This window comes from Nipponia nippon, unplaced genomic scaffold (genome assembly GCF_047370975.1).
Source record: "Nipponia nippon isolate SJK-2023a ecotype South Korea unplaced genomic scaffold, ASM4737097v1 scaffold_2, whole genome shotgun sequence".
NCBI lineage: Eukaryota > Metazoa > Chordata > Aves > Pelecaniformes > Threskiornithidae > Nipponia > Nipponia nippon.
Window position 1 is genome coordinate 85,117,193 of NW_028262336.1, and position 452,173 is coordinate 85,569,365.

Consider the following 452,173-nt stretch of genomic DNA (forward strand, 5'->3'; position numbering starts at 1 on the left):
TTTACTGATTACCATACTTTTAAGAAGTTATCTGTTGAGTTAGAGCTTGGAACCTAAAACATAAACAAACTGTTTAATAATATGACCTATATTTTAGAAGAAAAATTATGGATAGATGGTTGGTTGGCTTATAGATTAACCCTATGAATGTCCTTCTCTCCCAGCTACCATCACAAAGAAGTTCTGCATCTGTATTACCTACTGTCTGCATTGAATTAAAAAAAGGAAATACTTATTGTATTTTACTTAAGTTTTAAATTCAAATTGCCAGCTGAAAATGAGGAGGAATCGCTATGTGGGCCTACTGAAAACAGGAAAGACAGGTCAAGCTACATGGACCAGTTATAGCACCAAATACAAGTGCACAACCGACCACTTTTTAAAGAATGTCTACTGTAACTACCCAGTTCCAAATAATCTCACAGACCAAGCAGATTTTTAGTTCTGTACGGAACATATCAGCTCAGGTTCAAAACTAGTTTTGGCAATCTCAGCAGGAAAATATTTTAAATTGGGCACTCAAATGCCTTGAACTTTTGCTGTAGGACAGAACGCAGAGCACTGACAGAAAGGCGGCTGGAAGTTTTGAAAAAGACGCTGAGAATAATAAGGAAATTATTTATGTATACCTTACCCACATGCCAGCATAATTCAAGGTGATTTTGTTGCATAGACATCATGTCAGAAACTTCCCAGAAACATCTACCGTGCAGCATTTTGTTTTGTTGCTAATGCTGGAAAATTTTGTAACAAACCCGCAGGGCAAATTCTGACAAACTAAATGAGATTAAGGTGACAATTCATTTCCCTGAGTGATGGGCAGATGAGTTTTTAGACTGCAATACCTTTCATGAAGATGGATAAGGAGAAGATGTGGCAATTATCTATTTATTAAACTTCGCAAATATGCATATCCATGACTTCTGAAATTCATTTCAGCCTTTTCAGTTTATTTCATAGTTCTACAGCTATTTATTGTGAGTCTAAAAGGTTAAAGTAAACTTCAACCCAGAGGAATACACGTTACTATAGTTTTGTTGACTTCCACCTACAGTTACAGAAATGCTGAGGACAAGTGAAAACCTGGGTGCTGTCTTGCACATTGCAATCCCGGCTTCAAAAACAGTATGCAGTATAGTGAGACGGCATCAGGTTTCACACACTTGGCCCTAACCATCCTCCAATGCTATTCCAGTAGGTTTTGAACGCTTTTCTTCCCCTCTACTAACTTTTAGGACTCATCATGCCTACCTGAATTTCATTCCATTAAAACATCATGCTGTTGGGCCCCATCACAGCCTTCCCATTATCTCAGACACTTTCAATCAGAGTTGGATGCATTTGGCAGGATAGACGTGGTCATGGAGTCCAGCCTTGTAAACACAACGTGGCAATATAGGTCAAGAAGAGGGAAAGCAATGGAATTATAACCAGCCCTACTTCACTTCTCCTTTCTCTACAACAGTTGCAACATGATCAGCCTCTGCTCCTCTCTCACCTGTTGCTTGCTGCCCCCCTTCAGCAATGCAGGGATAATTGAGCCTTCCTGGCAGCTGAGGCTCTGAAAAATTGGAGTTTCTCTCTTGCTTAATGCTAGAATTTTGTCTCTGCAAGCAGGAAGCCTGCTGCTGTAGGAACAGACAGCTTTGAAGAACAACCTGCCCACGAAGAAATGTCTTCTTAGACCAAGTCAGAGGTTCTTTTGATCTTCCAGCAAAAAAAATGTCTGCGTATTTCGACCTTCCAGAAGTTAGATATCCCAAGATAGATTCAACAAAGATATAACCTTTTGGTTTACTTTTTACCCAAAGATCTCATTCCTTGTATTCTTATAGTTTTTTATTAATCAGAAGTTAGCAGGGGTCTTTGAAACATCTTACAAACGTTTTGTAACAAATCTGAGTGTGAAAAAGCATATTGCTTTTTCATTATATCAGAATTACACATTTTGTTACCCTCACACTTGTTCTCTCAGTTCCATCTAAGATGCTTAACAGGATGGCCTCCAGTTGCAAATCTGAATAAAGCCCAGATATAGCATGTGCTTATTTAGAATCATAGAATGGTTTGGGTTGGAAGGGACTTTAAAGATCATCTGGTTCCAACCCCAATGCCACAGGCAGAGACACCTTTCACTACAGCAGGTTGCTTAAAGTCCCATCCAACCAGGCCTTGAACACTTCCAGGGATGGGGCATCCACAGCTTCTCTGGGCAAGCTGTTCCAATGCCTCACCACCCTCACAGTGAAGAATTTCTTCCTTATAGCTAATCTAAATCTACCCTCTTTCAGTTTAAAGCCATTACCCCTTGTCCTACCACTATGCTCCCTTATCAAAAGTCCCTCTCCAGCTTTCTTGTAGCCCCCCTTCAGGTACTGGAAGGCTGCTATAAGGCCTCCCCAGAGCCTTCATTTACTTTAAACTTGAATGGACTGGCAATGAAGTAATTGCTGACAAATGAGCTCAGTATATAGGGATGTGGGCATGCTCCCTCAGCTAATGTGGTCCGCATTACATGGTCTCAAATAGCAGGGAGTAATAGTACTTGCAAATTATGCTTCCCACTCTGGCTGGGACAAGGAATGTTGCAGCATAGTGCCTTCCCAGAGAAAACCATTGATGCTGCAATTTTTATTCATTTGTTTCCAGGATCCTTTCAGGAATCTCCAAGGGAATCATTAACAGACTGCAGAAATCAGCTGCCACTTTAAACGATCCTTCTTCCTCTTTTTCTCCTCCGTAGGGACCAATACAATGATTTCTATTAAAGAAGATCAGCTTTTAGCTGCACTTTATACAAAAGTCTCACTAAAAATAAATGGACAGAAATAACATTCATGAACATAAGCTACTGTTTATTTCTTTTCCTTTTTTTCATTGGATCAGGGGATGCCACATGAAGAAAGTCCTATTTCAATAACAGGATTCAGCTTCTCTGTTGAAACTTGGCATCAGATTTTCAGAGATTTGAAACATAAAATGTAAATATGGACCATCTTATGTATGTAATTCCTGCATTTTCTGCATTATTAATCTGTTTCCTAGAGGAAGGTACAAGCTACCCTGCTGCTAAGTCATTAATGAAGTCCTGCTATCTAATTAATCAGAGCAAGTAGCTATGGGAATGGTGTCTTGTGAAGTTATAAAGGTATACTCTGAAACATGCTCAGTTCCTAATCTTTGGTGTTGGCATGAAACTCTTAACTCAAGTGCAAGTCATTATCCAGAAAGGTAATTTTGACCCAGTGTCAGGGGTTAGATGGCTATGATGGGATACAGGTCTGCTCAGGTCTTCTAGATGGGTGTTGTGAGTCTTATCCTAAGAGGCGAGATGCGGGTTTGAACTACCCGAGAGACCCCACAAATCTCCTACCCTTTCTCAGCCCAGCTGGCTATCTAAAAGCTGCCTCCCACATGTTCTGCTTCTAACTGCTGATGCAGTGATTATTCCAGGAGAATTATTTATGTTATTTCTTAACTGCTGATGTTCCTAGCCCAGCAGGAATATGCCTGTACGTGGAATAACAAAAAACACATATGTTGAGGAATGATAACTGAGTAACTGTGTTCTTTTGTGTATTTATCTTAACAGTTTTGGATTCTAGTTTTCTTTAAAATCTCCTTGTAGCTAGGAGTTATGTAAATAAAAGGCAAAAGTGAATTATTTAGCAATATTTAGCACAACAAATTATTCGGTATTAAGGACCTCTCCCATATCTAATAAGAAAAGAGTAGAGAAAGAGCACACCTCCAGCTGGATAGACACACATTTTATAATTTGAGGATTTCACAGGTGAACAGTAACTCACGCAAAAAATTATACAGAAAAAAACCTATTTAACCAAAGTTTTGATTTTGCTTAGATCCTCGAAGACAGGCCTGTCTAATCAATTCACTCTAATCGGCTACTGAAGAACTGTCTCCTTGTGAGCTCCTTATTAAACTGTAGCCTCATTTACATTTTACAACATTTCTTGCAAACTATATCTAGCAATGGATATTTGGTTCAGTCAAATGTTTTTCAAGCACCTAGAAGGTGCTTATCAACAGATGTTTTGCTCAGTCAAGATTACATCTCGTGGTTCAATGTTCACGATGCTTTCCATGAAGGATTTCTTATTAGAATGGATATTTGTATGTATGACATGTCCTCTAATCACAAGTGCAATAAAGCATGTGTGAACAAACTAATTTGTGGGCAGCAACAACTTGTTATTTCTGATTTATAGATGTCTGAGATATTTAATTAGGAAACAAAAATGACACCTTATGATTTGAGTTGCCAATATCTTAGACATTCATGAATAACAAGTCAGAAAATTTGGCAGTAGCTTGACTAACCTTGACTGATACACATATGCAAATTATGATACTTATAAATAAGCAACAGAAAAAATGACTCAGTTAATCTAAAATTTAATTGCTAAATGGTAGTTTAGATAAATCTCATCCTAATCAATAACAATCCAGAATATCTTAAAAAAATAAAACCATTAGAAATAAAAGTGTTCTTTGGTTATGCAACAAAAAATGTTTAACTAAACACATAGACCTTTATTTATAGCAAACAGAAATATCAGCTCATTTCACAGTGTGATACTTGGATTGTCAAAAGATGTTAATCTGATATCAACATGGCACCTTTCTCCTAACAAACTCTGCAAAGCACATATCATACCAGGAATGTGTAAATCATTTCATGCCAAGAACACCCTAATCTGCTATGTCCCATCTCGTAAAACCTTTATGGAAATTATTCTGTGAGTACTGTGTGACAGGATTCAAAGGAATTCAGTCTGGATAGAGGCAGAATTATTGCAAGTATCAACATATTTTTATGCATACAGTCTTACAGTATTTTACCTGCTGTAGTCTCCACAGGATCTTAAAAAATTCCACCTGCTTTGATCAGATTACAAGAGCCAATCACGCCTCCTTTGCAGTACATTCCAGTTAGAGTAACTCAATCTCTTATCAACAGAATGTTTCATTTAAACTGATTAAAAACTGTAAGAAAACATCATTAATTTTACAGGAAAGAAAATAATGCAGCTTCTAGAATACATTAACCGTGATTACTTGGTATTACTGAGTGATTCCGCAAAAAGTTACCTTGCATTAACTAAAGCTAAAATTCCTTTTTCAAAACGGTAGATGGGAGAATCAAAGGAAGGCGTATAATGATAGAAGGTGGCAACATGCCATTAATCTTTTGTTGTCATTGGCAAGAACACAACCATGCGCCCTTTAATCTTTGTTATTCAGCCTGCTGCTCATATGGATAACACAATCACCCACTTCTTTCAATCAAAGGAATAGGGACAGAATTGTCTGCACTGAGAGTGGCACCAGGACTAGACTGAATTTATGAAATCCAGCTACTATGTGTCCCAGACTAACATGCAGTTCTAAGCTGCAGAGATAAAAATATTCTGTACTTTGTTGTACACTTAATATCTTCTAGTACATCAAATTGGTTTGAATATGTTGAAAACAGTGGACCAATAGATTACAATTTAGAGAGAGAAAAGATTTCTTCATTTGAGTGCTTAATTTAAAAGATATTTGTAGTGGGGCACAAATTAATTTCCCAGGCAATAACTTTAATTTATTAATATATTTTATTTCATACCTCACAAATATAGTGCACACATACTGCATTATTAATAGCAATAGTATTACTAGAAATAGCAATATACTTTATAAATTCCATTTATTCAACTTTGCAGAGTTTTTTTTCTTTGTAGTTTTCCTAATGGTCAGTCCCATTTATGCCTGATGTATATATCAAGAGAGCTAAAAACACTTTCACTTGTAAATTCTAGGAAATGCTTTAAGATTCTCTGTCCATGTTTTAACTCATCTGATATTTTTTTTTAAATAGTAACATCTGAGCAACTTATAACTGCCAATGTAAATTCTTGCTGACTTTTAAAAGGCAGTTAGAAATAGTTTCAGGTGGTGGAGTGGCCTTGCTGATTCTGTGTTTTTACTATCTCTTTTTAATGTGTTATTATATAATAAAGGAAAAGGGGATTAGGGCTAGATTCAGAGAAAGGACTTTGGTGCATCAAGGCACCATTAAGTAGAACAGAGCCCAGAGCTCCATGCAGAGTTCATGAAGAGCTGCCTGAATTTAGAGGGGTGAGTAGGCTACCCTAAAGAAAGCTGTGTATTTTAAACCCTGCTTTTTTGTGCATGAAATCCCATGCATCTACATGGGATTCACAGTCCAGATCCTTACACTAACAGTGTGTGTCTCCATGTATTAGCCTCGCAGATGGAGCCTTTGCTCCATCTTCCATGATGTGGAAGACCCATGTTTCCTTCCCTTGTGCACCTGAGATCACAGATGCTTTGGCATGACAACATCTAATCATTAAGCACCTTGATCTAGTGGAATTACTCAGGGTGCCAAGGGTGCGATGGGTGCTATGCAGCCAGTGGGGAGGTCTAGGTGTCTCTGGAGAGCAACCTACACACTGAATAGGTAACTATCCTGGAAGAGGAGTGAAAAGACCCTCATATAAGGACACACACAAAAAAGATCTTTCACACTGCAGATTATATCGCTACAGCCACTAAGGACCTAGAATATCTGACTCTTCTTATGAAGTAGGCAACTAATTAGGTAGGTTTTACTCTTAAAGTATGCCAGTGAAACTCCTCTTTTTCATAAGAACTTAACGATCAGTACATTTTCCTTTAGATAGGTCTTGGATTAAAAAACTGCACAGGTCCCTCCACATCCTCTCAGCTGAAAACCCCAATCACTGGATTACTGAGTTGTCATCATCTGTACCTCCGTTTTGTAGTTTTGGCTGCAATGCATCCTGGTTTCAAGAACAAGAATGGAGACACCACTCCCCAGACAAACTGAGATACTCGGAGAGTGGGGAAGGTGTTCTTATGAAAGGAGAGCTGTGCATCTGAATCACTTCAGGCTGCATAAGATAGGAACTCAGGTTTCCCACTTCTTTCATATGTGTTGTGGAGATGAGGCTATGGTGAAAAAAAAGGCACTGTTGTGCCCATCCTGGTTTTTGAGAATGAAAACACTGAGCTTTGTGCACACTTCAATGCAATTTGCATGAGTGAAGTCTGACTGAAATGCTTGGATGATTAGGTCCCTCTAAGGGACTTAAGTAGAGCTTAGCCACCTCTAGTATCTTGGTTAATAGTTAGGGAGCTTAAAGTCAGAGACATCTTTTAAGTTCTAGGTAGCATGATCTTTAAAGAGCTCCTGGAGCATCTCTTGATGCAAAAAGCCTAAATGTCACCGGATTCCTGTTAGGAACTGGGCAAGTCATGGGACAATACATAGTCCCAACTATTCTCAGCACTGATTATTACTTAAAAGTATTATATCTATACACATAATAGTTATGTTTATATTCAGAATATTTTCCTTGTAAGGAAACCAAACTTATTTTCTCTTCAGACCTTTCACAATATGCAGTGGCATATTGTGAAATTATGAAAGTTCATAAAGAACAAAAAAAAGTCAATGGATCATCCTTTTCTGTCCATGTCATATTCTAAAAATCAGAAGAATCACTGATCTGTTAAATGCGGAACTTGTGCTTCAGAGACTTTACTAATAAAAGTAGTTTGTAGATCATTTGTGGGTTTTCTTGTTTTATTTTACTAGTTTCAAATTTATAGGAAGTGTCAGACAATGCAGAAAAAAATATTAGTAGCTATACATAAAAGTTAGGTATAAAAAAATGGCAGAATCAAGAGATTACCATGTTGTGCCTATGATCCCAGTTATGATGCCATTATTTAAGCAAAAGTCTTGTTCATTTAAAAATCTGCCATTGGTAATTTCGCTAAGACAGGTTTTCAAAGAAAATCAAAGGGACAAAACAGATTTCATGCATACCATTCAACTGTAGTTACAAATGCAAATATTTTACACAGTCACAATTCAGTATTGTTCCATTTGGATGAGTTATTAATATGAAATCAAGAAATAGTTCATTATTTAGATAGGCCAGTGCAATAATCTTTATAATTTAAGAGCCTCAATAAAAGCTAAAACAAAGTGTAGTCCACCTCACTGAATCCTTGTCTAGATTATACTTTGTTTGAGTATCTCCACACTGTCTACTATATCTCCCAATACTAAGGCAGTGCAAACATTTCTGAAAAGGGTTAGTACAATTTCCCAGAGCCTTGTATGAACATTCATAACCAAGACAAATTCTGTAAATACAATCTCTGCTCTAATTAAGAAAATGTGAATACCTGATACCTGCCTTAACATAACTTAAATAATTTGTGTGCAGAGCACCTTCATATTTATGTCATTGTATACAGAGCTAATCATACTCATGCTAAATATTTTACACTCCCCAGGCTCTTGTGTGACTCACAGTGGAGTAATCTGATTTTTCCAGGAAGAAATCTCACTAGAACATCAACTCAAGGAGTAAAAATGCTTATGATAGCAGAGACCTCATATTTAAATACATGAGAGCATTCATAAGACCAGGCTTTTAATTTCAGAAATAGATAAAAATCTAGCTTAAGTCTGCTCATCGGAGATCACAGGCACTCAGTCTTCTGTGAAAGCTCATCTATAGTACAAACCCACTTTCATTCCGGTAATGACAGCTGGGTAACTTCCCAGGTCCCTCATACCCTCTCACAAAGAGTTTTGCCTTACAGCTTCATGTGTTACAGACTTAACGCTGATACTTTCAGCACTTTGCTAAAATGGTTTTTTTAATACTCTGTCTAGTCTAATTTAAGAATGTCCACTACCTCTACAGTGCAACAGATCTCAATCCCTAGGCATTTTTCCAGATACTCTTCTTAAATGTCATTAATTTGCTTAGTGTTGCTAAATAACTCTCTCTATAGATTTCAATCAGTTCAGATATTTAGAGATAACCCAATTCTTCCATTTTGATCAATGCATATGCCACATATATGAAAATGTAAATACATATATGTCTAGAAATTGTACAAATTTATAAACTATATGAATAATTACTTAGATATACATATATTTATTTATACAAATATATTTTTAAGGGGTGTGGTCCGGAACTTCATATAGGGGTGGGCCCTGGAGCTGACGTCAAGCAACTGCCTAATCCTTTCCTGTGTCCCAAGAAATGATCAGCTAAGTCTAATTTATTCCACTACATCTCTGACAAGGGAGTGGTCCCACTATCCTGGAGACAGCAAGTGGTAACATTCACAGCAGTACTTCAGAAGTATCATCAGTTAAGCAGCCTGACGATCAAGTAAACATGTTAGCCATCAACTGGAAGTAAACAGGGAGCTGAATTTCTGACACATGCTACATTTCTTGGCTGCTGAAGAAGGGCCGTCCAAGACTAAAAGACTTTGCTTCATAGTTTTGGAGAAAAGATAGTCAGTCTGACTGACCCCTACCAGTCAAGATCACTTTGAATTCAAATCCTGCCATCCTTAGTGGTGGTAGCCAGATTTATATTGCTTGCAAATGTAGTAAACATCCTCTTTGTTCTTGATATAAGACATTAATGGTAGCACTAAGTAGTGTCGAGCTTAGGATAGGCTTTTTTGCAACCCTTCTTGATATAACACTACACTTTGACACCAAGCCATTGAAATGATTCTTCTGAGCTTTATCTTTGCACCTAGCTGTGCAACCACCTTACAGTGGGATCACCTAGATCCCTAGCTTCTACATGAAACTGTCATGTGAAATGGTGCCTGAAGTCTTTCAATGGTCAAAATAAATCATATCTGCCGCTACTTCTTTATGCATCAGTTTGTTACCCTGTCATAAAGAGAAATAATTTGGTTTGACATGATCTGCAATGGACAAATTGATGAGAGCTGTTATTTTTCATCTTGCTTTCAGTGAATTTATTTGTTACAGTACTTTTACAGGAATTTAAGTTAGGCTAAATTGTATATAGTTTCCTGGTCTACTTCCTTCCCTCTGGTTTTCAATTACAGTGCTGGATTAGTGCTATTTTTGCCCTTTTACAGTCTTTTGGAACTTCATCCATTCTGCATGAGTTCTTAGATATAAATGCTAACGGCTTTGAGATGGTCTCATTCAGTTTGCTGAATCTCCTACTGTGAATTTTACTTGGCTGAACAGATTTGAAAATGACTCATGAATCTCTTCCTTCTTCTTTTTCTTATACTACAATGATTCTTACCTTTATTCCCGTATGTGTTAATTGTGTTAACCAATTAGACTTTTTAGTGAAGAATGAAAAAAAAAAAAAAGACATTAAACACTTCAGATTTCTCAGGATATTCCACTATTGGATATACTTTCCTTTTGTGTAGAGATCTTTCTTTGCTCTTCTAAATACAAGTATGCTTACAGAATATTTTATGCCTCCTAATAACTGTTTCTCATTTTATACTTTTGTGATTTTGTCTCTACAAGTTCACGCTATTCTTTTATATTCATCCTTAATAATTTCTGAGCAATTCTTCTGGTGCTTCAGGTTGCTGAAGAGTTCATATCCCAGTTAAACTCATTGTTTAGCATACTTCCTAGCCTTTCTTTGCACTGAGTTTTACATTTGTGACCTGAATATGGCTTTTAAGAATCTATCAACCAGACTTTGTGGTCTTTCTTCCTTAAAATCCACTTTCCGTGGGTTCTCAACTATCAGTCTGCTTTCCTGAAATCAATTCGTATCAGTTGTTTTCTCCATCTTAAGAGTAAAGAACCTTAAAACTTATTATTTCATATTAACCCTTATCCATCTACTTTCACTTTCTCGGTAAGGTCTGCCCAATTAGCCATAATTCAAATCCAACTCTCCATCACCTTACCTTAACCCATCTGCTCTGTTTCTTTGCAAGCTGATGACTGAAGTGCTGGAGGTTTTCCACTGACACAAACTACTGTTTTCAATTGTTAGTTGCCCTTAAAAAGCCACAGTATCTGACACTTATGGTTTTATTTTCTACATAATACCCTGACCACAACAGTAAATAACCTTTTGTCATTAGCCAAGTGAGTTCAACGTGTCTATCTATGACCACTTGGGGGGCTTGAATATGTTTCTATATATTTTTGATATGAAAGGCAACATCTTCTTTCTTTTCCATTCACAATTAAACTGTACTTTCCTATATCAATATTCTAATCTTGTGAACTAAGTTTCTGTAATGCCAGTTAAATAATTATTTCATTTGTGTACTAAGACATCAAGCCCATCATTTGCATTACTCATCTAAATCTAATCTACTGTATTAGATTATACACCTAAAATGTTTACTATACAGTTTTATTCTTTCTATCACCTTTATGGTGTAGAAACTTTCCTCTTTTCGGTTTTAGACCTTTAATGCTGACCTGTAAATTTATGCTGCCATCATTTGTTAATCTAATCTAAAATACTCCTCTTCCACAGTATAGGGAATGTTCCTTCATCTTTGGTATCACCTGATTGAAAACCCCAGTGGAAGAAATGAACCCTACCTCTGCTCAGTTGTCCTCCTTAGAATATCACCCATGGGCAATGAAGACAAAGTCAGCCTGCTTACAAGTCTGCAGCCATATGTTTTTATTTAATTTATCTATACTTATCTGGACTGTTATCAATAGCTAGAAGCACTGAAGGGAACTTCAGCTGAAATTTCACTTTTGCTCCAACAGCTATGTAGCCACTTACCTGCCTAAGATCACTCCTGGCAGCATCCTTACAGCCTATGACCCATGGTAATCACAATCACATGGGTGTCATAACCTTTTTCTTCACAGGTTCTGTCTCCTGGAAGACAACACACTTCATAGCTCTTAAGTCAACTGAGCAAATGGATAACTTCAGAATCTTCAAAAGCGTGTCACTGAATACTCCCAATATTTTTCCTCTTGAAAGTGGCAATCATTAACTTCTAAACCTTTTGGACATGCAGTTCCTCAGCATTCATGATTGAGGCTAGTTCCTCACTCATTCACAGGGCAGCAGATCAATTTTTGATCCAGGAAAATTACTACTTGATTGAAGGGCAATGCAGAGAGAACCAGCAGCCAGTTTCCATCCCAAAGCTGTCCCAGTCCACCTATCTTTGTCAGCACTGCTCCCACCCCTGTTACTTCTTTCTATATTCTCCACCATTGGATGTTTCTATGTCTATCCCATTGATCAAGGCTTCACAATAGTGGATGCACCTTCATCTTCTTCCTAGGAGGGTCTGCAAGCAGATGCATCCACCCTGGCTGCAAGTCCTGCAAATCAAGGCCAGGACCTTGGGTAAACGAATTAATCTACTTTCCCACCACTATTATTCTGTGGTTCCTGCACTTTATCTTCTCCCTTCTCCCTTGCAAAAGCACTATTTCCTACTTAATTTGAAAAATTTTATCTACCTGACTGTTCCATCCTACTCTTAATCACATTTATTCTCTTCATTTTATCTGATGCACATAAATGTACTCAACATCCCAAATGGGATCTAACTTCTCTGTTCCGTTATGATTGTAACCACTCACAGTACATGATTTATGCAAGAACTCGTACCTCAAGATCGTGCCTCTTTTCCCCAGCGGATCAAAACTAGCCCTTGATTTTTTTTGTGAATTTTTTCCCTCGGAATTACTGGAGTGACATATACTTATTCTGATTTTCAGCTGATGTTCATTGGTCTGATTTCTTTAAATTCTCTATTTTTAGAGTACTATCTTGTTAATATCATTAGCAAACCCACAAAAAGCTCTCGGGATGACCACATAAATACTCAGTGCAAAGACCGTCATGGTCAGATTTTTGCATGATATATGTCTATGGCATTTTCCTTTCCAAATGCATTTCTGACATTATATCCATTCATATAATGCTAATAGAAATGAATGAAAAAAACCCACATTTAAACAAACTAGCATTTCTTGATTATAAGAATGGAAATATGTTTTTATAGACTTTATTTGTCCAACTCCTTTCATTAGCTTTCTCTGTTAGCAACTCAAACTCATAGTATGCTTTTTTCCCTACTGTATTTTTAAAACAGCTCACTTCTCTTATAGTCACAATCATCCATGATCTTTTCACAAATTCAAGTCACTCTCAGAAACTATTTTGCACTATTCCACAATTATTTTACTTGGGTTTACACCTCTTACTATGTTATCCAGGTGCATGTTCCCAATGCTGTTGAGGTCAATACAGGTATCAATCTTAAAGAGCAGATCCGTAGCCTTATTACAATATTTTTCTTGTCTCTGTGCTGCTGCAATATACTGTCATCTGAAAATTTTGTTGCAGAAGGGAGCAAAGAGGAAGATATAAAACAGCAAGGGTTCTAGGGGAGGCACAAAAAGAAAACTACATAGAAAATTAAGAACAAATGTGTGAAAAATAAAAATATTCAAAAGACAGATTTCTTTTCTCACATGGCTCAACTCTTATTGAGTACATCCACACTAAAACACCTACGCAGTCACAGCTTCTAAGTTGTATACACATGAGCAATACTGATACCAAAAAGCAATCAGATACTTCTTGATAACTTGTTAAGGAATGTTAAGAAAAGGAAAATTAGAAAAAAATTACGAAGGGATAGAAGTAAAGAAAGTGAATAATTTCAAAGATGATAGTAACTTTTGAATGTTCACCTTTTATATAGTTCCCTGGGAAATGACAGTAAACTCCCCCAGAAGGTCATGTAAACACAAAAGGTGCCTAAATATATTTGTGTGTGTGTGTGTGTGTGTGTGTGTGTTAAGGAAAAAGCCCGCTAAGCAGTAACAAACTCAGCATATCTCTATTTGCAAGCATGATTAAGAAAAACAGCTGAAACTGAAGAGTAGCAATGACAGTGAATGTCATGGAAAACTCCTTGGTAGCACATATATGTTGTCCTATTAATTTTATTGGTATTATATGTGTAAATAAAACAATCAGTATTAGGCCCAATGAAATCTCTTAGGCTATGAAATAAGCTCCCAAGGGAGCCAGGTATAAGCTCCTTCACTTAACACACTAAATTGCTACAACATAAAATACTAAAAAAATGTTCTAATGGACAGTAAAGTATACTAGATGATTCACCATGAAAGGTCTTTTCCACCTCTAATTTCTATGAGTCAAAGATCTATAAAACTGATTAATTTCCAGGGGCTGTCACCCCCATTTCATTCACCAGTAATTTCTATCATCACTGAAAAAACAAAAAGTGACCAATAAAGACACCAGTGACATTTTGTTAGTTATCTGTAATTAAAATGCAGATTTTTTATTCTAATGCTGCTAACTTTTCCTGAAAAACACTTTGATTTGCACGTAACTTTATCTAAGTAAAAATATCTTGCAATCTATTTCCATGTTTCGCTGTAGAAATAAAAATAGAATTGGAAGTTAATATACTTTTATTAGTTTGTGTTCTCATTCTAATCTAGTATGACGATACAGACCTGATGTAATTCTATCATATAATTAGATTATGCAAGACCAAATGTCTCCTGTTGCATTATTAGAAAAAACCTAGAGAATATGTTAACTACCAATGCTTAAATATGTCACGTTCCTGTGAATGGGCTTTATAGCTGCATATACAGTCATTTAGAATTTGAAAGTTTAATTCTTTATCTTTGTGTTAAAAAATGAAAACATTGAATATAAATTTTTTCAGGCACTTTAATTGCTCATAATTATTCTGATCTAATTTGCGGTTTTGTTTTTAGAGTTCTGCTTAAGTTACGCACAACAACCTTATTTTTCTATTATCCATGAAAAGAACAAAAATACAGTAGTATGTCAACTTTCCACAAATTGTGAGGAAACCAAAGTATTAATTTTAAAATAAATCAAATCTTTGAAGTTGCAGGACAGAGATATCTAAGTCTTACCTATTATACCATTATGACCTAGTTCCACTCGGAAGGTGTGTAGGCAAGTGAAAAATAAGTGGGAACACCTATTATATTCCATACATAAAATGAATATTTGTTAACTTGAATTTATCAACATGTGCACAGGATTTGGTGAGGCTTACTTCGAATGTGAGAAAGTATAAGGAATAAGATGAGACTGATGAAAAGAGAGGCAACAGAAATGAAAAACTAATTTCTATATGAAAGTTCAAAAAGATGCTAATAATAAAACATCCATTTTAGCTTGTATTCCAGTCATAACTAGCATCTTGTAGAATTACCAGTTATCAGAAACACACACAATTAAACAGTAAGTATTAAAGAGTGGGAAATTTCCTTTTTTTACATAACATTAAGGTTATGTAAAGTTTTTCATAATTCTCACCAATGCAAACTCTTTCAAGCAGGTCAAATTTTTGTCTAGCTTGACAAACATTCAAAGTAATTTTATAGCTGTGTATTAAATACATAAAATGTTCAAGCCTGTAAGTATCTCTTTAGGAATTATAAAAATGTAACAAAATAATTTTAAAAGTGATGAACAATATTTCTTTTCTGTATTGAAATTGCTGCGCTCTAGTTCTCACAGGCACACTTTCTTCTAATTTTCCTTGTTGCACTAAACATCTTTTTTTTTAAATATATCCTTCTGCTGACTTAAAGAATGAGAAATGTATACTTCACCTTCTGTTTTGAGCTTTTTTCTTCCACCTTTCCCTACCAGTGCTGCTGACCACACTCATTCATTGCTATTCTCAGCCAGAAGCTTTATTCTGTACTTTCCCAGTATCATAGCTTGCCTGTGCTATTGTTTATATTTTTAATTGCAGGAACTGATCTTGCACATACCAAGGTCATTGGGAGTTTGGAACTGAACTGAGTAACAATGGAGTCAGGACTTGACTTAGAAAACTGGGCAATAGTCTTGCATTAAAAATTTTAAATGGCAGTAAAATGTACTCTCAAAAACTCATTTGGACTTGAGGGGTTGGCAGGAAGACATACATGGTCAAAAATAGACTCTGAATGGGGAAATGAGACAAGTCAGAAACAGTGATGGAGAGCAAAAAGAAAAAGAAAAAAAATCACAAAGCAAGGAAGGGAAGGAAAGGAAAAAGAGAAAGTAAATAGAACTGCAGGGAGAAGAAAGGATTTAAAGTATTCCATTAAATGAGTTAACACTAAAATTAAGCAAAATGTTTTATTTATAACCAATGCAATTTTAATTTTTACATCATTTGATTTAAATAAAATGTAGAAATCCTAAACCAGCAGCCTTAATCCGTTCTGACCAATGAAGGAATTTTGAGGAAGAATTTTTTTGTTTCCTGTTTTTTTAAATCTGAAATATTGATATTGTTTGCATAAAATGTTCTGATTTGATAATGTTCAGGACCCAAAATTTAGTATCACTGAATTTAATACTGACCATCAAACCTGTTTTATAATGAAGGCAAAGTTTCTTATCATATGTAATACATTTTTCTGTATTATCTTTTGCTTTACCATGCATATTATTTATCTCTTTGTGACCTATGAAGAACTTACAGAGATCTTGTCAATACTTTTATTCTGGAAAGCATGTCGATATTAGTACACTAAGTGTTGCCAAGGCAGCCAAGCTAGCTGTAATGAATGAATCAATCACACTGAATGAAAGTTAAAGAAGGCAATTTTTCCAAATGAAAAAAAAATTTAATTTGCCCAATGCAAGGATGGCTGTACAACCAAAGAAAAAGATTACTTTCCAATATCTGGAGTAGGAGAGATGATTTGAATAACTCTTTGATAGTACTTTTTTATATTAACTATTTGTTATTAATAATTCGTTGATAGTAACGATGTAATGAAAGTTCACTGACTGTCAGGTGCAATCCTGCAGAAAAAATTTGAATGGTTTAAGAAGTTACCACCTTCATTTGTCAGTTTAAGGCTATATGAAAATACACTTGAATTATAGCTTTTTGATTACTCGAGCTAGGCCACCTTAGTTCACTTTAAGAAATCGTAGGAGAACACATTGCCGCTAACATGGCTCGATGGTAACTTTTTAAACAGTTGCCTCTCCATACCTCTATCTTCAGCCTGAAAAAGTGAATAAAATAATGCTTTCTCCTAAGCAGCACCATCTCCCATCTCAGGAGACTATTAGACATGCATAAACACCAAGGACTAGCCCATACCTATTTAACACCCATAAGCAATTCAGTAACCGGAATACCAGTCTCTGCCCTCCGAGGTCCTAGCCAGTCTGCTAAGTTCAAAATCCCTCTTGTATTTATTTCCCAGCAGCATAATAAATCTTGACTTATTTTCTGCCAAGTTTTGAAAGTTTTTCTTCCAGCTTTGAAATAAATGCTTTTTGCCACCATCTTCCTCACATCCTGACCGTGAGGTCACTCTTCAGAAATAGGAGCTCTTGGTTTGAATCAGTGACTCAGTGAACATGAAATCTGAGACACCAGTACCAGCTAAGATGGTGAAATCTGATGATGATTCTTTAAGACATACATGCCTGTAACTTTCGCTCAGATGTGATAATACTAGCTTCTGAATGACTCACCTTCCTATCTGGTGGTAGATATCTATATATATATATATAGATAATGATATAAACAAGTATTTGCAATATAATATATTTTATGTATTTCTTGGCAAAGAGATTTATTCTATAAGTAGAAAACTGAAGAAATATCAATCTAATGTACCATAAACAAATATCGTAATTTTCTCTTTATGACAGTACATTATACGTACTATAAGGCCCTTGTAGTAAGATTCAGCCCCATTTCAAATCTCACCTATCTTTAACTAAGGTAAATGAGTTGCCCATTCTCCATCTAAAATTAATTTTAGCTTTCTTATCTCAACTAGCTTGGTTTCTAGCTTATAACATAGATGGGCTTTGACTGAATCTTTAGCAGTTCACTTCCATATGACTCCCAAGAATCTTTGTTTTGCTGTAAGGTCAGTCCTTGTTATCACTTCCAGATAAACTAAGAGATCATTTCTGATGCCTGCAACCACTCATAGCACACAGTGCTTTCTATTTCAAAATGAGTGACTAATGAACAAGCCTTTAACATGGTTATTTTTCCCCCTAAATGGTAATGTATACTTGATAATGAGCTTTTGCAGCCTCACTGACAATGGGAGGATCCTGCCACCCATCTCTTCCTTGCAATGCTTTAAGTCTTATATTTGCAAGTAGTTTATTTACCTTTCAGGTTTCTCAACAGATATTTTACCCTTGTTCAAGTTCCAACAGCATCCCGAATTGGAAGATGATTGCAGATCCAGACAGCTCCCAGAAAAGCAGATCAGGAATTTGTCTTAATGACACTGAATTACCACTTGGACCTTCAAAAGCTGTACAAATTGTCTTCTGCGCTCATCTGAAATGGTATATACTTGCTGCTCCTCCTTTGATTAGCCTGTTAGATATGACATGTATCCTCAAAACTACAATAAAACAGTATCATAAATTGCAAACAAAAAAAAATTAGCATCTTGTAAGCAAGAACATGAATGGATGTGCATGGGTTATAGAAACTGTGCAACTGTGACAACAAAACTGGTACTGTGACATTTGGTTTTCATTTTGGTGGTCATTTCAAAAAGCATGCAGTTTTACCACATATAAAAAGACACTACTTAAACTATGAAGATAGATCCATCTGATTTAAATTTTCCTCTTTCAGCTGGCCTTGGATATCATCCCAAATCATGGTTTAAAAGACAAGAGAGTGAAATAATTCAGCCTACACCTCTCTTTTTAAATAAAAGATGACTTTTACTTGATTTTTAGGAAAAAAAAAAAAAGACATAAACATTGTCCTTTACATGGACAAAGTCTGTACAAGTCTGTACAATTCTAGCATAAGAAGTCATTTCTGTGCAGCCTGTGCAGGGCACCAAAGCTTCAGAGAAGAGCCAAATTCAGATACATTTCTAAGTTGTAATTTCTAAATGCCTGTTCCTCCATAGCTGCATGCTCCTTTAAGTCAGATACACTGGTTCCCATTCCGAAGCTTCAAATTCTTTCCTTTCACAGTGCAGGTCACTAGCCCAGCTTTCTTGTATGCCACTCATAGGTGCAGATGCCTAAAAGCATCTAAGACCCCTAACTTTAAACAGCTAAGTTGTTTATTGCCCACAACCTTTGCCTGTAACAGCATTTCCTTTCAAAGCCCATAGAGCCTTAACATTGTAAACTGTTTTGTGAGCTGCACATATTACAGTAATCCTGTTTTGCCATTTACTCCTTCAGGAACAGTGCCAAAATACTTTCTTTTCTAGAAACCCACTTGTCTACGGAAATGCATGTTTTGATTTATATCTTATGTGTTGACACTGATAATTAATAGGCTAAGGCTGGTCCTTTCACACTCTCAGGGATTATAGAAAGTACATTAAATCTTGGAAGCTTGCAGAAGTTAGCAGATCTGCCTCCTGTTACTGTCAGATCTGTTCAACCCAGAAATCAATAAAGGTTTGAAGAATATATTTACCCTGAACACACACGTGAAAGTTTATGAATGAGAAACAGTTCTAATTTAAAACTGTGCCTGCAGACAGATGCCATGAATTATTTTTAGTACTTATGATAACATCTTGGGCAGAGGCCTAAAAAGCACTTACATATAAACTTGAACATGTAAATCCAAAACTGAGATTCTCAAAATCTTCCCTCAGTTTCTGCATAACTGTTTAAACTCTGCAGGTTCCTCACATGTTTTGAGTTCAAATGTGTGCCTAGAAGCGCAACAGTCTTAAAGAGCTAAGTAATTTGGCCCAAGCCTGACCGTGATCAGCAATTAAGCACTCCTCTGCCTTCATCCACAACAGGCTCAATCTCATAGGCAGTGAAAGCAAGGTGCAGACACTGCACAAAATGCAGGTGTGGCAACTCCTGTCTTCTGAAATAGGTCAGTGGAAGTGGCAGGCTATTAAATTTTACATCAGGGAATAGCTCATTGATAAAAACACCTGCCCAGTGATAAATGATGGGATCAGGTTCTTCACAAAATGGAATGACATTTCTTGTAAAACAATCTCATGGTCACGTGGTTCTCCCCGGAAGAAACTCAATTACCTTTTTATGGTGCAATAAACTTTGAAGTTCCTGCTGCAACATCTGGCACCTCTTTGGGAAACGAGATGGAAAGCGTCTGCTCTCAAAACAGACCATCCGCTGTTTAGGCTGACTCTCTAGAGATATAGATTCGAACCCCTCAGGGAAAGGATTGTATTCAACCCAACCACCTATTTCTTTCCCAAATGCTCCAACTTCTGCACTGGTGCATGAAAGGGTAACATCACATGGCACACTCTGCCATAACAGTAAGGAGAGGCATCACTAACAACTCTGTCTCATTAAGGTCCTTCTATTGCACTTTGAGAAGGGGTTAATTCTGCTCATGTGTGTTAGGCTTGCTCAGGGCAATTGTAATTGATTAGGCCAATGGTGACATTTAACATAAACATGCCTGATATACACAGGTGGGATTCAACCTGTGCAGGTCTAAGCTTCTATAATGTAGATGGTCTACATGTAAGAGAAATTTGAGGGCTTCTGTTACTTCAGTACAGAGACAATTGGTCCAGTCAAAGGACTCTAGAAAGCTATTAATTTCATCCTGGGGTGGACACCCACATTTCATCATCTGAATATCTCTCCAGCTCTGGATGGCTATCTATTATATCTAGCTCTAGATATAATATAATTAGATCTAAGACACCTAGTTCACGCATAGACAACAGCCCTAAAATTAAGGTAGGCTGTATCCTACCCTATCTGCATAAAAAAATATGATGGAAAAGAGACAGATATACCCATGTGACTGTAGTCGCATGAGAACAGGTTCAACATTTCCAGTTGAAAAATATCCTCAGCAGGTGTATATGTCTACAACGGTAGAGGCAGAATACAGCAGCCAGGCAATCAATCGCACCTATTGAGCAGATTCACTAGGTATAGATCCTGGAATGGAGAACCTTTGATTTCAGAGAATTGTACAAGTTGTGAGTCTGGCCCCATTATGTTTGCTTAACAATTACCTTCTCGGCCTGGAGAATGGCCCCAAATCAAAGGCCAGCCTCTGATGCACCTAACACTGAATTTATTCTGATTGGAATCGGATAAACCCAGAGCTGTTCACTGGCTTTACATCAACGCTTTCCAGCTCTCACTTTCTGTCTGTGAGAAAAAGGTTTTCAAGCTTTCCAGAAGATTGCTGACAACCCTTTTAAGACTTGAAAAACCAGTCAGTGAGTCAAGTTTGGTGTGATGCTAATTAGTAACAATAACTAGTACTTTATATTGCCTTTTATCTTCAAAGCATTTAAGAAATGCTGACTTGGTGTTAATTCTCACATCATCTTCTCTACTCTTGCTGAGTATACTAACAACTGAGCAGCTGATTAAAAAAAAAAAGAGAGAGAACACCTCAGTTTCTAGTTTCTAACTTTCCTCTGTAATATTCACATAGGCACATTGCTCCTGGAATAGGTTCCTACTGTGAACAGAAACTGTCCATATCAGAAGTTCAAAGGTCAATAAAATCCCTAAACTTATAAACTGATACACCTGTCATGTACACATTTATGTTGTGTATACATTTCACAGTCTGCATCCACACACTTATTTTTGTAACTCCCTTTCTTAGCTGCCTGAATACTCCAGAACTCCAGACAAAGCATAGGTACTTTATTCACAGGCATAAATTCCAGTATTTATCAAAGAACCCAACAGCTAGATGCTGCGAAACACTATATATATTTTTATAGAGACAGCCTTAAACAATTCATAGAAGTGAAGCTCTGGAAAGAACCTCAAAGATCTCTCTTGTGCTTCTAGGGAAGATCAGATTTTATTTTTTAAACCAAAAACATATTGACCAACTTGTCCTTCTAAAAGCATTAACAGCAGAGCGAACTTCAAAGTTACATCAGGTTGTTCAGGGAAACTTCCAAGGATGGAAATTTGATGACCTCTCTTGGCAATCTGTTCCAGTGCTTAACAATTTTCACCCTGAAATTTTCTTCCTTATATTGTTACAATTTTCATTATTGCAATCTGTGACCAATACCTCTTGTCCTTTTGCTGTGCACCCACTATGAGAGTCTGGCTCTATAAGTCTCTTTTAGGTCACTGAAGACAGAAATTTGATTCCCTTTTAACTTTCTCTTCTCCAGACCGAGCAAATCCAGGTCGCTCAGCCTCATACATGATATGCTCCAGCCACTCAATCTTCTTAATGACACTTTGCTGGACTAACTTTCTCTAGCAGTGGGACGTGCAAAGCTTGACACAATACACCAGATGTGGCCTTCAGAGTGCCAGGTAAAGGGGAATAAAGACTTCATTCGACTTGCTGGCTACACTCTTATTAATGTACCTTGGTATGAGATTGGCCTACATAACCACCAGGGCACACTGGTGATTCACATTCTATTTGTTGTCCACCAGCACCCCAAGGTCCTTTTCTGCGATATTGCTATCTCAGCAGCCTGTATTGCTGCATGCAGTTGTTCTGTCTCAGATGCAGAACTTTGCATTTGCCTTTGCTAAACTCCATGAGGTTCCTGACAGTCCATTTTTCCAGGATGTCAAGGTTGCTCCACATGGCAACTCTTTCCCTCCAGTGTATTGATCAGTGTTGCCCTCCTCCCTTGCTGCCTGTGCCACCCCCTGCAATTTTGGTGTCATTCACAAACTTGGACTGTTAAAAGATTTCATCATCCAGGTCACTGATGAAAGTATTAAGTAGAATCAATCCCATTACTGGCCCCTGAGGAATATCACTGCTAGTTAGACTTCTATCTGTTGACCACTACCCATTATGTCTAGCGTTCCAGACAGTTTTTCATCCAGTCTGTAGTTCATCCAGTCTGTATCTCCTCTTCTAGGCTACACATTTGTTATGGGAGACTATGTCAAAGGCCTTGCTTAATCCAAGGCAAATGACATATACCACTCCCTCCACCCAATACAAAGAGCCAGTAATATCATAGAAGGCAATCAGTTAAGCATACTTGGCCTTGGTAAATCCATGCTGCCTGTTCCCAAACATATTCTTGTCCTTCATGTGCTTGAAAATGGGACCATGAGGTCTTTCTCCATAATCTTCTGAGAGACTGAAGGGAGGCTGACTGACCTACAGTTCACTGTATCATTCTTCCTGACCTTTTTGAAATGTATATAACATCTGCTTTTTCCCAGTCATCAGGGACCTCCTTCAATCACCATGACTGTTCAAAGATAATAAAGAACGGCCTCGGAGTGTTATTAGTAAGCTCTTCAACCTTTCCTCACAGATAAGCTTTTCTAACCCTCTTATCATTCTTTTGATTTCCTCTGAATTCTTTCCAGTTCATCTAAAACTTCAGAAAAACATAGTGACCAAAACAGGACATGGTGTTCCTACTATTGCATACCAGTACACTGTAAAATAAAAAGCAACATTGCATTGTTGACAAACGCTCCAGTTTTGATTCATGATAGCTCCCACACTAGCTAATTGGAGACCGCTCTGAAGTCTGGTAAGGCAAAACAAAGATATTTCTGATTCATAATATAGCTCTCAGATTACCAGGCAATGCCTTTCTCTCAGGAGAGATTCAGGTTTCTAAGATACTGAGTTCAGTGAGATCTGATGATTTCTAGCATCCATCATGATCAGAATGACAAGATTCAGTGTCCTTGACCAAGAATTTTGTGATGCAGAATTACTACAGATGAGCTAAAAAAAAAAAATCACTTGTTTTATTAGACTCATATATGTCTGCCCTACCATAAAATGTGAAAATATTCTATTTCTTCCCCAGATTAGGTCACAAAAGTATTTTAGCAGCTCTGTTTTAGTTAATTTTGCATTTAATGTTAAACACTTACTCTGAACTCCAAAGTCTCTCCATTTATTAAATATAAATTTTAAATGCTCAACACAAACCAAAACCATACCAATTAATTAATAATAACGATCCTTGGACAACAAACCACAGAACACAACTAGCATTGACCATCATAAAGATTGCTGAAATACGCATTTAAAAATAACTTATTTTGATTCGAAACATTGTGGTGGGTTAACCTTGGCTAAGGGCCAAGCACCCTCCCAGTTGCTCACTCATTCCCCCTCCTCAGTGGGACGGGGGGAAAGTGCGACGTGAGAACTGGTGGGTCGAGATAGAGACAGGGAGATCACTTACCAGTTACTCTCATGGGTAAAACAGACTTGACCTGGGGAAAATTAATTTATTGGCAATTAAAATAGATTCAGGTAGTGAGAAACAAAGACAAACATTAAAGCTAAGCCCTTCCTCCTCCCTTTCTCAGGCCCAGCTTCACTCCCAACACCTCTACCTCCCTCACTCAGCAGATGACTACTTCAGATGTTCATCTGACCATCTAGTTAAAACAGCATTTCAATTTCTCCCAGAAACATACTATCAATGACAATATATCCAAGAAATTATTTGACATGGTCTTTGTACAAGACAACTAAACAAACAGGCTGTCATAATTTTTGGGAAGGGACCTTGAAAGAACATCTGGTCCAACCTTTCACGGGAAAGGGAGCCTAAATGAAATTATTTATCACCCTGTCCAATTGCATCTTGAAAACCTCCAGTGATGGGGACTTTACCAAATCCCTGGGGAGGTTGTTCCAGTGAATGATTGTTTGCACTGTAAAACATTTCTTTTCTATCTCAAGATGAAACCTCTCCTGGTGCAAATTGTACCCATTGCCCCTTGTCTTCTCCTTGTGAAGAGAGAGCCTCTGTCCTTTTTGTAGCCACCCTTTAGGTACTGAAATACTATGATGAGGTCCCCTCTGAGCCTTCTCCAGAATGAAAAGACCTAACTCCTTCAGTCTTTTCTTACAGGGCAGGTTCTCCAGCCCTTTGATCATCTTCATGGCCTTCCTTTGGACACTTTCCAGTCTGCCCGCATCTTTCCTGAATTGTGGGGACCAGACCTGGACACAGCACTCTTGGTGCAGCCTAACACATACCGAGTACAGCGGGGTGATCACATCTCTTACCTCTGCTAGTAATGCCCCTGTGGATGCAGCCCAGGACCTGATTTGCCTTTGTTGCTGCAGCAGTACACTGTTGACCTGTGTTCAGCTTGTTGTCCACCAGGACCCCCAGGTCCCTTTCAGCAAGGCTGCTCCCCTGCCACACAGATCCTACCCTGTACTGGGCTCTTTGGTTATGTTGTTCCAGGTGCAGGACTTTGCATTTGTGTTTGTTAAACTTCATACAGTTCTTGCTAGCCCACCCTTCCAGCTTGTCCAGGTCTCTCTGACAGATGGCTCTCCCTTCCTACATTTCCACCTCACCACCCAGTCTGGTGTCATTAGCATACTTGCTGAGGGTAGTTACAATCCCACCATCCACATCATTTATGAAGATGTTGAACAGTGTGGGGCCCTGGATCGATCCCTAGAGGACCCCACTTGTGACAGGCTGCCAGCCTGAGTAAAAACCATTGATCACCACCCTGTGAGTGCAGCCTGTTAGCCAGTTTCTGTGGGAAACAGCATCAAATGCTTTGCTGAAGTCCTGATAAATGATGTCCACTGCTCTCCCCACGTCAACAGAAGATGTTATTTTGTTGTAGAAAGTGATCAGGTTAGTCTGGCATGATTCACCTTTGGTAAACCTGTGCTGGCTTTTCCCAATCACCTACTTTATTTAGATAGTAATAGTTGCTAGGAGGACTAATTCCATTGTTTTCCCAGGGACTGAAGTAAGACTAATAGGCCTGTAGTTTCCTGGGTCTTCTCTTGGGCCTTTCTTGTAGATGGGTATGACAATGCATTTTAAAATGCTTACGCCTAAATCAAACTTATACTGACAAATAAAAAAGTTTGATTTATCTTACACTTTCTAATATTATTGATTCTTCCCCAATCAAGGGTACTGATAAGTGCTTTTTCATTGAATTCTTCTCTCCTTACCAGCATCAAATGTTAAATTTGGGGATTTAGGTTTTGACTGTGTTTATTAGTTAGAAATTGTTTCACGAGCATTTATGAAGAAATTTCAGTGTTTTGACAGTTATTTTTAGTATCATCTACATTGTATTGTAATGAATTTCATACTAATGTCAGATATTAATACTTCCATGTTTATTTTTAAATAATGAATTTGTAAATGTACTACCGGTTGCAAACGAAAATGAAATTCAAACAGACCTTCATATTCAATAAAATGATCCTAGAAAATCTCATTATTTAAGATGTAGAAGCAAACTCTACAGTGGTTTATTCCTCCAACCTTCTATTCTCCTACAGTTTCTGAGGCAGTCATATAAGAAATAATCTGTACCATATTTTGTATGATATTGAAGTAGACTGATAAGAGATCACCACTTTTTATCTATTCTCCCATTTGCAGGTGAGATAAACTTGATAAAAATCTTACATCTGAAGGACTGTCTGCATCTTTGAACATCCTGGGTCTATATCCTCCATAATCACATAAAAGCCCATCTAGAATTTTCAAAATAGTCTAAATAGTTAAAATGCTTTGAAAAATCTCAAACTTTAATTCTAAATAGTCTCTCCAATTATACGCTATTGTATCTGTCTTTGATAACACCAAAAATACCTCTAGTATCATCTTATTAGAAATTAGCAAGAACCAGGAACAGTTCTTTCCTCTGACTATTCAACAGCAAACTGGCAAATCCTTTCATGTATCCATAGCATAGAGACTGGAATCTCTAAACTACAGGTAGATCAGTTTCTGAGGCAACTTGGATCAATTAAAATATTTAAGCTTTCAAAAACATAGCTGTTTTTTTTTTTCCTAAGGTGTTTTTCATTTATACTAAATCATTTTTCAGCCATAGGTTTACAATAGGAAGGTTCAGGAGCAGAAACACCCATCTCAACAGCCACTGAGTTAACAATTTACACATCCCCTCTCCTGTACAGCACCAGAGTGTCTCTCTGGCTTTGCCAAAGCTGAAAAATAATTTTAAAAACCCAAATTATTGCCATGCAGCTGTCAACGTATTTGTGGCATACACACATACCCTAGTCCTCTCCATATCATAGGGTTGTTTCATTACTTCGATATGACATAGAAACATGCCCGATGAGGATAGTGGAGAGCAGCTGAGTTCCCATTTACACAATGGATGCCTCTGCCCTTCTACATTGGTCTTTAAAAAAGTCATTTTCTCCTGAGCTCCAGATGAACTATCTTTATCAGTGAACTGATTTATTCTCTGTGTTTTCTTATTCTAAACAATGAGTCACAGCAGAACCTGAAAAATAAAGTGATATTTTGTACTGCTTCATTATTCACAGCTATGACTGGACTTAATATTTAGAATAGTTAGTAATACTGTTTTCTTTGCTTGTAATTTAACTTTTGCTGTATTGAAAAGAAAGGTATTACTGGTACGACTACTGGAAGCCTTTCCTGGCAGGAACTGAAGGCACCAGTCACAGGTAAGCAATAAAAAAATGCATCTTTTTCAGACATAGAAGGATTCCATTTCTTTGCTCTGCGAGAAAGTCAATACATTATCACCATAGCAATGCTCACTCTCAGCTTACCAGTTTCTATGAGGAGAGGAAATGCATGCAGTAGGTTTTTATGGATGAAAAATTATTTCAAATGGGTCCCCTAAGAAATATAGCACCCAACGTTACATATTTCCTTGCTCCTCATGATATTAACAAGAGAATAGCAGAATTTTGAAACTTGCCAGGGTGCTAAAACTCACCGAAATCTTGTGCACTATTTAAATATCTAAATACTACAAGTCATAACTTTTTCTTTCTCTCTTCATATATTTAGTTTCTGCTTTAACACAGATGAAGGAAAAGTATCTTCCAGAAAATGAGTTCACTGAAGAACCTATTCTTTAGGAATTTCTGTGTTCTTTTGTACTGAATGGGAAGGAGATGAAGGTTATTTCAGCGAAGACAGGCATTTCCTTCATTCCACTACAATCTTCCAGTTCCAAAAGGGCAAAGACCTGCCATTTTACTCAAGAACAAGTTTGCATTTCATGCTCTTGGAGCTATGGAAAGCAAAAACTCTTCCCAAAAGCAGCATTCCTTCATGAATTTTTTTGAAAAACACTCACCGCAAGCTTTAGATGTTCTGTTTAATTAAAACGCACTGGAATCTCGGGCATATAGTGTGTGTGAATAAAAGTGGACTGTAATTAAGCAATTTTTGCAACAAACACTCCACTCCCATTGAACATGATTATATGGATTACAAAAATACTCTAAAAACATGTTCCTGTTAACTGTTGACATTGTAGCATCGTCAGTGTTGTCTTTTCTAGTTATCAGACAGCAATTTTCTTCGTAACTATTGACAAGTAGTGTAGGATAGATATTACTCACTGATAACCCCAGTCTCTTAGCTATTTTGGACCCAAGTTACTGAGTTCTGAACACAGTCTACAGCTTCAAGCTGAATACAAAGGTTGAAAAGGTCGTGATATTATGTGACATTATATAACTCTTCACCGTAATAGTGAATTTTATGTGCAGGAAGCCCAGATCTTTTGGGTCTCTGAGACTGTGGGTTTACTTCCCACAGGGACTGAGATCCATCAAAGTTCTCCTCATTTTCCACCCAAAACACGAGACAAAGAGAAAGAACTCAAGAGACTATCACAGCAAGGGAAATGATACGTCATGGGATTTTGAGGCTTAGGCAGTATGTGCAAAACTCAAAGAATGAATTTTTACTTAGGTAAACTGTTTCCGTAGGTTTAATATCTTCTAGGAATAATTTGAAATAAAAATACCCACAAACTGCCAGTTCTATTAAAAGAGAGACATACAGCATCAGTGAAACCCTCATTAAAGAAAATACAGAAACTATCCTGTGACTTGGACTGTGGTATTCTGCCATACAAGTGGGTGCCTGACATCCTAGGCTTCAAAATTAAATATTCTTCTGCTGTTTTTACATGGCTCTTAAGAAAGAGGAAGCTTCTTCTCTGTAATTTTGAAGAGTATCCCCATATCCAGTCCAGTCTTTTGATATAGTCTCCTGGGAAGTTTTGGTTTACCGGCCTTTCAGCTAGAGGAGGTAACAGGATATAAGTCTCTCATTTCCTTGGCAACTGTGATAACCATTACGTTATTCTATGAAAGAAAAGAGTGAGCCCAGCTGATTTCTCTAAGAAGAGACTGTTGATGCTTACTTTCAAGTAAAAGCTTTCTCAGGCACTCTGCACTGCTCTGTAAGCTTTCAGTCTGCTAAATACAATTTGCTGCAAGTGGATAAGATGATAACATAATGGAAACCATAAGAGAAGCCACAAAATATATATAATGTATTTGGCCTGGTCACTAACAGAAGAGCATTTAACACTGCTGTTAACAGCATTTAAATAAATATATTTAAACAATAACTTGGCCCATACTGTTAACCTACGTAAAGGGCCAAAGGCAAATGGCACTAACTACCTCGAATCTGCACTGCTTAGTGCTGGCCCTTTGATGAACAGATATGCCTTGGATGGAGGTAATCCAACACAGAGACAGCGACTGAGCTAACATTTAAGCGGCATGCTCAAGTCACTCTGTGGCCCTCTTTAATTTCACCACAGATGTACAAGAACACAGATAAGTTAGTGCTTATATTTTCTTAAAGTTTTCAAAAATCTTATAGAGGCTTCAAAAATATTTGGTTAAGGGTTACAGTTAGAAATTTCTTAGATTTTACTTTAATCCTTGTCTTTTCTTATTTTGAAATCAGCAGTCCTACCTAGAATAAACTCAGAGCATTCTGGTTCATAAAAGGGCTTCACAGTCAAAGGATGACCTTGTAACTGAATACAGCTACACCAGAGACAGTATCAGTTCAAGTGTTCCCACAATGATAAGCTAATGTATTAGAGATGTGGTTTTCAATCTTTTCTACTTTTGGAAGCTTAGCCATTTTTCAGTAGCATATAGAACAATTTAAGTTCACTGACAAATAACCGTCCTGCTTTTCTTAATTGCCTGCTATTTTATTCTTTAGAAGGAATTTACAGTGCCCAGAAGTCTAGGTATCACAGGTTAAAACCCATTATGCTGGACAAACATCTCTACATCTCATCCTGCAGTCCTTTCTCAGGCACAATTTTCACTTGCCTTTCTTTTTGATTTAAATGAGAGTTCTGCTTGACGTGGGTTTTGGTTCCAGTTGACCTCCTGTTTCCTAATTATTTCTTTTATGGAGAAGGTGCTTCCTCACAGCTTTTTTCCAGATGGTGGCTGAATTTGTCTCTTCTTTCCAAGGCAAATACTTTCCTGAAGTCTGTAACAGGAAAGCCAACTGACAGATGTGTGTAAGATAAAAGCATTCTTCTCTCACAAACATAGCAAATTAAAATTATAAAGGAACCTATATTCACCTAGGTTCACTCCACCTTTAAAATACTCTATTTTGCATTTGATTTACTCTCAACGTAACATAAAATTACAATTACATTTATTCTGAAGAGCAACTGAATGATGAGTCAATGTGAACTACACTGAACTACCCCATGACATTTATTCCATCATTTTCCCTAGTTTTATATCTAATACAGTCTTCAGCATAACAATCTCTTCCCAGTCTCCTTTTAAGAGCAAAAGCTGAGATTTCTCTATGGCTAAGGGATGTCACTTTCACAGGAAAAAAAAATGTAATAGGCATAATAGAACATGAAATCTACCCGACAGTTCTTTCAGGGAGCAAAGCTGTAGACGAATTTTAAAAACATGACCTGTTCTTCAAAAAAAAGTGACGGTGGTTGCTTATTTGTCATTCTGGGAGGTATTACCAGGGAATCCAGTCATGAGGAAGATAGGCTCAGCAGCACTGAGTTAATGAATCCCAAAGGGAAACAGGAAAGGGACAAACTCCAAAGAGCCTACCATCCTGAGAAACTTGTCCTAAGTAAGTTTATCTCCCAACGATAAAGGGAAAATTTTTTTAAAGAATTCTTCTTAGCCTGTACATGTAGGACATTTTTATCATCCTTTTTGATCACACACAGCATTTTTTCTTTAATTTATTACAAAGTATTGACTTGTAAGTTATTTGATTTCTGGAGTTTAGACCAAATCAGAAGTACAGAGTCAACATTTGACTCCTCGCTACAGAAAGAAGGGCCACCTACCAGGCTTCAACCCGTAATCTACACATATCCTCTAAATTAAATATCCAAGTTGAGGATCAGCTTCTGAATAGAACTGAGGCCAAGCTAGAACCACAAAGACTGGACTTGAAAGGTGCTTGCTTTCACAGACATTGCCATCAACCATCCTGTTGTTTCCTATTTACATTCTTAGGAAGAAATAGCTATTTGCTCCCAGCTCGCTTCCAGCTCTCTGACATTAATTCTGCCTTCCAAGTGGGGCACACAGAATAAGTGTATTGCACAACAGTAGTTTTAGTAGTTTCCTATAGTCTCTCTGCTCTTAATGTTACATGTAGAGCCCAAACCATTCCTTGCCCTCCTGTTTGAAAAGCCCACATAGTCTGACAGCTGTCTCTGCATGTGCAATTGTATGTCCAATATTTGGTATGCTTCCAGTAGCAGTCCTAATACCAGCTATTAATCTGGTCATTAACGTCCTAATTGCATTTGGTCATTTCAGGAAGGGGAGAGGTTATTTTGGATGAGAGTTTACATCTTCTTCAGTAAAAAATATTTTACCAGTTTTGTTCCCGTTTAATGGCTAAACACTCTTTCAGCAAATATTCTCCCATCAGAACAGCCTCTGACTCACAGATAGATCAGATGCCCTTCTCCATTAACCTTCTGGGATAACATGTGCTGTTCCCTCTCTCTGAAGTGACTGCCTGTAAGACAAACTCATTTGGAGAGCTATACACAGGTGTGGACAGAACAGCGTTTCAGAGGTTTCTAAGGCTTTGTTGCAGACTTCCCTCTATATTACTTTCCTGAAACCATCAAGGTCAGTCAAAGAAGCAACAAGGATGTAAGTACAATAATTTCTTTTATTAAGAACTTAGTTATGTACTTTTCAAGTCTTTCAGCGGGATCTCCCTTAAGATATGGGTAGAATTAAAAAGTCCAGTGGGATGGTTTGAACTTTACCCCTGAGCTGAGCTCCATGATCTTTGTCTGGGTTAGAGAGCAATGCAGATGATTGCCAAGCCAGGAACAGTTGGCTTGCAGCAGTTGCAAGATGCATGACTCGCCACGGAGCGTCCTGACTCAGCAGGCAAAGTAGACATGAGGCATGCATCCACGTGACCAAACTCAGCCTGGGGTTTTGTGGGGATGTGGAGTGAGAAGTCAGTGGCTCCCTTTCTTCTTTGCATTCCTGGACAACTGTTGCATAGTTTGAGCTGTGGTGAAATTAGCAGATTGACCTTTTCAGCCTGCTAAGTGGAATGAAGATATTGAGTAAACTGCTTTCAGACTACTAAATCCCACCACTGAGCAGTTTCAGACAGTGACTAGTTTCAGACAGCCCCAGGGAGAGTCTCAGAAACTCTGTGTTAAATTTGCATGGGACTAGACAAAGGAATTCCCCACAAAGGACTGTCATGAGATCATTAGTATCCAAATAGTCTAACCTTTCAGTTTTTTACTGACCAAAGTCCATTAAAGCAGTCTGCTCTGGGACTTCATAGGCAACTTCTGGTTTTCTCTCAACTATGCAGCAACCTGCACAGTATACAGGTTCATAGATCCAGTTACATTATTAGGATGTCTTATCTCACAGTCTGCTATCATCTTTGGGATGACAGTTGCAGGGAGAATCACCTGAAGCATAGTTATCCCCACGCCAGCCACTCAGCCAGACTTCAGCTTCCCTGTCTCTGATGTATACTGAATGATCTGCTGGCTCCAGAAAGCATTTCAAGAGACCATTTCTGCTTATGGTGTCTGCCGTGTCAGCCCACTGATTTGAGATCCATTCTGAAGGTGTATTCATTTCAACAGTCAATATGGGTCTGATTCAGTTGCCTAAACAAAGGCACCAAGGGTACCTCCCTACCTCCAGCTGCCGCTGAAGAAAGGTGCAGGTCTCTCACAGGACTTAGGTCATACCTGCTGGTCCTCTGTATAGGGTATCAAAGGCATCCTGAATTCTCTAGGGCATCTCAAGTGACGCTTATCACTTTGGGCAGCAACTCTGTGTTTCTGCCATGAGACCAGAGCTAATCTCACTCCTAGCGAAGGCTGTCAGTTCTTTCAGTACTTTCACAACAGAAGGGCTGGTCTCCAGTCAGATCTTGAGCCAGTAGTGTCTCAGGCTATCACTTAAAACATCTAAAATAATATTAAAGCTGAAACCATGACAAAATCCTGGAGAATATGTTATGAACAGGACACAGGAGACTATGTGGAGTCAAACACCTTCATTGTTTTATGATTTTGCTGTTTCCTCTCATGTTTTGTACAGAGGGGACACAGATGAACTCATCCCCTCCCCTCCAAATGGAGAATTAGCCACAAAAACCAGTGCTGGGGCGAATGTGGTCTTTACACCTCTATATGGGACTAGAGAGTCCAGACCACAGGACTCTAGTGACGTAGCTGAATCCAGTTTATATAAGGTGTGAGAAGCTGTATCCAGCTGCAACAATTATTGTGTGTTTCAGCAAGAATTCCCCATGTGTATAACCTGTTTTGGAAAACAGACTCATCATGCAGATTTCCTCATCAACTCAAACTCTGATTGGAAAGACAGGAAGAAGCCTTCTTCCATGGGAAATATTCCAGCAAGGCGATTTTTGTTGTGATATTAATTGAAAGCCCTCTCTTATCAGACTAAGATTTTATCTTTCTACTATTGAAACCTGAGAAACATTATCGTACTTTTAGAAGATCCTGTAGCCTGAATGACACCAGAAAAAGTCTGTGGATTTACCCTATCTAATACCAGACTTGTAATTTATGTCATCATAGCCTCCATTCAAAGACATGGGAGTAGAGACAAGACTCACGCATGTCCTCATGTACCTCCAGATGGCAAACTAGCCCACCTACCATCTGAGTCACCCACTGACTGTTGAGAGTCAAAGGGAATTACATTCCCGATATTGGATCTTTGGTTATTTGCCTAAAATTAGTTTGGAAAAATCTGGAATCTAAAATGTGTCAATATGCTGGCTGGTTAAAGTACTGTTGACTCTTACAGAATGAACTGCAATCTGCAGAGCAGGAAGCAGAGTTGCAAAAAGCAGAAATATCTCTATTTCTTCTGTACAAGTAAACCAAATAGTCAGATGAAGCACTGTGTCAAGTTCAGCAGTCCTAAAAGAGTTTTCCATTCTTGTCATCATCATCAATCTTAAAAGAAGTACCTTAATTAGGATCTCAAAAATTTTTTTTAACAAAATTTCCTTAGGTTTTGCCCAAAGCAGTTGAGCTAATCTAGTTTGCAACTATATTTCTTTGGTTAATTTTATCAGGCTGACTGGTTGATCTCTCTTTAATTTGCTAATATTCTTAACATTTTACTAATCCGTTTCTCTGTCTGTTCTTAATCATTGTTTCTTGTTGAGTGTCCATGTTTTTTATTATCTCCTGATAAATTATGTTGCAAGGCATGTTTTCATGGTTTCTAAAAAAATTCCTGCATGTCAGTATTTGTGAGTACTGCTGTATGCTTGATACACAAATAAGTCACTTCCTGTTCCCTAAGCTCTTATAAACAAAGAAGAGGGGGAAAGGGAGGGTGATGAAGGCTTGCTCTCCATCTGACATGAAGCTGGAATGCAGCTGGAGCTTGTAGCTGGACCCAGACACTGGGAAATGTCCCCACGTTCCACAGTTTAGATTGCCTTATGTGCTATTAGTATAGCAGAAAGGAAGTCAAATAAAAAAAAATAAAGCATATAACTTTGTTTTTCTTATGAGGCTTCCTGTGACCTACCTTTCCAAAGTGTAGTAATGGCTGATCCATCTTTTTCCAGAACCAATGTTTAAAGCTCTAACATTTTGGCTGTCAGTTCAGATTTTGACTAGATAGGACTCAGTCAACGCTTGTTTCTTTTGCTGCATTCATCCTGGACTAGTCACTTTAGGATTATTAAAGGAAGTTATACGTTTAATTCAGTAGAAATCAAGAAGCAAGTTTCAATGTATTTAATTACTAGAATCAAAGCTCCAGCCTGGTTGCTTGTTTACCTTTAAAATGACCTGGCAGAAAGCATAGCTTCATGTTAATAAACAAATTATGGGGAAACATATTTCTTCAAAGAAATATGTTTCTTTTCTCTTCATACCTTTTAGACTTCCTAAACTACCCAACATATTAATTTCCAAAGCATTTCTAAAACATTAGATTATCTACTATTAGTTACACTCATTTAAACTGAATTTATATTAGCTTCTATTACCAAACCACCATAGCTAAGTTACTAATATAACTTTTAACTTCGAACTTAGGTGCTTTCAAAAACAATTTTACCAAGCATCCAAGACATTCCAACTTCATAAAAATATAGCTTTGCTTTCCTTTCTAGACATCAGGTAAGATTTTTAAATGGTAACCAGAGTCCCTCTGCTAGTAAACTAACTTCTATTTATCACCATACCCATAAGTCAGTTCATTTTATCCAAATAAAGCAAATTTCTTAAACCTAAATTTTCCCTCATTGCATTTCTGCAAAGCCAAATAGCCTTAGTAGCTTCATCATAATTTTTATACAGAGCTGTTGATAAGTAAAAAAATTCAGAAGGTCTTGAATTTTTAAGAACTGTTCCTGGGCTGTTCTTTAATATTAGTGAAAAGTCTATTCCACAAGAGGGATCACCTTATCTTTGCATATATCTAAAAACTACATGGGGCTATATGGCCTACAGCCTGAGCAAAAACATGTTAACTGAGGTTCAGACAAGAATAAACTAAGTCCCAGTTTTCTGTTTTTCTCAGAACATAACAGAAGTAAAATTCTGGAAATTCATGAGGTAAAAAAGATCTAGCAAAATGAAATTATAAACTTTAGAAGCAAGGGAAACTTGTTGCAGAACTTCCTAGGACTGGAACAAGTTAAGGGTGTCAGCTGACCCAGAAACTTAAAGCAGCAGCCAAAAGCAGTTCCTATATAAAAAACCAAACCAAACCATACCAAAACAAAACTGGCTGAAGTGCAATGGAAAATTAATAAGAAGATCTGCAGTTAGGAGCTTTCTAATAATTAAGATCTGAGGACTACACTGGGATATAGTTTTAGCTAAAGGTGAACTGGTGTGGAAAATAAAATTACAGTAGCTGGCTAGCAAGATTCTTGAACATTGAAATGCAACTTTTTCTATTGTGGACGTCAAGGAATGAGGTTGGTAGGGCTTGCTGGAAAACCTCCGGTGAAAATGACTGAGTAGAGTTTAAAGGCTAAAGAGAATGAAAGTATTTTGATTTTACTGGCTCCTACAACAGAAGAGAGCCATAGCCAAAGGTACGAATGCATTCAATGCTCACCTATAATCATAAAATGGGCTTCTAACAGCAGAAATCAAAAGCATGGCTCTATCACCCCATTCTAGAAAGACTTGTACCATAAGCCATATCTGCTTTCACATTTTGCTACTTTGCATTGCATCAAGATGAGTAAAAAAACTGGAAAAGCATCATAACTGCCTGATTAAAAGATGTCTAAAGCTTTTATGTACTATTTATCTGTCTCAAGCTCTAATTAAAATATGGTGGGCACCTCTGGAGGGCAATTCATTCCACCATAAAGACAGATGCCTAAGACAGGTGGGATGAATTGCTCTTTGGAGATACTCAACAACATGGTATATGAAGGTAGAATCACTTCACTTCTCTATTCTGTAATCAAGGATTACATTAAGTACTTTCTGATGTAACACTGTGCTTAGATGTTTTGGTAACAGAGCATGGATTCTTTAATGACTCAGGAAAACAGTCTGCCTCACTTTGTGAAAAAAATAGTACACAGCTGTGAATCAGCTAAGATATACGATTCCCAGCTGATGACCTTACAGGCAGTCTGAGCTCAGAGAGAATGACGTTATCAGAGGTGAGAAAAGGAAGGAAAAGAAGGTGAGAGATGGTGTGTGAACTGAAGGATACCAGTGGGCTTTTATCTGCTTGATGAACTGAATAACACTTTCTTTTTGAGTTTGTTTATGAAATAAAGCCTGTCTGTTTCATTGTGGTAGTTGTACAGGGCTGGATACTATCATAATTATGCTACTTTTGTGGTCTTGTTTCTCTTCTTTTTTTAAAAAAAGTGTATTACAGAGAATTTTTTTTTCTTTTGGTATTAGAAAGCATATTCTTTTTGAGAAAAAAAAACCCTACTAAGTAACTTGATTGTAAAAATGAAGATATTATGTAGCTTTGTGGAATTTTTTTTTTTTTTTTTTTTTGTACAGTACTAATTCTTGAGCTACCGGCTATTGTAAGAGTGGAGTTGGATTCTGGTCAATGCTAGAAGCACTCTTTGTGATAGAAGTACATTCTATTAAAGGATAAATCACATATGCTGATACACTTTAAGAAGTACTTGTTAATTAGCTAGTTTATATCTATTTATTTTGTGGTCTACTGCTTTCTATGCTGTTGATGTCTGAGTTGGAATATTGTGCAGTACTAACTTGGAAGCCTATACCTGTAGAAAGAAGGCTTACTTAATGAGATCTACTTTTATGTAAGGGCATAACTAATGCTATTTCATCTTTGGTTGTCTAGCACTGCAGTCCTTTCTGTTACCTGAGTAAGGAGTGACATTAAAATAATTACAGGGCAATTATTGTTGTCATTCTGTTTGTACTTCTGGTGCTAGCACTAATTCAGTGTTCTAGTTCTCTTCTTTTAAAAGATCTTTTGAGTACTAGGGAAGTTTGGGGGGCAGGGAGGGGAAATAATCTTTGAGTCTTGAGCCAGGGCTTTTAGAGGTCTTGTTGTGACTTGCCTCTGTGATCAGTTAGGAAGACCTGCAGGACTAAGCTTTTTAAAACTAACATCTGTCTTAAGTGCTAATGGAATGAAAAGTGCCCAGCTGCTTCAAGGTAACGTAAGTACTTCAAGAAAATAACTTTACGTAGGTGGGTCAATGGCAATTGAGTTATAAGTATGAAATGTTGACGGATGCAAAAATTTTTTTGAGTGTATGTATGTGTATACCACCATGCTCTGGTGTGACCTTACTTTTTCTTGTTTGTCATAGATCTGTTTAGTGTACTGTCATTTATTCCTTGTGATTTTTACCCATTTGCAGGAATTTTAGTTTTTCCTTTCCTGTGTCATCCCTCCCTTGGTAGGTTATTCAATTTTTCTATCTCCAGGTGTTCCTCCTTCTAAAACAGAAGCTATTTTAAAAGGGATAGCAAAATTAGGACTGTAATTAGTAGTTTGTACCTTAAGGTTACAGTTAAGGTGTTTTCTGAAAAAGTTGTATTTAGTTCCCAGACATCCAAATTAGGATGAATCTTTCCAAAGATTGATCATGTTACCTCTCTGCTTTCATAATTATTTTTTATCTTAAAACTCTTAATGACATTTGAAATACAACATTAAAATGTCCACTAGAATTAAGCATGTGTTCCATTCATATTCAGAGTAACATTTCAGTTGCTGGCTACAGCTACTTTCTTGAACAAGCCACTTAACTTCTGCTATAGCTGCAACTCTGGTCCTATGAGGATTTTAGTATGTTCTAAGAAGATGCATGTTTTGTTTTAGAGCACTGAAGAAATTTATGCGATGTGGTTTTGGTTCTCCCAAATACAGAAGCTCTGTTCAAATGCAGAGTGGTGCTTAGGTCTGCTTCTTCCCACACCATATGCTCCACTTCTGGCAGAGGTGTTTCTGTTTGTATTTTTTCACTCTTGGTGTATGCTTTTCACATAATCCCTGCATGTATCTTTGCAGTTTGCTAGCTCAGTCTGCTGTGATATAATTTTTTTTTTCTTTGTCAGAACTTGCAATGTAAGATACAGATGTGCTTGGATAACTGAAGTCCACACTTTCCCTAAGTCTGATGGAGAATCCTGACAGTTTTTTTCCTGTTTTGTTGGTTTCTGATTCATATTAAAATCTGGTGTCAAATTAGAGGTTTCATGGTCCTCCAAAAGCATGTCTGACTGAACCATCGTTTCCTTAATAAATCCTTCAAAAAATTCTCCCTGGATTTCTCATATGAATCTAGTAACTTTCAAAAGCACCTTGCCTTAAAACATGACAATCTTCAGATAGATTACCCTGTTGTTCCTCATGAGCAATTAAAGTTGAATGCCTCAGATCGTTCCATTTTACATCAAAACCAACAAAAAAAATTCAATTATTCTTTTGATCCTTGGGGGTTTGTTTTGGTTTGTTTTTTTTTTTTTGGTGGGGCGGCTGGGTGTTTTTAGTGGTTTTGCTGTTGTTTTGTTAGTGTGGTACCTTTATGAAGGTGAATGGAAATAGATTCTTGTTTGAATTTCTCCTGTTGTAATAATTCTACGAGAATTCTAGTTAGACCAGGATCCTGAACTACTGCCCTCTCATCCCTCCCCCATTTTTAATTGTCTTTCTCCCATGTTACAGTACGCATCCTTCATATCCTTCTGTTTCTTCCTTTTCTTGTAATATCATAAAGATATTTTTTGATGGAGCTAATGAGATACATGTTTGGCAGGTTTTTGAGGGTGAGAAGCAGGAGGTGGTTTCTTTGTTTGCTCATCTGTTGTTCTTAACGTAAGAAATGGACCCCCGTGGAGTAAGAGGGAGAGAAACACGTCTTGGCCTGTTAACTCTACCTCTGCAACTGACTTTGCTAGTCACACTACAACATGCTGAAATATGGTGTGCCTAGAATTACCTTGGTGTAGATGTTCCTGCATTAGTGATCCACTAGCCTAGTGATTATGGCATTCTTACAAATATGAAATACTGAAGGACACTGACAAGTCAGTTGAAATTCCTCAATTTCAACCCAGAGCTTATGTTTCTTCAAACAGGTGAATAAAGAGGCTGGGGGGGTGGTTTAATGATTTTTTTTTTTTTTTTTTAAATCTCCTTCCCCCTCATGTCTTGGGCACGGCTAGACATTTAAACAGTCTGTAGGAAAAAAATAGAACAAACTTGGCAAGAAATCAGAGGGAAAAACAAAACAACATGAAGATAACCTTTCATTTAAGGCGACCAGGACAATTTCCTGGGAAGTGGAAAATGTGGCATAAGATGCCGATGATTTGTTCTCAAATTCATCCACAGGGAGCATGAGCATTAAACTAATCTTGGGAAGCTGGACCAGTTTCTTTGTATATTGCTACAAATGGCTGGAAAACAAAACCTTGTCAACTTAAAAATGTATGTGCTTTGTTTTCTTTTTTTTTTTTTCCTGTAGAGGTGAGAGAACTTTAAAAATCATCCCCACCTAACGTGAGCAGACTTTACCCTTGCACAGCTTCTAAACTACACGACCGTACAGTTCTGCTTTTACACACGCACATACACGAGTCCACGTGAGGGAGGGAGGTGGGAGAAAGACTCTATCTATTTCACGCACTACTTTGTTTCTTGATTGGCTCTAATAAGGTCAATTTAGTTGTATTACCTAGGTCTTATATCCCAGTGGAGAGGAATTCACTCTCCTTTAGTAGGCCTAAGCTGGTAGTAAAGAGAGAGAAGACACTTTCCCAGTGTGGGCTCTGAAGTTAATGTGTTATTAAATGTGACAGCAGTCTTATCAGTGAGGATCTGTGCCCTGTTTGCTTTGTAAAAAGGCTAGCAGAGAAGATGAATAAGGAATGGTGGAGTTGTGCTCCATGTCAGAGATAAAGAAATAGAAGGAAACTCTGACTCAGGAAAACAAAGATGCAAGAAAGTAGCTGTTTTGTTGCCGTGTACTCAGACTACTAGCTTAGAAATGCACCTCTTGCAGAGGGGCAGTGACTTTGTAGAGGCTTTCCTGACATCCGCTGAGAGATTACATACCACACTGGCTATGAGAATACCCACAGTTTTTTCCCCCTAATTTTCCAACTAAAGGAAGAAAGAGATCCCGATAATCTGGCTACAGCAGATGCTACATGTTATAAACAGTTCATGGATCCTGCACCTGTAGATGTCAAATCACGCTAAACCATAAGATCTGAGATTTCAGAGCTTCTAGAAGCTATACCTCTATATAAATCATGCTAAAGCTGGAAGAAAAAGCAAATAAAAGGAAAAGAAGGTAGAAGATCCAACAGCATTAGGACTTGGATTAATCTACAGCAGATGGTGATCTGGGGGAAATGCTTCCAAACAAAGCCTTCAAAACTGCTGTAGGCACAGCACCTGATGCTTCTAAATACAGGTGAGCAAAGCCATTTGTAGCACAAGGATTTTGAGGAGAAAAGATGAGAATTAAATGGACTCCTAATTCCGAGTTAGAAAAATGGGAGCGGAAGGGAGAGCAAGGATTGAGGAAGCCAGTTGGGTAGGATCCATTCCCTCTCTTATCAGCTCAGTCACAAGCCTCCAGAACAAAGACCCAATTCCCACTGCACTATAAGCATGTTACCAAACTGTATGAGAAACTGCAGTACCTCCATAGCAGAACCGGCAAAATCCATACCTTCAGAGGCAGGTATGGATACTAGCATGGGAAGCAGTAGAGATGGAGAATGTCCCACAAATAATGGCCTAGTAGGCTTCACCCAAAGGCTTTGAAAGATGTTAAAATCTAAGTAGAATAATAAATTGTGGGTTGCACGCTTGCCTCTTGGTTTAACTGTTTACTATATGCTCCTAGAAATATCAGGAACAGTGCTTGTTCTAGGGACCAGTTGAAATGGGAAGTTCCTTTTGGATGCCCTACTGATACATTTTAGTAAGAAAATAATCTGTCAGGTGATTAATGTAGTAGTCCTTAGTAATTATAAGTCTACAGGAAAAACAAATCAAAACAAAACAAAAAAAAAAACCCAAACCACAACCCTGCAGGGAATAATGTGGCTAGAGCAGTAACAGGTATATGCATAGACCTTGGAGTTCAGTAAATGCAATGTGATGATTCATGTGTAGAAAGTCTCTGTGTGTTTGAACTTAAGGCTGAGAAAGTTCACTGAGCTATTAATTTAACTGAACTCTGGAACTCTGCATTTTAAAAACAACACAAAGCCTGGAAGGGCTTAGTTTGATTTACAGTTGCTCAAGAAAACTGTTTTAAGTAACTTACGGTTACTATAAATACGTCCATAGATAACTGTGTGGGTTTTTAAGCAGTTTTACCCTAGACTACTTATTTTTTTCTGTGATCGCAGCACCATCCCTTCAGTTTCCTAGCTAGACCTCCAAAGCTTTCACTGACAACACAATTGTCCTAAATATATCCCTGACATCCTACTCCGAGTCTGGAATTTGAATTTAAAATCGACCTGTTTTATCCATTTGAGAAGTCTCAATAATGTGATTTCAGTCTTGTGTGAAAACACAGTAGAAATGGAAATATAATCTTATCCCATTTTTCTTTTTGTGATACCCAAGATGATTGCTTGCAGATTAGCATGTTTGAACTCCTAGTTTTTTTTTTTTTTTTCTGCCAAGACAATTTACTCTCCAATAGAGTTCAGGTGTTCCATGCCTTGTAAAGGATGCAGGATTTATTTCTCATGTATATTGCATCATTTCTGGCAGAAGACTGGACTTGATGACCCAAGTGGATTTTTCCAGTCCTGTGTTTTTATGGTAGGACTTTTCAATGGGATTGCATCCTAGTCTGTATTTTATTTCTTCATCCTATGTGACAATCCAATAAATGTTATTCCATATGTTATCTTGGAGAGGACTTGAGGTTTCCAAGTTTCAGTCCAGTTCCAGTCCAAGGTCTGGTTTCAAAGCTTACTGAAATATGTAGATTTGAACGTCAAACCGCACTATATCTTCCTTTTAACCTACGTAATATTTTCAAAGCAATAATATCTTATAGGACATTGCTAATACGTCTTCTTTGTGGGTTTCTAATACTTTTTTTTTCTTCTTTGAATTTTTTCCACTTCATTCACACGTGACAGTGCTGTTTGTTACAATGTTCCGGGTAACTTTTCTTGCTCTTCAGGGTGATTGCAGATTATGCCCTAGTAATATTTCTTCAACTGTGTTTGTCTTCATGTAATGCATAGTGGGGTTAGAAAAATATATGTAGGAAAAGCCTGAATTTCTGTGTAAGGGGAAATCTGGTGGAGTACTGTTAAATAATTGCTACAATCTTGAAAGGTGGAAGTTATTCATGAATACCACATTTACTTGAACGTGTACCTATTTTTAGTTCTTCTAACTAAACTGATGCCAGTCACATCCCCATGGCAGAAGCAAGATGTTGGGGTTTTCTTTGTTGATCTCCCCACTGTACCTAAAAGAAGTCATTATCTTAACTTCAAGAGCTGATATATATGGTTCAGTACTACAAAATGCTGTAACTGTAAGCTTTCACTTTGGACCTTTTTTTTTTGTGTCTGTGTGTACTAAGTGATTTTTAAAAAAAACTTAAAGAAGACGACAACAGAGTTTGGCTAAGGTAGAATTAAAGTCTAAACATTAGCACAATAGAAAGTATAAAGATGAAAGTGGGTGAAGGGGTGCACAGAGGGACCTTTTGGTGAACAAGCTCTTTGGGATTTGTGACAGCTGGCATAAAAAGTAAAGGGGGTTGTGTTTTTGTTTTCCTTTAGCGTGTCTCTATAATTAAGATTGTGAACACTTGACTTGGAAAAAACAGGACAAAGCAAATAAATTTGGAGAGTTGAATTTGTTCATTTTTTTAAAAATTATATTTATTTTTTGACTATGTGAGCTTTGTTTTCCTTCATTTGTGCTGTATATAGAAACTAAATGTGAGTAAGCCTAAGCTGGTGTTGCTATTTGACCTGGAAAACACTTGGATAGACAGGAACAAGCATTTCCATTGTAGGAATGGAGCAGGCCTTGTCTCTAATATGGAGGCAGTATAGTGCCTGTCCTGTGCTTTTTATCATTAAAGAACTCTTTATAATTGAAAAGCACAGGACAAGAATTATCTTGTAAAGTTTTGTGAGTTGTGGTTGTTTTTTTGGGTTTGTTTCCCCACGCCTAATAATAATGAAGTCTCAAAATAAATACTGACAACGTAAAATATAGATGTACATTGCGGAGTGAAAATGACAAAATAGACTTCAGCTTTGTTAGAACTATGTGATGAAGAATGGTTTCTTTAACTAATCACATTAACAGCTTCACAACACATCTTGACAGCGACAGAAGCTTAGGGACCAAGAGATTTTTTTTTTTTCCCATTATTACTTAAGTTTGAGTCCTATTTGTAGAGACAATGTGATGGTAAGAGCTAGTTGCTTCAGGTGAACAAAGAACTCCAACATCACCTGATTGTAGTAAATTGCAAGTTTTATGGCAGAAGTACTGAATTCTGTGGTTCATATAACTCCCTGTCTGCAATTTGATATGTAAACTGTCTAGTTTACATGTTTTGAAGTTATCTTATTCCAGACTCTCTGCTTGCTTGTGAAGAAATTACTATATTGGTTTGTATTATATTTTGAAAGCTTAAAAAAACAAGGCCTAGAAGCATAATTCAAAAGTATAAGGGTTAGTTTATGAAATCATGGAACTTTCCCCTGTCCCTCCAGTCATGCAGGATACTGGAGCTTTCGAATTACCTGGTGGAAATTCTTGTTCTGCTGTGTTGAAACTCACGTTTGTACAATGCTGAGCCGTGTGAGCCGGGATAGTGAACAAGACAGGCTGGCAGACTCTGATTTGGATGACTTTGAACAATTTGTTCTGCTAAAATTTCATTTATAAAGGTGCCAAGTGAATGAATGCAACGGCTGAAATCCCCACCTTAAAGTAAAAGGGAGAGGCTGACTGGCAAAGTGCTTCGTTCTGTAACAGCAAGTAGATGTTAGCAAACAGGAAGAGTTGAGTATTGTCAGAAGTAAGACACATTCTGGTTGCAAAACACTTAATAGTAGCTTTCAATTGACTGAGTTTTTGATGGCATAACAAATACATCTTTCAAACATGTACTGCTAGATCAAAAACTCTGCAGCTACATAAAGCAAAGGGCTAATCTGGTGCAAACAGAGTCTCCAAAACTATAATACCATTTAAAAATAAAACAAAAAAAGTCCCTAAATTAAAATTGAACCTATAATAATTTTATGCTAACTACAGGAGTAGAGTCAATATCAGATCTAGCACAAGGATGGTCCAGATGAAATGTGTACTCCTGAATATTCTTACACGGCACAGTATTGGTATTATTGCTCAGAATCAGCCTTGGAGAAAGAATATGAAATACGAGTACTACAAGCACACTAAAAAAAAAAAAAGGGGGGGGGGGGGACAGGGAAAGAAAAGCTGGCTTTCTCTGAGGACCAAACAAGAAGTGAAAATATAGCTGTGAATGGGGACTGAACATCCAGCTCCCAACTGGTGCCATTAACAGCCTCACAAGTTGGAGACTACTTTGTATTTTGTGTGAAGAGAAAGAGAGCTTGGAAGTGGACTACAAGAAGGTCCAGAGTCGTTCTTGCTTGGCAACTCCCAACGACATGGCCAAACACTATTGCTCATCACAGGCTGAAGCTTACGGAAGGTGGACTCTGTTCTGTGGACACTCAGCAAGATTCCCCCCAAAAGCGAAAAGACTTGAGAGAAAAAGAGATGCAGAGTAGCAGTTGCAGCTTGCAAAGAATAATGCTCACCACACCACGTGTGACTCTGTACAACACAAGTCCAGACAAATTCTACAGTTTGGAGCAATATGCAAGAATTGCAATAAATTGCATCACTTTCATAAAAGTTTGCCAGCACTTAGCTTTTATGGCACACATATTAAGAGGCTACAACAGCATTAGTGCAGAAGAATCATTTTGAGATGTGACGGACAATGTTACACCAGAATATAGCCCATCTGTCAGGCAGCGTGTGCTTGGTGAAGGAAAAATTACTATTTGGATATAAAGTAGCAGCTTACAACAAAACACACAAATGAGCTAAAAGGTGGGGTTTTTGTTGTTTTCCTGATTCTTGCCTGTAGAAATGATTTTAGGTAATCCCTAAAAGAGGATCTAGAAAGACTTACTACTCTGATTCTCAGAGGGAATGTAATTTGGAGGTGGTTAGCACCATAAGACATGGCGCTTGCTTTCTTGTGGCTCCTTTTATCACTGCTGGATTATCCTTTTCTTTTTCAATTATAAAAATTATAATAAAATATAAAAATTATAATGGAAAGCTTTTTTTGTACTTAATATTTTAAATACTTCTTGGATAGTCTCTGGTTCTTCTAACTGCATTCAGAAAGTAGCTTTTTCTTCAGCGACAGCACAAATCTGGCTGTCTTTCTGCTACCTGGACAGCTACCTTTGAAAAAACCTGTATGAATTTATTGGTTTTGGCATCCTGAACTCTCTGTTTAAAAAAAAAAAAAAAGGGGGGTACTTGAAATTTGGCTTGAATGCTGAAGCGTCGGTGAGCAATACACAAGCTTAAGAAAGATAACAGTTGCATAGTTCTCTTGAACTTGCTGTTATGCAGAAAGAAATTGTCTGTAAAAATATTTATCTGTATTCAGAATCAGTAGAATTCCAGGCTTTATTTAGGCCCTCTTTCGGAGAGAAGAAAAAAGAAGTAAATATGATAGCACGCACGTTCTCTGGATGACAGTTTTCTGTAGACTGCAATCCAAGCCACTTTTGGCATGCAGCCTTTTTTTTTTTCTTTAATAACATGTACTCTGGTTTGCACACCTCAAGTTTTCAGCTGTGTAAAGCAGAAGGTGTGGCAAAACTGCAGGGCTACAATTCCGACGGATAAAAAAGTACCAGTGTAAGGCAGTTAATCTGGGTGCAAGGAGGTAATATAACAAGATACAATGTAAGAGTGCCTACTGCCATGCCTCCCTTACCCTCTAAAAGCAGGTACGGTACCCCGGAGCCAGCAAAGATGATTTAAGGAAATCTTGGCCTACAGTGGCAACTGGATTGAGAGAACTTTGAAAGAGAGGGTACTCGTTGCTCCTTGAAAGGATCCTGTCTAGCGTTACAAAGCACAGAGGCCGGCGCGGAGCATCGGTACGCCGCGCCGCAGCTGCGGCCGTTGATGGTGCCAGACTCCTGGCACCCGCGCCGCGGGCTGGCGCGGCGCCTCACGGCGACGCAAGGCGGCTGCGAGGGCTGTCCCCGCTGACACCGGGAGCGTCTGCGGCCTCTGCGACCGCAGTTGGACACCTCAGTGAAACACCAGCGACAGGGACGGCCCCGACGGGGCGAAGGCCGAGCTCCGCGCGCGGCCCGCGGCCTCCCCGCAGGTAGGGGCGGGCCCGGCCCGGCCGCCCCCCGCCCCGCGCGGCAGGTGCCGCCGGCCGCTCGGCCCCGGATTTCCCGGGGGCCGCGGGGGGGGGGGGGGGGGGCGGGGCCGGGCGGCGCATGCGCCCGCTGGCCGGGCTGGCGGCGGGAGGGAGGCGGGGCGGCCGTGCGGAGAGAGGGCGGCGGCGGCGCCGCCGAGCAGAAACTCCGGAGGGGAAGCGGCAGCCGCCGGCCTCCGCCCCTGTAGCGGGAAGGGGGAAGCGAGCGGCCGGGCCCCCTCCCCCGCCCCGCCCCGGAGGCACAGGGTCCTGCCCAGAGCTCGGCGCGCCCGCCGGCGGGAGGTAGTGGCGGCCGGCGCTGCACCCGGGGCGGAGGGCGAGCGGTGCGGGCAGCCCGGGGCCCCGAGCCGCCCCTCGAGGGGAGGAGAGGGGTGTTCCCGCACCCCCGGCCCCGGCCCGGGTGGATGAGCAGCCTCCGGGGCGGCGGCGGCGGCTTTTGCGGCCTCCCCATGGCCGGGCCCCGGCGGTGAAGGCAGCGGGAGCCGCCTGTGTCCGCGTCGCGCCGGGAGGCAGCGCAGCCACCAGGGGGCGGGCGGGGAGGGGGATGAGCGCCGCAGCCGCCGCCGCCTCTGCGGGAGCCGCCGTCGCCGCCTGCACCGGGGCCGAGGGCGGCTTCTTCTTCTTTTCTAGCGGCTCCGGTCCGGCGGGGCCCATGGGGCCCGAAGAGGGCTCAGCCGGCGGGCTGGGAGCCCTGCCCGGCGCCCTGGCGCCGCCGTCGCTGGGCTGCCGGAGCCGCTACCAGCTGCTGCTCTCCGGGAAGGCCCTGGCCGACAGATACCGGAAGATTTACACGGCGGCGCTGAGCGACCGGGAGCTGGGGAGCCACCCGGGCAGGTAACGCGCGCCGAGCTCACTCCCGGGCGAGACGGGCAGCCCCGGCGGCCGCCGCCGCCACCCCTCCCATCGCCGGCAGGGAGCGGCCTTTCCCCCGGCCCGGTGCGTGCACCTTCCTCCCGGCAGCGGCACGCCTCGCCTCTCCTCCCCCGGCCGCCGCCCTCCTCATCCTCCCTCCTCGCCCCTTCGTCGGGCGGAGCGGTTATCCCCGCCGCCTCTGCCGTGCGGCCCCCGCCGGGCCCCGGGAGACGGAGGGGGGCGGTGATGCAACCCGGCGGCTGCCCAGGTGCCGCCCCCTCCCCGCCGCCCGGGCCCCGCCGCTAGCTTGGCCGGCGTTACCGTGCAGATGGCGCTGCCACCTCCCCTGCCCGGGGCCCAGGGGGGGAGTTACCTGTGCCCGCTCCCCTCCCCCCAGCGCCGAGGCCGGGGGCTCCGTCACGCCCTTGTGGCGGAGGGGAGCGGTGTGCGGCCCCGCTCCGCCCGTCCTCCCGCGGCGATGGAGCGGTTCCTCAGGGTGTCCATGTTGAGACCTCGGGCAGCCCTCGCTCCGGCCGGGGCCTGTGGTGCCACCGAAGCGGGCTGAACCCCGTGGTCTCTACCGAGACACCGCGGATCGCGCTGGCGGGGTCGGCCGGGCGGGGGACCTTGGTGCTTTGCCCGTGTGTCGGAGCCGCCTTCAGCTGCTCTGCCTTATTTTTCCTCCTCTTTGGCTCATCTCTGCCGCCTCGTAGGCGGCCTCGCTGTCTGGAGGGAGGCTGCCTCCTAGGCAGCGCTTTCCGGGGGGAGCCCTCCCCCCCCCCCTGCGGCGGATGGCGCCCCTCGAGGCTTCCTTTCCCGCCGGCAGCTGCCGCTCCCGCCAGCCGGCTCTCGGGCTCCGTCCCCGGGCCGCAGCGGGGTGCCTGTTGCTCCTGCCGCCCCTCGCCCGGGGCGCCTCGCCGCTCTCCCCTCAGCCCGGGCGGGGACAGGCCGTGTGACAGGGGAGGAGGCTGAGGCGATGAGGGGGAGCGAGGGGCTGCCGCGCCCGTTACCCCGCGGCCCCCACCCCGGCCCGGGCGGCCCCTCCCGGCGGCGGAGGCGAGGGCGGGGTGCCCGGCCGGAGCCCCGGCCTGGCGGCTGCTCTGTGTGAGGGGGGCGAGGGGAGGGCTCCCCCGTGGTGCCCGGGCGCTCCCCATTGTTTCCCTCCGGAGGTCGCTGAGGATGCGGATGACACGAAACCGGCACCTTCCTGTGTTCTCAGCCTCTGCTGGCCTGAAGCTGGGATGTGGGTGGCCAGATCGTAAGGAGAGCTTTGAGTCACCGTTGGTTTAACTTGGTAAACGGTTGTAAAGCAGTAGGTGGTTGGCTGCTTTGGTTTGGGGTTTTTTTTTTCAGTCTGACTGGAACAGCAGAACTTATTCCCTCCCCCCCCCCCCCGTCCCCCCGCCCCCCCGTCCCTCCGCCCCCAGAAGGGCTGTGTCTAGGAGTGGAATTAAAATAAGAAACTAAAAGGATAACTTTCCCAATTTGCTTATGGCAAATGCTGGAAACGTGGACTGTTAACATTGACATTTGACATCTTTGCAGTTATTGAGTTCTTTTCAGCGTGTGTGACAGGGAAACTGTAGTTCTCTTTTCTCCCTATGTAGACCGGGGAGTGTTTTCTTAACCTATACATTCCTTAGTTCAGTGCTCATGCTTCTCCCTTTAAATCTTCTCTTCCTGCTTTTGAGCTTTGTATCATTTAATCCTGGGATTGCAAGTGCTGAGTGAAGGAAACGACTAAATGTAAGGAAATCAGCTGTGCGATCGCTCCATGGTGTTCAGATATTTGTCTGAATTTTGCCTTAATATGTCTGTATTTTTTTAAAGCTGTGTCTTCGAATTTGTTGTGTCCTCCATGTTTTTTGGTTTCAGGGTAATTCAACTGACATTTCTTGTACTTAGAATTGTGGAAAATAGTAGCTTTAGGTGGGTGTAAATGTTAATGTTTCTTTTAACTGACGTTCTTCAAAGAATTACTTTTAATTCCGGGATACCATAGATTGCATTCTTTTGGGTTCTATTTCTTACTAGCAGATTCTTATGAGAATGCCAGTTAAAAGGAACAGTGACATTTGCAGTTACTGCATGTCTTTATTCTTGAAGGCTAGATTTAGTCATATATCTTGGCTACGTTGTGTCATCTTAGAGCAAATCAAACAAGCCAGACTCCTCGTACGGAGGAAACGGGTTATATTAAGTTATTGGCAGGTAAATTACAGCTAGTTAATACTGGTGAATACAGCCAAGGTGTATTGTAGAACTTTTGAGAGGAGGAATAATCAGCTAGTTGCCCACTATCTCTTGGTACTCACCTGCAACATCTCATGTATCAGACTGATGGTAGCCAAGGTACTGCTCATGATCTCCACCCTTTCTCCATATTAGTGTCAAAATATTGCGGTTTAAGGTTTGAGTCTTAAACAGAAATGGTCAAAAATGTTTTTTTCCAAAAATGGTAAAAATCCCAAACATTTTCTAAGGAGATGCTTTAAAGTGATCTGTGACTGCATCTAGTTGCTACAGTAGATAACAGTGCCAGGTAAATTAATTGGAGGTTAAGATAATATAGTTTATAACAAGAGTCTTAACTTGATTTTTCATCTATGTGGAAAATCTGAAGCCTCTTAATCTGTCAATAAGAGTGTTTGTGACTAGAAAAATATCTTGAAGTAGCTTAAAAAACTAAACTAATTGGCTTATGAACATTAATAAAAATTTTTCTGTGCTCCAAGATGACTAATTTGAAGAATGATAGTGCAAGCTACCTGTAATATGTCGGCGTAGAATTTTTCCTTCAAGTCTGCAAAATTGTACTCTGTGCTTCACGTGGTGTGACCAACGCCTGCCTCAGTGAGTGCTTTTATTCCAAGCCTGACTTTAATGTTTATGAAGAACTAGAAAGCAGTATGAAAATACTCGTGTGTAGATAAGGAAATTAAACATTGTGGAGATTATCTGGAAGTCACAAGTAAGTTAGTATCACATTTGCAAGGTGTTTGTGCTGGCTGTCATCTGAAAGTGATGAATATCACATGTTGAGTAGGATGCGGTAATTGGCTTTGAAACAGCCAACTAGCAGTGCTTTACGTTTCCTCATGTGATACTGGCTGCAGTGTCATGAAGACTTCGGTCTCCAGAGGAGACGGTTTGGTTGGTGGGCTTGTGCCCCCTGCCACGTTGACAATTATTTATATAGTCTCTTGCAGTAACAGATTAGAGACTCGCTCTGGGTTAAAATTAACTTGGCAAAAATGGTTTGTTGTAATCCAGACTAATTCCCTGATCTGGCTCACCTTGTGCTTGTGACAGCGTGAGGGGAGGGGTTGCAGAGAGTTCTGTGTACAGAGAGGCAGGAGCAGAGGAACTGCTGCTTTTGTCACCAGTGCCAGCCTAATTATTTTATGAAAGGAAACAGAAAAAAGTGTCTAATCCCGCAGTTTAACATACAACCGTCTTTGGTCAGATAACAATGTTAAGAATCTGTTACAGCACTACTAGCAGTGGGAAATTTACTTGTCAAGTCAAGATTGGTTTGGAAGGTAAATCTACTCTGGGTGTGTCTAGTTTGTAGTCTCTGCTTTGTGACTACTGAAATATATGAAAACGACTAGTAATGGCTAGTGTAGTCATGAAGGTCTGTAAAACACTAGTAGGAAGCATGAGCCTCTTTAGAGGGCAAGTAAAAACTTCATGGAGTGTTGTCTCATATGCTGGGTTCTGAGTGGATGAAACTGGAAGTCTGCTCTTGTTACTGAAGTAATGGAAGTTGTTAACTACTTTCAGTCCTGAAACTTTGTATTTGCAAAGTAAGATATTTCTGATTTTCATATATTTGCTGTCTTCAGATACACAGTTTTTCTGTTGTATAATTTAATCCTAACAAACATCCCTATCCAGCTGAACTGCTGCTGTTATCTCTTGTGCGTCTCAGGGTTTTCCCTGAACTGTCAGTCCCTTTACTCTTCTTTTACCTATGTTTGTACTACCAGAAGTATCAGTTAGGCTCAGTGTATTCTTTGAGACTTTTTATCAAATATGGATAGATAGACAAATTTGTAATGACTTTAGTGTGGCCTGTTTTGTAATGAAAATGTTCACTACATAATTTTGACTAACTTGAAATTTTAATATTCGAATGACAATGTACTCTAAGGTGGCAGTAATTTCATAATCATGTCAAAATGTTTTTCATCTGTTTTACAGCTTATCAAGTGATCTTTACCAAAAAGATCACTGTATCTTTTTTTTTTTTCTGTAGGGCATCCACTTAGCAACTCCAAAAGTAACATCATGCAGATCCAAGAATAATTTCTGAATAGGTTCTTCTTTGGTTCCATTTGCACTTTAAATTACTTCAGTACTGCGCCTGGATTTCTGTAGTAACATTAGGTATCAGAGATACAGCAGTATTTATTGAATAATATTCAATATTGAAAATTTCTTATGCTCTTTACTAAAGGGAGATATACTACTGAGCTTGTCAGGTACTTAATTTGTTCGCTGCATAAAGTTCAGTAGAAACATTTTGGGGGGTTCCTTTTTTTTGTCCATTACTTTGTTGCTAAAGGTGCCTCTTTTAACTTAGATCCTCCAGAGGCGAAAAGCTTCTATTTGTATTGTGGGGACAAAAACCCCAAACAAATCTAATGTTGTGAAGTGGCTTGATTGAGATCAAGGAAGATTTCAGTGATGACTGGAATGTAAGATTTCTGCTATTAACAAGAAATCAGATGGCTATTTTTTCAGCCATTTTGGCTGAAGAAGAGGCAGCCAACTTTCTTTCATTTTACAATGATTCTTTCTACTGGATGATAAAATAAATTCTTGGAAGTAGGCCAGCTTTTCCACAGTCACAGTTGTAAATTATACATCCTCTGGAGAAAATTGATTATTAGGTTAGTCTTTAGGCTTTTCAAAGTTGACACAAGCCCCTTCTTATGCTCAGTAATGCAGTGCTTATTTGGCCCTGGGATGTTTTAAGTAAATATTTTTCAAAATTTGTGGGAGAAACACTACTGAAACACTTCACCTTTGCACTGCCAAGTTATTAAAGAATTTGTAGAAACCATGGTTAGTAAAATTTGTGAAATTTGTGTTAATTTGATTGTTGGTACACCAGAAAGCCTTAATTTCGTCAGATCTATAGCCCTTACAAAAGCTCTAAGCTGGTTTTTGTTTGGGATTTGATGCTTTTTTTAAAATGAAATTATGGTTGCAGAAAGTTCAGAAACATTAATTTGATTGAAAAAATAAAGGTTATATACATGAAGACTAACAAAATGATAGTGGTGTTTCTTGTGAAGTATTATGCATTACATATTACATTTTCCTGCTTATTTCTGTGAAAAGGTTTGCTCCATAGGTCCCTTCCAACTGAAATAGTCTAGTATGTTGTTCTTGTATTTTGTAAATGTCATTTTACAAAAAAAAAAAAAAAAAGTTTTAAGTTAGTCCTTACATAAACTCAAAACTTTATTTCATTGGAAAATCAGTGTGCTGTTGAGTCTTACGTTAAGTTAACCTATGCATGGCAAAAGCTGGTAGGAGTTGCTGTCTGCTGTAGGCTATTTAGCTACAAATAGTAATGTTTCAGTACTGTATTGTGCTATTGGTTAATAGGGATTAGCTAATGACTAAAACTGTGTATTTTTACTTATCTTCTTTACGTTGTATTCCGATAAGGCAAACAGTTTTACGTAGTCATTCTTTTAAAAATCTGTAGTAGTTGCTTAGTCTATCATGGTTTGTATTTGTGCAGTGTTAGTGTAGAAAGCATAATAATAGAAGCTGGAAAGAAGCTAATAATATTATGTTGAGAGGCTTAAGATGTTTATTTTATTTGTGTGTGTGTATATATAAATAATTTATGTAAACTATTTGAAAAATTAAAAAAAAACCTGGAATCCATGAGAATATTCAGGTTTTGTGGGCTGGTAGAAGTGCATTTCTTTTTCACAAAAATAGAGGCTGAAGCAACCTTAGAAGTCAAGTGATGCTAAAAGACACCTTTGTCTATTGTAGTCTTGCGTCCTTCTGCTTCTTCATTTAGAAGGGAAGCGTGTAGTTTGGAAAGGAATTAGTGCATGTGATAGAATCACATCGTGGTTTTGGGTTTTTTTTTCTTTTCTCTCCCCCCCCCCGCCCCTTATTTGTTTTGGATTACAAAATAATACTATGTGGAACCTTTTGCTCTTTAGTTAGAAGTTCAATTATAGGCCAAACTGGAATTGAATAGAAGTTACAAAAAACTGTTAAGCTATTTTTTTTTTAGCTATGAGAGTGTGCTTGTGTGAGAGTGTGTCAAGTAGCAGCAGCTATAGTGTTTGTACTGTTAAATAGTGACATCTGAACGTTCACCTGTGAAAAAGATTGATATGTTCTCCACATAATCAGTTTGTTACTGAATCATTTGTGTTGGGTACCTAACTATTTAGCTGTAATATTTCGAGCATTGTTGGTTAAACCTTTTTAGTGTTCATATGGTAATTGTCTCAGCAAGTGTCTTTTTAGTAAGGTAAATAACAATGACAGCAGATTATTGCTTGTTTTTTCAATTCCCATCACCTGCTCTTGGGTTTCAGCATTCTGGTAGATGCTTTTCAAGCATAAGTAAGGCCTTACTTTATTTTCGTTTATTGCTATATGGATCCTTGATGTTTGGTGATCTCTTGACTTTGTTGCCACCTTTGAGGATCTTGGCTGCTCAGCTGTGTTCCAAAATACCATATTTAATGTGTTTTAAACTTTTAAAATAATTTATCCTTTCTGAATGTCAGGTTGGTGAGAATATTTGTGGGAATATGATTGTAGGTGTTGGTATCTATACAATGGCAAAGTTCTTAACAGTATTATACTCTTAGTAATTAAATCCATATGAGGTCATTGCCTGAATTTCATGGGGTTTTTTTCCTGTGGGTTTTTTTTCCTCTCTTCCACTTTAAACCAGCAAACATTGCCTGAGTATGCTGCTGATGTTCACAAGAATTTGGAATTTTAATATGCAAACATAAGTAAATACAACTCTTAAGGGGGACAGGAGAGGAATCACATATTAGATTTGCAACGATTGTGGTTTATTCTGCTTAATATTTTAACGAGTGACAGATTTTTTTCCTGATTTATTTCAAAATGGCTACAGATGGCAATTCGAGGAATAATCAAAGAGTTATTTTTGTTTAACTGAAATTGGACTTGGCTTCCATTTTTTTATATGAAAATTGCCAACAGAACTCATACACCTTTAAAGTCTGATTTCCTGTTCTCAGTAATCTTCAGACTTTTTAATCTGTGTGTCCCTGGGATTCTTACACCTACTGATTTGAAACCATCTGTGTGTATGTTCTATTTTTTTTCCCCCTTTTATGTTGTTGGTTTGCGGTGGGCTTTTTGGGTGTTCTTTATTTGTTTTTAAACTGGGAGGAAAAGCCAGGTAAAGTTTCAGTTTCAATTATGCTATCTGCTCTGGCATGCTGATGGTCTGCTAGGTGGCAAATATAGGCAGTTAAAGTTGGGCTGGAGCAGTTTAAGAAGTTACCATTCCTCACTGCTAGCTGTGTTAAATATAGTAATTGTTCTTCTGAATACTTAAGAATTTATGTTGAATTTGTTTCTGCTAGGTTAACGATCAGGTGTGGTTTGTTTTTCCTCCCATATTATGACCTTCCTCCTGGCCAAAATATTTTGAAGATGTTTCTTTGGCAAATTCTTCTCCGGAGGTATGAATACATATGTGTCACCAAGCCCATAATTTAAAGTCTTTATTGAAAGCACATATGACATATCAGTGATATGGTCTCTGGTACCGAAGTACTTAATGCAGACTGTTTTCCACGTCCTTTGCTCACTTTGGAAACCTGATCCCTTGCAGCATCTCTTAAATATATGGTTGCGTTTTTGTCTTTTTCTTTCTTACCTTGCTTGCCATAAACACTGCTTCACACTGAGGTGCTGGTTGGAATAGTAGTCTTACAATTAACTAAAGCTTTTCTATTGTAAATATACTCTTTCGCAGCTAATCTTTCCCGGTGGTCTTTCACAGCCGGTTCCTACCATTGTGCCCCTCTAAAAGATGAATACTAGAAATTGGCACAGGAGAATGGGCTCCTTGTGCCTTAAGTAGCTCCATTAAGGTATATGGTTCTGTAAATTTAGATTTAATGTTTCATATGTTACGAAGCATATTAATATGCTTAATGTGCTTTTTTCTTAGTAGCAGGTATTTCATGGTAAATAGCATGTTATAGCTCACTGCCTCCCTTCAGACTGCTGAATGTGTTGATGGACTTAATTAGTTTTTATTGTTATAATGAAATGATACTTCTTTCTTTGCATCTAGTATATCTATGACTACTTTGGCCTGAGAATACTGTGAGGATTTTTCTTTTATTTTGTTATTAAATTAATAAATCTAAATCTATACCAGTTGTACACCGTAGAAAAGAAACAAAAATTCAGCTTCCTTGTCCCCACGTAGAACTGGAGTCCTGTGGTTAGATTGGTGCCGTTCCTTATTTTAATTTTCTTCCCTTAACTTTCCTTGACTCGTGTTCCCACGCATAATTGTCTAAGGTAATGGTTTTTGAACTGAGGTTTGTGAAAATACTTTGTAGGTTCTATGAAAGGGTGTTGTGGTTTAACACCAGTAGGCAGCTAAGCGCCACACAGCTGCTCAGTCACTCCCCTTCGCAGTGGGATGGGGGAGACAGTTGGAGGGATAAAAGTGCAAAAACTCATCAGTTGAGATAAAGACAGTTTAATAGGTAAAGCAAAAGCTATGTGCACGAGCAAAGCAAAACACGGAATTCATTCTCTACTTCCCATCTGCAGGCAGGTGTTCAGCCATCTCCAGGAAAGCAGGGCTCCATCATGTATAACGGTTACTTGGGAAGACAAGGTCCATAACTTTGAATGTCCCCCGCTTGCTGCTTCTTCCCCCAGCTGTATACGCTGAGCATGATGCCGTATGGTGTGGGATATCCCTTTGGTCAGTTGGGGTCAGCTGTCCCGGCTGTGTCCTCTCCCAGCTTCTTGTGCACCCCCAGCCCACTCGCTGTGGGGTGGTGTGAGAAGCAGAAAAGGCCTTGCCTCTGGGTAAGCACTGCTCAGCAGCAGCTACAACATCAGTGTGTTATCAACACTGTTTCCAGCACAAATCCAAAGCATACAAGCTGCTCTGAAGAAAATTAACTCTATCCCAGCCAAAGCAAATACAAACAGAAAGTAAGATAAGGTGAAAAAGTATAAGCCTGTTCGTAGTTTAAATTCATTAGAATGATCCAAACTGTTACTGAAAATTTTTGTTTGCAAATGAAAATAATGGGAAGCCTCTTCTCTAACTTGTGCAGCAGTGCCATAATATTTGATTATTTTGATCATGATCTCTGTCAGTCTGAAAAAATGTCTAGCTAAGGGTTTTAACCTTAACAGGGTCAAGCCCTGAACTCTTCATTTCACTTCTCCAGTGTTCTCCTTGTTGCAGGTGATAACATTACTCATCTTTTCTATTGCTGAGCCTTTAAGCCAATGACTATCTTTGTACAGAGATGCAGCCAGTCATTTACATTCCATTCAGATGAGCTTGTTCTTAAATAAATACCTTATTCTTCTGTTTTTATTATTTTAGCCTCTTCTCTCTTATTTTGATTATTTCACCATGTTATGTGTATTGTTACTTATGACTCACCTCTTATCTGGTTTTGCCTTTCCTTTCTCTCCCACTAGCCAATGCATTATTCTTTCTAACAGAGATATGTCTTCATTTCGCTTGTATGTTTTCAGAGTAGTCATGTCTCTGTTCCATTTATCTTCAAACCAATCAATTCTTATCCCATTTTATTTCTAGAATATACTGTTATACAGGATAGACCATTGACAGCTGTAAACTGGTGAGTTTTCAGTTCTTTGCATTAGGTGGTTGCATCTTCTGCCATTCAGTGAAGACAATGTAGAATTTATTCGGTTTATTTGTGAGTGTAACCACTCTAAGGATGTCATACTGTCATTAACCACTGGTAATATGCTTTTTCTTAATAAGTACAGTTCTTCCTAAACTTCATGGAGCATCTTCCCTAAATTAAAATTCTACTGGTATGATTCTATGTAAGATAGCTTTGTATGCACTTTAGTTTTGGTGCTTGCCTTTAGATAAGAAGGTGGCCAAAGGTGTGGATATTGTAATTTTTGCTATGGTTGAATGATTTTTTTTTTTTAATTAAAAAAAGAGTCCTGAAAATGTCTGTTAAGGGTAAGAGGTATAGAAATACTTTCCTCTGCAGTGAAAAACTTGAGGTAGAGTAGTTTCTTTGTATGTGTTCTTACAGATCTAATTTCATAGATAACATTGCAGCGAGTAAAGAAAAATCAGGTAATTACAGAAAAGAAAATACAACTGTCAGTGGTTGTATTAAGAGACCATTCTCTGTGTGGAGCGTACTTCGTAAGGATGCTTTCTTGTGCGTCCTCTTTGTTTATGTGAGATAGCTCTTTCAGAAGCCTTTTCAGTTATAAAAGGGATCCAGATACTGGTTTGTACTTTTGCACTTCTGTCACGGTTAAATGAAAATCAGATCCATTTTACTTGTGTAGTTGGGTTTTAGTTTCATTTATAGAACCTGCAGTATTTATGTTTCAGACTGTATTAGAGAGGCCTCAGAAAGGATATTCTAGCAGCCTCCAAATTTTTTTCCAAAAAAAAAAAGAAAAAAGCTAGTTCTTTAAAAAGTTAGTGTGATAGTAAAGATAATACAGATTGATGTCATAGGCTTGAAAAATAGTTCCGAGTTACGAAATTGAAGTAATGATTAAAAAGATGTGCAATTTCAGCTCACAAACAGTAGCACATGAAGAGTCCCAACTGAACAAGCAAGTAGTAAGATGGCCTTTTTCTTCTGGATGAGAGTGTGCAGGGAGGAGTTCCAGACCATAGTAATGTGGCTGTTACTCTTACCCATCTTCCAGATGTTTGATGTCTTAACTATACATAGCTCTGCAGTCCTCCCCAGGCAGTGTTCTCTCAAATCCATCAGTCTCCTTTTGTTTTGAGTTTTCTTAACCTTTTCAGATGCCTTAGAAGCCCACTATAGCTTGTCCTACTAGTCTGCCTCTGTTTTCTTCTAAGCCTATCTTAATTGGATTGCAGTTGATATTCCTTACCCTGATTTACGGATTTAGGTGATAGGATTTTGATGATTTTTCCATTTGTAGATCTACTGCTTAAGTCTTGACTTTCCTTTTATATTGGCATGGATGAAAGTTCACATCAGAATGCTTGATTAATAATTCAAAGAAGACAGTGCAGAAGCTGGTAACGGTTTAGAGCGTATACACATGGCTGTTAGAATGAGAGCTGAGCTATTCCCCACTTTACTAAAAATTGGAGTTCCTCAAGCATTAGATCTTAGTCTTACCAAATGAAAATGATATCTATGACTTTAAAATATTTGAGGTAATCTGAGGATAATATCATCATTTGTTGCTGATAAAAAAAAAAAAACAACAAGCTTTTATTATTTGGAGAAAAAAAATCGATTGTGCTCTTCAGTGTTGTTTTGAGATCTGCCTATCAAGCTGAGCGGTTTTTGTCTCCAGTGATTCTCACTGCTGAGTTCCTTAAGAAATCTGTAGCCCTTGATGAAAATTAATAGTATTCCCAGTAGTTTTCAGAAGCAGTAGGTAATCTAAAGATACCTTCAGGGCAGGGAGAGCAATGGATGTTCTTTACCTCAACTTGAGTAAGGCTTTTGACACTGTCTCCCATAGGATCCCCAGGCTGATAAAGTGCGGGTTAGATAAGCGGACAGTGAAGCAGACTGAGAACTGGCTGAATGACTGGGCCCGGAGGTTTGTGATCAGTGACACAAAGTCCAGCTGGAGGCAAGTCATCAGTAGTGTACCTCAGGAGCCGATACTGGGGCCAATACTGTTCAGCATCCACGTTAATGACCTGGACGCTGGGACAGAGTGCGCCCCCAGCAAGTTCACAGATGGTACAAAACTGGGAGGGGTTGCTCATATATCTCATGGTTGTGTTTCCATTCGGAGGGATCTGGACAGGCTGGAGGATTGGGCTGAGAGGAATGTCATGCAGTGCAGCAAGGGGAAATGCAGAATCCTGCGTGAAGGGTGGAATAACCCCAGGGGGGCTGACCAGCTGGAAGGCAGGTCTGCAGAAAAGTGGCTTGGTGTACTGGTGGACCACAAGCTGACAGCAAGCCGGTAACGCACTGCTATGGCAAAGAAGGCAGGCAGCCTCCCGGGCTGGGTTAGGAAGAGTGATACCAGCAGGTTGAAGGAGGTGCTCTCTGCTCAGCACTGGTGAGGCTACATCTGGAGTGTCCAGTTCTGGGCTTCCCAGTACAAGAGAACAGGAGACATATTGGAGAGAGTCCAGTGCAGGGCCACAAAGGTGATTAAGGGTCTGGAGCATTTCTCCTATACGGAAAGGCTGAGAGAGCTGGGACTGTTCAACCTGGAGAATTGAAGGCTCAGGGGGGATCTTATCAATGTAGGGAGGGAATGAATAAGAGGGAGCCAGACTCTTCTCAGTAGTGCCCAGTGACAGGACAAGAGGTAATGAGCATAAATTAAAAATCATGAAATTCCATCTGAACACAAGAAAGCACTTCTCTGTGGGAGTGGCAAAGCACTGGGACAAGTTGTCCAGAGAGGTTGTGAAGTCTCCGCCCTTGGAGATACTCAAAACCCAGCTGCACATGGTACTGGGCAACCTGCTGTAGCTGACCCTGCTTGAGCAGGAGGTTTCATAGAATCAGTCACAGAATCACAGAATGGTTGAGGTTGGAAGGGACCTTTGGAGGTCACCTGGTCCACCCCCCCTGCTCAAGCAGGGCCACTTGGAGCTGGCTGCCTGGGACCATGTCCAGATGGCTTTTGAATATCACCAAGGATGAAGACTCCACAACCTCCCTGGGCAACCTGTGCCAGTGCTCAGTCACCCTCACAGTAAAAAAATTGTTATTTCAAGAGGTCCCTTCTAACCCGATTGATTCTGTGATTCTATAGTTCTTAGGAAAGTAGGCCACAAAGAGAAAGGATCTGTATGAGGTTTACCTGTCTGTCTTCTGACAGGAGGTGTCAGAGGGAACAAACACAGAGAGTGCTGAACAGTCAGTTCTTGCAGCAGAGCTGTCTTGCAAGATGTGGTCCTCCTCTTACTGGAAACGTGTACTGGACCTCCATGCTATAGCTCGACAGAAGTAAAGTGAATATGAAGGGAACTGAAAAGGTAGCAACAGTTGCAGTTTTAAATAAATTAAAGCTATGTATTTGTCCAAGCCTTCCTGTAGGAAGAGGTGCATGGTAATAAGATCTAAATGTAGGTCATTTATTACGTAGAGTATTTTTAAGCCGTTTTAAAGGTCTTGTGTGTATTGCTGGGATAGTGGCTAGGTGTCTAATGGCAGTTAGTCTCCAGTTTGGGGATGTTACTCGAAAATTCCTAGCTTTCCTCCTCTGTAACCTGTCTTCCACCTTTTTTTGGCTTTGTTTTGTTTTTTGTTTTGGTAGCAGATGTCATATTCAAATGCCTAATGTATCACAACAGGCAAAAATATGGTTTGCAAGCCAACTGCAATGCTGCTGAGCTACTTTGGCTGTTATTTTGGCAGAATCGGTAACTGCTACTTTTCCTACCCTGCCTGCAACTGTGCAAAGAGGAAGGAAGGGTCAATCAACTGCTTCAGGGAGATATTTTTCATTAAGTGCTTCACAGAACAAGTGTTCCCTTGTCAGAGATATTCTAAAACCCAGAGATACTAACCAGTGGCTGCAGAATTTTGTTTGCAAAAGGCATTTTTTTCTGAAGAGTTCTGTAGAGTTTGTTGCCAAGTTACAGTGAAAGGATTTAGATGAGTGTATGTATTTCTTCAGAAATGTACATTCTTGGCTTTTTTTCTATTTGTGATTTGTAAGGTAAAATCTTGGGTCAGTTTGTGATGGAAGTACACAGCATAATATATACTCTGTGCATGTATATTTCATAAAGCTTGCTAATACTTAGTTTTGCATTACACTGAAAGAGTTTGTGTATTTGTATAATATATATTTGTGTGCCAAGTTTCAGTTCATATATGTGTATTTTCCCTGTCAACTGTGTTATGGCGAGTCCTTTTGGAAACTTGATCAGTATTATTGTAGGCGACATGAAAAATGAAGCATTAAAAAGCTTTTGGAACTATTGTTTGTAAGCAGACCTTTTCTTTATCAAGACAAGAACAGATTGGGGGTTTTGGGTGGTATTTAATTCCCTTCTTTATTCTTGCAGTCTACTGACTGTCTCCATGGTTAAAAGTATGTCGGATATTTCAGTGGAAGAAGGAATGATTAGCTGTGGCTACTTAGTCATCAAAGGGAGGTATATGCAAAGGCAAAAAGTAAAGCAAGGAAAGCCTTAGGAAGGTTCAGTTGTAGAGTACTTTAGGGCAACCTCTAAATATGATGAAACATTTGCTGCGACCGGTTGATGTGAACCACTTTCATGCTGATTAGTAGATTTGTGTTGGAGGGAGTTAGGAGGAGTAACCCACAAGTAAGCTAAGGACAGAATTAGGAGTTAAGCAGCATAGATTGGATCTAGTACTTGAGCCATTTTCTGACCATCTCTCATTTAAGAGTTATAAATGTAATCTTAAAGCACTTATCCTTAAGTGACGCATTCTGTATGCCGACTTTGTAGAAGGTATGTAACGTTTTGATTGAGTTGTTCACTTTTAGTTGCTTTATGGGGCATGTTGTAAGGCAGTTTCTCAGTGTAGATATTAAGGATTCTTGGCAGATGATATAACAGTAGTACAGAAATCACATTGAGGTACGAGAAATCAAAGGGGATTTTCACTGGCGGGACACTTAATGCATAGCTAAATATAGGAGGTTTTGTACATGGAAGTTCTTAAGTAGTTGTTTTCAAGGAAAAAAAAAAAGTATTCCTCCAGTTTGTGGAAGTAAGGCTGCTGAAGACTGTAGCTTTTGTAAATGCAGAGAGGTACCAAAATAGGGATATACAAGACAAGCAGCAACTTTGATATATGTTTTATGACAGTATTCAGTGTTTTATCACTGGTACCTCTTCGTCTCCTTGCCAACATCCAGACACCACATATTTTTCTTGCTGTTTAGTTCTCTGGTCATAAAACCTCTTCTCCATCTATTGATTAGGCCATTAAAGCTCTGCCCACTTCTTTTGTTTTGTTTCTTATCATTGTCAGCTCCCTCATGTGAGCCATTGCTTGTTTGTCCCAAACTTTTGTTGAACTTTTCTCTTTCCTTTGTTTTTCCTTTGGCTTTATGCTTGCCATATGCTTTTCAGTTGTTAACAGCAAGTCTGGATGCCCTGTAAAATAAGATTAAAAAGCAACTTATTTCTTGCAATAAGGGAGGAAATATGGTCCCACAATTTTGAGATCTCATCAGATCTTCTGATCAGCCTTGATAACCCTTTTTTCTTTAGTATTCCCCTTCCTATAGTTTGAAGCCCTTATAGTAGAACTTCTGTAGCAATGAGACAGTGAATAGTAAGTTTCTTGCTGACAAGTGTACTAGTATTTATCAGCTGTGGTTCTTCATTATTGCATTTGATATTAAGACGCCTTGAAGCTAGATTACTAATTACCAGCTGTTTTGGAGGACTTCAGAGAATGGAGTAAATGGCATGGGAGACAGGGAAGCCCAGCAGAGGCTGTGATTGCTTTAATGACTCTCCATAATGGCTCTGCCCTTTTTCTGTGTGATTACGTGTCAGATAGATTATCTGCTTACAGAAGATAAGGAAAAAAAACTCAAAATGCACATTGTTGCAGTTCATCAGAAGAATACCTCCTGGTTTTCTGTATGGCTGAAAACTCTGATGCGGATCTGATAGAAAAAGTATCTCTGCCTTATAGTAAGTTAAAACAATAGCAATCAGTGATGAAGGCAAGAATAGAGAAAGAACAGACTAGAAAGTATTCAGGTATTCTCACAAGTATGATGAAATTTCCCCTTAGAGTGGTTGAGGCACTGGCTGAGGCAATTTCAGAGCTATTAGGAAATTCATAGAAGATATATAAGGTTCTAAAAGACTAGTGTAAAGCAAATTGGTAGATGGTGCCTGACTAAAAAATGGATAAAGAAGGACTCAAGATACTCTAGTACAGTTTCTGTTGACTACATTTCTAAAAGTACTGGAAAAACACGTTACATAAAGGAAGGTGATAAATTAGACACAAAATGGATTTATGATGAGCCCTCTTTGGGAAATTTAATACTTAGCCACTATTAACAGTTGTCTAAAACTCATTTTTCAAAAATTATGGAAAATAATTAGGATTTCACCAAAAGGAATCTTAATTTTAAATGCTAAGCTTGTTCTAAAATCAGATGATGATTGAGTTTGGACCCAACGCCAGATAGTCTGTACTTCAACTCAGAGCTTGGTCTGAACTGAACCAAACCATAGAATATCTTGTTATAGCAGATCAGCTAGGAGTATACCAGAGCTCTACTTCTGGCCTTGCGCCTGCACCGAGAAGCATGGCCTGATCTTGAAGCAGATTCAAGTGAGAAAAGCTGATGTTGCCCCTGTCGTCTCATTGGCTGGACCATAGCCTTCCTCAAGTGGAATTTTTGGGTGTGTTGCCTTCCACCTGTCAGTTTGGCTACCTCTGTTCCAGACAGAACTACCGTATGGTGGATTTAGAACTACACAAAAGACCACCCTGGAGAGGGGAATGGCTCGCTGTCAAGGGGAAGCATGCCAGACAAGGTAGTAGCGCTTGTTCTGCATCTGGATCTGTCCTAGGTCCTGAACTGTTCAGTCTCCTCATTGACAATTTCAGTGTTGGAGTTGAGATTGTAGATGAAAAAGTTCATAGAGGACGAAAAGCTGGGAAAGATTACAGGTATACTGAAGAGAGTAGCCTCAAGAAATGCTTAGTGTCAAGAAAAAAAGTCTGTAAGCACAAATGTGAAAACAACAGTGAATAAAAGGTAAGGTAGAAGTTCTTCATGACAGGTTCTGTATAGAATTATAAAGTGAATATGATTCAGCAGTGTCATGCTGTTGGAGTGTTGCTGGGTTTTGTTGGGGGGTTTTTTTGTTTGTTTCATTTTTTCCAAAATGCATGAAAGAGATTCTTTTGTGTAGGAAACCTGAAGTAATTCTTGACCTTTTCTTTGCACTTCAAGATTGTGGGGCTTATTTTGTCTCTTTCTCTCTTTTTCTTGTTTTGTTTGGTTTTCTCAGCAAGAAGGGCTAGTTATGAGTATAGGAGAAGAGTGAAATTAGAGGCCAGTGATGTAAATGATTTGTGGTGTAGGCTGAAGGAACTGAGACTGCTTAATTGACAAGACCCTTACTTCTCCACAGACTTTAAATAAATTCAAGCTAGCTGTGGAAAAAGAGGAAAATAAGCTGATTTTTCTACAATAAAGATGTAAAAAAAATAGCATTAAATTGCCATAAGGGCAATTTAGAAAAGATTTCAGGAAGAACTTTGTAGTAGGATTACTTAGGACATGGCGGAAGCATGATCATTGACAGTGTTTAATATCTCCACAGGGAAAACACCTGTTGGGAATGAAGTGGAATCTGACTATTCCTGTGCTGGACCAGGGAATGGAAAGACTGACCTTTCGGGGTCCTTTCCAGACACAGTTTTTAATGATTCTAGAGTACCTTCCACTTGTCAAATTATATTTTAGATTGTCTGGGGACATGCACAAGTTTTCTGTACCACTGAAGTTTGGAAACGTCTTGTTAAAGATCCTGTACACAGGGTCCATCTGCATAGAGAAACTCTTGCTTGTTGCATGTAAGCATTTTCTTTGTCATGCACTTCTTAATATACCCTTGGGCATTGGTTACATCCAAGAAAGTGTGGATCAATTCAAGTGACTGGCTTGTCTTAATACAGGCATATATTTCAGGTGTGGTAGAGTGGTTTTCATCCCTTGTTCTCTTGTTAACTTTGGGTAGTGTTGCAGGTTTGATTATGTTGACTAATTCCCATAGAAGTGTGCTCTTATGCCTGTATTTGCTGTATGTTTGCTGATCCAGATGGTGAACAGATGAAAAGCTCAGTATGTCTCTACTTGGAAGCGTAATCAAAAGCATGGCATGGCACCAGGAAAAATGCTAAACTCGGAATGAGAAAAAAGTGTACTCTTTTCACAATGTACAAGCACATTTATGGGCAGTCAGATTTTACTTTAGTATGTAAACAAATGGTGAGGATCACAGAATAGTTGAGCCTGGAAGGGACCTCTGGAGACTGTCTAGTCCAACCTTCCTGCTCAAAGTAGGATCAACCAGCATGGGTTACTCTAGACATTGTCCAGTTGGACTTTGAATATCTTCAAGGATGGAGAATCTATAGCCTGTCAGGGCAACCTGTTCCAGTGTTTGAGCACTCTTACAGTACTTACGTTTAAATGGAACTTCCTGTATTTCACTTTTTTCCCATTGTCTCTCGGCCTCTCACTGGATATTGCTCAGAAGAGTCTGGCCCCATCATCTTTACTCTCTCCCATCAGGTATTTATCCACATTGAGAAAATCCTCCCCCTGCCCCCCACCAAGTTTTCTCTTTTCCCAGCTGACTAATCTCTGCTTGCTCTGTTTCTCCTTATACAACAGATGCTCTAGTCCCTTAAGCACCTTAGTGGCCCTTCTGAGGACTCGCTCCAGTACGAGAGTCTCTCTTGTACTGGGGAGCCCAAAACTGGTCACGGTACTCCAGAGGTGGTGTTGCCAGTGCTGTGTAGAGCGTAAAAGCCAACTCCTTCAACCTGCTGGCAACACTTTTCCCAGGAGGCTGTGTGCCTTCTTTGCTTCAGGGGCAGTGTTATTGGCTCATGTTCACTATGTCCACCATGAGGACTCAGAACTTTTTCTGTAAAGCTACTTTCCAGTCAGTTGGCTGACAGCGTGTATAGGTGCCTGAGGTTATTCCTCCCCAGATGCAAGACTTTGTATTTCCCTTTGTTGAGATTACTTGATGAGATTACTGGTGGGCCATTTTTTCAGTCTGTTGAGGTCCCTCTGAATGGTGGCACAACCATCTGGACCACTCCTCCAAGTTTTGTACTACCTGCAGACTGGCTTGAAGGTGCACTCTATCCCATCGTTCACAACTCTGACCCTAGCAATTTGACCTGTTTTCAGTCCGTGTTTATCTACTTTGTATTTCATCAGTTTGTGTATGGGGATGTTGTGACTGACAGCGTCCAAAGCCTTACTGAAGTTGAAATAAACGAAATCTACTGCTCTCCAGTCATGCGCTAAGCTAGCCTTCTCATTGTAGAAGGCTTCCAGGTTGGTCAAGCATGATTTCCTTTTGATAAATCCAAGCTGACTATTCTCTATCACCATCTTGTCCTTTGTATGTTTGGATCCCCCGATCTTCCCTCTTGCCCTTCTTGAAGATAGGAGTGACATTTGTTTTCTTCCAGTTTGCAGGAACCTGTGCTAATCACTGTGCCCTTTCAAAGACTGAGAGTGGCCTTGCAGTATCATTGACCACCTCCCTTAGCGCTTGTGAGTGCATTCTGTCAGGTCCTATTGACTTATTTAAATGTTCCTTGACCTGAACTTCCTTCACTGAAGGTAAGTCATCATTACTTAGACTTTCCCCCTGGTGTCAGGGACATGACATTACTGAAGGCTCGTTTTGCCAGTAAACGTGTAGGTGACCAGTGTCCCTTGTGAGCAGGCTCTTACTCATTCAGCGTCAGACTCACGTTTTTCCCTAGTTTTTGTTTTGCTACTGATACACCTGTAGAAGCCAATCTTGTCCTTCATGTCCCTTGCCAGATTGAACTGCAGGTGGGCTTTGGCTTTTATAAACCCATCCCTGAACACTCAGACAGCATCTCTATATTTCTTCTGGGTGACATGACTCTGCTTTCACCCCTTGTATGCTTCCTTTTTATGCTTGAGTTTTGTCAGGAGCTCCTTGTTCATCCATGCAGGCCTCCTGGCTCCTTTGCTTGACTTCCTGCATGTGTGAACAGACCATTCTTGAGCTTGGAAGTGATCCTTGAAAATCAGCCAGCTCTCCTGCACCCCGTTCTCTCCAGGGGACTGTATCCCATAACACTCTTCAAAGTAGGCTACTGAACAGGCCAAAATCTGTTCTTCTGAGGTCTAGGGTTGTAATCCTGCTTTTGCCTTGTTCCCTTCTTTCAGGTTCCTAAACTTCACCTTCATTGTCACTGCATCCACGACTGCCCCCAGCCTTCAGGCACCTGACCGGTTCTTCCGTGTTTAAGTGTCAAGTCCAGCAAAGTGCCTTCCTTCATTGACTGCTCAATCACCTGTGTCATGAAATTATCATCCATGTGCTCCGGAAGCCTCCTGCATTGCTTGTGCCCTGCTGTGCCACTTGTGCCTGGCTTGTGCCACTTCCAGCAGATACTGAGATAGTTAACGTCCCCCATAAGGACAAGGGCCTGTGAATGTGAGGTTTCTTGCAGGCCTCATCTACTTCTCCTGATTAGGCTGTGTGTAGCAGACACCCAAAACGATATTGGTCATATTGGTTTGCTCTCTAATCCTAACCCTTAAGCTCTCAATGGGCTCATCATCAACTGTTTCGTATTCTGTCTGGATCACAAAAAGGACAAGGACAAGCCAGTTGGTGTTCTGCAACAGCTATGATAAACGTTCTGGTGAAGTTTAGATGTGGGAGAGTAAAGGCAAACCATCAAACTAAATGGTAGAAAGTGAAAATTACTGTTTCCTACTTTCTTTTGAAGTATAATTTATACCGCCCAGAGAGTAATGAACTCATTGCATTTTCTCAGCAGTCATTCTATGTTGATACAGCTTTATTTACTCAAAGTACTCTTTTCTTCCCCATCTCCCCTTGGTAAATAAGTCTGTAGTACTTCAGTTCTCCAGTGGTTACTTAGGAGTAGGTGCTTCTGTGTGCCATTGGGTGACTGTAAAGAAAAGTCTTTGAAAAAATTGTGGCAATCAGATATTGTAATACACTTACTCAAAAAGAAAATCACAAAGGCATGTAGACTTTTGCAAGTCAGATACTACCCTGACAGTCTGCTGAGTGGAACTTAAGGTAGATAAGATGGGGCACTGTGGCTGATGTCTGACTACTTTGGACCAATCAGTTTTCCTGTAGTCCCACTGCCTTTATGGCAAACATGATATTCTGTCATGTAGTGACAGCCTCTGGATAATGTGTTTTGTAATTTGCAGATCCTTTATGGCAGTAATATACCTGCACAAAGAAAGCTGCTACACAGCACTAGTTTGTGCTGTGATTTCTGGACATAAATTAGTATTGCTGATCTTGCACTGTTATTCAGTATGGGGCAGCTGAGGAAAACAACGGAGGAAACATCAGTTTGTTACTTTTCAACTGACGTCCACATGTCAGTACTTGCATTTCACTGCCCTTGAGTAAAGTGTGTTGGTAGGTTTAGAGCCTTTTAAGGAACTCAGTGCTGCGATGAAAGACCCTGAGACATGATGGTGACTACATGAGTGATAATAGCTTGCAGTTGCACGCTACTTGACAATTTCACCTTGGGATTCACTTTGGGCTGTTCAGAAGTAAATGCTTGCTCCTTTTTGTCCAACCAAATTGACCACCAGCAGCAATAATTCACCAAGTGGAGGAAACGGAAGAATTATTTGATATCACAAATCTGACAGTGTTTCATTTCAGTGTCACTGAGTGGTTGCTGCCTCTTAGGAGCATTTCCACTAGCCCTCGAATGCTTAAGCTAACTGTGTAGGGTACGCATCTATGGAAACAAAATAACACAGTATATATGTCATTTGTCTGGACATGGCATGACTTTGATAGACCTCCTGTCAACGGTATGCTTCTTCCCGAAGATGCTTAGCCATCGAACCAGAGCTAGCAAGTTTAGGCAAATACACTGAGTCAAAGTCAGTTGGAAGTTTTAAAAAATTTTAGCATGTGCTAGCATGCGGCTTCCTAAATTCACTCATTTTTCAAAAGTGTACTCAAGGATTTTATTAACAGTAGAATGACTGGATCTAATGCTGTACTAGCTACTGTGACCTTTGGTAAAACACTTCAGATAGAAACAAAGGTTTTAGGTCAGAGAGCAGTTGAATAATGTTTTTGTTGTTCCTATTCTGCCTCAGCAGCAGAGATAGAATAATATTTTTTCCACTCATCAGTGACGCCTTTAGTGTAACATACAGCCTAGAAGAGCTTATGCAGGTGTGACACTGTTAACATAAGGTTAACATAATGTTAACCTGTATTTAGTAATTCAGTAACAACACTGAATGGGGCGGACACTCAACACATAAAGCTTGCTTCTCAAATTTAAGCTTATGAATTGCAATTCAGGACTATTGTGACTTTGAGGGAAGATGCTCTGTTTGCATTTCCTCAGCTCTCTTGAACAGAGTAAGAGCAATGGTGCTCAGACAACTGAGGAGCGTCCCCCTAATAATGCAGCAAATATTGTGAGTACTAGCTAATGCTGCTTCTGGTTTGAAAAGAAGTAAACTAAGCGTGCTTTTACTTCCTTCTCCTACAGGTGCCACAAAGCTGAATAGAAGTTTCAATCATGTAACTTAACAGCTGTTTTACCTATTTTAAATTGTCTAGCAATCGGTTGTTGCCCACCCTCCCGCCCCCTTTTTTTTTCCCCCTTTGGTTTGAGACAATTGTTCCGTATTCCAGGGTTGAACATTTTAGGTCTTTGCTTTTATTCTCAACAGATTTTTCTGTGAAGGCTGTAATAGTGCCACTCATTCTTCCTTCGGGTCCATTTGCCACAAGTATTTTCTTGTTGAGGTATCTTCATGTTCTACGCTCATTTGACTTGCACTTCCTTTGTGGTCCAATTCAAAACTGCTAACTTAGTCTTAAATGTTACAATGGCTTGAAGCAGTTTGCAGAAAACCTGCTTAAGATTGGCTGATGAGTGTTTGGTTTGTGTGAACTAAATGTTATCAACAGCTGAGTTAAAAGTTAAAGACTAAAGGCCTTCTGCCACTGGAAGAAGATTGTCAGCATGGAGTTTCAGGACCTTTACAAATGACAGCTTACAGCAATTTACAATTGTTAACCAAAAACATAATTAATAATTTAGCTAAAAAATCCAACCGAGCCATATCAGGTCTTGTTAATCTTCAGGCAGTAGAAGAGTCAGGCTTATAATTAACACATGTGGTTTCCAACAGGAAATTACTCATAATCTGCTTAATGTTGTTTTTCGTGAATATACTTGCCCGTATTTTATCCTTTCTATCTGAATATTAAAACCTCCTGGCATAATGGTATACAACAGTAGAACTGTGGATAATCATATGTATCTTTATATGTTATATGCAAATACGTTATAAACATATTAGTATCAGAATTATGCATAGTAATGATGATAGAATCATAGAATGCTTTGGGACGGAAGGGACCTTTAAAGGTCCATCCCGCCTGCAATTGGCAGGGACATCTCCAACTGGATCAGGTTGCTCAGAGCCCCATCCAGCCTGGCCTTGAATGTTTCCAAGGATGGGGCATCTACCACCTCTCTGGGCAACCTGTGCCAGTGTTTCACTACCCTCATTGTAAAAAATTTCTTCCTTATATCTAGTCTGAATCTACCCTCTTTTAGTTTAAAACCATTACCCCTTGTCCTATCGCAACAGGCCCTGCTAAAAAGTCTGTCCCCATCTTTCCTGTAAGCCCCCTTTAAGTACTGAAAGGCTGCAATAAGGTCACCCCACAGCCTTCTCTTCTCCAGGCTGAACAACTCCAGCTCTTTCAGCCTTCCCTCATTGCAGAGGTGCTCCATCCCTCTGATCATTTTTGTGGCCCTCCTCTGGACCCGCTCCAACAGGTCCATGTCCTCCCTGTGCTGAGCACCCCAGAGCTGGACGCAGTACTGCAGGTGTGGTCTCACCAGAGCGGAGCAGAGGGGCAGAATCCCCTCCCTCGACCTGCTGGCCACGCTTCTTTTGATGCAGCCCAGGATAGGGTTGGCTTTCTGGGCTGCAAGCGCACATTGGTGGCTCATGTCCAGCTTTTCATCTATCAGTACCCCCAAGTCCTTCTCCTCAGGGCTGCTCTCAATCCCTTTATCCCCCAGCCTGTATTGATACCAGGGATTGCCCCAGCCCAGGTGCAGGACCTTGCACTTCTTGTTGAACCTCGTGAGGTTCGCACAGGCCCACTTCTCCAGCTTGTCCAGGTCCCTCTGGATGATAGGTTGCTCAAAACTGTTTATAAAATCAGTGTTGATGAGGCGTTTTTAATTTTTTAATTGATCACTTACTAGTTCTGGAGTTTCATTTGGATATGAAGGACAGTATACTTCCCAACAAAAATGTTGAGATTTCAGTATCCTTGAGGGTTTTGTTTTAAGAAAAAATAGGGAGAGGAATGTGAATTATCAACATGGCTTTTCTATACCCAAGTCGTTTCCATGTAAAAAATTATTCTAGCCTAAAACTTGCTGAGGATAACAACTGCTACAGTGGAGTGACCAGGAAAAGTTTATTCTTGCAGCATCTTTAGTGGTTGATATATGAATGAGGGAGATCATAGCTCCACTACTTGGAATCTGAAAGAGGAAGTAAGCCCATTGCTGGTCTTTCCCGCTTGCTAATTGGAGAAAACATTGTCTCGGTATCATTGACAAATGAAGTTAGTCTGCAAAATGGTGGGGGTTTTGTCACTTTGGAAATGAGCCCAATCTTGGGTGGGGGAAGGCTTAATTTTGGGGGTTTCTAGATGTGTATATACACACAGAGAAATACAAAATACAGGGACTAGTCCTGGGGAATACAGGATGAAAAAGCACTTATGTTTGCAGACTATAACAAATTTGGAGAGTTTGCAAGGATTTTGGCAGGCAGGTTTAAATTTCAAATATCTTGGCAACTTGAGATATAGTGTCCTTTTAAAAAAAAAAAAAAAAAGAAGAAAGCAAGCAATGCTTATCAAGTCATCTCTGGTAAGTGCAAATTGTACTGTGTTTAAAAGGCATAATTAACAGCACAACTAGATAAAGAGTATTGGAAGCTCAGTTTGGAGGTTTGCAGGAAAATGTTTTCAGGTTGCTCTGGGTTACATAGGTCTGCCATGCCATATTGCTGTGAAGCTGCCAAATTATACCTGGAATACAGTTAAAAGTGTGACCTTGGAGTCATATGAGGCAATTCTTCTTCCTCTCCTCAACAGCAAATAATAAGTACTGTTTTCAGTTTTGGTCCATACGGTTTACTAGTGGTGTGGACTGAGAGAGCCCAGAAAAGTCCAAAATAAATCAGGACTTTAAGTGTAAAAGTTAGGGTGGAAGTTTCATAAAAAGTTATTTGGTCCAGAGAAGAAGATTGAGTGGCTACAGAATGGGACTGCACTGTTCTTCATGTTTGATAGCAGAATAAGAATTAACTGCATTAAACTCTAATAAGGAAGAAAAACTTGTCCATTGTAAGAATAACTAAATAGGGAAATGGACTATGGAGTTTGATTATAGAGATTTGGACACTAAAGGTTGAGTGAAATTTCTTCTCCCGGCTTCTTAAATACGTTGTATACTGTTATCTATTGAAACTTTACTGTTGAAGGAACCTTAGGAGGTCATCTAGTTTCTCTTTATAAGTTTTAATTTACTGGGGAGGGTGAGGGGCTCCCCCTCACTGAATCAATTCTCTTAACGCCAGGATAATGGTGGTGGTTCTTTATAAGAAAAGTGGTGAGCCGATTTGGTTCTGCAGGCAGTGTCTTGATGAGGAATGTACCTCCCTCTTTGTTAATAGGGGAAGATGGGAAAGGTGATGACATTTCTGGCAGGCAGCTTTCTTGGGATACTCTGCAGGGGTTCTTTGTTTGAGCTTGTTTTCTGACTGGTGGCCTTTGGTCAAACTTCAGTTTCCAGCTTTTGACTGCTGGACCATGAGGCTTGTATACTCTTGCAGTCTGAATGCTGTACAGGAGAGAATAGTAAGCAATATGTTTTCAGTCCCTCAAAATTTTTATTTAGAACAACGTTGTTTTAATAAAATACTAAGGTTCTCCTGATTCTCAGTCTCTTTCCAATTTGTTACCTGAAAGTGCAACTTCTTACTGCCTGTGATTTTCAGATTCCATAGTTTTATTTTTCCAACTAATCTGAAATGTAAACTGTTTGAGAATTGTTTAAGTGGCACAGAGGAAAGTTAGTAGCTGTTGCTTAAGGTCCTGTATAGGATGAGCTGTGTGTCGCACAGATAACATCTGCCTTTTTTTGCGGAGAGCTTGTAATCTGAACAGACCAGAGAAATGTAAAGTAGGTTAAAAAGCATGCATCTCAAACAGAGTAATCTCAGTGATGGTGGCAAAACAATGGCATGTGTGTGTATGGTGTCTTTTTTCTATGGTGCCTCTTTTTTTATTTTTTTTTTAACTGGGTAGTAAAATGGAGGAGGAAAAGAATGTGACAGGAATGAGGTGTAGGCAGAAGAGGATTAGAGGAGCATGTGTTAGCAAGAGCTGTAATGTAAAGGGATGGAAATGAAAAGTCTGTAAGCCGAGGGTGGGAAAAGTCCAGACAAAATGAAAAAAGCTGTGTTCAAAAGTTGCAGTTTCTTCCAACAACTGAATTTTCTGCCAGATGATACATTTTTAAAGCTTTGTTTTTGTCTTGGAAGGCTTGAATCTTTATCTGGTAAAGACTTCACAAAACATCTGTGTTTGGTACTAACAGGTTATATTACTGAGAATTGTCAATAATTCTTGCTTCTAGCATTGGTGTGGCACTAATGGACTAATAGAAAAGGTAGGGTAAAACAGTATAAAATATAGGGATTTTTTGTCTGTCCTAGCATATATTCTGCTTAAATTGATGGGAGTAAAGGCCCTTAATTTGGTGGAGCATTAGGAAAGCATCATTTGAAGTGCTTTATATTCGATTTATACTCTGAAATCCTGTCTGTGTTGGTTCCCTTTGCTTAGGAGAAAAAATTTTAGAGGACTTCTGACTTTTTTTTTTTTTTTTTTCCCTCTCTGCTAATGCTGCTGTTTACCATGGGGTATGGAAGGGAGTTTAATTCTTTTGTTCTCATGGCTTTTCTGCTCTTTTTCAGAAGTAAGAAACTTTTTAGCAAGAAAAAATTGAAAAGGAAACAGAAGACTAAATTGAAAGTAAAAACACGCAACAAGGTAAGTCTGTAACTAACTTGACAAAGTTTTGTCTCAAAAATGAAAGTAATTTCAATTGAGAGAAATAAAAGAAAAAAATAAGTGTAACTAGCAATTTATTTGTTTAGAAAAGGTAATAATAGGCCAGTAATGTTTATCTGTTTACTGTGTTCTACATGAGTATGCTACCAGTGTTAACCTTATTCAACTGTGTTTGCTACTAATGTTCAGTGTGAAATAATATGAACAGCATTTTTGGTTTTCTAGTTCCTAAACTGTAAATGTAGCTAAAAGTGTTGGTCTTCTAGTTAAATTTTGAGAGATACATGTCTAGCCAACAGTTAGAGACTGCTGCTGCTGCTGCAGAGTTCTGCCCGTATTGGCTAATGGAGAAAGGGAGCATTCAGTGAATCCAAAGTTACCTCTGAAAATTCCTCCGTAATGGAATAGATGATACTTATCTGTTTCTATTAATATTTTCTCCCCATGTAACCCCTGCCTCGTCACTTTAAATGCATGGGAGCAGTATAGTGAACTTCATAAAAAGGTTTACATGTTTACTTGTTGCAGAGAAGAAATCTAGACAGAAGCAACAGTATTTTAAAATACTGCTCTGCTGCATTCTTTCTCTATTAGAGAGCTGTTAATTACTCTTTTTAAGCTAGAGTCTTGGAGGGATTTTCATGAAGGCTTACTGCAGGCACAGAGGCTTCTTCCTAGGTTCCCATTGTAGTCAGTAAAGTAGTTCATTTCTGGAATAGTTCTGAAGGACAGAACCACTGAAATATCCAGTGAAAACACTTTCTAGTCAGTTGAATGCCCTTATAATACAAATACAGATCAAATTGGCCATCTTATCCCTATTTGCCAAACCTCATGTAGTTACTCTATCTCAAGACGGATGACTTTGGGAGGGTGAAGCAAGCCCTTTATCTCTTCATTTGGTATTGCCTTTTTGGATACTTACCAGATTGTTCTGCTTATCTCGAGTAGTGCAGCTCCAGACTATGGTGTAGAAGGGGCTTATCTTCACTTCTGTTCTCAGTACTGTACAGTGAAATATTTCTGGTCCAAACTGAATTTTTCAGCCCTTTCTTCAGTTGCTATGATATTAGAAGTTTTAGCCCTGTTCCCTTCATGATTTTATCAGACCCACTGTCAACACAGAAAACCAAGTTAGAAATTTGAAGAAATTTTGCAGAATGTAGTTAGTCTTTGTGTGTTCTGTCTGGTGACAGAAACTTGTGCTTTTAAAATAAGATAACTCTTCAGCTTTGATCATTGTTACTATATAAAGGGAACCTTGTCTTTCTTGGATAGTGATGCCCTAGTTGAACTGCCAAGTAGGAAGCTAAATCCAGAACTGCTGTTCTTCACAAGCTTGACAGTCAAATATGCTTCTTGGATTTAGTTGAATTGGATAAATGGATTGGCAGGATCCCTTCTGAATGGCCAAAGATGACAGGAGCATACTAAAGGCTGGTTCTTGTCAGTAGTTACAGATTTGGCACTAACTGATCATCTCTGCGCCTCATGCCTATGCAGGGTTGTTGTCAAGATTTTTGTTGGATTTTAAACGGCTTCTACTTGAAGCATTAAGTGACATTTGTCTGCCTTTGAAAGGCATAATGGGTTTTTACATGTCTTTTACTGATGCCTCTATTCTAGACAGTCTTTGAGGCAGGCCAGGGTTGACCAGCAGAGCATTGGTGTTTGTTCTGAGTCACTGAGGTAGAGAAAGGCACTCCAGCATCATTAGCAGGAAATTGTGTGTTTCCTGAAAAAGGTAGCTGAAGAGAGAAAGATAAAATCAGCTTCATATCTTTAGGTTATCAAATTTTGTTTACTGAGTGGGATGTTTTGTTTACAAAGTGGGATAGTGTTGGTTGTTTCCTTGGTTTTTTTGTTGGTGTGTTTTTTGTTTGCTTTTTTTTTTCTTTTTTCCACATATGCTTTTCGATGCATCCCCATGCTTACCAGTGCAGAATGAGCACAATGATCCTTTTTGCACTGGAACGTCTGAAAACAGATGTGTATATTGTCAGGAAAATGTGAGTTTCCATTGGAAGCCTTATAATAGGGCAGATTGAAAAGCCCATCACTACTGGACATTCTGAGCAGGAGAGCTTGTGTACATCAGTTTATTTTTTAGGAACCAGGGTCTTTTAGTCTGAACAGAGATGGGGGCTTTCTCTTAATATGCTTGGTAGAGGCAGGAAGGGCCTTAAATTAAGACTAAGCTGAAGAAACATAAAACTTTAGTAAATGCAGGGTATAAAAAAACAAAAATGATAATAGAGTAATTGAAGAGGAGGCAACATAAAAAGTCATTGTTGAGCAACTGGAAGAAAATTATTTCCACCATTTAAACATTAAATGTTATAACATTTTAAGAATAAAACATTAATTGGTGTTTAATGCAGCCCGATAATTTGAGCCTTATTCTGTTTCTAAGCTGGGGTCATGTTATGATCACTTGTATTTGAACTACTGTTAACATTTGGTTTTGTGGTTTAGTATCTTTTTTTAAACAGAGGTATAAAAGTTTTCTATGTGGGTGCAGTGTGTTTTGGCTTTAGAAATTCAATGCTGAATAGAGTGACTTTTACATAGAAAACAAGTATGTGGTTATTAGACCTGGGTGTAGGAGCTTGGATTTCTGCCCCTGCGTGCACACGCACCACCCCACCCCACCCCCCCCCCCAGCTTTTTGGCAATAGTTATTACTGGAAAATTGTAGGCTGTATAACATCTTAACGCTATGAATATTGCTGCTCCCCCCCCACCACCACCTTTTCATCCCCTGGAGTTTTCCTGCTTTACTGTTAACTCATAAAAGTGCTGCTTAGGACACGTAGCTGAGACTGGATGGAAAGCTGGAGTTCACCATCTTCTGTTCTCATAACGTTATCTGAAGAATACTGAAAAACTGGAGTCTGCCAGAGACAGAATGTTCTTCCAATGATCAGCATCCACCTGTTTAGTTTATGTAGAAATTTTAAACTATGACTTGTTTAGGTTTATACAAATGGAAGGAATAAAACCTTGGGAAAGGACGGTTCATGTAGCAGACAAATTTATTGTAAGCTAATGATTAGATGTATAAGGTGGATCAACTGGGATATTTGTCTCATTAAAAACACACGTAGCTTCTCAAATAATTTGGCAGTTTTCAATGGCTTTTGTATTATTTGGTGTTTCAACCTCAAGAGGGCATCCCTTTCTAACAGATGTTTTGAACTGTTCAAAGAAGAATTTGGTGAGGTTCTATGCTCTGTGTTGTGCACAGGTTAGATTAGGTGGTTATCATAGCCTTACCTGTCTTTAACAACAGATTAACTTTCCTTTCCTAGATTATAGTCTATTTCCATCACATCTGAGAATAAACTATTATTGCAGTCATCTGGTTCAAGAAGAAGGAAATAAGTTGGTCAGAAAATAAGCTATGTATTGATTTCATCTTTTGGGAAAGCAGTTTGTTTAGGTGTGAGACAAGTGTATAGGAGACCAGAGGGTTTTGTTTTTCCTGGAACATTACAAAAGGCTAACTGAGGAGAGCACTTGTGAGCCTGGTTGCTTTGTTTTGTGAACCAGACCTGTGCTATTTAACCTCTCCTACATGATGCATCCTTCCATTTAGTGGGGACTATATGTTTACAAGGACAAGTCACACATCAGCTTATGGGCGTCTGTGCTTCATTCTCTCTCTTATAAGATAGCCTCTTATCTTTTAGAAAAAAGGTAACACACAAGCAATAAAAATTTACCTTCATGTATTAAAACTATGTTCATGATTCATTACTTACGTTGGCATTGCAATTTCTCAGACTTGCATTCAGATTTCATTATTCAGTAGTTCAGTACTGAATTGTTCTTTCTTCAGTATTTTTTAAAACTTCAAGAGAAAGACTTTTCTAATTTTATCTTAAATGTTTAGAGAACATAATCTGCTTCTGTTTTGTCTACCTAAAATACAGAAAACTTTTGTGAGGGATTTAATTAGCTTTATTGCCTTTACAAATTCACTGTCTATTCCTCTGAAAAGGATGCCTTGGTCCTTCTGACTGTTGAAACGACCTTTCATCACTGTTACCTCACCTTGTACAGTTTTAGTTGAGAATCTCTATTTTGAATTTTAATATTGGACATTTTGTAAGAATGAAATAATGTTTAAAAATTGCTCTTCCTTTCCACCAAAATTTAATTTTAGATGTTCTGTCTAGCACAAATTTTTCCAGCACTCAAGACAGAAGATGTGACGAATACTAGGTATCTGTTAAGTTTTATGATGTATGTTTCATCATGTACCTTGATTTCAGAAGATGCATTTTCAATTTATGATGATACCAAGTGAAACAACAAAGATACAGATTTCAGAATGTCCCGCTCTCTTACAGCTCATACAAAAACCACAAAATCAAAAAGCGTCATTGTTTTCCAGTCCTGAAGCTCCATTCTTTTTGAAAGTGATAGCAATTTCATATTCTGAGAGACCAAATGCTTTGGGAGGAAGAAAAAATGTAGAGCCTATCATCTCGTCTTCTACTCAGGCATCCTAGAAGCTGGGCTTCTAGTCATTCTTATACTTAGTGAGTGCTTTGGATTACAATATTCCAGTAGCCATTAAGAAAAGGACATTTAGAGGTGCAGAAGTGATCGTTGCTCTTCACCTTATCCACAGTGTCACGAAAAAAATGTTTCATACATCTGTGGATCTTGATACACCAAGAAAACAAGCTATTAGGGTGAGATTTTTTTCTTGAAATTTTATGTCCTGTAGCTCAAGAGATCAAGGTTATTAACAACCCTAGATCTGTGCAAAATTAGTAAGTTGCTTCACTGAGTTCTTAGAAGTTGGTTAACATTTTGGCTTAAAGTTCCACTGTTTTCCTGGGCAATGTAGAAGTATTTTGTCTCAACATGAAATGCAGTATCATTACGAGAACTGTTGTAACTTAAAATAGACCTTATTAGTTTGAGATAAGAATTACCAAGTGGGGTTCTGTAGGCACAGTTAGTGGTTAGATTGTCATAGTGATGTGTTCTGCCTCAAAATCTATGAACCGGTAGCAAGATTGTACAGGTGGTAGCATGATTCTCATACTATCGGGGAAGTTGGTATGGCTGTGTAAAGAGCAAACCAATGCCACGGCTCTCATTATTTGCAGAAAAGGAAACTTCCAGTTCATGATGGGGTGACCTTAAGTCCCAGTTTCCTAACTTGATCAGTGCATCTGACTTAAATGAAGTTAGGAATGCGTTGTAATCTGGAAAGGAAAACACTTGCCTCATATGGAAAAAAACTTCTGTTGTCTGTTTTAAATACTTTCCGCTACCACTGTTGAAGAAAAGAAAAAAGGGAAGAAAAGAAAAAAGTTGCTCACCAAATGAGCATTTGCATTAGAGGGGCAGAAAGTTTTCCTGTTTCTTTTTTTTTTTTTTTTTAAATCAGTTCCATCTCTCCCTTTTGTAAAAGAAGTCTAAGGAAGTGGTGTTTATACAACCTGCTCATATACCTCCACTTTTGAACAGGTGTTTGTTTTGAAGATCTGGAAGCTATAAATATGGTAGTTAAAGCCCCTCAGAGACTTGAGCAAATTGATCACAAATAAATCATCACTGGTTTTTACTGTAGGGTGAAGTGGGGGGGGGGGGGCGGGGGAGAGAACAATATGATGATCAGAAGTTCCCTTCCTACTCTCCAACCAGAACCAATGTGTCTTGTCATTCAGCACCTTTTTTTTGCCTTGAGACATGCTAAGCATTTGTTGTATGCTTGCCTATTTAATGTTAATTCCATTAAGGTTTTTTCCCCTCAAATGAAAGGCAGTAAACAGTGAAAGTCATAGAATCATAGAATCGTTAAGGTTGGAAAGGACCTCTGAGATCATCAAGTCCAACCTGTTAGCCTAACCGCTAGGTCTGCCTCTAAACCATGTCCCTAAGCACCACATCCACACGTTTTTTGAATACTTCCAGGGACTGTGATTGTACCACTTCCCTGGGCAGTCTGTTCCAGTGCCTAACCACTCTCTCCGTGAAGAAATTTTTCCTAATATCTAACCTGTTCTTAACAACCCAACAACTTACTGTTCAAAAAGGGCTTTATTTAGTACAGTCATAAGGCCAGTATTTTTAAACCTACAAAACTGTCGTGGTTTAACCCCAGCCAGCAACTATGAACCACACAGCCGCTCACTCACTCCCCCCCAGTGGGGTGGGGGAGACAATTGGAAGGGTGAAAGTCAGACAACTCCTGGGTTGAGATAAGAACAGTTTAATAATTGAAGTAAAATAAAATAGAATGATAGTAGTAGTGGTAGTAATAATAATAATAATATAATACAATAATAATGTACCAAGCAGGTGATATACGACACAATTGCTCACCACCCCCTGACTGATGCCCAGCCTGTTCCCGAGCAGCAATCCCTTCCCCCCCGGCCAACTCGCCCCAGTTATATACTGAGCATGACGTCATATGGTGTGGAATAGCCCTGTGGCCAATGTGGGTCAGCCCCCCTGGCTGTGCCCCCTCCCAGCTTCTTGTACGCCACGCAGAGCATGGGAAGCTGAAAGGTCCTTGACTGGTGTAAGCACTACTTAGCAACAACTAAAACATCAGTGTGTTATCAACATTATTCTCATACTAAATCCAAAACACAGCACTATACCAGCTACTAAGAAGAAAATTAACTCTATCCCAGCTGAAACCAGGACAGTATCCACCCCTTATTCCATACCATATACGTCATGCCCAGGTCTTTCAAATACATTCCAATTAATCATTACCACTTTTCCAGTCTTTTGATATATTTTATATATATATATATATATATATATATATATATATATATATATATACACACACACACATATAATTTCCCTAGTCTATAGGCTATCCCTCTAAAATGTTTGTTGAGTTCATTTAGTTCATGACTTTAGGCTTCATCTGTCATAACAGTCTTTCAGGGCAGGAGAGATGGTGCGTGGTGTTGGATTGTTGTATGCTGAAGTCAGTTCTGGTTCCATCACCACTGCACTTTGTTCAGTTTCCTCAAAGTTTGTTCTTCATTAATTTGGGTGATTCTTACTGTATACCGTTGATATGGCACATAGTGATCATTGAAGTGATGACATCTAGTATTATATAGCAACTAACATTATACAATTCAGTTCATTGGCTATTTTCACCCAAAATCAAATCTCCTTGAGGTACACATCGGACTTCCCCATCCTCCCGCATCACCCACCAAGTGCATCCAGGTCCTTGAGCAAAAGCAATCCCACGAATGGGTTTACCTCTGCCTGAAGCAGGAGTAACCCAGACTGTCTTCCCCGTCATATTTTTTAGGTGCACTACAGGGACTTTATCCCCCTCTGCAGTACGTAGAAGTCTTGACTGGGCAGGGCCAGCTCGATTGGCAGATCCCCTAGTGTTGACTAACCAAGTGGCCTTTGCTAAATGTGTATCCCAGTGTTTGAACGTCCCACCACCCATTGCTTTTAGTGTAGTCTTTAACAGTCCATTGTATCGTTCGATTTTCCCGGAGGCTGGTGCATGATAGGGGATGTGATACACGCACTCAATGCCATGCTCTTTGGCCTAGGTGTCTATGAGGCTGTTTTGGAAATGAGTTCCGTTATCTGACTCAGTTCTTTCTGGGGTGCCATGTCGCCACAGGACTTGCTTTTCAAGACCCAGGATAGTGTTCCGGGCGGTGGCATGGGGCACAGGATATGTTTCCAGCCATCCAGTGGTTGCTTCCACCATTGTAAGCACATGGCGCTTGCCTTGGCGGGTTTGTGGAAGCGTGATATAATCAATCTGCCAGGCCTCCCCGTATTTATATTTCAGCCATCGTTCTCCATACCAGAGAGGCTTGAACCGCTTGGCTTGCTTGATTGCAGCACATGTTTCGCATTCATGGATAACCTGTGCAATAGTATCCATGGTCAGATCCACCCCTCGATCACGAGCCCATCTATATGTTGCATCTCTTCCTTGATGGCCTGAGGTGTCATGGGCCCACCGAGCTAGAAATAATTCACCCTTATGTTGCCAGTCCAGGTCCACTTGAGCCACTTCAATCTTAGCAGCCTGATCCACCTGCTGATTGTTTTGATGTTCTTCAGTGGCCTGACTCTTGGGTACGTGAGCATCTACATGACGTACTTTTACAACCAGGTTCTCTATCCGGGCAGCAATATCTTGCTACAATGTGGCAGCCCAGATGGGTTTGCCTCTGCGCTGCCAGTTGCTCTGCTTCCATTGCTGTAACCAGCCCCACAGGGCATTTGCCACCATCCATGAGTCGGTAAAGAGATAGAGCATTGGCCACTTTTCTCGTTCAGCCATATCTAAAGCCAGCTGGATGGCTTTCACCTCTGCAAACTGACTCGATTCACCTTCTCCTTCAGCAGTTTCTGCAACTTGTCGTACAGGACTCCATACAGCAGCTTTCCACCTCCGATGTTTCCCCAGAAGGCGACAGGACCCATCAGTGAACAAGGCATATTGCTTCTCATTTTCTGATAGTTTATTATATGGTGGGGCCTCCTCAGCACGCGTCACCTCCTCCTCTGGTGATATTCCGAAATCTTTGCTTTCTGGCCAGTCCATGATCACTTCCAAGATTCCTGGGCGACTGGGCTTTCCTATTCGAGCCCGTTGTGTGATCAGTGCGACCCACTTACTCCATGTAGCATCAGTTGCATGATGTGTACAGGGGACCCTCCCTTTGAACATCCAGCCCAACACCGGCAGTCGGGGTGCCAAGAGGAGCTGTGCTTCAGTACCAACCACTTCCGAAGCGGCTCGAACCCCTTCATATACTGCTAATATCTCTTTTTCAGTTGGAGTATAGCTAGCCTCAGATCCTCTGTATCCCCGACTCCAAAACCCTAGGGGTCGACCTCGAATCTCCCCTGGTGCTTTCTGCCAGAGGCTCCAGCTAGGGCCATTCTCCCCGGCTGCAGTGTAGAGCACATTTTTTACATCTTGTCCTGCCCGGACTGGCCCAAGGGCTACTGCATGGACTATCTCCTGTTTAATTTGTTCAAAGGCCTGTCGTTGCTCACGGCCCCATTTAAAATCATTCTTCTTCCGGGTCACTTGATAGAGAGGGCTTACGATCAGACTGTAATTTGGAATATGCATTCTCCAAAAACCCACAACGCCCAAGAAAGCCTGTGTTTCCTTTTTGCTGGTTGGTGGAGACATGGCTGTTATTTTGTTGATCACATCCATTGGGATCTGACGACGTCCATCTTGCCATTTTACTCCTAAAAACTGGATCTCCTGTGCAGGTCCCTTGACCTTATGTTGTTCTATGGCAAAGCCAGCCTCCAGAAGGATTTGGACTACTTGCTTCCCTTTCTCAAAAACCTCTTTTGCTGTGTTGCCCCACACGATGATGTCATCAAAGTATTGCAGGTGTTCCGGAGCCCCACGCTGTTCCAATGTAGTCTGGATCAGTCCATGGCAAATGGTGGGGCTGTGTTTCCACCCCTGGGGCAGTCGATTCCAGGTGTACTGGACCCCCCTCCAAGTGAAAGCAAACTGTGGCCTGCACTCTGCCGCCAAAGGAATTGAGAAAAATGCATTAGCGATGTCAATTGTGGCATACCACTTGGCAGCCTTTGACTCCAGTTCATATTGAAGTTCTAGCATGTCTGGCACAGCAGCGCTCAGTGGCGGCGTGACTTCATTCAGGCCCCGATAGTCTACTGTTAGTCTCCACTCTCCATTAGACTTTCGCACTGGCCATATGGGACTGTTAAAGGGTGAGTGAGTCTTGCTGATCACTCCTTGGCTCTCCAGTTGACGAATCAGCTTATGGATGGCAATCAGGGAGTCTCTGTTGGTGCGATATTGCCGGCGGTGCACTGTTGTGGTAGCGATTGGCACCTGTTGTTCTTTGACCCTCAGCAACTGTTAACAGATACAAATTCCTTAATACACTCTGATTAATCTGTTATTATCTCAAACCCTTTGCCCCACGTTGGGCGCCAAAAAGGACTGTTGTGGTTTAACCCCAGCCAGCAACTATGAACCACACAGCCGCTCACTCACTCCCCCCCAGTGGGGTGGGAAGGGTGAAAGTCAGACAACTCCTGGGCTGAGATAAGAACAGTTTAATATTTGAAGTAAAATAAAATAGAATGATAGTAGTAGTAGTAGTAGTAATAATAATAATAATAATATACAGTAATAAAGTACCAAGCAAGTGATATACGACACAATTGCTCACCACCCCCTGACTGATGCCCAGCCTGTTCCCAAGCAGCAATCCCTTCCCCCCCGGCCAACTCGCCCCAGTTATATACTGAGCATGACGTCATATGGTGTGGAATAGCCCTGTGGCCAATGTGGGTCAGCCCCCCTGGCTGTGCCCCCTCCCAGCTTCTTGTACGCCATGCAGAGCATGGGAAGCTGAAAGGTCCTTGACTGGTGTAAGCACTACTTAGCAACAACTAAAACATCAGTGTGTTATCAACATTATTCTCATACTAAATCCAAAACACAGCACTATACCAGCTACTAAGAAGAAAATTAACTCTATCCCAGCTGAAACCAGGACAAAAACCAAGTAGTGAATTTAAAAATTATTCTTAAGGGACATTGTTAAGGTTGCTACTATATTTGTCAAGTGTATAACAGAATGGAATATAAGATACTTTTAGTTTCAAAGAATTTACAGTTCTCAGAGATAAGGTATTCGAAGGGAAAGTGGAGGCATGAACTAAGAAATATAAACAGTGGGTTAACATCACAGCTAGCAATTAAACTCTAGTTCTGAGTCGTATATTCTAGTGCTACACTGTTCAGATAGAGCAGGGTTTTCTGGAGAATGTTATGCTCCTGAAGTCTGGGTAGGAGATTATTGTCTATAACTATAGTTTGTGCACTGTTGTAGAAGAGAGACACTAAACACAGAAAGAATGGTTAAAGTACTTACTGTTTAAAAACTAAAGCATTAGGTAAGGGACTTCTTAATAGTTTTAAAGTATTGAGAATAAGGAAGGAGTCAGCTTATTATTAATAGGCAAGAAAACATACATTGATATTTTATCTCGCACTGTAACGTCTGAAATTATCTGTGCTGGTTAAACAATTTGGCCAGCCTATTTCAAAAGAGGCTGCGTGAGCTACAGAACTTGGGCTATCCTGGAACAAAGACTAAGCTGAACTCCTGCCAAGAACGAACTGGAATGGAAACTTCACAGAAGTTAGAATTACAATACATGATACTAATTAGATAAGTGAATTTCAGATAGAGATATTTCAGATGATCCAGATATTTTTCTCTTCCTGTAACTGTCAGTAAACCAGGAAATGCGTAGTAAACTTACTAAATATTTTTTTTAACCTGTGGAGTTCAGTTGAGTTAGCTTTAAAGCTGAAAGCTGATATTGTGTGTTTGCCTTATGGCAGGAGTTTTTGCAGCTGCTATGTGTATGGATATTTGACATACAGAAGAGTCATATGTTATAACCGTTTAGTTTTCTGGTGCCAAATACGTTTTAAAGTATGTAGTAGCTCATTATCAGTGGTATAAGTCCAAATTTATTTTGATGCAGTTTGATACTGCAATAACATAGGGGGCTGTATCCTGACTTCTTGTGCTGATTAATATTGTGGGTTTTTAACAGCAGCTTTATTATTTCGAAGATATTCGTGTTGAACAAGGACTAAATTTATGTTGTCTTTCAATCCCTAATGGCAGAAGTTCTGTTGTGCTTAAAAAAACCAACCAACCAAACAAACAAAAACAACCAAAAAACCCCCCCAAAAAACTAAAACAAACTTTCAGTATGTATGTAGGGAACTTTTTCCAGCTTTTTTTTTTTCCTATTATCTTTATATTTTTGTGCTTACTGTAACACTGACATGGGTAAGAAAAATTAACACACTCTCTGTGTTCGATAAAATAGGCTACAGAGTAAACCATTTCTTAATGTTTTGGCTTGCAATAATTTTGTAGCAATAATGGAAAGCAAGGATATTCAAAAATGTGCCAGTACAGTTAGAATAATACTATAGTAAAAACTAAAAAGAAATATGTCAACTATGAAATATTTTGAAGTTATTTTGAATTTTCTGTTAAGTTTTGTAACATATGGTGTTAAATGGTCTAATTTAGAGGCCTGTGTTGTTTCTGGTAATAATAAAAAGATAAGTGCAGACAAAAATGTGTTGTGAACAATTGCTGTGTTTTGATATACAAAGTTGTGGCTACCATATTGTAGAAAAATAAATCACCCTATTAAAACATTATCCAGTTCGCTGGTTCTCAAACTTCTTTTGCCCTCTTTTTTGCTAGTTTAAAGTCTTCTTTTCCATCATTGCTCTCACATATATACGAGTATTTCCACTCTGATCTGTTCCAGATCACTGTAATATAATTCACTGTGTACTCTCCTGCCAAATGAGTGTGGTCATTCAAATATCTATCCCCCTTAAATAAAAGAAAGAAAAAGACAAAAATCCTCCACCCTCAGGGCCCCCCAAGAATACAAGAAACAAACCAAAATAACCTTGTGACATTAGTCATGACCCTAACTCAGTCCAGTCCAATGCTCCTCCAAGTTTTGCCTTGCATGTTCAAGCAAATTTGTCCTGCACTCTTAACCTAGGCCTTCTCTCCTTATGTAGTCTCTGTGCTCTCTCTCTGCACCGAGGTATTATAGGGAATTGCTTCCTCCCATATGCCTGAAGTCCAGTTTTTCATAGCCTGTGCTTAAGCCAGCCTAGTCTTTGGTAGTATATAACCTAAGAGAAAGTATAACCCTGCCTGGGAATTTTATTTTTGGTTGTGGGGTCATCTTTGTTTAAGTCTGCCATTCCTCCTTACTGTTGCAGAAAGGAAGAGTATGGGGTAGAATTTAAAATATATTTTTCAAAAAATGTTTTTTCTTAACATTTTTCCAAGTCTAATGACAGCCCCATGAAGGGTTTTCTGTGTCTCGGCAGTGGCTGACAGTAATATACCAATAGTAGATACCAAGGAAAGGGTTGGGGCAGGGTAGTGGTAGGGGAGGGCATGGGTTGTGGTAGTTTCTCAGAACAGTTTCCCAGCTCTTACTTTGTGGCTTAGGGCTTCTGAAAACAAGATGGTGTCCTGTTACTTCATAGGCCTTGATAGCTTTTTGTATTCAGTAGTTTGTCCATTAGGTTTTTATTTCTTTTCTAGTTATACAGAATTATTATCCAGAGTATCCTGCTGTGGGAGTTCTTGAACTTGCCATCTGTTTACGTTTAATGACAAAACAACTAATAGTATTTTTAATTTCTAATATACATTTAGTAAACAGCTTAAATTTTTATTATTTACCAATAGATTAAAGTTAACAACTAGAATAACAAATAACGCATTTTAGAATTCAATAATAATAATAAAACCCCCCCAACCCCTACTTAAGAAGATAAATCCTGAGTTCTGCTAGTCTTTTGGCTGTGGCACAGGTTTGGACCATTCTGTGGCATGAACTGCTTTCACTTTCCATCCCAGTGTCCTCATCAAGTTATGAAAGGTAGAGACTAACACCAGATGGAATATATTGAAGTTTCTTCCTCCTCCTCCTTTCTTCCCTGCCTGAAATATAATTGGCACTTCAACAGTAAAGTTCAGTCTCCAGTTTGAGAATCATTTGGTTGGCCAAAATTATTGAGACTGTTGAGATTACTTGTATTTAGCAAAGCTTGAAACTTCTAATGAACTTAAAATTCATCTTGTTTTTCAGACTGAAAACCTAGAGAGTACAATAACCATACCTGATATCAGATTACACAGCAACCCTTCAGCTTTTAATGTTTACTGCAATGTCCGCCATTGTGTGTTGGAGTGGCAAAAAAAGGAAGCATCTGTATCTTTGGCTTCAAAGAACAGTGTACAGAGTGGGGATTCGGACAGCGATGAAGAGGAGGAATCCAAAGAGCCACCTATTAAACTTCCAAAGGCAAGTAACAGGATACTGTTTAAAGTATACCATGTGTGTGATCTAAAGTTGGTATGTTCTTTGTGGGGAATAAAGAACAGCATTATAAGCCAGCTGCTTGGCAAATAGCTATGGTTTTATTTGTAGTCTATCTAGTCCAGAATCATCTGATTTCATGAATTAGGAAGATCTATGTACCTGCCCAATAATTAATTTTAAAGTCAATTAAATGTTATGTAAACATTCAACTTGCACTCCTTTATAAATACTGGTACTTGAAAATAACCTATAGCCTCAAAAGTCTACAAAAAATGCAAATAAACTCTTAGATCTGTCAGAGGCTACTAGCTGGTATGGTAAAGGATGCTTTCTCTTACTTTACCCCCAAAAAAGAATAAATCTTTCTGCTATTGGAATTCAGTTGGTGGAGTGTTTTCTAAGATGGTTTGCCAGGTATACATGTAATTGCAGTAACTGTCAATTATTTTTACTACCTTATTTTTTTAATCTTTCCCCTTTTTAGCTTTAGTGCCTTTTGGCACTGATAACTATAGATGGTTGATAATGCACATTAAGATTTTGGACACTATAGTTCAACAGTTAGGGTAGGTTTTTTACTATTTACTACTTCGATGCTTGTAGTAGGATTAATGGTGGAAAGTCAGAAATAATCTATATAGGAGTTACTGATTTTTTTCTTATTTTTTTTAATTTGTTGATTCAGTTGTTTTGTACCATGTACCTTCTCTGCGTTGTTTTGCTTATTCCTAGCTTATTAATGCTATGAATTCTGCTTCCTTTTGTTATTCTTCTGAGTCTAAAAAGCATATTCATAGTAACTTTCCTTGTTTGTATTTGCTCTAAAACCAATACAAATACTTAATTAAAAAGGTTGTTGCAGCAGTGATTATGCAGAATGTTCTAGTTGCTTAGAAAATTAAAATTTTATAGATGATTGTGTTTAGACAGTATTATCTGAAGGGCAAAGTTGGCACTCTGGAAATAGTGGTGGAGAATTGCAGAGGAACATAACCAAGTCGGGTAACTGCAACTTGATAACTGAAATTTCGTGGTTGATAGTTGCAAAATAATGTGCAGTCAGTAAAAATAAAGTTAGCATTGTTTATGAACTGCATCTGACTCCTTGTGGATTATATTAAATGAATCAGCAAGTGCTTGTAGATGCTTAATTTGGAATTTTAAGTAAAAGGCAAGGTAACTATTAGCACTTAAAAAGAACAGAATGGAGTTTTAAACAGATTTTGAAATTAAGAGGTTCAGAGAAGGACGAGATTTACCAGTGATACGGACAGGATACTTGCATGTAGAAACTAAAACATTGGTACTGTTAAAGGTGTTGGAGAGTTTTATCAAAAAGAGACTTTGAAAAGGGGTGCAGTTTTAAAAAGGTGGTGGCTTAGAAAAAGTGGTATGGAAACCCTAGGTAGGAAACTTTCCTTTTCCTTTCTCAAAACAGAAAATCAGTGAGATATTTTGTTACATTTAATACAGCAAATATAAAATTGCTGAAAATCAATATGCTTTCAAACTATTCATTTTTAGCAAAGCATCTACAAAATATCAAAGAGTTCAAGAATTTTTACTGATTCACCAATGGCTTAGATGCTTAGTACAAACTCAGTATTTTTAATAACTATCTAGCTAATATTGGATTGTTTACGTCCCTTCAAGGTAAGACACTTACTATGGATGCAATTGAAATTCATAATAAATTTGAAAAAGGCATCCACTTGGAGCTGTCTCCATAGGTAGTAAAACTTTTAGAGGCTAACTAGGTAAATGTCTTTGTATCCTGAATATCAGTGTCTGTCTCATGCTTTGAGTATGTTACGATCTGGTTCTTATGTATAATGAACAATATTGGGTTGGGTTTAGTTTGTTAAATATAAAGAAGAAAGTTATTGACATTTCTGAGGCTTACAATATTTACTAGACCAGTTCCTGAAATTAATCGTTAGCTTATTAAAAAGAATACTGATGTCTTTTGAGTTTGACAGTGAGGTGAAAGATTCAAAAAAAGGTGTTACCAGGATTTGTGCTTTTCCAGATTCTCCAGAGTTAAACTGGTGAATTTAGTGCTTGGTGTGGTTTTTCTGTTCGTGAAAATTCTTCATTTAATTGAGAATAAGTTGAAAGCATTCTATTTTTTATGCATCTGTCCTGGTTTCAGCTGGGATAGAGATAATTTTCTTCCTAGTAGCTGGTATAGTGCTGTGTTTTAGATTTAGCATGAGAATAATGTGATAACATACTGATGCTAAGCACTGTTCACACTAAGTCAAGGACTTTTCAGCTTCCCATACTCTGCCAGCAAGGAGTTACACAAGAAGCTGGGAGGGAGCACAGTCAGGACAGCTGACCCAGACTGGCCAAAGGGCTATTCCATACCGTATGACGTCATGCTCGGTATATAAACTGGGGCGAGTTGGCTGTGGGGCAGCAATCGCTGCTTGAGGATGGGCTGGGCATCGGTTAGTGGGTGGTGAGCGGTTGCATCACTTGTTTTTCCTGGGTTTTCTTCTTCTCTCTCTCTCATTGTTTTCCTTTTCATCACTTATTTATTATTGTTGTTGTTGTTGTTGTTGTTGTTGTTGTTGTTGTTGTTGTTGTTGTTATTATTATTATTATTATTATTATTATTATTATTAATCAAACTGTTCTTATCTCAACCCACAAATTCCTTACTTTTGCTCTTCAGATTCTCTCCCCCATCCCACTGGGGAGGGGAGGGTGAACAAGCAGCTGTGTGGTGCTTGGTTGCTGACTGTGGTTAAACCACGACAGTCCTTTTTGGCACCCAACATGGGGCTCGAAGGGTTTGAGATAACAACAGATTAACCAGAGTGTATTAAGGAATTTATATCTGTTAACAGTTGCCAGTCACAGTATTGATTCATCTGTTCTCAGTATTAGTTTATCTGATCTGCACCATGCTCTTTTTTTTTTGCTGTACATGTTAAAGATTGGTGTTGGTTTTTGCAGTTTGCTGTGCTCTGCAGTGATTAGTGATGTTTTGCCTGGGAGATTTGTTATTAAAACACTGGAAGAAGGATAGGGATGACTTTGCTTCTGATCTTAATAAAGGGACTTTTGATTCACATTTACAAAAAGTGAGTAGCGAATGCTGTGACCAGGACTAGAGGGGCCCTGCCTCCAGCCAGGTGGAGGAAAGGGACAATCGGGTTTACTGGACGGTGTGGATTCAATGGCCTGGCACATCAGACCCACAGGAGTATACAGCTCTAGTAGTCACCGGTGCACAGTGTGCCCTAATGCCATCAAGCTGTAAAGGGTCAGAACCCATCTGTATTTCTGGAGTGACAGGGGGATCCCAAGAGCTGACTGTATTGAAGGCTGAAGTGAGCCTAACTGGGAAGGAGTGGCAGAAGCACCCCATTGTGACTGGCCCAGAGGCTCCATGCATCCTTGGCATAGACTACGTCAGGAGGGGCTATTTCAAGGACCCAAAAGGGTACCGGTGGGCTTTTTTTTTTTTTTTTGGCTCTGAGCTGCCTCGGAGACAGAGGAAATTAAACAGCTGTCTACCCTGCCTGGTCTCTCAAAGGACCCTTCTGTTTTGGGGTTTCTGCGGGTCGAAGAACAACGGGTGCCAGTCGCTACCACAACAGTGCACCGGCAGCAATATCGCACCAACCGAGACTCCCTGATTGCCATCCATGAGTTGACTTGTCAACTGGAGAGCCAAGGAGTGACCAGCAAGACTCGCTCATCAAATGGCCGGTGCAAAAGTCTAATGGAGGGTGGAGACTAATAGTAGACTATGTTGGCCTGAATGAAGTTATGCCACCGCTGAGACGTGCTAGAACTTCAATACAAACAGGAGTCAAAGGCTGCCAAGTGGTATGCCACAACTGATATTGCTAATGTGTTTTTCTCAATCCCTTTGGCGGCAGAGTGCAGGCCACAGTTTGCTTTGACATGGAGGGGCGTCCAGTACACCTGGAATCGATTGCCCCAGGGGTGGAAACACAGCCCTACCATTTGCCATGGACTGATCCAGACTGCACTGGAACAGCGTGGGGCTCCAGAACACCTGCAATACTTTGATGACATCATCATATGGGACAACACAGCAAAAGAGGTTTTTGAGAAAGGGAAGCAAATAGTCCAAATTCTTCTGGAGGCTGGCTTTGCCATAGAACAACATAAGGTCAAGGGACCTGCACAGGAGATCCAGTTTTTAGGAATAAAATGGCAAGATGGATGACATCAGATCCCAATGGATGTGATCAACAAAATAACAGCTATGTCTCCACCAACTAGCAGAAAGGAAATGAAACATAAGTTTTCTTCGGTGTTGTGGGTTTTTGAAGAATGCATATTCCAAATTACAGTCTGATCATAGGCCCTCTCTATCAAGTGACCCGGAAGAAGAATGATTTCAAATGGGGCCCTGAGCAACGACAGGCCTTTGAACAAATTAAACAGGAGATAGTCCATGCAGTAGCCCTTGGGCCAGTCCGGGCAGGACAAGATGTAAAGAATGTGCTCTACACTGCAGCCACGGAGAACGGCCCTAGCTGGAGCCTCTGGCAGAAAGCACTGGGGGAGACTCGAGGTCGACCCTTGGGGTTTTGGAGTCAGGGATACAGAGGATCTGAGGCCAGCTATACTCCCAACTGAAAAAGAGATATTGGCAGCATATGAAGGGGTTCAGGCTGCTTCGGAAGGCGTTGGTACTGAAGCACAGCTCCTCCTGGCACCACCGGTGCTGGGCTGGATGTTCAAACGGAGGATCCCCTGTACACATCATGCAGCTGGTGCTACATGGAGTGAGTGGGTCACGCTGATTACACAATGGGTTTGAATAGGAAACCGCAGTCACCCAGGAATTTCGGAGGTGATCATGGACTGGTCAGAAGGCAAAGATTTTGGAATACCGCCAGAGGAGGTGACACGTGCTGAGGAGGCCCCACTGTATAATAAACCATCCGAAAATGAGAAGCAATATACTCTGTTCACTGTCGTATTGTAGGAAAGCATTGGAGATGGAAAGCTGCTATATGGAGTCCTATATGACAAGTTGTAGAAACTGCTGAAGGAGAAGGTGAATCAAGCCAATTTTCAGAAATGAAGGGTATTCAGCTAGCTTTAGTCATGGCCAAACGAGAAAAGTGGCCAGTGCTTTATGTCTATACTGACTCGTGGATGGTGGCAGATGCCCTGTGGGGCTGGTTACAGCAATGGGAGCAGAGCAACTGGCAGCGCAGAGACAAACCCATCTGGGCTGCCGTGTTGTGGCAAGATATTGCTGCTCGGGTAGAGAACCTTGTTGTAAAAGTATGTCACGTAGGTGCTCATGTACCCAAGAGTCGGGCCACTGAAGAACATCGAAAGAACGAGCAGGTGGATCAGGCTACGAAGATTGAAGTGGCTGAGGTGGATCTGGACTGGAAACGTAAGGGTGAATTATTCCTGGCTCAGTGGGCCCATGACATCTCAGGCCATCAAGGAAGGAAGAGATGCAACATGTAGAAGGGCTCGTGATCGAGGGGTGGACTTGACTTGGTTTTGTGTGTGTGTCCGTCCCCCGCCGTTGTTTTCCTTTTCATCACAATTTTTTAATTATTATTTTTATTTTTATATTTTGTTTCAATTATTAAACTGTTTGTGTCTCAACCCACGCGTGTTCTTACTTTTGCTTTTCAGATTCTCTCCCCCACCACACCGGGGAGGGAAGGGTGAACAAGCGGCTGTGTGGCACTTGGTTGCTGACTGGGGTTAAACCACGACAGTGTCTTAGGTGTTCTATTGAAGTATCTTTTTTTTTTAATCTCAACCTTGAGGAAGTCAGGTTCGTTAGAGCTTTTGTTTAGAATACGTTTCAGAATTAAAAGCTGTCCTATGCAATTTCTATAAGAAGACTGAGAACAATCGTTTTTAATAAATGTTAAGAGAGACACAGAGATGCAATTTGCTGGTCTTCGGATATTAGCACAATAAAGTTTGTATTTTGGTTGTGTTCAGACAGTTCAGTAACTTGCTTTGATAGCTTTCAGTTTTTGGATTTACATGAAATATTTGCTTTTGCCTGACTTATTTATTTAGTACCTTATTTATTCAGTACTTTTGCTAATGATAGGGAATTCTTTCTGCTTGAAATAGGGCAGATTCAGTTCTACTGATTTGATTTGCAGTTGTTTCCCTCCTCCCCCTGCCCACTATTAAACTTAACACTGGGTTATGGATGATCTGCAAAAGCCATGTACTAAAAGGAGCAAATGATGGTTTAAGGTGGAATTAACCAACTAAGTATTCTTTGTTCCTGCAGTGGCATACATTTTGCTGTTTAGCTAATTAGCTTAAGCAAAAATGAAAATTTTCAAGTTGTAACAAAAAATAAAAGAAAAATAATTACTCTTTTTAGAAACTGACTTTTAAAATTCATTAAGAGAATGTGTTACCTGTGTAAAGTATTTTTTTGTATGTATATAATAATATAATAATATACAATTATGCGGAGAATTAAATATACAGAGTATTATGTATTCTTAAATAAATATAGAAATGTGGGTATGGAGCAATTATGAGAGAGGAAAGACAAAGGAAATAAAAAACCAGTGTAGACGACTTCTTGAAGAAATAGTTTTTTTGGATGAATTACTTATGGATCCTAATGTCTGCATCCAGGCTAGAATTTTGTGTACCCTTTGTAAGGTGGGCTTATGCTTTTGATCCGAAGTCTCAAAGATGTTGCAAAGGAAACGGGAGGATGGTTGTGTGGAGAGCATCGGTAAGAGCTGGTAGGCTGTGACACAGAGACTGAGGCTGCGGGAGTGCTTGTTTTGGCTCAGAGACCCTTCAGAGAGCAGCAAGAAAAAGAACTATTTGCTTATTCTGTCCTTCAGTGCACAGTTTGGAGGAGTTGAGAGGGAGAGAGAGAGCGAGCACCTACCCAGTCTGTTGATCTCAGATACTAAAAAAAACCAACCCAAAACCTGCACAGATCAGGCCAAATCCCAGCAGAACTATCCATTGTTGATTCCTGCTTTAGTGGAAGTTCACCAAAGTATTTTCTCCACTGTGTTAGGTGCTCTGCTTTCTCCAGCTGCCTCTGTCAGCTGCTAGATGAGGTCTCCTATCTGAAGACTGGGAAGAATAGAAGAAACTTCTCAGTTTCTCTCAGAGACGCTATCACTGGGAAGAAAGGGTGTTTCTAAAAATGTCCTGCAGTATATTTTATTCTTTATCCTGCAAGATGATGCTGAGTTTTGGATCCTGGAAAAACCATCTGTGCTGTTATTTTGTTGACAGGGTTTTTTTGTTCCCTGTAGATTCCATGCATGTGTTTTCCCCCACTCCATTGAAGATATGAAATGGAAGGTGCAATTTGCAGGAAAATTGCTGTTGCACTTTGAAGACTTGATTTGATTATGTTTCTGTTCTTCCTTCAAATATCAAACAAGTGGTAAAACAACTTCTGAAAGACAGGAATCAAAATAAATTGAATGACAGCAAAGACAGTTACAAGGCATCCAGTAGAACTTACAGCTGACTGTCAGAACGGATCTATTTTAAGCATGAGTAGCAGTTCCATTAACAATTTTATTTCTTTTAACATTTCGGTCTTTTTCCTTAGATTTTACTCAGGGGTGTATGTATATTAAACACTGAACATTGGGGCTCTGCTCCTGACAGAAAGACATAGTGAAGTTTTGAAGATATGGTTGCTTCTTTGTAATGAGTTAACCCTGTTCATTTCTCTTTCATCCTCATCATTTTCACATACTGAGTTTGAGAAGGAAGTGACAGGCAACAGTCAGTGGAGAGAAGCATAATTGTAATCCCAGAATATTCAGGAATGCTAAAAGGGAAAGTTAGGAGTGGCTGTAACAGCGCTCTTACAGATGTTGTATTCATTGGCATAATGCATGTCTGTGATGCGTACATATGGAGTTTTAGTGACAAGTAATTAATCTTTATTTTTTATGTTGTCACAAGAACAATCTCAGAGGCTTTGGAGGGGAAGATAGTAGTGCTGCCCATATCAGCTGTCAAATGTATCGTTACTCAAGTTGGGAAGTCAGGTTGCAAGCCAATTCTAGCTAGCAAGGAAAAAGAGGTCTGTCAAATAAAGTGTGAACTCAATAGAAGTTAGAGGGGCTCAGAGGCACAGTTTGTCTTACATTGTCCAAAAAATTCTAAGTTCCCTTATTTTTTCAGGGAACTCTTACTCTGCTTAGATATGCTCTTTCATATAATGACATTACTTTTGTGTAATATTTGCTAGTACAGTTGTGTAGGTGGGCTCTTGATTTTGATTCTCTTTTGAATTACCATTGTATTCTGTATTACGTTTTTGTTATTCAAATAACTGTTGTGTTCTGTGAACACTGGGATATACCTTTATTGATGAAGACCCAAAAATATTGTATTAATAGATATTCTGAAATATCTGTACTTCTTTAGATCATTGAAGTTGGATTATGTGAAGTCTTTGAACTGATAAAGGAGACAAGATTTTCTCATCCATCCTTGTGTCTCAGGAGCCTACAAGCCCTACTGAATGTGCTCCAGGGCCAGCAACCAGAAGGCCTGCAGTCAGAGCCTCCTGAAGTCCTAGGTAATATCTCATCTGTTACTGTATTTGTATTAACATACATCTGTTGTTGTATTGGACAGAAGAAAATGGTTCCTAGCAAGTATTTGTGAGATAGTAACATGCTTGTTCTCAACAGACTGACTTAATTCTGGAGTGTAAACTCCTTATGGTGTATGCAACCAGTATGTAATCTTTTGTAGAACAGGAATGTTGGCATGTACATATATATATATAAAAAAAAGTCATATTTTGTTGCTGTGTAATGCAGAGTTTCACTGAAACATAGTAAACCTTACAACCTTACAAATTGTGATTCATTTGTCTTACTGAAGGTATAAAATACTTTGCCTTATTGGAAAGAAGATAGTTCCACAGTGATCCTCTCTTACTATCTGCTGTTGTAATCTATAGCTTAGATATTTAATGCTGTAATTTATATAAAACTGCAAAACGAAGTGTCAGAATTCTCATTTTTATTTCCTCTGGCCATTGAAAGTTTTCCCTTAAAATTAGTTTTGCTTTTAATGATATGGAAAATAAAAGTTAAACTCCTGATGACTTTGAATGTATGATTGATTATGTCCTTTAAGTTAAAATCCAATTGTCTTTTGTTAATTCATAGTTTTTACTGGTTTATAGAACTTCAAGGAAGGCTAGGCTGTAGCATCTGTTGTTTAAAAATAAAAATAAAATACATCTTAAGACTTTCTACGTATATTTTCCGATGTTGTGGCTCAACAGTATTCTATTCCCAAAGATGATAGTAATTTGCTACAGAAAGCTTTTATTTTGTATTGATGCACAGACTATTAAAAAGCTACAAAGAAGGCTTTGTTTTGATTACTGCCTTAGGGATTATTTTTATATACTATCAAAAAAATTGAGGTGGATTTCTGTTCACACCTTGATTGTTAACATGTTCAGCTGCTAAACAGTGCTTGAAAAGAGGCATACGATCAAAATAATTTTCAAGCTTTGATTTGAAATGCTCATTTCTGAGAAATGGGATGTGCTTCAACGTGGGTAATGATCATAAAGATTAGACAAGGTTGGTCAAGACCTACACATCCTCTCAGTGATGAGGTAGACTGAATAGGCAGGTAAAGTAACTCCTCCTGGCCCATTTCTTATTAATATGTTCCAGTGTAACAGAAGGACTTGGTTTTTCTTGTTCTCCAGCCATTGTGATTATCAAGACTTGATGTTTTCTGGATGAAAAAGAATGAGAAGTTAAGGATGTTGTAGGCCTATTTGAGTGGGATGCTTTCTTTTCTGTCTGGAAATAGGGCTAAACTTAATGGCTTAGGAAAGATGCAACATGTATTTTGTAAGTTTAATTTCCCATTGACTGGCAAATGGCTTGGTATGATTTTGTGACTTGTCTATGTAATTGTTGTGTTTTATCTGCAGAATCCCTGTTCCAGCTTCTTCTGGAGATAACTGTCCGTAGCACCGGAATGAATGACAGTACAGGACAGTCCTTGACAGCACTTTCCTGCGCTTGCCTCTTCAGTTTGGTAGCTGCATGGGGAGAGACAGGAAGAACGTTGCAAGCAATCTCTGCTATCCTCACCAATAATGGCAGCCATGCTTGTCAGACTATTCAGGTCTTGCACTAAAACTTCTCTGTATCTGGGAATCTATGTAAATGATGTGTACATGAGTTCTGAGAAGATCTATTGTGTAAATTCAGTTAACTTTTTCCCCTCACTATTTTCGAGATAAGAGTAGGTATTTCTTTGTCTCTCTTGAGTTGGAGATAGAACAGAAAATAGAACATTTAAAAAAACAGAAATGTTTTTCACTCACTCACTGTTTCTTTTACTGTTTAGGTGCCAACCATTTTAAACTCTCTTCAGCGGAGTGTACAGGCAGTTCTGGTGGGCAAAATCCAAATCCAGGACTGGTTCAGTAATGGGATAAAGAAGGCAGCCTTGATGCACAAATGGCCATTGAAAGAAATATCTGTAGATGAAGATGACCAGTGCCTACTTCAGAGTGATGGTTTTTTCCTCTATCTCTTATGTAAAGATGGACTTTACAAAATTGGCTCTGGATATAGCGGGACAGTGAGGGTAATGTGATTTCTTCTTGTCTGATGAAGACAGTTAAAATATTAACTTAACTTTTATGATGTCCTGTTTCCATTTTGTAGCTTACTAATTATCAGTTCTTTTACAGTTTGTCTAAATTTTCCTGATTATTTCTATGAGAATTTTACAGCATTTTCTTGCAATTTTCACTTCTCAATACAGTTGAAGATATTGTTATTTAGATGGTAAATGATTATGTGTAAAATTGTCACTCTGATATTTATTAAAGGATTGGAGTTTTTTGCTTTTCAGGGCCACATATACAATTCTACATCCCGCATCAAAAGCAGAAAGGAAAAAAAGTCCTGGTTAGGCTATGCTCAGGTGGGTGAATAATTAAAACATAAAACGTGTGCCCCACCCCCCATCCCTCATGAGTAATTGAAGTGGACTTTGGCTTAGAGTAAGCTTACATGGATATCGTATTGTTCTTTTGGCTTTAGTTATAAAAATCGGGTTTTTGGTACTGACTTTTAACTTGTGGAAGGTAAGGGACATCTGATTGTATTGACATATAGAAAGGAGTAATGAAAAGTGTCATTGATTTGTGTTGTCACTGTAAAGACTTTCTGAAAATATGATGGTTCAACACATAAATTTATGAATTGTACAGTCAATTGATGTGTGCTTCTTAAATAATGAAGTTGGTGGATGTAAAAATGTGCTGTTGCAACTAAGTAGTGTAAAAAAGAACTTCAAATATCTATTTATGAACATAAATTGATTTTAAAACATTTGCAGTAAAATAAGGAAATGCTATTTTTGTTGGGGAGGACTGAGGGTGTGTAAACCATAAGTAGAGATAATTGTTGATGTTAGCACTGCAGAGTTAAGTATATTTGGATGTTTGGGTTTCTTAGAGTTAGTCAATTTCTGGAATATCAACCACCTTTTCTTATACCTTTGTCATTCATTATAAAAATAGTGGGTTTTTTAGAATCCTGTTATTACCTCTGAGTCCTCTTTCTCTCAAAAAAAAAAATTACAGAGAACAATGAATTTGATTTTTTTTTTTTAACAGTGGAGCAATTTTTATTGTATATTTACTATTAAACTGAGTGATCTCATTGTCCCAGTGTGAAATGAAGTGTACTCCTTGCCGTGTTTTTGAAGTGAAATTTTTCATTACTATCCTGGTTTTGGCTGGGATAGAGTTAATTTTCTTCATAGTAGTTGGTATAGTGCTGTGTTTTGGATTTAGGATGAGAATAATGTTGCTAATACAGGGATGTTGTAGCTGCTGGTGAGCAGCGCTTACACAAAGTCAAGGCCTTTTCTGCTTCTCAGACCACCTCACCAGCGAGTAGGCTGGCAGTGCACAAGAAGCTGGGAGGGACAGTTGACCCCAACCAACCAAAGGGATATTCCATACCATATGATGTCATGCTCAGCCTATAAATCTGGGGGAAGAAGAAGTAAGGGAGGGATGTTCGGATTTAGGGCGTTTTGTCTTACCAAGCGAAGCAGGTGTGTGGTGCTTAGTTGCCGGCTGGATTAAACCACGACAGTTAAAAATACGTATTCTATTATTACAGTTTTATATTTATATCTATATCTATATATGTATATATATAAAATATATACATGTGAAATCTGGTTTTGTTTAGTATTAAAACAGATAGATCACCAAAAGGTATACTGGCGCAATACAAATGCATGTGGATGCATTCATTCAGGAGCCTGTTTTATCAGTGTGGAAAGGAATAGGATCCATACAGTTTCACTTTATAGAGTTACACATTTGGACATTCTGTACATAGCTATAAATATATCTGATGTTCTTCTTGGAGTGCTTGTACAGGTCTATACACTCATACAGCGACTGTACCCAAAAGCAGTGCTAGTCAGAAAAATGTCACTCTGGGCTATTTTTATAGGAAGATGTGTAGTTGCACTTATTGCTAAGTATGTGTCCATAAAAGAGGTAAGACGTGCCCCCAGTCTCATTTCCCTTCGGGTGCTTGTTTAAGTCAGCTCACATTGAGGTGATTTTTCTTACTTCATCATGTAAGTTATTTTAGACTGAAGCTTTTCTATCTACTTTAATGCTTTTTACTCATTTTGCCTAGTTTGCGTGGGTTGGTTTTTCCTGATTTCAGAGAGATTTATTTATCCAGGAAAATTCAAGTAGTGTAGAAGGAAAAGGGTTGGTTGGATTTCTCTGTTGTTGTTAGATGATTGTAATTAAGGTCCCTGACTCTTTGACAAATGGGGAGATTCTGAAGTTAAGCCTTAGTGACCTCCCTGTGAAATGCATCCATTCTTAGATGTGTAGGATTGCCACCTGAGGCCAATCATGCTTCAAGCAAGTGCAAGCCATTGTCATATATCCTGCTATGACACTGCTGTTGTCAGAATCATTACTTAGCCATTATTCATATTGGCCTCTGCAACCCTCCTGTAGGTGAATAGTGCTTTGCTTGGCCTCAGTCACCTTGAATGAGTATGTTCATAAGTGCCCTTAAGTAATCTTTTTTCCTTTCCTGTAGCTGCTCTTATAGCAGAAGTGCTTTCTAAGTGTAAATTCCCCAACTGTGTTTCTACCCTGCTCCCTCAAAATCTTTGAAGGGTTCATAGGCATTGTAGGATTGAAAAAGATAGGCAAGCAAACTTGCCATATTGCCTCTCTTACGGATCTGTGCATGTTATGCAAATGTGGGGGCTTATGCAACCGATCTAGTTTAACCTAAAACAAAACTTATTTGACTGCGTTTGTTTAAAAGTGCATTCAAAGTTATAAACAATAAACCTGAAATGTGAGTTTCAGGTAGGCAAATCTTTTTACTGGTGACTGAATCAAATCTTCAAAAAATACATACATGTGAACAGAGAAAAGATACTATTTTGGCATACCAAAGGAGACTTCTTGATGTGGGCTGCTGACCAGAGTAGGTAACTTTGGGGATATGAAGGTATTCTGCCCATGGAGAAACAGAAAGAGGAAATCATTAGTCCCGAGTATCTCCCTTCCCCTAGGTCTGATTAGGAGTTAGGAGGTGAGCACTATAAGAACTCATTGTATGCAACCTTGTGTCATGGCTGCTGTTACCAAAATCACCATATACTTTGCAGGAATTTCTTTGATGAAGAGCTCAGAAAGAATAAATACATGGAATCTTGTTAGTGTGGGAGTCAAAGTAGTTAATCAACATTTTTGAAAAATTCTCTAGTTTTTAATGCACATATTAATATTCATTAACGATCACTCTTCTATGTAGGGCAATATATGTATCTCCTTCCTGGAATTCCAGTGAATTTCTTGTTGATTTGGAAAATGGGGACAGGAACATTGTTTTTTTTACTGAGGCTGTGGCTTTTAACTGTAATTATATACACCTGTGAAGAAGAGAATTACTACGCGTGGCTTCAAAAGCTGTATACGAGCTTCAGCACGCTGATCTGCAGCATATAGAAAGTGGGGAGGAAGGGGCTAAAATTTCCATTTTTTATTGCAGAATTTGATTAGTGGAAAAAAGTTGATTATCAAAATGAAGCCAATTTGATGTAAAAGTAAAAGATTTCCAAAATTTTTAAACAATGCCTAAAATAATGATTGCATTTTTTTCACTTTTGACAATATCCTTTGATGTATTTAAGAATATTTTCATACCAATATGTATATTTTTACTTTTACCAGGGTTATTTATTATATAGAGATGCGAATAATCACAGTATGACAGCCGTAAGAATAAACCCTGAAACTTTGGAACAAGACGGTACAGTTGCTTTGCCAGGTATGAACATCCACATATGACAAGATGGTTATAGTTTACTGTTTACATGCTATGTATTTTGAGGTAAGCAGAAGAGAAATTGAGATGGATTTTGAGATCACAAAGAGACTGCTTTTTATGACTTTGGTTTGCTGCATTAGACCAGCTGCAATATGTCATTCAGAGGTCTTGCATCTTACTCCAACTACTAGAAGAATATTGAAACATTTTAGAATGCATGGTCATCTTAATTTAAAGACTCCAAGAGCTTAACTCCCTTCTTAAAGAATTTTTATTTCTTTCTTGTTTGAACTTTGAGCATTTGGCTCAGATACGACTTCGTTTCCAGTATCTCTTACATGTAGGTAGTTACAAACTATGATCAAAATAATTTGGTTTTTAATATAGGTAGCAATGTATCCAAAAAACAAAGCACGCTAATGAACACTGATGGACCGTGTTTCTGATGTTTAATGTGGTGGTGTGTTTTTGTTTATTTGTTTGTTTTTTGGGTTATTTTTTTGGTAGTTTTGTTTTTGTGTGGGTTTTCTGTTTGGGTTTGTTTCTTTTTGTTTTTTTTTTTTCTTTTTTTTCAGAGGAGTCTCATAATTTGGGTCTCAGTTTAGAAAATGAGGATGTTCCTGAAATGTGCTTTAATGGCCTCCTGGTGAAACACATCTGTTCTTAGCCACTCACATAAACAGTAGAAGGGCACAAGAATATCTTTTGAACAATGACAGGCTTATTCTATAGATCAGAAGAAAGATTTTGTGTTGCATCCTGACATAAATAAGAAGGCACTGACTGAAACCTCAGAAAAATTTTCTAGGCTTTTTGTATTTCAAAAACAGACAGTAATTTTTGAAACAAGCTATGAATGTAGAATCTAGTCTATGCAACTTTCTGCAAGTCCTTAAAATGTGGATGTCTGTTTAAACTGCTTGGTCTTTGTGGGGCTGTATGAAAAATTTGAGTCAGAGCACATTCAAGGACTTGACAAATTGCCTTGTAGGATAGTTTTTCTACTTTCTTCAGCTCAAGGCAGCTTCTTCAAGCAGTAGGGTCCCCTGAGGTCCTTAATTATGTTACCATTGGTAAACAAATCGGTGCTCTTCATGTAAGTCTTGAGAGATGCTTGAGCACATTTGAAGTCTACACCGCTGAGCCATTAGTTTTCTTTTGCAAATCTCAGTGACAAGTGTCATTCTGCAAGACAGCCTTGTGTTTATACTATAAAAAGGCACAAATTAAACAAGAGTCTGCCTTCTAAACAAAAATGTATTAATCTTTCAGTGCAAAAGCAAATCTTACAACTGTGGGAATACCTATCCCTCAAACTGTTTCACACAATTGCATTTCGTATGGTTTGTGATGTTGTCAAAGTGGATGCTAGATGTTCTTCGTAACTACTACCCTTTGTATTTCAGCCCTTGAACTTTGCTGTTTTACTTTCTGCACTTCTACGCATTTATCTCAGTGTTACATTGTGAGCAGATATGACCTTGTTCTTTTGGCTACGACAAATTCAAAGGGGTCTACTTCTGGTTATTTCCGTTTCCCATTAGAAGGAAAGAAGTGAAGGGCGGGGGGGAGGGTATGTGACCTATCCTGAGGAAACCTGAGTAGGTACGCAACTCTAAATAGTTGTGGCTGCCCCACTGTAATCTTAATAATGACTTGCAGCATGTTGTAGTTCTGAAAAACCACACCGGATAGAACTAGAGGGCAGTAACCTTGCTAACAGCTGAACACTGATATGACTCCAAGTATTTCCTCCTAGTTGGTATGGTATTCAGACATGGCTCTGTCTGAAGTTAGTCTCTTTCAACTGCCTGGGTTGGTGATAATGCATTTAAATAAGGTATTCATATTTATTCATACAGGGATGCGTAGGAGATTAGGAGTTCATTAGGAGATGTGATTAGGAGTTGATCCTAGCTAGAAGTCATGTGACCTTAGAAAACTCAGTGAACTATGGAACATTATCTTCTCCTTTCTCAGAGTAGGTTCCACCAGCCTCTTGAAACCATAAACTTCAATTTCAAAGGGCGGTCTTTCCGCTCTGATAGATGATCTAGCAAATCTGACAATGTGTCTGGAACTACCAGACTGTGTGTCAGCATTCTTGTATCTAATGCCTTTGCCAAGCTTCATACGCTGTCCTTGAGCTGTGGATCTGTCTTCCCAGTCCAAATATCATAAAGGAATCCCTGAGTTCTATGAGATTTTCTAGGTGATTGGACCTGAATTTACAGAGGAGATTTTCATCTTGACTGTTTCTTTAACAGTAATGCTTACTGCATACATTAGAGAAAGAAAGGTTGCTATGTTCAGCTGAAGAAGTTGAAGTTACATAGTATATGGTTTAATTGTTCTTTGAAATTACACATTAATATCTTGGAGCTCAGGACTATTCACTTAGTCTGAAAAGTACTGCTAACTGAGGGTAGCCTCGACAAGCTCAAGAGTACTTACTAGCAGGCACAGGATGCACTATATAAATACAGAAGGTGATGCTTGACAGTCATCTCTTGAAGCCTCTAAGGAGGCTATGATTAACAGATGTCTGTAGTTATGTCCTTTAAGTAAAACATAAGCCCTTTCTGTTACGGTAATCTCCAGACAGAAACTTTGGATACCTTCATCCCCAGAGTAATTTCCAAAGTCAGATTGAATAAGACTACAACTGATCAGAAGAGCTCCTTGCTAGCTGAGACGCTATACTAACCTACTTTTTGCAGATATTCCATTTGCCTTCCATTTTCTACTCTCTCCATTAATTTGATATTTAATGCTGGGCCCGGATGTCATCTAATCAAGTGCTTATTTTTAGGAAGTCTTCTGAAGAACATGTATTTTTTTTTAAAAAAAAAAAAAAAAAAGCATCTCTGTTCCAGATTTCCTCTATGAACACACCTACCAAACATATAAACAACCCCCAAAAATGTTTACTGGGAGGCTCGCCTCTTGTTGAAGTAGCTCAAGAAATAGGCTAGACAGTGTAATATGGACCCGCTGGTGGCCAGAATATCCTGTTTCCTTGACTGTTAGGCTTATGTGAGCATGTAATTTTAAGCCATTCGAGGGATACTTACTAGCTTCCTATAAACTTTCAGAAATGTCTTTTGGATTATTTTTGGAACTTCTCTTCAAGTTATTGACAACTCTTTTGTTTTATCACTAGTATCACTTTGCAGCATAGAGAATTAGTAACATGAACTGACTTTGGCCATTAAATCCAAGATTATTTTTGAGAGAGCAATATTTCAAACTTCAGTGTCTCTGCTGTTCTCTATCCTGCTTGCTGCTTACCCTCTTTGTGATTCATACCTGTGTGTGCTCTAAGGGGGAGGTTGTCAGCTTTAGGTCTATTACTTCAGGATGTGAGAATTAGAGAAGGCCACCTAATGCATATTCTGTTCCTGGTAAGATGCTGTATTGGACTGGGCAGTATAGCAGGAAAAAGTAAAGAAGTTTATGGGTTTGTGAGTACTGTGAGGTTTTTTTCAGCTGTATTATTTTTAATAAAACAATCCAGCTAGCTAGCAAAAAGTAGCAAACTTGCTGGTTATGCCAGAAGGGTATTATGTGTGCTTCATTTAGCATTACATTTGTTAGATAAAATGACTGATACTGGATCTTTGGTTGGGTTATGAAGCAGATATTTAGGGTGTAAAGTAGCTGTCTTGTAGTATTTTTGGAAGAGGTCTCTCTCCTGTGTGTAATCAATGAAACAAGCACCTTACAAGCCATATAATATCGATCTCTCTGTTAGTAGCTCCATCAGCAGAGCAGGAAGGGAAAAAGAGATGGCGTAGGGACATACTTTTAAACTTGTAGAGAAAGTGATCTTTTTCTTTTTTCCCCTAATATGGGCAGAGTTCTTTCCCTACCTTTTTTTCTTGGAAATAGCAGACCTATTTTCAATAAATGTGTGATGCATTCAAGTATATGCTTATAGTTTTCAAAACCCCCTAGATTTTCAGTTAATAGTTTGGCAAAATTCATAAACAATGGGAAAATGGGATTAATAATGAAAAGTTTGATTCCATTTCATTTATTTCTGTAGGTTTTATATGCTGGACTGAAGAAACTTTTCTTGAAAGATAATGGCCCTTATTTAAAAAAAAAAAAAAAAAGTCTTTGGGGAAGGAGAATAGACTAACACTCCCAGAAAATTAGAATTTAGTTGTGTTATAATAGTTTAGAATACCCCTTACAGGTGAATACTAAATGCTTCTGCAGTTAAATATTGGGGTAACCCCTTATATTTCATACAATGGAAAGTGCTTTAATAACTCTTAAAGGGACAAAGGAGTATTATATACTTTTGGTGAGAGAGGAGATCCTAGCGTAAAATAACATGTTATCAGAACAGTATGGTCTCTCTGGACAAACTAGAACTCTCATAGTCTGATTGTAGTGAGAATTAATTAGACAGAAACAGAGAACAGTGTGTGTATGTATGTTAATATAAAATGATGCAGTACACTTCATCTTTCTCTTACAGATTGTCATACTGAAGGTCAGAATATCCTTTTCACTGATGGAGAATATATTAATCAAATAGCAGCATCTAGAGATGTAAGTGTTACATATGACGGGTAAACTATTTTTCTCTCAACTGAATTGTTTTATTTTACAATACTTACAGCTTCCTTTTGCTGAATGTTTGGCTTTTTCTTCACTAACACAACTAAGGAAGAAATCCGTGTAACTAGAGATAATGAGAAACTGCCAAATTTGTGCATAAAGGAGCAGTATTTTGGTATTTATCCACACAATTTTGATTTGTGATGGATTTTTCAGATAAGTTTTAAGAAAAACTTTGTTGCTCTTTATGAGGAAAAAAATCTTATACATGGAATAATGGCTTTTTAACATGTTATTCTACAGGGTCTCTGTGGGATAAGCTTCTTAGAGCTTAATTATAATTTTTTTTCTAATTTAATTTCCTGTAATTGCTTTGGTACTTGTTGGGGAATTTCAGCCAGATTTAATAGAAGTATGAAAGATACTACCTTCCAGTAGATTTTTATATGAAAATTGCCTGTTGGCCAAAGCAGTGGAAACCCAAATAAGTGCTCCTACTAGGGACCAAACAGTTCTAGCTGTGTTCTGTGTTTTGTTTGGCAAACAGTTATTCCATTCTTAGTTCTGGACTGGTCGCTGTTTTTGGACAGTAAGAAAGCCGTAAAACAGGGATGGGGCAGGGGTGGGGTGAGAGAGGGTTGGCAAGAGATGCCAGATGTGGCATGAGAAAACCAGGATTAATCCTTTTTCCTGCTAACAGAACAACTTTTTTTTTTTTTTTTTTTTTTTTGATATGGCCAGATGAAGATACTTCATCTGGACTTGTAAACAGAACCTGTTTTAGCTAGTCTTTAAAGCAGTCGTTCTTAAACTGCATGCAGAATTTTGGGGTCTGAATCAGCAGAAGTTGAGGGCTTAAAGGATAGATGTAAGTAGTTACAAAAGCAAGATTTCAACAGTGAGATTCAGAGTTAATTATTTCTATAGCAATTCGCTATCTTCATAGTGCTCATAGTGTTTTCATAGAGTTCAATATATGTTTAAGGTTTGTCAGATACTTATCTTCAGCTCATCCTGTTTTGCACTTTCTTCTTTTCTCCTCTATAATGCATGTTACTTTATCAATGTGTCCTCTGATAATTTACTCTGAAATAATATTATATTGATGCACCTAGGCCATGAAAAATAAATTAATGCATTTATTGCACAGTATAAAGTAGATCTTTTTATTTATTGCAGGATGGCTTTGTAGTGCGAATATTTGCAACAAGTACTGAGCCAGTACTGCAACAAGAACTGCAGCTTAAGCTTGCAAGAAAATGCTTACATGCCTGTGGCATCTCGCTGTTTGATCTGGAGAAAGACTTGCACATTATCAGTAAGTCCTCTTCTTTGAAGGTTAATAACAGGCCTAGTAATTCAAATAATAAAACTGAAACATTGCCCCTCCCTTTGTTTGCTTTTATTATGTGCAGGAAGGTATAGCTCCATTATAAACATGTGGAGAAGTACACGGGTTTTGAAACTGCTTGTGTTATTTGACTCATAGTAATCCATACTCATTTTGAACCTCCTTTCTGTCTATAGCGCTATCCATGGTTTTCCAGTATTTTCCTATAGTTGTTTAATAAATATATAATTGTTTGAAGCTTGGACTTCATAATAGTGCTTGTATAACATGTAGTTAAGCTATAGAACTCCTTGCTGTGGGTCAAAGCTAATAAACTTTAATAGGACTGCTGGCTGGATTAATGGAAAAGAAATGCATTGAAAGGTAGTAAATATGTGAAAATCACCTTTGCATCAGAATTTGAGATGCAAAATTTTTGGTGTCTATGAAGGTATGTTGGAGAAATATCACTTGGCCTTTGCTTTGGGTTTTTTTGCTCTGTTAGGTGTCTGCTTTTGGCACTGTCAGAACAAAAGCATATTTGGCTACATGGGCCTTTTGCCTGACCAAGTGCAGTTGCTCTTACACTAGTGCTTTTTTCCTCTTTGAACTACCCTGTCAGGTCTGTCTAGCCTTCTTGTGGCAGAAAAACTTTGTTTCGTGTGTAACTTTCTTAGAACCTTTGTTGTGACAAACTCCCTGGTAGAGTTAAGTCCATAAACTGGTCTGTGAAACTGCCTGGTTAAACTGTCCAGTTAACGCAATCTTACTCGCCCAGGTACAGGGTTTGATGAGGAATCAGCTGTCCTCGGTGCTGGAAGAGAGTTTGCACTAATGAAAACTGCTAGTGGAAAGGTACTGAAAATGTTCTGTAGTTAATAGCAAATTGCATCAATGTATTTCTACGTGTTTTTTAATTTAATCATTATTTTCCACAATTCCTTTTTGCCTTTTTAGTATAGTAGAATGAATTTATATGACTGTATTTAAATACATTTTCAGATCCCACTTGAAAGGGAAAAAGGCAAATGCTTATTTGAAAGCATGAACAGACAGTGTTGGAACCATTGAGAAATCTGTGGCTTGAATTTATAGGAATTTCTACCGTCGTTCGTTCTTAGAGGCAGTGTGGGGCTTTGTTTTAGATTTGGGGCACAAAATTACCTTTTGTCTACAAATGATGTATTAGCACATTTTCAAAGTTTTTTTACCTCATAACTTTCCATAAACAGTCTGACCACAGTCATTTACTTAAATCCCAGCCTGATTTTTCTGATCCTTCAGAGAATTATTGACCTTCCCTATGCAAAGTTTTCAGTTGACTTCTTTAAACCTATTCTTAATGACTTGACATGTGGTTCTGCTCAGTGCACTGAGACTGTTTTTCAGAGGCATTTGCATATTCATTGAAATTTAGAAATAATTTTGCTTACTGTCACTATGACTTTTTACATTATTTACCATGTTTCTATTTCGGTTTGAGAAATTAATGTTATTTTACTTGTACAAGCATAGTTCTTTGTTTTCCTGTGTTCAGAATTGTATTGCTTTATTGTAATGAAGGCCTTACTCCTGCTGCTATCAAAACAATGAGATTGGGTTTTTTCCTAGTAAAATTTAATAGTAGGAAACAGAATTTGATCAAGCAGAACTCTTCAGACATTAGAGGAGACAGATCAATTTGGTCTTCAGACTAACAAATGCCTCTTCAATATAAAATTAACAAATTTCTTAGTTTTTGATCTCTGAAGTTGTGTGTTTAGGTATGAAATACACTTTATAAGACAATGAAAGATGGATTTAGGTGCCCACATAGGTTAACACACCCATTTTGTAGTACTGTTGAGTAGCATGGTTCTAGAGGAAACTTTTTAGTCCCTATCGGTAGTTTTGTGTTTGTTCACGTAAAATATTTTATTCTATGTTACTGTTTATGTACTCAGTGGCTACTGTACTTTTACTGAAAATAAGTTTTAAAAATGTGTTTATATTAATATATATATAATATATATATAAAATTTGTAGTAATTTGGTATTTTTAATTATTTTTATTGTTATAATACCATCTTGTTTTACACAGACCAGAGATTCCTCTCAAGTGTTTTAAATGCTTAGTTTCCTTTGAGTAGTTTCTTCCGAACAGTTCTTTCTTGTGTGTTCAACTCATCTAGCCAAACAGTTATATAAGAAAATTAACTCTGTCCACAGTAGAAAGCACATTTGAAAACAAGCAGAATCTAATCAGAATGTTTCCCCCATTAAGTCAAAATTCATGGGTTTAGTATGGAGATATTGAAATGGTGTAAACAATGTCAGGAAAAGTTCTATATGGTTTGAAATGACAGGCTTTAAAAACAGCGCAACTTTAAAAATGATGCAAGTTTGAAGTGCAGTGGCATAACTGAAAACGATAAACTGTTTTCTCCTAGATTTATTATACTGGCAAATATCAGAGCCTTGGAATCAAACAAGGTGGTCCTTCAGCAGGAAAATGGGTTGAACTCCCAATCACAAAATCTCCAAAGATTATTCAGTTCTCTGTTGGACATGATGGCTCACATGCCTTACTTGTTGCTGAGGATGGAAGCATATTCTTCACAGGTTCTGCTAGTAAAGGAGAGGATGGCGAATCAAGTACGTATTATGCTTGCTTGACCTATGGTTGATAAAAGCCTACTAACCGCCTTCTAATTTGAAGAGTTTTAACATTTTCCAAGAACATGTAAGCATGCATTGGGTTTGAGTTTTATGCCAGCCACAGGTCCTGACAGCCAATGCCACCACCTCTCCCAGCTAGAGATGTTGATCTCAACTTTACCATGGTTTGGATTACATGGTGGGAGTGCTATTTTAGAGTTGTCCTGAGAAAAGGCAGTCATAAGTTTGGTCAAGAGGCCATGCTGTCTACCTGGGACTTAGTCTGAAAAACTGAAGAGCCAAATTTTTGCATCTTAACTGTTGTGGTAGAGAACTTTGGAAGCGGGTGTTTTGCCAGCTAATGCCTCTCCATAATGGAGAGATACATTGATTAGAAATTGTAGAAGCACAGTCTTCTGCGCTTGATCAAGCGGAACTCTTCAGACATTAGAGAAGATAGATTAATTTGATCTTCAGACCAGCAAATGCCTCTTCAATGTAAAATTAACAGATTTCCTAGTTTTGATCTCTAAAGTTGTGTGTTTAGGTTGAAATACGCTTTATAAGACAATGAAAGATGGCTTTAGGTGCCCTAAAGCTGTGATCTGTTGTGATACTAAATTAAATACTTCACTTTAGGAAACAGGCTGTTCTGTTATGTTGTGTTAGATTAATTAAAAAAAAAGTAAAGAATGTTTTGAAAAATACTTAGCTCCTGAGGATCTTAAAACAAAGCTGATATTTTTGAGTTGCCAGCCTCATGTGTACATTTTAATAGGGTAATGTAATGTGTTTTTCACAGATAGCATTTTCATATAGTATTGAAGCCTAATTCAAATTAATCTCTCTATAATGTTCTGTTTTAATAGTGTAGTTTGATGTTACCATTAGAATTAATATATTTTTCACAAAGCAGGTTTGTGGAAAAGTTCGGTCTGCTAGCCATTATAATTTAAACACAGACTTAATAAGACTGAAATTTTTGTGCCTCGTTGCAGTCAGTTAGAAATATGATAAATAACACTCAAATATTGGTATAAAATTCAAGTCTTTAGGTAGTAGTTAGAATTCAAAAATGGATTTAAAATAGAATTTAAAAATAGATTTAAAATCTTGATAAACAAAAAATCTTGATAAACAGCAGTGGTAGAGTCCAGCTTTGTCTCAATCAACTGTGTAGGAGTTTTACCTTTCAAGAAAGTTGTTAACAAAAACTGAGTGGGCTGCATACATGAGGTATGGCACAGCTCATACAGAAACAAAGCATATGTAACTTATTGTTGCTGTGAAAGATTAGCTACACTGACAGTACTCCACAAGAATGTGTGGGTTTTCCCATGTAATATAACTAAAATACAGGCAAGAACGTATTTTAAGGTTTGATAATGCATATGGAGTGGATTTTTGAATGTATTCGGGCAGAGGAAGTTAATAGTAGTACTCCTGTGTAAAAGTCTTCGGATAACAAACTTGGTATGTGCTATAGTAACTTTAGAGTCTTCTTAAATGCAAATCTACTGAAAACTGTGTGGGACAAAATCATACTACTTTCTCCAGTAAATGTAGAGTAAATTTAAGAGATTCAAACAAAAATATTTCAGGAAGCACATTTAAAAGCACAGATTTCGAGATTTCTTTGCACACATATTGGGAAGTTAACCAAAATACAATTAAACTGATTCTTTTTGTTGCATGTTTAATTAATCTACAATTTCAGGTGAAACAGAAGTTTGGCATTTTGAAGCAAATTGCTGTCACTGCTTTTGTTTAAACTAGCAAAATTTACATCAGAAGATTTAGTGCTTACTAGACCTTCTCACTGAAGAATCTGCTCAAGGACCTGATCAAGGTCTTTCTGAGTTCTTTTAAAAGTTCTTTTAAAAGTTTGTAGAGAGTTGGTGATTGTCAGCAAGTGAAAGCAGCTGGCAGTTGTCTGACTTGGGCAAAAATTCGCAGGCAGTAATGGTAGCTGTTAGTTTTATCCAGTCTTTACCTATGTTGTTACTGTTCCGTTTGAGGCTGGATTACAAACAATGATTTTGGGGTAGGCTTTTTTTTCGTACTTTTCCTTCCCTTTTTCCTTTTGTGGGAATCTGTTGTGACTCAAAGGTTTTCTAAACATGGTTTTAATAAATAATTTAATATTTTCCTTTTGAAAAAATGAACTTGTGTAACATTTCTCTGTGAACTTACTGTGCATATATTGTCATATATATTCTTCTCAGATGGCAATGAAGACTTTTTTTACTATGCGCTGCTTTATAAAGTTCATAAAGTTAGTTCAGTGTATATGTATAAAAGAAAAACTTGAAGAATCATTCCTGAAAGATACGTATCTAGTCATGACTTTGCTTGCCATTGAATTTTTTGAGAGAAACAAGTGTAATCCAATAAAAATTTGACCAGATCATACAGATGGATTTTTTTTTTCTTCAGTAGCAGTCTGAAAACTAACCCCTAATTATAAAACAGATGTTTTTGTGCCTCTGAAGGTTTTTTGGTAGAATGACTTGCAATTTATTTATTTATTTAAAGCTAAAAGCAGACGGCAGTCAAAACCATATAAGCCTAAAAAAATTATTAAAATGGAAGGAAAGATTGTCATATCTACAGCGTGCAATAATGGAAGCAGTTCTGTAATTTCAAAAGATGGAGAACTCTACATGTTTGGAAAAGATGCCATTTACTCTGATAGTACAAGTAAGTTAATATTTGTCTTTTAAGTGATTTCTCAACTAGATAAACTGAAATTAGTCTGGAAGTTTTTAGCCTGTTGAAATGTTATTTGTGTGTTTCTTACTCTCCTAATAGACTTCTGAATTTCTGCTGATTCAGCCAAATATTGACAGAAGGATAGAAAGAGAATACAGTTTCCTTACGTTCTGTAAAAATACACAGCAGCACTGGTGACAAATACCCAAATGAATGCTTCCACTAAGGAGAAAAAAAAAAAAAAATCATTTGTTATATTAATCTGGCACTAGAAGGCCACACAGGGAAAAGTCACAGAAATGAGACATGTTTTGTTACAAACAAAGGCTGCAGGAAACCAGGCCTTATATGTTTCTCTGCTCACAAGACAGCCTGTTTTGAATTTGCAGGTGATCCAGTACATATCAATTTAAATAAAATATGACAGAAATAAGCTCCAATGGCATTATGACTCCTTTGGAATTGTTTTTCAGAACAAGTGATTTGCCGCAGGGTTTGGTTTGGTTTTGGCTTTCCTTTCTTTGCAGGACAAATGGCCTAGGCCTAATTCTCCTTTCACTTCTTATTCTAGCATTTGGTTTTTATATTTGTTGGTTTTCTCTCTTGCTGTTAATTTGAAAATTGTCAGTATCCACTAGCAATTTTGTTATAAGGCTGAAGTTTCCTTCTCAGGTAAAAAGTGCAATTTACCACTCAATTGTTTTGTGTCTTATAGGTTTAGTAACAGATTTGAAAGGCCATTTTGTGACTCAAGTAGCCATGGGCAAAGCTCACACCTGTGTGTTAATGAAGAATGGAGAAGTTTGGACATTTGGTGTAAATAATAAAGGACAGTGTGGACGAGACACGGGCTCCATGAGCCAGGGAGGAAAAGGTAAGGGACCTAGATTTTTCCTTTTGTTTTGTGTGCTGGAAAATATCACAAGTGAAAACATAGCTAAGCATTTTATTATAAAATACAATTCCAATACTAAAGCATAAGTACTTGCAACGTGCTTAAAAAAAAAACAGGTATGGATACTTTCACTTCAACTGTCACGTATTTAGTGTTCTGCACATACTTACAAACTTAGTTATGTTAAAAAAAAAAATCTCAACTACTTTTCTTTTGTCAGTGAAAAAACGTTTCTTTATAACAAATGAATAAAACCAAACCTCGTGACCCCTTGTCTTACTATGTGCTGTTGTTCTAGTAAGAAAAAATTTTCTACCTTTCCTTGTTTGCATTCAGTCTTGAGGCTGTTGTTTGCCTAAACAAGGCATGAATGCAAGTATACAATTTCTTCACACAACTGAACATTTCTGCTACTCCTAAATATAGGTATGAAAAATCATACTTACTCACCTTTGCCGGATTGTCACATTTTATGTGACAAGTAAATGACCTGTTACTTGTGTACTGAATATAAATGTTTCATTTCCCTTTTAGTTGTGAAAACTAGATATATACCCCAGCCCATGCTCAGAGAGGTTTCAAAAGTGACGTTGTGCTGGCTGAGCATGCAAATCGGGCACACTTAGTCATTCCTTTTAAAAATCTGATCTGCGAGTGTTCTTCAGAGCTTCCTCAGTAGCCACTGTTGGCCTCAGAAAACAGCTATTGTTTCAATATCTTAATTAGGTTTTGGAGTTGAGAACATGGCAACAGCAATGGATGAAGACCTAGAAGAGGAACTGGATGAAAAAGATGAGAAGTCCATGATGTGTCCTCCAGGCATGCATAAATGGAAGCTGGAGCAGTGTATGGTGTGCACTGTTTGTGGAGATTGCACAGGGTACGGAGCTAGCTGTGTTAGTAGTGGGCGTCCTGACAGAGTGCCTGGAGGGTAAGCAAACATGTGGAAATATACTTGCTATAGAGTGTTGAATGGCTAAAGCACATGTTGAATGTAAACTGAGTTGATGTGTTCTTAAACTTCAATGTAAGATTACGTTTTATCTGAAAAGAGTCTGTGCTTTTAAAATCAGAAGTAGCTTTAAAATTTTTGTAAATAGCTTGTGGTGGTTGCAGGTGATTTAGTTTTAAATGTATTTTTTTACATTTCTTTAGCATATAGTTCTTTACTAGCAGCTGTTGAATATAAGCACTAATGTAATCTGTGGCTTGACAGAGCTGCTGGCTTTGGGATAACCTTTCTTTGTCCTATGTTGAAGGGTTTTTATCTTGCTGTTCCAGTTGCTTTTATGTTACTTCAAGGTTGATCTGCCTAACGGGCCACTGCTTTACATATTGCCGTTACTATTTCTCCTGCATTGCATGTGCTCATTGTTTCCTTGTTCATGTTTTCATGTGTTGTATGTTTAACTAAATGAAGAAAAGTTAATGCTGAGAAGTCAGTTCAGATATGTGCGGTCAACGTACACTTCCTGGTGCCGTGTAACAGCAGCTAGGATTTAAACTAGCTATACTTACTGTTTATCTCAGGAAAAATTACATGTCCACAGACAGAACAAACTAATAATGTATGTTTTAATTACCAAGGCATCAGTAATGTGTGAAAATGAAAGATAGTGACAAAGCAACTCTGTTTGCTGCAGAATCTGTGGCTGTGGCTCAGGTGAGTCAGGCTGTGCTGTATGTGGCTGCTGCAAGGCGTGTGCTAGAGAACTGGATGGCCAGGAAGCAAGGCAAAGAGGAATCCTTGATGCTGTAAAAGAGATGATACCTTTAGATCTCTTGCTGGGTAAGTGATGTGAAATTAGCAAGATGGCTTTTAATTTTCTTTCTTACTGCACCTTTTGTTTTTTTCCTCGGTACGTCTGTTTGTGCTCTTTAATAAACTCAATCCTGCTGCTGACCTTTGAAACTTAAATTGGAATAACAGGTTACTTTAGAAATAAGTTTATTCTTTTCAGTTAACATTTCAGTTAGTATTTTCATTCTTCTGTATGATAAAACTTCGTATCTTAAGCAATGCAGTTCTTTCTTTCCAATCAAGTTACTGAACTTCTAGACTTACAGGGCAGTTTTAGTATAATATTGTTAAAAAGGATAAAATGTTCCTTATCAAGCACATTTATTTATTGGTGATGTAGCCAAGTGGGATCATTCTGGTAAGTGAAATATTTTAAACTTGCCCTTACTGTAGACGTGTGCCATTTTGACCTGTGCAGTTATGATACTAATGCTGATACTACAAAGTTGTTCTTGTCTTTTTTGATAGCCTGAAGATTTTTCTGTAATCTTTTTATCGGGGTTTTTTGCAGTCACATAAAAGATGGGGAATATTGTTTCTTGAAAACTTTTTTCTTTTTTCTCTTAGAAATTTTCAGAGAGAAAGAGCTGCCAGGAATGTGGAAATTAGTTTAAAAAAAACCCCAAACCACCTCCCACCCCCCACCACACCCCTCCCTCCAGAAGCCCCCTTTAGGGGAAAAATACCAACTGGTTTGATTACTGGAAAATACAGTTTGGGATCTTGCCTTGTAAGATGTATTATCACAGGATTTTTAATACTGTATTCTCTGTACTTAAAACTGGTCAGTTACAGGTTTTTGAAGATCAGACTTTCCTTCCTTAGGGTTTTTTTATATTTTAGAGGTACATAGAGCCCTTAATCCTGCATGGATGTATGGATATAGTATCTGGTATAGAAAAGGACCATAAAATAATCAGATGTATGACTTAAAATATTTATACATCTCACCAATTTGGGGGGGGGGGGGGGAGCAGGGAATAGTAATAATAGAAAATTATATGCTATACTTTGAGTGTGGGATTTTTTTTCCCCAAGCAAAAGTTAAATAGAAACTAGAAGTGGTTCTCTTGAAAAGTTAACACTAAGGACCCCAAATAACTTGCAGCTCTGATAATTCCATACAGATATTTCTAAATGTAATTTGCTTGTATATGGCTATCACAGAAGTAGGTTTATACTGACGGTGAAAGTGGCAATAGCAGCTGTGCTTCACAGCTCTATTCTCATGCATGACCAGGGAGGAGTTCTGGTTTTTGTGCTAGCTTCCACTTTGCGAACTCCTCTCCTAGCAGGATAGACAACAGCTCTTGGTCTGGGCTTGGCATAGTTTGAGGTGAGGGCGTTGAACTGGTTGACCACATTTGTCTGGAGAAAAGTGACAGTGCTTCCAGGTGGAGTTTTTGTTTGATATTGGGGACAAGGTGTATATTTTTTTTAGGTTGTTGCAGTTTTCTGAAAAAACATTGGAAAAAGGTAATGCTTATAGTTGTTTTATTGTTTGGTTCATTCAAGTCATGTTTTCTGTTTAAAAAAGTGCTTATCAGTTTCTTTCAAATTCCTAGTAAATTAGCTAGTTTGGTAAATAAGTCAGGTTTACGTACAGATGTATATGTGCATTAAAGTGATTGTATGCTTCTTAGTAAGCAGAGAGCATATAGTGGGTAAAGCATTCTTAAACTAAAAAATACATGATCTGTTTAAAACATTTTTAAAATATAAGCAATTTTATGCTTGTTTTAGTAATAATCCTTTCTGAAACTTTTTGGGGAAAAATTGATATAACCATGACAACACATAATTAAATATAAATATGCCTAGTAGAAAGAAAGTACTAAATACTATTCAGTTATGTTGGGAGTTATGGCAGATTCATGAAAACCAGGAAATTCAGAGATCAGGCCTAAAACTCTTCTCCAAATTTACTCCACTCCTTTCTATATTTCTACATATTGTGTCAGAGCCTTGTAAAGAGCGGGTAGTAAGTAGGCTTCAATTTTCATTTACTTAACTTCTTCTAGGGTTTATTACCATCATAACAATTTTTAAAGATAGTTTTACATATTTTATTTTCTTAATCTACGTAGCTGTCCCTGTTCCTGGAGTTAATATTGAAGAACACCTCCAGTTACGGCAAGAAGAAAAACGGCAGCGTGTAAATAGGAGACATAGATTGGAAGAAGGAAGAGGTAAGTCATCTTATTGATGAGAGGCTTCAGTAGTTTAAGCAAACAACTTAGTCTGTTTTCTAAGAATGGAAATTAATTAGTTTTGCTCTGGTGAGCCAATACAGTAACCAAACAAAAATCAGAACCTGAATAGCTAGCCTATGTTATTTAGTATGCTTTTGGAAAATTGTGGGAAATCTGTATGTTTAACAAAGTCTGCTCATAAGAATCAGAATTTTAATGGCGAAGAGTAGCATTTTATATCTCTTCCGTATAGTTAATTTTCATTTTTTGCTATTTCCTAGTTGAATAATAGCTCTTTAAAATATAGATGCTAAAACATTTTTTTATATGAAAAGTTGAAATGATTGCAAGCCTGTCCAGTACTAGTTACCTATAATATTAATTATTTATTATTACAAATTATTGAATTTCTGTTGTATAAGAGTAAGCAGAATTTCTTGTTTTATAAAATGAACTTTTCTATATTTGAATAGCATGGAAAAATTGACACACTGATGGAATTAAAATACAAAACACTGCATCATTTCAAAATTTGCTTGCTTTGTGTATTATCTACCTCGGGAATTATTGTTGATTTTCCACACAAACAATATGTACTTTAACAGGTTTTCAGTGCTCCTCTTGTTTTAAAATACCTGTCGTGGTTTAACCCCAGCCAGCAACTAAGCACCACGCAGCCGCTCGCTCACTCCCCACCAGTGGGATGGGGGAGAGAATCAGAAGGGTAAAAGGGAGAAAACTCATGGGTTGAGATAAGAACAGTTTAATAATTGAAGTAAAATAAATTAGAACAGTTAAATAGGCAAAGCAAAAACCGTGCACGCAAACAAAGCAAAGCAAGGAATTCATTCACTACTTCCCATCGGCAGGCAGGTGTTCAGCCATCCCCAGGAAAGCGGGGCTCCATCACGCGTAACGGTTACTTGGGAAGACAAACGCCATCACACCCAATGTCCCCCCCCTTCCTTCTTCTTCCCCCAGCTTATATACTGAGCATGAGGTCATATGGTATGGAATAGCCCTTGGGCCAGTCTGGGTCGGCAACACCCCCCCACCCCCCCGCCCCGGCCCCGGCTCCGGCTCCGGCTGTGCCCCCTCCCAGCTTCTTGTGCCCCTGGCAGAGCAGGGGAAGCTGAAAAGTCTTTGACCAGTGTGAGCGCCACTTAGCTCCTATTTAGCAACAGCTTAGCACTACTTAGCAAGAACCAAAGCATCAGTGTATCATCGACATTGTTCTCATCCTAAACCCAAAACACAGCCCCATACTGGCTACCAAGACGAAAATTAACTCTATCCCAGCTGAAACCAGGATAATACCTCAGTGTCTTAATCTGGTAAATAATTAAAGTTGAGAGATTTAAACTGATATAAATCATAATATTTTAGTGAAGTATGATGATGTGGTTGGTAAGATTATTGAGTGTTGAGAAGAGGAACAGCTTTATTGGAATTTTATGCTCTTCAAGTTCCTGCTGTGTTAGTAAATACCATTTTGATTCTCCTTTTAGGAATTAGGTCCTGTTTTTACTCGGGTACAAAATGCACATTAGACTCCATGCCAGTGAACCTTGTGGGGCAAATTGTGGCTTTATTTCACTTGCATGTAAGAAATTACTGGTCTTACCACAAATAAGGAGCAACAAGAAAGAGAAAGCTTATAGTTTCCTATGCATGTGGAAAAGGATGGGATATTTATTTTTCTTTGAATCTTTGTGGTTAATTTTAGCTGTGAGGTGGAGAGGGGAAGCCTTTTTTCTTCCTTCGTCTAGGTCATGTTGGAGCTGCATTGCATACTGCTGGCAAATGTTAGGTACAGCTAACAATCATTTTTTCTTAAATCCTCATTGAATGCCTGGATATTATTGAAAGTTGCTGCTGTTCAGCCCGGAAGGGTAACGGTGACAGAAGGGTGCGGGGGGGGAAAAGCAGCAGAGAAACATTTCAGTTTGCTTCCATTTCTGTGGTTAGAAGTAGAACCAGAGCAGCTTATCCCTTTTGTATGCCATCTGTCTCTTAAAAAAAAAAAAAAAAGTTTTGGATCTAACAGTCTCTCAGGTGATCGGTATCAGGAATGTGTTGTTATTGTTGGTTTGATAGGTGTATAGGGACTGCAGCTAAAAAGATATTGTTGGCCAGCTTGTTGCACACATTCATAATATAATCTGTATCAAAAGAGCATTGACATTCTATACCGATGTGGCTACTGGAAGCAGTGGATATGTCTAGCTGAAAGGGTTGGAGATTAGTCTCCAGTTTCAGTTCAGAATGACTTATGTGATAAAGATGGGAGTAGTGTTTAACAAATACTTAGAGATCTTGATTTATATAATCAGGTATGAAAATTTGATCTGATAATTAATCTTGATTTACATAATCAGATGAAAAAGTTGGAGTTCTGTTGCTTCTCAATCCAAATGCTGCAGTTTTCCATGAGTTGGTGGAAAGAATAGCACCATTCTTGAGAACTCTTATGATGCTGCTCTTTTCGTGAGAGAGACCAAGAATGTTTAAATAATCTACTAGATTTTCATTTTGCTGTGCAAAAGGTTTTGCAACCTGAAAAAGCTTAGTTATACTAATGTTAAAAAGAATAGGCAGACTGCTTAGTTTTCCCAAAAAGTTCTAGTGTTTGTGCGTATGTAAATGAACAAATCCTTGCTAATGAAGTAGTTACTCAGAGATCCAAAGAAGGGTTTCAGCCTTTCACTTCTCAGAAAACATTGCTTAGTCAGTTAAAGGCCAGATTAGCTCTGTTAGGGTCTTTCCTTCAGGTACACAGTGTTTTGTTTGTCAAGATTATGGTTTCTGGGTTGTAGCGTGTTAATGTGTGGCTTTTATTCTTTCATGCCAGATCAGTGAGAAACAAAGCATGTGTAGTTTTTGATAGCCAAGAATAGGATCCATTACTGAATGTTGCTGATTGATTAATCTTTAGTTGCAATTGGTGACCTTTATTCAATACAAATATTTTCAGTACATTATTTGTACTTCTTTACAAAAGCTCCAAATTTAGTCCTGTTACAGTGACCTCTGATTTAAAAATATGTTCCAGTGGTCCACTCGAGTTAAGGGAGAAAGTGACGGTTATGTCTACAGGTATGACAATCATTTAACTCCTTCACGAGGTCAGTTGTGGTCTCTTGTATGCAAGAAGAAGAGTATGCCATCTTTATTTGCATTTTTCTGCAAATATAAAGTATGAATTGCAGTATTCTCTGAAGGAGAAGAAGTTGTCATTAATAGCTACAATATCAATGGCCTGATTCAATGTTACTATATTTGCAATCAAGAGCAGTTAACTTATCTCTCAAACATCTTCCAAGTCAAAATAGCCTGTTGTAAGGGACCTGTATATATGCTGTTCAGGAGCACCACGCTGAGTGGTAAGTAACTTCAGAAATTTTAGGTGCTTTTAGGTGCTTATGCTGAAGATTTCTGGTTTTTACCTCGAAATGGCAGTCACAGCAGATTAGATTATACTTACTATGATAGAATTGTAACCAGTAAATAATTTTTATGTTTAGAACCACTTATTCATGTTGCTTCACTCAAGAAAGAAATTTTATTTTAGTGACAAATTAGATCCTTAAAATTAACAGTGGAAAAAAGTGTTTCAGTTTGGGATAATAAATCTGTTATTTCAAAAAACTTATGAGTTTCTTAATATTGGTTATATTTCTTTGCTCTTTTCAGTGCAACAAGTACGTACAGTGTGTTCAGTTGACCGTTTTTACTTCTTTTCTGTGACAGTGGTAGAGCTACTTCACTCAGCTGCTTCTTTCTGCTTGTAGCTTAATGGCTATCGCAAGAGCAGTGAAAGGGCTCAAAATCAAGTTAACATTTTTGAGTCTGGTGTATGACTTCTTGAGAAATAAAGCCAGCTGTATTCATCACAGCTTCTATGGTAAATCATGATTTCCCAACACAATTATTGATGGATGTTTCTCAGCTTTTCACTGTCTCTCAAGTTCTGGTGAGAAGGAAGGAGCTGATGTACCATACGAAGAAATGTTTGTTGTTTTTCAACAACAGAGCTTGATGGGAGTGGTGGGAGGTGAGCCTAGAAGTAGTTGCACTTTATTCTTTTCCGTGATAACGAGGAAGTTTTGTATGTTAGAATGTTCAGAACATGGTTAGATTATTTTTCCTTTCCTATCAATCACCAATTTTTTTTAGTCTTGGAGGCATTAAATTATACCTTAATGGATTACAGAAATCTGTGGGCCACATTGTACAATTAATGCAATGAATCTAAGATTACCATTTACTGGGTGAGTTAATCTTGAAAGCTGTCCTGTGACTTTCTCAGATTGGTATTTGAAGTAATAGAATTTAGAAGTAGTCAAAGATTTCAATTTATCACTTAAAGATAATTCTGTTTTTTTTCAGAAGGCTGTGAGAATGTGAAAATAGCTTTTTAAAGAAACTATGTAATAAGCTAAAAATACAGAAATAACTCTTTATATGGTGATAATAAATGGTCTTGTGGTTCACTGCTATTTCACTACTTCTCTTTCTCAGCCTATGATGTAAAAACCTTTAGATGATCATTACTGAGATACAGATTTGGTGTGTAATTAACCAAGGTTTAGCTTTTGATGCCCTTACAGAAAGGGAAAATTATTTTTCTTCAATCTTACTCTACTTGGAACAACAAAAAACCCCACAGGAGATTGATTTTAGTCAAAAATGCTGTGTATTGAGACAATATTATCTGAGGCTGCCTGTGTTTGGGCAGTTTTTAATTTCTCTGAAGTGTAACTGATTCAGTAATTAGTTTTACTGTGGTGGGCTGAGTATCATATAAATCTGTCTTAACATCTCCCCAAGCCGCTGTTGGCTTGGAATCAGTTTGTCAGTAACACTGTTCTTTGTTCATTGCTGAACATAGACCTAAATATACAGCAGAACTATCTATTCAAATGCAATATTTTTCATTAAATATTAGTGCAGCTTCTTTCTGTAGTTTTAGTTAAATATTTATTTTGATGCTTTCAGGGCCTGGAGGTTATATTTGTTTCAAAATTTCTTTAAACAAACCAGAAACAAACAAACAAAAAACCCCCTTTTTACTTGAAACAATATCAAATCCATACATGAGTTTCTGTTTAAGAATGCTTTCAAGAGAAAGCTGTAGGTTTTTGTCCTTAATGACCAGCAGGTATGATTCTGTGTACTTGTTGTACTTGAGTTTGTGATTTCTGTCTGAAAGAGGTGATTATTGTTAATAAAATGATTTTTTAAAGTAGAAATCTTTGTATTTCTATTATAGTTTTAGAACTCAGATTCACAATAGGCTCAATGAGAACAGTTCTGGTGGATATTTAGTGGTTTAATTTACCTTATGTGTTTATATACAGAAACGCATCTTTCACATTTACTTAACGATATATACAGAGTCAAGTATTCAGAAGACAGAAAGTGTCAAAATGACGATTATCATAAAACTTACGTCCATCTCATTCTCTGTCACACCCAAATTGCCCTGCATGCTCGTATCTGCTAGCCTGCATCTCTTTTTCCGCTATTAAAAGCCCTAATAATTTTTCTTCCACATCTGATTTGTATGATTTAAGTGTTAGTAGAAAAGAGCTTTAAGAACACAGGAAGAGGCATGTATCCTGTTTTTATTTTCAATGTTTTGAACAAAAGAATCATACTGCAGTAACCTTAGTTGTCTGCACAGCACAGTGACATTCTTTGTGAATATTTCTGCCATAATAATAAATTGCTCCTCATAGTCTGAAAAATACAATTTTAAAGAACATGAACCTTATCTATTATTCCTCCCTCATAGGAATATTAAGTTTTGTTTCCCTTAAGGCTATAGAGGTGGGACATTGTCTCAGTATAATGTTTTCCACTTTTAGTGGAACTGAAACTAAGCATTTGTCCCCAATTTCATTTTCTGAAATATTTTTCTTTAAAATTTACCACTTGTTGACCTATTAGATAACTATTTTTCTATATTAGGGATTTGCCTCCCTATTTTATTATTTAAAAAAACCAACCCAAACAACACCTGTCTTTTTCTCTTACAAGTATTCCAGAAGCCAAAAATAGGGTTTTACAACATAAAGTGCCATCCAACCTAGGACTTCCCTGTGCAATCTTAATTTGTACTGCTTTTGTATGTTCCTCATGATACAATCTTCAATTGTGTGGTTGTGTACTATTTTTTCAGGTTGCCTGCTACATTCAGTGCACTGGTGGAGAAGTCACCATTTGATATCATTGATTTCAGTCGTCTGTAATCACAGCTTGCTAAATAGCATTTGTTTAGGGAAAGATACTAAAAGAAATCAAAACGTGTACTATAAATTGAAATTGAATAGTAAACTCTCTGATAGTTCTGCCTAAGTGCTTATATGGCCGAGAATGCAAAAGCATGTAGGATGATATTAATTGTGTATGTTTTCCTGTAGTCCACTGCATTATTTAATAAATGCATTCTATTTTGCTAGAAAATGAAATTATTTCTGTGGATAAATGTTTTTTTCCTTTATGCTGTTAATTCACTGCCAGACAAGGTCCATCTTGAAAGGCCTGGATCCTGCAGGACCAAGAAAGAAAAGCTAATCTAGATGTTTCCTAGGCTAGGGATATTTCACCTCACAGCTTAGCTATGGAAGAACATTCTTTAAAAAATAAAGAGAGAGAGTGAATGTCGTTTTGCTTCATATAGCAACTGATTTAAAATAGCAGCACTACAGTCTGCCAGTGACTCTCCTTGCTTATCTCTGTAACTTGAGCTACTAAAATAACTGAGAATAGTAATAGGTTGTTATTCCCCATGTAGATCTATGTTAGAGGCTTCTAGAAGAGTTTTTCAGATAATACTCCGCAGGCATTTTTAAACAAAAAGAAGGAAGTGTCTGATGCATGGCTGAATTGTTCCACCAGAATAGTTCTTAGTACCTAAACTCTGCTCCCTTTGTACAGGCAACCTCAGATGTAAGCAGAGAGCAGATACAGTCTGTATGAATTGTTCTGGTGTTTTGTTTCCTGTGGTGTTATTTTGGAGGGAGAGGAGGTACTTCACATCGTGCCGGCACATAACTGAACATGCAGGCATCATAATGTAATCAAAATGTAGATATTTCCTATTGTATGATGATTGTGTTACAGATTTAGCATGCATAAAAAGCCAAAGAGGATGACAGACTTGCACGTCCTGTTACATGGATTGGATACAAATTATTATGAAATGGAGATATATTGCATTTAACTTTATTTTGGATTCAGGTTATTTACATAATGGGTGGGAATGTAGAGTATATAGGAATACCCAGAAGCAAAGATAAATCCTGCTTTGGTCAGGAGGTTAGATACCGTTACAGAGTTGTCATCATGACTAGGGAAGTGTAATTCAGATGAGTGGCTTGGCAACTAAAGGCAGCCGTGTGCTAGCACCATGCTGGAGCTGGCAACCTTTTCTGCTTCCTAAACATTCTTCATTTCCCAAATCTCCTGTAGTTCTTTTACTCGCCCTAACGTACTTCACTTCCTTCTGGCCTCCTGAAATCCTCGCTTTTTTTGCCATCTTTCTTCTTAGCACTAAAATGCCAAAGGCTGCCTTCAGGGCTGTGTCTCTCCCCTAGGCTGTTTGTTGTGCAGGCATTTTCTGGAACTTCAGAATTTTTTGCCTCAGTTATCTAGAGATCAAATCTGCTGTTTGATCACCCACAAATATCTTAGATCCACATGCTTCAAGCCACACTCTTTGTAGTCCTTGCATCTCCTTCTGCAACTTTTCTAATCTGTGTTCCACTTTTGTCATATTGTGATGTCCATTCTCTATTTCTTGGGCTTTTCATTTCATTAGGAACTTCTCAGTAAGCAAGTCTTATTACTTCCCCCCCCCCCCCCCCCCCATTTATGTTCTTTATCCAGCTTTACCATGTATCTTTTGTCCTTCAAATGTTTTTAGCTTTCATAATCTGCTTGTCACTCTCTCTCCTTTCTTGCCTTTTCCTGGTCTGCCTCAGTATACTCTTCAGTATCTCCCCTCCAACTTGGAAAGAAGGAAAGCGTGGTATGATTTTTTGTGTAAGTCTAAACACTGGGAAGTGGGATATTAAACACAGCAAGTGGCCTGGCAGAAAGTAATCTTTACCAAAAATGCATCTATTAAATGGAAGCTCCAGTTGAGAGGAGACTGTGAAAAGTGGGAGCAATAACAAGACAACTAAACAAAGAATCTGCAAGATGAAGGTAAAGCAAAAGGAAATAAAGGTCCTTGATCATCAAAAGGAGTTCTTAATTAACAAGAGGACCTATTCTCAGATAAAGAGAGTAAATACAGTAGAACCAAAACAAAAAAATCTATGCTGTGTGTAGAAACGTACATGATTAATGAGGTTTTTGGCCATTATATTAGCTAACACATGTATGAATCTCAAAGCTAGGGGGAAAGGCAGTAGTGGATTTTAAAAACGTCTTTAATTTTCTAAATTAATGCTAAAATTTGGGAACTTCTTTGTGTGAAGACAGGTTTCTTCATCTGGAGGTTCTAAAGCTAGATCGATTTGGCCTAACTTCCATTTAAATTTCTTTCTGTACTGTTTACTACTAGTGAAGGAACTGATGGACTAAAGCTAACAGCAGGAAACTGGAGACAATGGGCATTGATGAAAAGTTAGCCTACATTAGCTTGTCAATAAAGTTTAGCTAAGGAAATAGAGGTATGAAAAAAGTATCAATGATTTGGGGGAAGGAGGAGGAATACTTGTTTTCAGAGTTTCATGTAAGCTGTTTATAACATGACACAAAGCCTGATTTGGGGTGTTTTGGGTGTTTGGGGTTTTTTGTTGTGTTTTGTTTTGGGTTTGTTTGGGTTTTTTGGTTTTTGTTTGGTGTTGTTTGTTTGTTTGTTTTTAAGTTCATGTAAGGACTGGGTCTGGGAACCTGTGGAATGGTTGAGAGTGGCACTTGGCAGAATTAGCTGCTCCTGATTCCTGGTTTCCATTGAATGTGAGATTTCTGGAAGAAGGAGATGCCTCCAAAGAAATTCTTCGTGGCATGCTTAGCCTTTAAAATAGTGGAAAAGTACAGTTTTAAGGAACAAATTGCTGGCCCATGACCTACATATAATCAGCCTCAATTAAACTTAATACAGCACTGCTTGGGTCTAGATTTTAAAAAGAAAAAGTAGTCTGGAGAAAATTTTAAATGCATACATTATTGCTTTCTTCAAATACAAATCTTCTCTTGAAGACCTTTACATAGGTGGGAAATATTTTTAAAATAACTTAAAATTAGTAAGTAGATAAGGAAAAAAATCATATGATTTGAATAATTTTCTTCATGGAACAGGTGGTTTTGGGTAGCTGTTTTATTTATAAGTGATAACTCTGCATTTTAAATATGGTAATTATGAACAGTTGTATGGTTATATTTTTTTAAGCTTAGCATTGATATGATGATATTGTTCTAAATTAGTATTTTGAATGTAATGTTGTAGGATGTAAGGCATGATAATTAATCTTTTTAACTATTAAAGGCAGTAATGGATATTTGGTATCAAATTTTACTCCAGTGTGAGTCTGTTGTATTTCCATTGCTTAGATGCAGTTGCCTACTTACAAGTTCAGGTAAAACTCATTGTGGGATATTTATTGTTTCTTTGCATAATAGTTTGGTCTTGTTATCAAGAAATGGTAACTTTCTTGTATTTAGGGCCTTTTGAATTTAGGAAAACAAGATTATTATATAATTATTATTCATTTTTTTCATTGCTTTTAATTTGAATTTTGTTTAACACACTGTTTCCATTTTGTGAGCTTTCCTATGCATGTGCAAAATGTTTCTCCTCAGGCCCCCTTGTATTTCCTGGTCCTATTTTTATGAACCATCGCGAACAGGCTCTAGCCAGAATCAGACCCCATCCAGCACAGCTAAAGCATAAACGGGACAAGCACAAAGGTATTTGGTCTTCCTTATTGGCTAGGGTGGAAATAAGCCCATCCTCCCAGTCACTTCTTCCATGCGCTGAATCTGTCTTTTCAAAGAACTGCACAAAATGGGTTCTGCCTTTCTTCTTGTTAGCATCTTGTTACCTGAGGAGAAAGAAAACGCATTTAAATGTTGACCTTTTTTTAAAATGTGTAGATGTTTGGTAGTATGCATCATCTTTGGTTTTTCTTTCCTTCTTTTTTTGATGAAATATGCATTGTCTTTCTGTGTGTCTCTTGTTTCTAATGCTGCCTCATTCCTACGATTCTTTAATTTTACTATAGGAAACTTGAGCACCTTCCAGGGACTCAGACTGCTGCATTGCATTTGTGTTAGTTTTTTTGTGTTGTATATCTAGGGTGATTGCTTTAACATACCGATTTCAGACTCGTTAATTCTAGCATAAAATTTTTCATAGGTATGTTATCTTTTAACAAGCCTTTTTTTAGAAATGAAATATTTAAAATAATGTAAACAGCACTTATTTTTTTAACCAGCTTTGAATGGGGAGAATACAAATCAAAGTACAGGTTCTATGCTGCAATATTCAATTATGCTGCAAAATTCTGAGTTAAATGTTCTTTTGTGGAATGTAAGTAAGGAGGTGTCTTTGATATTTCTGACGTTTTTATATGTCTGGAAGGCCAGTTCATTATACCTTGAATTTCTGAATGTGTAATTTGTTCAGATATAAGTGATTTTTTTTTTTATTTTTTTTAATTTTTTTTTTAGGAAGAGGTAGTGTATTATTAAAAATTTCAACTGAATTTATTAAAATTGAGCTGTATCAAATCTGGTTGTACTTTGCATATATCTGTATAGATGCGTGTGTACACATGAGTTTCTATATAAAGGATAAATATGTAAAATGTAGATTACAGACCTGATCAAAGTAAGTATAAAGCTCCTAAAATGGTGAGGGCCCAGAATGCTTCAACTATTTTTTAAAGAACAGCTAAATATGAAAAGAACTGTTAGACTGGCATTTCAGTTGAATTAACAGAAGTTAGTGATAGTCGTTGGCATGTATGCAACTAAATTGTATGACAGTTTGAAGCCTTTCGGGATATGATTTCCGTGGCGGGGGGGGGGGGGTGATAGACCTACCTAGTTATGAACATACTGGATCATGAAATCGTCTTAAGTTTATTTTAGGGAAACAAAAGCAGAATCTAATTCTTTGTATTGGCATAACATATATTCAATCTATTTGGAAAACATATCATCTGAGCTTTAAGTCTTGATGGATTAAGTAGAATAACCTATCATAATCTCCCTGGGAGAGATTGAATGCTGAAAGACAAAACATACAGAACCTACATGCTGTCATCTGAGTGACAGTTTGCTGATTACCAGTATTCTTGAGCTGGGTACTACAGCTAGTTGTACTGCTTGCGAGCCCTTGACCTCACAGGCAAGTGCATAAAGGAGTACACTCATCCTGCCTACGTCTGTACGCTTTCGGCATGTGTTAGCAGTTGGATCTCACTTCAGCTCAAGTATCTCCTTACAAGAGGTATATTCATTAGTGTCAGTTGGAGGTTTGTATTGCTTCTTGGAGTTTTAACAGCAATGCAGAGGTCTGTATTGTGGTGAAACGTTGTCAGATATGCTCTGTAGAACTGAACATTTATTTTTTCCTTGAGGAAGGCTATATGCAAAGAAGCGTTCAGTTTCTTTTAGTTCTTTGTGTCTCATACTAAACAGACAAGGAAGATTATAACATCTTTGAGTAAGTAAACTTTGAGACCCTTCTCTGCCTCAGAAGATTGTTTCTCAAAAGACGACCATAAATTCCACTAGAAACTAGAAATACCCTTTAAATTCTGGAAGAGCTTCCAAGGGAAAAAGGAAAACTGGTGAAGTGGGTTGTTACCAAAGTAAATGGGGAAGGTGGGAATAATGAAAAAGATAAGAAGTATACCTCATTTTAAAAGGCATACCTCTTTTACTATACATAGAATGTAAAAGCAATAATCAAGCAGTCTGAGGCAGGGATGTTGACTTCAGTAAAAGGACGCTATAACATTGAAATCAGCATGTTCTTTTGTTTTAGTTTTAAACGTGATGCGTTCCAAACCAGCATTCTTACTGCAGCAGTTTCTGCTAAAGTAGTCTTGTAACTCTTTACACCAACCAGACCTTCAAGGTCTTCGGACAAAGAAACTTTATTTTGACGGGTAGTACTGATGAGGCCAGTACTAAACTTGCTGGTACCTGTTCCTGCTTCTCCATTTGCAGCTGCAGAACTTCTCTTGATAATGATATTTAAACTTGAATGTGAGCAGCTTCATCCAGACTGACACTTAAGGCCTAATTAAAAAAGTATATTTGATATGTACTTGTACATATTATCAAATCTACATGTTTTTCACTTGTGAAATTCTTCTGTTGGATTGCCCAGTCGAAAACTCCTTAAGTGTCATCAAAATACCCATTTTCTGAAAAGCTTGCCATCATCATCTACTCATTTCACATTTATAGGGACTGCGTATCAAGGTTCTTGTTATTAAAAAAATGCATATTAAGCTTAATTATAATCTTTTTGATCTATGTCTGTGTCTCCATCACAAGTATAGATAGAAAGGAGTAGATACCACCTTCTTGGTATTCATGGAGTGCTTTGACACTAAGAAGAAAAATGAGCTTGTGCTTCATCCTTATTCTTTAATGAGCTGAGTTCCCAGTCTGCATCTCCAGTCCCTGTGGACTTCATCACTGGGGATATGAGTAAAAAAGATTAATGAAAGTCTGTAGAATTTTCTCAACTGTAGAAATGAACTGAGTAGCAATTAAAAACAAAGTAAGCTCCTTGAGTCAATTAAGGTTCTGCAAACAAATGCCACTGTTTTCCTGTATTTGGGAGTAGTGGCAATGCAAAAAATGCTCTAGACAGTATGAAACCAAATACCCTCAAAAGGACAAAGTTTAGATAAAGCTGAACCTGCATGGATGGAACAAGCTATGTATCAACCATTTTGCAAATGCTAATACAAAATAGTCAGATGTTCAAGAAAATTTACTGGTAACTTACTTTTTAACTGTAAAATACACTGTCTGAAGGGTAAAGTAGTTTCAACCACTCACTGGAGAAAGACAGCTGACAATGAAAACCTACATCTGAGACTTAACAGAAGTGAATGATATTGGAGTCTTTATATGTTTCATATTGACATTTCCATAGTCTGATAGTCTTGTTTTCATGTGCTGAGTGTTCCTAAAGAAGTTCGAAACACAGCTGAAGACATGTTGCTTAAGACTTTTGCTCTTTGCTCAAGAAGATAAAAGTTGCACCAAAACCGTTTCAGAGCCACTTTTTCTTTACTAGGTTTTTACACACTGCCATCAATAAGGAGACACTTTAGACAGGGACTTCCTTGGAGTTTGAGGCCTGAAGAATACGAGAGTATGTCAAACCTCATAAACATACATAATCAGCAGCTGTTGTCATGTGTTAACATGACAACAAATATTAATTTGTTAATAACAATTATTAATAACAAAGTTGACTTTCTTTATAACATGCTTTTTTTGCTATTATGAGTTATGTCTCTCTATTCAGACTTGCTTATCATCTTTCATACCAGCCCCTCTCATCCCTATCATTCAGTAATTCTTTTTGGAGGGTTAAATTTAATTAAGTGAAGTTGCCCAGAATTTTGAAGAGGTTAGGAATAACTCTTCATGTCGTGTACTGCAAATGGAGACTTATGCCTGTGAACCATTGCAAATCATAAACAAAGCAGGACCAGCAGTAGCTGATAGAGGAAGAAGAAACTGCTGAAGAAATTCCCTCTATTGAATAGGTGGATAAAGTATAGCATTGATATAAGCTTTGATTCATTCTCTGGAGTTTAGAAATTGTTGATGCTTCCTTGTGTCTCAAAGAAACCCACCACTTAAATGACTTACGCCAGAAGTTATACTTGTTAAATGATTTGAAAAGTTATTCTTGTCATTTTGTAAGGTCCTTTTGGTATCTGTGGAGAACGAGGTAACTCATAAAATTTGTCCACCTGCGAATTAAAGCTGAATACCTAATTTAAGAAGACAACATTGAAAGTAGCTTTCCTAGTTTCTGTCCTCTGTTAGAAAGAGGCTAGAGGTCGATCTCTGCTCCTCCAAAACATACGTTTCTATTTGGCAAGCTATCTGGTTAACAGAAAACACCTAAGAATTCACGCTCTCAGTCAACTACACTTCTTTTGGTTTGTATTCATACAGCGTAGAAAAATAAGTACATGGAGATGATGGGGGTGCTTTGCCATTGCTCAGTATTGCAATTTTACTTGCATCCAGGTCTGATAATGGAATAAATTATTTGGCCAGTAAATTCCCGTTTGCATTTACTTTTTGGCTGAGCTGAATGGGTAAGCTGATACTGGTACAAAAATTCAGGACACAGTTATTATTGAGTTTGTAATTAGAATGCAAGTTTATTATCACATTATTATAAGTGTTATGCACTTGTGATTCTGCATATCAAATTTCACCTATAAGCTCAAGTAAGCTCTGTACCAACCTCTCAAGCATCCAACAGAGTTACTTTTTTTTTCTGCCCTCATAGGACGGATGATTTTCATGACCAGAGGTAGGTTTCTTTCCCCACAGCGCTGTAGCTATAATATTGGTTACAGATATTTCAGTTGAAGCCTATGATGGACAGCCAAGAAGCTGCAGTCACAGGCTGATTTGTTCAAGTAAAGTTGTTGTGTATAAAGCCTATAGATGATATTAAGGCATTCAGAACATCCTGTGAGGGCTGAACATCACAGATACTAACCAGTAACTTGACTGATATACTTTATTTGGGTAATCGCTGCTGAACTGAACAAAAATTTGTTGGCAAATGATGTGGTATAGAGAGACAGTTATTCTAAGGATTTTTTGTGTACAGTCATATTGCATTAAAGCTTTTCATCCGTGGGGAGAAGAAATGCATTTAACATCTTTAGAAGTGCTTTTTCCCTCCTCCAAAGATGGTCAGTGAGAAATGAAATATCATCACCCTTACTGCAGCTGAGGAACAGTAACAAAATGTCTTTCATCGGGTCCGAACCAAGGGTCCGAGATGCCATGCTGTAAGAATGCTGCTGTTTTTTTTTTTTTTTCTAGCAGAACTCTCATTTATATGTTATGACTTCACTTGCTGTTGGGACTGAATGATTTTTTTCTTCATTCCTGGAAAGCAGCTTTTTTTTTTTTTTTTGTGGTACCAGTGACAACAGAACTTTTGAGCATATTTCACAGAGTGAAAAATTGTCTTCAGGAGTTAAGAATTTCCTAAGGGAAATGGAGTGGTGGTAGGGGGTGGTTGGTTGTATTTCCAGTTACCTTGCTTTCCTTCCCCAACTGTATAAGATAACCAAGGTGAAGACGCATCATTGTGAAGCTGTTCATGGAGCCCACCCCTCAGTGTTGACAGCAGGAAGCACTTTGGAGCTTTTCCTTGGTGCTTTCTTCTCTCTCAGAGAGATGAAAGAGTCAGTTTCTATTTAGTGGTAGTCCAGTTGAATAACACTGGAAGTACTAACTTGCTCTGCTTACAAGGTTCCATTCATTCAGCCAGAAGAGTGTCTGCTTCAGTAGTCTTTCTTTATATGTTTCCCTTTTAGGAACAGTTGTTTTAATAGTACTTCTAGTGAAATAAATACGTGCACAATTGTTTGAAGAAAAGCAAACGTGTATCTCCATAGTTAAAATTGTTCCTCGAGACATGTGAAAATAAACTTTCTGCATCAAGGGGATGACCCAGTTTATTGGCAGCGTTATCTCTAAGTATAAGAGCTTGTAGAACCTGGTTCTCCTGGCCAGAGCTGCTAGAAAAATATGATATGTGTTGGCCATGTAGTGGAGTATACAAATAAATAGTATAGTCCTAAAGTATGCTCTAAAGGTAAGTAGTGATATTCTATTTAGTTCTGTATATTTCAGTCAAAAGCCTTTTTTTTTTCCCTAAACAAGACTAGCTGAATCTTACATTTTTTAGTTACAAGGGTTTTGTACTTACCACACGTAAATTATTTTAGAGTGCTTATCAAGTTCTGAAGATCCAGCCAATTCAAAACTCATGAGACAGTTACTGACCACACAAAGAAGCCTCAGAGGCGTTCCATTTCCAGTTTTCAAATTTCGTGCTTAGGCAAAGCAATATTTGTATAGAAGTCAGTTGCTTCCATTCCAGCATTCTTCAAGGCTTTGAGAAGTTAGCTTTGGAATTTGAAAATGCCGACTCTGTAAAACTTTTTCCTTTAAAATAAATTTATTTCTCAGGTAAGGAATTGCAAAATTTGTTTCATGTGAATGTACTTGTCTTTACATCTTGCACAATAGTATTTAGTGTTTCCTTAAGGGTAATACAGTGTTATGCTTTCATTTGCAACTTTGGAAAAAATGGGAATATATCTAGAATCATCTTGTATTTAAAGGCAGTATCACATATTTATCATTTGAGAAAACGGCAGTCCTCATCTATTTGTTAGTAATTGTTGAAGCACTTAAGAGCAGTATGTTGTTCTTAGGACGAGGCAGGAAATGCACAGGGACCTGTTCAGGTGTCTGCAGATCGCTTTATATGCCACTGTTACGTGACCAGAATACAACTTCTACTAAGTATTGTTAATATAACTGCGCATAGGTGACATGGTTGCCGTGTGTCTAGTTCATTGCATTGTAGGAAGTGCATGCAGCCATGACACACGCTTACTGGAGATGTGCATTCCTGGCAGGCGCCTGTTCAAGTGCCTTTGCCCAGTGGGAGAACTTACATTTTTCCTTACAGTCATCAATGATTGAGGGAGGAGGGGAGACAGGGGCCACAGGTAGACTTCCAGACTTCCTTAGCTTTTTGCTGCTCCTGTCCAAAAAGCTTGTGTGAAAGAGGGAAGCAGTAAGTAGTCTGATTGCTGAATAAATAATTCTGGTGGCGATATTAGTCCTTAGAACCATCTCTTGATTACTTTGGCATGTAGAGTTTAATGCAAAAGTAGGTATAGAAAGTTTAAAAGTACTGTGAGAAATAGCCAAGTTGTTAACTAAAATACTAGGAGTATGTTAAGGCAGAATTACATGACTAGGAGGAAAAATGACGTATTTTCAGGGTTTTTTGTTGTTAAATAGTGGTTCTGTCTCTTTGTATTTGCTTTTGTTGTTAATACAAAAACAGCTGCAGACAGACCTTCAGAAACATTTCTTCTAATGTGCATGCAGTCTGGTAGTACACAACTGACACTGTTGGAAAAACCTCAAAAATCCCACAGCAATTCTGAGAGCCAGACAATTCCTTTACCGTGTCTCCCTTTCACACATATCCAACATGTAGTGCAAGCGTAATTCTTTTTGATGAAGGGCACTCACATTTTCAAAGGGCTACTTTATGTATGCTATTAAACCAAATTCTTCAAAAGCATTACTTAATACCTATATACGCTGTTCCTTTACAGATGAAAACTACATGGAGGTTCATACAACTTCTGTACTCAGTCATCACTAGAAAATAGCTTTATTTCCAGAACAGTCAGATTTTTTTAAAACTGATTTGTAATAAAAGTGCTGAAATGACTTTACTGTATCAGCAGTTCCCATGCAATAAAAAGGAAAGTTTGTGCAATATTTATAGAAACAGAATTACATTTTAAAAGATTCGTAAGTCTGTAAGTGCTATGCTTCACACAGTGAATAATGAAGTCTCAGAGTTCAGCTTCCACTAATGAATGTTCAGGAAAATGTGTAGAAGTTATAAATATGGATCTAAATCAGCACCACCTTGAATGCTTTGAGCAGCAGTTGTTTCCCTGCATCAGTTTTGTTAATAAAGCAGTAATCGGTCAGAATTACCACAGAAAGAATGTGGAATCTCCTTTGTGCAGTTATTTTTCACTTCATGTGTTTTCTTTCATTTCTCTATGCTAGAGACAGTGTGACTAAAGTCATATATGAATTCTTTCATTCTGAAAAGGCACTTTCTTTAGAGCTTTCATTGCCTGCTTTCTGCACAGGTATAGGTGTTTGTGTGGTGATGAGCATGTTGTCTGTTTCTCTGTCATGTTGGTTTCCTGCTAGTGTTATGCAACCGCCTTCCTTTGTCACCCTGTGACCATAGTTCAATTATAGTGTAATTGTTAGCTGACATAAACATTCTGATTTCTGGAGAAGATAGTGGCTTTTAAGAAGTTTCTAAATAATACACTTATTTGTCACTTCAGTGCTTTTATGTGATGAGAGGGCTGCTTGACTTTAGGAACCAATAATGCATCTTACTAAAAGAAATCACAGAAACAATGTCCAAAAATGCATCTTAAATGGACAGGAAACGGATGCGCTAGTAGTGAGTATGTCAGCGTTGTTAGAAATGAGCGTCATAAGTAATTGTTAGTTATGTAAAACGAGGGCTATATAGCCAAGTTGGAGTCAAGTAAAATCCTTAACAAGTAGTAACTGAAAAGCGCAAACCAGGCTATGCCTATTGAGTTTAACTGCAGTGCTTGCTGTCTACTTCCTAATGCTCTTCTATTGAAGAATGAAAGTGATGGTTATTAAGCAAAACTTCTGAAGTTGTTTGAATTTCCTGTTTTGCTGGTCATTTTTGTCTGCTCTTTGGAAGTTTGTGCTTTAGAGGATGTGAATTTTTCCAGTGTGTAACTTTGTAGTAGGTTGTTTAGAAGTAAAGTTTCTGTCATCTTTCACATCTACTTTGATGCTGTATTTTGAGCTGTCTCTCCTACTATTCTGTGAGTTCTTTCTCCTACCTTACAAATGGCGGGGTGGGGAGTGAGTTACTATTCTTGTCCTATTCATTCTTCTAATATAACTCTTTTAGAAGACATGGGATATAATTATAAGTTTCGTTTATAGACGGAAGTGGTGAAAGAGGTGAGAAAGATGCCAGCAAAATCACAACCTATCCACCAGGGGCTGTCCGCTTTGACTGTGAACTGCGAGCTGTACAAGTCAGTTGTGGATTTCACCATTCAGGTAAAAACAAATGAATCGATGTTAATTATAGCGTAGAATTTTTGTTGGTTTTTTTTTAATGTTGTCATATGTGTTTTCACTACTTTGTGTTTAATTTTCAATAAGGATGTACACAGGAGTGTTAAAGGTTGAAAAGGTTGCAGTATTATTTTGTACTCTACTACACTGTCCTTCAACAGTGAAAAGGACTATAAGTATAATATATTGAGTTACATCAGAGCTTTTAAGCAATTTTTGAGTCATTTGAAAACATCTGCATGGCACAGCTCTAGCCCTGCATGGAGATGCTAGCTGTGATGGGTTGGGGAATCTGATACAGATCTCTTAGTGTTTCAGTAGGGATTGTTAACTGTGCTGCTCAGAAAGGCTAACCAGTTCTGGTGCAGTACCGTGTTAACATGTGCATATGTCAGAAAAATATTCTTTTTTATTTCTTTTTCAGTGGTTTTGATGGAGAATGGTGATGTTTACACATTTGGATATGGGCAGCACGGGCAACTTGGACATGGTGATGTTAATTCCCGGTGAGCTGGTAATTAAAGGCTGTGATTGTGTATTGTTGTATTGTGGCATAAAAAGTGGCTAAATTTCTGTTTCTCTGTAGCTAGCAAGCGTGAAAACTCAAATATTGTCCAAATAAAGTTGCTAAGCTCTTGTTCTTCACTTATTCCCCATAACCCCTTGCGTATAGATACAGTAACAGTACTGTTGTACTGTATAATTAATGTTTAATACATGAAGGCTTCTGTGCGTAGTTATTAGCATAGCTTCAATAATTGAGTTTGAAATCCTTCTGTCTCTTCAATTTTCCCTACATATGAGAGAATGACATTGAAATCTCAGTAAGATTTCATCATTTCTGTAAAATACTACATATGCAATAATTCAAATAGTATGATGTAAACCTAGATTAACCTGTTTCTGTTACACCATTGGCAGTAGTTCAGTTATGATAAAATCTCATTTTTGTTTATTATTAATCTCCAAAATTAAGTTACGAAGCTTGCGTCTTAGCTGCATTTTGTAGACACTTATTTTGAATGTCAGCATGAGAGTGATGTGTGCTTTCGTTGCGGTCAATGGAAATAGAGAAGTCAACAGAGTGTGGAGAGCTATTTGACTAACCACCCACTACTTAGCTACTTCAGGTATGCTCAGTAGCTCTGTAAACTTTATGGACTTGATCTCCATTGACTACAGTGAGAGCACAGATAATTAAATACAGGTGTCTTTAATGTGAAGCTCAATCTAACCCTTAGTATCTCATCCTTAGTATCTTATCTACTCACTAAAGTAAAAAAAAAATCAGTGTCCTGCCATAAAAGGAAGTGTAATAATGTTGTTCTTTGGGCATGTACATATACCATATAACACGTAAGACAGGGGATTTTGAATAGTAGGAATCGTTGAGGCTTTCTATATGTCCAGTACTGCCCAGTATCTTTATGTAAAAGGCATACAGAGTGGAGCATCCATGACCTGTCTTCAGTTCTGTCATTTATCTTGTAGCAGTGACATGAAAATTACTGAACATCTATCCTCATAATCTCTTTGGAGACTTCCAAATCATTTCTTTTGTCAAGTTTCTGAAGAAATCTTCATCATCTTAAAACTTTCATTGGATTCACTAAACAAAAGGGGGAGAGGGAAGGAAGAAAGTAAGTTTACTGAAAGTGTTACTTTGTATTGACTGCTGTGCCTAATGGTAGTCTCTAAACTGTTACCCCTACTCAGTTTGCATTGGACTGGTGAATGCAGTCTGTGTTTCTGCCTATGGTAGAGCCATATCACAGATAAATACTCTGGTTTTTGTTCCTGGAAATTTTTGGATACTTGTTCCAAGCTACAGCTGCTTTAGCTGGCAACTCAAGTCACTACTAGAATAAGGCCAATTTCTGTCTTAAAGACTGAAGAGGTACAAACAGCAGTGGCATTTGTACTGGTAACTTACTGTCTCCTATTTCCAACTTTGATGAAATCGCTTGGCTTTTCTGAAGGCATCGGAGCTATCTGCTGTATCTGTCAGAATTTCAGGCAGTAAACCGCACATCTGTTGCTTATTTAGGCAGAAACTGGATGGAGACCAAATGTAGTTCCAAGGGAGATCCTAGAAGAGAACATGAAACATCCTATGCCAAAGGATAGTTCTTGAACAGGCCTAGAAGCTGCGGATGTGCAAGCGACTTGGCACTGACCTTTGTGTCATTCTACAACAGACGCTAGAGAGTGTCTGAAAAAAGCCTTGAAGAAATTTGGAGTATGTCCTGTGCATGAGAACTGGCTATAGTACTATATTGCTGTTTAGCACCATCATTCAAATGATAATTTCCTCATTGATGTACTTCTTTTTCCAGCTTTAAGTAGAGATCTCTCCTCTGTCCTCACAGTAAGGGATTCAGAGAAGGAAACAGGGAATCCTTATGCAGAGTTCCACCTCAGTTGGGACGCAGTGGTGCTCAGATGGCCAGCTCCAGCCAGGTCAGTGGTATGTCAGTCATGCAGTGTGTCACATTGCCTGTATTGACCTCAGGAAGACCATCATCTTCTGAATCCAGGAACTGATACTCTACTGTGTTTCCAGGAGAGAGAGAGGGGAGGAAAGAAAAAAAAAAAAGGAAGTGATATTTAGGCAGCCTAGCTAGTATATCTAAATATGCGGGCCCCTGAAAACAAGAAGTGTCAGGGAAAATGCAGGAACTCTCATTTTCATCTAAGGGAGCCATCTTCATTGCCAGGTGAAGCAATGATGGAAGGTCCTGGGCAGCGATTGATGACTTATCCTTTCATAGACTTCTGTCTTGCAGTGTAAAGATTTAGTAGTGAGACTATATTTTTAAAAGTCTTGAAAATGCTTAACTATTTTGAATTCTGCATACCTGTCCAGACATGTCTTTCTCCTTAATTAAGGAGATTCTGGACTCCTCTATTAAAGTACAGTAAACACCAAAAATTCTTCCTCCTACTTCAGTAGGAATGAGGTATAGTACATGCCTTAGAAGGACTTCAGACTATTTTTTATGCACACAAGCAAACAAAACAGCAGATGAACAGGACGATGTGATTCTCAATAAACCATTAATAGAACTGAAATGGTGTGGAGGAACAAGCAATATGCACAACGTGGTGTTATTTTTTTTTCTCCAGCAAAGACTTCAGCCATTCAGAGATGGACCACTTAAAAATGCAAGTGATCTGGTTCCTGGGAGGCCATTTTTTTCCATTTCAGTATGCTGGAGCCATTAAACTAGTCTGGATAGGCTTTCTGTTGTAAAATCCTCGGTGGCAGATGTTCATGAGCTATTCACTACATGAAGGATTTGACAGTCTCTGCTTATATTCTCCTCAAATTAGATATGGGTGGTTAGAAACTCAGTGGAAGCAAGAAATGCTTTGCAGTATCTCCTCTTGGTGAAAAATAGCATGTCTTGTATTCAGGTAAGCAAAGGCCTGTTTTTTGCTGATGCTTCTCTCAAGAAGTTGGGACTCCAGGATCTTTGTGTTGCTGTTCAAAATTTGCCTGCATTTCTTGTACAAACTGTTGACTTCAGCACTACGTTAGCAAGCACGTCATCTGACAGTCAAGCTCCAGAAATTGAATGACTGAAGTAAGGCAATCCTGATGCGATTTTGCTTCCGAAGGTTCAGCAATAACATGGAAGAAACCTGAGCAGACCTTCCGTAGACAGTCAGCTATGTTCTATTTGAAGACAAAGCGCAGAGACTATATCCTATCAATATCTCTAGGAAAAAAAAAAAGTGTTCCATCATCTCTGTTTGATAGGACTGTGTTTCTAGATGCATTATCTCATTATTGTACTTCAGCGGTGGAGTGCAGGTCTTATTTACATCTTTTCACCAAACTTCCAGTTACCTCTAAAATCTAAAAATCTTTTTTTTTTTTTTTTTTTTTTTTTTAACCAACTCTGCCTGCAATTGGCCAAAATTACTACTGGTTTCCTTTTACTCACTACACAGTAACAGCCCACGATGAACCTGAATTTATAGCACAACGGTCAGCTGCCTCAAGTGACATATTACTGGACCTGCCAGCCAGCTGTTGCCTGGATAAGTACCATGGACAGCGATTGTGAGAACAGTTAATGCAGGACGAGTTTTCAAAGACCACATCTGCTCCCAGAAATGCTTACTCTTCAGGATGCAAGAGGGTTTCTGTGTGGACAGCCAAAATGCATTTGGACCTTCTGCAGGATCCTGAGTTAGCTGATGCATGTATATCTGCTGCTTTTCATTCAGAAATCTTAGGTTTTCCCAAGGGATCTCAGGTTACTGTCTGTATAGTTGAGGTTGGTCTTTTGTGATTGACCTGTGTCAAGTATCTGTGTCATATCCAGAAACCAAAGAATCTGTGAGTTTGACACGAGTGTGTCTTTCAACTCCATCCCAGAAGAATACTACCTGCTTTGCCCCATTCAAATGGAGAAACCCTGGTTGTCAAAACTTTGTCCAAAGGGTCTTGCAGACTCTTGAGTGTCTATGCTGAGCTTTTCTGTGTTGAGTTTAAGAGGGATAGGGAACACTGAATAGTATCACAGGTTTTAAATTCCATATACATCAGTCAAACCAGCTTATTGTATTTTTGCGAATCCTTCCTCCTTTTATGAAGTGAAAACTATTTTTCTGTAACTTTATTTTTTTGACGTAGTTAAGTGTCTTAAGCTTATTCCTGTTCATTTCTTTAGTTGATACGCTGTAGTTGGCAGTTTGAAAATCTGATTGATCTTAATAAAAGAGCTATTTAAGAGGATAACATATTACATCTCTCTGCATTAGTTGCTTGTCTTGCTCTGCTGCTGCCAAGGGAATGTCATACACAGCTTTCAGATAGTATTGCTGATAGATTCAATTGGCAAAACAGAAAGGGAAGTAGTTTTGGTGATAATAGCTTAGCTTTTATGCATCTAATAGATGAAACGTTCACTTTTTTTTTTTGAAGCATAGGATTGATAATTCCATGCCTGCAGCTATCATAATTTTGAAGAAGAGAAGAAAAACTTTAATCAAAATATTTCCCTTTAACAGGAATGCTTTTGGATTAGTTCTTAATTATGTTTTATTTCTGCTTCAGTGCCTTTTTGAGCTTCCTTAAAGTTAATGGGAGGCAGGTGTAATGTTTCTTCTGTTTTTAAAATGCTTCATCATTGGTGCTGCTAGACTTTGCTCTGTGTGTATGTGCATAATCTTAGTGGTGTCCATGTGCCTATAGACCAAAAAAGGCTTCTAAATTTATGAATATCATGTTGTGCATCCTCTACCAAATTTTATGCTACCCTTCAGTCTCTCCATCTCCACTAGAGTCACCCACTGGAAGCTACATTCACCACAAAGGAATCATTTCTTTCTGTATACCTGTGTTCCTTCTCCTTCAGGTCATCAGCCTGTCTTCATGCTGCATTCCTCTGTTCCACATTTCCGTATGTTCACATCTTCCCATCTACCCTTTCCTTACTGAACACACAATGCCTCTCCTTCCTCCTACTTTCTTGACTTCTGTTTTACTTGCAATTCAGCCAAAAACAGAACATGCAGATAACGCATCTTTTTGCACATCAGCTGCTAAACAATCGCTAGGTAACTGTGGACCGACACTTTTTATTCCAGCATAAGACAACCTGTTCTTATTTTAGATTAACCTACTTTGGAAGTGTGTGTTTAAAAGTAAGTTTAAATAGTGCTGCTGTTCTCTGGGGTCAGAGTTCCCAAACATAGAGTTATTTGAGAATAACTTGTTCTTCAAATTCACAGTCTTTCTAAGTCCACAATAGATTTGAAGTCTAGGTAGACATTCATTATGGAATTCAAAGTCTGGTACAGTTCTTGTAGGCTCCTATTCACTTTGGGATTGAGATAAAAATTTTAGGTTTAGTATGTCATACTTGTTTCTTTTTATCTTTTCTGCTATTTCTATTCTAAGTCATCACTTCAAATTTTCTTTATTTGCTTCTTGAATGTATTATTGTTTTTTTTCCCTTCGTTTTTACTGGAAATTTATTTTCTTATACCTGTCCGTATTTGGGAGGCACATGGATTAGACTTTTACAGATCTTTCTGGAAAACAGTTTGGAGAGGTTTGTTCTTTCTTGAGTCTATAAGTTTGATGGAGAGCAGTTTTTTAATGCCTTGTTCTCCATTAGAAAGCTGATGGAGGTGGGTAGACCTTGTCTTTCTTTTATTATTCCCTAGACAGTGATCTCAGGAGGGCCATATCAGTATTACTTCTGGTAATTGTAGTACAGTACCAACCACATAAGGCTTTGTTTGCTTCATAATGCAAACAATTTTGTTAAGTGCTTAACTGGTGTCCTCACTACAGATTTTTTTTTTTTTTTTACTGCTACGGTTCACTGCAATGTATTTTATATACATACATGTATGCATGCATTTATATATTATTCTAACTACAGTAACATATTTGTAATCCTACAATTATATATTAAATTAATCATTTTTATTCTATGCTAATTTCTGAGTGTAACTGAAGAGAGGGTACTTGATCTTGTTCCCTGTAACAAGAGGGCATACACTTAAATATCTGGTACAGTCTTTCAAACCTCTCTTCTTTTAATATGCAAGATGTTGCTTGACTCTAGTTCCATATAGTATGTGAACGTAGTGAATATATTTCACAGTGTTTGAAATCCTTACAATACTAATGTATGTGTTAAATGTTGCATAAGCATATATTGATACAAACTTAATTTATTTTGATATAGGGGATGTCCCACTTTGGTACAAGCATTACCAGGTCCTAGTACACAAGTTACTGCTGGGAGCAACCATACAGCTATTCTCTTAACGGATGGGCAGGTTTTCACGTTTGGAAGTTTCTCAGTAAGGAAATAATAATATTTACTTATGGGAATAAGCTAGTAGTTTAATGTATTGGTCAAAGACCTTTCAAAAACTGTTTGCTTATACTTGCGCTTATAGGACTGCTCATGACTTCTGCATGCCTTTTGTATCTGTTATGTTTAAAAATGCGGCCTCTAATATTGTTGTGGTTGGAAAAGCATGATGCCAGAAATTCTTGGTGCTTTTTATATTTTAATGAAGATGGTGATTTAAAACTGGGTTGTTTTATAAGGTGCACCAGTTTTATCAGACTCTTATTGTTGCAAGCTCGGTTGCAAATAAGAATCTATTGCCTATTCTATTACATGTCTGTCTGCAATTATTAGAAAAAACAACTGTCCTGTTTTCTTTCTTAGAAAGAGCAATCAATGAGTTACAGAAGTTATGCTTACCCTTGAGGGGAGATTATTGCTCAGTATAGCACAACATAACTCTGGTACTCTTCTTTCATATCCGCATGGCATATATTCTCTTATGTCCATGTGGAACCCGTTCTTATATTCACTGAATAAGCACTTAAACATCATTTAGTTCCCTTTCGTCCTGACTTTAGGCCTTTGTGCCTCCTTGACTTTGCAAGTACACCCTCACTGCAGTCTCTCCAGAGTCATCTGTTGTTCATGCTTTCCCACTAATGGCCTTTTGGTAAAAGCTAGAGTATAGGTATTGAGCTATTTTTATATGCTTTAAAAACTATGTACTGCCAAACACAACAGAAGAGAAATTGCACCTTTTGAAATCTGGTTGGTTTTTTTGTTTTTTTTTTTTTACAAAAAATTTTTAAAAGTGAAGACTGAAATTTTAGAATTGGAAAATCATGTTTTGAATTAAAAGTGTTCTACAAGATGGCTCTTCCGTTAGGTAATATTTTGTTGTTTTTCATGCTTTAAGTAAGTGCTTTGATGTCCATTTTTTTGTCAAAAGTGACTTGGACACATAAAAGTTTTAAGCTTCATTGACTTGCAGTGAAACTTAGCCCCTGAAAAACCAAATTCATTCTCAGAAATAAGGTTTAAAAGCCTGGCTCTTGACTGAGGGTTTTTTTTTCTTTTTCTAAAAGAAAAAATAAATTTAGACCATATTTAGACAGCCTGTTCTGTGCATCTGGTTTTAATATTGTAAGGCCTGAAAGTTTGTTGAAAGCCTCATAAAGTTAAGACAAACTCAAAAGCAAGCATCTTTCTTGAAAATGTCTGCACTAAGTTTACTTACATACACTGTTAAAGGCCCTAGATCTCCAGGTCAGTATGTTAATGAGCATATGCAGAGGTGCTTGCTTAGGCACTTTATGCTCTTTTTAGCTCAAGTTTGATGTGCTAATCAATTTCTAGGTATTTGCTCTGTAAGACTTACAGTCCATATAAGTTCTGAATTGAGTGGAATTTAGGCTGTCTGAATCTGATGTAAATTTTTTTTTTTTTCTCCTATTAATTCATTCCTTGTTTAGCACTGAAGTTACTTGGATATTGATTATTGAGGGAGAATAAATGCTTTTATATCTGATTCTGAAGATGGAAAGGAGGGTTATCCATCATGGAGAGTTTGAGTTGCATTAAAAGAAAAAAGTTCACTCAAAAACCTAACTGAATAGGGAGGATGATATCTGTCTATAACTTGTTCCTTGTATTTAAATATGTAATGCTTCACTTCGAGTAGCTGTTGCTTTTTGAAGGTAATTTTGTGGTAAGCTATCTCTTCCAGATAACTAATTTTGTATGTTGAAACTATTAAAATACCTCGTTCATCTTTGGGACTTACTGTTACTTACTAATTCTTGCATTCTCTCTATAGAAAGGTCAGCTTGGTAGACCAATTCTGGATATGCCCTACTGGAATGCAAAACCAGCACCTATGCCTAATATAGGCTCTAAATATGGACGCAAAGCAACATGGATTGGAGCAAGTGGAGACCAGACTTTTCTCCGGATTGACGAAGCTCTCATTAATTCTCATGTGCTTGCTACATCAGAGATATTTGCAAGCAGGCATATAATAGGCAAGAATTCTTCTAGAATATTTTAAATACTTATAGAAGTATTGGAGAAAAAATAGCTTTGGTCATGCGAACAACAGAGGAGCAACAAGTCAAAAATGTGAATGGAGGGAATTTAAAATATTTTTACTTTTTAGTTATACTGGACATGGTGATTCTAGCTCCTTTAGAAATGTAGTTTTATTAAAAAGAGGAATGTAAAAGTCTAAACTTTTCTTGCACTTAAATCTTAATTTTTTGCTGTAGCAGTATATCTATTCTTCCCTACTACATTAATGCTTTGTGCATAGAAAATGCCACATAATGAGTGGAGTCTTCATGTTTTTCTGCTCTTTTTGCTCCCTGATCTAGGTTTGGTACCAGCTTCAATATCAGAACCTCCTCCATTTAAATGTCTTCTGATAAACAAAGTAGATGGCAGTTGCAAAACATTCAATGATTCTGAGCAGGAAGACCTTCAAGGTTCTGGTGTGTGTCTGGATCCTGTCTATGATGTTATTTGGAGGCAAGTGTGGATTATAGCTATTAAAGTCATAGTATCGAAATCCTTTTTGAAATATTTCAGGAGGCTAGAGATTTGATTATTCTCATTTCCCTAGTAAATGAATCAGTCTCATTCCAGTCTCATGATGTTTGGGGGATCCCAATCTATTCCGCTTATTTACTCTTTTTATTCTTCCCTTACATTCCTCCATCTACTTAACACTTTACTGAATATTTTAGTTTTCTTGCCATACCCAGCTTCCACAACTTTGTGTCTTAAATCTTCATCCTTCTCTCAGACATTAGTGATTAAGACATGAATAGGAGAAAGGGTGGAGTAATGATATTCTTTTCGGTTCTGACATTTTGAGAGGTCAAAGTAAAGATACCTACTTAGGTGGCGTGGACATTCAAATTACAGTTGTATTTATTTCACAGTCTTTGGGGGTGGTTGCTTTCAGTAGAGTCTTTGAGCAGGCATACATCATAAGCCCTTGTTCCAAAACAGAATCATAACATCTAATTCTTCTATAATGATCTAAAAGCTATGTTAGCCAGGATTTGAAAGAGAAATTTGAACTGTCATCTGAGTGCAAGTGATGGATAATGTTTAAAATGTTTGAAGACTTAGGCAAAACAAGAATAATCGCTTACAGTTAGAATAAAGCAGGGAACCACCTAATCTGCGTTCATCTGGAAAAGATAGTATCACGTAGAATCATTGTGTCCGTAGGCTGGTTGCATCCTACTTTGGATGTCTTCATCGTAAACTGATATTCAAGAACTTAATAGCTGCTTAACACTGAAGCATGCATATTTGCTAGGCATGCTCCTTTATGACCTCTGAAGTTCCTTGGATGGCTGTAGTCCTGCATTATGCACATCCCCAGGATCATTTAAATCTCATTAGCTAGGTACAAGTTATTACTTAAATTATGCTGAGATTTGAAATAAGGAAGAGCAGCACCTACGTTCATTAAAGCTCTCAGTCATGATATTGTCAGTGTGATTAAAACACACCGAAAGACTCAATTTACAAAAAATGAAGGTGTTGATGGCTGTGGGAAAGCAGCAAGTTTCAGGGGAGAAAAGGTGATGACGCTCAACTTGATGTAACACACTAAAATGGTTATTCAGCTTGAGGAAGTTCGAAGTCACATGTTAAAGATGATATTATTGTTGAACATGGGTTGAGGTGTTTTATTGTCTTGCAGAATTTTGGGGACTGTAGAACTAAATCTAGAGCTTAAGTACTTAACTGAAGAATGGATTCTTGGAGTCTGTGCAGAATTATTTCTCTGTTATATCCCATTCTTTTTTAATAGAAAATATTAAAACAGTCTAAGGAAGAGACATGTTAATGAATATGCCTGTCAGTAGTGAAATATTTGGTAGTTCATATATTATTCCTGGGCATTTTTAATCGTGCCTATTTAAATGAAGGGGGCAGTTTCTCGGTACAGAGATACAGCATTCTTGATTACATGGATTTTAAATATTTTCTTCACAGCTTTGTGACTTAATTTTTCAGTTAGCAGTGAAATTCAAGTGGTTAAATAATTTCGTATGTATGTATATATGTGTGCGTGTATAAACTCGTACATTGCTAACTGATTGAAATCCTGAATACATATGGTGTCTTATGATATTTTAGTTAAAACTATTTCTTTCTGTGTTAGTTAGACTGTCTTAGCCCCATTTGGATTTCTAGAACAGTGTACCAAGTGAAAATTCCTTCTGTGCTTATTCAGAACACTCCCATAGGCCTGTCTTCTAACTGTTTCTGCCTTTTACATAGTGATACCAAAGACCATTTTCTTTTTCTCCATGTTAATCTATAGTATAGAAAGTCTTTGTATTCCCTTGTTTATGCTGCCTTTCTCTATAATCCCTTAAATACTCATAAGGTGATGTTATCAATTTAAAAAAGCCCAAACAAAATATGTTGGATTTCTCAAGATCTTTTTACTCTTATTTGAAGGTGAGTAACCCTTTTACTTTCACTTGGCATCTTTATAATTTTTGAGCACATCTGCCATTATATCTAGTAGTTTGCTAGTTACTTCATGCTTCTTAATAGATCATGCCATTTTAATATTTATTAGCTTTGAAAAGTGTCTAACATTTTCTGAAATTTGTAAACTCATAGTATGACTGTTTGACTTGAAGTACAATAAGAATGTTTTTGTGTCTTTCGATTTGCTACTGTGTTAAGCTAGTGAAGTATTATATGTATTTGGCGTAATGATGTTCAATTTTAAGTCTGTACTAGCAGATCTACCTTTTGCATTTAATAGCTTACAAAATTTAATTATCAGTTAGATTTTTGTATTTTTTTAGTAGGTGAAAGGTTTTTTTTACTCTGTTTTGTCTTGCTCTAGGTTTCGACCAAATGCTAGGGAACTGTGGAGTTACAATGCAGTAGTTGCCGATTCCAGACTTCCCTCAGCTCCAGACATGCAATCCCGGTGTAGTATTTTGAGTCCAGAACTTGCTCTACCAACAGGTTCCAAAGCTCTAACCACCAGATCTCATGCAGCTTTGCACATTCTAGGTATACATTTCTAGTTGATGAGTCAGAAGCTTAGATGAAATAAAGGAACATTACTTACTGTATAAATTAATTGTAATGTAACAGCTTTCTGACTTTTTTGAGTTAAAATTTTACTTTGTAATCTTTCGCCATTGCTCTTAACACTTATGATCTGGCTGATATGCATTAATTTTAATGAAAATTGTTATCTTCTGCCATCTTAATGATGCTAGAGGATTTTAGAGTTCTGATGGAACCTGCTACTAGAGGTCAGCAAAGTAAAGTAAGAGACATTCCTAGATGATCTTTTTGGACAGTCTGCAGAATAAAGTCAGTACTGTTAAGTTAACCTGGAGTCTCCAAAAGACAGGAAAATAGTGCTCTTAAATAAGCTATTTTTATTTTAAAGTAAATGCAATATTGAAAATTAGAATTTACGCTTTGCAGTTTTGTATAGTGGGGCACTAAGAGTAATATGATTTCCTTTTGTAGTCCAAAAAGCCTACCAAAGCAAAAAATAATCCCACTGTGTTCACATATAAACAGGCCATATGCAATGTACCCAATGCTTCAGAACACAGCTTTGGAAGTTATTTTAGGTGCTCCCTTCATTGTGTGTTAGAGATGTGATAAATTTTAACTTGAACAGTACTTTTTTGTGTCTGAGAGTAAGGCACGTTAGGTACCCATGTATATGAAACAAAATGCCTTTTGTGAAGGCATAATTCAGTTACTACCTCAACTCTTTTTTGGTAATAAGGGAAATGTAAAAAGGGAAAAAAAATAATGAAGGTGTTGCTGGCAATTTATTTACCATTGGAAAAGTTGCAAAGTAAAGATTTAATCACATTTCTTGGTTATTCTGGAAAATCAGTAAATTAAATGAAATTGATCTGCAGTAATGAACCTTGAGATTCTACAGCAGTGACTCCTGACCTAATCAAAGCTATAATGATATTCAGTAGCATATGTGTGGTTTAGGAACAAAACAGGTTGCTTTAATCTTTTTAACTAGTATTCATTTCCATTTCACTGATTATAATCAACAATAAGAAATTTGAGTTGTTCTTGGTTTTGCTTTCTTTTAGGTTGTCTTGATACTTTGGCTGCTATGCAGGATTTAAAAATGGGTGTAGCAAATACAGAAGAAGAGACTCAAGCAGTAATGAAGGTTTATTCTAAAGAAGACTATAGTGTTGTCAACAGATTTGAAAGTATGTACACAGTAAAATTTTACAGCATAAGCTGATCAGGCTCGTGGAATAAAAGACTAAGATAGATTAACTGTATTTTTGTTGGGCTTTTTTCTGCAGGTCATGGAGGAGGCTGGGGTTATTCAGCCCACTCAGTAGAAGCTATCCGTTTCTGTGCTGATACAGATATTTTGTTAGGTGGTCTTGGTCTTTTTGGAGGTAGGGGTGAATACACTGCTAAAATAAAGGTAAGTTTTTTGGGTTAGTTTTAAACTATGTTATGTAAAATCAGAAGTTTAGAAATGCCACCTAAAACCATGATTAATGATGAATGAGTGGTTTACTTTAGATTAAAAGCATTAATAATAGAACGAGAAGAAGGCTTCTCAGTGAGAAGTAATGAACCTCATGCAGGTAAGGTAGGTGAAGTAGAAATCTGAGAATTATTATTCTTAATTGTCAAGGATTGGCTCATTCTTACCTTCACTAAATGCTATGCTGTCTTACAGGTGTCTTGAGCAGATATGGCAGTGGGTAGAATGGTTCTGTGAGGTATTTACATAAAGCTCAGAGGTCCACCTGCAGAAAATTGGTGTTGTGGGCTTCAAGCTAGAATCACATCCTGTGTCAGAATACGTGAGGGACTGCTTCTCAAAAACAGAAGAAGAGTGCTTATCAGTAGCTGGAATTCCTTTGCTACCAGCTGAGCCATTGCTTCCAGCTGTCCCTGCCACTTCTTTCTCAGACTGTTGTCTGGATAGCTTCTCAGCTGGGATTCTTCAACTGAGAGTGAATGACAGCAAACATACTTAACTCTGCTTTGTGCCAAACGTGAGGATGATTAGGGTTGGAGCGTGTGTGCTGATTTAAAATAAATAAATAAATAAATAAACCTGGCTTTGGATAAAAAAGCTCACATAAACACACAGTGTGATGACAAAGCTCTGGTTTCTGATAAGTAGCTTCTGTTCCTGCATTTAATAAGGATTTTAGAAACTCCCTGAAAGACGTTGTAAAGGAAGGATCTAATATCTGTCTGAGATTTATATTAGATGTGTGTATTTGGAATATGTTATTGTTGTTACTTGTCATTTACTGGGTTATTGAGTTTTCTGTTTTCGGGTGAATAGGTATTAAGGTTTGTTTTAGGGAAATGGATGGCATATGCTTAGCAGTAACATTTGCATAAGACAACAGGAGATCCAAAATAAGTAGTTGTACTTCATTCTAGTTTAACACAATGACTGAGAATTGGAAATGATTAAGGAAAGCCAAGAAACTTAACAACAAAAAAAAGAAAAAGCATGACTAATGTTTAAATACTACAGGTAGTAACCCTATGAAAGCACTCTAGTATTACTTTTTCAATTTGTTTCTGGTTGTCTAGGATTAGCTTATAGCCAAGATAAGATTTGCCAGTCCTACCATAGATGAACTGTGTATTAAATAGGCGTTTGCAAGAGAAGTCATAGACATGTATTGTGGTCCTTTTTCAAACTGATCACACTGTAGAAGTGATTTTTGACTGAGTAAGAAACCCAGGTTCTTTTGAAAAATGTATCATCTTTTGTCCTAGTCACCAACTGTTTATGACACTATTAACTAGCTCTGCTAAACAGTCAAGCTGTCCCTTTCCAGAGAAGCTGAGTATATCTTCGGTGCATTTCAGTCTGTGATGGAAAGCCTGCACCGTCTGCCCAACTTCGCCTTTTTTAGATGCTCTGCGTTTGACTTGCCTCCAAGATTTAGGGAGTTTCTCCACTTAAGAATATATCTGGGCATAAGACTGGGAGATCAGTGTCAATTGCTATTTTTTTTAAATGTTAATGATATTACAAAATCCTGACTTCCAGATGGGAATTTGCCTGTCAGTGATAGTAACTAGCAATTAGTTTTGGGAAGGGGAAAGAATACTAGTAGAGAGTTTCCAGAATGCCAGACAGGGAAAAGTGGTATTATGAGGTTTCTAACAGCTGAGACATATTTTTTACCTTTTTTCTTACTCCACCAGTTGTTTGAATTGGGTCCAGATGGGGGAGACCATGAGACTGATGGAGACCTTCTTGCTGAAACAGATGTCTTAGCATATGATTGTGCTGCTAGGTAAGATGTTTTCCTTACCTACTTCTACCTACTTCTTGATCTGTATTTTTACTTTCTTCATACACGTTTTAAAATCACTTTAAATAGCAACAGAGATGATCTGCATCATTAGAAGTTTGTAGCAAGTGATGTAAAACTTACACTCAAAGTGTGTTGGGTAAAGTAGTAAAACACCAAATACCTTACCAAGACATTATGGTACTAAATTAAAAGAAGGAAAAATCATCTCACATTTGCTCTTGTATAAACCAAAGTCAAATCCCATATTCCTGTGATGAGAAAACAAGGCAAACAAAATGTCACAGCAGCTATTTTGAATACTCCTATCAAGAGGATGTTTTCAAGCACAAATGGGTATTTGCATTAAAAAACTCATCATTAAACTTATTGCAATATGAAATTATCATAACCAAAAGAAGGATTATTGTGCTTCAGCTCATTAGAATACAAGCAGTTATTGCTTGAAAGATTTTGTGTGTATGGATGGGGTTAGCCATGTTTTAGCTGCTTTTTCATTCCCTGTTATGAAATAATTTAACATTCAAATCATGCATGACTAATTGTTTTAGGTTTAATTCTTATGTATCAATACCCCTAAAAATATATTTTATTACTTTCTTAAATATTCATGTGTAATTCCTAAGAATTTATGTATATATGCTCTTGTAATTTAAAAAAAATTACCCAGAATTTTCTGAAATAAAAGAATATAAGTAATACTTTACTTGCAGTATTATGTATTAAATGTAATTGGGTTTATGTATGTTAATTTAACTTAATCTCTCCTTACTCTGTTTGGCATTTGATATCTGATTGTTTCAAAATGCAAGATCAAGCTAGACTTAGGCATTTGTATGTCCTTCTGAATTTTTTTTTTAAATTACTACATTTTTTCAGTGAAAAATGTTTCAATGTTGAATATAAATAGATACTTGAGATTAATAACTTAATTCCATTCATTTTCAATTTTCTTTTATAAGCAGGGTATAATTCATTAAAGACTAATCTAAAAACTAATTCACATATATCTCTTTCAAAATTTACTTCTCCCAGAGAGAAGTATGCAATGATGTTTGATGAACCAGTACTCCTACAAGCTGGCTGGTGGTATGTAGCCTGGGCAAGAGTGTCAGGACCTAGCAGTGATTGTGGATCTCATGGACAGGCCTCTATTACTACAGATGATGGGTATATTTTTTTCCATATTTTTAAATGCAAAAGAAGAGATCTAATGTTGCTTGAATAATAATTGGATTGTTTCTCTTTCAGTGTTGTATTTCAGTTTAAAAGTTCCAAGAAATCAAATAATGGTACAGATGTTAATGCAGGGCAGATCCCACAGTTACTATACAGGTAATATTTTGACCTCTATTTAGAACAATTTATTGACATGTTTTTTAAACAGAGGCCCTGTTAAAGTAAACATATGTTTCATGACATGATTATTGTATTAAGCTAAGGAAATCAGTATCTGAAAAATTTAGGGAAAACTTAGTGTCTTTGAGAGAAGTAAAAAATCCATTATACCAACATTTATTCCTTTGCAGATTTTCTTTAAGAGGTCTTTTTTCATATATTATGTTCCAAGGCTTTCATTTAGTTCTGTGGAGCCTCATGATTTCATCTAACATGCTTTATTTTTTTGCTAGTTGGGAAGTATTCTATTTAGTAAGCCTCAGTTTAGGAGCAGTATACTAGGAAACAGATGATTTTAATGAGGAAAAAAAACCAACCAATCAAACAAACAAACAAAACCAAAACGAATTCTGCTCTACAATAAGTTATCATAAATTTATTATTCCCATGATAAATGTTATGTAACTGTTTTAAAAAGCAAGAACTCTTTCACAGTATTGATAATATATTTTTCACATTTCCTCAGATATATACAAGACATAATTTTTATATTTTATGTGTGTATATATATATATATATATATTCCCCCCTGCACCTATGTAAATTCTGAAACTTGGGATTTCTTCCTGCCAGTTCTCTTGCTATGTCCTTTCTAAGCATGTCCTTTTCAGGGTCCCTTATCAGAACACCTCACTTCAGCAGGTAAACTTTGTGTCCATAGACCCCGATCTCTCCAGAGGAAGGTTTCATTCTGACTCAAGCACATAAATCCTCTCATAACCTATTAATTGTTTTGGTGATTTCTATGGAGAGATGGCTGTAGCCAAAGGCAAACAAGCATTGGGGCCTCTGAAGGAAGGATACGGCTGAAGAGCCATGAGTGGCACAAAAGGAAGGGTGTTGCAGTAACAGGTGCTGCCTGTATTTTTTACCTCCGCATATATTTTACCTCCACAAAACTAGTGTTCTTTAAGGAATAACACTTCTAGTCTTAAAAACGTCATCTGAAGAAATACAGTAAATACTTGTAATAATTTCATATGTAATTAGATCTCGACTTTGTTATCAGTTGTCACGATTCTGCCAGTTGAACAGAATTAAAGATATTTGATTGCTGGTCTAGAAGGATTAGGACCTGGAGGAAGTTATGCTGAAATTGAACATTTTTTTGATAATTAACTTAAACTTTTCTTCCACTTTTGTTCCACTTGAACAATATAAACAGTAAAAACTTGGTGCAGATTTCAAGTCAGTTCTTAAATTGTTCTTCCAGGCTACCAACAAGTGATGGCAGTGCATCCAAAGGAAAACAGCAAACCAGTGAACCTGTGCATATTTTAAAGAGGTCTTTTGCCAGAACTGTCTCAGTGGTGAGTATTATCAAGAATCTTCTGTGTTTCCTGCGAGTTCATTCATACATAGAAAACCGGAAGATGTATATGTGGAAATAACTAATGATTTTTTCTGTCTGCTTTATCAAGCAGAAGTTAGGTACACTGGTATATAGAACATGTTTGGGGTTTTGTTTGTTTGGTTGTTTGGTTGGTTGGTTTTTTTTACTTTTTCTGAATATTTCAGATGTAAACTTAAATCTAAGCTAAGCTTGGTATTGACCTGAGGATGACATCCTAGAAATGTATTTGTTTACAAGGTTTGGTTTACTTTTCATGTGTAAGCTACTTAGTTTTGAGTGGTTTCGGGGGGGTATGGGGTCGAGTTTGTACTTACTGGTTGTATTCAATGTGCAAGACTTAGTCCCTCCCAAGAAATTAGTATTAGCAGGCGTTTCAGAGTTTTGAGGGAGCTTTACTATATGCTCTCTACCGTGGCTTTTAAATTGCTGTCATTAATCAGTCATTGGTGAGATTAGTCTTCCTCTTGGATGCATTCCAATATACATTGAGGATCAGATAGCAATTAATTAAACTTTGGTAAGCTGAAGTAAGGAGTATTAATAGGCACAGTGAACTGCAACTATTAATAGAAGATAGTCTGCAGTTCTTCACCTACAGCAGGTGGTTAGTCAAATTTTGAGGAATACTGCATTAAGTTGAAATGCAATATTATAATGCAAGATAAGACGAATTCCGTCTTCCAATTTTTGAAGTACAGTCCCTTCCTTATCTGTTACAAGCAATGATTATTTGATTTTCAGTTGCATCCTGGTTTATATTTTACACTGCATTACATGTACTGTCAGTATTCTCAACTAATAGTTACACTGAAGTTATTGCCTCCATATTGGCCACTTGCAGTCCAGTTTTCTTAACCAGCTTGCTTTCTCTCATTTATGTATTCTCCATTTCTTCAGTACTCCATAATGATCAGGATGATCTTCTCCTGTTCAGATTTCTTCTAGAAATCTATTATCTATATAATTTGCATTTTTAGGAATCATATTATCAATATATTAATAGCTATTCTTAGTATATGTTTACTTAAAAATATTTGCATTAAGCTATGAACTCCTATGGCTTTTAATACTTTGCACTGTATCCTCTGTCTTCATTATCTTGCTGCTGTTATCCTTCACCATAGATCTGAATTGTGATAAGAGGACAGTTTTGGCTTTCTGGAGCATTAGGCATTTTATAACTAACTATGAACAATCAGCTTGATTGTTGCAGCTTGAAGGTACACCTGCAGCTTGAAGGTATTCAATACCAAATACTTGTAGTTTGCCTTCTGAGGTACAACTTTATTAAACTACCAACCACATTTAATAATAATAGAAACAAACTTTTGGACAAGCAAAACTTTTTAGATCCTCGGATTTCTTGTGGACTATCATGTGCCTCTGTTAAACTTTAAGTACTGTAAATGCGATATAGTTTCCATGATCCTGCAGATCATAACCGTTTAAAAACAAAGCAAAGACAGACCTGATAAGTCTTTACTGTAATGACAAGAATGTATTCTGTTAAAAGTAGGTATTACACTATCCATATGCAGACGAAGCGGGTAAAATTTACTGAAAAATCTATATTACAGGTGAATACAAACAGTTGTTAGTTCTTAAATAACTGAGACTTCCACACATGTAGTATTATAACATGTTATAAATAGTTTTTAGCATGATATTACAGTGAAGTATTCCCTACATTCTCCGTGCTTTTTTGTATTCTCAAGCAAATAGGATTTGTGTGTTGTATGGTAGTTATGTATAGACATAAATATGTTTTCATAATAAACGTGGATATAGATGCTATTTGCTTTTCATCTTATTCTGATGCTGAAAGTCCACTTTTTGTTTTTAACACAAAATCTGTCTTCTGTATCCTTCATACCCTGAAATAGGAGTGCTTTGAATCTTTATTGAGCATTCTTCACTGGAGCTGGACAACACTGGTGCTAGGAGTTGAAGAACTTCGTGGACTTAAAGGATTCCAATACACTGCTACTCTTTTGGATTTAGAAAGATTGCGTTTTGTGGGCACTTGCTGCCTCAGGTTGCTGAGGGTCTACACCTGTGAAATATATCCAATATCAGGTATTGCTCTTAATTCAGTTGTTTCATACTTATCAGCAAATAATAATCTACACGACATTGAAAACTTGATCTAAGTATTCATGTAGGGTATGCTGTAAGATGAAATTGCTTATACAGATGGGTTTATTGGAGCAATTAAGAGACTCGCTGTCAGAAATGGGAAATTGCAATGATCTGCACAACCCAGCGTCCAACACCACATGTTTACACTGTAACTCATATGTCTGTTTTAAAGTTAATTTGTTGTTTGGTTTTACAGTTGAGTTCTTTTGGACTATTTTTTATTTTCTTTTTTCCCATTTCTGTACATAGTAGCTGCTTTGATGGTGAGCACAAATTGTATTTGAAAGACAGCATCTGTTTTTCATGCCTGTAGTTCAACAACTCTCATATTAAAATGCAGCATATATTATGAAAGACCGGAAAACCAGAAGTTTCTGATGTTCAAGTTTCCTCGAAGTAGTTTGACACCCTTCACTGTTTTAATTTTGAAATCAACTTCTCTGAATGTGGATATTCATCAGTGTTGATAAATTCTACTAGTTTTATTTGCCTGTAAAATGTACATTTTTATGTGAAAATGTTTCGTGTATTGTACATTTAACGCTCGTCTTTGTGTAACCCTCTAGCTACAGCTAAGGCGGTTGTAGAAGAAACCAGCAAATTAGCAGATTGCATTGGAAAAACAAGGACCTTGCTGAGAAAAATTTTATCTGAAGGAGTTGATCATTGCATGGTGAAGTTGGACAACGATCCACAAGGATATCTCAGTCAGCCCCTGAGTCTTTTAGAAGCTGTTCTTCAGGAATGCCATAATACATTCACAGCTTGCTTTCATTCATTTTATCCAACACCAGCTCTCCAGTGGGCATGTCTTTGTGACTTGCTGAATTGTTTGGATCAGGTACATTAAAATGGCACAAGTAAACATTACAACTTAGCTTGCCCTTTTGCTCAAAGAGAAGCCAAGCGATATTTAAAACGTTTATTCCTTTTTTGTGTTTATCCTGGGTTGCAACTTGAATTCTGCTGTGGTTTGTGTTTTTTAATAATTGGGGTGGGGTGGGGTGTGTTTGGTTGTGGTTTGTGGGTTTTTGTTTGGTTTTTTGTTGGGTTTTTTTTAGTTTCCAAGTTCAACAAGAGCCTAGGGACTTCTAGTCTCCCTTAACAGTAAGATTCTCACTGGGACAGTGAAGAAAATTTGTGGTGCTGGTAACTGTCAGCACCTGCTTTTCCAGCGTTGAGGCCATGCCTTATATGTGATTACTCTTGCTGCACGTTGCTTAGGAGCATACATGTGGCATTTGTTACACTCACAACTTGAGTGCATAACTAATACTCTAGTAGTTTCTCATTATTAAATGTTACAACAGTGCTCTGATCCAGCAAAGTATATGAGAAGCTGGCAATATTATTCTATGATCAACAACTTTCTTCTAAGTATCTTGCTTATTCTGAATGAGCATCCCACATCTAAACAGTGGAGTTACTTGCTTGCATTGATTGCAGTGAGATGTAAGCAATTTGCTGCTTTGCATGAAAATTCATTTAGCATATAAAAATTCAAGGAAGAATTAGTTCTTTAATATATTATTCTAATTAAATTGTTTGATTAATTATAATAAGTGCTTTGTCTTCAAAGGGTGCCGTAACTTCAAAAGTAATTTTAAATGGGTTTATTTTAAAACATATCAACCAAGAAATTTTAATTACTCCAATTTGAAAGATCTAAATGGAAGCTCATGAGAGAAGATAAAGTAAAAATCACAGGAAAGCTAACCGTATATGAAATTCTTTATCTAAATTATTCTTATAATTACTATAAAACTGAAAGTTCTTTTCAAAAGCAGTTTTTCCCTCATTTACTTCGAATGCAACGGTCCCATTCTATTAATTTCTTTTCATGTTTTTAGGACATCCAGGAAGCAAACTTCAAAACCTCCAGTAGCCGGCTTCTTGCTGCTGTGATGTCTGCTCTCTGCCATACTTCAGTAAAACTGACCTCTATCTTTCCAATTGCTTATGATGGAGAGGCGTTGCTGCGATCAATGGTCAAACAAGTCAGCACTGAGAATGACTCTGCTCTGGCCCATCGTTTTCCTCTTTTGGTTGCACACATGGAAAAACTTAGTCAGGTTAGGATACATTCTAAAAATTTAACAACTTGTTTTACTCTGCAACAAAAAACAGTTATGTAAAAACAGTTGAAGTTTTAGCTTTATAAGGATGTAGCTGAATTTGCCTGAGTGTTTTCTTGTTTCAGAAACGTACTATTTTATCTAATTTTCATCTTTTGGTCTGAAATATTCCAATTATTTCTTGTTTGGAGGATGTCTGAGCAAAAATTATTCTTACTTATTTTGGAATATTAAATTGGCAGAAATATAGTTTAGAGTTGTCTTCTGTTGCATAGTGTTTTCTGCAACAGTTTTTCAGCTTTTTCACGTGATCACAAGAATGAACATGTGGATAGAGTCAGTGTTTTGAGGAAGAGTCAACACAGCTTTGGTAGTAAAATGTCGTGTCTCGAACTGGAGCTTTTAAAGGAGTCAACAAACAGACAAGGGAAGCTCAGTTCATATAGTTCTATCAAAGGTTATTACGGACTTTCCTAATCAAGGGCTCTCGAATGCTGTATTTTTGCAGTTCTGTTATTCCAGAATAGATTTACAGGAATGAAAAGGGTAAAGACGATAATCAAAGAGATGGGACTACTAAATAGTATTCTTCACTTTAGAAGACAAGAGGGGTAAGATCTTATGAAATTATGAATGATGCATGAAAGGTAAATAAAGGATAATTGTTGAGTCTTCCAATACCAAAAGTTTTGAGCAATCAGAGAGACCTTAGCAAAAGGTAAGTTCAAAAGATTGTTGTTCTTCATAAAATACACAGTTAAGCTGTGGAACATATTCATGTAGGCCATTATTATGCTAAAAGCTTTCACAGACTTAGAAAGCATCTGCATAAATTAATGAAGAAAAAAAAATCACCAAAAGCTATTAAATGCAAAGGTAGTATTTCCATCTTGGGTACAGCTGCCCCTTAACTGCTAAAGAGAGAAAGTCTTCTGTGCAGGTATCTGTACAGGTTTGCTTGACCTGATTGTCGTCCCTATCAGTTCGCTACTTGGATCTTTTTGGGAGACAAAATGGTGAGAAAGACAAACCTTTGATTTCCATCAGTAGAGCTGATTTTATTTTTACTCATTGGGAATGACTTTCAGTATGGGTAACTGTTTTGAAAAACAGTGGATGTCACTGGTAGGTAGAAGACACAGTAGATGCCTAAGCTTAGATTTGTTTCACAGTCTTCATCTGGTAAATTAACAACTGTTTTTATAAGCATCCCACCACTGGTTTTATCTTACCTGTTTGCACAGAAGATTCTCTTCGCTAACATCAAGGCCAAGAAGCCCCTGAATTTCTTTTTAGACAATGGGGAAGACAATGATACTGAGTTCCATAGGTAGCTATATATCTGTTGTATTCTAAGATATGCTTTATAGATAGTATGGCAAGGAGGGCTATAAGAAAAGCTCTCTCCTGAGAAGCACACATATATCTTTCCAGTGCAATAAACAAAGTTAACACCACCTCATTCTGGAAATTAGAATATTAGTCATTTTTTTGACAAAGGAACACATCCTATGAAAGCTTTGAGAATTTTTTTTTTACCCTCTAAACATGTCTTATTTTTAAGAAGCCATGGATTTTTCAGTTACTTAATGTTTATAATATGTGAAAATTAATGTGTTTGTTTTTAAAATAAGAACAGTGTCATTTGTTATTTTTCTCTTCATAATGCAGAGCGAAGAAAATGTTTCAGGGATGACAAGCTTTCGGGAAGTGCTGGAAAAGATGTTGGTCATTGTTGTTTTACCAGTACGGAACAGCCTTAGAAGAGAAAACGAACTTTTCTCTTCACATCTGGTTTCTAATACTTGTGGGTTGCTTGCTAGTATTGTGAGTGAGCTTACAGCATCGGCGTTAGGGTCTGAGGTAAAGTTTCTATAAAATCATTACTAGAATTCTTTCAGGACAAGTATGTTATGAATCTGATACAGGCTGTAGCAGGAATTATATAGATGTGCAGATCTTTCACAGATGCTGGAATTCTAAGTTCCCAGTAGCTTTCAGATGTTTAACGTAAATTTAAAAGCATGTATTCACTGTATTAAGGAAGTACTGTTGATAATTAGCTGCTTCATTATGGCTGCAGAATACTGCAAATTGTTTCCAAAATGGCAATTTTCTTTTGGGCACTTCCCTTTTTGCATGCCTGTCTCTTCATGTATACACTCAAAATATATTTGTTCGGTGCTCGCTGGAGGCAGTGCCACATACCTGAGCATCTCTGTGCCTCTCGTGGTGTCATGGATGCCTCACGTGTTCTAATCCTATCTGCTTTTGATTATGGGTCAGAATTTATAACGTGTTTTGTTTATGCATTGTGTCTTCCTCCTTTATATGCAAGATACTTCTTACACAAGTCTTCCTTTATATATTCAATATTATAAGTTTATTGTAATTGTCTATATCATTAAACTTCTTCCAGTTTATTTGCTTTGTATTCAAAACTGAGAGTGGTACTGAGTTCAACTTCTTAAAATCCAGAGATTCATAATCACAAACAGAAGTTCCCTTTAATGAGGCTATAATGTTGTTAAATGGAAATTTATTTGATTTTATTAAAGGGATGTCACTGTCTCTGTACTATCAGCAGGCTTTTTTCACAGAAAGAACCAAGCTTTTGATAACAACTTGATTAAAGATGTTTTTATTATTATGTGAGATCTGTATCTGTCCTCTCTTAATCTTGACATTACCTAAAGCAGAAATACCTAACTCTTCTTGAAGCACAGTTAAGCTATATTTTGTGCTAATTCATCCTATAAAATACATATTTAAATACTTGAAAAAATTGGGAATTGGATTCCTAATTATTCCTAGTTAATTCTTTTTTCTTTTTAGTTGATATTGAATAGAAGCACCAGTAGTGGCATCTTCTCTGTTTTATCAGTTGACTTTTCAAATTTTCGCAGTTGAAAATCTGGTGATTTAATTCACTTAACTTTGCTTTATTGAAGTTGTCTAACATCTAGCAGTTAACTTTTCCTGGTGCTTGCTTTTAACTTTCTACAGGTTGATGGGCTGAACTCTCTCCATTCTGTCAAATCCACTCCAAACCGATTCACTAAAACAAGCCAGGGAAGAAGCTGGAATACTGGGAATGGATCCCCTGATGCAATATGTTTCTCTGTTGACAAACCTGGTGTAGTTGTAGTAGGATTTTCTGTTTATGGTGGAGGAGGAATTCATGAGTATGAGTTGGAAGTATTAGTTGATGACGTAAGTACTGCATTTAAGAAAACAGATTGAACAAAAGTAACCTCAGAGTTTTTCATATAATATGTTTTTCAAAGTAATATTGTAATATTCTTCTACAGTCTAGGCTGCCAGTAAAGCAGTGTACTGGTAGGAGGGTTTTTTGGTTTGCTAGTAGTGGTGATTTTTGTGGTATTGCAAGCTACATACCATATCCGGTAGGGTCCTTATCTTGGTTATGGTCTTGAAATCTTACTTCATTACATATAATATTTGAAGCATGGTGAGCTTTTCACTTCCTGGAGCTAAATGTAAATTAGTACCTGTTATCTCTCTGAAACTGAGAAGGAAACTAAGAAATAAAGGAGACCAAGTTAAAACATTTTAAACCAAAAATTGAAGAAAGGGGTAGCCTACCAGCATGGTGAGGCTATAGCTACAGATGTTTCATGTGTTGTTGAAGTACTCTCTTAGAAGAAGCATAAAACTGTATTGTGTGTTCTTGTAATGAAGAAAAACCTCTGCTCTTTTACACCCAGTTGTTCACTTTAACTGACTGTTCTAATCTTTTCCAAAGGGCAAGCATAGGTTGCTATGGGAGGTTAAGCTCTCTGCTCAGTAATTTCCTTTTCAGCAAAAAGGCTTTACTGTTGACTCTGAACAGGTTTTTCAGCTCTGTTTTATTTGTAATGCCGTATGTAACAATTTATGCAAGAAAACATAACTTGCACAATTGCATGAATGTGTCAGGTCAATTACTTTGTTTCTTTGAATCAGAGTGATCATACTGGAGATTCAACTCATTCTCATAGATGGACATCTTTAGAGTTGGTTAAAGGAACTTACACAACAGACGATTCTCCCAGTGACATAGCTGAAATCAGACTTGACAAAGTTGTGCCACTGAAGGTAAATAAGTGCGCATCTGTAGGTTTCATATGACTTCTTCAGATAACAAAAATCAGAATTTTCAATGTAAATTGTTCTTTTGTGTACACATTTAGAAATTAATCTTGACATGTTTCCTTTATAAATTTTCAGTTTCACCTTGTAACTGAAAGTTTCAAATGCCGGCAGCAAAAAGAAATTAAGTCTTAATTTTTATGGTAGCATAAGAGAGATTGTAATTGCTTAGTAATCTAGAATATTCTTGAATGTGCAACTTCTTTGAGTGCAATTTGGCAGCTAATTTTCTTGGGTACCTGGTCACTCTTCAAGTAATTAGAAGTAATATTTTACTTAAGTTATGGTCCATAGTTTGGGAACATGGAACAGCTCTGGCTTTCGTTAAATGCTGGATCTTTTTCAGTTAATTTCATTTGTCGAGTGCTTTGAAGGACTTTTCAGACTCCAGTAGTAATGTAAATAATAGCTTTCATAATACCATGAAGCCTAACTTATATACTTGTTTTATACTGTGTGCTGTTTTTGGCTCTCCTTTTTAAGGAAAATGTGAAATATGCAGTTCGTTTGAGGAATTATGGAAGCCGGACTGCCAATGGAGATGGAGGAATGACTACAGTTCAGTGTCCAGATGGTGTAACATTTACATTTAGTACATGTAGTCTGAGCAGTAATGGTACAAACCAAACTCGAGGACAAATTCCACAGATTCTTTATTACAGGTTTGTATGTTGTCATGATCGTGAATAAAACTATCATAGTGCTATTATACTGCATATGTTTATGAGAAGTAACAGAAATAAATACATCTGGAGTGTGTTTGAGGAAGGAGCTTCTTTAACAGCAGTGTTGTGTTCTTCCAGTGTAGTTTCAGACTTTAGTGAAGACAGTTTTCAGGACACCAGTTGGCTGGAAGAGGCACCAGTACTTGTTTTAGATTCTTTTTTTTTTTTTACGTGGCAAATAATTTGATGGTTGACCTCTCTTACAAAGTCCATTGTCTGCTTCTTTAAAGCTGTAATATGGGAGAGTGGTACGATGCAATACTTCAATCTCTGTTTTTTCTGTAACCTAAGAGATTTTTGAGAGACTACTCACTGGAATGTTTCTCTCTCTGATTTCGTTCAGTTCCTTCCTCTGTTGCCAGAAAGGATTGCAACATGTAGTGAATCGAGTTCTGTTTATATAGGAACTGTCTCCTCTCTTACTGTAGCGTTCAAAGGTATAAAAAGAGAAGTTGCAACTGCCCGAAGAAAATCCACTGAAACCTCTGACCGTCCTGCAGGGAAGTTTTATTTTAGCCTTTCAGGATGATAGTAGGAATTCATTTAAGGTAATGCTTTTGCAGAAAGCATTGCTTTCATTTTTGAGGTGCTTACCCTGATATGCATGAAGACATGATTTTCAAAATGTGACAGCACCTGAATATATGAATTACTACCATTATCTGTACAGCAAAAAAAATGCGTCATGCCTTTCACTCAAATCTCAATTTTTGTGGTAAAAGGCTGATCAACAGTAAAAGGAGCAGGAGTAGTAATTTACTTTGATATTTAATTATGTGCAAGATATACCTACCTAATAAAAGACGAAGAGGATAAAATAAGTAATGCTACAACAAATGATGTGTTTTGGACTAACAATCACAAGAGCATGTTGCTCTTAAGAAAGTTTTAAAGGAGCTAAAATACAAAGAAATAAAGTTGCCAGCAAAATTATTGTAACTTTGGAAAATTTGCAGACTGCTGCCTGTAATCACAATGTCTTTTGAAGTTTGCTTGGACAACAGAAACGTAAATGTTACCTGATGAATGACTAGAGTTGTGAACTTAGTTTGAGGATTCCTAGTTTGATATATAATGACTTTTGTCTACAGTAAAGGAACAAATGTTCAGTCAACTGTTATAGAACACAGTTTGTAAGATTCACACTTGATTTTGTTTGAAGGATGCTCAAATACAAATAGAATTGTTGCTTATGCAAATGCCAAGAAAGGCCATACCAAAAGAAGTGTGTTAATGCGCTTCTGATTAGGGCAGAAATGCTTTGGAAGGATTTGTTGGAACTGTACCCAGTTGGAATTTCACCCACTGTCAGTCACTAATAAAGTCAAATTAAAAAGGCTTCAGGCTGACAGAAAAACTACAATTCTAGGACACATTGACAAAAAAAAAAAAAAATCTTTTTGTAAGAGTTGTTAATTTGAGTCATAGAGGATAGATATCTTTGTTGTGCACTGAACTGCTCCGAGTAAAGTTTTTGAACGCTCTGAGGTGCAAGTCCTGGAATGTTAATGTTCTGGAATGATGTTTTGAAAGATCAAATCTTTCTGGACAAACATAAGAAATCCAAAAGATAATGGGAAATTTTGCTTTACATGTTGAGTAAGTGATTTTGGTTGTCTATGCCAAGGCTGAATCACTATCATATTGAGGGCTTGAATTAGTTTGTAATTATCATTCTACTGCTTTGAAAAAGCAAATCAAACCAGATCTTTTATATACATTATTGAAATATTTTTGTGCATAATGTTGTTTAGGAGAACCTGATTTGACATACAGAGTGGATTTCAAAGAAAAAAACTATTTGTTAAGGGTAAGGCTAAGATTGTATTTCAAAACCAAAATTAATCTTTAGAATAGGGAGGGAGAATCTTTTTCCTGGTTATGATACTGCAGAAATATCCGTTGAGAGAGTTTTACTCATTTCTGTGATGCATCTAGTATTATTCTGTTTTTATCAAGATAGGTGGTTGGGCTTGGAAGAGCATAGCAATTAATACACTTCTGTGGTTTGAAAGGCATCTAGTCAAAAGAAACATTTCAGAAACGCTTTTCGTATTTTCTGCCAAATAAAAATAAAATGATTGCAAAGGGCTAACACTGAGGCATTGCCTCCAAAATATCCTCTGTGGTTTCCTTGATTGTTTCTTTTATTGCTTTATCATAAATTAATTGTTTTACTTATTCTATGCCAAAAATCTGTCAGTCATGTTATTTTAATACAGTTTTGTATTTTGTGAACTAACTTTAACTTAATCCACCATCCAGGAGTGAGTATGATGGAGATCTGCAATCACAGCTTTTGAACAAAGCTAATGAAGAAGATAAAAATTGTAGCAGAGCTCTTTCCGTCGTGAGTGCTGTTGTACGAGCAGCCAAAGACCTGTTGCACAGGGCTCTTGCTGTAGATGGTAAGGCTTTTGAAAATTGACTTTCAAAATTTACTTTTCAAAACTTCTTTCTTTGATAGCAAGAGATAATAGTAGAATATCAATGATACAAAAATTGTGATATTTCTCTTTTGCTTTACAAAAATTGCGATATTTCTCTTCTGCTTTCCAAAGAATATTTTTCCAACCTGTCATTACTGTAGGTATCAAACTGTGAGTAACTTTCTAAATTGTTGAGTTGCACTTGAGATACTGTAGACAGATACCTCGTATAAATTTGCTCATCAATTTAGCAAGTATCATATTAAAGCTAGTAAGGTTCTTTATTTCCAAAAGATAAGCTACGATAGGTCAGTTCCAAATTTGCGTGTTTTGCACAGTGGTGGTAATCAGGAAGACTGGTGAATGTAATGCATTTATAAGCACTTAAACATCCATTTTTGAGAAATGTAGACATTAGCCTTAAAACTGAATGGTTTTAAGCTATCATCTTCAGCCATTCTAGTCAAAATGTCCAGAATATTGCATAGTGCTATAGAAATTGATTTGGAGGTCTGAGAGGAGCTTGTTGTGCTAGGTTTTATACCATAGAAAGTATGGACACAGGTTCACAAAATGGCAAAGAATGCAATAAAATTATGCTCTAAGAGGAGGAAATTTTTTAACAGAGAACTGTATATAATGGCATGTTTATCCCAGGTGAACTTTGGAGGTTTAGGATTTACCAATGCCTAGATAATGAAAATAATTTGAAGTAAAAACTACTGTAGAAACTAGAAGTTTAATTCATAAGAAACAAACCAGAAAAATAAGATGTGTTTTGAACCACGGTATATTTATTAGTAATACCTGTGTTGTAATTATCTTTGTTTAGCTGAAGACATTCCAGAACTTCTCAGCTCTTCCAGTCTGTTTTCAATGCTGCTTCCCCTCATAATAGCCTACATAGGACCAGTAGCGGCAGCTATTCCCAAGGTATGCTCCTTAATAGAAATTACTGAAGAAATTTAAGAATGTTATACAAGGAAAAGGTTTACTCTGAAAATCTGAACATGTTGATTTCTTATCATTTTATGAATTAATGTTTTATATTTGACCATGTGACTCATTATGAATTTTGCAAGAGTCAAGAATTTTAAAAACGTCATGTTTTAAAAATGCCCCCCCCCCCTTTTTTTTCTTATATTGAAGACATGAAAAAAATACTTTAAGGAAGCAGAGGGAAAGATGACAGGCTTTAACAGTAGGAAAAGATAAAAAGTTAGAAGGGTGAATATTGGTGTGATGAAATGTTTTTTATATTATGTAAATCCTATTTTTACAATAAATACCCAAAGCAGTGGTCGTTAAGGTTATTTCTATGAACTTTAGAGATGGAAAGATGTCAGCTATAAATGAAAATATCGTAACTTTTCAGTGGCAGAGCATTTTCCATGTGGCTGGTCTGGAACACTCTTGAAATCTCTTATTAGATTTACAAATGTCATTAATCCTTAGCCAGTAGATGCTATTGCCTTTTATTGCTTTTTCATGAACTGTAAGCTCTCTTCTAACTTCTCCTTAAAGGGGGAGGAAAGAGGACTGGCCACCTAAAATCTAGCAGATTCATTTCATAAAAAATAGTTTCAAATTTTAGTTATCTTGTTCCTGTGATGAACGGGAATTTAGATCCACGTGTTTTACTTTAGAAGTGTTCTTCTCCTTTGAAAATGTCATAAAGATTACAGAGAACAATGCAGTGCTTAACACTACATGCATTAAAAATATGTTGAATATGTGAAAAAAACCCAATATTAGTGTTATTATAAAACAGAGTATTACTGGACTATGACTTTGATACGGTATTTGCTTTCTCTCAACTCATGCTTATTGTTTATTAATGTTACAGCTTTATAGTGTTAGAGAAGGTGTTTTAGTGACGGTATCTCACAGTCGTGTACAGATTTTTGTTTCAGTTTTGGCAAGTCTCAAGAGGCGTATTTGAGATTAATGTAGTGATGCTTTTTTTTGTCAGGATTGTGTACATGCACAATTGGAAAATGACTGAATGAATTGTGGTAGTGATATTCTGAGAATATCCAAAACAACTATCGTAGAGAATTGTAAGTTTGTGAGTGTTGTTTTCACCCAGGCATAAGTAATACTTTATTGCATGTGGTGTTATGTTACAGGTTGCTGTTGAGGTCTTTGGCCTAGTACAGCAGTTACTTCCTTCTGTGGCAGTTCTGAATCAGAAATATGCCCCTCCAGCTTTTAACCCAAATCAGTCTACAGACAGCACCACCGGAAACCAACCGGAGCAAGGGCTTTCAGCTTGTACTACCTCCAATCACTATGCCGTTGTAGAAAGTGAGCATCCCTATAAGCCTGCCTGTGTTACACACTATAAGGTAAGCACCATTCCTAAGTGCGCATGCCATTTCTTAAAAGCTTTTGACGCATAGGTTTTGTTTCATCAACTTCTACTATCTGAAAAATTGTTGCCATGGATTGCCATTCATATTGTCTAATATAGGAGACAGTTTCCTCTATTATAACTGTACTGCTTTCTGGAGAAACCTCTGTTTGTCCAGTAAGGATAGGGGAAGCTACAGTGGAAACTAGTGTAGTTTTAACCCCCTAATGCACGTATCTACTGTAAGTCCCTAAATTTCTCAGTCTTAGATTTTCCTACCATCATGCACAGTTTCTTTGCTCTAACTGTACAGACTGTAGAAGTTGGAAGTCTTTATGTATATGCTATCTAATCATATCTCAGACTCTCTTACCTAATGTTAAAACAATGCTTTGTAAAAATACCTAACATCAATTCTAGTCAAATTAATATGCATTATAGTGTAGGAATCCCTATGCTGGTTATTTAAATTCTTCATTAATTACTTTCACTTGGAGCATGATTTGGCATTGCAGAAGTCTCTCAAGTCCTCTTCACTGTGTTAAGTCACTCTGAGTAGGATTCATTCTGCCTTACATGGATGATTATTGCACGAAAACTATATTTTCCTCAACATCAATAGAGAAAGGGTGTTTTTCCTAGATGAGTAAAGGACTGAGGCATAAATTGCATGCCTGAGAGATAAATCCTGTGTTTCAGTTCTTGAAATAGGGAGTTTGCAGTCGCATTGATTCCACAACTGTAAATCCAGAGGTAGCAAATATGCAGTCCAGTAAGAGGTGGAGCAGGTCACTAATTACTATTCCACTGGCTTGTGCTGTGAGACAGCAAGACATCCACTGCAGAAAATGTAGTCCTCATGTGATCTTCCTGAAGCAATGATGCTTATTATTGTTCTAAAAGTTTATGGAGCTTATCTGAAGCCCTAGGCTTAGTTGTTACTGCTTTTGTACATATATGTACGTATATGCTATCATGCTGCAAGCCATATTCACAAGTGTGATTCAACTGCTGTGAATTTTCTAGGATTGCACAAAACAGATATTGAATGTATTTGTTGAAGTTTGCATTTAAAAAGGTATTTGAGTGTTAAATGTTTGTAGTAGCAGTCTGTGATTGTTTAATAGTTCTGTGCAGAGTTCTTAAAAACAATCACAAATAGTATCATAAGCACTAATACTTAATCTGAACATAAGTTATAATGCATGATTATAATTCAGTAAGATGCAAATAAAGCATTTCAGGTATATCTGAATTGCAAAGAATAAATCAGATTAACATTAATCTAAAGCATATTAAAACAAGTGTACAGAATTGCATAATTGAATCACTTTCATAGCTTAAAGAGTTAAAACCAAATGGAAATGAAGAATTAAATGTAAAAAAACCCAACAACCCTAAAACTTGTGGATAATTGGACTATTATTTTGTTTTAGGTGACTTTTCCTGAATGTGTCAGGTGGATAACAATAGAGTTTGACACTCAGTGTGGCACTGCTCAGTCAGAGGATGTTCTTCGTTTACTAATTCCTGTCAGAATTGCACAGAGTCTGGGATTTGGACCAAAGCATGCTTCTGTTCATGAAAACCTTAATTCATGGATAGAACTGAAAAAATTCTCTGGATCTTCAGGGTGGCCTACCATGGTATTAGTATTGCCAGGTAATAAATAGATACTGCAATAATTTCTAGTAATGTGAATTATTAAAATAATGAAAGAAAATTTGATTTTTCTGCAAAATTATCTTAGAAGAAGAAATTGAAAAAGTATCTTCATCCAAGCTGGCAAGAGTTTGTTATGAGCTGTTGGTTGTACATCGGTTGATTATGTTTGTATTAGGTTTCTTGTTTGAAGTGTTGATCTGCATGTTATTCATGGTTTTACTTTACATGTTACATATAAAGCCTAGATTTCATATGTGCTCATGTAGAAGAAACATACAAAAAGAGGAGAAATATTAAAATTGTGGTTTTATTTATTTTATATATCTTTTTATTTCCTATAAGGAAATGAAGCTCTTTTTTCTCTGGAGACTGCGTCAGACTACGTGAAGGATGAAAAGGCTTGTTTTTATGGTTTCAAATGTTATGCAATTGGATATGAATTTAGTCCAGGATCTGATGAGGTAAGGAAGAAGTGAAATGGCTACAATTGCTGCAGCTGTTAATTCTTTCCTATAAGGCCATTTCTTTTGGTAAAAATAATTGTATTTCCACTTTTGACTAAATAACATTAGCAAAATATTTTAAAATTAATTTCATATAAGCTTTTAACATCTTCTATTACAGACATTATTTGTTTGGAATTCTTTAATCTGAATATTATTGGGATGGTTTTTTGTTTGGTTTGTTTTTTTAATAACTGTGGCAGTCTGCAAATACATAGGATGATTTTCTCTAGTATGTCAATGGGATATGAAATGTCCTAAAATTGTGACCTGTTCTTCCATCATAAATCCAAAGGATTGGGGCTTGATTCATCTTTTACTGTCACTGCCAATTATGGGATGCCAAACTTGCATTATTTTTCCAGTATTCACTCATACCAGAACTATCAAACTCCCTGGAAATGGTGTGCTCATTTAGGCTACCTGAGATTTTGCACAGTGGTCACCTCATCTTGCCTTTAAGGACGTGAGTCGTTTCCACCACTGTTTCTTTGTTGCAAAGGGAAGATAAAATTTCTTCATGCCCTTGGGCCAGTGCTTTATTTTGGATTATTTTAAGAGATTACTGAAAATATTTAATATTCTTTATAATAATTCAAGAAAAATAGCCCTTCCCTTGTCTTGGGAGTCTTTGGGCCTATTCTTTCACGTGAACTTCACAAGGTCTGCATCTTGCTTACACTACAGCCCTCACAGAAGATTTACCTCATCTTAGTCCTGGATTCTGCTCAAGCTAAATCATGTCTTCAGGTTTTCAAAACTTGAGATTCTTTGGAATTTCATAACGTATCAGATAATAAAATATATCATAAGATTATTTGCTATGCTGCTCTCATTGGCTTGCAGCAAATCAGATTTATAAAACCTATAAAATCTAACTAGTCTATGATTGAGTAATAATAATAATAATTTTTGCTGAAGCAGAAAAAAAGATGCATGTTCATATACTTCATTAATTTTTTTTTAAAGCATTTACGAACAAAGCTTCTGGCAGGTTTTTAACACTCAGTGCTAAAACATGCTAGCCGATAACTTAACTATATAATCTAAAGAAAAGTTACAAGTAATTGTTTTCAAACATACCTTTTTAAAGCCCAAACACTCTAATTTAAAGTTCTATAAATAGAAAAGCAAGTTTTACAGTGTTTAAGCTACCTTGCATCTCAAGACTAAAGCCTCCATAAGTAACTTAAATTAAGTAATTGGACACACAATGCAAGTTTCTCATTCTTTTGGAAACTTCGTGATGACAATTTTCTGAAGTGTTACCTCCGGTAGAAAACGAAGCGTATGTTCTGGTGACCACTGTGTTTTCTCTAGCTTAAAGGAACAAAGTATCAGTAAGACCTAATTCAAGTCAGTGGGATTAATTTTTGCACATCGGATTATGTCTCCTTCCAAAGGACAAGCTTCTGGTACCGTTACCCTAACTATAGTATATTGAATGACATCCATTGTTAGGGAATTCTCTGCAAAAACTGAAAGATGTCATTGAGTGTGCGCATCTGCATGGAGGAATCAGGTGTAGTTGACCTATTAAACTTTGTTTAAACCTAGGATTTTTGCAAAAATTATAGATCTATGCTTTGATGAATGAAAAGGAAGGCTTTTTGTTGGTCATTATTAAATCTACAAAATATATGCAAAAACTGCCTTCTGCATAAAGGGTGTTCACACAGCAGGGAACTTGTCCAGTGGGTTGATCCACATTTCACATCTTTACATGCTTGCTATTTCAGAACCTGCTGTTTTAAATTCTAAAGATGCAGTTTATGAAGGGTTTAGTTTAAAATACAATTTGGAGGTTTTTCAGTCTGCTTGGGAGTCTCAGAGAATACAAGGCAAGTCTAGGGTTACTGATTTTGAAGGCTCTTTCCAAAAGAAGGGTTTTTTACTTACTTTATATATTGCCAGTTTCTGTAAGTCTGCCTAGAAAATCCATCAGATGGAGGTTTCCCATCTCCCCCACTGTTTTTTGGTGGTGTGGGTTTTTTTTTTCCCTCCATGAGAGGCATCTGTCAGAGGTGTACTGAACCACCCACAGATTTGTTTAAAACTTAAAATTGGTGTTAGTGTCAACACCTTTTTGTAAGCAAAGTTAAAGAGGTTGTGCCTGCAGGTAGCTCGGACAAGTTGAAGGGAAAATATCGGATACATTACTTTATGGTTTAAAAAGTAGCTACAACCTCCCTAGCCATACTACTCTCCCCCCATTCCTTGCACGCAGCCTCCTTCCCTCCATCTGTTTGAACACCGTGTGCATAGTCTGGTCATCTTTTTTCTTCCAAACAGGGTTGAAAGATACTGAGGGAGAGACTCTCATGTGTTTTCAGTGACAAGTCTGGTGGGAGGGAGGGGGAGTCTTCTCATTCCCTGAACAGCAGCGTCAATGGGAATAAATAACTTTCCAGTGTGAATAGAGGGGAGAAACTATCAAGGGCTTCTCCAAGGATTTATGATGGAGACAAGGAAATCATGGAATCTTTATCCCATCATTGCCTCTCCAACTAGAGAAAGGGAAGAGGAAAAAAAGTTATGAACCATACTACCTTTAAACAAGATGGAAATGTGAGCTTATGTGGTGTGTATATATGTACAGCTTAGAAGAGGCATTGCTTTGCAATCCAAATATGTCGGTAGGTTGTTTGTATTAGGAAGTTCCTTTTCTCTTTAACATTACAGACAGAAGACAATTATCATCTTCAGATGTTCTTAATAAGCTACCAGAAGCATGGTAACCCATTTATTAATACTCTTACCTAGTTGAAATTGTTCTAAAAATTTGGTACTCTGGCCCGTGTCACAGCAAAACATGACAGTCTAGCTGTTTGGCAGGAGCAATATCACTGAGACACGTCAAACTGGAACACACAATTAATATCTCTTAGGATAAAGCAGCGTCAGGGAAATGCATTCATTGTCCTATTTTCTGAGACACTATTTTTGTTTTAAAATTTTTTTCAATTTGAAGGGCATTATTCAGCTGGAGAAAGAATTGGCCAATTTAGGAGGATCATGTGCAGCAGCTTTGATGAAGAAAGATCTAGCGCTTCCTATTGGTAAGTCCTACTCAAAGAACATACTTTATTATTTAGTCATCATTTCAGGTTTTCTAATGAATACTACCTTTAAGTTTTAATGTTGCTTTCAGTTAGAGATGATCATACCAAACTGATTCTTAAAATTGAATTAATCAAACAAGATAATGAAGCGGCGGTGTTTTCTGCTAACACTGTTCCCTTCGTGTGTGTATGGGGAGGAGGGAAACCTGGTCATTTAAATCTGAACCAACTCACCCCATCCACAGGTAGTGTATCAGTGTACGAGCTATGTCCTACAGTTTCCTCGTGGTACTTCACAAATGTGCAGGTATCTTATCTGTATTTCTCTTTCACTGTTTTTTTTCTCCCTGCACTCCACACTTTTCTGAATGAAAAATACCTGCAGCATTGAATTGTAGAATTTAAGTTTAGTTGTTTAAAATTGAAAGTGGCCATTGCATCTGTAGACCTAATAGCTTAAAATGTAGGGTTTTTTCTTACAATTACAAAAAACAATTACGTACTTTTACAGCAGATGTGGCAAATAAAAGTTTACAGTAACCCAAATACAATTTAAAATGTAAGGAAAAAATGTGAGTTTATGAAAAGTAATGCATATGGAGATTGAATTAGAACTTTCTAATGGTGCAGCCATATTCTGTGTAATAGCATTTCTCTTAATTAACATTAATGTATAGGAAAAATAGGCTTGTCATCTATAATAGGATATCTTTTTGATAATTTTAATTTAGGAGCTCAAATACTGTTAATGAGACTGGAAATGTGTATTAATGAGCAGGAGAGTATTGATCAGTGTGCAGTTATAACCACAAAACCTGATTTGAATTTTTTAACCCGGTATTTTGCTTGTGTATATGAATGTGCAGGTTTCTTACTTTATGTTGCAAATAGGCACCTCAGTTGCACTGGTAGATCTGTATTTCTATCTCAAAAGTACAGGCAATTCTACAGTTTAAATTTTACTTCTGTTACCTCTTCTGTTACCCTCCAAACAGCCACATTAGCTTCTTAGTTTTGTTGACTTTCCTAGCACCTATTTATCCTGCTGTTCTCCTATGCAAAAAAAGAAGCTGAAATTGAAATGCTTCTAACATAATTTCCCAGGTTTCCTAATACTTCATACTTCTCTCTAAAGAGGGTTTTTGTTTTGTTCTAATTTTGAATGTCTAAAACAAGAAGGGAAAGTAGGTGATACATAAATTGGTTTTATATGCTTTCAGATAGAAGGAATTTGAAATAAAACATGCAGTTAAGTTACCTCTGCAGTCTCAGCCACCTAAAAAAGTGGTAGTGTATGATCTGCAAGAGGGGAGGAACAGGTGCATTGCCTGTAAAGAGTTTCCCAATTACTGACATAGTTACAATTGATTCATCTGATCGTTTACTTAACACCAACTCAAGGATTTCAGCCAAGTCCATTAGTGTTGCTGATAATATTATAAAGCTAATGACAAACAGGTATCATACGTGTGTATTGTTTCTCCACAAGACCACTGGATCCTCTGAATAAACAAAACTGATAAATTATAGGCAGCAGTGGTAGTGTTTGCAGATGTAAACCACTGTGCAGCCTTTTTTAAGATGCATTTTGGTTGTCTGTAATTTTGCTTTGTTGAAGTGTTTTGCTTGGTATCTCAGAAAAACACTGTGGCAGGAAAAGAGGTAAAATGTGGTTTTCTAGAGCAACATTTAGGTGACTTAGCATCAGACTACTTTTCCTTTTTCTGCATTCTAGATTATGTATCTTCTACCTTTTGCTGCAAGTGAAATGGTGTCTTTAAAAATACCGTATTACTGCCATTGCTCATCTGCAGAGTAGTATCTTATTCCTGGAATGGAGCGTCCTTTAAGAAAACCCTGTATAATCATATAAAAGACTGTCTTGTAATGCATACACACAAGAACGCCCTTTGTGTTAAACTTTTCATACTCTATAATTTCTACAACTTTACCTTTGTTCCATGTGTGGATGTATACAGGCTAAAGAAAGTAACCTGAGAAAAAGGCTCACTCCAGAAAAGAATTAGCAACTTAACTTACAGTGCTTGAACTTTGGCATTTAGAAGTTAGGCATCTATATCTAAGCTAGTAGCTCTAACCTTCTTTTAAGAGTTAATGTAGACATCTTCAGAGGATGGTTCATGTCGTCCTAAGATGATGTCGTCCTAACCACCCAAAGGGAGGAGCCTGTTTCTTCTCCATTTTCTATAAAGATACCTTGTGATATCTAAGTCTGAGCTCGTTATCTCATGCTTCACTGCCCAAAAGTAGGTGAAGTAAATCCTGCTCTATTTCCATGATACTCTTTAGACCTCTGGATCCAACTAAGTGCTCTCAAAACCTGACAATTTTAATGAAGACAATAAAAAACTTCATGAATGTGGTAGAATTTTAAGAAAAGGAAATAGGAAACACATGGTTGAGAATTCTCACCAGGTGCATTTGTGGAAGGTTGTGTGAAGGGCATTGTGGGAGTAAAAAAAAACAAACAAAAAAACAAAACAACAACAACAAAAAAGACTTGTCTGGAAACTTTCTGTCAAGGAAAATAGAATGATTGAACTGACTTCAAATCAGAGTTAAGAGTTGTTACTGGTATCCTTGTAGGACCCTTCCATCTTCAGCTTTATTTGCATGATTTATCTTGGTCTATTGGCTTTAAGGAGGTCATCCTTCACAAAGACCTTGCTTTTTAATAATTGTTATAGTGGGTATATTCTGTATACAAGTAGCCAAATACTTGTATAACTATTCCTCTAGAACCATTAAGAAAAAAAGTATTTTGAAAGGACATCAAGAAGGCTTTTAGCCTTTTTTGCTCCAGAGGAAGATGGACCAGATAGTGATTCCTTCATGTATTAGAAAACTTCATCTTTGAAAGTACACCCAAATACTCTTTGAGTTACCATGTCACAGTTCCTCCTTGCCAGTTCTCCAAGACTCAAATTTAAGATACTTCTTCCCAAGAGAGAGATCTGGTCTGTGACCAAGATCTAACTTAAATAGCAAAGTGGAATTGATTGGTGTATTTAACAGTATGACATACTAATTGTTTCAAATTTCGTAGAAGTTATTTCTGAAAGCAGAGTTTTTATATGTCGTCATTTCTTTCAATTTTAAAAATGCCTTTAGGACTTGATTCTTCTCATTTCTCTTTCTCTCTTCTTACTGGTAGAATTGCCTGACATGTTTTTGAGAGAGAGTAGAAATATGTGGTAACCTTATCTGTTTTACTTTTCTGTTAAAAGACTGTGTTTGGCAATTCTGGTCACCCTGGAATCAGATTTTTGGGTTGCATTTGTGAGAAAGAAATATTGTATAACAGAATGTATTTGAATTTTGTTTTAGGAGGAATCATAATTTACAAAACGGTGCATCGTTTATCAGGTTTTCAAACACTGTTACTAGGGTAATCTCTTGAAAGGGAGCAGCTAGTGCATACTCATAGATACTGCTTCCCAGAAACCACCTTGACCTCCCAAAATCTTTTTCTGAAACTATCTAGTCACATCCAAAGATTTGCCATACATAGTGTCTTGGAGATAAGACGACAAGTACCAAATTTTTGTTTTGTGTAACATATATTGTTTCTTTGCTTGTACACTGAACTACACAGTACTGCATGTTTACTATGTTACTTGAAAATATTAATCTTTCAACTGCTGGTTAAAAAATGTTACACATAATCTTGCAAACTTAATTTTTTTCATAGAAAAGCTTCACTAAACAGAATGGAATTTTGCATTCCATCATGTGTAGCTAAATGTCAATATTATTGTTAGGAAAAATAAGTTTTTTTGTTGTGAAAATAAGTTCTATTTTTGCAGCAGGTAATGAATTTGAAGAAGATCTTGAGATTCTTGAAGAGGCTGCTTTACAGGTATACCGCTGCTTTTTTTTCCATTGCAACATGCTTCAGCACATAATTGCATTAAAATTTCTTGACTGCTACAGAAGAAAATCACTTGTAAGGTTTTTTAAAATAGGAAGGAATCTGGATTGTTATACAACAGTTTAAGAAAGTCTTACAGAAGTTTAGTCTTTACATTAAATCTTTTTAAAAATAAATCTGCTTAGAAAAAAATGTGTAAAATATCACAGAGGAAGTTAGATGACCAAATATATTTCAAAATATATAGGTATCTGGCTTAGGTTGCATGATTTAACGAATTTTAGATGTTACCAAAATTAACCCTGCACATGTCTTTGTAATTGCAGAAATAAAATCACTTTTTCAGTTGAAGGGTAACATTTATCAAGTCCCAAATAATATGATTGCAGTTGTTCTGGATTGATGATATATTTTATTTGTTGTGATGGGAGCTAATGCTGGTCAGTTGGTCCCTAAGTATAGCCCCTAGCTGATGATGCACAGGGAAAAAGGATTTTTCACATTCTGGCTCTCTCTCCTAATTATCTTCAGGGCAACTGTTTTGAAATTTAGTTGCCACAATAATTGCTGGAAAAACACATCAGTGCTACAGTATGACACCATTGCGTAGGCCTTAGATGACAGAACAGTAAACAGAAACGGTCTAGGCGGAATCGGGTGTTCCTTGAAAGAAATACTTATTTTAGCAATCTGTTCTTGGACCCACTGTGTTTTAATTCAAAATGTGAGCTAGGAGTATGCATGCGAGTCGTGGATTCATTTTCGCTTTTAGTTCTCTCTGCTAAATATTTTATGCATCTTTCTGCCTTCCTTCCCGTCTTGCAAAGAAGGGATTTCTTTTACTTTGTCTCACCCAAAAATGTCTTTCTCAAGAGATCTCCCTTTCTATAAGTTATATCTCTAGCCTTTTATTTTCTTTTGGAACATGCTCATTGGTCACATTTTCAGAATGTGTCTCTTCATTCTCCTGGTCACAATTCAGCAGTTTAGGATACTCTTAACATGGAAGTTCATGTTACCTTATTCTTTCTTCCAGAAATCCTCTCTCAACTCAAGCTCATTTAATCTCATTTGACATTGTTTTATAGACTGAACTGACTTTTTTTTTAAACTTTCATCAGAGTAAAGTTTATCTACTCTTCTCCTACTTGAATGGTTTTCAGCACCCAAAATGCCTGTGCCAGTTGTGCCATATTATGGGAAAGTGTCTACATGTAAGATACTGAAAAGCTGTTTTTTCTGTCCTTTTATCGCCACCCCAACCCCCACAAAAAAAAAAGGTGTGCAAATCTCACTCTGGCATTCTTGGGAAAGGCTTGGCACTATCTCACTCACCAACCATTTTGGAAGCTCTTGAAGGAAATCTTCCACTGCAGGTACAAAGCAATGAGCAGTCATTTCTGGAGGATTTCATTGCTTGTGTACCAGGATCAAGTGGTGGACGACTTGCAAGGTAAAAAGTTTGTGTGCTGCATAAATAAAGCAATTACTTTATAGTTGTAATGTTTAATTTTTGCAACAAAATAGAATATGTTTAGTTATGTGTTAAATTTCAAAACCTGCACACTGTTGCTTGTCTATACAGCTAGCTATAGAACATTAATAGTGACATCAAATATTAGTTAAGTAAAACTGTTCGACCATATTGTTTCTATTAATATGTTAGGTAAAAGTATTCAAGTATTCAGACCTTCTGCATCCTTTCTAGCTGGAAGTTATGTTTGCACAGACTAAGAATGTATCTTTGAGCGGCCTGTAAGAGATTTTAATACTAAGTTTTTGTCTTTGCTGTAGGTGGCTTCAGCCAGATTCATATGCTGATCCTCAAAAAACATCGTTGGTTTTGAATAAGGATGACATTCGATGTGGTTGGCCAACTGTTATTACAGTACAAACAAAAGACCAGTATGGGGATGTTGTTCATGTTCCTAATATGAAGGTAATTATTGTCGTCTTGGCTGTTCTTATACTTCATCATGCCTTCTTTTAGTATTTGTTGTAGATATTCCGCAGAATACTCCTGTGTAGGGCAGAAAGTGTCATTTGTAAATTCAGTGTAGTCAGACTTTCTTACCTCTAAATCCAGAAAATTATCAAATTCTGTATTATGCCAACAGCTTTTCATGCAATTTATAGCTTGTCTGTAATGAGTTACACATGTGTAGCTTGTGGAAATAATCAGTTGTAGACAATGTGTGATGGTTGATGATGTGTAAGATGACAAGGATCCAGTTTTTAACTTGTAAGCCAGGAAAGAGTTTTATAAATCTTAAACTGAATAAATGTGATGGAAGAAAGAATCAGAAGCACATTGATGGACCATTTTATAGTCACTTTATTTTAGACTACAACAGCATTTCCCCCTTTTCTGTTTCTACTAGAAGTTCCTGTAGTGTTTTTGCCTTTTTTTTTTTTTTGGCGGGGGGGGGGGAGGGGGGTGGGATGTTAGAGTACTGGAAAGGAAGTATTCGTGACAGCCTCAGGCAGAATTGGAAAACCCTTGCAGACTTTGGAGCAAAACATACAGGATGTGTATAGAAGTTGGCTGCTTGATTTGAAGTAGCAAAGCATGCAAACAAAACAAATTGAACACAAAGTGTTTTTCATGTCGTTTTAATAAATTAGGTTACATTTATGTTTTAAAGCCCACTATTACTCTGGAGTAGTACAAACTTTCAATACTTGCTTTTGCTCAAGCCCAAAAGTAGGTGAAGTACCTTATACAAAGGCATAATCCCTGTCATAAGAACTCTCAAATCTATTCTTCATATAGGATGAAGAGAGTTATCTTACAGTGAGCTGTAAACTCATTAATGAACTGTGAATCTACAACAGTAACACAAGAATCGTTCACAAACACAGCTTGATTGCAATTTAGATGTGTGGTTACTGGCTTAAATGTGTGACAAAGGAGCTAGAGAACTTTTTAAGTAGTGATTTTACTCTTATCAGTCAGGAAAAGGATATGTCAAAATATACACATGAAAATTGTTGCTGGATTTCTTGTTTATTTACTATTTTTCTTCATGAATGCATTAAAGTAACAGCTCTTAATTCAATTTAATCATTCTGTTGGACTCATTCAGTGTGCAACGTGCTGATGTAAGTTCCAGTAAATTAAAACAGCATATGAAATCTGCAGCAATTAAATGTGTTTTATTGCAGATTTAGGAAGAGTAGTGAGCAAACTAATTTTCCAGATAGTCTGTTCTTCCTCAGTAAACTAAGTACAGCTGACTCCGTTACCTGCACTAACGGAGGTCTGTGGTATCTCTGGGAGAAAAAAGTCAGATAAAATATGCGTTAAATGTGCTGAAGTAGTAGGGTGGCAGAGCTAGTCAAGATCCAATCTGGCCACTGCTGATCCAGATCTAGCAGGCCCTGATGACTCACTCTGAAACTGTGCACTCATTTGGAAGGCTCTCTTCCCTACTTCATAGCATTTTCTGTTGTGGGAAAACTTTGCTAGTCATACCAGACTATGTGCTGCTTCCCAGGGAGTGCTCTGGGACTGGCAGAACTGACACTGGCCCTTACTGATCATGTGCAAAGTCAGTTGGGTGCTTCTCTCCTGTACATTTACATTTTTGAGAGTGCTTGGCTTTGCAAAGTGTTAAATGTAGACATGTAGGTTTTTGACACAGCTGGATTTATAGCGAGTGCTCTAAGCACTTTGGCACTGTACCTTATCAGATCTAAAAGAATGTGTATGTGTGTTTTCTCCCTAAATAATCTTCTGTATTCCATGTCTTTTATTGCAGGTAGAAGTCAAAGCTATTCCTGTTTCTCAGAAAAAAACATCTTTGCAACAAGAACAAGTTAAAAAGGTGCAACGGATACCAGGGAGTCCTGCAACCGCTGCTTCCCCTGGCAGTGATATGACCTTTGGCGGACTTCCTTCACCAAAGCTTGATTCTTCCTATGAGCCAATGATAGTAAAAGAAGCTCGATATATTGCTATTACAATGATGAAGGTAAATTGCTGTCATTTTAGCAATGTAACTATACAATTCAGCATTCGAAGTGTGTAAAGGTATTCAAAGGAGGAGAAAAGCATACCTCAGTTTGGTCACAATCTAAAAATACATTAATTACGAATTACTTTGATTATATTTCAGTTCAGCAGAAAACTAGATGCATCAAAAGGGCCAAATGCCTGAACTCTAAAGCAAATATAAACTGGATTAGCATTTAAAAAGAAAAGTTGTCTTTGATTTTGATTACACTGATTAACAAACTAGTCTGAGTCAATCCAAAGAAATGAAAACAGCTATTGAAATGTTCGAGGGGAAGTCAAACCAATGTGTCCATATTACGTTGGAGTGTTGCAGTGAATCTATATTAAAAACTGTAACTGGTGAACATAGGAAAAAATAGGAGCTCAGCATAGTAAAAAGACCATATGAATGATTTGTATATCGATGCATAAACATTAAACAACATCTGCTGAAATTAGCCACTGTCAAATGGATCAGCTCAGAGACTTTGCCAGCGATAGTTTTTAAAGAGGTGAAAACTGAACAGTTAGTATTGGTTTGAGTATATTTTAGAACCTGCGATATATTTACATATATATAACATACTGACCCAGTTAAGAGATGTGACGTGATGTGTGTAACTAGCTGTTAGACAACTTAATAAGAAATGATTAATCAGGAGTTAGAGAAGGATAATACTTAGTATAATCAATATGGACTTACGGCAGGGGGAATCAGCAAACTAACATCTTTTAGAGTGTACAGGGTTGTTTTCTACAGAGGATAGTGCTGCAGTAGCTATGTGTAAATAGTGTCACTGGTTACTAATTAGTGTCTGAATGGATCAAGGAAGGACCTATGAAATAAATATGGTGTACAACAAATGGTTTACGAACTTGTTAAATCACGTGTCTGAAAAGATATTTAGAACGAGGGAGTGTATATCAAGGAGACGTGTGGTTTGCTTGGGGTTTTTTTGTCGTTTTTTGGCGGGGGTGTACTGCAAGGATTACTTCTTGGCTTGATGCTACTTGGTATTTTTACCAGTGACTTGGGTGGGGGGGGAAATACATTATTTATTCAAAGTTGGAACCCAGATGGGATTTCTGATAACCAGACAGGCACAGGCACCTGCTACTTTTTTTCCAGTAATAGGTATTAAACCTGCTCACACAGATGTTACAGTAGCACACCTTGCAGTGTGGAGCCAGTGCAAGGTGTCCAGAAATTAATCTCTAGATTTGATGGACCCTTTGCGTGAGGAATACCTAATGTTAACTAGTTAACTCGTAATAAATTTTAACTTGAATCAGGCTAAGATAAAATGGAAATGCAAGTATTTGTTTAAAGTCATCTTAGTAGATAATAACAGTACAAATGTTTGTAAAGATAAAGGTCAAAAAGTTAAAGACACAAACCAAGGCAAAATATAAAAAGTCTCTCTCTCTCTACTTCTTGAAACGTGCTTGGCTTCTACATTTAACACCTTTTTGGGGGAATCTTCCAGAGGTTCCTTTCAGATGAAGTCTTTTCCATCCAAAACTTCAGCTCTTTTTTTGTTTGTTTGTTTGTTTTTTGTTTTGTTTTGTTTTTATTCTGAAGATTGCTGTATTTTGCTGCTTGAATTAAGGACTGTCTGACATTGTGGGAAATGCAGATGTGTTACCTGCTGTTCTTGATTATCTTATTAACTACTGTACTGATTCAAGAAAGTGTAAAAATTCTCTTCTGCTTCCCTCCCTACATTACTGAGCACACTCATTTCAGTGTAAAATGTCTCCTGACCTTTTCATTTTATACCAGCCTGCATGTTGTATCAGTACTTGATAGAAACATCCAAATATGATTAGAAACTGTAGCTTCTCACCTCATGACAATGAACTGACATGTTTGGGGGTCTGACACCCAAAACCACATCTTGTATGGAGACCCAAAATGGCTGACCTGCATGTACGTCCAAATGTTCTTATCCCACCTCTTTTCCCCCTGTTCTTTTTGATTTGACATGGGAATCTGGTAACTCGGCAACCATTGCGGCCCAGAGATATTCTTGCTGAGGTGCTTCATGCAGTTCTGGGACTACCATTATGTACTTATTATGGGGCTTTTTGGTGCAGTCGTTTCACAAGAAACTGTGAAAGTAAACTATTTTTTTTTCTAGTGTGTATCAATGGAAATACCACCTCAATATAGAGGAAATTTCTTCTCCGCTTTGACTAGAAAGAACGAGGATCCAGTATCCATTGGTGAATCCACTGGGCTGGTTTGCAGTTTTTGACCTGCAACACATTTGTTTTCTTATCTTCGCATGGTCTTCAATGCGCTGTCTGCTGATCTCAAAACTACTGTATCCTGTATATCTTCAAATTTCCTCAAGCCAGTCAACCATATGGGGCTCTGAGCAACCTGATCGAGTTGTAGATGTCCCTGCCCATTGCAGCGGGGATGGACTAGATGACCTTTAAAGGTCCCTTCTATCCCAAAGCATGCTATGATTTTATGATATCCACAGTGGTAAGAGAGGCAGTGTTTGGCCTATTGGTGTCAGTAGCATGAGTTGTTAGGTATTCTGGACCTTGTTTTTTTATGTGGCCATCTCCCTCCTCTTCAAATAGACATTTAAAAAGACTTCTGCAGCCAGGCAGGACAGCGCAGTCTTGATTGCATCTTGTGCTATAGAGAGTGTACACTTCCTGGCAGGTCATGAGACAGGGGATGTTTCAGGTAGTTTCAGGGAATTTACCCCTTTTTCTGCCAGTCCACAGAACGTGGTAAAATTTTAAGAGAATCCTTTATTGGTGAATCTAGAGATGTCCAACTCCCCTAGGCAAATAACTCGGATTGTGCTCACTGCCTACATTTGGAAGCTGTAAGGGTAGGCTACCGAAACCGTTGGAAAAGTCATGGGTCACAGACAGCTCAAACTAAAAACTCCAGAATCTCAGAAATTTCTGCACATTGGTGGACAGAGCCCAGATTATGTGGGATAAGGCAACTCTCTGCATTGCTTGAACTGTCTCTGATTTTCTCTGCTGGGAGAACAATGAAATCTAGCCTTTATAACTGGTATCTTATATACTCTATGCTTTTTGAATAGCATATGGCTGCTTCCCAGATGTTTAAGGAGTGTTTTCTAAATTTCACTTAAACTATTTAATCATCTGACAGCATTCTCTGATATTCTTATGCCCATCCATGCTCAGAACAGATGTATGCACTCTGTCTTTCAATTCAAGGTGATTACTGAAAAGCATCCTTTCTTTTTTGTTCTGTGAGATATCTTTAGTTTATCATGATTTGTTTTATTTCTAAGGCAGTGATTTTATAACAGTTTAGGCTTATCTGTCCCATCCGTCTTCTGGAAAGCATACGGTCCTAGTCTAGACTAGGGAATTAAACTGACATAAACTATTTACTTTCATCTTTTTAAGGTTAGTTTTCTACTGGCTCAGTAGTCTTAGCATAGACACTGGCATTCTCATGGGAGGTTATAGAGAAGGCAAAGTCAGACTCTTCTTGGACTTGCACAGGGAAAGGATATGGGGCAATGGACACAGCTGATGAAAAGGGAAATTCTGGTTACATATTAGGAGGAAAAAAATTACAATGAGAGTTGTCAAACATTGGAACAGGCTGCCCGGAGAGGCTGTAGAATCTCTGTCCTTGGGGGTACTCAAAACTTAACTGGATATGCCCCTGAACAAGCTGACCTAATTTGAAAGTTGGACGTAATTTTTGAGGGTGTCTCTACTATGAGCAGAGGGGTGAACTCTATTACCTCTGAAGGTCTCTTCCAACATAAATTGTTGTATACTTCTATGGTATGCAAAATTATGAGAGCAATATGATGATATCATGACAGCACAGACTGAGATTGACTTAAATCGTCACGGTGCTCTATCCCTTAGATACTGTATGGATATTTGTGCCTACAAGGAAGTTGAAATCTAGCTTATTAAAATAATTCAAAAGGGTTTTATGCAAGTGAGATTGGAAGAGATTTAAATACTTGACTGTGAACAAAGCTTTTGTTAGCAGTAAGTATCTTTATTATCTAAATAATGGCAATTTAAAGGGAAAATGAAGATACTTGTTTCATGTATGTATATACGCGTGTGTGTTTCTCTGGTTTGGAATTGGTTTCTGGTTACCTGCTCAATGCTTCTGGTGAGTGTAAAATTAGATTAGTATGTTCTTTGAGAAAATACACTGTTTTCTGTTATTCATTACTTTAGTATAATCGATAACGGTTGATTTTATGTTTGTTGAATTTCATCTGTTTATAGGCATATGAAAATTATTCTTTTGAAGAACTACGCTTTGCTTCACCAACACCAAAGAGGTAAACATTAAAAAATTACTTTTTAATAGGGACTGAAATTAATATGTCCTGTCACTTCTGCTTACACCCAGAGTCACAAACCTTGACTGCCAAATCATCTTGTCTAAAGGTGGAAACACTACAGAAATTGTGTATTAATTTCTTTTCTAAAATTTAGAGATTCTGTTTAAAATCTTTCATTCTTAGTTGTTTTAATGTTGATTCCTTATTTGTATTATCGACTCTTTCAATGTGTTCTTTCATCATTTGCTATAAATTAAAGTGGTATAGAGGTTTATAACTTCTAAATAATACGGGATTAGTACATTGGATGGGCGGAAAAATGGTATTTAGATGATCTGAAAGGAAAATAAAATAAAGAATGGTTTCCAAACTATTGCAAATGATTTTCAAGAAGACAATAATTGTTTAATGATTTTAATTGTTTTGTTTATGCCTAGACCCAGTGAAAACATGTTGATCAGAGTCAATAATGATGGTACATACTGTGCAAACTGGACTCCTGGAGCTGTTGGTCTCTATACCATCCATGTTACTATAGATGGCATTGAAATAGGTACTTAATTTTCACTATACTTAAGGAGAAATGTATATTATATCCAGTTTGTATACCGATAAATGTATGTCTTGATGCTCATAAGATTTAGTGTTAAAGGTCATAGCAAAATCTAGCACCCGAGTTTCACTTCAGAAGCATTCTAATTCCCTGTTCTTTCTCAAAAGAAAAAAGACCACAGCTTGAAATAGGAATATATTTGGCAGATCATGTGTTTATAATGTGGTTGGACTCCAAGATCAATAGAGTTTCTTATTCTCTACTCTGTGTTGCAAGAAAAATGTCTTGTTTCAGTGACAAGAGAGTGACAGAGATGTATAGTTAAAGGGGAAAAAAAAACCACTGAAGAACCTGGGAAAAGGGAAGATTGTTCCTGACCATGCAGGAGTCCATAATGTCATTTCTTCTGTGGAAAATAGAGAAAGCATGGTCTTAATTGAAACTCTACCCTAAGTTTCAATTATTTGTACTAAGTTTAAATGCTTTGAGTTCTTCCTTGCTGAAAATCTTTTAGCTGTATTTTAGGTGTCTGGCTGGTCCTAGGGACTATAGTATAAGATACTACAGTATGTCATGGACAGATTCCCCCTTCAAAAAATGTCTGTATCTTGAATTGTCCCCTGTTAATCTTACTGGTGGTATGGTGAAGATGGTAGCAGAGGCATTGTAGTTAGGCCAAGAGCTCATAGGAGAGTTTAAGCGAGTTTGCCAGGACCAGCAATTCCTCTTCCCCGATACTGTACAGCACCTTTTGTAAATATGGAAGGTGATACTCATAAACGCACATACACATACTGTGCATAGGATTGGAATGGGATACTTGGTTTTGTGTGTTACTTACAGAAGATAAAATTAATAAAAGATGGTTATTAATAGGTATCTTTGTTCTTCAAACTGGAACATTTTCATTCGTAGGAGCTTCCAGTGTACTTGATTCTTGATACTTCTAGATTCCTTCTGCTAATGCCATGCCTGTTTAAAAGAACATTAATGAAACCAACAGGTTTATCACTAGGTCTAGTTGCTTTTTCTCAAGTTGTTGCTCTTCGAAGGCTCACCCTGTAAAATTAAACAAAAACCCAAAAAGATCTGCCAAGGCTATTAAATTTTTATAGTTTGGCTTTAATGGTGTTTGCTGAAACAATTTCTTCTAAGATTATTACTCAAGGTTATATCCATTTATTATTTAAGCTTGAACTGTTTCTTTACATGTATTTTTCTTCATGATCTGAGAATTTTACTATGTTGAGATATTTTCCAGGACCTTCTGGTTTTATAACAATGTAATTAAAGATACTGGCTCTTTACACTATAGGCCTTTTCTGGTTGTGTAAACTTGGATTTAGAAGCTCTTACCTGTTTCTCACATTTTGTGATTAGCATCTTCAGCAGTACAGCATGCATAAGCTATTGCCTCTCCAGGAGCTTTTACTTGCACCCCTCAAACATTTAACTATTCTGTGTTCACCATTCTTTGAAACATAGCCCTGCAGACACTATTAGGATACAGAATTACCTAGTAGTGCTGTGTATGCAAGGTATGACACATATCTATTAACAACATGGATTTATACATCTGTAAATTTCCACATGTGAAGATACAAATGTTGAGAAAGTAATACTTTGCACCCTGAAGCAACTGCAAGTGTTGTTTATGGCAGACAGATAATGAGGGGTTATTTTGCCTGCTCTGAGTTGTAGCACTTGTAAACTGTAGTTGCTGTTTGACTGACATATCCCCTTATATTTCTTTTTTTTAAACTTAGTCTTTCTTTGCTTATAGATGCTGGACTCGAAGTGAAAGTAAAAGATCCTCCAAAGGGAATGATACCTCCTGGAACCCAACTTATTAAACCAAAAGCAGAGCCTCAGCCAAACAAGGTTTGGAGAACTGAAAAAAAAACCAAAACAGATAGTTGTATTTGGGTGGGATTTTATTGTTGTTTAATACATGCTTTATCATGTTATAGTGGTGCAGGACTTAGGGATATTTGCAAATCACTTTAATGTGCTGAATGGAATGAACTTAATATACTGGATAAAATGAAAGATATTCATTCCCTTTTCTTTCTGTCAATCCATTAATAAAACTGTTAGAAGTTCTACAGAAACTGCCTTAATCTTGGCTTGTCACACAAACATTGTGTAACCATTAGGAAAGCCACAGACTGCATTCTGCACTATTATTAATTCTTTTTCTTTGATATTGTGCTATGAAATTAATAGTACAAAGGGCTTTACAGATATTTTTTGTTTTGTGATAAGGATCTTTCTTCAGTCAATATAAAATCCAAAATCAGTTTCTTTAGTGATATCTTAATTTCTTAGAATATCATGATTTTATTTTTAGATGTTATCCTTTCTGTAGCTTTTGACTTCCCCATTTCACCGTATCATTCCACCCTGAAGGACTAAAGTAGACAGAAATAACGGAGGAAAGCTGAAAGGTGGTGTGGCAATGCTATAAGGAAAATGCCCAGATAAGGGAATAATTTTCTACTTCCTCTTAGATGCGAAGTAAGAGATATTAAACGTGTCGCTGAATCTTTTCTTCATGGAATAAACCTATATTAAAAGATGTGGAATTCTGAAATATCACAAGATTATCCTTCCCTGTCTTATTACAACTGCAAAGGTGGCTAAGAAATACATGGTTACAAAAAGGATCAGATCTTTGCCAACTTTTTACCTGTACAGCACGTTCCGATTTATTTGTTTTCCAACTTCCTGAATAATCTAGAGACAGTAACTTTTCGTACAGTTCCCCAGTCTGTAAATGCATCCAGTGTCTGCTTCTGCCACTAACGAGATTCTTTTCCCTGCACCCACACCTCAAAATAAAAATAATAAATTTACCTGTAGTTTTTCCACACTATTTTTTTATCCCTCATTGCATTTTTTTTTTTCCCCCCAAAAAAATACTTTTAGGCTTTCTCTCTTCTCTTGGAAGGAAGACTTCCTGGTTGCATTATCTTAATTAAAACTCCCAGTTCCTACTGGGTGAGATTCATCTCACAGAACTTAATAATATCTCCATCCAAGCTGATCGTCATATGTGTTGTTTGCTGTCACCAAAGAGAGAGACACATCTGGTCTAAGATGAGATAAATTGCTGGATGGAAGTGCCGTCTTTCTTTTCAGTCATTACAGTGGGAATTGGGGTGACTGGTTCATATATAACAGAGACATTTTGTCAAGTAACAGTTTTCATGACAGTTAAAAATACTTGACAAAAGCTAGGCCTCTGATATTCTGAGGCATTACCTAGTGTTTAATTATCTCCCTGTGTTGTTCTACTTGCACGCCTTGTTTCTTGTTCCAAGTTGCAGTCTCTTTGAAAGAGGAACCATCTTTCTGTCCTGTATATAGTGTCTGTAGAGCCTGCTGCAAAAATGCATTAGATTTTTCATGGTAAATCATTTTATCAGTGTTCTTTCTTCTGTGTTGTAATAAATCACATAACAAACCAGGTTAGAATAATTCTTTGTGTATGAACAACAGTATTATAAATAATACAGAAAGGTGATTGTGCTCCATGCTTCTGAAGCCAAGAATGCAGATTAGACATGTATCAGAGACCATCCAATACACCAGATCATGTTTCACTGAGAAGAAAGGCTTAGTTGAGCTCTAGAAGCTTCTTCCTCTTCTTTGTCAGCCCAACATTTCAGATGGTTATAACCAAAGGACACTAACAGTGCATTCTCAGTGCTGATCTGTTCTCAACTCGAAACACCAAAATATTTTCATTGAGGCAGTGGAACATTCCGATTTTGTAGTCAGACCTTACTTGAATCACAGTTTGGAAATGGATACTATATTATGATTTTGTATTGGCTTCTTCATTCTCTGTTATCTGAGGTCAGATGACAATCTGGTTTTCCTGTCCGTCCAAGTTGGTAAAGGAGATAACCATAGTGATCTGTATTCAGCCTGGAGTATATGACCCAAAAGAGCTGCTGCCTCCTCATTGGCTGTGAAACTTAGATTAACTAATCTGCAGGAAATTCCATTGCCCATCCTATTGAGGGAAACGTTATCTTTCAAGCTATGTAATGTAATTCAGGGTAGTTGGAACCAACTAGAAGAAAGCAGTCCTAATTTAGCTGAATTGGAAGGGGCAAGACTGGTACCAGAATGATTGGTCACTAGCATGTTTTGACTGTTTCTACTGTCCTCGCATGACTGAACAAGTAGCTAGCATCAATTGCAAAAAAAACCACCAAACCCAAAAGCAGGGGGTGGTTTTTTGCATCCCTTCGTAGATGGCTAACCCCCTTTTTAGGGTTGCTTTATCCTATACGACGCACCTTTCTGTGCTGCAAGGTGTACCTCTTCTCAGATTCGCCAAATAAGAAGGCACAGCAACAAAGCTCTTGAAAACTGCTGTGCACTGTAAGGGAGGTGTACATGTTAATTGTTATGCCTTTCTGTGTTAGTCACTTCTTTTAGTCAGAGTGCAGTTTGTGTATGCTCCATAGAAGAACTGACTATGGGGGTGTTACAGGACAGTTGCTGAACTGTTGTGCCATTTAGAAATATTCCAAGCAAAGAGGTGCTGTATCAGAAAGAAGACTCGGACAATTAAGTTTTTCATGATGGTCAGAAATGCGCATAAGAGAACTTTTCATCTGGTTTTTGTTGTATTGTCTGTCAGTGGATCTGATCCCTAAACAGTTTATAGTTACAGCTTGAAGTTTTCTATTAACTAGTTAGCTGCTGCAAAGGGGAAAAATGCTCTTTCCAGGCCTGTGCATATCCAAATCTTGAGTGTGAGTTCTTCTTCCTCTAAATTCAAGTTTTTAATCCAAGTTGTAGCCAACCCGTCATACGGTTTTCTGAAGTAACATTTTGGGGTAATAATGCAAGGACCCCTAATTTGCAAGGCTTTGTTTATAGGCTTGCCTATGTTGAGAATGCTGTCAGCCGTGGTTCAGCCTTATATTTTTACAAGGACCTTGGAAGTCTTAGTTTTGCTTGTTGAGAGAAATCTAAATCCTTGGGGTAACAGGATTGTTACTAAGCAAAACCTTGCACATTTTTGCGTGCTTCTGTGTTTTTTAAAATTAGCCTTAAAATAAATACCATTAATTAAAAGAAATACTTTTGGGGGGGGGGGAATAATTTGTGCACTTAGCTGTTACCTTTCATTACCTTTTCCTGAGTTTATTCTTTCCATATCATTCTGTGCTTATGTTAAGTTAAAGATGGAGTCCATACTTCAGTTGATACTTTTTTCAGTTTTATGTGTGGAGTTTGAAAATAACCTTCCAAGAAAAAAGTTTTATACCACATGCATAGAGTCTCTGCAGTTCTTAAAACCAGAGACCAAAAGGGTGCTTACATTTGTTCTCTATGAGACAGGTGCCTGATGTGTTTGAATGGTGAAAAAATGTTAGCGAATAACAACTGGGAGATTTTGGGAGCTGTAGTAAATCAAACTAATGACAAGGAGCATCTTATCTAACCTTCCTGTGAAAAAGGGAGAAACTATTGAAATAGCTATTGGAAAAATAAAATAAGTAGAAAGATCTATTCTTTTTCTATTTTTAAATGGCTGTTTAAACTCTTTAGCTAAGGAAAATATCCAAATTTTAGCCAAAAAGCTGACTAAACAGAATGGTATGGTAGTGTAAATGAGAACTGGTAATCCCAGGCTGATCAGTTACTGGAAATATTAAATTTGAAAAGGCAAAACTCTTGAAACTTGCAAGAATGAAGGGGGGGGGGCAGTTAAAAGAATCAGAAGATTGTGCTGAATATTGTGTGGTATAACAGAGATCTTTCCAAGACTGAGTAAATGCACTTTTACTTTTAGGGGTTTTTTTTAATATTATGATTTTATTGGTTATAGTAAAAAAAATGAAGTTATACACAGCAGCCATGGGAAACTAGCAACAAACTGTAACTCTAAGACTGCCGTCTTGTCACTAGCATTTCAGAGTCTGTTAAGCCTATTTCTTTTTACTCTTTGAGAGCTCTGTTCCAATTTTTTCTTCCTTACTGTCTTCCTTTGCTTCTCTTAGGTTCGCAAATTTGTGGCCAAGGACAGTGCAGGGCTTCGTATCCGTAGCCACCCTTCCCTTCAGAGTGAGCAAATAGGCATAGTGAAAGTCAATGGATCCATCACTTTCATTGACGAGGTAATTAATAAGACATTTCTGTTAAAAATTGGGCTAAGATGTAGAATTAATTCATGCAAATAATGTTTTTTCATGTTTAGATGTTGACATATACAACTTAAGAGGATAAATTGCAAAAATCTAAATATTTACTAATTTAGTTTTTCAAGCTGTCATTTCCTTTTAATTTACTTACTTGAAAACCTGTGTAACAAACTTCTGAGACTCTGATATGAGTAAACAAATTTCCTAGAGTTCATCTTATAATAATATCTCTAAGGATTGAGCTGTTCATGACTTACTATTTCAACTCTACACACAAATTCAGATGTAGGTGGCATTTTCACTACATCTTTCACTTACACTTCTGAAAGATCACTAGTGTGTTAGACTACTATGCATGTATTTTTCTTACAATATAACTTCATATACAAGGAATATTTTTTGCAATTTACTAAGTTATATCAGTAGTGGAAAAATGGGAAGTGGGGAATTTATGAAGCTTATGAAGGCTTGGCTTTCTTTCCTCTTCCTCTCAAAGCAACTCCTATTATTGCATGATCTGATCACACCTTGCCTTCTAAAAAGATATGCCTTCCATTGCTTTGAAATTCTGGTTTTGTCAATATTCCTCTTTTCCTCCTCTTACATTCTATCAGCATAGTGAAGATCATTACTTCCTTGCTACTATTGTCTGTTTGTCTGAAGTCTGTTAATCCTTACTAGCTACGGAACAGTTACAGGAGGGCGTGGCTCGTTCTTGTTGCTTGTTTCCCATAGATCCACAATGATGATGGTGTTTGGCTGAGGCTGAATGATGAGACAATAAAGAAGTATGTTCCTAACATGAATGGTTACACTGAAGCCTGGTGTCTCTCTTTTAACCAACATCTTGGCAAGAGCCTTCTGGTACCTGTTGACGTAAGTAAAGGTGCCTTTGAAAAATATCCAAAAGTACACTCTATCCTCATTACAAGACTTTCTTTAATTAAGGCTGCAAATGAGTCCTGAGGTAAACAATATTTTCATTTCCAAATACTACCTTATATGTGTTTGCATTTTTGAGGGCTATTGTGTAATGAGGGTGGAGTGTAGAAAGGTACAAGGCTTTTTCTGTTGAAGCCTCTTCTAGAAGGAAACTAAAGTGCAAGGACCGCTATAGCAGTGTACAAAAGTATCATCGTAGTAGATTGTGGTCTGCACCAGGTGTTTCTGATGCAAGATGTCATTGTTGGTAAAGTGGCCCACTGATGCCGTGATTTCAGAAGAGGCTTGCAGCCTGCAGTGAATCAATGTAATTGAGGCTTTTTAAAAAAAAAACTTGAAAAGTTCCTTAGGCTCTATTGTTTTTTGTGTATATTTTTTGTGAGTTTTACACCTGAATCCTTGGGTTATTAATTTATTAGCTAAGCAAAGAATCCCAGAACATCAAGACTGAGTAAAAAATTGGATTTCTAGTAAGAGTAAGCATAATTTATTTGAATAACTTTAATGGTGATCACTACCACTACAATTCAACGGTTACACCTGTAAACAAGATACAGTTTTACAAAAATTTAAAAACACGTAAAGAAAAAAGTACACTAGCTGAACCAACGTTTCTCAAAAAATTTCTGAAAATGCAGGCTTTTCTGGCTCACCTGGCTTTGTGCGTTCCCCCAGAGTGTGCAGTACCTTGGTTTCTTCAGGGCAGAATGTGAGAACCAGATCTAATTGCTAATACAGCTATTTAGATTTGATTTGTCCTATTTTATGAGTGAGCTGCTGCTGCAGTTGAAGGCAGTTAACAAATATTTGGCCAAATTAAACACCTGCAGCCAGTAATGTCACCCTGTTCATGTTTTCGTATCATAGAAGGACTGAGATATTCCTGGTTCCAGTGAAAGTGGGCTGTTTGCCAGTAGCCAAATCAGGCAGTTCATAAATCCCCTGTGGCTGCAGCCCGCGTTCTGACAAACACTGTTATATGATGTGACTACATCTTCTTCCTATTCACCTTCTTGTCTATAAATTATTTGTTGATATAATTCTATTTGGAGATTTCTTTCAATGAAATCCTTATTTTGGGAAGTACTTTAATATTGCATTTGGGAAGCAAATTATTTCTGTACTCAGTCATCAGTCACTTAAACACTATGACGACAGGCATATTTATCTAGCTTGTTGTAGAATATACGAAAACATCGAAAAAATACATGCTTTGCTTAAAATCTTGCTTGTATTTTTGGCCTTGGAAACTGACACTCATTAGAAAATAGCTATAGTGTACTTTCACAAAGCATTTATTGTAAGCCTGGATGGGTATTATATTTTGTTAGATTTTATTTCATTTTTTTCTATTCCTAATAGAATAGAAATTCCTAAGTTTACTTGCTGAGGGGAAAAGTTTTCAGCTCAATAGTCATGTACGTGGTTAGCAAGAACTTACTGGTTGGTACATTTGAAATGGCTCTAGTACACACTTAGTTCTGGAGCAGAACATACCCTGTGGTCTCCAAGAAAAGCTTGAAAGGAAATGGCTGTCATAAATAAACTGAGTCTTCAATCTTGGTAATATAATCTTGATAATTCAAATTTCATTTTAATAAGTAGGTCAGGTACAATGAAACGTGGAAAACAGCATTTAATTATCATACATTTCACTCCAAATGCTTCTGTTCAGATAAAATGTTATAGATTTTTTTTTTCCTTAAACAGTGCTGTGAATTAGTTTTGATACCATTTGGACTATTAGGAGTTGGTAGATATTACTAATTTTCTTTTAACTAACCAGTTATATTACATCCTTAATAGCACAAGGTAAAAGTCACATTCTTTCTTAGCTTCTGATCAGTAAGCAGCCAGTGGCCAACATAGCAAAAGTCTTACAAAAGCAACTATTGTAACAATGTAGCTATGTATAATGAGAGATGTGTTTTGAGCTCATTTCAGATGGAAGGTTTCTTTGCATCTCTCATATTTTTAATTTTTTGAAAGGACTTAGCATGTCCTGAAGCTATTTAATTTCATTATGACCGTATTTAAGCATTAAGATTTGTTGGTTTGATTCATAATAATAGGAGGAAAAAGGAAAAAATGTTCTCTAACTTTTTCTTTCTTAAAGGCCACAAAACAAAAGTCAAGGTTCAGTGGCTTATTTTTTAATTCCTTAGTCTTTAATGCATGCTATTATAGCATTATGCACCACATAACTTGATGAAAGTCAATAAACTCTTTTGGAAGCTCCTGATTTTTGTAACGCAGCTTAAAATACATTTTCCTGCTAAATCTTGATCACATAAAGTGATACTGCTTTCTTGGTAGAAAGTTTTAAAATAAAATCTCTTTTAAGGTGATTACTGAGTTGAGAATATTAAAAAATATATGTCTGTCATTCTCTAAACTGTCCGAGAAAAGAACTGTATTTTTATAAAGTTGTCAAATTTGATTGTGCAGTCTTCTAAGGGTGAATGACTCGTGGCAAAAAATGTTAAATTAAGCAATAAATGCTAAAGGTTCTGCAGGTGAAATTGTGCAATAATCCATATCTGCTCATCCTTTTCTGTTGATTTGGGTACCTGAATGACATGATGAGCAGAACGTAGTAAAAAAAAAAAAATAATCTGTTAATATACAAGATTTTTGGAATTCAAAGCTGTTCTACCAGTATTGGTTTTCAGAAGAAGGAACCAGACTGGAAAAAGTCTCTCGTGACTGAAAATACAAATGGAAAATGAAGTGGCTGAATTAGTCATTGTATTCCCTGTTCAAATGAATGTCACATTACTTTTATTAGACTCAATTTTTATTCAACTCATGAGTATGCAGACTTGGCAACTCCAATTACATAACTTTGTGACATTTAAGCATACAGGCTTTTTCTAATCATCCCTTAAGTAAACAAAATCTCTCTGTACATTTTGTAAAATATATTTAAGGTATATATTTCAAAGAAAGCTTGAATTCTTCTATTTCATCACTGTATTAATGGAACAGTGAACAAAGAAAAAAAAAGTAGAATTTTTCATCAGTGTTAATTTCGGCTCTTATTCTCCTGGCATATATATTGTATTTATATTTTATGTTTCTTCGTAGACATTAACCACATATTTTATGATAAAGCAAATACTGAGTATCTTAGATCTCCTAAATACACTGTTTCTGTATATTTCGATCAAAACTATTATAGTTAAAGAGAAATGATCATTGGAAATCAGAGATCCATTATAGTTGCTAAACTATTTATTTGAGCTGTGGTCATTTACCTTCTTAAGAAAAGCTGTATAGTCAATTCTTTTCATGAGGAGCTGCTACATAGCCATTGATCTAAAAATTGAGCATCCAATCCATTGTAGTTAATATGATTATGAGACTATGAATTTAATAGATGGTGATTTGGGATAAGAGTATGAGTTTTAATAGATTGTCATTTTGCATAAGCTGCTTCCTTCCCTGGTAGTTACTTTTCTTTCTGTCTTACGACATTCAGTTACCTGTTTTTGAAAAAATACTTGTTAAGTTCCTTACACGGACAGTTATATGTTCATGCTTAAACACAGTACTTAGCAGAAAGGTACATACAGCATAAACCAGTACACACTAGGAAGAGAATAATTTTATCTTTGTTAAGCTGTGGAACTTGACTTTTCAAAAATCATGTTCTAGATATGTTTTTGTTACTTCATTTTAACTGTCAAACTTTTATTTTAGGGAAGATTGTACCCTGCTGCCCAGTTATTATTACATTCCCCAACCACCATTGGCAAGCAGGATTGAGAAACTGCAAGTTTTTCAAACCATTATTGCATTGGAAGAAAGAACCAAAATTAGTTTGTAGACTGCAGTGTTTGATTACAGAACCTCAGAAAGCTGAATGTTCTGTGGAAATGTTGAAGGATGTTCACAAGAGATTACTACCATCATTTTAGGCATGATGGAAAGCAATTGGAGAGTAAGACTATATTGGGTAAAATGTCAAGATGATTGTTTAAGATAAGCCTTAGCTTTGAAAAATAGTATTAATTGAGATTTTAAATGCTGCTTAATGGTCTGCTAATTTTTGGTGGCAAAATGAAGAAATCGATATTTAATTTTTTTATTTCTGAAACTTAAAATTTACTGGAAAAAATTTTTTTTTTTAGGTTTTGGAAGGGAAAGCTTGAAAGGAAAAAATGAACTAAATCTACAGATGATAGCATAAGAACTAAATAGAAAGCTTGTATGTAGTAGTTTCTTCAGAATGAAAACTTAATTCTCAAATACACGCCTGATCTAGTCATCTAAACTGGCATACAGTGTACTAATAGCCAGGAACATCTAAAGTTCCCAGAGCAAAGGAGACCTCCTAGTTTGATCTTCTCAGTGTTGCTAAGCCAGCACGGTCCCACTTCACTGCTGTTGGTTTCTTTTTTGTTTTACACATATAGCTTTATAACAGTCAAAAGCGGATCTTTGAAACAATGCTTAAATATTTTTAGGTATGGATAGTCCATGTTTCTCTGTACAGTAGAAGTCTATCACAAAATAAGAGATATGCTGTGAAGTAGTATAATTAGTCCATTAAACTACATTGAATGCCTATGAAGTATACTGTCATTAGGCAAATGTAAGCTTTTTATAGTTGTCATAGTTTTACATCAAATTGATAAGCCTTAACTCTGCCAATCTTCCTATCTAACACCCTCCCCACCTTCCCCAGTGCCCCAAAACATAGCTCACTAGTGCATTAGTACCTCTTTTGATTTTGGGTAGAGGTACTAAATTCTAAAGGAATGCTAGTGTTTGACAATTTTCCTGTTTTTGTCAAAATTGCAAATCATTTGCATTACTGAAACTTGATGTAAGCAGAAGTTTTGCAAACAGTATAGAGCTAGATGATTTGCTTCTGTCATGAGTTAGAAGTGTGGATTTACTTACTTTTAACATGCTACTGTTTTTTCAAGGAATACAGAGGAGGATTCACTGCCTTTTTTTTAACTGCTGTTAAATTTTAATGTGACTGCTGTCCAGGGATTTCACTTGGTTGCCCTATCAGGATGGGGATAGGAAATAAGATTTTGATACTTCTGTTCATATAGATAAAATGGTGGCTTTGCCAAAGGGATTCTGTCCTAAATACTGATTATTAATATACATGTACTGTTAATTCTTTCATTTGACAGGAACAGTAAAAATTTCTTTGAAATGAGTAGAAACCAGTTTATGGAGAAAAGATGGCTTCTTTTTCATGTTTTCCAGTGATTAAAAAAAGCTGTCCTAGCTGTTCTGTGGGAGGAAAAAATATACAGAACAGCAGTGCCCCTTTCTATAGTACGAGCAGTTGGTTATAAAATTAGGGAACTCTCTCTGGCAGCTCCATTTGGTTTATAATAATTCATAATAAACTAGTAAATGCATTGTATATTTTATGAAGCTAATAAAATCTTAGTGATCGTTTTCCTTACAGCACTCTAAAATTTTTGGCTCTGGTAAAGAGTGCGATTTTGATGTGCAAACTGATTAAATCATTCTGTGCAAGTGAATTGCTTTCAACAATAGTGAGCTTAGCCCTTCTGCATCTTTTCAGTTCTGACCTGGTGACTGAAAGTCCGTGTGCAGTTGTCCTACAATAATTGAAATTATCTTTCAGAACAGCAGACTGTCTTGCTATACAACTGTGGTTTGTGGTGGGACGAACTATTGTTTCATTGTAACAGAAGTGTGGGATTTTTCTGTGCACGAAGTCTCAAGCTTTATGAGAAATGTCTGGCTCTTAATTTCAGTAAATGGCATGACACACTACATCCATTTCGAGCTTTTGACATACTAAACTGTTTTTGTTTAATGGATGATTTGCCATGGTGAGCAATGGACTCAGGTGACTTGATTAGGAAAACAAAACTTTCCCCTTTTGCAAAACATTCTACCAGTAAATTTACTTGTGGAGAAAGTTTGCATTATAGTACCTCGAGCTTCTTCCTCCAATGTTTCTTTGTTCCCATTTCTTTGTTGATATATGTCTTTTTTTTAAACTTTGTTGCTCAGAATGTCTTTAATGCTAGCCAAGGAGTAAGGGATTTGGACTTTTTTTCATGGACTTCCAAAGCTTTACCCCCTAAGGTGAGTTAAATGACAGGAACAGTCACTCTGTATCTCATGTTTTCAGGTTGTACCTTATGAGTCAACTTTATGCTAAATATTCTTTGAAGTCTGTTTTACTTTGAATTATTTTTACAGGAAATAGCAGATTTGCATAGAATGCTGTATCTGTGTCTCTTCCTCTAGGATGACAAAAAAATACCAGGGCAGATCATTGAATTTTCATTAATTCATAAGTAGCACTCTTCTTTTTTTTAATGAACCAAATTACAAATTCAGAGAGATGGCCTAGTAACGAAATAAAGGCTTTCATTCTCTTTTTAAAGCAGAATGTACTAGTAAAGTTTTTTCTGTTATTGGAGGGTACACATTAAGTTGCAGCATCTAATAAGACGATATTTATATGAGTAAAGCCACAAATATTTAATAAATACTCCGCCCATTCTTAATCTTTTTTTAAAATTATACAATTATAGGAACAAGTTATGTTATGTACAGTTAAGCAGTTTAAATTGTCTACAGAAGTGCTTGTCTAAATCTCTTTGCAGCCCTGTAGTGATTTTGAGAGCGAGTTTTTTTCATATGAACTTTGTAATGAAGATGATACTTGCTGTTGCACATATTGGTTTAGAGATTCAGGTTTTCCACTGAATTTTTTTCCCCAAAATAAACGTATTTATTGTTATTTCAAGATCTAGACAATGTTTAAACTGTCTTTATAAACATAGAGATTTTTTTTTTTCTTGAACCAGTTTACCTCAGCTTGTATTAACTTGCTTTGAAAGTTATGTATTTGCAGAACAGATTCATTTCTGTGTAAAGGCTTCTTGGTAAGACTGCTGTATTACTCCAGAGATAGTGCACAGACTTCAATACTAAAAAGTTGAAAATATGATAATTAAAGAGATCAGAGGAAATGGCATTAATTAAAAAGGAAATAACATAAGCAGAAGTTTGGTTTAAAACTGATAAAGTATTCTTCTACACAGCAGGAAGTGAACTGCTGGAAGGTGTTGCTACAGGAGATTGTGGCGGCAGAAAGTATCAGCACATTCAGAAATTAAACAAATTTATAGAAATCAGATTCATAAATAAAGACTAAATAAAATAGGGTATACTCTCTAACATCCACAATAAAAAGATTTTAAATGCTGTTGGTATATAAGTGACAGGCCACTCAGAAAGACTTGTATGCTACTTCTAAACAGCATCTCCTGTTGCCGTTGCTGAAGACAATATACTGGACTAGGTGAAGCACTGGCATCATCCCGCAGGGCATTACTTAGTTCTTAACTTTCAGGTGTTCTTTTAAAAGCACCTGTGACTTGCATTATAAGCGTAATAGAGCTTGCTCCTGCTTCTTACTTGCTTTCTTCTGATATAAATGTCCATTACGTTACTCCCATCCCTCATATTTTTCTGTACAATAGCCCTTTTATTAAGCTATGGCCAGCTGAAAAATCTGTGCTAATACTTACTTTCTTTTAGTAACTAGCCGTTTTTCTTGGTAGGAAACTTAAAAAGCGTTTCCTCATTTCAGATCTGGGTATATATTTCATCTGTAACGGGTATCAGGTGAAATAAATTTGCAGGCCATTTTTATTGTCATTGTGAAAATAACAAATATGCACTAATATTTATATGTGCATTGAAGAATCTATGGTGTTGCTGTTACTCTTTGTCACAATTTTACCTTTACTCTAAATTAACAGTGTATTCTAAATGTGAAATAAAAAAAAGAATAATATCCTTTGGAAAGAGATAATATTCAAATTCCCTTTACATAGCTCCAGTCTTTTTCACAAAATTTCACAAATGTAGCAGAAGGAATGAGTGTGTGTCCTGATAAATGTCAGTAGGAAACAAGGTCTAGTGAAAGCGGTTAGAGTAAATAATTTGTCTCTAATGGTAGATATGAGATACTCCTTTTATATAAATGGCTACATTTATACTAGTTTTGTTTCAAGAGTAATATGGTGACTTTTCAATTAATGTGTAATTTGCTAGTAGTTAGTTGTTTATCACTGCACACTAAAATTAGCAATGTAACTAGTATCTCTTTTAGCTTTGAAATTTAGCTATTGTAGTCTTGAAATAAGTATTTCTTACCTAAAGAGTTCAAAGGTATTATTAATAGGTTTTATTCTGTTTTGTTTTGCCTTTTTTTTTTTTTTTTTTAATTTCTCAGGAATCTAGGTCTAATACTGATGATTTTTTCAAAGACCTAAATTCACACTGCCCACAGGAAGCAGTGATGCAAGAACAAGATATGCCATTCCTTCGAGGTGGACCTGGAGTGTACAAGGTAGTGAAGACTGGCCCATCAGGTCACAACATCAGAAGCTGCCCTAACCTTAGAGGTATCCCAATTGGAATGTTAGTTCTGGGAAACAAAGTCAAGGCAGTGGGCGAGGTATGGATCCTTGTAGCTTCAGTTCATGTCTTCATAGATACCAGTATATAACAGTAGTAAACGCAACAAAAGAATCTGCCCCTGTACAGGTTTGCTTTTCCAACCGTCATGATAAATACTAACCTTTGAACTTGGTTTATATTATAAATGCTAATGCAATTATGTCTTTTGCCTTTTAGATGTGTGCATTGATTGGAATAATGTTAAAATTGTACTGCAGTTACATATGCTTGCTTATATATTTCTGTTACACTATTCCTTACAAAATGTTTCTTGTTCTACTTTTTTGTCATATTCTTTGACAGAATTTTGTTTCATTGAAAAAGTGTTTTTCTAGGACCTAACCAATTAACAAATTATTCTATTTTTCTGTATTGATTGTATTCATTTGTTCAGTTGCTGAACTGTTGTTACTGTTCCCAGTTGTGGTGTTTTATGGTTAAGAAGGGCTTAAGGATGAAGTGTGTCATGCTATTTCCTAAATATAATGTCAGGAACAAAATTAGTACTCGTACAAACTTTTCATATATAACTTGGTATTACAATTCTACTATTGCAGCCACCAATAAAAAAGCATATTTTGGTAAATATCTCCTTCAAGTTTTTATTTAGGCTTGTTTGGATGTTCTAAAGTTGTGGTGTTGGTGTTTTGCTTCTTCTGAACATAAACAGGTCTAAGATTTTTGGAAATACTCCTAACTGTAAGTGTGCCATAAATAGTTTTGGTCTTTCAATCTGCCTCAGCTTGTGGCCTTAATTTAAGAAACTTTTTTTTTCATGTTTGTTTTGTAATATAAAGATTGGAATGAATGTGTTTTTCAGATACTGTAATAAGTTGCTGAATCATGCTACTAAACTATCTGAAAAGTCAATAAATTGTGCTTTTTTATATGTGTGCATCAGGTGACTAATTCAGAAGGTACATGGGTGCAAATGGATAAGAACAGCATGGTAGAGTTCTGTGAAAGTGATGAAGGCGAGGCATGGTCATTAGCTAGAGACAGAGGTGGAAACCAGTACCTCCGACATGAAGATGGCAAGTTGTTGTTTTGTTTTGTTTTTTAAATGAACTTAGAAAAAATTAAGCAATCTAAACAGGACAAATAAATAAAGAAGGAACTGAGTTTTAAACAGGTATAACATTAATTTACACTTTTTCATTTGAGTTACTTTACACGGTTGGACTTCAAAGTTGTTTATAAACATTCTTTAAAAGTTTTTTTAAAAGAACAGATAAAATATTTCCCCAGGTCGTCTTCTGTACGAGTTATGGATCATAATTTTAACTGTCCTTCTTTTAGCTATGGGGATCATTTTTAAATAAGTAATTGTGCATTTTTGTTAGCTTTCTGTGGTCTATTTTGTGTCTCTGAAAAGCAGAGCAGAATGAATTATTTATGTTCCTTTTGATTTTAAGTTTGTTAATTCTGTCACACATCATCCTCTTAAAAACTTAACATGTTTTTTAACACTGTATTTAAAATTAACATCAAATTAGTTAATTATTCTAGTTAGCAAAGTATGATTGCTTTATCTTAAAATGCAGAATTTCTGTCCTGATAATATATGTTCAGATTGGGTATCAAATTAGTTAATTATTCTAGTTAGCAAAGTATGATTGCTTTACCTTAAAATGCAGAATTTCTGTCCTGATAATTTATGTTCAGATTGGGTAAGACCTAGAAATAATAAAAGAAAACATAAACAAAATTTTAGTACACAAAGGTTTTTATTGCCTTTTTTTTCCCCTCTAATCATCCTTCTTGTTGATCTCCCCCCAAACAAGCTATTGTTACTGATCTAAAATATCTTTCTTTCACTCTGAATACTTCATATGAATACCCTGAGGTATTCTGAAACTGTTATTTCCTTAACAGATAGTCCCAGCCCATCTGGATGAGTTCTCCTGTGCAAGATTATGGGCTACTTATATTCCCTTAAAAGATGAGACAGGGAGTGATCTGTCGGTATTTATACTTCTGGAAGAGATCATCTATCCAGCCTCCCTGTCAGTGCAGATTCAGCTAGATCAGGTTGCTCAAGCCCTTGTCTAGTCGAGTTCTAACTATCTCCAGCCTCTTTGGACAATCTGTTACAGTATTTGACTGACAATCATGGTGAAAAAGGATGTCTTCAAGTATATTGGTGTTCTCACAGAAGACCAGAAATGCAAGCTCCAAACTCTGAGGATGAAACTCTGTAGTAGCATTTTTACAATCCAGTGCATTGGGATACCATCTTAGAAACTTTCTGATGCAAGTCCTATGCCTTGACATGCCTGGTTTTATTCTTTTATAGATGAGTTTATATAAGTAGGGTGAGGATAGATGTCTCTTGTGCATCTAGCTAAAGCAGTTTAAGTAGTTATTGGTGCAATTACTGGAATATTTCAATCTATTCTATCTTGCTAGTCCACCTCAGTACGAAGTAAAACTAATGAGTTTAAGCTACATCTGAAAAAGATTTAAACTGCTTTCATTTGCCATGAAATTAATTAGGAATACTCTGTCATCAGTTTCAGTGCTTTGGCTGGAGGGAAATAATTAGCATTTGGAGGAGCTCCAGCTAGATTTGCAACTGTCTATATTTTTATCCATAAATAATACCATCTTTCAGATTGCTTTTGTATTTTCATTATTTAATAAAATGATAATGAAATTTTCAGGAAGAGGCAGGATTTGTCAGAGACAGAGCAAAAGTCATACTGAATGCACCAGTCTGTAGGCAGATATCAGGATACTTTAGCTGAAACGCTACAGCAAGATCTAGAGTTGCCTATAATTCAGAAAAATTCTAGATTCTTTCTTTTTTGAACTGAGTTTCAATTTCCAACCTTCTCCCCAATATTTTTTTTTCTTTTTAAATTTGAGTATATGTGTTATATAAAAATTCATACTCTGAAATGCAGTTTTGGCCTGAAATACAATTTTCTAAAAATGGCTCTTAGAGTTGTGATTTTTTTATTATTATTAAATCCACATTAATTTTAGTACGTTTACAAAAGGAAAATTTGTTCAAGGTGCCAACCTGAGCTTTTAACCTGCATTTGGGAGATTTCATGTGAATTATTTCGTATAGATCATCACTTGGAATGGTATTTCTGACCATATTAATTCAGTAATGTCTCCCTAAATCCAAATAGTCAAGTGGATTCTGTGTCTCATTTATCTTGGCTCTTTAGTTGTTATGGATATTCTGAAAGACCCCAGATTGGTTTTAGTTGGAGGTCTTTTTAGTACCATACAGAAAGCAAAACTGTAGTACTCGGTATCAGATATGAATAAATCTGTCAGGGGAAAAAATGTCTTATGTCCTGTGAACTATTATGGGGATAGCCAGGATTAAAAGTTTATTGGGTCTGAGTTTGTCACTCTGAAAACTATCTTTTCTCCACCCTGCTTGGTCAAATGAATTTAGCAATTGCTGTCCAAAGAATAAACATTGAATGGTGTGATGTTACTGAAAAACAAAGTGTCAAGCCTGTTCCTAAGTGGCATATGATGGCAAAGCTGGCAGCAACTCAGTCAAACATGAAACAGTCTGCATGGTGTTAAGTCTTCCGTCTTTTTATTTTTAGAGCATGAGCTCTGAAGAAGAGATGTGCTTGTCTTTCTGAAGAGAATTGAGTAGAGTGGTAGAGTGCTATCTGTGGGGAAAAAAATATCGCTCCTTTGCCTTGTGACTCATCTTTCCAATGTAAATCGGTTGCTTAAGAAGGTCTAATTCTGAAGTGGTGTGTTTTTTTTACAGAGCAAGTCCTTCTAGATCAAAATGTTCAGACTCCTCCCCCAAGTCCTTTTTCAATACAAGCTTTCAGTAAGGGGACAAGCTGTAGTAATGGACAAGGGTTTGATTATGGCCTTGGAAATAACAAAGGTATGTTTTTACACTCACATTTTAAAATATTATGTTTTTCTTAACACTGCTCATATTTTTGTTACTCATTTCCTACTCCTAGGCACGATCAGGTGTTCTCCAAAAGACATAAGCAGTAATGCAATTAATTGCAAGGTGATTTACAAAACATGTAGTTAATGTTGTAACTGCTTTTTTCTCTGCTTTAATTTCACTCAGTTTAAGTACTCTGTATAAAGAGGATCATCACAGTGGTAGGCACAAAACCATAATGCAGAAATGAAAAAGAGATATTTGTAAAACAACATATGAGAATTATTGGATGTGGAAAGCACGGGTTTTAAAATGATCAGAAACATTTGTAAACACTTCTCACCTGTCTTGACATTTTTTAAGTGCCTTTAATGGGATGACAAGATAAAAGATACCATTTGAGATTTAAGTTGTAAAACTGAACTTACCTTTCAATAGCATAGATACCAGTTACAAATGCTGGGAAATAAATAAAACCTTCTTAATTTTACTAACATAAAATAATTGTTTCTTTTAACCATGGTTTATTTTGTTGGCAAGATGTAAATGTATATAAGCCATCACAATAAACTCAAACTGCTTGCCTTCCGCTCATTCATTGATTAGTTCTAGAAGATTTAATAATATAGAAGGGACTTCGCTGAGGCAGATGTCATTGCGAAATATTACTGAAAATACAGAGCTTTGTTATTCTACTCTTATATTGCTGTACTCTGTCTGTGCCACTATGAACATGGGCTTGAGGTGTGCTATGTGTTTTCAACACCAGCATATATTCTTAGTGGTCTCCTAAATAAAATAAATTGATTTAAGACTTGTTTTAAAGGAGAAGAGATGAGGGAAAATTATTCCTAAATGTTCTAGTCTGTTATTTTCATAACATGAAATAGTTTTATATCATTTCACAGTGTTTTACTGCATGAAGAAGCAGTTCATGCTTCTCCATGCATTGCTATAGGAAACCGTTTTTTTGGACAAAGGCTGGAAAAGTTGAAGTGTTTACCTTTTATTTTATAGGGCTTTTTATACAGAACTGTTTTTCCCAGTTCAGCCGTACTCATTTCAAAGTAATAGTTGAATCACAAAAGTGAAAGTGGTTAAGATGTTCAGCATGTGAGGCAGTATTACAGCTTTTCTCTCAATGTTAACTGTATAATAGTGCAAAATTATTATCTATTCTTTTTCTGCAGAAGCATATTATGAAAAGCATTTTTTTCCTGTGTTGTCCAAAGATAAAATCTTGGCGATCGATACTCTAACAGGCATCCTAGTTCTTGAAGACATTGTGGTTCTTTTTGCTATCTCCTATCTTAAACAGTTTCTAAGGTGTTTCTCTGGGATATTACAGTTACAGAAAGTTGGGAAGCTACTGCTGACATTGAATTCCATATCATTTTATACACATTATTATCTTGACACACCCTCAAGCTGTGATGTTTAGTGTGAGTGAGCGACTCAGCTAGATGACTTTATTCATTCTGTGTACTGTAATTGCTTCTGAATTGCCCAAGAGTGGAGAGTTGTTGGCAACTATCCTGAAAGAAAAATGGTATTATTTTCCCAAAAATAGAATTCTTCAGCTGTATCATTACTTTATATACAGTCTTTTTACATTCTCAGGTCTAAGATGCTTTGTGTTTCATGGAAAATAAAAAACTGAAGGCACAAGCACGACATGTTAGGGGAATTTCTGAATGAAGCAATTCTTTCGGAGGTGCTTGTTTGTCAAAAGAACTTCTGTAGGGGTGCACTAGTTTCAATGAAAATTCAGTCACCATCTACGAACGTTTCAAACTGCTGGTCAAACGTAAAGATTCCCATGTAATAGGTCTGTGTTTACAGTATTTCCTGCGAGGCAGAAGATAGAACTCCCACAATTATTCTGTTTGATTTAGCTGTGTCTTCTTTATTCCAACCTTCTACATTGCAGGCGAGTCTTTAATATTCCTCATGAATGGCCCTACCCCCCTCCATATTTAATTACTGTGGGCAGATGACTTTCAACCTCTTCTCAGATGTTCTTCCCTGTAAAATAATTACCCATTTTAGGAAATAGGCCTGTAGTATTTAAGAATAATAGTGCTTTGTCAAACATGTCAATCACTTCTGGGTTATTAAGGTAGGAACAATTGCTGCCAAGTAGTGATTCCAATATTTTTTAGGTATACTTCTTCCAAAACAGTGGAATAAAATTGATTTATTGATACCTGTAGATGATTATTTAGAAAGGCATTCCAGCTATTTTCTCGTATTTTTGTTCTCTCAATTTTGAAATGAAAATATCAAGAAAATAAGTGCAAATTTAATTTTGGAGTTCCTCGGTAATGCAGGGTTCCATACACCCACTAGTGTTTCTCTGATTCCACGAATACAATTGACAATCACCCAAAAATGTTGTAAATTCAGTGAGTTTTAAATTCTCCATTAGCTGCTAATTTTTTTACTAGGATTTCTAGAATGCTGTCAAAATTATATGAATTTGCAGAATACAGTGATGCTGTTAGGATTTGGTTGGTGATGGTTCAAATCTGAGATGCTCTCAAACTCTTGGTGTCTCCCAGGTCATATTACTAAGTATAATTCAAGTTATAACATGGTGTGATAATCTCTGCCTTCTTACTGTAGGCTTCATGTATTTCTAATGCTCACATAGAGTTTTTTGAGAATTGGCATTCAGAAATTGAAATTGTATTTTTATCGTGCTAGTTTTTTGAAGGCCTTCATTTGCCTCACAACAAATATATGTAGTTCTTCAGAAAATCAGTTCCAGTTCCTAAGTGGTACTTTTTTTTTTTTTTAAATTATCTTCAGTCTGATCTTGAAAAACAGCATGACAGAATGCTTTTGAAGATATTTGCAAAAAACGAGCAAATATTTACCAAAGCCTTGGCACAGAAATACACTTGCCAAAGCCTAATTACATGTTATCTTTCCCTTCTCATCAGTTTTTCTAATCTTTTTCTGCATGTTCTGTTGCATGTGTGTATTATTGTAAATGCTAGGGATTTCTGTTTTTAATTTGGCTGCTCTTCATTTCTTAGCAAGGCGAATATAAATCTCTCTTTTGAAATGTTTTAAATAATTGCAGTAAAATACCTATGGTTCTTAAAAACCCTTCTTGTACTTTTCAGTAATTGCCATGCATGGAGTGAAATTTTTATGCTTAGCCGCAACCAGAGTTGCATGTGGCTAAATAAGATTCATGAGCTTTCTCTATTATCATCATTTAAACTTTAATTGAGCACCATTTTACTCTGCCTTTCTGGAGAATGACAAGTAACAGGTTGTAGTTTTGACTGTTTTGCCCACTACAGGTGACCAACTGAGTGCCATACTGAATTCCATTCAGTCACGGCCAAATCTCCCAGCTCCTTCCATCTTTGATCAAGCTGCAAAACCTCCCTCTTCCCTAGTCCACAGTCCATTTGTGTTCGGACAGTCCCTTTCCTTCCAGCAGCCTCAGCCACAGCTTCAGAGTAAGTTTGTCAGCCTTACCTGCCTCATCAGTCCATTTCTGCAGCTTTGATGTTGCTGTTCTCAGTTGCTTACCAGCTACTAATCATCCCTCAGTGCACCTTTCTGCTTTTGTTTTGTTAAGTTTTTCATGATTCAGAAGCATGTGAGATAATGCTCCTAAAGAAGTATACTTGTTCAACTTTAATTTCTATACTGACAATATTTTGCTTTTGTATGTGTTCTGCAGTGTAGATAAGTCATGAAAGTGCATTTCCAATATTGTATGCAACTCTGGTTTTATAATTCAGGTAAATATTTTAAATGGTACAAAATGTTGTTAATTTTTTTAACATCAAAAAAGGACTGCAGTAAATTCATCGTTATTAAATTTTGTTACCTCCTAAATTCCCACTTTTGTCATCACTCCTAACTTTAGGGATGTAGCTAGACAGTGGGAACAACTTGGCACTACTCATAAGAAAGGCTGTGGTAGTCTTCTGTTGGGTGTTCATAGGATTGGCGTGGACGTGAAAGTTTGCACCTAGAGGTGAATAGCAGTTAACCTGATTACTGATGGGAGGACAGGAAACTGTTTAGTTTTTGATTAAGGAAAACTAAAAGCTCGGCATTCATGATGGATTGCAGTATTGCAGTAAATTCTTCCTTATATACAGAACAGGTATAGCATGGGTCACAGGAGTACTAGTCTTCTGTCTCCCATAAACTGTCCTTCAGAAGTGCCTCAGTTCTTTCTTGTGGGACCCTGTCAGTCAGTTCAGTCTCTATGTCTGGGCAGTCCTGGATCTACCCAGCTCAGCTGACTGAAGTGACAGTGACATGCTTCATGTGAGAACTAGATTAAAATCTCTAATTCACTTTCATAAAGACTATCAGAAATATTCTGACAGTCATCTTCTGTACTTATACTGGACTTAAACCAACGTCCTGAAAGCAGAATATTCCAAAACCTACTCGGACAAAACAGGTGACTGCCAGTGGCATCAGTGCACTGTCATTGAGAATTTGTCAATTGTATATTCTTTCCCATCACTTTTAGTTTTCTTCTCTTGTTCAGAGTAGTAAAGTCAGAGTTTCTTTTTCAATTTTGCATCAAAAATAACCCTAATTGTCTTATTTCAAACTTCATATGATTTGTCCTTTAGCATTTAGATCTGTATTGTATGAAAAGAAAAGCTGTCAACGTTTTTTATTGGCTGCCCAACAAGATCTTGCTCAATGGATTTGCCTGTCCAACAGATGTAGATAAACTGTATTCAGTAAGCTACATCCATGATCTGTGTTTTAACAAGGATCCCTGATTCAAAAGGAAGCCTTTTTTGTCAGATAGGGGGAGCACTGGTAGTCTACCAAATAAAATAATAATGAAACTGGAAAAATTTTTCAAGTTTGTGTCTGATTTGGGATCTTAGCTTAGTATAAGTTCTCAACCAGTACGGTTATTTGCCCTTCCAGCAGGGCAAAAAATCATCAACCAGAACTGGTATCCTGTTGCACTAACTGTGATTCGATACAAGGACTTTGTTCCAAACAGTTTATTATCTAATTTAAGATTTGATGCAAATAATGTAAATTATGCATAGAGCAGGGAAGTATTAACATTTTTGTTTTCACTATCAAAATTTAAGAATTATATGGGCGAAGATTTCCTGTTTGAACTTCCTTAGTCTTTTGGAAATTTGTTAATCCTCCAGTTACAAGTACATCCAAATTCAGAATATTGTCAGGGAGGCCTGTAAGACTATATTCATGTACTTGTTCATTTAATAGTCAAGGAAATTATCAGAGATATTTGAAACTTAAATAAGACTCCCTAGATTAAATATTTTCTTTTAAGCAATTATTCTGTTATTACTATATTTCTTGAAACTTTACATATTAGAGAGTAATGGATTAATTTGCTATATAAGATTAATTAGAATAGCAAGGCATATATGCAATAAAAATATTTAGACAGAAAAGTTCTATTTGGGTCGAATTCTGCTGTGTGGTTTTTAATCTGTGTTTAACAGCTATAACAGAACTGTAACAGAAGCTCTTTTTAAGTGTGCAATTTTCATTCATTATTTCCAAAGCACTTTATAGCCTTCTGTTATCAAACATGTAATTAAAAGTTAAATCCATTAAACAACATATCCCAAGGCTCCACATCAAGTCACTTGGATTTTTGCCCTAGACATGCTTAGTTTTAGTTTCAAATTATGTGCTCTGTCTTTAAGTGGTTCCTGCAGTAAAGTTAGAGCTAAAAATTAAAATCAATGTTTATAGTCAATAACTGCTATATTTAAGGGACTAATGATAGTCTAATAGTTGAAAGAAGTGGTGCCAGCCTAGATTTCCATGGCTGCAGAAGTTATATACTAAATACTGGTTTTGATTGAAAGTCTGCCTAAATAGTTTAGTCGACCACTTACATTTTCTGTTCTTCCTCAGATATCTGTCTTCCTGCATGATTCTGAGGAAAGTCAGGATCATGCTGAATGTCCTCTAGAATTATTTCCTTAACTTAGGTTTTTATAATAGGAAGAAAAGTGTTGGTCTGATTATAAAACATACTCTGTGCCAGTGACAGATTGTAGTTTTTCTTTAGAAGAGTTTGTAGCAAGCTGTTCTTTCTGAGGAATGGTTCCTGTGCTTGGGGTTTGGTTTGGTTACCAAATTCATTTGGGGAAGAGGAAAAGGGCTTGTCACGACCTTTTATCTTCTGATACAGTGTCTGGTTATTGTTTTGTGGAAATACTACCGTTTTGGACAACCACTTCCTCAGATATAATGCTTGAAAAAATGAGAAGTGTCTCTGTTTTCTTTTCACATCATAGATGGGTAAGCTAACAAGAGTCCTGTGCGTTTTGTCAAAGAATTTGTTGCAGAAGGGATATTATAAAAAAGAAGGGGGAACTATGTTACTCAGTTTTGTGTTATTTGCTAGAGCTCTAGGAAGGGCTGATTGTTCTGTCCTACTTAATTCCTTTGCTAATTGTCACACATGGTCACACAAGGGAAAAAAGCTGAGAGGTTGTTTTCTTTTTCACAGGGACAGACAAAATTAAGATGCTCTTGTCATGTATTTTAGTTCCTTGTCAATCTTTTACGCAGCTAAAAGTCCAACAAAGCTAGAAGAGATGACCTAGAGTTCAGGAACAGCTGTATTGACTTGGAATCTTAGCAAGGATTTTTTTCCAGAAAGAGCACAAGTTTATGTATGTTTCTTCCTTGAGTGTTTCAAGAAAACAGTCTGTAATTACTCCAACCTGAGTATGCTTCCTTCTGAGAAGTTTGTAAGATCATCAGTAACAGGTATTTGCTCAGGACTGCAGCCTCCCATAGCTGCAAAATTATTATTGGTTGCTTGATTAATTTGTCTCTGAACTTCATGAAGAACACAGAAGACTCCCATTTCTGCTTGGATTCTGAGTATAGGTGAAGTGCGGGAACCTAGAGGGTCAAGGAAGATCTTGTTTCTCAACCTTCAGTAATGTGTGCTGGGTCATAAAACTCCTTAGACGTGATAAGCCAGGCAGGATCTTGCTATGCTGTCCAGCATCAGTTATCAAAACTTCACAATTGGCTGTTGAACTCTGAACTTGGGGAGGGAAGTTTGAGACCTTGCAGTCACCAACGTTAGACCTTTATGCCATGTTTCCTCACATCTGAGTTGCTATTGCAAATGAAGAACAGATTTATAGGCTGAAGAGGCTTTGGATCCCCCTTGTTAGCCTCATTTGTCACGTTCTCCCTCTTCCACTGCAGCCCTGGCCACTCACTGAGCAGCTGTACAGCACAGCTACTGCTTCCTGACGCATCTCAGTCCAGGCAGAAGCTGCAGTGCTGAGCTGCTGTTCAGTACGTTCATAGTGTCCTGTCAGGCTGCTTCCTTGCCAATCCATGCTGCAGAGCTGCAAACCAGCACATGGTCCCACAGTATACGATCAGGAGTTCTTTGTCCGTTTAGTATTATGCTACCACTTTCTCTTTTGTTTTGTTCTTTTCCTTTCTAGGTGCTAATTACAGAGCACTTAGAACCACTGGCTTTGCCTACAGTGCTTCTATCTGCATTTCCTAAACTGTGGAGGGGGCACAAAAGACCAGCACACATATGGAGCGCATAATCCTTCTTGGTAGTGTTCCAGTAAAATGAAGGGAGAGAATACTCTTAACCAAGCACACTGATCTCTTCCATATAATGATGAAATGACTTAATTGTCACGCGAAGCAGCCAGCAAGTATTAGTTTAACTGTTTTTTCAGACGCTGTGTATTGCCAAAGCATGATTCCTGAAAATTTGAGCTAATAAGTGAAATGGTTTCATACCCTAGGCTTTACAGATCTGATAATCAAAGATACGTATGAAGCATACATTTGTCCAGGTCAATCCAAAATTATCCCTAGAGGACTGGTATGGTCATGTTTGGAGGAAGAGCACAAATTGTGTCAAGCTTTATTTTAGAAATAAATTTGGCTTACCACATCTTCAAAAATTGTATTTACAAATTATAAAATTATAGAATCATTTTTATCTACCCTTCTAGCCCAGGAATACTTCTTTCAGTTATAAACTTAAGTAGCTCAAGTCTTGGTGCTCCAAACCCTACCTTTGGGTAATGAACATTGCTACTGTTTTTCTAATGAATCTGAGTTTCAGCTTTTGCTTTCATTCACGCGCTCATTCCCCTACTATAACAGTATCTAATACTTTTCTCCCTTTTTAATATTTAATATTCAAACGTTTGTTGACTTCAGTATATTCTTGTGAAAAAAAAAAAAGAGTCCTTGTCCAACTGTCACTGTGGCATTTGGCATTTTCAGGATGTGAAAAAAGATACATTGCTTGCAGTGCTTGAGGAAATTCAGCTAACAGCCATATTGTAACTTCCATGTCAGTAACAGCGAGTGAAAGAGGAATGCATTCTTTTTGAAGAGGCATCCATTGCTTAGGCAAAAGATTTTAATTTAATTATTCGTAGACTGGAATGCTCGTATATCAAATTGACATTTTTAGGCTTGTATTTACAGAATTGTTCCTCCACTGCTACTTTGTGTTCCCAATGTGTTTTTCTGCATTTTGCCTTTAAAAATTGGTGGAATGATATCCTTCTACTCAGAAGTAATATAGTTAGTATTGGATCTCCAAAGCATTTGTAGGCATCAAAGTAGGTAATATTGTTCTTAAATTTATGCTAATACTGGATTGAGAAAATAGAGATTATTTTCTTGTTTTAAAGAATGAAATTCTTACTTCAAGCATGTGTGAACACCTCATTATAGAATCTATAGACTGCTTCTCAGTGCTTAAGATAGGGTTTTTAATGTATTTATGTGTACAGGTTAGTAAATATAGTATCAGACAAAAAGATGTCTTAAGCAGTGCAGGAATTGAAATCACTTATTTTCAGTAGACTTGTCTTCTTCCATTTGTACAAGAGGGTCTCTAAAACAGAGTATCTTCTAATATACACAATCTCTTTAAAATTATTAATGCCACAAGAATTAGACTTCTTTTTTTCTAAGGGAAGGAATAGGAATTGGAATTAGAATTAAAAACAACATTACAGGAAAGTAAAATGGTAGAGTTGAAACTAAAAGTCCCTGCTGTTACCTCACTCCAAATCTCATTTGGAACTGTACCTCTAACAGATTTGGTGTCAGTAGACTATACTGAAATTATCTTGGATTATATCAGAATTTAACTTTGGGGTTTTTTTCTTAAGGCAAAATTATTTTTAAGGGTTGATACAGATTTGTTTTCATGTCTGTACCGTTGGATAGAAACTCTTTTACTGCTAGTTGATGTCTCCTGATAGTACTGAGAAACTGAAGTTCACATTACACACTTGAAGTTTTTCAAAACTTCACATTATTGAGGTGCATTCAGATTTGAAAACAGATAGTTTTGATGGGTTTAAAATATTTTTCTTCATTCTTTCCAGTGATTAGTGAAACTTTCTAACACAAATGTCTAGGCGTTCTCTAACTTTCCAAAAGAATGTGAGAATTGGTCATGTAGAAGGGCCATATTGCAGTTTTAAATAATTAATCTCTGAATTTACAGAATAAAAGTTCCCATTTAAAACCCGAGTTCAGTTGAAAACTAGATACTGTTTTATAATAAACCATAAATCTCATTGGCTAGTCTACACAGATTACATTTTTATATCTGAGAAACTAATACTGAAATCACAGAAGACCTTTTATTCCTTTAAAATTTAGATCAGGGAAAACATCTTGAAGTAACTGTTTCTCATTTAAAACTAAGGTAGGAGTCTAAACAATGGATTCAGAATACTTGACAAAGGAGATGCATATCATTTGAAATGCTTGGTTTTATCTTTACTGTTTTTTCCATTGAATCTGTGCTGCTTCTGTGCAACTGTTTTCCACTGTAGAAACTCCATCCTGCTGCCTTGCTTCTCGTGAGCGTATTTACAAAACTAGTGATGTAGCTGGGCCTGCCTCTGCTATTTCATCTCTCTCTCACAAACTGAAGGGTGGGTATGCATGCCAACATAGCAAGGTTATCCAGATTTTACATTCAAAATGTTTTTTTCTCTCGTTCCATTCATTTTCATTTCATTCGCTTAATAAAATACTGTTTTGAAAGTAATGTTCAAATTTGGTATTTGCTGGGAGCTCGTTTGGTGTAACTATTCAGTGTTGTCTTCCTGAGTTGCAGCAACTTCATGATATGTGATCTAGCTATCTCTTACTGCTTTGTAAACAGAAAGGTGACTGTTAATCTAATAACATCTGTTTTCAAACAATGGGCAAGTGAAGTATGGAAGAAGAAAGGGGAAAAATATATGGGGTTTTTTTGTTGTTTACAGATAAAGCAGTTTGCTATATGATTATGCAGTTTTTCATTTGAGGGATTTTTTTTTTTTTTTTTTTTTTTGTCCTGATAGTCTAGAATGCTAATCAGGATTATTTACCTGTATATGTGCAAATCCAAACCTTTGTTTTTAAGAACATAAAATATTTTTTATTGCTGGAAGCTACTGTTAAGCTGTGCCTTTCATAAGCAGTTTTGTTCTAGAATGTTTTCTTGCTTGATATTCACTAGTCATGCATATACCTTGAATTTGATACATTGCTGAATGGTTTACAGTGTTTTATGTCCTCTAAGATGACTATTGTTGTCTTTTCACTATTTTTTCCTTTATGAGGAATTCTGTAAAAGGTTATATCTAGAGTATTTTCTCTTCTGGCAAACCTTAAATTCATCTTTTTATTTGTTTGTGGGAAAAGTGTGTATAATTATAATTTACATTTCTGAATTCACATATCCCAAAGTAGACATTTCAAAATATCTCATCAATAGAACTGGTGAATAACTGAGCTGCCATGAACAAAATACTTGGACTGATATTTAAGAAACTTTATTTTTTCTTTTACTAAGAACAATCATTTTATAAACGATGATGTACCATGCTATTCCTTCCCTTCCTCTTCCTCCTCCCTCCTTTCCACCCCCAAAAAAATTATAGAACTCATAAGAAAAAAAAATAAAGACAGACTGGACGCTCAAAATTTATTATGACAATGTTTGAGACATTATTATTATATTCTACTGTTTACATTTGGCATATTGTTCCTGAATGTAGGCAAAATATTTCTCCTCTGCCTGGAGAAGTATGAACCCCTACCATGTCCCATGTCCTGGGAAGCCAGGAGACTACCCTAACCTTCAAGCTTGTTAAATATTCTGATATAGGTATCCTTCACTTTTTCCTGTTGCTGTTTGTTTTATTATAAGCTCCTTAAATATGGAGGTAGCAAAATAATAAGAATTGTTTTCTAACCTGAGGAAACATCTGGGTTGCTAGACTGCTCCGAAAAATACGTTTGTTTTTGTATTGTGAGAGGCAAGAGTAGAAAAAAACTGAGATCCGTGCTTCTATATATTTTCTAGCATAGGGATAATGGTTGGGAACTGGAAGAAGCTGGTTCAGATCCCATAATGCAGAAGGAAGTATTTCCTACCTTCTAAGTAAATGCTGAAAGTACTGGATAAAAGATGACTGCCTATCCTCTCTGTTCCCATTAGAAATCAAGGTCCAAATTTGCAAATATTCTCTGATTAATTGAAACTTTCTTTTTTTGACAAATAGTTGTTTCCCCCAAAAAGTACCCAGACCAGCGGAAATAACCTTTTAGTGCCTAGAAAAGTAAAATAATCGAAAGTACTGTGGCCTAATTCTACAACCCTTGCAAGAGAAACTTCTTCATGTTTAACTAATGAAAACCCATTCAAATCAGAATGACTTAACTATGCATTCAAGACTTTGCAGTGTAATGCTTTGTGGAGAGATGGTTATATTTAATTCACGATTGCTGCATTGCTTGCCAGTAACTTCAACATTACTCGTCTTAATTTTCAAAACACAATTCTGAAAGAGCGATTGAGTGTGTTCACAGAATAAGTAGAAACAGATTGCTTAATATACTTATTTGCATATACTTGTTTTGCATGTATTTATATTAAGCTGCCCATAGTTTTTATAGTTACGTGGATTAATACATGTACGAAGTCAGTGTGCATAGGAATAATAAATTACTGCATCAAAATAAAAAGGCATCATAGACCAGAGTTGATGGTTTAGCTTAGTGGTTGAAAAAGATGTTTGTTTTTTTGTTTTGGTTTGGTTTTGGTTTGGTTTTTTTTTTTTTTTTTTTTAGTAGGTTGTGTTCTGGTAGCAGAACATCAGTCTTAAAAAGGTAAATACCTCAGATTATCAATGTGAATCATTTTAAGCATGTTTGTAAGCCTCTTACCCAGTTTGCTTTATAGCTGTATTTATTTCCTACATTTCCTGACTTTTGAGTATTAAAGAAAATAAATCTGGTAATACATTCGATCTTTTTGCAAGTCCTTTGTTGCAATCAGGCTGACACACATAGAGATAACAAATAAATAATCCTTGGTTTCTGTTGCAACTGTGGTAAACTTAGTTAACTCCTGGCATTTTACCTAAGGATATAAATTGCACTTCCTTTACAAGTGTTTTGTGGAAATAGTGAACTGTGCCTTTTGATACCTCCATAGTAGTGTTTTCTCTGTAGATATTTCCTAACACTTGTTTGTACCTATCTTTGGGAGAACAAATGTATTGAAAATATTATAGGGGAAAAAAATTCCCCTATGTTTCCTTTCATTTTGATGTGAACAGAAGCATGTGTTTGAATTTTATATTGTGTTCAGATCTTTAATCCTTGTTTTGTATTATTAAAGGTACCACTGTCAGAACATAATAATTTAATTATAAAATATACTAAACAGGTGACCGAATGAATTTCACAGGAGCTGCTAGACCAATTTCTCCAGCAGGAAAATCAGACATGTCATCAAAACACAGAGCTGACTGCAGGTCACCCAAGCTTGATGTACGAATGAATAGAGCCACTGCTGACCAGAAGAAACCCAGGAATACAGAAGGCTTATCTGCCAGTGAGTCTCTTATGCTGAAATCAGATGCTGCAAAATTGCGGTCAGACTCTCACAGCAGGTCTTTGTCTCCAAATCATAACACTTTGCAAACACTAAAAACCGATGGAAGAACAACTACTGGTCTGAGAGCTGAATCTCCAGGGCCAGGAACCCGGTCATCTTCTCCAAAGACAAAGACACTTACAGCCGTTAGATCTGGTGCTAGTTCTCCACGATCCTCATCACCCCATGACAAAACTCTACCTCAGAAAGCTTCATCCCCTGTAAAAACAAAGCTTGATCCTCCTCGAGAACGCTCCAAATCAGATTCTTACACGTTAGATCCAGACACCCTTCGCAAAAAGAAAGTACCACTAACAGAACCCTTAAGGGGGAGGTCCACTTCACCCAAACCAAAAATTATTGCAAAAGATGGAAAACCTGTTACAGAAACTGAAAATAGAGCTCCTTCCCCTCATGTCGTACAAGAAAATCTTCACAGTGAGGTTGTTGAAGTATGTACTTCAAGTACTTTAAAGACTAACAGCATTACAGATAGCACCTGTGAAGACAACACAGAATTCAGAAGTTTGGATGATGGTTCTAATAAAGTTCATTTCAGCATAGGAAAAGCACCACTGAAAGATGAGCAAGACATGAGAGCATCTCCAAAAGTGAGCCGTAAATGTGCTGGTAGGCACACAAGACCCAAAAAGGAAAAATCCAGCTTCCTTTTCAAAGGAGATGGCTCCAAGCCTGTAGAGCCTGCCAAGCAAGCAATGTCACCTTCTGTTGCAGAATGTGCTAGAGCTGTATTTGCTGCATTTCTTTGGCATGAAGGAATAGTTCATGATGCTATGGCTTGTTCCTCTTTTTTGAAGTTTAATCCAGAACTGTCCAAAGAGCATGCACCAATACGAAGCAGTCTTACTCAACAACCTGCAGAGGAAAAAGAAACTAAGTTGAAAAACAGACATTCATTGGAAATATCATCTGCTCTTAACATGTTCAACATCTCGCCTCATGGACCAGATATATCTAAAATGGGTAGCATTAATAAAAACAAAGTCCTCTCGATGTTAAAAGAACCACCTCTGCATGAAAAGTGCGAGGATGGAAAAACTGAAACTACCTCCTTTGAAACATCCAGTCATCACACGATGAAATCCAAGTCTCCTCTTCCATTAACACTGCAGCACTTGGTAGCTTTCTGGGAAGATATTTCTTTAGCAACTATTAAAGCAGCTTCCCAAAACATGATTTTTCCAAGTCCTGGTTCTTGTGCAGTGTTAAAAAAGAAGGAAAGTGACAAAGATAACAAGAAAACTAAAAAAGAGAAAAAGAAGAAAGAAAAGGTTGAGACTAGGCCTAGGGGAAATCTTTTTGGCGAGATGGCTCAGCTTGCAGTGGGAGGACCTGAAAAAGACACCATCTGTGAGTTGTGTGGAGAATCGCATCCATATCCAGTGACTTACCACATGAGACAAGCTCATCCAGGTAAGATTATATACTTTTTATTTCCCGTTTCCGTCTGTAAAATATATTGTACATACACATTTTGGTATTAGTTACTGTTATGAAAATATGTCAGACTGTCTTGTCTAACATCTTAATACAGTTCACTATATAAGCTAAATTAAAACTTAGACACACGTACTTACAAATTCTTTACATGCTTGTGTAAGTAATTGTAAGTAGTTATGGATCTGAGCTTTCAAAGATGCTGAATCAAGTTGTTCGAAACAAGGCCAAAACAACGAGCTGACTTTACAACAGCTCTTCAGAAACATGTAATTTGTTACACTTTAGGACTTGAAACTGTGCTGAGAAAACTGGAAATAAAATTAAAAACATGAGATTGGTTAATTAGAGTTTCTATGTTGCCAAAAGTTATCTATTACTATTCTACTGTGAATAGTAGAAAACTTTTATTTATCTGCTGTGTCAGCACTGGGTATCAGTGACTAATCTTTTTGGTTTAAAATGTATCTTTAAAAAAAAAAATCCAGTTAAAGTCTGTAGACAATTTGTATTGTAAAACACAACCTGGGTCTGCTATTTTTTCTCTTTATGTGGGTCCCTGAATTTTTTCCAGGAGTTTGTTTAATGTTAGGAAAATGAGGGAAATCAGTGCCAGCTAGTCATTATCTCAGCTAGTCAACTGAGTTCAAAAGATACAAAAGTTGTGTTTTCTTTAGAAAAGGGATCACTAATAGAAGGGATTAACTACAATACAGCTAGTAATAAGTAGTCTTGTAAAAGAAAAAAATATTTCTCTGTTTTCCAGCTTGTAAACATAACTAATTATTTTGCCATTTAGTGAAGCTCAGCCTGATGTTGTAGGCACTTATTTTAGCACTGTATGCGAAGTTAAAGCAAAATTAAGGAGTCTTGTTATTTAGCAATTATCAATGCCCTGAATCTTTCTGAGAAACAGTAATCAGCAAAGGAATGCACTTCATTCCCTTCTAAGCTTTGTTAGACAGGGAGTAGGTTTTTTATGTTTGTTAAATTATAGATAATGTTGGCTAACATATAATACCAACCTTACCATTACTTAGCTGTCTGAATAGGGAGCTGTTGATGCTTTGGACAAATTCATAATAAAACCTTGAAAACTAAAGTGCATTTGGATTCTTTGGATACTGCTGGGCCACATGGACGTGCACCTTGGGTTTTTAATCAGTTCAGAGATACAGAAAAGGAGAAAATTAGGCCAGGAAAAGACAAGCGTCTTCCTTTCCCCTCTCCATCCTTCTTTTACAGTAATAAATGATATAATAATAGTCCTTCTTTTGAAATAACTTTTTTGTAGGTTGTGGCCGTTATGCAGGTGGCCAAGGTTATAACAGCATTGGGCACTTTTGTGGAGGATGGGCTGGTAATTGTGGTGATGGTGGTATTGGAGGAAGCACTTGGTATTTGGTTTGCGATCGATGCAGAGAAAAATATCTCCGTGAAAAGCAAGCAGCAGCAAGAGAGAAGGTATTTTCATGTTTCTCATATATTTAGCTCTCTATCTGCTTAATAGTACTGTGTTCACAACTTGAAAATAAGGTAGGGCCAGTTTAAAAAATCTGGAATTTCAGGATTTTGGAAGGTTTTGGAATATCCACTTATGTCATTGATAGGTTTAAAATAATAAGATAGAAACTTTGCTGATTACTTCTGACCATATTTCTTCCCTTCAGACGGTAGTGTTTTCAAATTTGTAACATAATTTTATTTTTTATCCCAATACAACTGCAGCATAGGATGTGGTACCTAATTTTTTAAAAGTATGTGTCAGTTAGTTGAACTTTGAATTCTGTTTTACTTGTTTTACTGAAATATGAGTACTGTTTTAACTTTATAGTTTCTTTAATGATCTTAATCATCCAGATCATTGGATACAAATGCCAAACACTGGGCAAACTAGAGCAATTTTTAATGGGAACAGTACAAAAGGCAGTGTTCTTATATTGGTCTTCTGTGACCAATTTCAAATTCTTGCTTGAAGTATACAAATATGGTGAGGTTTTAAGATAAGCAGAACAATGCTAATTTAAATTTATTTTTTAAACTAAATTTGTTGAAGCTTTGTGCACACAAAATTCATCCTGAGGCAAACTGCAAAACTTTCATCTGTTTATTGAAAGTTTGCAGAGTTATGAAAATAATAGAAGTGCCATTTTGTAATAGCAAACATTTTCTAACAATAAGAATCAAGCAACTTTAGTATAAATGACATTTGTCGGCTTTTCCTGTGATGAAGTATATTTAAATATACCTTTTTTAAATTTCTCTAGATTAAACAATCTAGGAGAAAACCAATGCAAGTTAAAACTCCTCGTGCCTTGCCAACTATGGAAGCTCATCAAGTGATTAAAGCCAATGCACTGTATTTACTGTCACTGAGTAGTGCTGCTGAGCCCAGTATCCTCTGCTATCACCCTGCAAAAGCATTCCAGTCTCAACTTCCCAGTGTCAAAGAAGGAATTTCTGAAGACTTTCCCATTAAAATGCCATGTCTCTATCTACAGACTTTAGCAAGGTAATTAAAGGAAGTTAATTAATCTTGATGTTAATACTCATCTATTTATAGTGTTGGATAAAAATGTGTGTATAAACTAATCTAAAACTTACATAGAAAAATATGTATTTTCCTAATTCTTTATGATCTTTGTTATTCTTCCTCTTCTGTTTCCATAATCCTGTTCAGTCTCTTTAGATTGTATTTGCTCCAAGGGTCAAATATACCCTGAGTAGCTTTTGGATGCTAAATATTTTTTAGGAAGAGTTTAGTTTCTGTCCAAAGACTTTAGAATTTCCTGAAGAGTTAGTTTAACTTAGTGTGTTGGTAGCAGACATATGTGCTACTTTTCTCTCTTCACAGTTAAAAATATTAAGACGGAAACCAGACAACTTGTACTTACTTGGCATTTCTAAGTAGATTTCACTGTAGTTTCTCAGGTTTATGATGGATAGACATTTGGCCCTAAAATACATAATGGAAATACCTAATGAAAATACTAAAAGATAGCAAAGGGTGAACCCCACTCCCTGTTGATTGAAAATGCCATTATATTTTCCAGTAGCACTTGTAAGTCACAACCAGCTTAAATGCATTAAGTGAGGAGTAAATGAATAAATAGAGTTGGCTGGCTAAATATGTTGGCAAAGGACTTTTGTGTATGTGTGTGTTTCAGGAACTTGTAACCCTTAATCCTAATTTAAAAATCTAATTTGATGTAGGCATCATCATGAAAATTTTGTTGGGTACCAGGATGACAACCTCTTCCAGGATGAGATGAGGTACCTGCGCTCAACTTCAGTACCTGCACCGTACATCTCGGTTACTCCTGATGCAAGCCCTAATGTCTTTGAAGAGCCAGAGAGTAACATGAAATCTATGCCCCCAAGGTACTTCCTTGTAATTCTAGGTATTACATACAAATGCTAAACCATTAGCATAACACAAATTTAAAAAAAAAAAAAAAAAAAAAAAAGAAAAAGGGAAAACATTGCTGTAGTTAAGTGGCTAAAGTATCAGATCAGCCCAAATCAATCTGTGAAATGGCAGCAAAAAAGCCAAAAACATACGAAGCAGTAGTTAGGAAAGTATCTTCAGTGAATCATAGCATATCAGGTATATTTTCAACCACTAGCAATGCAAGTTTGCAAATCGGATTTGAAACTTTTAACTGTAATGCAAACCAATTGCTTCTCTCTAGAAAGGTCTTGATTTTACAACCCAAATATGAAAAAAAGTTTGTTCAGAAATTGATAAGGACTCAGCATACCTCAGGGAAACTTACCCATAGTCCTTACTCCAGGCCTGCTGATTTCCCTGTAGAGACAAATACAGTTTTTCCAGAATCTCCAGAACTGAAGAAGTGATCTGAAGAGCAATGGTCCAAGGACCATAGCTGTTGCGAACTTCTTGAAAATGTAGCAGGTTTTTTCCCTGTATTTCTATGCTTTAATACAACTGACTGTAGTGCAGATTAACGGCCTTTTTGAAAGGAAGTAGCTGTTATCCTCCTTTCAGGATTTCATTCTGAAGGGAAGTTTGAACAGGAGGGAATTTCATTACCTTACATTTTTCAAAGCAAATGTTGCTGCTTCTTTCTCTGGGAAGTTAAAATGTCGCTGAAGAAATAACTTAATGCTATCTAGGACCAAGAGTGCTAGATGGTTTCTGTCAGGTTAAGCCAGTTGCTTATCTCATTAAGTCTACTATGATCTAATTCAAGCAATTAAGAGAATTTTTTGGTTTGCCAGGAAAAAAAAGGCTCTTACTGTTAATAATAGTCCAGAATCAACTTAGATGCTCGGTGTTTTCAGATGTCAAACAGTGATTCCTCATATTATAATGAGGATGTAATGAAGAGAAAACTTGCTTTTAATCTGTTTTTATTTCAATCTGTTATATATTATACTGACTGCAAAAACAGTTTATTGGAATACTACAATCTACAATGTAGTCTTTTCAGAAATAGAACTTTTCTAACAAAACTCCTTAAGAGTGCATCGTATTGGTATATTCCTTTATTAAAACTGTGGACACCATGGTCTCCTGAGGCCTATAGGGACAGCATAAGCTGGGAGTTCTTCTGCAGACTATAAGAAGTCCACTGAAGGTAAGGAGTAAAACACGTCAGAGGCATAGCCGTAGCAATTGACAATTGGCTTTAAGGCTAATGATGTTCGAAACTTTTACTTCACATAAAGTTCTAAATTTCAGTTGGCTTGCATATTAAAAATTCATTCCATAGACATTTTTACGTGCATTCTCAGGGCAAATTTGGTCTGAAACTTCAATTCAGGCATGATCTGAATGTTTGTATTCTCTCTAAAAAATACCTAAATTCTTGGAACTTACCATGTACATCATTACATTTGTTTATAAAGCACTTGCATGCTTTTTCACCATGTGTAATTCTAATATGTGTTCCTTCTTTTCCAGCATTTAAACAGTTATTAGGTACATAAGACAAACTTCCATGCAGCAGTAGCACTGTCATTATGAAATGCATGTGTCTTTATTTAATATTTATGTATAATTCAAGTATACTCTATATATTCGTTAATGGGTCTATAACTTCACTGATTCCTTTGTAGTTTGGAAACCAGTCCAATAACAGATACAGATCTTGCGAAGCGTACAGTCTTTCAGAGATCATATTCAGTTGTTGCATCAGAATACGACAAACAGCACTCGATTCTGCCAGCACGCGTAAAGGCGATCCCTAGGAGACGAGTCAACAGTGGAGATGCAGGTGAGAGCACAGACATCAGAAGCAGTGAAAAAATATTCAAGGATATGGCATTGGATTTGCAGTTCTTCTTGGAAACTGTAGACACATATAATTTTTATAATTACTTGTAATGGCTTTTATTTCTGTTTATTAATAAACAGTAGCTGTTTGTTAATCCACACAGGATTATTTTAAGAACGGCTCAGGAATTACCGTGGTTCTGAAATTTTGTGGTGCATCTTTTGTGCTTGATTTAAAAGTCAAAGTGGTATTTTCTTTCTCAGTTGAAGCATCATTTTTCCACATTGCTTTTTTAACGCATTTTTCTCATAGAAACAATGAACAAAAATATCAATTCTAGAATTGCTCTCTTGCTTTTTGTTTTTACTGTGGCTATAAAATTAAAATGCACAAAGAATCTAATGTATGCATATTTTTATGCTTTTGAATAGAAGTGGGGTCCTCTCTCCTGAGACATCCATCTCCTGAACTTTCTCGGTTAATCTCCGCCCACAGCTCTCTTTCCAAAGGAGAGAGAAATTTCCAGTGGCCAGTATTGGCATTTGTAATCCAGCATCATGATCTGGAAGGACTTGAAATAGCAATGAAACAAGCCTTACGGAAATCTGCTTGCCGAGTCTTTGCCATGGAGGTATTAATGTACTAATGGACCTTCTATGATTAAAATACGATGTTTGTAAATTCTGTCTCAGCATTTTTTTAAAGAATTTTTATATAGATTAAAAAACAAAAAAGAAATTATTTTGTGGTGTGCAATAAACGTATTCTAAAAGTTCACTTGTGCTATTAACTCTAGAAGTTATGAATACAGAAGTATTGCTTGTAAACCTTCTTCAATAGTTTATCTGTTGTGTAGAAAATCTCTGATTAAAGAATATTATTAAGGCTGCAAAAATCAATTATACCAATACTGTTTTCTCCTCATTTGCTCAGCATCTTCCTGGTCTAACTTGCCATTCCTTTTTCAAATCTTGAACTGAGGATTCTTTCCTTAAATTGTTTTGGTGCTGATAATATCTAGATATTTCACAGCTTCCTTCTGAGATGGGTGAATGCTACCCAATGTAGATAGTGAATGAGCAACCAAAAGATCCATTAAAGATCAATTGCTTCAATAAAAGCTGCAAGGGGCATCCTCACTGAGATCATTTTTTTTAAATTTCAGCTAGGCTTCAGTAAAGTTTCTTCTGAACTTGTATACAGCATGGGTATTTTTCAAGTATTTGTAACATGTGAAAATATAGGTGGATTTTCTCAGATAAAGTAAAAAACACACCTCTGCTGTTAAGCACCATGTGTCAAATTTCCAAACATCAACGTGCAGAAGTATTGCAGCTTTTAGAAGAATATAAGAATGTTACAATTTTTAAAAGTACTTTTTTCCCCACTATGTTGATTTTTTTTGGAAGTGTTTGAATTGTTTTGATTAATTCAGTCAATGGCAGAGACCAAACAAAGAAACCAAATCTCAGCCTACAGAGTTGTAAATGAAAAATTATCTTTACATGGTTAACCAATTTCAATAGTAAGGAGTCCTGCCACCTCATCCTGTAATATCTCTGAAAATACATAAGAACTTTGCTTTTTCATCCTTAAAGCTTTTTTCAAAGAACTTATTTTTGTGTATGGTGTTTGTGAATTACTTTGCGATGTCCCCTGTAATATAGTTGTCATTTTAATAAACTGTTTTAGCTACAGAGCAATGTGTCTTACTTGAAGACCTCTGCATTATTATTTGCCTGTTCAAAAGCATCAGTGCACCTCTTCACATAAACGGTTTAAGAAATGGTTTTACTTCAGGTTTGCTTAAGCAATTGGTAACTCCTTGTGTGTATTTTATTTTAGGCTTTCAACTGGCTTCTTTGTAACGTCATTCAAACAACTTCTCTTCATGATATTTTATGGCATTTTGTGGCTTCCCTGACTCCTGCACCTGTAGAGCCTGAAGAAGAGGAGGATGAAGAAAATAAATCAAATAAAGAAAATGCAGAACAAGTAAGTGAAGTTCAGCATTCCTTTCGTAAATACAGTATCTCTGTTGATTTTGTAGTCAATTTAGAAATACTTTTCTTATGTGTAAAAAAACCAAAACAAAAACAAACAAACAAACAAAAAAACCAAACCAAAACAACAACAAACCAAAACACAACAAAAAAAAACTTAATCCTCTCTCTGGAAAACAGAACCTTAATTATGGAATGAAAATTCTTAGTCTTAAATTGTAGTTGAACTCTGTTGATACTCATAGATTAATTAATTTTTCTTCTAAAATTGCCAGATTTTGTGTGATGATGAATTAGTCTTTTAATGCATTATTTTTGTGAGTATTCATGGGAAAGAAGAGAAAAAAACTAAAAAGCACAAGCACAGTGCTAATCCAGTAACAAAAAAATTTACTGTTTACTTTTTATGCTTCCTTTGCCCCCCAAAAATAAGAGAGAAAAGAGAGAAAAGAGAAAATATTTTTCAGAGAAACGTTGTTGTTTGGTCTGCTGTGTCTTTCAGTGCTTTAAGAAAAGTCTATAGTTAATTCTGAAAATCTGTATAAGTAATTATATATATATATATAAGCAATTATGTGTACACTAGATATAGTTAATCTAGTGATTTGAGAAAAATCTATAGTTAGTTCTGAAAATGTAGCATGTAAAATGGTATAGTCTAACATATCTTTATGTTATCTTATACAATCTTATACAAGCTATCTTTATACAATTTCTTCTAGATTTAGCTCTGATTGAAAACATCATCATGTCCATAATGAATAGCTCAAGAAATCATGCTAATGCTGCTAGTAAGCCAGGGTAATTTTTATCACTTCAAATCTAATCCAGCTTTGAAATAAGAAGTTCTGAAATGAGTCTTTTCAGCATTGCAGCCCTGGTACATCACTACAGTTGTTTATGAAGCAACTGTAGTCTTGTTCTAAATTTTATGTGGGGTATTAGCTTTTCCATGTTACTGTATCAACATGCAGATTTATAATTCTACTTACTTATTTTCAAGTGGGCTAAATTCTTGTATGTATACATTAAAGCTGATTTGCAGTAGCTCTGTGTATTATAGGCTGAATATTGTTTCTGTGCTTGGCTCCAACAATTTTGTGCCTTGTAATAATTTCAACTGCTACATCAAAAGCACTACTAGAGTGAGGGAAATGTGTTCCCACTGGTCCTTGTGCCGGTCAGCCTCCAAAATAAGACCCTTTACTATATAAAAGAAAAAACAAATATTGTCTTAGCTGTAGTTTGGATAATTACTGACTGAAAGATAAAGATTAGAAAGGAATGTTAAAATATGCCACTTCTGCGCTGGTGGGAATGCTGCTTCTCTTTTGATATAATGAAGGGGGGACTTCAAAAAATTCTCCTTGGTCACTTGACTAGGATGAGTACTTTTATGGCATACCAGAAACTGGCAACAGTTTTCAGCTACTTGTAAATATCACTCAGGAGATGTATATTCAAACCACAACATCTTCCTTCAGTACTCTGATCATATGATAAAAATACCCATTTAAATATACATACACACTGTATAAAAATCCAAGGCAGTTTGGTGCTCTTCCACAACTTGGATTCATTTCCTTATGTGAAATATTTTTACATGTTCTTTTAATATACTAGGAGAGGGTGAGAAATCCCAGTGATGAATCCTGTAAAAATGGGGAATGGGGATCTAGAACCATATATGGTTTAACACATAAGATGTAGGTTCAAGGCCAGTGTCCTTGCTAAAGCAAAACAAAATGCAAGAACTCTACTAAGCTTCAGAGGAGACGGGGGAGCAGGATGCTATCTGTGTAGACAGGATCCCTGGGGGGAAGGGGAGTACCTAGGCTTTGAACTTTTTCTGAATAATTGATTATATTTAGCATAGAGTTCAATCTCATGCTTCCTACTTCATACACTGAGTACACTTTACCACGTTATGCCCTCCAGGAAAATACAGAGAAATGTCTGGTTTGATGATTCTTGTCTAGGTAAGCAGGTGCCTAAAATTCATTTCAAATAAGACTATAGCATTTCTAGGCATTCAAGCAGTCGAGATCCATGGGAAATCTACTTGCAAGAATATACATAGACAATTTAATGGGTTTAAAATAAGAAGTTTGAATCTGGCTTTGGATGCCAGTATGTTGGGGACATGCAGTTGGGTTCCATGGTTCAAGCAGAATCAGATTTTCTTTTAAAAACAAAGCAGTTTAGAAGGCAGAGGAAACAGTTTGTATCCTTCATAGATCAGTCTTTCCCTGCCTTCTGAAATAAGATATCACAATCAGTACCTCCTCCCCTTTCTTTGCTACTCTTCCCCATAATGCACCTTGCTGGCCCCCCCACCCTCTTTGGTCTTCTGCTACTGCCTTCATACCCAGTGCTCAGTGGAACTTGGCTCCCAACACACAGCCATTCTGATACTGACACACCTTAATCATTATTTTCACAGCTCTAATAAAATAAAGCAGCTGATAACCTTAGCTTAATTAGCAAGTTTGCTGTCATTGGGTTTTACTGCTCAAAGAAGTTGCTATGAACAGCTGGAATATGTTAATTTTTCTAGAGGTGGTGTTTTGGTGGGTTTTTTTTTTTGTTAAGTTATTGCAACTTAATGTTTCACATTTTTAGATCATGAGAAATATCTGGTAGTATACTTTCCGAATTGCTTGTTTGGTGTTCGTGTATAACTTGCTATTGTAAAAATTCTCTGACAGGAACTGCTTTGAAGTTCACATTTATTATAGGATTGTCGCAGTTATTCTTAAACCAAATGTCATAAACGTTTTTATTTCTATTTATTTAACCTTTTTGTCTGAAAGCCTGTTAACAACATACAAATTGCTTTGCATCTTAGGAGAAAGACACAAGAGTATGTGAACATCCTCTCTCAGATATAGTGATTGCTGGTGAAGCAGCTCACCCATTACCCCACACATTTCATCGCCTCCTCCAGACAATCTCTGATCTTATGATGTCTCTTCCCAGTGGTAGTGCATTACAGCAAATGGCCTTAAGGTAAGCACAAATTAAGAAAATTCTTAGAAGGCTGGAAACATTGTAACATTATAGATTAAAAGATTTTGCAGTGTAGATAGGACGTTTGAAACAACTTTATGTACCTGTGTGAAAAGGAGCATGTGTATCCTTATGCATAAGAAAGATATACGTAAAAGATATATGTGTGTGTTTATACATATAAATACTAATATAAAAGACTTTGTAGAGAAAAATGTATTTGCTCTTAAATTCCGTATTGTATCCACTATGAAAAAAATACATATTATTGAATAATATGGTAGTATCTGTGCGTATGTGCACGGTAGTGTAATAGCTTTTGCTCAGAGATCTGTCATCTGAATAGTATCCTTAAACTGTTTGAATGTTTTCCTGTGTATCTGTCTCAAAGATACAAATTGAATAATAATGATTCTGTTCCATTAAAATTCTAAGAAAAGTTTACTCCTGCTTTCCTCAAAAAGATGCATAGAAACACAAGATCCTGCAAAAATTTGAAGTTAAAGGTTTATAGAAAAAATGGGGGTTTTAATAGAAAAAAATGTTACTAATAACTTTGCTGATAGGTTATGTATTTTAAACAATATTAAAAATTTCAAAATCTACTAAATGTGTTTTCAGGTGCTGGAGTCTCAAATTCAAACAATCTGATCACCAGTTCCTGCACCAGAGCAATGTTTTTCATCATATCAACAATATTTTGTCTAAATCTGATGATGGAGATAGTGAAGAGAGTTTTAGTATCAGTATTCAGTCTGGTTTTGAAGTCATGAATCAGGCAAGTATTGCACCTCTCTCTCAAAAGCAGAGGACAATTGTGAACAGCCTGTACTTCCTATAATCATTCTGTTTTAATTCAAACATCTTTTATTGCAATGTCATATTTCCTTGAATGTGGTTCAGTTTGGGATCTTGTTGCTGATATTCAGGTTCTCATATTTCGCTTTAGAGGTTCAAATATTGTCCCTTAGCCTGTATATCACTCAAACCTAAATTTTGGAGTAGTGCTTGTAAGTGCTTGTTTTGGGGATCTCTTATAGTTCATTTAGTTAATTCATTTGGTTCATTGAGTTAGTTCATTTTTTAAATGCTGCATACTTCCAGTTCTTACAAGCTTATATCTTTTTTCCCTCTGTTATTCCAAAGAGCTCAGATTAGTACTCCTAATGAATATCTTTAAAGTTTTTTCTTCCATTTATTAATACATTTAGGCATTTACTAATATATTCTGCTGTTAGCTATTTAATATTTCCTTTGTTTTAAGGAGCTGAATAATTTGAACCAATAAATGACAAATTTCTTCTTTAATTCAGAGAGCATATTCCTCAGAACAGATGTCTGTATGATTTTAAATAACGCCTGTAACGGCTTGGTTTCAGATACTTTAAATTATCTCATTTGTTTTCACAGGAACTGTGTATAGTGGTTTGTCTAAAAGACCTAACCAGCATTGTTGACATTAAAACATCAAGCCGACCTGCCATGATTGGTAGCTTAACAGATGGATCTACAGAAACATTCTGGGAGTCAGGAGATGAAGATAAAAACAAAACTAAAAACATCACGATTAACTGTGTAAAAGGAATCAATGCACGTTACGTGTGTGTTCATGTAGATAATTCCAGGGATCTTGGGGTAAGAGGAAAATGAAATTAAATGTCTCTCATTGAAGGTGCATAGTCAAAGTTGTATGCATTTATCAATCAAGAACCACTGTTTCTTTGTCCAGTTCAGTTTGTAATTCTAATTCAGAAGCTCACTTTTCAAAGTTTCGTTTCTAATTCCTGTGGTTTTGAAAGCAGTACCTAATATGATCAATTCAACTGAATTTGCAGTTTGCATGAACCTGAGACTGGGGAATTTAATTCTTAGTGGCATGTTCAAATAAGGACTTTTCATAAAATTCAAACTATTTTCTAGATTTCTGACTACCACAAAGTACAACTGTCCACTGTGTCCCACCTCAAAATTTCTACTTTTCACCTCAGTTTATCTTACACAGAGTAATAATACTTTGTAAAACACAGAATTGTTAAATATAGGGAAATTCTAACATGGTTAATTTAAGTAACTCAGTCTATCATAATATTGCTGATAGGCCACAACTGAGTATCTCAGAACTGTATCACCTTGCCAGAAAGAGACAACCTTTTTACTTACTAAATTCATGTTTACGGACCTGTACAGTAATGTTACAAATATGTCTTTGTTTCAACTACAGGTTTTCATACAAGGAGCAAATTTTTTTTTTGAGAGTTGTGCTTTGGAATTCTTTGTCCTTGGTTTTGATCACTTCTTAAATTTGTTTTCATAATAAAACAACTTGTCTTTCTCATATGTATGTACTCTCTTAAACTATTTCTGAGGAAATAGTCAGAATGGTCCTCAGTTGAAGTATTCTGTTCTTATTTTGCTTGCCTGTTGCAGAACAAAGTAACTTCAATGACCTTCCTAACTGGCAAGGCAGTAGAAGATCTCTGCAGAATAAAGCAGGTAAACATTTTAACAGTTGACATTGAAAAATTGCTGTCATTTTTTGGCTGCATATAGCAGAGGTCCAAAAAACTATGTGGTTTCTTTTAGGGGTATCTATATCAGAATATACCTGAAATAATTGCATTAAGTAGTATTACACGGTGTTAGATATTCTGATGCCTAGCTTCTTAGTGTTGCACTGTTATTGCCTTTTATCTGCTTCACAGAATCATTTTTCATTAGAGAAATGCAGCTTCAGAGAGAGGAGAGCAGAACACTGTGAGGAGGAGAAAAACTATTTATCTTCAACACGAGTTTTTCTAGTTACATGGTCTAATACATGTTTATAGCACACATTTTACCCTGCCATTTTAGTTCTCAACTTCAGGTAGCTGAAGACCTTCTGTCCAGAGGCTCAAGTTCAGAACAATATTCAATCTTTGTACTCCTGTTGCTAAGCCAAATGATAGATGCATGGTTTTTACAGAGAGAATAATGTTTTGTATTTTGACACTGGTGTGACCCATCAAAGACATTTAAGGTTTCAAGCAGGCAGTTACCACTTTGGGCTCAAAGCTTTATTATTTGGATTATTGACAGTCAGTGGTAAAATTCTTGAAGAAGCAGCATTGTCTTACTACAGAGGATTGGTTTGCTTTTCTCTACCTCTTATCCTCAGACAGCGTTTAAGGCAAAGATACATCTCCAAAAGATGGTACAAAGATGAAGGAGCTAAACTTCGGTATGGTGGGCTCATACTAAACAGTGAAGTGTGAGTGTGTGTATATATGTAGACAGATACAAAGTTTGTGTGCACATTGTCTGTGAGTCTACATATGTACCTGGAAAATAGAGATGGACACACTCCCTCCTTGGAGAATTCTTTTTTGTGAGAAGGCTGACTTTGGTATGTCTGCCTATCCAGCTAAATAAAAGAAGACCGTGGCAGAGCTCAGGTGCTGGACTTGTGATCATTCGTACAGCTTGTTAGCTCACTCCCTGGCTTTGTTTCTGCTTGCCCAAACACAGTGCCCAGGCATTTTTCCAGGGATGGTTTACTCCCAGAAGACAGGCAAGACTTGATTCAGCTTTGCTCCCTCCTTGCTGAACAGTCCTCTGACACTTCTCCAATGGGTTTTTTTATCTTCGAGCATGCCAACGTACCATACCGTAACTGACGCATACCCTCTTGATACTTAAAAAAAAAAAAAAGTCAGTCTTGTCTGCTGCAGCACAGTTCAATGCAGACACTGAGAATTAGTGTAGAAATGGGAAAGAACAAATATTAACTTGATTATAAATAAGCCGTTTGTCCCTGTGGATGTGAGAGAGGGCTCACTTTGCTCAGGGCCAAGTGTAATTTAGGCCCACTCAGGTTGCTCTGAGCAATGGTGTGAGACACTGCACCCTGTCAGTTTTTATCTTTCAGTAGTGACATCACAGTTTAAATCATATGACTTTAATTACTTTTTTTAAAACCATATTTATTTTAAAATAAACTTAATTTGATATAGTTCATGTCTTTTTTACAATTATTAAGTCCTGCATCTCTTGATAAGGATATCAGACATTGACTTCACAAAGTTAAGATTTCTTTTGCAGGGGTTTATGTGAATAGGGATGAAATAAATTAAGTACTGATAATACTAGTGTGTTATGTTTTCAGATAAATTATGGTGGCTTTTTTTTTTTAATTAAAAGTAGTGAGCAAGTATAAGTTCAAAGTGTTTTTTTGAATATGTGAACTATTGCTTAGAGGATGAAAGGGATAGATAGCACACTGGTTTTAATGGGCTTTAAAGACAATAAATGGGTATATGTAATTTTATTTACATTTGAGAATTGTTTTATTTGAAATCACAAAGTTGAATATTTTTGTAATTAAGCATGTTAGCCTTACTGCTCAGAATGAAAATTTCATAGCAAATACTGTATTAGTTCCAGTGATATATGATGGGTTTGAGTTAGAGGTAGGTGACTTTTTGTTTGATGTAATGTCAGTTCCCATCTTTATATTCCTGTTTAATAGGTAGACTTGGATTCAAGACATATTGGCTGGGTAACAAGTGAACTTCCTGGGGGTGATAATCACATCATCAAAATTGAATTGAAGGGTCCAGAGAACACACTAAGAGTTCGACAAGTGAAAATTCTTGGATGGAAAGATGGTGAAAGCATTAAAATAGCAGGCCAGATTTCTGCAAGTGTAGCTCAACAAAGAAACTGTGAATCTGAGACGCTGCGAGTATTCCGGCTTATTACATCCCAGGTGGGATTTTAATGATGTGTTACACGGTGAAAGTTACTATAAATCGTAGACTTTTAGTGCTTTATGTTTTAATGTAAAATGTTACATGTCCACAAGTTTGTCTTTGAGATAAGCTAATTGTCACTGTCTTTCTCCCAGGTATTTGGAAAACTCATCTCTGGAGATGCTGAGCCAACCCCAGAACAAGAAGAGAAAGCACTGTTGTCTTCCCCAGAAGGAGAAGAAAAAGTACACAATGTATTTATTTGTATTCTATCAATAATACTTTGCTGAAAAAAATGATCCAGGATGATTTTCAGTATTTGTCCTGTGTCTTATGCTGCATAGTTTTCAGATCAAAACAGAAGTAAAATGTCACAATTGCTTATTTTTTAAAAACTATCATTGATTTTTTTTATTAGTAAATTATAATTGGAGCATATGCATTTAATGGAAGCATCACAGCAACGGTGGTGCAAATTATGCCTACAATTACAGAAGTACTTAACATCTGCAGTAATGGTCAACCTGAAAGTCCTTCTTATTATCTTGTGCTTAAGAGGGGCTCATTGATGTTTAGAGAAGAACCCGCATTAGTATCCTTTTACCTTTTACCTAGTATACTAGTATACTCTCCTGTCTTCCAGCAAGGATTAGTTTAAGAAGTGTTCCTGAAAAGGTCACTGTATCTGGAATGTCATTTTTAATAGCCAAAATAGACTGTCCTCAATGAAAGTAATTTTGTTTTTCAGATGATATATGATTTTGCTCTACCCAGTACCTTATGGCAATAAGTTCCATGACTGATTTATTCATTTTGTAAAAGTGTATTTTTCTCACGCCTGCTGTGTGGTAACTTAATTGTGTGTTCCCTGTTTCTTTTATTTTGAAATATATAAACTGAAAAGTATATTCCATGCACTGCTTTATAAAGACTTACTCAGTGATTGTATGAAGCTACATGAAGAGACTGAATTTCCGAGAATTATACTTCACTTGTTTTGCTTATTGGTTATTTTATTTTATTTCATGCTCAAATTTCCTCTTACAAAGAGAAAGAAGGTAATTACATCTAAGAGGTATTTATTAACCATAGTTACATTGATCTTGCTTATAAATATTATTTCTCTGTAACAAAAAGCTACAAACTTTTAGAACAAAGTTTGTTGATATTCCTTGTTAATTGCTACAGTAATTAGGAAATGTTCTTGAAACTCCTGATCTAATATTAAATACGTTTTTTATGAAGGCAACATCAGATGCAGACCTGAAGGAGCACATGGTAGGGATCATATTCAGCCGGAGCAAACTGACAAATCTGCAGAAGCAGGTTTGTTCATTCTGAAATGCTTTGAGGGTTAAATGTTTGCATGTTGTAATAAATATGCTCATTTTCAGTGAATATAGTACTTTTTACTTGAGACTTTCAGTTCTTCTGTTGCTCTTATAATCAAATTTTGGTTTACATTTTAAATAGTATGTGTGTGCGTTTTATATGAAAAATCTGCTGAAATTGACACTGAAAAAATCAATTTTAATAGGCTAAAAAAACCTATCCTATCAGACCCAATTTAGAAAGAAAAGTTTTAGAATTGAGTTGTAAATGGTACTTATTTGTGTTTGCTGATGATAATAATAGCATAATAATAGACCCTCTCAAATTTCTAGGAGAGGTTCAGTGACAGAGTTTAGAGTCTTAGTTTTGCATGTTTTCTCCTCATTTCTGTCATCAAAAAGTATTTAGGTTTGATAAAATTTAATCCTAAAAAGATAATTAGTGCACAGATTCTTAAATTATTCTTTCCTGCAGTCAATGAAAGTCTGGGTTTGTGATTTTCTTACTTATCTCTGTTTTTCTTAACATAAAGCAGTAGTTAGAGTATGTTTTTTCTTTTTCTTTTGAATACTTATTTTTTTTTAAATATACCAACTAAAGAATCTTTTATATTATTTTTATTACACCTGTCATGAGACAAACATTACTGTAAAGATTTTCACGGTAACACAAGAGGTATTAGATTCATTTCGAAGTTTGTTAGATGAGTAAGTCATGCAGAATCTACTTTTTTGTCACCCACCTTAGCAAACTTTAAAATCTCTTAAATATGCTTTTTAACATGCTATTGGTAAAATGAAAACATGGTTTCTAAAAATTTTTGAGCTTCCTGAATAGTAAACTAAACAAGAGATTAAGTCTTTTAATAAGCCCTTTACTTTGTGAGTGTTGAGTAAGTGTATTTCTTTGGGGGTTTTTGTGTGTGGTTTTTTTAACCTGAATTCTATGTAAAAAGCAAATTAAAAGGCGGGAACTACAATAAAAAAAGATTTATATTAATGAATTTTTCCAGAATGAAGATGAGCAAATTCAGTATTAAATCTAAATCTTAATTCTAAAGAATTTTATCAAATCTTTACTCTAATTTTAAATCTAAATTTTACTCTCATTTGAATTTATGTTGATAAGTAATGTAAGCATAGGCCAAATTTCACAGGCTTTCCATTTTAGTCATAGTTGTGGAGGTACATAAAACACAATCTCTTACACTTTCTAAAATTTTTTAAGAGTTGCTATGTATTTGGATTCTGTTTGGATAGGTATGTGCTCATATAGTCCAGGCCATACGAATGGAAGCAACCCGTGTGCGAGAAGAATGGGAGCATGCCATCTCTAGTAAAGAGAACGCCAACTCGCAGCCTAACGATGAAGATGCTTCTTCTGACGCTTATTGCTTTGAGCTGCTGTCAATGGTTCTAGCATTGAGCGGTTCCAACGTAGGCCGGCAGTATCTGGCTCAGCAGCTGACTCTGCTCCAGGATCTCTTCTCATTACTACACACTGCTTCTCCCAGGGTGCAGAGACAGGTGAGTGCTAACTGTTCCTTCTCTATCTTGGTATGCCTAGAAAAAAGTCTTTAGAATCCTATAATTGTGTGCGTGATAGCATAATGTGTATTTGAACTTCTTTTTTTGTGAAATGTAATTTTGTGTTTTCACTTCAAAAATGTTTTCCCAATCATACTCAGATCATCCCAATATTCCACATAGGGAATAATTGTAAATAAACCAACTCATTTTGTTATTGCAATCATGAGGAGAGGGCAAATAGAAATTTATGAACATTTAAAAACAAATTACAGAATCTCTTTTTGGAATTTTAAGTGTCAGTTGGGGTTTTTTTTCCCAGTTTTTGAATGGGGTTAAAATTATAAAGTTTGATGTGTTTGATATATAAATACACGAATACCCCAACCCCACCACAATTTGACTGTATAAAACTATTTGCAGGGAGTACAAACAGTGTTGAAGGCAATGAAGGCTACAGTTATGAAACTAAAATAAACTCACTTTTGAGTAAGTTTTTAATGCGTTGTCTCCAAGAGGTTAGAACTGAGGTGTAGGAACCCAGAATGACTTGATTAACACTTATGTCATCATGAACCTAAATCAGCAAACTGTTCTGAAATGCCTTTGAGTAATACCACTTCTCACCTTTCTTGTCCTTACTCTGTAGGATTTTGGACAGGGCAGGATAAATGGCTTTCTCAGACCATACATCAAAGGGACACATGGTTTGCTTGGCAGGGGTTGTTGCTGAAATTAAGTAGGATGCACAAGAGCTATTAGTCATTTTGTGTGTCCTGATAAAGGTCTTTTACGTAAGCACACAGCCTTTGTTTTGGAGTGATGTTGCAAAGGATTCTTTAGTGAATCTGAACTTCACAGTATTCAGTGAATCTTACTTCACAGTAACCCAGTTGTTCACATATTCAGCAGATTCATCCATGTCCTGTTACACATCTTCAGTTTGTAAGGTACTTTCTTTCTGTCGCAATGACTAAGAATTCTCTTTTTTTAGATGAAAGTTCAGATTCTGAAGTTGGCACTGCCTTGTGACTGGCAATACTTAAATTTAGACCAGTGTTATGTATTATGTTCCAAAAAAGAGACTTCTTAAAGTTCATGTATTGCATTTGTCTACCTTATTTATAAAGGACAGCATCATCCAGAATTATTACATGTAATTGCAAGAACCAGAGGTGCTCCTTTTAAATATCAGAGCTGTTAATTTCCCGTTTCTTAAATGTATGAAGCTTAAAAGCTGGTTTATTTATTTATTGCAAGTAAGAATTCTGTATAAAAAGCAGTTAAGTTTTCAGGTGCAGAAGGAAGCTAGTGAGATGACTGCTTATTTTTTAGTAAGATCTCATGCCACTTCATTGTGGGGAAAGGGTCTGAGAGAGCTGCACAGTTACCCTCATTTGTATGTGCTGCATATGCTCCACATGTTGGTAAATACTTGCATGATTTGAGAAGGCTATCATTAATTCTTGCCCTTTTAATATCATGTTTGACCTCAAGGCACAGCGACGGCTAGAATTATGGGATAACTAATGACCATCTTGCTAAAACGTCATAACAGATGAAGCAGAGGCTTCACTGGTTGAGATTAGACCTTGAAAGAGTAAGCATGGTTGAAATGTCCGTCAAAAGGACAGGACCTAAAAAGCCAGTGTTGTTTGGGTATTCTATATTATGCATATATAATGCCCATATAGCTTGTACAGGTAACATCAGAGGTTTTTAATTCACAGTGTCTGTTATTGATCTGGCATGAGTCCTTAGCATCTGTCTTCTACTCAGGCTATAAGTGCAGTAGAGTGGAACTAGACAATTCCTTTCTACTCTTGGTATCCTCAGATAGAACTTTAATATCTGTTTCTTTCTGAACTTGAATGTTGTCTGTCTGAGTACAGATGTATTTCTATGCACCTAATATAACATATAGACATGTAAAATATTTGCTTTAGTACAGTTAATGCACTAGCTTGTTGCTGCTAGCTGGTATGCCTTCTCTCGGTGGATTTTTAGTTCTTGTTTCAGAAGCTTTTGTGTCTCATACTCTCTACTTTTCTTTTTCCAGTTTTCTGAACTGTTACAATGTCACATCTCAACTTGCCTGGAGGCAAATACTGCCCCACTTATTAATTCCGATATATTGCAGATATGCAAAATACTGTTGGTTTGTTTTTTTTTTCTTAAAATGTAAACAGTTTTTCAAGAGAACACTGAAGGCTTGAGAAATTAGATATGAAATGTTAACTCCTTAAGCTTTCATACATCCTGATTTGGACCAAACTTGGCATGATACATGCACAGATTTCCTTTTCAAAAAAATTCCAGTTAGAATATCACAAGGAAAACTAAAGGAGGGGTAAAAGAGTATCACGGAAGAGAATAATGATTTTCAGTACCTCGAGGCAAGTACTTTGTTTTCAGAAGTCTAAAGTGTCTCTAACTGTTCTACCACAGAGTTTCTGACATCTAAAGATTATATCTAAAGCTTATATGCAAACTGGGTAACGTGTCTCTAATGTGCAAGCAAATCAGAGCTGTACAAACATCTGTATCACTGTTATCGTAAGTCCAGTACCAATCATATTTTTATTATTATATGAAGACTAAGTGTTGTCTGAGTGAGATTGGTTCTGGACTCTTCGGCCTTTTCTCACTGAGTGTATTAATAAACACTTAAAAGCAAGACAGAAACTTTACAGAATTTCTTACAGGTGTGATTTAAGTACAGAAAGTAGATTCAGTCCTTCTTACTGAAATAACTTGTGAGGAAGAAAAAAGACTTTGTTTGATTTTGCTTGAAAACTCTAGCTGTCTTGGTAAGAATTGTGGTGTTCTGATTATTTTTCCAGGTAACGTCATTGCTAAGGCGTGTTTTGCCTGAGGTAACCCCTAGTCGTCTGGCTAGTATTATAGGAGTGAAGTCTCTTCCACCAGCAGATATAAGTGATATCATTCACTCAACAGAAAAAGGAGATTGGAATAAACTAGGTATTTTAGACATGTTTTTGGGATGCATTGCCAAAGCTCTCACTGTACAGCTAAAAGCCAAAGGAACTACTATAACAGGGACAGCTGGCACTACTGCAGGCAAAGGAGTTACTACAGTCACACTTCCAATGATCTTCAATTCCAGGTTTGTTTAAAAATATGTATATGTTCTCAAGCTAAAAGCACAAAATAATTACATTTTTTGAAGTCAGTTAATGTTGTCTTTTATAATCTTTGTTTTATAAATGGAAAAAAATGAATAACACTTTGACAGTGTAAGTCATCTTATTAGTGAGTTTGATTAAAAAAAAAACAAAACACCAAAACCAAACAACTTACCATATGCTGAATATGTGCACTATTTCTTTGTTGTGGATTTTGACAAATAGTAACTAATTACTTTTAATTTCTTTCATGTGTTACCATATGTCCTTTGCAGCTATATTCGGCGAGGTGAAAGCCATTGGTGGATGAAGGGCTCAACGCCTACACAGATTTCAGAGATCATTATTAAACTCATTAAAGACATGGCAGCAGTAAGTTTCTATCCTGTAAATGCTGGGAGGATATTGAAATATTTCTGATAATGAAGAGTACATTTTTTCATTACTTTCTATTACAGTTAGTTTTGGGTTGAGCTGTTAAGTGTGAGTTGGTCTCAAGAAGAAAAAGGTATAGTCTTCTGGGTAGTGTCTAGGCCTAGGAGCAGTAGGAACTGAGTTCTGATTCTGCTAAACAGAAATCCAGTTTTGAAATAAGCTTTTAAATGAGTCACTTGTACCAGAAATTTAAGAAGTAAACAATAATTGTCTGTCATTTTCTACATTATTAATTTAGAAGCCTGATTTTTTAAGTCTTGACCACTCAGAACTCTGAACAGTAAAAAGTGTCTGTGGAGTAAGATAATAGTGTTGTTTTCACATAACTGTATGTAGATTTTGCACGTGGAGTTTCTGGTTAAGCCTGCATGTTAAGATTGACTTCTTTTAGTCTTACTGAAATCTACATTTATAGTTTTTTATTACTTTAACCATCTGGGTAGAAATTTTCCATAGTTGCATCTGCTTCAGGCAAGTTTTCTGGCAGAAGAATTTAATGAAAAGTGATTCAGCTATTTCCCAGAAACAATATTGGAAAAAAAAATTACATTTTGTATATGTTTAGAGGAAAGGAGTTTAGTTGGGAGGTTGTTTTTGTTTTCCTTAATTCTGTACCTATTTCCGTGAGATGCTCTAAATGACCCAGATTTTCCTCTGTGATTACCCTTTGAAAGCTGTTTCAGTATGTTCAGCTTTGGAGTCCTATTTTCTAAACCATTCACTGTGCCTAGATTAAGGAGATCCCTTCTCGAAGTTGCCGAAGCTGGATGATGGGAATTCTCTGCAATTGCTACTGTTGATTCTGACCACAAGATTTCAGAATCTCACAATTCATCTTTAGTTAAGAGTTAAAATTAAAGTGTGTCTCATCCCTCATCTGTGCTGGTCCATGCATAAAATGATCACTTAGTCTTTGCTTCAGTTGCTCCAGTGGCTAGAGGGAAAGGTCTGTTGTAGGTACCACTGTGATTCCACATGGTGGGGTTTTTTTCTGCTTACTTTATCAACACTTTAGCAAATTCCATATAAAAACTAGAACCAAAAAAAAAAAAAAGCAGTTGTAAAGACAAGTACTCAGAAGATAGTAAATGCCAGGATTAACATGGTGCCCCCTGTATGTATATGCCCATATATTTTTCTCAGGCACCCCACTTCTTTCAGTGTATAAGATGCAACATATATTGGGAATGAATTGGGGGCGGGCGTGTAATTCATTCAAGATTTTTTTTAAGGGTTCTTGCCAGAATCATTTGTAGCCATTGTTGGTAGGTATGCTTTGGGTAAGTAGGAAAACATCAGGGAAACAGCAGGTTCTCTTCTGCAGCATTTTTAAATAGTACTGGGCAAGTCTTTTGAAGCAAACTCTGCGGTCCTTGTTTTTTGGATTCTGGCTCTCATGATGATGGGAGAGCTTGTCTCTTAATGAACAGGTGATCAAAACTAAGCTGAGCCCAGACCTTCGCCAGGAATAAGACAAAGAGATTAGTAGAAACAGAAAATATTTGGCTGACTAGAATCAGGTGCTTGTATTTTTGTCTAAGCAGCTCCTCTAGCCATTCAAGACCTTCACCCATGAAACTGTTGCATTTGCTAATACCTGGTTCTCCAAAACCATTGCAGAAGTTGGTAGGAAATTTCTTAAAGCTCTGGAGTGAGATACAGCAACTTGCATGCATATCCAGAGTATCCTCGGCTCCATCTCCCACATACCTGATAGTTTTCTAATAGTGCTGGCTGTTGGGTATACTGGTGTGGGTCTTGAATTCTCTTGTTTAAGCCATTCTACTTGGAATGAATATGTAACTATTTATTGTAAAAAACAAAGGGATCAAGTCAGTCAGATAAAGTGTAGTCCTCTCAGATGTGGATATAAATCCCTCTTTCAGTAGATTCTGAATTGCTTACTTAAAGTATAGCAGCTCCTAAAGGAATGATTGGGACTGAGTTTATGCTAAAGTATTCAATAGCCAGACAATAAGGACCCTCCTCTTCTTTTGTGTGAAGTAGAGATCTGAACTTTATTCCCTTTCATTCTAGATGAGGGAGACCTAACTGAGGCCATTCAAGAGTTGGGCGTCCTAACATTTCTTGGTTATGTTTTGTAAGGGATCTCTGTGGTTTAGGCACGCTCAAAACATGTTCAGGGGTTTGGTCCTGTTAACCAAAAGAAGGTGGAGGAATAGAGGGGTCCTAGTTTAAAAACCTTTCTTTGAGGCTTTTTGGAGCTGCTAATTAGCAGTAGGGTGACATCAGTGTTACTAGCCACTTCATGAGAGTTACAAATGGGATTCCTTTCAGTTTTTCAACATTTGCAATGCATAGGTATCTACATTGGAGTTAGTCACTGTAGCTTCCTTTTTAGAGTCAAGTGAGTCTCAATTATTTCTGTCACCTTCAGCATGAGGTTTAGAAATTTAGAGATTACATTAAGAATATAAGTATTCAGCAGTCTCTGAATCAGGAACTTTAGGGTATGAGTCAGTGCCATAGGCTCAGAATCTTTAAGGGTGGTTTGGAAAGCATGCTATAGTTCTGATGCCTCCTGTGTACTCCTCTTTATTTCGTTCAAATACAGAAACTGTGGAGAGTATTCAGGAAGGCTGAGCTAGGCGAGTGAAGCTGATTTCTCTAGGAACCCACTGTAATTTGTGTGTTATTCACAGTCACTTACTTGTGCTCCAACTCTGCATCTTTCTTTCTCTGGGGGAGGGGTCATTTGGAATATGCCCTTTTATTCTTCAAATCATATCCACTCTACCTATTCCAAGTTAGTTATTCCAACAGCTGCTCAGATACTACCTCAGTCACCTGATTATTTCAGGGCTAATTTTTACCATATCTGTCTGATTTGAAAACACCTGATTTGTCAGTCATCCTTGACTTCCTCTTTTTGTATTCTAACTTGAGACCCCAACCTGATGTTGCTTGTAGCAGCTCTAATTACAGTTTAGTTGTTCTTAATATTAATAAAAGCTGTAATCAACTGAGTTCCCTCTTTAACAGGGTCATCTGTCGGAAGCTTGGTCCCGTGTGACAAAGAATGCTATTGCTGAAACCATCATAGCTCTGACCAAAATGGAAGAAGAATACAGATCACCAGTGAGGTGCATTGCAACAACCAGAGTAAGAACTTCACTAAACTTAACATTAGCTCATTGTAAACGTGCAGAAGGAGCCCATCCAGGAGCCTTCCTATATTTTAGAAAAAACGTCCTTATACAGGTTGTTTGAGGAAACAATGCATACAGTATACAGTTTATATTCTCCAAATCTAGCTGTGTGCATAATGGACAGATATCCTAACTAAGGCAATCACTGTTTGTCCTAATAAAAGTCTTACTTTCTCTGTGTCACAGCAGATTGAGTTTTCTTCTTTGTGGCAGAAATACACCAATAAAAACTGAATTGTGATTAAATATGCATCTTGGGTACCTCCCAAATTATGAAGAATAAGTGTTATGCTTATACATTTGGGTTTTTATCCTTGATGTAATTCTGCTTTAAGTTTGTGATACTTGCCTTTTACTAAATTTATGAGATCATCTGTGTGGAAAATTGCACAATATGTATCAGCTGCCTTTTTCCAGCTCTCTACACTAAGTGTAGAGATGACTTCTAGGTCATCAGCTGCCACATCTCAAGGCTATTATGAAAGCACTCAGTAACAAACATTCTCTAGGACAATTAAGCTAAGCTTCACCTGTGTTTTAGTCTCAAAATGAAAAATAATTTGCTGAGTCCTTTATTATTTACCTGGATTGGTTTGTTGGGGGTTTTTTTTGTTGTTTTTTTTTTTCCTTTGTCTTTACCTCTTCCATGAATCTATAGAAACTGGTACTAACTTAACCTTAATGGATTGTGTGAAATACCGTGAGAAGCATACTCGTAAATTATGACATTCCTACTATCTTAGGGAGTACAGAGTTTTGGCTTCTCAAGCATAATAATTACATGTAAAAGAAGAGGTTTGCATTCGTTACAAGCATTTGACACATTGTTTTCCATCTTGAAAGGCTGTGCCAGTTGTCTTTTTCATTCCCTTACACATATATTCTCTGCTCTTTGGAAGACATGGTCTCAGAATACCACCAGCTCCTGCTGTCACCATGTTAGTTTAATCAGGTCTTAGCGGAGCCCTGACATGAGCCTAGCTCTCCTTGTGAATGAACTTAGTTCTGTCATGGAGGTGTGGTTTTTTGGGGGGAGTCCAGTAGAGTTTTTTCAACAAAAGCCATTTTGTCCAAATCACATCTTTGATCAAAACTATTGCAAAATGCAGCTGTCAAGTGTCATTTGGGTTGCAGGCCTACCAACAAATTACCCTCATGTAGCTCATCTCTTTAGGGTTTCACTGTAGTCAATGGAGAGGAAGAGAGAAAACCTTCCTCTGAAGAATAGTTAGCTCAGAACCCTTTTCTAGGTAATCTCAAATGCCCTGTGCAGCGAGGAGAGAACATAGGGAAACCAATCTCATTGAGCTAAAGTTTCGTTGTTTTGTTTTGTTTTTTCTTTAATTAGTCTGTGTCCTTGAATTTCTTCTTCTCCGCCAAAGACTGCAATGTTTGGAAGTGATATGCAAGTCTATTTGCTATATTTCTCGATAATATACCCTGGTTGATCTTTCTTCACCGTTTCTCTCTTGTGTGCTAACTATTGTATTTATGATCGTAAAGTGACATACCTGAAAGAAACAAGGTAGTTCCCAAAAGTTCAGTAAGTTTTATTGTGTGCTTGACTTCTTTTGGAAAGTAAAATCTTACATTGTATGAGTAGGCTTCAGCTAATGATGATACAGTTTGCAGGTAACAGTGACATTCTTATCTGCCAAAGTTTGTATTTTTAGTATTTGGGATTTTTTTGTTTAATATTTCTAAAATATTTAATTCTACCTTGCCTTTCGATAGCTATGGCTGGCCTTAGCATCCCTCTGTGTACTTGATCAGGATCATGTTGATAGACTGTCCTCAGGAAGATGGATGGGCAAGGACGGACAACAGAAACAGATGGTAAGACTGAGAATCGTATGGTTTTTTGTTTATTTTGATTTATTCAGTAGTCAAAGAATTTAGAATAATGATAGGGAAAGGCAGATTTGGCCTATTCCTCCCTTTTGTCCCCAATGGAGATTGTACATACATGTTTGAAGTATTTATGTTCAGACAAGCTCAGCTCTTTTCCGCTCAGCAAACAAAAATTCCAACTTAAAACAATACGGTAGCAATTCTGCTGGTATTCAGGATGGAGCAAGGCCTTTGTAATACCTGTAGGATGGATTTTTGAGAGTGGATTGAGTCAGTTAATATGACACCCTCTATCAGAGCTGTTTTCTTTCTATCTGGATCTCTGTCACATAATAAAGTCAATTCTTTTGTGTTCCTCAATAACTTCTTCTCTGTAATTTAGCTTCCTCTCCCCCATCTCAGTAGAGAGTGATTACCCCAGAGAGAGAAACTCTTTCTAACTGAATTTGGTAAAGCTACCACTTACCCAGAGGATTTATAAATTTAATATGGAATATTATGCATTAATCAAGTTTCTGTCTCTATTTTTCAGTATCACAAAAAGCTTATGATTTTTTCAGTACCAGTCTGGAAAGAGCAAAATAATGAAGCTGGTCTCTTTATAACTATAATATGGTTAGCTGAATCCCTGTGGGAGGCAAGGGAAGATTGTCCCTTCCCGGTAGCAACTGAGGGTGCTTAGAGCAAAGAAGCCTCCAAAGCAATTTAGTGTAGGTAGAAAGAGAATACAGGAGACACAGAGCTGCATCAGCAGCAAGGACTAAAACTCCGCTGAGAAGGAAGCAGACAGAAAGGTTTCTGAGGTGATTACGAAAGTCAAGGGACTTCTGTAGAGCTTTGTCAGAGGAGCACCCAAGACATTGTCAAGCAGGGATACAAGCTGCTGAACCCAGCCTGAAATTCCCCAGTCCTATTTTATACCAGGATATTCCAATGTTGAGGTGAACTGTGTGTCCCCCTTCCACAGCTGCTGTTGAAAGGATTCTGTTCTAAGTTGCATGAGCAGTATCATGGAAACCACATGTTCTCGGGTTACGATGGAAACTTGTTCTCAGACATATGTGTATGCATAATCAAAGTCAGTCCTTGAACTCTATTGGTACAGGTATTTTGGACTGCAAAACAACTGTGTTGAATTTTAAAAAATTATGTCAGTAGAGCAACTTAATTTTATGATGGATTTTGAAGCTTGCTACTTCGACTGTATTCTCTCTGAGCTATAGATGACCTACAGCTTTGATTAGATGTTTGAACAGAGTAAACATACCATATCAAAGTAATGAAGGGTAAATATCATGCCTGTTGACTGACCTGAGTACTCATATCTCTGAACTTTTCTGTTAACATGCCCATAATGCATTTTTACCATATAAATCTGTTCTCAGACCGGTTGAAAATGATGTCTCAACTATATTGTTGAAAAACACATTTTTGCTACATCACACAAAATATGAGATGAAGAATATCAGAAGAACTGATGTAGTAAATTGGAGCTTTTTGTGTCCGGGAGTAATTGTTTAGATACTGATTATTCTAAAGATACAATTAATAGTCTAAACAAGCTCTTTATCCCCCTTTATTAATTTGGGGGGGGGGGTGTGACTGGGGGAAGAATAAAAACAGATGCTGAAAGGAAATGAGGGATTTAATAAAGAGAGAATTATTTCTTTCTTTCTTTTTTTTTTTTTTTTTTAGCCAATGTGTGATAACCATGATGACGGTGAAACTGCCGCAATCATTTTATGTAATGTCTGTGGGAATTTGTGTACAGATTGTGACCGATTCCTTCATCTCCATCGGCGAACAAAAACTCATCAGAGACAGGTAGAGTATACATGACATCATGTGGTATGCACTGCATACATTGTGTGCATTTCCTCAATTAATATATAAGCAAAAGGCAGTAGTAAGTATCAAATCTGAAAATGGCATTTTCCTTTATTTTGGACATGGGTTAGATAAGTTTCCATTTAATTCTTTTTAGTTGTTTTTAGTTCAGTTCTCTTGCCCTTTATCTTTCGAAGAAGATTAGAAAATCATGTAGCAGTCCCTAATTCTAACTCTTATGCTACATCAGCTTCTTTCCTCTCTTGTTCTAACATTGTTTAGGAACATTTTTTAGGAGAATCTAGGATCTGCATAGACTTTCTTAAGTATACATTGGTTCTTTATTCCTGTTAAACTATATCTCCTTTACTACTTCTATCATATGAGTCAATGCTTGTCAACCCCTTCATTTTTAATGTGTATACATTTTTTAATATCCAGGAAGACCACTTGACAGCAAATATTCCTACTGGTTCCCTTATGTCAGTCTTCTCTTATTTTTCAATATTCCTCCAGCTCTCGCTGTCTTTTCACAGATAAATATGTTGTCATATCCATGAGCTTGAAAATTGCCTGACTTGTTTCGGTTTTGTTTTTAGGTTTGAAACATCTTTCCTCTTTGACTTAGATGAGTTTTTACAAATTGCTGTGTACTCTGCTAATTAGTGTTCTTTTGTGTTATTCTTTTATCGTCTTCATCTCTGAACTTGAAACTACGTTGTTCTTGGAATATTTCTTTTTCTCATTGAAATTAATGTTGAAGATGCCTTTGCTTCTGAAATTAGTGAACCATTGCTCTTCCTTGACACTATTTCTCTTTTGTGGTTTTTATGGTCCTTTATTTTCCCTTTTGCCTCTGACTACTTACATTTGTACAAAGGCTAAAATAATAAACCTCATTAATAAAGTTAGTTCAATGGAAATCATTTCTCTTCTCCCTCTCCTAGAGCGCATCTACATTAGCTCTTTAGATAGGATCAGGAATGGGCTTTTGAGGCTGATATGATCATCTCTGCTTAACATGCTTTGATTTGCGTTATAGAGCAGCCTTGGAGTGCATGAACTGGATTCCTTTCAGATGATACTGGGGGGAAAAAAGAAAGATAGATGCAGGGACACACTGCTAATGGTCGTTCAGTGCAAGGGATCAGCTAGTCTAGAGCACTTGGGATATAAACATCAGACGATGGGCACTGAGTTTCACTCTACAGATCTCCTCCTTGGTGCCCCAGCATTCACAGGGTAGACTCAGCCTGGAAGTTCCATGTGGGTCTGCTATCTTCTATTTCTTAGCCAGAATCTTTGCAATCCCCTTTGAAACTTTCCTGGTTTGTCATCCCAAGATGATGATTTTATATGTCTACTCTTCTGTCATGGCACAGCACAGTCTAGTCTCATTTATTTTTCGCATTTCTCCTATATAGCCTGTTCAGGTTACAGTTGATAAAAGTAAGTTCTTATCTCATAGAAGTCCTCACATCTCTCCTTTAATCTGTCCAAAATAGCTACTTATCAGATTTTCCTTATCCATTCTGCAATACGTACAGATTACAGAATGCATGAAAGAAAAATAGCTTGCAGTAGACAAACTGCAGAATCTATAAAACATGTGATGAAAATCCAAAGAGACAGTGACAAAAATAACATAGGCATGCTATTTAGTATCTGTTTGGTTAACCTGACAGGTATTCAAAGAAGAAGAAGAAGCTATCAAAGTTGATCTCCACGAGGGCTGTGGTAGGACCAAACTCTTCTGGCTGATGGCATTAGCAGATTCTAAAACTATGAAGGCTATGGTGGAGTTTAGAGAACAGACAGGTAAAACACAACTGTTGTTACTTGCTCTTTATCCTGATTATTTTTACCTTTTAAATGAGCATTTGTCCAAAAGAAAAAAACAGTTGGGGTTTTCACCTGCTTTAGGCCAATGCTTTTAATTGTTTGTTAATAAAAATAAAATAGTTTAACTGCGTAAGAATTGCTGTTTTTCTGGTTGTTTTCTGTGATTGTTGTTTAGATGCCTGTTGTTAGAACATCAGTCCCTTATGTTTCATTACAACAATTTTTGGTTTGGTTTACTCTTGTGGACCTAGGCAAACCAACCACCAGCAGTTCCGAAGCGTGTCGTTTCTGTGGATGTAGGAGTGGAACAGAATTATCAGCAGTGGGAAGCGTTTGTTCTGATACAGATTGCCAGGTGTGTATTAACAAATATAAATCATCATTAATTACATAAATAGAAGAGACTGTAGAATCAAAGTGATGTCTTATTTTGACTAAGCCTTGTTCACCTCTGTGGTCCATTTTAAATCAGACCTCTCGTGAAAAGGTTTGAATATTGAATATTATGTTAGAATTCAAATACTTCGGAGTTTGTAAGTGTTTAGTTTAATTACATGCTACAAACACCAATGGTCAACCAAAATATTGGGTATTTTCATTATTATCTTCAAAAGTATCTCAAGTTTTCACAGCAGTGTTCCAATTATAAAGTAAAATATATACTGTCAACATAAAGTCTAGTGTACTGGAAAGCTTGATAAAAGTAGTTCGCCTAACGGCCTGTTTATTATGTGAGCGTAGAACATTTAAGACTTGGCCAGGTTCGTCAACTGTATCGATGTGTCCTGAGCAGTTTTGTGCCCTACAGTGTAGGTACAATTGGCAGAGGGCCAAACCCTAACCAGTTTCTTATCCCACCCTGTCTATTTCTGTTTACGTGTGGCAAATTTGTCTTTTTTTCTCTCTCAACCTATTGAATATATTTTATTATTGTTACATTAATTCAGTTCAATTCGTTGTCAGCTTCTGGGCAACTTTTATGTTTTCTGCTTACTAGGGATAGGAATTCGAGGTGGTTAAAACACCATTTCCATATAAAAGTGCTTTATGCTGATTAATGATTAGCTCATAACGTGTTCTTAAGAGTGGATTACATCATACCTTACCTGAAAGACCAAAATCTGCAGAAATCTTAAAGGCTGTTAATGCAGGACAAGTAATGTTTATGCAGGAAGCACTTAATATACAAAATATACATGGAGGATTAAAGAATATTTCTCTTTATATTAAAATTTAAAGATTATGGTTTCATTATGCCATTGCTATTCAGGAGTAACATAAGTAAATGAAGAAATCAGTTTTACTTCAAGTATACAAAATGTGCCATTTTTCCTAAGTACCTGCTGTAGCAGTAGACAACATGAATCATGATTCTTTCATCTGGGTTTCTTGCACGAACCAGCAATCCTTCAAAAAGCGACACTGTATCAAACCATTCAGTGGAGGGGAAAAAAAAGATTAATTATTTACTTTTAATAGGAGTATGCTAAAATTGCCTGCAGCAAGACACACCCCTGTGGTCACCCATGTGGAGGCGTTAAGAATGAAGAGCACTGTTTGCCGTGCTTGCATGGCTGCGATAAGAATGCTACAACTCTTAAACAAGATGCTGATGACATGTGCATGATCTGCTTTACTGAAGCACTTTCAGCAGCACCAGCTATCCAGGTTTATATTTTCTTCCCCCTTTTTAAGAGATTAATATTATGGTTCTAATGTTAACTGTGGAAAAAGTTATAATACTTAAAATCCTTAAAATTATTCTCTTAAAAATTTCAAAACAGACACCGTAACAATATGTACATTACTTAAAAAGCCTTCTTTCTGTCTGGCATTACTGCTATTTCAAGAAAGCAGATTGTATCGATTTAGTTTGCTGTGTCTACTTTATTAAAATATATGTTTTTCTCATTTATAAAATACCAACTGAGGTAATTAATGGAAATACTTCATATATATTTCATATATCCACTGGTGGTTTTGGAGTGGAAAGGTTATGATTTTAATGACCATTTTACATTGTTTGTTAAGAAAAAAATAGGGGTCTTCTGGGATTTTAAATAAATTAATTTTGTTACCGATATATGTGGCCACTTAAAAGCAAATAACCACTATTTCAGTGGTTAATGTAACTTCAGTGTTCACTTACATGTATTCTTTTCTAAAGCTGGACTGCAGCCATGTTTTCCATTTGCAATGCTGTCAACGAGTACTAGAAAACAGATGGCTTGGGCCAAGGATAACTTTTGGGTTTATGTCCTGCCCTATTTGCAAGGTAAATGAGCTGTTTACTGCCTAGGTCAAACAAGTTACCTAATACTGTCTTTGTTTTTCCTTTTCTTTTTTTTTTTTTAGTAACATATTGCTTGTTACAATATAAATTAGTTATATGTCACTTATTTCCTTAGTTTCTCATGTCACTAAGGAAAGGGTATTACTGATGCATCTTTTTACCTTCTGCTGCTGTTCCCTGACGTAAGGGTCCTCTTAAAAAGAAAGCATAATGCTGACATTATCTTAATGCCGTTTTATTCTTGGCGCCATCAGCTTGTAAATTCCCAATATTTGGGAACAGTGGGGAGGGGAAAAGTAATCTTAATGCACATTATCTGAAGCAGGAAACTTGCTTCTCTATTTTACTAACCCCCTTTAAAGCTGCTTTGTTTTTCAGTATGAAGACAGAGCTAAAGAATATATGTACTTGGTTCAGCTTAAATTACTAAAAATTCCTCTTGCACTCTAGAAAATCGTAATTGCTGTCAGCAAAAGCATATGATAGCTGCTGGGAAGGAGAGCACCTTCCCACCCTAATAATATGAAATTTGTGAATGGTCAGCCATTCTGCATGCTGTATTTCTTCCTTTGTGCTGTATTTTGATAATTCATGGCAATAGCTTGTGATCATTAAATGATAAAGAGCTGGCATAGAGGACTGTCAGTCATTATTCTTATTGCTGAGCAGTAAGTCAAAAAGGACCGAATTTAAAGAAAATATACAATTAGAATATTCCTGTGCTGTGGTGAATATTTCGTGTACCCTTTACCATCCCTCTGCAGTTGTTACAGTCTGTTGTAATGGCTGATGATTTCGTATAACAAAAGGTCATATAAAAAGCATTCCTGGTTACTATTTTTGCAGCAAATGAAGTATATACTGTATCAGCCATTTTTTGACAAGTCCATTGCCTGACTTAGGTTTTTATGACATCCGTTATGCTATTTGTGTTTGACCGTAATACAAATTATCACAGCTGTTGTAATAAAGATGCAAGATATTTTAATTATTTTTTTTTTATTTCAGAACAAAATCAATCATACAGTATTAAAGGATTTGCTTGATCCAATCAAAGAACTCTATGAAGATGTAAGGAGAAAAGCGCTAATGAGATTGGAGTATGAAGGGTTGCACAAGAGTGAGGCCATCACAACACCAGGTGTTAGATTTTATAATGACCCAGCGGGCTATGCTATGAACAGATACGCTTATTACGTTTGCTACAAGTGCAAGAAGGTATGACGATTAGTATTTTCTCAAATCAAATGTATGTTATGGTTTCAAAAGTAATGTCTTAAAGAATGGAACATATTTAATACATTGTGTATGGAGTAGGAAAGCAGGAAAAGAAATTGTTGTTAAATCATAATTAAAAAAAAGTGTGGAGCAAATTAAATGTACATGGTGTCTTATCTTGTAAAGCTCAGAAGTATATACAGAGCAGTTCAGAAACCAAAAGCATGTTGAGGTGATACCCTTCTTAAAAGAATGCGCAGACGATACTGTGTTGGAACACCAGTCATTCCTTTGTCCCACTTCCAACTCATACTTCACGTGAACATTAAAATAGTATAAACATAGGTGTCATTCTAACTCTTTGATATGGAGAGTTCCTCGCTAAGATTCCACCTAAATATTACTTTTACCCAAGTTGAAGTTCATTGCAACTGCAGCAAACTGACTTTGGGGCAGAAGTGTTAGAAGAATGGAAAAGGAGTAGAAAGGGGCAACGTGTGGTCTAGCCTGATGGCCTCCGGGTCATATATGTACAGTTTTCTTCAGGCAGAGAATATGAAATTTATCCAGAAGATAAAAATCCTATACAAACAGCCCCTGGTTTCCCCAGCAGCAGAGAAGAGACAAACATTCTTTATCTATGGTTAGAGAAATTTTGGATAATCACTGAACCCCCTCCCATTGCTGCTTTCATTTGAAGCTGATTTTAGTGCCCATCTTGATCACGTCTTTTTCCTTTTTCCCTTAGGAATGAATGGAATAAGGCAATTTCATGACAAAATTTTCAAGGGAAACCCCAATAATTTTTTAGTTAAATGGAAGTGCACAATTTGGAAATAACAGGAGAAAGGATTAACTTGCATATGCTAGAGGGGAGCAGTAATGAATCCCTCTAGCTCGTTACCACAGCTACTCAGTTCACTTTTGTTCCTGCCTCCCACAGTTAAATTTTCACTCCTCATCCTTTAGCAACTTGCGTACTGCCTTATTTCCCCTCCCTTACAAAAATAATTCCTTTTTTCATCTTACTTCTCCAGTTTTCAGTCCTGTCCCTGTTTTTCATTACACTTCCTTTCCAGTATTTAATACTCAATATTTCAGTGTTTTTCTTATTGCCCTCTTTTTCCTTCCCTTGTATCTCGTTATTCCGTTTCATACCGTGTCCATATGTCTGAACAGCAACATTCAGCTATCTAATTTCTAACTTCTTTCCTTCCTCCAGCACCTGTGCATCCCAAACTACTACCTAATTCCCTCACATACACTCCACAGGACTCTCCCTTTTCATTTTAGTCTGCAGATTTTGGGGGAAGGTGGGCTGCTTAAATTCTTCCTTCCTCATAGTTGTCTTGAGGCCACTTCCCCTGTCCTTCTACAATCACTGCAAAAAGGCGAGAATTGCTGAGAGCAAGAATTTTGTGCGTTGTCTAATTAGTTAATAACATGGTAACAAAGGAAGCAAGAAAGTTATTGGTTGCCTCATCTCACTACTCCATGTGAAAACACTTTAATATATGAGGAAATTCATCAGAGTTGGCTGTCTCACTTGGTGCTTTTTTGTGCCCAGTGTGTCCTGGTAGAATAAGATGAAAAAGTAGAATGAATTTGTAGAAAATAGAAAAATTCTAATTATGAGGGATCCCACATGAGCATAAAAACTGATACTCCTTTTGGCTAGTAAAAAGCCCTCCTGGTAGAACGTTCCTTTGCTGCCTTCAGCCTCAGTCCTGTCTTTCTTACATACAGTTCATAGAGCATCCAAATACTGATTCAAAAGCCTTACAGTCACTTGCATAGACCAGAGTACCTTCCACAATTTTTGGCCTTGTTTTGGCCTTGTTTATTGTCTTAGTACCTCAAAAACATGTATCTAGAGTCAGAGTTGAGAGTTATCAGAGTATGTGGAGACTACAGTAATGACGCTTATTCATCATTTTCCCCTTACAAATTGAATTTGTTAGAATAAGAGTTGTCTCTGGTTTAATGTCCAATCATTCCTATATGAAATTTAGGCATATTTTGGTGGCGAAGCTCGTTGTGATGCTGAGGCTGGACAAGGAGATGACTATGATCCAAGAGAGCTTATCTGTGGTGCATGCTCTGATGTTTCAAGGGCTCAGGTAAGTAAAGAACTTGTATTCGTGTTTTTATTCCATTCTGAAGCTCCGAGTACCTCAGTTGTACAATAATTCACAGTAATTTGTAATTATATGTATTGTATAATATTGTATAATATTACTAGATACTACAGAATGTAGAAATGTGGTGTTCAGATTGTCACAGCATGCCTGCTTCATTTATTGGTGTTTGTTTTCTTTTGTTTAGATGTGTCCCAAACACGGTACAGATTTCTTAGAATACAAATGCCGCTACTGCTGTTCAGTTGCTGTTTTTTTCTGTTTTGGGACAACGCATTTTTGCAATGCTTGCCATGATGATTTCCAAAGAATGACAAGCATCCCTAAAGAAGAACTCCCACACTGTCCTGCAGGTAGTATTTTTATAAAGCAAGTTTACCACACTGAATTCTGAGATTAGTAATTAGTTCTAATTGATATTCTTACCTTTTCTTGCTGATGATTTTTAGGAAAACCGCAAGGTCAATCATACTAATTTTAAATTCAGTATCTTGAATAATAATAGAATGGGTTTGTTCCACGCACGCTTTTGATTTTTTGCTTTTCTGGCAATAATACAGGCAATGTCATCACATTGATCCTTTAAACATTAGACACTGTGATACTGAAAGGCATTTCAATTTACCTACACCAATTCAGACTCCAGATGTGACATGATGTTTTACAATTATATTGGAAAAATTAACACACTACTGTTACATGATATACCTGTACTTAGGTACCTGTCATGTGCAAACTGTTGCCAATGCCTTAGTTTCTAACTTCACGTGCCATTGATTTGATCTCAGTAAATCACATTATTTATCTTGCTGTTGAAAAAAAGTGAGATTTTTGATGAATACATTTACATGAAAGAAGTAAAAAAAGACCATTCCTGATATAACCTTAGAATTATTTTTTACTGCAGAGTGTAACTCTTGTTCATATTTATCAAGTCTGCTTTTAGATTGTGCTAATTTCTTGCACAGCTATTAATGACATGAAACTTATTTTGTGATTCTCCCTATAAGCTTTTTGCCTTTTTTACTTTGAATTTGATTTATTTTAAATTACACAGCAGTTTGATTCCCCCCCCCCCAAACCAATTCAACATTTGACATAACTGTTCTGAGGAGCTAACAGTTCTTGATCATGTTTTGTCAGATCTAATTGAATGGCATTTTTTCTCTTGGCTTATTAAGCCTCTAGACTTCTTGCTTCAATTTGACTCTGTGAAAGCACCTTTCTATCTGCTGTTTCTTAAGCCTTCATTTTTCGTGCCTTGTGAGTTCGTATTACAGACACATTACCTTCACTTAGCATGTGTTTTGAGGAAGTGTAATATATGGTTACTTGCATCAAGTCTGCAAGCATTAATCTTTTCTTTTCCCCTCACCCTTAAATTCACTGTAGGTCCCAAAGGTAAACAACTTGAAGGAACAGAATGTCCACTTCACGTTGTCCATCCACCCACTGGTGAAGAATTTGCTCTGGGTTGTGGGGTTTGCAGAAATGCTCACACTTTTTAGACGAGCGGGTTGTTTTTTTTTTTACCAGAGCAAAACAGGTGCCCTCATCCCTCAAGTGTCCTGAAAATAAAGTCCAGCTGGGATGAGGACGGGACCATTTCATAACCCAGGTAAAAGGAACAATTTACAGTGCAAGAAGGATGCCAAATACCATGTACATAATTCTTGCTGTGAGATATTGACATTTTTTGAACCGAGACATCAAAACTTGTGAGGTGTTTGCATGTGGCCATTACAGTCATCGGCTAGGAAATATTGGACATTTACAAATAAATAATTGCTATTAAAGGATCTGTGTGTCTGTGGACTATGAATGAGGCTGGCTTTCAGGAGAAAGAAGAAAAAATATTGATTATTGTATACTGACTTTTTGTAATCTTGTACAATTGTAACGCATCACAAGTGGGGATGGGAAAGAGGAATATTCTGGTTTATTTCCTAGACTGTTATAAAAAAAAAAAAAAATTGTGTTAGGAAGGCATAAATGTAATGAGTATCACGCTGTATATAAAGGTATTAATGTTTGTCCTGTATAAGAATTATTCAATTACAACAGCAGTTTCATTTAAACTTCTGGGTTATGTTTGAGCCTGAAATTTTAATGAAGTGCAATACTGAGTGTGCCTCATATCTTGCAGCTGTAAACATAATGGAATGTACATGTCAATAAAGCCACTGTACATTTTTATACAGTGAAAGTCTAATGAATGTGTAAGCCTCCGTTTTCAGAAATGTTTTTTAAGACAGGGAGGGAGGAAGGGGGGGTGGTTCGTAGAATTATTTCAGCAGGTTCTTTTCAAAAGTAGGAAAGTTTATTGGGTAAACTAGTGGTTAAGGAAATACTTGGGACATAAAGAGCACTGCTAAAATCTTTAAAAGAAAAGCTGGATAAATGTACTAGCATTCGTATGAAGTATTGTATTTCCATTTCAATTTCCAGCAATGTTTTAAAACACAAAAGACGACTTAATTTTAAATTATTTTTATCAGTTATTAAGACTCTTCAGTAAACTATCACCCCTGCTTTTAGGACAAATAGCCTTTTGCCATGAATCCCAACATGTTCATTTAATAAGAGTCCCAAGTCCTCTGCTCCTCTAGAGTGAAAGGCAAACCAAGTAAAGACATCAGCAACTGCTCTCACAGTTAAGATATTGGTAGACGGCATCCAGGTAGGTCGGGGACCTTGACTGGACTGGAACCATGCGATCCATCTCCCCTAACTTCAGACATCTGTAAGGTATATGTCTGTCTGCACTTCAGAATAGCCGGGGGAAAACACACACCTCTGAAGTACAATTTCTCTTATTCACGGGAGCAACGTGGGGGGTGGGAGAGGTTGCGGGCATAGAGACAAAGGTTGTCAAATGTAGGGCTTGTGCTAGACTTGCAAAGAAATATGCTACATCATTTTTTTGAACTAACAGTCATCCAAACAACTGAACTTGTGACAGTGAGGAATTTTAACTAGTGGGTATCTATTTGGAAAGATATACATTTGGAGACAGGCCGCTTGGTAAGTTCTTGGAAAATACATGAAATAAACACGCTGTATGAAGAAGAGAAAGCAACTAAAAGGTGGCTTTACTAGATTTGATTATGACTGAAAGGGAGTTTAGATGAATGTTGTCACTTCATGGTTGTTTTCATTATTCTGAAAGGAAAGGAGAGAGAAAACAAGATAAATTATATCCAGTAAATTGACAGAAGTCTTAGGTAAGATCCTGTAGGAATCAAGTGTAAATAAAAAAAATTATTTAGGGGAGTTGACGTTTTTCTTTAGAACAACCAACTATACTAAGATCACAGCCAGCAGCTATCCTAGTGCAAACAAAGGGTATAACTTGTACTAAGCAGTCAGCTTGGCCAAGTCAGGAATTATATATTAAAAAAAAAAAAAAAGGAAACAAAATCAAATTACTACAGATGAGTAGTAGGGGAGGAAAGGTACAAGATAAAACTTAAGTTGCAATGGGCATAAAGAACAACAAGTAGGCAAGAGAAAGATTGGTCCTGTACCTGCAGTGATGAAGGCCTTCATTCCACAAAAAAAATCACCAGCAATTTCAAATCACGTGAAACCCTCTATTTGAATGTTAGGAGGAAGCCAATGTGGTGTTTTCATTCAGCATCTTGAAGAGTCAAGATTCTTCCTACATTGTACTTTCCTTACAGAAACAGAGTATGACTCATCTGTCCAAATTCTGCCCATACTGTAGATGTTTACCTCAGAGCTAGCCATCTTCAGTGGCGAAGGGCAGGCGCTGCTGGGATGTGGGTCATTTCATCTCAATATAAAACACGAGCCACCTGAATAGCTCAGATGTAGATGACTACCATGTGCATTTTTAAAGTTAAGTCACCACAGCCTACTCTGCAGTCCGAAGCAGAAGCAATGTTTTGGACCCATGACACCACAACCTTCAGCACCAAGGCAGATTTTTTTTTTTTTTTTGAGAGGATGTCGAGATACGAAGAGGGAAAGGTCAAAGTTTGAAGTGTTCTTCCGTGTTTGTGGCTCCGTGTTCCCTGGTTCATGGTTTGGTTTGTTGTTTTTTTTTTTCATAAACAGATCATCAGCCTTTCCTCTGGCACAGCGCTCCGCACATTCTGGCGGGTGAAGGGTAGACGCTGTGACCTGAGGTTTGACAGTTTGTGTTTTAAGGTTGCCAGATGCTTCCTGGAAACCTACTATGGACCGGAACAAGACTAAGTGTCTTTATTTGAAAATGTACGTTCCTTACTCAATACTTGACGATCCTGTACCTACAGCCTGTGAACTCCTGTTGGACCCACCCTGAGTCACTTCAGAATGGTAGATGTAGAGTAAAAGATGCAGAATGGTGTTCTGAGGACTCTTCTACTCATCGTACAAGAAATGTGCTGTAAGGTTATCAGAACTAATATACCTATTAGTTGGGAGGTACTGCAGTAAATTTGGATTATACCAGTGGTATTAAACCAGCGGTTAGAGTACAACAGGGTGTACACAAGACAGAAGGTGGAAGCAAGCAGAGCCCAGTGCATTTATTAAGGATCTCCCTATTGTACTGTTCAGATACATTTCTCCTTCACAACCCAGCCACCTCCCTGCTTCTCATCTACCCTCAAAGCCTCACGTCACTGCCCCCCTCCTCTGCACCAGGACTCTCAAGTGCCGATTTCTGTCCTAATCCACCACAGACAAACCCTTTTTCTCCTTCCGTTGCTTTCTAGCTACTGCTTTTCCATTTTAGGAGCCTCGTCCTGTACCCCAGCGTGCAGGAGCAGAGCTGCCGTGTGGCGGGGGCAGCAGCAGGAGCAGCGCCCGAGCCAGGCTGGGCGGGCACAGCTGCTCTCCCCGGCTGACCGCACACAGCCGAGGAGACGCACAGAACCCGGAGCTGCCAAATCCAATGTACAGTGTACGCTGTACCATCTTAAAGCCAATATAAGATGTTACAAAAAGGGAGAGGTTTTTTTTTCTGTGTAGGTACAGAAAGAGGAACCTTATTACCAGTGTTCATAATGCAGGTGTCAACCAGTACATAAAAGGTACGGCTGCATTTACACCAGGGATTTCAGCACTTGCATGTTCCCAGGTCATGGATTAGACGTCTGTAATAGAAACTTAAATCAGAGGGCATTTGGTTTAGACAAGTAATCTCTCTAATTGTAAACTGGCTTGATGAGGAATCATTAAAAGAAAATACAAAAAGAAACCTTTTGCCCAAAAAAGATGCTGAAGAAAGACAAATTAACAACAGTGGAAGATGAATGCACATAATTTGAAGTGCTTTATATCTTTATGTATGGGTTCTTGACATAGGTCCCTGTGGGTCTTAAATTCTGGAAAAATGAGTTACAGAGAGCAGACAAATCTGAGGTGTCTGACCCACTATCCTTTTTAGAAAATTTCTGAGTGTGGCACCATAGTTACAAATTAATTCTATTTTTGAATTTGCCAGCCTCCTCTTTCAGTTTAGATTAATATGAGTATTAATTTAGGCAACTGAGATCACAGTGGGGAAAGGACATGACACATTCAGTTTATTAAGCGGGCTGAGTGAGGGACAGGCAGCGTCAGGGAAATGTTTCTCTCGCGCACAACTGACCAGCCCCGATTACTACTCCAGGGAGACGGCACGGCCGAGCAGGAGCATCAGGCTCTTGAGGAGAGCTCAGCTCCCACGCATAACGGTTGCGCCTCGGACGCTCCGCTCCTGCGCTGTGTCAGACATTCACGTCACCACATCTCCCCCCTCACCGATCTCCACCGCTGATGATAGCCAGATGCCGGCACAGGCCACTAATCAGATCAGTCCACAATAAGATTGCTCTATGCCTTTCCAGAAGGCTCACGTACTTTTCTGTCAGCTGTTGATCCACAGCCCACACAACGGAAATACTCAGTTCTTGCTTGCACCGCCCTGGTTGCCACAGTGAGTTTTGAGGAACCCTTTAAAGCACTCATCCCCAGCTTTTACTCAAGCACGAGCAACACTATCAACTAACCGGCCTGTTGCAGGCAACGCTCTACCTTGCTGTCGCTCGTCCCTAGTTTTATCTTTTTATTTTTCTGTGCCCGTGAGGCCTTAAGTTGAGGCCCTCTGTTTTAAGGACCGTCTTACCTGTGGCTTCCTTTTGAAAAACAGGTGAGTTTCAGCTCCTGTTCTATAAGGCCTTGTTTGTGATGGATAATATATACTTATTTTATCAGTCCCCAGCATTGTATTCTAACAGTGTAAGCACTTCCCTCCCCCTAGAAAATCTTCCCGTGTAGACGTATTTAGAGGATAAAAAAGGGAAGTTTCCCTAATGATGGTATCCATTGCTGAAAAACAATAACTTCATTTGGCACTGTTAAAGGACAAGCTCTCTTTCCCTGTCTTTTTCAGCACAGTCTGCTGAGGAATAAGATTGTCACAGGCAGCCTAGAACAGGTCCTTCAGCCACTGCCTCATCACACTAATCTCCCCATATTTTTCACAGCTTCTATTTTCATTAAATTGGAGTGGGCTACTCGTGCCCTGCAAGCCCCATGTATTTTCATCAGAGCTGGATCTGGTCTATTTTATTGTTAGTTAACTCTCTTCCAACTGCTTCTGTTATTTTCCCCTCTGCATTTTTTTCCTAGCCAGATGCAAGCCAGGCTTATCAGGGTGGAGCACAGCTGCTGCATGACTGCTTCAGAGCTACTTGCATACAGCCAGAAAATCAGCACAGATGAGACTTCCAGTGCTAAAAGCCGTACCGTTTACAACCAAGACCTCACAGTTGCAATGCTGCCGTAGGCTTCATCAGGCAGGCAGTCTGTCAGCTAAAACGGGAAGAGGTGTACCTGTACGACCTCAGCCTGACGTGGTGAGGTCTCCCGTTAGAAGCTAGGCTGTTACCGGCTATCATTCTCTTGGCTTTTATGGAAGGGCATCTGCGGGCTGTTCCTCATCTTCACATGATCACAGCGAGGGCTGCTTCAAATCTCTGCTGTAAGTGAGCGAATAGGCAACCAGAGAGACCGAAACTTCATTTATACTTGCAAATACAACGTGTCATTACTAGAAATGGTAATTGGGGTCTGTTACCTTCCCACCTTTAGAGAACCAGCCATGAACCTGAACGTGGGGCTGAAAGGAGAATTTCTAAACAGCGAGAATGGAAGACGCCAAACATTTCCAGGTGGGGACAGCAGACCAGTTACTTCAGTTTTCTTGACAGTATTAGCTTCAGCCATAAACACACCTCATTATCTACCAAGGTTTGTGTAGCCGTTCCGTATAACTGAACAAGTTACACAGTCACATACTTGCTATTACGTGCTATTACAAGCATTTCTGAGATGCTCATTAATCTGCCCGAGGTGATAACCCACCCCTAACCTCCAGATTTTCATTGCATTTCCTGAAAAGCTGAAGGCTGGATGTAGATTTATAAATAGACACAGAACTATAATGGCTGAGCTATAGTAAACATCTCAAGACATTTTGAGTTGGAGAAAGAGAGATTACTCTCTCACAGAAATTCAAAATTAAAAGGAACATTTCTCACTGAAACACATTCCTGTTTCTATGCAAGTCATTTTTTCCCCACCAATAATCTCAAGGAACTAGACTTAGAACTGAAAGAAAAAAAAAAAAAGTTTCTTTTTTAAGAGACCTTAAGTATGCAAGAAAATGTTCTGAAGAATTTTTTTATATAAAGTGCTTCTCAAAGAAGCAAATGTCACCCCATCAGGGATGGTGAAATTTAAGAGATCACTGAAGAACTGTTACCCTGTTTTGAAGCCATTTCAAGGTTGGGAGAGCATCGGATCACATCTGGCTGTTTCCAAGAAACGTAAGGATGGGAAGTGGGATCATAACCCATTAGCCTGCAATTAAAAATTCAAGCAGTAATGTATTTATTATAGCTTGCAATAAAGAAATAATTAAGTTTTGGGATCCTGAACAACTTTAAAAAGTTCAGTCACGTATGGAACTGGAAAACGAGCTGTATGTATGTGATGCACCGCATTTGCGGGGGACAGCTCCAAACAAAACACGTGCAACCCAAGGGAATTGTCACGCATCGCTTTGTCGTCTTTGCCTGGCAGTATCCCAAGCACTTCATTCCCAGCGCCTGCTGGACCCACGAAGCATTGATCGTTTGCTTTCTCCATTACATTTATTCCTAAGGCTAGCCCGACATGGGGCTTTCAAATTACGGAGATAATTGGCTCTATGAAGATCCAGCTCCTCTGCCAGTATTACTCCCGGTTATTTTTTCCTAGACTCCACTCCTCCCTTTCCTGGCCGCCGAGCACCTGACTGGGACGCCTCCAGCCAGCCCCGGCCTTGCCGCCCCGCAGTGTAGCAGCCCGGTGAGGAGGCGGACAGCCGGGCAGGAGGCGCTCAGCGCCGAGCCGCGGCGGCCGGGGTAGGCGGGAAGAGGACGGGAGGCCGAGCCGGCTGTCCCTCAGGGGGGCCGGGCGGCACCGCCCCGCTCTAACGGCTGCAGGGCGGCCGCTACGGCGGGCAACCGCCCCCCCCCCCCCCCCGCGCGCCTGGCGGAGGGGAGGGGACGCGCCGCCTCGCAGCTCGCCCGCCGCCATTTTCGCTGGTTTGCGTCGCTTCCGCTGCTGGGAAGTAAACAGAGAGGGACGGAGGGAAGCAGCGAGGCGGGCGGGACGAGGCGCTGGGGTCGGCTTCGGTGGAGGGAGCTGATGTGGCCGGAGCGGAGGCGCCAGCGCGGCCCGAGTCCCGGTTAACGCGAAGCGCAGCAGGGAGCCGCCAGGTGAAGGGACTGGAAGCGGGTGGGCGGTGGCGGCGCAGCAGGACCTTCCCCAGGACCCTGGCTCCGCTGCCGATGTAGGGAGGAGGAGGGGGTCCGAGCAGTGGGGACGGCAGGGCTTGGGGCCCTGCCCGGGAGCGGAGCTCCCGCCCGCCCGCGGGCTGTCAGAGCCCCGCGGCGCGCCCCGTGCCGGGGCTGGGCCGGAAGGAGCCGACCCTGAGGTGAGGCTTCTCCGGGAGTAGCGGGGCTTCAAACCTGCCCTCGGTATTCATAGAGTATCGCTGCCTCGCAGCCTTCTCCTAACAACAGTAATACATTGTAAATCTCGCACTGCTTTCTCAGAGGTAGTTGTTCGCGGCGGTGAGGGGCTAGGTTTGTGTCTGGGTCGCCCCCTCTTTCAGTCCGTTCCCCCCATTAGCGCACGCACTCTTCCCCCTGTTTCTAGAACAGCCTTACTTCAAGTGTAAGCAACACAACGAGCTCAGTTTGGCTTGTTCGTGGGCAAACGCTATCAGCAGGATGTAAACAGCCATGCACAGTTGTTTGTTTTGTTGTTTTTTTTTTTTAACTGCCATTGTGTTCTGCCTGCACCTTACTGAGCAATAAAAACAACGTTAAGCATGTGCTCTGCTCCTCCTCCTACTTGGTGACTGAACTATGTGATTATGGTTGAACATGACTGTACTGCAAGCAAGGAAGATAGTGTGGGTTGCGCCCAGATGCGGAGTTCAGAACGCGGACTTCAGGAACACGGACTTCAGGAACAGATTGAGAAATTTACTTGGAAAATCTTAAGGAGTCAGGCATCCTGATTTCACACATCTTTCTGTCCTGGGAGAGTTGTTTGGGGCTTTTTTTTGGCTTGGTTTTTGTTGGGGGTTGTTTGTTTGTTTGGTTTTTTTTCCCTCCTTTCTGTCAAGATCTTAGATTTTTAAAGCAAAATTAATTATAGCAGCAAATTTGGAAAAACTGATCAGTGATAAGTATGTCCTCAGTATGCCAGAGAGAGTTAAAAGCAAGACTGATGGTTCAAGCATTGTAGGAAGGGATAAGCAATCACTGTTTGAAAAATAGGTTGTACCTATATAGTAATATGCTAGCACGGAATTCTGCATCGGTGTCTTCCTCGCTGAAAAGTTACTTCTGTTGGCTTTGGACTTAAAATGGTTAGATCTTTAGATTATCAGATACATAAACCAAAGTGAACTGAATTGCCTAATGGCATTTGCCTTTTCCTATATTAAATTTGCAGAAAGGTTTACTCTCTTAAGTGGCCTTTTTTTTTTTTTACAAATAACTTTCAGATGACTGCAAACCTCTGTAGGCAAATCTGCATTCTTTCAATTTTGTATTTGTTTTGTTGTTAGGCATGTTAAGAGGTTGAAACCAGTTATGTTTTTAAAAAGCTATTCCAATACTTCAAATTCTGAAACAAGATGACAAAAATTAGATTAACAAATTAATTAGAAATTGAGTGACAAAACAGTTATATAATTCTTAAAATCATATTTTTTAGTCTTGAGCTTAGATACTTTTTTCTCTTCTTCAAAAGTTCCACAAGGAAATATTTTTGAAAACTTATGATTACTCTTTCTTTTCAATTACAGGAGCATGCAAGATGTCAGTAACAAAAAAGTTGTCTGGAAATTTCTTTTCCCATCCCCTACTTTTCAAGTCATGGCACTTAGAACACATGGCATCTTATTTTCTTGGAAGACTGTGACCTGAAATTCATCATCAGTATAGTTCTGGTGATGGCCGTATTGTCTCTTTTCTTCATTGGTGGTCTATAAAAACTTGGAATAGTACCCCACAACTTCAAGAGTGGGTTTTGGTCTGTAACCAGCATATATTAACTACTTAGAACTCATCAAAGTTAGCTCAGAGGTGCAGTTTGTAAGTTGGCTGTTGATGACCTGGTCCACTTTTATCAGCCATGTCTCAGAGGTTATTTTTCCAGCCAAAAAATTCATACAGTTTTGTCAGTGGCAGCTCACTCCTCATCTTTTCTTTTTTTTTTTTTTTTTTTAAAAGTGTCAGATCTAGTGCTTGTGTGTTTGAAAACATCAGTTATAGTAAATGTGCTGTATATGTGAATGAGCTCTACTGTACATGTACCTATAATGTGATAAGGGAGAAAATCTAGAACTTGACCCCCTAATGCAGTAATAAAAGTAGCCTACCTAACTAGAGAATTTATTCACATATATGCACCTTATTAGCGAAAGATGAGGCAGGATCTTTGTAAAGGAAGACTTGGAGAGCCAAGTCTATCAGTTACCTTGTGTAGTTTTTTACAGATTAACAAGAGATGGCTTTGGAAAGAGTTAGACATCAAACATGCTATCCCAAATTTGGCAAGTGAATAGCTTGCGTGTGGTAATTGCTCACTATAGCCTAGTTGTTTGGAGTATCTGTTTAGCCTAAAGCTTGAAGGAATACTGCATTTTAGAATAGCTTATTACAAATAATATTCTTGGACTATGCTTAGCAGTTATCTCAAACACAAACATGACGGGTTTGCAGCAGATTTGCTAATCTAATTCTTGATTAGTTTTAAGTTTAATTGTTCAGTTTTCTTGCTTTTCTTCTGTACCAGTGAAGTTAGTGGCTCAACAACAGAACTCACTCTCAGGTGGAAAGCTTGTTTCAGCACAAGAGTCATGTTTTGCATAGTCTTGTAGTCATGAGCTTTGAATCACAGTACATAGTTCTCAGGAAGTAAGTAGAGATTTTTTGCCCCGTAGTGTTTTCATCTTATGACTGCCCCCAGATGCTACTGCGATTTAAAAAATGAAGTTGAAAAAAGCCAAGAGACAAATTCTGTTCATCAGTCTTTCATGACAGTATGTTCAGGTTCGTTTACATCATTTTATGCATAGCTTCAGACCTTAAGTGATAGCTTGCTTTTGTCATGTGAGTAGGTAGGATTAAAGTGTTTTAAAGATAGGTAAGGAGATGCTGGCTCTGAAAAAATAATCTATAATGCATTGGATGATAAACAGTATAATTTTTTTACTTGTATATCTAGTGTATTACACTTTGTTTTAAAAAAGACTTCTAAACTTTTACTCAGTTGTAGTACATAGCAGGGAAAGTTAATTGTCTAGATCCGAAATGAACTGGGCATATGATAATCTTGTATGTGTAATTGTACTTGAATGTTAAACTGGAATGATTTCACTGTGTATGAAGTCCATGTTTATCTTACAGAAATCATGGGGACTGGGGGATGTTTATACATATCAAGCCCACTCCACCCCCGGATTCTCTTAGCTTTTTAGAGACTAGAATTGAGCGTATTGTAGTTTAGTGTGAGGTCTCATTCTTAGTCCTTTAGGACATGATGTGCATCACATTGAGGCTTTTAAAAATAAATGACTGGATGCTAAGTTCAGTTGTAAGCTGGCACGTACAAAAGAACACACTTTGATCAAAACCCAATGCTAGATTTATTTCAGATGGGGGGGGGGGGGGGGATGTTCCTCTTTAATAATGTAATATAAGGTAGAACTTGTGTGAGTGAGACCACTACAGAAGAAGTATGTGCTACTGAGAATGAGATAACATTTTGCCTTGGACTTGCTGAATTTAATGTGATTTTGAAGAAAGTTTGCTGACTTTTCTGTAAACTTTCTTTGTGGGTTGAAACTTCCAGACTGTTACAGAAATCTTTCATAATCCCTATTTACTAGTTAGTTGGAAAAATGAAAGCACGCCAATGTTCTGGATGAAATATGTTTTTAAGGATACTGGTTTAAAACAGATGCATATTGAAGTAACTTTTTTTAAAATAAATAAAAAGAAAAGAAAGGTTTTTCCTGTCTGGGAATAAAAATGAATTGGCCAGATACAACATCTGCAAGATGCAATACCTGCAAACATGCGTACAGTCATTATTTACTTTCTTGCCTGCCTTTTGCCTTCCACAGTTTCAAATGTTGTTCCTGGTAAATAGGACTGCAGCAGCGATATGAATGTCAGTGTTCACAAAATTGTTCAGAAGACTATCTTTTCATTCGTAGGAAAGTAGAGTGGTAATCAACAAAGCAGTAAAGCAAATTAGGTTCAAAGTGTTCTCAAACACAAAAGTGAAACACTGGAAGGAGAGTGACTGTTATAAATGGATTGGAACTGTTAATGATTAAAGAAGCAATATTAAAGATATCTGTTTCGATGGTAATGTTATTTTTAGACTACCACTTCAAACTCATTGTTACTTGGGGTTTTTTCCTTCATGTAGGGGTGGAAAAAAACCCTGCAAAAGTGTGGTTACAGAAAACATGCTTTTTCACCTCCACAGTTTTCTATTAATATTGTTCTTTTCAGCTATGTTACATTTACAAAATATATAGGGTTTATTATTACTATTATTATTATTTTTATAGAATGAAACGAGGAAGGAAAACTAATGAGGCCAACAGCAGTTCTTCTGAAGAGACAACTGAGAAAGACTCCAAGAGACACAAGGTTGTAGATGAGAAAACCATAGTTGTGCAGAGCCCTGACTGGGCGAACCTGCTTCAAGACATTATCCTGCAGGTGTTTCAGTACTTGCCCCTTCTGGATCGTGCTCATGCATCACAGGTCTGCCGAAGCTGGAACCAAGTGTTTCACATGCCTGATCTCTGGAGGTGTTTTGAGTTTGAACTGAATCAACCAGCTACATCTTACTTGAGGGCTACGCATCCTGAACTTATCAAGCAAATAATAAAGAGGCATTCCAACCACCTGCAGTATGTAAGCTTCAAGGTAGTGTATTTTGTAGGCTTTTTAAAAGTAATTTTACAAAAATAAAAGCATCTGTTAAACTTAGTTATTTTTCTAATTTTTTTTTCTATTTTATTCAGAATATTTTAAGGAAATACATTTATACTTTTAAGACAGTTTTGATGGTTCATCTAATTAAATCATACTTCTTATGCTTTGATATTTATATAATGTCAGTAATTGAAATACTGATGATAAGTGGTAATTGACAATTGTGATCAAAACACTTTAACATGCTGAAAATTTAAAGAACATCACTGAATGTTGGGAAAGGCTTATGATGTTATTTTTGTGATTAGGATTGTCAGTTATTTAAACAGAAATATGACAGCTCTCAGTGTGGTAGGCCTTGTTTTCAGGCCTAGTATACTGAAGAAATGGATTCTCTCAATGGGCGTATAGACATGGAGGTTGCCTCCCAATTAATTTGTTTATTTTCAGGATCAAAACTTGAAATAACAGTTCTGAACATACCTTTTCATTGCCTTAATTCCATTAGGTGGGGATTTTATTGTTTGGTGGTTTTTGTTTTTTTTTTTTTTTTTTTTTTTTTTTTTTTGTAGCATCTTAGCTGCTTAAAATTCTGCCTCAATGAGTGGGCAGAGATACTTAAGTTCTGATACTACTGTACATGTGGGTACCTGCCTCTAGAATTAAGTTTGGTCACAATGCATAAATTGAGCATTTCCCCATTTCACATCCTGTAGGGAGCGGGATCTAATATTCATGGTTAGAAAACATCTAATGCACAGAGAGTGACTTCAGTACTACTAGTAAGCAACTAGCATTTTTAGTGCTAAATTGTATGGGATTGTCCATGTATGGTATCTACGCAGCACAGCTGCGTTCCAGTTAACTGAAAAAGTACATGGGATTTGCGCAGTATGGTATATCTACTGACTGTGCTTGGTTGAGAAATGCCATTTGGTGAGAATTGGCTTTGTTAACATCATGGAATTATTTTCAACAGATGAAAACGTTTAACATTGGCCTACATAACACTGTGTTTTGGAAGGGTGCTGTGAAACTGTCATGGCTGCATATGCATCATCTACATGACAAATTTGGAAAGGAAATGACTTCTGGAGCAAGGTGGACATACTAGTTGTTTGTTTCCGAGATCTGGCAGTTTTAATGTAGGAATCATCAGCATGTAGGTAGCTGGGCACCTCTGCCTGATCACGTGTGTTGCTACTGCTTGATGCAATACCAGATACAAGCTGTTATAACAAAGTTTGCAGGGTTTTTATCAGTGTCCAAATAAAGAAGATTTATAGCAGTATTGGAATGACCTTTCAGTGTCTATTCCCTGTTTACGTTGCTTTGCACCGAGTGTTTTTGAAGGATTTCAGATGCCCTTCCCTGGTAGGCTGATACCTGCATTTTCTTGAACGTGTCCCTTCAGTTCTTCAGTGTTGCAGAATGAACACTAGATTGCAGGAAATACTAAGTAGCAAGGATAATCACAAGGAAGTAAAGGTTGGGTTGTTGAAAATTGAGGTTTTTCAACTTGTGTTTGAGCAGAAAATGAACATTCATTGGACCTAGATCAGTTACTGACAAGGTCGTATGGCTTATGGTAGAGTTAAAATTGATCATGTGATGAAGGTTTTTACTGTTGCGTAGGTTTGCAAAGCTGTCATGCCTGCTGTGTATAAGAGGTTATTCAGAAAGCACATCTGAGTGTTGGGGAGAACTCACTGGAGGCACATTAAGTGATTCAGTTGTGTAGCAAGCTGACTAATGAAGATTTCTTTTTCAGGGTATCCATTGCATGTCTGTTGTGGTATTAATGATGAAGGCCCAGTCATATAGGTTCAAATGATAATACACTTCACTCTCCAGCAGCTCTGTGTTATGAGCTGAGTCACCGTAAAAGGAAGCAGCTTTTTCACACAGTAAAGGATTTCTAGATTTCCCGCATTTTGGTAAGGGAGAATGTAAAGAGGAGGTGGGGTGGGCTCTGGACCCAAATGAACCTCCACTTGCTTATTATTTGATGTGGATCGAATATCTTAGAACAAAGTGTTTAGCTGACCCCTCACCATGCTAAATTTTACTAAAGTGTTTAGGAGAGTGGTAAATTTATAGAAAATTATCTTGGATTTTTGGTATGTACTTTTTGGGGAAAAAAGAATGACATTGATGGATTCCCAATGAAGTGTTTTGTGGGGTTTTTTGACATCACGTTTCAGAAGGTAAAGTGAAAAAAGTACATCTTCTCCACTCTGCTTTTTTGTAAAGAGTGTGTTTGATACAGTGTTTTCTGAACAGTGAATCTGTTTTGGTTTAAGGTGGACAGTAGCAAGGAATCTGCAGAAGCAGCTTGTGATATTTTATCACAGCTTGTGAATTGCTCTCTGAAAACACTTGGACTAATTTCAACTGCCCGGCCAAGCTTCATGGATTTACCAAAGGTATTTTAATATGTATGTTTTTCGATAGCAAAGTATTGCAGTAGTTCATACAGCATTTCTATAACTTTACAAAAAGTTTTATTGTAAAAAATATGAATCTTTGGTAAAGAAAACTTCATTAGTGGGCTCTATAAAGGGAGGAACTAAGATGTTGTACTAAGATGGATAACTCCTTCACTTGTGCTTTGCATCATGTGAGAACTTAGTCCTGACCTTGTTCTTCCAAGTCCTCCTGTCTACTGACCTCAATGTAATACTGGGCAATATGTTGCACATCAGGAGGCTGGGCGATTCCTGTCTGTGTAATTGTACTGTGGGACTGTGGGGGATGTTTAGGTAGACGATTATAATTGAATGAGTGGTAGAGTTTTATCAATGTGGACTTGCTGTAGGGACTACATTTGAGCTCTCTTTAGAAAGTGATATGATCGTGATTTCATGAAATATCATGCAGTCGGGTGTTGGATTCTTAGGCAAAGTGTACTGTATTTCTGAAATTTTCTGTCAGATTTTTACCTTGCATGTTCAGCAAAAATTAGATTTTGTTAGCAGGCATCTAATCTAGAAGACAACAAATCTCTTCTATGTGTTTCTAAGCGAGAATTCCGGCTGGTGAGGTAGAAATGTACTATTGCTGAGGAGCAGGAGAGCGGTTGGGGTAACCTGGGCTCTTTGTTCTATGGCAGGGACATCTCGAATGTCTTGCAGCCTCAATTCTTGAATCCAGTCCACCTGCACGTGAAAGGCCAGATACTAGACTATTAGCTGGATCTCAGTGATGTCATTGCTGATGATGGCAACAAGGACAAGGAAGAACTAGGGACAGCCTTAGGAAAGGAAGTAGGCTACAGGGTTTAAGCAAGGTTAGCTACAGAAGGATTATCAATTATTATCCTTGGCAGTGATCACAGCCACGTCATGTAGTTCTCTTGAATATGTATTTTTAATCCTTAATTTTCAAAGAGGCATTCCAGATCTTTAATTAGTTTTCATATGACTTTTTCCCTTTTCAGTGTGCTTTGAGATGTGACTATAAGAAAACCTGAATGTAGTGAAAAAAATCCACAGTCTCAGTGTATTAGCAATACTTTGTCCTTAAAGCTCTTGAGTATTGTTTCATTTCTTAATCTGAATGCTGGTTTAGCTTTCTTTCTTAATTTTGACTGGAGGGGTATGTTATGGTCCTATTCAGCTTGCTGAATAATTAATTACTTGTAGTCATTCATGCTATGGTCTTACTCAGCTTCAAGGCTCCTAAAATACAGGCTTCATTGTTTTGTTCCTAATAGGTTCACATGGTGCCTTTAAAAAATATATTCAAAACGAGCCCAGATCAACTCTAGGCATAATTTGCCTTTTGATGTTTACCACTCCAATAATATTGTCACTGGCATATGGGGCCAGCAATTATTTTTTTCTTAGGCCACTAATGAAGCTAAAGCATTGAATTGGACCATGAATAAGTTATTGTGGGAAGCCATTAGTAACAGGCCCATTGGTTGACAAGCAGGTAGAAATGAATGGATCTGAAAAATGGTTAACACTACACAATTTTTTTTTTTTAATCAGACTGTATAGGAAGTCTGAACTACTTTGCATTATCTTCATTGGCGCTCTTCTGATTTCAAGTAATGTGACATCTGGCAAATATTTGTAAATCACATTTAGCATTGTGTTGCCTAGTCTTTTCATTAAGCACGTTCTACATGAATCTTTTAAAGAATCATGCTACAGGCTACATAGGTGGCAATATTGAAAAGACATTAAATCACCAGCTTTTACGTTTTGGGATATTGCCTGTCTTTCATTAGCTCTTCAAACTATGATTTCAAGTTACCTGTTTTTGTAAACATGATTAATTTTCTTTGCCTTTCTATTTAACAGCCGCCTTAGTGAAGGGAATTACATTCTAAATACAAAGAATAAAAACACAGTACTAACACTTTTGGAATACAGAGTGGAAATATTATTAAAGCACCTTTTCTTCAGTACATAACGTATATAATCAGCCTATTGTCAGTAGAGTTAGAGGTGGTCCCTAAAGCCAAAATGCCTAATGCTTCTGATTGAACTTTGTTTCCATTTGCATGAACTGACTTTGACAGTTTATGTTAACGTGAAAATATTAATTCCTGCTCTAAATCTAATTGTGTGTGAGTTTTAGCAAAAACCACAAATATATCACGTAAGAACGAGCAAATACTGTTGCCAGGCCTTCTCTCATATAACTGTATTGAGGGTTCTACATGTGCATGTGGCTCAGAGTGAAACCGTATTGAAATCAAAGTAGCAGGTGATTTTATGGGATACTTAATATAGTGCATTGAGGAAGTACTTTTTTTAAGTCTCCTCTTCAGTCAATCTTGTAAGAAATCCTGAAGATAAGTTAATTATTCACTTCCTTCATACCACCAATGATTTCTAGAAGCACTGCTGTATCTGCTTCTTAGTCTGTGTTTCTCAAGTTAAGGTGTCCTGGGCTCTGTCTTTGCTGGTGAGTTTCAGTGGTTACATAAAAATGCTGAGAAGCAACCTTGAGGACTGCACGTACATTATCTATGCTGCTTAATCAGTAATTAATTGATCACCTGCTCCTTGGCTCTGTTTGGACCACTCCAGTTAGCTTTGCAAGATAAATCCATTCAAACGCTAAATACTCTGTGTGGACGGTAGGCAGGCAGTGGTACTGTTTGGCTTTGGACACATCCTAGCAGCACAGGGTTGCCACTCTTGACTGTGTTTGGGTCTCACCAACGAGGCACAACTCGCCACGTGGGAATTCCTGTTCTAGAAGATGCTTCTTATAGAGTGCAATTTGCAAATTATCCTTGAAATTAGGGCTTCTAGGCTTTCTCGTTGCTCGTGGTCTTCCTATAGATTGAAGTTTGTGTAGTGGATTGTCCTGGGTCAGGTTCTTGGTTTATGTTTAATGTTAGACATTTTGATTTGCCAAATACATAGACTGATAGTAAAAAATGATTATACTTCCTCTACTCAAAAATATGTCAATTTTAATATTAATTTTTAATTATGCAATATCAAAAGAATGTTTTTTCAGCAAATGCTGTCAATAAGTAAAAGAAAACTAGGACTGCTGTGTACAATGTAAAACCATTGTCGTTTTTATTTCAGATACTACTGTTTCATTTTAACTTTTTTTTTTTTCCCCAGTCTCACTTTATTTCTGCACTGACAGTGGTGTTTGTAAACTCCAAATCCCTCTCGTCACTTAAGATCGATGATACACCAGTAGATGATCCATCTCTCAAAGTGCTAGTGGCTAACAACAGTGACACGCTCAAACTGTTGAAAATGAGCAGTTGTCCTCATGTTTCTCCAGCTGGTAAGCTACTATGTTTTGTTTAAATGTATGCACTAAATTCTGTCTGAAACCAGTAAACTCCTGAAAAAATAGGGGTGGGGTGAGAGGGAGGATGAATGTGGTATCTACAGCAACTGTCACTGAATAAAATACTAATGCAACTGGTTGTCCGTCCATCCATCCATCCCACCACTTGCAGAGTGACTGCTGAGCTAATAATAAAATAGTGCATGCCTGTTCTTGACAAATAACTAGCTTCATGTGGTACTTAAAAGAATTGGTATTGACTTGATGGCGCAGTACTTCTGCAATGACTATTTAAGTATTCCAGTATTACTGAGCTTTTTGGAACGTGAGTTCCTTTTCTGTGGTTCATTATGTATGGGTTTTGAGTGTTGCAATGTCATGGATTATGAAGATGCTGGTTTAGTCATTCTGAAAGAAAGTAGTTTAATCTTTTGCTGGAGAATGAGCGCACACGGCATCAACAAAGGGGAGATGAGCCTGAGCTGTGCAGAACTTCTGCCATTACCAAATGTACTTCATTAACACTCTGAGTGTGTTTGTGGCAAGAATGAAGCCAGCTCGTATGAGAATGAAAGCACTCAGATTGTTGCAGTTCACAGAATTAACGTTTGTGGAAGATTTATGCAATGTACAGCAAGTTTAAGATTGATTCACAGCCTGTCAAGTTAACACTTAGAGTTTTTCACTTAGAAATGGAAGAGGAATTATAAATGAGATGCTGGCAACTTAGTTAAATTCTTCTTCTGAGGATAAGTAGAAACTGCTGTAGTCACCATAACTTTCTTCATGCAGATATATTACAACTGTAAATATTAGGTATGTTATATGTAAAATTCCCCAGCAGGAGTCCTAATAGGTGGGGAAAAGGATACTGTAGCAGAGGGCGTGTTGCTGTAGCGATAAACAAAACACAAACTTAATACCTTTTGCACGTGTAGCTCTTGAACAAAACCTTGTGTTTGGTTTTGTATAAAGAAGTCCTGAAAATGCAGGTTTGTTTTGCAGCAGATTTGTCCAGTGAAGCGTTCACCGGCGTGTTAACTGGAATGTCATTTCCTTCAAAGCTTTGTAATTGCAGGTAGGGGGTTGTTTAAATTAGCTCAAGTGACTAGTTTTTCTGACTTAAAATGTCATTTGAGAATCTGTGTGTGTCTGAGAAGTACAGGATCCATAACGTGTCTGTCAAGAGGAAGAGGCTCCAGCAGTAATTTGTAGCTAGGCAAAGAGAGTAATTTCCTTGGACTTGGATCCAAGAGTAACCTGTCAGCTCTAGCAGACTTTGCTGGCTGGTGGCTAATCCTTGCTAGAAGGTTTTATGGAACGTCATACACTTGATAATTTGGCAGAGGGGCGTGGCTTTATGAAGCTGTTTGACCGTTGTATTCTGTTTGGTGTATCTTGTACGATGTTTTAAATTGAAGGAACAACAGGTACGAAATGGCAAACACCTGTTGAAGGAACAAGGAGCACAACTACTATTGTCCTTCACTGAGTGGAGGTGAATAGAATGGGATCAGATGCATTAGTGACAAAACCAGAGAGTGCTGAGCAAATGGCCATAGGATTTGATTGCTTAATTCAGGTATGGGTGTGCCTTGAGATGGAGAAAAAAGTGGAACAAAAGGAAGGAGCCGGTATGTGGATGGTTGGCTTCAGAGAAGGCAAGCTGCAAAAATGAGACTCTTGGAGGAAAATGAGAAACTTTGAGCACCGAGACTTGCCTGGATTTTTTTTCCAATGGGAATACTATAATTAGCAGGCTGCTATAAATGTGGCAAAACTTTAACTGAACCAAAAGGGCCATAAATTATGCAAAACTAATTACTTATAGATGCACTGGAAATGGTATAATGTGCCTTCAAATTGCAGTTGGGGGAGAGGGACGATGTTCAGTACTAAGTTAGTTCTTAAGAATTTTGTTAGTGAAGGACAAAGAGTAATGCAAGTAGTGCAAGAGAGACTCCACTACTGCAGAGATAAGGAAACAGATTGATATCAAACTGCGAATTGCTTCCAAAGGATGCTCCGAATAAACTTTAAGTTACTGTACAAAGATAGAGAGGCATGTTTGGGTTTGGGATGGGGAATACAGAGGCTGTATTTCTACAGAGGATGTATTTCTAATCTTTGTGAGCGTATCTGAAGTTGCTTCTGTTTGCCGTTTCCCCTCTGAACTTTAACTTGCATTAGAACTGCAACAGTACCTTGTAAAACAAAATAATGGTTATTTTTAAATCCACATTGATGTGCTGTGGTTTATTACCTGAAACATTAGCTATTGGAAGAGAGGGAACGGAAAGCATTTATTTCTGTAAAGGCTGTGTTTCTGCTCTGCTTTGGGGGTAGGAGGGTTGCTTCTCTTTGAATGGGGGGTGGGGGAGAAGAGTGGATGGAGGGTGTGTCTGCATCAGCAGTTTAGTAGAGGGCTTTATCTGATGCAAATCTGTGCTGTGTGGTATCGGAGCGATTTACCCCTGGGTGACACAAAGGTTTGGGCAGTGTCTGAGGGAGAATGTCCCACTTGCAGCACCGGCTCCAGGCAGGCACTCCAGTACTTGTCTACACTGTATTCATTGTCAGGTCTATATGCAGGATGCATAATTCCATTGCCAGTATGCGACATGGGTATCCAGCCCTAGACCCATAAAAAATCGCAGCAAGTTGAACCCCAGTTCTTCCCTTTTTGCATCGCACTAGTCAATAACGTACCCTTACAGTTAACAAAGATTGTTGTTTGAAGGGTGGCAGTCTGCATAACAAGCAAGTTGTTTTCTGAAACTGTGTAATGACAAGGCAATGTCTGAATGTTGAAACTGTTTAAAATATTTCATGTGTCAACAGACCTAGGTATTACGAAGCACCATGCCTGAGCCTGCTTAAATGGAGTGCTCATAGTAGCCCTTGTAGGAGTATTACTCTAAGAATAACTTTGTTCGTTATGATTTAAGGACAGGAAATTATCTCCGGCATGTGTAGAAGGTACCTCCAAGTTTGTAGTTCTACTTAGTTGTTCTAATTTTGTACTCCAATCTTTTAAAAAAAAAAAAAAAATTCTGATTTTCACTTCATCTTGGATACCATCCCCTCCCCCCTGAATGAGATAATGAGTATGCTTACATATCTGAACTGTTCTTACAGGAAATAGTTGCAATAAGAGTGGGGTTAAAATTCTGTTTACCTAAATTCTGCTTCTTTTTATTCATTTAACAAGCTTTTTATATTTGAAATGACAGTATTTGACATAGTTAGAAGAGCTTCTGATGCATGTGGTTCTGCACGTCTTGCATCTTCAGGTGGAAAATACGTAATTTTGGTGTATATATTCATGCAATGGAATATTTCTACAGTAATTTTTTTAAAGAAAGTGTTTTTAGGCTCAGTATAGGCTTTTGAGTTTAACAACTGCATCTTAAAATAACTGCTGTCTTTCTATACTTCTCATTGCTTCCAAGCTACGGTGTATTGAGCTGAGGTTTTTCAGTTGCATATTAAATGCGATGTTCTCATCTCCTCTGTTAATGGAAAGACCATATCCTGAATTTCACGCAGTTTTCTGGGTCACATGAAATGCAGAGGACTCTATGCTTTTTTTTTTTTTTTAGTGCTTTTTTCTTTTTTTAGTACTGTTACCAGTGTGGTACCATTGCTTGTATCTGCAAATAGGATGAGTGGAAACCTTATAGACTGAACTGAACTCTTTTTGTTAATATCTTTGTCTTCCATGAGCATCAGGTTATATTGATTCATTAAAGGGAGAGTCTGAAAATCGCTGTTGTAGGAATTACTGCTCCCAATTTTTAGTGTTTTCCCTCTTTTTGCTGTTGCTTTTCATAATTTAAGTATTTATACTTTGCTAGAAAGAACAAATACTGAAAGCAGCAGCCTCTGTATGTAATTAAAATCTAGCATTCATTTTACTTTTGCTTTCCTCAGGTGACAGATTTCATTCATGGCTGCTCTGTCAGCCACAGAGGGGGACAGCCGTTCCTCCAGAGCAGGCTAGGGAAATACTTTTACTATGAGTAAGCCCCTTTTACAAAAACGCATTTGAGTATATGTGGTCTTACAACAAACAGGGCAGAACAGTCAGAGTATGCTATTTACATGTTTGTCCCGTGAGAATCAACTCCCACAGGAAAGTATCCAACGCAATGTGTTAACTTCTTTATGTTTCCCTAGCAAAACAGCGATGTAGTCGCATAGTGTACGTGTATCTTACCGTGTAGGTACAAAGAAGTCACAAGACCATGCTTATGTGAAAAAGATTCACGTTCTGGTGGTTCTGATGTTAGGTCTTGATTGCATGTTGAAATATGTGGTCTTTGCACCCTCTTGACATACATAAACAAACTCACTCTTAGGCTTCTTGTTCAGTTATTAGTATATTTATCTGTGTAACCCCTTTCATAATGTTCTCTTTTCCCAGGTATCCTTTGCGTGGCTGACCAGTGTCACGGTTTACGTGAGCTGGCGCTGAACTACCACCTGCTGAGCGATGAGCTTCTGCTTGCTTTGTCTTCTGAAAAACACGTCCGGTTAGAACACTTACGCATTGATGTTGTCAGTGAAAATCCGGGGCAGACTCAGTTCCACACGATTCAGAAGAGCAGCTGGGATGCTTTCATCAAGCATTCTCCTAAAGTAAATTTAGTAATGTACTTTTTCTTGTACGAAGAAGAGTTTGATCCATTCTTTCGTTACGAAATACCCGTCACTCACCTTTACTTTGGAAGATCGGTAAGCAAAGACGTACTTGGCCGCGTCGGGATGACGTGTCCTCGGTTAGTTGAACTGGTGGTGTGCGCCAATGGATTACGGCCGCTGGATGAGGAGCTGATCCGTATTGCAGAACGCTGCAAGTACCTGTCAGCCGTTGGCCTAGGGGAATGTGAAGTCTCTTGCAGTGCCTTCGTTGAGTTTGTGAAGATGTGCGGCGGTCGTCTCTCTCAGCTTTCTATTATGGAGGAAGTTTTGATTCCTGATCAGAAATACAGCTTGGAGCAGATCCACTGGGAAGTTTCAAAGCATCTTGGTAGAGTCTGGTTCCCGGACATGATGCCCACATGGTGAAGTCCTTAAAAGACTTCAGGGCGGATGGAATAGCACCTTAAACCCAAGCTTACCGTATTGCAATTTACTGTATAAGCTTATTTAATACTGTAGTCTTTACTGTAAGTTACTTCGTTGTTTGATTAGAAAATTGATCTTTCATTCAAAAATGATTTATGAAATCCGGATTCAAAAATAGAAATCATGGATAGCTCCAAAGCCTGTTTTCATCCAAACAAAAATCTGTTTTAGATTTGTTCTTTTTTCATTGACAGTGACCTCAAACTTGTATGGAAATTAAAAATGTATTTAAAATATTGAAATGTACCTGCAAAATCAGTTTTAATACAGTGCCCTTCTTTGATTTAGATACCAGTATTGAACATGTTTGGTTTTTTTGAGGATCAAATCTGATCAAAACCCCACCAAAATCGCATGCTTCTCCTGCAGACTATAGCATTTCTAAATCCAGTCACCTAGACAACAAGATTATAAGGAGTATTTAGTAGGCTGTGAAATATACACGTTCTTTTATATAAAAGTCATAAAAGGCAAGAGCAATACACAATAATGTAGTTTAGACAAAATATTAAGTTTGCTACCTTATTCAACAGATTATTAGATCCATCTAGAAGGTATTTAGAGTGCAAACAAATAGTAGTGCGAGCTACCAAAAGCGGTGTGGTTTTTTTCCCCTCTGTGCATTGTAATGTAGTTTGCTTATGGGGTCTCAGATCCGTGTCTAAACCTGTTTTAAGGTATTTTTATGTCTAGCTCAGGAAGCGAAAGCATTCTGGGGAAAAATGTAGATATGTTGTATTTAAAAACACATTGGGGTTAATGAGCTTTTCTTGCACATTGACCGGTTTTGCAGCATACGGTTAGGTGGAATAATGTATAGTTTATTAAACCCTGCAGTATTAAATGTGATGAGATGGATGTGAACAGCACAAGACAAGAAAGTTAAAATTTGCGTGGTGACCAAGAACCTTTTAACAAAATCTTAAGACCTTCTGGCTGCTTTCAATTTGCGAGAAATGAGATTGTAACAGTTGCTTAAGCTGTACGAACTAATTGTATACTGTAAATCTGTTTCAGAGATGTTTATGTATAAAGTGAATGTTTGATAGATGATCATTTTGTATAACTTTAATTCAGCTAGTTCGATCATTTAATAATATTTAAAAACCTAAAAGCAGTAAACTTGCGTGAGGTAGAGCAATAGGCAAAAATTTGTTTTGAATATTCGGTAAATCAGTTTTATCAAAGAAAGTTTTTAGTCTGTAAGTGGTGTAGGCAACGCGTTGCCTGTGATCTGGATGTGGCTTGTGACTTCGTTTCTTACCACCAACGGTTACGTTATTTTCTCTCTGACATTACCGACGGGTAACACTGAGGTCTCCATGTGACGGCTGAGTGCGTTTGAAAGGCCTGGCCAGCCACCGGCGAGGCAGAGCGGCTCCCGCTGCGGGCTGCGCTGGGCCGCGCTGGCGGCGTCTCCTCGTTTGAGCTGTACAGCCGGTTCTGGTAAGAAGTAGATTTTCTTCATTTCTGATTTCAGTCATGTTTATCCAAATGTATAGTTCGAGTGTAATACACTTATGAGCATATTTAAGTTCATAACTATATTTTGAGCAAACACTGCTCAGCGGACTGGACATCTTTATAGGGGAGTTGTATGTTTCTGCAGAGCTTTGATTTTAAAATCTCATTTTATGAAATATGCAGGTTTTGTATTAGAATTTGTTAAAATTAATGAAATACTATAATTTGCTTTTATTTGTATAAAAGGTGTCAATATATTTAGTCTGTAAAAGTAAAAAAGCTCAGTGTTTTTTATATTGTGACTCAGAATCGCCTGCATGATAAAGGTGGAGTAACACTACTAATCTGGGGAAGAGGACATGTTTTCACTCCATTAGTGTGTGAGGTCATCTCATTAGTAACGCAGCTAAAACTTCTTTGGACCTTGGCTGCTGGTGTCCTGATGTTGGCAAGGTAAGTTGGTGCGTTGGGCTTGCCTGGCAAGGTTTTGGTAGCGGGGGGGCTGCAGGGGGGGCTTCTGTGAGAAGCTGCTGGAAGCTTCCCCCGTGTCTGACAGAGCCAATGCCAGCCGGCTCCAAGACGGACCCGCCGCTGGCCAAGGCCGAGCCCATCAGCGACGGTGGTAGCCCCTCTGTGATAACATATTTAAGAAGGGGAAAGAAACCTGCGCAATTGCATCTGGAGAGAGGAGTGAGAATACGTGAGAGGAACAACCCTGCAGACACCAAGGTCAGGGAAGAAGGAGGGGGAGGAGGTGCTCCAGGTGCCGGAGCAGAGATTCCCCTGCAGCCCCCAGTGAAGCCCATGGTGAGGCAGGCTGTCCCCCTGCAGCTCATGGAGGTTAACGGGAGCAGATCTCCACCTGCAGCCCGTGGAGGACCCCGCGCCGGAGCAGGGGGATGCCCGAAGGAGGCTGTGACCCCATGGGAAGCCCGTGCTGGAGCAGGCTCCTGGCAGGACCTGTGGCCCCATGGAGACAGGAGGCCATGCTGGCGCAGGTTTGCTGGCAGGACTTGTGGCCCCGTGGGGGACCCACGCTGGAGCAGTCTGTTCCTGAAAGATTGCAGCCCACGGAGGGGGCCCGCGCTGGAGCAGTTCGTGGAGGACTGCAGCCCGTGGGAAGGACTCACGTTGCAGTAGTTCATGGAGGACTGTCTGCTGTGGGAGGGCCCCCACGCTGGGGCAGGGGAAGAGTGTGAGGAGGAAGGAGCAGCAGAGCCAATGTGTGATGAACTGACCGCAACCCCCATTCCCTGCCCCCCTGCGCTGCTGGGAGGGGAAGGAGGTAGAGACACTGGGAGTGAAGTTGAGCCTGGGAAGGAGAGGGGTGCGGGAAGGTGTTTGTTACTTGGTTTTACTTCTCACTACCCTGCTCTGATTTGATTGGTAATAAATTAAGCTGATTTCCCCAAGTTAAGTCTGTTTTGCCCATGACAGTAATTGGTGAGTGATCTCTCCCTGCCCTTGTCTCAACCCAGGAGCCTTTTGTTGTATTTTCTCTCCCCTGTCCAGCTGAGGAGGGGAGCGACAGAGCGGCTTGGGGGGCACCCGGTGCCCAGCCAGGGTCAGCCCACCACAGCCAGTCTGCTGCTTACTGCTGTGGTAGTGCGAATAACTGAAAGGCAAGACGCAACCAAAATCCCCAGTTCCCTCACTTTGGGAATTCACATCTTTGAAACCTGGCGTTCTGCTTCCCACCGAGAACTCTGTCGGATCCTGAGGGGGGGAACACGCTAGCAGTTGAAGGCTTTATGCTTAGCTGTAGTGGAACTGCTTTCCCCAGCAAGGTAACGTTAGGGCTGGCCTCTTCCGAGCCGGTCTCTGTCTTGTTGCATAGACTTCAAAAAGTCCTTCATAGATGCGACACAGTGTCGGAACAGATCTGTCTGCATCTCTGGCTGGTCTAACCGGCCACGGATGAAATAGTGTAAAAATAAGTGCTGCTGCTGTATGTAAAACTAGTGCATTGATGTAATGAGGAAATTTGTGAGATCTTAAAGGGACTCCGAACTTCAGTGTCTGTAGCTCAGGCTACAAGCTGTAAACTTAATTCTCCTAAAATACGGGTGCTGTAGAAACAAGCTCCTTGGAGACATGACTAAAGTTTAATAGTATCAAAACGAGGACAGTGAAACCACAATTAACCTTAGATGTTCCGTATGCCCCTCTGTTCAGCTTTTTTGTTAGGTTTTTTCTTGTAGGATCACATCCACTACTGGCTGCTGTTCACATGCTTTGAAACAGAGAGCGTGGTGTGCTTTCTGTCCCCTCTTCCACCTGCGCTTTCAGCATAGGAGATGATTCTTTTCATTCTAGTCGCTTTTCCTAGACTGGAAACACGATGCTCTCTGGATGGCTGGTGTTTTCACTATCTAATATTGCTAATTAACTGGCAATCAGCAGCTGATGATGGGGATTTTTTTATGCCCGAGACTTACAATTTAGACTCCATTGTAAGTGGAAGAGCAGAAGCCTGCTCTGCTTTTCAAGTTGTTCCCTAGGTGCAGTGACTTCAGAAGAACCTCAACATCACGGACGCCATCCTCAGTTACGGTGCTGAGGGCAGCAGCTCTCCTAATCCAGAAGATCTGTGAGCGGGTTTGTGAGGGGGAAGGCAGAAAGCACTTGTACCAGCTATTTTCACCGCCTGGTTCTTTGGGGAACGGGAGCCGCACGCTACGTTTGACGTCGACGTACAAGACGCCAGGAACAATCCTTGCTCGAGAACCCTCCTGGGGCGAGGTGTGGGTTACAGCCCTGAGCAGCTCAGCGCTATGAAAATTAGGCAGTTTTGCACGAGACCGCTGCGCAGACTTGGAAACGTTTGTGTTACAGAACGATCGCGTATTTTGACCCTTAACTGCAACACGCACCAGAGCAGGGAGAAGAACCAAGCACAGACTAAAGCGACCGGTAACTCCTGTAGTCAAAGAGTGAGTCGTGACTCAGTGACACGTTCACTGGAGACAGGTAAGAAGAGAAAGCAGGAGCTCAGCCTTGGGCCCGGCAGCTGGGGCAGCCCCTGGCTCCTACCATCAGCCAAGTGCTCGCACCAGCTGGGCGTGAGCGCAATGTTAGGTGCGGCCGGCCCTCTTTACTCCTGCTCCCCCGGGTGACTTTGAGCGGGACGGCGTCCACCTCGAATGCTTGAGCTAAACAGGCAGTTTTCAGGCACAAACAACAACAGATCATCAGCTGGACAGCAGCTGTTAGATGCCGCAACCACTTGCTTTTGAAGCGACTACAGCGTCATCTTTATGGATCTATTCTGGGCTTGTCTAAACTTCACAGCAGTAGCCTACGCTACTTATTTGGATCCAACCCTATAGGTCTAACTCAAGGCTTCTGGATTCTGCCTACAAGAGAGCACTGTGCTCACCAACTTCAGGCTAAACGCTAGTGAAACTATGCTCAGTGCAATAATTAGCCAACTTCAACAACTGCACCTTTTCCAGAACTGCAGGTTGTGCTGGTGGAGTTTATTTCCAGCTGGCCGTGCATTCAGGCTGAACAGCTGGCTTTTAAGGTTCTGAACAAAAACTCCCCAATTGAGGGAAGCAAAGAAAGTGAGGAGCGCTCTCTCCAGCACTTGTGCCCAGAAGGAACGAATACCGGCCTCAGAAGGAACTCGTGTATGCTGAAAAAAAAAGGGCAACTCCTACACGGATAATCAGTACCTTTAAACCGAGGACAGAGTGCCTCTTTCTTCCAAGGTGCAAAACAGACTCGCGTTGTTACACACAGGGCTGCATAAAGGAATCGTCAAATGATCGTCAGTGTGACCTGCTGCTGAATACACTCAGATTCTGTCTCAAACAGCTGCTGCTTTCTGCCTCTGCCTGGAAGGGATGGAGTGTCCTTGACGAATAACCGTCCAGTTGTCTTCATCTTTTTTTGTGGCCAGAAATTTACTGTCCTCTCACTTGCAGCTAATACATGCTAGGATGGAACCACTTCTCCTTGAAGCAACTCCCTGTACCATCCACAGTATTAGGGTTAGAGTAAAACATGCTAAACTAAGCGGAGTGTACAGATGAAATAGGGAAAGTGAGAAGGGCTGTAACTTAGGTACAAAAAGCCCAGGATATTATAAACTTGTACTGATAGAACATTAAGTTACCTTTGACCACAAACATGGAAAGCGATTACCTCTTTTACATAGACATCCACTATTTTTGATCAAGTTCTTCAATAATCATGAAGGTTTTACCTCTGCAACCAGTCAGCTATGGAAAGTTGTCGTATAACCTCTCTAGATATTACTGGTCCACAAGCACCCATCTTTTTGATGGTTAGGAGCTGCACTGACACATAGGATTCAGACACCATTACCTGTGTATTTCAGGATTTGGCATCTCCAGTTCTGTAAGGCTCTCCTATGCATCCCAAAATACTCCAACTATTAGCAGAAAATGATGACTTCGGTGCGTAGGCTCCCTAGGCCCCGTGTGAAGACAAGGAAGTACTGTACCATGAACGAACAGCACTGTCAGGCTGAGCAGAGATCTCTACTATGAGGGAGCATGACCTACCCCACCGTGGCATCTGCCTCGGGCTCTGAAAGGTCTCTCTCTAGCTTCATCAATGCTACAAGCTTTTTAGCAAATGCTAGAGAAGAACTTTTGGGGCTTCTACCGGCTTGGTTCCGTGATCCGATTTCCCCTTCAGAGCTTCAGACACTGGTTTTGAGGTTGAGGCTTTTTCCTGAGAAGATAAATGTGGGCTCAACAATGTTGAGGGTTTCGAAGTCATAAAAACATGCATCAACAAGATCGTACCTTCTGTAGGCAGGCTCACTGCACCCCTTTACCTTCCCTAGTGCCTCCTGGATTACCTTCTTGGTGGGTAATCTAAAGAATCTGAAGCTCAGCTGGTTAAAGCAAGGGCTTGTGACTTTGGCTGCAAAAAGTCTTTCAAGTTGAGGCAGAAGATGAAGTTTCACAGAACAGTGCAACTAATTAGCAGCTTTCCCCTGCAGAACAGAGGTGCTCTCGTCACCTCGTTCCTCTCACACTTGCTCTCATGCTCGTCCCATTACACGATAATGTAATTCAAGTAATTAATTTTAGTGACTTTTTAATACGAGGTTAACTTTCTGCCATTCTTATGCTTTGAATCAAATCACGGTGTACTCCCCTCTTTGGCTGCAGCGGGCTGTTAACTTGGCTCAGGCCAAATGAAACGGCGGAGTTGGGTTCCTGCGTTACCAAGTGCTTAGCCATGACGCAGCAACAACCTCTGCAGCACTGCCACTCATTCTGCAAACGGTTTAAAAAGCAAAGCGAGCGGCGTATGCTTGGAGATGATTCTGCTGTTGCGGGTGTATTTTTTGTGTATGGGCACCTCGCTGCTCTCCAGAAACCCGGTGCTCCCTGGGCTTTGGTCAGTTGGGATTAAAGGGAACTAGTTGCCAAGCTGCTGTAGGCATAGCCCGGAGCAGGACTCAAGGACACGGCAGCTGGCACAGCACCGTTGCTGCAAGCATCGCTGCCAGGGAGGGGCTGCAAAGGCTCCTTACAGGCAAATCTATGACAAGCGCTGATTTTTAACTGTGCCTTTGACACCCCACAAACTGTCATTGCTTCTTTCATATCAAGGGTTCCATGCTTTTTAAAGGGATGTAAAAGGAATATAAACATGACTTCTGTGAAACTGACCTAATTGATGCCTCAAGTAGACTCTAAGACAGGAGACTGCTAGAATACTGCAGTTAGGCATCAAAGTTGACATGGAAACAGGCTGTTTGCCTTCTCTCCGTGCTAGAAAACTCACACACAAAGCTCAGGAAGAGCCATCTGTATTGTGTTTCCAGTGCAGGTGAAGGAAGCAGAGTGGTGACCTGCTGCCCCTTCCCGCCCCGCTTGAACACGTACTTCATGAAGCCAAGAAGAGTTTGTAGGTCCCAGCTGTACAAATCAAAGAAATACAGAAACACGGATCTAAGGCACACGTTGAGGGAATCGGACACATCTAGACACTCAGTTTTGTTAGCTCCAACACACAGATTAGCCGAGTTGGTCAGACCGGAAGGTCCTTGCAATGCTCGTGTCCCATTTCTGTTGACAGCCAGGTCGCCACGTGGCCACGAATGTGGAGAGCGCCTGAGAGCAGAGCAGGCGGGCTGCCTCCCGCTCACCCTCCGCCACTGCAGAGTTTAGCCAAGAGGAGCCACATCGGCCTGCCTTCAGGCAGCGGGTGTCCGTGGTTAGGCAGAAGCCAGTCAAGTCAGAGATGCTGAAGCGTTCATGAACATATTATGCTGGTAATAAGAAAAAAAGGCATAGTCTTTCACGTGGTCTAGCAAAGCCTTCCCAACCCAAATTTTACAGTAATGCCATCATGGTAGCGCTCCAAAATCCTTAAGGATATTCTGGCATAAGGGCAAGTTCGGTTCTTCAGTAAGCAATTATACACCAAAGGATGTTTTGCTTCCAATAGGTAAAGGGACTTCTTCATAAATTATTTTGAGATAAGGGAACTTCATAGGTAAAAACCAGTATTCCAAGTTGTAGAAGAGGTAAAACTGATGATGCAAGATGACACGATCAATTATTTTTAAAAGATCCACAAAAAACTCTCTGACTGTCCGATGAGGTTTGAATGGATAGTAGAAATCTCTTATAGCTGCTGCCAACGTCTTGTTTCCTAGAGGTCCAAAAATAGATGTTTCATTTCCCAAGTAAATCGGTTCTCCACTGAATAAAATTATGCTGGTGTAGTTTGTTTGTATCTTCTTAAACACGGCTCCTAAGTCAGCTAGCTTCTGGTACGTTCTCAGTATAAATTTAGAGCATTCGTAGGAGTCAAACCATACTATTGATCGTTTGTCGGGACTTGCTTGAACTGTCCAGGTCTCATAGTAAATGCCAGTCTCATTGTCGTATTTTACCCATTTTGCCATTTCATTAAACATGGTTCCTGTAAAAGATTAAAATAAGCATTACAGAAACAGGGTAACAAATACATGACTCACTCAGAATATTTTCCATCTATCTCAAGGTTCACCTCCCTTCCCTACAAAAGTTTACCTACAACATCACGTAGCCATACAAAGATACAAGGCTTTGGCTGGAGGGAGAAGTGATACCCCACTGAATAAACTATATTTACATGTAAGTTATTTAAACTGTAATTCCTTTTTCAGCCCCATTTCCTGCTACTATGCCAGAACATCCAAACGTCAGAGAACCACAACACTTCTCATTTTGTTTTATCCGTGCAGACAAATAGGGCAGGTAGTGCAATCTACTAGAGATGCTGACAAAGTGCCCACCAGTGCAACAGGCACTTCTGCACTTCCGCAAGTTTTAACTAAATTCAGCAATTCGGGGCAGAAGCTTTGATGTCTCTCCACAAAAGAACCCTATGTAACCTTAGCCTGAGACACCCTGCTGTTTTAGCAGCTCCTCAGCTAGCAAAGTTGAACTAAGCCAAACGATATGAGTGGGATGTGAAGACCTGTAAACTTAAACACCCTGTGGATTATTTTTTTCATTAGAATACATGTTTAAAGTGTTTTGGTGATTTCACAACTGGAATGAGGAAGACATCTCTAACTCAGCTCCTCTCTCCGCTAGCTCCTTACACGTGATGCCTCTGCCTCCCCAAAACAGAGCTGAAGCACACAGCTGATCTTCCTTCTTTTGTTTTTTTTCCTGCAGTCCTAGCATTGCACCTCAGCCAGGCCCTTCTCGCCCTGTCTTTCCTCAGTCGCAGCACAGGGTACAACCATCTACGACTCAGATCCGTCTAGCACCTCACATTCACAGCACGGCCAAATTTTGCAGATTCTTCTTGTGCAATACGTCAGAAGACACAGTTAGATGACAGCTTGCAATCGTGACAGTGTTCCAAGACATGATCTCTCTTTAGCTGCAAGCGTCACTGCCGTGGGTACAGCAACTGTGCTTGGTAGCTGCTGAAAGACTGGCAAGACTGCTGCAAGCCGAGAGACCGGCAGCAGTTACCTCGCAGTTCAGGAGTGGCAGACATCAGACAGAACTGCGTCACTAACACCACCCTGCACAGAACCACCAGCCTCTCGCATTAAGTCTGACTTCACTGCAATGTTGCATTCATCAAGACCAGTGAAGGGCACTGCATGCCATGCATCTCCCTCCAAAACAAGCTGCAAAGGTCGGATTGCTGGGTCTACTCTTCATCAGAGAGTAAACACATCTTGCATTTACCCTAAGGGGAGGCGCATGTGCAAGCTACTACCTCAGAGTAACTAAAGCTGTGCACATTCACCTCCTAGGCTGCCCCATTATAACTGTTCTTCACGCCACAACTAAGAGCTTTTGGGCTTCACAGTAAACATTAACGATCGTCCTGTTCAGTGAAAGTGTGGGATACTTTCTTTTCTAATTGCCCATGACTTGGTTTAATAAAACAGCAAGTCATTAAATCTGTATCAAGAACTGTATTTACTACACACTGCAGATGGGCCTGAAGCTCCCTTTTATCTTCTCTAATTCCTACCAGATTAGCTTCCTAGTGTGTATTCTGCAAGGCACGTTATTGAAAAGGATTTGCCTCTCTTAACAAGACCAAGATGGACTTAATATGAAGTTCTGGCCTTAACATCTTAAACAAAAATATTACAGGTTAATGCATGGTTCCACAATAGTCTGTTGAAAGATGCCTAGACAGTAAAAAAAAAAATCAGACTTCGAGTATTCCTGCTCTATTTCCACAAAAGAAACATACCCCTAAGTAACATTAACCTGGCCGATGGGCTTTAAAAGAAAATGAGATTGCTTCAGCGTGGTCTCTGACACCGCTGACAAACAGCTCCATAGGATCTTGCAAGGGCAAAGAGGGTCCAGCTGTTCCATACATTAAAGCCCTCTCCCAAGAGACGGGATGCTTTTTGCCTGCTCTCTGAAGAAAGCAAGTTCAGCTCATGATGCTGTCCATCTCTGCTTGCATCCATTCCCCTTTTTCCATGGTAACTTTCAGATTCCTAGTCAAATTCAGACAATTCAAAACTCTCAGAGATGCTACCTTCCTAAAAGTTTCATGGAAACAGTAAGCGAGAGAGACAAGGAGGACCGTAGCAATGCCTGCACAAGGCACCAGCGTAACCTCACCTTTCTTAGGCATCACATAATCCACAGGCAGGAAGCATTACAAGTTCCACAACTGTACGAAAACGTTTAACTTGGTATTCGTACAAAAGAATCCAACTATATCAGGCATCAAAGACTTGAGTCACGAGCTACAAACTCACAGGAAAGCAGCTCCGCTTATTTCATCGCTTAAAAAACAGCCTAGAATTTCTTAGCGGCGCTGGACAGTTATCTAGAGACTGAGTCCAGCAAAGCTGCTAAAGGTGGAAGCGGGCAAACACAGAGCACCACATCACACCAGCTGTAGTCTGACTCCCCACCGTGCCTTGTACACTGTGCTAACTTTGGAGAGTAAGTAGTTTTGGTCACACAAAAGGCAATTCTCGAAGTCCTCAGGGGACTTTGTTCATAAGTCATTCACTGTATTACTACAGTAATCAGCCAGATTTATTTAAATGACCTTTTTATTTTAGAATTTCAGTGTTCAGTATATACCAGGAAGCTATTTTGGTGAACATAGGCTTACTTAGAGGTGTAAACCCTGGTTTTGTTCTATGACATACGACAGAGACCTACTACTGGGGACATCTGCACAGTTTTTATGACACATAATGGGGGAGATGGAAATAGAAATTAATATTTTTTATATTTTTGAGACTATTTCTAAATACGCCTTATTTTTTTGCTCAGTAATGTACACATTTTCACCAGTTTTTCTATCTCAGCAGTCATCTGCCACCTCACAATAGAAGGCTTTGTTTTGGGGAAGCCATGTGAAAAGAGTCCATAATGGTTCTGTATAAGCTGTTTTGCTATTTTTACGCTCAAGAGACTCAAGTGTTTTTTTTGTACAGCAACACCAAATGACTCTCATTTAACAACTCTTCAGTGTGCGTTGTTCAAAAGGCAGCAGCCTTGTACTGCCTTCTGTATTAAAGAAAGTGCAGAGGTAGTATTTCAATTTGAAATTAGCATCAGTCACTAACATTGCAAATAACCTACAGAACATAAATTAAAAGATACTGCTTTACATGAAGACAAGGCTGACTCTAGATTTTATGATATTAGCACCATCCAAAGCATCTGAAATCTACCTGATATTGTGGTCACGAGAACTAAAGTTCCATTTTCCTTCCAGTGTGCATCATCTATTCCTTCATAAAAGCAGGCAGCTCCCTGGTTACACCAGAATGGTGCGTCCATGCCAGGCCGGAGATGTGGAAATGTGCAGTTCCCAAGCTGGAAGAGCTCGTACCACTCCATTGTGTAGTTTTTGCCCGTTAGAGAGCTCCTGAAACCCACAGCATCGTGCATAATTTTCTGGAAAAGCAAAAAAAAAAAAAGCCCCAAAAGCCAAAATTTTAACATAAAACCAACTTCAGCTTGACCTGTACAAAAGATAAGACGCTTGGGAGCTGTTGTGTAACAGGGTGAGAAGAGGGGAAGGGGTTCCTATAACAGCTTGGATTCAGCAGCATTGATGCACAACATACTAGATTGTATCACGCGCATACTTTCATCACAGAGTCACACTGTCTCGGTGCTTGTCTATCCATCCATTGTAAATTCTGTTACTTGGAAGCAGATACTCAGTGGGAGCTCATCATCAAAACTCAAGCTTACTTTTGAATCCTTAACCTCACAGGGATATCAAAGAAATAAAGAGCAGAACTGAGTTACCAAAACCAGATCTTAGTACTGAAAGCCACAAAAGGAATGAGATAAATCTTCATTTTAAAAGCTGTATGATAAATACATACATTCAACCTTAGTTTAACAACTAAGATAATGATACTTGAAGCTATTTCCATTTGTGACTCTGCGTGCCTGGTTTTGATGTTGCTATTTCACGTTCACTAGCATTTCTTTATTCATTAGGAATCATGCTTTGAAGCTTAGTTATGCTACTGCTATAGCTATAAATATCACTAAAGTTGAGATTCTTTCCTATTTGCATGACTCCATGAATTGCGACTTTAATTCAATACTGATCATAACACCCAAGAAAGAACCGTAAAAGCACCCAACCAGTCTGACCAGTTAGCTGTCCACTCCTGACAGACATCCATGTTCATGCAAATACATGTTTTTAAGAACAGAAAAGTTAATACACTAAGTAAGCATTTTCTCTGACATAAGGGGACAAATAAATGTATTTTCTTGATGCAGTGATAGTGCAGAAAAAAGACACCCAAAATGTAATGGTGTGTATACACAAAACACTCCCAATATGCGGCTCCATGGGGGAACACATTCAAACCTACCAACAGTGCTGGTCATGCTCTTTTCTTTAGATTTTGTTTGAAACTTACTGTTCATTGGGTACCTTTCCTATAGAGAGCCTAGCCTGTGTGCTCCAATACTCTTCCATACAAGCACATACCAACCTTACAGCTCCCATTCTTGAAACCTGCTGTTGAATTCAGCTGAATTTGCCACTGTAACTTTGTTAAACAAAAATATCACCTTACCAAATGTCCTAGTAGGTCCCCATATTTGAATTCCCATACTGGAGCCTGTAATCGGTACACTTCGATGACATCCTCTTCTTTCATAACCGGGATGGCAGAGCCAGTGGGACAGAAGGTGTAACGAGCTTGGCAGTAAGGATCCGTTTTTGGACGGTAATCAAAGCGCCTGTGTTGAGAAAGAGAAGCACACAGAACGATAAGCACAGCTTCACGGCTGGAGTAACCGTCTCGTGGCTTCCTAAGGGCCTGAGTGGGAGAGCTCAAGTGTGCGGCCACCCCCAAAGACCGATTCTGTGATCCAGATGCTGCAACACTTGGAGTACACAAGTTCGTAAGGCTGCTGAGGGGCACGTCTGCAGATACAGGACTTAAGGGCTTAAGACTGGCGAACTCAAGTCACGTTGTACACAGTGCTGATAGCTAAAGTGTGGACATGATGCAGATTACAAAGGGTGATTTATACTCACAACATCAGAGACACGCAGATGCTGGGTAGAGGATGGTTTGAGATCTACCTCATAAACATTCTCCTAAGAGTTTGTCTACACAGGGATTGACCAGTTTGCTCTGAGAAACTATTCTATAGTAATAGCTCCCCAGATGGAGTTATTTTTAGTCTACAATATTGTCAATATCAGACAGAAATACTCTATTCCTCTATGCTAATTTAGATAAAGAGGCCTAAGAACTTACAATCACTGTTTCCATTCATTATTCCTATTAAACCTCAAAAACTGAAGGCCGAATCCGCTTACGTACCACACTGTATACAATCAGCAAAAAAACTTTCTGACAAGTCCTCCTTTCCCCATTTCCTTCAAATTCACTCACGTATTTCACTTAAAACAAGGTTCCTGTATTCTCGTTACCAAGACAGACTGGTGTACACAGCTTGCCCAGAGCACAGCCCGAGAGTCTAACACACTCAGCTGCCCAGGGCTACTGAATGGCACAAATACCCTGGCCATGAGATGACTCAAGGACACGGTACTTCCTGACCCATAGTGAGGCCAGTAGCCCTGCTGAGACACCAATGATTTTCCCTGCGGAATTCTTCTCCAGGCTTGCTGGCTACTTCAGCATGTCTGCCTTTATTTTGTCTAGGGGGAAAAAAAAAGACAAAAAAAAAGAAAAAGAAAAGAGTACAGCTGCAAAAAGAGCAAAGAGAAAACAAAGACTTGCGCCAGTCACACATTTAAGTCCTGTTTCTAAACTGCACACCTTACATTTTCAATTTCCCCTCCCACTGCACCTTGTATGTGACAAGAAGGTAACAGGCATGTTAAGAAGCACTAAAATACCACATTTCTGAGTGTCTCACACTGACAGGCCCGTACTCCAATTTTGACCATCACGAGACCCAACCTTGCAACTAGTGAACTTGCTGGAAAACCCAAACAACTCGTGACAGCAAGATCAGCTCCTTCAGGCATCACCTGATACAAATTTAACTACTAGGAATCATGCAACAGACTTTCAAAACTTTAGGCGTGCATTAGATAGCAGTTGAACTATAATGCCTCCCTTTATGAAGAGCAAGCCCCTACAAAATAAACATGCAAGCGTAGCCCTTCTCCCGAAGAGGCTCCTTTCCTCAGCACAGCCAAAGCCGTAGCTACTGGCTTCAGTAAAATGCAATAACACACGCTCTTCTGCCTTCCCCAACAGCACCAGGCCGCCTTCTGGAGCCAAGACAGCTCCGGAGCAGCGAATGGGATTTTGTACCATTTCATTTACGATGAACAGAAGTATGAAGTAAAGTTAAATTTAAAAAATAAAATAAATCATAGCCTGACTCCCTCATCGCAACTTTTTGCTAAAACAGGAATTCAAGGAGCACTTTTAAAGCCAGGGCAGCCATCCCGCTGCTGACAGAGCGAGCGCAGCCCTAGGCCAGGGACGGGACACCCGCTCCCTCACACCCGTGAGCTCGGTACACCAAACACCATACAAATGACAAATACCCCCGCGATCAGAAAGGGGAAACTAGTCACGGCCTGTTTAGTCTAACAATTCAATACACAAACAAAACAAACGCAAAGCTGACGGGCCTCCGAGGAGGAGGAGGAGGAGGAGGAGGAGGAGGAGGAGGAGGAGGAGGAGGAGGCGGCGGCGGCGGGCGGTTAGGCGCAGGCAGGCGGGCGGTTAAGCGCAGGCAGCCGGGCCGGCCGACCGACCGGGCGGCGGTGCCGGGCAGCCGCGGGGACGTGCCTCTCCCCGGCTCCGGCCTCCGGGCCCCCCTCCCCGCCTCACTCACCTGTAGGGCACCGGCCACCGCCGCTGCGGGGAGCGGAGAGCCCCCGAGAACCACGGCCCCCAAGCCGCCGCCGTCAGCAGCAGCAGGAGCAGCCGGTAGCGGCGGGCGGCGCCCATGGCGGCGAGGCCTGCGGCGCCGCGGGCCGGGCCCCGCTGCTGCCGACGGGCGGGCGGGCGAAGCGGCGGGGCGGAGGGAGGCTGGGCGGGAAGGAGGCCGCCCCCGCGCCCGCCCACAGGGCCGCGGGCGGCCGGCGGTGCCCGCGGAGGGCCCGGGCCGGAGGGCTTCAGGCGGGGCGGAGGACCAGGGTCCTGGCCAAAGGCAGGTTTTCGTCCTCCTCTGGGGGAAAACCAACCGTGTGCTGAACCAGCCCTGAGAAATGTCACTTGGCTGAACTACGATTTCGGTTTTCTGGAGACCCAGACAACTACGTGTTCTTGTCATTTAGCTGAAGTATTTTTTAACAGCCTGGTGTGTTGTTTCAAGCATTGCTTTGGAGCCGATGTAAAACACACATCAGATGCCCATCCTTACAACCAGAACCCACTGAGAGGGATGGCCTCTGGATCTGGACCCGAGACGAAGAGGTGAGGCCTCACCAAAAGGCAGAGCGGCTTCTGCGGTGATAAACCGTGCAGCCCTGAGCCTCATCTGGCTGCCCAGAGGTCTCGTCTGAAGCCTTTCAGGGCTCCCAGCTAAGTTTGTCTACCTGTCACCCATTTCAGAACACTTACTCGGGTGGTAACAACTTACATTACGACGATTATATAGCAGTTTATTGCCTCGTTTTTACGACGACAGCAAGAACTATCCAAGATGAACTCTGGCTAAGGGAAACAGTGAGGACAGGTTTGCCAGCAGCATCCCTGCAGTAAACACAGCTTTTTCCAGCTCTGTGGAGTTCAAAACCGGCTATGCTGGCGTCAGAGTCCAGCAGGCTAAGTTTGGGAGTTGGCATCAGCTGTGAAAGCACTGGTGTGTGCTGTTCACTGGGTAAATAATAACTGTGCTGTGGACTTTTGACTATCAGGAGCCAGAGAAATATCCCTGCTCGTTGCATATGAGGCCCTAAAGAACAATCAGTTCTCTAGTCAGCGCTATGCTAGGCTATATTCAAACAAAATTGGAGGTGGAAGACCCTGCATCATAGATAAAAATGCAGGATAGGCTGCTGAATATCAGCTTTGGTAACGCTGGAGGTACTGAAGGTGTTCAGAAAACCATTAAGATGGCACAGCTATTAAAATCTTTAATTTCAGCAACATTTCTGTATCTCACTTCACTGCTGCCTGACTCTATACTGCTTATCTTTAAAATCCATGCCATCTAGCACTACACATTAATTTAATGCATGTATACATAATCTATACATACCTATATTTCCATATTTCATTTTAATCTCATGCATGTTATTTGTGTCTGCTTTAAAGTAAAGCTCTGTTTTTGTTCTTTATAAAGTGTGCTGTTACGTGTATGTGTTTCCTAACTTGAGTGTAGTACAAGGTGCCAGCTCTTTCATCTGTTCAAAAAGGTATGTGTTTGTGTGGAATATAGCTGTAATTCCTAGTTTTAGAGATTTTGATGTGGAACTCTGGAAGTGCTTTATGAAATAAGGGAAGCCTAATTTATCCCTTCTATGAAACCGGGATGCAGGGAAGTGAAATGACATAATGAAGGTGCCGTAACTGCTCTTTAGCCAAACGAGAAATACAGTATAAACTAGTTCTTAGTCCTGGCTCAGCACATGTTTGCAGTCTGGACTTGTAAGTCTCCATTCAGGCACTGCTGTGGTTGCTGAAGGTGTCGGGTCAAATGACTAAGAGGGCAAAACTATTGATTTTTTTTTTTTTCATTTTAGTAGCATTTTTGTATCTCACTTCATTGCATCCCATAGGAAACTTCTGCAGCACAGTACTCTTTTTTTCTTCTCATAGAAGTTATGTCGTGAACCATGTTTTAACATAGAAAATAAATGACTAATAAATTTGTGAATAAATATACTTGAGCTAAAATGCTCACGCCAGCCTGGCCCAGTCCCACCCCATTGAGCAAGGTGAGCAGGGCAGCTCTGCTGATAGCCATGAGGTCCCACCAAGAGTCCGATCAGTAGGCAAGTCCACGGTGATGAGGCTGATCCAAGGTCAAGCTGTAGAGACGGATACGTGGGTCGGGGTCTGCATCAGCGGGGTACAGGGCTGGGCCCAGGCTGGCTGCAGTGTAGCTCAGGTGAGAGGCAAGAGCCTCCGCTTAAAAGCAGCTCTCCAGGAAAGGAGCAGGGAGCCCCGGCTGAGGTGTCTCAGCAGAGCTGTATGGGAGAGCCTACGCAGGAGCAGTTTCTGGCTTTCTTCACAACAGTTCTTATCAGACCTTGAGCAACCAGCTACACAACCTGAAGGTGACAGCGTGCCCCGGGCCTTGGTGCACTGTGCCCTTCAGTACGTCAGTACTCATTGAATTAAATCTCTGTCCTGGACCCCAACCCTTTTCCTACTGCTCAGGATTTGAGAAATACGTTTTCTCTAGTGGAAATCCTGCTCTGAAGAGCCTTAGTTGCCTAACAACAGATTCTCAGATTAGCTTAAATTTGACTTGGATAGCTCTTTGTATTTCACAGACTGCATCCAGTTGACTCATCAATTCACCCTCCAGCAGATCCCAGAGAGTCCCTCTCAGCTCAAAACTTGTGATGAACTTCATCTGCATCCTTATCCCAGCCCTCATCCTATCTCTCAGGCTTCAGCAGAGCCCCTCTGGAATTCCCGCTTGGAAATACATCATTTCCCTCACCTGCCCCCTAAGCTGCCAAAGCAGGGGCTGCCCTGCAGTCCCAAATCCTCACTGAACTGCACGTCTGTCCTGAGCACAGCCCTCATCCTAGCTCTCAGGGTTGAGGAGGACCTGAGGGGAACCCTTAGCCCTACCTTACACAGGCACAAAGCCCATCCCTTCTCCTTTCCCACAGCAAAAGGCATGGCTTTCTCCCACCCCAGCTCACAGTTCAGGTTGCATCTCAGGCTACGTAGCAGAGTGTAGGTGCAGAGGAGTCCTGTATCTGGCTCCTTTTCTCAAGATTTCTTTCATGCCCCTCAAAGGGGGGGAGGGTGGACCTCAGATTGATGAACTTCTGTCTTTCAGACTGGATTCAATATGACTTCAGGTAATGTTTGTATTTCTCAGTGTGCATCCAGCTGGTTCAATAGCTACCATATGCCAGGCATGAGTATAAAAAAAACCTGTGAGCAGTAAAACTGCCAGCTGTGTAGTTTTGTCTACTGCAATCCATATATATAACTGTAACTTGCTTACTGAATGGCATATTGCCAGTATATAGGCTGGCAGATGTGCAGCTGAGGGTGTAAGCACCATCCAGGGACATCCATTTTCATGAGATAGGAGCTCTGCTTCAGGTTCAACAGCCTCTGTGCTGTGACTATTACAGCGGGATGGCTCATGTAGATGTTCAAAACCAAACCAGCTGTTTGAAACTGCAACTTTTGGCTGCAGCAGCAGGGTTTGTTTTCCCCTTTCTCCTCTGCTCCTTCCATCCTGTCGCTTTCAAGGGCAGAGATGGAGAGGGTACTGTGTCATAACGGGAAATCACCGAGAGCCACCTTCATTGTTTCAGGAAAATGTTCGGTTTTCACTAATCAAAAGAAAATAGTCCGGGAAATAAGAAAAATTTAGGAATCCTGTCAACTCCAGAAGCTGATCTTTGTAGCCAGTCTCCATCTTTCCTCTAAGCCTGCCAGTGGACAGAGATGCAGATCAGCTCTGTGGGTATATAAAGGGCACTTTGACATGTTTCTGGATAATAAGTGAGACAGCTGCTGACTCAGAAATTGCTGATGTGAGCTTTTTAGCTCAAGTATATTTATTCACAAATTTATTAGTCGTTTATTTTCTATGCTAAAATATGGTTCACGACATAACTTGCATTGTATGAGAAGAAAAAAAGAGTACTGTGCTGCAGAAGTTTCCTATGGGATGCAATGAAGTGAGATACAAAAATGCTACTAAAATGAAAAAAAAAAAAAAATGAATAGTTTTGCCTTCTTGGTCATTTGACCCGACACCTTCAGCAACCACAGCAGTGCCTGAATGGAGACTTACAAGTCCAGACTGCAAACATGTGCTGAGCCAGGACTAAGAACTAGTTCATACTGTATTTCTCGTTTGGCTAAAGAGCAGTTACGGCACCTTCATTATGTCATTTCACTTCCCTGCATCCCGGTTTCATAGAAGGGATAAATTAGGCTTCCCTTATTTCATAAAGCACTTCCAGAGTTCCACATCAAAATCTCTAAAACTAGGAATTACAGCTATATTCCACACAAACACATACCTTTTTGAACAGATGAAAGAGCTGGCACCTTGTACTACACTCAAGTTAGGAAACACATACATGGACCTAAGCGAGAGATAGAGGGCTGTGACAAGGCCACAGAGCCAGGGCAGGGACATGGCATGAGCAAGTTGGAGCTGGACCATGGCACAGAGCCAGGGCAGTTATGGAGCTGGCACAGGGACATAACATGGGGGACCTGAGTGGGATGGGAACGTCACATCCCAATCAAGTCCAACATCCAGCCAGGAAAAAGGAATACCTATAATGTGAGTCTGAGGTCCACCCAAGAGACGGCCAGAAACAAGACAGGAGACCATTCAGGTCCACGGTCCGTATAGGAAGACTAGTCAGTAAGTCAGGACAGAAAGGAGCAGGGAATTCCAGCCTGAAGGTGCTCAGTTCCCTAGCTCTAACGTTAACCCTGGCCCTAACACACAGGAGAGTCTGGGAATCCGCTCATTTCTCCAAACATGCACGGAACTTAAACTCCATCCAGCCTCTTCCTAGCTCTCAAGCGTGAGGAGGACTCCAGGAGGATTCCAGCTCTGGGGACTCTCAGTTCCCTATCCCCAAACCTAACCAACCTTTCTGCTCCCCTGCAGCTGAGCCCAGGGAGATCCATGCCAGTAAGTGTGTTGAACTGCCACTCCACTCTCACCAAACATATTTTGTATTTCTCTGGGTTGAGATGGCTCCACTGGAATTTCCCTGGGGTCCTACTCAGCCTGGAGAGTGAGGTGAGGGCTTGGTGCTGTACAGAGCTCTAACTCCACAAGTGTTTTGAGCTGAGAGGGATCTTCCAGTATATGGTTGTGAATTAGGTTGTCAGGCAATGTAAGGCTTTTCGAGCTGGAGCTGCACTGCAGTCCTGCTCAATCCTGAGAGGCAGAGTGTGGGCTGTGGTGGAGATAGAGCTGTAGCCCCATGTTTATTTTGAGCAAAGCATTGCCCAGCAGACAGCAGTCTGCCCTTATGCAGGGAGTTTCCCTATCTTGGCCCTTTCCTGGTCAAGAATCTCCCTATCCATCATCCCGGACAGACTCCTGACCTTGCAGTATACAGCTGAACACATTTTGATACAGAAAGAGACTTTGCTTTCATACACTGTTTTTGCTCTTCCCAGCCTATGCACCGTTGTGTCCCCTGCAGAACTCCCATACTCCGAATTTTTGGAAGACACTTTCATTGTTCTACAAGATCCACCCTTTTCATCCCTCTGGTCCAGTAAAAGTGTAGATTTTTGTTATTAAGGCCAAGTTTCTTATTATTATAAGAGAAGCAGCTGATGAAAAATGAAGGGCTAAAGAGCTAAGAGACCTTGCTAAAATTAAGTACATCTGGTCTCCATCGTGGCATTTGTGTGCTCAATCATAAAGAGGAGACTAGGGATGAACTTCTGCCTTGGCCCAAGGAAGCCCTTTGGTTCCCTAGGGAGATGCCTCCATGACTTAGCTGGGAGTAGGTGCAAGGTAGGTTTGGTTTTCCACAGAAACTCCTTGGTTTTCCTGGTAAAATGGAGTCACTCCCTAGAGCACAATACAAGGTTAAGGGAGCCAAAAGGGGTACGTGGGTCTGACAAGTAAGAGTATCACTAAAACAAACAGCACTAAAACAAACAGCATCGGGACACACTGCTGGCCTCTACCCAAATTCCACTTTTTTTGGCTTTCAAAGCAGTGTATTCATTACACCATTCCAGTCCTATGTGTGAAACAAAAAAACTTGACACCTACACCGCTGAGCCTTTGCAAGGCCCTACTGGAAGCAGAGCAGCTTTCAGACAAGCTGCAGGAGCGCAGATGTGTAACAGCATTGCAAGGCTCGCCCAGCAGCACCTTCTCTGCGCTACTGCTCCGCTGCGTAAGCGGGCCAGAAGAGAAATGAGACCTGAAGTACGGCCGAGCCCGTTTCGTTTAAAGCTAAAGGAGCATGTGATTTTTTTTTCCCCCCCCAGATTTCCCCCTGACGTTTAAAACTCACCCCCACCCACATTTTGTAGGCAGGAGGGAGAGCACCTAGTGATGAACTGCCTGCGAGGAATGGCGCACGCTGTGCCCGGCCCCCGGGGCAGGCTGGGCCCCCGGGCCGCCGGCTGCGGGGTCCCCGGGGCGCAAGCCCTGCGAGGCCGCGGGCCGTGGGCAGCCCCGCCGGGGAAGCCTCGGACCCTCGGGCGGGCGGCAAGATGGAGGCCGAGCCGGAAGGCAGCGGCGCAGGCGCGGGAGGAGGAGGGAGGGTGCTGTGAGGCCTGAGCAGCCTCTGTCGGGCCCGCGGCGGGGGCGCTGGCGGCGGGGGGCGGCCATGGGCAAGCGAGTGGCCCTGGTTCTCGCCGGCTGCGGCGTCTTCGACGGCAGCGAGATTCACGAAGCCTCGGCGGCGCTGGTGCACCTCAGCCGCGGCGGCGCGGAGGTAGGGGGGCGGCGGACAGGCGGGGCCCCGCTCCCGGCCCCGCCGCGGGGTGTGTGCGGAGCCGCCCGTGGCAGGCTTCCCGGGTGGGGGGAGGCGTGTCTGCCCCGCCCGTGGGCGCCCCTCAGCAGCCGCGGGACCCCCGCCGGCGGCTGGGGGCAGCTGGAGATGGGGCCCAGTTAAAATTCGTGATCTGCCTTCCACTCGCGTGTGCAGAAGCCGGGCACTCGCCCTCGCTCGGGTTCACCTGCTGGTCTTGTGGTGTAGCTCCTTCGGGGCTTTGTCGGTGGCGGGGAGCCGCTGGAGAAGCCTGGAGCGGGATGCGGCGGTGGGCGTGGGCCCCGGCTGCGGCTGCCGGTGGCGGAAGGTGGCCACTTGCTGCCTGCCCGTAGCCGCACTCGGGTGTCTGGTGGTAACAACGGCACCCCCGTATTTAGCACAGAATTGTCCTCTCCAACATTAACTGAAGCGGCGAGCACTGAGAAGGCTGCAAAGCAAGCACCAAAACAGATGTGTGAAAACAGCCCCTGCGGTACGCCTTTCACAGAACTTTGTGTTTTTGATGCAGCTCTCCCCTTTTGTGCCTAACCAAAAGATGTCCTTCCACGTTTTATTTTTCCTTCCTGCTGCCAGTCTTTGGGGGAAGCGAGTAACTCTAATGTCTGCACTGGAAATGCTTGTGAAGTTTGCATCTTTATCTTTTAAACTTTTTTTGTAAAGGTCTCAGCGCTCTGATCCCCTAACAGTGAAGAGCAGCCTTTCTGCAGTCTCAGCTGCCTGTCCAGTCCGGCTGCTGGTATAAATTGCGGTGCTCTCTTTGTCCTTGGGGCTATCTGTGGAGGGAAGGCAGGCCCTGGCAAAATCAGTGAGCTTAATGTTGGCGTAAGAATGCGCTTCTGTCAAAAAACTACAGGAATAGGATGGGAGGATGACCGGGTTTACCCATCCTAATATGTCACCTGCCGCTTTAGGTTTTTAATACATTAGATCCATCCTGTGGAATCCACTTCTCTTGGATAAGAGACTTTGGGAACAAAAACTGTTTTCGTTAAGTGATCTTTATTGTGACCGATATGTATGAGTTCTGTTTACATTCACAAAATTACTTCATCTCTATATTCTAGGTGAAGATATTTGCCCCCAATATTGAGCAAAGGGATGTAGTCAATCACCTAAAAGGAAGTCCAACAGAAGAGAAAAGAAATGTATTAGTTGAAAGTGCCAGATTGGCAAGAGGAAACATTCAGGATTTGGCTGAACTGAAAGCTGGTGAATTTGATGCAGTCATTTTCCCCGGTAAGTGCTTTTAAAAGGAAATAATTTGTGGTTTTTCAATTGGAAATAACAGCTTTGTCTCACCTACTTTTTTATTTTTACATCCATTTAAAGAATAAATTATGCTCTTGAACTTGAGAGGTATGTGGGTTTTTTCTTTTTTGCTTCCTTATTTTCTCCTGAGGATGAGAAAATGTTTTAGCAAGCTCTCATGGGCTGCCAAATCATCTCAGTTTATTAATTTATAGTTCATTAATTTAAAACGCCAGAGTGTTCTTTTGGTGTTAGGTCATACATCGCACTGTTCCTTCTTTTCAAAGATTGCGAAAACTTCAGTACCTACTTGCAGACAAGAACACTGACTAGAGTAGAAAAGTAAGGCCAGAACTTGATGTTACATGGCAATGCCTTATTTTTAGGGCCTCTGAAATTCTTGGCAGAATAGTAGGTTGCCGAGTAGATTGTATTCCCTGTCAGATGTGAGTACATTTTGTTTTAATTATGTATCTGGTCTGCTGCTGATCAAGTTATACTACATACGTTTATGGATAATTTTTTATTTATAGACGGCAAAATTGCCTTTCAGACAGAGATAATTGTAATCACTTTAAAGATGAAGAAACCAAAGCATCACTAGGAAATTACGACTTGCTGAAGATCACTTTCCAGAATATTCATAATAGTGTTAAATATTGTGTTCACGCTTGTGCCAAAGTGTTTATTTTGAAGTTGTTACGCTGTCTTCTGTTGGAAGGCCAGCAGAGGGAGTGTGTGTATAACGCAGAGAAACATACTGGCGGCGCTAAAATGAGCGGGTGACATCAGGGTTGATCAGGGAGTAAAGGCTAGCACATATTTTCCGCGTTAATTTCATGCTGTTATAACCCAGGCTGAGGGGGATTGCCGTAATAACTATTAGAGGGAGATAAAACCTATTAAGTTCGAAAATTAAAATCCTACCTCAGAGATTCCGGATAACACTTGAAAGTGAGCAAAGAGTGAAAGGAAAAATATTAAAAATCCAAAGCTTCTCGATGTTGTGCATTGAAATACTTGTGGGCGTTTCTGTTTGTTTATTGTAGAAAAGTTGATGTGCACGTTCCATAAGGAATCGAGTATAATGGATGGTTACACTTACTAATAATCTTCTTTTGTTGATTGTTCTGATGGTTATAAATCCAGCAAATGAAGGTGCTGTAAAATATAAGCTGCTTGTACAATTAAACGAAGATTAAATGCAAGTAAAGGATTGTTGTAACTAATTTCTAGAAAGACAAATTCAGCATTATTTTTAATAGGAAATTATGTTATCATTCACAAGTGGTATGTCTCAGAATATTGTATGTTGTCGATTCCTTTTTATGTAATATCCATTTTGTTTTTATTGTGTAAACCTTTATTTTTTTAAAGTCCGAAAAGAATTTTAGGTGGGGAAAAAGCTCTCCTGTAATTGTTTAAGTATTGAACTAAAACTTGAGAGTAAAATGTCTGTAGAGGGTCAAACCACTGTTTGCGTTACTCTCGCGAGCTGCACCCTCTACTTTTGACTGTTGTTGACCTTTCTTCTAATCCCTCTCTTGCTTATCAAGTGGTGCAGCTTTTCCAGTCACTAGCAAATGAACGTGAGGTTTTCTGTTTCTCTATTTGTTACTCATTGAAGCAAGATTAAGCTTTCTGGCCTACGTAACATACAAAAAAAAAATCTGCAGTTAAACTTTTAACATTATAAACCCTTCAAGTTTCATGGGCTGAAAGCTTTCGGTATAGTAACTTAACAGTCTTATGTATGCCATGATTATATTGTAAAAAAGGAGAACTTCTTTCTGGTATTGAATTCAGTGGCTTTTAGCAGTGTCTTGCATTTGAGCTTTTGTTTTTTTGGGTTTTTTTAGGTGGTTTTGGTGTAGCAAAGAACCTGTGTTCCTGGGCTGTAGATGGCAAGAACTGCACTGTCAATGAGCAAGTGAGCTCCACACTCCAAGCTTTCCACAGTGCTAAAAAGCCCATTGGTTTGTGCTGTATATCGCCAGTCCTGGCAGCTAAAGTCTTTCCAGGTTGTGAGGTCACGGTTGGCCAAGATAAAGACGTAGATGGAAGGTAAGAAGGAAATGGATGGAGATAATTTACATGGGAATTGGGATTAGGAAATGGACGGTCTTCTGTGCAAAAGTCTGAGGTCTCCGGTGCCAGTAACCTTTGGGTAACTTATTAGTGACATTTTTCACTTATTTCAAGTTTGCGCTTGCACAGTAATAGTAGGCGCAGAACTGTCAGGGCAGACAGACTGAATCTGTGAGATCAGGTGATTTGTGTGTTACAATTTATCCCTAAATTCAGAAATACATTGATCTGTGATATGTTCTATGATACCAACATCCACAGGCACATCACAATTAACAGCATGAGAACTCTAGGTAGCCTTATCTCTTGCCTAAGCTGTCACTCTGTGAGCTACCGAAGGTAACGCAGGTTCCTGCACTGGCTTTCTTGTGCTGCGTGGGTGCTGATGAGTCACTGGATGTGGCATCTGGCAGTCCTAAAAGTGGCAGAACAAAGAGACTTTTACAGGATCCTACCTCTGCAAACACGCAGGTGACCAAGGATATGAAGTTATTTTTTTTCCTGTTACAGTCATGGTAATTCAGTGATAGATTTTAGCTCATATTGAGATACAGAATTTGCTTACCCAATGCCTTTGAAGGCCATGATTCATGTCACAAATGCGCAAATGAAGAACAGGCATCTGGCCAGCTGGCATTCAAAACTTTGGTACCCTGTGGTAATTCGAGTGGCCATTTAAATTGCATCTGTGGGTTTTGTCTGTTCAGAGATTTTGAATGAAGTTTTTTCTGGTGGCAGTGGTTTGGGGCCTATTTAGGGGAGGCAGATGAGAACAGTGCCTGGCAGAAGTCAGTGCTGCTTCAAGGACTGTCAACTCCTGATAAAACTTTCATATCAGCAGCAGTAGTGAGGGATTGCCTCCACCCCCCTGTTCCTGCCTTATCAGGAAAAAACCCAAAACTGCAGAATGCCAGTGGAAGACCTTATATGGAGGTGTTGGAAAAGGTCTAACCTGTCTGCAAGTTCAGGTGGCATCCCTCAAACTTTTGGGGACCAGTTACGGCTGCACTTGGTATCATCTTGTAAACTTACTGAAAGATTGTTAAAAACAGCATCGTACCTTCTGACATACCGTGGCTCTGTATTTCAGGCCTTGTTTTCAAAGGTACCAGATCACTTGTGTCCCTAGGGGATGGGAGAACCTGACAGTGGCGGTCTGTTTGACTCCCTCGTCATCATCAGCTAAAGAGTCACTTAAATATTCTTGTAGTTCTCTCATTCAAGTTACGTTGGCAGAGCTTTATGGCTGTATCATCTCTTTATGTTAATTACAGTCTTTTTATTTACAGATTTCCTGATGCTGAAACAGCATCTGCTATAGCAGAGCTTGGATGTAAGCACATTTGCAAAAATGTAAATGAATCCCATGTGGATAAAGCCAATAAAATAGTTACTACCTGTGCTTTCATGTGCAAGGCTCCTCTGCATGAAATCTTTGATGGAATTGGAACAATGGTACAAGAAGTCCTGAAACTTGCCTGACTGGAAGCATACAGACTTCTGCAAGGAAATCAGTTTAGCTAAGCATAAGCATTTAGCTTCCTTTGATTGTATTAATAAAATAATGCAACTATTAAATGTCACAGTTCTTGGTTGGTTTGCGTTTTTTTTTTTTTAAATCTGTAATGCATCAAATGGTTGTTGCTAAGTTTATCCTATTTATTTCTCTTTCAAAATAGAAAGCATGTGTTGAAGGTTGTTGGGAGTGAGGTGTCCCTTTTTTTTTTTTTCTCGTGAATCTGAGCATATTCAGTCTTGATAAGACAACGTAGGAACCCTCCTTGTCCAATGATTATCAGTAATTCACATTTGGTGTTACCCAGCTACAATTACAGATGAAATAGCTGTAAATGAGTCTGTATACCTTCAGTATAGGTGAGTAATTCAATTCTACTTTCTAATCAGAAGGGACAAAGAAAAGAATGGTTATTTGGGTTTTTTTTTTCTTCCCTTATAAGTCTTTAAGCAAGTATAACTAATGGACTTCTGAAATTTTTGCAGAGCCCCCTAGATAAACCGACTTCATAAACCAAGAGTCAGAGGCTTAAGTACAAGTGAATACATTGTATGTGGAGAATACACAAGTTTTGCTCTAATAAATGAAATAATTTGAGGTTTAGTTAGTAAAATGAATTAGTTTTATTTTGTGATTTTTTTTTTTGCATACATTATTTGGTGCTCTAAGGAAGGTACATTTTATATATGTTTGAACACGTGCTTTGATCTTACAAATGTGAACAAAGGTCGTCAGCTGCTCTTAGAAGCACAATCTGGCAAGGCTTTGTGTTCCTGAAGGAATTAAAATTTCCCAGAATTCATTATCAGGGTAATTTGATTGTCGCTGTGGACGTTTAATTGTTTATTTTAGCACAAACGTAAAAGCTCAGATGTAACAGGTGGCCTCTTCAAGGAGGCTTTAGAGCTAAATCTACAGAAGTAAATGTATAAAGGCTTTTATTCTCTGTCCTTCTCACAGTGACGTTTCTCACGGACACAGCATTTCCATACTCCTCCAGAATTTGGATTTCCTTTATGGAGTTATTTAGCAGAAGCAGAATGTACTGACAATTTTGGCAGGAAGATTTTTGTGTCGCACACAAGCAGTGCTCTGCCTCTAGAGGTATAAAGATAATTGAAGCCGACTGTGCCAGCAGAGGATCTTCTGTTCAGCCTGACTGAGCTGTGCGCGTAATGGCTAAATTATTTACTTAGTCAAAAACCACAATATTTATTCTGTTACAGGAGCCCTGTTTAAAAGTGCTTGAGTCACTAAATAAGAACTTGTCCTGAATTTTGTGTTTGCTTTGCGAACGGCATCTAGCTGTGGGTTGGAACCTTCAAAGGGAGCGCAGCTTCTCCGAAAGCGCTTTAGCTGACTGTCCGGATAAAAACGTACTCAACACAGAACAGTCCTCTACTTTTTCCAGATTGTAGACGGTCTCTATAATGCCTTCTGTGGCTTCTGCAGGCAGGACACTGGAGGCATTGGATTGAAACTTTTTCTCCAAGTCCTCCTTTTTCAGAGGTTTCCTCCAGTGTCCGTAGAAGGTATCGCAGCGGTCACTGACCGTGTTGCTGTCCCGAAGCGTGACACTTACTTCGCAGTAGAGGCTCTCAAAGCTAGGTGCGTTATCAGCAGGGTGCTCCAGCTGTGTCTTGCAGAGGAGCTCCTGCAAGGCTGGCCGGTGAATGTTCTCGCTGGTGAAGGACTGGACCGACACGCTGCCATCCAGCAAAGCAGAGCATGCAACAAACTGGAAGGAGTGTCGAGCTTCGTGCTCTGAGGTAGGGCTGGGTCTGTTCACATATTTGACCTCTGGGACTTTGAGAATGACTTTCTCAATTTTATCAAGGGGGAGCAAGTTGTCACTGCTCTCCACAAGCTTCCTCCTAACAGAAGATGCTGCATCAGCCACCCAGTGTGTTCCAAGATGAGCAGGAAAGCGTTTGATGGCCACATCTTGCTGGCCCAACAGCCAGGGATAGGACTGCAAGGTTGGCAGAGTCTGCGGGTTGTAATCTGTATAAAAGGCACCTATCCCCGACTCCATGTCCAAGATCTGTTTGTTTCCTTGAAGGCCCTGTGATGCTAAGCAAGCTGCTTCCAGTCCATGCTTGGCAGCGTTGCCAACATGGAGGGGCTTCGTTTGGGTTGCTGCGTTAGCCAGTGGGGCACCTGCATAGGAGGCAGCGATAGCCAAGGCGTTTTTACATTTCAGCTGGTCAAGAGCTAGCAGTTTAGCACAAGCTGCTGCACTCCCCATTGTACCAACCACAGTCGGCGGGTGAAACCTGAGAAAACAAAATCTCTTCATCACCATATTTCAAAAAGCCACCTGAATTCACTATATACACAAGCTCCAATTTCCTTTCGCTGCTGTGGAAGACTGATTGGACCATAAGGAAACATACATTCAGAATTCATGTGCATTCCTAACGGAAAACGTTGTTGCTTTTCCCCAGGAACAGGTTAAACTGGAATAGTACCACTTACAATAGGTCCTCCCCAGAAAGCAATTGAAACGTTAGAACTGCTAATAGTCTGAACAGAATAATACTGAACAGAATAATGGCAAAAGCGTCACAGTTTATAGTCATCTACAAATTAGCTGTAAATAATTTATAGTCATCTATAAATTATACATATTAGGGAAGGCAAGTTTTGTTATTCTGAACTAGGTTTGCAAAATTGGTAGAAGGAACACACAGCAAACAGCAAGAAGACATCTAGTCCTTCCTACACCTCAAGGCTTTCCCCGAAGCACGCCCTGTCTTCTTGGGCTTTGCTCTGAGCCCAGCACCAGTGGGTGACTCCTTTCTGCTGAGAGCAAGTGAGGCTTGATCATATGTATTCATGAAAGCCTGAGACCTCTGCTGTTAAATATTGCCCTTTTGCTGCTGTTTTTAATAAACAGGGAGATCATCACCTCCTTCTTGTAAACTGATCAATGCTCTCAAAAAAGAAATCTATTTGCTAAGCCGCAAGGAGTTGTGTAAGTGTATTTATGTTTAAGATGAACCTTTCCTAAATTTCCAGACAAACAACATAGAAAATACGATTAACTGTGCTACTTCTTGTATTTTAACTGGCATTTAATTAAGCATATTAACACCAAGAAAAAGAAACCCTTCCACTCAACTTTCTACTTGAAGCATTTCTACGTACCTTTTTGGGATATTCCGAGCTTCGCTGGAGAAGCGCAGCAGCCTGCCTTGCACTTCGATTCCCACATTGAAAGCTAAGAGCAGATCGAGACCTGAGATTTTTTTCTTCTGAGGAAAGGCCTCCGAGAGTGCAATCACGGCAGGGAGCACAGCCCCAGACGGGTGTGTGGCTGGATGCCATGTGTCGTCAAAATCCATTGAGTGCACCTAATGCAAAGAGAAGCCGTGACTTGTCATCAGAACTAAAACTCTGACTTGGCTCAGTCAAATGACACTACTGTAACTGATATAAAAAAGGACTGAAGAACTAGATTTTCCTTAGAAAGCAAAATTTCAAAAGCCTTTCTTTTAAGACCTTTACTCCCAACGTGGCTCAGTGGGAAGTGGCAGTGCAATACGAATCTTGCCCCAAAGAAGTATAATTCTAATGCAAGTTGAACCAGTCTAGAACCAGTATGACAATGAATCCTCTTTCGTACAGTAGGCTTTTGCTGCTTTAATTAGACTGGTATAATTAAAGCAGGAGTTCTAGGTCCACCATGTAAATGGTGAATTTTCACTTCCCCCAAAACAGTATATGAACAATGAAATTATTTCCCCTGCTCTGCAACTGATGCTGCCGTTAGGTCTCACACCATTAAAGCTGTAGCAGTCAAATCCATACTGCTAACTGAAAGTTGTATCAGAACAACGTCTCTCGTGCAACCATCCACAGGCAACAGGCACAAGCCTGCAAATGTACGTGAGGCTTTAGCCTGAATTTTCAGCATATCGAAACAAGACCTGTCACATGAGGAACCAGACTTCCTGGGGCTGCTGGGAGTAGGAGAAGGCTGCAGTCTTAAAGCTGGGAGGAGCTGCTTAGCCCTTCAGAGTATCCAGAGAGGCGCTTCCTCTTTCCCATACCCAGAGCCCAGCTGCTTGGGAAGATTTTGGGCATTCCCAGCGTGGCATATGGCTGCTGTTCTGGTAGCAGACTGCTTCCAGCAGTGCACTCAGTGTTTGCAATGTACTGCTTGTCAGAACCCTCCCCAAACTTTTGGGAACCTTCAAGGAACTGAGAGCATCAGGGACAGCTTTTTTAATAACATAATAATGCCTCAAAAGCTGAATTTTCACACCTATTCACCCGTGTCTTACTTGAGAGCAAACTGGGAAGGTGGTCAGGCTCCCCAGTGCTCAGGTCTTGACCCGTAATACTGGGAAGACATGCTTCTGAGGACTGCGTTCCCGAACAGACAGAAGACAACCTAGTCCCTGCCTTGAAGAACTTTGATGCCAGATGGGAAGACGCCCTGCAGAGCGGGATAAAGACAGTTGTGCCCAATACCCAGTCAGCTGCGTTCCTGGTGTCTTGAATAAGCACTTAGAATTGACCTGTGACCGTGATGTAAACTGAAATGATCATATACGTGCTAAGAGCCCGATTTGAATATCACACAGGCTACTAGGAGCTGAGGGGTACCAGATCTCATTTCCAAGGTAATTTTCTCTACATTGGAAATGAGGTGTCAAATTGGACCTCTGATTTTGTTGTCACACTAATTTAGATAGGCTTAATATCATCGTTTCCTTGGTTGGTCACCTTCCATCGTTTTGCATAATTGCCAAATATGTCTAATCCACCTCTGGCACATCTTTCAATTTCAAATGGTTTCAGCCTAAACCTGAATTTAGACAAATATCTGAGGAGTCAGTTATTGCTTTACTGACAAAGTATGTGTCCAAAATATGTAATTGGCTTTTACAAATTGCATGACTGAAGATTAAATTGCCTTGTGACATTATATGTGTGTATGTATATGTGCATCTGTCTGTATTTTTTTTTTTCTGTAACTATACTTTGCCAGTTGGGATGAAATTTGGATCCTGGTGAAATCAGTGAGAGCTAGAGTATGTCTCTGTAATGTGGCTGTTGCAAGGTCGTAACAAGCTGTGGAGTTCCGACCTTTGAAAATAGCCCCAAGTCCCACATTAAAGGCAAGGGATGCTGCTGAGTTGGATCGGATACATAGATATATATTATACCTTGAGCCTGGTCTCATTGGAAGAAAGTTGAAGCACATCAGGAGAACAGTAGGAAAGTTTTGTAGCAGGCTTCAGGCACAAGAATAAAGCAAACTAAGATTTTAGGAGCATTCTGTTTTCTCTAGAGTGAGAATGGTATCAATTAGTGTGATTTAAGAGCAAATAAAAAAGCATCCCTTACAGCCACTCCATTCACAAAAGCTGCATACAGAGGAGGCAGTCGGAAATCCAAGTGGCCCCAGATGGTACTGGATATATCTGAGCTGTAGATCTGAAACAAATGGACATCAATTAAGTCAAAGTCCTGAACCCAAGGATAAATGTGCGCTATATCTCTGATGTAACCGAGATCAGACCATACCCTCTTGGGACCCAACTGTTCCCTTTCATGAGAAAAATATTGTTCTATCAGAAAGTATGAAAAGAAACTCGGTTTCCTGTTGGCTTATGTCAAGCGCTCTTTCCCCCCGAAACAGACCTCAGGGGGCAGACCAGGACCATCCACCTGGCCATTCAGTACCTTCACACAGCCTCTGGCCACTGACGTCCCTTCTTACCACCCATCGGCAGTTCCCTCAGGACTGTCATCATCTTGTTGAGGAAGATCTCCAGTTAAAGGCTCTGATTTTCTACATTTCAGTAGGCCCTGGGTAAATGATACATGGCCTCCTGGTGCTGGTATTCCCATGCTGTAAAGGGCTCTGCTCTTTTCCTTTTGCTGTGCAGATCTTTTAGCCAATGAAGAGATCTTTACAGAATTAAATAAAAGGGCATAAACTACCACGGTTTGGGAAGGGGGCATCTCTGTGCAAAGAGACTTATTGGCATGCAGAGCTCTGAAGCCTGAGTCGAACTAGGTCTGACCGATAAAACAGTGGGCTAAACTCCTCATTGGTGCTCTCCTGTGTTGGGAAGACTTCTCCTCAAGGTCAAGTACTGCTCTAGTTCAAGGAGAACATGACTGGAGGAGAAACATGACCAAAATACCTCAGACAACAATTATGTTTTATGGACTGGAAGTAACCCTCTACTAACTCTCCATCCCTTTAACAGTCCCTTATTTTTGAAAGTCTAGTGATAAGTAATGTTTGCTTTGTTGATGTTTTTAATAAAATCTCATAGGTGAAAGAAAAGAAGGGCTTGTTAATTAACTGTGTTTATACCGGGGAGTCTTAGCATACAGTCTGTTACACAGACTTTTGCCCATCCAGAGTTAAAAGTAACTCGAGCAATGACGTTTCCCTCTCTCCAGTGGGAAGAACACCGTGTCTCTCTTTCCATCCCCAAAAGAATTTCACCATGACAAAGTTTCCTCTTACGGCCCAAATTTTCCCTTGCTTTTCTTAAAGCTAACCCTCAGGGTATGCTATGAATGCCAGACACCTTACCTTGCTGTACTGTGTCACTTTGTGGCAGACCTCAGTGCTGGTACCCAGAAGCCCCACTCCAAGAGTATCCAGAATCATTCGCTTGCTTCTCTGAATGACTTGGTCTGTCAAGTGGTTTGCATTCAAACCATGAATCACATTGGCAAAATTTGCCGTAATTGTCTGGAAGGGGGAAAAAAAAGAAGTAGATATTTCTCTTCATTTAAAGAAAACGTTTTTTTTCTTTGTTCTTTTTTTTTTTTTTTTTTACTTTCAGTTTTGGACTACTGCTTAGCATGCTGGCCATTTCTGTTGCCCTGCCCCTGCTTACATGAATTGCATCAGCAAGACTAAGCTTTGAATTCTTCCTCTTTTTATTCCCAGAAATGCAACAGTGTGATTTATATTTTATTTATACTTTTGTCAGTGTCCTTGTCTGTTCTGTATTTCTGCTGCTTCCTCCCTGACTTGAGTCCTTGAGGGTGAGCACTGCAGGTGATGTAACTTTGCAAGATATCTATATCCATCTCTCTATATCTATATCTATACACACATACATAAAATAAATAGAAGCAAAAAACATCTGGCTTTCCATAGCATCTTCTTATTGCTATTGAAATCAGTGGGAAAGTGTCATTTCAATCCAGTGCAGCCACTACCACACAAGGAGGCAAGATTTAATCTCCCTGAGTAGCAGAATTACCATCCCAAGCCTCGCTGAGCTTGGAGCTCAGTGGGAGATGGGACTTGGCAGCCCTACCTTGCACTCACCGCTCCTGGCTCCCAGCTCCCTTTGAATTCATGCCCAGCTGGACTCCCAGCTTTTCTCCAAGACAAGATCTCACATCTTTGAAAAGCAGTGGCTCCTTGTTCCTGGCTCCTGCTGATCTGGGAATTATATTTCTCATTTCTTTTTTCCTTTCCCATTGAGCATTGACCCATTATGCAAACTCAGCATAAAACTTCTTGGTTGGAGCTGTTAGCTCTGTTAATATCTCTATTAGAAACTAATCTAGAACTTCCCTTCTCTGACCATTAGAAACTTCTCCCTGTAGAGGCATATATTATTTACAACCAGTCCATGCACACACTTGCTTTTTTTATATTGGCATTACTGAATATAGCTCTTCTCTCTCTTTGGAAATTGTCTCCTTCCACTTCTCGTCATTCCCCTTCCTCTACTCCCCTGCACATATCCACACAGGGTGATGATATTTCCTCTTGGCCTTCATTTTGCTAAGTTAAACAAACCAAAGTGTGCTGCTCTCTCCTTTAAAATACAGGCTCACCCCTACTATGCTAGTAGCTTTTCACTGCGTTGTTCCAATTGGATTCCTCTTTTCTGGCAACGGTGACCAGAATTGTGTCCATTATTTCAGGTAAGTTCTCACTCAGCTTTGTACTAAAGCATTAAGACTATCTTGAGGTACACAAGTCATTTAAAGCAGGTGAAACGCATATCCCATGGTGTGATGTATGCCTACTGAAACATATAGAGTGAGGATACAAAAGCTTAAACAGAAAAGTGCATCTTACAGTGCAAGGAAACAAGACAGTACCTTTGCCCACATCTTGGAGAGCTGGTGCGTGGTCCCAGAGAGATGCAGCAAACAAGTGGCAGCCAGCGAGCAGGGGAAATCACTCTCTCACTATTTATAGACATATGTCTGGGGTGGGGGAAGAAATATTAGGCCTTTTTTGTTGCTCATCTTGTCCTGCCCATTTCCTCCTGTTTCTGGAAATGTTCCTTTTTCTTCACTTTCAACTTTCCTCTGACACTAACTGTACTATAAACTGCTGGTACATGTGTAATAGGACTTTGTCTGCCACATACACATTATGTGTAAACTGATATATGTGATATTTTATTACCAGATAGAAACTGATATATTAATTCAAGTGTCTTAACACTTGGTAGCATGGAGAAAAGAGGTCATCGGGTGTGTCAGGCTGACCTTGGGGAGCAACAGCAGGCCATCGATGGGAGAGCAATCAGGCCAGTACTAGACCACAGGATGGCAAAGGCTGTTTTAACTTAAAGAACCTGTTGTTGGTTTGCTTTGTTTTTTCTTCTTCCACTATATTTTTCTCCTCTATAATACATACAATTCAGACATGGGAAATGTGTGCCATAAGAATTTCAGACCATAAATTGGATTAAGGCAGCTCTTGGCATTTAATAGTGTTTTAACAGCGTGAATCGCTATGTGAAGCCATCATTTCTACCAGCAGGTTTTCTGCATCTCAGGCAAGGATGTCTTCTCTGAGGAAGGAGGCACTTCTCCCACCACCAATTTAGGGGTTTCACTTCTGTGGGAATCCTAGACTACTGCAAGATAGTGAGTGAAAAATCCCTGCCCATCCCATCAGGAAGGGAGCAGACCTCAGAGGAGCATGAGTAGAGGCCACTGAATAATTCTGAAGTGAAAAAGTAATGTATGACTGAAGTTTGGGAACCTCCTGGACTAGGGAACAAAGAATCAGGTCTTTTCAGAATTGCAGTCTTGCACTTCCGTGCTTAAGCACTGCCTAGAACTTTAGGAACCTCAGCTCTTTACTCAAGTAGCGGGAGAGAGAAGTAGGGCCAGCAGTATTCTGTGAAATTTTGGGAGGGCATGGGCAGGTAAAAAGAGATGGGAGGGGATCAGCTGTTCCCCAGCAAGCTCTAACCCAGACATCTGCCTAATTTGCCTGTGCCTTGAGCCAGCTCTGCTTGTGGACATCATCTTCAGATGCCTAACGATGCTGAAAATTGCACTGGGTAACAGAGTGCCTTAGATGATAGAAACAGTAGTGTGTCTGTTCATGGATGTAGCTAAAGAGCCTGAGGCCCAGAACTCCTAAACCCCAGCCCTAAAAACACATCCATACTTCTGTACAGGCTAACCTGCATTATGTGCAGTCTCCATTTAAAACCTTGTCTTTCTCTTAAATACGAGCAGCTGTTCAGCATGGCTACTAAACCTCTTCCCACAGACATTTCTCTATGAGTGTACCACAGCTTCCTCACTCATGCATACATCATCTGCATCTACATAAAACATCCCAGTAGCATTTCCTAGTTCCTGGGTGAGGTGTGCGCTTTGGCCAAATCCTGACCCCATGGGGAGACAGGACTGGAATCTGCATCAGTGCTTCTTCCTTGCCCCCTCATTTCCACACTAAGGAAAACCTCAGAGGTAGCCCAGTTGTGCTGAAGAATTACCTTTGGCGCTGATATTGGAGCTTACTAATCTAGCCCAGCTAATGGGATTTCTCACGTTGACAAGGTTGCCAACAGTTAGAAAGGTTAACAGAAGTTAATGCTGTTAGACTAAAAAAGGGAAAGATTTTAAAAATTTTCTCTTTTGTTCTTTCAGCTCACTCTTCCCTCCAGAAAAATGGAAGAAAATATCTAAACCACAGAATCACAGAGTGGCTGAGGTAGGAAGGGACCTCCAGAGATCACCTGGTCCCACCTGCCTGCTCAAGCAAGGCCACGCAGAGCAGGTTGCCCAGCACTATGTCCAATTGGGTTTTGAATATCTCCAAGGATGGAGACTCCACAGCCTCTCTGGGCAACCTTTTACAGTGTTTCATCACCAGAAAATTACATATTAAATAAACGATATTCAAACCCTAAAGCCAGTCCCCATTCAGTTGTCTTTTTCCTTTGCCTTTGGGTTATCATTTATAATCCCATTCTGTTTCTCATTTCCTCCTCCTTAAGTGAGACTGAAGTGAAATTTATACATCTCCTTGACCCTTTATGCTACTGGCTGGCACAAAGGAGATACAACAGCCCCACAACCAGTTAAGGAGAATTTTCCTAACATAAGAAGCAATGTGGGCCTCTCTTCATTTCCCCTGACAATTCCAATGGAGAGAACAGTGAATACAGCTGAACAGCTGAAAAGTATGCAGTAATGTAATTACTGATTAATCTAATTTATTGCTCTAATCACTGCTGTAATACAGGTGGCATTATACTGGAAAGACCACAATCAGAATGGGGCAAAAATGGCTCATAACCCTTTTTTTTCTCTAGAATGCATGTCAGCCTGTAGGACTGCATCCTCAGCCTGCATCGTGCCTCAAAACAAGGCCTATACAACAGCTTACGGCTTACAATGTCTTACTACACCCCAACACTTGGAAACACCTATTACAGCAAAGAAGTGCAGAGGTCCAGCTGCCTTTAATCCCATGTCGAGGCTCCAAAGTGAATTCAGATGGAAGCCAGAACTTGTGATGTGCCTTGCAATGTGATGTGCGGTCACACGCTGCTAGCTGATCTCAGATACGCGGTCACTTCCTTCTGTAACCTCGATTGCAGGATGGATTGTCCCATGCATTGCAATACCAACATCAGTCCTCTTTAAGGACTGAACTGAGATATTGTGAGAAAGTGACTTCTTTTAAAAAGAATGAAGTGAAACTGTAAATGCACAAAATTAAACTGCTTAGGACACCGATTTCCAAAATGTGGTCTGCAGCCCTCAGAGTCAGGTGTATGGTGTAGACTGGGAGGGAAAGGAAAGCAATATGATTATCACTGCAGGGGGAAGAGGCATCTATACAAAGTCCTGTACCTCCACAGGAGAATTCGTAGGGGTTGAAGCAGAAGAAGGTTGAAAATCACTGACGGAGAGTTTGGCACAGGCTGTCCATCCTGACAAAGAGAATCTGCTGCTTTCCTCTTCTTTGACACAATACTCACGGTTCAGCAGTTTGGGCAGACAATTTGTTAACTAGCGAGCACGATGGAAAGACAACATGCGTTCATCCAAATGCCATTTGCAACATCGTGCACAGCTACAGTAATGAGCTGTGTTGATTACAGAACAAGGCTTTAGAAAACCAGTGCCCCACAGAGTCTATTTTCTCCTGCTGACATCACATTTTTAAGTTGCTTTTTTCTTTCTTTTGCCTCCAGTTATTTTAGGCTAAACTCTGCCCACACCTGCAAGCTGTATATTTGCAACTGAATGCAGTTTTGGCCTTAGCCCTGTGCTCCTTTTGTTCTAAAGAAAATATAAAAAATCATGACAAAATACAGAGGCCAGGCTTCCTTTTTTCTAAGCCAGCTTTTAAGATGTAACTTTGTTTGTGGGCTGTGCTAAGATGAGAAAACGCGAGGCAGGTGTCAATGTGCTTTGTTTACAGAGCCTCTGCTATTGCTGAGGGTCTGAAAACACCTTACAAGTGCAGGACCTGCTCCTTTTCCCTCTGCTGGGATATTTTAAGTACAGTAAAGAGGTGCGAATCTTAGTGAATGGTCTGGAATAGGTGGCTTGATCTAAATCCTGTTAACAGCCCTACAGCGGTAAATCCTGGCATCCTGTAATTCTGCACCACTACCATTATAGTCTCCTGTGTCTCTTTTTCCCCAAGCGTACCTTCCTGTGTTCACTCCAACAGCAATTACTGAGACAGCCGGCAATAATCAAAGCAAAAGCAATAGGCAATGATTGCACCATGAAACATACAATACTGGAAATTTCTAGCCTATAGTAGTTCTGTTATTCACTTACTTGCACAACTAGTGACAACTGCAGTACAATCTCTGAGAAGTTACAACACCCTTGTTTCCTTTTTTCAAACTCCTCACAGCAAATCTTGGAAGTGCCAAGCCATATTCTGGTAAAGGCTCCTACAAGTCAACACACCAGGTCTATATTACACTGTTCTTTTCGCCTTCATAAATTAGTGGTGCTATTCCTAAAGGCAAGTCCTCACAGTTCATTTTAAACTTGTAATGTAGATGCTGATTTGCTTACACAAGCTGTAAGATAGAAGTACCAAACATAACTGGGATAATCACTTAGGATTTCGTTCAAGACAGATTGATCATTTCAATATAGACATACCATGAACTCAAGCTGCTCCACTAGTAGCAAAAGCATGTTTGAAGCCAAAGAGTGTGTTGCTGAATGGTTAGGCAAGCCCCTTCAACATCGTTTATAGAGTAGCGTCAAGAGGCCTGAACTATAACAACACAAGACGACACTGCAGGTCCATGAAATTCCTGTTGACCCAGTATAAATTTTAGATCTCACTCATGCTATAGCCTTTACCTGTAATACTCGTGCCAGCATTCAGATGCTGACAGTGCAAGGGGCTACACCATACTTGGCTGCCTTGAGTACACGGCAAGGCAGCTCAGGAGGAGGAGGTGTAGGGGAGGGTGACACAGTCAGCCCCAGTCCCTGGTGAATCGCCTCTGCATGCTGGAGTACCACCATGTTGCCCTGGGATGCCTCACAGTCATGTTCCCAAAGCTTTCCTTCATCCCACTGTAGCTTCCCGCCCTATTTTTTTTGAGGACATGGTTTAGTGGTGGACTTGGCAGTGATAGGTTAACGGTTGGACTCAATGATCTTAAGGGTCTTTTCCAACCTTAATGATTCTATGATTTTCTAAAGAAATAAGGTTACCTGGGCTAGTAGCAGGTGGCTGTAGGGTTTCCATACAGCATGACCTCCAGTCTGAATAATAACAGCAAGTGCAGGAGATCATGTAGGTTTTCTGTACGTGCATAGACTTTGCTATAACTTCTCCTTACTGATGGTTTTGGCAGCCTGGGGCAGCCTGTATCACACATTGCTCTCTTAATCAAAGAACAGTCATGATGTCTATATAATATAGCAGCCAAAATGCAGCCAGATGTCATTACAGGACTTGTGCCATTTGGGGAGATGATAAAACTTGACTAGCATAAATTCAGAGTTTGATTAGCAGAAACCAAATTAGCGTGAGTGCATGTGAGGGATGTGGCAATTTTAATTAAATTACCAACAGAACTCCAGTGGTGCAAATGAGGCATTAGTCACTGTGCTGGGCTCCTGCATCGTACACGGAAAGGTACCCAGCAAAGAGACCCTCCTGATCATTTCAGAGCGAGCCCAGATGTCAGACCATAACAGGTCCCAGCAAGCCTGCGGTGGCAGGGCAGTGGGGAGATGGGCATATCAAGATCCAGTATACGAAAAGCTTCAACATTAATTAAGGGATAAAAGAGCCTCTCTGCATCTAAACTATTACTCAGGGATTTTGAACCCCTAGGAAATTATCCCAGATGCCAACTTTTGTCTGCTGACCAGAAGGGCTAAAGTGACACCTAAAGCATATACAGCAAAACCAGAATGAATAATAAAACTCTCCTTCAAACAGAAACAGGCTTTGGGAGAATAATTCACCTGATTTTGTGGGAGTCCTGTCAGCAGCTGCAGAAGCACTTGAGACAGGTACTGGGGGACGCTGTGTGAGTTGGCAGAATTGTTCCTCCAGCTTGCACCACAGACACTCGCTCTCCTCCTCTCAGCTTAGTCCCTCCCAAACATAACCCCCTCTGGAAGGATTTAAACATCAAACCATGTTGCAAAAGCCACAGAGTACTTGTTGCTAAGGGCTTGCTCATTCTGCAAGTTTGTGCCACGGGTTGATTTTTTTCCCCCCTTTTAATCACTGGACTGCAACATCTTCTCAGAGAAGGTGCTCTCATTTTTATCCCAGAGGCAACTTGGGTATCCCATGAGCTACACCTGCCCTTTAGCATCCTGTGGTCTCTTTTGAGGCACTCCAGTAACTGGAGAAAGACTCTTTTTCCTCATTTGTGGTTGCACGTAGCTAGATCATGCATTTTCCACCCCTGACAGGTTTCAAAAGTGCCAAGAAATATTGCAAAACAGCCTAAAATTACACTTTAAATGTGGCAGTCTCTGATTTATGGTGTAATTATAAAACATGCCATGGTAGTTATTAGTCGTGAGATTGAGTATTACACATTTCAGACTGTAAAACATACTGGGGAATTTCTGGGTGTGATTGTGTATTCACCTCTAAAGAGAAAATGGGTATAATTATACCAACATTTATAAAAGGGAGAACTAATGACAAAAAACGGAAAAAAGGTTAAATTTGAAGACAAGAGCTGTGAATACATAAAACATTTATATTATTACACTTTTATAATTGAACATTTAAGCTGAAGCTAATGATTTGATTTAAATTGGTCCTTTTTTACATAAGTAGCATTTGAAGAATTTTGGTTTTTTAGAATTTATAATGACACTATTTTTTCCCTAACATTACTCATCTTCAGCATAGTAGATTAAGACAGATGCAGAAAGCATTAAAAATCAAGGAAAATAACTACTTTCACAAAATGAGAGGAATGATTCTGTAACATTTGATCATCCGTGTTGACTCTTCAGTACCAGCAGGGTTTAAAACTATTCACATACAAATGGTACCTACAGTCAGACATAGTGGAACTCAGACAGTATTTTATTTACCTTTTCCTCTCCCTGCAAGATGTCCCTCCTCATGTGGCTTCGGAAGTTGAAGGAGCAATAGAGTTAGCTTAAAGGAAAAGAATATGTTGTCTGAATCATTGCATATTTTATTTCAATAACATTATTCCAGGCCATATTCAGTGAGAACGCTAGCGGTACCACCAAAGAACACAGCTTATCCTACTGACTTTGGTAACTGTTCTGCATGGCACAATGCCAGCACTATGACTGTGGTTTTAATATAATAAGCAAATAAACCAACTTTATTCCTTCTTTCTACAATTAGAAGGTTTTCCCATTCCTGCAATCTGGTTATTTCCATTCTTTATCAAATTGGGCAGTTTTGAAGCCTGCTCTGAAGTCTATGTTTTCTTTTGGGATATTTTTTCCTTTTTTATTTCCTTGATTTGGGGTGGTATCTTATTAAGCTTCGGGGTGGGGAAGTCAGAAGAGAGAGGAGGTGCATTTTTTTCCCCCCAACTAATCAACTGAGTCACAAATGCAGGAATACTGAAAGGTTGCTGTACATCCTAAAGCACCAGCACAATTGCAGCAGGGCATGAGTCATACCGTTCAACCAGCGATACACAGGGTAGGCACAATGCAATGCTGTTTTACTGCATAAGAAAAGCAGGCAGCTGCTTTGGGCGGCAACTTTTAGGAGGCAGTTTGCTGCCTATGTTGCCTACGAACAAAAAAATAAAGCTGAGAATTTTTTTTGCCTGACCCACCCATCGCTATTTTGCGCTTCTGTGTGCCTCTGCAGCTGCCCTTAGGAAGGGCTCCTAAGGAGGAACGGGGTGGCTAATGCCAAGAAGTTGCCTTTCCCCACAGCTTCGTGCTGTCTCGCCCTACTACCCTTGGCAACAGGACTCTCCTCCACCTTGCAGGCACAGCCCAGCCCTCCACTGCCCCTTTTCCTCCTGTGCTAACAAGGCCCAGGCATAGTTCCCCATGCTCTTCTACTCCCGCAAACTTGGGAAGCCTATCCAGTCAAAATCAATTAGGGAAGGTGGATGGTTCCTTGGGGAGGGTGAAAGAGGAGAGGAAAGAGAAGATATGTGGCTGTATGGGAATAAAACATGCCTTGTTTCTTAAGGATGCTGGAAGAGCAATTTTTTTGTGGGCCAGGGAAAGGAAAGATGGGGAAAAAAGGAAAAGAAGAAGGTGAAGAAAGAGACCCCAAGCCCTTATATGTTCCCACCTTCTAAGCTCCTCTGATTCCTCCCAGATCTCCTCTTCCCAGCCCCCAGAAACATGCTTTACAGCAACACTGAATTTTCCTTCTGCTGAGAAGCTGAATAAATCCCTGCTGTCTGTAAAGGGAGAGCTAGTGCTAACTTCTCGTGCCTCCCTCAGCTGCAGCAGGCTGAGACAGGAGAGGACCCTCTGCTCCAAAGGGCAACTGCTCCAGTTTTTCAGCATTTTCTGGTACACTGGGGCAATGTATGCAGGGCTGTTTGACGGAGGCCTAACCAGTGGGCTCAGGCAGCCTCCGCACCTGAGCTGAAATTGGTACCAAGTTCAGCTCTGTAGTAAGGTCCACGCCCTCCACTGTAGTCCACATGTGGCTTGCAGTCACTGTGTTGCTGCTGGCCCTTGGTAGACACTAACACAGGCCAAGCTGGCGGCCCTGCATGTCTCCCTGAGCCAGGGTTATATGGCTTTTTGTCTGCCCTCGTTTTCCTGCTGGAAGCATTTGGTTTGCCTCTTCCTGGTCCTCTGGACAGTAGAGAGCAACTCAAAATACCCATGGGGGCTGTGTCTAGCTGTCTGGCACATCTGGAGCAGGAGCTGCTCAGCAGTGGTGGCAGCAGCTCCTTCCCTCTGTTTTCTTGGCTGTGCATGCAAGAACCTCAGGCAGATAAGCCTTGCGCTATCTATCCTCTGCTCCTGACTTCATTCTGTCAGTGCCATCATTTCTGGTCAGAAATGCTGCCTGCCTCTTTCAGAGGCAGTAAGAAGGTTGTCTGTGAGTTGGCTTTGTGCCAGAGACTTCTTGACTTGGGGGTTTGATGCAACATGGGAATTGACCATGTTGATGACTGCTTTTGAGATGTGTCTGAGAAGAAAAACCCCAAACCAAACCAAAATTCCCAAGCACATCATTACTTCCTAGGATCAGACTGCTCTCAAACATTGACCGTACCCACAGACTTTTCCTGTAGGTACAGACATCTTTGCTAGCCAGTTAAGGCAGCTGCTCCAAAGTTTGCAATTTTGCATCATGCATTCAAACTCAGCTTTCATTCCTGTGTCCCAGGAGGATGTGTACTGTGAAGCCCTCCCTGAGACTGTAGATCAGCAAAGGGGAAATTTTCAAGAGCCTGGGAGAGGGAGAAAGGGCTTGTGGTCAGACCTCTGCATACTCCCCATGTGTTCATGAAAAAGGTGGGAAAGAAACCGTGGCTACGGGATGGAGGAAAGTATCTATTCATATCTACTGTATTAAATGCAATATCATTTAATGTGATGCTGCTTCCAGATACAATCAGAGGTATGGTGAGCTTGCTTACTGACTCCAAGTGACAAATATTGATAAATCTATGGTCACCCTCATCATGCTGTGCTATTTATTGCCTGCTATTACATCCCTTCTTTACCTGGAGAAATTGTCCATTCTTTCTTCCTTCCTTCTACGCCTGTTCTCATAGGTCAGCTGGGAGCACGACTCACCTGAAACCAGTGCGGGATGCCAACTTCCCATAACTTTATTAAAAAAGCCCACTCCAGTTTATGCCCTAGGAGCAGATGCCACCCTGATGTTGGAAAATGGTGATCTTTGGTCAGACTGTGTGACGCATGCTGGAATGAGATCACAACAGGGCTGGCAGTCAGTGCTGGAGGTGGCGCTTGGAAAGCAGTGAGCCCTCTTCTCTCTCCTGTCCCACAAGTCATCAGCCTGAATAATCTCCATTAGGGTGGGTGCTTCTGACAGAGGACCTGGAGCTTCAGGGACATTAAAGAAAAAAAAAGTGCAAGGTTGAGAGAGGAAGCTGAATTGGAGAATCTGCTTCTGGGCTGTGAAAAAAGTATGGTCAGTCCCCAAGAAATCCCTGTAAGGATATGGAAAGATGGGCCTCAAAAGCTCACTAGGTTCTCACAACAGAGTGGGCAGCATATAAAGGTGAGTGGGGTTCCTTCCTCCATGTCATCACACTACAAGGAAGCCTGTAGTGGAGAGACCTGGCCTGAAGGTCCTCCATCATCCATCTCTGAGCCCGAAGGGCAGTGTATCCAGAGCCTGCCCATAGGCTTCTGCTGCTTCCATACTCTGAAAGCCACACGAGAGCCTTCGCAGGAAGGACATGAAAGCCCAGCAATCCTTACCTTCAGATCAGGCATTTCTGAATGTTTCTGAACAAGCTGGCTCATCCCAGACGGGATCTGGTTACATAGGATAGAGCAACTCGCAGGTTACCGCAGTCTGCGGTGGGATACATGTTCAGCTAGACAGGCAATGATGGAGCCATTATTGGTGCATCCTTCTCTAAGGTGTGGGTTTCATCCACAGCAGACACCCTAGCACAGACTCTAACCTCACAACTGTTAATAAGCGATGGCATTTAAAAGACCACATATATTTGGGACCTTTGTTGCTTTAACTTTGCTGTTTCTGTACCCTCAGGCTTCATGTTTTCTGCATTTTTACAGTGATAAGAACAAGAAACTGTTATAGTAAAACCTAAATTCTCAGTTGACTACATGAGTTCAGGTGGTGATGGCTTTAAAAGAAAAAAACAAATACTTCAAGACTTTAGCTCATGCATTGAGAGAACTATATGAACATGAATCAGAAGTGAATCCATACTGGGAAATCTAAATTATTTGTAAATATCTAAAAGACAGAATATAGCAAATCTTGACATCTTATTTCTATAGGTTGCCACAAAGTAGTACTTGCATGAAGCCATTAACCCCCAAAGAGTCCAGATTACATGAAAGACTGACTAAGGATCTGTCATGTGCCTACTGTCAATGTAGGTCAGTGTATACACATGGCAAAACTGAAGGAAACTTAAGGGAAATTATCTTCTCCCCCTACAGAAACACTTGTCTGAGGTTCTGCTGGAATTTGGATGATGTCCTAAGTTAAAATTAAACATGATGAGATGGCCACATAAGCAGTGGCCACATAGGGAAGGGTGCAGATCGGAACGACCTTCCTTAAACTGAAAAAGCACAGCACAGGGTGACACAGCTGTGTTTATCCATCCATCTTGTGAGCGTAATTCTTACACAGGTGGGCAAAGTCACAGTAACGGCACACACAAATTCGGCATGGAAAAATGGGCAGAAGAGCATATGAGCAACAACAAATCTTCTTAACCTTTCTGATGGCTTGTTCAATCATAACTGAGTTATAAATTTTAAACATTATTTGGATACAGAAATATGTTAAATGCACCATGTATGAAAAAGATACAGAAAAACTGGAGAGGATTCAGAGGACCATAAGAATGATAGCAGGCTTAGAAAGCATGGCCTGTGAAAGAGGTGTGAGGAGCTTTATTTAGCCTGAAAAAGAGAAGTTGTGCTGTTTCAGATCACAGCTAAGCCAGTCCAACCACTGACACTTGTCTGATGCCCTCCCCAGGGCTTGATTCAATGAACTAAGTCAGCAGAAAACTCATTTTACAGAAGAAATGAAAGCTTCTCCACTTTATCCTCTGAATTCGTTCATCACATTCACATGAGGGCTGGCTGAATGGAGAAAAAAGTAGGGTAGTTCATTCTGGCAGCAGCTAACCTTCAGACTGGCTTAGCTTTAATGTGAAAGTGCACCATATATGGGTACATGATACAGAAATACAATCTGTATATATTAGGAAGAAGATGTTGGGCAGCTTTGCTGTATCTGCTGAGAAAGAAGATAAAAAGAAATCTGCTAAGTATTTATCAAAGGTTCTTGTTTTATGTGAAAAAAACCCTTTATAACAGGAAGGGTACTGAAACATTAAAATACCCTACATACATAAGAATATTGTGGAATTTCCTTCACTGAAATAATTACCAGTGTATTACGCTGATGTCTGCCAGGATTAGTCCAAGGTTTCTTATCCTGCCTTGTGCAGAAGTGGACTAGAGGGTGATTTCTTGAGATTCATTCCATCCCTCCCTTTTTCTGACTTCACAGTTTACTGAGTTCACCAATCCTGCCTGAATTAGCTCTAACTGAACTCAATACTACTTGGAAAAATGTCTTTCACAAGAACAGGGTCAGATTCTAATACTGGTATTTGACTAATATTTTGTTGAAGACCAGAGGAGAACACACTGTCCATGGACACATTATCAGACACACCGCTCATGATCCACTTTGTATTCTGGAAAACTTCCTAGATTGGCACACCTCGTCTCTAAATACACCATGAAAATAAGCCCATGAGAATAAGTCATACTTCAGAAGTGATTCCCAGGCTTATGGTTCAGACTGCAAATGGGATGGCAACACTTGCAAGTAGATGATCAAGCGTGACAGAAATCCAGTTGCAAATACTGGAAGTAGGGTCACCAACTGGGAAATGTGTATACTGAGATATACAATTTCATTAATATATGAGAAGAAAAGTATAACAAACAGCAAATTTTTGTTGAAATATAAGTGATGTTCATATTCAAACTGCAGAAGTGTGAAAACGGAGTTAAAATGAAGCAGACAGACGTGCTGTATTCAGGACTTCTTATTTTTTTTTCTTTTTGGAAAACTTTTTCAGAAATGACAGGCTGCAGAATCAATTAATCAGATTTGGAAAATACGGAAATGCACTTAACCTGCTGTCTCCTCATAGTCAATAAATGCTATTATTAATGATGTTCTCTAGTGAAGTGTTTTGTGGACAAACTAACCACCACAGCTTTCCCATATAAAACTCTCTACTCCCTTTACTGTAAGGAGGTTCTGGGAAAAGCCTTGTAGGAAGAATAGAACCAAAAAAAATTTACAGGCATTAAGAAAATATGCCAATTACTTTAAGTAATAAACCTTTGTTATCTAAAGAACTAGACAGAACAGTTCAAATGCAGCAAGTCTGTGGATTCATCTAGACTTTTCAGGTGAGGGATCAAGCTAAGGACTATGCTTTACAGAGTGTCTTTTCAAGTCTTTGGAAGTCCCGTCAAATGGAGAGGATCAATAGTAATTTAGAGAGAGCGCGTAAGCCCTTCAGAGAAATCTGAGCACAGAACTTGCTGTGTAATCACGCCCACCTGGCCGATGCTGTGCGGCCTCACGTGGGAACCGCCACTGTGGGACACAAAGCTGCCATCCACAGTTTGAGGAGCAGGCAGCTTTCTTCTTTGACAAGCCCTGCTACCTTTGAAGCTGGGATCTGCTTGTTCTAATGGGACCGATCAAAGAGGGAGAGGAAACTTCAAAAGACTTCACTGGCTCTGTGAACTAAGTAGTCAGAAGGCTGCGCAGACAATGTCTTGTGACATGTACCATGGTTTATTTTTTAACTTGTTCCTCATTCTGTCCTTTAATACTAGCATCTTCTTTCCATTTGTGTGTGAGAATGCTGAAGTTTGCAGGCACATCATAAAATAATCAGTTCCTCTACCTTAGATGGGACTCTCCCGTATTTCTCCCTGCTGGGCTTCGTGTATTTTTCGCTCTGAAGTTTTGTTGACAGTCAACCATTATTAAAGCCGTCGTGATCCTGATTCAGCAGTGTGATACATGGTTGTGACTGCCTGCCTGACAAGAGGCGTATTTTTATCATAGGGGTAATTCAATGGGAAGGGCAGGAATTACTGATACATGGAATAGGAGAGAACAAAATGCTAACAGAAAATCCTGAAGACGGGTCTGCAATTCCTCCAGACCTCTGTGTGTGTGTGTGTGTTCATTTAATTTACTTTCACTCACTTAATGCTGATCTGTGCTGATGCTGTCTGTTGCTCTGTTGCCAGATGCAGCCCATCTACTTTACGAGTCGAAAGCAGGATGATGCACAAGTAATCTCCCCTTTCTCAGTCCTGGCAGTGATGTTTGGGTCAACATCCTCTGCTCATTTCCTTCTCCCACTTCTGCCTGCCCTTGTGGAAGGAGTGACTTCCTCAGCTGATTCACCAAAATACCACTTCTTATCCAAACCCCTTCTGAAAACCACACTTCATAAGACACCCTTACTTACAGGAACAGATTTTAAAATCAATCTCAGGGGGAACTCCCAAGTGTCTCCAGTTTGACAGGTATGTCTTTTCAGAGTGTAATGCTAAAAGGCCAGGGATTTTCTTTATTTTGGTGACACTGCATCAAATATATTGCCCATCAGGTAACTCAGATGTCCCATTTGAGGAGTCCACATTAAAGATAAAACCAGATCCATATTTATATAATAAATAAGCTGACAGAAATGCTTTGATGATTATGCAGGCATCTAGCTTTAGCATGTCTTGAAACTGTTGACCTCAGTGATTCACATCTTATCCTTTCAAAGAAAAATATTTTACTTCACTTATTCTCTCGGTTTATAGTTGTGCCTTTTATCTTACTTACTTCGCTTGATCTCCAGAGACCTAATTCTTCCTTTATGTGAGTGCTCTCGGGATAACAGAGGCCATGCAGACGGCATTTCTGGTTTTTACTGGTTTTGCTTCTGTCTTGGTCATTCAAAACACAGGCAAAAAAGGAGATGAAAAACAAGAAAGGATGACACCACTTGATGTACCTCAACACACTCATCATGGAGGCCTGGTCTTGTGGCTTACTCCCACCACATGTTTGCAACAAGCCATTCCTTTCCTCACCACTCTCCAACAAGCTAAGGCAGATGCTGTCACCCTGTCCCTGCTCTCCTCCTCCTCCAGTCCTGCCCCCACTCCTTGCAGGTTGCAGATGTCCTATTTGGCATATCTGTACTGATAAACAGAAGAGCGCGAGGGGTGAGCTCTGGTTTTGGACCCCTGATTATCTACGCTGCTTAATCTTTAATCTTGCATTTTGGCTCTTCATTGGACCACTTCAGTTAGCTCTATCTGCAAGACAACCTGATCCCGAGCCATTAGCAGAGTGGACACAAGCCAACCAATCTCACTTGTCCTCAGAGCCATGGACCTGGAGAAGACAAAGACATGGCGAGGCACCCTGCCTACTGCCTTCCTGACAGACTTCTAGTTACGTGGTGAAGCACTAGCCTTATTGCATTAGTAATGTTTGCTCCTGTCAATGATGCTGCTCCTGTATTTACTGCTGAGAAAAGAGCTGAAATGAAAATGATGACCAATTAATCATGTGATTCTGGAACAATTTTTTACTTGCACAACAGTGGTACCATTTTTTTTTTAACCTCTAGGAATAGATGGCAACTGCACCTGCCAGTGAAGACTGCCAACGGCATCAGTACAGATATACTGTTTGTTCACTTTTGGTTAAATAAATCTTGGGTTAAAAATAAAAGTAATGAAAAGTCACTTGTACTCCTTGCTATATACCTATACTGCTGGCTACGTACACTGGAGCAAATGCTATATGCATGACTCAGAGGAATTTCACATGGAGAATCATACTGTTTAGAGTCTGGAGGGTAAGTTCGCACCACCCTGATGAGGCTAGCTGGCACTGCCCATGAGCAGAAGTGCCTCTGTTTGAAGGAACTTGAACTATAAAACATTCTTCATGAAATGGCTTCTTCCAGCTCTGCTACTGCAGTGTCTTAAGAAGGGAGAGCAGAGACAGCACTGCCACCTACTGCTCCCAGGGACGTGGCTCTCGCTCTCACCAGGGGAATCACGGCTTGGGTGGTAAAAGTTGGTATTTATTATAAAAATACATTTACTGTAAAAGTAAATAAAAAAAATTAAAAACTAACAGCTAAAAAAATATTTACCATAAAATTAAATACCAACTTTGTCCTTTACAAAGCCTCAGGAAATAAAATAAGCCTTCATTACTCTCCTGTCACAGTTTCAAAAAGAAAACAAGCCATCTTGCCACCTGTTTTGCAGCTTAGTCACAGGCTTTGATGCTGTTATCTTTGCCTAGTTCAATGTAAAGAGTTTTGTTAGGAATTTACTGAAAGTGTAGGCAATCAGCATCTCACCAGCCTAAGGCTTCATATTAACAATGCTGTCCTTAAAGAAAGGTATAATGGACAATAGCCAGAAAGACAAATAATAGAAAGAATAACACAGAAGAAAACCAAGATCAAAATCATATTAAAATGCATGACCTAAGAGTGATAGTACACATATTTACTTTTTTTCTACATCACCTGTCCTATACAGCTGAAATTATTAGCCTGCATCTTAGAAGTCTTGCCCTTGATAAACGCTACCAGAAATGCACCTAAAGAGTTACTATTTTAAGGTCATAATAGAAACTACCACAACATTCGTAGTGCTAAAATGGCATATTATTGGCAGAAGCTAATAGCTCCTAGTGATACTCTAAAGCTTTGTGGAAGCGGGGCAGCAATGTTTGTGGCTAGCAAGAGACGCAGTTCATCCAGATTAATTCAGTCACAAGAGACCTGACTAGTGAGGGGTAGTTCTAAGGTCACTATAAAGTCAGTGCTAAAGAAACTCTACTGGGGTTTTAAGAGCTAGGCTTGTGACCCTAGAGCTTTCAATGACACTTCATTAAAGAATTTGATTAGAATTTGTGATTTAACTACTGAGTTGCAGAGGTTGCCAGAAACTGCCAAAGGGGTGGTGATTTTGTCTTACAACAACGCATATGTAAATTTTGAAGGAAAGTCACTGCACTGTTTCAGAAATTAAATTCCAGATCTCCTCCTAGGAAATGCTTAGATGAAATGAAGTGTATACAGGAAGGCACGCATACAGCACATTCGGTCACGCATCCTGGGTGAAATCCTGGTTCAAACCACAGGGAACTTTGCCACCGAGTTGAGAAGCCAAAATTTCAACTTCTAGATTTACATTTGCATGTTGATTCCACCAAGAAAGATTTGCTTTCTGGCTTTTGGAACATTGCTTCTTCATGCTAGATTCTAAAGAAAACTTTTCTTTTTCTAAAGAAAATTTTTCACATTAAAAACAGCACTTGGCACACAGTGTGGCATTACAACCTGCTCGTACTTTGTCTTTCGATGCTTTGAATCAGGATCATCCTTGCTTATCAAGTCAAGCCGCCTACTGCTTCCCCACCCGAGGTATATTAGCGCTGCTTTGTAAGCCCATTCTGTTGTCCCTGTTAGAGTCCTTGCTCATAAATCATTCAAATCCCTGAACCTGAGCCCTGCTCTGCTACTGCCTGTAGTCATTTTTATTTATGCCTGGAAACTCTTCTGGATGTTAGAAAAAAGCCGACTGAGACAAATGCATGCCAATGTATTTCTTTCCTCCTTTGGTGCAAATTCAAACAGGTTAGCTTCTAGCACTTATGGTTTGAAGAAGAGCGGAGCAAAGGAATATTTCCACAGCCAGACATGATTCTCAGCTGTGAGAAAGGGACTAACAGCATTGCCTCACGGACAGACAGGTGCCTGGCATTTCCCGGCTGAAGCATATTTGACTGGGTCCTCATTTGGATGCATCAGGCTAGGAGGTTTGCCCAGCAAAAGCACTGTGAACGTACTCAGAGTCCTTTCTAAAGAAAATTACTATGAATCTTAACACAAGTTATGATATTGAACGTGATACTCCCAGATTAGTTAAAACACATGACACAAACACACATAATTAAAAAAAAAAAATCAAGAAATAATCTGAGTATAACTTGGGGTGGTAAGCTACTACGAAGTTCAAACTTAACAAGGATGGAAAGTAGAAGTTAAGAAAAAATTATATGGGGTAAATTAGTACATATTTGCTTATTCATGCAGTGATAGCAGACAAAACATATCCAGACTTCATGTGTATTTACAAGTATATTGTTTCTCACTCTGATACAGCAACTTGAAAGAGCAGAAGACTACCTACTATCTAACTAGTTCAGGTGATAGATGTTTGTGCTTTAGGGGTAGGGATTAATGAATTAAATTAGCTATGCTTTCCTATGCAGCAATTTGCCAGAAGAAGTATGGATGGATTTATGATTTGCATAATAACAAGGGTTGAGGTACTTAAAGCTGAGGAAAATGGAATAGAATATTTCAGTTGGAAGGGACCTACAACAACCATCTAGTCCAAGAATTAGCCAAACAGCTCTGATTATAAGTGGGAATTGTGTAGCCAAGACCACTAATTAGCTTTGTGTCTTCAATCAAGAATCTTTAGTGTGTCATAAATTTTCTTATAGAACCTAGTATTTGTGCTCCAGGTAAGCTGAATATTATACAGAAGAGGAATTGTTTAAATCCTACAAGAACACTCAAAATAAGATGCAGGACCAGTGAATGGAATAAACCATGTGTTAGCTCAAGCTGGTGTGATCTGTAAGGTTTAAATGCTCAATAAGCTTACTGACAATACCCAGCTGAGATTAGTAAACCAAATTTTATTCTTCACAGAGAAAGCACAATATCAGCAAAACAATTTTTGCTCAGTGGATGGGAAAAAAAGATTTTATGCAGAAGAATAAATTACATGAAGCAGAGAAAAACTAGTTAGGCAGTGGTTGTACAATCAGTTTTACAGAGTGTCAGTCAATATAATATGTAGAGATGAGATTATCTTGACATTTCCCAACCTGTATATCAAATATGTATTGCTGGAATGTATCCAGCTCACTTCTGTAGAGCTCCTGTGGGTAATATAGTTACTAATACTAAACATAGCTACAAATATTTTTTGTTTGTATAGCTACCAGAACACTCTCCCTGTTCTATTCATCTGTTCCTCCAGTCCATCTTACTCCTGACCCCTGGTCTGGACGCGTGATACATAGTTAATTTGGCACTGTTAATAATCTGGCCTCTTGTACCTGCAGAGATGCCAACTCTTAGGGTTGTAAGTAAGCACCTCCTCTGGCTTCTCAAACATTTTTTTCTACTACAAAGAGAAAAACCCCAAACAGGTGCATGGAATATATTCACTCTGGATGATGGAAAAAAGCACCAGCACAGTAAAGGGAAGAAGGTAGAGTTTTCTTGGAGAAAGCAATCAGAATGTGCCCTACTAGTACCTCTGTTGTCAAATGGCAGTGACCGAAACATCATCTTTTTCCACTAGAAATCAATGGGACAGCCACATCAGCCTTGACCTGAGGACAGAGGCTGAGAGGTTAAGAAAAGAGGTCACCTGGGTAGGTTACTAATGAGTATTTTACTGTTTAAAGTCACTCCACTATCAAACAGGTCTGCATAACCACATTTATTATCTATATACAGTATTAAAGATCTGTCTATGTAGCTGTTTTACTCCTCTAAAATACTGAAAATATGGACGCGTGGGCTTATAAAATACAGAAATAATTGTTCTGTACTTATTTTGCTTTTTCTTAGCTATATATTTCATTTCTTCCCTTTTCCTCTTCCCTCTTAACAAGCCCTATGCTTGGCAATTTTATTTTTTTCTTTTTTCAGACTGTCAATTACAGCCAGTGTCTTGACTTACAAAGAGTTGTTTTCTTATTCCAAAAACCTTTTTTGTCACTATGACTGCAGGCTTTACACTTATCTCCTGCCTCTCAGATAAGCTCCCCCTTCACTAAGATCCATCCTATAATCTCAGCCTATTTCTATCTGATTTAACCTCCTTGAGATGAATAGATTTTTTTGCTTGTTTTATTTGAAAGGATTTTATTTAGGGGACTCAGTTCTGATATAATCTAGATTTGTGGCAGGCAGTTAAAAATACAAACAATAACGAAGAAAGCTTTCCATTTTCTGAGAAAGGCAGTTTGGCAAAAACTGTACATACAAAACTTAGAAGTTGAAAACAAAAAAACCCCCCTAATTTCCTTTGCACGGACATAACTCTTTCCAGGCTAGAAAGACTTTATGGCATGTACTTCTGCCATTGTCTTTTTGCAGATACAGGAGAGATCATTTCTGTGCTTAGTTCATAAGTAATTCATAACTAATCTTTATTTTGTCAACAGCTTGCAGGTATACAGAGGAGTGCTTCTTAAAAATTTAATTCCTATATCCTTGAGGGCTTAAAGAGTCTGCAGGCTGCTGGAATTAAGTGGCTGTGATTTGTCTGTGAATTCAGACATTTGCTTCATTAAAACTTCATTAAATCTAAACCCTTACATTCTTTATTCCATATATTTCTTAAATGTCCTGACAGTTTCTCAAACATTTATTCCATTGATATGTTCATTTTTAGTAATAATGTATTATTTATATTTACATACATGACTGAAAGCCTCAGATATTGTAGACAGATTGTATGTTACAGGAAATCCTTACAAAGCAGAGTGATATCCCTCTATGGAAACACTTGAAACAGGAAAGCACATTCAGAATTTTCTAGACACGTTAATTTAATCCTATTTGGGCCTTTCCAACTAAAGAGCAAAATACATGCAGTGAACTTTTCTAAGAAGGAAGACAGCTTTAGCAAACTCACCTCCAAGTGAACTGCAGCAACTCTCAGTTTTTCTTTACAGGTAAGAAACAGCTGCTTTTCATTACTTAGGGCAGTAACATCTCATTAGCACAGCACATCAGAAAGCTGGGGAACCATCAGATACGCCTGATGAACTTGATTCCAAGTTTCTTCGAGCTTAGCTCAGTTCAAGCAGAAAATCAAGTTGGGTTATGCAGTGGGTAACGGGTAGGAGAAGTTCTGGAAACACTGCTGAGGATGAGGCCTGAAGGAAACGTTCTGGCAAACTGAACTTTGGCCCTAGCAGAGGCTGACTTCTGCTATTTCGCTCCCTAGGCAGAGATTTTTAGCAGTTAGGCAGCAAATCATTTCCCCTGCCAAGTAAGTGAAAAGAAATGTATTCTCCATAACACATTAGTTTACATGGCAGGTCAGAGAGGGTATCAGTGAATAGGAGGTCCAGCATCTCCTTCTGGCATGGGTTGCGCAGCTGAGACACACTGCCTGCAGGAGCTAAGAGGATCTAATTACAGCCTTCACTCACAGATGTCCCCACTGGCATGAGCCCTAGTTATAGCCATCAGTGACACGTACTTTGGCAAGGTCCTGACAGAATGGATATTTTCCAGGATGCCTGGAGCAGCTAAGAGCTTGTGAAGCTGCATCCTCCACATAGGAGGGTCTGCGCTGAGGCCAAGGAAGCAGAAAAAAGTTTGAGTATCCTAACAATAATGGGTCTCTCTCTGTATGTGCATATAAATTGTTTTTCATCTTCCAAGTGGGAAGGTGAACACCGAGTCTCTAATGAGACTTAATTAATTTCATTTCAGTCTGTGGCAAGAGAAGATGAAGTCTGGTGGACAGATGCTTAGCTGTGGAGCCCAGTAGAGAGCTGGAACCACCTCTGCCATATTCAAAACATCCTTCAGGACTGATATCCTGGGGGAACGTGAGCAAGCAGGGGACTGTGAAACACTGTACCAGCGTTTTGAAGCCATTCATTCCTTGGCAGTTAAATATCGCTTGCTAGTTTACATGGGCTGTGAAACAAGAAGGGTTTGACACCAATACGGTCAGTTCTGCCATCAAGGATATGAGCTTAGGACTTGGTAGAGAGAAAAACTAGTGCAAACATGGTTTTCTTAGATAGTCAAGAAAGGTAGCTAAGGTAGCCAAAAATCAGTTGCCAACTTATTTATACTAGAGCGCCTGCTGTGGGCTTTCACCTAATGGCTTTCACCCCCTTCATACTTTCAGATCCTCTAAGCATCACTGGTAAGGATTGTGGTATTTCTTCTATTAAACATAACAGGAATTTTAAATTGATTTCAACAGAAAAAGATGCAAAGAAAACAAAGCAGAACATTCAATTTCTGAGTCTGTCAAACTGAATGACTGCATTTCATTTGTTTATTTTAATCTAAATTAACAAGTTAACATTGGTTAAGCACAGCTTGCATTGGTACATAGTGGCAGAAAGCAAAAGCAAATGCATTAATTACTGTTCACTGACCACAGGCATGATTTTGAAAAGTGCTAGATTAGTGAATAGTATACTTCCAATAATCACAGCTAAAGCGAATACGTACATTTGAAACACACAATCACCAATGTCATTATTATTAGCTATTTTACCTTTGAAGAATCACTCTGTTGAACAGAATAATTATATCAATACATTTTTAATTCCTTTGTTAAAACACATTTTTGTAAGAAAAGGGTATATGCAAGACCTGCAAATTTTGAAAATTTCATTTAAAAGCACTTTCTCTTGCATAGAGCTCCTGCCCAGGAATGATACCACCATTGTGATTAGCTTCTCAGAGGAATAGACTTAGGGACAATTCTTAACTTGCTCCTCTGCAGACCAATGCTCTTAACTTTCGACTGTAGCTCCCTTCAAAAAATGTGCTTTTTCCCCCACTAAAACCTATTCTGAAGCCTGACCGACCCTACAGGAAGGCAGGCTGATAAGAAGTGGGAGTAGAGGTTGGTTTTGATTCCCTAATTAGCTAGATAATGAGTTGCATTTTCCCTGTTGGGAGAAGCTCTTTTGCTAAATCCTCATACTGTCAAATTCTAGGAGATGGCGTAAGGCTGTTGATCCACATTGATGGTTAATATAGAAGACTGATATAGTTTCCAGTCACGTTTGCAAAGATCTGGTTGTCTTTCAGTCGTTCCTGTGGTAGAAGCTGGGTCAGAATGCTATTTATTCACAGACAGGAAAATCACCAAGGTAAGATTCGAAGACATGAATTAAATGTCTCACAGAGATATGGACGATTAATTTCAGAGAGCCAAGGCTCACAAAAAGAAACCTGATCAAAAACTGCTCCATAGGGTTTATGAGTAATTCAGCACAGGAGAAAAACCTCACATTGTGCATGTAAAATACCACATCACTACATATTATAAAATGACATAGCTGTCCTCTGCTCTTTTGGTATCAGAGCGAGCTGTTAGTTCCTGATAATTAACCAAAGCAGGGAAACAGGAACTCAAGCATCACATTTTCCTAGATATCACCCGAAAAGAAGCAGCTAGCAGTACGTCCACATTTGGCATAAGGTGCATAGCCTCTTTTCTTGTGTCCTCCAAATTCCGTGACGCTCAAGATGTGTGTGGAAGGTGTCCCCTTCAATGCTTTACTTTACTGAGGCAGAAACAACCTGCATGTCACCGTGACATTGAGAGGGTACCTTTTGTCTTCCAATTTTTGCATAGGTGCTTGAAGGAAATTAATACAGCTCAGAGCTTCACTAATTGCTCACTTGGTTATGTTTCTCAGCCACACTCTGTAGCTCTGTATCGGAGAAGGACATGGAATACAGAGCTAACGGCTGTCCTCCCTCTCTCTCCCCCAGGCTCTGCAGAGCATTGCCCTCACAAAATTATTCAGAGCAATGTCTGTATCACACTGGCAGGAGGAAAGTGCTTGAGCACTTGATGACCTCCTGAGGTCCCTTCCAACCTGAATTATTCTATGATTCTTCAATACCTTTCATGCTTGAACACGTGTATTTTCATAGCAGCTGGACTTTCTAGAACATGCAGTTCCAGCTAAACATACTCAACTGTATATGCAAATACACAGGCAAAACAATCTCTATGAACAGATATTATCACATATAACTTCACAGATAACATTAATTACAATTCACATGAAATATGGAAATCTATGAATTTGTGTATTTGTGTTGTCCAGCTATATATGGTATGTGAGACCGAGTTTGCAGAGAGAGAGCACTCTCTTCAGAAGGAATTGAGTTCTTCCGTCTTTGGGTGGAATAATGCACAATTCAAGTTTTTGGCAAGATGACTTGGTATCACTTGAGTATAACGCTGAGCCTGATAATTTCACCCTGAGCAATGATTGGGAAACGGGAAAGGTTTCATCTAATAGCCATCCATTGACTGTCAGAGTCTAACCTGCAGAACTGCATACATTTTAGAGAGCATATAAGTCCCAAAAATGTGAAGAGTTCCCAACTCTTAGGCAATAAAATCTGCTGTGGGACTCACCAAACTCTTTTTCCTGCATCCTCTGAGCAAGATTGTGAAGCTTAAATGGGGATAGTTGAGCCTCTGGTTCAGGTTAGATCACTAACTCCTTTTGTTGGTTTTATGCAGCAGGCTAAATATTTCACTGAATTCAGTATTAAAAATTCAAACAATTCAGTCGTATCTAATTAGGCATTTTCTAAGCAATATTATATGATTTCACACAATACAGACTGAAAAAAGTAATAATAAATGCTAACCACCATTTTTAGCCCAGAAAAGGGATAAAATGTGTTCTTGCTTTGTGAAGTTTCTAACGAAGAAGTTGAATATACTAATATAATACTTTACATCTACTTTTTGTAACTGGAAAGGTATAGTTTTCTCCTTATTATGTATCTTGGGTCGTGCTGGCAATCCTTCGGAGCCCTTTGCATTTCTTAATTGCAATGTGGGTTTACCCCCACTAGGTGCTACCCTTCCTCTATGCATAGTTTGTGAAGGAACTCGTCCTCCTCGAATAAACCTGGGTGGGTGAGCTACCCAAAATGTAAAATAGGGACTCATTCTTCATCCCATCGTGATGGAAAAATCTTTCAAAACACTGACACAACAAAAGCCCCCCGCCCCAAAAAAAAAAACCCACCCCAAACCAAGCACCCAAAACCCAGTGTAAACTTCTCAAAATTTTAAAAGAAGAAAAGCTGTTGGATCCCATCAGATTAAAACAGCATGCACCCAACACGTAGCTAGTTCTGGTAGGCAGCTAATAGCAAACACTGAAATGTGACTGTCTTATCTGAAGTAGGTATTGCTCAGAAATGTCATCGTACTGAACAGTCAAAGAAATTCAACTACACATTTACTGTCATAAAGCCTAGTCCATTAGACCATATTTAATCTTTAACACCATTTACGGTGGTTGTATGCCTTACAATGCATTCTGTAGCAGCCTTGAATGTTACCTGTACTAATATTTCACTGTCTCCCACACAAAATAAGAATAAAAACCACTGAGATAATGACTGTGTTATGCAACCCAGTGACTGACACGTTAAGTAAAAATAGTTGATATATTTACCCATTTTAATACCCCCAGATGAAGTCCAATTCTCCTCACTGGAGACAAATGTAGCCAAATGAAAAGAGATAGGAAACGGAGATGAAACTAGTTGAATATTTTGTGAAAAGAGGAAAAAATCTGTTGAAAGAAGTTACAATAGCCACAACCTTGCAGTGAGGCAAAGCATCCTCACTTGCATAAAGCAGCAGTGAGATGCCTAGAGAAGATAATTCTTCTGAAGAGCGGTTGCTTCAAACCAGATATTTCAGTGCTGGGCATGTTTTTAAGCCCAGAAAATGACAGCTATCTCAGACAAACACTGCAAGCTGGGTCTTTGCCCAGGACTGTTGAACAGGCTGTATGAACAGTGTCTTCCCATGAGAAGGCTCCTCCTTCTCTTTTTGAAGGGGAGTCAGGGGTCAGCTTGCACATTGGCACACAGGACACTGCAGCGGGGCGGACTGGTTTGTACCCTTAAAGAAAGACCAGGGACAGTGGCCCAAATAAGGTGCTTGTTACAGCTGTGTCCCCCCATCCCCTATAATGTGCATGGGTCTGGACATCATATGGTGCTGCACAGGAGCATGGTGGGTCCTTCTCATTTGGCCTCCCACTAGAAGATAGGCAGGTGGAGGTGAAGCTCTGGAGAGCCGATGTCTGAAGGAGCAGTGTAACTTACTCATCTGTGAAGCTTCTGAAAACATGAGCTGGAAGATCCATTAAGCTCAGGTCTTACGAAGTCTGGGCTCAAATCTAACAAAGCTCAAGGCAAAAAAAAAAAAGCTCAAGTCTAATAAATGGTAGTGCTATTTTTGTTAACCTACATTAATACTCACCTAATGCCAGAGAAATGAACTTTAATTAACAGATGATTTAAACTTTATATAGGAGCATTTGTAAGGCTCACCTGCTGGTAGGTACAAAATCTTCCACTGCACATTCTGCTATGAATAAGTGCCCGCACAAGCATTATATGATCTCATCTCCTGGGTGCACGGTTTAATCACAGTGCTCTCAATCGAGAGCCCACACTAGGGAAGCGGAGTTTAAAATACGAATCTGTGGGAGGCTCTCGAGGTGGCTTCTTGCTAAGTATGGCCGGGAGCGGGGTGACGTGGGGGGAGATGCCACGTTAAGAGACTGGAAGGTAAGAGTAACTCCATGAAGCTGTCACCAGCAAACCACAATGTGAAAATTTCATGTGCTTTTAGTCTGGTGAATTGACCCTAAAATAGTATAAGGGAAGAAAACAAAGATTCCCTACGTGCTAGCCGATAAGTCACGTTATTTTCCCTTTTTTCTATAGCAACAAATTCAGATGGTTAAATGGGAAGCAAATCAACTCCCTTCAGGCTTATTTTATTTTCCCCTGATCTTCCAGAACTGTTTTCACCTCTCTCCTACTCCCCTCAAAAAAAAAAAAAAAAAAACAAGAAAGAGAGAAACAAGCTGCTTGTTACAAAATGTCAGCAAAACATCAGTTAACCTGCTTTGCCGTTTTGCTCCCACAAATGAAAATACTTGGTGGTCAAAGTCCTGGCAGCCGGCTTCCCCACATGGAAAAAGTAACGCTCCGCATCTTTGCTACCTTACTCTTAGTCTTGTTCAGATTAAACTCCTGTAACTTCTGAGTGTCTGGTGCCCCAAGCCCACCCCGTCTCCTTCCTTAGACCACAATATCTCCCTGTCAGCTCTCCCTCGACACATCATTCTTCTTTGTCATCTATTCCCTTTTCAAAACTTCTATTTCTCAACATCCCCTCTTCTTCCTTTTCTTCCTCTTCTCTTGGGCAAACTTAGCTTGCTTCTTGAGAACTAACTTGCCTTTCCTTCCTCTCCCATTTCTCACTTTTTGAAGGACTTCTTACCCCCTGCCTCTGCATCTTTTGACTTCTACTTCATGGACCGCTGCATTAGAGCATTTGCAGCAGGGTAGCCCAGAGTAGGCTTCTTTCACCCCTACGAAAGGAATGCATTGACCGTTGCCTCCATACCCCTCAGACCTCCCCGTCCTTTCAGCTGCTCTCTCGAGGGAGAAAGCACACTTGAACTCCCAGAGGAGAGCGACTGAGTACATCGAGGCAGCAGCTCTTCGCTGTTGCTTGCAAAGAGACACAGAAATGTAGATGAAATTCAAGCAAAAGCCCGAAACATAATTTAAATGCTCTCTGCCAACGCATGTTAAATAGGTGCTTATGTTTCACGCAGATCCCGATGTACCTAATTAATCCAAATTAAATCTGAGCTGTGAGGGCACCCCGTTACACGCATACATATCCACGCAGACACGAGGAGCCAGGCTCTCAGGGTGAAGTGCCGCTTGACAGGCGGCTGAGGGGACCCCATCCGCTGCGGGGACCCCCTCGCCGCCTTCCCCCGGCCGGCGGGAGCTGGAGCCGAGCCCCGAGGCCGGGGCACCCCCGCAGGGCGCTCCCGGTGCCTCCCGACGGCGGCTCTCGCGGAGCCTCCCCCCCGGGCTGCGGATCGGCGGGAGGTTTTTCACGGGGTCCTTAAAGGGCGTTACAAAACCCGCGTAGCGAGAGAGTCTTGCAAGCCCAGAAACAGGCAGGGGACCCGGGTGAGGCGAGTGCGGGCAGCACCGCGGGCTGGCGTTTTCGCCCGCGAAGGCGGCAGGAGGGAGGGGACACGGTTACCTCGTCGGGGGTCTCACTTGGCGAGAGTTTGGACAAGCCTTAGAAAGATCAGCAGGGGCACAGCACGGCTCCTTCGGCGGAGCGCTAGCGCCTCGCCGCTTCCCCGCTCCCGCACCTCGGGGCGAACGGCGGGGGAGTCTTGCCTGCGAAAAGACGAGACGCCGCGGAGAAGCCGCGGGGCGAGCCGAAGCCCGGAGGGCGGCCGGGGTGGGGGCGGCCGGGGCTGTCTCACAGCCCCCCGCAAAGGTTTTACCCCCGCCGGCCGCACACCGCGGTGCCCGTCCACGGCGAGGGGAGCGCGGCGGGCGCCCCGCGGGCGGGGAGAGGGTCCCCGCCGCAGCCGGGGAAGGAGGGCCGGGGCGGGGGAACGACGGCGGGGGACCCTGCGTCAGTGCAGGGCCGTCCCCTTCCCCTCCCCGTGCGCTGGGCTCTGCCTCCCGCCAGCCTCCCACGCCTCCCCGCGAGGTGCGGCCGCGCTACATAAACACGGCCCCGCCGCTGCCGCCGGGGCTCTCCGCTCGCAGCCCGACGGAGGCGCCTGGCCGGCAGCAGGCAGCGGGGAGCGGAGCGGCAGCGGGGCTCCGGGGACAGACGGGGCGGGAGGCTCCGGCGGGCAGCGGCGGAGGGCTGCGCGCTCCCCCGCGGGCGGCGGCGGCGGCCCCGCCGGAGCCCAGGCGGCTGGAGGAGGAGGAGGAAGGGCAGCGGCTCCCCGCCGGCGGCGGGCTCCCTCCGGTATGGCCCTGGCGGACAGCGCCCGCGGGCTGCCCAACGGCGGCGGCGTCTCGCCGGCGGCAGGGAGCGGGGCAGCGGGGAGCGGGGCGGCGGCGGCGGGCGGCTGGTCGTCCTTCCCGGAGATCGTGGAGCTGAACGTGGGCGGGCAGGTGTACGTGACGCGGCGCTGCACCGTGGTCTCGGTGCGCGACTCGCTGCTCTGGCGCATGTTCTCGCAGCAGCAGCCCAGCGAGCTGCCCCGGGACAGCAAGGGCCGCTTCTTCCTCGACCGCGACGGCTTCCTCTTCCGCTACATCCTGGACTACCTGCGGGACCTGCAGCTGGTGCTGCCCGAGCACTTCCCCGAGCGCAGCCGCCTCCAGCGGGAGGCCGAGTACTTCCAGCTGCCCGACCTGGCTCGCCGCCTGGCGCAGGCTCGGGCCGCCGCCCGCCCCGCCGCCCTGCACCGCGACGGCTCGCTCTGCGCCGACGAGCCGCCGCCGCCGCTCCTCGGCTACCTGGAGGCCGAGCCGCTGGAAGGAGGCGGAGGGGGAGCCGCGGCCTCCGCCCCGTCGCCCACCGCCAGCCGCAGCCCCTCGGGCGGGCCGCTGCTGACGCCCTCGCAGTCGCTGGACGGGGCGGGCGGGCGACGCTCGGGCTACATCACCATCGGCTACCGGGGCTCCTACACCATCGGGCGGGAGGCGCAGGCCGACGCCAAGTTCCGGCGGGTGGCCCGCATCACCGTCTGCGGCAAGACGGCACTGGCCAAGGAGGTCTTCGGGGAGACGCTGAACGAGAGCCGTGACCCCGACCGCCCTCCCGAGCGCTACACCGCCCGCTACTACCTCAAGTTCAACTTCCTCGAGCAAGCCTTCGACCGGCTCTCCGAGGCCGGCTTCCGCATGGCCGCCTGCTCCTCCACCGGCACCTGCGCCTTCGCCCCCGAGCAGGGTGGTCCTGCCGATGACAAGATCTGGACCAGCTACACCGAGTATGTCTTCTGCCGGGACTGAGCATCTGCCTGGCCCGTGGCATGGGGATAAGGCGGCAGCCCCTGCACACCCTCGCACCCACGGTCCCCTCCCGGCCTGGAGGAAGGAGGACGTGGAGGGGAACCGTGTCCCCCTGCGCTTTCCTCACCCCGGTGCCTGCCTCCACGCACAAGGCGGGCCAGCCCCCAGTGCAGCACCCACCCCTCCTGCACGCACCTCCTGATGGCCCCGGGGACAGGAGGTCACCGTGTCATGCCTCGGCCGCCATGTCCCTGCTTGGCCACCACATCCCTGCTCAGCCACCGTATCCCGGCTCGCACCATCATCCTCCCTCCCATGCCTCCCAGTAGCTGTGTCGGTAGCGAGGAAGGAGAGAGGTAGTGGGATTAGACAAATACCCATCCCAGGAAAGTGTGCCTGTGCGCCCAGCCCTGCCCCTCTCCGCACACAGGAGCTGAGGGATAGCTCTGCCAGGGTGGGGTGTTTTAAAAACTACCCATTTAGGGGCTGAGGAACTGTCCAGTTGCTTTTCAGCAACTTTTGTTGAAGACGGCATGACAAATGGCTGTCTTTTCTCATCCCCATACCCTTAAGCGGGATTTTGCCTTGTTGGGTGGACCCATAACGGTCCATTTTATCCCCCCACCCCATCAAAGCGATGCCTGTCTGTGAAGGACTGTCATATAGAAGTGATGCCTGACTGTGAGGGGTTGGCACTCTGGCTCGTACTTCATCTGTAGAGATGAGTAATTTTGCAGGAGGTGTGCGTGTGGGCCCTTCATGACTGGTTGCATTCATTTGCCCTCTCTCCTCCTTATCTCTCTGAACTCCCCTCTCCAAGACGTTAAACTGGACCAGGGCCTGCACAGCAGGCATGTAAGGCTGATGTGAAAGGACAGGTTTGCTGGATAACCAACCATTTGAACTATAAAGTGTCCTCAGAGACACGTGTTTATTCCCTCGAGAGGTAAAACAACGACGCTTTGAAAAATTAAAGTGCTTGTGAATCGTAACTTTCATGGGTGGTGTGAAGTCCTTATAATTCTCTTGAAGTTACTGTCTATAATATGCATAGAAATCTCAATGCGTATTTCCTTAAACACCCTCAGAACGACGGGGGCGAGATGAAGCCAGGCTTGCCAGAGCGAAGGTAGGGCCTGCTTCCTGGGAAGCTGAAATCATGTACGTTGAATTAATGCAGATGTACGTTATAAGTGTAATCAAGAGCACCCTGCTTGTTACTTTAAGTTTTGTCATGTAAGTGCTGTAAAACTTTGAAGCCAACAGAACTGATGCCAAAACCAGTTTTTCGAGAACCAGTTTCTTAGTTTTCATGGCAGTACTAGAAGGACAATGACACTGCTAAGAGTTAAGTACCTCTTCCCAGATGAACTTAGTGCTTCTTAGAAAGGATTAAGCCCCATCCTTACAAAAACAAGAACGATGCCAACTTTTTTTAGGGGAAATTACCCCTCCTAAGATGTGTTTGGTTCGTGCTATCTAACAGTCTGTTTTTCCCAGAGGAGGCAGCCATAGCTTGCTTTGGAACAGATGATCTGAACAGCAGGTTTTACAGTAGGGAAGACTGAGCAGCTCTTTCTAACAAATTCCTGAAGACTGGGGTACAAAAGCACTTTCCTTTAAAACCTGAACTTGAAACCTGTATTGTCTGTTCAGACCTTCACAGAAAAATATCCGAAATGTATCATCCAAAGTGTTGAAGAAGTTAGCGGTACCTATTAAAAGGCTTGAGGTTACATTTTTAAAACTCTTGAATAATAAATTGTTCTAACTCCAAATTTAGAAATACTGCTAGCACTTGTATTCTAACCAAAGAATTTCACAGTAGGGTTTGTTTTTTTTTTAAAACCTTAATTCCTTTGAAAAGAGCTATAGCTACATGTGTATTGAGTTGAGTTTCAGTGCTCAGTCTCTCCGTTCACCACTTGGTCTTCCATTAAGTGCATGCAGAACTGCATAAAACTGAAAATAATTTGCATCACCATGTGGTTTTTTTTCTTAATATTAGTAAGATCTTTTATCAATGTGATTAAATTGAGGATGCGCACACGGAAGCGCTGGGTATTGTCCTGTTGTAGATAGTTGTATAATGGATTATTTTTAAAAGGAGAGAAATGTATACCTGCCAAATTAGATGAGCAATAAGATAGAGTGAGAGGCCAATACACCTGAAGACAGAATGAAACCTGTTTGTCCTATGCCTTACTCTGAGATGATTTCTTTGTGCTTAACTTATTTGTACCACAAGTGAAAGGACATTGATCACAGCTACTAGGTCTTTACCATGCCGTTCTCGAGAATAATGACCGTCTTTTTCTAGTTTCTGTTAAGTAATTCTGAAGTATGTTTTTTAAGATTTTGTATAAAATCAGTTTTCAGTAAAGTGTTCAAATTCGCTCTAGATAGCTTTGTTTTTTTAAGAATCTGCTAGCTTACTAAATCCATCATAGGAGCTACAAATAGGGGCAGTTTTAAATTGAACTTGTGATTTAATGTACATATATATACAGTATATAAACATTTTACACGAATCATTTAGTTTTTTAATCATTTTAGTGCTACCGAATTTCATAATATATCTAGCTGAGCATTTACATATTCGCTATGTACATACTATGGTAATGTTTTACTGGTTTCCTATACCTGTTTCTATGGAAAAACTGAATATGAGTATCAGCTTGTAGAACCGAAATCATTGCATATTTGCTTGAATGTGAATCATAACTAAATTTCCAGGTGGCTGAATGCATCTCTCAAACAAAGATTGCCTGTATTTTGATCAATGATTGCCTATCCGTTTGCTGGCAGATGACCAAAAAATTCTCATATTTTAAGTAAAATGGGTGTAATAAAAACATAAACTGATGATTTTTTAATCTTTGTGTTTGTGCTAAAAACTCTAAGCGTTATTAGTATTAGGAAATGGGGCCCTTTATTTACTGATAACTCATTACATTTAGGCTTAAAATGATGGTGCCATAAATGTAATAGTTGTTTGATGGTTTGCCGCAGAAGACAATATTTTTCTTAAACATTATTCAGTAATTGCAGTAAAATTTTTAAAAGGTAAAATGCCCAGGGCAAAGTCACTGAGTTTTCCTGGTCTCTGCTATTGAGAGCTCAAAGAACGGATAAACACAATGACTCTGCTAACCTGTTGAGGTGCAGAAGGACAAAAATCTAAGGGCACGATACTGGAGTCCTGTACACATTTTGTAGCTGTTGTTGTTCACAGTTCATGTACTTATGGATGAATGCAGTAGTATTTACAAGTGCTATTAAAAAAAACAACCACAAAGGCAGTCTTTCTTTTAATTAGAAGTTAAGGCATAGTTCTTTGCATTGATGCATATCATGAAGGGTGACTTTGCAGATGTTTGATAGGGTGTTTATATTTTTATACATGTAGATAACGAGCCACTTATTCATTCTTATTTTCACATGTATAGCATTGAAAATAAAGTTCCTCCTAGGAAAACATTGCATACAAATTAAATTCTTGTTCTTTAAATATTAACTTAGTTGTGTGGTTTATGCTGTCCTCTTCACTCTTGGTAAAGATGTCATTAGCTTTGCTCTCTCTTCCACAGTATCATATTCATAACTTCAGCAAAGACTCCAAGCTAATAAGTAAAGCAGAAACATCAAGCAAAGAATATTATGTGTATAGGGATCTCTAGTAACACCCGTGGCAAGATAAACAGAAATGTATAATGCTCAGGCTGCATAATTTCCTTTTAAGTATCACAGAGAATTTTTGTAGTACTGGTCAATATAAATCACTTCTCAGGAAACCATATTGATTAAACAGCTTAATTTGAATAACACAGAATAATTGTTGAAATAAAATGTTGCTTTTTTTATGAGGCCACAGAATAGCAACATTGGATATAGTGCTTATTTAATGAAAGAAACATTAATACCCATGGAAATAGATGATCCGAGAGAAATGCATTTAGAAATTCTGTTAAGGAACAGAGGGGTGATCTTGTTAGCTACCCTGTGATCTCTAGCAAACTATTATAAACCTGATGGTTTATAATAGACCTGTGGTCAGTTTCATAGAAAAGTAGTAAGGAATTGCTAGTATAATCCATGCGTGTGAAGCACCTGTATATTTAGTAGATCTTTCTTGGGTAGCATGGTTATAATGCAAAGGAACCAGCTGAAGGAAGTTTAATCAACTGTTTTATTTGACGGCTTGAAGGTATTTAAGAGCTTTGTTATCATGCAATAATACAAGAAAGGAGGTTGTTCTGTGAGCAAAAAAACTTTGAGCCTTTCTTTCTGCAGGCTTAGGTCTCATTTCCTTTATACTACCACTTCAATTACTCTGCTCACCCCCATCCCTTTTATTTCACTTCCACTAGGCAAAAGACAGCATGTTCCTTGGCAGAGCCAGCTTCTGCTATGCTGAAGGTTATGGCTGAATTCTACCTTTCTCCCTCAGTGAACTGCAGATTTTTTTCCCCTTTCCTTTACCCAGCCAGCAGTATTCATGGAATTTGTAAGAACATAACATCTGTGAGGATTTTTAGTTCTTTCTATTGTGTTTGAAATTACCCATCAACTCAGAAGTTGTTAAGGGGGACAGATGTCCACCCAAATGGACAATGCAAGTGTATGAGCCTTATTCCCTTAGGAAACAAGGCTAACAACAAATTACTATAATTACTGTCTGGCACTGTCCATATAAAACCTTTTGTCAAAGGAGGAGAGAGTAGTCCAAGTGTATTAAATCTCTATAGACTGAGGAAGCAAGCGGTCACGCTTACTTTTGCGACACTGGCCAGTCAGCCAAATGAATGGGCGGACTAGAATGGCTTAAAAATATTTCCATCCTCCCAGTTTCTGCAGTGTTTCCAAGTGTAGCTCCAACAGCTTTGAGCCTTGTTACAACAGCCCTTCTTGGCTGCCTGTCTTAAACCTGTCTGTTGGTACCTTTGATGGAGAAACTTTTTGTTATGAATACAGAGCTTTTAGGACTCCTTCTGCCCTTTTGGCTGGCAGAAATGGATCAAAATGTGCAGGAAAATATTTTCCAAAAGGCTTTTTTTATTACAAGAAATAATAAAATTTTTTATTTATAGGAAATCTTCAGCATAGTTGTTAACGAAAAATTAGTGGAAATGTGTTATTTATTTAGAAAGTATTAGCATTTAGTTTTATGAAACTGAATGCTGATTTTATTTTTCATTAAAAAGAGCTGCATGTGTTCTTCCCCTTGCGATGAACTGTACTAGATGTAAGGCTCTGCTGCTAAACAAAACTTTTATGTATGATTGCTGAAGTATAAATACCGCTGTTGCATGTAGTCTGTTGGAAGTAAGCAGCACAACTGCTCAGACAGTCAAAACCACAGCCAGTCAAATTATCACATTTCTTCCCTGTTCCGCTCTCCACTGTGTTCAAACTGGAATAAAATTAAGCTCTGTTATACATTTCTTGCCCTAAAAGGTTTTCAGCACATACTATGGAGTATTTGATACTTCCATCAAAGCTGTTGGCAACAGTGAGTCAGGGTTTTGAAGCAGATCTATTTCCTTGTGAGGAAATAAGAGCTAGGAAAAATCCTTGCACAAAGTGGGAGCAGCCTCATGCCATTTTGGGGAAATTTCTTGGTATCACAAGAAATTCAAGATATTTTTCTGTCTAATCCAAATAATACATTCACACATTACTCCTATCTTGCAAACACCACCCACCCCACCCCACACCCCACCCCACCCCCCCGGAAAAACTATAGTCCTTGATATCATTTGTTTGTTCTAGGTCTTATTTGATATCATTTGGATGAAATAAATTTTTTTCTTCTTCAAAAAAGCTCAGTGTTTAGCTGCTGGGAAATGACAATGTTAGCAGTACACCTTGCTTAGGGCGATGGAGAGATGTGGGTTAATACTTTAGCATCCTTTTAAATTCAACATAATATGAAAGGGAGGGAGGTTCACACAAGAGCTTATACGGATGAGCCAATATGTCCTGTGATGTCAATATGCCGATGATGCCCAGCTCCATATAGCCTCTGCCTTGGCTTTTGCAGCTTAACAATGTTCTCAGACTAGAATTTAAGTAAGTGTTAACTCACTGAAGTTCAGCTAGAGAGAAGAACAGCATATCTAGACTGTGACAAAAAAGTAGCTCCATTGATAAAGAGCATGTGATCTATTCCTTTCCTTTGTAATTTTGAGGTAAAGTCACAACCTTGGTTAGTTTATTGAGGAGCAGGCTGTGATGTAAAAAGAATATAGTAAAAGAAAAGCCCTTTCCTCCAGTCCTCTCCCTGTGCACGCGTTCTTCAGGAGGGAGCGCAGTGCTGGTGTGATGGGAACGACCTTTCTTTTTGGTTTCAGAGATGACTGCAATAACCCACAATGCTGCCACCTCAGTTTTGACTGTTTTTCTGGTCGTGGCTGAACTTAGGTTCACACCAACACTTAATAAATGGTCTTTTAGCAGAGCATATTGTCATAACTATGTAGACTTCCGTAGATTTGGATGTAGTTTGGTTTTGACTCAGATTTTCCAAATAGCTTAGTGACAATCTCTCTCCTCATGTTACAGCAAAGTCTGTGATTATTATAAGCCTGAAGTTAAATTTTTTTCCTTTAAAAGGGCAGAGACTGTTCCAGGAATATGACTCTGTTTTTTTTCTTTTAGTAAGGGATCCCAATTATGGATTTTTTTTTCAAATCTGTAGTCTTGTACAAACACTCCTAATGTTTCTCACCTTGTAAAATTCACTGCCACGTCTTCCTATGGCTGACAGCTCAAGGCACGAGTGTTTCAGGTGGCTGCAAGGACCAGGAGGTCTTGTGATGATTCACAAGTGCTACATGGCAATCCCTCCCTGCTGTGGTCCCTCTTGCGGTCAGAGCCAAGCTGGGTGGGCAGCTGGGTCCCAGGCCCCAGGACGACCTGCTGGTCCGGACTGCAGCAGGCCCTTCTGCCTTGCTTCCTTCCCAGCAATGACGGAGGTGGCTCGGCAGTCCCTGAGCCAGCACGGTCCTGCTGCTGGTTCCTGGCCTGAATAAAGGGGCAGCATTTGTATTCTGGTAAGCTCCCCACAGCCACAAATTGGCACTTCTTCTCCGCTAGACTTCTGACCCACTTATTTCCAGGATTTGCTTTCACGGTCTGTATGTTTTCTGCTGTCTCAGGGTATGGTTGGAACATGGGAAAGATTTAGCTGTTTACAGTAGGCTGCCTAATAGCTTATCTGCTGTGGTGCTAAAGGGATGATAAAGACTTTCAGTTAAAAATAGTTTTACAGTTCTTTTTGAAATTTTGTGGTCTGAACAACCCATGAAAAGTGCTGTATAAACTATAATAAAATTGGGTAAAGGCACCTTTTCTTTTATAGGTGAGAACGATGGCTTTATTAGCTTTGCTGGAGCACTATCATGTTTATCCCCTCAGACTTGTTTGTATCATGTTAAAGGCTGGAGAGCACTCAGTTGCAAATAACTGGACCAAACAGTCATAGCTCTTTAGAAAATATTAGAGGAAGAGTACGTGTATACAAAGGCACTAGTGTTTCGGTTTCTAAAATAGAAGTTTATAGGTTGCTTCTAGATTATAAGACTGGATGTTTTTCAAGACATCACCTCCTAAGGTTTGAGGACAGAAAGAAATGTCCAGATCAGCTAGTCTGCTGTTCTACACAGCATACACTGCAGGACTTCCCTGAACAGAGTCTTTAAATCAGGCAGTGAAATCCCTTAAACTGCTATCTAATCTCGTGGATGATACTGCTGGTGGAAAAGAAGACATCACAGTGCTCGATCAGTTGTTCTTCTGTGAATGTCACCAGCTTTGGCTTCCATGCAGAAGGGTTTGTAATGTCTTTTTCACTGACACCACAAGGCTGGAGAGCGTTCTGTAGGAAGGTATGTATGGAGGCAGTTCATTTGGTCTAAATCTGGGCACGAAATGTCCTGGCTTTTCCTTCAGTTCCCCACCAGTGGAACCAGTTTTGTGTTGGCACTGCTTATGTGGCCATGGGGTGAACCAGTTCAGGGACCTGGTGCAGATGAAAACCTTAAACAGGCAAACAGAAAAAGGGAGGTTAGCTGTCAACCAGAGCAGCTCTGAACTGGCTCACAGCATAATGAAGGTACTAGTGCCAGGAGAAATGGTCTGATGACTAAACAGAGTGAGCTCCTGTGGTCTGTCAATGTAAGGCATGTTTTTTAGTCCTTTAGTTATCTCGTGTCTCTTCTCTAAATCCTCTTCAATTTATCAACATCTTTTGAACGGCTGATTTCAGAGACTGCTCATTCTAGTAAGGGAATGCGCCAATGCAAAATAAAATTTCTCTGTCCTATCCTCTGTTTTTTTCCATTCATCTGTCCAAGGTTTGCATTGGCAGTCCCAGGGATTTAAGTGTCACTGGAGTTTATGTTCAGTAAACCACCGCCATGAGCACCTGTGTTCTGTCCTCCAAATGCTGTCCCATTTATCGTCAAAATGCATGGCAGTGTATAAGGTGTTTTCTTACTAAACATTGCACCACAGTTCAATTTCTAACACCTAAATAGCCTTAAAAACCAAAGCAAAACTAATACAAGAGGATCTATGTTCCGTATATCAATGTTGATCGACATTACTGTGTCACATGACTGTTCAGTATAATTTCTTACTAGTTATTACATTGGATAGGTTGTTTTCACACTGGATAAATGGATGTCTGAGAATTGATGTCAGGTTGGCAGGCCTACAGTTCCCAAATTACACTATTTTTTTAATCACTGTCTTCAAACAGAAACAGTTTATGTTTTTTCCAGTGCTTTGGAGCTTCCCCAGGGTTCTGTGACTTTCTGAGAAGGCTGCCTTAGTAATTACACAGGCTCGTAAAGACACCGGATGTAAATTGGCTAAACCTGATTAAAAAAAACACTTGTTGCTCATCTTTTTTGGATTAGTCTCAGAAGGGAAGTTGTTCATTATTCTCAACAGACATGCAGAGCAAAATATTTATACTTTTCCTGAACTAACAAGCCTCCAACTTCCATCTAGTAATGAATCAATACAATTTTTCACGTTGTTCCTAATAAAATTAAATAATTTCATTTTTAGTTATGCTGACTACTACTTTCTTCATGTTCTTTTTCCGTACCCTATTGAATTTATACAATGCAATTAACACAGCATTTGGAATTTATAACTTTTGATTTATGCAGGTTGTGATAGCCTTCTCTTTCCTTATTAGAGTTTATATCTATGACTTTTTAATAGCAGCTATCTGAATCCTGTCCCGGGATGTACTGGATAACTGTAACTCCTGTTGATCTCAGTAAAAGGTGCCATCACTGCAGGATGTACATGACAATTTCACAAAACCAGTGTTCTCGCTTTTACATTCAGGACTTCACATTTATTTGCTGAAACTGTAAGCTGGGATTTAGAAATGCAAATAACGTAGGATTTTTAAAGGTTTGTTTCTTGATAGGCAGTTAGTGGGAATTTATACTACATTCATGAATCTTCAATATAACAATTAGTCAACTCAGTCCCTCATAATTACATAAGTAGAGAGAAAACATTTGAAAATGTTTTTCATTTTCCTGAAGGAAGTAGATTTTGCTGACAAGCCAAGTTACAGACTTTCCATTGAGATTTCTATTAGTTCTTAGTATTCTTAATATTTTATTCAAGGAATCTTGCAGGAAACTGTAGAGAACAGAAAAGAATGGCAAACTTAGAAATTTGCTCTTCTTTTTAAAGGAAAACATGTGCAAATTTGCCCTGCTTCGCTAATGTAAGATCAGAAGCCTTCGTAGAAGTGCTGTTCTTGAGTAGTGTTTGAAGTTTCACTGGACATATTAACTGAAAGAAAACTTCTTTACTGTACTCTTAGTCAGCATTTATTTTTCAAAGACAAAATTATATGGGCTGGTGACTCTACAGCAGCAATGCTCTGTGCTGGTGGGCATTGCAAGTACCTGAAAACACTACCCTTAACTTTTCTTGAAGCCATTTCTAGCTATCTTTTTTATCACATGCAATCCACCATTCCTATATAATATTTCCAAAAAGCTAGAAAATATGTGATAGATAAATGTTATGAGTTTTGTACATATGAAGTATAATTTTCATAATTATATTCATAGTCAAAGCCTTTCTGATCTATTCAAGACACAAGGATGCAGTCTTGTGAAAGGCAGCACGTAAATGTTGCTGTTGCTGTTGTTACCTTCAACAACAATACACAATCCAAGTACCATTTTTTTGTTTGAAGGCTTGCAAAACACACAAATAGGAAAGCTGCCACCATAGGAATATGATGGAACTTCAGTACAATAATGTTACTTTGTGGTTTGACCATTTAATCTCGTTCTATCTATTGTGGTGCATGTCCAAAGAATATCTGGAGAATATACCAGAGGCGTGTTTTCTCAGATCTTTCCTAGCACTGTTTTGACACATCTAAACGTCGCTTCTTTGTTGTATTCAGTTATTTATGCTTTTCCTAAACCCCATTTACAGAGTCACCTGTGAACACTGCTGATGTGCACTTCAGAGTGCTACGCATGTGGCACACAGCTCACTCCTTTGCTCTTACCTGGACTTGCACTCACTGGAGTTGGTATTTGCTTTTTTTGAGGTCCTGCTTCCAATACATATTTCTGGTATGTACGAATTGGTATGGAAATCAGAGGGACAACATGGAAACTCAACTGTGGTAAAGGCGTGTGGCCAGGTAAAAGTGTCATCAGTGGCAACTTCTCAGCTCCTAGGCTGCACAGTTCGCCTACTCACCCCACAAACTCTTGGTGTGTGGAGGCTGACGCTGTCTGGATAAATAATAAATGCTTAACATAACAAGTAATGGGTTGTAGTAACTTCTCCCTTACTTCATGTTCATCAGGTTACTCCTCAAGAGAAGGCCCTATTGTAGCTTTAAACATGATTTTGGCTACAATTCCCTCACTGTAACCCATACAGTTGTCCTCACCATTTTTCCCTCTACAGTCTCTTAAACAGCTCAATGTTCTTCCCACATTTTCATTTGCAAAATTAGATTACAGAAAATTAGAGGAAGAAATGCTGCTTTAAATTAGCATCCTTAGACAATGTGAGATTACTTTTAACCTTAATTTTTATAGCAGCAAATGGGAATAAAAGAATCACTGGCTGAAATCAGCAAGTCATTCAATTTATATGGAATAATAGAATACGTAGGTCTGAATAACTTGGTTTAAAGCAAGCAAGAAAGTCTTCCTGAGGTCAGAGCGGCTCTCTTCTGTAATAGCGATTGCCTAATACTGACTTTTCCCCAAGATGAAGTATCTATCACACAGACATTTCACAGACAGAAAAAGGTGGAACAGAGGTAAATAGTTTCAGAATTATAAAATCCTCCAGCTCTCCCACCTTTTTCCAAGATACTGTGTCCTCGTGAAACTTCTGTGTTTTCCTTCTGACACACCAACAGCTAGGAAACATATTTCACCATTCCTTTTTACAAGGATGCTCTCATTCTACAGCAATTTTCATCTTTCCTAAGGCGATATATTGGCCTGCAGTTTTCCTTTCCAGCTATTATCTTCCTTAACTGAACCTTTAGTTTTTCTAAATCTTCTGCAACAGCAGGTACATGTGTACTTCTAATAAGTCTGATGTTAGATTCAGTGATTTACCTATTGTGTTAACTCTTTTAGCTCTTATATTTTCAGTTCTTTTGTATGAAAAGGCTTCTGGCTGAGGCACACGTGTGTCTGTGTATACACATGGCATTTCTGAATCTGTGGTATAGTTATGGGAGCATAGGAATTGCCATACCATCTCAGCTAACTGCTTTGCCCAGTCATTTATCCTCTCTGATCATGACTGACAGTGAGAACATTAAAGGAAACTATAAGCATCTCTGTAAAGCCCACGGACTATCTCAGAGTACTGTGCTGTAAAACCATTTTTAAGTATGTAGCAAAGCATTTTGCTTATGTGTTTAATAAGGAATTGTATGCTATAAGTGCACTAGGTAAAAGTATTATGCTTTGCTGATTTCTTTTCCTTAGGGAAAGGTCACTAGAAGAAATGTATTTTGAATGTTCTTTTGGTTTGCATATGTGGAGAAACCTACACCGTACCGGTGTACCTACACAGTACCTACACTGTACCAGTGCAGTATAAAGAGAATTGCACTCTTCTTTCTGCTCAGCTTCATTTGGCTCAGGCTTTGTAACAGAACTTGCACCTCTTCCATTATATTGTATTTTTCCCCTTGCAATGAAGAAGAATTTGCTCTGTGTTTTTTAGAGAATGTTTTTATTCTTTTGATAAGAAAATGTTCTTTTCCATGGTTATTTTGTATATAAAAGAAAGATTTTAGAAAGATTTTTTTTTTTAGTTTTGCAAAAGCCTTAGTCATTTCCTCGGGATTTCTCCCCTTTATTGTTACTTTATGAATTTAATGTCTTTGATGGTTATATTTTTAGAAGATTTTTTAACCTGCTTTTTGTCTGCTCTCAATCAAATGTCATTAATTTAATAGAGTAATCTTGAGGTTTTTACTGGTCCAGCTAAAACCTGCAGCCTACATCGGCTTTATGGGACCAGGCAAATTTAAATGCATATATAGGTTCATCTACTTCATTCCTCTTTTGTTAAAATTCTCTTCCTCCCCATTTTTTTTAAGTTTCTTTTTCTGAAATTCTCTCCAGCTGTAAAGGGATTGATAGTTACACTAAGGGTTAGCTTTGGGTGGGCATGGGCAAATTTTGGTGAATTGCATTGCTGAAAAATGCCTTTCACAGACAGCTTTAGGTATGTAAAAACAGAGACATAAGTAAAACGAAGTGCCTCCAATTGTTTTAGGTTAAACCAAAGGGCCTAGGGACATCAGCTGCAGACCAGAGTTTCTCTTAGCTGCCTGTCTGGAATGAAATAGAAAACTTAAATACAGGAGTTCAGAATACAGCCTCTCTTTGCCTGATCTGAGCAGAAATTTGTAAGAGCCCTTGCAGGTGAGTGCCCAGCCCAGGTTGCTAACGGGTGTCTGCAGTCTTACCGATCCACTTTAAAGGGTTGGAAGGACAAGTCCTTCTGGACTTGCATAGGCAGCACCTAGGATCTTTGTTGATGTTGGTTTTGATAATGCGAACATCCATTTCCCAGATATCCCTCCTCTTTCAGCACATGGGGAGCAAATACAGATTTCAAGCCAGAATAAAGAGCAGTGAGTCATGTTTACTAAGTACGTACTTATTTTTAGAAATAAAATCAGAATTGCATGTTTCATAAGTATGAGTGCATACGTAGGCATATAGTTCTTAGCATAATTGAGTCATCCTAGCACATTGTAACTGAGTATGACCACTGAGAGGGCATCATGGTCATCTTGCAAAGTCCAGATCATGCATTCCAGTTTGCTCCAATAGGTAGAAAATATCCATAGGGATGAGGAAACATGTTTAAACTCTCTTGCTACCCCTGTCTTGCTGTCCCTTGCTGGAGTAAGGGCATGGGAACATTAGTTTTCATACAACTTGTTGTTCTCAACATCCTGTACTTTTTTTTCCTCCACCTGAGGAAGAGGAGGTGTCTTCCCCATCATTGCCAGCTGATACAGAATAATTTTTAATTCATCAGCTACTTTTTAGATGAGGTAGATTTGAAGTGGCTGCCCCCTTGTAATTGCCAGCTTTTTCTATGTTTTCTATCTTTTTCCAGGTGACAAAAAAAAATCTTCTTTCCATAAATAGAAGCTCCCTGACGATCTCATGAATTATTCTCTTCCTAAGAGAGTCTGTGGTATGGCAACACGGCCAAGAGGTTTGGGGCTTTGGCACTGAACGTGAAGAAGGATGGAATAAAAGCATAGCAAGAGAATAGAAATATTGACCAGTGGCCTCTGTGATGGGCAAACAAATACCAGTTTTCTTTCCCAGATCAGAAGAAGAAGTAACATCCTCAGTTCTTTCCTTGTCAAGACCTTTTCTCAGATGTAGGTGCCTACTCAGGTTTCCTATGAGCAAAACCAAACCTCCTGGGAGAAAGAAAAGGCTTCTACAACTGCAACCCTTGTGTGACCTTTTTGTGTTCTTGGACAGTTAAATATCAGAGAAGGAGAGGTGAAACACAGCGAAGGAGAGAGGAATAAAAAAATACTGAGACTGGCCAGATATACATTTGACACTTTATTTCGGTAAAGAAATAGTAAGACATTTTAGAAAGACATACCTATGAAGAAATGCTAAGAACTACAGACAGTCTGTACAATGTATTCCAGCAAAGGCAAGGGGACTAGGCACATGTCGGTCACTGAGTCCACTTACAAACAAATCACTCTGTCAGTCCTCAGATTTGAGATGGCTTTCTTTGCGGATGGCTGGGATGCCTGCAATCATTTCTTAATGGGGTTTAAATAATCCTCTATTTATAAAGTATCCCAATATACATTGAGACAGCCATGGTACAGAAAAGAGAAAGAGGCACAGCTTTGTATTCCAATGTTCTAGCAGAGACTCTAAGTCTGTATAAAGCAGTAGCAAAAGGACACTGTGTGTACAATAGCACCATCGACTCCCACATCCACATGGTTGTGTGATGTGAGTGCACTTGGCCACCTTGATTTTCCTTCCTGGTGTAGACTAAGCTCCAGAGATGGCAGATACACTTTCTGCCTGCCCATATTGGCGCTGCAGAGCAGCAACATCTGGAGCGCACATGGTAGTGAGTAAGTCCAGACGAAATGCTGATCTGCAGTTCTCAATTAACCACAGAGGCAGGGAAATGAATGGCAGGGCAATGGTAAGAAAGACCACAGTCAGGTCTTGAGATCTGATGTTTCTTTCTTTTGAGTGCATAGGGATTTTTTCTTTTCAAAGAGGATTCAATTTTTGTTTTTTTTTTTCTTTAAAATGCCTCATTTTTGCCATGGTGCAGAGCTCCTAGCAGTTAGGAGTGTAATTACTTAGGGCAGCGATTGCTGAGGGCATCAAGTGAGACTTTGCCCATGAAGAAGAGGTGGCGTTGCCTCTGAACCACTTCAGATGCCAGCTAGGAGAGTTGCACCTGAATTTCCATGCTCTGCTGACTCCTGCACAATCATTGCAAGACCTGCAGATCAGCCATGCAATTGCTTTCCCCTGTTGTGGCTGGCACTTGTATTTTTTCCTTCTGAAAGGAGCCCGACCCCATTAGTCATCATCCGGGGCTCAAGTATCAAAAGGACAGAGGCTATTGAAGTATCTGGAGCTTTGGGAAAAGCTGCTTTCCAAACTCCAGTTATGACTGACAGAAAGGGGTGTGTTTGCATCAGTCCAGAGAGCTGATCTGCAGGAGAAGAAGAAAGGCATGTTTTCTGTAGCTGATCTGGAGTTATTAGCCTAATGGAAACTGCAAGCTAGTCATGTTTGAGCCAGAATGATAAGAAAGGGTATTCTGCTGTGTGCTGCATCCAAGAATTTGCCCTGACAAAGAGCAGCAATGGGTGCTCCCTTCTTGTACTGAGCAAGTTGATTCAGCATCTGCCTGTCGAGAATGAGTAGTTGGAAATAAAAATGCAGTGGAGTAACTCAGTGCTCCTGTCTGCTGCCTGTCTGCATTTTCTTTGAGAAATGCTTTTCTCTTTGCTTCCTGACCTTAACAGGTGTATAAGATATGTAGCTGTATTCCAGTAGCAGGCCAATATTCTGGAGGTTATTTGAATTTTTTAAAGGTGCAGTGCTTTGTCCCTGTACCAAAAAGGCAATGCAGTTCTGCTTGCATGATCCACCTTCTTGACACCCACTCAGAAGTGTCAAGAAAGATGTGTGACAAGCTACCATTCTTCTTTTGCATTCATAATTATCTTTCTGTCATTTCTTTCCTAATCCATAGACTCTGAAAATACACTTTCTTTTCCATTTTGCACACTGCAGGATGCAGATGGCAAGGTAGGGTGATAGGACTTGTGTCCTTCTTTCTGCTTTGTTACTGACATAGCTGAAAAGTCCCTCTAAGTCTAGTCTTGTGAAATAAAAAGAAATTACTAGGAGCGTGTGCTCAAAGAATGTGAAATGACTACTTTCTAAATTGCAAAACCGCTAAACCAGAACACTTATATTTGTATCTCTATTGGCTTAAGGGAAGGAAAGCGAGCTGAGACACTACATTTGCAGGTTATACTAGAATGCGTACCCAAAAAAGTATAAAGTATATCCAAAAATTTGTTTCTAAAAGACATAGTAATACAGGATTGTTGGAAAGAGTATTCTGCTGCGTGCTGCATACAAGTGCTTGCACCGAGCAGCAATGGGTGCTCCCTCCTTGTATCAAGCAAGTTGGTTCAGTATCTGCCTGCTGAGAACGAGTTGTTGGAAATAAACCTGGATGCTTGTATAGTATGGAACATGCTGTCCAGCATGTCCCTTGCGTCCCTCCCAGATGATATGCACCACCATGCGTCAGATGCTCCATAGAATGTGAAGTTCACGTGCCAGCTCCCCACCTGGGGGGACGTGCCAGCTGGTGGGCGTTTGCTCCCAGAGCTGAGGAGTGAGCCAGCAAGGCCTCCTGCGAGGGCTGGGGTGGGTCTGAGGGCGGTGTGGGGCTGCTCCGCCTTAGTGGTGCATGACTGAAATCTGCTGGCCAGAGCAGAAGGGCATGGTGGCTCTCTCCTTGCCTCTGCTGAGGTGGTGCTGGAGGGCTGCATCGTGGCCGTCGAAGCCCAGGCGTCAGAGCTCATCCGGGGAATCCAAGCAGCAAACACAAATCGGCACCTACAAGGACAGAGTCAGCAAGAGCTGATGAAACCACTAAGGCAGGAACAGGCGGGACTTTGTCCCCTGTTCTTTGGGAAGTGCAATGAAAAGGGGTCGTTCCTGGCATGGGAGAGAGAGCCCTTACTGGGAGCGACTACGGTGTTGCTTTGGCCCCTTCCCAACACGTGCGATACCCTCAGAGCACTGCAAGTTGACAGAGATGTGCAGTGCCCTTTGCCAGGCAGTAGGGCTCGGCAGGGAGCCCCTGGGGAGCTGGGATGTGGTCCTTTCCAAAACGTGAGCAGCAGCATCCCTCACTGCCCCTTGCTAGAAACCCAGGTCTGAAGGCAAAACATGCTGCTTTTTTCTTGTTTGAATGTTTTTTTCTTCCCTCAATTATCTCAGGTGAAAGCTTTCTAAGAAGTGCCAATATCACAGTGTCCACAGCTACTTAGAACAACCCTTTGCTGTGTCTTTGGGATTCAGACAAGAGCAGCCAGTGCTGGGCTTGCCAGCAAACACGAACAGAAAAGTGGGACTTTGCCTCTATCTGCAGGTAACAGGTCACAGAGCTCAAAATTGTGAGTCTTGTGACCTTGCCAGGGTGTCTGCTCAGCTTGAACAAAGAGAGCTTCAACAAGGGCAAAAGGAAAACTGCCAGCACTGGAGCGGCACGTTTCTCCTGACATACCCGTTCTGCCCAGGGCAGGTGCGTGCTTCCTCTCTGGCCCTATTTCTGTGCCCCTCGCAAATATTGCCTATACTCAGGGCAGAGTTAAGAGCTTTTGAAAGACAGAAGCAGAGTCTGTTACACACCTGGGCTCCTCGTTCTTCTTGCCTGCTTGGATTTCCTCAGTTGTCCATCCCTGTGAGCTGTTTCCAGCTTTCTCCTCTTCCTGCCTGGTTGCCAGTCGCTCCCCTTCTCTTCACAGGTTGGTTTTCTCCTCCTGTTTCCTTGTGAAGAGCCTGGCAACCTTTCCATTCAAGAATAGTATTAGACAGGTAAAGCCACGATAAACATGAATGAGTTCCGCTCTTAATCAAAGCTACCTCACTTTACCTTCTCTCCTCAGAGGAGCTCTTCAGGTGTTCGCTTTCTGGAGCGACTGGAGGCACCTGCAATGGAAATGTAGAAGTTAACAGGTGGCAAGGACCTACGTGCCCAATTGCTCCCTCAGCTCGCAAAGGCAGATCCCTTGGATGGGCTTGCTCAGCTCAGCTGAGCCAGCTGTGGTGGGATCACCACGCACAAAGTGCCATGGCCAACCTGCACCAGCCTTACCCTGCACTGCTGCAGAGCTGCAGGCTGGTGGCTGACCTTGCTTGTCCCTGCGGTGGCAGCAGTCCCACCTTCTGTGGGGGGGAGGCTTTGGTTGTCACGCTGTTTGCGGCCCTGACGTACCTCTGCGGTTTCTGCTTCTGCCCGCGGGGCTGGCGACTCCTCGGCCGGCGCAGCAGCAAGCCCGGCCACCTCCTCCTCAAAGAGTTCCCCGCGCTGCTCAATGAGGAACTCCACCAGCCGCGTCACCTGCACACAGCAAAGCATGGGTTTGCCCCTCGGTGGCTGCAAACAGGTCAAAGAGCCTTTCCCACTCCTGAGCCTGGCTTCTGCACAGCTGTGGGGCTGCCCTTCCCCCGCAGCTCCCCCGCGAGCGCTTGCTGAAGAGAGGAGGCAGCCAGGTCCCTCTGAAGAGCAAAGCTCGGGTGGGCACGGAAGGCTGTAGCCGGCTGGCAAACACAGCGTACCTTCCCCGTCACCTCCAGCAGGACGTCCAGGGGGAGCGCGTGCTCCTCGGCTGGGCTCAGGAGGTTCAGCCCCATGCAGATGGCCAGGTTGCCGGCGGTCATCCTGCTGGTGGTGGAGTTCCCGCTGATGTTCTGGAGCAGGGACAGCAAGCTCTTGAGGAGCAGGAGGTTGGCCTTGGGCAACTTGCTGGCCACCCTGAGGGAAGAGGAAGACAACGGTAAGAAAGTAGACGTGGTCAACACCGGTCTCAGGCTGATCTCACCCAAGCCCACCCGAGGGAAGGCTCCCTGGCCACGCCTGGTCTACAGCAGCGGGACTGCCTTTGCTGAGATACGGCCACCTCTCTCCCTCCCTGCCCTTCTGGCAAGAGTGCCTTCGTGGAGCGACCCCCAATGCTTTTGGGAAGCGCTTCAAGGAGAGAAACGCTTTGCTGTGCCCCTTTCCCCCAGCCCCCCAGCCCCCAGCAGCCAGAGGTGGCTGGCAGAAAACACGGCTTTTTCAGGCGGGCTGTGGCTTTGCAGGCACGTCCCGGCCTCTGGCAGTCCCTGCGGAGCAGGCAGGCTGCTCGCCACACTTACTCTTTGAGGGCTGCCAGCCTCTCCTGCCTGCTGGTCTTCTGCAGGGCGCTCATCCACTCCTCGTAGAGCTCGACCTGGAGGAGCTTGGAGGGGATCTTATGGAGGAAGTCCTGCAATGCCAAGGGCTCCGCGTGAGGCTTTGACCACTCCGGTCGGGAGCACAGGCAGCACCCCCGGCACTCTGGCTCACGAGCAGGCGGCTGGCTTTTGGCTCGTGCTCTCGCAGGTGCCCATCGGCCCCGACAGAGCCGGGAGGTGCCGGGGTCCAGGTGAGCGGGGTTCACCTTCAAGGTGACGGCCAGCAGGAGCACAGGCTGGCTTTCGAGGTGGACCTCCGCTCCGCTGTCGAGGGCCTCCCTGAGCTCGCGGGAGGCGCGCTCACCGGCCGCCAGCCGCAAGATCCCCTCCGTGGATGGCCCGTGCTCATGCAGGAGAGCCAGCAGGTCCTGCAGGGCAGAGAGGAGGAGAGTTGCCTGGCTGGAGACAGGCCCTGGGACAGGGGAAGCTTCCTCAGGGACAGGAGCAAGCGTGGAGGGCTTGGCAGCTCTCCCTGGGGCGGGAGGGGTGGCTGGAAGTGGGGGACGTGGGGAGGAGGCAGCTTTGTCCCCGAGCCCCAGCCAGGGTCCCTGTGCTGGGGACACCGCCTCTGCGGAGGAGCCAGCGGGATGGGGCCCCCCTGGCCAGGCTTGCTTACCTGGATGGGCTGGGGCAGCGTGCCGTCCTGGCTGCAGAGAGCTGCCAGGGGCCGGCCAAAGAGAGCCCCGCTGCCGCCAGAGCCCGACTGCCTGGGTGCCTCTGCAGCGGCCGAGGTCCCTCGCCGCACAAAGGGCCAGGGCAGCCCCCTGCTGCTCCTGCGGGTCCCACCTGCTGCCAAGGCAAAGAGAGCAAAGAGCCGTGGAGGAGAAGCACCAGGACGGACGTGCCCTGCGGGAAGGGCAGCAGCAGCCCCAGTGCAGCACGAGCGCCCATCTGCGAGAGGAGGAGAGAAGGGCCACCCTGCCCGTCTTCTCCAAACTCACCAGCCGAGTGGGCGCGTCCACCTTGGCTGCCAGAGGGGACGGGTGGTGGCCGCTGCTCTGCACCAGCCTGCAAGAAACACGCTGTGCTCCCCAAACAGCCCCGCAGCAGAAAGGGCCCCTGGCGAGCTGCATCGGCCCCTGGCCATGGGTGAGAGGTGGGGACGGCCGAGATTGCACCGGGAGTGATCCTCACCTCTGCCTGGCCCTTGATCAGCCTCTCCAGGCTGCTGGCGGGGAGTGTCGTGGCCTGGGCAAGGGGAAAAGAGCAGAAGGTCAGAAGCGATGCAGCTGATGCTGGGCTGGAGCAGCACAGGGGGGCAGAGCAGAGACAGGAGGGACACTCACAGCATTGCGGGCGCTCAGCTTCTTCAGCAGGAGCTTGATGGAGGGCAGCTGGGTGACCTGGGCTCCCTCCGCTCCTTCTGGTGGCCTGTGCATGGGGAAGGGGCAGAGAAAGAGCAAGCGTGAGAAGAGCCAAGCTGCCTTTTCCCTCTCCTGCCAGCGCAGGGAGCACATCCAAGCTGCCCCGAAGCAGTTGGGTAGCGGCTGGCAGCGGAGCGGAGAGCAGCGGCAGTGGTGAGGACAGGGCTGGGCAGGTGTTGGCTGGACACAGCTGGGCGAAGCCGCTCCACGAGCTCTGGCCGCTCAAGAGCTGCCCGCAGCCGTGGGGGCACGTCTCCCCAGCTGGGCAGCGGGGTTTTGGCATCGTAGGACAATGGCTGGAGCCTCCCCCCGTGATGCGAGCAGGGGCCCCCCAGGCTGCGCTGCCAGGCAGGGCTTACCCAAGGAGCGCGCTGACCCAGAGCTCCTTCACCGCGCGGGAGCTGCAGAAAGAGAGGAGAAAGAGCCTGAGTGGCCGCTGGTCCCCAGCCTGCGGGCAGAGGTGGGTGCCGGCACAGCCCTGCCCCGTGGGGACGGCCACAGAGGCAGGAGGAAGCCCCGTGGGGCAGGACAGAGGCGCTGCCCAGCCCTGCCGTGGGAGCGTGGGACGAGGCAGCGAGACTCACGGGAAAGTGAGGACGCAGGAGCTGCAGGGCCAGATGAGGACGAGGGAGTTGGTGTGCTTGCCTTCCTCCTCCTCGGCGACGTCGCCGGCCTCCCCCTTGCCGCTGCTCAGCACCTGCAGCTGGCCCAGGGCCAGGCAGAGCTGCGGGCGCGGGGCACTGCCACGTCTGCAGAGAGGAGGGGCAGGGAGTGACCTGGGGGTGGCCGAGCCCGCTGGCTCCCCTCTAGCATCCGCCTGCCACGGGCGCGCGGCCATGGCTGCATCCAGCAGCAGGGTGGCGGGGGCCTGGGGCTGCTCCTTGGCTGTCCCTGCCCTGATACCAGGGCCAGGGCTTGGCAGGAAAGGCAGCTGGGGTCTGCGAGCCTTACTTGGGCTTGGCGATGACCAAGGCATTGCCGAAGAGGAGGAGGTCCCTCTTCCTCGTCGCACCGCCCTGGGTCACCCGCACGCGCTGGCGCAGCCGCGGCTCGGGTGATGCCGGGACGGGCGCGCACTGCTGCTCGGGGTCAGGGTCATCCCTGCAGAGCAGAGGGGCATGAGCGAGGCGGCTGCTGCGGGGCCCGGCTGTGCCGGCGTGTCCCCGAGGCGCGGGGGGAGCCTACCTGGAGCCGCGGCAGCAGTTCACCTGGCCCATCCCGCCGAGGCCAGGAGAAAGCTCCCGTGGGGCACGCTGGTGGGGCTCAGGACAGTGCCAGAGGCTGCCAAGGGGGTCGCGGTGCCAGGCAGTGCTGCTGGGCAAGAGCTGGACTCTCCCGTGCGCCGCTCTGTACTGGCACCGCAGTGTCCCTGCAGGCACTGGTGCGGTTGCCGGGCCAGCGCCGGGCCAACAAACACAGCATGCCATTGTGACCCCAAGGGGGTCGGCGGTGGGGGAGGGGCCCTGGGGGCTCTCCCCAGTATGCCCGTGCCCCTCTCGTACTGGGGAGCCCAGACCTGGGCACAGCGCTGCAGGCACGGCCTCACCGGCGCTGAGCAGAGGGGAAGGCTCACCTCCCTCCGGCTGCTGGCAACGCTTTGCCCAGCGCAGCGCAGGGTACCACTCGCCGCTGCCTTTGGGCAAGGGCACCTTGCTGGCTCCTGGTCAACCTGGTGTCCACCAGGACCCCGGGACCTGTTCTGCCCCGCTGCTTTCCAGCAGCTCTGCCAAGCTGCTTTTGGTCACGAGTACGTGTGGGTGTTTCCCAGGATGCTCCGTGCCCGTTCCGGTGCCCTCCGCACTCTCTTTCCGCACCCTCTTTCTGCAGGTCTCCCGGCGCCACTGCCGTGAGGGTGAGAAGGGCATGTTTCCGCCAGCCAAAGCAGTGGTCCAGGTGGCAAGGCTCTCTCTTGTTATGGGGCAGGGAGCAAGAGGATGCACCCTGGTGACAGAGTCCAGAGACAGTGTTTCCACAGAACTCCACCTTTGTCTTTTTTCCTTAGTGTCATCTTAGGCTTATATTCACCTACATATAGCAAATGTGTCCAGTCATGCTTATTCTGAACCATAGATTTAAAATCCGTTTCAGCTGCAGTGGAAGTTAGGCCTGAGCTTAAAGAAAGTACTTTTGTGAGAAGTATATTCCAAAGACTTCATCCAATAATATATGCTTATAAAGTATTAAGTTACGCAAGGGTATTAGAATGAATAACACAAAGGTATGCTGGAGCTGCAAAGCTGAGCCTGGGCTGAACTGACCTGGAACCAGGCGTGTTTTTATAGCAGGTGGTAGTTCTGGCCCTTTTCTGTAGAAAATATTTCTATCAGGAGAGGGAGGATAATTTGATATTAACCTAATAATGTTATATGGTAGCCATGCCATGGTTAAGTGCCCTACATGTTAAGCATATGAGCAATGTTCTGGAGAGTGACTGGTGGTGTGACTGTTGAGTGATGTCCTATGTTACGATAAATATTTGCACAAAGACTAACAAGCCTCAAATGCATTAAGAACACGAGAAGACTGGTTCTAGGTCAGACAAACGTCTGTGCTTTTTCTAGCGCTCTTCTTGCCAGTGCCCAGCACCTAGCTGGTATATTCATGGGCATACCCACAACCAGTCCAGCCTCTGTTTTCTGGGGAGCTGATCATTACATATATTAGAGACAGCAGACAAAACCTAGTTCTTCATATTCTTTCTCTTGTTTTCCTAGAGAATCTGAAGTTGTATATACGTTTTTTTGTTTATATTTACATCAGCACTTCATTTTGTCCAGACTAAATGGAAGTTCTCTACCTGACTGCAGCAGAAGTTGAGCTGAGCCCTTAGTTAGTAACAAGCCATTGGTTCACTTTGGTTTTGAAATACAGCAAGCAGTGGTGGAATAGGAAACTGAGACAGCTAGAGACAGTTGTATTTTCTGGAAGGAGATGGAAAATCTTCTAAGGAAATTTTTTTTAATATTATTAGCATGAAAGTCATAAGAGTGGCACATGAGAGCCAAGTATCTTTGTTCACCTAAAGTTGTGGAGGATGCGCTGGATTTGTTGCTAAGTTAGAGCAATAGCAGCTACTGCTCTAGGCAAATGGCTTTTTAGAATTAGAAGCCATTATTGTCTGAAGTGACACATTTAGAAAATGTCTCTACATGAATAATTAGCTCACATAGCAAAGCTGCAGCTACCTGATAGCACAGTATTTTTCCCACTTTGGAGGTTTTTTAGTTTATCTAAAACTTTCCAATGGTCGTCACTGCTAATTTATTCCCTGTATGACAAATAAGTACTAAATGAAGGTGTTTTCATATATTGGAACAAAATGCATGTTTACATTTTTTACAGCTATTGCAAAGATGTAATTGAAACCCTGAAGAGCTTTTGCTCTTTATACTACTGAAAGCCACGCTAAACAGCTTTTTGCAGATTTCCAGTTTGGAGAACTGCAGAGTAATTATTCAAGTGTTTATGCAGAAGAAAAAAAGTAATCTTCCTTTAGAGACAATACTTTGCTGCAGATTTTAGTTCTCTCTTTTCTGTTTCATCTGCCTCTTCTCCAGCTCAAAAATGTCTACTTCTGTAGAAACTGTTCTCATTTGACATGGTGGAATATCTTTGTGTAGTAGCTGAAAAAGAACTGGACCTGTCCTTTGTCAGTCAAATACCGCACTAAATTCTCATTTCCATAATGCATGCAGTTTTCCTTTACTTATTAAAGAAAGTTACCAAACTTTTTGTCTTGCTTCCACACAGCTGCTGGGGACCGTCTATGAATCTGAATGCGTATGGCCCAGCATTACTTTTCACAACTGAGCTAAAAATCTGTGCCAAATTGTATCATAACCCAGGAATGAAAATAATAGGGATGACTTACTTCACGTATATTCTCTGCAGATTGTTATGACCAACTGCAAGTAAATGAGAAAAATATAGGTAGTTGATATTTATAATTTAATCTTTGACATCTCAATAAGTCATTTTAATATTAAAATTATTCTCACTATACTTTCTGCATGAAGGACGAAAAGAATTTATGTTTTTAAGAGAATTTATGCAGGAAAGCATAAATACTAGAGTACTTTTAATGTTTGTTCCTACATCAGACATGCTGAGATGAGGCTTAGAAGCCCACCAGAGAATTCACATTTGTCTCAGTGCTGTTAGTAAAAGCTGTAATTATCTGTATCTTTTGAAAATGCTTAAAATGAAACGCAACCTAATTCTCAGTTATAGAACAATGTAGTACAGCAAAGACATTATCATCTTTTTTTTCATTATAAGATGCGGGTGCATAACCAGGAAGAACACTAACATGATTATTTCTTAGTAAACCTTTACAATATATAACCATTTCATGGAGCAGTGAAAATCAGAGCTTACGCTGACTTTATCACAGCAGAACACTTCTGCTCGGTAAGTAGACAAAGAGCTAGACTTTCTGGGATATTTTCACTCTCACAATCCTATTTCCTCTTCTTTAATTGTCAGTAACCTCACTACCCAGTGATTTTTGTGGGGGATTAGGGTTAGTCTAATTGCTTTCCCCTTCACTCTTGACAGCATTAGTGAGGCTAGCATCTCCACCAGAGTCCCTTGGACCTTACTGCTCCTGAAGAATGCATGCCAGAGCTCTGTACCCCAGAGCAACTTTTACCCACCCATATTTCAGGGCTTAGCAAAGTGAAGTATGATCCCAACAAAGGCTGAACGTAGGCTGGGGCAGAAGTAGGCAAGGCTGGCAATGACCTAATTAGGAGCCATGGGACTAAGAGGGACCAGAGAGTATACATGACCATGCCTAGCCCTTGGTTAAAGCTGTCCAGAATTTTTATTTGGATTTGATTTATTGAAATATTAAAGCAGCCACTGACACCTTTCAATTTTTCATCTGTCCACATCTTTTACAATTCTCTATTTTTTTTACAGCTGAAACCTAACAGCTGAGGAGAAACTTCCAAGTGTGTTGTGACAAGGAAGGGCATACTGCCCTTTTTACCTTCTGAAATTTTAAGTGCTTAACTGTTCAACTGTATATGCAGTTCTGGGGAAAAGCAAATGGGCAGAAACGTCAGTGGAGCGAGGGGCTTCTAGGTAGGAACAAGTATGCCAGGTCAGGTAAAAGGTTCGTCTTGCCCACTATTGTCTTTCTGCAAGTGAGCGATAGGGAAGTTTAGGGAAGAAAGGGAAAAGTAAGGGAAGAATGCAAAGGCACATAAATGTAAAGCAAACATGTAATGGTATTTCCTACTCCCATTCTCAGATTCTAAACCAGTAGTGGTGACTTTGTATCTAATAATGCTTGGCGGATTTCTAGTCTGTGGCTTTATGTAGTTACTTTTTGAACACCTGTGAACTTTTGATATCTCCAACATCTAGCAGCAGTGAATTCCAAGGTGTATCACGCTAAAGAGCTTCATCCCCCTTTTTGTTTTCAACCTGCCACTTCTAATTTTATTTGATTACCACTAGTTTTTGTATAGGAAAAGAATAACCATTCTTCCTTCACCTTCTTCCTGCGATGACTTTTTTTAGCCCTCTGTCATATTGTCGCCTTAGTCATCACTTTTTCAGGGTAAAGAACCCTTGTCTAGTTGGTCATTCCTTGTCATTCCCTGCCTCTGATCAGTCTTCTGCTATTTTCATCTTCATTATGGTTCCTCCTGTTCTCTTTGTAGCTTGTAGAGCTCACAAATGTAGCTACACTGATTCCTTCATACACACTCCTGCAATTCAGGGTCTGGAAGTGGGAAGCTGAACTGGGTCAGACCAAAAGTCTATTTACTGTCCTGTCTCAGAATACCCATTAGCAGGTATCTAGCGAAGCATATAAGGCTAGACTGTTCTTCAAGAAGATTTGCACTTTAAACCCCAGGTTCATGCACTGCAAGTTGTTCTTTTGTTCCTTTTTTAAATGGCGCAAGATTCAGACTTGTCCAAAAAGCAGTTTGTAACCCTCCCCCGCCCCAGCTTTGACCCTTACTGTCCAGTAATAAAGTAAAAAGGTGGCTCAGTCTGCTGATTGCATGTTTGTTTTCTTGGGAATCTTAAAATCAGGAAGAGATTTCCCTGTTAAGAGAGTTTGCCTGATGTTATAAAAAGTTCTGAAAACTAGGCAAGCCCAGAATAATCATTCACAACTATTCATTTCAAGGATAAAATTTTTATATTCACCTTGAACTGTAATTTCCTGGAAAAAAACCTTTGAAATCTGAAGCCAGCCCTGTTTCAAATTCGTTCTGCAGTAACAAATAAATACAGAATGCTGCAAAATGCAATTAACGTAACAGATCCTGAACTGATGACTGTGTTAAATATTTGCTGAAGCCTGGTTTTGGGCAATAGAATGGTCTGGGCAAACTGACAAGTGTCCACCCCCTATAGGCCTTCTATTACACCCATAAACCTTCACTGATTAACATTTTGGTGACCTAAGAAACCGATCATATATACATTTAATGACTGTATAGAGGAATGAATCACTTAAAATGCAATTAAAAACTGCTGCTTCAGCATGGATCTTTTAAGTCAGTTGGAAATAATTAACCTCAGGATGACTTATTGAAGAGATTAATCTTTCAGTTAGAGTTGGAGTAATCTACATGACGTCTTCTGAAGTACATTGCTCACTACAGTTTTAATGGATACAGGATGAGCTAAGATAGTGTTACTTGCTTTTGCTACCATCCAATAGACATTCTGCCTCAGTACCTCTTTGCGTATGTAATTTATTTTCACTGGCACGTATCTAATCAGGCAGTATCATATTTTGAACACTATCTTTCTTGATGCAAGGGTTTTATAAAAGACAAGCCGAAGAATCTCACAGATCAGATCTTTCCATCTTTTGCAGCACTCATCAGTGTAATACCGAACCATAAATTGTTTGTTGGTTGTCAAATTTCCTGTTGCAATCATAAAGCCACAGGAGGTTAAGTAGGCACATAAGGTCCTATTGATTTTCAATTAACAAAGATAATGTCTACAACCTGTCGATACTGTAGGCATAATATTCTCATTTCTCTGGGAAACAACTATTTGTTGATTGAATTGAATGTGTATGTAATCAGAAATTTGAATCCACATAACACAAAGGATGCTCATTGTATCAGTTTTTGACTTCACAATTTTTGGTACACAAATAGGCCTAACTTCTCTGGCAATCAGTAGAAGACAGTTACTTTATATATCTACCCTGAAAAAAAAATCTGAGAAATTCTGTGTGCATGTTTCTCCTCTCTTTCTGTGAGTTCTCCCCGGTACAGTTAACTCCCACTTCGGCTTAGAAAAGCAGACTGCCTTGTTCACATCATGATCTCTGACTTTTTATGGGTTTCAGCCAGTCTGAGCACAATCCTTAGACTGTTGAAAGCATATTCATCTCCAGTTCTTCCTGGAACCAGGTTTTAGCCTTTGTAAATAATAAGGCGTGTCACGCCGGAAGGAACCAAGCATTACATTTCCTACATAATTCTTTTGAGGATCCAAATTGTTTTATATTGTTTGATTTCATGTTCCCATTATCAACCTCCTTACATTTCATTCCCAGTGCACAGGAAGGACAGCAAACTCAGGCAGACAAGCTAGTTGCAGAAAAATACCATCAGTTATGCATGACAGTCCCTTCCTCAGAAAACACTCAAGCTTGAGGAACCCTCTGTTTTCTTTCCATGTCACACATATGTCTCACATAATACATGTCAGATAAATTTCATCACTATAGCTGATATCTTTGCTTCAGCTAACAAGAGGGAATTTCTGGAATGTCAACTAGCAGGATCCCTTCCTGAAGGGTCCCTTGTTGTTGCACTTATTTTCAGTATCTTCTGTCAGAGAAGTAAAAAAGTACCTTGAACCTTTCTGTTATTAGGAGTTGGCATGACAAAGTAATAGCAAAATGATCGCATGAATTAGCCAGAATAGCTTTCTGCTGGAGTGAAGCTAAGCTTTCTACACACTATGATGCATGTGTTTTTAGGCTTCTTTTGCTTGCTCTGCTACATTAACACCGCTACAGTTTTATCTGCGCCACACCACCATTTCCTGTTGCTTACAGTGCATTTCATCACCTACAAGACCTCTGGTCTCTTACTAGCCAAAAAATCTGGGCAATCGGCACATACAGAGCTTGCTGGCAGAGCAGCTGGCGAAATTGCAGTGCATGCTCTAACTTGGGAATACCAGTCTGTGTATAAACAACTTCCAGTTTAATAATCCCACTTTTCATTAAAACTTGTTGTCTCTCTTTATCAACCAGTAAGGCCTGGCTGACACAGGAAGGAGCAATCTTGTGGTAATGAGATTTCAAAAGACAAGTTAAATTTGTTCCTGTAGAAGAGGAAGGACATGAGAAGTAGGAAGTTCTGAGAACAGCAAATAGGATTATGAGAAGTTTACAGGTTCTAACAAGCTCTTCTGACACCAGAAGGGCCCCCTTTTGCACAACCTCCAAGTCTAGACTAACACAGCAAACCAGTATGTGACAGCATCTCCACGTGTGCCTATCTTTTTCTGTAAGAAGCTGTTTTTCTCAGATGGTCTGAAAGCCTGGAAGGGAAACTTCCGCCTTCAATTTAGTTACTCTCAGAGATCATTATCACCTCTGCTCTTGGCAGATCCAGCCGTCTCAGTTTCTAGAGCCATAAGATCCATGAACAAAGACTTTATTCTCAGTACTACTAATGGCTTTTGTGTTAACTATGGATGCGTAGCTTTTGAAGTTTCCCCTCATTTCCCCTTCTACCTCCAGAAATTGATTTTAAGCTAGGAAAGTTAGGTTTCCTAAGTAAGTTCCTCTGTTGTCAGTACAGTAAAACAGTCACTGTCATGGGTGACACAGAGCACCTTCCCTTAGACTCTTGCTCTCAGTTGCTGCTGTCTCTCTATGGATCATATGGGAATCCTGAAGTGAGTCTCTCAAACAAAGTTAGCATTACGAACACCTCAGGGACTTCAACTGACCTATCTGAAAAACAAAAGTAGTGTTTAACCCTGCTTATAAGGAACTTCTAAGAATGCAGATAAGGAGTGCTAAACTGATAGACATAATAATCACCAACTACCCAGAGTGGTAGCAGCTCTCTCCTCATATAGTCTCTGCCTTTGCATGCAAATGAGCACGCTAACTGCAGAACTAACCCTCAATATAGCCACATAATTTTATGTGCCCTTTATCCAAGACTGGTAATGCTGCTTGAATCACAACAGCTGGTCTAGGATTGGAGTCACTTGCAGAGATTTGCAGAATGACAGAATGGTCGAGGTTGTCAGGCACCACTGGAGGCTGTCTGCTCCAACCCTGCGCTCAAAGCAAGGTGTCGTGCCATTAATGCAGCATTCCTTTGGCTCCTGAATGTATAGTCCCTAATGAGGACAAAGAAACGGAGAGATCTGAGACACATACTCTCCATATATTATGGGATAGATACTGAGAATGTAATTTGTTTGCTTATAAAACAAACAGCATGGTAATAACGCCTAAAACTGACTTTATGTTCCCTATTACACAAAGTTGTTGGAGATGGGTAAGCTACAACAGAAAGAGATACACGAGATTTCAAATCCAGAAGAAACATTCATTATTAGCTGGTCCAACCTACCGTATATCAGATAATTTCTGCATCAAATCACTCATTTTAAGGTGTAGAATAAATGTTTTAAACTCTTCTAGAACATGTAAGTAAGTTTAAGTTATTAAATAAGTTTTAAGTTATTAAAGAAATAACTTTTAGTTTATGGATAACATGGTTAAAAATATGTACCATCCTTTCAGGTCAAAATTGGCCAGAAACTCCTGTTGCATTCTGCATTATTATTTTCTTCTTGGTAGGTACTTTCAGGCAGAAGTCAGGTCTTTTAATTGTTTCATAGATGGTTCAAGAGGCTCAATAACTTCATTTTGTGGACTGGGAAACATTTATTTCTTCTCTCAGATGTCACTAACTTATACACACCCTTCTTATATTACAGGTATCATACTTCTACTTAGGACCTCTACACTGTCAGCCTTAAAAGTCGTACCATCGCTATCCTCCAGCCAATATTCCAGTATTGGTAAGTATGCACTCAAAAAACTAAGTTTATCTTTTACAGTACTGCATTGTGACTGATCGAGGGTCTTGTAGGTAATCTGTCTTGGGAACAGGAAAACAACTCCATGTCCTAAATGTCAGTTCAGCGATTTACTCACCACAGAATCACTGGAAAATAAATTACAGTGTAATCTGAAGTCTGGCGAAGTTTTCTAGTGACTCTTGGGGGCTTTAAAGCCAGGAGTTACTTCATTTTTGGCATTACATCTATATAGTTGAGTTCAGACCAAGCATTTCTTTTCCACTACAGGAACTGCCTCAAGGCACTGTGGTTGCTTGTCAGCTCTTCCTTTGCTTGTGTATGCTATCCTGACTAACATATTAGTTATGTTAGTTTTTTGTATTATAACACTAACATGAAGTTTTGGGAACTTATTAGGAGAAGTTTAGGGCACTGTCTTACATGGAGATGGGAGAAGAGATAAGTAGTTTTGCAAACCCTCAGATAAAGAATATGTAAATACCATTGTCTTTAATAGGCACCTCATTTATCAGTCGTCAACACTGGAAGGGTATTTATTTCACCTTCATTTTTGCTTTCCTACAGATATCATTAGTGACAAGAAAGTTTAGAAATAAAGTAATGGAACATTATTTTGTTCCACAATGTTGCTAGCTTGTTGTTTTCCTTTTCTTTTAAAAACTTTTCTGTAATTCTGCTTGAGGGTAACCATCCCTGGACAGTGCTAAAATACTCCTTCATTCTGTACTGCATGTACTACCTGTGTACAGAATGCTTGTGTTATCTGTGATATTAGAAAAGTGTTTTGGGAACATTAAGAATTTTAGTGGACATTTTATTTCTTTTTTAAAAGAAAAAAGTACTAACTGTTGCTTAGACATCACCTCCCTCCCACTGCTAAGCGCTGAGCCTGTTGACCCACCTCAAGCTAAATTGGAAGACAAGGAGAAGTTTCAAAGAAAGACTGTTACTGCCCTTGTAATGAATACTGATGGCTGGGTGGAAAGGAGGTCCAGGCTAATGGCCCAGCTAAGAGAAAACTGAAGGATCTGGCTGGTGCCTCAGCATATGCATTTGTCTAGGATGCCTCTTGTTTCATTGGGGTTCGCTAGGGATGTGGAGAAGTGTTGGAGCTATTATGATAAGGGAGAGGCTGGGGGAAAGACTGTCCATCTATAATGGACCTGGGCTTCATTTGATTTCCTGCTTACAGAACAACTGTGCTTTTTAAACTCTTTACTTGAAAAATACGTGTGGTTCTGAGTATAGGAGCAGAAGGCTCAATTTGCTCCTTATTGCTTGATAGGAAAGTATTTTGACATAATACCTATCCAAGGGACAGCTACCATTATGCTTTGCCTGCTCACCCATGTTATTCCTTTCCTGTGCTTAACTGTTTTATCTATGGGCTATTACTAAGCATGCTTATTGCTGTACATCTTCTTATGGCTTTTTCAGGCAATGCTGCTTGCTATTTCTCTGGGTAGATGGCCACCTATTGCTCTTTTTCTTTCTACTCTTGGCATTAAAAAAATGTATTTTATTGTGTTTAAGCCATAATTAAAAAAAAAAAGAAAGATTACCGAGGTGCTTAGGACTGGCAATGGAGATGAGAACTTTTCTTATCAGTGCAGGAAAAGTACAGCAGCCGAAGGAATCTAATCTCAGAAACTAGGGTGTGATTCTGGGAGCTTTACAAAAACAGCAACGAGCTGGATATGCTACAGGTGTCTCAAATCATAAACTGTGCTGATAACACCACTTTTCAGCACTCTCAGAGCCCTTTAATAATAGCTCAAAATAAAGGAGTGCTCTGTGCTCATGATTAAAAGTGGTTTCAAGAGAGAGCCTAAAACGTCTAACCAGTACCTATTCTGTGTGACAAAGGGAAAAGAAGAGGCCTCATAAACTGTAATGAAGGATTTCTTATCTATTTGATGTAAGGACAACAATTTCACAACCATTATTTCTCCTGACAATAGGACCCGGGGGTAGTCTATGAGGATAGGAAAGCCACCCTCACCCCGATAACATATAACTGGCTATGTAAGTCCCACTGCATGCTCACAGTGCACTCTTCTCACACATGCAGTGAAGATAGTCTTTATAAATCTTTCATGCCCCAGCAGTCATTCTGATAAACCCTAATCCTCTACTGTGACCGTTAGAGTACCAGAAATCAACAGCAGAGACACCAAGCATCCATGACCCAGCAGTTAAAAATTTACATACAGTCTTTGCCACATAATACAACACGTAACTGAAGAGTAATGTATTACATAAAGTATCAGTGCAATTAAAGGAAGGAGATTCTTCCTGATGGAAGACATCTTTAGTTAACTTAGCTAAGTCTAAGCTAACTTAACTCTAAAGTTCTTATAAATTCCTGGTGGCACTTGCAAGGAGAGGTTTCTCTGTGTTCAGTACAGAAGGAGCCATTTTAGGTTGGAGCGTTCTACTATTTTAGCACTAAGCTAATCTTTACATCACTAAGACAAGTGCATATACCTGTTATTTACTGTTGAGCTGCTTTAAGTAGTTTCTGGAAAACACTAGCTCATCTCTTACATCCTTCCCATTGTTCTGTTTCCTGCAAGGAGCATTTACCCTAAAGAGCATGTTGGTGAGGCCTCCATGTTTTATAGTGCAGGTGGTTATATTCTCTTAAGTTTTTTGCCCCTAAAGGTAGCTAGGATTTAAAAATCCTCTTCACTTAAAGTATCTAAAACTTAGAAGTTGAAGGTCAAAAGATTGATTTAACATTCTTGAAAATAAGACCTTATTATGATATATGGGGCAATTTGTACTTTTCATATCTATTAATTCCAGATCTTTACAGATGCAGACAGAAATCAAGATACTGATTACATTCAAGTTACATTTGTAAGCCTTTTTTTAAATATTCAGCATGCCTAAACACTTCTTTTTAGAATGAAAGCTGAAATGCTAAGATATGATCCCAAGCCCTACATATGATCTGATAGAGAAAAAGGCTTCTTCTGGGCTCTGTTATAAAACCCACTTGTGCTACATATATAGTAAGAAAAAGACAACTCTTCATCATTGTGTTCTGCTTAAGAGGTATTATTGCCTTCCCTTGAAATACCTTGTCCATTGGCACTTTATCTATGGCTCCTTGGTAAGCCTGCCATGGGGTAATTTCAAATTCATGCTATTAAAACCCTTATGCCTCATGGAAACCCGATGTTACATCATGTATCCTGTTTATGTCACTGCATGCAAGAAGTTTGCTCAGGATCTAACTTCAGCTTGCAAGCTTCACATTTTGTCATTTGAATTGTGTTTGGTGAGTATTTATTTGACTTGAAATGACAACTTCCACATGTGCTTCTGCTATGGACATTTGGCCTGTATGCTGGTACATGACAAATATAATCTTATGAGATTACTATTTTATTCTTATGCTGTATTTTTATGAACTATAAAAAACACCCCTTGTTTAAATAAAATAGAGGAGTTTACATTACATGTCTTAGAATTACCTTATTTTTACATTGTTTATCTTTTTCTTCTTTTTTTTTTTAATGTTTTTTCTGCTCATAGCACTCAAGCTAGGGTATTTTGGGATTCAATATTTTGCAATTTTGATATTAAGAAGTGTCTTTTATTACTTGGGGAAGGTCCAGCTGTGTTCAAAAAGACTTGCTTTTACTGTAGCAGATCTCCCCAGTATTCTCCCTTCTGTGTGATTCGGTGAGATTATCATGAGTTTAAACAGGACATACATGAGTGGCCAGCAGCCTGGCATACTCCTAGATCCAATCATTTCCAGTGTTCAGATCCTGTAGGCAAACCCCAGATTGACTGTGCACAAGCACATGGACTATCAAAACTTGTTTTCTGACATATTCACTTCCTAATGTCATATGCCATATCAGTAGCATATGAGATGCCCTTGTAAGATCTCATGTGCTCTGGGTTGTGCTGTCAATGAGTGAAGCTATCTTGAAGCTGACCTTTGTATGCTTATCAAACAAAACGTGTGCTACACAGAAATTTTCCCAAAACTCAGTCTTTGAATGCAAGATATAGCTTTAAACTGCATCTTATTTCCAAGGTTTGTAGCATAAACAGGAAAGAACTGAGGGAAAAAAAATGATACATGATATGTCGCAAGAACTTTTATATTCGGCACAAGGTAATCGGGGATAATGAGGAATATCTGCTGGGAAAGAAATACAGCAGATTGCTCAGGAAACCTTTGGATTGCAGCAGGGAAAAATGTTTCTGATTCAAGAAATAAAGGAAGCAAATAGAGGAGAGATTCTTTTGTATTCTTTGACAATTGTAAGGAATGGATGAGAATATGAGGCTGGAAGGTCCTTTTAAGAGTGGCCATTAGAAAAAAGATTCATGATCATTCAGGACAAGAGGGAGGAATAGGAGCTGAGTGATACAAGGTAGACTTCAATAAATTCACAGAATGGGTAAGCAAGATCTCATGTAAAGGAAAATGCTGTTAAAGGGTTAGTGCCTTAGAAATAATACACACAATAACATAATATCCATCCACAGGTATATACCGTCCCACTGTGAAGAAAAGACAGAAAATGCAGTTAAAGATCAGCTTGATTAAAGCATGAACTGTGCATGAACCTTAAACACAAGAAAGAATCAAGCTGGAAGCAGAAACTAGGTCAGGCTACTGAGGACGAGTGATAAATATAACATGAACATGTAGGAACAAAATTTTAAAAAGCCAAACCTCAAAACAAAATGCATCTGCCAAGAGATATCAATCAATTTAGAAGTGCAATTGTAACAGAGGGAAGGTGAAGGAAAGGGTGAATTGGTCAGCTGTTCAGCAGAGAGGAAAAGCTATTGCTGGTGATACTCAGAAGGTCAAATTTTGTAATAACTTTTTTGCTTCAGTCCTTGCAAGAATCATCAACTGCAGTTGAGGGGTATTATAGTTCATACCAGTGACAAGAGATAAGACCTCAACTTTGAATGGGAAAGGAACAATTTAGAGATTAGAGTTTTTCAAGTCAGCAAGGGATTATGAGTTTCCTAATGAAGAAATAAAGAACTTCATGATGAAATATTAGATTCTACTGTTGTACTTGAGAGCATGTGATGGGCAGGTAATGCTTTCATGCCGTGAAAAGTTCATGAAGGGAAAGAGTGCCTGTCTTTAAATAAGGAGAAAGGAAGATCGGGGTATGATTCAGCCACTAGCTTAATTTCTGCTCTCAGAAAACATTTGAACAACTGACAGAACAAACTCTTTGTTAGCACTGGAAAACAACAAGGATGTGAGTAGCAGCTAATGCAAAATTATCAAATTCATGCGATCTCCTCCTACAGCAGGACAATAGCAACATAAATGCCATTTATGTTGACTTTAGTAGGGCTTTCTATATTGTCTTATATAACAAATCGGGAAAATATGATCTGCATCTGGGGGTTTGGCTAGACGATCTTCAAAGGTCCCTTCCAACCCAAACTATGCTATGCTATGATTCTATAAAGCACTGACATAGTGTGGATACAGAAGGGTTGGGTAGGTTTCACAAGCCATGATCAATGATGATCAATGATTTGCAACAAAGAGGAAAGCATGTGTCTAGTATGGTTCCCCAGAGATGTTTCTTCAGTCTGTGTTCAGGTTTTTTCTTAATGATCTGAAGAATATGCCCATTCAGTTTTCAGGTGACATGGAGCTGGGCGGCATGAGAAGAACATAGAATTCAAAGTGACCTTGAAAAAATTGACTAAAAGTAGCTTGAAAACAGTAAGTTGAAATTTAATAGGGACAAGTATAATGTATTATTCTTGGGCAGGAGTAATCAACTAGACACATATGGGAAAGGAATATCTAGTTAAATAGCAATACTTCAGAAAAGGAGCTGGGGGCTGCATTGTATCACAAGGTGAGCATAAGACAGAAGTGGAAAAAGGCAAAAGTCATTTTGATATGTTCAGGGAATATAGTATGTAAGACATAAGATACTACTTTCCCTCTGCTTGTTATCGTCAAGGTTACAGAACAGTATCCAGGTTTGGGGCATTGCATTTAAATAAAGACAACTGACAAGTTCAGAGAAAAGGATTAAGAGTGATCACAAATATACGAAATATGACCTGCATTGCAAGATTGAAGAATTTAATTTAATCATTAAGAGAGAAGGGCTATGAAGACAGTAGTCAGATATGTGAAAGAGCATTGCAAAGAAGACAGTAATCTGTCCCTTATTTACATGGTGAATAGGAAAAGGAATAACAAAATTATAGGAGGGAAGATTCCAATTAGTAACTTGAAAGAAAACTTGCTTATGTATAAGGATAGGAAAGATTTGGTAGAATACTGGTGAGGTTGTATCCCTAAAACTGGAGGCATTGCAGAATAGTTTAGACCAATGTGCATTAAGAAAACTTAGATATGCTTGATCTAAGTGTAAGGCCAGGCATGGCCTAATGACTACCTGTAGTCCCTTCTAGCTCTGTGGAAGTCTGTTCACACAGGTTGAATGCTTTTGTTACAAGATCCCAGGTGTCAGTCTATCTTTAGGGGTCATAATGTGAAAATATTTGAAATGAAAAGGGGAGATGATTAAGCCCCAAACATGTTATTAGAGAGTTAGCAAAACATAAAGCAAGAAGACATGCACTATTTTGTCTAGAATAAATCCAGTGTAAAAGAGATATGAGTTCTTTTGGTACATGGATGTCTGAAAATGAGAAAGTATGAAAAGACATGAAAATCTGTGATATTTAGTCATTTACTTTCTTGTTTAAGAAAAGAACTGTTTTATGGTTATAACTAGAAAGGCCACAAACTTGTATTAGACAACTCTTTACTAAAAAAAAAAAAAGTTTATATGTGCTTCCTGAAATAAAGTGTGCCCTGTATTTCTTGTATTCAATTGATATAATTTGAATAAAGGTTTAAAATGAAGACTGCATAAATGCATTAGGTAATGTTCTCTTTAAAATATTGTATCCTACAGCAATTCAGTATTTTCTAAAGGCAAAGACTTGGTTCTGCAAAACTAATTTATAAATAATTTTCAGTTCAGATAATTTAGCAGTATTCAAGAGCCTTCACAGAGAAGAAAAATATCCCAACATTCACAAAACTGAGTAACAGATTTCTAGGGGACCCTTGGGTTGTGAATACCTCTACTATAATATCAGAAGTGGTCATGAGAGAAAAGAAGAAACAAAACCCCAACGTAGCTAAGAATGCAGCTCTAGATAAATAAAGTTCTTTCACCACTAACTTTTAATATAAAAGTGAATTGATTAAGGTTAAACAAGGAAAAAAAGCAAAGAAATAGAAAGTTCCATTTTTATCTCAACTGTCATAATTTGTGGAGAACCTCTTAAAATACTCTCTTGCTAACATAAATTCTTTATATGGCCGTGATTAGAAAGCTGAGGCTTATACCTGCACATATGTCTGGATTTTGAATATAATGAGCTGTTCAGGTTGTACTTGGCTTGGTATAGAACTACAGGCCCCGTGAAGTGGATGCATCCTCATGACTGAAGTAATTTTTATGGTATTTTGAAGTCAGTGCATGTTCCATCCCTTCCAAACCATTCATCTGGGGAAGAGGTTTGAGTATTGGAGAAGGTAGCTTAATTTTCCATTCACTAGCTGTAGCCCAGTGATGCCTGAAATGCAGGCAACCAAATTGCACAAAATCCAATTAAAAGCAAAGATGCTGTAGAAATTCAGCTGGTTAGAGGTGTTTGTGTTTTGGTGAAACCTGGCTTTTTATATCATTTTCTTTTGCATGCTTTATAACAATCAGTGGAATTTTGGTTAATTTGTATTAAAATAATAATTCATTAGTTTGGCTTGTGAGGTTCCTGGTGTATTTAAAGCCTCATACTGAAGGATTAAAGAATGAGTCAACACCGGGAGTAGCAAATAATGCAGACTTTGGGCCTCTAGTCCTGATTCTCTTCTCACACCTTCTTTAAAATATTATATTCCAGCTGACTGCAATGAAGTTATCCTTTATGTGTACTGGAGTTAAAAAAGATAAGCCAGTGGTAGATACATACATGAATAGATAAATAGAAAATAGGGAAATGGAGAATTCACTTGTCTAGTGCAGGGCTACCTCCAGCCTGACAAATGTAATTGCTCCAGACAGTGATTCTGAGTCTGCAGGCCAAGTGGGATGTGGTTAGGGGTACCCTGCACTTCAGTAACCCGACCACATCCACGCTGTAAAATGCTCAGGCCTGGGGCCTGTTGGATGCCCTTGCAGATTTTATTGTTATTTGGTGTGTGTTGTTTCTGGTTCAAAGTGCCTGCAATAGTCTTAGGAAAGTAATGCAGCCTGCCAGATTTCAGTGATAAAAAGGAAATACTTTTGTCTAGAAGAGGAATAAGAGGGACATATCTCTTCTTCCCACCTGTACTGGCAGTCCGAGAGGTTTGTGATGGCTGATGTGATGTCTGCCCCAAGCCTTTTCCAAAACCATTCTGCTTTGCTAAAATGGGAGATTCCCAACACCACCTCCAATGCCTGCTGAAGCAGGCAGCTATGCCCAGAGGAGCACGCAGGACCAAGCACCCACATCCTTTTGTAGGGACATAAAAGGGAAAGCAGGAACAGACCTAATGCTCTGCAGGAATATCTGTGTATTTTGGGATTTTCCATGAAGAGATGTGTCAAGGAAGTCAGCCTTTTCTTTAGACTTGAGGAGTGACTTGGAAAATAGCCTTCATGGGTGGGGTTTTGCTTAGTTTAGGGCCAAAAGCTACAGGATGCTTTGCATTCAGTGAATTGAAAAGGCTCTTGTGCACGTTGTCTTTCACTCGGTCCTTATCTCTGGACCTGCCAGGACTGTCCAATCTGACAGTGAATTATCCACCTCCCTTGGTAAGGAAATAGTTAAGATTCTTGTGTGGCTTCCAGTTTAGGTGCCAATACCAGGCATGGGGACCAAGAGGATACTCTTTTCTGTGGGAAAGCTATGGGATCCTATTTTCTGTCCATAGCTTGTCTGTGCTGTGTGTGGGAATCTTGTAAGGACCTTGGCTCTCGCTGGGATCAAGTGTGTTACCAGGGTCACAGGGAGCTTGTCTCCCAGCCCATTGCATAGAAAAAAGGCCAAAGTGTGGCAGCTGAAGGCCATGGAGGAGGACCAGGCCGCCTTGCACTCCCCCTTCTCCGCCATGCCAGTGTAGAGGATGCTACAGAGCTGATGGGGAGAAGGCATCCATGGAGGTTCCCACTTTAAAGGGGGTGCTTGGACCCAGGCTACTTGCGGAGAGACAACAGCTCCTGACAGTGTGCCCTTTCTTAAAGTTTTGGGGCAGCCAGCTGAGTCTGTGCAGGGAGCACTGGTTTACCTTGCATCACCTGTCAGACCCAGGTGCAGTGGGTAAAGCTAACAGTCCTCTGCATCCCACGGATTTCTCCCCGCCCCCACGCTAATACAAGTTAGCAGATGCTGGTGCAGTGGGTTAATTGGACGTGTGCAGTACAGGAAAGCAGCCCTGGGTACAGTTATGGAAAGAGAGTTTCCCAGCCTGCACCGAGTGACCAGGAGAATCCATGGCAGTGTGTGGCGTGGCTGGGGCATTCACCAGGATACCCTTGAAAATGGGGGCACTTCAGGCAGGGCAGTCTGGGCAAGAGGGTTTTCGAGAGAGGCTTTTTACTTAGAAATCTACGGCAGTGACAGGAAATGTCCTCCAAGTTACACTTTATGCTTTTGGAAATATTTTTTGCTTAAACACACATTATCCCTCGTAGCTTTTCAATCTTCAGGCTTCATTTATCTTGAAGTTTAGTTTCCTCCATATGTTTACCATCAGCTGAAGAACCAGAGCTGATGAGCTGCTCGGAAATGTTTTGTCATGCCGTATATGAGTTTTTTGCTTTGCAGCTAAATGTTTTTACATTTAACTTGCACCCCTTCTGAGAAGAGATGAGTATTCACTGTTAGTATTGTTATTTCATACTTACATAATAGCTATTCATTTGTTCGATGAGTGAATTTTTCCATTAAGGACTTCCAAGACTCACATCGCAGTAGTCTGAAGTTGCAATTGCAATTTGGTGCAACCTTGGCTTGCACATAATTAGTACAGAATGGTGTACAATGCCACCAACTTCCCTTTGATGGAAGCTCTGGCTTCAATGGTGCAGAGCACTCCCATTTGATCTAAACAAAATTGACTCAATTTAGCAAGTCAATCCCACTAAAGAGCATCTTGGGACTTAATAACATGCATGCAGTATGATAAAATGTTTTATAAGTGCAAGGGTAAACAGGGATCTTATTACAGAAAGCTATTAGATAAATTTGCAAATGGATTTGTTTATCTACATTTATAAGAAATTCCTATGCAATTCTATAGTTGAATGATTTATAGATATACTTCATAATTATACCCATTTGAATTTCAGATTGCATCTTGGATTCTACTGTGTAAGAATTTTATCAATGAAATCTAGCAAAGTGAAAGCAGAAAAAATTCAAATTTGGTTGCATTAAGCATAATTCAGGATAGGTTTAACACTCAGTCAGTTATTTTTGTCTGTTGTAAAGTCAGCAGACAACATGTATTTCAATCTATATCAAAATACTTTAGAGAGCTATGGGAGTAAGAGAAGAAAAGTAGAAAACTTACTTTTGTGATTCAGGATTATCATGATGTATACATAGCAGTTTTAGGGTCTATTTTCTGGCATATATTTTTGTATTTTAGAACCAAAGACAGTTTGCGCTCTATTGGAAATGTTATTTTATTAAAGGCATAGCTGTTCGGAAAATAGCAACTGAGAGAGCCTTCCAGAAGCCTTCAGCTCCCCCTCAGTCCTGGAGGAAACCAGGTTTGTTTACATTTTTCTAGCCACAGTGTCGTATCTATGGTTTTGACAAGGTCAGTTGTACTACGAAGGTAAGCAAAGTTTCATTTGGATTCATTATTTGGCTGTTCATGTCTGAAATCCTACAGAATTTATACCACATGAATGGCAGGAGCCCATACTCACTTTAAATAGGTCTAAGGCTGCTATGATATTGTTGCATAGACATAAGACATTGCCAGTGTATGCCGGGAGATGGCTTCCCCATGGCCAGAAGTGAAGGTAACTGGACGCAACGTGAGGAACTATAGGACCAGATATGAGACGTTGCTCAACGTAACAAGGAACAGGCTGTGAAGCTGCCAAAAGTTACCGACAGTGTCATGAGGGATGGCTGGGTCTCACAGGGGCTGAGGAGGGTTATTAGTAACCCATCCGAGACATCAGGTAAGGCAGTAAGACACTAGGTAATGGCACCAGAAATACCAAATCTGGGTACAAATGTAGAAAAACTGGGACCAATGGGGGAAAAGTAGTGGAAAGTTGTTTATTTTGGAGGGAACAAGGGAAAAGAAAATGGGAGGAAGGGAAGAAAAAAGGAAAAAACATAAGAATATGGAAAGAAGGGGGATAAAGGGGGACGGTCTGGCCCTGCTTTGCATCTGATCACTGTCTGATCACCATCTGAACTCCTAACTATTTTTCTGTGCAAGGGTGCTGTCAGTGCTCTGTGTGGGATGCCAGTGAGCTTCAAGTCAAACTAGCTAGTGAGCAGGACAATAGTTCTAGGTCTAGATACTGGAAGGGCTGTAAATCTAGGGGCTGGTTACTGGAGAGACTGGGAGTTAGAGACCAGATGCTGGAGGGGCTATAGTCTTATGCCAGCTACCAGAGAGACACGTGTGTGTGTGTGTGTGTGTGCACCTTTTGGGAATACACAGTTACCCTCATGCTCAGACAACTGGAAAGAAAACATCTGGGTCCCAAAGCTGTTGGCTTTGCCTCCCCTTGGCTGACATTGCATACACAACAGTTGTGCTGATTCCCACAACCTTTCCCTTCTCTGTTCCTTAATTTCTCATGACCCAACTTACTATGATAATTCAAAATAAATTCTGCAACTTCATACAGGATTTTAGTCCCAAATGCTATGCAGGGAGTGTCTGCAGCCTGAAATCTGTTATAGCTGTGCCTGTGTTACTGCTAGGAAGGCAGGCCAGGGAACATGTTAAAGCACGTGATATACATTGTCCCACGTATCGTATTTGGGCCTCCATCTGTAGGGAATGTGGAAAGTTTTAGAGATTGTGTCAAACTATTTTAATTTAAAAATGTTTTATGAGATGTACTAAATAATGTATAGACACATGCAATACTGTAGAAGTTCCTTGCCCTCAGAAATTCCTGAAATTGTATACTACTTTTATTCCTTTAATTTTTTTAAAGATTTGGTTGTATTTTGTGTATTAAATGTGCTGTATAAATATCTTCTTAAATTCTGAGGCACAGAACTCATTATTAGATAATTTTGCTTATTAGCTAATTTTGTTTTCTGCAGAATCCACTTAAAATGTGTAGCTCTATATTGTTGAGATCTTTCTTGCAGAGATGCTATTAGTGGTTATTTCAGATGTTACTGTTATTATTTTAATTCTGTTATTTATTTAAACAGAAAAGGAGTGAAAACTTTCTGTGGAAAACCACCAATTTATTTTCACAACTGAAAGCAATGACCAAATCATCTGAGTAAGAGGCACACCAAGCCACAGGATTAATCTTAGCTGCTTTGAAAGTAAAATAGTCTGTTGAAAGGCAATATTTGATGAAACAGCACATAAATCTAGAAAGTTTTTTTAGAACAAGATGAAAAATTGGTAGTGATTAGTGTGGTGTTTTTCTTGAATGGTAATGTAAAGGCATTCTCAGCATTATCTTTAGGAGTGTACTACTTTTATAAATCCAGTTATAACTCATAGGAGTTATGAAAATAGGAATTCAAATATTTACTTAGTACTTCAGGAGCTCCTGCAGCTTGCATAAGACCCAGCCGGGATTGTCCTTATGCTCAGCTGCTGCTGAGATACTCTGCTTCCCTGACTGAAAAGGCTACATGTTGACCAGCAGACCTTGATGACCAGAGTGGGCAAAGAAAATATTGCATCTTATAAAGTGACATTACAGCTGTTTCACCTTCCAGTGCAACCAAGGCACTTTGAGGCAGGAGGTTCCTATGCTTTCACCAGGCAACAGCAGCAGTGAAACCCCTTACTTCCAGCTGTGGCTTGTTGCCATGATGTAGTCCAGTTTTGTAGTCATCATTATCCTCATATGCTGTTGATCAAAGCTGGAGCTTTCCACTGTGATTGTTCTTCAGTTTGTGACAGTGTTGGTGGCTTCCTTAAAGTGACCACCTGTTTGCTGTCATGACGGTTCAATTGCCACATTTTATGCTCTTGAACATACGTATGTTTCACATACCACTTACAAATTAACTGTTGATACTCATTATAGGGATTTTATCTTCATCTTTTCTTTTTTAATTGTTATTTGCTGGTCCTTCAGGTTTTTCTGTGTTATGTCCATAAACCACTCAAAACATTTCAGTTCCCTTTGAACATTTGCATTTAATTCTTTCTTATATTTACTGCTGCTTCTCTTAACATCTGTTCTGACAAACTTTTCTGCCTTTGCCAATGTTAACCTGATGTGTTAAAAATTGTCTTCTCTTTTTAATATGTTTTATCTGAATATATTGCTTATAAAAAGTGATAGGTTAATGATGGCTTATTTATTCCTTAGAACCAATGCAGACAGAAGCAGTAGCCCCTTCACGGTGTACTCTGTCCTGATCCAAAGTGCTCTGCCTCATAGGAGCAGGGAGGCTTGTCCTGTCTGTTGCAAACTTTTGTAAAAGTGACATACACCGAACAGGAGCACAATTCATTTCACAGGGGCTACAGGTAAGGGGTAACTCCTTGTTTTTCAAGATGTCTGTGTGCTCTGGATCCCAGTGGCTGATGTGCAATGTAAAATGCTCCATTGCCCATTTCTGAACACTTTCTTGCTTAGCAGGACTGTGAATCACCAGTAGTCCAACAAGAACTGACCTAGCCTTCTGCTCCATGTCTAAAATAAACAGATTTTTTGTGTCCATTCTGCACACCTTTGCCATTCACTGCAGCATCAGTTGACACCTGCTCCACCATAAAACGTTCAGCAGCTCTCCTAGCAGTCTCGTAGCGACATGACCAAGCTCCCATACGCATTGAACTGCATCATTTCCCCTTACATGAGAGTTTCCATCAGCTGCTTCTCTGTGGATGTCAAGAGCCCCAGCAGCACTGATGGGACATCTGAGAAACCAATTGCATGCCATGGATCCAGTGAGGTATCCATCAACTGGATGCTGGATGCCACGTCTACTGTGAAATACCAAAAAGCAGAGCACACCTTTGAAGTGAGTTTTGAGGAAAACCCAGGATTTAGGGGGAAGTATGCACAGCGCCATAAACTTTGACAGCTGTCCAAATTCACGAGTTTTACATAAACATCTCTGCAGAAGCTAACAGCTGACACCCAGTAACGATGAACAGTGAGTCACATAGATATTAATATATAACTAAGTTAATTTAATCAGCCAACAACACAGAACAATCAAACAGGTAGAGCAGATTACTCTTGGAAGCTGGTAAACTGAAAAAACTCTGGAGAATCTTCTCTACCTAAATACTGCTGTATCATACCCTCGGATGCCTGGAGCCCTCAGAGGAATCTGTACCTCTTAGTCTCAAAACTTGTTACCGATGGATGATAGGTTGAAAAAAAAAAAAAGTTTGGAAATCTACATGAGAAATTATATGGTTGTTATCGGTATTTTTTTTCAGCTGCAGTGTCAGACACAATACTGTGAAAGTTTTTGTTTGCTTCCTGGACCAATGAAAAGAGGAACCTCTATAAACCCAGAACATCTACCAAACCCCACCAAACAGACGTGCTTCTTCTTTTTCAGTAGGGCCAGAGGAGTTTTGCATAGCCACTTCCTAATATTTTCCCCGAAGACATACTGCTTTCAAAAGCAATACCACGTTTTTTAAAACTTACTTTACATTTTTAAAATGAGAGGTCTCATTGTGTGCTTTGATGGTTGCAATTATTTAATGATGGTTACCAAAAGATGTTTGTAATATGTACACTTTGCATGTGAATGGTGCTATATAATCAATGATAATAACACACAAATTTGCAGATATTAGGCTATCTATCCTCCTGACTAAAACTGTGACTAAATCCTTGTGCTTTATGGCCAAATCAGGTCTGGGATAACTTGGCATGCTCAGTGAAAAGGCTTTTGAGAATCTCAACTGTTTTGCCTCCAGTGAACGCCAGACTAGACATTATTCTGTGGAACATGACTGTCAAGCATTTTTGTTGGGTTGATCATGCGTGAAAGACGGAAATCTTTTGCATCAGCAGGAATGGTCTCTTCAAGATGTTCATGTCATAGTGCTTCCTTTTTCAGGCACAGAGTTATCCTCTCCTCCCCAGGTGAGTCCCTAGAACAGGAAAAGAGAAATAAGTGCCTTATAATTTCCTGGCTTGATGTGGTTTTTAAGTACACCTTTTTAATCTGTTGAGCAATAGACACCAAAGCGCTGTTACAGGCAGTAATTTCTCTTCCCTGTTGTTAATGAAGACTTTTACAGCTAGTCTTCTCTGTATTTCTGATACAACCTGACCAGTTCAGTATATGAAATCATTAAGCTTCTCTTTGCAGTATTTAGCAAAACAGCTTAGAAAGGAGATGGCAATCATTTTCATTTTTAGTACAGCAGCTCAAAATTGTCTGGTGAGCTCTGTTACCTCTTGGATAATCCGTGGAACAAAAGGTAGAAGAACAAATCTAATTCCTACTACAATCTTAGCAGCTCCTAAATCCTTCAAGGATACTTGTTTTGGCTTTGATTACACTTGGAAAAAATGTAATCCAATTTTATATTGCTGTTGTATATAATTGCTTGCTTTTTGACTAAACATTATTTCTCATCCAAAAATCCCCATGTGATTTGAAAACACTGCCCACTGTTATATATGAATGTGTTGCTGCTGGCAGAGAAATGACTATGGAGTTTTTTGCAAAGTTTTTATCAATTATGATTTGCCTATGAAAGTATATCATATATTTGCATTATCCTAGGAACACCATAAGCATGGCCATTAGTGGGAGGGCAAGAAGAAGAGTGAGGCATTATTTTTCTTTTTCTTCTGAAGCTTTTTAATGCAGGCTTACAGAGAATTCCCAGGACACATCACATTTGACAGAGCAAAAAAATATTCTAGCAAACCTGCAAAAAGTCTGTTCTGTATTCAGATGGAATATAGTCAGCATAATGAAAAAGCAGTATTGGGCTCCTCCTGAGTCTCTGACAAAGGCACAAATACGGGCTTTTTATTCTCTGCTGCTCTACTATTCAAATAGAATAAAATATCAGTCATGCATTTTTTTAATATGTCTGAATGAGCTCTCTTGGCATTTCAGGCTTGGTGCACAGTGGGCTGGGTACTTGAGTTTCAATTTTCCTGTTCAGCTAAATAATGTAACTTTTCATGGTCCCTCTCCTCCTGGAGCCCTCTTAACAATCTTTGAAAGATTTTTTTTTAATTTATGCACATCTTATACTTCAGTATTTGTTATACAAATTCTTCACAAACCACTGGCAACCACTGCAGTTGCCAGCTGATGCTCATGGGCAACCATTGACAGTGGGCCAACAGGCACATAAGCATCAGCTAGACTGTGGGCAAGGGTGATTATGAAGAAACAATGACGTTTGTTAGATATTTCTGATTGAAAGAGCTCTAGGAACCTAGGGCAGATATTATTTCATTCTCTGACACCCAGGGGAACTGAACTCTAAGCTCTGACCCCAAAAGAGGCCCCAAGGGCCAGCCTCAGTGAGCAATTGGAAATATAACGGTGTTACTTTGTGCTTGATGCAAGATGACAAATTCTATTTTCAGTGGTGTTAGGAAAGATATTCTTGAAACATTTCTGCCTGCCTCCTACACATGACAAGTGTTTCTGAAAAACTGCATCTTAGTGGTTACTCCATAGTAGGTACTAGTAGGTCATCTGTTGTTATGTTGCTCAGAGGGAAATTATCTTTTTTCTCTATGCAGACAACTTGCCAAGACTCCCTCACAAAAAGCTGCTTGTTTTCAACCCCAAACATTTTTCACCGTTTGTTTAGTCCTTGAAGCAAGTGGCTCCACTACATCCATAACACAATTGTTAGAAAAAGGAAAACATGATACAGGCTGCACAAGCCACTTGCAGCTTGTGAAGAAATTTGTGTGCTTGATGACTGCCCGAGAAGCATCCTCACTTATACCCACCACACTGGAGCAGTGACGATCAGGTGACGAGATACTGCTGAACATCTTGCGAAGCAAGGGCTTGCTGCGCATGTGGAGGGAGCATCACAGCAGCTGCACATCTTTCCCCTTCAAGAACTGGACGTACATCATAAGAAATGGATGCACGGGGCAGTCAAAACCCTGCACAGAGCCAAGGCAGGTGTAATCTGGTTCAGGATCTGGAAGTAGCAGAATAAAACTAAGCGTGGGTTGAACACTACCCTGGCATTCACCCAAGGTCTGGGGCAGATTTCGTAGCCTGTGCTGTTTCGTGTTGCCATGGCTACTGTGCCCTTACTGGGTGGTTAAAACACACTCGAGGGTTTCTGTCTGGGTGGCAGGACTGTCTTTGACTGCACTTAGATGTATCATCTCGTGTGCTGTCACCTGGACCAAGAAAACTCTTCACTGACTTGGTTTGTAAGCTTAGCCTCCCTCTACTCCAAAACTTGCTTTGCTGGGGTAGGTTGCGCATTATTGAATCTACTTTTAAATAAAACATAAAAATGAAAAGGGAAAATATGGAACCAGAGATTTCAGTGCTAATATTAAAATTGTTTTCATTATTTTAGGGAAATATAGTACTCAAATCATTGTTCACTCTACACTTTTTATATGCACAGCTGAGGCTAAACTTGCCTGCATCGTATTTTCATACAAAAAAATTAGCTCTGAATAACCATCGCTTTTAGCCTGGTACTCACAGGAGACACCCTAAAAGTGATTTGATTCCTATCTCTTTGTCTTCTACAAGAATGAAATCTAATGAAGCAAATTATATTGTCTTCACAATGAATTCAGTGGCTCATGAACTGAGTTCTCTTCTTGCATTTTTGGCCTCGGCCAAGCTTCTCCCTCCTGCTAAAGAGTGAAAGATTTCAGTCAGATTGCTGTAAGACTATATACACAAAACAGTGCAAAATAACTGAAGAAAACCTTAGCTCTTTTTGTGCAAAGTCATTTACACTGAGACACTGGAATCTGGAAAACACCCAGAAGAGTGGCTGAAACAGATTTATACACTTTCATGGAAGATGGATAACATGTTCTGCTTGGCGAGGAAGCTAGAATGTTTTTACAAAGACCAGCAGTCCTCTCTGAATGCTAACAGAGTCTCTGTTTGTGGAAACACAGCATTCCTGTTTTGCCTTCTCTCTTCTGAGCTGTGTGCATGCACCTTTTTCTTCTTGGATGTCTTTGTGTTGTAAAGGGCAGTGGAGCAGTTTCCACTTGCCCTTGCAGGTAAAGGCCAGGATTACTGATGGCTGTTGTGCTCTAGCCTCACTTCTTACCGTGCACCCAGTACAAGGACTAGAAGCATCAGCTGAGGATTTCCCCAGTATGAGGAAATCAGGAGTATTCCAAAGAGCAGAGAAGGAAGAATAAGCTCTGGTCCCTACTTTTCATAGCTACTATCTGTTCTGCAGTGTTAAATAGGAAAAGGCATGAGTTGTCCTTTCAGTTTTGATTTAGTAATTTTTTACAGTGGCTTTCAACAGCAACTCTTTCAAAGACAAAGTTTCCAATATTTTGAAGCCACAAAAGTGAAGCTAAATTACGTAGACTTCTTGCAATCACAACAAAGCCAAGACTGAAAAGCTATGCTGGTATGGAAAAGTAGTGTTTCTTACAAACATGGGGCTGAATTCAGAGCAGCTGATACTTTGGTGGATGTGACTCCATGGAGGCTGGTACACCTTGGGCACTGGGAATGTTTGTAATATTCCAGGAGATTTGTCAGATAGCTTTACATAATGTCGGCTTCACCCCATTTTCACTTTGTTTTGCTTTCACTCCCATGGCGGTCTCCAGCCACATTGAAAGCACATGCGTGAGGCTAAAATCTGGGTACACAAGAATAGGAACAGGAAATGAAACCACTACAAGGTTCCTAGTAAGCGGAAGGTAAAGTGCTATGGTATGTGGCAGGAAATTTTCTCAGCATGTACACAGATAGACAATAGTTATCCACTTCATCTGACCTTTGTTTTCTTCTTCTTCAGTGCAATCACACACAATTATTACCTGGTATTAGAATTTCATGCTCTTGTATCTGTACACACAGCATGTGTATATTTAATCATGGATATATCACATACAGAAAACTATCACTCTGTCAGAAAGCTCTAAAGTATCTTCTAGTATGTCCAACCACACTGTTAAAACCTTTAGTTCTTGACCGGCCAAACTACCTTACTTCTCTTCCTGTCTTTCAGAAAAATTGAGCTCTTTCTTGTTCTGTGACTGTGGAGGAAAATGAGAAACTGAATATCAGTTATCTAATCTTTTGTTTTTCCCTCCTGTAAAACCATTTTATTTTTTACTCTGGACCACTGTTGTTGGTCAGGGAAAAGTTTTTCCATGACTTTGCAAAAAAATCAGAAAAGGACAGTTTTATTTTTCTATTCCTGTTTTTTTTTCCATTTGCCAAATAAACATTTCTACATAGACAGGTATGCAGGCATCAAAGCACCATCAAAAACACTTTAATTCAAGCATTCCCATTTTAAAAAGGAGATAACAAGGAGAAATAACCGATGTTGGCTCCTTTTTGTCATGTAGCTGGTGGCCTACTAACCCTCATATTTTATGCGGCCAGGTTCAAGAACATTAAGTTAACCTCATTGAACATTAGGTTCAAGAAACAAAGAGTGAGGGTCCAAGCAGAGAGAGTAGAGACACTACCTCACCTTTCCTTTCTGCTGCTGTAGACATGCTGTGTGCCTGTGCTTAGGTATGCATTGCTGCTTGAAGTTATAGCCATTTTCAAGGTTGCAGGTGGAAACCTTTGGAGTTGCCAGGGTGTCCCTTCTCTCCTGACCACACTCTTGTACAAAGAGTTTAGCTGCCATCAGAGGGTCACCCCCCATCCAGCAGCATGACACTGGGGCACCCGGGCTGCTCTGCCCTCCTGCCATGCCGTGGGGTGTGGGGATGCTCAGTTCCTGGGTCACATGTGCATCCTGAAATTGAGCAAGCCACAATTTTTAAGCCCTCATCTGAGTTCCCAGGTGGAGAACAGCAGAGGTATATCTCTGTAGATAAAGTTTAAAGTCTTCAATAAGTTTACGACACCGGAATCATAAGGCCAATACAGGTACTAAGTGGATGAGGGGAAGGTTGTGGATGTTGTCTACTTGGACTTTAGCAAGGCCTTTGACACTGTCTCCCACAGCATTCTCCTGGAGAAGCTGGCTGCTCATGGCTTGGATAAGTGCACTCTGCGCTGGGTTAAAAACTGGCTGGATGGCCAAGCCCAGAGAGTGGTGGTGAATGGAGTTAAATCCAGTTGGCGGCCGGTCACGAGTGGTGTTCCCCAGGGCTCAGTACTGGGGCCAGTCCTGTTCAATATCTTCATTGATGATCTGGGTGAGGGGATTGAGTGCTCCCTCAGTAAGTTTGCAGATGACACCAAATTGGGTGGAAGTGTCAATCTGCTGGAGGGTGGGAAGGCCCTGCAGAGGGACCTGGACAGGCTGGATCATTGGGCTGGGGCCAACTGCGTGAGGTTCAATAAGGCTAAGTGCTGGGTCCTGCACTTGGGTCACAACAACCCCATGCAACGCTACAGGCTTGGGGAGGAGTGGCTGGAGAGCTGCCTGGCGGAAAAAGACCTGGGGGTGTTGGTTGACAGCCGGCTGAATATGAGCCAGCAGTGTTCTCAGGTGGCCAAGAAGGCAAATGGCATCCTGGCTTGTATCAAGAATAATGTGGCCAGCAGGACCAGGGAGGTGATAGTGCCCCTGTGGTCGGCACTGGTGAGGCTGCACCTCGAGTACTGTGTTCAGTTTTGGGCCCCTCACTACAAGAATGACATTGAGGTGCTGGAGCGTGTCCAGAGGAGGGCAACGAAGTTGGTGAAGGGTCTAGAGCACAAGTCTTACGAGGAGCGGCTGAAGGAACTGGTGTTGTTTAGTTTGGAGAAGAGGAGGCTGAGGGGAGACCTTATTGCTCTCTCCAACTACCTGAAAGGAGGTTGTAGTGAGGTGGGGGTTGGTCTCTTCTCCCAAGTAACAAGCGATAGGATGAGAGGAAACGGCCTCAAGCTGCGCCAGGGGAAGTTTAGGTTGGATATTAGGAAAAACTTCTTCACTGGAAGGGTAGTCAGGCATTGGAACAGGCTGCCCAGGGAAGTGGTTGAGTCTCCATCCCTGGAGATATTTAAAAGATGGGTAGATGTGGTGCTTGAGGACATGGTTTGGTGGTGGACTTTATAGTGATAGGTTAACGGTTGGACTTGATGATCTTTTCCAACCTTAACCATTCTCTGATTCTATGATTCTATGATTCTACTTAAAATAGGAAATGTTTCACAGATGGCTAAAAAGTGGAGTCCTGGCCTTTAGGCCAGAGTTTCAAGCTCTTGTTTCATTCCACTTACCCAGGACTGAAATAGAAACAGTCAGAGGGAAAGAGGAACAGGTGAAGCCCAAAATTCAGAGGTTAGCAATATGTAGCCTGCAGCTCAGCTTGCAGGCAATTGTTCCCTGAAGCATGGCCAAAGAAAGTAGCGGAGAGAACTGAAGAATGAATTGATTTTTGTTGGTAAACATTTGTCAGCTTCTGATTAATAATAACCTCTTTTTGTATGTGATTTAAAAGCCACCCTCATCTGGGATGTTATGGCAGACATGCCCAAGAATGCAAATTTTGGTAGCTAGGACACAAAAAGCAAAGCCAAACATGACAAGAAGGAATATTTTAAAATATTCCTTCTGTAAGGATTAATAAATACCTTTTGAAGACTTCTTTAAAAAAGTTTGAAAAGTTCAATTTTCTGAAGTTTTTTTCTCCCAAAATTTTGTGATTAAGGTCATGCACAGAATTATGAAGAAGCTCTTTATTCTTCCTTTAAATACATATCTCTCTGTAACCTCAACTGTGGTGTTATGACAGCCTGAGCTCACTGGGAAAACATATTCCATTTCCTTCATTGCCCTTGCATCATTTCCCATTTTTATGGTGCTATTATGCTTCATAACTCGTATCCTGTATTCTTCACTTGCAGAACACAGAGATAGCAAAGGATGCCATAGATTCTTTAGACATAAGCCACCTGTGAAATTTATGTATTTGCATTAATAGAGAACAGAGGACTTGAGTGATGCATTTGCAGTTTTACATACAGCATAAATCGTTTACTTGTTGTCTGTTTGTGACAGTCTGCAGTTTAAGCAAATTATTTGCTGACACAAAACGTAACTGGAACTGTAGGTTCAGAAGCTTTGCTGTGCTCTTTTATCTGCTCCCCTTTCCTCCCAGAGCGTCTTGATCTCCCCTGAAGAAATACTTTGAAGCTCAAAGCCTTTTTTTTTTTTTTTATGAGCTGTATGCTGAGTAATAATATGATGTTCTAATACAGCAAAAATGGCTTCTCTTTAAAAACAAGAATTTTCAAAGTTCTTCCAGAAGCAGCTAGATTTTTTTTTTTTCAGCTGTGCGCACAGAGTGATTTCCTAGCGTCTGCTTCACACTCTTTCTTCCCACAGCTCGGTCTCCTTCCTCTCTAGTATCATGCTGTTTCCTACATGGGAAGTTTTTAGAAAGAGCTGTAAAAAGCACCTTTTAATTTAGGCCTTTCCAGCAAACCAAATTATTAATTGCAAAGCCAGTAGCAGAATGGTCTGATTAGAGCTGTCCTGGCACAGCAGCACTCTGCCTTATGCGGAGTGTCAATTATTTCACTACATGTAATGCTATTTTGGCTCCTGCTGGAGCCAGTCTTGATGTGACAGAGAAACTCTAACCTTCAGAGAGTGGGAAGGGGCATTCCAGCATGACTGCCTTCTGCAAGTTCTTACCTCCTGGAGAAGAAAAGTCATTCAGGGCTGCTGCAAGAGAGAGAAATGCCTCCCTCCCCTCCTTGCTCAGTGCTGATCTTACAGGTAGGCAGGAGGAGATGAAGGTCCTGGGATGTTGGGTAGGTCTTCTCTCTCCTTTCACTTGCAACTTTGGGCCTGGGAAAGAGCAGAGTCAAGTTATTCTGAGGGTCATTGGCAGTGCAGTGGCCAGATTTAACATCTAGGGGTGAGATTACAGAATTACAAAACAGGATTTGCTCAAATCCAGAATGACTCACTGCCCAGAAGTAAGTGGAGGGATGACTCAGAAGCTTGCCTGCTCAGTGGGAATTTATATCCAATGGCCAGTATACTTGGCTCCAGGGTCAGGATGTTTCTGGAATACGTACGTCTCTAGGACCAGCTGCCAAGGCCCGTTCAGTGTGACTTCAGGAATCCCTGTCCTTCTGCCTCTTTCTACCCCAGCTCCTGGTGTTGCACCACCTCCTTCCATCCCAGAAGGATGGAAGAAAACTCCAGACAACCCCAAAAGCCTCTGATACCCCTTAGCAACCGACATGTGCAAGAGGTAGATAAAGCTGCAATGCATGTGGCAGTTATCATGCCTCTTAATCCTCATGTACTGACACGAAAGTTCAGGGAATAAGTCTTTTTTTTAGTACTTCCCCTTCTCCCTCCTTCCTCTGCTGCCTGATATTGCAGCCTACAAATGTTTTCTGGTAGAATTAGAGAAGTGTCAGCATCAGAAATGCATTCAGGCAGCTTTATTTCTGGTGCTGGAGAGGACAAATGCCTGGCTTGTAGGAAAATGAGGATGCTGCCATGTCTGCACCCTTTTGCCTCTAATTCTTCGCTGCCTCTGCCATCCATTGCAGTTCAACCTCCCTCTGATTGCATCCAGCAGCAGTAATACTTTTCCACCTCTGTCTCTGTCTTGTAGCTTCCTGCACTATTCCTTGCACATCAGCTTTTAGGCTCTAATTTAGAAGCGGGCCCTGCTTTGAGTGGGATATGGGCCTGGTGATCTTCAGTGGTCCCTTGCAACCTAAATTGTTCCCTGGTTGTATGATTCTGACCTCACTTGTGTCTGGACAGGCAAGTGGAGTCACTCCAGTCTGGGAACAATTCTGAGGAAAATTGCATGACTTCCTACTGGCAATTAGTTAAGTTTGAAAGCTGATCGTACTGGACCCAGAATTAAGTCTACCTAACAGAGGGCACGTGGCAGATTAGATTTCCATGTTTTAATGGGATGCTGCTTTCAGGGGGCTGTGCCAAACCATGAGGTTGTCTGATTGAACACTTGATTGGAGGATTGCACAGCTATATCTGTTTGAAAGGTAACCTAAACTATAGACTTTGTGTTGTAAACAGAGGTGCCAAACATGTATATGTGTTCACCTACACGTCAGAACTGGACATAGGTGCCCAAATATAGGATGTGAGCAACAGATTTGAAAATCTGACTCAAAATGTGTATTCCAAAAAAGAAAAGCATCAACAAATCTCTCTCCCATGTTAAAGACAAATCCTGAAGACATACATGCACTCAACTAAAAGTTGCTCAGCTCTGTCCCACAGGTTTTGCAGTCAGAAAGGAAAGGAGCTCCCTGGGTGAAGGAGGTAGAGAAGAACTTAACCTCCCAGGAAAGAGTTCAATGGGCAATTTTCTTTTGCTTTGTTAATGTTTCTATGTCTTCTATAAAAGTAAGAACTATCATACAAAAAGTCATTTTATCAGGGAGTTTAGTATCCGGTCTCTCTAACACTGTTTATAGTGCAGGCGTGTTGAGCCTGGGTCCCATCATGATGACAAATAGTGGCTCACTGCTCCCTTTGACTGCCCCTTTCTATCTGTATCTATTGTGTGTCTTGTCTTCTGCTTAGACTAATTCAGATTATAAATGCTTTGTGACAGGTGCTGTCTTGTTCCATGTTTATGAGATACTTAGTGTGATTAGGTGAACATTTGCTGGATCACTGTTCTTTAACCTCATTTGGTGATAAAACAGAGTGCAGACCTGCACTTGTGCCATGGACGTATGCATCTGGGAATTGTACTCCTTCTGAAACTTGTCGTCATCCAGCCAGGGAACAGCTGTCCTACTTTAAGTGACAGAGGAGGAAGCAGGAGAGCATTGTGAATCCTAAGGGACCAGAAACCTCTGTGGCTGGTGGAAAAAGACCCATCTTCTGGGTCTCTCTTGGTGAAAATACAGTGACTGTGGCTGCTTTTGTAGTATTTACATATCATGAGAACAAGCTGTTCTTGTGGCATTTTTGGCTTGGCCATCTGGTGGGAAAAACAAGGGATGAGAGGGAAGAAAAGGAAATGTCAAGAGGACTCTGAGTGTCTGATCATGTGTGTATGTGTACACGCATCAGGTAGGAAGAGGGAGAGAAACAGTAAGGGAGGAAAAATTAAGAGGGTATGAAAAGTGGGAGGGAAGTGAGCAGAGGAAAAAAGAAAACTAAAAAGAAGCAGATTGCATCCCTGTAAAAGAGAGAAACAAAGAACCTGCCAGGGAAGGATACAGAAGGAAAAAAAAAAAATGGGAGGGGAGAATTAGACATTGTTGGGTTACTTCCATCAGTTTTGTCAGAAATTGCATTAAGCCCTGTACCAGCCATTTCTGTTGTCATCTGACTTTAGTGGTACATGTATTACTGAACTACCACAAAGAGTCTTTGTGGAAAGTGTCTCTATGGAGTCCTCAGGAGCCTGAGCTGAGGGAGACACATGAATTTTGTTTTTCTTTTTACACATTTATCTAGGGGTTTTGATTATTTTTAGATTTTCGTAAATAATGTAGCTATGACTTCCTTTAATATTATGACTATTGAGGCTTTCTGAGATAGCAACCAAAGAGAAACTGTTAATGTTTTTATAGCAACTACTTTCTCTCTTCCACTTTCTGTCTCATTTCACTATGGATAAGGTTTTTTAACTATGAACTGACATCTCATAACCTGTCTTTGGATGATGGTGTTTCAGACAACCACAGTATTCAGCACTGATGTCAGAGCTGCTGGGGTGGCACTGGGTGAGCTGTGGCTTTTTTGAGGCTTTGTGCTTGTGTACTCCTGCCCCTGCCCTGTCTGCGCATGGAGCCAGCCAGGCATGTGCCATGCAAATGGATAGCTCCTCCAAAGTGTGTGCCATGCAAGTGTGTAGCTCCTCTGATCATACCAGTACTACATCTGCCCTGCGCACCTCCGGGACTAAAACGCATGCAAGGGAGGACAGCCTTCCTCTGAAGCAGAGCTGAGTTGGATGAGAGGGGTGGCTGTGCAGCTCAGGGCTGCACTGGGAACAGCAGGAGAAGAAATGCTGGGGTCTGCTTGTTCTGTTTATCAGCTGTACCTGCCATGACCTATTGTCAAGGTGGAGCTGCTAAATTGATGAATTGCATCTGCTTTTAACTAGGGAAGCTGCACAGCAAGAAGTCGAGCCACAATCAAGAATACCTGTCAGCAGAGAAACCCTCACCTGGGCATGTAAATGGAGTCACAGAGAGGATGTAGGAATTTCCAGCAATATTTGAACGAGTCTTACTGAGACTGTGGGGACCTGCATGTCCCTGAGACTCATTGGTATCCTTGGAGTAGATGGGATTATCGGTTTCACATACAGTTTTGCATTTGCTTTTTTATTACCCATTCTATTTCTCATTTTAATACTTTGATTATTTTCTTTGTCATCTGTGTAATTTTAATTAAATAAATTGGCTTTTAATTTTGACTCAGTGCCTTGGGACCAATCTATTTCCTTCCTGTTGTCATTTCTGTCCATGGCATACAGTTTTGGCTGACATATGTAGTCTGTCTAAATATCAAAGGTTTTTAAAAATGGGAGCAAATGAGGAAAATGTCAGGAGAAAACCACCACAGTCTAGCTGTGATTTAGATGGAAAAAACATTTGTAATCTCAAAGCTTAATGTTGAGGTAAGTTCAAATGCTGAACTCAGACAGAAGTCCCCATTACTGATCAAAAGTGGACACTGTTTTTTGAACAAAGCCACCTACACCTAAAAAAAGTGGTTTTATCTTGGGGGCAGATGACTGCAGTGCAGCTCTCAAAACCTGCATTGCTACCACATTACTTCCACTGAACGGCGAGGTGACACATTTCATCCTTCAGTGGCAGAGCAGGTATTGCAAAATCTAATGTGGGTAATACAAATCTTACCCACATTTCATGTTGATCAGACAGGTGAAATCTGTTCTGTTTGCTGCTCTCCTCGTGCATCCTGCTTCTACAATGGGCATAAAGATATAAATTCCTTTGACAAAAACTCTTATGTGAGAGCTAGAAGCTTTCTCTTCTCACTCAGGTTAACCCACTGATTAAACAGGTAGCTGTAAAGCCCAAGCCAAAAGTCTTATAAGAATCTAAATGAAAATCAGCAATAAAAAAAATCAATAATGAAAATCCCCCAATATACTGTGGGGAAAAAAATCTATTTCTGTCACATACAGTGAGAAATCACTTAGCATCACTGATTAAGAATTATTACTGTCAAGAACGATTCATTATCATTATGCTGTTACTCATTGAAGGTATAGGCAGGAAAAAGGCAGGAGCAGTTTGCAAAGAGCTTGGGAAGAGGGACACAAGTTACAGAAGACTTTGGAGGAGGCACCAAGAAGACACGCTGTACTGCACGTAGCTGGAGTGCTCCCTGTGCCTGCAGCACCTCTGAAAAGGGGGTTGTTTTCTTATAGAAACAAGTAGGCCCATTACATTATAATCCAGTATGTGGTATATGAAACATATGGATGGGGGGGCTAGCGACACTCACAGCAAGGAAGAAAATGTAATTAAGAAGCAAACAAAGCTGAGTCAGGCATTTATGTGCTGACCAGACAGGAGCATCCAGTGGTGCCATGTGAATGTGCAAGGACGTAAGTGGTGTTTGACCTGAGAAATGCAATTACTAATGATATACTATGCAACTATGGTGGTGCCGACAGGCAAACATAAGTTGTTGAGGAATACACAACAAAACATTTCTGGAAATCATAGTAGCTCTTCTATTCATTGCTTGGCATCACATATTTGACTGCAAAACAAAACTGAGAGAGGAAAAAGTATAATCATTTTGGGCCCTGTTAGGAATTTTATCAGACTCTAAAGATACATCTCATGGTGTTGATGTGCAGATGCTGATGGGAAATCATGAGATTACTGGCAAGCCAGCAAAGAGAATGAATTATTATAGAATCATAGAATCGTTAAGGTTGGAAAAGACCCTTAAGATCATCGAGTCCAACTGTCAACCTGTCACTGCCAAGTCCATCACTATACCATGTCCTCGAACACGACATCTATCCGGCCTTTAAATACCTCCAGGGATGGGGACTCAACCACTTCGCTGGGCAGCCTGTTCCAATGCTTGACCACCCTCTCGGTGAAGAAGTTTTTCCTAATATCTAACCTAAACTTCCCCTGGTGCAGCTTGAGGCTGTTTGCTCTCGTCCTATCACTCGTTACTACGGAGAAGAGACCGACCCCCACCTCGCTACAACCTCCTTTCAGGTAGTTGTAGAGAGCAATAAGGTCTCCCCTCAGCCTCCTCTTCTCCAGGCTAAACAACCCCAGTTCCCTCAGCCTCTCCTCATAAGACTTGTGCTCTACTATTATCATATACACTGCTGAGTAGACCAACAGCCCTGTAAATGTCAAGAACACTTTTAGGAAAGCTGAAGTTTTGTATCAGAAGCTGATACAGAATTCCCCTTACTGAAGACCAAATCTTAATTTACTGTATGGTTTATGAAAAGACCATACTATATGGGAATACCATGGCAAGTCAGCATCCCAAACGCTGCCAAAGCAAATGTTGAGAGGTGAAGATCGGACTAAATGTATGCATACTGAAGCTGAGGAAAACTCAGATCCTCTTAATCAGGAATCTATTGGCTTCTGAGGAAATCTGGACAGCCCCAGGGAAACTAAAACTCCAAGGGAATGTCTAGATCAAAATACATGAAAGACACTGGGATGCTGTGAGAGAGATATGACATCTTAGGTTTTATTGGAATCTCTCAGATTCTGTTATGTTCTGTCCTTGAAACATTACATGATGGCACCACTGAGACTCAGGAATACCTTTTTCAATAATAAACAAAACCAAACAAATTTTTTAACAAAGCTGTGAAGCAGCTGGAGCAAGAGAATAATGCATCTGAAGGAGACCTAGGAGCAACACTCTGGCAAAACCAGCTTTGTCATTAGGGTCCTGAACGGCAGAGAAGAATAAGTTTGGATAAAAAGGAGACACTGGTTGCTGGCTTTCCAGCATGGAACAGTTCTGTCATTCAATCTTAGCTCTTTGCAAGGGTACAAACCCATCACAAGCCACTGGAAAACATCATGTAGAGGCCATTGACCAAATATTATCCAGGAAAGGTACTCCATGTGACAGATAAACTGAAGAGGGTGTATTTCTCTGGTGCAGCTTAAGTGGCTCAGGAAATACAATAACATCATACTTGAATTTTTCCTACTTATAGCAAGAGGCTCTAGATTGAGCAGCATCACCTTGAGTGAATGCTAGGAAAAGAAAATTATTTATGCTCTCAAACTCTCCAGTACGTAAGGAAACAATGTTAAGAATATGTTTCTGTCACTGGTTGGAGGGCAATCTGTGCATTAATGACCACGCAGTAAACACAGACAATTTATACCCAGGGTTTTAAAAAGCCTTAGGTGAACTTGGAAATGAACATGCTGTTGAGGAATGAACATCCAATGAACCTTATGGGATGTGTAAAGACTACAATAATCAAGAACAGCAAAGAATATTTTACCCTTTGGAAATCCCAGCCCACCTATCAGAAAGATCAGAATAGTTTGTTTTTACAGCAGAGAAGTCAGGTCAAAGATTATTTCTCCATTCTCTGGAACACGGGCTATCCCAGAGATACTAAAGCCAGGAAACAGAAGGTATATGGTAACTGAAAGGCATGTAGGGATGGGTAATTCTTACACGATCTTCCCATACGCTGTAGCAGAATTCAAAAAAGAACCTTTGCTGTGTTGTTATCATGCCCAGAAATGTTGAAGAATAATAATAATATTTTTCTTAAGAAACAAAAATGAAATAGGTATTTACTTGGAATCCAGAAGAATAACTTCCAACACCTGTGAAATGAAAGTGCTTTCACATGGAAATAATTGAGCCCATCTTTTTGCATAAAACTTAATAATACATTAAATGAAAACCATGACCCTAATCACATACTTCCTTTTAGTCTGAAATAAAGAAACCAGCAAAGACCATTACATTTAAACTACTAGCGTTCTCTTTCTCAGTGCATCATTTCTTCCCAAGTCTCCCACTAAGCCATGGAAAAGAAGAGTCAAAATTAAAAAGAGCCAAGAGGCAGCAGGGGCTACCCATCCACAGCATTGCTGCTCTTCACAGAGCATAGATCAGCAGAAATGTGTCAAAAAATCAAGGCTCTGCTTCCTGCTAGGGCACTCTGTTACAACAAATAGCTAATGTACAAATAGCTAAGATAGCACATACTAAGCAGAGATCCAGCTACAATAAAAGACATAAGAAACAGAGACTGCTAGGCACAATGTTTGCCATCAAATGCCTATATAAAATAATGGCAAAGGAGGGACCTGTAATATAGGTCAGATGAGTTGGTTATAAACTCAGGATAGCAGTGAAGCTGTAACTGAGGATAACTTCAAAGTAGGGACAGACTATAAAAAAATAAAAGCCTTTTTTTAATTAAAGAAGTCTCCTGAAATTGGAAAAAAAGCAGCAAGCTCCTTTTCCCTTCCAGCAGCTAGAGGGGAGTGGAGTTTCAATTTTATAAATTGCTAACTAATCTGGAGCTAATATAAACTACTAATCTCTTACTTATGCCCCAGGTCTAACATCCTCCTCATTCCTGCATTTGAAAGTGTCATTCAAAATGTTTAGGATATTGAAGTTTCAACTTTCCTGGGGAAATGAAGAAATAACTGTGGTTTCTGAGGAATATTTTAAAATTATTTTCTACTTAATAAGCTGTTGCCACAGCTAAATAAAAAGAAAATAAAAAAAAAAGGGCTTCCAAACAGAGTTAGCAGTGTCCAAAATAACACATGATGATTGACAGCATGGCATGCCATCAGTGTCACAGTTATCCCAAATAGTAGAAAAACCCCACATGCATACAATTAGGCCACTGAAACAACCTTAACTCTGCCCCATAGTCCCATGGCGCAATAGCCATATGATTATGATTAAAGCTTCTCAGTGACTGCAGTCCCAGAGCAGAGCATCATTTTTTGATGTTTCATTTTCAATTCTTTTATGCTAACTTCTGTTACCTTTGCTGCAACGAGTAGAATCTTGAAAAGAAAGGTTTATGACTACCTGGCATTTGGTGCCAAGATTAGTATAGTTGCAAATTCATCTGCATTATGACAATTTCCATGAGTGAAGCTATCAAAGAACTCCCTTTTCAAAGAGGTTTTCAATCCCCGTGCTCTTAATGCAACTGAGGGCAGATGTCTCCTCTTGTGCTGTGATGGCCCGCACCTTGCTTCATTTCCAACAGACACAAAGTCAACAACATAATGCTGCTGGCAAGTTAAACCCCCAGTTAAGCTGCCCCTGTAGCGGCACTTAATTGGCAGAGTGAATTTGCCCATGCTCTTCTGCTACCAGCTAATTTAAATCTTTGCTTTTTGATAGTGCATTGCTGCTGTTTACTAGCTGAATTTTGTCTACACTGTCAGAAGCCTGGAGTCCTTGGTAGGACAAGGTCCTGTTCTGTGAGGAACATAAATGGGTATTTTCTTCTAGCCCAGCTAATGGGCCTCATGTTTTTGTAACAGAATTATTTGAGTTCAATTTTCCTTTTGAGCTTCCAAGTATAATGGTGACCACACATTTGTTAGGTCTCCTGTTTTGGTTCATCACCATAAAAAGCCAATGCAAATGATTACTGATAGCCATTCCTGTAGAGCTCTTTGACGTTTCTGTGCAAGACAAGCTCTAGCTGGCTTTCTTTTCCAAGTTGCTAAACCATTCATTCTTGCTCCTTCCCATCCCCCACTTTTGAGACTTGTTATGTTATGAATTTTCTTTCTCTTTGTCTCTCTTTCCTGGCAAGTGTTCTCTTTGCAGCTAAGTCCTTCCTTTCTGTTGCCAGGCACAATTTTTTTTTCCTTGGGTTGCTAGGCAATATTAGTTTTCTTTTTATTTTACTACTCGTGACTTCTGCTCACCATCCCCTTCCAACATTACCCCACAGCTTTTATTCATTACCACCTCTGCTCGCACATACACAGCTGAACAAAATTAAACAAGTGAACACCAAAAGGGGCTTAAATGAAGGGTCTTTGCTATAGATAGCCTTAAAAAGTAATAATTTATAGCAAAATTCAAAATGTAAAGAATGAGATTTCATATTTCTGCTGAAGAATGCCCTTTAATAAAACCCAGATTTAATGTGAACAATTCTGGCAGCGTGAGGAAGGCCTTGGCTGTAATTATCTAATCTATTGTCATGCCTAATAAACATAGCATAAAGGGCCACCGAGGTTAAGCTATACTTCAATATGTTTGTTTAAAAACCCATCACAGAGTCCCTCTGGGATCTAATTTATTAAACCCACTTCAGCAAACAGTGGCATGAATAAGAAATCAATTCCTTTTCCTCCATCAGAAAAGGAGGGGCTAAACAACTGGTGTTTTATACCAGACAATTCAAGTAATACATTGCAGACATGGTGTCCCAGATGACAGTATGGAAATTACCTTCCTAACAACTGTGAAGTATACGATTTTTTTTTGTCTTTGAAATTTCCTCCAACTTTTTCTTCCACTGATGCTGCAGCACTGATATTAGCGGTCCCCCACCTAAATTGCTCTGTCATATAATTTCAGCATTGGCTTGTGTTCAAAATGACACACAGCAGCATGGAACAAATGGATCATTATCACAGCTGATAAACTCAAGAGATTCACCTCAGACTCTCTTGCACCAAACTCGGTCTTCCCTTATGGGGAGCTGCTCAAGTTGCCCTTCCAGAGACACCTTTCTTCTCTTTCCTATTCAAAGCTCCTGTGATGCAAGTTTCTTTCTGAGTTCTCCTCTTCTGTTACCAGAGGTCCAAAGACCAACCCTTGCTTGCCAGACTTTGACTTTTCTCCATTCATGACAAAGACCCAGGTTAAGAGAAGACCTGACAGTGGTATGTGCCTGTTCTTCTTCCCCAGCCCACCCTCCATGCAGAGCAGACCTTGCTCTTCATTGCCTCTTACAAAGGGAAAGAGCTTCCCTTGGCCATAGCTGGCCTGTATGATTGCTCCCTTCATCTGTTGGAGGATCTAAGAGGTAGAGTAAAATAATAAACAGAGGTGATATAATAATACCATATTAAAAAACCATAGTAATCCAATAATCTATCTGGTTCAGCCTTACATAACAAAGCCAGTATACACCTTTTATCACTCTTCTGAAGTATTGCACGACAGATTTCTCCCCTGTATAGCGTTTGTTGAGGTTTTATTCAAGCCTGAATGGTTTGAATAAATACACCTCTCTCCCTTTTGTGTATCTTTTATGGAGGTTATACTTTTTTAGCTGCAATAGAATCACTGTTAATATATATTAGTATAAGAGGAAAATAAGGCTGACTTCCTGGTCTTTGTTGAACAGAGACTTCTTTTCACCTCTTTTGCAGAGAATGTTGCCAGAAAGTCTCAGTTCCTCTCACATAACAGCTCTATAAAAAGAAAGAAAAAGATGTTTCTGGGTATTCCTTGAACAGGTTTTATATGCAAATACCAGTGTAAATTCTCAGTCAATATCAAGATCAAAGTAGTCTTACTGACAGCAGTGCAGATTTATGGCAGCTGAAACTTATGAAAACCTTAAAAATCAAATTGGATGGGCTCCTCTTGTACCACTAAATCCCATCTCTAGCAACTGCAGTTTGTTTTGCCAAATAACCCATTTCATAAACTGATCACGCTCTTTGGTTTTGATATGTGAATATTGTTTGCTTTATGATGATAGAGCAAGTATTTTCTTTCTTGTTTGTTTGGGTTTTTTGACAGAACTTGTCTAAAAGAAAGGTGGTGTTGTGCTGAATATGGAAGAAGTATTTCATGGTGAAAGCAGAACGAACAGAATGTAAAGAGTGGAAAATTTCTTTGACTAAATAATCTAGGGTCTCGTCTCTGAAACTTGATTTGATTGGAGAAGGCTGACAATAAGGTAAACTTAAAAGTGAAATACAAAGGAAGGCCCATGCTAAAATCTTTTCTGTACCCTGCACGCTGCCCTATTAATATGGCCTCAATGTCTGACACTTCCTGAACTCTCTTTCTAAAGCACGTACAAGAGCTGCACATGTATCTTAGTCTTATCACTTCCATCAGTTCCATCACCTCCATTACAAGCTTGGCTTAATAATCTCTGTATCAGGAAATGTTATCAAGTTCCTTGTTCAAGTCTTATAAAATACATTTTCTCTTACAGGCCACTCAAGGGCCAAAGAGGAATAGCCTACTTCCTTATAGAACTGTCTTTAGTCAGGAGTTGGCCTCAGGTGTATATTCATCTTAATTCACAGATATGGATCCAAATATCAGATATGCTTTTCAGAATTAACTTTTTTTTTTTTCTGTGTGATGTTGTTGAGGGCCTTTTTCTTGGTTTGTCAATACTTGACCATATTCAACTAGTCTCTGTCACCCCTGGGGTTAAAGATTCTTCTCTGTGTATGAACCTATCCATTCCACTAAGATTGCCGACTGAAATTTTGCTGAATTGCAGCTGCTGATGAATGGAAATTATCTGGGGAAACAAACCAAACCAAGCCAAAACAGAACAATCTTTTTTTTGAATAGCAGATCTGTACCTGAAATCCCTAAAAGAGAAGCCTTGGAAATATATAGATCAAGTCTGTATGTAGTGCACATCATGATTTTGGATTTACTGCAGCTGGGAGGATATGGACATTTGCTATAGATATGTGGAGTTTGCAATAAACACCAGTAGACATTCTTTGATTTTAAGAATCTGTGTGGGCTGGTGTGTGATGATATGTCTCTTTGCCCCTTTCTGTATTTCATATAGCACTACAGGGGTGCTTTTCCAGGTATACTTACTTTCCAAAGAGCAGTAGCTGGAAGAAATCATGCAGAGTGATTCCCAATGTGATTGTGGCTCCTATTGCGTTCCTGAAGGTGAAGCAGAATCCTCTGATCTGTCAGACCATGTCTCCAGTGGAGCTGTTACCCCAGGGAAATAAACAAATTGAATTTTTCATTGTAAAGATAAAGTTAAGCCAACATCTCTAAAGGTGAAACAAAGGATCCTTAGGATCATACGAGCATAAACATACAGCACATTCAGAAGAGGTAGAAATAGTTCAGTGATTCTGGAAGAATTACTTGTACAGCAATAACCTCAGCCCAATGGTTGGTTTTGGGAGCCTTCTAGCTCCCATGGTCCAGTGCTGCATCTGAGTCACTAAAATGTTACTGTCAGCAGGGTTCACTTGCTGAGCTGGATTAGCACCAGGTTAGGTCATGTTCAGTCAGCTCTGGTGTCTTTAGACCTTGTTTCCTTGAGCTTACAGGTCCAGAGCTAGCAAGGGCAGAGAAAGCTCTAGCATGCTTTGACCTGCCAGCATAGATACAGCAGCATGCCCATAGATGACAGATGTGCAGTCTCGCATATGGCTTGTTTTGGGGACACAAAGAAAACAAGCTGAAAAGCTTTTACCCATACAAAGCAAAAGCAAAAGCTCCAGCCTTGTCCTTCATTTCCTTCCCTGTCCTTTCTTATTCCTTCTTGTCCTTCATTTCCTAATGTAACCTCAGTGCCATGCTGGACTTGATTACTCCTAAACTTTAGTTCAAGTGATGCCAGGTGATGAACCTTGTCAAAGGCTAGAGACAGCAGGCAGCATTAAGGAGAACGTAATTTCTCTTTTTTATCCTGATGCTTAAAACTAGAATACAGACTGATAGAGATTAAAAAATGGTTTCAGACTGTTACACTACTGCCTTGTCACAGGGAGGATGCTAGAGACACTAGCAAGGGCAGCATGAAGAGAAGGTTACCTGAGGAAGGTTGAGTGCCTGCCTCCTTCACAGGAGTTTGTTGTTCTTTTCATCTCCAAAAGGCCTCTTGTGAAATAGTACCTCTGTGCTTAATTTCAGCAGGGGCACAGGTCCTTCCAAGAACGGGTATGCTCAAAAACCAACAACCTGTTTACTGACAAAGAGAAAAGCAGTTAACCCTACTGGGAGCCTATTGTACTGTCCCAAGCTCTATGCCAGTAGAAATGGAGTAGCTGGGTCAGTCTCCAAAAACTGATTGCAAACTAGAGCTTCGCCCTCCCACCCCACATCTCTATGCCAGCCATTATGTGGGATTTTACATGCAGTTTTCAGTGTAATCCACTGACCTGTGGCACTGTCCTCCCCTGTTTCTGCCTTATTATTTTCCAGAAAGTGAATTTACAGCCCAAATTTGATTTTTACATAATCTGGTATCTTTTGGGTGAGGATTATAAACACACTATCCTGTCTGTGCAAAACTAACCTTGACTCCTCCTGTGCACAACTGGCCTGAAGCATCAGGCCTTGATAGCTCCTTGTCAATGGGAGGAGTTAAGGTTACGGTGCCTGGCTTGGTTGCATATTTTCTGCCTTCACTGATCTGAGTTGCAGGCTTTAACAGACTTTTCATAAGCACATTTCTTCCCCCATCCCATTTTTCCAAAGCAGACCTTTAAAAGTGAAGATCTTCAAAGAAGTAAACATGGGTTGACAACCAGACCATAAGTCACAGCAATATTCTGACAGCGCATGACATTGTTTGCACAGCTCTTATGTGTTCCACTCTACTGAGGATGTGTGGTTGTAGCCCTGTGCCACCAGGAGTGTTTCCAGCTCAGAAAATGGAAATAGTATACCCATAGCTATGCCATTAGTATACCCATAGCTATGCCATAGGATTCTGTCAGCATATCACAGAGCTTTCTAATGATGAAAAAGCCATGTCCAAAGGGGAAAGAAAAAGTGACTGGCCATTATGGTAACACCAGGAAGATTTGCTAAAATAGTGTTTCTGTTTGCTTTGAGGGTAGACGTAGGAAAGGATGCAGCACATCGGTTTTAGGAATCTCACTCCATTTTGGCAATTCCGGATACAAGTGAACTGCCAGAATGAATGGAGAGAAACAGGGTGTGTTTGCATGGCCTTTTTCAGGACCATACAGAGATACTGGCTGTGTTAGGAATAGAAAGAAACAACCACCCGTGTTAGCTATTTTCACCAGAGCTATCTCATCTAGCATTGCTCTGAAGTGTCTGCATTGCCTCCAGAAAGAGGTAGTTCGTGGATGGCCTGCACAGTGCAGAACTGCTTTTGGCACCTGTAGGAAATTCCAAGGTGGAGGATTGACTCCCCGAAAAGCCTGAGGACCGGTTTACGCACGACCGTAATAACACAATGTGCAAAACTCCCTGAGCTAATACTGACGAGAGCCGTCACACCCTGACAGCATAGTGCAAGGCTAATGAAGAGAGGCATGGGTCTCAAAAGCAATACAGCTATTTCACTGTGGTGCCACTTCGGGATGAATAAATGCCATCTTTCAGCTGCCTCCCAGGTGCAAACAAGACAAACCAAGCAGCAGCTGCAGACTCCGCACTGACGGGGTTACGCTGTCCTCAGAGTCCAGCTCTGTGGTGATGATCTTGCTGGGAAGGGAGAGCGCACCCTGTCTCTGTCAGCTCTTGCCAACTGTAGTAATAGTGTGACCCATCTCGTTTCTGAAAATCAAACTGGGCCCAGTATGAGCTCGTTCGCTTTTTGAAATTTGTGGGGGTTGCAGCAAAAGCCTCTTCCAAGATGAGTTATTGAAAAGAAACAGGCCTCAGGAAGTTTTGAGTTAGCTTTACATTCAGCATGGCTAAACCACTCTATAAACAAAATATGTTGATGATCATTTGCTTTCTGTTAATCTCTGTTGCTAAGACCCCTCCATTTCAAAACCTAATATGTTAGAAGCCAGATCCAATGGCTCTTCCTTTACAAGGCCAAGTCTTGATGTGTGTGGCTGTGAGATCAGACTGGGGTCTGAAGGATGGTGGCCACTGAAGAGAAGAGGCACCCACTGAGTCCCAGGGCAGGGGACTCAGTGGAGAACAGCACTGCCACTGAGTGGAGCTAAAAGGACTGGGCACAGCCCAGACCTTTGTTTAAAATTAAGAATACTCCCTTAAGCAGAGGCGTTAAAGATAACATGGAAACTGGAGGGAGGTTCATTTTCCACTGAAATACATACTTCTAGTTAAACTACCTATTAAATGAAAATAGAAACCTGTTTGTGGGACCCAGTCTCTTTGGCTTCTGTTCACCTGAGTCTGATTTCTGCAAGGGGTTTCACAGAAGTGGAATCACCATACAGTCCTGTGATAGCAGAGAAATAGTAAGCAGCATATTCAGAGAGTTTATGTTTTTTCTTTAGCTACCATTGAGTCAGGTGCTATGATGCCAGGCATATTTACATCTGCTGGACCAAAATGACTTCATGAACAGTAGTCTTTTTGGACAACTGTCTCAAATGCATCTTGGCAAAAAATACCCACTCAAACCCAGCTATCATAACTTCCCATCAGACCTTTCTGAAATCTAAAAACACAGAAACACACACAATCAAATTATTTCTTTAAAGTGCTGGCACACATAGGATCAGAAGCATTTCTTTGCTGTCTTGAGCCATCCCCAACACATTCCTATCCAGTCAAATAGTATTTGTGAGCCAATGGGAGAATTTAGAGTACTCAGGCTGCCTTGCATTAGTCATAATTGCACCAAGAACTTTGGTAGAAGCAACTTTTGCTAAAAGAGCTGATGAAGTACGTGCATCACTGTACAAAAAGCCATCCCACTGAACAGAAGGGGACTTTAAAACACCTCCAAAGCAAGAGGCAATAGGCTGTAAGCCAAAGCACCTGGAATGTAGGTTTATATAGCGTATTTCTGAGCAGCTTCTAGAGGCTGGAATGCAAAGAAACCATCTTCTAGAAGAATAATACCATGCTGATACTCTTCCTAGAATGAAGCTGTTATTGCATTTCATACCAGAGTAGCAAAAGTGCTGCTCCCACAATTTGATGTCTTCTGGGATGAATTAAAGCTATTGCACTCATATTAAATAAGGGACAAGTTGCAGTATGTGTTGAAATGACTTCACTCATTAAAGATATTAGTCTAAATTTACAGCTCTCATAAGGAACTACAACTCAGCTGGGCTCAACAGTCTTGCACTCTTTTACATCAGCAATGAAATTCAGCCAATGTTTCTCCGAGATATTTTTGTACGCTGTTCCTAAGCACTCATTTGGTTTACTGGACCAATGTCATTCTCCTAGATAAATAAAGTGCCACCAAGCTACCATGTTAACCATTTAGATAATTTTTGGCCAAAGAAAAATACTTTCAGTTCAATTGATTTTCATAAAAAACCTTTTTCCAATGGAAAAATCTGCAAGATCAGGCTTTTGTTCCTTTCAATGGGAAGAAACTGCATTGAATTATGTGGAAAATTTTATTGTGTGTGTGACAATGGTTCCTGTTTACAATATGAACATAAGGTCCCACCCTGAATGCACTAAGTGCGTGAAGGCTTTCCAATCTAAACGATTCTATGATTCTGTGATTCCATAAGGCAATACTGCTCCATAGATATGCCGTCAGAGTTTTGTGTTGACGCAGTGAGCTTAGTTTAAATTTCAGTATCTTTCTTTGCTACCATGCCGCAGAGTAGCTGGGGTGCCAATATCCATGTGATCACTCAGGGTCTCCAGTAGGCTAGGCAGCTTGCAAGGGTGCTCAAAAGACTATGGCAACGCAGTGAATGGTGGCTGGGTACAGCTGGCATGGGTCTGTCTCCATGCTGCCGTCAGACCTCCTACTGCAGTGGCATAACCTAATTCCGGCTGCGGACTCAGACAGCTCTGGCCAGCAATGTTTTTAAATGGGAGTCTGATTTACTAAAAGTTTCCTAAATTGTATTATTGCTTTTTATTTCCTGTACCATTAGGACCATGATTGTTTTATTTTGTTCTTGCATGTTGTCATTCAGCACTTAAACTTTCTTTGTACAGTAATTCTTTAAGATCCTTTTTTCCTTCTTTCCTCTCGTACCCTCACATTTTGTGTTTCTATTCTGCATTTGTAGATTCATTTTCAATTGGCAACTTAAACCAGAGTCTCTTCTTTTTCACAAGGTCTAATATTGAAACTAAATCAGGAAGAAGGAAGAACGAACTGCTATTGTGAGAAAAAGGAAGGGTACATTCCTGTTGTGCAGAACAAGTGATGTCTACCAGCAGTAGTACAAAGTAGCTACAGAAATGGCAAACAACTCAAAAGTTAGTCTCTTCTTCATGCTTGTAGTATCTCACTGTTTTCCTCAATCTTCTTGCTGCTGCCTCCCAGATGGGGGCTGACAACCCCTTTCTCTCCTGCAATATTCATAATTTGCAGTCTCTCAGGGTGATATCAAAGGGCTGGAGGTGAGTTAAGGGCTGAGGATGCTCTGTGTGTGTGTGTGTATGTGTGCATGCCTGTGTGTGTTTGTGTGGCAAACCCACCCCAAAGACTAAACTGGAAACAGTTCTTAATAGCAGCTCAGTGTACAAATGTCAGCTATAGCATCTTCACAACCTCAGGAGCTGGAGATATCAACTCCAGAGGCCCACCACTGCCTTCAAGATGCTAATGTGAGCCTTGTGTGACTTCCAGCCCATGGATACATTAGGCAGGAACTCTGGGAGCAGGGACAGGTAGGGCTGAGAGGACCTAAGTCACAGCCCTCCTGCAGGGACCACCCCTGTCCTGGTGGCCCCTGCTGACCTCCCATCTGAGTTTGGGCAGCTGGTCTTGGTGGGCATCGTGGAGGAAAGCACAGTGCAAATGACATGCGTGACTTTTCTATGTAGGACTGGCAGAACGAGCAAAAATTTTTCTTCACTATTCTGTTTGCACAATCTGTCCCCTGAGCAAGTGCCCTCCCAGGATTCCTGCAGGTGGAAATTGTCCTCTCCTCCAGTATCCCACGCCTAGCCCACATGGCTGGCAAAAACCCGTAAGACAACTTGTGCTGGGGCTGAGAGTCCATGTGTAGCAAAACCCTGTAAATGTTATAGCTCTGACACATAGCCTTTACAACTCACCACAGAACTGTGTGTCAACATCAAAGCTTTTACCTTCCACAGTTTTGAAGTTCACATTGAAATATTGTTTACATTAGTGTTCTCATTTCACAAAGTTTCTGAAAAATGTAGCTCATTTAATCCAAATATGCAATGTGGACGCATTTATACTAACATAGAGCTGTTTATTCAAACCCACTTCATTTTGCACAGATTGTCACATTGATTTTTTGTGATTTACTAGTGCCTCAAACTCAAGATCAATAGCACCCCTGTGGAAAACCTACAGACAGCCTGAAACTATACACCTAATGCTGGCAATTTAGCTTCCAACATCACCAGCTATTTCACTGCAGATTGCTTTGGCAGAAGTGTTCACTTACTGCCACTGTTTGAAACCTTGCTGGCATTTCATGTGGTGTAAATATTTGCTGGGGGACCAGAGAGGGGCAAGCAGTTCATATATGTGCTTCTGAAGTGAGAAAACAAGAGTCCATATCCTCACACCTAGTCATAATTGTTGGTAACAAACTAATTACTTCATTGACAAGCAATGTGTATGTGTTTATACTAGTTCCTACTCTTACACATGTATTTGTTTTTTATGTTTTTTCCAGTTCTTGGTATTTTACCTAAAATACCTGTTTACTTCATGAATCTCCCTTGCTACTTAGAAATGGGGAGAAGGGAAGAAAGAGACCTCAGCAGCAAAGGAGGGAGTTAATGATGGGGGAAACAGAAGGGATGTTTGCTATCGTAGCTGGCCATCCGTGGTTCTATGTGGGCAAAGCTGTCTTTTACCAAAGGAAAAAATGCTGATCAAAGTTTCCAAATTCATATATTGCTCTTTTCTGTGAGAGCCACTATGGGATCTTTGACTTTCAGCTCAGCAGCCATGAGATACCAGACTCAATTTTCAGTCTTTTTTTGGAGCAGGTTTAGATGTTTGGAGCATCACTGAGATGGAAATCGGGTGCTGCTGAATGCAGGTGTTCAGCAACTCTTGGGACAAGCCAATCCCATCTTGCTAGTACAAAGAGCATTTCTGCTCTTCAGGCAGCTGTGGTGAGCTGTGAGACAAAACATATCACTGGAAAAGCATGATTTCAAATCTGTGATTTAATTAATTGCTTTCATACAGCAGCATCCTGCAGATTATACCCAAGTAATGTACTAAACAACACAGCAGTTTGGTATTAAAAGGAAGACATCCTTCAAGTCCTGTTGCATGATATGAGCACAGGACCCCAGGAATGTGCTGTGATCAATATGCCTACACAGATCACTTGTGACTTTAGGGTAAAATTTAGCAGCAGAAATGAGAAACAAAACTATCAGATAAAGGGAAAGACAAAGCAAGATGTAAACTGTTTATGCATTCTGACACTGTATAAATGAGAATAATGTAATTTCTTTTGTTAAAATGACCCAATGAGTAATTTGCAGCCTAACAAATACTTTATATCCATATGGAGTATAATAATATTATAGCCTTAGAGCTCATCCCTCTGCACTCTCAAACTCATCTGAGATACTAGTAGAGGTTTTAACTGGAGGTTTTTGTTCTCCATACCTTTTCTGCAGCCAGTTATGCACTCAAACCTACTCAGTGTCTGCTCCACCTGAACAGCCCCAGTGTCCTGTGGTTTTGGCTTCAGTCTACTTATAGACAATGAACTACATTTACCTACAGTCTGCCCCTGCTCATGCATTGGTTCCTGAGGTGTGCTGAAATGAGCTACACTGGGGATTTGTGAAGGCAGAATAAAGTAATGAACAGATTCCTGGCCAAGGAGTCAAACACTTTGAGTTGGATTTTTCTCTCTCATTGCTGACATCTCATGTCACACATGGCAGCTGACTTACCACGAGCTCGCACCTCCCATGAGTACTCACCTATCTCAACCATGAAATAATGGACATTACATAAACCCCTATATTTTTATATGATTATAGAGGAGGCTGTTTGCATCACAGTGTGCTTAATAACTGTCCCCTTTGAAAGAACAAGCCACTGAGGGATGGACGTGGTCTCTTCATGATTCTCTGCTTTTGAGGAAGAAAACACAAGTAATGCACTTTAAGCCCTTTCTCCAAAAACCAAGAGCAACAACAACAAAAATCTAATGAAGTGATGAACTGGATGGCTTACCAGGGCAAAGAAACATGGAAAAGACAAAACTATTGGGATGTCTGATTTTAGCAGATCATTTTGAATAGCTCTAGCCTCACTAAGTAAAAGTCCAAAACCCTCAGAAATGTCACGACATTGCTTGTCTACGTTTTCATTTCTATTCCTTTATTCTGGATTGTTTTCTAACTGAGACATTCTGGTTTTCATAGCTCTCTCTGAGGACTATGTAGGTAATGTAGTAGACATCCTAGAGCTATTCTCTGCATACTTCTGCTTATATTTGTTTACAGCTAAAAAGCTATAATTTTCTGCTCACCAACTCACTGGTGTTTGAAAACTTCCCAGAAAAAAAACAAAAAGTGCAAAAATAATTGCAACTGTTGTCACACAAAATGAAAACTGACCCCAGCGTGAGTGGCAGCTTAGCAGGTCCCCAATTATTTATACATTTTAACAACCATACATGCCATAAATCTAATAAACAGGTGGTAGAAGGCAGCTGCCAGGCAATTGCATTTTAGACACTGAATGTAGAAAAGCAGTTTGCAGATAGTAAAAAGGAAAGTAGCAGTTCTAGGCTAAGCACATCTGGAAGACAAATCCACTCCTTGCTTGCTGTTTGTTTTCACCAAATGCTGTGTGCCTGTTTCTGCTGTTGCAATGTCCAGAGGCCCAAACCAAAATGAGGGCTACACATTGTTATGTGTAAGCAAGGAACAGGTAGGCATGATGCTAACAAGTTGGCCCATGGTAAAATAATTTAGAATACCTACGAGGGGACTCTATATGTGCAATTTTTTATATGATCTTCGAGGAAGTCACTTATCAAGTCTGCTTACCTGTGGACAAGAATTTTTAAATTCTGGAATAAAGCATTCCCACAGCTTTTTCACTAAAAATTTTAAACAAAAAAATGTAGTGCAGTGAGGAGGAAGTATTCGCATTGCACAAGCTGAGGTTCACACTTTAGCCAGCTGCTTTTGTGAGGTTCTCGGTACATTCATTAAGGAGATACAGATTCCTACAATACAAAACCTAATTTAAGTGCTCTGAATACCTCTGGAAGGGTGTGTTTTTCTCCATCAACTTCCAGAAGGAATCCTAGAAGACTAGTTAGCAAGTTTTAGAGCAGAAATGTGACTATTCTCTTCTGCTTTGGATTTTAACTTTTAAGAAGGACCATTGCATTGACATGAGGTGTACATGTTAACTCTTTCCCTCACTTTTTGCCTGTCCTGCCTGAATCACAGACATATTGAGCCCAAGACTGTCTGTTCTGTTGTTTGCATGGCATCTAGCGTTCCAGCTCAGCTCTTGGGCCTTACTGAGAAACCAGAAAACTGAGAAATGTATGAGAATTGAGGTTTTTTCATGTACAACAACCTAGTACTGAGGAAATGTAAGGAAAACCCTTTGCCCTGTTGTGCTTCAAAATAGCTGCCTCTGTCCAAATCAGCTGTAAGGGATTATTGCTGTTAAAAGCACTAAGGCACAGGACTCTCTAATAAAATGCAAAGCAAAGATAAAAAGACCATCACAATACTACTGTAGCAAAGTGAAGTGTATGCAGAGCCAGCTCTGCTCTCTAGGTATAGCGCTGGGGCTGCTCAGCTGAAGAACCTGTTGAAAGCCAGTGGTTCAGTGACTAGGACATAAGATCTCACAGGTAAGGAGACAGGCAGAATGGTTATAGGGAAGGAAATTGGTTGGCATGGGGCAACCAGAGCAGCAGTTGAGCAACTAGGTAGCACATACAAATGCCAGGTATGCAGGATTTCTCCTAGACAGGATCAAATTTGTTGCTGGACAAAAGCCATTCTGCAATGCTAAATCCTGGGAAATAACTAAGTGTACTACTATTCCTTATGGTTGTGGTGTTCCCTGGGTCTTGCTGGTCTTGTGTCAGGATCCATCTCTCTTCTCCAAAGGACTGCAGGCTCTAAGTGCTCAGTTTCCTGGATCCAGCCTGCTGCTGTTCGCTGTCTGCCCTTGTCTTCCCAACCTCCCCAGCCCTCCCTCCACAGAGAAATGTTGTCCTTGAACGTTGTCTGACATGGTTAACATCTTCCCTCTCATTCTGCTTCGCCGGCATGCCTGGCAGTCTTCCAGCTATTCTATATGTTCCATGATGTGTCTATCCTTCATCACATTTCCTGGCTTGCTTCATCACTCTCCAACTGGTTTAATTTCTTGGTTATCAGAGGTTGTCACTACAAGATTTTTCTGATAAGGGGGAAAAAAGTCCTAACCACTCTAATGCCCTTGAATCCGGTCCTCTGGATTTCACAGACCTGGCCCACCTATGGATTTTAGCCTCTTTTATACTATCGCTTTCAACTGAAATAGTTGCCTTCTTTAAGAACAGGTCTTACACCAGGATTTTATAGTGCCAGCACCCACAATTTCACACTTTACACCTGTGAACAACACTGGTTTTATCTTTTTGCCTGTCCATATAGCCATCTGGAGTGATGTATTTTATAAGCCAAGAGTACTTTAGCATATTTAAATAAGCTTTTGGGAGTTTTTTGGGAAGAAATAAGCTGATTTGTGTGGAAAAAAAAGAAGATGAGGCCACTGGTGCAGCCTGAATCCTTAAGCTGTGTAGGCTTATTTTATTTAACTAAATCACAAAATGTGTAGAATGTTTTAAGTACCTGTTGTAAAGAAAGAAGTGTAATGTAACATACTTATTAGCTAAGAAGTCAGGAAGAAGAAAACCTGCTACCGGTAGGACGGATGTTGTTGGAGCCAGTTTTTCAAGCAACAGGGCAGATGGACAAATATTTTAGTGCCCAGTTCCGTCAAGCTGCTTGAACCAAGTAGTACTAGTCCTGAAATAATTATGCAAGACTTATGTATGGGGAAACCAGAAAAGAGAAGTTAAAAGGAGAGGGTTAGAGCTGAGAGAGAAAGTGGCTTTACAATCCATATCCACAGGAAATGTTTTGCCACTGCACAACTGGATTCAGAAAGAGCTGAAAAAATCTTGGTAAAACCTTGGCTGACATCAAGCCCTCTTTCTTGAGGACACCCAGTTTATCCCAACAGAGCTAAAATACATGCCTGCCCAGGAGCTGATAGAGAAATGATAACAGCCAGTGGGTAGCTACTGATTTAAAGAAACGCAATAGCAGTTTGTTCAGAGAGCAGATGAGGTGCGGAAATGGTGTTTGACATTGGTTCAATGTTCTGACCTCACTTGTCTTTGCTTTTTTTAGAATCGCCTGTGCTGGCTGTATCATGTCATACTTGCAGAAGGAAATTCAATAAGCACTACCGGTATTAGTGGATACTTCTCCCTCCCTTATAAGAAAACAGACTCTTGTTTAATTGCAGCCCATGTTTTTACATGAACCATTTTCAGTTACTTACTAATGTGACTAATGTTATGCAGACTCTTCTGTAGGGTTTTGCTCAGTTTCGTTCATATGCCTCTTTGAGCATTTAAATGAGTTTCCAGTATTTCTACTGAAAGACTCTTCCACAGTCTAATTACATGAAAATATTTATTAATAACTTGTGTTTTCAGTTCCTTTTTAAAAATATCTAAAAAACCCCATCCAAAGAAGGATGACTTCATTATAAACAAAACTCGGTTCAAATACAACTCACATAATTCTGTACAATTTCCTTGTTTTCTCAGCTAGTCTGTTCTTTCATGTATAGATGTATTGGCATTAAATTTGATTTACCGTGTTTGAAAACAATTGGGTAGTGGATTTACAGGAGTTTGTATTGGGATGTATCTTTTTTCGTTGCACCAGTCTGACACAAATATGCCTTGCTGCCATATTTAACAAGATTAAGTGATCTTTGTTCAGTTTCTGCCCCTCAGTTCCTTCTGTGCAATTTAGAAGTTAGAATGTGAAGGAAAAACAGCTGACAACAAGTGAACAACACTGGCGTATTTATGCCTATTTTCCAGCAGCACTAACAGGGAGAATATGAACATAGTGATAATAAGCTCATAAGGGTAGCGTCACCATGGTAAATTGTCAGAGTAACTCCTCAATAGGGCATGGGACTAAATTTAGAAGACTACACTGCTGGTGAGTCATTGATCATTGCACAAGTAGCATGGTCTTCTGCTGTGAATATATATACTGTGTTTTCCGTACATGGGTATGCAGTTTGGCGAGGATCTACTTATACTGTTGTGCAAATTATATTTTACATTGTCACAGGTGAGATGGAGTAAACCACAACCCATGATGGATCTGAATATTGGGGTTTACTTAAGAACCAGCGAGATTAAAGCTTTTACCCTATTTGATTTCCTCACACACTCGCTTTCTCCCTCCCCACCAGTTCTATGTTCCCCAGGTCTCAGTGTTGTCCCTCACCACAGGGAGGTGGCTGCTGGCCAGGGAAGGACAGACAGAAAGCCCTGTCAGGTGATGCTGTGCTGCTGCTCACAGGTACCAGTCTCAGGTGTTAGCAGCTAAGGTCTCTGGTCATCCCCCAGCACTTGTCTCCATGCAGTGCTCTTATCTCCAGGGTCTTCTCCCACTTCCAGAGTCTTTTCTCCAGTTGGGTTCTTCACCACCTTCTTTCTGCATCCTCCAGCCCTCAGATTTCCCAATTTAAAGTCAATGGGCAGAAGAAAATGCATGATCAGCTCCTAATTGGTGGTTCTATGTCATATCTTTTTATTAATAAAATCAGGACATGCCATGGTTATCCCGGTGTTATCAAAATTTACAGCCAGTTCATACCAGTTGCAGTTAGCAGGCGGCAGGCTCATGCTTGCTTATGAGTTCAAAAGTTCAGTTTCAGATAGTCACCCACTCATCCACAGACACGCAATTATCTGTTGCCTGTCAGTGTTCACAATCTAAGCTGTCTTCACCTACTACATTTATTTGAAAAAAAGAAGAAGGAAGCTAAATCTTGATGGAAAAATAGCTGTTGTTTTTCTGGAAATAAAGAATCTCAATGATTCTGGTGCATCTGTGTCAGTGATAACTATTAGAATGGCTGTTGCTTTAGGGGGCCTCATGTAATAAGGCATGCACTAGAGTTACCTGATTACTGTTGCAGTGCAATAACTCTGAAGTAGAAAACAAGGCGGGTTTTTTTTCAACCATGCTATAAGCTGTCCTGGAACTAATTTCAAATTTTTGCTTTTCAGTTTAGATAAAATCAATAGTAATTTCAGGTAACATTTAGAAGTTGTCTTTTCCTCTGAAATTTGTCATATTAGAGCACAGGTCAGACTTCTCAAATAATAGATTTCCAGTATATGAGACCATGGGTGGCTTACTTGCTCTTTGGAAGAGGACCTGTGTACTGCATTGCCTGTCTGGAAAGGCCAGAACAGCTGAGCTCATGTCTGAGTGGGGAAGAACTGGAGAGAGCTATGCTTTTTATTGCGACTCTTCTTTTTTGTTTTTTAAATACCCTTCCTGTAGGTGATCCAGAGGGAAAGAGGCCATGCTACTCCCCAAAAATGCACAGAGTAGGCACAGTGGCAGGGTAGATATCATCAGGGAGACCACTGCCTAAGTCGCATGTTAAATGCATGAAGAAAGTTCACGTATATCTCATACACAGCAAGCAAAGAGTTCAAAAGTGGTTAGTATATTCTCACTATTCCGTTGTATTTTGTCTTTGGCTGTCAAAACTATTGTGAAAAAAAAATATGCTTTGACAACAGATATTTTTTCAGAAACTCCTGCCTTAAGTTGCTATTTCAGTAGCTGCCTATATAAAATAATAACATGAGACTAAAAGAACTAGATTCTGCTCTTAGTTCTGCAAACATAAACCTGGAAAAGCTCTACAGAGGTTTGTGGAGTTATTTCTGATTTACTGTAGTGTAGCTGTGAGACAAATTGGCCCAAGGAGTATAGCTGTCTAATATTTTCTTCTGTATGCTGCTTTATTACTTTGGACACAGAGAAGTAGACAGCCTCCTGTTACAGGGTGATTCAGTAGCTCCCCAAAACACTGTGATACCATTATAACCACACAGCCAGCCAGATGCATCAAGCTGACAGCTTCTTTCAATTTCTTGGTGACAGTTGCCACCCAGTGATTTACATCTGGAAATGAACATACAGAAAAGTACTTTGTGATAGCCCAACATTTGGATGATGTCTTCTTTCAGAAGATCTAATGCCACCATGTTTTGGAGCAGAAATTTGAAATTTGTCAGGAGAGTAGTCTCTGTGTTCAAAATGCTGTCTGTTATTCTAACAGAACTGACTTTAATTTGTTATTACCTTGAAAAAGGAGGAAAATAAAAATAATTCGAGATTGCCAGGCACATCACAGACTTAACGGAGCTTTGCAGATAAACATTAAAAAAAAAAAGGTCCAACAACAGTGGAGGTCTGGTATAGTGAGTGTTTGCTGCAGACTGTTACAGCAAAGACCTCGAGAGCTGAAATCATGATCCTGAATGAAGGAGACAGCATCCTGTATCTTAGTACTGCTGTGAATCACATATTTTCTACAAAGTGGCATGGGAAGAACAACCAGGAATGAAAACAGGGCTTTGAGGTTCCCTTGTCCTAGTATTGTAAAGATCTACAGGGGTAAAATTCTTTAAAAACAATAATTTGGCTTAGAAAAGTTGGGTAATAGAGTTAAAGATTGTAGGGGTAAGAGTTTCAGTTTGGTCAGAAAGATGAAATTTGGACCAGGCAGTTAGGATAGGTGGAAAGTGTGGTACTTGCTGAGGGGAACAGTCTACGTGAAACCAGGGTGAGTGAAAGGGTAAGGAAAATCATGCTGAGAGCCAAGCTGGGGAGACCTCACACTGACATTACAACTGTAAAAATGTTCTTTTAGCGTAGTGCATGTTTTCAAGTTCCGACTTCTGCTTGTGTAACCTACGGTCAATTCCCCTCTGACCTGTTTTGAGATGTAACTGCAACTGAACTTGTTGCCATAGTATTCTACAACTGTATGCTGTGTATAGTTTATTACTGAGGTTTATAACATTTCCTTTGTAAAATTACTGGTTGATTAGCATTGATATCAGCATTGCTAATGCAGTAGTGAAAATCAAAACAGCCTCACTGACAAATGGGACTCGACGGTTAGGCCTACTGTGTCTCACTCAGGCAAGCTCACTGAAGTTAAAAAAATTTTCTGAATAATGAGCGCACACTCCGGACAGGATCTGTGCATCCTCTTTCACAATGTCTTGTTTGATGCCCTGATTTTACCAGCACTTCAGAACACATAGTTGAGAAATACTGTTTGCTCTGTGCTCCCAGGAGCCTGACATAAAAGCGTCTTGGTCACTGCACACAATTTAGCATATATGGAAATTTCCACTGAAATGGAGAAAAATGGTTGATCTGGGATTCTCTTAAGAAGAATACATGCAGTTGTGTACTGAAGCAGGTCAGGTTGTAATACTGTCTATAAATCTTATATTTCAAAAAACAAGAGCAGCCAAGCACTGTGTAATTTCAAGTCCATGTGAAAAGAAGAAAGGTTCAAAAGAGAAGGAAGAGTTGCTTGCCCCAAAACCATAGTTCCATGGAATATTGCCTCTTTGGGTAGATGCCTTCCTGCATGAATGAGTCAAAGTTTGTAGGAAGAGGTAATGTCTTTTAAAACCGGAAAAACAGACAGACTTTCAGGCACATAAGCCCTTCTTTAAATATGAAGTAGAAACAGAAAACTTTAAAGCTAAACACAAGCTGAGAGTAATTATTCTGAACAAGACTATAAACTTTAAATTTAATAGAGGGGGTGTGATAAAGTAATTGTAGCCTATGGGGGGAAGAAAAGATGTCAGTTTATCACTTGTTAAAAATGGTGGTATTAGTGATGGAATGTGAAAAAAAGGGTGGTGAGGCACAGGAACATGTTGCTCAGAGAAGCTGCAGATGCCCCCTCCCTAGAAGTGTTCAAGGTCAGTTTGGACGGGGCTTTGAGCAACCTTGTCTAGTGGAAGGTGTCTCTGCCCATGGCAGGGGGGTTGGAACCAGATGATCTTTAAGGTCCCTTCCAACCCAAACCATTTTATGATTCTATGATTCTATGAAAAATAGATTGTATTTCTATCAAAATGATAATTTCTAATATTGAGTAGAGTTAGTAATTTTAGTTCTCAAGACCATCTTTTGGAGGCACTTTGTAAACAGGAGACATGTCTCACTTGATGATGAGAACAGGGAGGTTAGTACTGGAGAAGCTGTATGGAGAGAAATGTCTTCCTTCTGGATAAATGAATATTTTGATCCTTGATCAGTTGTCTGTGTGTGTTCCTTTTGATGTGCAGTGGCACAATTTCAGCTGTGTGGTTTACATGTGGACATCTGGTGCACTGGATCAATAGCTTATGCTGCAGGAAGTGGTAAGAACTAGTGATTTTTGTGGTACTATTATGGGAGCATCAGTTCTGAGCTGTGATGGTATAGTGGCAAGTTTTACGTTTGTTTATTCCTGTTGGTCATAAGGAAAAGTTAGTCCTAATGATGATTTTAGGTAGGTGAGAGGGATGTCTGAAGGCTTTTTTCCTATTAAATATCATAAAAGATATCATTCATCTCTAACAGGCCTACCTTCCTCACACCCTTCGGGTGCAAGGACTGGACCAGTACTTTCCATATCACTTTTCTTCCTTTCCTTTTCTTTAAGGCCTAGAGTCAGAGAGGAACCAAATATTGGGTAGGGCCATGCCCAGTTGCCCCTCAGAATATGAGCCACTCCAAAAGACACTGCCGTCTTTAAGCTCTGCTTCCCTAAATTTCTTGTACCATAACTGTGCAGTCCATGCAGGTGAGCAGTTGAGAGAGGGAGAGTAGAAGCCGTACCTCATGCTCACTTTTTTTAAACTGCACTGAATTACCAGTTCTGCTGGCAAACCTAACATTGCATTATTCTGACAAAATACAATTTTTTTCAGGGATAAGCTAAGCAAAGATAAGATAATACAGCACAAGAAAATGTTCAAGAAGCCTACAGTTGAGTACTGTTTAAAATTCAGGGTCACGTTCTGCCCTCAGGTGTACTAATGCACAATGCTTGTGGAAATCATCTGCAAATATGTATTTATCTCAGGCCATAAATTGGCCTTCAATTTGGACAGATTTATTTTTCCTGCAGCCTGACTGTCTACCACTTTGAACTCCTATGCAAATTCCAGATCTGCACTTCTGCTATTTACCAGTACAGCAGTGCAAGAAATTGGGAAGACAATTTATTTGCTTAGTTGAAGATTTTTTCTTTTCAGGAAAATCCTCCAGGGGTATAAGGCGAGTACAGTGCTGGGTCAGCTCTTGCATACCAGTTTGGAAGTGGGAAACAGAAGAAAGAGGATGGCTGGAGAGCTTTCTTATCTAACAGGTAGTGGCTATAACTCATTTATAAGGCTATTAGGTATATTTTCAAAGGACTTAGACAACTTACAGTTCAAGTCCCATTTTTATAACTGACTTCTGAGTCTGAATGTCAGTACTATGAATTTATTTCAGTGTTTCTCCTTGTGTCTGCACGTACATTTTGGAACTACCCTAAAGCTACAAAAGGTAGTCTCTGGAGCAGCACCAGAGACCGCCTGTGTCACGTTCCTCTCAACCTCTTTCCCAACCTAGGTTTGCCCAAGAATGATGTCATTGAACAAGCACTGTGGAAGGATTGCGTGAAAGTCGGGAGAAAAAATGAGGATTCTTTTTTAGAAATCATGGACATTCATAAACATCAGGAATAGAGAGAGGATATGTGGGAATCAATTCAGCAGGGGTTTCATTTTCATCTGTGTGTAGGTGTTTTTGGACCGTAGGAGGAATAAGTGATAATGGTTTTATAATCACAAGAAATTTGGCTGTAGGATGACATGCTGACAGGGCAATTCGTTTCTGGTTTTACTCAGATTATTCACTAGCGTAAGCAATATGTTTACATGCACAATGAAAATAGAAAGCACATTTTTCCCAGTTTTGGTTGAGGATAAGTAAATGTATGCAATGTGCAATGTTAATTATAGCTTCACAGCATGCACCAAACTTAAAATAGCTACTATTCCTGTTTCATTAGCAAAATAATCATTCATATGCAGGACTTAATTGACAGAAAAGTAGCAGAACCATTCTTATAGGATATTTTATTTTTTAAAGGCATTTTTGAAAAGAGATAGTACTCAAAAGATTAACCTATACTGAAAAATAGGATGTGATAGCATGATTGTTCTATCATTCTTTAGCCATTTTAGCTAAAAGGTATACTTGCTAAAATACAAAAAAACTAAACTGAGTTTTATAAAACTCAGAAAGAAGAAATTATTATGGTTTGGCTTTTTCCTACAATAAGCAATCAAAACAGAAGTGTAGCCGAGGGATTTTATTAAATCAAAGAACAGAATGGGATTTTTGAAGGTAATAAATTACAGAAGACTGTCAAAGACATACAATGCAAGCAGACTTCTGAGGAGGATGCATCCTGATCTCATAGGGGTTGTGTTTAACGTTGGAACAAATAGCCCTGACAACATATTCAATTCCAGAGATGGATCTGGTCAGTAAGAATGTGGGACCACCTCTGGAAAATTTTGAATGAAGAACTGTCATAAGCCAGTTGTTAGTGACTGACTTCCAGTTTTTTACCCATCCACATAAATGATGAAATTGTCTTGCAGGACATGACCCAAGGGTCAAAGACCAAGGTAAGCTGCAGTTGACTCATTAGCAGGGAGACATCATGACAGAGGGTCAGACAGGTGTGACATAGAAAGGGGGTGAAGAAGACTGATGGGATTACCTGTGGTTTGGCCAAATGTTAGACTCAGAGAAAGGGTGGCTTGAAATTCAGAAAGATGTGAAATCTGTGCTGTGCTATGTGAAAAAAACTTCCCTGTAACTGTCTTATATTTCCTCAAGGGCTAAAACTCCAGTGATTAACAAATACCTTTTACTAAGGTTCTTTCTCTTGCTTGTCAGCCTGGACATTAGTTGGGAAACTCAGAAAGGGCAGAGCATGAAGTGGACTCTCGGGGGTTGTGTAGAAGTGAGGAATGACTTGGGTAGCACAGAGGTTGCTTCCAGAGTGTTGCTCTGCAGGAAAGGTATTGGAGATACAGTGTGTACCAGAGTGTTTTCTAGAGATACAGGTGTTGGGACATGAAATCCAGTGAGTCTCAGTCCAACGCTGAATGGAACTGATAAGGGATGTTACTCTCTATACACCCTGAATCAATCACCCTTTTGGAAATATTGTCAAGCCTTTGCGTCCCAACCCAGAAAGAGTTAGTCTGGAACATCAGCATGTTCAGTGGGAATGATAAGCTCCTTCCACCCTAAGTAAGGCACCATTGCCTGGCTAACAGGCGATAACATCCATTGATAAGGATGGATGTCACACACTGTGTGCAGAATAAGAGACATCATTGAGAACAAAATTATGTCAAGCAGAGATCTCACCAGAATAACAGAGTTTTAGAAGGTAGATTAGCCTAAGAGGGTCCTACATAGCTGAAAGAGAGGTATGGGCAAACATACAGCTTGTCTAAGTCAGGTGACTTACTATCTGGGACACCCTCTGAAGGTGTCTCTTTCTCTACTGACTCCATAAAGATCCTAGGGTGACTACATTCCTAAATTAGTGCCCTGAACTGCCTAAATGTCTGTGGGATCAGTCAGACCATCTGTATGACTTTAGGTTAACTTTGCATCTGTTTCTAGTACGGAGTTGTTGTTTAACCTTATGTATGTGATAATCACTCATACAGAAGCTTGCTAAGCAAAACTTTAGAAACTTTTTTTGAGGATTCATCTTCTCTTTGCATCCTCTGGTCAGTTCAGAAAATTTGGGGATAGTTTTCTTCAGGCTTTTTTCACTCAGGGAAATTATATCAGCTTTTGATAAAATCAAACTATCTCTGGCAGCCTCTATCAATCTCCCTAGGTTTCTTAATGAAGAAATTGTTGTTAAGGCAGCTGGGCACAGACTAATAGAATAATTTAGAAGACATTTCAGAGATTTCTGACTAACTGCATGAAGTGACACTGTGTTTTGCTGACCCTTTATTTTCTCCTGGTCTCCTCATCTTCACCTTCTGGTGTTTTTGGAAATTATTTTGCATTTCTGTGACTCACTGGACATTAATCTCATTGCACTTCTGATGAAGTCAATCAGGAACATACTATGGTTCTGCAGAAGAATATAAATAACACAATCCACCCACAAGCATTTCTTTATGCAAAGTATGTCCTTCCTTACCTAGTGACTTGACGGCTAGTAAAAAACCATAATATTTATTTATGACAAATTGAATAAGACTCAACTACAGAAAGGAACAGAGGTCAAGCAAAAGTGTATTTTAATGAGTCTCCTCATTAACAGAAACTCTTGAAATTCTGATCACAATTTTATTGTGTTGTTTTCTTGCTTTCATTGGCAATATTCCTATATTTACATTTTTCCACAGTCAGAATGCTTATGATTTAGTAATTATTTTGGGGTATGGTTTTTGTACATCTTGTACATTCCTCAAATTATGTAAAGATATAGCCTTTAAAACTGTTATGGCAACCCACAGTTTTTCCAAAAAGTGTGGTATCATGATATAGTATTTAATGTTCTTTTGTTTCTAACTCAGCTAGAGTCATTATTTTTAATTTGAAGTGATACAGTGACAATATTAAATACTATAATAATTCAGCTTTTTAGGGCTAAAAGAATATGATTCTTTATTTGTTATAAACAATTATATTGCAAATCCATAATATTCAGTTTCAAGTAAGAGCAATTTAAGAGAATAGTATAATGTAGAAGCATGAGTAATCACGCCCATCTTTCACGTGAACATTTGAAGTGACACTGATTGCAGTGGCATACTGTCTCCTATAATCTTCCACAAATAAGATGAAATGAATTACATTTCATTGTGATTCATAAGGTTTGGGGATTTGGATATCTAGCTTGAACTCACACACCATTGCCAAGGTTCTATTGTAGTCACCATGGTGCAAAATAGCCTGCTTAAGAGAGCAATTCGGTTCTTAAGTGAACTAGATCTCTCCTAAGTGCCTGTCTCTTTCTATTGACCATAAATAAAGCACAGAACAGCTACACTCCTAAATGGGAATCTCAGCTGAGCACTTAAACTTGGAATGACTAAAACATGCAGACAACATACCTTTTTCCTTTAATGTATTTTGCAATTGTACAAAGTAAAACTTCTATATTAAATGCTGCTTTGAGGATAGAGACAAAAATGTATTCCTAGTAAAAGCCCACGGCTTATCAGAGGAAACATTAGCAGTATGAAAAGTATGTAAAAATTCTTCAAATAAACCTAGACTAAAATGGAGACTCTACTTGCCATCCAGTTCTGAATTTGCAGATCAAAGAATGGAAAGATGCTTTTTAAGTACCATCTATCTTCCACAGCTTAATTCAGGAACAATCTCTATTCAAAGGCATTAGTGGATTGGTTTCAACTATAGTAAAGACCTTCTAGGGCATTTTTTTCATGAAGCAACAAGAAAGTTGGATCTTCATAAAGCCCAGATGGGAGTAATTCATAAGATGTTTTTGAAAAAGGGGTCCTGGCTTTCAGCAGGTTTGATAAAGATGGGAATTTCCTTCATTTTCGGTTTGATGAAGATTTTCCACGAGTATCACATTTACTGCCATTGGTCCCAACTCTTCCAACTTCCTTTCCTTGTCCTTTTCCAGAAAATTGTTTTCTAGGACCCTTGAAAGGAGAAGGGCATACTGTAGCAGCACTGTACAAAACACAATATCTCAGCAACTGCTTTCTTATTAAATATATTGGTTTTGCTCTATCCTTTATGCGACAGAGCAACGCCCAGGCTTTGGAAAATCATGTTCAACCCTTTACCTCACTGGAAAGGACAGCGCCCTGGCCACCAAGCTGCAGGCTTCTTGAAGATGAGGGTGAATTTCAGGGTGTCAGTCCCCACCTTGCCTGTCAAGGCAGAGCCACTGTGCAGAAAAAAGAAATCGCTATTTATTGTTCCAGAGAAGAAAAAGACTTACAAGAGTATATGTGATTCTAAGATGTGTTGGGACTTATTTGTAAGGGGACCACTAGAGTCTTGTGCTCCTTTCAGGAGGGATGAGTCTATTTTCCTCAACTGAGCATATAATGGAGTTACCTTACCACTCAACATGTTGGTATGTGCAGTTCTCATTTGGAGACATCCATCTATCCTCAAGCATTGCTCATGGATCCTATGGCTATGTCTATTCTGATCAAACCTTGGCCTTGATGTAGAGTTGCATTGATTTTCATAGAATCGTAGAATCGTAGAATGGTTTGGGTTTGAAGGGACCTTAAATATCATCTAGTTCCAACCCTCCCTGGCATGGGTAGGGACACCTTCCACTAGATCAGGTTTCTCAAAGCCTCTTCCACCCTGGCTTTGAACACTTTCAGGGAGGGGGCATCCACAACTACTCTGGGCTACCAGAGATGTTTCTCTCATTTGCTTTGCTTGGGACTAACCCCTCTTGGAGTGATCTAGTTTGAGCAGTCCAAAATTAAGTGAGTCAGCTAACCAACATCAGCGACAGGCAGGGATCCAGTGCTGAAGTTTGCTTTCCGTCCCTCTTTAATTAAGTAGGGTAAATGCACTCTATGAGCTTAACCCCAGAGTTTGGGTTCTACCAGAGGCACATCACTGCTTTCACATGTTAAGCCTTACTGAAGTCAATAGGACACCTATATTCAGCAAGGCTTATGGCCGTGATTCAGACGTCTCATAAGTCAGCATCAATCAGATTGAATTCTGTTAGATGACAGGCAATAGGAAGATCATTACCAGAGTAATGAGAAAAGGGGAAAAAAAATCCTGGAAAGGAGAATTATTAGAAATCTGCCCTCCGTAATGCTAAAATTCAAAGTAAAACTACTCAATGGGCTCACTTATTTGAGAAGAGCTGCCTGGATAAAAATAGATTCCTCATTGATAGTCAGATCATTAAGACTCTGAAAAAGGAGACACTATTGAAAAAGTGCCCGCAAACTGGTTTTGTTTGGCATCTGACTGAGTTGTGGGAGCCCTGAAGCTACCAGCAGCTTCCTGCCTGCCACTCCTGGAAATGCTTTAGATGACAGTGCAAGCAATAGACACTACCCAGTGGGAAACTCCAGAGTAATGTTTTATATTGATTACATGCTAACAGCAGGGAGAAGCTTGACGTGGACTTTCAGCAGTTGAATGTGTGAGCTGAATACCCTTTTCTAATACCAAACAAGATACCAAATCTAGGACACCAGCCTGTCAGATAAAGGGGGCTTAAAATTACATTCACACTCCCCCTAAGCCAGTGACAGTGGTGTGGCTCTGAAAAGCCTGAAATTATTCCTGATTCTCCTGTAGGCCAAATTAATCTCATTAAAGTTAACTCCAAATCATATCAATGGGATTTGTATTTGAAATTTCATGTTTGCTAGGTGGTACAACTGATTCAAAATAATGTTTTATTTTGGGGTGGAACCAAATAATTTTCATACGTATATTTTAGATTACATATTTTATATAGTTATTAAAAAAAAAAACTACAAAAAATGCCAAGCAAGCCAAGGTGAGCTTATAATAGGCTCGACAAAGATACAGTAAAGTGAATTGAATTCTGGTTGACAGGTGTGGTTTGGTGACTGACTAAATCTGCCAGTAGCTGTGGGTATTGTCACAAGGGACAATATTCTTGCTCCATAGAGAATAGAAAGGTTGACAGGGAATTCATAATGTTATGATTATTTGCATGAATGCAAAGTTCAAGTTTTGGTACCTAATAATGCTTAGTATTTCTAAGAATCAATGTGCATAAACCTGATATTGAGGATAATGACTAAATATTTATGTGTGTTTGGTACGAAATTGCCCTTGGTTTTTGTTTTTGCTGATATCAGTCATTCCCTTATGTTGCATTTAGTAATGGTAATGGTATCTCAGCTGCATTTCTATGTGGCAGTCTCCTAGCAGGCCTTTTTGTGAGTGATTTATTTATTTATTTTTAAAGTTTCTGGTGTGCTTTTCATTGGTGCTCTTTTATAGCTTTCTCCCTGCTCTGGACACTGCGTGCCTGGTGCTTTTCCATTTAATAGTTCTAGCTGCAATTCTTCTGCCAAGTCTGTTAGAAGGAAAGGGGCTGGGTTTAATTTTTCCCTCTGAAGGAATCACTTGAGCCCTGGCAAAACCCTCGGAAAATAAGTGATGGGGAGGCTGCAGTGGGAATATCCTTGATGGATGAGTTCGAGGGCTGGGGTGCCTTTACAAGCTATTCTTACTAAGAAGCATTAAAGTGCAAGAGATTAAGAAAATAGATGAAAAGAAAGAATAAACTATGGAAAACCACTATAATACTACTTCATAGGAATTGAGGAGTACTCACTTTAGTCCTCGTTTAGTGCTGTGTTGCTAACAAAATTATGTACTGTCAGCCGCTCCCCTCCTCCACTTCATCTCACTGAGGGCTGTTGAAACCCAGTAGTTCAGCAGCTCCATCATCTGGTTGTACGAAGCTTTGAGGAAGCTACTTGAAGTGAGTACACTTCTGATGCCAAGGGCAGAGGCTATCAGCTTTCTGCTGCTTTGTGTAACCACAGCCCAAGCAATTTTAGTTCTGCCCTCCACCTCGGTACGTGTGCTTACTTTGAAGCAGCCTCTACACCCTTTCAGCTTGTGTGCCACCTCTGCAGTTTCAGCTTCTATGACACAATCAGATCACCTCCCCAGAATACAGGCTCTTTAGGAACGATTCAAGGGTTTACAGAGCCCTTAACTGAGTCCTCGACACTAGGTAGAACTGTGTCCTCAGCAGCAGCTTCCTCAGACTTATCCACTCACCCCAGTCAGCAATTCCTTACTGTGTTTCCTCATCAGGTTAGATGACTCGTAGTTCCTAATGGCATGTGTATCCTGTCCTTTAATTTTCTGGCATTACTTGAATATTTTATTTTTCTCTAACTCAAAAATTAACTGCATTTTAACCCAACTAAAATTCAAATAATCTCAATGAGTAACTTCAGTGAGCTATTCTCCTTGCATATTCTCCTTTACACCCATCTGATGTTGCCAAGAAACGCCAGTCTGGAGGCTTTTGATACTATACATGAGTAAGTATTGCTTTTTTATGGATCAGATTCTCTCACATTTACTGCTACCTTTGAAAAAATTCTTTATTACGTGAATTTTAATTATCATCGTCGTACCGAATTATACCAGAACACTGAACAAGTTTGTTCTCTATGTACAACTGTGTTTCCACACAATGGTCCAGAAATGTTGTGAAATGAGTAAAAATCATTTTTTCATAGCTTTAGAGTCAGAAGTGGTAGAGTGCCATTTTCTCAAGCTTTCTCAAAATATTGATTTCTGGGAAAAAGCTGGGTAACAAATGAAACTTTCAAAAGCCTGCAAGTGATCAAAACAAGAGATCTCTCACTGGGGCTCTTTGATAGTCTTAATTATAAGAACCACTATCATCTCATATTGTAAAATATAGCATCTCTAACAAGAGATCTGAAAGCTAAGGACTTAAAAGCAAATGAACACAAATCTAAAGCTTGCCTAAGACAGAATTAGTTTCTTTTTTCTAGGAGTCCCTGATGAGAATTCATAGCCTATGGGGAAATTGAGGTGTCCGTGGCTTTAAGCTAGGGTTAAATGAATTTTTTTATTATACTTAGTTCACTGAAGAACACATTTTTGGTTGCTGAGAATCAATGGGGGTAAAATTTGCAAACTACATATACTTTTTATTTTGAGCAGGGAAGGAGGAGATCTCAGCGTATGCACTACCAGTAAGATCCCCTCCACAGACCACTCTGCTCAGGAGGAGTTTGAAATGCTGACCCGAGTCGGGGGATACCTTTGGTTCAATCCCCCTGACATTTGGATTGATGAGAACCTAAACCTCCCACTGCCTACGTGGCTTAGTAAACCATGATGTTGTAGACCAAGGCTTCTTGCCAGTTTTTGTTCAAGGGAAGGGAGTTTTATAGGTGCTGGGGTCAACCTGCAGCTCTTTAGTAAAATCCACATCCTTTGCGGGGTCTCTTTGACTCCATGCCACACGTCTCCTCACTCCCCAGATCCTAGGGCAGCCCCTCAAGCTGGCTGTTCCTTTCTGTGCTGCTCCTGCGTGCAAATTTACTTTAGTCCATGCAATGTACGCTTCAAATACCGCTTCTTACGATCAGAAGGATTGAAATCACTGAACTGCATATGTCAAAACCAATCATCCTAGGCTCCCTTTATAATCAACAGAGAGATGCATTCCTAAGTCTGACCCATCTTATCCTAAAGTAAAGGTGTATAATAGATGCAAGTAACAAAAATGCTCATCCCATTCTCTCACCTCTCTCAGACTTTTACTGTAGGATGGGATGAACCACGTTCAGATAAGTATGTCTCTACAGTGAGTACAAAAAAGGACTCAGGTTACTAGCTCCAATATAGACACTTACATTGTAAATAAACAAACAAATATGGACATAAGCCAGTCCACACTGTGAAGCCTCAGAGCCAAGAATAGATTGCTGGCCTAATTTTATTAGCAGTATTGGACACAGCTGGATTGACTAGCAGCCAAAGATCTCCAGGTGCCCAGACATTCAGTCCAGTCCTTGTGTAGGCAGATGAGATCCAACAGCCTTGACTGTCTGTTGTTCTATTAAGGACAGCTGCAACTAAAATGTCGTCTTCAGGATACCACACAGAGGCTTTTTTAGGTTAGAAATAGCAGTCTATGGGAATCCTTGCAGTTTGGGACTCTCTGGCATGTGATAAGTTTTGTTCAGGCCTTTCCGGTGATGTTCCACACTGTAATAAAGTAATAAGTAATAAAATGATTAATGAGATATCGACTGAATGGCACAACAGGAGACAATCACCTGGAAATCAAGCCTATCCCTGTCTCCAGCAAATATTTAAGTAGGAAGCAGTGTGTGAAAGTTGTCAATAATCATCTTTTCCCTCAACACAGAGTGCTGAAGCAGACCCTGCTTTGGGACCATTACTTGCCATGAAGGTAAAGAATTTGGGGCAAAAGTCTCACCTGGGAGGCAAGATGCTGCTTAGAGGGGAGGTGACGTCAGTATGAAGTTCAAAGCAAATGGGAAAAAAGGCTCAGATGGGACCTCAGTTCTAAAAGTAATGACAGAGGAGGAAAAAAATCTCAGGAAATAAGCAAAAAAGCAAGAATTATTGTTTTGGAATGAAAATGGCTTTGCCACTTACCTTTATTACAGCAAATGCCAAGAATTCTCATTATTCTGCTTCTTTTGGAGCCAAGGGCAGTGGAATCAAAATGTTCTTTTCCATGTAATCCCCAGGAGGTAATTGAAATATAATTGCATTTTTAAATGAGATGTTTGGATTTTAACTTAACTTTATTTTGTTTTAAGATACTTGTGCTTTCTAAGAAAAGGAAGTAGTCCTTAGTAAAGTCACTGAGGTTTATCCTTTTAAATTACTTTTACAGACTTCAATGAAGAAAGTCTTTTTATTCTTTGCCCCTAATCTATAGTAATAAAAAAATCACTCTCCTTGTATTTTCTAATTCTCATTTGTTGTGAACTACTGAGACAGTGTCAGTTCTGATTATGGATAATTATGGAGCTGGCACAGACACTCAAGGATAGTTCAACAATGGCTTGAGCAAAATATAAGCAGAGAAGTACTGTTATGGGTACATATCAAATCCTCAGCTGAGAGCTAGTACAAAACACTCAGATGCCCCTTGCAATCGGTGGAGATGTTTTTGCATCACACAGTGTTCTTACACAATTCATTTTTGTTGGCTGTATTTTGCCTTCACTGGAGAAGATATGAAAAACCTAGAGGACTGAAAGAAAAAAAGTCATTCCTACTTTCCAAACTAGTTCCTGCATAAGAATGCTAACTGTCTAAAATTTTGTGTGCCCTGTGTAGCCAAGGAAGCACTTAAACAGTTCAGTCAACAGACACTGACACAGACACTTCAGACAGGATGGATCACTTGTTCCTTGGAGGTGCCTACTGCCCTTGAGTCCCTGGGCAGGGAGAGCGGAGGCACTCAGCTCAGCTGAGATGATTGAAGTTAAGTAGGGTGAAATCCACCCTTAGTCTTTCAGTACAACCATGTTTTCCAACCTGCAGAAGCAGTCCCCTTCTTTTATTTGTTGCTTCATATCAGGTAAGTTAACTGCATGTAAAGGGTGTGGTTTAGCTTCACATGTTTTTTCATTTTGGGAAATTATGTTGACATCTGTTACCATCTCCATCTTAAAAAAAAAAAAAAGCAAACAATCCCTTCAGCTTTTCTTGATTGATTTGTCTGACAAGGGGCAGAATACCTCTAATGGATCAACCTTCCTCATCCACTTTATTTAGCATCACACCGGCAGAGGACACTGACATTCTCTGTTTCTAAGTCTGAAGTTCCTCATCACCTATATAAAAGGAAGAATAAGGTATTTTTCCTTTTCATCTCAGAAAGTTTAAACTATGCCTCTGCCTTTCTCGCAGGCAAGGTTCATTTAAGACAGCAGATAAGGACCAGTGTCTGAAGAACACAGATGATAAAACCTGGCTGCAGTAGGCTAATTTTTACCAAAGGGCTTGTCCTGTCGTGCTCTTGGGGAAAAACATAAAAAAGGAACAGTGAGCTTTTCCCTTCTGGAGAATCCAGACAATCCCAGACATCTGGTAATAAATGTCACACTCAACGTCTTCTAATTAGAGAACACATCATATAACTAAGGATGCTACACCTCTAATTCACTGTAAGAAATGCACGCTGTTACATCACAAAACCACAGTCAACTCAGAATTGCCTAACTTGCAGGCAAGGTTCACAGGGCAACACTTTCATTCACGCAGTAAGTGATACCAGATGATTTCCTCAGAGCAGAAGTACTTGGGACATAGTTTTCTTGCAATAACAAGTATTCCAAGCAAATTCTTCAACGAGCATCAGTATTGTTGACACTTTGTGTTTAGTGTTATGTTTGGTCAGTTTTTAAACTAAACTATGCTCAGGATGAAGGATGAGTTCAACCCTTCGTTACTAGAGCACTGTCACGGGAGAGGCACATGGTTGTAGAGAAATAAGGGATGAGACCATTCTGCTGCACTAACCTAACTTAGTTTAAAACTTACCTCGAAGCACAAATCCCTGGGAAAATAAGGACCATCAGCTTTCCATCAGTGGCTGGATTACCTGGTCTCCTGTTTTCACAAAACTCAAATAGCATGGATGAAAGTAGTGATCCACAGACTGACAGACAGATATATGCACATACCTAAATCATGGCTACCTAATCTTTGCATCATTAAGAAACCATGTTAAAAAAACAACAACAGTTACCAGCTAGTGGAAGGCCTGGTTGTGTCAGAGATTAAGAGAGAAAAATGAAAAATTGACAAAAAAATCAAAGAACAGAGAAAAAAATTCAGAATGTCTCTGGGCAGAAAAACAGACTGAAAGAATCAGATGCATTATTTATGGTAAATTATCCTCTCACCTTTGCTCAAAATTCACTTCATTGGCAATTTTGAATTGACAAAAATTACCTGACTCCTGTTCAGATGAGCATCTAATTTATTTTTTTTCAGAGTAAGACTTGCAATTACATCCGATTCCTCTGCATACTGTAACAGAACATGGATAAGAGTAAACATTCACAACTGCAAGGAGAGAAAACTTCTCTCTCTTGGTTTTTCTCTTTCATTTGCAATTTTTGGCCAAATAGCTCATACTGTATAAATTCTTTGCTAATGCAATGCTGTATAACCTTGTCCATGGATTCTTGCCTGCAGATGTTCCATCTATACAATAGAGTGCCAGATATGATAAACTTCAAGATGTTTCTTTCACTTGAGAAGAACACTGTAAGCCACTCCATTTCCCTTTGTGGTGCTCTGCTGAGCAACATTTTAGTGCAACCCTGTTTAAAACATGCATGCAAATATGGTAGAAATAAATAGAGGTTTGGGAATGAACTACAAAAATTATGAAAAGCACCGAAAACCTCTATGTGAAGGCAATCTGAAGAGTATTATTAAAGTAAACAAGAAATCCATAAAATCTCATAGAAAAAATAAATTGTACAGAAAGTGTTGCAATTACTCTCCTCTGGTGTATAAAAGACTAGGGAATTCCAGCAGAGTTGGAAAGTGAGCCATTTACAACCGATTTTTTTCACAGAACAATCAATGTGAGAAATTCATCTCCTTTGCCTCCCTCTGATATAACTGGGTTAGTGCATTTTAGAAAAGGACAAAATATACACACAGATAATAAAAAATGAAACATCAGAGTCAAAAGCCCGAGTTGTGTGCCCTAGTGCACAGAGTCAACACTGGGTATCTATTTAAAAATTAGCCAGGGGAAGGCTGCTGTATAATTGTCTGCTTAGAGGATTCAGGAATAGAGGGGAAATTGTAATACTTTGCTGCCGATCTGACCTAGCATAGCAATCGTTATGCATAAGGTCAAATGTTGTAGCTCAAAGAGGGACACACTGGGGACAAGGAGTCAGAGGCATACCTGAATTGATGGTACTTCATTCAGAGATGGAGGCGAAGCTTCAGCAAGCCTTATTTTTGCACAGATTTTGCAAAACCTGGATCTTGCACATCCTGAGGTTCCTGTAGAGGCCCAGAGCCTCTTTTGAAAGGCCTGTTAGACTCAGCAGGGTTTCCTCTGATTCACACTGGTGCAAGCAAAATGCAAACAGACCAAGGGCTGTCATCAGATGGTTTTTACACAAATGGCTCTGACAGTTTTCAGGGGTTACCTCAGGTTCCCACAGCTGTTCATTGCTTTTGGCTGTAGGAACCTACCCGACAGCTGAGCTAGCAAAGCAGAGTACCAGAGCACTTCAGCCTGGGAGTAAATGAAATTTCCAGACTTATTTCACAAGGTCTAATATTCTCACTCCAAATGTAACAAACTGAAAAAAAAAAAAAACAAAAACCAACCAAAAAAACAAAAACCAAAACCAACCAACCAAAAAAACAGAGAAAAGAGTATATACAAAAGAAGCACTAATTTAACCTAGTTCCTATAAGGAGACATAGTATGTTGGTATGATTTATACCTAGAAAATACTGTAATTTACTGCAATAAACCAGTTTAGTAAAATCCACACAGCTCGATTTGTGGTTATTCACAAATTTATTGGAGCTCAAAGTGCTGATTTACTTTACCTGTATAATATACAGTGGATAGGCAAACTATTTGGCTTACATCTCATTTCTACCTGGTTTAAAGTAGATTTTGGGGAACTTAGGATCATCCATGCACTAAGTTGCAGTGGTCATGCAAGGGCTATAAGCACCCAGATGTCTTCTGACTGTAACCCATAACCAATTAAAGTGGTTAGAAAATTTTCCTCAAAGCAAGTGTTGTCATTCTGGAGAAAAAGGGGAATTTGGAGAAAGTTGTATGACTATGCTGGGAATGGGTTATGATGGTATTGCTGTTGTCTCTCTGTACTTTTCTTTTCTTTTCTTTCCAGATAAAGTACTTGGAGATAGAGCAGTGGATATAATGGTAATAGTTCCATAGATGTTTGATTTATTTATACCAGCTGATGTTTGGGGAGGTTATCAGGGTTTTCTTTTTTTTTTCTTCTATTTTTGCTTAATATTTACAAGAAGAAGCCACGAATTAGCATCCCTCACTTCCATTAACCATGTAGCCAAGCCAGTACAACACTTGGGTTTGGTATGGTAAATTTCACAGTTTCCTAAGTACTCCCTCTTCTTGAGACATCTGTGTGTTTTCCAGAGGAAGGGAAAAATTTGCTTCTTTCTTTCTCCGTTCACACACAAGAGTGTTTGTGAAAGGAGAGACGGCTAATGAGAACTGCAATGTGAAAATGTTCTCTGGAATGCAGTGCTCAGGCATGTGTTTCTGCTCTTTGAGACAAAAAAAAAAGGGGGGGGGAAGGAAAAAAAAAAGAAAAAAAAAAGGCAGACTATAACAAAGAAGACAAGTACTAGCAAAATTAAGATGGTTCCCATTTCCATTTTAACAGTAAATTGATAATAGTTACATAAGCAATGATCACACTGAAAAAGACTAAGTTGTTCCTTGCTCAGATTAGTCTGAAATTACTATGAACACATTTAAAATAAGCTTTCATCATCACCCTAGAGTATTATATAAAATAATGTTTTTTGATTTAATTACAGATTATAAATCTGTTGGGTTTTTTTTTTCCTGAAAGGTACTTTAACAAGGCTAAAAAGAAATGGAACTTGTAAAGTTATTATGGAGCTAATTTAGAAAATATGAATTAGTGAATTTTGCTCATGCCAAGATTTTATTTTATTTTACTTGTGTATTTCCACGGAATCTAGTGACATTTCACAAATTAAGAAAAATAAAACATGATTGGTTGTATTAGGCAGAAACATTTGACAATATGTAAGTCATATTTCAGAATACTGAAATAAAAGATGCTACAAAAATTTATGTCTGAAGCTTTATGCTCTCTATCTACATATTTTATATAAAGATTAAATTTCTTGTTGAAAAAACAAATTCACGTGCAGTATCTCTTGCCCAGAATATTCATGCAAGTGGAAAGTCTTGAAATTGGACTCATCCTTTATTTTCATGTTTTAAACTTTTATCGGTATTAACTTTTGTCATTCTGAACAAATGCTTTTCAAACTGGGACATTTATGCACAGCTTCTTTACAGTTTTTCAAGCCAAATCTTGGCTACGTATGCTGTAATTTGATATACTGTAAGCATAAACACATGTGTTTCCATAATACTCTGAGTAATCCTGTATACTAAAGACTACCCTGGCAGAAAAAGGAGTACTGTCTAAAAATTGTTTTGAACAATATATTGGGCATTGAACAGACATCTTGTGCACATTAATTTAATAATGTTCTGTGAAGGTTTCTGTCTGAGTCTGTAGTCCTTAACTTGCATGAATCTTTAGAATAGATTATGCATTTTCTGTCCTTTAAGAATCTCATTGTAAAGGATTTAGGTGACTAAATCCTACTGAATTTTGAATTTTGTTTCCAAAACTCCCAGCTAGTTTTTCCCCTACCTTAAAATGGAACAGCTCTTTTAAATGAACATAATTATATCAGCATAAATTTAGCATACATATGTTCCTTATATGAATGCATACTTCATATTATAGTATTTTACAATTTAGAAATATAGTTTTCAAAATGTTTGCCAAAATTTGACTGTTTCCATAATAACTTAGGTATAGATGTGGCATTAAGAAGACAAGTTTGAATGTTGTGTCTGCGGTGGGCTGACCCCAGCTGTCAGTTAAGACCCCCATCCAGTCATTCACTCACTCACTCCCCCCAGGCAGGCTGAGGGACAGAACTGGAAGGGCGAAAGTGAGAAAAAACTCATGGGTTGAGATAAAGGCACTTCAATAAGTGAAGGGAAAATAAAAGAAATCAAGTGATGCTAAAAGCAATCACTCACCACCAGCAGACCAATGCCCAGCCAGTCCCCAAGCAATGGATACTTTGGAAATACTGCCTCCCAGTTTTATTGCTGAGCATGATATTACATGGTATGGAATATCCCTTTGGTCAGTTGGGGTCAGTTGTTCCAACTGTGTCCCCTCTCATCCCCTTTCCCACCCCAGCCTACTCTCTGGGATGGCACAGTGAGAAGCAGAGAGGTCCTTGATGCTGTGCAAACACTATTTGGCAATAGTCACAATACAAGTGTGCTGTCAACACTTTTTTGGTCACCAATCTAAACCACAGCACTGTACAGCCTGCTATGAAGAAAATTAACTCTGTCCCAGCCAGACCCAATACAGTGTGTATGCAGGGAACACATTTTAGGCATTTGCATGATTGCAGACCCAATCCTTTAGCAAAATTAATAAGAATTTACTTATTTGAATAATAGTTTCTAATTCTTTTTGTTTGCAATGGCCTGAACATGTACCTGACATAGTTAAGGTACCCTATTTCAAAATTCTTGCTGCCCTGCATTGTTTCTAACAGGAGTCAGAACATACTTGACACTCATCAGTGTCCATCACAAATCACAGCAGCCAAGAGAGCCGTCATTTAAAAACCGAGCGGAAGGAGGAGTCAAGGACCATCTCCTGACTAATTTGATCTCCTCAACTGCTTCAGAGGAGGAAGCAGTAACACCAAGTCCCATGAAATACTCTATACAGCTGGAGAAGATGGGTCAAATTCCACTTTTCCCATTAAAACGGGACTATTGTGAAGCCACAAATACAAAGCCCAGAAGTGAAAACAACAGGGTAGCCTAGCGTTTTGGATGCTCACCTGAAGAGGAAAGCTTGGGTTTACATAGCTCAATGTTAGCTGTCTGCTTATTAGATAATAGATTTTAGTATTAATTCTTGAATTAAAAATTTTGGGATTGTTTCCACTTTGTTTTACAGCTTATGTTTTTTTACTGAGTTTCTAACCCTTCCATTTTCTTCTAGCCTTTAACAGAATTTAAAATCACTGATTGTTGACTCTGTTCTTTAGATACAAGAATTTATATGAAACACATATATAAAATTCAATTAGTAGATTAACTGACTGTAATAGGACATTGAAATTACACAATCTGACCTGCATAACACAGCCGATGATAAGATTTTGAATTAATTCCTGCTGGAGCTGGAGAATATCTTTTAGATAAACATGCAGTCTCAATTTAAAAAAGCAGTCAGTGAGGAAAATTTTACCACAGCCCTTGATATATAGTTGCAATGTTAAGTTGTTCCTCTCAAGTAAAAATTTGCATTTTACTTCTAATAACTATGTCAGTTTCAAGATTAATAATTACATTGTGATAGTCTATACCAGTCAATCCCTGGATTTTTTTTTTTTTTTAATGATGCCCAGTGGAAAAATGTATTTGTAAGAAGCAGCCTATTTTTGTGATGCAAATAGACAGTATGTTCTATAATAGAGGCTGAATTCCAGCTTTTGCTCTGATCCCCTCCTTACTCGTGCCTCTCAAAATGTCGCTAGCTTGCAACTTGATCAAATCAATTACTTCAGGACTGGAATTTTCCGTGCTTAGGGCTGAGGTCCATTACACTAGTCCTCGCCAAGTCACAGCCCCGTCCTGGAGAATCTCTGTAAGCTGATAGAAGGAATTCTTTCCTGCTGGCAGATTGACATCACACTCCTGAAGGATGGAGGCTAAGCCATGGAGCTTTTGTTGGCATAGGAGCACTGGCACCTGGGGACCTGCTAGCATAAGTAAACTGGTTATTGGGTGTATATCTTCCATGTTCTAGCTGACAAAATTATAATTGGAAAACTGTAATGTGAATTGGGTCTCAATCTTTCACTCCAGAAGAGAACTGTTTGTTTCAGAAACATATTCATATGTTATTTCGGTAGCATATGGTCTTATTTTATGATATATGTTAGCATTTCTTAGGATGGAAAATGCAATACAAACATGACTGATTGGGAAAATTGCTTATCAAAGTGTGGAACCAGAAGAAGAAAAACTTGATGTTCTTATGTCAGTGTACGAGCTTTTCCGGTACTTCTTGAAGAACATAGTCCCTCACTTAGTTTAGGCGTCCAATATCAAACTCTCAGGTTTTCAATACTCAATATTGTTCCCCAAACACTTCCTTGTAGATTTTCTTCCTCACTTTCTAGCTAGTTTTGGAAAGGAAGATAACATTAAATATGGCTTACCAGCTGCTTCTTTGTCTTTTATACATTAGGAAGGTTGAAGTGGCAAGGAAAGATTACTTCAAGCATTCGTAAGAATCTTTGTAAGGAAGAGAAACTTTCTGTTACCATTGGGAATCTTGTATCAAAAAAAAAAGTTCAATAAGTTAAGAATTTACCTCTATAATACTAGCCTAGGCTTGTGGCTGGTTGGGAAGTTGCTGGACTTCATCAGTCCATGGTAGATGGACAGCTGTTTCATATGGAACAGTTACAATTGTGCTCCTTGGGACACGTCAATCACCAGTCATTCAGATCATATCGTGCATCTTGCAGCAAGTTATAGGATGGAAAATTCCATAGAACTAATGAAAGCTAAACCAAAAATCTGCTTCAAGTAAGTGCTTCAGTTGCCAGTGTTTTATATTTCTAAACTGTTATTAAAAATAAAATGATCCTTTAGCACTTAATCAAAGAACATATTAATGTCTTTTGAATTTGAAACTCAACTTTATCAAAAATATTTTATAGGTATATGCTTCTCATTATTAAATGTGTCAAGTAAATGCTGGTTCTGATCACTCAGTTCCAGATATTCTTGGAACAGACTTAATGGATTTTTTTTTTTTTTTATGCAGAACTCTGTGCATTGTTTATTCCTTCCAACTGTAATAACAACACTGAAATGAAGAAAATTTGCTTAGCTCTTTCCTTCTGTTTTTGTAGACAAAGTTATCAGATTAACATGTTAGGGTTGATGCTAGAGAGGTGCGGTTCATAAAACCACCAGATTTTTTCTCTCACCACATGCTCTTTGATTCCCAGTAGTGTGAAAATATCTTTGTTCATCTTTGCAAAATACTGGTTTTGATGTTTGCAAAGCCTCTGGAAACTCTGGACATTTGTGATCAAAATGTTATCGACTGGATGCTTTTTAGAAATTCTCTGCAGGTCATATTCAAACAGTTTAAGTTCCACCTGAAGTATTATCTCCTATTCACCGGCTTGAACCAGTTCGCCTCTAAGACCCATATGTGAGCCCTTCAAAAGCCTTCAAAGTTGCTGTCTCCCTTACTGACTTACCAGGAATTAGGTGAGATTTAAGCTATGTGAATATTGACCAGCATGAAAAAAAAAATATTTGGTATTCTAATGTGGCCTCTGAATTTAAAGTACATCTGGTATGTATTTTTTTCTGTATGTACCCCTCCCCTTTTGTGAACAGTGTGGACATTTGGCTACAAATTTGAAGAACATTTTCACACATTAGATTTTTTAAATGGATAGGTTTAAGTGCACTTCAGTGAAAACTATTTTTGCAAAACTGCATTTGTGAAGGTGTTTTAATAGTCACACAGCTGTTCTGTCAAGTATAATTCTAGTAATTATAACAAACTATAGAAAGTTTGCATTTTAAAGAAATGCGGTGTTCCTTACACAGCCAAAGGAGCATATGTGTTAGAGCATACAGGTATCTTGGAGGCTGAATATAAATTTGGCAAAGGTAATTAAAATAATTATTGCTGATTCTTCTGTTTTTACTTTTTCAGAGGTGTCTTGAATTATGTGTTCCTTATGGTTTAATAACTACTCTCTGTCTCTAACATTAGGTGCACGAGCAACAATAAGAGGCAGGCAATACGTTGCAGGCAATGCTGTACGTTGCTTGCATTTGGAACTACGTTGTGCAGTTCAGCACTGGGCGGAGAGCTGTGCTGCCTCTGCCTGCACAGCACGGCTGGTGATGCACAGAGAGATTAGCCTGAGTTACAAAAACAGCAGATGAAAACTAGCCCGGTGGTAAGCACTCACCCCTGCTTCAAATTCCAGAGTTACTATTTCCAGAAACACCAGTTCAAGGTATTTCTGCTTGGCGTAGTATTCTATACAATGGGTAAAAATCCATTGGAGAAAGTTAGCACATGCAATAGAAGACAGTCCTTAAGTCATCACAGCATCAGCACAGCTCAATTGCTTGCATTTCTTTTGCTTATGAGCTGTACTAGAGAATGTCATAGTGTTTGCTGGTGTTTGCTGCTTGGGACCATGGTCTATTTTGTTTCTGAAGGGCAAAGTATCTTTTCTCACACTGAAGGTGTTAGTGATAAATAATGACCATAATTACTTTTTAAGTGTTGGAGAGCATGCTCATTTGCTTGGAATGCAGTAGGACCTACTTTGACTTAGGTAATGCACACAGCTACAAGACGGATGGTTCCTGTCCCCCAAAATTAAAAAATGTAAAGGCCTTGAGCCTGTATATCATTCTGAAATATCAGAAACTACAACAATCATATTTTGTGTGCCTTCACTGCAGGAAGCTTTGTGAATGCATGTAAAATGGCGAGCAAGGGGTGAGAATTCATTATGTTGAGAGAAGCCAAAGGAGCATATGTATTAGAGCATAATTCAAGCCATCAGAAAGACACCATCTCTGGGTACCTAACTCCTCTTCTTCACATTGTTGTCCAAAGAGTCTTAAGGTCCGTGGGGCCACAGGTTCTGTAGGAGGGTAGAACAGGTCAAATTAATTCACCACTTAGTAAGACAGAAAGGAGGCATTTTCATTATTTGGACCAAATAAAATCTCATTCTCCAAGAGAATGAGAGGAGAGTGAAGAACTGGTGAAACAAAGAGATGGAAAGTAGCTGTGCTAGAATCAAAACTCTTGACTGACATTGTGCATTAGGGGAGACAGGATGCGTTGTGAGGAAGGAGACAGCAGGAAGCAGGATGATTGCTGGCATTTAAATAAAGCTACTTGACTTTTATCAGATAGGGGGAAATGATTACTTGGCACTTATATTAATTGCTGAAGAGACATAGGAGACTTCCATTTTGAGCTTAAGCGTGATTGGATACCTCATCAACAGTGCATAATAAATTTCACTTGGTCTAAAAAATTTAAATATGAGAAAGAGCATTTTTTTCTTTGTGCATCTTAGGTTGGAGGAGAACTTCACTGGAAGCAATTTGGTGTAGTTTGCTAATCCTGGCTGTTAAAGACCAGAGTTGCTTCTCAAACTTGCCTCATCTGGCAAACCGTCTTCAAGTACTTGCTGACTTTTGTCCCAAGAAGTGTATCTGTGTTAGCAAGCAGCCCCCTCCTTATAAACCTGCTTGAGTCCAGGTGTTTTCCTTCTCTGGGCAGAATTTGAAGGTGGGGACAGTCTCCTCCCATGCAGTTCTCTTCCTCACCTGCATTTCTCCAGCTCACATGGAACCGCCTGATGTTTGCTGGGCAGCGTATTCCAGATCTGGCAACTTCATTCAACCAAAGTTTGGTGCTTTTTTTCTCTCTTTTTTTTTTTTTTTTTCCATGACAATACATCAAAGCATGAGATAAACACGGAAAACTCTCTGTAGAGTTCAGAATACACTCCACTCTCAGTAAAGGAACTACAGGCATGTATGCAATTAAAACTGTGTTCCTGTAACCAGCTTCACTTCAAACTGTTTGAGAAACAGCATATACTTCAGGACTTGACATACATATATGGCATCATTTACAACACCTATGTAACAAAAGCAGATTAAGAAAGTGAAGATTTAGCCATGTTGCCTGGACCTAAACCCAGTGGCTCAAATTGACAGAGGAATCAGAATCAGATTCCTGCAGCAGATGACAGAACAGCATCAAAGCTGATCACTGGCAGCTAGAGTGGCATGGTTTGGCTGGGTTACTTCTTGTGACGAGAAAGGAAATAGTTAAAATTTTAGTAATAACTGAATTTAGAAAACATCTTTCTCTAGACTTTTCTTTTTTTCCAGAGAAATACAGAGTTCAGTAAGTAATATATCTGAGATTTTACTGCAGTTTCCCAGTGGACAGTCATGACTAGAACTGGGAGGAAAATGTTTTCTCACCACAGGAAGCTCCCCTTCTCGATGGGGATTAAATATTCAAAATGCAAAATAATGTTCATGAATCAGCAATCTAAAAATGTTCATTAAATATAAATCAATACTTCTTTTGTTTTGGTTTTCATTATTCTGCTTCATTACTTTGTAAAATAATTCATGTGTGGGTTTTTTTCAACATGACCCAATATAGTCTTAAAAAGAAAATACTTTTAAAATTTAAAAAAAAATACTAATTTTGGGGGATTTAAATGTCAAAACATTTTTCCAAAGCATTTTATCAGAAAAGCTGTCTTTATTTAAGGAGATTTCACTTTGACAAATTGACATTTTA

General features: G+C 39.3%; 6 protein-coding genes across 20 annotated transcripts; 4 read left to right on the forward strand and 2 right to left on the reverse strand.

The window, feature by feature from the left end:
* The first annotated feature begins 47,244 nt into the window (after positions 1-47,244).
* MYCBP2 (MYC binding protein 2) lies at positions 47,245-260,235 on the forward strand. 8 transcript variants are annotated; one of them, XM_087759489.1, is made up of 86 exons: positions 47,245-47,992; positions 75,080-75,155; positions 88,881-89,096; positions 97,527-97,680; positions 99,070-99,266; positions 99,492-99,734; positions 100,005-100,076; positions 103,390-103,486; positions 107,976-108,049; positions 109,238-109,376; positions 110,167-110,243; positions 111,818-112,022; positions 114,561-114,725; positions 115,453-115,611; positions 116,359-116,563; positions 117,276-117,421; positions 119,521-119,622; positions 129,442-129,549; positions 138,433-138,552; positions 138,995-139,076; positions 145,284-145,401; positions 147,214-147,418; positions 147,767-147,920; positions 150,280-150,452; positions 151,520-151,645; positions 151,745-151,872; positions 153,636-153,727; positions 154,781-154,915; positions 154,997-155,080; positions 156,357-156,453; positions 158,381-158,573; positions 159,203-159,477; positions 160,487-160,708; positions 162,383-162,574; positions 163,718-163,924; positions 164,678-164,809; positions 165,347-165,525; positions 167,854-167,996; positions 168,850-168,950; positions 170,147-170,365; positions 171,807-172,032; positions 172,378-172,496; positions 175,510-175,597; positions 179,428-179,480; positions 180,773-180,945; positions 181,287-181,431; positions 183,254-183,466; positions 187,756-187,811; positions 188,252-188,367; positions 190,151-190,248; positions 194,394-194,510; positions 195,270-195,410; positions 201,492-201,566; positions 203,734-203,958; positions 204,862-204,994; positions 207,709-207,834; positions 211,161-211,322; positions 217,704-217,805; positions 220,616-222,238; positions 223,557-223,726; positions 224,530-224,774; positions 225,476-225,643; positions 227,345-227,502; positions 227,934-228,133; positions 229,348-229,497; positions 232,354-232,514; positions 233,136-233,292; positions 233,925-234,149; positions 234,942-235,007; positions 237,019-237,258; positions 237,397-237,495; positions 238,487-238,567; positions 239,833-240,099; positions 242,943-243,226; positions 243,521-243,617; positions 246,684-246,803; positions 248,585-248,686; positions 250,397-250,525; positions 252,214-252,346; positions 252,622-252,725; positions 253,850-254,038; positions 254,538-254,645; positions 255,672-255,881; positions 257,894-258,001; positions 258,207-258,372; positions 259,412-260,235. In XM_087759489.1, exons 1-86 carry the CDS (start codon positions 47,703-47,705, stop codon positions 259,525-259,527), a joined length of 14,346 nt encoding a protein of 4,781 aa, XP_087615615.1. In that variant the 5' UTR covers positions 47,245-47,702; the 3' UTR covers positions 259,528-260,235. The 8 variants fall into 8 exon arrangements, with proteins under 8 accessions (XP_087615615.1, XP_087615616.1, XP_087615617.1 ...); XM_087759490.1 differs by lacking the exon at positions 217,704-217,805 and having other exon boundaries at positions 211,137-211,322; positions 220,595-222,238; XM_087759491.1 differs by lacking the exon at positions 217,704-217,805 and having other exon boundaries at positions 211,137-211,322.
* A 6,298-nt stretch (positions 260,236-266,533) lies between these two features.
* FBXL3 (F-box and leucine rich repeat protein 3) lies at positions 266,534-284,199 on the forward strand. Of its 2 annotated transcripts, XM_087756451.1 has the most exons (6): positions 266,534-266,778; positions 269,523-269,631; positions 271,164-271,527; positions 273,840-273,962; positions 277,134-277,305; positions 281,738-284,199. In XM_087756451.1, the coding sequence occupies exons 2-6, from the start codon at positions 269,624-269,626 to the stop codon at positions 282,379-282,381; spliced, it is 1,311 nt and encodes a 436-aa protein (XP_087612577.1). In that variant the 5' UTR covers positions 266,534-266,778; positions 269,523-269,623; the 3' UTR covers positions 282,382-284,199. The 2 variants fall into 2 exon arrangements, with proteins under 2 accessions (XP_087612577.1, XP_087612579.1); XM_087756453.1 differs by lacking the exon at positions 269,523-269,631 and having other exon boundaries at positions 266,537-266,778.
* A 5,487-nt stretch (positions 284,200-289,686) lies between these two features.
* Positions 289,687-297,895, reverse strand: CLN5 (CLN5 lysosomal BMP synthase). The gene is made up of 4 exons (XM_087756454.1): positions 297,705-297,895; positions 295,448-295,613; positions 294,071-294,296; positions 289,687-290,823 (listed from the first exon to the last, which is right to left on the reverse strand). The coding sequence occupies exons 1-4, from the start codon at positions 297,818-297,820 to the stop codon at positions 290,312-290,314; spliced, it is 1,020 nt and encodes a 339-aa protein (XP_087612580.1). The 5' UTR covers positions 297,821-297,895; the 3' UTR covers positions 289,687-290,311.
* A 6,385-nt stretch (positions 297,896-304,280) lies between these two features.
* On the forward strand, positions 304,281-309,428 carry LOC104018831 (glutamine amidotransferase-like class 1 domain-containing protein 3, mitochondrial). Its single transcript, XM_087756455.1, has 4 exons — positions 304,281-304,452; positions 305,574-305,745; positions 307,617-307,821; positions 309,135-309,428. The coding sequence occupies exons 1-4, from the start codon at positions 304,345-304,347 to the stop codon at positions 309,325-309,327; spliced, it is 678 nt and encodes a 225-aa protein (XP_087612581.1). The 5' UTR covers positions 304,281-304,344; the 3' UTR covers positions 309,328-309,428.
* Positions 309,429-309,977: 549 nt separating this feature from the next.
* On the reverse strand, positions 309,978-344,939 carry ACOD1 (aconitate decarboxylase 1). 7 transcript variants are annotated; one of them, XM_087758271.1, is made up of 8 exons: positions 344,807-344,939; positions 326,858-327,130; positions 324,182-324,248; positions 317,465-317,572; positions 315,927-316,088; positions 314,720-314,809; positions 312,512-312,717; positions 309,978-311,637 (listed from the first exon to the last, which is right to left on the reverse strand). In XM_087758271.1, the coding sequence occupies exons 4-8, from the start codon at positions 317,474-317,476 to the stop codon at positions 310,683-310,685; spliced, it is 1,425 nt and encodes a 474-aa protein (XP_087614397.1). In that variant the 5' UTR covers positions 317,477-317,572; positions 324,182-324,248; positions 326,858-327,130; positions 344,807-344,939; the 3' UTR covers positions 309,978-310,682. The 7 variants fall into 7 exon arrangements, with proteins under 7 accessions (XP_087614397.1, XP_087614394.1, XP_009470291.1 ...); XM_087758268.1 differs by lacking the exon at positions 317,465-317,572; XM_009472016.2 differs by lacking the exon at positions 326,858-327,130 and having other exon boundaries at positions 344,807-344,823.
* A 458-nt stretch (positions 344,940-345,397) lies between these two features.
* Positions 345,398-350,050, forward strand: KCTD12 (potassium channel tetramerization domain containing 12). The gene has a single exon (XM_087758275.1). The coding sequence runs from the start codon at positions 345,541-345,543 to the stop codon at positions 346,531-346,533; it is 993 nt and encodes a 330-aa protein (XP_087614401.1). The 5' UTR covers positions 345,398-345,540; the 3' UTR covers positions 346,534-350,050.
* The last annotated feature ends 102,123 nt before the right edge of the window (positions 350,051-452,173 follow it).

Bases quoted from the DNA above. Each gene is read 5' to 3' on its own strand.
- KCTD12 (XM_087758275.1), top strand. From the start codon at position 345,541: ATGGCCCTGGCGGACAGCGCCCGCGGGCTGCCCAACGGCGGCGGCGTC.
- MYCBP2 (XM_087759489.1), top strand. From the start codon at position 47,703: ATGAGCGCCGCAGCCGCCGCCGCCTCTGCGGGAGCCGCCGTCGCCGCC. The intron at 99,735-100,004 runs GTAATGTGATTT...TTTGCTTTTCAG, and splicing joins GATATAGCGGGACAGTGAGG to GGCCACATATACAATTCTAC. The intron at 119,623-129,441 runs GTAAGTCATCTT...GTTTCTCCTCAG, and splicing joins TAGATTGGAAGAAGGAAGAG to GCCCCCTTGTATTTCCTGGT.
- ACOD1 (XM_087758268.1), bottom strand. From the start codon at position 324,214: ATGAGGAGGGACATCTTGCAGGGAGAGGAAAAG. The intron at 316,089-324,181 runs GTAAATAAAATA...TCCCCCTTCCAG, and splicing joins TCTTGCAGGGAGAGGAAAAG to ACAATTACGGCAAATTTTGC. The intron at 311,638-312,511 runs GTACGTAGAAAT...TTGTTTTCTCAG, and splicing joins GCTCGGAATATCCCAAAAAG to GTTTCACCCGCCGACTGTGG.
- FBXL3 (XM_087756451.1), top strand. The intron at 271,528-273,839 runs GTAGTGTATTTT...TTTTGGTTTAAG, and splicing joins TGCAGTATGTAAGCTTCAAG to GTGGACAGTAGCAAGGAATC. The intron at 277,306-281,737 runs GTAAGCTACTAT...CTCTTTTCCCAG, and splicing joins TCCTCATGTTTCTCCAGCTG to GTATCCTTTGCGTGGCTGAC.
- CLN5 (XM_087756454.1), bottom strand. From the start codon at position 297,820: ATGGGCGCCGCCCGCCGCTACCGGCTGCTCCTGCTGCTGCTGACGGCG. The intron at 295,614-297,704 runs GTGAGTGAGGCG...TTCTCAACACAG, and splicing joins CGGTGGCCGGTGCCCTACAG to GCGCTTTGATTACCGTCCAA. The intron at 294,297-295,447 runs GTAAGGTGATAT...TTGCTTTTCCAG, and splicing joins GGGACCTACTAGGACATTTG to AAAATTATGCACGATGCTGT.
- LOC104018831 (XM_087756455.1), top strand. From the start codon at position 304,345: ATGGGCAAGCGAGTGGCCCTGGTTCTCGCCGGCTGCGGCGTCTTCGAC. The intron at 304,453-305,573 runs GTAGGGGGGCGG...TCTATATTCTAG, and splicing joins TCAGCCGCGGCGGCGCGGAG to GTGAAGATATTTGCCCCCAA. The intron at 307,822-309,134 runs GTAAGAAGGAAA...TTTTATTTACAG, and splicing joins GATAAAGACGTAGATGGAAG to ATTTCCTGATGCTGAAACAG.